This window comes from Puma concolor, chromosome C2 (genome assembly GCF_028749965.1).
Source record: "Puma concolor isolate L17-30 chromosome C2, mPumCon1.1.hap2, whole genome shotgun sequence".
Classification (NCBI taxonomy): domain Eukaryota; kingdom Metazoa; phylum Chordata; class Mammalia; order Carnivora; family Felidae; genus Puma; species Puma concolor.
In genome coordinates, this window is record NC_141675.1 from 105,241,860 (window position 1) to 105,818,575 (window position 576,716).

Sequence of the window (576,716 nt, forward strand, 5' to 3'; positions counted from 1 at the left end):
ACTGGAAAATGTGGATCAGACTGTAGTGAATTTGAAGCACATATAATTCTATTTAAACACGTTGGGTGTAAGTGCCATGTAAGTGCTATTAAAGACTAGCTTTATTTTTAAAAACAGGTAGAGGATAGAAGTGCCCATTTGTTAGGTTTTATTTTGTGTCCTGGGACCACAGGTAGGTCTTATTTACATGTGTTGGGGGGAGAGGGCAGGCTGCCACAAGACGGGCCACTGTGGCATGAAGATGACGTTCAGTTAAAAAGCAATCAACACCGAACAGATTTCGGAAAAGCTCTTGATCTCTACTTTAAATGCCTACAAAGAATTAAGATAGAAGACCTGCTCTAGGAAGAGAACTGTCACCATAGATCCTTACATTAGGATGAGAACTAGGTGTGGTAGACAGGGAGGAACCTGGCAGGGCCTGACTGATCCAAGTCTTCTATGTTCATCGTTTCTGAATTGCCAGCAAACGTGTTTATCAAACGTTTACTCTTTTTCATCTTCCTGTGAATTGCTTTCTTTTCCTCCAAAGTGCCAGCCCCCTCCCCGCTTCTCCTTAGTTCTGGATGACATCTATACCTTGGTTTGCCTATCTTTGGAATTCCGTCTCCGTGTGGATCCCCATAGGTACACTCTTAAATTTGATTTTCTCCTGTTAATCTGTCTCATGTCAAATTGGTTCTTAGTCTGGCCAGAGAGGGGACAGGACGTTCTTGCTCCCTGACACATGAAATGGATCACTCTTCTGCCTGATTTTCAAACTGATAACTATGTGTGTGTGTGTGGTAAGGGCTTAAGCTATTATAAGGTTAACGTTCAAGTTAAAAAGTTTTAACCCTAAAATAAAGTTGACTGGGAGGAAAAATAAAAGTGTGACCAGGAGGTGTGAACAGCGTTGCTCATCTGTAGCAATTTAATCTCAGAAATCTCATCTCTGTTCTAAGACCCGGAAGATTGTCCCCTCAGTCAGTGCTCTTCAGCAGGGGAAGGAGAACCGTCAGGGAAAAATGAACGGTTCCCTGCTCCATGACTGGGGTGTCTTCCAGGGTCCCACCTGCTGTGCAGTCTTGCCACTTGGTTGGCTGTGCCTTGTCTTTGACTGCTAGCGAAAGCCTGCTCTGCCCCAGGAAATAGTATTCATCGTCTAATTTATGACTCTGTTCATTTGTCCTACCAATTACTGATGCTGCTCTCTGCAGTAGGCTGAAACACTGGGACAGATTCTACCTAAAATAGATCTTTGGCTGAGGAGCAGGTGGTGGCGGCAGGCTAGAATGTCACCCAAAGGCAACTCGGAAGAGAAAAGTGCGCACCCGGACCAGAAAACCATTTGTTTCTTAAAAGAAGGCATATGGAATATTGGATGTGTGGGTAGGAGTGAAAGAGGAACCCAAAAAAAGGAATTCACATGGATAAATGTTCATATATAAAAGATGTTAGTCTGATTCTAGTTTGAACAGTGTCCTACAGAGGACTATGGCATGCTTGACAGTCCATGCTCTGCATTTGCCTTCGAATTCCAGGTGCCGTCAGGTGGACTTGTGGAGGTGAAGACTGTCATTGCTCCTGCTGCCTCAGCTGGGTCCTCAGCACAACTAGGTCCCTAAGAAATGTTGCTACATGGGCAACCCACTCATGGAAAGTTAGATGTTTGGGAAGTGGGGAAAGGAAGACCAATGAAGCCTTTTGGCAACACAGATCTCACTGATGGTCTTTGGGGGGCCACAGACAGATGCCTGATGAACTCCAAATTAAACTCTTTAAATTTCTAAAACCTTTCTGAATTCATGCATGAGTTACAGTGCAGTCTGCAAACCTGAGGGAGATCATCCTGCTTTTTAAAGCAGATGTTTTTGGAGCTAAAAGAATTCCTTTAACTATCAATCCCTAAAAAGCTGGAGGCAGTATGATTTGGCCATACGGAGATGAACATTTAATGTAAAAAGTAGATACACCACCTTCCATACTACCAAAGGGGAAGTAATCCTGCTGTCCTACTAGATAATAGGTACTTCCTGGAGTGAAGTCCTTTTCAATGGTCGAGGATTAGCAAATAAAGTCTCACATGTACAGTTCAGACCCAAATTCAGACCCAAATCCTTCACAACGGTCCCATCTTGTTCCAGGAATCCTCTTGGAGCAAAGGGGTTCTTGAGTCATTCACCCCACCATGAAGACCTTACAAATATCCCCAGTAGAGAAGAAAGGGCCATCAGATACAGCTTTTGTGTGCACAGGGTGCAAAAGCAGGGAGGTGTGCTATTGCTGAAGACAAGTGCAACAATTGGAAAGACTGCACTTCAGTAACATGCAAGAGTTGGGACTAAGGTTGAGGAAAGGATACAGCCAAAGGGAGAAGGAAAAGAAGTCAGAGAATCACACTCTCTGGCTATCAAAATTACCTCTGACTCTTAAGGCCAAACGCTTAAATCATGCTGCTTGACCTTACCATTTCAAATATTCCTAGGCTGTGTCAAGGCTGAGCTGATGTGCTAACTGCACATCAGCCCTGGAGTCAACATAGCTGGGATGCCCCATGCCTCAACACACCAAAAGGAAGTGCACAGCATCATGGATCTCCCCCAAACACTTGTCTCACTTTTGTCATTCTCAGAGATCTGTGGCCTTGTCTTAGCAGCTCTTGTGCCAAGATCTCTTCTATGAAAAAGGACTTTAAAAAAATAAAAATTTTGAAGTAGAACAGTAACACATTCCCATTTTCTCCCCTTAAAGCCTTCAAAATGCATATTATGTTTCTCATGAGTTTATATGTAGCTTCTTCCTGACAGCCTTTGATTCTCATGCCCAACCTCATCCATATTGCATTTCAATTAAAGATGCATATCTCTAGCCCCCACCAGAGCACACGCCCCCCCACTAGACTATACACCCCAGAAGACTGTCTTGTTGGTACTTAGCAGGTATCCAATAGCAGTCATCCACTGCAGTTCTGCTGAATGATTAGATTGTTACAGGAGCATGACGTAAACTATTGAATGGACGTGAGGTGTGGATCACAAAGAACTCTCCTGGAGCCAAAGCAAGTGAGGTGAAATAATTTTCATGGGCTTTGAACAGAGAAGTGGAACACAGCAGGGTTTTTAAGCAATTTTATTCTAACAATACAGTCTTGATTTTGATTGATATACAATAACAGTTTTAATGAAGGTGAGGCTAGCATCAGTGTGTTAAATACCTCATATTCTATTTACAAAAAGGGTTTAGCTCTTCTAGGACTGTGCAGAATATTGCTCTTTTATTTCTAGTATACTTATAAATGTATAAATGCCTAAGAGATAGTATGGGAGAAATGAAAATTTAAAATTATAAAACATCATCTGAATTTCTCCAGTTTCAAGAATTATAGAATATCTTGGAGGAAAAATAATTTAAAATTGTATCATACTGCTTTCCTATTATACTTGAAATACATGCTTCAAATTAGATGGCAAATCATTGCCTATTTCTGCATCTACCGAGTATATTTCCACTGTTTGTATATCTTTTCAGTACTTTCATGCTTGGTTCTGGAAGATATGAATCGTATGTATTCAAGGTGCCTTTCATAAGCTCCACAGCCCAATAGTAGTACAGACCAGGAAAATGTAATCACTGATACTTGAGTACATTTCTTGGAAATATTTTCATGCTGGCTTTAAAACCATTTTGACTTTCAGACATCGAACTTGAAAGACCTGTTTGTCTGAACTTTCCCTTTTCCCCTTTCACCCTCCATCATTCTCAAGAAACTTTCAATCTTCACATTTTTCTTTTCTGACTTCTGCAATACACAACCTTGAGACAAAATGACCTTTTATAAAATTCCCTAGGGTGAGGGATCTCCATTGGGTTGAGCCGTAAAGTAGGAGTTACCATTTTCTCTCTTCCAGGAGCGACTTCATTTTACGCTTTTAATTTCTGGCGTGTTGACTCAGGGTTCCAGATTTTTTCAACCTTTTGGCAACCCGCTTTCCAGAGCTCATCTAAAATTTTGTCTCCACTGTTCCCCTCCACAGATTTCACTCTTGTAAGTCTGAGCGAGAAAAACCCGAGTGGGAACAGCAGTGGAGGGAAAAGTGTAGAGGACATACAAGTTTGTTAAAGTTTTATATAAAATTATAAAAGTTTTAGCCCTTGGGACTTTTTAGACACTGTCTGGAAAAAAGGGAAAGGTCATAAAAAGCAAGGCTGAAAATAAACAAATAAAGACATGCCAAGAAAAGGGTCTCTCCGATGAAGCTCTCTTCAGAACACTGGGTCAAGAAAGGTAAATCTAGAGATACTCAGCGGGAACAGCATAACCGAATTCCAAATTATCTTCCCTCCAGCACGACTCTTCCTGTGGCTCACGGATTCCTTTTGCTTTGGGCAGGAAACAAACATATTTTTGGAAGCGTGAGGAGGCGATACATTAAAAAAAGAAAATTTGTGCCTATCAAAATATTTGTTTTTAAAGGCTGTATATGAAGTATTTATACATGAAATCACACTTCTTGGATATGCATAGCTAGGGTTGGGAGATGAAATGAAGGAAAAATGGGTAAAATACAAATGAAACAAGAATTGGGAAAATATTAGTATTTGTTGAAGCTGGGTGGGTGATTCACCCAGAGTGATTCTATGGAATTCACTCTGCTAGGCTCTTACCTTTGCATATGTTTGAAATTTTCCATAGTTTCAAAAGGTGAAAAGGTTGCTGAAAAATTACGATTAACGATTTTATGTTCTTTCAGTTGTATGGAATGGAGTCAGTGGTATTACTTTTAGCTCACTTAGTGATAACTGTTTTATGTTTCCTTGCAAGAGACTATGTTCTACCCCAAAGGACAGATCTGTGTAATACATATAGAACCATAAAGCCACACACGTCTAACCCGTAATCTTTTTTTCTAATAGAATTTATATTCCTTGGTATGGAGCTTCCATCATCACTACAACACATTTCATTCCTAGTAATTAAAAAAAAAAAAAAAAAAAAAGTGTCCTGGAGTACTGGACATGTAATTCATCAGGCAGACTAATTTTATGGAAAAAACCCCATAGTGCTACATACACAAGCGTTGAGTTGCCTAATGTGAATTTAACATATTGAGTTTTCCACCGTATTGTATTTCCTGCTATAGCTTACTCCTGATGCAGCAGGCCCTTACAAGTTTAAACAGGAAGCTAGCTATACTTAGGGTCTCTTTCAAATATACATAAACATATCAACTTTTGAGTCGGAATAAAAAATCATAAAATCAACAATTCCCATTTGATGAACATTTCTGTTACAGGCCTTAACTTCATAAGTATTTTTTTTCATCCGAGCAGAAGTGTGAGGAGGCATTATCACCACCATCATTTTGTAATTGAAGTGGGGTTCAAAGAGGTCGAAAAGCCCAATGATAAATGGATTAAGTGGAACCAGACTTTGAAGCCAACTCTGTCTGAACAAAGCTGTGGTATCATTATACTCTGTATTTATATACTATCTCTGTGTGCTCTTCTGAAGGATTAAAACAACATAGCCAAAGTTCTAAGGTTCAGGACATCGCATCCAGCAAGACTGAGGTCTGAATTTATACTTTAGGTTACGGGTTATCACCTCCATAGTTTTATTACAGTTCAGGGAGAGTTGGTATGTTCAAGGTCATGCTTTTCCCAGGGAGGCCCTGCTCCTAAGTGGCAGAATGAAGCAGATCTTTCTTCTGTCAGGCTGATTTCTCCTCTCCCCATTAGGGAGAAGCAGCCCAAGCCACTCAAACACTGGGACTATCAGGAAACAGTTTGGGGGAGGTCATGATTTGCATTCTGAAAGAGCTGAAGTATCTTTTGTTAAAGTGTTTTCCCTACTGTTTTTAGTAGACAGGGTATACTGAAGGCACTTACTCTACAGACAGGGGTGTGAATGTAAAGAAAGATATTTGAATAATATCTTTAAAATATTTCAAATTTTTATTAAATATTTTTATTCAGTTTTAAGATCACAGTTAAAGTACTTTAGCATGTTATACACATGACTTACATGTGCAATTTTTAGAAATATCAAATTAAGTATAAGATTTTGAAGAAAGAAATTATATAAATGTGTATATTGACTTTTACTACACATACATCTAAGAAAGCAATAATTCTGTTGTACCATTAAGTGGAAATCATTTATTACATGGCATGTTTACACCAACTCTAAAGAGAACCAAGCCAATTTCTGAAAGCAAAAAAAATGAGCAATTCAGTCATGCTGAAACTGTCAACAGACTTAAGACCTGGTGGTCAAATGAAGCCATGGTTAATTTAGGACATGTAAGTAAGCAATTCAAACCTATGAGAAAAGTTCATAATCTGGAACAATGGAGTCTCAGGTGGTTTTTATTCTTTTTTGGACAAATTCCTGAGAGCAAGAGACTTGTTTAGTGCTAATGAAACGCGAAGAATGTTGCTGAGCATGTGCTGAGCTCCAGGTCACAGACCTGCCCCACCCCCAGTTCTGCTGTTCTGAGAGCCCAGGCGCTAACCTGAGGCGTCCAGGGACATGGGCCGGCCCCCGGCAACTGCCAAGGACCAGCATTGTTAGTTGGTGAAACACACGTGCCCTTGTGATTCACGTTAGAGCCTGTGAGGTATGACTGCGGTGCAGGTGGGAGGGTTCGGAGGCATTGAATTAGGTCCTTGTTACTCAGTAACCAGTTATGGCCCAAGTGACCGGGCAATCTTTGGAAGGAGTAGTAATTTTCATGACAACTAGTTCTGTGCACAAAAACCAATTGAGGGCAGGATCAATTCTGACCACTGACTGCAACAAGATAACAGTGGCCAGAGAACTTAGTAGACGGTTTCCTCCTTCAACTTATTAGTATAAATCCTACCATCGCAAACAAAATTTGGCCAGGAGACGAAACTTGCATTTTTTGTGTGTGAAGAAAATGTGTACTTATGTTTTTTAAGGAAAGCATAGCACAGATGGAGCTGTATCGGGGGAATCAAATATATTTGTCTTGTTGTTCACTATTTTTGTTGTCACTTCTTTGATCCGAAATAGAAAGAAAATAATGTCCCCAGTGAAAAGGACAAGGTGATTTAATATGGAGTAAAATAAACTTAGCTATCACTTCCAAACTAAAGCAAAGCAGTCCATCAAACCCTGAATACTTCACCAGACATATCTGGTAAGATAAACTGAACAACTTGTTTCTTAACGTGAGTATGATGTTAGTTAATCTAAATAAGATGAGTTTTAAAAACCCCCAAAACTCAAGTAAGAACAAAATCCAAATCTAACTCTTTGGGAATGCTTGTATAAATAAAAGCAACATCTAATTAACAATTAGTACACTCTTTATAAGGTGCAAAACAAGGTCCTATGTGGGGAGAGCTAAATTTTCATTTCCACCTAGCAGTCACTCTGAATACTTTATAGGTCAAATGTAATAATGACATTTGCTTCTGCTGCCCATTTTCAGCAATACATTGTTCTCTCTGGAGAAGGTGGTTTGGGAAGTCAAAACACTGCAGTGGGAAACAGTGGCACTGAAGGTAGAAGCAAAAAAAAAAAAAAAAAGACAGACCTTTGAAACAGGACTTACTGAAATTAACTTTTAAAGCCGAGGTAGCCCATTAGAATTGGCCTTATGTGAGGGCTCTATGGAGCAGTGCAATCAAAGGTGAGTCTCCTCAACAGCATCACGGACACCCCGACTTTCCCTTTGCAAATGCTGATTCCAGGCCTGGCGGGACTTCCTGCCTTCTCCCCAGTGAGGCCACGGTGGCTCTTCTCCTCTGCTGGGTGGGTGCCGGCCTCCAGCTCCAGCTGCTGGTCTCCAGAACACTTGGGATTCATACAGTAGTTTAGCAGGCAGCATGGTCCCACTGCTTCACATTAATGCCAAACGCCAAACTTGGAACAGAGCTATTCGATACCCTCCCTCCCTCCCACACTGTATAAACAAAACGTGTCAGCTTCCAGCTTACTCCTGGTTCTGGATCAATTTATAATTTGCTTGAGATTTTACATAGGTGCAAACTTTTCCATACGATGAGCCAAAGACTGCAGAGTGCAAACAAAATTTTATGAAATGACTTAGGCGGAGTAGCATCTGACTTGCTAAGAAAGTGACAGGGAATAAACATGTTGGAATATAAATAACCGGACCAGTTCAGATGCTCCTTTTTGTTCGGAGTGTTCCATCGCAGGAACCAGAATCAGTGATAATATGGGAATGATTTCAGCATGGCTTTGAGATGGCATTGGTAGAAAGCTCTTCTGACAGAATTAAACAAACAGTTCTGGTATTTGTGGGAAAAAGACTGTCAGAATTACAACAGTATGATTCATCCTTATAAAAGGGCTTTGATGAATTACAGTTTGATCTAAAATCTGGGAACTAACCTAATCTGGGGATAAGAACCTGTATCGTCAATGTGGCTGTGGGACGTTGTTTCCTTCTCCTGATCTCCTTACAGTTATCCAAACAAATAAAAACTTAAAAAGGATGTCTTACAGTATTTTTTTTTTCTTTCACTCAGCTTCTTACAGCTGCAGCTTCAGTTACTATAATATACTCTACACACTTCAAAATTACATAGGAAAATACCCAGAACAACTAAATAAATAAAAGGCTAAAGAAAACTGGAACAGTACTGCGTCTCCATCTGAGACTAAATCATCCACTTCGGCATCACAGAGAAGGGCTAGGACAATTTTTTTCAAAAGATTTATATACAGGTTTGAATCCAGAAATTAAGGTTAAAAGCATAAATATCGATAATTTCAACTAGATTCAGAATGGTTTTTCAGAAAGATATGATACAACAATTTAGAATAAAACAAAGCAGGCATCGTATTTTGGTTTGCTTGAGATATACATAAGGTGCAAGAACTTCTCTTGAGGATGCTTGTGGGACAAATGTTAGTGTCAATGGTGTTTGCTGGCAGATTAAGGTACACACCATAGCAATATGATTTTCCAAAATATAAAAGAATAAGATAAATGAAATGAAAATGGTAGATGGGGGGGGCACTACATGTTGGTTGGGAATATCTGTGCTAACAAATATTGTTACCTGAAAATGCCAACACCCCTTACCAGCGGATTCAGGGCATGAGAAAAGCACTAGTATTGAAATCAAGACTTCACTCAGAGAAACAAGGCGAGTGTCTAAAGGACTATAAAGCTTTGCAGGATTTCTGCTACTCTCAGTGCCTAACCGCTTAAAAATTAAGCATTTCTACAAAAAGTTTTTTTTTTGTGTGTGTTTTTTGTTTTTTTAAGTATCTGAAAACAGTCATATCCAGTAGGTTGCCCTCCCACCCCACCCCTGCCTAAGGGAAAAGCCACTGAGGTTTAGGAAAAGCAGATCAAGTAAGATATTAATCACATAGAAAAAAGTAATCTTTTGTTTTGCTTCTTTTTAAAAAAGGTCCCATGAATATACAGCAATCTCTTAAGGAAATCTAGTGAAATGTAATTGGAGGATTGAAGGACGGTGCTCTGGCAAAAATAGATCTATTCTAACGTGTTCTAGAGAATAACAAGTTAGTACCATTGTCAAGGTGCATGTTCTGCACCAAACAATTTCTGTTGTTGGTTTTTGTTTTGTTTCATTTTGTTTTGTTTTTGGATTTTTAGCTAATTATAATTTTTAAATCACTGCTAGCAAGTGGTCCAAAAACTCCAACAGCCACCAACATTGGGACCCAGCAATTTTCAAACATTCACTTTGTGTTTTGAAATTTAGAAAATATTAATAAAACAGCATCATAGTAAAAATATTATGCTAAAATCTGGGGCTGCTCACCTGATTTATTTCTACGTGAATGGGGTTAAGCTTTAACCTCGGACTAACTAGCTTTCTAAATCCTTCTTCCTCCACGCCCACAATGTTTATGCATTTTTGAGGACACCATTCCAATGCTCTGCTGTCCTCTTTACCTGCTTTGAAGAAAAAAACAACCCAAACAAATCCCTATATTCTTTTCAATTGTTAGTATGTTGTACATATTTTCCAGCACCGAAACTGAAGTAATATCTACAACTATGAAAAGCTAAATCTAGTCAGTACTAATAGAGTCGTTTTTTGTATGGCTATTAGGTCAGATTACGATTAGAAAAAAAAAAAATCATCATTACAATTCAGTCAAGTATAAATAAGAAAGCTAGATAAAACCTTGTAAACTGTCATCATTTAGAGATCTAATTCAAAAGCTTCAAACTCGAACTAACGCTATCAAAATTCCGCCAGTTTGAAAACCAATAAAAATTATTGCTGGAATCCAATAATTAAAATTTGGTAGTTTGTGCTGTGATGCAAGAGTGGGGATCTACTTTGTGCTATGGAACAAATACCCTGTAAACTCGGTAGCCTCCGACTAATTTTGATTTATCACTTTGCATGTGTTGCTAGGAAACAAGACACTGTGAATGTCAGGTGGTTAAGTGGGTATGTCGAATGTTCAGATAAGCCAGGTAATCCACTTGGCACTGGCATATGTATGGTTGGTTTTATGTCCGAAAGCAACAAAACAAAAAGGAAACAAACTTGCAGGTGGATCTGTGACTAAGAATCCCACTCTGGTCAGGCATCCCTCCCTCGGCATTTATTCATTCAACACCTCCTTGACAACATCAACTCAAAATGGCTCTAAAAACCTGCAGTGCCAATTAGGCTGTGCATAGCAATTGCTACCCGTCCAGTCTGTCTGGGATGGATGTAAAAGGTCTGTAGCTCAAAGTCCACATGAAGTGAGTGTCTTCAATGTGTTTAGGATAGTGAAGTAATACTAAGGTCACTTCTGAATAATATTTTTCTTTTTTTGTTTGTATGAACGATCCATTGGTCACATAGACCCCTGTGTAAAAATAAAAGAATCCTCAAGGCATGAAAACATCAGTAATCTGTAATCTGTAGGACTCTTCCCCTGTCTGGGAAAATATTTGCCACAATTTGCCCCAAGCAAATTCTTCTTAGTCACTCAAGGCTAAGAAAAAAACTCAGCTTGTAAGAATTGTAATTCTCTCTCTCTCTCTCTCTCTCTCTCTCTCTCTTCCTTTTCACCAGCAAACTACCACTCTGGTGGCAAATATAAAAGTGCAGAATATATGGACCACGAGGCCGAGCATACACCGCTAACAATGGTACATGTGCCTGCCCGTGCTGCTTGGGGGTCTCTGGAACAGGCTTTTTAATATTATTCTACAATATAAATGTAGGTATAACCTATTATATAAACCATCTTAGAACTTAAATCTCCATGTACAAAAAAGACTAAGAATATCTAATAATAACTAGTGCAGTGCGTCAGTTTTTGTTTTTTTGTTTTTTGTTTTTGTTTTGAAAGAATAACTAGGTAATATACGAAACTAGTTTCACACTCTCCGGTTGGTAAAAGAGACGCTGGATGAGCTACAGTAAAGGCAGCCTTTTACCAAGTTACCACCTATTACCGTCAAAAGCCTTCAATAGAAAGCAAAGCTCCAGGATCATTCTGTTTCTGCTCATTATCAGACAGATAACCTCACCCTCAAAGACTCTGGGTTCCAAAAGAACAAACGGGCCCAGGATGCTAACTTCTGCTTCAAGTGAATCTGGGCCGTGTAGGGCAACAAGCACTTGTTTGCAGTCTATATTTTCCACCACATGGACTCACTAGCATCCCTCCGTAAAGACAAGGCTAGGGTAGTAGGTAAAGCACAATGTTTTACAATTAAAGGGCGCTTCACTGGTCAGCGCAGGAAATAAGTACAGGAGCCTGTGGCATTTCTTTTGGCTGTCCATCATGGGTGAGCGGAGTGGACCTCTGACCTCTGCAAAACAAGAGGAAGAACAAAAGAAATCACCCACTTAGAGTATGTTATCCGACACAGGAGAGGATGATGAGTAACCAATAAGAGCTTTCCAATATCTTGTTTAACAGCTAATGTTGACTTGTTACTGATGCTATTTAAACTGTTAGCTGCTGCTTTTATTGTTTTTTGAAAAACTTCTTATCTCAGTTCACCTCACATGACTCAACAACACACTGTGTCCCAAACAACCATCTCCATTTTGCAGAGATGAAATCTGAAGCACCAACAGATTTGGGGCAACTCCCTAAGAAGTGGAAAACTTTTAGTCAAGGGCAGTGGTTCTAAGACAATAGTCTCTTGATCCACTGATATTAAAACAGGACCCATTCCTTTCCTCAAGCTGCCCAAGGGGAAAATTCTCCTCTACTAATTGATAACCTCCAGGATTATTTCCTAAGACATATAATAATAAACACAATTTATTTATTTAAGTGTTTATTTATTTATTTTGGGGGGGGGAGGGGCAGAGACAGAGGGAGACCAAGAATCCCAAGCAGGCTCCATGCTGTCAGCACAGGGCCTCTCATGTGGAGCTCAAACTCACGACTTGTGAGATCATGACCGGAGCTGAAACCAACAGTGGGACGCTTAACCAAGTGAGCTGCCCAGGTGCCTGTAATATTAAAACTTAAGTGTAATTAAAGCAATGGCTGGAGACCAGAGGCCTGTGACCCTAACACAAATGAATGAAAACACTGAAACCCTTCTAACTAAAGAAAAGTCTCACAGGCACATGGAGAGCAAGAGTGCAAGGGAAGGAGGCAGGCAGTGACTCGTCTTTAAAGTGTGAGAAAACCCGCACAATTTGGGTAAAATCAACATATGCAGAGACAGAACTCTAGACAAGAAAATTCATATAAATAACCATCATTTGGATTGAACTACACCAAACTTAGCCGATTTTTTATTCTGCTTTTGTTTAATGAGTAGGAACAAATTTACTTCACAGTTGTAAGAGAACCCTTCAAATTCTTGGTTAATTTCCACAGAGCTTCTCATTCTAAAAAGACAGGTTTGGGCACCTCCCTGACATTCCCCAACAGGCCTACCAAAGACCGGACAAGGTGCGCTCACTGCTCTGGCCTACAGTGGTCTGTGTTGCACAGCGCTGGGCTGAAAATCTGTGATGCAGCAGCAAGGCTTCCAGTGGCCTGACCCTTTCCACATTGTATCTTCTTCAGATGACACGGAACAAAAGCAGCTTTTTAGAAATTCAAATTATACCTTTTTTACAACTAAATCCAAGTTTCTTTCTCTTGATGCACACACACAAAAATAATGTAGATAAATTACAACATTTGGGGATTTCAGAATCCAATAATCACTTAGCCTCAGATACTAGGATTTCAGAAAAACAAAACATGTGCTATAATCAAACCTCTGGATTAATCTGTTCAGTCATGTGGGGATGCTGTAAGCACCAACTGTTCAATATGTTCAACTCTTTGTTCAAGAAAGATGAAATTAAAATGCCATTTTTTTACCTTTACGACTGAATATGTAACAATATTACAAAAGCTAAAAGAATTTTAATTAAGTATTGAAAAAAGGAAACAGAAGAAGAAAAAAAAGTGAAAGATGAAAAGTACAGTATAAAAAAAAGAGCAACAGGGACAAAGAGCAACTAGGGTGAAAGCCCAGTTTAATTAGAAAACAAAAGCAAAGGAGGGGGGAGCCCAGAATGGCTACAAATAACGGATGCTGCCGTTCCCAGCGTAAGGGTCGGTGAGACTCTTCGTGACTTTCTAGGACATGACAGATGATTGCTTAAGCAGCATGTCTGAGCAAAGGCAAAGGCACCGGAGTTCAAAGACCTTAGTTCAAATCTTAACTCAGTTTAGATGTGGGTTCTTGGCAAGTTAATGGTCTGCAGTTTCGTTAAAAAGGGATCAGAAAGACCCACCCGGCAGGGCTCATTTTAGGACTCAGTTTAATGAGCTTTCCCCTTATGGAAGTCCTAGTAAACAAACAGGCTCTCAATGAAGGTTTATTCCAACTTCCTATTTCCTGCATTTTGCAAAACTGCCTTTCTCTGTCAGGTTTCTGAACCTAACATTATGATTTCTCCTGGCAAGAATGCAGGTAATATGTTTCCACCCCAACTCTGCTCATCACCCTCAAAATTATGAACCTAGGTGATGCGAAAACAATAGTCAATGGGGTGTGCAACCCAGGTAAAAGTACATTAAGCCTGCAGGTAGATGGCAGTCTGGAGGTTCTGCTTTAACAGGTAAGGGCCCTTAAGGGGGATCTGTTTTTGTAGATATTAAGAACACTAACCATTTATGAGATTGATAGTAAGATTCTAGTATGCAATATTGTTCTAATGGGAGATTTAAAAAAAAATCTTTTTTCTATGCTTGCTAGTGAACGTAGGTGGTCATACTTTAAGAACATCTCATCTATTCATTCACCCATTCATTTTTTCATTCATCCATTGATGTAGCAGGAACTAAGGAAGCTGGGGATGTGAGGATTAAAACCAGCGCTCTGCTTTCAAAATTCAAGAGACAGACATATCAAGGAATAATTACAGCCCAGTGTGGCAGCTGGTCTCAGAGAGCATGAATAGAAAGTATGCAGGGACTTCAGGAGGGAGACACAGAGCAGAAAACAGGACTAGCGACAGAAGGAGAACCAGGAGTTCGTGGAGACGGGGAGGCACACAGGCAAGAACCCGGCTTATCCAGGTGGCAGCAACTGATCCCACGTGATTGCAGGGCAGAGAGGAGAGTGGGAAGGTTTGGTGAGGCTTTCTGCTGTTGCAAACTGGAAGTCACGGAAGGTTGGTTAACAGAGCCAGGGTGTGACCACAGTTGTGTCTGGAAGGGGATGCTGGCGGCAGCACCGGGTGACTGTGTGGTAGACCTCGCTGAGCCCTGCATTACGATCCTCTCCGAATTTTTACATTGCCTTTTATCTGAAATTTATGGGGACACTTAGTAACATGCAGGCATGCATTTCATTCTTCTCACACGTGTAGGAGTCTGTCCTCTGTGTGAGTGGAGGTATCTGTGCATGATCTCCTTCAGAGATTTGAGCAGATTTTAACAAGGTCTGTCAGCATTCTCTTGCCATTAGGCACTTACAGTACACACAGGAAAAGGAATTTGACTTCTTGGAACTATCTAGAGGCTATCTGTGAGGAAGCACTAGAACTGTAACATGACAGGTAAAGGGCCTCCTGAACCTGGATGTGGAAAGGAACAGTGCAGCCCAACAGGAGGGTATGGAAGTTGTGCTAGATTTAAAACTTTTGTACTGAAGACGGAAGTCTGGGAAAGTAGCTCACCTGTGGGTAATCCACTTTGAATAAAAGTACGAAATACCCAAATTTACAAATGGCTATTTTTGCTTTCCCAAAGGATCCATTAAATAGTAGAGTCCCAATTATACACGTAGAACTTTAATATACTTTCTGTGAGGCTTTACTGAGTTCAAAAGCCTTTCAGATTTATGATCTCATGTGATCCTTACAGCTCTGTGATTCTTTGGGGCTATCATTATGCTCCATGGAAGATGAGAAAACCGAGACCGAGAGAAATGACTTTGTAGCAAACTGACAGTTAAAGAAAAATCCAGACCTTCTGCCGTCCATGAGTCAGATGCCAAGACGCTTTTTCCTGACCACAGTTTTCTTCCACTCCCATCACGACTGCTGCCAACACCATCGTTAACCAGGGCATTTACCATGTACCAGCACTGGGACATTAGTTCATTCCACATAACATCTCTATGAAATGAGTGTCACTTACACCCATTTTATAGAAGCAAAACTGAAGGATAGAGAGGTGAATGATCGATCTTGCTCAAGACCTTGCAATTTACAGGTGAAGGATGTAGGGCTCAAACCCAGCTCTGAAGCCTGACCTCGAAGCTCCAACTTAATGATTAGAGAATATTGCTTCTCTGCTCTTTCAGGTTTTTATGGAAATGAAGTTTAGCCACAGGATAGTATATTTAAAATGCAATACCTGGCTGACTATATTATCTTATATTTTCCCACACTGCTAATTAGGACATATGCTTTTGGAACATGTCACATAACTTGCTCTTGAACCAAGTCTCGTGAACCCCAAAGCATTGTGAAAAAGGCCACAAATCACATCAGAGAGAGTGATTCGGCTTCCACATTGCTCTCTCCATCCCTCTTCCGTGCCCAGGAGTGAGGATGAACGGGACTCCCCAAATCCTGGGGGAGCACACCACTCACCTGTGTACGTTCTCCATGGCGGCCACTTCAGCCAGCGCGGCGAGACTGAAGAACGCAGACACGGCTGGCATCTCCGGAGTGCTGCTCCGCGTCTCCGCGGCCTCAGTGTTGTGTGAGCAGTCATCACCGCAGCCGGACTCGGTCACTTTAGGGAGACTCCTCTGCAGTTGTTCCTTTGGTTTGTCATCTGTAACGACAGGGAAATTGATCACAGGAGGATCACCATGTTCTCTCCAGAGGAGGGACACAGAGAAAACTCTGTGCAGACCATGTGAAATGAGCTAATATTCTTTGTTCACTTTTGTCATCCATCAAATACCAAGGCTTTTATCAAGGATTTTCTGCTCCCACGGTAACAAAACTCTTTTATTAAGCTCAGTGGCAACTATGGACAGTGCTATGCCCTGAAGCTAGGTGGAAGAGAAGCTGAGTTTTATTCAAGGTCAAAGAACAGGTCAGTCTCAGAGTGAGAGGGAAAAAGGGGCTTTGGCCAAAATAAAACCTATGGGACTTCTGCAAAGGGGCCTGTGGATGCTGTACAAAGCCCCTAAGACCCAAGTGCGCAAACGTTTCTGATGAAGCCGTAGGATGCCCTGCAATGGCAACTTGTACACTCGGTACGCTGTGACACCAACACTTAGGATCACCAGCACTGAACTAATCCCAGTGAGATCCCAAGTTGTTATTTGTGTTCTGAAGACCTACTGGAAAGAAGACAAAGGGCCCCCTGGTATTTACAAAGAGGTGCTAAATGCTATGAAAATCTACCTACAGGGAAGAAGTACACTTTCTAGATTACATGGCCATTATAAAGGAGGAGGAATCTTTATCATGGTTTTTAAAACATTTTAAAAATAGAAAGCAACTGATAAAGAACATAAATGTCCTATACTAGGACATGACAGTACTATGTGCTTTTTCTACATGAAGGTAATATTTTCTACGTTCTTCCACTCTTTCTGTAAGTGAAAATGAGGCTATAACAACTTATAAAATCAAAATCACAGGGGCACCTGGGTGGCTCAGTCAATTAAGCATCCGACTTCAGCTCAGGGGTTTGTGGGTTCGAGCCCCATTATTAGGCTCTGTGCTGACAGCTCAGAGCCTGGAGCCTGCTTCAGATTCTGTGTCTTCCTCTCTCTCGGCCTCTTTCCCACTTGCTCTCTGTCTCTCTCTCTCAAAAATAAACAAACATTAAAAAAAAAAAATCAAAATCACAGAACAGAACCCAGAGTGGAAAGGGAAGGGGCAACAGGCCTGCTGGACTAAATATCAGGAAAAATAGATTCTAGTCCTTATCTTCTACCTAAGTAGTCCACTGTATTCAAAAACCAAACCCTACATCTCTGATCTTCATCTCTTATATAAATGGGGGTATTTAATGTGCTTTACTGCCCTAACAATCTGCATATGCTAAACACAAGAAAATGTGCACAAAACTCACTAATTGTCCTCCTATTCTATTCCAGCAATGAATCTTTATTTGCAATTACATTAACCTTAATCAGGTATTTTAAAATATCCCTCTCAAAAAATACTCATTTAAACATTTTTTTAGACATTTTATTAGTTTTTCATCACGGTAACTGTACTCTTTACTCCCCCTCACCTGTTTCATCCATCCCCCCACCCACCTCCCTCTGGTAACCATGAGTCTGTTCTCTAATAGTTAAGAGTCTGTTTCTTGGTTTGTCTTTCACTCTTGTTTTTCCTTTGCTCTAAACGTTCTTTTTCTATTTACAGAATTCATTATGGACCTGTGTCCTTTTTCTGGAAACTGGATTAGGGAAGGGGGAGGGATAACTCAAAGCTGATGGAATGAGATGCTGGGGGTGCTGAAAGGCAGAAAAAAGGCAATAACAGCTAAGATCACTAATGACACCCCAAGATCTGAGGGGATTGCTCAGTGTCACTCTCTGACTCCATTCCTTAACTTGGGTCCCTCTGGCAATTCTGCTGCCATGGAGGCCATGAGAAACAGCAATAGACCACAGGCCATGACTGAACATGGAGAAACTCACAGTAAGTTCAGATCTAGTTCAAGATTAGCCCAGAGAACTCAAGAAATCCAGGAGCATTCTCAGGCTCCCTCAGTGGTCTGAGTCAGCTTTAGAGGAAGGACTGGATGCTTTCTAAGGTTCCTTAATCCATTGGTTGAAATATTTGATAATATGGTTTGTAGTGACTTAAACAATGAACCAGGACGAAACACTGATTCAGCTAGTATTTTTAAAAGTCTAGGATCTCTGGGAATTTACTTAATGAAGACTATTTTTGTGCATGCTGAGAAAGAGAAGGAGAAACACACAGTCCTAAAAATTACCTTTCTTTTCTAAGAATGCTTTTGGAAAAAGAGCTGTGATTTTAAAATGTGCACATTTTGTACATTTGGGAGTCTGTGGAAAACTAGCTCTCAAGGAGATCCAGAGAAAGAAAATGTTACTATGACCAAACCCACAGAACAGACCCCTTTTCCAATGAGGACCCATACTTGGCTTATCGTCATTTGCTGGCCAATGGGGCCATGACAGTCACCGGCTTGCTCTGGTTATCTCTCATTTAAGGCTCCCTCTTCTTACCCAAAGTACCTCCTGCTGGTGACACCCGGCCATCTGCTGTCCTGACAAGGTGAGTGATCTTGGTTTTCCTTGCTTTTCTCTTTTGGCTGCCCACCAAGGGTTCTTGAGTTGTTGTTGGCTCTGGAGTGTTGGGAATGGATAGGGCATTTTTAACCTTATGAGCAGGCTCTGTGGTGTTTTTGTCTTCTGAAAATATGGCTGAAATAGGACAGACAGATCATATATGATTACACAAAAAAAACACAAGACATCAACATTGCTCTTGGAAAGAAACATTTCTCAATGTCCAAGCTATCTGAATGGAGAACCTAGGAGTTTTCAAAGTACTGATGAGAAAAAGAAATAAAACACTGCCCGTGATTTTCAACCAAAATACTTATTTATGTTTGCTTTGATAAATTAAGTACACAGGATTAAGATGCCCTCTCTCTCTTTTAACAGAATACTGAACCAAGAGGCCATCAGAACAACATTTTCTAAGAGTTTGGATCTCGCAGGTTGGTGGGAAAGATAGCATATGTGAATCTGAGTGAATTGTGTCCCAACAGACTGTAATTTCTACATGTGGTCGGGGTCCCTATTTGAGATTCCCTTGGCCACCTAGTCTGGAGAAGATGATAAACAAGTTTCTCTTCTTCTGAGGACACTGAGATTAATTAAATATGTGCTTCTTTTTTATTTTTAAGTTTATTTATTTATTTTGAGGGAGAGAACGTGGGGGAGGAGTGGGGAGAGAATCCCAAGCAGGATCCGCACTGTCAGCGCAGAGCCTGACACGGGGCTCGATCTCACAAACCATGAGATCATGACCTGAGCCAAAATCAAGAGTCAGACGCTTAACTGACTGAGCCACTTGGGCTCCCCAGATATGTGCTTCTTAAATTCACAGTTATCATTGGGACATTTGCTTTCCATCACCGGGCTGGACTGATCAGAAAAGAAACTGTGAGGCCTGACCTTCTTTTACCTGTATAGAATGCTCAGGAAGGACGTGACAGACACTGGTGATGCTAGCATGTAATGAAACACTCTGTCACTGAATTCTAGAAGCAGGGAAAGTGCTCAGTGAGATAACTTAACGAAGGACCACAGGGCAGCAGGGCTCCTGGGAAGGTTTACTTTAGCTTCTCCAGATTCTAACTGTAATCCCAGTAAGTCACTCAGCAGCACACTCTTGTACCTAAGCGTCACTGCGTCAAGAGTGAGAAGCACACTTGCTCCCAGCTCAGCCAGGCTGGGGGTGCCTGTATCCCTTCTTATATCCTCATTTCTCCAGGAGTTCATTCTCCTTGCTCCCAGTTTAACAGTGAGACAAGTAGGGGCGCCTGGGTGGCTCAGTCAGTTAAGTGTCCGACCCTTGGTTTTGTGAGTTCAAGCCCTGTGTCAGACTCTGCACTAGTGGCACGGAGCGTGCTTGGGATTCTCTGTCTCCCTCTCTGACTTTCCTTCACTTGTGTGGTCTGTCTCTCTCAAAATAAATAAATAAACTAAAAAAAATTAAATAAAATAAAAGACAAGTAAATGTAGATAGGAGTACAGCTTTTAAGAATATATACATGTAGTCCAGTTTAGCGATTGGAACTTTCTTTACTTTTTTTAAATTCCAGTGCTCTAAGGGCTTTTAAGCAGGGAAGGGAGGCATCTTTCCATTTTAAAGCCATCCAATCTCTTAAGACAGGCACAGAAACAGTTTCTGACAAAGAGGGGAGTGTGGCTCTGGAAGTCAAGGTCTGACATGACATGCTTGGTGCAAACTGAACTGGAGGAGAAAACTGAAGGTGCTGGTCAGCAGGTGGATCTGGAGGTAGGCCTTGGAAATACAACAGTATGTAGGGCACAGGAGGGAAAGAAAGCTAAAAGAAGAGGAGGAGAGCAGAATGAGAATGATTCAGGATGTGAAAAAATGCACATGCTGGCATAAACACTTGCATAGGCTTCACTTAACAATTTTCATCTAGGTCTTTAATGAGGCTAGGTACATCCTGGAGAAAGGAGGGCTATGAATTTGTAAGATCTCTGCCCTCAAGAGATTGATTCCAGGTTTCCCACTCCAAAACAAGTGGGAAATCATTTCAATTACATCAAAAGAAAGGATATAAGGCAGAAATCATACCATGATTTGTGGCTTGGCCTTACCTCAATATAGCATAATAGATGGCTATGTGGGGAACTGGCTTAAGATAATAGTTATTAAAAAGAAACTACTTGGCATTGCTCCCAAATATCTTTTCAAGCAAGTAATCAAAAATTAGGAAAAAGGCTCCTTTTACATTATAGATCTGTACCCAGGAAACAGTCTTGGTGTATTTATACTTTGATATTTAGCTTACCATAGGCCAGTGCTGTTATGTATCTTAAGATTTTTTTTTTTTTTTTTTTTTAGTTTAAACTTCAATAAAAGCTGCCAGCAAAATAAAAGATAATTTGGTTAGAATGCTCCAAGGAAGAAATATTCCATGACTCTTCATTAGCCTTGAAATTCAAAGCCTCCTATAGGTATAAAGGAGCTACAATCTGAGTTTACAATGAGCATAAATAGCCTCTATTAGATATTCACAAGCTTCAAACTTTATCTAGTTTCTTATCCAGATCCATCAGTTGTCCCTTCTAGTTAGAGGGGGGAATGTTAATCACCCCTCCAGTATGATCACAACATTATAGACGGCCCTTCCAGAAAAAGCACTAACCTCTTCCCTCTTCTCCTTCCTAGGAAAATCTAGAACTTGTGGAAATAAGGATGTAGCAGGGTTACAAAGATGAAGGGTGAATTACATCAGAAGAACTGCTTACAGAAAGAAGGAACCCACGAGGTCAAAGAAAAGACCAAGTGGTTTAGGAGAAGATGAGCTAATTTCTACACAAAGACCTGGATTCTACTCTTGATTTTTTAATTTATTAACTGCAGAACCATGGGTCTCAGTTTCTTCATGTACAGATGGAGGTTGGTCTAGATGAGCTCTAAAGGATCCATCAGCCCCAAATTTCTTTTCATGTGCTACCCAGAATCAGGGGCCTAGGCAGCCTCCAGCCAGCTCCAGAATCTTAAGGTGAGGGATAAGTACACCCTTGATAAGGACAGTTAGTTCTCTTGCTTGTGGTAAACCTTCAAACAGTTTCATTTCTTTTCAGTAGTTGCTCCATTTCCTATATATTCCAGATGAATTGGTAAAAACACAGTAAGAAGCCAAGGGGATGGCTGCAAAGGGATTGCAAAAGGGAGGTAGAGTAAGGCCTAAAAGCAGACTGGGACGAGGGGAAGCTCAGAAACCAGCAGACAAGATGCCGGGGGCATTGAAGGGAGACTGGCCAAGAGACACGAACAATCAAAGTCCCAGAGGTTGGTATACTAGGACACAGAAAAGGAGTGAATCAGGTTGCAGGCCAACTGGAAGAGGCAAAATGTGAGAATACACCGAAGATTCTCAAAAATCCCCAAAAAGGAGGCAATGTCACCTTTCTAGATATTGTCTCCTCTAAACTTAATGCCAGATCAGGAAGCAATCATGGGGCCTGCAGATCATCCACATTTGAAGAGGTACGTGATGAGATCTTGTTAGAATTTGGAAAAGGGAATAAGGGTGAGTCTGCCCCGTGCTTTGACCCAGGAGCTACCTATCCGCAAAACATCCTGTGCTGTCTGGAGGCCAGGACCAATGATACCCTTCAGGGTCAGCACTCAGAAAGAACCCTATCCTAAGAAGAAGAATTGGGGAAGGCAGGTAAGGCTAAGTCAAAGAAGTGGTTGTGTGGGACACGACAGTACATCTGAGCCCAGCAACGTTAGCAAAGCAAAGGAAGGCCTGGTGGTGAGAGACAGGAAATGGAAAAAGCTCAGAGACAAAAACAGCCTGAAGCTGAGCACCAAGGAACAGCAAGCCAGTTCCTTTTTTGTCCTTTCCGCCAGACTAATGGACATGTGAGAAAAGAAAGGCTTTTGTCCTCTAAAAACAAATTAGTCATTTCTCTTTCGGCTTGTAATTGAACACACAAACCTACCCAAGCACTGCAAAACAAGTCCACAGGGCTAGTTTTTACACTCCACGATAATCATTAACACACTTGGAGCGTACCATCTGAGAGAGATAATGTGAGCTCACTCCTGGAGCAACATGAGGAATGTGGCAATAAGAGACTGTCTTGTTTTCCAAACTCTGCTCCCAAAATGTGGGGTAAATTTTTTGAGATAGCAGCACTGTGCTTGTACTGAACCTCAGGAGTCCACCAGAGTGCTCCAGAGTCATGAATTCACATTCCAACAAGGGGGATCAAACTTGCATTGAAATTATTATAGCCAAATCTGGAATCTCACTGCCTTTGGTTGGCCTCCCTTGAGTTGAAAATGTAGTCAGATGCTGAATGGAACACAGAAAAAAGAATCAAATGAATGAGCCTTATCTAAGATCCCAGGAGACCTTGCTGGAGTTACATAGCAACTCTTTTGAACTTGAGAAAAGAGATCAAGGTTCGTCTGAGTGTTGTGGATCATGTTTGAAAATTTAACTCTAAATACTTTTTCTCCCCTGTAATCGTACTCATACACTGCAAAGGGAACTAATCTTGAGATTTTTAGTCTAAGGTTCGAGTTGTTTTATTTTTTTCCTTTTAAGATGCCATTTATAATAGCATCATCTGAGCCAAATGAGGGGCTCAGGTATGCCTGAAAATCCCAAACTGTAAGCCGCCAATGTACTTTAGTGGAAAGAGTGCTGGTTTCTTCCTTTCCCGCTTATGTTGGTCAGGCTTCATTTCTTTATCACGTATTTGGGGCTAATAAGCCCTCCTGAATTCACTGGGTCTCCTGCCAAGATTAGTTTTAGAAAAACTATTGTGAAAGCCCTCAGGAAACTATAAAGTAATATTAAGTATTAATTATCATCATCATTATTATGACAGTTAGAAACCTCCAGCTTAAGCATGAGCACTGGACACCATAACTTGGTAGAAAGATAAACACAGTGGCAGATACAAGTCACCCTGGTTTATCTGAAAAGTTAACCTTTAATTCTAGGCTGATAGGCAATCTTTTTTTATGATCTGCAAAAGTTTCAAGAAATGGCTTGGTGATTTTGAATTTTAAAAGCATAGGGGAAAATGCTTAAAACAGATTATAGGCTTAGCATTTAAACGGCAGATGTGATTTCTAAGCACCTAAAGATTTCTGATATTTTGGGGAAAAAATGAATTTTGGGAAAAAAGTTATACTCAGCATGATGCCAAGAAAGCATAGTAAACTTTAAGTCATCCCCTCTGAACCAAAGTCTGGAACAGCTCACAGCTGCGTGCCCTCAGTTGAATGAACTAGTATAGGCATCAGCTACGAACAACTCCTGTCTAACCTCTGCCTAGGATGGCCAACATGTATTAAAATTCTCCCAATTAACAGTTTCATCTTCCATCCTTATGTATTTGTACTCTCCCAAGGTAAAGTTTTAACAAGCAATGGTATGACCATAGGTGAAAGAGGATGAAGTAAAGGGCCTAGATAATTCACAAAGTACACAGTCACCACCTGAACAAGGAAATACAGGGGAAGGTATGAAAATAAATAGCCAAAAAAGGTCACTTTAAATTACTGGTAATTTCTGATACACAAACGGATTCCTTTTTTCCTGGCCACATAAAATGAATATGCATTCCATGCCAAGCAATTTTCAGTGCATGTTCTTCCAAGTTTATGATGTATTCATATACATTAATGATAAATATAATAGCACCAATAATAGCTCTAGTCCCACTAAACCCTTGGGACTGCCCAGAAGACTGAAATTGATTTACTTTTCTGCCCCCTATAGGGCAGAATTAGGGCTGCAGAATAAGGTAACTTTCATCAACCCACTTCATACCACGGTAATAATGCAAGGAGGAGTGGGGAAAGGACATCTGAGGTTGATGTATCACTACCTCTCATCATTCACCCCAGCCCTAAACACACGCATCACACACACACTTGGTACCCATACGGAGAGTGAACCTAGTGAGGTTAAACACAATTTGTCCCGCTGAAAACTGCTCAGTAGTGGCAGATCTAAGACTAACACCCAGGTCTCCTGATTCCAATCTGATTCATTGTTTCTACCACAATGCACGTGCTATGATACCATGTTCTACATGAGACACGGTTTCATTCTTTAAAAAAGAAAACATTTAGAACAGTGTCATTCCAAGTAAAGGGTAATATGGTCTTAAGTGCCTCTTAGACTTCTTTGACTGTTCCTCAGTGCCTTACATTTACCAAGTGTGAGCAGAATATATCTTTAAAATACACAAGAGCTAATATATATCACATTTTGGATGTTAGCATTTAATGCTGAGACCAGCACAACAATTCACATTTGACTGTGCCAGCTAAGAGCACAAACAATACCCTGGAGAGGTGGTGAACGTGAGGTAACAGGTCAGAGAACAGATACACTGCTGGCAGTTTTTGTAAAAGTGCAAGGACATAAAAGCAGACATCTGGCTCATGTGAGCTGTGCCTACCGAATACAAACAATTTCATGTTTGTTATAAACCCAAGTTTGAATATTTTTGAGAAATATCTTTAACATATGAGTGTTTTTGATAAATGACTTAGGCCAAATGTGCATTTTAATTTTCTTCTCTCTTTCAGGATACAAATGAGAGTGTATCTGGGAATCAAGAGATGTGGACTTCTTCATTAAGTTCCCCTTTCTGGTCATAAGTAAATCAAAGAGGTTGGACTTAACGAGCTTTAAGATTGCTTCTAGGTTTTAAATGAAGCGACTCCTGATTAAGCGCTACCAAAACGTTCAGCTCCTTAAAAATGGCTACAATGGAAAAAAAAAAAAAAAGAGGAATCAATGGGAAGAAGAGGGCAGCTACCTACACATCACAGAAATGAGTACTCACCAGAGGGTTCAATATTTAACAGAAATTAGGTACACATCACAAGTAAATAGGGCTGTGGGAAATTTTGAAGTAAAATCTGCACCTAGGAACTGTAACGTTATGTTAATCAACATGGAACTTTCCTTGGCTATCCATAAGCCTCTGGAGCATTCATTAGAACATATTTAGGGGTACTGAGAGGTGGGCTGGGCAAAGTTCAGGACAGGAACGCTGCTGACATGCCCACGTCCAGCCAACCAGGAAAACCCTATGCTGGCTCTATTCTGACTCCTGTAAGCACCTGCCTGCAACATGAATGCAATATTGAATATATTTAATTATGGGAAACTCTAATTTCTAGTGAATGTGGTTCAAAGTTTTAAGTGCCCCCCTTGACAAATTAAGCTCCACAGGACACACTGCCTGACCCTTAGCAGGGTCAAAAATCTGTCAGTTGATTTGAAAATTTAAAACAACACAATTATGAGCCCTCAGGTATAGTGCTGTTGGCTGAGCCTATATAAATTATGCCTTTTTAAACCTTTCCAAAACAGACTACCCGAAATGATACAAAGGGTATTGCTTCTTTTACCTTCTGTAGGGTGAATGGCATCCAAGAAGAGTTGCTTGTTTGACCATTTATCCCCACTTCCTAAAAACAATGAGAGAAAGAAAGTGAAACTCTATTCCCAGGATAGACACATACATTATAAAAATAAGACTACACTTAAGAGCTTATATAGGACACATTATCACACAAATGAAGCAGAGTTTTATTTTAACTATTTAATTTTCAAAATGACATTTGCCAACTAAAATAATCAGGCTATACAGGAAATGGATTAAAAATAAACAAATTCGCCTTTTATGAAATCACACTGCTGGATAATTTCTATGACTTTAAGATAACTGAAGATCAGTTCAAAGGGAATGATAAAAGCCAACATTTTTACCTGAAAAGTGATGTTTCTCTACTGGAAGCAGAGCAAAAAATAGTAACATACAAAACTAAGAGGCTAGAGTGGAGGTGAAAATAAAACCCAAATTAAGTAAAAGGTTACACATAGGAACACGGAGGCACATATGTCTACACATGGAAGACAGGTGCATTTTAAGCCTCATTCCAGAAACATAAAAGGCTTCACAAGTGGCCATGCAAGTAGAATGCAAATGGGCATCGGATGAGTAGGCTCATAGTCACGAAAGTAACATGCAGGGCGATGCTAAAGAAAGCCTAACTTCCAGGCCACGTGGCTGTACTGAACCAGATGGGAACATTTGTCTTTTGTGTGAAAGAATAGGAGTCCTGAACTATGAGAAGGCAGAAATCTTCAGATGAGCCTTGAAGAGGTTCAAGGGCCCATCAAAATCATAACAATAAGATAGATGCTCAGAGTGAAGAGATGGTGGAGGGCAGTGCGTCTCTAGTGCCCTCTGGAAATAAGTTATGTGACTGAAGGGGGTGGGAAGAGTCTGGCAAACGAAGTAATATAGATTGGAAAAAGATGGGTTACGACTTAGGAGTGGAATCCTCCTAGATAAGAATCCTCAAGGGTCAGAGAGAGTACAGAAATGGTGGCACTTTCATATGAATAGGGAACTCTTAAGGTTTCAGGAGATAGGAAAACGTGGTCCTGCTTTGATGGCTGCCAAACATGAGAAAAACAAGAAAAGTCGAAGAAAATAAGTGGATAAGAGCTCAAGAAGACTAAGTTACAAAATGCACCAAATACGGATGAAAACAAAGCAATTTTAGGATTCATATGGAACGCTGAAAATAGAGACATTACGGGATTTGAGTAGGAACCCAAGTGAAGGAGATCTCTCTTTGCAATTAGCTGTGGAGTCTAGAAATAATGAATATGCCTGCATTAGGAGCCGATGACACTGAAGCAAGCCAAGGGGAGGAAAAGGCAAAGGTGGTGCACAGAAGCGTTACTCAAAGATGGTTCACAATGGAGGTGGCCAAGAAACCTTGATGGAGGATGGAAGGCACCAATACCTTTTTCCGGAACATTAGGCTTCTCCTTTTTGTGCTTATATTTGCTGACAATTTTGTGGAATAAGTTCTTTTTCTGAGACTGGAAAGGACCTACAGACAATATTAATATAAATATATTTTAAATTCACAATGTTTCATAAAACAATACTGTGTGTTCCTCAACAATTACACCCTCCTCCCACCTATGGTAGAAGCAAACTGAGTCACAAGAAAGGTCATCTTGCATATTTTTCTTTGCTCATAACTAGTGCTCAACACCCTTCCTTAGGCTTATTTAAAACCCGGTGAAATTTTCCTTAGCAATATATTGGGCAGAAGCCCCTAGTAGGGCTGGGACTCCTTAAGCACAAACTGCAAATTTAGTGATTAGAGACAGACTACAACCCATAATAGCACAGTAGTTGTACTCTTCAATAAAGATTTAGATTCCTAAATCTAAATATCATGAAGGAAAGGATGGCAGGGGCATTTCTTCTCTTCTTAGAAACTGGTTTTCATAGTAAGAACAGCAATTTAGGACAATAATTGGCCTGTTAGCATCAGATAGCTTTCTAGCCTTTTCTGTGGTTATTTTAGGAAGAAAACCTGCTTTAAAGATAGAGAAATATTTACCAAAAAAAAAAAAAAAAAAAAAAAAAATCAGGGCGGGGAGGGGAGTCTCAGATTGTATCTTTGTTTTCTTAAATAAAACAGAACTAAGATTTTCAATCACCAATCGGAAATGTCAACGGCAGCACTGACGTCCCCAAAGCAGGTTTCTTTCTATACCCTCTGCATATTCCTTTGTGAAACGGACTCAAATCATTTTACATAACTTCTGTTTGCTCATCTGTAAATGGGGATAACGATAGTGCCTAACTCAAAGAGCTGATGTGAGGATTTAAAAAGTTGGAGACTCTATAAGCTGCCCCTGTTGCACCTACCCACCTGCCAATATCTGCACCCACACATGCTGCCTTCCTGCCAAAGCAAACTATCTACACTCCTGCCTAAAGTATACAACATGCTGGCTTTTATGTTTGCACATATCTGCAACTGTCGCCAATTTTAGATCATTTTTACTACCTCAAAAAATCAATCCCATATCCTGTAGCTACCTATCACCCTTCCCTATTTCAGCATTCCCTCTACCTCTAAGCAACCACTAATCCACTTTCTGTCTCTAAAGATCTGCCTATTCTGGTAACCTCATATAAATGAATCATGTAATATGGTCTTTTGTGTCTGGATTCTTTCACTTGGTATAATGTTTGCAAGGTTCACCCATGTCGTAGCATGCATCAGCATTTCACTCCTTTTTAAGACTGAATAGGACTCCACTGTGTGGATTATACTACATTTTGTTTATTCACTCATCAGTTGATAGATATTTGGCTTGTTTCCACCTTTTGGCTGTTATAAATAATCCTGTTACGAATATTCACATATAAGCTTTAGTGTGGACATGTGTGTTCATCTCTCTTGGACATAGAATACCTAACCAGTGGAATTGCTAGGTGATATGGTAACTCTATGTTTATAAACCTTTGGAGGAACTGCCAGGCCCTTAAACATCCTTACCAACACATTGTTATCTGTCTTTGATTATGACCATCATAAGGATGTATTTCTGTCACTGTAGTTTTGATTTGCATTTCCCTAATGACTAATGATGTCAAGCATCTTTTCCTGGGCTCACTGGCCATTTGCATACCTTCTTTAGAGAAATGTCTATTCTGATAATTTGCCCATTTTTCAACTGAATTTTCTTTCTTCTTACTGACACATACAGTTCTTTATATATTCTAGATAAAAGTCCTTTATCAGATATGTGATTTGCAAATATTTTCTCCCATTCTGTGGATTTTCTTTTCACTTTCTTATTAGTGTCCTATGAAGCATAAAAGTTTAAAATTTTGGAAAAGTCCAATTTATTCACTTTGTATGTGGTTATTCAGTTCTCCTAGTTCCATTTTGAAAAGACGATTCCTTTCCCCCTTTGAACAGTCTTGGCTTCCTCACTGAAAAACTGCTGACCAATGATGTACAGGTTGACTTCTGGGCCCTCAATTCTATTCCACTAACCTATATAACTATGTTAGCACCATGCTGAATTGTCTACTGGTTTTTGTAGCCAGTTTTGAAACTGAAAAAATTTTGGCTATTCTGAATTCCTCGCAATTCCACATTAATTTTAGAATCTCTTATCAGTATCTACAAAATTAAACTGACATTCTAACAGGGGTTGGGTTGAATCTGTGTATCAATTTGAAAGAGTGTTTCCACCTTAATAATATTAAGTCATCTAATCCATGAACATGGGATGTTTTTCCATTTATTTGTCTTTCAACAATATTTTGTAGTTTTCAATTTGTTGTACTTCTTTTGTTAAATTTATTCCTATGTACTTTATTCTTTTTGATGTTACTGTAGATGGAATTGTTTCTCCAATATTTTTAGATTGTTCATTGAAACTGTATAGAAATACAACTGATTTTTGTATAATGATCTTGTACTCTGCAACCCTGGTGAACTCATTCATTCATAAGCTATGGTAGTTTTCTAGGGAAATCCTTAGGTTTTCTATATAAAATATCATGTCATCTGTGAACAGAAAGAGTTTTACTTCTTCCTTTCCACAATACAGAAGCCTTTTGTTTTCTTTTTCTTGCCTAAGTGCCCTGGCTAGAACCTCAATTATGATGTTGAACAGAAGTGCTGAGAATGGACATTCTTGACTTGTTCCCTACTTTAGGGGGAAGCATTCAGTCTTTCTTACTAAATATGCTGTTTTGGGATTTTTATAGGTGTTCTTTAGCAGGTTGAGAAACTTTCTATTCTCAGTTTGTTGAGTATTCTCATTAAATGTGTTGGATTTTGTCAAATGCTTTTTTTCTACATCTCTCAAGATGATCACATGGGTTTTTTGTTGTTCTATTGATATAGTATATTACATTAATTGATTTTTGGATATGAAACCAACATTGCATTCTGCAAGTAAAATCCCATTTGGTAATGGTGTATAATTCTTATTATATGTTGCTGGATTTGGTTTGCTACTATTTTGTTAAGGATTTTTATGTCCATTATTTTAAGAGATAGTATCTTGTAGTTTCTCTTTCTTGTGATATCTTTGTCTAGTTTTGAGATTAGGGTGATGCTGGCCTCACAGAATGAATTAGGAAGTGTTCCCTCTTCTAATTTTTGAGTAGGTTTGAAAAACTGATATTAATTCTTCCTTGAACATTTGGTAGAATTCAGCAGTGAAGCCTGGGCTTGGTTCCCTCCTCTCCCAGGTATTTTTGTGATTACTAAATTCAATCTTTTTAGTAGTTACTGTTCTATTCAGACTATTTCTTAAGTCAGTTTTGCTAGAGTTCTTTCTAGGAATTGTCTATTTCATGTAGGTTATCTAACTTATTGGTATATAATTGTTCATAGTACTCCTTTATAATCCATTCCATTTCTGTAAGATCAGTAGTAATGTCCCCAATTTTATTTCTGATTGTAGTAACTTTGCTGTTCTCTCTTTTATTTTTATTTTATTTACTTATTTTTTGTTTAAAAATTTTTTTTTAACATTTATTTATTTTTTGAGAGACAGAGAATGTGAGTGGGGGAGAGGCAGGGAGAGAGAATGGAGACACAGAATCTGAAGCAGGTTCCAGGCTCCGAGCTGTCAGCACAGAGCCCAATGAGGGGCTCAAACTCATGAACCATGAGGTCATGACCTGAGCCAAAGTCAGATGCTTGCTTAACCGACTGAATCACCCAGGCACCCCTAGTCTTCTCTCTTTTTTAATTGGTCAGTGTAGCTAAACATTTCTCCTATTTGTTGTTTTTAAAGAACCAGCTTTTGGTTTCATTGACTCTCTATTGATTTTCTATTCTTTATTTAATTTTATTATGTCCTCTCTCATCTTTATCATTTCCTTTCTTATACTTTCTTTAGGTTTAGTTTGCTCTTTTTCTTACAATGTTTCAAGATAGGCTAGGTTATTAATTTGAGATCTTTCCTCTTTCTTAGCATATACATTTAAAGCTATAAACTTCCCTCTAAAGCATTGCTTTAGCTGTAGCCCATAAATTTTGGCATGTTGTTTTTTCATTTTTATTTATCTCAAAGTATTTTCTGATTTCCTTATGAATTTCTTCTTTGAAATATTAATTATTTATTTAGACTTATTGAGTTATTTAGACTGTATTGTTTAATTGCTACATATTCGTGAGTTTCCCAAATATTTCCTGCTGTTGACATTTAATTTCATTCCACTGTGGTCTGAACACGTTAATTTGATTACTTCAATCCTTTTAAATTTATTGGTTTGTTTTAAGGCCTAGTATATGGTGCATTCTAGAGACTGTTCCTGTGTTCACTGCAGAAGAATATATATTCTACTATTGATGGGTGGAGTGTTTTATATAGAGGCACAGCTTGGAGATATTGCAGGCTTGGTTCCAGGCGACCGCAATAAAGCAAACATCGCAATAAAGTGAATCAAATTAATGTTTTGGTTTCCAATGCATATAAAAGCTGCATTTATACTACACCATAGTCTATTAAGTGTGCAATTACATTAGGTCTACAAAAAAGCACGTATCTTAATAAAAGGGTATCCTATTGCTAAAAAATGTTAACTATTATCTGAGTTGTAATCACTGATCACAGATCACCAGTGTGACACAGAGACATCAAGTAAGTAAATGTTAGAATGCTGATATATTTGACACAGGGTTGACCCAAACCTTCAGTTTGTAACACAACACAGTATCTGCTAAATGCAATAAAACGAGGTATACCTGTACTTTTTTTTAGGACTAGTTAATGTTACCTGTTCAAGTCTTCTCTTTCCTCGTTGATCTCTCGCCTAGTTGTTCTATCGAACCTACTCTTCCCCCCCCCCCCAGCATGTCTCACCTTCTAACACATTATATGCTTTGTTTTTTGTTTATGCTTGTTTACTACCTGGTACCCCTGCCATAAGGAACCACCATGGCAGCACAATCCTTTGTTTTCATTCGCAGATATATTCTACATGCCAGAATGGTGTTTAGCATATGACTAGTTCTGAATAATACTTGTTACATGAACAAAGTTCTTAAGCCACTGGCTGGCACAAAGTAAAAGCTCAAGAAATGACAGTTGTTGCTATTGTTACTGATAACAGAAAGTTGTGCATTTTTTGATGACTACACCAAGCCATCCTTTTTAAATAACCACAAGCAAATACTTTTGAGTTAGCCAGTGGTGGTTTGAAATAGAAATAGAAAATGTCTTGTTGACTTTTTTTTGGGAAAAAGTGAGCAAGAAGGGAAAGAAAATAAATTTAACAAATATAAAAAATATATATCATGTGTATGTACTACACTAATATTACAGGTATTCTCTATAATCCATTTGCAATCACTGCTTTACATATTTTCTACAACCTAGGAAACTTCAGGCTGGTGCCCTGAATGATACACAGGTAATCACATAAAACAGAAGTGGAAGAATGCAGAAGAACAATTCTGAGACCTCCTAGGACCATAAGGAGGGATGGAATGAGTTAGGGAAGAAGAAAAGGATACATATTTTCAGACCCAACCATACTCAGAGAAATCTAAAAAGTACAATTTAAGGATAGAACTAAAGATAGCAGTTGTCAATTTTAACATGAGAAAAGAACATCCAGAGTGATTTGGTACATAGAGGAGCTTCTGTAAACTTTTATTTTTAAACTTCCTTGCTCCTAGCCATCCCCCAAACTATAGCTATAAAATAAAACTAAGTAAATGACAATTTCATATAAAAAAGAAAGTGACAAACTTGAAGGGAGTAATACAGAAGATATAATTGCAGTCACTGGGAAGCAGCAATTTCAGAGCCAAGAAGTGAACAATTTCTGCTCACCACGTACATATGTGTGGTATTTTGTCTAAAGGAAAGAAAGCCAAAATTTGTAATAAACAGCAAAAATAAGGAAATTTATTACCATTTCCCCCCTCAGTTAATTATATTAATGCAGAAACATACATGGAAGGAAAACAAGGTAGGAAGTGAAAAGCGGAGAAGAGCGTTTCAGAAGCCATTGTTCAGAAACCAAAAAAATTGCCAATGGGGGGTGCTGGCCGGCTCCACTGGTAAAGCATGCAACTCTTGATCCTGGGGTTGTGAGTTTAAGCCCCACGTTGGGGGAAGAGATTACTCAAAAAAAAACTTCAACAGTCTTTCACTAAACTACCACCTCAAGTTCTGATTCCATTTCTCTCCCGCATCGCCAAACCAAATTTCTTGAAGGAGCGTTTGAATCAGCTTCTACTTCCTTATGACAAAAATCACTTCTTGCTGGCATATAAACTAGCTTAGGACTCCACTGAAGTTTTTAGGCAGGATGGCCTGTAATTTGACAAAATCCATCTCCTTGGCACCTAACTTCATAGCTGGGTAGACAACAGAAAACCTCCGCCTGAGAGGATAAGAGCAGTGCCACAGAGACATTAACAATAAATAACCTTTCCAAAACATTAATGTTGTTCATGGTTAAGGAGCTGTAGTGACACAGGAGCCAGTTCAGTATTAGCCTGTTATGATAAATTTTTAAGGTCAGCAGGTAAGGTGATTTAGTAAACCTTGCTTTTTAAAAACTGTTGTAGGGAACAAATGTTATGCATAACTCAAATGGTGGTGACTTATGCCCAGGTTCAATGGTTTCATGTTTCTAAGCTATAAAAAAAGCAGAAGTTTTATTCTAAAATTGGCTATCATTTTTGTAATAGACACAATGAAACAATAAATTCCTTTGTGATAATTTACAGCTAAGTGCTCCCAGCTACTGGGCATGTGGATCTGCTGACTTGAGGAAGTCTGGGTGAGCCAGCCACAGTCAAGTTAGGATTCAACGAGGGGAAGAAGCTACCTCATCGAGCCAGACATGCATGCCTTGTGAAGGAACTCAGGATTATATTAGGTACACCTTTTACATCTGCAAATGTGCTATCCCCATGTTCCTGAAAACATCTGGTGGCAATGAAGACTCTCGGTTAACAGGGCAAAATACAGAGTTCTGCCCAACCTGGAAGCTATAACTTCTTGATAGGAAGGGCTGGGCTGGCTGACATCAGCACTAGGTGCGGTAACACTGAATGTAGCCTCAGTTTGGCTCAATCCCAAACGGGGGATTCTGTCCTCAACCTTTAATTTTATAAACCTGAGTCGTTTATTATCATTGTGATTTTTTAAAATTGAAAATCTTTAATCATTTGGAATTCCAATTTTAAAATATGAGGATCAACAGCATGTGTGATAATGGGCTAAGGAACAATGTGGGAAGATTGAAGATATACAGGGGAAAAGTGAAGTCAAGGGTCAAGCTGGGGCATAATTTAAACACTCTAAGTTCAACTCAATTAACGTTTTCTTCATGACCCGACTTTGTCTGAAAATTACTATTCTGTACAGCACTCTGACTTCTGATACTTTTGTAAAAAGTGCTTCATAAATTAACAATATACTTAAAATAATGTGTCAAAACCTATCCCTTAAGTTACAATTAAATTTAGACTTATAATTTAAAGCTTTTATTTGAATATATACAAGTAACTAAGGGAGATAAACCAGAAAACACTATAGGCCTGGGCTGCCTGAACTGAACTGTACCAGTTAGATGCATTACAACTTACTGGGTAATTTGTTCTTAGAAGCAAGGGAAAATCTTTTCCTAAGTCGTGGTGCTCTGCCTACTATAATATAGCCTGAGCCCAGTCAGAGGAAGGTATCATTTAGTTATGCTCACCCTTTTTGTCCTAGTTTTCTTTTTTAAAGTTTATGTTTATTTATTTTGAGACAGTGCACATGCACGTGCGCGTGTGTGTGCGCGCGCGCGCACACACACACACACACACACACACACACACAAGCAGGGGAGGGGCAGAGAGGGAGGGAGAGAGAGAATCACAAGCAGGCCCCATGTTGTCAGTGCAGAGCCTGACTCGGGGCTCAATCTCACTGCGAGATCATGAACTGAGCTGAAATCAAGAGTTGGACACTTAACCAAGTTACCTACTTGTAGAGTCGTAGAGTTGTAGAGTTTCTGTTGTAGAGTTTCTGACAAGACCCAGTATACAGACATGAGGGATAGGGCAAAGATAGCGGAGGGGACAATGGACAAGGGAAAGAGAGTCTTTGGAAATGCAGATATAAATAAGGAGACAACTGGGAAAACAGAATCATAAACCCATGCAGATACTATGTTGTTGAGATATGTGACTGTATAAATGCATACATACATAACCATTTCCTCTAGATACTACAGTTCAGAAAAATTCTATATATTTTACATAACCTTGAGTAGCTAAAAAACATACCCAGTATAAGGCAGGAAAAAAATATAATAAATGTTGAATGATAAACACATAAGAAAATAAAGGCAAAATGCTAAACTGCTGAAGAAGAAATGAGGTTTCCTATGGACACATGCTCTTTTGCTAATAAACTAATGATTTCATACACAGTTTTTGCTTTGAACAATTCATTATGCACAGATGCTAAGAGTCTAGAGTCTAAGAAAACAATCTTCTCTATCCTCTAAAGATCAGGCAATTACAGCACAGCTGGTATGATAATTTCATTAATAACTTGTGGGACAGTGCACTGGTGGTGCTAATGCCAAATTACAATTAGTTACAAATACTATTTCTTTAGTTTGCTAAATAGAGAATATATCATTTAGTGTCTGTTTTATTTTAACTGCATTTTGCTCCATGAGTCAGAATGCAGAGCAAAATCTAAAGTCTTGAAAGACTTCCTACCCACGTAATTACTGATACACTGTAAGAACCAGTGACTTTGGGCTTGAGAGGCATAACAGAAGCGTTAAGATGATATTGTATGAAGTATAATCCAAAGCTCCAAAAACCTATTTCACATCAAAAGAAATACTGTTAATCTCAGCTGGGAGAGGAAAAACATATAACAGATAACTAAGACCCAAGAGAAGGTCTCATGAAAATAGATCCTAACTCAGGGTTTTATAGCTTTACAAAAATAAATCTATTGTTACATTCCCTGATAGATAATTTGGCCAGCTTCAGGGCTCGAAAATGAATGTCTCCAACTACCAGGAGTGGAGGAAGAGAATACATCCTGTGCATCAATCAATTAAGTTCCACTTTATTGGCTTGTCAGGTATTTATCAGTAACTTTAAATCCAAGAATTATGGGAGCTCATGATACCTGGCATCTTTGGGCTCATGGACTACTTTGCCTATTCCTAGATATCCCTAGGGCACAAAGATTGTCATTTCATTGGTAATCCATTACAGTGTTCAGCTACCTACCTGTCAACAAGGCTATTTTATTTCTTTCCTACTTATCTTGGAAGATCTCAATATAACCCTACTTTCTTTTCCCAGATGAGCAAACTTGGTGAAGCAACATTTCTTTTTTAGTTCTTTATTCACTAGACTTGTTTTTATTGACCACAGAGGAAAACCAAGCTAATTCTGAAATCACTTTTATGTTCCTCTCCACCTTTAATCACGAAGGAAGAATTTTCTTCAGCCCTACAGATCTATCTTGAGATACAGATCACAAAGTGACTGTCCTCAGTTGTGTCAACTGTGGTGTCCAAAGAAGGTTTTAGGTCTAGAGGGAGAAAATTTAAATTTCTTCAAAGAAACCATAATTTTTCCTAGACCTTATATCGTCCCTCTAACTCCATGCAATTGTATTTGCTCATTAATATTTATCGTTGATTATCCACGAATGCTAGAATTTAGCAAGATTCATGTGAAGATATGTATCATCTTGTATCTATCCATCCATCCATCTAAAATGCACACAAAAAGGGAAAGTATCTGATCTGACATGGAACAGGCAGGAGGCAGCCACTTGTACAGGGTAAATTACATCAACTCTTCCATCAGATCCTACAAGCAACAAAAACTCAGCCACACCAGTTCTTCATTTCTCCATTCACTGTCCTTACAGGAAGTGACTAAATGGGATGACGTCTTTCACATCTGTATGGAAAACTAGAGATACATTTTTCCCACCAGTTTTTAGACTGGAGTAAAATCAGAAAACAAGTTTCTCAATAAAAGCAATGCTGTCATTTTGGGTAGGACAGTCCTTTATTGTGCTTGAAATGTCCTGAGCAGGTTACTATGTTTAGAATCCCAGTCCCTGCCCCACATGTAAAGGTGGTCTTCACACTCTTTACCACCGTTCTTTGAACTACAGTGTTGCCCTTGATGAATGCTGAGATCCACCCAAGTCATGCTGATAATATAAAAGCTCCCCTTACGTACAAGGGAAGATGGTGATATTCTTCAAAACGAATATGCTAAATAGCATTTTTCTAAACTTAATAAAACCAATTTAAAGGTATTGCCAGAGCATTATTTTCATTTGGTTCATACTGCCAGTAAAGAATGGAGTCTTCTTACTACGCAAATAGAACAATTTCATAGTCCCAGAGTTCAACTTGTCAGATAGAGTGAGTAGAAGGGTGAGGCTCGGCCAACAGTTTCTGCTCAAGAAAAGCTTAACATCTCCAGGTTAGAATTCTGAAAAGCAGAAAGTCAAAGACCATGTGTAACATTTTCAAAAAAAATGACATATTTAAGGGCAAATGCTCGGGCTGGGATGTCAAAGAAGAGAGGCTGAGGAGGATAAGGAGAGAAAGAAGGGAGAGAGAAGTGAGGTGGGAGCCAAAACAACCCTGGAAAGCAAGCTAAAATTCTAATGGCTGCTGCCTCACTGCCTCAGTCTAAATCCAGTTACGTATCTAAAGGGAGTTGCAGAAGCTTAGAAGAGGGCTGAGATGCTGACCACACCGTAGGAGGACACATCTGTAGAGCACTGTAGAGCACACATCTAACCTTTGCTGGTTTTAGTCGGTTCCGAGGCCATGTTTCCAGTCTTCTTCTTTTTTCTTGGGACAGGTACACATTTCCGGTCAAATGTAACAGGACTGTATTGAGGGAGGCTGTTGAATTTCTTTTCAAATTCTTCATCCAGCTTTGCTGAGCTAATAAGAGAGGGGGGATGGAATCAATCAGCACGTGACATAAATAGTTAAACAGAAAATTACATGAGACCTATTTTAAGATACTCCATTTTAAAAACAGGGTCCCTGATAATTAGGGCACTGTTGATAAACTCTGTGGCAGGACAAAAAAACATCTTTTCAGAAATGCTTGAAAAGATTTACCAGCACAGTTTTTTTCAGTCAACTCACAAGAAAGGTTGCCTTGTTTGTTACCTTAGAAAAGCAGAGATATTATTTAAAATATAAGAATATTTTTGAAGTTCTCTCCATTGGCATGGACATTTTCCACTAAGTTCAACACAAAGCATATTCCATGCACACAAGTTTCTCATTGTAAAGATTTGTGTGTGTGTGTAGGCAAGTTTATTGGTGATGGGGTATCACCATCAGCGATTTTATAAGATTTATTTTTTAAAAACATATTTACTGACTAGTACTTGCTTAAAACATCTCTACACACAAAGAAAACACAAAAATTCTGAGGATCATAAAAACAAATTCTGGAGAGTTGACCAGGATGGCGTTAAACCACTCAACGACAAGGAAAGCCAGTTTTCAATGAACACACTGGCAGACAGGCAGCACCACTTTCACGCAAACCAGGAACGACTGCAGAAATGGCACCAGCAAAGTTGGGAAATCCTTGGGCTGCTTCTGATGGTCTCGAAGGCCCCCACGCAGCAATGGCAGCATGCCTGCTGGATCACTGGCTGGCTTCTGACTTCCACTTACTGAGACTTATTAACTAAGATGACACCCAAACAGATGGGAGAAGCTGCAGCAGAATGGTGGCGCGTGCCGGATGGAGAATGGAAAGCCTTCTGGGGAGAGGGCAGCTTTGAGTCAACTCACAAGAAGCTAACAGCTAATGTGTTAGGCTGCTACCTACAGGATGTACTTGAGGTGTGTCCACCTAAAACTATTCTGTTTGGAGGAATATACACAAGTTGGGGAACAGAGACAAGACAGTCCAATAACCAAAGAATGGTCAATGGAAAAAGGCCATTAATTAGTTCTATCAAAGCAGGGAAGGTGGGCACCTGGGTGGCTCAGGCAGCTAAGCGCCGATTTCGGCTCAGGTTGTGATCTTGCAGTTCATGGGTTTGAGCTCCGTGTCAGTCTCCGTGCTGACAGTACAGAGCCTGCTTTAGATCCCGTTTCCCTCTCTCTGCCCCTCTTCACCTTCTCTCTATCAAAAATAAATAAATATTAAAAAAATAAAAAGCAGGGAGGGTGGTGGGGGTGATACTACTTCATTAATAAAATCACCTTTTCTATCCAGTTAAAAAACATTTGTAACTAATGGAAAAATCAGATAGTAATCAGATACTATCAGAAAGCTACCTATAATATAACTTTTTCAGATAATCTGAAAAAAATCAAAAGAAAATCATGAAAATGCGACTTATAACTCGTAAGGTCCCTTGGGACTTTTTTTTCCTTGTCTTTTTTCAACTATAATAATCATCCATGTTTTTTTTTTTTGTGGGGGAAATCTGTAAGATTAGAACTGCCAATACGAAGTGAATTTTTCTTGGCAACAAATAGCATATTTTCTGTGATAAAAGGGGTTAAAATGCCTATTTAGAAATCTCAGAGAAGACTGATAGGAACTGGCATCTCATACTGCTCATCCGCTGTGTTGGTATATTCCAAACAAAGCAGACCCAGATAGTCTAATTCTGAAAGGCCTATGTATGTCGGTGGGGATGGGAGGGGGGGTCGGTGGGGGACAGGAAAGACCAGAGGTTCAAGACCAGAGATTTAAGCCTATAGGAAAACCACACTCCCAGTTACATACATGTGCCTTCCTTAGAAATTATTAAAACAAAAACAACCCATACACCAATCTCTTTTCAGAGATAGACTTTCAAAATATTGTTTCACTTTTCTTGTTCCTAAAGAAGATTGGTAAAAACACCTCTCTCACGGCTCTCAGCAGTTTCTAATGGAAGCATCAGAGACCTCTCTGCTGAGAGTCTTAATTTCTGCTTTATTTCCCCAGGATCCCATACTGTCTGCGCGAGACCTGCTCCTCTCTCAGTGAGCAGACCCACAGGGCACTAGTAGTTCTAGAAGATACAGAGCATTGGTCCTGACACTCAGTGGTCACTTTTTAAGGAAATTCTGCATTTGAAAATATCATTTGACAATGATGAATATGAGAATTTTTATGTTATTATTTATAAGTTGAGTTTGCAAGCAAAACTAATTTGAACTACTTTGGACTTATAAAGTATTAGAAAAGAAATACATAAAATTAAAAAAAATATCATCTGAGTAAATCATCTTGAGGAATTTAACAAGAGAAATAATTTCCAATCTCCCATTTCTGATGACCTGGAGCCTTAAAATTACCAGATTTTAAAGCATTGTAACTTCTAAGGAAAAAACATATTGTTCCACTAACAGAAATGCAAATACTTATGAATAAACCAAATACTTCCGATCCATGAAATCTGCATACCTTTAAACACACTTATGAAAAAATATGGAAAATGTAAAAATGTACTTATTTCCATTCAATATATTCTTTTCAAATTGGGCTAATAAGAAATCTCAAAGGATTTTTAACAGTTTAACTGAATATGCAGATACTTTCCTGTATATTAAGATTGGTATTAAGAGTCTTTGGAATAACACTAAAAATGAAGTAATTCTTAATGATTTTATCTCGATGTACATGCTATTGCTTGATATTGCATTTCAACACATAATTAATAACTGAGTATTCTCTGCAGCAGAGTCAATCTAACATTTTTATCTTAGAGCAACAGAACATGGTTTCGACACAAATGGTTAGATAGAGGTCGAAGGATAATTTTATTTACCTTACCCTTTTGAGCTGTCATTATTATTTTATAAATACATGTGCATAACCTTTAGAAATATTAAATAAAGTATATATGGCAAGCAAAATGGCAAAATGCTTACATAAACATGTTTATGCTAAAACATGCTTACATAATATCCATTGTAAACCTTAGATGGAAAAATGCGTCCTGGCAATATTAAAGGATTTACGATGTCACAGCACTAATACATGGTGGGCCTCAATTCAAACTGAAGCCTACATCTCAAATCTACATACTATGTACTATACCTGAAATGCAGATGGCACGGTCACTCACACAACCGCGTTAACAGCAGGAACCCTGTGGTATGCGGAGATTCCATGCTCTCGCTTGCAAAGACTGTAATAAGTGCAGAATGAATGAATACTCCAGAAGAAGCAGTTAGTGAATTAGGTTTACCTTGGAAAACCTATCACACTTGGTGTCTATGCAGTGTGCTGACTGTGCTCACAGACACTTACCCAAGGAGAGAATCTTCCTTTGGCTTGGTCTTCTTGAACTTCTTGCTCCCACTGGTCCCACTCTGATTAAACGTCCAGCTTTCTTCATTCCAACACCCTTCATGGTCAGAGGAGTTTCCTTTTCCTGAGCTTCGTTTCCCTAAGGGAATTTGAGAGACAGAATGTGCTTGGTATATTGGGATGAGGTTGCTTCACAAGTGAATTGCTGACCCCTTAGGTATCGTCTGCATGATGCTATTTGTAACTATTTCAGTTTTGGTGTCCTCTAAGCGATTCGTGATGGACCACCCTTAATAATACAGCATGCAAAAAAAAGTATACAGCTATGGGATAAGTCTTCCTATCACAACTCAACAGGTACTGTGCATACTGTGTGACTCAAGAGACAGACTAACTACTATCACCTTTCCCATTAGAGAATCAGACTAAGGTGTAGAAGCCTTTGCTGGTGGGCACTATTAATGTGAATTTCCCTCAGATTTACTGGAATGATATCCCTGTACTCCCAAGGATCTGCATTCAGGGCTTGTTAGACCCATTTTCTCAGACATCTCTAAATTGGAATTTAGCTTGGCAAGAGGTAGTCCCCTAGCCAGATGCTGTATTTTAAAACAGATGAATTTATATACAACACTCTGTGAAATAAAGGTATACACATTAACTGGTTTTATGTTTTAAAGAGGCCTTCCCTTCAACTATAGTTTTGAATACCTACGGAGAGGGCTAGACAGATTATTTGCTTTTGGAGCCTACAGATCAACATTCTGCCCAACAGATTTGCTTGATTCAGGAAATTCTTTCCTTCAGTTTTAAAAGCCATAAGAACTTTAAACATGTAGTGCTTATCTTTCAAAACAAGAAGCCAGCCCATACCAGGTTAAAAAAAAAAAGTTTGAATTATTTGAACACATATCCTGAGAACTACCTACAAAATGAATATAAGATCTGCTCTATGGTGCTAGAAAACATGTAGGTAAAATGACACATGTGTCTATAAACCATAAAGAACTGTACAAATATATTGTTCTGATGCCACATTGTTCTTTATGGTGGCTCTTCTCAATGAGTCTAAAGGAGGCATTCGCTACGTTTCCATATTCTTTTCACTTTTGTGAGAATTACTTACCTCTGTCAACATTAGCTCGCAGAGAGGTGAGCATGCCTTCAGACACCAGGGTTTTATAAAGAGCACCTTTGCAAGACCTCTCAGATTTCCGGGAGCCACAAGTCTCTATTTTTCTGTGACAGTCACTTTCCTCAGGCTTGGCCTGTCCAGATAGGCTCGGTGGTAATGCATCCTCCGTGGGGGTCAATGGTTCTGCTTTTATACCCTCTGGCACCTCACCAGAAATGTTCTTGCTGGCAGAAATATTAATGAAATCTGGAGGTCTTGACTCTTTGGTGGTGTCTGAGGATTTCTCCTTTGACATTTTCTTCTCTCTTGATTTCACTTTTTTCTTTGGTGGCTTGGCATCCAAAATGCTTCCCTTGCCACTTGAAGATGCGCGGACCTTCTTGCGAGGGGTTTCTCCAAGTTTCTCGATGCCCCAGTCTCCCTTTGCAACGGCTTCAATGGTGTATATAACACTCTCAATGTCAGACTCTGAAGACTGCCTCTTTTTGCAAGTCTTCTTGGGTGTGGATTTATCATTTCCATGTCGATCCATTTTGCTTTTCTTCTTTTTCTTTTTTAGTTTCTCTGGTTTGTTTAATGCTGTGGGATCCTCAATGATCATAATTCCATGAGGATGGCACATATGATCCTTTCTACTGGGAACATCGCTTATTATTATCTTGCTACTGGCAGAATAAGAAAAATCAGGGAAGTGACTACATTTTTGATCTTCTTCTAGTTCTTCCTTTTTAATTTCTTTGGGATCTTCCACTTTTATATCCATTGTATCATCCATTCGTAGCTCCTCAAAATTTCTTAGTTCCTTAGAATCTCTTACATTTTCCTTAGCTGATTTTTCAAATTCTGCTTCCTTCTGTGACCTGGCTTCATCTGTTTTCTCCATTTTTATTTCTCTTTGTTCCTTTCCCTTCTCCAATTCTTTAATTCTTCCACCATCTGATTCTTTTGCCTTCATTAGCTTTGATTCCTCCATTTTAACCCCCTCTGATGCCAGACACATCTAAACGGTTCAAACAAAAATGGGAGAATGACAAAATAATATTTTTTTTGAAATACACTTGAAATTAGCTTAAACTTTAAAAGTCTATCCCTCTTTAAAGTAATCAAAGCAAACTTTACAATAATCAGCCCACTTCTGCCAAACTAATTTCAATAACTCAAATTTTAAAAAGGCTGTAGGCATTATGATATATTCATTACATTTTAGATAAGCATGTACTCAAATTCTCATTTTCCAGCTTCATCCGAAGCTTTTTCTATGAAAACATGATTTGGTAGAAAGAAGATGGGTTCTAGAGTTGAAAGACCTGAGCTTGAGTCTTAGTTTTGCTACTTGCTAACTCTGTGGCCTAAAATGAGACATTTCACTGTTCACTCCTCAGCTGTCTTTGTAAAATAAAAAGGATGGCAAGAATGATTGTCTCAGAGGATTCTGTGAGGTTTAAGTGAGATGATATACTGATGCCAATACTGACTAAATAATCCCGAAAATGTTTAGATGTTTACCTTTTCTTTTTTCTTGGGGAAACGAGAAAAAGAGCAACATTTTGTACCTACCCAGTTGAAGTTAGAAATGAGAAGATGATTCATTAAATAACTACAGAGGATTCTGGTTAATGAAAACAAAAACAAAAACGTTACAGGCCTCAGATGCTGACAGATAACCTGAAGATCATAAAAGTGGTGAAAACTAAGTGATGGTGTTTTTTGTTTTAAACTCATTTGATAGCAGACTTGATCTAATCTGAACTTACACGCCTAAAAATTCTGACCAGAACTAATGTGAAATTACTTAACATCTTAATTCACATTTAACGTGACTATTCATATGCTTTCGCTATCAGCATCTTCATGCATTTGCATTATGCCCTGTGGGAATTAACTGCATAGCATAAGATGCATATACTATATCATTTTTCTAAAATCTGAAAAATTCTGAATACTAAAACACATCTTGCAGCAATCCGGTTATGTTTTAAAACTCCCCAAATTTCACACATAGGACCTTATAGGAAACACTTGCCATCTTCCTCTCCAGTTCCCAGGTACCTCGAAAATTCAATCTAAAGCTATTTTCTGAAAGGGGAAATTGCAGCTTTTGTAAAGTTCATTTTCAATACATGGACTTTCATTCATAAACATTCCCTGAAATGCTCCCAAGCTCCAGGCCCCATGGGAGGACCCTAAAGATACAAAGACCATTCTCTGGGCTCAGACTTAGTTTGGGAGGACATGGTTAAATGCATCAAGAAGGCTGGAATGATCGGTCAATATGGGACCTGTTATTGTTGCTTCTCTCAGGAAAATGGTAAAGAACATTGAAATTAGCCAGCATGCTGAGTACACTTGCTCCTTCTGTGGCAAAATCAAGATGAAAAGAGGAGCTGTGGAGATCTGGCACTGTGGTTCAGGCATGAAAACGGCAGTTGATGTGCCTGGACCTACAGCACCCCTTCTGCCACCACAGGAAGGTCTACCTCCAGATGCCTGAAGGAGATGAAAGACCAGCAGCGGAAGCTCCACCATGTGAGACACTGCCGGCCTATAATAAATGCCTTGATTTATGTAACCAAAAAACAAAAGAATACAAAGATCAATAAGTTCCCCTCTCTGCCTCTGAGGATTCATCATGAGGCTGACGATGCTGATTAGGCCAAGGGCAGAACAGGAGTTCTTCTCCATTATTCATTTTACCAATTTTGTATTAGCAGCTTAGAGGAAAAAGAGTACTGGGTTTTGCTGAGCCCCCAAATCAAGCATAAGAATTAGGAAACTGATTCTTTAAAAAAATTTTACCATTGTGTCAAATGGAAAATTGTCAGAAATGTTAATGTATATAAAACTCATTTAAAAAATTGTTTTCAATTAAATTTGAGAGAGAGAGAGAGTGCGAGCAGGGGAAAGGGGCAAAGAGAGAGGGGGAGAGAGAGGGAGAGACAGAGGGACTGAGAATCTTAAGCAGGCTCCATGCTCAGTGTGGAGCTTGACATGAGGCTTGACCCCACAACCCTGGGATCAGATCTGAGCCGAAAGAGTCAGACGCCAAACTGACAGAGTCACCGAGGCGCCCCTAAAACTCATTTTTTAAATAGATAAGCCATTCAGTTAAATAGGAGATCCTCTTTTACTTCATTTTTCCCCTTAGTATTTTCAACGCATCTCAAATCTTTCTGTGAGAATTATAATTGATAAGCCTGAGAAGAAATTGCAGAAGGGTGAGAGGAGGCAGATCACGCACGTTAAAAAAAAATGAACATGACAATCTTCAGATTTTTTTACAGGGAAGATCTGAAATAGTATGGATTCACAATGGAACTATCTTTTTTGGGAAATCACGTAAGTTAACTTTTAGACCTTAGCAAGTAGTTACGAAGACTGAGAACTCCCCTTTAGCGAAAACTTACCAGAAGTAAGTTCAAAGCAAAAATGTTATTTTAATTCTGACACACTGACACATTTAATTCTCCCTGCATATTTTATTCTCGTTGGACAATGTGCTGTTTTTTCATTGATTTTGAAATGATTTTTATTTTCCTTTCTCGATTATCCTAGCCCTTCATGAAGAACTATCTTACATGGGGGCAGAGACAATACTAGTTCTGGAAAGAAGACTGGAAAGGCATCCTCAAGGTAAATTTTACGGTTTTTCAGCCACTGTCACTCTGGCGACCTTTAATAAGTCCCTGCAGGAGCCATGTCCCATAGAGGCACTGGGTTTTATAGTGGCATGCCAACAGTTTGTATTTGCATAGGTTCATGTGAGCAAACCTAATAATACTTTGCAAACTCCATTCTCTGCTTCAATATATTTCAAAATGATTCTCCTCATCACCCCTGATAGGATTCCACAGCTAGGAATGAAATGGAACAAATGCAGACATTCACTCTGGGGACATATTCCAGGAAATAGCATAATATTTCTTGTGGAGGTAATTACACCAGGCACTAGTCATGCTTTACTTCCTTGTTTCGGGCTCTTAAAAGTTTTTTTCTCCCACAAATAGAGTATGTTAATCCTAAATTATAAGAAAAACAATTATATTGCTAGAAGTGAAACTATAAAAATAAAACAAATAACTCCGAGTCAAAAACTACAAATCATAAATCTCACTAACCAAAAACCCAAATAAACACAAATCAGACTCAGAGCTGGGTGTCATATTAGGTAATCTAATTTAACATTCTTCCCCATGTAGAAATTCACTTTACTACAATATTCTTGAGACTTAATTATCCAACTTTCCGCACAAAGACACTGACCATATTAGAGGGTGGTTCTCTCTGAAATACTTAAAATTTGAGGAAAAAACTACCACTCCATCATACTAGTTGTTCTCTGAAGTCACATAAAGAATTCTGCTTTCTCTCATATGACAGACTCTCAAATCCTAGGAGACAGATGCAAGTCTCTTCTCCTGGTATAATGTCCCAGTTCCCTTAACATGTAAGGCTTTCCAACCTTTCAAAAGTTGGGCCCCTCTTACCTAAATGCAGTATGGTGTCCTGAACCAAGAACTGGGCTTTTGGGAAGTAAGTTGGGTTCAGGACGAAGTACCACAGTGCTTGCCTAAGGCTAGAGCACTGTGGGCTATGTAACTTTGACTTGAATCCATATGAGGAAATAAAGGCTGAGAAACGGGGTAACAGGACATGCTCCACTGGGTTGTTGTGATACAAAAGTGAATAAATGTGTGCAGACACAACACTTTACACATAAAGCTTTACAATGGTCAGGGAACATGGATTTAGCAATATCTTCCTTAGAGTAAGTTCCTAGCTTTCCCATAATGCTCTACATGAGAAGTAGAACTGCATACTTGTCAGCTGATAGGAACATACTTATCTTCTAATGGGGCCCAAAGATGGATCTCCCCCCAGCCACTTTAAAAACAAAACAAAACAAAAACCAAGTCATACTTCTGGCTTGTATTGGGCTTGTGGTCAATAACAATCTTGGATTTCTTTACCCACCTAATTAGCGGGGAAGCTTGGTCTCTTCCATTCTATGTTTTTATAATTTATTTCTTGTATATAGTTGTGAGATTTTCCGTTTTTCCTTATAAAGTTTATCCTTTCCAACTCTGAATTACATTACCTTCCAGCTCTGTTATGGACACATTTGATTAAGTTGCATTTTCTTTTTTTTTTTTTTTTTTTTTTTTAATTTTTTTTTTTTCAACGTTTATTTATTTTTGGGACAGAGAGAGACAGAGCATGAACGGGGGAGGGGCAGAGAGAGAGGGAGACACAGAATCGGAAACAGGCTCCAGGCTCTGAGCCATCAGCCCAGAGCCCGACGCGGGGCTCGAACTCACGGACCGCGAGATCGTGACCTGGCTGAAGTCGGACGCTTAACCAACTGCGCCACCCAGGCGCCCCGGTTAAGTTGCATTTTATGTCTTCATCCAAATCTTTGGTAAGTTGACTAGAACATGGCTAAGGACAGAGCCTTCTGGCAGACTTTTAGAGCCCTTTCATCAGGTTGATCTGAACATTAATAAACTTCAGCAATCTAAGAATGTTTTATAATCCAATCTAAATTACCCCTGTTTTGTTCACAAGGACATGGTAAGATTATCTGTCAAAAGTCTTGCTGAAATCTGGACACAGTATGCCAACAGCATTCTCGGCCAATTTTATAACCATACTAAATATAAAATGAAAATGGCTTGTATTCCAGTCAGAGTCTAACTAGGCAAACAGAAACAACTTAAAGCATATCTAGCAGGAGGAATTTAATGCAGGGAACAGGTTGGTTACCCAGGTAATAAAGAACTGAGACACCCAAATAGGAGGTTGGTGAGGCAATCCAGAGATTAGCAACAACAGGAACAAATGGGGGAAGGCCTCCAGAGGAAGACAGAACCATGGTGGGCCTAACTGGAGGAGCTCAACACGTAGAAGAGATGTTACCTTTGCTTTGCCCCCACCCCTCCTCACCCCTTCCCTGCACATCCTGGCCATTCTCTTCCCCCCATTCCATATTTTCCCACCAGAGTCTCCCACTGGCTGGACCCAGCTGGGTATCAGGGGACATAGGCACCCAGAAAAGGCAGTCTACAGCCACCAGGGATATGAACTGTCATGCAGGGCAAACAGACTCTGGGAGAGCACTCAGTTTTTACCTTCTTTTCTGTGAGATCAAACATTTTATTAGAAAGAATTCTCAAAAGCCTCTAGGAATTAACAGTCTATATTTCCACATAAACAGCTTGGGAACAGCTATGGATGTAGTAACTCTTAGAAGATGCCATCACTCTTAGATGTGAGCAAATTCTATATCGAGAAGCTATTCCAAAAGGGAGGGATGCTGGAGCCAGACTGTCTAGGACTGAGACTGGCTCTGCCTCTGATTTGCTAATTTTCTATAAACGTTTCTGTGCCTTAGTTTCCCCATCTATAAAACACGGATGTTAATAGTATTTCTCTTAGGAATACTGTGAGGTTCAATGAGTTGGACATGTACAGCACTTAAAATAGTGCCTAGTTCACAGCAAGAATAAATGTATTCTGACAACCATCCCTCTGTAGCCTTGTGCCATATAGAATAAATCTTAGCTTCTGACAGTAGTAGAATTAGTCTTATGGATATCATTGGTGGCACGTCACGGCCCTGGTACACTAAGTACTTTGCTTTGATTTTTTCATTCTATGGTTGAACGATTCTGTAATTGGGGAAAAAAACATAAACAACAAAATTAGATGCAGGAGATCTTAAATCAGTTACCTTTCAAGAAGTTAGTCTCATTAAACATATAGTTAAGCTCAGTTCTACTACTGGGTACAAACATCTACTTTCATCTACTTGAGTGCATTTATCAACTAAGTTTAGTGGGGCTTACGAAACTGCATACAAACTACATTCTGTTCACATGCATGGACATGCATACAGATAAGCACACGGTGGACACAGAGAAGCATAAATCAGTGTGAACTCAGGTGAATAAAACTGCACCGTGGGACGCACAGAATTAATGTCTGTTATTAATTAGTCAAGTTGCCCTTAATAGAGGGTTGGTTGTTAATCAAGCCTTGAAATAGAATATGCCTTAGTAAATGACAATTTATTCTTTTATTATTATTTTAAATTGAACAATAAACTCCTTGAAGAGTGAGGATGTAAAATGTCTGCAGGACACCTTCTAGATCGAATTCCCATGGCTGTATTCCAAGAAGTCAGAATGCTAATGTTTTAAATCAAATGCCTGGCATAAATATTTGATATCTATGGTCTATTCCCTCAGGCACCATATTTTTTATAACTGTAACTCAGGGGGCACAAAATGGATCCTGTTCACCTCTGTACTCTCCTCCAAGAATATCTCCTAGTACCTTTCAAAAAGAAGGCATTTCGTAGATAATTGTGTTGAATTGAATGGTTCATGAATTCTGAGTCTAAAATGCAATCTGATTCATACCAAGAAAGTTACCTTACATGTCTATAAAAAACAATGCTAATTAGGACCACGCTATTGCTTGGCCTAAACCAGCATTCACACTGTCCTTACTTATGCTTCCCAAAAGCACCAGTGAGAATTAATCACTAATATTGTAGTTTTACTTTGATAACTGAAACCTCACTGAAGTTTCTCACTGTTTTGTGTAGTCAGAATGGCCTGTCAGTGATGAGCTGGAAGAAATGTAACTTACCCCCAAAAGAAAAATGAAAATGAGTATGTTGAAACTGGAGATTCTAAAGGATGCACATATTGGACAGACATATAAAAATCACTCTCTTCAAAATTATTACAAAGAAAAATTTCAGTAGGAATATTGAAGAGGTGAGATAAAATGTGCAGTGGAGGGATTATTTTTTATGTTCCTGGGTTCAAGAAGATTGCCATTTTCAGTTCAGGTAAGACTGTGCCATAGGCTCGGGGTTGCTATGGGGGACTACAGAGACATAATAAATCTGAGTTGTGACAAGCTTTTACCTCTCTGAATCAAAAGACATTTTAAAATGTGTTCCTTTCTACAAATGTTAAGATATTGATTCATTTCTTTAATGTGTTCTGCTATAAAAGACAGTGAAATGACCAGCAAAAAATAATTAATCATGTGTACTAGATAAGAATAATACCACAGAAATAGATGTTCTTTAACTGGTACAAAGGAATGGGTAAGTTGCTCCAAAATGTACCATACTATTACACTCTTAATTATCTTTTGTCTTTCATTGTCTATTGTAAAGGATCCAGCTCGATTAAAAACAAGGCAGTGTGAAAACAGAGCCACTGACACCAATCAAGAAGTTTCAATTTCAAAATCTTTGCCTTTTAGTACAAAATAAATGTTTTGCAGCCAAGGTATGTTTACAATCATTTTGTACTGGCTTATTATCTGCCAAAACAGTGTAGACATAACCCTAGGATGGCATTTAGCAGTGTTTTCCAAGATGTGCACTTCTCCCATAATTAAATAAAATCAGAATGTTATTGCCATAAACATACACTGGCTGATGGTCTCAGAGAATAAAGAATAGCACTGCTGCTAAGAAAATTCAATTCTCTTTATTATAAAAGATAACTGGTCACAGAACAGTGGTCTAAGCATCTCTCAACACTGAAATCTGAGCATATTAAGTAGTTTTCTATTTGGTTTGCAGAAACACGACCAGGTGAAAAGGTGGCTTAAATGTTTCTCTTTACTATTTCTTCAGAAATTATACCCATTCTGAAGACTCTAGATGGGGTGGGGTGGCCTTTGTTCCATAGGCCATCTATTAAAGTCTCCCCCAGAAGTGTTAAAGGAAGTCATTAGGAGAATTCCTATTATTTCAGTTCCTCCAAAAATAAGTTGATGCAATTGGGAATGAAATGAAAAGTTTTAGGATGGGAGTTTTCTAAAAATGACTCACAACTCTGCCTAAAAAGCTATGGAAAGAAATACACCACTTAAAAAAAAGAGACCCCCTCAAATATATCATAGGTATTGGGATTCAGTTATATGACAGTAGCGTAGGAGGGGCTGAGCTGAGAGCTGTGTGCCGAGATTCCAGGTTTCAGGGGGCTATGAGGAGGAGGTGGGGATACTGCGTGTCAATAGTATGTGAGGACACATAGAAAACTGAAATGGAGTCACCTTGGTCAAACACCACCCATACCTGGTAGTCGGGAATGCTAATGTGATTGGAGGGATGGCATTTCCTACAGTTTTCAATGTGGTATGTAATCTCTATAATTCTATCATAATTCAGCTTTTCTTAAAATGAGCCAACATCCTTCCTAGGACTTAATTTTTATAGACACCAGAATAAATTTGTCTTTATCTACCTATTTGGTTTTAATTATAAGTGTTTTTTACAAGTTAGAATGTAAGGAAAACTAGGCAGTCAAGGTGTCTGAAAATGTCATCATCTTTTTTTAATAAATAGGGTTAAATAATGTTTCCAGTTCCCTTGGAAGCACCAGATCTGCAATCTTGCTTTTTCATACATGAGAAGTAGGAGTATATGTGGAGAAATCCAGCACCCTTCCTTCATCTTAAGAACACATCACTAGTTTCATAAACTGAAGTAAAGAAGTAGAACTCAGAAAATGGGTACCACAGACCAAATTCAGCAACCCTGTGGTGACTGTTCTCTACCTTTTTTCCTTTTGTGCTCAGAGAATATGGGCCTCTGGCTTTCCAAAGTCGACCATTTACCTTAACAAACCCCTCTCTTTTTGACTCTTTCAGTATTGGATTTCTTCAGTTGTCCCCACCCCTCGGCATCTTTCATCTCTTCTTTTCTGCTGGTGGGGCTTCTTCTTTGTTCACAAACATCCGGGCTTCCTGAAGTAGGGCTCCGATCTTCCATTCTTCTCCGGTGCATTCAGGTTCAGAGCTGGGGCCATCTCCAGCTCCCCTTTCGCTTTGCCTTTCACATGGACCCAATCATGGAATCCAACTAAATCCTCTGTAGCATCCCTGGTGTCTGTTTCTACAGCCCATTCCCACTGCCAAACCACCCCTCCCCAATCCTGGCTCTTATCGTCTCACACCTAGATGTCCCCAGAAGTTTTCCACTCCACTCTACACATAGCTGCCAAGGGAGTGTGCTTTCCCACTGTGTGCCCCTGCCCTGCCCTAAATCTTTACTTGCTCCTCATGGTCTTCAAGCACAAGTTTCTCTGCTTTACACTAAACACTCTCCCAGTTCTGACTGCAGCCACACTCCACCTTCCACAAGTCTCCTAGCCCAGCCCACTACTCCTGCCCGTCTGATCTCATCATCCACCTACCTCATGTCTCCTGCCTCTACCCCTTTATCCCTTTGCTGTATCTCTCTCATCTCTCCATTTGATCATGCAGGTCACAATCTGCACTGTGTGCGCGTATAAAAGGGGGAGGTGCACGAGGGTAGGTGGATGCTGGCAGGGGCTGCTGGCCTCAGAGCCAGGGCTCCGGAGGGAAAGGAGAGCACAGTGATGGTGTCTTTAAGGGCAAAGGCACTATCGGCTCTGACCAATCGTTCTCATGTGGGAAGGCTGGATCAGTGTCTCTAGATTCTCTACATTTTCATGAGAAGTCAGACATTTATTTGAAATCTCCACTTTTAAAATATTAGCCGCTAATTGAAATGTAGAGTATAATACAGGTCAACAAATTGGGTGCCCCTGAAAAAGCATCTCTGCAAGTTAAATGTGGCCCAGAGGCTGCTAGTTTCAACCCCAGTTTCTAAACAGGTCTTTCATCAAGAACCGTCTTCGTGCTCTCTGTGCTGGGTCCTCATGGCACTCCTGCTAGTATTAATTCTCCCTTTCTTGTCTTCACAAATTCACTTTGTATATAATTCGTCACAAGTAGAGCCTTGTCATTTCACTGCATGGTTCCCTGTGAAACCATTTGCACACTTATTTCTCATCCCTTAACTTTTTGTATCTAATCTCTCTGCAACTGGAGAAGAAGTTCTTGGAGAACAGGAGTCCTACTCCATAATTTCCTCTCAATATCTTCCAAAGTATATTCACAAACAGGCACTTACTTATTTAAGGGTGTAAGATGTATCTTGGCAGTTTCAAAAGTACAGACACTTTTTAAAAAGGAAATATCAGCTCCATTTCTTTGACAGCAGTCTTGAAAAATCTGTCATCTTATTCAGCCATACACATATATGTGTAGGAGTAAGCTGTCTTCCATAGAGCCTTCTATAATACGCAAAGTCCTATAACAAGCAACTTGCAGAGTCTTTTACATTCATCTAAAACAAGGAGACAGAACAGCCCAGTGTGGAAGAGCCAGGGTGTGGAGACAGATTGCCTGGGTTTCTACTGAGGCTCCAACTTCCTGTGCACATGACCTTAGGCAAGTCACAAAACCCCTCTGCCCTTCTTTCCTAATGTATACAAGAGGAACGGTGATAATACCTATCTCAGAGGATGTGTGTGAAAATTCAATGAGTACATATAAAATACTTAGGAAAGTGCCTACCACATAGCAGAGAATTAAAGTCATTATTATCTTAAGTTAGGTAATACAACTGATTTTCTGCTATTAAAATTTAGACTCTATTTTAAAGAACACATAAAATTATTTCAGAAAAAGAAAAGTAAAACCAAAGAATAATATTTTTAGGCATATGCTTCGGCGTCTCATGGCAACTCTCCAACACCAAAACCGCACCCGGAGGCAGAGTGTGCTCATACACTGACCTTAGGAGGTTCACAAGCAGGTTCACAGCTTACCCTATCACAAGAAACAGTATTCGTACATCCATATGCAGGTAACTTCAGCAGCCTCACGGTTATGGACATGGAATGGACCCTTAATAATTACCGCTTATTGGAATAAATGAATCAACTGTGCATTTTATTATACTAGGCAATTTTGATACCAGAGATCTTTTAAGTGTAGAATTTTCTTTCCTAAAATATACAGGGAAAGATGTGTCTGTGTGTCCTCCAACTATATAGCAGCTATAATACACAATCATCTCCAGGGAGATACTTTGCAACTCTTTGTATGATCTGACCTAATTAATTTCAAAATGAAAGGAAACACATTATAGTACCTGCACCAATTAAACAACTGATTAACTGAACAGTACGAACCTCATGGAGGTTCACACATAGAGGACTGTATTTTTTTCTCAATCCCCTGACCTCAGCAGCACTATACCAACTCCGTTCTTAGCTGGAGTGGATTCCTGAAAAATACCTGGAACAGATCCCAGAATTGTCAGGTCCCTCTCAGCTATTAAAAATCCACCCAGCTTAAAATGCCAATCAAATGCCTGAAGCAGGGCCTTCCCCAGGGCATCTCCTGGCTATGGGGTCCAAAGAAATAAAACAATGCCAAAACCAAGAGTGCAGGCCAACCCAAGTCTCTTTGTGTCTGTTGCCAACTTCCTCCAATTTTCTTTTTGCCGGCTCACGTGGGTGTAGGACACAGCAATAAGAACATGCCTAAAATATTTCTTGCTTCTCACCAAGAAGACACTTCTTGCAAGCAACAGCCCCTATACTTTTGGGAGGTCTACTATTCAGCTCTCCCCTTGTGTCAGCTTGTAGGAATAGAGGTGGGATAGGGGGAGAAGTTAGTTCCTGGGCTGGTTGCTGGCCCTTCCCTTCACGAGTTCTAAAGCTTCTGTAAAAAACAGGAGAAGCAATAGTGGAGGCAAAACTCACTGCCCATGGTTATTCCTGTCTTTTTCTATCTGTTCCTGCTAACACTACAAAAGACTGACTGACCTTGTCAGGGGATGCCAAGGGCAGGGATGATATACAAATTATTTAAGAGGCAGGGATGCAAACTGATCAGAAGGGATGTGGTCCAGGGCCTGGAACAGGTCCTGCAGACCCCTCGCAGTGTCCTCCAGTTGCTGGAAGGATCAGGGGAGCCCAGGGATGCTGGGGAAATTGCAGCATGGGTGCTAGGGGGTTTGGGTCCTTTTACTGACGATGGGAAGTGCTTGGTAATGTTAGTACCAGGACAGCTGTACTGGTGGAAACTGACTGAACATCGTTCCTACCTGTGGGAGCTCTTCAGTGTCCTGAGTGAAGCTGTCTCTAAGTGCGTATTTCCTAATGAGAGAGGCTGCCCCAGGCCTGCTCTCTGCAACCCGTCCCCCCCATGACTGTCCCACGGCCTCTTGCCTGATCACACTGAACTATTTTCTATTTGGTCACATGACCTGTGGAAACTCATGCATTTTTACAATGCCAAAACAGAGAGTACAGCAGGGTATTCCAAACCTCTCCTTGCTGCCAACTTCCTCCAGCTCTTTTCTCACCTGGTCAGATAGGTGAAGGGCACAGCAATAAGTCTATGTCTAAAACACTTCTAGCTTCTCACCAAAGAATGAGAAGACACCTCTTACAGATACACCCCAATTGGGAACAAATTTTCTCTTGGAGCTGCCTTCACTTTGTTTGACAGGGAGCAGGGATGAAGAGTGAAAAGCAATTCCTTCCTTCTCTCTTCAGGACAGGGAGGAAAATCAAAATATTCCAGATGACTGGATAGTTTTTGATAGCCACCTGCGCACTGACGACTTACGGGCTGGGATAGGAATGAGAGAACCCCTGGAGGGGTACATGGGATAGCAGCTGGATTGGACCATCTCTTTAGAAATCCCAAGAGAAGGATCTGGCCCAAATTGAAGATGGATTCCTGGTAGATTTCCTTTTGAAATGCATAAATTTAAAGCTGTTCTTTCATAGTTCAGACAGTAGCACCAATTCTGGGCAAGAGGAAAAATCTTCCTCTGTATCCTGTTATACTTATTTGAAGAGGCACCCGAAATAATTAAATATTATATGCAGTTTAAGAAAAATGAATATCAAATATACATGGTATAAAAAAATTGAGGAAGCATATTTCTATTGGTGATTATTTGGAGATGCTGATTAATCCATTGTGCATATATTTATGTTTAATTAGAAACTGGGTAGGATTTAGAATGTTATTCTAAAACACAGTCTATTAGCATTATGGCATCATATTCATGTGGTGCAAATAATAATGTGAGAGGATTTTCTTGGTAAACTATTTTTTAGCGACCCTGTTTTATCAAAAGCATATATTTTTACTCGGATGTTATAAGAAACTAAGTCTGAGTATAAGCTGATTTGCTATAATTGGAATAGGCTTATTGCAGTCATTTTACCCCTTTAAAATTATGATACCAGCATTCAAACATCTGTTAAACCATAGCATCTGTTTCATATTTGGGATGCATCCCTACAAATTAGAAGAATGTTCTTTTTAATGAGCTCTGATTTAATAGGGAATCCTTTTTTTTATATAACTGTTATGTGAAAGAAAGAAAATGAGAAGACAAAAATCATCTCTTGCACCCTCCATACTAAAGTACCTCAAAGGTCCATACATTTCAAATATAAAACTCTTTCATGAAGATATATGCATATGAAAGTGCACATGCGTGTGCACACACATACACACACCAGGAAATGCAGAGAGGGCCACACATTCTTACTATTCAAGAAAAATAATCACTTCTTTCAAAAACATTGTCTTGCCAATCTATAGGGTCTTAAAAATACCAGATAAATTCATACCTCGTAGTGCCTCTGTTTACTAAGATTTGTTTGCTCTAACTCCAAAGGCATACGTGTGTTGCCAGGTCATTATCATTTCAGTTCTATCTGAAGTAGTACTTGCCACTGACTCACTCAGTTCTTTTTAAACTATTCCCTGTGGTCTCTGGAAGTTTTCTAGTCATTTGGAGACCTCTATCTGCATCTGATTTTGTCCTATAAGAAGCATGTCAGCTTAATGTCAGACAACAAAGGGTTCATGTGTCCCACTGTTAATATACTTCTTTACTCTCTTAGGCCATTGGCCTTTGTGTTTTTCTATTTCTAATGTGGAGATGGGTAGACATTAAAAGCTTAATTTAAACATGTTTAGAACTCCTAGATTTTTTTTTTTTTAATTTTTTTTTTTCTTTCAACGTTTATTTATTTTTGGGACAGAGAGAGACAGAGCATGAACGGGGGAGGGGCAGAGAGAGATGGAGACACAGAATCGGAAACAGGCTCCAGGCTCCGAGCCATCAGCCCAGAGCCTGATGTGGGGCTCGAACTCACAGACCGCGAGATCGTGACCTGGCTGAAGTCGGACGCTTAACCGACTGCGCCACCCAGGCGCCCCTAGAACTCCTAGATTTTAATGATATAAGCTACCATAAAATTTAGAAGATAGGCTGCCCCATTAAATTTAACAAACTACAAAGGATTTATAAAAAGAAGGTATCACTCACATAAAATGAAAAAAAAAAAAAAACAATTCAGAAGGAACTCATTGGAAGGAAGCCAGAAAAATGAGAGAAAAGAAAAAGTTTAATGTAAGAGATTTCTGGTCACCCATCTTGTCCCTCCTAATTTGTCTCACCAAAAGAGAAAACGGCTACTGCAGTGTTCCAGCACTGACGACATTTCTTTCACAAAAGAAAGGCAGAGCGGTCACAGGTAGGCGGACGCAAGCCTGGTAGGTGCCCACCCCAGCAACAACTGCTTCTGGCACCTTTCTTGCCAACCCATCCCCCACCAAGCGAGGGTTCTGGCCCTCACAGATTTACGAAAGCACATTTACCAAAGGAACAGCAGCATTTTATGTCCATGTCACAACAAATGTACAGCCGATAGGTGTTACAAAACCAGATTTGGAGTCATTTGAGTTCTTCACTAAAAAAACACCCCCAAATTAAAACATCAATGACCTAGTTTAAAAGTAGTGTCTTCTAGGAATTTATAGACACTATAAGAGAATCAGAGAAGAGAAAAATGACCCAGGCCATTCTTCTGGGTTTAGGCTAGACTTACATCACCAGTCTGAGACAAAAACTGACCTTATTTGACAATACTAACCTGTGGAAAAAGATTGTATCATTTTCTTGAGTACCCTTTTCCAATGCTTAATGACTTTTAGTAGCAAAACTCCTTTTTTACCCTCTCATGGTTGAAAATGAGATATAACAACACACTTTATGGTCACAGGGGATAGGGTACAGTTTAAAGAACATTGTTATTATGAACTTTTTCCACCTCTGCAGATCTTATCTCCACATACTCTTAGAAACTTGCCTCTGCCAGTTGAAAGAGTGCAGATTTTCCATAGCGTTTCACAGGTTCCGCACCACCCAGCTGCGAAGTGTTTGAAGAAATCTGTATTGAAAATAATTCACATAAAGGATATTAATTGTGTCATCAGAATCTTTGCTTCTCATTCATACACATTCAGGAACGTTCTTTAGTTTACGAGAACATCATTGTTCCCAAGTAGCAAGTAACTTTAAAGATGTCATACTTGGGATTATAATTTTGAAACCAACTTTGGTGAACAACCTCAAAAACAGTAACAAAAACCAGGTGTGGCTTGGACAGCTGTTTAATGACAGAAGTATTGTCTTGTACACTCCAGGCTTTAAACTCTACCACTTAAAACAAGATTTGCATTTCCATTTCCATATAAACACCAACTCATCAACTGACCAAATATGAGGGATTTAGAGTCATTTTGTATTCACCGAAGTGACTAATTTTTTAAAGGAATATATTTAGGATCTCTAAAATTATTTGGGAAAGATAGCATCATTAGTCAACAAATTTTTTTTATATAATTATTTTTAATGTTTATTTATTTTTGAGAGAGAGAGAGAGAGAGAGAGAGAGAGAGCGAGCGCAGAGTGGGGGAAGAGCAGAAACAGAGAGGGAAACAGAATCTGAAACAGGTTCCAGGCTCTGAGCTGCCAGCACAGAACCTGACGCAGGGCTCGAACTCGGGAATGGCGAGATCATGACCTGAGCTGGAGTCGGATACTTAACCGACTGAGCCACCCAGGTGTCCCTCAACAAATATTTTTTTTTTTTTTAACGTTTTTATTTATTTTTTTGGGACAGAGAGAGACCGAGCATGAACGGGGGAGGGGCAGAGAGAGAGGGAGACACAGAATCAGAAACAGGCTCCAGGCTCTGAGCCATCAGCCCAGAGCCCGACGCGGGGCTCGAACTCACAGACCGCGAGATCGTGACCTGGCTGAAGTCGGACGCTTAACCGACTGCGCCACCCAGGCGCCCCTCAACAAATATTTTTTTAAGAATCCAATATAAATGTCGTAGGCAATACGATAGGAACTGGGGAAGCCAAGAATTTTACAGAAAACACTAGCCCTGGCTTTGAGAGGATACTCTAAAGTACACACAAAGATTGAAAATCAAGACCACAATTCTAAATAAGTTATGCAGTTAAGGCCTATGCTGAGGCACAACATATCCAACATTATATCAACTGCATGTTCTTCTGCAAATTTGGCCAAACAGTGGCCAGGCACTGGTAACAACGAACTGCAATGTCCTTTCTCATTTTTATATGAAAACTTCATTTTCAACTTCTAGCCTAACTCAGTAAAAAAAAAAAAGGCTGAGAACATACATTCTTAAGGAACTTTACAAATATTCTTCTTCCTGGAGAAGTTCTGTCATTACAGCAGCTAGCTATGGCTTAAGCATTTCATATTCCTCATGATTCTGAATTCTTTCTCAGTTTAAGATAGAAGTATTTCTCAGTTCAGTTTAGCAGGCACTCCTGCCTGCTGAGTGTATCCTCACAGGTGACCCCAAGTCCCACAGGGGATTCTGTGGAGCCATCAGCTCTGGGAGAGACTGGGAGCTTGCTGCTGAATGGAATTCTTCCTAGAATACCAGCTGAACGAGAGGCTTTTGTCGAGGAAAATGTTTAACAAGCTACCTGGGCCATTTAGAAGAATTTAGTTTATGGAAATTTTAGGCACTTTTTCTTCCTAGGTACTATCATTTTTAACAGTTCTTTCCAATTTATCCCAACTAAATTTTTATGTTTTATTTATTTTTGAGAGAGCACACACAAGTGTTGGAGAGGGGGACAGAGGGGGACAGAGGATCCGAAGTGGGCTCTGCACTGACAGCAGAAAGCCTGATGTGAGGCTCGAACTCACAAACCAAAACTGTGAGATCATGACCTCAACCAATTGACTGAGCTACCCAGGCACCGCCAAACCACTTTTCTTTTTAAAGAAAATTAACTAAATGGGGCTCAATCTTTCTAAGTCTGGAATATTTTCTTCTACCTAATTTTTCTCTGATATACGCCACTTCTACTTTTTCTAGACAAGATGAATTTAATAAATCACCTTATCACTGAACTATGAGAAATGGACACATAATCACCACCTCCCAATTACTTGAGGGAATGAAGTACCAAACATACAGAATTGTCAGCGTCTCGAACCCAGGCTGTATAAAAGAAAGAACATGACTTTTGTGTCAGACACACCTTCATTACTTTTTGCTCTGTCAACTTAAGCAAATTGAGTCTCATCTACCTCATCTTCAAAACAGAAACAATAATACCTGCCCCATATTATTGTTGTCAAGATTAGATGTTATGTCAGTGAAAAGTCTGGCACAGTGCTGAGCCCATATTGTGTTCTCAATAAGTGGTACAATGATTATCAACAAGAATTTATCAACAGTAACTTGAATAAACATAAAGCTCTCTTAGTATAGTCCAAAAATTAGTTACACACTAAAATTGCAATGTTAAAGGATAATCATGAAATTTAGTAATTCGTAGAATATTAAATTTATCACATAATCACATGACACTCTTAAGAATCACTCGGGGCGCCTGGGTGGCGCAGTCGGTTGGGCGGCCGACTTCAGCCAGGTCACGATCTCGCGGTCCGTGAGTTCGAGCCCCACGTCGGGCTCTGGGCTGATGGCTCGGAGCCTGGAGCCTGTTTCCGATTCTGTGTCTCCCTCTCTCTCTGCCCCTCCCCCGTTCATGCTCTGTCTCTCTCTGTCCCAAAAATAAATAAAAAAAAAACGTTGAAAAAGAAAAAAAGAAAAAAAAAAAAAAAAGAATCACTAGAGGACAGGCTGGGTAATCCCACACCACACAGCCACAACGTGGAGTGGTTCTAGTTCTTACACTGACTCCCTCTGCTGTTCCTTTTGTTGTAGGTTTATGCTCCTCGACACTAAGTATTTGTTCACTACCACACACTCTGTGCGTGGAAGACTGCGGGGCTCAATGAAGAACTTTGGACTGTGTGGATGCATTATCTGCCATTTGAGATAATGCACAGTTGTCTAAGTAGAGAACTGAGAATGGTTCTTTACCTTTCAAAAGGAACTACTACTTATGTCTAGTAAGAACTAGTTCCCTCATCACCCATGGGAGGACTTTGACCTATCTGTAGGTATAAGAAAGATTTCCAAAGGAGCTTGTGTGGGGGGAGGGTCAATGTACTTTAGCAGCCCAACATTTCTTTTGTTAATTTTTTTTAATGTTTATTCATTTGTGAGAGACAGAGAGTGAGTGAGGGAGGGGCAGAGAGAGAGAGAGAAGGAGACACAGAATCCAAAGCAGGCTCCAGGCTCTGAGCTGTCAGCACAGAGCCCAACATGGGGCTCGAACTCACCAACCATGAGTCCAATTGACTGAGCCACCCAGGAGCCCCAGTAGCCCAACATTTCTATAATTACCAACCAGTATGGTTTTCCTGGAATGACTGTGGGGAGATATGCTTTCTTTTTATTTTATTCTTTAAATTTTTTTATTTTTTAAAATTTACATCCAAATTAGTTAGCATACAGTACAACAATGATTTTGGTAGATTCCTTAGTGTCCCTTACCCATTTAGCTCATCCCCCTTCCCACAACCCCTCCAGTAACCCTCAGTTTGTTCCCCGTATTTATGAGTCTCTTCTGTTTTGTCCCCCTCCCTGTTTTTATATTCTTTTTGTTTCCCTTCCCTTATGTTCATCTGTTTTGTCTCTTAAAGTCCTCATATGAATGAAGTAATATAATTTTTGCTTTCTCTGGCTAATTTCACTTAGCATAATACCCTCCGGTTCCATCCACATAGTTGCAAATGGCAAGATTTCATTCTTTTTGACTGCCGAATAATACTCCATTGTGTGTATATGTATATGTACATATGTACACATCTTCTTTATCCATTCATCCATCAGTGGACATTTGGGCTCTTTCCATACTTTGGCTATTGTTGATAGTGCTGCTATAAACACAGGGGTACATGTGTCCCTTTGAAACAGCACACTTGTATCCCGTGGATAAATGCCTAGTAGTGCAATTGCTGGGTCACAGGGTAGTTCTATTTTTAGTTTTTTGAGGAGCCTCCATACAGTTTTCCAGAGTGGCTGCACCAGCTTGCATTCCCAGGGAGATATGCTTTCTAAAAGCATCTTTGGGCTTCTTAATTTTTAGACATATGTTAACATCTGTGGCTGGTCCTTATCTTGATTTCTTGGCAACGTTTGATATGGCTAACCTTTTTTTTGGGAAATTCTTCTCTGGACTTCCATTACTGGAGGGTCTGTCTTATTTCCCTCTTATCCCCCAAGCCACTCCTTGTTGTTCTCCTCTGCTGGCTCTCCTTTCTCTGGTGACCCCTTAAATGCTTTTCTTCAGGGTTTTGTCTTAGGGCCTTCTCTCTTTTTATTTATACATTTCTTTCAGTAACCTGATCTCTTCTGATAGCTTTGTTAGAGCTTCTACAATGCTGATTTGTTATACCACTGTTTATACCACTGTTCATTTCCCCCATTGTTTTCCTATTTAAGAGACTTACGCATCCTTTCAAGTATGAACATCACAGTAATATGTTCTTCAAAGTCTGGTCGGCTAGTGGAGGAAGGGCAGGTTATGTTATACTTATGGGTAGGGGACCCTAGTGGGCCATACTGCATAGCACATTCCTGGCTTTGCTTTTTATTTTCCTCAAATTAGACGGTGCTTGCCAATCTGTTAACTCCATAGTCTCTCCTTTGGCAGCATGTACTGTTCTGATAAACAGAGTGCGTGTAATAGCACAAGACGCAGAGCAAATGTGCTAAGAAAAATGATCACCCTGGATGTTAAACTGTTAATTTTATAGCTGCCTGAGGTAGGGAAGCATACCACGGAAACAGGTAGTAAAGATTAAAAGTAAAATAGGTAATGGAGGAAGTGTTTTGGAGTTATGAGGGGTATCATAAAACAATGTAGTCTGGGAGGAAATGACTGATAATTACTGAATGAATAAAAAAAATTTTAAAAACCCAAATGAACAACATGGGATGATTGGTCTTTCTTACCTTAAAAGAAATATTAATGCTTCCAATAAAAACACGTGATACTTTCACACTGATTAGCTGCAGTGTGAGTATGCAGTTTTTGTCGAGTGTAATATTCTGTAACATATTGAACAGTCCATGATGAAAATGAATGCTTTAAATTTGCACCTATTGCATCTATCCAATTGTGGCATTGCTTTAAATTTGAGGAGATTATGGCTGTATTTATATTGGCAAAGTAAATACCTTCTAAGGGAAGTTTTAATGTCCAAATTTATTGGTCTAAATCATCTAGATTAGTTCTTTGTCTTCAAAGTAAATATATTTCAATGCAAAGATATATTGTAGGTGTAAGAGTCAGCCACACAACGGAAAAGAGAGTATGTGAACTGGTCATGGCTTCCAGACCTGTTAAATGATAGAAGACAATAGCTCCCTTCTGGCATTACATGTGGTCATTAGTCTTCAGTAAATGAGATCTAAAATGTGATGGATGTGTCACTCTACCTGTAAACAACAGAAGATGCAGATAGGAAACTCATTCTGACCAATGTAATGGATCAGAGCCAGGAAACAGAGTGATGGCTCTTCAGATGGGCCAAGGTGAACACAGATGAATTAGGGGTATCAGCAAGGAATGGAGACAGGCTGAAATGGAGGGGGGTGGCGGTGAACAGGCTTTACACTCTGTATTTCTTCCTAGATCTTGCAAAGCAAGTATATTTTTCTTTAAACGTAAGCTTTCGTGGGGAATCTACAAACAAAATGTTCTTTATTCAGTTTCATGACTCCATGCAGGTTCACTTCAACGAGTTTTCAAACTATCAGACTTGATTAAGAAAGAAAAACATCCTTCTAAGCCTGCAAAGCAGAAACCCAGGACTTAGTGTGAAAGAAAAAACAACTTCAACTTAAAGAACTGCCCAGGGCTTACGGTTTCTTAAACAATGTGTTCCTAGGATAATTATTTGACACAATAAATGACCCACTGCCAAGAGAAGATCTAACTAATCTCTTCTCAAAGTTATGAATGTTTGTAAATCAAATTAGCAGGAATGGTCTCTAAGCATTTTGCCTGCCTGACCTTAAAATAACATCACAAAGCTCAACAGTTTTAAGGAGTAAATTGTTTCCTAAATCACATAAACCCCCATTTTTCTCTAAGTGCACATAATAGGATGGAAATCCCTCTGAAAAGAGGTGGGGCTGTAAGTGGGCCATTGAGTAGATTTCCATTACATGTCCATCCCCTTTTCAATTCACCCTTTCCCTATGAGGTCCCAGACATACCAGGAAGTGCCTCAACAATGACGATTCAATAACTCACGGTAACAATTACAAACTACAGAGCAGTGACCTTGAACTGTGGTTTTCTAACAGGAAATTTGTTAGAAATGCAAATTGCCAGGCACCTTTCCCCACCCCTGCCCCCAGACTTAATAAATCAGAGCCCTGGCAGTAGAGCCCAGCAATCTGTTTGAACAAGGCTCTGAGGGAACTCTGATGCATTTTAAAGTTTGAGAACCTCTGCTGTAGACTAATTAAAACAAGAATTCAAGAGTCTTTATGTTTTCTCAAAGGTGATGAGTGTTATACAAAATAATTATAAAAGTTTTAGGGATACGATTACAGTTAGTAATTATAACCTATTCTATTTCTTCTGCAATACCTGTGCTCATAGCAGATTTTAGTAGATAATTTTATTAGTTTATGTAGTTAGATCTTGTTTAGCTTTGAATTAAACCAGCCTCAAATGAGGCCAACAATGTGGTCAGATCATAAGATGTCAGAGATTGAAACTTAGGGTTCTCTTGGGCCAGCTGAGGCAACTGACCAGAGAAGTTACATATCCTTAGGGAACCGTGTGCTTCTCTTGTATAATCATATATAACAGTTACAAGTAATAAACAAGCACGCAATAATTTAATTTACTTAGGAATGAAAAGTGTTAATATTACCAATCTAAGCAAAATATAACTAGCAAAAATAATATACTGATTGACAGAGGGAATTGCATTTGATTCTAGGGCAAAATATTTTGATTTTGCCACCATGCATACCTTCCTCTCTTATGAGGTCTTGCAGTAACTCTAATCATTTTCAAATTAACACTTTTTATGTCTCCTGATGCTACTGAGCAGAGGAGTGAAATCTGCAAACATATCCCTGCACAACTCCCAAGAGAGAAAAGTTTCTTTTCTTTCTTGGAAAACAAACAAACAAACCCTTCTTGGGGCACCTGGGTGGCTCAGTCGGTTAAGCCTCTGACTTCCGCTCAGGTCATGAACTCAGGGCTCGTGAGTTAGAGCCCTGCGTTGGGCTTTGTGCTGACAGCTCAGAGTCTGGAGCTTGCTTCTGATTCTGTGTCTCCCTCTCTCTCAGCTCCTCCTCTGCTCGTGCTCTATCTCTCTCAAAAATAAACATTAAAAAAATATTAAAAAAGAAAAAACTTCTCATGCTTTAAGGAGTGAGCATACTGAGTAGCAAGGACTATTTTAAGAGAGGCTGGGATCTCATTCTCCACAAGCACAGGACAGCCCCTGTTACATCAGCAAACTGGTTCCTCAAAGCTGCCCAGGGCTTCAGGGAACTCCTCATAAATATGATAATAGTTTCACTTAAATAACAATCACGTTCTGAGTGAAGATAACTGTTGGAAACACCAGCTGTGATATCCCATACTGACATTTTAAATGAAGCTGAATACTGTTGGTAGTTAATGCATTGTCAGGTGTGTCAAAGATGAGCCACTATATTCCTGCTAGAGAGTGTAAAATTTAATCAAACAGAATATATGGCAAATACATTCTGTTTTGAGGAAAATATTTCTAAAAAGTTGCATGGGACTGGCTCGGGCATCAAAATTAAAAACAAATTTAGTCCCTACCACAATTTTTTTTTAACTCTTAAAAAAAGTATTCGTATCAAATAAATGGATGCCAACAACTGAAGGAAAGCAAGAAAGTAAACAAAACGATTTCCCCAGACTGGAAATAACAGTCTGCTTATCATAATGAAAAATTATAATAAAATCCTAATTTATTCAGATTCATCAAGCAAATTGTTCTTCATAAATGGTAGTAGCATCATATGATATTTTCGTTACCAGTCGATAGAATAGCCCTCAACAACTAAAGCAAATACTGTGTCAGAGAAGCCTAACAGATAAGCAGGCCAATTGGTGGTATAAAGTCACAGTGGTTGAGATAAGTGTCCCAAGAGGAAGCAGGATTTCTTTTTTTAATGTAAAAGCTGAAAGTAATTTTTCCTCATTTTCAAAGTAAGATGCTGAGTTTTCTCTTGCCAAAAGGATATCATTTTACATTTCATTTATGCAGCACTCTTTATTCAAATGAATCAAAGTGATTCAATACATCAATATTAAACAGAACAGTCCTGCTTGTCATTTTCTCTCAACCCTTTAAAAAACTGCTTAGTTTAGGATATGTATTTTTGGTTGGAATTAATAAAAGAGGAAAGAGGGGAAAGACCGAAAGCAGACACCATATTATTCTCACGATCAATCTGCATTTTATTATTTGTCATACAGGCTCATTAGGAATGAGCAGCATATGGTTGAGGCCAGGGCTTTTGTGGTAAAATCAAGCATATCCGATGTGCCTCTTCACACTAAGTAAGCACTCTCTAGTGTGTGCTCTCTCTCTGGCTGACAAACCAAAGAAATCTGAGATCCTGTAAGAGCTGACCTGATCTAAGCCTGGGATTAAACACTAATAAAAACGCTGGCTAAAGCTACATCACATAGAAAGCTAAGTGCTGATGATTTAACAGGTTGTATTCACCACTGCATCCACTGTGAGTTATTCATAAATTACAGCATCTAATGTTACTACTGGAAAAATTTAATAAATTGGAATCCTAAGGCCTTCATGTGGACAGCAGTTTTTTTCAAGCTTTTAAAATAAAAACAAGGTAAAATTAAATAAATGAATTAGTGGAAAGGGTCTATTCTAAATGAACTCCTTAATGAATGTTTATAAAATGAATACAAAATATGGAGCTGATCTATGATTATAGCAAAGGCAGCAAAAAGCATGAAGTATTCCCTTACGTGCATTATGTTCGTAATGGCGAAAGGCATGCCTAAAGTTCGCTATACGTTATTAAAACTCTATTCTAATATTTCCTGAGCTCAGTAAGTTTCTGAGCCCAATAATCATTAACAACAACAACGACAAAAACAGGTCATACCTCTGCAAACTGAAACAAGGCTGAGGCTTGACACTGCTTTGAAGAAGCATCAGGGTGAGACGTACTTGAAGATATCTGAAAGGAAACAAGTAATCTTTAACGCACAAGGACATTTTCCCATATCAGACTAATAGATTCAGCCATGTATTTCCACTGTACACACTGATAAAGATTAAGACATGAATCATCACCCTTAATGCCTTTTAGAAGAACAGTATAAATGATAAAGGAAGACAAAGGCCATGTGTCTAGATGATTGGAAGAACAAAAGACCACGACTGGCTCATTTGCCATGTCTCTTGTAGGGTATCAGGTATGTTGCAAACAGCAGTTGAGGAGCGTTGAGATGAACTGCTTTATTTCAATATATTTGTTAAAATATTATTAAAAGCTGGAAGCTGCAGGAAAGTCAGTCACTCTCTTTCCTACACCACTCCCCTCAAGCTGTTCTCTGCTTAGAGGCAGCTGGGAAACAGTGTTTGAGAAGCATATGGATGTGGCTCAGGGTATCTGGGACTGAATCTTAGCTTGCTGCTCGCTAGCTACATGACCTTGGGCAGTTCAGCTAATCCTTCTAAGACTTATTTTTCCCAACTGTAAACTGACAATGATGATGAAGAGAATAATCCCCATTTTACAGGATTACAGTGAAAAGAAAACAAGCTACAGAATACACTGCCTGGCATAGTACCAGCACCCAATAAATTATTCACTGAAGAGGAACAGCATTTCTTTTGTAACACCATCCATGTGCATGCGTGCGCACATGCACGCACTCACACATACACACACACACCTCTCTTTCTCCCTCTTCCTCTCACTCTACAGGCATCGGACAGTGGATGGAGGACTCTGCCATACTATACTTGATTCAACTAGGAGACCTTTCTTTTCCACTTAGTATATGGTAGCCTTATTAAGTTTGCTCTGATGGCCCTTGGAAGTACTTCTCAAAGATCTTTTGAGAACAATGTCAGTTACTAATTTTGGTTCCAAAGTGAACAATACTTCCATCCAGCTACAAAATAGGGTGAAAGTGACTCACAAGAGCAAAAAGCTTAGGCATTATGAATTCAGCCCATTCCCAGTCCCATAAAAGTATTGTTCTTCAATTAACTGTGCTCATGAACTCCATCAAAGGGTACTTACTAAGCAATAAAATGCACCTTAATTATAATCCTTCAACCAGAGAAGTCAATTTTTTTCATCTTAATTAAATTAAGTTGGTTAGAAAAACCATGGAGGCAGTTGGTGATACAGTATCAAAGTAATGTTTAGGGATGAGAAAGAATTAGTAAAGTGACTGATGGAATTATTGACTTTATTCACTGCTGAGGCCATTAAGAAAATTTTAATGCCACTATAATCAGACATAGAAGCATCTTTAGAATAAACATCAGTAAAAAGAAAAAAAGATCCAGATCCTATTTAATAAAGTAGATATAAAACCATCATTGTGAGTGAATAAAATTTAACCAAGTGTTTTAAAGACATTTGAAGGAAAAATTGTATGCTTCTTGGTCAAATCATGAAATGTTATCATTTCAAACGAACAACATGTACAAGTGTGACAGACTGCATGTATGAGTCCACAAGGACTTTCCTGAAGTCCTGGGAATTATGAATTGAGAAGGTCTAACTTCAGAGAGCACTTTTCATTCCTATCAACCCTCTATAAAAGTTAAAGAAAATAGTCAGTTTATGTAAGGGAAATTGCCTAGCCTATATTTCTTTCAAAATTAAATAAGACAATGAAGGAAATGTAGAAACCACTGACATCAACCCCTTAGATTTTTGAAAGGCATTTCACAAGTTTCTAAACAAGGGAATTTCTTTATAAATTATTATTGGGATAGAGACACTCAGGCAATGACATGAATAGGGAGTTCCTGAAGAAATATCAGATCAGGAATAGGGACCCTTTCTATAAATCAACAGAGTCAGGGATCTCTTAGGTATGCTATAGAGCCCACAAAAATGTGCATATGTCAATACAAAATTTCATGTGAAATTTTAGGGTTTTCATTAGATCTTTAGATTCAGGGATCACTGGCCATGCATCTATGCTTTCAAAATTGGGACCAACATTATTTAACATGTCTATAACTACATAACTACTGTTTAAAAGTTGAGTGCAGAGTGAATCCTCTGTAACCTTAAATTCTTGAGGAAATAATATATAAAACAATTGGAATTCACACAGCGTATCTCAAACATATAGAAAGGAAAGTGATAGGTAAGGAATATCATGTGAGCAAATATGTACAATAACATTCTGGTGTATTAGCAAGGCATTTATGTATATTATGAACAATGTCTCAAAAGGAATGGCCTCTGCCTTTGTGAATTGTAGTTTTGCCAAGGAAATGTTGAGATCCACCAGGAAAAGGCACTAGAGAAGAAAAGAATCTGAAACTAAAAATATGTTCTCTTTGGACAACACCTAACACAATGGCATATATTAGGAAGGATGACAGTGCAAGAGAAGGTCTAGTAAAAGACAATTCAAATGATCAAGGGAAAACCACTTTAATGTTTAGAAAAAATTAATCAATGATGGCTCCGTACTGAGTTCTAGGGCAAATGAAGATATTTGGGGAAGTTGTCTTAACTTTATACATTTGATCGTAAGGACAATGTGCTTTTCTACATCATCTCTGAAGCAACATTGGAAACACATGGAATCAAACAAGTTTGACACAAGACATAAGACCTTGAAAAATGCCAACAGCATGCTAAAGTTTCAATTAAGAGCAAAGTGCACTTTCTTTTTTTTAAAAGAAAGTAATGCATAGCCAATAACCATGAGTTGATTCCATCTTCTGATTTAACAACTGATAAATTAACAGCTAATAAATGACTAAGTTCTAACAATAGTTTAATTGTATTCTTAACTTTATTATCCATGAATAAAAATTAGTGATGCGGTTTAAATGTAATATTTACTACGACTTAATGAGAAGCTTCTATAAACATAAAGTTATTCCTTAATTGACAGACTGTGGAGCTCCAAAATTTGATTCTATTTTCCTATCTATGGTTAATTGAGCTACGGAGAATTCTTCATTGCTTTAAGTTACTGCCATCAACCTAAATTTAAGCTCACAATATAATCTCATTAAGTATAAATTGTAACATATTACCTCAGCAAACTGAAATAATGGTGATTTCTGACGCAATTCAGGGGATTCTGAAACATCCTGCCTACAACTGCCAGAGGATATCTGAAACAAAGAAAAGATGGTGTGAGGCATCACAGGAATAGTTTCTGGAAGACAAGAGATGACAAGTGCCACCTATATCATTCCTATTTGAGGAAAGAAGTTTTCATTCCCCTAATTTGAGGCGAACAATGACAAAAAAGTAGTTCTAGTCTGCAAAGTTTTATACAAGGTGCCATCCAACAGCTAAATGCAGTAAAACAGGAGATGGATAAGACAATGCATTTTAGAAAAGTTCATATTCATCAAAGAGAATTTCTCCAATGATGTCCATTTCATCTTTTGGCTTTCTGCCACCAACTCCAAAAGAACTCTTCTTCTTTCATGTTGTTTGTTTCCCCAATATTTTATATCACCTAACTGCATGAAAATGCAAATGAGATTTGATGATATAAACCTTCTGGGAAAGCAAAACTAAAGTCAAATTGTTTTCTAGGTGTTCGTGTGTCTATACACAAATGTTAATCACAGAAAAGTTACTACTTACCTAAGAGTAATTTCTTTTAAAACATGTTTTCTTTTGCACTACTCACTACATACACATTTAATGTTCTGCAATCTTCACTTGCCATCTTTATTATTAATAAGTTATAGAAATACCACTGGATTAAAAAATTTTTTTTTGCTATTTATTCAGTACTCTTGTCCAGACACATACTTCCTCTTTTATCGCATTGCTAAAAAGGACCTATTTCTGTATTTGGGTGATATAATTGCTTAGGGAGCCAAGTGTAATTCAAAAGTCAGGAAAGTCACAGAATGTTGAGAGAAGGATATTGTTATTCTTCTGATCTGACCCTTTTTACAGATTAAGAAACTTAGGACCAGAAAAATAAAAGACACCTCCCCTCCGCAACATTCAGTAGTCCCTTTATTCTCTATCTTTAGCACTTACCACAAGACATAAATATTTGTTTATTGTCCATCTTCTCCTGGGGCCCTAGTTTAATAAAGAATCCTCAACACTGCCTGCTCACAATATCAACAAGTATTTTTTGAATAAATTAAATAAAAGTTGACACGTCTTCTAAATGCTAAATCAGTGTACCCTGTCCCCCTTTTCGAAATGACAATGTTAGGAAGCCTTAGGGGAAAAGTTTCTTTCACTATAGAGGCAAAACAAGTTAAAAATAGGTTTTTAATAACATGTTGCGGACAGTAAAATAATCCAAGTTCATTGTTGCAAATCTGAAAAAAAAAATACAGAAGAAAAATCATCTGCAATGCTATCTACAAAAGATAAGCACTATTAATACTCATATATATTCTTCTAATTGTATAAGATAATTTTTCAACTAAAATGAGGTACTGTAATACAGTTAAAGAATGCTCTTTTTTAAACAATACATTATTTTTCCTGTGTTATCAAACCTTTTCCAATGTATTTTAATAGTGGCATGTGATTATGTTAGGTGGTTGAATCCTGTGGAAACACCTGACAGTCACCCAGATTTCGTTTCTAAAAATGGAGTCTCTCAATGAAGCTCTTCATTAGACACTGAAGATGTGTTTCTCGAATAGTGTCACAGGTCACCGGGCAGGAACCAGCATTTGAAATTTTATTTGTCACCTTTGGATTTGAAAGAGTAATGGTCACCTTCTTCTAATGATATTAAACTCCAGAGAAGAGTGCAGAACCTTTTGTTAATTTTCCACCTGTGGTCCGGATGCCAAAGCCTGGTTCTCTCACTGCCACTTGACTATTTGACAAATTGTATGCCAAATGGCCCAGTCCTACTCCCCAAGAATTTGAAGTCAAGGAGACAAAAAAATGCATCAAAAAGAAAGCCAATGAATCCCAAAATTACTGGCCACAAAGAATTTCTTCATTGAAAAGAATACTTGGACAAAAAATAGTTTTATTTAGGAATGATGAAAAAAATCAATACTCTCTTGGTTTATAAAGAAATCCTTTAAGTCTAGCTCCTAGATATCTTGGTAAATAATCAAAATTTTATTTAAAATCAACCCTAGGACTAAATTAAGATTATAAAGAGTCTTAAAATTTAATAATATAGGTTACACAGGTGACAGAATTTTCGAAAGATATTTGGAATCTAATAGATTTAGGGTAGCTACACTGCATGCAGGTACCATTCGTGAGGAGATTAGATACCCTGTGGCTTAGAGATCATATGAACTGTAAAAAGAAAAGTCAACTTTCTCTTCAAGTTCTGTTTATAAATTATCTGGCCATAATTACATAAGTCACAAAGTTTTAAAGTTAAGTGAGAACCTCTGCAAATCATTATTATGGACAGTCTTAAACAAATTTGAATAGAGAATTCAAATGTAAATAATTATCAAGGCACTGTAATCCTGAATGTTGTATCAATTGTGCTATGCTATCAAAGAAGTCTACAGATGCAAGTTTGTGCCCACCATGTACCTGATGCATACTAAATGTACAACGAATACTCTGACTTAATTCTGTGCGTGTATGGATACAAAGAACTCAGTGACCTGGCCAGGAATCACACAACAAAGACTGACCAATGGTTAAAATAGTAGTAACAGAATCTCTAAGGCTATGCAACTTACTCTAGTGGACAATATCTCAAAATCTAGTTACTCTTAATTTTACTCACGAGTTTAAGGCGTTAGTTACTCTTGACTTTAAAGCACTGTGGATTTAGTATATATTTTCAGGCTAGTGTAAGGGCACAAAAGTAGAAGCCAGGAGAATTGAGTTACTAGTAAGCTATGTGGTTAGTTGCCTCTCTAGTCCACAGCAGAATTAGAAGACACAATTCAGAAGGGGACAGGAGTAGGAGAAATAGAAATAGAATTGCAAAAGAAGGAGAGTTGCAAAAGAAACAATACCAGTAGCAAAGAGACACAAGGAGAAGACAGAAAAAACTGTAAAGAATAGACACAAATGTTTTGTAAAGCACTGTAGTCTATCTAAAAGAAATTAGAGCAAAGAGTTTCTAAGTGTCTCCTGAAGGCTTCAGTTCACTGCAGCAATTAATATTTATTAACTATGGTTCTAAGTTGTCAAGATAAGGATAATTATAAAACATAGCCTTTATTAAAAGGCAGAAATGTGTGTGATACATGCTAGGCATATTTCCATCAAAAATTTCAAAATACAAATATGGTACAATGACACGGAAAATGTATGTGGGTAGAATTTATTCTTGTGTGCTTGATAAATACGGCATCCAATGCAAGAGTGTATATTTGTGCATATACTGATTAATATACACATCTGGCAAAGAAATCTGGGAAATATCCACATAACAGAAAGAGAGTACTTTGCACAAAAGGCTCCTATTTAAGTATCAGAGGGTCCTGGGCCTAATTGCCTTGCTATTTGTATTTACAGTACTCTACTTATGACATGGGACATGCTTTTTATGGACAAACATGAATTCCTCTATCTCCATTCCTATGCTAGAATCAGCTTACCTTCTAAAAATAGCAGAATAAAAGAGAGTTAAAAATATCTTTTCACCAATTAAAAGGAAATAAAAGATACCAAATAAGCAGAGGTTAAATAAAGGGAGAAAAAAATACCCAAAAAGTTGTTCCTAGAGTCTCTGAAATAATCCACAAAGCCACTAGGTGTAGCTATCTGCCCAAGAAAGAAACAGCTAATGGGATTTTTAAAAGCAAAATTTTGTTAACTTCTCTTAAATTCAATCTTCTCTATGATTTAGCTATAATTCTAAATAACTAAGGGGAATTATTACCAAATGAAGAATTACAACAAAGTAGTATCTTCTTCCATAAGTATACTTCATAGTGTGAAACCAGTAGATACAGAAATGTGATCCAGCCTCCCGATATAAAACAAGATCACACCAGTTAGATGCATTGTAAGTGCTTTGGAAAGCTAGATATTAGCAAGAGCCTGTTCCCACTTCACAAGGCACAAGACCACAGCTACACACAGTGGGATTCTGATGCACACATATGGTCAACAAAAGGGGTAAGTGCACCGGTTCTATCTGAACCATACATTTCTTCCCTTGCTAATCCAAACATTTGTTGATAGTCACTCCTTCAACAAATACACAATAAAAACCTACGATGTGCCAGCCACAAAGACTGCTGACTGCTTTTAAGAAGCTTACATTCCACTAGTACACATTACATGATAGGGAATAAAATGGTAACTAAGGGAATGTGGCTTGTGATCCAAGTACAGGCAGGAGCTACACAGTTAAGAGGTATGTGCACACTGGTGAACTGCCACAGAGAAGCAGCCTTCACTCCTTCTAGGACAGGGAGAAGTCAAGATAGTAATGTCTGAGATATCCCAAGAAGAAGCACCAGAATTGCGGAAATGATGTGACAACAGCAGAAGGAAAAGTATGGAGGCAGTTGCCCTGTGTGTTTGCGAAACAATGACTTTCTCAGTATGGATGAAGAGTAGAAGCCTGGGAGTGTAGTGGGAGATGAATCGAACTGAGAGAAATTTGAATTCCATGTTACAAAGTTTGAAAATTAGGCTGAAGGCATTGGGGAACCAGCCAAAGTTTTCACTCAGTGGAGCAGCATGATGAGAGATACATAGTTAGATAATTCTGTCAGTGGAGTGCAGGATGACCTTGGCTGGGAAGCGACTGGAGGCAGGAGACCAATTAGAAGGTTAAAAAAATAAACTAGCTGAGATGTGGGGTTCCAATTAAATCAGAGATGGTATTTGCCAGGCCCCAGTAATTGCCTGGAAAGATGTCAGGGCTGAGGGAAAGGGGTCGGACAAAGCCTTTCACTGAAAGAGGGAATTTGAAGAAAGGTTTGGGGGTGGGGTGTAGGGGGTTGTCTTCTACGGGAGAGGGTTTGGGAGTAGAGGATTCCATTTCAGAGTTTCAGTAAAAGATCCCTTGTGATGCCAAGGGCCAGTGATCTGATTCTCGCCCTCATTCAGCATGACCCAGTCTTTCCTACAATTGGAGGCTTTCTTTGGCCAAGTATTCTATAACAGAGTACCTGAGTGATCATTTAATTTGCATTTAATATGAGATGTTAAATGAACCTCTGAAATGGACTTGAGCTTAAACACAGGTGAATTAAATGTAAGCATATTACTTCCAAGTTAGTCCCTTCAAAACGTTTTTGAGGATTAAAATAAAGCCACTCTTAATTAAACCTAAATTAGGTTAAAGAGAACCTGAGTAGTGAAGCACTGCACCTGGCGAGCTGATCCCAGGAATGAGCCACAGCTGAGAACACTGGGTTACCCTGGGGAGCATAACCAGATAACAACGCATGGACCTGCACGCTCCCAAAATTGAGAGTACATGTCATGTGGCTGAAAGGAAGAATAAGTCTGTAGTTTCACTCAGGGCACCAGGGCTACCGGAGTATTCATCCAGCACCAATGAGTGAAGTTCTCCTATCATTATAAGCCATGTGGCAGAGCACTACTATGGAGTCTGGAACAGACTCTGGGCCACTTCTACAAATCACTGCCATAGCAACTGAGACAGCAGCATCTCTCCTGCCTCAGTTTCTTCACATGATAACGTAGTTAACAGTACTACTCTGCCTTCTTCCATGGACAATGCGAAACCAGAACGCAGCAGTGTATAAAAACATGCTCTCAACAGCACAGTGCCCACAACCGCCCTTCCCTTTTATCCTCGTGTTCTGCATCCTCCTCTTTCTATCCCAGCTCACTTGCGGCCCACCTTCCCCACCACCCCTTCCTACCACCTCTGGGAGACTAAAGAGCCCATGCAGTTTCATCACTGTCTTGAGCAGTGTGGCCTGGGAACTCAGCAAGGGTAGATGCTTCTTTGGGCCTCAAGCCCACACTGCTGACATATGGAAGAGGCTGGGCAAAATGGGCAGTGAACAGTGACTTAGCAAGGAAGGAAGGAAGGAAGGGAGGGAGGGAGGGAGGGAGGGAAGGAAGGAAGGAAGGAAGGAAGGAAGGAAGGAAGGAAGGAAAGAAAGAAAGAAAGAAAGAAAGAAAGAGAAAGAAGGAAGGAAGGAAAGAGAGACCGGACAACAGTTCCAGCCAAAATGGGCAGTGAACAGTGACTTAACTAAGAAAGAAAGAAAGAAAGAAAGAAAGAAAGAAAGAAAGAAAGAAAGAAAGAAGAGAAAGCAAGCTCAAAAAGCCCATTTGCTATTTAATGTAAAATTTAAATATAGTGTATTTCCTCATCAGATCGGTTTAGAAGTATGAAACTGTGAGAAGGGAATAAAAGCTTTGATGGGAAGGGGTAAGAGTTGGGGGGGGTTGTGGAATGCAATGCATCTAAGTATAGTGGAATAGTCTAATTAGCAGCCTAAGGAAGGCACATATCAAACGAGCTCAAATGTACCAACAGGTATGAAAATAATTTCGCCTACTTCACTGATGTCAGAAATTATAATAAAGACAGGTGAGAACTTTCAATTTTATCGAAATCTATAGGTTTTAAAAACTTAAAACTCACAGTGTTTAAAACATGGACATAATCTTTCATTCACTTAACAAATACACTTGATCCTTGAATAACACGAGGGTTAGGGGGGCCAACAGCAGTCAAAAATCCATGTGTAACTTCTGACTCCACAAAACCTTAATTACTAATAGCCTACTGTTGACCAGAAACCTTACACATAATGTAAATCCTAGCACTGTGACTTCCTGGCTCTACGATCTTGGAGAGTCTATTTAACCTCTCTAGCCTAGTTTCCTCATTTATGAAATGGGGATAAGAATAATACACCAACCTCAAAGGGCTTGTTTGGAGTGAAATGAGATAATCAGCCTAAGTGCTTAGCATAGTGCCTGGGCCAGAAAGCATTCCTGAAATACCCCTGTAAAGGTCCAGCACAGGACACCACAGCAGAAGTGGCCTGAGCGGAGGTCAGGTGGGTGGGGGGCTGAAGGCCCCGTATCCTGCATGAAGCCAGTCGTCCTGGGTTCAGATCTCAGTTCTGCACTTCAAGTTGCACAACTCTGAGCAGGTTATTTAGCCCTTCTGCTTCCACTTCCTCATTTAATGTTTAATATTTACTTGTGAAGCAAGACTTAACTCACAGGATTGTTGTGAAGATCAAGAGTTACTCTTAAGTAATGCATTTAAGAACAGTACCGGGAATGAAGGAAGTGCTCAGTAAGTGATAGTTTTGTAACTACTCTGCAAGCGAGGAGTCCTGCAGTTTAAATTCTATCTTTGCTCCTATCTCAGTTGTTTGAAGTCTTCTGATGAATCAAGACTTAAACATAGAATACAATGAGAAAAAAAAAATTTTTTTTAAGAATTTTATTATAGTTTATAATAAAGAATATAACTAAATATAATCAAGAGCTATAATGCTTTAACACTGACAGAGCAATTATCAGGAACGAGAGGAATCAAATCTGGCTCAACAAATCAGGAACGGCCCCTTGGAGGAAGTGAGAGATTGATATTACAAACATGAAGCAAAATCTATTGAATATTTTCAAAGTTCAATCATATATAAATTTGGATAAACTGTTTTACTTTTGAACAGGCAGATGGTGATCAAAAAAATCACTCAGATTTCCTCTGAAGCCAGAAATACCATGTGAAGAATAAGCCCCTGTATCTTTTTATATCATTAGTTCCACGAGGGCAGAGACTTGTGTCTGGGTTTGTTTCCTGACGTGACTGGCACAAAGTAAGCATAGGCAAATAACTGTCATAGGACTGAATGTGTGCAAAGATGGCACACAGTTCCTACACTGTTCAATTCTTACGTGTGACCTGTACAGTCCCTTCATAATGGAGGTGTACCATCATTTGCTAGCATCTCCTCCACTAACTTCCAGGCTAACTCAGCTACTCTGAAGTCATACTTCCTACACAGTGATTTCTTCCCAGGTATTAAAAAGTTGTCTCCTTCTTGAGCACCTAGTGATAGAGAGTAAATCACAATTGCACTTTCCTACAAGTTTTCAATGGACAAAGAACTGCATGTGTGCGCACACACCTGCATGTGTGCATGCGCATATGCATGCGCTGTTGGTAACGCACACAACATCCTGTAGAAGCGATGCACAACATAACTTAAACTTTCAAGTTAAGTATGAAAGGCCTAGAATAACATAGGGTGATAATATTAGGTGCCTGCAGTAATGCTTTTCAGGAGTTTTCAGAGTTAAAACTACCTTACAGGTTTTATTTCATTAATCTTCATAGATGTCTTGAGGGTTAGAGGTAAGTGGGTATTATTATTAGTTCCATTTTACAGGATGGAAGGCAAAGAAAAAAGTGGCTTGATCAGAACTTTACACTTCTAACAAAAGAACTAGGCTTTCTAAAATCACAGAGCTAGGGGCGCCTGGGTGGCTCAGTCCGTTGAGGCTCCGACTCTTGATTTCAGGTCATGATTTCACGGTTCTTAGGACTGAGCCCCGCATAGATCTCTGTGCTGGCAGCCTGGAGCCTGCTTGGGATTCTCTCTCTCCCTCTCTCTCTCTGCCCCTTCCCAGTTCACGCACCCGCTCTCTCTCAAAATAAATAAACATTTTTTTTAAATAAAATAAAATCACAGACCTAAAATCTGATACATTTCCCACACATTTGAAAGTCTGCCTGGGGTTAAGTGTCTGACTTCGGCTCAGGTCATGATCTTACCAATTGTAGGTTGGAGCCCCAGTCCGGCTCTGTGCTGACAGCTCAGAGCCTGGAGCCTGCTTCAGATTCTGTCTCCTTCTCTCTCTGCCCCTCCCCCATTCACGCTCTGTCTCTCAAAAATGAATGTTAAAAAAAAAAAGTCTGCCTTCAGTTACAACTAAAAAGATAATGATGCCTTCAAACCTTTTTATCAGCTATGATTATCGTGCCTCACTTTTAAAATTTTCCATTACTCCCCAAACTATCCCTTCTGTTCTAGTTAAGATGACTTTCTGACTTTTTGGCGCTGAGTTAGGTCCAATACTGAGTGTTGTCTTTTCCAATACTAATCCAAGCTGTTCTATATATAATGTGTTGACTAACAGTCCCTTTCACACTCTCTGAAATGCAGCACTCTCTGCCTTTATTTTGTAATTTAATTCAGCTTTGCATTTTTATTAAAGTAACAAATATAAAAAAGTATAGAAGATTTTTAGTCCTGGAGATCACTTTTACAAACTCTAGATCAAATAATCATTATAAACTTTATTTATTGCATTTTCATCTTTAGATAATAACTCCCTGATATAAAATGTAAGGGTTTAACTCTCTTTATGTAACTGCCTTTTCTTTAGCTCTTCCCAGAGTCTGATGTGAATGTTACTTTTTTTTAAATGTTAATTTTATTTTAAGAGAGAGAGAGGAAGACACAGTATCCGAAGAAGGCTCCAGAGCCTGATGTGAGGTTCGAACACAAGAACCCGAGATCATGACCTGAGTGGAAGTCAGATGCTTAACTGACTGAGCCACCCAGGTGCTCCTAATGTGAATGTTACTTTGATGTTGAACAGATGGGTTCCTCTGCAGCCCTTTGTAGGCCTATTTTCAGCTGATCATTATATTGTGTTTTATTGATAAAACAACTTGGGTTTGGTTTCTGATTTAAATATGTTTGCTTAAATCTCATATTCACTGGTACCATCCTTTTCCGTTTCCTTCCCTCTTACAGGATTATTTCCTAATGAGACTTCTATGCTTACATTTCAGTGGATCTCAACACAGACAAGCTTAGTCTGGCATTCTGAGCCACGGGTCACTCCTTAGTGTCTTTCCTGTTAATATATCTATTTTCTTTCCTCATCCATAAATTAATGACAAACACTTAAAAAAGTTACTTAATGCATTTCAATGTGCTCTGGATATAAAGGAAGTAGAGAGCTAATCATTTATGTGAAAAATAACTGTAAATACAAATTTCATCCCTTTTACTTGTCAGAAAAGTTACCACAATTGAAACTGCAGAAGAAAGCCTGCCTCAATCACAGCAGCATGTAAAAATGTATACCTCAGAATGCAATAAACTTATTCTGGCAAATTCAGAGTTAATCAGGAGATTCAGGAAAAAGAGAAAATTCAAACATTTTCTTTGTCATTATTTCCCCACTGATATCTCAAGAACCTATAATTTCTCTCTAAAACTCTAAGACTACTTCAGATAGATGTAGAAAATATTACAAGCCAAAGAAGCTTTTAATCTGGAATTTTATTACTTCAGATATTGGAAGATATTCAGATATATCATTTACATCTGAAAAATTATTATTTATAAGAAGCCTTGATACCTTCTAAAATTATTTTTTTAAAAATGACTACTAGTATATTAAAATTTCCACATTTAAAAATATAGACTTTTGAGGATTTTTTCTATGTAGTTAGGTTTCAGGATAATGAACAAAGGAAACTCTCCTCCCTCTAAGAATAATATTTCAGAATAAGAATTCTGTCATGGCATTTTAAAAAGCCATTATGATTAGACTTTTCCTGCGGCAAAATTTTTGTAAAATGTCACTTTATTTGACTGGTCTTACCTCATAGTGTAAACAGACATCACAGTAATTGTTCCAAATGTCAGCAGTATGAAATTTCTGGAACTCTCTCCTTATCTCATTATCCTGATAATTTTCTTAGGAAAATGTAAGTACATATTTACTACATTTGTCTTACGGTCATCATCTGTCTATGTACATAGAGTTGTATATACATAGAGCCCCTAAAGTTGTACAACCACATTTGTATATCTGGAAAAAGACTAGTCTTTGCACAGAAAATAGGTGCTAAATGGAGTACACGGATATATAGGATAGGAACTCTCAGAATGAATCATATTTAGACATAGGTTAATTTTGTACAATACTCACTGCTTAATTGTTTTAGTATCTCAAGACTAGTTTCAATAATGACCTAAATATATCTCTGAGATGAGAAGTAGGAAATATGAAGAAGGAGCTGTATTCTTAGAAGTGGTTCTTAAAAGACCTAACTGCTGGCAACTTCCTCCCAAGGAGCACAGATTCCCTTCTCCTACATGGTTCACTTCTTCAAGTAATTTACCTTTTTAAATTTCTTTAGCTTGAGAATTCTCAAAATAGCTCCCATTCCTCAGAAATAAAAGGTTGACCAATGCACTGTTTAAATTACTTGTGTCAAAAGCCTACTCTTCTTAAAAGGGAGGAGAACTTCTCACTGAGAAGAGCCCAAGAGGTAAACTTTAATCAAAAGTGTGTGTGGGGGGGGGGGGGGAAGGGAGGAAGCAGTCTTTACTATTTTTATCTATCTGTAAGTTCTATGGATGGATGTTTATTTATTTAAACGTGTTCCTGAGAGTTAGAAAGAATGGTAACAGAAGTTGGGAAGAAAACATCATTATAGTATAGTCTGTTAGAAAAGGTGATGCCAACTTTAACAATACAGCACATTCTTGGGAATCATGAGTCATACTGTCTTGAAAGGTCAAGTGTGCATTAGTATTCCAAAATTCAGCTTGGGATTCATGCTTGGGATACTCTACACCTAAGTGAGAGTCAGTCTGGTTCCTATTAGGTAGCAGCCATGTGTCAGAAAGGGAAATGACTTCCTGAGAATTCTAGTGTGTCAGGAAGTAAAAACATGCTGAATAACAAGTATGTAAAGGCACAAAGTGACATGTCTATTTTTTTCAGCTAGGGATTAGTACCATGTAAGTAACTACCAGAATACCAATTTACATATTCTTTTGCTACACTGAATTGAATGGAATCAAAATAATTATGTTAAACTGAATATACGGTCACCAACTATGGATCACAAATGTAAACAACACATAATAATGGCCTTTGTGATATAAGTATCCACTGTATGGCATACTGGTAACTTTTAAAAAAAGTAGAAAATACATGCATCTGCAGTAGAATGAGATGACTGCTATGTTGCTGTAAATAGCGATTCTGGTCGGGCTTGAAAAATCTCCATCTCAAGTAGCTGATGTTGGTAAAACAATATGACCTGCAGGTTAATTTGTCTGGCCTCTGTTAAATGGCCCTGGAAAAGCAAGAAATTTCACAAATGCAAACTATGCATGCTTAACTGCTACTACCTGCCCATCAAAATCATACCTAAAAATGTTTTGTAAAAGCAGTCCAGAAACTGCAAGAAAATAAGAGATCATAAAACCAAGGTCATGAGGGCCTGGGTCCTTTTTGTTTTCCATTTTAAAGAATAAAGCAATCTTGGAGTGCCATGTTTCATACACAGGAGTCTGGATTTATTCAGGTACCAGAGAGATTGACAATTAAACTCTCATTTTTTCACTAGCAAGTCTACATGAGAACATCACAAAAAACAGGGTATGTTATGAGTAGATGGAATGAGTCCTAGGACCTGCCCTACAGACCATGACACAATCATGGCAGATGCTAACATTCGGTATATTCCGTTTCTTTCTCTCAGGTTCACAGAACCTCAAAAATCTGCACCTGACTTCTTGTTTGTGTCCTCTTGGACTTATTTATACCACTACTGTTATACTCAAGGCACAATACAAAGCACAAATAGATCTTGACAAAAAGAAAAGAAAAAGAGAAGTAAAGTTTGCTTATGAGCTATAAACAGTGAAACTACAAAACATTGTGAATAGAATACAGATGTCTGTGTTTTCAAGCCCCAGCGTGAGCAGAGCGGTCAGGGATGAGGACCACCTTACCTCTGATGTTCCAAGAGCATGTTCTCCAGCTAAAAGTAGCATGCTCAGGCCTCCCATCTGAGTAGGATCTAAAAAAGTCAACAAGAAATAAATCATCAATCCACAAGCATGAGGTACATACAATCCACAGAGTCGAAAGGGAATACTAACAAAGACTCAGAATCCAACAGAACCATATATAACTTTTTATAGAAAACTTTCAAAACTCTTTATATAGCAATAACCTAGCATATGTGCTTAAGTATGTACTCATACTTTTGTGAGCCTTTTAAATTCAACTATTGTCCCACCATTCCAACATAACCTGTTCTTCAGTTCCATAGTTGTTTAGAATATGAATTATCTTCTCATGTGATACTTCGTGCCTTACTGAATGGGGAATTTAGATGGATTAAAAAAAACAAACCAAAAGAGTACTTATACTTAATGTCTAAGAAGTTTGATATTGTCATTCTCAAACTATTTCTACCATGTAAAATTAGGGCTGATACAAAAACCAGACTATATGAGAAACTACAGAACAGAGACAAATTTTATAAATGGGCCTTCCAAAATCTACTAGTGGGCTTCGTTGAAATAATCTTTCTCTAAAACTTTCAAAAACAAATTTACACTAGATAATGATGTATTTTTGATATTTTAAATCTTAGGAGTATAGTCAGGCCCTTCTTTGAAATACTTTTAAGATTTTAAATGAATCCTTTTTATATTAGTGAAGGTCTTTATTCTCTTCCTTCAATAACCAACGGAAACAAAAGGACAAAATAAAAACAGCAATGTGGTAGATCTACAATCCAGAGGTATAATTAAACAAGTTTTGTTTTGTTTTTTTTTTTAAGTAGACCTCATGCCCCGTGCAAAGCCCAACGTGGGGCTTAAACTCATGACATCAAGACCTGAGCTGTGATCAAGAATCAGATGCCCAACGGACAGAGCCACCCAGGCGCCCCTAAACAAGTAAAGGATTAAAAACAATAACAAACCTATATCCTTTAAGATTATCTTAAATGAATTAAGTTTTAGATCTGCAATGAAATAACATATATGACAGTGCCTAACTCAGTGCCTGTCCTAGTGCATATAGGTCCTAAATAAATACGTTTTTATTTTTAGGAATCTCTCCTAAATTAAAAATGAGAATCAGAGGCGCCTGGGTGGCTCAGTTGGTTAAGCCTCCAACTCTTGATTTCGGCTCAGGTCATGACCTCAGAGTTGTGAGATCAAGTCCCACACTGGGCTTCATGCTAAGCATGGAGCCTCCTTGAGATTATTTCTCTTTGCCCCTCCCCCTAAAAAATAAACAAACAATTTTTTTTTTTAAAGAGAATCAGGCATACTCTTGCGTGAAGACACTGAGGTGTTTTTCTTTTCTGTTTAAAGATATGACCTTAAGTATATCCTTGTATACAATCTGTCTTACTCATGAAGCAACTCTGACCACATCTTGTATACAAATTTTTTTAAAAATTGAAAAAATAATCTGAGGTTATTAAAAAAAAAAAAAAAAAAAGAAAAAGGTTATCATAGGGGAAAACAGGCCACCAAATTATCAGGTGGTCTAGAAATAGCTCAGTGTTGGAAAGTAGCCACACAGGAAGATACACATACAGAAAACACAGGAACTCTAGCTTTAATGATGAAACAAGGCACTTTGCTGTTGTTTTAAGATTCCACTTTTAATTAAATGTTGAGTTTAAGAACTGTGCTTTGTTAAACTAGACACTTAAATCTGTTTAAAATCAAAATAAGGAGGGGGAAATAAATTCAGCAGAAAGTAAAATTTTAATTTGGTTCTTTAGGGCAGCTAAATAGTCTTACAGCTGTCATTCTAGGGATCAGGAGGACTGGATGATTGCTTTCTAATAGAAATAAAAATGTTTTAGTTCAAATATAAAGTAAAATAGGAACATGCTCACCTGACGATTTATTTCAGTTATGTACCAATGTAACTTTTCAAGAAGTTTGCTGTACAGATAATAAAACACAGACCAAAAAATTGCCATCATCCTTTACATTAATTTACACTTACATAATGTTATCTAGAACATCAAAAATATACAGATAGCATGCTTTCCCTTTACCAACAAGGCCTGTACTCAATTAAATTCTATAGCACTTTCCCTTCTTGGAAATCATACATTTAGCTGCTTTGGGATTATTGAAAATAGCAAAATCTCATGTGACAAGGACTAATGGAAAAACAGAAGAGGCTCCATGTTGAGGAAAAAGCTTAAATTGTCCTTTAAAGGCCCTGTAAGGATCCCTCAGATTCAAACAGCTAGGCACCATGTTTAAAAAAAATTTTTTTTAATGTTTATTTATTTTTGAGAGAGAGAGAGAGAGAGAGACAGACAGAGGGAGAGAGAGAGAGAAAAGCAGAGAGAGGGAGATACAGAATTCAAAGCAGGGTCCAGGCTCTGAGCTGTCAGCACAGAGCCCGACGTGGGGCCTGAACCCACGAACCGTTGAGATCATGACCTGAGCCGAAGTCGGACACTTAACCGACTGAGTCACCCAGGCAGCCCTAGGCACCATGTTTTAATTAAAGGCAAATCTATTTGCTTTCATTGTGTTGTGAGAGATACCACTGGAAATATCACAACAGTGTTATCCACTATACATACACCATCTCAACAAGGCCATGACCATGGAGTACCAACATATGTCACTGACCCTCACAGAATGACACAAACTCAAGAAGGTGTTTTCTGTCCTTATTTTACTTTAAAAGAACATTGTTTTTGTAAAGCTGACCTGTAAAAATCTTGGTTGATGTCTAGGTCTCAGACAGTTCGATTTGTAGGTATGAAAGGCAGATAAATAAACTGTCAAAAATGGTATAAAAAACAGACATCTTTCATAGTTTTCGAAGGTTTCATAGCTTTATCTACAATTATTATTGGTTTGTGAAGAGCCATTGTATGAAAAACACCTACTGTTGTTGATTTAGAACTGGGAGCAAAAGCTGTGGAAGACAAACGATAATTAAAGGAATTCCATTGCCAGCCAATCATCCATATAGTCTTTTATGATCCTGATGATAAAATGTTTTATTATGAAACACTGCAACTGATATAATCTGGAAAGTCCACAGGGCTCACCAAGACTGCTGGAAGGAGAATGAAACTACAGTTGTACAATGACAGCTAAAAGTAAGAGCCCTGCATTTTGATTCTTCTGGGATACATAGGAGGATCATTTTGGTGGTTTACCTAGAATTATACCATAGACACCTACATGACAACTACCTGAAGATTTTGTTTCCTCAGGATGCTATTATGTCAGACTGCATTTCTTCCCCTCCCCCCCTTTTTTTAATGTTTATTTATTTTTGAGAGCGAGAGACAGAGCATGACCACGGGAGGGGCAGAGAGAGAGGGAGACACAGAATCGGAAGCAGGCTCCAGGCTCTGAGCTGTCAGCACAGAGCCTGACACAGGGCTCGAACCCATGAACCGTGAGATCATGACCTGAGCCAAAGTTGGATGCTTAACCAACTGAGCCACCCAGGTGCCCATCAGACTGCATTTTTTAGTGTTCATATATGACAACACCACATACTTTGTTATACTATGAATCACACACTGAATCACTAAGTTCTTTCTTTTATTTTTTAAGGATCCTGCATACACTTTTCCCTTAGTGGGTGCACCAATTTACAACAGTGCACAAGGGTTCCCTTTTCTCTACCTGTTCACCAGCACTTGTTCTTGCTGGTCTTTCTGATGATGTTCATTCTAAGAAGCTGAGGTGGTATCTCATTGTGGCTTTTTAATTTGCATTTTCCTATTGATTAGTGATGTTGAGTGTCTTTTGAAGTACCTAGTTGGTCATTTGTACATCTTCTTTGGATCAATGTCTATTCAGGTCCTCTGCCCACTTTTTACTTGGGTTTTGTTTCTGTTTTTTACTACTGACTTGTAGGAATTACTTACAGATTTTTGGATATTTGGATTTTTAATTTTGTTGCTTGTGCTTTAGGTGCCACATCCAAAAGAGACCATTACCAAGACCTATGTCAAGGAGCTTTATTCCTATGTTTTCTTCTAGGATTTCCATAGTCTCAAATTTCGTATTTAAGTCTTTAATCCATTTCAAGTTAATTTTTTATGGTTTAAGATATGGGTCCAGTTTCATTTATTTTTACATGTGAATATCCAATTACTCCAGCACCATTTATTGAAAAGACGATCTTTTTTCCATTTAGTATTCTTGGTTCCCTTGTCAGATATTGGTTGACTGTGTAAGTTTGGGTTTACTTATGGGATCCTGATTCTCTTCCATTGGTCTATATGTCTGTTTTTATGTCTTAATGATTATGGGTTTATAGCTTGAAATCAGAAAGTATGAGGCCTCCTCCTTTGTTCTCATTTCTCAGGATTTCTTCGGCTATTCAGGGTCTTTTGTGGCTCCATATAAATTGTAGGGGTGTCCTTTCTATTTCTGTAAAAACTGCCATTGGAATCTTGGTAGGGATTTCTTTATAGATGGCTTTTGGCTATATTGTCTTAACAATATTAATTCTTTCAATCCATAAACACAGAAAACCTTTCCATTTATTTGTGTCTTCTTCAATTTCTTTCATCAGTTTCTTGTAGTTTTTGAAGATCTTTTACCTATTTAAATTTATTACTATTTTATTGTTTTAATGCTATTGTAAATAGGATCGATTTAGTCCTTTTTCAGAATATCTGTTGTTAGTGTATAGAAACACTACTTATCTTTATATGTTAACCTCATATCCTGCAACTTTACTGAATTCGTTGATTAGATCCAATAGTTTCTTGGTTAAGTCTTTAGGATTTTCCAAATATTAAGTCATGTCATCTGCAAACAGAAAATTTTACTTCTTTTCAAAACTTTTTTTTTCTTTATTTCTTCTCCTTGCCTATTGCTCTAGCTAGCACTTCTAGTGTGATGATGAATAAGAGTGATGAGAGACACAGTTGTCTTATTCCTGACCTTAAAGGAAAAGCTTCCAGCCTTTCACTATTATGAGGCACCTGTGGGCTTTCTCTATATGGCCTTCATCATGTTAAGATACCTTTCTTCTGTGACTAATTTGTTAAGAGTGTTTATCATGAATGGATGTTGGATTTCGTCAAGTGCTTTTTCTGTATTTATTGAGATGGTCACTAGGTGTTGAACTATCCCTGCATCCCCAGGATAAATCCCACTTGATCAAAGTGAATGATCTTTTTAATGTGCTGCTGGATTCAGTTTGCTAGTATTTTGAGAATTTTTGAATCTATTATTTGTCAGGAATATTGGTTTGTAGTTTTCTTTCCTAGTAGTGTCCCTTTCTGATTTTGGTATCAGAATAATGATGGCTATCATAAAATGAGTTTGGGAATTGTCCCTCCTCTTTGATATTTTTGGGAGAGTTTGAGAAGAACTAGTGTTAATTCTTTAAATGTTTGGTAAAATTTACCAGGTAAGCCATCTGATCCTGGGCTTTCCTTCATTGGGAAATTTTTTATTACTAACTCAATCTCCTTACTCATAATTGGTTTATTAAGATTTTCTATTTTTTCCTAATTCAGTGCTGGTATGTTGTAGGTTTCTAAACATTTCTCCATTTCTCCTAGGTTGTCCAGTTTGTTGGCATATAGTTGTTCATAGTAGCCTCTACTGATCCTTTGTATTTCTGTGGTATCAGTTGCAATGTCTTTTTCATTTATAATTTTTTAAATTTGAGTCCTTTATATTTTTTCTGTGGTTAGTCTGGCTATAGGTTTATTTTTTCAAAGAATGAACTCTTAGTCTCATTAACTTTTTCTCTTGTTTTTCTGTTCTCTATTTCATTTATTTATGATCAAATCTGTCTTATTTCCCTTTTTCCACTAGCCTGAGCTCTGTTTTTCTTTCTCTAGTTTCTTAAGGCACAGAGTTAGGTTGTTCTGGGGATCTTTCTTGCCTCTTAATGTGGGCATTTGTTGCTATAAACTTCTCACTTAGAACTGCAAATTCTGCAGTGTTAGGTCTCCATTTTTCGTTCATCTCAAGAAACTTTTTTATTTCTCCTTTAATTTCTTCTTTGATCCATCGATTGTTCTATAGACTGTTGTTTAATTTTCATGAGTTTTTCAATTTTCCAGCTTTCCTCTTGCTTTTGATTTCTAGTTTCATGCCATTGTGGTCAGAAGACATTTGGTATGGTTTTAATTTTCTTGAATTCGCTAAGACTTGTTCTGTGGCAACACATGGTCTATTGTAGAAAATGTTCCATGTTTACATAGAAACAACCTACGTGTCCACTGATGGATGAATGAATAAAGAAGATGCGATTTAATATACACATATATACACAATGATATATTATTCTGCCATAAAAAATGAGGGAATCCTACCATTTGTGAAGAAATGGATGCACACTGAAGGCATTATGCTAAGTGACATAAGTCAAAGAAAGATAAATGCTATATGATCCTAGTTATATGTGGAATCTTAAAAAAAAATCACAGAAAGAAATCAGACTTGTGATTGGCAGAGAAACAGCATGGAGGAAGGAAGAATTGGAGGAAAGGTGGTCACAGGTTTCCAATTACAAGATAAGAAAGTACTATGGATATAATGTACAACATTATACGTACAGCTGACACTGCTATATGACATACAGGAAAGTTGTTAAGAGAGTTAATTCTAAGAGTTCTAATCACAAGGAGAAATTTTTTCCCTCTTTTCCCTTTTCTTTTTTTATTCTATCTATAGGAGGAGATAGATGTTAGCTGAACCTATTGTAATCATTTCACAATATATGTAAATCAAACCATCAGTCTGTAGGTCTTAAACTTATACATTAATGTAGGTCAATTATTGCTCAATAAAACTGGATTAAAAAACTGGATTAAAAAGGTGTTAATCCCAATATTGTTCATCCTGCTTTCCCAGGTTCCCCATACTGTAAATGGTTCATGCTCTCATTTTGAAGAAAATTTGTTTATAATGAATAATGAAATAGGAACCATATAGCTCTATACCAACTTCATAGTTTCCACCCTGCTCAATCTCCCAACTTCATCCTGGAAAATTTCTCTCTTGATTACTGCACTGCAACAGCCAGGGAAGACAGAGCCATGTGCAGAATGAATGTAAGTACTTTATTTCATGGTAATAAATGCTCTAGCATTCCTTACCACCCAAAGAGTATTAAAGGCCCCATAACAAATGGGGCCATCTGGAAGTTTTCATTTGCCTGGGTCATACAGGAATGGGGGCAGAAGGGGGATGGCGGGTAGAATGGGAATTCCCTCTAAGAAACAGCTGTCAGATTCATCTCAGACTTGTGATGGAACTGTTCATATTCTTGCCCTTGAGGTTTCAGATCCTCAAATGATCAACATTAATTATGGCTTTATAAGAACCCATGATAACTAAGATACTTACTAGGATAGCTAATAGTGTGTATGTATGTTTAAGCTACTTTGTTACATTATAAAATGCCCTGAGCTCTTAATCTCCACCTTGCGGTCTGCTTTCCATAATGTCAATGCCAGAAATTCACATATATGTATGACTCTACTACTTGGTTCACACTTCCTTTAGTTATACATACACATTCTATGTATATCATGTTCCAAAGCTTTCAGATATGCTATATTTGCAATGCTGCACACTGGTTATAAATTTTACTTCCTTCACTCTCTTTCTCTCTATAGATTATTTATTAAAAGTACTACCTAAATGTATTGCCTTATCCTTAAAAAAAAAAACAAAAACAAAAACAAAAACAAAAAACAGGTAGAGGAGCACCTGGGTGGCTCTGTAAGTTGGGTGTCTGACTCTTGATTACAGCTGAGGTCACGATCCCACAGTTTGTAGGATTGGGCCCTATGATGGGCTCTGTGCTGACAGCACAGAGACTGCTGGGATTCTGTCTCTCTCTCCCTCTGCCCTTCTCCCTTGCTTGAGCTCTCTCCCTAAAAAAGAAAGAAAGGAAAAAAAAAAAAAAGAACAGGTAGAAGATAGAAATAATGTCTAAACTCACCAGCCATTCCAAAGTTTAGCTGAGGCATTTCTTCGGTCTTTGCTTTCTTGGGGCTTGGCAAATCTCTTGAAGACTCAGATGGGAAGGCCCACAGTTTCTTTCGTGGATTAACAGTGGGTGTTGGGGATTTCACAGGCTTGTTTGTGGTAGGACACCATTTATAGCCAGGATTCGCTTTCATAAATGCATCTTTATACTATAAATAAAGAATAGATAAGATTTTAATTAATATATAGATTGAAAGTTTTAACAGACTTCATATCTCATCCCCCCTCCCCCATTACAAAATGAAGGAAAAATTACTTTCAATAACTTCTGTGGTTTTACTTATTGAATGGCAATCTCAGCATGCATTTAACTACTAGAAAGTTCATTTGTGGAAGAAGGGTACAGAGGCAGCACATTTGTTTCTTTCGACCCACATTTTTTTTTAAGCATCCAAAAAGATGTCTTACCATGATTAAGAGGGAGTTATTTGTAAGGTAAAGACTGAAACATCAGAGTTCAAACCCTAGCACTATGTGACCAAAGAAGCAGAACATACCTCTCTGGGTCTCACCCTTAAGTTTCCATAAATTGAGAACAATATCACCAATATGTAGGGTCATTGTAAACAAGGGTGTACAGCATGGCACCAACTTCAAAGTGGGTATCAGGTACACATTACAAACTGTTAGTCAATACCAGAGCCAGAAACCAGATTCTGTTCACTGCTTAATTTGGTAAGTATGGCAAAAATTAAATCTGTGCTTTGACATACGGGTAAGGTAAATACAGGCACACTTAACAGAGCAAAGTGACCAGTTTGGGGATAAACAAGCTGAGATCAAGAGTGGGAGAAGGGGAACAAGGTAGGGAAAACTGATGTATAACTTTTTAGTTATTTGAAGACGCTGGGCCATGTAGAGGAAAGAGCACAAGCATACCTCAAAGATACTGTGGGTTTGCTTCCAGACTACCACAATAAAGGGAGTGTCCCAATAGAGCCAGTCAAATGGATTTTTTGGTTTCCCAATGTGTATAAAGGTTATGTTTACACTATACTACAGTCTATTAGGTGTACAGTAGCATTATTTTAAAAAATAATATACATTTTTCACGTTTATTCTTTTTGAGAGAGAGAGAGAGCAGGGGAGGGGCAGAGAGAGAGGGAGACAGAGGATCTGAAGTGGGCTCTGAGCTGACAGGAGAGAGCCTGAGGTGGGCTTGAATTCACAAACTGTGAGATCATGACCTGAGTCCAAGCTGGACGCTTAACCAACTGAGCTGCCCAGGTGCCCCCCCCTCCTTTCTTTTAATAGATAGAGAAAGAGCAAGCAGGGGAGAGGGGCAGAGGGAGAGAGGGAGAGAGACAGAGAGACAGAGACAGAGAGCGAGAGAGTGAGTGTGTGTTATGGAGGCTCAATGCTCAGCATGGAGCCCAATGTGGGACTTGATCCCACGACGCTGGGATCATGACCTGAGCTGAAATCAGGAGTCAGAAGCTCAACCGACAGAGCTACCCAGGCTCCTCAACAATGAAATATCTTAATTAAAAGTACTTTGTTGCTAAGAAATGCTAACCATCATCCGAGCTTTCAGCAAGCTGTAATCAATCACTGATCACAGATCACCACAACAAACATAATAATGAAGAAGTTTGAAATACTGCAAGAATTACCAAAGGGTGGCAGAGACATGAAGTGAGCAAATGCTGTTGGAAAAAAAGGTGCCGACAGTCTTGCTGTAAAGAGCAATGCCATAAAACGTCATTTGGTAAAAAATGAAATATGTGTGAAGTATCAACATAGTAGGATTTCGACTGCAAGTGTGAGCAGGCTAAGAGCTGCGATGTGTGGTGTTGCAGTTAATCCATCAGACTCTATGTCTTGGAGGTTTCAACCTTCACTGACAATATCCTCCCTTCCTCCCTTCCCCTTTACTTTTCTGTGACTGCCTCCTATAACTCTCCCAACTCTGATGCTTCTTTCCCCTTCTGTGACCATAGAACTAAATGAAATACATTCACTGCTATTCATTATATAGTGCTAAAAGTCATATCAACTAATAAAAATGTATTTTACATGTATTCAATTATATGTGACTAACTGCTGGAAACTTTACTAAATCAATACAACTGCTACAATCCCATAAGCTTGCCTTTTGAAATGGTCACACCATGTGTAAAGTAAACTAATTTAGTATGCACTCCCAACAGCTTTTTATTTAACCCAACAGGAAAAACGGTTCTTTTATCCTTGGTATAAGAAAGCGTATATAATCCAAATAAACTTTTTCTATCTTTTCACTTTAAATCATATGAACAAAAACTGTACTGTAGGTAATACAACGTAAGTGTTCGTATGTTAATAATCAATGGTTTAGAATTATCCCCAAATTACCTTAAGTCAAGTTTTCTGAATAAACTTTCTTTTTTTAAACTTAAAAGCTGTACATTTGCACATTGATACACGGGTACATGCAGAAGGAAGGCAGACACAAAATAATGGAAAAATACAGTTCCACGTTTCTTACAAAAATAATTAAAATAGGATGCAAGGCGAACGAAACTAGAATTTACCACCAACAGCAGAATAGATTTGGAGGAATCAAATGTGATCTGAGAGACACCCTACTCTACTGCATTCACCTGCATGGGGGATTCACATTTTAGGCTGAGGCAGACAAATAGCCTTGCCTCCCATCTGAAGGTGGAAAGTGACAAATGGTAGGGTGAGGTGCAAATGGAAGTAGCAGACACATGCATCATTACTGTGTCCAAGTAAAAGGCACATGGGCTGGGTTTGTCAGATGAACAGTCATCTGGACAAAGGTCACCACTCTATAAAATGACAAAAGACTTTCAAACAAATTAACACATTTGCCATGAGGGGAAAAAAAAATGTAGTTTTTAAAGAAAAAAATTCCCAGTTGTGAAAAATGCTGGACTAGATGACAGACACTGGTTAAAAGCATGAGTTAAAGTCTCTGCCTTCAAACTGTTTACAATCCACAATTAGTCACACAAACATACTATTTCTTTTTACATGTGGTTTGTAAGCATTCCCCTGGTTCAAGCATGAAAAATGATTCTTCAAAGGATCTGTAAAAGGGGAAGTGGCCTATGGGTTGAAGAACAGAAGGCAAGAGAAAGGCATGGAGCATGTGGGGTTTTATGGAAAATGGTAACTGAGAATTTACTAGGAGGGTCAATACTCTGGTAACACCATATTAAGCTTGCAGATACTTGATGTAAATGAGCAGGAACAAGACAACATTCATTAGCTCAATCAGAAATATACTGAGCAGGGGCGCCTGGGTGGCTCAGTTGGCTAAGCGTCCGACTTCGGCTCAGGTCACGATCTCACAGCCCGTGAGTTCGAGCCCCGCGTCAGGCTCTGGGCTGATGGCTCAGAGCCTGGAGCCCACTTCCGATTCTGTGTCTCCCTCTCTCTCTGCCCCTCCCCCGTTCATGCTCTGTCTCTCTCTGTCTCAAAAATAAAAATAAACGTTAAAAAAAAATTAAAAAAAAAAAAGAAATATACTGAGCAAAAGCATTAAGAATGTGGGGGACAGAGAAAAGAACACACATTCCTTGTCTTTAGGAATTTAAAGCTTACATGGAGATGTCATAAACTCATGTAAAGACACACTTGAACACCAAATAAAGGCAGAGGCAGAAAGAGCCTTGGGGTATGAGGATGTCTCTCTGTCCTTGGAACTGGGCACCTCATTAATCACTTGCTCTGATTCAACTATAAGAAACAACAGAAAGGCTTAATCATTTGTTGTGGTGAGGTTATCAAGAAAGGGATTACAGAGAAGGTTGAGTAATGGCAAAATGAAGGAAGACTGTATACAGTATGAAGCAAACAGCTGAGTGAAACTTCGCATTCTGGTCAACTCTGTGACAAAAATCCATCATTACAGGATTTAAAGGGTCAAAGAGATATGCCCCATCCATCTGGATCTTTGGGACAGGGTTCTTCATGCTGGGCATGGGAGGGAGACCTGTTTTCATCCAAGAACATCAATCACACAGGCTATTGGTCTAATCTCGCAGATAACTAACCTCTTGCTAAAATACCGATTTTCAAAAATTTCCCATTAAAATAAAAATTCACATCATGGCTTCCAATTTTTTTCTTTAAATTTCCAATTGATTAGATAACCTAAGTGCATCTACTTTACAGACACAGTTTATTATTTATATATACATGATCCTCAGCAAATGCGGGCTCTCTTCTCTCTGACCCCAACCACCACAACACTGTATTAGCAGTAATAACAAATCACTGTTATTCAGAGTGGTATTAAATACATACCCTTTGTCATGGTATTTTGCCAACTTCATATATGACAATGACATTTTCATATACCAAAAAACAATACTCTATGTTAATATTTTAAAAATTGGGTCACAACATTAAGTATTTTTCTGGATCATTTATAAGAAAGGATATTTGACCCTAAAAAGCACCTTAATGTTAATGAAAACTCTACTAACTGTTCTCCAATTATTTGTTTTTAATGGTGGTTGGGGGAGGTGCCATCTAAAATCCAGTAATATTTCTAGCTATTATTGCCGTCTAGATTTTCTTCAGCACAGTGAAAAGAGAATGGCAACCTTGGTGAGGTCCAGGAATAAAGAATCCTGTAAATGTCTATACAAATAAAGACAGCTGAGAGGCACCTGGGTGGCTCAGTGGTTTGAGGGTCTGACTCTTGATTTCGGCTCAGGTCATGATCTCACAGTTCATGGGATTGAGCCCCACTTGAGGCTCAGGGCTGACAGTGCGGAACCTACTTGGGATTCTCTCTCTCTCTCTCTCTCTCTCTCTCTCTCTCCCTCTCTCTCTCTCTGCTCCTCTACAACCCCCCTCCCCCAAATAAACAAACAAACAAATAACAAAGACAGCTGATTCTGGTGCAAATATGAGAAATACCACTATGATAAAAAAACAAAACAAAACAAAAAACAAACAAACAAAAACAACAAACAAACAAAAACAAACCTACCAGAACCATGGAGATAAAAATTATCTGATTTTTTAAAAAAGAGATAGAACATATTTTTTTATTTTATAACACTGCAGGGGTCTAAGTGACCCCCAGCATAATAAATTTTGAAACAGTTGTATCTCTTCAAGGGGGCAGCAGAAATCACATTACACAAGGGTGGAAGAGGGAAGGGAGATACTTGAGAAGTGGCACCAATCTGTACGGTCTTAGTTCCAGGAGTTCTAACTCTAAAATTGTTCACTTAGGGGCGCCTGGGTGGCTCAGTCGGTTAAGCGGCCGACTTCGGCTCAGGTCATGTTCTCGCGGTCCGTGAGTTCAAGCCCCGCGTCGGGCTCTGTGCTGACAGCTCAGAGCCTGGAGCCTGTTTCAGATTCTGTGTCTCCCTCTCTCTGACCCTCCCCTGTTCATGCTCTGTCTCTCTCTGTCTCAAAAATAAATAAACGTTAAAAAAAAAAATTACAAAATTGTTCACTTAGATAATAAAACTCAACAGCACTATGTGACCTGAATTATTTTTACTAGGTATTTTTAATAGGGAGAAAACTAGACTATATTACGTGACAGAACACTGAATTAAGTTTATGGTTTTGACAGAATAAAAATATTTTAAGTCATACATTAACCTGTAAGACTTTCATGATAAAGCCACTCCAATAAAAATTATATACGTCAAAAAGTGACTTGAATAAGTGACCAGGGAATTGTTTGGTTCTACTATAGGAAAGTTATAAAGGAAAAACTGAGTTGGCTGTGGATATGGTTACCTAAATTGGCTGTAAAGATTATCATGGCAAGATTAGTTCATTTTCATATATAAAATTTTAAAAGGACTACTTTACTCCAATGTAGGTAAATCAGGGGAAAAGTACATTTAATTAGCACAAATTTCAGAATTTCTTTTAAAATATAATTTTTTTAGGGACAGCTGGGTGGCTCAGTAGGTTAAGTGTCTGACTCTTGACCTTGGCTCAGGTCATGATCTCCTGGTTCGTGAGATTGGGCCCTGCGTCAGGCCTGCTTGGCATTCTCTCTCTCTCCCTCTCAGTCTCTGCCCTTCTCCTGCTTATGTTCCTCCCCACCTCTGGAAATAAATACATAAACTTTTAAAATAAATGAATTAAATAAAGTGTAATTTTCCTAATTTTTAAAAAGTAGATAGGGATCTGGGTAAAGAAAACATTATTTGATTTCTGAAAATGTATTACTCAATTCATACATTAACTAATTTGAATTGTAAAATGTGAGTTTTCTTCTAAAATATGTGCTCACTAAGGCATACTAATTTAGATTTTCTCTTTTTTTTTTTTTAATATTTTTTTAACGTTTTATTTATTTTTGAGACAGAGAGAGACAGAGCATGAACGGGGGAGGGGCAGAGAGAGAGGGAGACACAGAATCGGAAGCAGGCTCCAGGCTCTGAGCCATCTGCCCAGAGCCCGACGCGGGGCTCAAACTCACGGACCGCGAGATCGTGACCTGAGCCGAAGTCGGACGCTTAACCGACTGAGCCACCCAGGTGCCCCTAGATTTTCTCTTTACAAAACAATTTGCAGCATGAATTTGTAATTTTTCAAACAGTACAAAAATTAATTTTTACTTACATCCCTTGAATGATCATCAATTTCAAAGTAATCAAGAGTTACTATAGTAACATCTTACAGGATATTGGAGTATGAGGTCCCTCCATCAATCTAAAAATTAATATCTGAAACCAATACCAAAATGAGTTCTAAGAGACTCAGTTTAAATTCTCAGTATATCACTTGCTGTGGGATCTATTTTTTGTCACTAGTCATGGGTTCCTTATAAAGTTTTTATAATTTTATTTTATTTGAATATTTAACTGTTAGTGTTTACTAACTAAAAGGACTCATATTTCCAAAATCAAGTAGTTAGCTCACTTAACTATCTTAACTTATCTATCTGGTTAGAGGCTATCAATCACACTGAATAGTATCTGCAAGTTGAGCAAATGATATAATTAGTTTTGTTGGTTCTTGTGTTTTACCTTTGTGTTTTAGTAGGCTTTCATTGTGTTAACATGCCCTGATAAAAATAGTAAATAATTACTTTGTAAAGAAGTATCAAATACAGACAAACTTAAGTTTTCTTATAAAACTATAAGAATAAAAACTATACTACCATTTTAGAGGTGCCCAGATGGCTCAGTGGGTTAAGCATCTGACTCTTGGTTTTGGCTCAAGTCACAATCTCACAGTTTGTGGGTGAACCCCCACATTGGGCTCTATGCTGACAGTGTGGAGCCTGCTTGGGATTCTCTCTCTCTCTCTCTCTCTCTCTCTCTCTCTTTCTGCTCCTCCCTCAGTTGTGCATTTTCTCTCTCTCTCTCAAAATAAATAAACTTAAAACAAAAAACTACCATTTATAGCATTTTAAGCTCTACAACAGAATGCTTGTATGTACACGCTTTATTTGCATTTTACTCAACCCTATGAGGGCAGGCATCTTTATTGACCTTTTACAGAGTTGGAAACTCAGAAAGGTCTGAGAAGGGAGAAAGCCAAGTATGAGAGCTCAAGCTCTATTACTACTAACTTGCATCCTTGGATAAATCACATAAGTGTTCTGGATCTCAGTGTCATCTTTAGCTTTTGCAAACAACCTCCCCCCCTCCCCCCCAAAAAACACCTACCTTCTGGGATTATTCTAAGTTAAATATTTATAAAAGAACTCTGGGAAGAATAAAGCAATATTCAAAAGTTGATTATTATCATCTCAAAAATAAACATTCAAATATTTTTTTCTAATGCAGTGAGAAAGTCCTGATATCTGGAACATAGGAATGGCAAAGGTCTCAGAAACAAGGCCTATTGTGAAGCATGGAGTCCCATGTCTTTGGTTTAATTACCCACATCCCCCAAAAGTAGTGGGGACCCTAATTACTCAGAAAATCCCCTATAAAATAAGTCATTTCATTAGACATAGCCAAAAGTGACTGGCAGAGGAGAGAAATGTCAATTGGCCGCTGAGAGTGGACCCAAAAGCTTTCTCATGGAAAAGCAAAGAGGAAATTCAAAAGAAGAGTTAAGAATTATTTAATACACATGGGCACCGGGGAGGCTTAGTCAGTTAAGTGTCTGGACTCTTGATCTCAGCTCAGGTCATGATCTCAGAGTTCCTGAGATTGAGCCCTAAGGTGGGCTCCATGCTGACAGCGAGGAGCCCACTTGGGATTCTCTCTCTCCCTCTCGCCACACGCTCGCTCTCTCTCTCTCTCAATATAAATAAATAAACTTAAAAAAAAAAAAGAATCCTTTAACAGATGGAGAAAAATGTGACTGTAACTTAACTGTTCACATAGGTCTCACCAAATTACAAATTATAAAGTAATTGTTGTTTGGGATAAATGTGTTGAATTTTCAAAAAAATTCAAAAGGCATTCTGAATGCTTTAAGTAAGGACACATATAAACAAAATTTTAAATAAAGTTCCCAGGATAAATATATAAGATAAAGTGTTTAAGGGAACAGCAAAGTTTCATCCCCCTGGAAATCACTTATGTGTAACACCAGTTTTTCAAGGATGCTGGAAAAATGAGGTTCCACTCTAGTTTAGTAGTATGCAAGGTGCCACAGCATGCTTCTAAGAATTCAGACACTGTGCAGTACATGATATGCAGACACTATGCAGTACAAGATATAATTTACCTTCACGTTGCATTTTATTGCATTTAATTCCATCACTGTTTTATTGACATACAACTGAACCTTCAAACTTGTCAGCCTGGTCTCATGCTTTATGTCTTTACATCATCATTTCCTGTTAGTTACACATATTCTAAGCTCAGGGGTAAAACAACCTTTCTTGTTCCTGAAACTGTTCTTACTATCCCACATCTGCTTTTATCCCTGCCTTTCTCTCTGAATCCTATACTAAATCCTACGACAGATTCCATCAATTCCATAAAGCCTTTTCTGAAATATCCCTACTGCCCCCAGCACAAGCAGACTTTTCCCATTACAACTGTGACATTTTATTACTCCCATTGTTTTATGTTTATTTATTTATTTTGAGAGAGACAGAGATAGCACGAATGGAGAAGGGGCAGACAGAAAGAGAGAGAGAGAATTCCAAGCAGGCTCTGTGCTATCAGCAGGGCTCGAACACACAAACCACAAGACCATGACCTAAGATGAAACCGAGTCAGATGCTTAACCAATTGAGCCCATGCACTCTATTGTTACCTTTTTTTGCCGTAATTACTCAAACCTCTTATCTCATAGGCATCTAAGTGAGCAAGGTATATACATCTAAGAGTATGGGAGTCAAACAGTCAAGAGTATCCCAGCTCCACAGTGCATGACTGATGAAGATATTAACTCCCAAGAGCCTTAGATCCCTGCTCTGAACAATGGGGAAAATCATTTCTGACTTAACAGGCTTGTGCTTACGTAAAACATCAAGTTTGGAATGAACCAATTAATCAATAAATGCATGCATTTTGCCTCATGCCCCTGATCCTACAAAAAAGAAGGGAGGGGGTATTACAAAGTCACTCAAAACTATTTTTTTTTCTCAAAACTATTTTTAACTTTCCAAATCCTCTCCTCTTCTTTGCACTGACTCTGCTCTTCCTGAAGGTCTAGTATGCAATCTTCTAAAATGAATGTAAATTAATTAATTATGATCATTAGTTTAAGTGACAAGTGGAAGGTTCCAGCAATTCTTTGGGCAAAAATGCAGACTTGTAGTTCTGTATTTGTAAGAGTATGGACATAAAGATGTGAAAAGGAAAAGGAAGGCTGTTTCTGTGTCCCTAACAAGCAGTCAGTCACACAGTTAGAAGTTAGAGCTTGGGAGCATCCACAACACTGTACCATCATGCACACTGCTGAATTGAAGAAAACAACCCAGGTTATATCCTTAAGATAGTATTTTTTAAAATTACTTATAACCAGTTATTGCTCTAATGAGATTCATCAGAGAACATGAAACCCTCATTCAACCCTTCCCCCCGCCCGTTTTTTTTTCAACAACGCAAACTAGTACCGGGCAGTAATTCAAGAAACTGAAAACAAATCCCACAATGGGTGTTTCCTCTCACCAGATGCACTAAAATAGAAGATAATCAGGAGCAAGAAAAGCGTCAGAGAAAGTTTTAACAGATAAAAAAAATAAACTCTCCAAAGCTGTATTACTTACTAATCACTTCTGTTTTAAAAATATATCCCTTTTTAAGTATTCACATTCACACAAAAACCATACTGATAGAATATGTCTTCTTCCTTTAGAGAACACATTTAAAATTTGGTGTTTAAAATGAAGAGGTTACACATATGAAACTTTTAAAAATGCCTGCCTGGGCGTGAGGGCCTTGAGGAACGGAGACCTTATTCGTCACTAGCAACCACCACAAGACCTGGTATACTCAAGTCACTCGATAAGCTTTTGTTGCTTAAGCTGACATTGCAGTTAAGGCTGCAATATTAACACACAAAAAAGCACCAGCACAATTACGTGCACTTTAATGTAATTTCAAAACCATTTAGTGAATAAATTGAAACAAGTCAGTATCACTTATGGCTAGAAACCAATTATATAATAATTCAGAAAGTAGCTGAACCTTCCACACTTTTAACTACAAATGAGAGCAGTTTGTAAGAGCAACTGGAAACGAGGCAAATTGCAAGGTGGAAGATCCACCCCCACCTGTAGTAGATTGCAGGAGGCCACCCTAACAGATTTCATTACAGTGCCACCAGGACAAATATTGTGAACCTAAGTAAGTAATTAGCAAGAGATTTCCTGTATGAAAATAATACTTCCTCCTCTTAAAAATGGCCACCTATTGGGTTTGTAAATTAGCAGTATTTAAGAAAAGGCAAACAATATACTTAGGATAGGCTGCATGTTATCAAAAAACAGCAATCCAAAAACAAACTCAAGTGTTTAATTATAGGAAGCTAATGCGGTTCCCTATGAGGTTTTAGATAATTGTTTATTTTACCATATAAACATGACTATAAAAAAATCTAAGGCCATTTACTGGGAAAGTGCTACTGTTAATTACTGTTATACTAGCTGAAATCTACTGAAACATTTAAAATCATGTGGGCTACTGGAATTGATTTTAATTTTCCAGGTGCCCCACATAGTTGAAATCCTGCCTTTAACAACAGCCAATTGACAAAGCCTGTGCGATCATTAATTACATAACAACTATGCTAATCATATACTCTGGATTCAAATATCCTTTAACATTGCATAAGAAATATTTATGTTACATGTTAGCCTGATAAACAACTCAATAAAACCACAGCAATTGGAAGAATTATTTTCCCACATACTGAGATGTCTAATAAAATGTGTCACTTGAAACTCTGTATTTTTGTCCCCTGCTGGTTCAACTTTTCATAGAACTTAACCAAATGTTTGGGTGGCAGGGGTTTTCATGAATCAAGATTGTTAGCAAGCTACAAGGTTGAAGGAACACTGTGAGAATTACTCCTTTCAAGTTTAACCTAACAACCACATTGCTTTGCTTTTCCTTCACTTGCTAAATCCATTACATAATACATTTAAAAAGCATGATGAATTCACATTAATTTCCGAGTAATTTAACAACAGACTGGTATACAGTTTTTGAAGGAATTTAGTCACTGATAGGGTTTCAGAATTGATTAATGTCCCACCTCTCGAAACAGCCTTCCTGCATGGAAGTGTTTCTGTGTATACAGTGTTTACATGCCTGCACATACCACAATTTATCATGTTTCACTGCCGTGCATTCCTTTACTGGTTTTAAATATGCATGCTGCAATACCTACAGAACAGAAATAAGTCAAAGGCACAATAATGGTGCTTATTACAAAAAAAGGAGGTGGAAAGGATATAAATTGGTGTCCAATTTCCTCATTCTAAGAACATTAAAAAAAAGGGGGGCTGAGACCCAGAAATTGACTTAGATACTATCACAAGGTTATTTAGCATTAGGACTAGATCAAGACTTTTTCCCATGACACAACTAGAGTAACCTAAGATTATTATCTTTACCATGGGCATTCTGAGAGCGGAAACTGGGTTCCCAGAAAAAATTTTTTAAACCCATCATTCATAATAAATAAATTACCATTCATAAAAATCAACCCTCTACATCAATCCGTGAAGTACATGCAATGAAAAAACTTGGTAATTAATTGTTCTTGGCACCTCCACCAGCATTTGCAAGGTGGACTTGGAATTCAGGAATAGGAACAAAGCTCTTATGTTTTCACTGAACACTTGCTTCTGGATTCACCTTTGTGCTGCTAGACCTTCGGCAGAGACTCCACATTTGCTGACAGGGGTATGGGATTGGTTGCTCACAGCCACCATTAAACCTTGTCATTGTAACCTACCTCCTTGGCCATGTCTGTGTATTTCTGCTTTTCCTTTGGATCTAGAACAGCCCACCAATCAGCCAGTATCTTGGTAGCACCTCGGTTATCAAGCCGGGGGTGTTCCTGTCGTACAAGGGAGCGATGACGTTTGCAAAATAAGAGAAATGCATTCATTGGTCTCCGGGCTCGTTGTTCTGGTGATTCATCATCAGTCTCACCAACATCTTGCTCTAGGCCATCGGCCCCAAGAAGTTGAACCTATTACCAACCAAAACAAAAGCCAGATGTTTAACACATCCTGGACAATGTTGCTTTAACAATCAGTTTGGCTTTCAAATTGTATTTTTTTACCTTCATTTAAACAACTTACAGATTGGAAAAAAATTAATCATCAGCCACTATTAGTGGTTGATAACCAACTTACAATGCCTTCTGCTTAGTTTCTATAGCAACCTGTGCATGTCTCTATTACAGAATATATCATGTTATAATTGCTAACATTTTCCCCCTCACTAAACAGTGAACTCTTTGAGGACAAAAGTTATTTACCTTTACAACCACGGCATCTAGTTCAATGGCTAGTACAACATCAGTACCTAACTAACTGCTCAATAAATAAATAAACTCATGCTGTGATATATGTGTTTCAAGATTAACAACATTTACACACACACAAAAATATATGAATATTAGTTGTTTCTCCTGTTTGGAAAGTGCTTTTTCTACAGCTAATAATATGAAAGTGTTTAACATAAAAGTAGGTAAAAAAATGTAATGTATGCACATCACAAGTGGAGCCTCCTATTGTAAAAATCAAAATAGACATTTAACATTATTTGAAGGAAGAACCATGTAGTAAATTTTCAAGCCTGTAAATATCATTCAGTGAAATGCTATGATGACAGGAGTAAATTCACTTGGGCTTAAACCTTCAAAATAGATTCTGAATCCCCCCTTTCGCTCAGCATTTCATTCAATTCCCGGTCTTCAAGGACTTCCACAAAGCTCTGATCCCACCCATCCCATCTGTGTAACTGTCAATCCCGCTGCCTGAGCCTATGGCCTAGTCTCTCTGCTTCCTTTTTTTTTTTTAATTTTTAAAAATGCTTATTATTTTTGAGAGAGAGAGACAGAGAGGGAGAACAAGTTGGGTAGGGGAAGAGAGAAAGGGGGGGGGGCAGGGGATCCAAAGCAGGCTCTGCACTGACAGCAGCCAGACTGATTTGGGGCTCAAACTCATGAACCATGAGTTTGTGACCTGAGCCGAAGTTGGACACTCAAAAGACTGAGCCATGCAAGTGCCCCAGGCCTAGTCTTTCTGCTTCTAATCTCTTTCAGTACTTCTTGCACATGGCTGCAGATACCTCTGATCACAGAATCTCAGAATATATTAGGACTGTTAAATATCTTCTAAGGCTAAAATATGATTCTATGAGATTTCTTGAAAACAGTACAACCACAAACAGAAGTCCAGAAGGCTTACTAAAGCTATGTCTTTAATTTCTTGTTTCATAGTTAAAATCAAGAAGGACTAAGGTAGTTGTTAATCTGCATCATATAGTAGAGCATTACTTCTTCAATTTGAGTGGGCAGTGGAATCCCTGGAGGTCTTGTTAAATGAAACACAGATTGTTGGGTCCCATTCCCAGAGTTTCCAATTCTGTAGGTCTGGAGTGGGCCTCCAGAATTCATATCTGTAAAAGTTCACAGGTGATATTGATGCTGTTGGTCTGAAGATCACACTCCGAGAACCACTACTGTAAGGCAACGGTGTTCTTCTACATCATGTTTATTGGGAAACTGCGACAGCTACTCTAGTATGAATCACTAGCTTAATCCAATTTGGTATTTTTAAAGTCTTGTAAGTTTAAATTAAACATTGCAAATGCATTTAATTAACCATCAATTATCTTCAAACAAAATAATATGGTGGAACAATCTTGAAGTCATAGCTATCTGATTTGGAAATACATTAGAGATTATTATTGGGAGTGAAGGCTATAGATTTCACTTCCTCATTATGTATACAATCATTAACAATGATTTGCATTTTTAAGGAATATTTATTTAGCATTCTGAATGCTAAATAAAAAGGGATATTTAGTTAGCTTTCAAAACTAAGAAGCTACGAAAAATCAAGACATAAAAAGTATATTACGTAGGTTGAAGAAGTAATTACATTTTCCCTTCAGAAAAGAATAACTTTTGATTCAGTTACTAAGTTATAAAACTCAAGCCAAGAGCTGGAAAAAAAGATAAATAAGACAAGATCCTGGACCAAGGAACTTACTGTTTGTGGAGGGTTGGGGGGGGGGGGGAGAAAGAGAGAAAAGCAAATTAATTAAAAAGCAGTATGATGACTATTACAAGGAGCCAGTGTTATAGTGAAGCACTAGTGGAAGGGTGGAAGCTCACCAAAGTCTCCCTAGAAACCGTGTTGTCTGAGCTAGATTCTGAAAGATGAATCAGAATGTGTCAGGTAGTCAATGGAGAGACACGGAAACCGAAAAAGGATTAAGGCTCGATGACTGACTGATGTACAGTTCAATAGCACTGGTAGATATAAGACTAGAACATGGACCCAGGACATGAGGTTGTAGAAGTAGGTATGGATGGACGTACTTCATGAAGAATGTGCTCTGTCATGTAAAATAACATGCATTTAATCCTAAAAATAAGTAGTTGCAGACTGTAAAAAACAAAACAAAACAAAACAAACAAAACAAAACAAAACAAAAAACACCTTAGGGGGAACAACATAGGTTATCATATTTTACTAGATTATTTATTTTGCCAAATATGAATATTAAAAAATGTTGGCAACTACTATTTAAGGTCACAATTATCTCATTAAATTAACCCCCAAAACGAATAAACAAATGAATAAATAGATAAAATTATATAAAAGTGAAAAACTCTCTATCTGGACTTAAATTTTCCTTTCACCAGGGCCCAGTAATACTTTGTAACAAATCAACACTTGTACCAGACCAGGATATGGAAACCACGGCTGGATGCAATAGAGAGCCATGAGTGGTTTTCAGCATAGAAGAGACATCACCAGATTTGTACTTTAGGATAACTCCTATCAGCAGTGTAAAGCATGAATTATAATATCAAAACGAGAAGCAATCCAAACTAGAGAAACCATTTCAAAGTTTGTTTCAGCTGTCCAGGTGAGAAAGGAGACAGGGCTGAATTAAGGCCGTAATGATAAGAATGGAGAAGTGAGAACACAGACAGTATTTATTTATGAGGTAGAGCCAAGACAGTTGGTATCCAATTGGATTTAATGGTTAAAAAAGGAAGAGTGCTTCTATCTACCTTTAGTGGCAAGATTCCTTCATACACACCAGAGAATGCTTTTTCTCAAATGAGAGAAATTAGATAGGGTTGGGAGCAGAAAGATCGGTATCGGGTAGGCAAAATGTCAGGTGGTTCTCAGCAGAGAAGTCTTGGTTGGGATTATGAACTGAGGTAAGAATACAAAGAAGGCAAGACTAGAAAAGTGGATGAGATCACCAGGTGTGGACTGAAAAGAGAAGGGAATTCAATGATTCCATTCTTTCTCTCAGTAACTGCGTACTGGGCAACTGATAGGGACCAGGCACTGTTCTAGGTGGTGCGGGTAAATCCATGAGCATATGAATTCCCTGCCTTCATGAAGCAGAAGAACAGCACAGCCAGGCTTTCATTCTGAACAGATCCCTCTGGCTGCTCTGTTGAGCAAAGACTGGAAAAGCAAGAGCAGAGGCAGGCAGAGCAGCAGAATATATGCTAATCTGCACTAGAAATGGTGGTGGTTTGGACCAAGGAGGCTGTGGTGACCTTGCTAAGGAGGAGTCAAACTGAGAACATATGTAGAAGGTATGGCTTGAGAATATGCAAATAGATGGATGGATGCATATGAGACATGAGCAAAAGAAAACAGATAAGCTTTCTGATCTCACCAACCAGAAAGTTGGGGGCTCCCATTTACTGAGAAAGGGAAGACACAGGATGATGGGGTTCAAAGTTTCATTTTGAACACATTCAGACGGAGGTTCTGATTGGAGATCTAAGTGGATATGTTAAGAAAACAGTCAAAAATATCAGTGTAGAATTTAAGGATTGAGAAAGAAATTAAGAAGCCCACAGTGGGCCACCTGGGTGGCTCAGTAGGGTTAAGCGTCTGAGCGTCTGATCAGGTTGTGATCTCACGGTGCATGAGTTTGAGTCCTACACTGGGCTCTGCATGGACAGTGAGGAGCCTGTTTGGGATTCTCTCTCTCTCTGCCCCTCCCCTGCTCGCTCTTTCTCTTTCTCTCAAAAAATAAACAAAAATTAACTTTTTCTTAAAACAAGCCCAGAGAACACCAATATTTGAGGGCAGAATAATGGAGGGGCATCAAGAGAATGAAGGTAGGAAGGTGAGGCTGGGAGTAGAAACAGTAACAGAAGGCAGCCTCCAGGACCAAGTGATCGACAGGCACAAATATGTCAGAAAGATCAAATCAGTATCAACTTGGCAATGTCCTCAAATAGAATGAGTAACAGTGGTCTCTCTGAAAAGAGAAGGGGAAGGAAAAGATGGGTGAGTGAAATAAGTATACAGATGAGTAGAGGAAGCTGAAGGAATCGTTTCTGGCGGCCTCTATTTTCTCTGTAAAAGAGGAGAAAAAGATCAACAGTGAGAGAGACTATAAAGAGGATCCAGATAAGATGTCTGAGAAACAGGAAAAACAGAAAAAAATGTAAGCTGACCCAAGCCTAGAACAAAAGACTGAATGGATGTCAAAGGTCTGCAGGATACTAAAAACAGGCTTATAAAAGTTGTAGTGACACGAAATATGTACTCATTTATTCTTCCATTGAACATACATCTTTTCAATACTTGCTATGTGCCAGGCATCATTCTAGGTTCCAAGGAGTAAGAGGAGGATATGTGGGGCAATACCTCTGCTCTTACTGAGCTTATATTCTAGTCTGGCAAGACAGACATACACAGGTATACAGCTAAGCGCAAGTTAAATGGTAAGAAACGCCAGGAAGGAAATCCTTGGACATGGAATGAGTTGGGTGGGAGGGTCACCTGGGATGATGAAGCCCCATCTCTTGGGGAGGTAGTCCTTGTGCTGAGAGCTGAATGAGGAGGAGGAGGAACCAGTTCTGCGTAGACCTGGAGGAATGTGTGGCTTTCTAAAGTCACCTGCATGGCTGTGTGACCTTCTAAATGAGAGCTGGCTGCTTAAGCATGAGACCAGAGAAGGGGACGGAGAGGACTGACTGACCACGGAGGACTGGTGGGGGTGAAAACAGCCAGATGTCATGAAGGCAGTGGAGATGAGGGCTGGAGCAGCTGCAAGACTGTCCACAGGAGGCAGGGCTAGGCTGAAGCAGAGAGAGGCCAGAGGGGCAACGAGATGGGTGCCAGGCAAGTGCATCAAATTTTATAAATACCCCCATCTCCACTGCATTGGAGTGCTACCATATTACCTGAAAATCATTAGTTAATAGACAGAAATACCACTGAAGAAGATCTGTTTCTGTCTAAATGATTAGGAAGTACAGATACTTTAGGAACCCTCAATATCTGGAATAAACATATACATTAAGTAAATAGGATTCAAGTTATACAGACTTTTAGAAATGCATCTTTCTCACCAATCACTGTAGTTTCTGGAATGAATATTCAAAACTTCTATGTTAAACAGAAGAATTACCTTATCAATATCCTCCTCTTCGTCTTCCTCTTCCTCCTCTTCTGAAAAGTCAAGCAGTTTCTTTGCTAGCAATGGATGCCACTGAAGACACTTTCGTTTTGGTCGTTTTCCAGCCCCTTCTCCGTCTGCTGAGTGATCTTTATTTCTATTACTGCCTTTCATTACTGTGACCTGTGGTAAGGAAAAAAAGGAGAGAAACAGAGAGAAATCAAAGTAAATTTGATTAAAATTTGTTTATTTAGCTTCCTTAGCTTTAATTGGATTATAGTTTTAATGACTAAAGTATCTACCAGCTCAGGCATTTACTGGATTCAGTAAGAATTCTAAGTACATAATCAAACATTCATTTTAGTTGGCTGAATGGAGCTAATAAAATTTGCCTTTTGTGAAATCTACTTCCTTCCACTCCCTAACTTCAGAACTCAAAACCCGAATACAGCAGTAGGATGCCTACAAGTTACTGTCACCTGTTCACACTTACTCAGGGTAGTGTTTCTCAAAGCTGTGCATCAGAAGACTGTGAAAAGATAGAAGAGGTGCTCACAGAGGTGGCCCTCCACACATTCTCCAATGGCTCCCATTTTATTGTAATAATTTACGTTTTTCACTCTACCATAAGATAAATCTGAGCCTGGAGGGTTAGTAAGCAGAAAAAATACTCTGTAAGAATCAAATGTTTGGATTAAAATAAAACTATTTCACAAGATGACACACAATTTTTAAAAAGTAGCTGTGTGCAGCCTCCAAGGACCCAGTGCATGAAGTCACTGTAGGTCACTTAGCAAGATGAGCACCCTCTGTCCCATCTGTGACACACATAATCAAATATTTTGCATCTCTTCATTACATATGCACCCGAATCCAGTAACCAAGTTTTGCTCCCTAGGCTTTTTGTTCTTGCTCTTCCCCTAAAAGGTGATTGGCTGAAATAGCTAAGCAATGACCAGGCTATGATGTGACAAAATCTTTTCAGAAGCCTAGAAACTAAGTTACTTTTGGATGACTTGAAAAACATTTTTTCTTAAAGATAAAAACAACACACATTCTAAAATAGCACTAAAAATAGCACAAAATGAGGTTTGCATTCTCCATCACACCCAGCACCACAGCCGAGAGGTAAATCACACATGTCAATTTCTTATATGCATGCTCACAGTATTTTCCTAGTTCAACAGTTCTCATTCATTCATTTTAAGTAACAATATACAAATTATTGTCCATATGTACTCATGCAAAAATTCAAATATCCAAATGCTATCAACTTAAATGGTTCATGTTGACGATTACAAACACAAACACAGTTGCTGATATCACAGAAAAGTATAGCCTTTTTGGTCAGTAAAAGTGTGCATTGGTCCAAATGCTTGCAAAGTGGTATCAATAAACTTCTAATGCCATGTTGCTAAAACTAGATTTTCATAAAGTTTCAAGATTCATTCTGTTCTGAAGCCTTTGAAACAACATGGCATAGGCAAATTTATCCTGTCTGTCATTGTTTCATGTTTCATGCTTAGGTCTTCCTCATTTCAAAACAAAAACAAAAAAAAATCATTAATATTTCTCTCTAGAACTGGCATGATTTCATTATAAAAAAGAATTTTAATACTGGACCAATCTGTAATTCATTCTGATAAAGGAAATAAGGATCTTATTCTTTTTTTCCCAAATAACTAGCCAACTCTCCCAACAGCATTTGTTAACTAATCCAGCTTTTTCTCATTCCTTTGAAATGACCCTTTTATCCTACACTAAATTACTATCTATTTCTGGATTCTCTTCTGTCAATGATCATTTGCCTCTAACCTGTTTGCCTATCCTTTGACCAATTTTAAAAACCTTAGGGACTACATCATTCTGTATCTTCTTTTATACACAAATACAGCAGTAAGCACAGCCATTTAGAAATTTTAATTTGCACAGATCATGCTCATCTAAGCCAATACATCTTTACCGTCCTCATTTTGTAATAACTACAGAATATTCCAAAATAAAAATGTATTGCAATTTATTCAATCATTCCAGTATTGATAATCAGATTATTTCTTGTGCTGCAGTAAAATGTTTATTTTAATAAAATTTTTTAAATCTCCATCTTTATAAAAATCTTCAATTTATTAAAAGCTATGTTTAGTCAAAAGAAGGAGGAAGAGGAAAAGAAAAACATGTTCCTATGGCCTTTTTAGCAAGAAACTTCTGCTGAGTCTCTGAAGCAATTATATGATTCATGTGGCTGCCTCAAGAGTGTAAAAAGTTACTGAAAACTCTAAATGGAATTAGTTATCTGCTATGCTCTTAAAAAGCAACAAAGGTTTCTCGTGAACTGATAGACCATAGACCATTTAACAATTCTCATTCTATCTACAAATAAAATTTGGCACAGGCAACCCAATTTCCAAAAATACCAATGCTATGTAGAGAGAAGAGGAAGCCGTTATTTTTGTGGCTTATTAATCACTTCAGGATGAGCTGCTTGAGTGGCAAGTAAACCCATATGGTGGCCCCAATATTTTCGGAGGTATAACATTTTTATGGCCTTTTGTTTTCCACTTAAAAAAATCCTTTTAACATTTCTTATAAGGCCGATTTAGTGGTTATGAACTCCTTTAATTTTTGTTTGTTTGGGAAACTTTATCTCTCCTTTAATTCAGAATAATCTTGCCAGGTAGATTATTCTTAGTTGTAGGTTCCCCCGCCCCCCTTTCAATCCTTTGAATGTATCATGCCACTCCCTCCCTTCTGGCCTACAAATATTGCTGCTAAATATTTGATGGGTCTTATAGGGGTACCCTTGTATGTAACTAGTTGCTTTTCTCTTGCTGCTTTTAAGATTCTCTTTAATTTTTGGGGCGCCTGGGTGGCACAGTCGGTTAAGCGTCCGACTTCAGCCAGGTCACGATCTCGCGGTCCGGGAGTTCGAGCCCCGCGTCAGGCTCTGGGCTGATGGCTCAGAGCCTGGAGCCTGTTTCCGATTCTGTGTCTCCCTCTCTCTCTGCCCCTCCCCCGTTCATGCTCTGTCTCTCTCTGTCCCAAAAAAATAAATAAACGTTGAAAAAAAAATTAAAAAAAAAAAAGATTCTCTTTAATTTTTGACATTTTAATTATGATGTGTCTTGGTGTGGATCTCTTTTGAATGCATCTGGTCAGGTGCTCTCTGTGTGTCTGTTTTCTTCTCCATGTTAGTGAAGTTTTCAGCTATTACTTCTTCAAGAAGTTTTTCCCTCTCTCTTCTCCTCCTGGCACCCCTATAATGTGAATGTTAGCATCCTGTTACTGTCCCAAAGGTTCCTTAAACCTTATTTTTTACAAAATGATTTCAGGAGTAGTAACTCATCACTTACATATAACACCCAGTGCTCATCCCAACAAGTGCTCTCCTTAGTGCATCCTTATTTTTTTTAATTGTTTTCTTTTTGCTGTTCATCTGGGGTGATTTCCACTACCCTGCCTTTTAGATGTCTGTTCTGTTCTGTTCTGCATCATCTACTTTGCTGTTGATTCCCTTCAGTATATTTTTCATTTTGGTTATTGTATTCAGCTCTGACTGGCTCTTTTCTATATTTTCCTTCTCTTTGTTGAAGTTCTCACTGGGCTCATTCATTCGTCTCCCAAGTGTGGTGAGCATCTTTATGACCATTATTTTGAACTATTATTTATCAGGCACACTTTGTTTCATTTAGTTCCTTTTCTGAGGTTTTGTCTTTCATTTGGAACATATAATTTTGCCTGACTTTCTGTGTTTGTTTGTATGTATTAGCAGGCCAGCTAAGTCTCCTGGTCTTGAAGGAGTGGCCTTACATAGAAAGTTTCCTGTGGGGCCTAGAAGTGCAATGCCCCCTGGTCACCAGGACCAAGTGTTCCAGGGGTGTCTCCCGAGTGGGTGGTGTACAACCTCCCGTAGTGGCTAGATTGGAATAGGTGCAGGTGCTCTAGTCAAAGGGCTGGCCCCCAGCCTGCTTGGCTGCAGTGTCTGGCCATGCTATGGTAGCACTAATGGGTGGGCCTGGACTCCAGTGTAGCTGGCTGAGAGGCCTGGCTATTGTGGTATTGCTGAGCAGGGCTGGCCCCTTGTGTGGCTGGCTGGGAAGCTTGGGTATGATTGTTGTGGTCATGCTAGTGAATGGGACTGCCTCCCTCCCTGAATGCCAGCTGCTTTGTGGGGACTCTAATCCAGGCTGAGGCTGTATGCTAGGTGCAGTGGGGCAGGATCTTTTGCGGGGGGGGGGGGGGGGGGGAACACACACACACACACACACACACACACACACACACACACACAGAGGTTTCAGCCAAGGGCTCCTGCTGAGTGTAGTGAGGTAGACCCACTCTGGGGGAGGCTGGGGGTGCTAGTCCTGGCCAAGGTAACTTGCTGAGACAGAGGCTGCCTGGTGGTGGGGAGTGGCAGGAGAGTGGGAGCCACTTTGCTGGGTTGCAGTCTCAGCGAAGGCTGCCCACCAGGGCAGGAGCCCCTTTGGAGGGATGCCTCCTGGGGTGAGTCAGCAGAGGAATGCAGGGGGAGGAATGAGCAGTGCTAACAAGGTAGATGGAGAGTATCAGAAATGGCTCCCCCAAGCGACAGGCTAGCTAGGTCAAAGGAAAGAAAAACGGTGCCTTCCAGTGAGTGCTTCCATTCCCAGAGAAATTTCCTACAGATCCCTGCTGCTCTGGCATATACCCTAAAAATTAGTCAAAAAACATTCTTCATGTATGGCCCAGGTGTTTTTCAAACTGCTCTCTGCTGGGTCTTAGCGCAAGTGAGATTGTGTGTGACTCCTTTAACAGCAGAGTCCTAGTTTCCCATAGCCCTCTGCTCACCTGTTGTTAAGCCCTGCTGACTTTCAAAGCCAGACATTATGGGGGCTCATCTTCCTGGAGTAGGGGACTGCCCGATGTGGGGCTGGACCTCTTTACTCCTCAGAGAGAACCTCTGTGTTGGTGATATCCCTACTGTGTCTCTGCCCCTCCTACCCTTCTCAGTGTGGCTTTTTCTTTTTATCTTTAGTTGTGGAAGACCTGTTCTGCTAGTCTTCAGAGAGAGTTGTTCCATATATAGTTGTAGTCTGAGTACGTGGTCTGTGGGAGGAGGTCAGCTCAGAATCATCCTACTCTGCATCTTAATCCTATCTTTGTTTATGTAACCCACTTTTTATTTATTTATTTTTATTAAAAAAATTTTTTTTCTTAACGTTTTTATTTATTTTTGAGACAGAGAAAGACAGAGCATGAGCAGGGAAGGGGCAGAGAGAGAGGGAGACACAGAATCGGAAGCAGCCTCCAGGCTCTGAGCCATCAGCACAGAGCCCGACGCGGGGCTCGAACTCACAGACTGTGAGATCATGACCTGAGCCGAAGTCGGACGCTCAACCGACTGAGCCACCCAGGCACCCCTGTAACACACTTTTTAAATAATAAAATAAATCAATGGGACACTAATTAATTATGCTATTTAATTATGTGTGACTGTGTTTAAGAACATGTGCCTGTGTGTGTGTGTGTGTGTGTGTGTGTGCGCATAATTTTAATATTCAAAGACAAAATAGTATATATCAAGAATTAAATTCATGGACAGGACATGTGGCTTTGGGGTTCAGAATAATCACATTCACATGTGATTTCTTTCCCATGTAGTGGACATGCCACTATAGATACTGTATGTCTTTTCTGATAATCCGCGAGTTAATCTCTCCTTCCCCAGAAATCCACTAGACTTTGCACGGCTAACGACACCACATTTTCCCTTTATTACAATTATATGGATACATCCTACCTCCCTCACTAGGCCTTTTATTAATGATCCAAGACTATTTACCTTTATGTGCTCAGAAGCATCCTGGCTCAGACAGTTGTGAGAGTTGTTATAAGCAACCATATGAATCCCTGCACTAAATGGTAATAATTCATTGTTTTCATACATCCAAATGGCTTAAAAATTAACCCCCGTATCTCTCATTCCCCTGAATTCAGATATTTTCTCTTGATTGGGAAAAAAAGGGTGACTGAAAACTACGTGTAACTGTGACATGCAAGCTGCGGTGGCATGTGGTGTGTAAGAGCCATCAGCCACCTGAGCTGTGGAAGAAGAACAAAGGAAGAGGGACAGAAATATTTTTACCATTCATTACAGATGAAAACGTGAACAAATGAACTGGACATGATATACTTTGGACAAAATAGTCAGGAAACGTGTAACTGATGTAATGACTGTGAAATACCTCAAACTATAAACTGGATACTTTAATAATTGATAGTTATCTGATTACTTTTTAATTTCTTACAGATCAGTTTTCAAATGGTTGAAAGGGAGCAAAAGAGTGGGGGGAAATGATGCTCCTGATGATCAGTCAGAAGTAATGAGAAAATAAGAAAGGACAATGAAAAGAAAGGATGAAGAAAAAGTAGAAGAGACAAAGAAGGCAGACTTTTGAGACTTAAGCCCATTACTCTTCTTATTTCAACAATAAAGAGAAAACTGTTAATTTCTGACAGTAACAGAGGCTTACACTTGTAATTATTTTGCCACTAAAAACCCCATGTATTATAAAGTTTGACTTCCTGTTCTTGAACAAGAACAAATTAAGCTAACCATCTATACACAACAAACGAAGCAACGGGCAGACTTTATTTAAAAGGGGTCATTTTCCATTCTGCACTGCAACTCCAGAATAACTGAAATCAGATTATTTAACTATCAGTGGACTCTACTTGAAAGACTCAGTACCATCAAATTATGCTGCTGAGATGGTCAAATCACAGAAGCTAAAGGTCCTGATCCAAAATCCTGAATATTATTTATCTTGTAATAACAAACCAATCCGTGTGTGCCTTCCTATGCCAAGATGAGTGACTCTAATTAGATAATCACTGTTTAACTAAATACAAGCCAACTTGGTGATAAATTTTTAAAAAGTTAATTTAACTATTATTCAGGTTTTCATTTTATTTATTTTTAAATGTTTATTTACTTTTGACAGAAAGAAAGCATGAGCAATGGAGGGGCAGAGAGGGAGGAGGACAGAGGATCTGAAGCAGGCTCTGATTCTCTGATAGCAGAGAACCTGATGCAGGTCTCGAATTCCCAAACCATGGGATCATGACCTGAGCCCAAGTCGGACACTTAACCAACTGAGCCACCAAGGCGCCCCTTAACTGTATTACTCAAAAGTAAGCTCACTCATGAAGACTTTACTGAGGTCAAAATCCTTCATGAGGATTTTAAAGAAGAAATGTCACAAAAGAAACAGTACAAACCAAACACCACACTTCACAAAAGAAAACAATGGACACTGAAGCCTGGCAGGTTTCATTTGGAATCCTGCGTCTGCCACTAACTACTTGTTATAAACTTATTAATCTTGCTAACCTTTCCCCATATGTTGAAACTGAATAATAGCACTACTGTGAGAACACTTTATGTATAATACCCAGCACAGAATCTGGCACCCAGAAAGCTCTCACTCTGTGTTAGTAAATCCTCCCTTTTCCCACAGGCTTTTTAGAGGGAGTATGGGTTTTAACTGACAGCCTCGGCTTGCTTAAACTCAGCCGAAGATACTGTTCAAAGAGAACACATGTCTTCCATTTAACCATAGCCCACGTGCTTCCCAGATGATAGAGTCCCCAGACTCCAAAACTGAAAAAGAAAGATGGAAAGTTTCCTTTCCTTTGTCTGTGTGATATACAGTCAGAAACAGTTTCTTGGCACAGTCATACATTTTGTGAATGAGATCCTCTTAGTCTTTCTATCATCTTGTCTTACAACGTCGGCAATCAGTACACTTCAGTCTTTAAAACACTGTGTGAACTGAATGCTGTCAAAGGGGCATTTTAGAGTTTAAACTGTTTCCTAAATGTCCCAGTAAAATCCCATCCAAATCATATTAACGGAAATTCAGACCCAGTGAGACAGGGGAAGGTAAAAGAGGCCCATGAAATCTCAGTGTTGGACACCACACATTCCAACAACAAATAAGGCCTCCCCTAGGTCCAACTAGGACGGCAAACCTTCACAATTCTCTCATGTCTACAGAGAAGAGGAAAAACCACCCAAAGAGACAGCGACAAATGGTGGCTGCAGAGTTCCATGCAAACTAGATTGACCTGCTTAAAATCTTCCTTACAGGGAGCCCTGCTGCTTTCAAGACACACCTTGCTTCTGTCTTTCCATGGGGTCCTGCTGACAGAGAAGCTGGCAAACACACCAACTCTGAAGCCCTTGCTCCCCGCAACATTCTCCCATTTTCTGTCAAAGTTCTTCTCATCCTCCAAGGCCCAGGTCACATATCCCTTCCTCTCTAAGGCTTTCTATAAAAAATCTTAAAAATCCATCACTCTCTGCTCTTTGATTGTACTTGATCTTATTAGGTCAAGCACACCAGTGTTTTACAGTTTGTTTTACCTGTGCCAACCTCCTACCCACTCCCCAAAAAACCCAGGATGCAAACTTCTACAGGGGAGGTGCCATGGTTTCTTCCTTTTCCGTCCCAGGGAGTGGCACTGAGCCTGGTACACAGCAGGCCCTGAAAAAGTACTGCTAATCATTTCCTCACCTAACACTTAACCACATATAACAACTGCCCAGAACGATGTGTTCCTAGCAATAATTTTTAAAACAATACTAGTATGCAGCTACTATTTATAGTTCCTATGTACTTAATGTTCATTATCTCATTTAGTCCTCACAAGAAACCTTTGAGGCAGGTACTACTATGAATCCCAGCTGGAGAAGCTGAGGGCTAAGTAACTTGCCTACGGTCCCACAGTTAGCCACGGAGAAGATGGCATCAGAACCAGGAAGCCTAACTCAAGAGCCCAAACACTTACACAGGAAACGGATCTAACAGAAAGCCTTCCATCTGTTGACTCTCGGGACACTTTCCATAGGACAAAGTAGCTAATGGGCCATGGAAATACCAAAAGGGAGCGCCGAGGGGATGGAAAGTGAACACTTCCAGGCTTCACAGCAGAAAAGTGAGTGCACATCTCTGATGACTCTAAGTGACAAATTAGATTAACTCAAGTTCTTTGAAGATAAAAGCCTTACAAGTGCTCATCTTTACTATTTATTATAATTCTAATGACAATTCTTCTTAACTGTAGACAGATTAAATGAAAAATACCTCACTCAATAAAGTAATACTCTCATTATAGAAGCAATTCAGTTACTCTATTCATGCAAAGAGTATCTTTAAAGGCACTCCTTATTGAAAAGCAGTAGCTCTTCAGGTTGAAACTTTAACTCTGTCAAGATGTTATCTATATGCTCTTCATGAATACTAATAAGGCACCCACTATTTAAAGGGCTCAGCTGTACTGGTAGTTCGGGTCCCTGTGCCCTTACTTCATGAAGGAGTATGTATTTTAAGATCCCTACTGCACTTCCTCTCCATGACATTTATCCTTAGGAGAGCTTAATTTAACACACTGCTCTAGGCTGCAGAGACAGACAATAGCTACCTTAAAAGAGATAAAGTATCAAAAGGGGTGACTTACGGAGAAAAAGCTATTTACATACAGAATTCAACAGGTACATACATGTACCTCAAGAAGCCTAACTTTGTTTTCCTATAATTTTATGTTGTTTACATTCTTAATGAGAAAGTCACCAAATTTCTATTGCTCAACAGGCCTAGCATAACACATCTGCCTCCCTTCTAAATTAACAAAGGTTAGGACATAATTATCACACTGACAAGAATCTAAAGCACAAGATGACAAGTTCTTGAGTGTCCTCCTCATGTATTCTAAGTGGAGCTGAACACATTATTTATTGATCACCTGGTGAGCTATGCATTGTGGGAGTTAAGTGTTTAGCCTTACCTCCCATTCAGCTCACCACCCCCCACTGCCCTCCTGCCTGTAGGTATCTGTCCTGTTCGCCACACCCACCTGGTGCTTCTGAACTGCACTTCCTCTGCTCTCCCAGACCTGCACACCAGACACCCTGGACTCACTATTCTACAAGCCTCTCTGAAATGCCATTTCTAAACAGCTGTCTTTATTTGCCCCAATTCCTATTTCTTTCTTTCCTAAGCACCTTTTTGACCCACCACATTTAATGGCTGTGCCATATTTTTTGACACTTGATTATATAACAATTATCATTTTTTTCTGTACAGCATAATGATTTCATGTGAATTCCTCCCACAAAGACCCTTGAAGGTAATGAACATGCCAGATGCTTTTTTTCTGGATCTGTCAGAGCAAACATCCCCATACTAGACAGGGAGACGCTCGGAGAATACATGAAGAAGCAAACACAGAAATGATACTTTTAACCTTTCTAATTATGCTTGCCTTTACATTGTTTTACTAAAAAAAGAAGAGTTATGTAAGACTTGAACAGGAAATAGAGAAGGAAAAGTAAAACCCAGGAAAGGCTGTTCAGAAGGGAAAGGGAGAGACCAGAAGAAATAGGCAAATTGACAAGGAGACGTAATAAATATAATGAAATCTAAGTCACTACCAAACAGCTGTTGATACTAGTCTAAAGACACGTTCTAAGTAGCCTTATTCCCATCTCTGGTTATTTGTCAATGACTCTTATTACTCTCTCAAACAGCAGATCATAGTACCTTCAGCTCAATAGCTCTCTTTTCCTTTCAGAACTGGATGGTAATAAACCCCAACTCTGAACCCCTCCATTTCTCTTCCCTAGGTCTGCCCCAGGTTGCTGGCTGCTCCTCTGGTCTGACACTACCACACAGTTTCCAATCCCAAGTTGATCTTCAGGCTCATCGGCAACCCTTTCTCACTCGTCTTATTCAGTCTTAACCAACCCACAGTTCCCATTATGAATTCTCAGGTTTTCCTCAACCCCTATTAATGATGAGTGAAGATAACAGTAATAATGAGATATATATGCATATATAAAATGCTTCTATATACATAATGCTTCTGTATATGTTGCTTCCTACAGACCAGAAACTAAGAGCTTTATATTAATTCTCTTAACTCACAACAAGCCTAAGAGGTAGGTACTATTATATCTCCTCTTTACAGATGAGAAAACTGAATCACATAGAACATATAATTTGCCTCTTTAGTTTACAAATTAACAAGATTTTTTATTATATGCATTTGTCACATGGGTAGGACATAATCACACTGGCAAGAAGTTGAGTCACAAGAGGACAAACTCCTGGAGTCTCATTTACTGTTAGTGCAGTTGGACACATATTTACTGATCATCTAATGAGCCATACATTGTTTGTAAATTATATGATGTCCAAGATCCCAATGTTAGCACATAACTGGTAGAGCCAGTATTTGAACTCAGGAGGTCTAGCTTCAGAGTCTCTTGTTCCTGCCCATTATACAACATTGCCTTCTAATAACCAAATTTATTGAATGTTTGCTACAGGCTAATAAACACTTTACATGAAATAACTTCTTTAATCCTCAATACAACTCTGAGAGAAAGGTACTATATATGAAGCAATTAAGAATGACAAAGCTTCAGCAACATGCTTGAGCCACTCTGTCAGCACGTGGAGGAGGGGCCGGGTTTCAAACCTGGGATTTCTGCCCTCAGAGCATTCCATCACTTTTCCCTATTGTCCTTCCCACCACAATGCTAGCCATTCTAAGAAAATGCTTTTGCCTTCTGGTTCACAGGAAGGTCGTCTTTGTGTGAGCTCTCCCAAAGCTCCACAAGCTCTCAGTCTACCAATTCCAAAACTTGCATCTTTCTTCTTCCATTTTCTCTCAAAGGCAGAGATTCAAGGTCAACTTCTCTCATTCTCATTATGTGCTTTTTTAATCTCTTATCCTGCTACCCTGGGCCACTAGTCTTTCAGTTTCTTTCTTTGATGAACTATTGATAAACTGTCAACAGTTCCTTCTAGTTAATACCTTCTCCTACACAATCTCAAGGCTAAAACACTCTTTGAATCCCCCTCCTCCCTTTGGCTAGTCCTCTTTAGTTTGTACAAAGTGGCCTCCAGCCATCAAGCCAGGAAGACTGCCTAACTCCAGGCCATGTAGCTAGCAGCCAAGAACTGGCTTGCCTGGTGTTAACATTGTTCACGGGCTCAACCTTGCACCTTATTTTCTGACTGGGCTCCTAATCTTCTTGGTTCTAAACCCCAGGATTAATTTCCTAGAAAGCTCTCCAACTCATTTCAACTCAAGACACGCTCTGGCTTCTCTACCTCACTATTATTCGCACTCACACCTTTGATTTTGAGCCTCTCAGAGAAAATACCTTGTCTAGGGCAGGCTTCCGACTCCACCATATACACCTGGGAAGAATGCCAGAACCTGGTGCACAGAACTGGACATTCCATCCCCTTGACATAACCTCCAGAACACACAGACATTTCTCTTTTTCCTCACCATAAATTCAAATCTTTGGAGTGCCTTCTTGCCCTGATATCCTCTCACCAAGTTCTGCCCCTTCTGCCTCATGTATGTGGTCCACTCCTCATTCAGCCCTACCACATTGATTCAGCAGTCAGCTCTTCCGGACTATAGCTGTGCTGACTTCAATTCTCCACACCACAAATGTCTGCTCAGGCTCTGCATGAATCTCTTCAACAGTACTTTAATGTTCTCAGGAAAAAGTCCAACCTTCTTCCTTCATTTAACACACAAGACTGTTCCTGTCTTGGTCCCTGCTTGCTTTTATGGCTCAGGTTTCTCTGCTCTGTTATCACTTTAAAAGCTCTGCCTACACGGAGCCACATGCCATCACTTGGAATTTGCCATGGCCTCTGACCTCTCAGCATGCGCACAAGTGTCTCCTTGCAATGGGACTCAATCCTGCTTCGGGGCTTAGGTTGGATCTTACCTCAGGCCTGTTGGCCCTTTCTAGTCTGAGAGAGATGCTCCCCGTGAGTCCTCAAACACCTTACACTCAATAAGCCACAATGAAGGGGCCTGTTTTCTTCTTTATATCCCAAATGACTGTAACAGAGAACAGAGGCTATATAATGTTCACCACGGCATCTCAGGGCCTGACACAGAACCAGGCACATTGTGGGCAAATACTGATTCAATGAATGAGCTCCAGGACTATTCCCTGCAGTCTATTCCTATCATTCTGTCCCCTCTCCTCATTGTTACCGCTTCTTTTTCTACTTCATCCTCAGTATGCCCTGCTCTTTTTTCCTGCTGAGATCTTCCAGCTCCAAAATTCCCAGCACCCAATCAACTAACATACTCAAACTGCCAAACCATAAAACCTGGCAATTTTACTTGCTCAGAAATAGTTTCTATTCAGATGTCAAAATGACTCGTAATGAATAATTTGACCTCACAAGAGAAATAATTATCCATTCCCTATTCTCTTGTACCCATTGCTGAACACTGATTAATCTTCTGTGCACCAGTTTACAGACAGTCCTTTATATTTTAAGAATGATCGCATGTATTCTTAAAAAGTAAATGTAGTAGGGGCGCCTGGGTGGCTTAGTAGGTTAAGCGTCTGATTTGGGCTCAGGTCATGATCTCACAGTTCATGAGTTCAAGCCCCACATCAGGCTCGGTGCTGACAGCTCGAAGCTTGGAGTCTGTTTTGGATTCTGTGTCTCCCCTTTTTCTCTGCCCCTTCCTCGCTCGTGCTCGCTCTCTCTCTCAAAAATAAATAAACTTTAAAAAAATTAAATGTATTATACTTCATCTAAAATGATTGACTCACTTGGGTTTATATGACTTAGTTTTTGTTTTTTTTTTTTCATTTAAAAATAATAATCAGTCTGGATGTCTTCCATCATCCTGCTCTCTAAATATAACATAAAAAATAACAAAAACCAAAAAAACCCAGAAACTGTGGTTCAGCAAAAAATCAACAATCTGTGATATCTCTATTTGGAATTTCTTTTTCCTAAGCTACTGCTCTTTATTCTAAAAAGAGAGCAAACAACTTAAGTTACAGTTAAACTTATTTTACTTAATAAAGCAAAACCTCTTGTTTTAATGGCTATGAAACAAAAATCTTAATTTTTCCCAAAGTAAAAAAAACATTGATATATCTTATGCTAGTAGTCATAGATAGTATTTATTGAAATAGCTTATCCTAGCTTCTGCAATGCCTACCTGCGTTACACTTTGGCATGCTAGAATTGAGGGAACTCATTATTTACTAGATTACACATTACAAGGATGTAGGATGTCGCTGATCCTTAAATTCCCAAATACTTAGGGGAGCCTGGCTGGCTCAGTTGGTTAAGCGAAGACTCTTGATTTCGGCTCAGATCATGATCTTGCAATTCAGGAGATTGAGCCCCGTGTGGGATTCTGTGCTGACAGCACACAGCCTGCTTGGGATTCTCTCTCTGCCCCTCCCCTGCTCACTCGCTAGTACACACGCTCTCTGTCTCAAAATAAATAAATAAACTTAAAAAAAAATTAAAAAATAATAAATTCTCAAATACTCAGAATACTGCCTTTAATATAATATGTATTTAATAAATATTGCTTAAAATTTGTGAATTTAATGATACTGTATCAAACTGCACATTTGTTAAGGAAATTAATTAGAATGCATAGGGAACTTTGATACATTTATATTTTCTGTTTGGAGTTAAGAAGAAAACTGTGTTTTATACTTGTTTCACTACTGGTGAAATTTTTTTCTTAAATATATTCCAATTTTCTGACATAATGTGCATGATACAAAAGACTTGCTTGCTAAATCACAGTCAGAACAGTGTCCTGTTCAGAACATTAGCCATTCCCTTTACATTCATTTCAGGTGGTATTCTTTTAACGTGTTTGGGCTGAATGTGCTCTGACCTCAGTGCCAAGTACTGAAAGCTTGTTTTTATTTTAAAAAATGTATTAACTTTATGACATTTGTTTCAAAAAGTTCTTCACACCACAGATTTAGCACACACAAAAAAGAAGTTTCTATTTGTATATCATTTGCCTTTTTTCCTTTTCTATTTTTGTATCATTCACCCAAGAAAGAATACAAACAGAAATTTTAGTATGAGTCATTTTAGTATCCTCCTTCCTTCTGTTTTCCTCTTATTCACAGTGTGAGAGTGGGCATTATTACCCACAAGATACATGTTTACTGAGGCATCTTGGAGTATTTTTCCTACAGCCCAATTTACATAAATCTCCCTCTGCTGGCCGAATTTTTATCTTCTGGCATCCTATTTAAATACAAAGGTAATGCTTTATAGTATAAACAAAAGCTCCTCTATAAAGAATTATAAACTATATAAACCTGACAAGTCACTTAAAAATCTTTTCTACATCATTAAGGATTGTGTTTGCTGATTTCAGAGAGAAGTAAAGTACTGAGTTTAAACAAAGAACTTTTCAAATTTAGTATCTTTTCCCCCCTGAGCAAGATTCTTAATTCTACTAAGACCATTTCTCATTAAGTTCTTTTTCTTAATTAAAAAAAAAATTTTTTTAAGTAAACTCTACCTCCAACATGGGGCCGAACTCATGACCCCAAGATCAGAGTTGCATGCTCTATGAGCTGGCCAGGGGCTACACTGCTATCCATGAGCCCACACTGCTTTCCTCCCCACCTTTTTTTTTTTTTTTTCCAGATGGCAGTTGTTTTACTGACATATCTAAGAAATTCCGTTTTGATTTTTACAATAAAGTGCTTTACAATATGGAATTTGAGTACATTGCATTAATAAGTTCTAAACATTTTCTAGTAAGAAAAATTGGTAGTTATTAAAACCTCCTAATCTACTTTAATTGCTGCCTCTCATTATGTATCACTTTGTGTGTGATTTGCAAAGCTTTTACTATACACATTCATTTATTTAACATTCTACAGTCTTAAGAAGTGAGTATAATTATGCCCATTTTACAGCTGAGTGAGAGGAGCCTCAGAGATACTTACATAATCTTCCCAATGCCATTAAGGGGTAAACCAAGGACAAGCCTAAGAACTCTGAACTTTAATCCCAAAATAAGGTATTTTCTTCCATCTAAGTGTATCACTGATTTCATTTTTTAATCAATATATTTATATAGAAGGAAAGGTAATTGATTTACAAACCTTTTTAGCATTTAATTAGTCTCTTGGTATTTACTTTAGCTAGAGAATTCCCAAATTTCCATTCATATTTCCAAATCGTCTTTCATATGGATTTAGCCACACTAAATACATTGTGGGAGGGGAGAATCAGGGCACAAGAAAGCATGTGTATCTGTGACTCAATGTACTTTTCTTCACTTTGCATTTTGTAAATATTGTTGTTACAGCTCCTAACGGGCTCTCAGACGTCGTTATGACTGACAGCCCTGAGTGCTGTGTCTTTCAAAACAAATATGCTTTATTGATGGACAGCACATGCAACTCCACCAAATTATTCTGAAAGACAGGGTGAAACAAACAACATAATTTCCAACTAACTTCAGCATTTTGCACTGAATACAATAGTCAGGTTACAGTTTCACGGGTATCATGAAAGCTTGTCATTTCCATATGCAACACATGTAACAGAAGGGTACTACAAATCTGCCATATAATCCCAGAGCAGCACACAACTTCCCATGTTTGCCACACAGATTTTTAAGCACAAGCAGTAATTCAGAACATATTTAGAACAAAAAAAAGTCCTTATGCATATGCCCAAGTATTTACTGGTTTTTTAAAAATATGTAATAATATATATTTTAAAAATATGTAATAATATACTTTGAGAAAAAAGTTTGGGCAAGAATTTGAAAAAGAACCAACTGGAATAAATAAAATATGCTTTATCACCCTGATTTTAGGAAAAAGGTAAATAAAACCTGTCACTGTCTGGTGCATATTAAAAATCACAATTGAACAGCAAATGTCAGACACATTATCTATATCCCATTATAGCATTTCTCAAACTGGAAGGCAAGGCTCATTGAAAAAATTCTGCTTGCTGAGCTCTCCCAGAAAGAGCTACCAAATCAATTGGGATTTGAGAACTACCAAATCAGTACTTGAGAGGTGGGCAGATTCCTACAGCTCTTATATAGCTGCCAGAAGGAGACTTCCTGATCCTAAGTCAATCTTTTAAGGACCTATTAATGGACTAGTATTAAGAGAGATGACACTGATTATGAAAGATGAGTTGGGCCAATAAAGGACTTATTGGCAAGGTAGAGTCTATATAATAATGAAACAATTTGGGAGTTAGACAGCATGTAATAGAGTGCAACAAATGCAGTCCAAACCATCAGGGAATAGACAGTATATAATAATAATAATAAGACATTCTTAACACTCAGATTCTTGGCAATTACAAAAGCCATTTAAGAATTGAGGCAATTCTCTTAACTCACTTTGATGACCCCAATTTGTCCCACTGTTAACTTTAAACTAATGGCTGAACTCATTCCCATCAAGGACACAGCCAGGGGTGAACTCCAGGTTTGGGGAGCTTCCTGTCACTGCACCTTTGGTCAACTCTGACCTGGCTTCTCTTACTCTGGGCATCACAAAAATAGCCATTTGAAAAGCTCCTGAAAAAAATTAGTCAGATCCTTGCCATGATTTAAGGCCAGGGTAGGGTCTGCAATGTACCACAGGATGACACAGCTGGGAGGAAGTCAGGTGGCCAGCCATTCCTGAAATCTCAGGTTTGACTTAAGAAGAATTGGTGGGACTTTATGGGAAAATGATGCTTACAGGAGAACAGAACTGGAATGGTGTTGGTATTCAAAAGGAACTGGTCGAAGATGATCTGAGAGAGGTGTGGTGTAAAACCGTGCTTCTCATGCTTCTCATACTCGTTCTACATGGAGAGAAGCAGGGAACTAGAATACCAATGACAGTAACTGATTGGGACTGAAGGTACCCAGCATCGAGCCCTGGCTTTCACCTTGCAAAAAGAGAACCTTCTAATACCAGGTCTATTTAAGGACAAAATTAGCAATTGACGGAGTAGGAAAACTGTAGAAGGCCTTCAGCATTGGAAAGTTGTTCTAGATGACCCTGAAGGCCCATTATACCACTCTGCTGATTTTACCTTGATATCTTCAGCTGTGGCCAGCCTGTAGCACAGAGCCCACCACCTCCCTCCTGTACATGGGCCTCCGTTCCCCCTTCTCACCTCCTACCAGGAAGACACAATAAATCAGCTTTCACAGCCCTCACACAGCCTTTACACTGATGACAATTTCTCGCTAGTATCTGTGGGTTTAAAAAAGTTTCAACGGCTGTTTTATGCATTTCCCCCTACGTTGTTTTTCTCAGTTTATGCCAATCCCCTTCCACCATTCATTAACATATATATACCTATATGATATATAGTATAAATTCTATACTTTAGAAATTGAATACAATTCGAATTTTGTGTATCTTCACTATGTTGTTTTTTAACTATTAATATTTTAAATTCTTTTTTTTTTTTTAAGGTTTATTCATTTTTCAGAGACAGAGAGAGACAGAGAGTGAGTGGGGTAGGGGCAGAGAGAGAGGGAGACACAGAATCTGAAACAGGCTCCAGGCTCTGAGCTGTCCACACAGAGTCCGACACAGGGCCCGAACTCATGGACGGTGAGATCATGACCTGAGTGGAAGTCAGACGCTTAACAGACTGAGCCACCCAGGAGCCCCAATATTTTAAACACTTTTTATGTGCTTTCTTAGAATCCCACAATAAGAAAAAATTAAATTTTCTAATGTTTCAATAAAACTCTACCAATATCTTTTTAGAAAGTGTACGGGATATTTTTTCCTTAAAAGAAAAAGTCAATTTCTAATAGCTTCAAATCAAGGCCATGAAGCCCCCTAGTAATTACTTTATAAATAATTCAGTGTGTTTTTTATAACGAAGGAGTTAAATTTTCGGAGAGTAAAAGGTTCACATCACTAACAGGCTGATAACAGGTTGACAGGATCAAACCACCTTGCCCTACTTTTGCATTTATTAGGAATCACAGGAGCCACACCTGGAGCAAAACTCTGCCTAGGACACTGAAAAATCTGAACACTACAATCTTCAGCTCAGACAGGTAATAAATGTGGCCAAACGTGGGCCTTTAAATCCTGGCCACTTTACATCAATCCAAACCATTCATGTGCCAAGAGGGGAACTAGCTGGACCACTGCGGAGCTCCTTCATGATGGAAAGATAAATTGGGACTTCCAAGCGCCCCACACCTGAAGAGCAGACAAAGGGGTCTGTCCTTGACAAATCAAAGTGCTCAATTATTCACTGCACCAAGTCCAGCCAACTACTGTTACTATGCTTTCAACACCTATCTTCCAGAACAGTTCAAAAAAACTTTTCTACCTAAAAATTACATATTTATAGTATTAGAAGTCATCATAATAATACGTTATACTTCATATTTTGGATTTACAAAGTTAAAAACGCCATTTAAAGAAACAATAATAAACACTTCTTTTTCAGAAATTTAATTTCAATTTAGTGAAGTGCATTTTGATTGTAAGACTTGTAGTTTAAAACTGAAAATAGAATTTTCACGTAGAACAAAGCACAGAGAATAGTGAGGCTAAATATGCCTTTTATGTTTTGATTTCTTGACTTAAGGTCCTATTCTAACTATAATCATTAATTCACTTAATCCTCAAAACAACTCTGCGGAGTAGGAACCATAATAATGCACATTTTACAGGTAAGGCGACTGAGGCTTGGTGGGGAGACTGCCTGCAGTAACACACCTAAGGAACTAGTACACTGGACACCAGGGCTCAGACTCGAGTGGGCCGGCTGCCATAGTACACTAATGTTCAATGCTTCTTGGCTACATGTGGGTGGCTACAGAAGCAGGCGGGCTAATAGTAAACCTGGCAATTGCTGCAGTACTTTTTTTAAAAATGGGATTCAATGAAAAAGTCTCCTGTTAAGTCTTCTGAAGATCAGGGGGCTCAGAGGTAAAACACATTACGATTACCTTTGTCAGCTTTAACTTGTGATTTTCTTTTTCAAGTGCCGTGCACCATGGACTGCTAAAGTGACTCAGCAGGGTTTAACTTCATTTTAATTAGCATTATGAGCCTGAACTACAATTAAATCATTGCACTGGTAGTTTATAAGGGTCATAGTATTACATATCCTTGAGTTCATTTAATGACTTCTATGTAACAAGTAAATATTAACAAACAGAAACCAGGTACATATTTTGTTGGGTGATTTTTTTTCTCCACTCTTTGGCTGATTGGTTAAGTATTTTACAACCGAGCTTTGCTTTGTTTAGTATTCCCCAAATAATATACTGGAGTACATGTTATACTAAGTTTCCAAAATTTCATAATTCATTTAACCAAACAGCTACATGGAACCCTAAATTCTAACTTCTCCTCTATTATTTCAAATCCCCTGAACTGGGTGGGATAAAGCAAAGTGTATTGGGGGTGGAGAGGAGTATGCAGTGGCTTTAACTACTTCTTTCATAAACATAACAGGATCTGAGCAACTACCACTAGCTAGCTTTGGGGATTCTGTAACTCTAGTACCTGTTTGGAATGCTCCCTAAACATCCTGCAGTCAGAAGTCACTGGCCTAGTACCAAACACCAAAAAGATGAAATTCTTCAGAATGCATTAAAAAAGGGGGGAAAAGCATCATCAGTTATTCGTATATTAAAATTGGACTCTACTATTTCTAAAACAAAGAGAAGCAAACCAGAAGGGTTCTTATGGCTATTTCTAGATATTGGAATTCTATGAAATATAAATTTGTGTTCACTAATGAAACTGCACAATGTCAGAGATGAAAGGGACTTAGAAATCAGAGTGCAACCCCATCAATTTAAAGATCTATAAAACTAAGTCCACAAGAGCTTAAGTTTAAAACTAAAATGTTCTGGGGCGCCTGGGTGGCGCAGTCGGTTAAGCGTCCGACTTCAGCCAGGTCACGATCTCGCGGTCCGGGAGTTCGAGCCCCGCGTCGGGCTCTGGGCTGACGGCTCAGGGCCTGGAGGCTGTTTCCAATTCTGTGTCTCCCTCTCTCTCTGCCCCTCCCCCGTTCATGCTCTGTCTCTCTCTGTCCCAAAAATAAATAAACGTTGAAAAAAAAAATTTAAAAAACAAAAATAAAACTAAAATGTTCTTACTCTCTGAGTTGGTATAAAGTTTGGGTCCCTTTTGAGCAAATAATTATTGGTGTTGTTTCATTACTTTTTTTTTTGTACTAAATTACAAACATCTGATTGCTTTGAAGTTGTATTATTAAGACCAATGGATAAACTGCTCTTTTTAAAATTCAAAATCGCCACATTTATTTACAATAAGATACAGAATGACCTCTTGGTTTCTTTCTTCTCCTCCACTTTCAGCCTCTGAAATGAACTAGATCAATATAGGAAAAGCTTCTAAAAGGCAATTTTATTCTATTACCCTAATGAGAGAAGTCACTGAAGAATGGAGAAGGCAAAAAATGATCTATTTTGAGGGCAATTTACAATTCTCCAGGTTCCTTACTATTTTAAAGAATAAAATATCTCAAGGGGAAAAAAAATGCATACCAACAAGAGGCCTTATGGCCACAAAATGTAGGAAAGCAAAATCATGCATTGAGAGTTTCAACTGAAAATCAGTAAAGATAAAAATCAGAAAAGTTGAATGAAGGATTCTCTGGTTATTGGAACTTTTGCCCAAACACAACATTAGTCAGAGTGCTCAAGGACACCGAGAATTCCTGCAAGGCATTACTTGGAGCAGACAGTGGGCAATCAGAAGGGTGGAAATCAGGGTCCATTACTCAGGCATGGTAGCCTGTATTATCCTCTTACAGATGCAGCATTGGCAGGAGTTGATGAAGAAAAATGAAGGCTGAGGAAGAGAGGGAATGGTGTGTCTTTTACATGTAATTTTCAGTAAACGCAGATGAGTTTCAACCCTGGATGGGTTTTCCCCCCTTTCCTCCCTTCCTTTCATTTTATTCAGAAAAATCATCTTGCTTAGGCTGTTCAAGTGTGACGCTGCAACTAGCCTAATGTTGCCGCAAACTGCGGCCCTTGACATCCCTTTCAGCAAATACCAGATTAAATACCCTCTAGTTACGTGGTTCAAGGTAGCTTCATGCTGATTCCAAGAACAAGAACCTGTCAAGCTGACAAATCAGTGTCTATTTTCTGTCAGATATTGTCTCCCGTTAGAAGGGTTTCTTATTTCTTAAAACTTGCTTCTCCATTCTGGCAGCCTCCTGTCAGTCTACCGAAGGTCCTGGCTCCGAAAGCTTATAAATTCTTATTTTCCACTCTCCAGTTTCTCTATAGATTATACTGCTGACCTCTTCTACTGATCTGACAGGAAGTTATCTGAAAGCCATTTGTAGTGACCCTACCACAGAATTAGGACTGCATTTCTACAAGAGCCAACTGTACTTTCTAAAATAGCTAATTCAGTTGCCTCTGTTTTAAAACAACTCATAAAAAAGGATTGTCATTACTACAGAGCTGCTTTTTTTTTTCCTTTGTCCACAGACAGAAAAAAAGATGAAAGGCAGGAAGTGGCCTAACTATCAACAAGCAGTTCTCCTTTGAAGACAGATAACAAAATTCTGCAGTTAAAAGTATATTTGTACTTGCAAAGTTATTCTTCTTGAACAAATTCCAAATACAGTATCTGTCTTTGATCTCAGAAAAGCATTTTTCTCACTGTTCACAGCAGACATTAACAGTTCAGTTAGGCACCCCACTCCCAACTATGGGGAAAAAATGTTCCCTAAAATTCAATCATGAATTATTAGCTTTATTTGTCAGCCTAGAAGTAGCTGCTTAGGCTCTGCCACCGCTTCTGCCGGCTATGACGAGGTAAGAACTTCTCAGCCACAGCACCCATCTGACCCCCTGGCAGAGCCTCTCAATTCCGACTGTGTGATGTCACACAGTCCTGGAGAGTCATTCAGCAGCTCCTGAAACAGGAACTGTTCTATTATCTCACTGAAAGTATACTGCAACTGTAAGAGATATTTTTGAGGACCTTAAACCTAAACAGAGTTGAAGTTTCATATTTTAAAATAGAGATCTACTCTTGACCTTTCACCATTTCCTATTACAACAAAAATCTAATAATAATACGTAGCTCTGATAATGAAACAAGCTTATTTTTAAGACATTAAAAATATCCCTAGTGTCTACTATGTTCCATTTTAAACAAATAGGGAAGATGAACAGCACAGCATTATATCGTTTATTCAAAAAATATTTTCCTTAATTTCCACAGCTATTGCTTGTGGGTCTTTTAATACAAAAAGAAAACAAGAAACACGGACATGACAAAATTATGGGGGAAGCTCTGGTCTTCAATAACGAACAGTCCTTAAAGCTCAATAGGTAAAGACTAACAGTAGTGTCTAACTGAATCCTAAGGAAGATTTGTAATCCTAGGTGAAAAGCCCCCTTTACGGTATTAGAATTTTCCTGGGCAATAAGGAAAAGAAAATCCTCCATGGAAAAGAACTATGCTTTTAAAGTTAACACATGTATATGTGTGCACACACATGCACATACCCAGACTCTCTTTAAGTTCAGAGCTGACAGACTGATAGGTATTAGAAAACTGGGGGGCGCCTAAGTGGCGCAGTCAGTTAAGCGTCCGACTTCAGCCAGGTCACGATCTCGCGGTCCAGGAGTTCGAGCCCCGCGTCAGGCTCTGGGCTGATGGCTCGGAGCCTGGAGCCTGTTTCCAATTCTGTGTCTCCCTCTCTCTCTGCCCCTCCCCCGTTCATGCTCTGTCTCTCTCTGTCCCAAAAATAAATAAAAAACGTTGAAAAAAAAAATTAAAAAAAAAAAAAAAAAAAAAAAGAAAACTGGATCTGCACTTGGACAATACAGTATTTCATGCTCTCGGAAAATACAGTTTTGTTTGAACATGTCCCCAGAAGCCAAATCTAACTTCTGAAGCTGATCCATAGAGCCAGCACTTAGTATATTCTTGGCTGGTCGACTGCTAGCTTAGCTTCAAAAAGGAGCATGAACCACCTGGGCATGTGAACACGTGGACACTCACAGCATCTGCAGTGATGTCCTAGGAAGCAGAAGGAAAGAATGATAACCCAAAGTGTCACGCTGTCAGCATCAGGCAAATGTTGGCATAAATAAATCCTTATAAATACTCTGAAGATTTTCCACTCTAACAAAAGAGCTATTTTTTTTTTTTTTTTAATTTTTTTTTTTCAACGTTTATTTATTTTTGGGACAGAGAGAGACAGAGCATGAACGGGGGAGGGGCAGAGAGAGAGGGAGACACAGAATCGGAGACAGGCTCCAGGCTCTGAGCCATCAGCCCAGAGCCCGACGCGGGGCTCGAACTCACGGACCGCGAGATCGTGACCTGGCTGAAGTAGGACGCTTAACCGACTGCGCCACCCAGGCGGCCCAAAAGAGCTATTTTCTTTTCCCTGAAAGAGGAAACCTTATCAAATGGCAGTGATTTTACAGACATATAGGGAACACATAAAGAAGTATACATTCATAAAATGTACAACTCCACAGGATACCAAACCCTGAATCGCGCCATTTTTGTGAAATACATATGAAACACTACAATATGAAGGAAACTGGGTGCCTGAGAGGCTTGACGGGTTGACCGTCTGACTTCAGCTCAGGTCACGATCTCACTGTTCATGGGGGTTCAAACCCCATGTCGGGCTTTGCACTGACAGTACAGAGGCTGCTTTGAATTTTGTCTCTGTCTCTGCCCTCCTGACTCATTCTCGCTCTCTCTCTCTCAAAAATAAACATTAAAAAAAATTTTTTTAATAGGAAGGAAACACTAACAAGAAAGGACATTGGCAATTAAGATCATAAAATCAATGAGTGAAAAAACATTTTCCTTAAATACACCCAGAATAAGATTTATACTCCACAATTCTAATTTAGAAGAAAACAAAACTGTGAAACTGTATCCATGCCTAGAAAAAATATTGGAATAAGGAGCAAAATGTTCACAGTGGATATGAAGCTGTATATGCATTGAGGGGGATTTTTATTTTGACATTGTGTTTTTCAGTGTTTTTGACATGTTAATTTTATAAACAAAAAAGAAAGCCAGTATGAGTTATTTTAAAATCAAATATGTTAAGTGTAATTTAATACAGAACAAAGTGGCAGGCTTCTGAGGTACCCAATCAATACACTGCAGTGGAAAGCCATTTTCTCTTTCTCATCCTGTCTGTGACCATGTGACATTTTTTCACACTTGCTCAAAATTAACTGCTTCACTACATAATAACTGCAACTATAGCAAATGGGCCTTTTTGGTCTGTAATTCAATTACTGTAGAAGGTTTTGTAGTTTGAGTATTAAGAAGTGAAGCATATACTTGACTACATACACAGAAACAAAGCAGACTCTCCACATATCATATCCAAATTAAAAGTGAATCTACAAATTCCATTCTCTGTTTATACCAGTTATCCTGACTCATTAGTCAATGTTCTGGGTCTAGTGAGACAGTAGAAACATTGCTCTGTCTCATTTGCAGGTAACTTACGTGATTTCCATATTGTGATCAAAGGCTAAAAGTTGATTTGCTAGAGTGCATTCCTTGGCCCCCGAAGTATTTTATTCATATAGCTACTATGACATTTTCACCTTGGATTGAAATTTTTATGTTTGCAGGTTTGTCTTTCACACTTGATTCGCATGTTTACTACTAAGAATGCATTCAATAAGTGATAAATACATGAATGAACTGTTCTAGAAATAACTAACCTTGGAGACAAATATCTGAGAAATCACAGGGAATGATCTGTAATCTATCAAGAATGCAAAACACTGAAAGAAAACCAGTAAGTGTTCCTTCCTTAAGAAAGACTGCTAACACCTGAAATCATTTCCTTCCTTCAACTCTATTCCAATCCACCCATGTTCCTAACATCTTCATGAATTTATTCAACATCTGCCTTAAAAAAAAAAAAACCCTCAGGGCGCCTGGGTGGCCCATTCGGTTGAGCGTCCGACTTCGGCTCAGGTCATGGTCTCGCAGTGTGTGACTTGGAGCCCTGCGTCAGGCTCTGTGCCGACAGCTCGGGGCCTGGAGCCTGCTTTTGGATTCTGTGTCTCCCTCTCCCTCTTGCCCTCTCTTACTTGTGCTATGTCTCTGTCTGTCTCTCAAGAAAAAACTAAATAAATAAATAAATAAATAAATAAATAAATAAATAATAAAAGAAAAACTCATAGCCCTTTCACGAAGATGGCACCAAAGGCAAAGAAGGAAGCCCCTGCCCCTCCCAAAGCCAAAGCCAAAGCAAAGGCTTTGAAGGCCAAGAAAGCAGTGCTGAAAGGCATCCACAATCATAAAAAAAAAAAAAAAAAAAAAGATCTGCACATCACCCACATTCCGACGGCCCCAAACACTGTGTCTCCGAAGGCAGTCCAAATATCCTCAAAAGAGCATCCCCAGGAGAAACAAGCTTGACCAATATGCCATCATCAAGTTCCCCCTGACTACCAAGTCAGCCATGAAGAAAATACAAGACAACAACACACTTGTGTTCATTGTGGATGTCAAAGCCAACAAGCACCAGATCAAACAGGCTGTAAAGAAGCTCTAAGATATTGACATGGCCAAGGTCAACACTCTCATCAGGCCCACTGGAGAAAAGAAAGCATATGTTCAACTGGCTCCCAACTATGATGCTTTGGATGTTGCCAACAAAATTGGGATAATCTAAACTGAGTCCAGCTGGCTAAATCTAAACATATATTTTTTTTTCACCATAAAAAAAATAAAACAAAATAAAAATAAACCAAATGTGTGTGTGTGTGTGTGTGTGTACCTATTATCTATCTAAAACCTCATTTTTCCTCCCTAACTACTAATTATCTTTTGGATTTCATGACACTGTACTGTTGCAAAGAATGATGTATGTCTATCATTTTATTTTGTCTTTTTATTACGTTACCAGTAGCTGCTGAGAACATGCTTTAGGTGTAGCTTCTTCTATGATCTAGACTGCCGTTTATGGCCAGCAGGTGTTAGACTCTGGAAATTTATATCTATAGCCCCCCTGTTGCTAGTTTTACACTGTGACTAAGGAAATAAAATTTACCCTCACTTAAGCAACTGAGTAAAACTACCCATAAGACGATTTACCTTAACAAAACAGTGAGTGCAGAGATCTCCAGAATTTCTACAGGACTGCAGTACCACCTCTCTTATTCTTTATGCATGGGGCATGCATCCTCAGAGCCCAAAGAGCAGACTTCCAGTTACTAATCTTGTTCTGTTTAACTTGCAGGAATATCCTATACTCTAAATCAGCATTTCTTAGTGAGGAAGTTTTTGAGACTCCAGGTGAGACCATTCTTTACTAGGCAAGACTGTTTCACTCACTGCTGAGTCAACATACATCTCAAGTTCCTACCCCTTCCTGTCACCCCAACCCTCAACCCCAGGGGGTAGCATCCCCCAATCTGAGATAAATGATGTCTCACAAATTCCATATACTCCCTGGGAGGTGGTATGACTCCCTAGTTAAGAATCAGTCCTCTAAATGAGCCCAATATATTTCAAAAATCACATAGGGGCACCTGGGTGGCTCAGCTGGTGAAGCATCCAACTCTTGATTTCAGCTCAGGTCACAGATCATGTGTGTGTGTGACTGCACACAGCCTGCTTGGGATTCTCTGTCTTCCTCTCTCTCTGCCCCTCCCCACCATCTCTCTCTCTCTCTCCCTCTCTCAAAATGAATGAATGAATGAATGAATGAATAAATGAATGAATCAATTTTTAAAAATCACATTTTAAAGGTAATTTAAACTCCCAGAAAAAACAGCTTCACAGGGTTTATCCCTCAATGACTACATTAACCAACACCACCATCACCCCAACGCAAGCCTCCCATTCCCAGGAATGTGAAAGGCTTGCCTACACTGTATTCATAAGGTATTCTTGACTAGCCTGAATATTTTTTCTCTTTTTTTTATTTGAGAGAGAGCATGAGAGAGGGACAGAAGGAGAGACAGAGAATCTTAAGCAGGTTTCATATTCAGTGCAGAGTCCAATGTGGAGCTCGATCCCACAACCCTGGGATCATGACCTGAGCTGAAATCAAGAGTCAGACGCTCAACCGACTGAGCCACCCAGGTGCCCCCAACTGAATACTTTCTATGTGACCTCTGGTCATTTATAATCCTAATGTCATAAAACTTCTATTCCTGTTAATATTCGATGTCTTGTTTGCGTTGATTACCTATGAACTATCTAAATCAGTTTGCCTTATTAAAACTGGTTTCTAGGGGCACCTGGGTGGCTCAGCTGGTCAAGCATCCAACTCTTGATTTTGGCTCAGGTCGTGATCTCATGGTTGGTGACACCGAGCCCCGTGTTGGGCTCTGCGCTGACACTGACAGCACAGAGCCTGCTTGGGATTCTCTCTCCCCCATGCTCTCTGCCCCTTCCCCACTCATGCCTGCACACACTCTCTCTCTCAAAATACTTAAAAAAATAGGTTTCTAAAACCTTATTTATTTGTAATACCATCATGCTTCCACTACTTAGTTACTTTAAAAAAGTACTACAATAAGGGAGGAATCATGTATAGATACACACTCCAAAACTAAGTATGAAATAGTTTTGCAAGTTTAGGGCCTTCTGGTCAGCCAAGCAAAGCAGAGCTGACAGGCACCTATAAAACATGAGGTGCAAATCTAAAACTTCCAGAAGAGCAACAAAGATCCAACTTGTTCAATTAATGAAAGATTATCTGGAACTGTAAATTTGTACTTTTTTTAATTAGATATAAGAGCTGAATAATCACTTAGCAAGGAAGCTGAGCCATGAGTGCGTCTCTTATTAACCTGTGCAGCATGTTCTATAGGACCCACCGACACCTGAAGGGGCCTTTAAAAAACTGGAATAGCAAGTTCTAGGAATTCAATAGAATCACAAATGTCTCCTGTAAATATTACACAAATCATCGTTTTAGTGGTTTCTGAAAGAAAACCCACCCTCCTGCTGGCAGGTGCAACATGTCCTAAAGCTGTCATCATTTGGCTCTGTCACCAGTCAAGCCAATCACCATTCTCATTTTAACTGGAAACCACTTCACCCTTGCTTTTTGTGTGTCTCCTGCCTCTTGTACTCCTCATCTTCTTTTTAGAAAGCCTAGGCTTCTGAAAAATTTGGGAAGAGATACTCTTTGAGATGGTAAATAAGTCCACTCAGAGACAGATCTAGTTAAACAGGGAAGTCAGATGTGCTCATTTATGCCACCCTTCAACTGTGCACTGTAAACAACTTTTCCAGACCTTTCTACAATCCAAACTGCCCACGTGGCCAGTGAGCAAGGTTTGGCCTCTTCCGTCCTCCATCATCAAAAATTGGGACTCACTTGTCAATATCTGACTGCCTTCTGGCCACAGCCATACTTATGGGCTCAGCCAAACGCACCTGAAATCCTGAACTATGTTCTGGTACAGACTTGTTCCTTCCAGCCCTCCTTGACCCCTGGGATTTGGGCTTGACTTTCTCACTGGAACTTTTCATTGCTACCAGACTCTCTCCTTTAAAATGCCCACTCCACACTTAGGTGGCTCAATCGGTTGAGCATCTGACTTCAACTCAGGTCAGGATGTCATAGTTTGTGGGTTCTAGCCTCGCGCTGGGCTCTGTGCTGACAGCTCAGAGCCTGGAGCCTGCTTCAGATTCTGTGTCTCCCTCTCTCTCTGCCCCTCCCCTGCTCGCTCTCTCTCTCTCTCTCTCAAAACTAAACATAACAAAATAATAAAAAATAAAAAAATAAAATGCTCATTCCAGCTCCTCCAGGCTGTCATAGACTGGGCTGTTCCATGAAACAATGGGATCAAGTCACAATAAATTAACACTCATTCTTTAAAAAATGGTTTTGGGAAAGAGTAAGTTTTTTTAAACATTTTTATTTATTTTTGAGAGACAGAGCGTGAGCTGGGGAGGGGCAGAGAGAGAGGGAGACACAGAATCCGGAGCAGGCTCCAGGCTCTGAGCTGTCAGCACAGAGCCCGAAGTGGGGCTGAAACTCACCAACTATGACATCACGACCTGAGCCGAAGTCAGACTGTCAACTGACTGAGCCATCCAGGTGCCCCAGGAAAGAGTAGTTTTTAATGGCTGATTCTTCATGGAAGAATTTTAAGCATGTGACATCAAGATAAGGGCTTTTATAGATTTCCCTCATGACAAGTTCAAAGGAAAGAGAAAGCATGGACTGTACTGATATCTTGTTTTTGTTTGTTCATTTATTAACCTGTTTGGTTTAGTTTTTCCATTTCATAAAGACACAATCCAAAAGCAAGTAATCAAGAAGTCTGTTGCTCCTGGGATCTTTTCAATGCTGCTGGCCATACATCAGGTACTTCTTTTTTTTTTTTTTTTTTTTAATAATTTATTTTGAGAGAAAGTGAGTGCATGAGTGGGGAAGTTGCAGAGAGAAAGGAGAGAGAGAATCTTAAGCAGCCTCTGTGCTGTCAGCACAGAGCCCAATGGGGGACTCAATTTCAAGAACCATGAGATCATGACCTGAGCTGAGATCAGGAGTCTGACTCTTAACCAACTGAGCCACCCAGGCCCCACATATTAGGTACTTCTTAAAGAGGCTACACTGTATTCATCTGCATATGCCCAGTGGCATTACTGTGCCTGCCACATATTAGGTACTTAATAAATGTTCATGAAATAAATCCATCCGGAGCGAGGGAGCCATGGACCTTCCACTTTCAGAGAAGCCTGCTCTGAATCAAACCCCAGAAAACTCCTGGAGCTTAAATTCCAAGTAAGATCAAATTATTACCATGGTCTGTAAGTTCCATACAAATTAAAAAACTATGTATCTCTTGAGTCATCCTTACAAAATAAGACATCTGCTGTGTAGCAAGACTATAATCTATATAAACTTTAAAAAACTTGCAGGAGTGCATTCAGTAAGAAATTCTGGTAATACTGATTTTACAGGAACCATATAAATCTATAGTCATTGTTTTTTTTAACCTTAAAAATAAATTCAGCTTTGAAAGAAATCCCATACTACCCTGCTAAACTCTACTTTGTCTGTATCTAGTGCTCTGTGTGGTTTGGTATAAAGGTTAACAGTGTGGACTCTCTTTTTTTTCCTGGATTAATAAACCTGGATCAACAGATGATTAACTGTGTGCCCTGGGGCAAAAAAGTAACCTAACTTTTCTGTGCCTTGGCATCTCATCTATTAGAAAGGAATAGTAGCAGTGTCTACCACATGGTGAGGATTATATATACAGAAACTGCTTAGAGTACTGCCTTGCATATAAAAAGTGTATATGCACCTTGAAGGTTTGCTGTTATTATCGCAATGATTAATCACAGAATATAAAGTTCATTTATGCCACTTAAAAAAATTTTTTTTAACATTTATTTATTTTTGAGAGACAGAGCAGTAGTGGGGGAAGGGCAGAGAGAGAGGGAGGGAGACACAGAATCGGAAGCAGGCTCCAGGCTCTGGGTTGTCAGCACAGAGCCCAACCCCAGGCTTGAACCCACGAACTGTGAAATCATTACCTAAGCTGAAGTCAGATGCTTAACTGACTGAGCCGCCCAAGTGCCCCTCATCTATGCCACTTTAATCCAGTGCTCTCGTTAGTAAATATTACAAGTAAAGGAATATCTCTGCATTCCAAATTTCTATTGGTAGAATGAATGGGGAAAAGCCTAAATATAAATAGTGAGAGAACAGTTTAAAAGACACAATTTAAGTGACTAAGAATTCTGTGTAAATACTTTTATTGGCATTGAAAAGATGTTTAGGTAAAAAAAAAATGGGGGACAGGTTAAATGGGACATAAAAAAAAGAATTTCTTTTTTTATGAAAAGACAGTATAAATATGTGCTAATATATGCACAAAATAAAATAAAATAAAATGCATAAAATAAAAAACCTGGGAAGAATGAACGTTAAATTATTCACAACATTAATTCTATATGACAAGATTATGGATGAGTTCTTCTTGTTTTTGGAAATTTTATATTGTAATTCTAACTTAAAGTACAAATCATTCAAAAACCAAAAAAATAATAAAACATTGGGGTATGCTGTAGGCTTTCATAAACAATAAGCTTTTTATTTTATTTTTTAGAGAGAGCAGGGGGAGAGGGCAAAGAGAGAAAGAGAAAGAGAGAAAGAATCTCAAGCAGGTTCCACACTGTCAGAGCAGAGACTGACATGGGGCTTGATCCCACAAACCATGAGATCATGACCTGAGCTGAGATCAAGAGTCAGATGCTTAACCAATTGAGTCACCCAGGCACCACAACAAAAAGCTTTTTAAAATGTTAATTGGCTAAACACAGATTAACCAAATCATTCACATACTTATATGCACTATGAAGAATAAGATTTTTTTTTAATTTTTTAAATGTTTTTTTAAATTTATTTTTGACGGAGAGAGAAACAGAGCGTAAGCAGGAGAGGGGCAGAGAGAGAGGGAGACACAGAATCCGAAGCAGGCTCCAGGCTCTGAGCTGTCAGCACAGAGCATGACGTGGGGCTCAAACTCAAGGACTGTGAGATCATGACCTGAGCCGAAGTCGGTCACTCAACCAACTGAGCCACCCAGACGCCCCATGAAGAATAACATTATTAACATGTTAATAATTAACTATTTGGAAAATAAACTCAAATGCTAAAAATGCTCCACAGGATGAAGTCAGTGATGCTTAGAACCTTAAAAGGAACTTTGGAACCATACAAAATATATAATCTCTATCAATGTGTGACACCTAGCAGAAAACATGTGCTATTTTCTAATTGATGGCTAATGAAGACCACTTTCTTTCTATACTTGCCATATTAATTTTAAATGATTAGGAAAGCAGGCTTCTCAGTGATGCTGATATAGGTTACAAGGTATGTTGTGTTTGGGAACATGTCAGGGGTGCTGTAGATATGTTCTGTACAATAAATGAGAGATACAACAAAATGCCAGATTAAAAACTTTTCACTTGAAGATTTTAAGATTTATATGAGTCCAAGATAGTCACCAACAACCATCTTTCTTTCAGAGAAAGATCTACTCCTTTTCAATTATACTCTCTAGCCAAGAATACTGGAGGGCTGATTCTAAACATAATTATAAAGTGCCATCTAGTGGATGTTTTCATAAGGTTTCTCTGCTTACACTTCAATGTTATGGAATAGTCGTTAGAAAAACTACTCTAGGTGGATAAAAGGCACAAACTTCCAGTTAAAAAATAAAGTCCTGGAATGTAATACACATACTGGTGGCTATGGTTAATACTAATGTATTGTATATCTGTAAAAAGTTACTAAGAGTAGATCTTAAGAGTCTCATCACACACACAAAAAACTTCTGTGTGGTGATGGAAGGTAACTATACTAAGTGTGGGGACCATTTCCCAGTATTTACAAATATCACATCCTGAAACCAATGTAATTAGTCAATCATATGTGAATAAAACTAAGTAGATAAATAGACAGCAAATCTGTATGAGGAAATAGCTATCCTTTACAGCATTTCCTTACCATTTCTGATCTGAGCTGTTGGACATCAGTTCATTTTTAAAAGACCACACCTGTTTGGTGTTGGGAAAACTGGACAGCTACATGTTAAAGAATGAAACCAGGCTACTTGCTTACACTCTACATGAAAATATACTCAAAATGGATTAAAGACCTAAATCTAAGACTCAAAACCGTAAAACTCCAGAAAGAGTTTTATGGCTATACTCTCATGCAAGGAAAACAGAAGCAAAAACAAACAATCGGGACTACATCAAAATAAAAAAAAAAAATCTGCCAAAATATTTCTGATAAGTGCTTAGTATTCAAAATACATAAAGAACTCATCCAACTAAACATAGAAAAAAAAAGCACATCAATGCAATTAAAAAATAGGCAGAGGACCTGAACATTTTTCCAAAAAAGACACACAGACGGCCAACAGACACATGAAAAGATGCTCGATGTCACTAATCCTCAGGGAAATGCAAGTCAAAACCACAGTGAGATATCACCTCATACCAGTCAGAATGGCTAGTATCAAAAGGACAAGAGGGGCACCTGCTAGCTCAGTGGGTTAGGCATCTGACTCTTGATCTCGGCTCAGATCTTGATCATGTGGTTTGTGAGATGGAACCCCATGTCGAGCTCTGTGCTAACAGCACAGAGCCTACTTGGGATTCATTCTCTCTGTCTCTCTCTGTCTCTGTCTCTCTCTCTCTCCCCCCTCCTCTGCTTGTGCTTTTTCTCTCTCTCTCAAAATAAATAAACTTAAAAAAAAAGACAAGAAATAATAATTGCTGGTGAAGATGTAGAAAAAAGGGAACCCCTGTGCACTATTGGTGGGAATGTAAATTGGAACAGCCACTGTAGCAAACAGTTTGGAGTTTCCTCAAAAAGTTAAAAATAGAACTACCATATAATCCAGTAACTCCACTTCTGGGTATTTGCCTGAAGAAAACAAAAACACTCATTTGAAAAGATACGCATATGCACCCCATGTTTTTTTGCAGCATGATTTATAATAAGAAAGATATGGAAACAACACAAATGTCCACTGACAGATGAATAGATAAAAAAGTTATGGTACACACACACGCACGTGTGAAGATCACTCAGCCATTAAAAAGGAAATTTTGCCATCTCTGACAGCCTGGATAGACCTAGAGGGTTTTATGCTAAGTAATAAAGTCAGACAAAGAAACACAAATACATATGACTTTACCTATATGTGGAATCTAAAAAACAAAGTGAACAAACAAAACAGAAACAGACTCATTAATACGAGAACAAACTGGTGGGTATCTGAGGGGAGGGGAGTAAAATAGGTGATGGGGATTAAGAGGTACAAACTTCCAGGGGCATCTGGGGGTCTCAGTTGGTTGTGTCCCAACTCTTGATTTCGGCTCAGGTCACGATCTCACAATTTGTGGGGTAGAGCATGTCAGGCTCTGTGCTGACAGCAGGGAGCCTGTTTGGGATTCTCTCCCTCTTCCCCTCCTCTGTTCCTGCTTGCTTGTTCTCTCTCTCTCTCTCTCAAAATAAACAAACATTTTTTAAAAAGAGGTACAAACTTCCAGTTATAAGTCATGGGGATAAAATAGTGCAACACAGGAAATACAGCCAATGATACTGTAATAACTTTCTATAGTGACAGATGGAAACTATCATGGTGAGCATTTCATAATGTATATAAATGTTTGCACAACTGAAACTATTATTTTATGTCAATTACACTTCATTTTAAGCTTTCAAAAAAAAATACACCTCTGACTGATAACACTGATTTTGATTCTCAAGTTGAACCTCTGCCACCACCACAGAGAATAAGGAAGAGCCCAATTACCTCTTAAGTGGTCCAGGACCTACAAGGACAGCCTACACGAGTTAGAAAGGAAGTCCAATTTCACAAATGTGCTTTTATCCTTCACTTCATTTGATAATCAAAGGTAAACATCATTATATTAGGACAGTAATTATTATTACCACTGCTCAATCCTATATGAAAACAAATTCACTGGCCTAAATAAGCTACATCTGATATCTGAAAATCAGTAGAGTTTCTAGCAAAACCTTCAAAGTAGCACCATGTTCCTGTAGGTCCAAGCTGCGAAGGACTTTTTTTTTACCATTAGGGGTGGCAATAACACAAGTTATGACCAGTTAAAATGAAATTAATGAGAAGAATTCTTTAATGTGGAATAAATACATAAGGCAAAGCAGAAGGCTGAGTTATCCAACCAGATATTTATAGTTTCAGTCTGTGATAATTCAGATAAAAGTGTAGGCCCAGACATACTCAGATGAAATCTACATCTACCTAAATCTTCCTAGATACAGACTCAATATTTTGCCTTCAGAAGCAGAGTCTATAAATATTTTTAAAAGCTTCTAATTATCTAGATATTTCCAGATTCCCACGTTGTAAGAAGAAATGATCAATTTATTTGGAGAGCATCCTACCCACTGACGAAATGAAAAGTTCTGACTTTGAAAAGAGTTGCCTGAAACCCAACATAATGGACTTTCTTAGGAAACTATGCATGTTTTACTGCTGTTCCTGGGTGTCGTATTTAATTTATAGGATAATATCTGTTTAAGGAGCTACTCTCCTAAAATGAAATGCTCCATTTTGTAGAATTGATAGGAATTGGAAATCTAGTCTTTGCAGGTCACTGTGTCCTCCAATTTACAGGTGAGGAAACCAAGACCCATAGGGATCAAAGGTTAGCTCAAGTTCACCAAACAAGCTAGTGGCAGAGGTAAGATCCAGGTTTCTTGACCACAAAATTAGAACCCTTTCCACTATCTGATACTACTTTTTTATTCTTCTCTAAGTAGAAATGGGATGCTTCCATTAAATTATTCTTAGATACTACAGCTGCATTTTTATTTTGAAATTTTAAAGGTCTATGTGGGTAACTACTGCCCACATATGCATGAAAGACAAACAGAGGTGTTATTAAAGCTTTGAGTTTCTTCTAGATCATCAAAGAAAATCTAGTGGAATGGGGACAACGCAGCTTCTGTGGAGCAATTTACATCAGTGATTTTGAGAAGGGAACAGACCTAGCAGTTACTAAAGTGGAAACCGTTACTGTTCATGGACAGGGTAAAAGGAGCCATTTCTGCTTCCCACCAGTATTGTCCTTCAGCTTGCATTAGCTGAGGAGACACCATTTCCTCAACAAGTGCCAAAAAAGTGACGACCCATACGTAGAAGTTCACAGGTCAACCTTTAGTATTTAATAGAGAGGAAAAGTTCTGATTTCCCTCAGAACTGCCATCTTTTACTTCTCATCTCACAGAGTAAGTACAGATGCACCACATATTTAGCTCTGAATCAGTTCCCATTTCCAGGGTCTGAAACTTTTATCTGTGTCCTCCTGTCAAATTTGAGGCAAAGCACTTCTCCTTGATTTTTAAGCTATGGTTAAAAGTGTCCTTTTTGTAGTTGTTTTGGTATTTACTTCTTCCTACTCATCAGAACGTATTTCCGAAATGGTAAAAACACCCATAAGAGAAAGTCTGAAAACTTGGACTCAAATATCGAGTCAAAGCAGAAGCATGCCTTGACTAAATCATCTAACCTCTGAATCTCTGGTTCCCTCCATCTGTGCCTGGAGAGGGCCTTCCAGCTCTAAATTATTCTAAGCTATATTTCTTGAAACATTCTACAACAGATTTCAACACAACAGAACTTAGCAGGCCTGTTCCTAACACTACTTCTCCAGCAAAGGCTTTAATACAAGTCTGAGGGGCATAGTGATAGGACCAAATCTCAAAGGAGTTCTTTGTAGGTTTTAAGTGAATTGCTTTTGAGAAAGTCTCTGTAGACATCTTACTTTGGCTCCTCGTCTATACAAACTGCTGTGGGAGCCTAAGAAAAGCAGCTTTCAGACATGCAAGTGTACAGATTTGGTATTGCTGCCTCCAGGCTGCAACCGCTGCCAGGGGACGGGAGTGAGTCAAAGCAATTCTGCGCATCGCATGCCTCAATGTCTTCCCTCTACTTGGCAGCTATACACTAGGATCAGTCATCCAGCTAAATGTCAAGAGTCCCGAAGTCATTACTAGTGCAAAGGTTTCCAGTATGAAACTTCACAATGATTTAGCTTTAAAATTGTTACAAAGGAGATCTTTTTATCTTATTATTATAAGCTTGGAATAATTTGAGAAAAATGAAAAAGGGTAGTGAGATAATGACTTAGGAATTACACAATGTGTGTATTTGAAAGAACATTCAGATGACACCTTCTCGGATCAAAGGCACTACTGGGAATTATTAAAAGAAAAGAATCAAGTAAAATCAACAGGCATACTTTTTAATACTACTTACAGTCTGAGAATTTTCAAAGATATTTACATAAAAATGCTTATTTTGGGGCGCCTGGGTGGCGCAGTCGGTTAAGCGTCCGACTTCAGCCAGGTCACGATCTCGCGGTCTGTGAGTTCGAGCCCCGCGTCAGGCTCTGGGCTGATGGCTCGGAGCCTGGAGCCTGTTTCCGATTCTGTGTCTCCCTCTCTCTCTGCCCCTCCCCCGTTCATGCTCTGTCTCTCTCTGTCCCCAAAATAAATAAACGTTGAAAAAAAAAAAAATTTAAAAAAAAAAAATGCTTATTTTCAGGCTCCTCTAACACTTATTTCCAATTAAAAAAATTTTTTTTTAACGTTTTATTTATTTTTGAGACAGGGAGAGACAGAGCATGAACAGGGGAAGGTCAGAGAGGGAGAGACACAGAATCTGAAACAGGCTCCAGGCTCTGAGCTGTCAGCACAGAGCCCGATGCGGGGCTCGAACTCACGGACCGAGAGATCACGACCTGAGCCTGAGCCGAAGTCAGCCGCTTAACCGACTGAGCCACCCAGGCGCCCCATTATTTCCAATTTTTTAAGGCATTATAGATAGATTTACTTGCAGACTGCTTTCCCTTCAAAAATATATCATTATAGGTATTATTAATGGTTTTGGTCAAATTACATCATCTATAAATTTGAATGCATTTTTTCCCCAAAAGAAAAGAATGATGAACTTTACATTTTGGGGTCTGACCACTCTGAATTCATTTTGTTACTCCAACATAAATTAAATACTTGAGGACTCACTGAAGATAGTTGCTTTTTTACACAAAATGTTATATGAGTCTTTCAGATGAGAAGAAACCACCAATAAAAAGAAAAGTTACATGTTTAGAAGAAATGTGTTTCTAACAAATAGGCTCCTTGAATTTAAGGAATTCTGCATGCAATATGCTATGCTAATGTCTGAAAGTTTAGATTAGACACACATTATCCTGAATAAGAGATATTTGTAAGGAAAACAAAATTTGACATGGGTCAAACAGTTAAAATAATCTATTCTTATCAAGAGCAATTTGTAAAAAGGAAAATATAAAGGAGACACATTTTGACCTTTATCAGTATTATTTTCATTCTCCAACAGCCTAATGAATTTTTAACTTTTGGCTATGCTTTGAATTATGTGAGGAAACTATACAACTCAGTTAAAGAGGAAATGAATAATAGGATTCCTGTGGTTTGGAGAGGCAGCGGGTGGGATGGTAGGTGGGTACTGTAGCAAAAATCCTGACTTTTAAAAAAATGTTGAATAAAACTTTATTAAAAACGGATTTTAAATGGCCGTTTTATCAGAAATGGAACTTTTAGACAGAGAATATGAAAACTCACATCTTACCCCAAGAAAAACTCTTCGTTCTAAGCAAACAAATCTCATTGTCTTGACATCTCCCACAAGCTTTTGCTACTATGCAAATCCTTGCACCATTTCTCCTATAAGGAAGGTTTTCTCTACCAACTTGTTCACTTTTCTGCCTCATCAAAATTCTGCTAAAAACTTTTTGAATGTGCCTGCTTCCCTTATTAAACACTTCTAACTTGATTTAGGAATACTCGTACTCATTCTGCACTCCTCTACTTTGTTCTTCATTCAAAATCACAGATTTATAGAGTTAGAACAAACTATAAAGATTATCTAATTTAACTCTCTCATTCAAAGCAGAGGAAATTGGAAGTCCAAATTAGGAAACTGGCTCAAAGTCGCAGAACTTGTTCAAGATAAAAATGCTGAGGGGTGCCTGGGTGGCTGAGTCCATTAAGCTTCCAACTCTTGGTTTCGGCTCAGGTCATGATCTCTTCTTGGTTTGTGAGATCAAGCCAGGCCTCAGGCTCTGCACCAAAAGCAAGGAGCATGCTTGGTATTCTCTCTGTCTCTGTCTCTGTCTCTCTCTCTCTGCACTTCCCCTGCACTCTCTCTCTCTCAAAATAAATAAAACATAAATAAATAAAACATATATAAAATAAATACATAAATAAAATAAAACACTCTCAAACATAAAAAAAAAAAAGATTAAAGAGCTGACACCAGTACAAAGGTGTCCCTGTGTTAATTTTTCATTTTCATTCGTCACTGAGAAAGTCTAAAAGGTAACATTTCTGAAGGCAACTGAAGTTTATTCATTTAACATTTTTAAAACACAGAGCAAATCATTGACACCCTTGACAAAATATAAAAATTTCATTTCATTAAAATTCATGTCATTAAATTCATTTCATTAAAATGACCAACAGTCATTCACCATTCAACATAAATATACTGAGCACCCACTGCCTTGACAGGTACCTTGAAAAAAAAGGCCAAACAATATATGAGAACTAAGAAGGCATTCAGACATATGAGAGAATTTGTCACAAGATCATAGTATTTTCCTGGAAAGGTTTAATTAACTGGTCACCCCAATTCCAACAGACTACAGTGCTTACTAAAAATACCATAGTCTACATTCTTCCTCTTTCCCAGCTGTCCTTTCATATCATCCCCAATTTCAACCTCTAAACAATTCACACCTTACACTTAGAGGATGCTAGCTTGAGAAATGGGTGACAACACAGCACAACACAGATACAAAAACACTGTAAACTATCCAAGAAGTTTCTACCTGGTCTACAAAATATTCAATTATGCTTGAGAACTGCAGTCCTATTATCTTAGCTCTCCTTTAACTCAAAATACCATTTTTTATCATATGTCTGCATAAAGTAGCTAGAACCTTGCTATCAACAGGTCAAATTCTCCCAGTACTTACTTTTCAGATTGTGACTTTGGAATAAGAACAATCTTTCTTACGTAGCCAATGTTAAGAGTTATATAAGAATATATAAAATAATTAATACACTATTTTATACTTGGAGATCTAAGGTGAAGAGATCTTTACAGTCTCAAACAAATAACTCCAAGACATCTGCTCTCATTCTCAATTCAACATTCCAAACAAGAGACAACATTTCGTCTGAAAGTCATCAAACAGGAGGTAGCATTTCCAACTCGCCAACTTAATAATGGGTTTTATTAATGGTCATAATTTGGTGTTTAGGACGTTCCCCAACCATATTAATCTTCTGTACCCATCAAGGATGAACAAGTCACAAGTAGCAACTTTGCAGACACATGATTTTCAAGAAAAGGATCTCAGAAGACAGAATCATAAAATTAACCTGGATTTGTAAGTGCAATAAAATGTATTCTTTAAGACACTCTTCCACTGTGAATATTTAGTTAATGCCAGAGACTTATCAACACTCTTTTTCTCAAAAAATATTTACAGCAACAGTATCTCAAGAAGACAATCAGTTTGCAGTCCTATATGGACCTAATAAAATGTGTGAATAGTTTTATACCACTGCACTCAATTTTACAGTTCCTAAAAGTGTTTTGGGACATCATTCTCCATATGCTTCTGGCTATGTCCATTTCATTCTTTGGACTGATTTTCTGTGGGAAACTAAAAGAGTTCATTGCTTTTCGCCAAACACCACACACACGGAAAATTACTTTTTTTTTTCATATTGTGAACAATATTGAGATGTATCCCTTGTCAGGCCAATCTTCAGATGACGATTCGTCTTCCTCTGAGGATCAAGGAAATAAGTTAAAAGAAATGGTAGGTATATTATCATTTACTCTTATTAGCAGTCTCAGTAGTGTTTAGACTCAAATCTCTCCAAATTGCAATGTAAGATTACACTACATGTAGATTTTAAGACTTCAAGTTACAGACAGAAGTTTTTATTACAGCAGCCAAAATCGAATCTGAATGCTTATTTTTATTTCTTTACACTACCCAAATCAAATAACTTTTGTTGGGCAACAGCAGACATTCAGCTGAGTCAATGAACATATTTCAGACAGCTGCTTCCTATTTGTGAACCTAAAACTATTTTTGCTTTAAGAAAATGCAGGTTATACGAAGAGAAATAAGAATCAGGATTCAAACAAACAAACAAAAAAACCCCAAAAAACAAAAAAAACCTCCCAGAAGCCCTCACTTTTTATTTTTAGCACAGTTCGAGGATAAAACAGTAACTTAAAATACGTATATAATCTCATTTAGCCAAAACAAAACTAATAGATGTTCCTCAACCACATTTTGGGCAATTAGCATAAAGTAACAAATTATAAAAACAAGCTAACATCAATTTAACAAAAACTCTCAGATGGGGCGCCTGGGTGGCTCAGTCGGTTGAGCATTTAACTTCGGCTCAGGTCATGAACTCACGTTTCATGAGTACGAGCCCTGAGTCGGGCTCTGTGCTGACAGCTCGGAGCCTGGAGCCTGCTTCAGATTCTGTGCCTCCATCTCCCTCTGCCCCTCCCCTGCTCACACTCTGTCTCTCTCTTTCTCAAAAATAAAAATTAAAAAAAAATTAATAAAATAAAATAACCTCTCGGAAAATGTTAGGCAGGAGGCAGAAAGATTGTTGGTGTTGACAGTGGGCAATTCATTGGCTGTCAGTACCTACAATTCTTCAAATCTCCAACCTCATCCACACAGTATATCTTAAACCATAAAACAGTTATTAATCACTAGAGTGATGACTCCAAGATCATCCTCTCATTAAAAAATAAACTTCCACTCAGGGCACCTTGGTGGCTCAGCCAGTTAAAAGCGTCTGAGCCTTCGTTTTGGCTCAGATCATGATCTCAGTTACTGAGTTCAAGCCCCGCACTGGACTCTGCACTGACAGCACGGAGCCTGCTTTGGATTCTCTCTCTCCCCCTCTCTCTGCCCCTCCTGTGCTCTCTCTCTCTCCCTCTCTCTCTCTCTCAAAATAAATAAACTTTAAAGAAAAAATAAACTTCAGTCTACTATTAACAAGAAATTCAGTTGTGTACTAACATTTCTGCAATGATCTACAGATATTAAAAATTTTCTAGTTAAGTTTCATTGCAAACAAATTAACCACAATTCTTTTTCTAAATATTCCAGTTTATCCTATAATTTTTATTCTAGGAAAGTGGGACAGTGATTTCATTTCTTGTAGACTAAAATTACTATTTGGTAGGAAATATAATCTCTTGCTATTTGTTCTTCATTGGTATAAAACATAGTATGGACCCAAGTTTTGTCAACTGACATTTTTCTCTAAATTATCAGAGTAGAGGGGCGCCTGGGTGGCTCAGTCGGTTAAGCGTCCGACTTCAGCTCAGGTCATGATCTCACAGCTCGTGAGTTCAAGCCCCACGTTGGGCTCTGTGCTGACAGCTCAGAGGCTGGAGCCTGCTTCAGATTCTGTGTGTGTGTCTCTGCCCCTCTCCCACTTACACTCTGTCTCTTTCACTCTCTCTCTCAAAATAAACATTAAAAAAATTATTTTAATAAAAATTAAAAAAAATCAGGGCGCCTGGGTGGCTCAGTCGGTTAAGCGTCAGACTTCGGCTCAGGTCATGATCTCACAGTCTGTGAGTTCGAGCCCCATGTGGGGCTCTGGGCTGATGGCTTGGAGCCTGGAGCCTGCTTTGGATTCTGTATCTCCCTCTTTCTCTGCCCCTCCCCTACTCACACTGTCTCTCTCTCTCAAAAATAAACATTAAAAAAAATAAAAATAAAACAAAATAAAATAAAGTGAAATAAATTATCAGGAAAGAGAATTTTCCTACAGGCTGTGAGAGAGACATAGCTGAGCCAAATATATAATAATATCTGTATCAAACTCAAACTCCAGTGTATTGACATACAATTATGTATATAAGAATATGCATGAATAGAGTCCTAATTTGGATCCATCTAATAATTCCAAATAAAGGATAAAAATCAAATCAGGGATAAAACATTCATCTGTTCTCTATTTCCATGCTTCGTGAGCCAGAGCAAAGAGTATTAGTGGCCGGATAGGCCTGGCCATGGATTTTTACCACTACTTGCTGTCTAATTCAAGGGCGTCTGTTCATTCATCTATAAAAGGAGGCTAGTACCTACTTCCTAGGATGGAAGAATAGACACAGATAATACGGGAAACCCCTTCAGAGTGCCTCACACATGCTGTAAATAAAATATATTTTACATATACTTAGTAAATATTTAAAAAAAAAACATAAATGAATGTATTTTCTTCCTTTTTTAAGTCCTTTGGTACCACCTCACCCCCAAGAGATGATTACAGTAGCTTCTAAATGATAATCCCCATTTCCAAACTAATCTCTATCAGTAGATTTAAACACAATCATGCTTTGAGCCTCTCACTCTCTGGATCCAGACTCTTCAATGGCACTTCATAGTCTACTCTCAGAATGTAATTGTTTAGGTTGGCACTGACATCTTTTTTGCCCCCTCCCTGCCTCTCCTCACTCTCTCTCTTCAGCACAGACACACACAAAGACACACATACACACAGAGACACATGCAAAATCTGGCTCCAAACTTCCTTTGCCTTCTCTATGTCCTGTAAGATGCATTCAGGGCCCAGCTACTGGCATTTGGGTACTTCTTTGCATCTCATTGCTTGCCCAGAGCACTTTATTTAAAATGCTCTTTCTCTCTCCCTCTCCATGATCCTGGGCAGAATAATACCTACTTCCTCCAAATTTCTTAATTTCCTACAGCATGAACCATAACTTTCTAGTGACCCTCTTCTATTAGTGTCTCAAATGATTGTAGTAAATCCATGACTCTTGAGCTCTTAATGTTTTAACCTCCACTCCAGACACTTCCACATCATCATCAATCATCAGTAACCTGTTAATTATAGACAATTAGTCTTCAATATAAAGTCTACTGAAAATCAGATTTAAATCCTATAACTGGTCCACAGTTCATCCTCCCTGTAACTATAAACTCTCACTGAAAATGAGGGGGTGAGAAAGGGTGGGTATCCCTTATTGGTCTTTGAAGTTCCAGAAAAATGTACAGGAATAAATAGGAGAAAACAATCCATCACGATTTCACCATCCTTACTAACAACTAAGAGAAAAGAGCCAGAACCCTTTAATGAAAAGGGTCTTTGAGATCATTTAAATGCAAATAATTACCAACAAATCAACAAAATCTCTGGCACAGTTTTAGAAGTTTGAAGCAAAAAGAAACGTACTCAAATCGATCCTTGAGTAAGCTCCAGTAAGAGAAGAAAGGCGTCTTCATGAGCTTTAATCCGGCGAGAACAGCTGACTGGGGAGGGAGACTCCATTTAGGGAAAATCAGACCCACCCCTCCTGAGTGTGGAGATTTACCTCTCTGACTCAAGAGGTCCCAAGCACCACCTTCCCTAGGTCCCTAGTGGTTCTTAGTAATTGGCAGGTTATTAATTGATGAACACACAATACAGGGCAGCTTGAGACTCACAGAAAGTAACACTGCCATCTGACCAGTGTTAAGGGTTAAGTAACAGCAAATAACTATAAATGGATGAAAAGAGCAGCCAAGATTCCTCTAAGCTCAAAACAAACCTTAACCTAAGGGCAATGATGCCATCATTCAAGTGAGACAAGGTGCTTGGCTAGCACAGGGAAAGGGAGTGAAGTGTCCACTGGCTAAGCACAAAAGAAACACAGATTTTGAGTAAGATTTGGTGGGACAAATACACACAAAAGAAAACCACATTTAGTGATCTTTAACAACACTATGATGTCAGGTGAGCTTCCCGGAGGAGTCCTGATTCCTCAAGGCAAGAAGAAACAAAAAAAGTGCAGGTGCTCCACTTCCTTCTCCACTATTTTTACAAAAAAAACTTGGTGATTTATTTTTCGGGTTTAATAAAACCTAGTAAAAGCCCTTTAGAAATGTGAATTTTGCAACTAAGAAAACGAATGGTAATATACTGGGAAATTAACTTCGGGAAAACAGACCACCTCTGCTTCCTCAAAATTACAGACCCATCTGAACATTTCACTGTTTTGTTAGCCAGATATAAACTACCAGGCAAATGAATATTGTTATTCCAGCAACACCTACATTTGAGTGAAGTTATTCAAACTATTTTTAAAGTTGATATTTTGTATAATTACATGTTTAATTACACAAAGCCCAACTTTGAGCTTACTTTTACATGAATTACTAACTTTGCTGTATAACAGATAAAACACAACAGTAAAACTTAAATATTTAGTTTAAAGTTTATTCTTAATGCAGCATCTAAAAATGCCTCTTTCAAGTTAAGCCCATTCAATGCAAAATCTGTAATAAATGTACTTCCTAGCTTCTGAAGGGAAATTTTATATCAGATGTTTATATGTATTTATACACTTTTTACTGTACTAAAGGACAATCCATTATTAACACAATAGTGTATTATTAGTATTTGCTGGAACTTAATTATTAGAGAATATACAATTCTTTTTCAAGTGATATTAAAGTAAAACAAGAATACTGAATGAGTACTGTAGGTTTCCTGAAGCACTTTCAAGCCTGTCTAAATTAATAAAATACTAAGTGAATTAGTATTACAAAAGAGACTTTTATAACTGATCGTTTAAAATATTAATGTGAATACTTAATAGGTCAAACCTTTTACATTAATCAAAGACACAATTTAAGACTAGTTTAGAATGAGTATTCTCCTATCAGTAAAGTCTTCACGTCAGGTAATTTCTCCCATTTTTCCCTTATAAGCATAAAAGGATGTTTCCTTGCATTCCTGAGGAACAAAACATAATCTGTTCCTCTAGAGATAGGATGGTATTAACTGCTTCTTTTGAGAATAGGACATCTGGCATAATATGTTTTTGTAGAGTTTTGTCAAGTAAGCAGTTAGGAGGGATGAATTATCACAGATAGTCTGGCTTCTTATTTTTCATGGCTGGAGAGCCCAGTAAATCTCGAATCTTTTATGTGTATGGAGGCTGGAGGCAGGCGGTTAACCACTGGGCTCTCAGTAATAAGTAATTTAACATTAAAAAAAAAAAAAAAAAACCCTACAAAGATTTTCTAAATTCCAAATCTGATTTCTAATTATGTTAATGCTGTTAAAAGTAAATCCTTCATTAAAGAAGTTTTCCTCCTTTTTCCTTTTTTTTTTTTTTTTTTTTTTTTGGTTAGATAGACAATTCTTCTCTGGCCTATTCTCTTCTTAAAATTTGCCAGAATTATACGGGATTTTTCACAAAGCAGATTCATGACATTGTGGAAGTATTACATTATTTTGTGTTCCTGAATAAAAGTCAGAAGGAACCTGCTTAATTTTAGTTCATAGTCAAACACACAGGTCCAAGACCAGAACCCTCAGGAGGGACTGGGCAATGTTTACTTACAATTTATAGAAAGCAAAGACAGAATTTGTGCCCTTCTCCATGTAGTCTGCTCTCTGGTGCCCCTGGCCTTTGATCCATGGAGTTCAGAGGCAGTCACAAAATGAAATCTGGACAAGTAATACATTTAGAGTCCCTGCAAGAGCTATGGGAAGTCCGAGTGAAAGTAGTGAGGGGATGAGTTCAGGCCCTCACTTGCCATCTATGGGAAGTTGGGACATCCCTAGCAGAGAAGCCACAGGAGAAAGGAATGGACAACGCTTCTGCCAGCACCAGATGAATACACACTCACTGCCTCCAAGGAAAGGCACAACAGTAAAAATCAACACTGACTCAAAAATGGTAACTGAACTATATGAGAAAAGACATGGGGTTAAGTTGTACAGCAAATAACAAAGGGTAGGACAAACCGCCCTGGACACAGTTTGGGGGTTGAAGGAAGGGGAGGAAGAGTAAGAGTGTGCAAAAGTCTAGGTTGTACACTGAACAATGCCTGGGCAGCCTGGTGAATGAACCTGGGAAGTCAAAGGCATTCAATATACTTTTACAAAGAATGATAAATGTAGTCTTTCTTTAGAACAAATCAACCCTAAATAACAAAGAGAGGAAAGGAAAGTTCGACATATGCCCCACCTGCTGTGGTTATGGGAGACAATAACTGCCAGGTTGCTGTGACACAGTCATGGGCCTAAAGCCCAGTAAGGTAGATGGATTCAGGCTTTGGTAGTAGTGCCTAGACATCCAGAGAGAAACTAATTTCCATTTCAATTGAAGAGAGAATACAAAATGCTGGAGTCAAAAGGAATCTTACAGATCACTGGTCTACCATTCTCATTTTTCCAAAAAACCAGAGTGAAACTCAAGGAAAAACAACTACTTATGGTCTAGAAAGGCTACCCAAGGGCAGAACTGTTTTCAGTATGCATGATTTTTGCCCACTGCTTTTGGGGAAATTATTATTGCTAAGCAAGGAAATGGCATTTCAGTGCTTTTCAGGAATTTACACCATTCCTTTCTTCATTCAATAAATATTTAATGAATAATAAACACTAGGCACTTGGCTAGATCCTGGTACACTCCTGGAAAACCTCAGAAAATGAATGTGGCTGATAGAGCAACCAGTCTGACAACAGGCAAAATATGGAACTCAACCAACTAAAATTACAGACCACTAAGTGCAAAGTATAAGGTTGGAAGAACTATAATATGAAAACAGGAATGGAGTGGAGAAGTATAATCAGATACCAAAAGAACCACTGGCTGAGAAAAACAGAAGTGGATGAGGGACAGAAAAGGGGAAAGAGTGGCCAATACAAGTAGAGCCAAGTCCCTGAGCTTTGGGGACTTTTGCAATGCAGAACCAAACAGGTTAAGTCACTGCAGCTTGCATAGTCTCTGTGGGTTACTCTTTCTCTATCTCAACTCGAATTAAGGAAAAAAGAAATCAGTAAAAGATGTGTACGTTTATTTCTCTGCCCCAACTGTCTTCAGAAGTCAAGAACAGCTAACAATTTTCATTTAACGTAAGAGAACACAACACTATTATGATGTGGTTTTCTTGGGAGAATTACTTAGCTAGCAAACACACCCAGCTATTTCAGGGTGTCTGATTCAAGTGGGTTTGAGAGAAGGTACAAGTGGAAAACTGTGACAAATAAAAGCAGCTGCCACGAAGGATAAAACTAATTAAGAAGGGAGGCTGGTGCCTGGGTGGCTCAGTCAGTTGAGCATACGACTCTTGATTGTGGCTCAGGTCATCATCTCACAGTTTGTGAGATTTGAGTCCCATGTTGGCTCCATGCAGACAGCACAGAGCCTTCTCTCTCTCCCTCCCCTACTCACATGCACTCTCTCTCTTACCCTCTCAAAATAAATAAATAAAAACAAAACAATAAAAAATAAAATGACCATCAAAAGAAAGTGGATAAATAAATTGTATTATTTTCTGACCATGAAATACAACTGTGATCATAAGTGAATTACAAGTATAAGCAAGGAGGACTCAAACATGATGCTGGGCGGCAAAAATACATGTTCCATCAGAAAACAGGATATTGTATTACTGATATAAAATTCAAAAACAAGGAAAACAATGTAGGGGATACGTAAATATGTGAAATAACTGTAAGGAAAAACAAGGAAGTAATAAAGTCAACATTCAGGACTGGGAGGGCAGGGGGAGGGCGTGATCTTAAAGAGAAGTAATGGAATCCATCCAGGCCAGGAGCAGCTCTGTCTCCTAAGTTGGTAGTAGGTAGTACTCAGCTATTCATGTTAATGTTATTGTCTGTATCTTCTCCCAATGTTATAAATATTCCCTGTATATATAGCATTTCTGAATACTGTGGGGTTGCTTCTATTTTTTAAAAGTTCTCAGAAATAACACTATATTTAAGAAACTATTTTAGGGGCGCCTGGGTGCCTCAGTCGGTTGAGCGTCCGACTTCGGCTCAGGTCACGATCTCGCGGTCCGTGAGTTCGAGCCCCGCGTCGGGCTCTGGGCTGATGGCTCAGAGCCTGGAGCCCACTTCCGATTCTGTGTCTCCCTCTCTCTCTGCCCCTCCCCCGTTCATGCTCTGTCTTTCTCTGTCTCAAAAATAAACATAAACATTAAAAAAAATTTTTTTTAAATAAAAAAAAGAAACTATTTTAAAGATGCTTTTTAAGTGTAAGTAACAAGAACCTAACATGCATTCAAGAATTTATAAAATTATTTAATTCACACAATAGCTCTGAGGTAAATATTTTCATCCTTAGCTTACATATGAGGAAACTGGTATTCAGAGTTATGAAAACTGCCCAACATTACACAGCTAGCAGGGGTGGTATTCAAACCATATCCAGTTCTGAAAATCATGGTGTGTCTGTAGGTAAGACTGTCTAACATATATGGGCAAAAATTAAATTTTAATACAAAAACAACTTGTTATAAGGGTTTACTGTTTTATTTCATCTTCATGTTTAAAATGCATCCCTAGAAGTGCCTAGGGTGGCTCAGTCGATTAAAGCTCCGATTCTTGATTTCGGCTCAGGTCATGATCCCAGGGTTGTGGGACTAAGCCCCGCATCAGGTTCCACACTGAGCGTGGAGCCTGCTTAAGATTTTCTCTGTCTCCCCCTCTGCCCCTCTCCCTTACTCACACTCTCTCTCTCTCTCAAAATAAAAAATAAATAAAAATAAAAATAAAAAATTAAATGCATCCCTAGATTACATTCTAATGGCATGTAGTCATTTTATGTCATAGGGTACCTCTTTATTATCTCATAGTCACAATTTACCCTTAAACTCTATAAATTCTAAAACTGGCAACAGATACCACTTATGTTTATGGGAAGTCTCAACTAGGCTGTACTTCTTTTCATACCTTGAATTTCTCTAAGAAGTTGAAGACAAGTCAGCTGTTGGTAGGCTATAGCTTAGCACTCTTTATTTTACTACCCTCCCATCAGGAATTCACTCACAGGCAATCCAACAGGCTGGCCAAGCCTCACAGAAATTACTCACTTCCACCCTCTCTTCCTGTATCTTTCTTCCAATCCTACTTTAAACTCATGCAGGAAACCTGAATAGTACCACCTGGTTTTCTCTACTCCATCAACTCTGGGCCTGTGCAGCACACATACCACACCACTCAGCTGTGCAATTATTTGTCAGCTTTTTATTTTGCTGTTTTCATTTGCATGTGTGTCTAGCCTGCAAGGACCACTTAGAAGAGATTACAGATTTATTTTTTCTCAGCTATGCCCTAACTCATTCTTCTTTGCCCAATGCATCACCGACTGTGCTCTGTAAACAGTAGTCACTTAGTAAATGCTGATTGACTTACTACGGTAGAACAACTCGCCTCTGGTATTTCTCAATATCCCAGTGAATCCTCCACATCTATAAACATGCTGGAGATGATACCAGGTACTGCTAGAGGCTTGGGGTCGTCCTGAGGGTGCCTGGGACAAGAAAAACACAGAGAGAGACCAAAGACAGTCAGGAGAAACACAGAGAGAGGAAACACGGAAACAAACAGAGCACGGTGTAAGAGGAGTGAAAGAGTCAAGAGTTACAGAGAAGCTAAGCAGCCAGAGACACTTGAGAGACAGGGAGGAAGTCAGCAATCTCACTTTGGATTGGAAACTACATTTTTGGTACTCTACAGTGTGTAATAGGTGCCCTCGTGTTACTACATTTATAAGATAATCATTTCAAAGTTATTTCTAAGGTTTTTCTGAGCTTACATCATTATCTATTAAAATTTGTCTTTACAGTCTCATCTTTGGAGACACACATACACAGACACAAACACCTAATCCTCAAAATGACCCAGCTGTAAATAATATATATATTTACTTTTTCCAATTCTCCAACTTAGAAAATGTTTACTCCAGAGGGCTAAAGTGACTTGTTTAAGGTCATAAGCAAGATGATAATTGGAACCCCAATTCTTCTGATTCCAAAATCCAATGCTTTTTCTGATATCCCACGTTCTCTATTAGAAATGAATCCTGTATAGGGGTGCCTGGGTGGCTCAGTCAGTTAGGCATCTGACTTTTGGTTTCAGCTCAGGTCATGATCTCGCAGTTTCATGAGTTCAAGCCCTATTTCAGGCTCTGTGCTGACAGCATGGAGCTTGCTTGGGATGTTCTCTCGCCCTCTCTTCTCTCTGCCCCTCTCCCGCTTACAATATCTCTATCTCTCTTGAAATAAATAAACAAACTTCAAAAAAAAATAAATCCTGTATAAATCATATAAATCCAAACTACACATTCAAAATAAAATTTTCTTTTGAGACACTGAACTACTCAGTTTACTCACTAGGACACTACCTCAGTGCTTCATTTATTTTAAAAATCTATCAGAAAAAGTAAGTCAAGATGAAACTATATCAGAATGATAGAAAATTTCAAACAAATTAAGTGAATTAAGTGAATGGCCACTTGATAAAATTTTAACATTTAAAAAAGAAGCTAGAGTTAGTTCATTGCTTTTATAACTTGGTAATTTCAAAGTCTTAATGATTCAACACATTTCAGCTGAAAGATCAAAAAATGCTCCATGTTTCAATGAATTCTTAGATTTAAATACTAGTAAGCTTGTCTCAAACTTATTCTCTCATGTCTCAACTGAAGTCTATACTGCATGCAATTCGATTTCAGGGTACTATAGTAGAAATGATTTAGGGGCATCTGGGTGGCTCAGTTGGTTAAGTGTCCAACTTCGGCTCAGGTCATGATCTCATGGTTTGTGAATTCGAGCCCCGTGTCAGGCTCTGTGCTGACAGCTCAAGGGCCTGGATCCTGCTTTGGACTCTGTGTCTTTCTCTCTTTCTGCCCCTCCTCTACTCACGCTCTCTCTCTCTCTCAAAAATAAATAAACATTAAAAATGTTTTTTTAATTAAAAAAAGAAATCACTTAATGCATTATTCTTTCTATTACTATTGCTTTAGTATTTTCTCTTGAGGGATACTTACACTCTTCTAAATAATCATTGCTTTTGAAAGCAATGTAATTGCCAGAAAGCTCCTCTGATACAAGGGTAAGCATGTTATTGGATTTCACAGCAAGACAAGATAATAAGAATACAAAGAAATTTCTATTTAATTGTGCATCAATATATTTTTCTATGTTCAGCAATTTTTAAACCAGAAATTTTCAAATGAGGCCTAAAATATAGTGCTGCTCTGCCCTCTAGTGACTGGCTAGGTTTTGCTGACTACATGCTTTTATTTATTTTTTAATTTGCTTTCTAAGCAATACTTAGAATTTTTTAATACATATAACGGCTGCTTTTTCATCACATGGACAGTGAATAAAGAGTACTAGTCAACGTTTCAGATACAGCTTGTGCTTTGAACACAATGTAGGAAAGAGATACCATTTATTTTCATAGGGACGATACACCTAAGCATTGCCAACCAAAAAAACACAAAAACAAAAACCACACATACATTAATATAATCTATTCCAGTCCTTATTCAGTTTTTTATGTAATTTATTTAGAAAAGTCAGAAAATTATACTCCTGTCAGAAACTTCACAAATTTCATAACTATAAATCCCAAATTAGTTAATTTCATTATTTGGGAGACTGAGATATCAACGTGAGTAGTACTACATACACCACACATAGATGAACAATTTTCTACTAATTATAATAGGGCAAAAATATGCTGAAGAAAAAACTATACTGAACATCATTTACCCTTCATTGTTCAAGTGGCACTTTAGGATTTTCCTGAATTTCAGTGTTGTCATTAGGAAACTGACTATCACTTTACATGGAAACATTAATCAAGGATCCAGGTAAGACAGAGTTATACAGACTCTGTATTCTCAATTCACCCAAATATTTCAATGAAAGTAGGTATTTTTCCCTCTTAGATTCTCTTGCTATAAACTGCTTGCAAAGAAATGATGCATTTCTAGAACAGCATTTCTATTCTAATCCCAAACATACTACTTCTACACACCTATGTAAAAAATAAATATTACATCTGTACACATAAATGTAAAAGGATACCTGAGTATGTGAGAATAATCCCCAGACAGTATGGTGGTGTGCTTAAGACACAAACCCTGCAGCCAGACTGCCAGAGTCTGAATTCCCACTCTGCAACTTATTAGCAGTGTGACCTCAGGCAGATCACTAACCTCTCTGTGTTTCAGTTTCCTTATCTACAAAATGTGAATAGAAGAGACACCTACCAATAGCAATGTTTTATATCTTGATAGGTACTTGGGTTACACAGGTGTATGCATTTATCAAAACTCAGAGAATGTACATTTAAGATTTGTGTACTTCACTAAATGTAAAATTTTGTATTAACAAGTTGTAAATATTGAACTGTATTCCATAATAGGTATGCTGAAGTATTTACAGAGGTGTAGTGATATCTTTAGTTTACTTGCAACTAAGTAAAAAATGAACTGATGATGGATAGGTTACAGATATGTAATAAAATAAGTATAATTAAAATATTAACAGTCAAATCTAAATGGTGAGTATATGAGTGTATAATGATGTTTCATAATAAAAGTTCATAATAAAAATGTTCATAATAAAATGTTGGAGGAAATAAATCCACCTCTCATAGAGCTGATGTGAAAATTAACATATATACATAATGGCATTAAATACACAGAAAAGTACCTGATAACCAATAATGGCAAATGGCAATATGTTCAAGCAAATGAAAGTGATCTCTTCTTCCCTACTTAGAGGAAAAGGCTAAGAAAATAATGAGAAGTTGAGCCCCCACACCAGAATGAATTGTTGCCATCAAGGGTGTTAAATATAGCTCAACTCTGAAGTAATTCACAAAACTGCATGGGCCACGTAGAGAACATGGTCTTGAAAGTCAGAAAATGCTGATTTGAATCTTGGCTCTGTTTTTAATTAGCCAAAAAGCTCAGACAATTTCAAGATTCTAAGCCTCAGTTCCCTTCTATAGAAAATAGGAATAATGATAACTACACATGTCTAGAGTCACTGTGAAGACTAGAAAAACTATATTCTCTCTCACACACACACACAACAGAAGGAAAAATGCAAATGATGACAAGTGGAGTTTTCATCATTAAATCATTACTAGCAATTAGGGTGAGTCTATTTTCTGCAGATGGAAACAAAAGTGGTTACGTATCAGATTCTAACCCAGAAATTTCATATGCAGGTGGCCTACTACTCTGAAGAGCTTTCGACAGGATCTTTATTAAACCGGTGGGCCTTATTTAAAGCATCACTGTACTTAGTGTAAAAGAAGAGCTGGCAATGACAGGGAATTCATTATTCATCCCTCTGTAATGTCAATTATAATATAAGTCCTACAGGAGAGGCATTTATAAAGTAGTTTGCTGATATTTTAAAGAAAGTCACTTCAGTGCATTTGAGGAAACGATATTAGCACCTGGATAAGTTTTGATTTGAAAGAGTCTAAGGCAACATATTTAAAGGAAAGAATATTAAAACTACATTTACAGAAGAGGAGTTCCATGCTCCCAGGGAGCAGAATTGTAAGTCATTATAGATTACTCCATGAAAACAGTGGCTCAACATACAGTTTCAGCTAAAAAGACAATCAAGAACATGTAAAACAGGGAATACTGGAAACACTATACAAGTGGCTTCTGCTGCCTTGACCAATCTACAAAAACTGCTTTCCCCCAAGGGCTCCTGAATCACCCTAACCCAAACACTGTTTGGGGCAGTTAGCACTCTACATTTTCCAACATTTTTGTTGGAAACTCTTCCCCATCTTCTTTGGTACTATACTCTCTTGCTTTTCCTACCACAGATCTGATTGCTTTTCTTTCCTTTAGACTTCACTTAACAGAGAATAGGTGGGTGTTTTCCAACGTTCTGTCTTAACCAGCCATATTTCCTACTTTCACCAATACTCAGTTTCAAGCTCTACCTCTCCTAAGCTACATTTATCTTTAGCCTGACTCTCTCCCAAACTCTTACCAATTTATAACTACATCCTATACATAATCCCATGCATATCCTCTCTGCATTTCAAATCCAATCCATTCTATACTGTACCCACCCCCTTCCCCAAATCAGTTTCTACCACCATCTCTCTCCTAGTAGCAGTACTGTCTGAACACCCACGCTTAAATTAAAAACCTATCTCAACACCCCCACTGCTTCCTTCCCTCTTATGATACCCTCTGCAGCCTCAGCACAGGTTCTGTCTGTTGCCAAATCCTACGGATTAGTAATTTGGTTCAAGTGACAAGACAGGATGTGTATTCTTTGAGAAACACAGTGAAAGCTGAATTTATAATCATGAAATACACACAGACACACATACACAAGTTGAATAGTTGGTACCAAGCGTTTGAGAAAATCTTCATTGAAGGAATCCTTAAAACTGAGTATCTATTAATATTTGCCCTGCAAATTGGAAAAAAGACTTATTTGATTTTGTGAGTTGAATACTCCAATTTAACATTTTGAACTACATCCAGACAGGGTATAACCTTCATGTCTCTCACAGTGGTTCCATTTACAACATGCAAACCCTATCAGAAGAACAACTTCTTCTTACCTAGGATTTGCTAAGTCCCTTAAACCAATCTTTCCAATGCCTACCTCTTTTCCCTTCCAATCCATCCCTTTTAAATATCACCTGCTCAAAATTTTCCAGTGGCCCATTTGCTTTTAAGGAGAAAAAACAGTAAACTTACCCTGACATTCAAGGTTCTCTTACATTTGGCTTTTCTAGGTTTTCCATTTTGCCTTTATACACAGCCCATCCCAAATGGCAAAAGGGGTCTATTAGCTTTGTCCAGACTTTAGTATTTTCCCCTGTAGGTAGTCTTACTTAGTTTTTCTACCTGAGATTTAAGACCTTCCTCAATTCTTAATGAGGTTTGTCTCTCTTTCCTGCTTAGATTTCCCCTATTATCATATTGTAACTCTGACATTGTCTAAAACAATAACTTGCACGTAGTAGTTCCTAAATACTAAATAGTTCCACATAGCACTAAATATTTATTAAACAGAGGAACAGAAAATATATTACTTTATCTTTTACACAAAACATTTTTTCCAGTAAAATTACTGAAGACCGTTCAGGCTCTAAAAAGAAACAAAACAGGGCATCTGTGTGGCTCAGTTGGTTAAGCGTCTGACTCTTGGGTTTCGGCTCAGGTCATGATCTCACAGGTCATGATCTCACAGTTCATGAGTTTGAGTCCTGTATTGGGCTCTGCGTGGACAGTGTGGAGCCTGCTTGGGATTCTCTCTCTTTCCCCTCTCCCCCTGCTTCTCTCTCTCTTTCTCTCTCTCAAAAATAAATATACTTTTAAAAAAATTAAAGAAATCAGACAGAGCTGAAGAATGCAAACATGCTCATAGATGGGCTAGAAAGGTTTAGAATTTTAATATACACTAATAATTGGAAAAGTATATAATAAGTCTATAAAATTCATGGTTTTTATGGTTAGAATGTACACATAATCAACTAGGAAAAGGCAAAATTGCTATAAAAGACCACAAACACCTAATACATTCATGCTAGCTTACAGAACAGCTTTTAGAAGGAATCAGGTATTTTCACAGATACTAAATTATCTTCAAAACAAGCTTAGATATATCAATTACAGAAATATTCAAAATTAATAAATATGTCAATTATATTCAAAATTAATTAGTATACCTACTGATATTAGTGCCAAAGACCAAGTTGTATTAGTTCATGCTCGTGTGCATGAAAATTATTATGAAGTAAGTACTTTCACAGAATTAGCATTTTCTGCAAATGTAGAAAAATACTTGCTTCTCTTGGATCAATTAATTGTGAAATGTTAAACCAGTGACCTAAAAATGAAGGGAAATTTTGCTTCTCTAATTTATGAATAAACTAGTAGAGTTAACTCATGACTGAATTAGGTATTTAAATTTTTTAAATGTTTTATAGTTATCAGGTTCAGAGAACCAATTTATGAAATGGCTGTCACACTTTAAAAGCCATTAAGAATTCATAATACATTTCGTTGTCTTGCTAAAATAGTATTTGAAAAAAAAAGTTTATAAAACTTTACTGTAATACTTAATTTGTTTCAGGTAATAATTGTTAATACCAAGAATATAAAGCAATAATAATCCTAAAGTAACTACAATCCACTTAATAATAGATGACATCAATATTTTCATATGCTTGAGTTTTGATTAGGTTTTAATAAACTGCAAAACAAACTGGGGGAAATCTAAAAATCAAACCTCTATCACATATGACTGTGTAGAAAATATTTTAAAGTATCTAACCATATAAAGCACAAACATTATTCTTTCCTAATGATTCAAATCAAGTCCATCCTGTATTCAATAAAGACTTCCAATGGAATAAAGATGCGTACACGATGAAGCTGGACATTTCTTTTATTGTGAATGGAGACAATAAAATGCCTGAAATTCAATTTCAAGGAATGGTTAAGAAGCCAAAAAGTCAAATTCCACTTTTTACTTACTGTCCATTTTGAGAACAAACACATTTTCTCAACAGTGCCTGTCAAGTTCTGGATTGGCATTGCATCTTCTGGCATTTTTAATCCTCACAACAACCTTATATGATCAGTATCCTCCATTTCACAGATGAACCTAGGTAACTTTCCCACAACCCAATCACAGTAAAAGCAGACTCAGGTTAGTCTTGAGACCATCTGAATCCACAGCCCTCATTTCTAAGGATCAAGCTACAGCTCAAACAAACAAAAGTGACACATTTAAATCTGTCTTCCATAAGAAAACCTTTACGTTTTTGCCTATCCATATTAATCTCCAGGAAGCAATAGTGAGTATTTATGCAGTTGACAATCTAGAGGCAAGAATAAGAATGTGTATAAGCAATATGAAGTAAAACTTCTAGAGTATTTTTTTCTTAGGCACATTATAAATTCTAATGTATGAAATATTTTATTACAATAGAAATAATCCATAAAAAATTCTAGGATTGTGATGATTAAAACTCATAAAGAGAGACAAAACTGGTACACCTTTACCATCAACAAGATAGATTATAAAAGCCTTATTAGAGAGATTTATCTTATGTTCTCTAAAAAGCGAAACTCTTCAGTGACTACTAAAGGCAACACCTACCATTTTAAGAGAAAAAACTAACGTTTCAAACCTGAAAGCTATCATTCCTTTAAAAAGGGTTCACATCACCAAATGAATTGAACCATGAGTCATATGCTTCCTCAAACAGCGAGACAAAACCACTGCTACAGCAAGAGCTTTGTTATTTCACAAGGAGATGGTCTGCGGCTACTGATTTCAAACTTTACCATTGTCTCTTTTACATTATCATGTACCTAATGTGAAGACTTGGGAACTCTAATAATGCTGAAAACACAGTAGGTATTCAAAACTATTTTGAGGGCATGGTTCAGAGTTTCATGTATGTGTCCATCCAGGTGGTGCCTGGATGGACAGAAGGACATACACTACTCTGTGCATGCATGCACCTCACATTTTGTAGGTTTCAGTGTCTCTCTAATTTGGCAATTCTTCATTGGAATTAGTGTGGCAGAACTGAGAATGTTTTAGGACAGTGTTCATCAGATAAACGGTAGCCTTTTATTATTTAAGCCTTCTTTAGAGCCACTTCCTCCCCATGCAGCTGGCTCTCTCAAGAAACCTGTGCACTGTAAGTGCCTAATGGCAATGTTTAGTGCCTTAAAACATCACCTGAAGTGGACCACTTCGGCCATGAAGAGACACTTGATAATAAATGGTCTTACAGTAAATGTTAAGGAACCCTGAAATAGTTACATGATTTAGCTGCTTTTTAAGAATAGTAATGGCAGAGGCAGAACAACTGCAAACTAAACTAAGCAAATTGTACAAGTCTATATAAAACCAAGACACAACATTCTTATCCATCATCTTCACAGATTAACTCAAATACAGAAATGCCCTAAAGATAAACACCACCACTGCCCTCCCCCCGCCCTGCAAGAATAAAACACCTAACTGTGGACTTCAGCTTACATTTTTGGTATGTATTAACTGAATCCAGGTACCATACACACAGCATCTCTTCAAGCCCCGTTGAACCAACTTCCCTCCCCTAAATCTCAGACATTCACATGCATTCCACTCGCAGGGCTGCTGATTGACTGTTAGGGAAGTACTTGGCAAAGGTCTTAATAAACCTTGTTGACTCGATGCATGCTATAAAGGAGTCAATAGGCACCCAGAAACTTTCTGCTGCTCATTTTAAGTTCTTCAGCCCTTTTAACATTTATTGATTATAGGACTAACTGCCAACTGAAAAGCACAGAGAGACTTTTACTTTTGAAGAATGGCTTAATTCTCCCTCAATTCAGACTGGGAAAAATAATTATCTGCAGGTAGACCAGGGGATGCATATTAACACCAAGTTCAATGAATATAGGGTCAACGAAACATGAATTCTGGTAATACTACTTTATCAAATGTTTACTAAACAAAACAACTTCCATATGCCAAACACTGTTTCCAGATTTGGGGGATGCAGCCATGAACAAAAAGACTCCAGTGTAAAACTAAGTTCCTTAGTTTCTTGAAGAGGTTATATGAAGAAACTATATGCGTACACTCATACATACTTACTACTTACACTTAAATGTGTACGTACAGAATATCCAGTAAATGCAGTATATATTTTACACTAAAATACACGGAAATTTTGACAAGTATGTTATGAGAAATTTGGCGCCATTAGATCCATTTATTTTCCTGGGAAAACACATTTCTCTATAATAGAGATCAAAGGGAATACCAATGTCAGGATAAAAATACTTAATTTAGGAGTGTCTGGGTGTTTTAGTTGGTTGAGCATCAGCCTCTTGATTTTGGCTCAGGTCATGATCCTAGGATCATGGGGATTCAGCCCCACAAGGCATGGAGCCTGCTTGGGATTCTCTCTCTCTCTCTCTCTCTCTCTCTCTCTCTCTCTCTCTCTCTCTCCCCCCCTCCCTCTGCCCCTCTTTTCCCCACCTTCTCTCTCTAAAACAAACAAAAATTAAATGAAAAAAATAAAAATTTAATTTATTCCTGACATTTCAGGGAAGTATTAATGCATGGAATGAAGTCATGCCTGAATTTATACTGTCCTTAACTAGTAAATACCATAATCAGTAGACTAATTTTACTGTTCAGAAGAAATATTCTACTAAAATGTACTATATACAAGGCTTTTGAGTTTGAGTCATTCTTGTAAATAGTTTTAGAGTGAAATTGAAATCAAAAGTAGATAAGAATCAAGGGGCACCTGGAAGGTCAGTCAGTTAAGCATCTAAACCTTGATTTCTGCTCATGTCATGATCTCATATTCATGAGATCAAGCCCCAAGGTGGGCTCTGTGCTGACAGTACAGAGCCTACTTGTGATTCTTTCTCTCCCTCTCTTTCTGCCTCTCCCCTGCTTACTTGCACATGTGCCATGTAGTCTCTCATAAACATTTTTTAAAAACTTTTAAAAAATGGGGCACCTGGATAGCTCAGTCAGTTGAATGTCCAACTTCGACTCGAGTCATGATCTCACAGTTCATGAGTTTGAGCCCCACGTCAGGCTCTGTGCTGACAGCTTAGAGCCTGGAACCTGTTTCTGATTCTGTGTGTGTGTGTGTGTGTGTGTGTGTGTGTGTGTGTCTCCACCCCTCCCCTGCTCACACTCTGTCTCTCTCAAAAACAAACATTAAAAAAAAACAATCTTAATAAAAAGTAAATAAGAGTTAAAATACCTTTCAACCAATTAAACTAACATCCACAAAATTAGACCACTGCTCAATGGCTTATCCTTTAGTCTATAAATACACAAGGTGAGATGACAAATTTTATAAATCAATTTAAAATTATTTTTACACGAAGATGTTTAAGTCTCCGAAATTTGTTTCTTTTGATTAAATTTTCTGTTTTAGACAGGCATCAAATCGTCAGAAACTGAAATTATTCAAGAGATACAATAGGTACACTTACAATAATTCAAAGATAAAACTAAGAGACTTAGGTGGAGTCTATATCAATATCCAACAAGTAAATGTACAATTAACCCATAACGAATCTCAAACATCCACCAATTGATTTATCTAATAGAAAAGGTACACTACATATAGAAAGAAAGAAGTACTACACAGATGGTCAATGAATTATATTTAGACTATTATTTGAGAAATCCTAGCAATCATTACCTGACTTATGAGCTGATATCAGAGGAAAGGGGAGAAGAAGAAGGAAAAAAGGGATAAAAAAGGGAGTGAGGGAGGTAAACAGGTAGATATAACAGGGAGACATAACAGATTTAGGACTTCTTGACTTCTGTTGGCATTACTTTAAATACACAATCTTTTCTTTCCATTTGCCAAAATCTTAAGTATAGCTGACTCTTGATCAATATGTGCGTCCACATATACACAAAATTGTTTTGATAAATACAGTGCAGTACTGGAAATATATTTTCTCTCCCTTATGATTTTCCTAATAACATTTTCTTTTCACTAGCTTGCTTTATTATGGCAGATAATAATTTATTAATATATTTATTATTAAATTTTAATAAGTTAAAATTTATTATGCCATATAATACATAAAACACACAAAATATGTGTTAATTGACTTTATGTTACAGGTTAAGTTTCTGATCAACAGTGGGCTGTTAGTAGGCAAGTTTTTGTGGAGTCAAAAGTTACACACAGATTTTCAACCTGCAAGCGGTTGGTGCTCCTAATAACGGCGTTATTCAAAGGACAACTCTACATGCCATTTCCCTGTTTGAGTTCACAAACAACTCAAAGTAAAAGCACACTGCCTAGAAAAATGTGAATTGGCTTGATTATAGTAAACAGAAAAAGGTATAACCCAAAAGAGTAATTGAGTTACTCTTCATACTAATTTTCAAATATATTCTATTCCTATAAGCAATGAATACACATGGAAATCAACTTTTCAATGATGTAATTCCTCCATTATACAAATCACTCTGATTTTCAGTTCTTAAGACTTGATTCTTTCACTTGTAAGAAACTCATTTTCATGCATGGTGACTTCAAAGTGGAAGAAATATGAATTAGTGATTCCAAATGTCTCCCACCTCAAAGATACAATGATATTTTTAGAATTTTAAACTGTAATAAGTGAGGTTTTCTTGTTTATAGATTCATAGAAAGTATTTTTTTTAACCTTCACTTCACTCTTCGGTACAAAAAAGTGATTACTTCTGTTATGAACTGACTTAATAGCCCTCAAATTCAGAGGGTGAAGCCCCACATCCTAATGTGACTGTACTTGGAGATAGGCCTGAAAAGTAGGTAAAGGTCAAGTAAGATCATAGAGTAGAACCACTATCCAACAGAACTAGTGTCCTGTTAAGAAGAGGAAGAGACCCCAGAGCTTGCTACTCCACACACACAGAGAAAAGTCCATGTGGTACACAGCAAGAAGGTGACCATCTACAAGCCAGGAAGGGAGACCTCAGCAAAAACAGAATTTGCCTGTATCCTGTTCATGATGGACTTTAGACCACAGAACTGTGAGAAAATAAAACCCTGTTGTCTGAGCCACCCAGTCTGTGGTATTTTATTATGGCAGCACAAGAAGACTAGATCATCTCTAAAACTAAAGAGCTTACAATTTTTAGGTAGTTTTTACTGATAATCCAGTCGAATAACAGACAGTTACAATGATGATCCATTTATACAGGCACCTGGGTGGTTCAGTCAACTGAGTGTCCACTCTTGATTTCAGCTCAGGTCATGATCATAGAGTCGTGGGATGGAGCCCCATGTTAGGCACTGTGCCAAGTGGGGAGCCTACTTAGGATTCTATCTCTCTCTCCTTCTACCCCTCTCCCCACCTGCATGCACACACTCTCCCTCTAAATTAAAACGACAAAAAAAAAAAAAAAAAGACAACCCATTTATAAAGTGAAGAATTTGGAACAATTTGAAGAGTAATTTACTCCCTCAAATTATTTTACATGTTTTCCTAAATTAAACAAATGAAACTGTCATTTTAGAGACAGCATGCAGCTTTGACCCATAAGAGGTATCAACTATGGTGTACCTGATTCTGAGAGTAGGAGGGGATAATATCAATAGAGAAGGTCTTGAAGGAGTCTAAATAATTTAACCCTCATTAGAAAATAGAAACAGGAAGCTCTCTCTGCCCTTGGGTGCTGTCCCCATGTTTTAATAAAAATACATTTTTCCACTGAAACAAACAAAAAAAGGAAAATTGTTACATAAAACCTTGATAGAAATGTTGATTCTTTTGACACCAAACGGCATTTACTCTACATGGTAAAGAAAACTTCATTGGAACTCTCTCCTGTTCTTGTACCTTGCATCAAGATTTCATCAAATGTGATTTAATCCGGACCTTATTACTATTCAGAGTGAAAGGCACATATCTACATTTGGCAGTCACACTGTCCTTAAAACTCCTGTATTTTCAGTGTAAGAAGTGAATTATTAGATCATAGGGTGGGCTAATATTTCTGCAGGATTTACTCTTTCTCTTGCTGTTAAGAATAAAGCCACTCTGGGACACGTGGATGGCTCAGTAGGTTAAGCGTCTGACTCCTGACATCAGTTCAGGTCGTGATCTCATGGTCCTGATATCAAGCCCCAGGTCAGGCTCCACACTGATAGCACAGAGCCTGCTTAGGATGCTCTCTTTCTTCCTCTCTCTGCCCCTCCCCCACTCACACACTTGCTCTCTCTCTCTCTCAAAATAAATGAACTTCAAAAAATAATAGTAATAAAGCCAAAACGACTCTGTACTTTCAGTAGAACTGTCGGAGAATATATAGGTTCTTACACATTAAGGACAATATATTAAAACACCTTGGAGGTATGCTTCTGTGTTTATATATAAATATACACATATTTTACATATACATACACTGTCAGATGTCTGTGAAAGGTATTTTATAGTGCATTCAAGATTCTTAAACTCTGACCACAATTTTCTTTTTTTAACTACCATTTCTTGAGTGCTTCCTATATGCCAGGTGCTACATCAGGCACTTGGCATACTTCTTTTAATTCTCACAGTCCTACAAGGTAGAGATCAATACAAATAAGTCTATTAAATATATTAGAACCCCTTACTCTATGATGGGACAAGTTCTAACGCTTGAAACATCAATAAACTCCTTAGAACTTGTCACAGATAGGGTACCATAGTTCACTGTATTCTTTTTGAATTAATAAAAATGAAGGGATTCGTGGTCAAATAATTTGACATGTTAAAGAGATTCATTATAAAGAATGAATGGACATTTGGAAGCTTAAAATACTACATGCACTCTGTCTCTCCAAAAGAGCCATAGGTTCAGATATTACAGGTAAAATATGCACTGTGCATCCCAATCAGCCTTTCCTTGACCATGGGACATGTTTTGGCTAATGAAATGAGAGGTAGTGACATGTACCACTTACAACCAAAAGTTTTTCACGTTTCCACAATCATTCCTTTTTTTTCTTCCACTTTAAGAGTTATGCATCCCAGGGGCACCTGGGTGGCTCTGTCGGTTAAGTGTCTGACTCTTGATTTCGGCTCATGTCATGATCTCACAGTTCATGAGTTTGAGCCCCGCCTTGGGCTCCAGGTTGACAGCACAGAGACTGCTTGGGATTCTCTCTCTCTCTCTCTCTCTCTCTCTCTCTGCCCCTTCCCTGCTCGTGCTCTCTCTCTCAAAATAAATAAATAAACGAAGGAGAAGGAAAAGAAAAGGAAAGAAAAGAAAGAAAGTTCTGTATCCCAGAAAGGTTGCTTCTTTAGGTTTGGTCCAGGGACAAAGAGGACATTGAGCACAGTGGCAGCTGATTCATCAAGAACATGAACAAGAGTGAGAAATAAATTTTTACTGCTATAAACCACTCAGATTTGGGAATTCTTTGGATAATGAAACATAACTTTGCCTAAACTGAATGATACATCATGTTTCCTACATTTATTGGACTCTAGCATCTTTTTGCCATGTAACATCTTCCAGGATCTGCTTCCTAAATTACTCTTGGTTTCACACGGCATCTTTTCTGTTTCTTAGTTAATACTGTATTTAAGATGATCATAAATGTAAGCTAGAAGTATATAGTGTTAGCCATCTTCATTTAGGCTTCTTAAATTTTATCAGCAATTTGAATTTATGTCAGTTTCTTATAGTCAATAAAAAACATTTTATTGAAATTATCTGATTAACATTCAGAAATCACAGATCAGAGGGCTACTTAAGTCAAGACCACCATACTAATGCTGATGAACAATTTAGTTTCCTGAACAGATCAGATAAAGTTTCCAGCTTTACTTTCTAGATATGTATTCATATTTAGCAAATTCAGAATATTGCCACAAATATAATTTTCGTTAGGCCTCACTATATTCAACTCCCTTCAGGATTAACAATGGAGAAGAACAAATTTAAAATTTCAGTATCAATATTCAAATATCTATAGTCTTTTCTGCTGACCCAGTAAAACCAAAATCAACTGTGCACTAAACTGGCAGTCTTAAATCCAGAATCTGTATTTGAAACTTAATTGTGCCTTCAAGGATAGCACAGAAAGGAGGAAAAATGATAACCAAGTCCCAACTTCTCAATGGCATTTAAGATTTTGCTGGCGTTTAAATATCCAAGTAAATAGACATTCAAGCTAAGGTGTACATGGGTTACTGCATGTACAATCTTAGACAATGACATTCAGCAGAAGGGCTCAGAAGCCTTACATTTATACCCACGTCATAAAAGCAATATTCAATCATATACTTACTAAAACATGAAGGTAGCCACAGATATTCTAGACAGATTTGAAAAGCTAACAAATCAAAATAATTAAAAACAGGAAAAGATTTAAGATTTTCTATTAATCAGAAAATTAACGAATAAGTTCATAAAATAAACCCTAAAAACTACAACTAAACAATATCTACTAGATTTGTTCATTTTAATTTACATCAAATTCCTGTCTTTAAAACATCAGTTCACCACAAAGTGTTCAGACATCAGCAATCACACCTTCGAGTCACAGAAAGAGACAACTCTATGCATTTAAGTAGCCATTATTAAGATTAATCTTAAAATACTATTGCCATATCTTAAACCCCTTGAAAAAAAACTCTTCTCCTCTGAAAGTAACTTATATACAAGAGGACAGAGTTATAGTATCTGTGAGTTTTAGAGTTTGGTATAATTTGTCACATTATATTTTACAATCTCAAGTTTTTCTTCGCTGTGTGGTTTTCATATTCAAACAGTTTCATAATGCTGCTACACCTGCCTCTATTATTTTTAACAGATCAAAAAAATACTCCATAATGCTCTGATACAAATTCATTTTTCAATTAAAGCCAAAGGCAGTGCAAACAAAAATAACTTATGGGGACTAGACCCATTTAATACTTATTTAGGTACATAACCTCTACATATTCAGGACTTGAATAAATTGGACGTTCCGCCAACAGGTCATTACTGTGGGGAAACTAATCAGAGATTTTGACATAATTTTTTAAAATTCATGATTTTAAAGGAAAATTTAACTTACTTGATGGAGATTAAAATGTCACTTTAAAAAAAAGTGATTCACTAAAAAAGACAAAACCACACAAAGGTATCACCCTTCCCTGATCACCATGGAAGGTGAACGTATCAGATAGGAAAAAGTGGAGACCAGCTTGGACAGCACATAGTTCTTGCCGGCTTCACTGCTTCCAGCTAAGTATGATGTACCTGTGATGCTGCTCTTACCAGTCAAGTCAAGACTTTCCATTGTGATTTGAATGGAACATCAGAATTTCCAGCTTCTGTGATGCAGCAGGATTCTGTGAAAGACCAAAAGCAAATGGTGAGTCGTGAAGGACTTTCAAAAAAGCTGACACTTCTTGTCCTTTAGCAAAATTATACCCCCAAAATGAGTAATGGCCAAACAACCAAAACAGGCAAATTAATAAAAATTCCTATGCTAACACGATTTAGAGAAAGTGGCCTAAAATGTTTATGGTCAATTTTAATTTAACAAAAGACAGTCACTAAAATTATTCAACGGAAATTCTGAGATTAAAGTTATAGATAGGCAATAACTTGTCAGGTTTTTGGCTAAAATCAAGTGTAGAATTACATACAAATCCACTGGAAAAACAGGACATTAAACTGACATTCTAACTAGATACAAGTTATTTTAAATGACTGGTCCAATCCAACCAGATAAACTGTGGTTCAGGTATTAATCTTATAATTTTTCTTTTAAATGTTTTTTAAATTTTTTTTCTCACGTTTATTCATTTTTGGGATAGAGAGAGACAGAGCATGAACGGGCGAGGGGCAGAGAGAGAGGGAGACACAGAATTGGAAACAGGCTCCAGGCTCTGAGCCATTAGCCCAGAGCCTGACGCGGGGCTCGAACTCACGGACCGCGAGATCGTGACCTGGCTGAAGTCGGACGCTTAACCGACTGCGCCACCCAGGCGCCCCATTAAATGTTTTAAAGATGAGTGAAGCAACACAGTTTTGTCTTATTTTGTTTTTTTTTTTTTTTAAGGTGAGGAGTAAGGGGAGACGTCCACAGAGAAAAAAATGTTACCAAAAAAATTACTTTCTAGCTAAAAGTGATGAAGTAAACATAGGAAAGAGGATCAAAATCAGCAAAAGGTTGTCCACAAAAACTAAATGGAACATTTGACATTAATAATACTGAAAATATAGACATATACCTAAGTTGTATCACTTTTAAGAATTCAGTTATTTCAGTTTCTAGGTGAGATACATTTGTTTAGTTGCTAGGATGCTCTAATGGTAATACTAAATTCACATTCAACTAAGACAGAATTTCCTACCCCTTTGCCGGTTGTATTTCTTTACAATCAGCAAGCTACTCTGTACTCTAGAAACTGGATATCATGTACTGGCTTATAGCTCTATCAATATTATTAGTCATTTTGTGACATAACTCAAGCTTTTTACCGAATCAGCCACTATGACATGGAAGCACTTACATTAAATATCAAAAATATGTAATGATTCATCTGAGTAATCCTATCTAGACTTAAAACAATTCAGTTACCACCCAGTGCTATTGAAGAAAACAGCTGCAAACAACGAACAAAATATTAAATGATCTCATGTGGCTTCATACAAGTTACTACTCATACACCCATATTTTTTAAAACAAGAGTATGGATGAAACGATAAATCCAGATCTTTGAAGCAAACTACAAAGGACCCATATGAATACTTTCAAATTAAATGACTGTGTTTTTACTAAGTGTACAATTCCAAAAACCAAGTAGTGGTGTAGAGTCTATTATTAGCTATCATAAAATAGACAACTGACATTTTTAAAAATACTATTTAAAAAAATTCATTATCTCATATATTTAATCACCTAATTTTTTTCATATAAACCCAAAAGTCAATATAGAAAAGAAACATTAAAATAAACACTGTTAAAAAAAAAAAGAAAGAAAAGAAAAACACTGTAAAAAATAGGTAAAAATCGTTAATAAATAATTATAAAAAACTGTTAGGTAAATAAATTGGTATAAATGAAAAAAAAATTATACTGCCAAAAATGGGAAAGGAGGGTCCAACATTAATTAACAGTGTGGATTTAATTCTTATTTTGGTTTAAAGAATTGTGTTCTTTTTGGTTTAAGAAGTGGGCACATGCTATGTGAGAAATAAAATGTTAATATATCCTATACACATAACTTCTTTTAGGAGCCAAAAAATAAACTTTCCCTAATCTTTGGGTACCCTTGTCGATGTGTTTGTTCATATAATCAAATACACATATACATATCAAAAAATGGACTCTAGTTACACCTTATTTTGATGATTATTCCATAATTTATCAACTGTGATGCAACTATCTGTGGATAAGTGGGGAGGGACAGTAAGGAGGCAGACTATGCTGTGGCCAGTAGGGGTTTTAAAACTCTTAGGGTAACAGAGAAATGTTGTTGGACTTAACTGACTGGGAGAGAGAAGCCAGGGAATCAGCCACGAAGTAGAGGTCAATTTCAAGGCTGAAGCTTCTGCCTGAGACAGACTCCCTTTGAGTTCTCTGATAGCCAACCTTAGAGCCTCCAGATTTTATCTGGTTCTTACAAATGCCCACATGAGTAGCTTCAGAAAAAGCAGTTTCAGCATAAGCTGCTCTGCATGTAAAGTTACAAATACTTCACAAAGTGTTATCATGTGATGGAAATGGATGGCTGTGAGGTGTCAGAGGACAGAGGGGGGCGAGCAGGGAGAAATGCCCAAGGTGCGAACACAACCCTGCAGATTGGGGGCTTGAAGGTGCCCTTCTTCCACAGCCAGGGCAGATTTTCACCTCAGCCAGCTCATGCCTGTGTTTTCTGAGTTCCACTTTGGCTTCTTCTCAACCCTCACTCTCATCCTTAGCTCACACTGCCTCGTTAAGAATCTGTTCTCTTCTCCTTTTCAAGACCTGTTTCCTCCCAGTGACCCCGCCACCCCCAGGGGATGCATACCTAGCAGGACTGATCAGGCACAGCTCAGGATTCCCTCTGAGAAACTTCATGGCAGGTGGGAGAACTATCTATTAAATATCTATTATTTACCTCTTACTGCAAATTGGGCATCTGACTTGGCATTTGAAAAACCTATCTTAAAGAATGGGCCTCAGCAACCACTGAAAGATCCCAAAGCAACTGGCTTTCTGGCACGGCTTACACACTGCCCCTTGGGGTGCTATGTTTTGAAAAGCTTATTATACTAAAATAAGGTGAGGTGCCACTTCTTACAATGAGACAGACTCCCAATTAGTGTTAATGTACAGTATAACATTCAAAGGCACATCATGGTAAAATCCCCTTCTATGCCAACACTGGGTGTTTTGCACCCTGATGTCATTACTAGCCCGTCAGTTCAGAAGAGACTCCAAGGCAACCATGTTGCCCACTTATATGGAAGAATATTTAATCCCCACGAATGACTGCTTTTCTGATGTTTTCATCAATTCTCTGGATAATAGATTAAGCTTTAACTAACTCATTTTCATACATAACCTTAATTCAATCAAGCTCAATAAAAGTCATTCTGGACTGCAATTATTTGCTAAAGAACAATTACATTCAAATGAAAAAAAAATTGTTAGTCATGATACAATGCATGGTACAGATGTCTCTCCATTTATGGTACCATAAACAACAACAACAAAAATAGCCAAACTAATTGAAAAGGAAATAGATTTTTCCTCATTCTTCTGAAAAATAGAATACTCTTGGTTTTACACCTGAAGAAAACAAAATGGAGAACCCAAGAAAGCACATTTGAAAATTATTACTTCCAATGTTTATGCTTTGAGACTGCATTTCTAATCTGAGAGTCAGCATGACCTCTGAAAGCCAAAACAAGTCCAAGTCACAAAAAATAGTCTTAATACTCACTCTTTTGCTAAATCTTTCACTGGTTTCCTCCATTTCCCCAGCAACATGTATTCCACTCCCCATAGGTTATGATGTAGGTTTTCTTAAAAGATTTTTTCTGTCTTAAAACTACTTCTTTACATGAGTACAATTCTTATATTTTCCTCAATTCACTCTTTTATATACTACATGCTTACAAATAAAACTTAAATACCAACTCCAAGCTATTACTTCTGTGTAATATATCATTATTTGTAGTCTAAAAGATTCTCACTGGGGTGCCTGGGTGGCTCAGTTGGTTAAGCATCTGGCTTCTGCTCAGGTCATGACCTCGAAGTTGGTGGGTTTGAGCCCCACATCAGGCTCTGTGCTCACAGCTCAGAGCCTGGAGCCTGCTTCAGAATCTGTGTCTCCCTCTCTCTCTGCCCCTTCCCCACTCATGATCTCTCTCTCTCTCTCTAAAGGAATAAACATTTAAAAAAAAATTTAAAAATAAATAAATAAAAGATTTTCACTGATTTAACAAAAGCCTTCCCTGTCCTGTGTGTGCCTAAGGTCTTCACCCAATCTCCTCAATAGTGGCATCACACACATTATTCAATAGTACAGTACTGAAAATGCACATCAGCTGTTTTGCAATTTTGGGCAATGAATTCCATGCTTTAGGTCACTGTGGTTCACCCATAGGCCAAAGGATGCTTTTCCTAGAAATAATAAGCTGATAGTCTGACCTCCAGTTAAATCACTTCCTGAAATAAAATATCTTCATATAGACAAAGATAAGTGCAGATATATACTTACACACACACACATACATACATACAAATCTACACATACACACATATATATGCTTTTTAACAAGTGCTGTCTTTATTCATACAATATATTGCCAACACTTTCGTTAAAATCTTTATACTTGAAGCTTAAACCACAGCTATTTCACAGGCATTTTTGGCCAGGCACCAATCTTTAACAGAAATTACAACTGTCAGCTATACTGAAAATGGAAATCTCTTAAGAGAAAATGCAAATTTGAAGTACCTCTCTGTCATCTTCCCACGTAGGCCCTTGCATTTCCTCATGACCCAGGGCCTTTAGGGTAAGGAACTTTACATATAGTATAGTAATACAGGCAAAACAAGAGTTCTCTAGATATCTAAGTCATTACAGATTTGTCCATCTGTTTGGAATTCCCAGTAAGCTGTTAGAAAACACTAGCAGGCAGAAACAAAAAATTCTAGCAATCATTGTTTGACACGGACCTCTTATGATAGCAAGATGAAATATTTGGAGGACACCTGGGTGGCCGGTTCAGTCAGTTAAGCTTCCCATTCCTGATTTCAGTTCAGGTCATGATCTCACAGTTTGTGAGATAGAACCCTATGTTGGGCTCGACACTGACAGTACAGGGCCTGCTTGGGATTCTCTCTCTCCCTCTCTTTCTGCCCCTCCCCTACTTGTGCTCTGTCTTTCTCTCAAAATAAATAAATAAACTTAAAAAAAAAAGATGAAAGGTTTGGAAATCCTCTCCTTTTCAGGACTCAATACTGACCAATTATAAAATTATGCTTTAAAAACTACCTACCATCTATCTATATGCCAACAGCACACAGATACAAATGATATAACCTTTTATAGTTTGAGAAATTATTAATGACTTACCACGTATTAACACTGCAAATAGTAGTGTGTTAGTTGCTGGTTTTTAGAAACTGATGATCTAGTCGGGTAATCTCTCTCTCTCTCTCTCTCTCTCTGTCTCTCTCTTTCTCTCTCTCTCACACACGCACACGCGCGCGCGCGCACACACACACACACATTGTTAAATAATAGTAGAGAAAAATGCATGCCAAAATGGTAAACAAAGAATTCAAACCAGTTAGGATGCACAAGGGAATCTACACGGGAAGTGACTAAAGCTGGCACCTGAAGCTGAAGCGTGGCAATTTGGGATATGGGGAGACAGCAGATGAGGGGTGTGTTACAGGCACGGGATGAGCCAAAGTTTAGTACTGGGAAGAAGCATGCTGGAAGGGACAGGAAGCAGATCTAGCTGAAGTGCAGGGTTCATATCAGAAAGTGGAACATGAAACGTGGGCCGATGAGAAAGTAATGCAATTTGCTTTTTTTTTTTTCCCTCTCCATCGTCTCAAAGAATAGAGTACAGTTACCAGCATGGTGTTCTGCAAAGCACACTGGCCTTAGTTAGGGCCAAACCCTGCATCTACCATTTACCACCCTGCAATTGTGGGTCGATTCCTGGGACTCTCTGAGCCTCCATTCCTCACCTTCAAAATGAAGATAACAATCCCTCCACTTCTAAAGGTTGCCTTAAATTATTAGAAGATACAGATACTCAGGGCTTGGCATACAGTAAATACTCAATAAATGTCCGTAATCTCACTGGAGTTAAAACTAAATGACAGAAAAGCATTTAATAAAGTTACATTGTGAACACACTGAAATTTGCCTTGAATATTCTCAGCATTTGGATGCTAGTAAATTGCCAGTTTTTCCAGTGGGATTTCACTGTAGATTCTGTTTTAATTTAGGTGGTTTTAACATACTTTTAACTCTGACCGTCTGAGAAGCCACTTTTTACTCCTACCAATTTCGAGGTACATTTGCTGATTTGATAATATGGGTATTTCATTATAATGCTCATTTGCCATAAGAATGTTGTTTCAAAGACCATGGTGGAACCATGAATTTCTGCAGTTTCCATAAGTAGAGGTGGAAAATGAGTAGGCATTAGTCCCGTCAGATGGCTTGGCAGGGAAGCAGTGAATGCCTCTTTTATACTCTTGTGAACTACATAAATGTGCCTTTGACCTTCTCAGGCAGGGGAAATTGCACATTTAAGGCAGAAGGAGTTTCACTTCCAGGAAGAGTATAAAAACACGCTTGCTAGCAGCTACATCAGGAATACCAACAGGGAAACCCCAGGTACTTTGGGAAGATTCATTAGCTCTATCAAGCCACTGAGCACCGAGCTGGAAAATTTAAGGTTAGGATAATCCCAGCCCTGTGGGATAACCTGCCATACTTTACGTAGGTTAGACCAAATAAACCCTGCCCTACACACTTCAGGAATTAGCCTGAACCTTTAGGGAGGCGTTCTGTGAATAAAACCCACTGGAGAAGCCTTAGAACCACCTTGTCCTTTGAGGTAAGAAAGGGTTCCTTTAAACCTGCTTTCACTTCAGCAGTAATTCGCAATATACAGAAAGTCACATTTACTTAAACAATTTAGTCCAAAGTCATTCAGTTTTAGGAAGTCAGTCATTTGCAATTTACATAAATTTTAAATGGAAAATATTCTGTTCTGAGAAGTAAAGGGCACTAGCCTTTCCCTTTTTTCCCTTAATTAACTAATTAATTAAATAGCACAATTTAAAGAAATCATAAAAACAATTTAAAATCGTGTGATGTTATGAAAAAGTACATTTCTATTGATATTTTACGTTGTGTTTTTTTTTTTTTTTTTTTTTTTTTGTTTAAGAGAAACTACTATTCAGGAAATAATCCCTGTCCTTTTCAAGTACCTAATGTATATCTAGTAAAAGCTTAGCTGCAGAGAGACTCTTGCTTCAAATATGTTAATTGCAAGAATATTCCTGATATGAAGACAGAAAGAATCTGCTCAACAGTGATCCACAGTCAGTGTCAATACACTCCATTTTGAAGTTATTTATTCACCCAACAGTTGTTCCTGGGACAAACAATACCACACAGTGATTACTGTGTTATCAGAAAGATCCAAGAAACTTTTCTTAGAGGGACACAGAGAAGTCCAATCACATTTCCACAGCTGAAACTAGGGCAGACCCAAAAAGGTAAAATGATGGGACAAAAGGCATTCAGCTGGTTTGTGACCAATAAATACCTCAGGTCACCACAGTGCTTTTCCCATGATTCCATGCTGCTAACCTGCAGGATTTGATGTCCTCCCCACTAGAGATTCCAATAAATCATGGAATCACAAAATGCTGGAGGCAGATGAGAGCTGGAGTCTCCTGCATTCAACCCCTCCGACCACAACAAGCTAGAGTCAGAGCTAGGCCAGAACCCAGGGCTCCAGTTTGCCATTCACAGAACAACAGGATGCTCCAGATCAAGTTACATTAGAGATCCTTATTCTCCCTGTAGTCTTCAGAGAAGCAACATTCAACTGGAAAAGGATCATAAAACATGGCCTAACTTCTCACTCGCAAGGTTAGAGGGTCAGAGACTGCTTCTTGGCTCTAGAACACATTCCCCCTCCCAGTTTGAAGACAGAGAACAACACTGTTTTAGTTGTAGAAATGAGCATTTAAAATATTTGTCTTTTTAAATATTTTTATAAAAATACGTTGGAGTAAAGCGTTAAAGTTGGTCTACATGCATGGAGGAAGGGAGTCTAGAGGAACTCTGTACTTTCCACTCAGCTTTGCTGTGAACCTAAACCTGCCCTAAAAAAATAGTTTATTAAACTTAAAAAAAAAGCAAATGTCAGTGTATTTCGTTCTAATATTAAAATTAAATATGGACTAAAAATGCCAAGGTAATGACAGTTGAGAATATATAAAGAGCAATTCTCCTTTAAATATGCTCACTCCTACTAGAAACACCCAGTACCAACTATGTCCTCGATTAAAACTAAGCACATGCCCTACAACAGCCGCTATATAGTACAAATACTCCACTGGTCACTAATCCTTAAATGCCTCTGCATTAGTTGCCACTGCTCCTATGGCAGTCAATATTTAAAGAAATATAGGAGTGCCTCGCTGGCTCAGTCAGAGGAGCATGCGACTCTTGATCTTGGGGTTGTGAGTTCAAGCCCCATGTTGGGTGTAGAGATTACTCAAAAATAAAATCTTAAATAAAATAAAATAGTAATATATAATATTTGGTTCAAATTAAGCCAATTAAAAAAAAACACAAAGAAAATAGTCTCCAAATATTCCCACTGGTAGACACAAAGCCACCTTTTGTTACTAATTCTAGTATAGCAACCCTTCAGAGCTCAGTGTTCTACAACCCCAGGGGCCACCAATTACAGGGAATACCAAGTGAATAGTAAAAGGCTATCCTGAAGCAGCCCAAGAGACATCTGTAATAGCTATGCTTTACAAAACTGCTAGGAAATATTTTGAAATTTTAACTTTTTTATAATTAACAAAAATCAGATTGTGTAACCTTTCAAGCTACAAAGGAAATGCACTGTAGAGCATTTTTTAATGTTTATTTATTTTTGAGAGAGAGAGCAAGCGTGAGCAGGGAGGGGCAGAGAGAGAGGAAGACACAGAATCCAAAGCAGGCTCCAGGCTCTGAGCTGTCAGCAGAGCCCAAAGCAGGGCTTGAACTCACAAAGGAGATCATGACCTGAGCCGAAGTCAGATGCTTAACTGACTGAGCCACCCTCGTGCCCCCTGTAGAGCATTTTTTAAATAAGAAAATAATCAGCCACAAAAGTGCATTTTTCTATACTGGCTTTTCTTAAGTAGATTATGAGAGACACAAATGTTTTTGCCTGACCAGTATACATGTATCTCCCATTATCTGATAAAAGCACTCTGATTTTGGGAAAATACTCCTCCTTACTCACGGACCATGTACACTGTGTGGGACTGATCTAATTCCACCTAAGCTTCAGAACAGAAATACTACCCAGGCTCACTAATCAGCTTATTCTATCTTCTTGGACAGTATGGTTGGGTGAAAACTGGGTATGAAACCTGCATCAGGGCACAACACACAAAATAACAGATGTGTTACACTCTATTATTACTAGCACCTGAAGTGAAAGGAGAAAAGAAAGTAGAATGGTTTACATTTTTGTTGCAATAAGAGAAAAAGAACATAAAAGGATTGGACCACATACTTACCTCCTGAAAAGAAATGAAAGGGAGCATGGATTTATTTTACTTTAGTTCAAATCCTAATTTCAACAAATTAATTCCAATTTCTTGGCACATAATGCCATTCAAATATAATAGTTTGAGATATTTAAATTTCAATCTGTACTCCTGCAACACCAATTTCTGTTTCAATTTCTATTTCCTATAAGACAAGCTTCAGGTTTCAACAAAAACACTGAAAAAGTGGCTAATGCTAATCTGACATCTAAAACCAATTCTAAGGACATTTCTAATGTCTTGAAATTTGTTATGTGTGCTTTATACTTAAGTAGATAGTGGCACATAATTCATTTTCCATGCCTGAAGATATATTCTCTCAGATTTAGGAGGAAAGGGTAAAAACATAACTTGGAATAGCTGGGAATACAGTGTTTTGCTTTGTCATAGTTACCATACATGTTTCTGGGGAAAAAAAAGTAATCAATTTTTGAAGAATTAAAATATGACACCAAAACTGTTGTGAATATAATGCTTTAAAGGGAATCTTCTTTGTAACTTGACTTGTGTTTACAGTCATAGTCAATAAAGATCCAAAGATTTGGGTATCATATTATTTCCTTCACAAAATCTCTCATATCAGCTTATTTGACCCAGGCCTCTTTCATAGAAATTGAACATAATGGGAGCAACTGGGTGGCTCAGTGGGTTAAGCATCCGACTCTTGGTTTCTGTGCAGGTCATGATCTCACAGTTCATAGGTTCGAGCCCACTTCAGGCTACATGCTGACAGTGCAGACCCTGCTTTGCATTCTTTTTCTCCCTCCCTCCCTCTCTCTCTCTCTCTCAAAATTAATAAACTTAAAAAAAAAAAAAGAAAAAAAAAGTTGAAAATATATGTGGTGTGTTTACCTGTGAACATACACACACAACCAAAAGTCTCAACTTCAAAGTGCTGAGTTCTATAGTTACTCAGATTCCAGACAGTGCTTGCTATAATTTAAAAGCAACAACACAAATACTTGTTTCTTACTTTGGAGATAAGATAGATACAAAGAAAGCAATACAATTTAAATGCAAATTCAGACCTAGGATATACTTCTAAACACCAGCTATTTCAATAACATTTTTACATTTTTTGAAAATGTCAAAACCTGTGTCAACAACACAGTTAAAACTCAACATCAATTATTCTACTTTGGAGGTGAACAGTAACAGGAAGACTAGTAATACATTGTGGATTCTCATTCGGGCAGGTAGTTCATAGTCTTCAAGGAATCTAGTAGGCATCAAGAGTTCTGTATAATGAATTTTGAGAAAACTTTAGGATATAGTCTAGGATACGGACTTGAATAGACTAGAAACCAAGTCTATTTGTTTATAGTAAAATCTGCAACACAGTTAAATACTATTGCCAACAAGATAATTTTAATTAACGAATTAGGTTCCTTTTATTACATACTCCACTCCCAGTGCCCTTCCCCCCCTCCAAAGCTACCATTTTAATATGCTTACTGAGTATTTTGAATGTGTGGTAATTTTACACAGAGAATGGTACATTAGATACACAAAGGTAGAGGAGAGGACAGATGCTATTACAAGGGAAATTTTAAAGTTCCAATATGAGAACTTAAATAACAACTGCACTTATTTTCTGAGCTATGTTTCTTTCTCCAGAGCAAAATGGAGTTGAAGATTCAACTCTCTGCCCACTTTACCTTCACCACCACCTTGAACTGGGGTCTCCTAACTCTTAGTAAAGAGGATGGTGGGAATTAGAGCAGGAAGAGAGATGGAAATGATAAGGCTAATGTAAATCTGACAATACCCAACATACCATATGACTTTTGTTTCAGGAAGACTACAAAGCAGCTATCACCATCTAAATTTCATCGTAAATTTCACTGTAAGGTTCCAAGAAAGCACCATAGTTTCTGTCCTATGAACCCTCAACTACCCAGCAAAGAGTCTCAACAAACATACAACTGTTTGCTTATGTGTGACGCGATGATGTGAAATTAGAAGAAAAGTACTATAGAATTGATCCTAAGCAACATTAACGCTGAGGTTTGGGGTCTTCAAACTTTCTTCACAAATCTACTTTCTCCCAAAGAGTCTTCACCTCATCACAGGTACCAGCAAGTTTCACTCTACCATCCTCTACATCAAAACCTGCTCTTACATGAATGACTGAGAGTATTTACAATATAAACTGAGGAGTATAATTTGCAATGCTGATAGATATTAAGTTTAAGTGAAAAAAAAATCTCTAACCCAGAAATGGACCCACAAATGTATGGCCGACTAATCTTTGACAAAGCACGAAAGAATATCCAATGTCTCTTCAGTAAGCAGTGCTGGGAAAACTGGAAAGCGACGTGCAGAAGAATGAACCTGGAACACTTTCTTACACCATACACAAAAACAAACTCAAAATGGATGAAAGACCTAAATGTAAGACAGGGAGCCATCAAAATCCTTGAAGAGAGGGGCGCCGGGGTGGCGCAGTCGGTTAAGCGTCCGACTTCAGCCAGGTCACGATCTCGCGGTCCGTGAGTTGGAGCCCCGCGTCAGGCTCTGGGCTGATGGCTCAGAGCCTGAAGCCTGTTTCCGATTCTGTGTCTCCCTCTCTCTCTGCCCCTCCCCCGTTCATGCTTTGTCTCTCTCTGTCCCAAAAATAAATAAACGTTGAAAAAAAAAAATTAAAAAAAAAAAAAATCCTTGAAGAGAAAGCAGGCAAAAACCTCTTTGATCTTGGCTGCACCAACTTCTTACTCAACACGTCTCTGGAGGCAAGGGAAACAAAAGCAAAAATGAACTACTGGGACTTCATCAAAATAAAAGGCTTCTGCACAGAGAAGGAAACAATAAGCAAAACTAAAAGGCAACTGACAGAATGGGAGAAGATATTTGCAAATGACATATCAGATAAAGGGTTAGTATCCAAAATCTATAAAGAACTTCTCAAACTCAACACCCAAAAAACAAAGAATCCAGTGAAGAAACGGGCAAAAGACATGAATAGACACTTCTCCAAAGAAGACATCCAGATGGCCAACTGACACATGAAAAAAATCCTCAACATCACTCATCATCAGGGAAATACAAATCAAAACTACAATGAGATACCACCTGACACCGGTCAGAATGGCTAACATTAACAACTCAGGCAACAACAGATATTGGCCAGGATGTGGAGAAAGAGGATCTCTTTTGCATTGTTGGTGGCAATGCAAGCTGGTGCCGCCACTCTGGAAAAGAGTATGGAGGTTCCTCAAAAAACTAAAAATAGAACTACCCTACGACCCAGCAATTGCACTTCTAGGCATTTATCCAAGGGATACAGGTGTGCTGCTTTGAAGAGACACAAGCACCCCCATGTTTATAGCAGCACTATCAACAATAGCCAAAGTATGAAAAGAGCCCAAATGTCCATCGATGTCCATGGATGAATGGATAAAGAAGATGTGGTAAATATATACAATGGAGTATTACTTGGCAATCAGAAAGAATGAACTCTTGCCATTTGCAACTACGTGGATGGAACTGGAGGGTATTATGCTAAGTGAAATTAGTCAGTCAGAGAAAAACAAAAATCACACGACTTCACTCATATGAGGACTTTAAGAGACAAAACAGATGAACAGAAGGGAAGGGAAAGAAAAAGAATATAAAAACAGGGAGGGGGACAAAGCATAAGAGACTCATAAATATGGAGAACAAACAAAGGGTTACTGCAGGGGGTGTGGGAGGGGGGATGGGCTAAATGGGTAAGGGACACTAAGGAATCTACTCCTGAAATCATTGTTGCACTATATGCTAACTAATTTGGATGTAAATTTTAAAAAATAAAAAAATAAAAAAAATTTAAAAGAATATATTTTTTAAAAATCTCTAAATGTGGAGTAATAAAAGTACTAAGTTACATGAAAGCACACCCATAGATTTGTAACTAAGCATTGTCATCTTTGTTTATATCACTGAAAAATAAAACCTATAGTCTAAACTTATAGCATCAATTGTCACCAATAAAAGTCTGAAAGCAGAGAACAGAAGATGCCTGCCTGAACTGAAAAGCATGTAAAATGACAACTGCAATATAAGATGGCAGTGTGAAGTACTCAGAACAAAAAGAACTACACCTTCAAGACGCCTGGGTGGCTCAAATCCAACTCTTGATTTTGGCTCAAGGTCATTATCTCAGGATTAATGGGATCAAGCTCCGTGCTCACAGCATGGAGCCTGCTTGGGATTCTCTCTCTCCCTCCCTTGCTCACGCATGCATGCATTCTCTCTCTCTCTCTCTCTCTCAAAATACATAAACATTTAAAAAAGAAAAAGAAAAAGAAAAAAACAGGAAGAACTACACCATCCAGCAAGAAGGGTTGGGAGGCCACTCTAGCCAGTGCTGTCTATATTCAGGTGAGGAAAGAAAGAACTCAAAGAGATTCTGGACCAGATCATTGCCAGATTATGGACAGAGGCTAAGCAACCCTGTTTGGGGGCAGAATGGCTAAAGGAAATAAAAATGTTACTCTGGAAAAGAAGAAGTGCTGTTTTCATATCCTTTTGGAGTCTCATAAGGAAGAGGCATCATTTTACGGGGTGGTTTCAGAGTTTAAAACTGTAATCAATTAAAAGATGCTTCCAAGAGGCAGTTTGGGGTGTTCAGTATGAGGAAACACTTTCCAACCCTCAGATTGATCCAAAAATTAAGTGAGTTCCTCTTGGATATTGTCCCATCTATGGAGATGTTCAAGCAGAAACTTTAGTAGGAGTTCTTGTATGGGGATTTGTACAGGGCACTGAGGGCTGATCTCTATGCATTAGTCTAAGATTCAAGCATTCCAAGATTCTCTAGCTTTCTGAAATCAAAGCAGATGAGAGCGGGAAGCCATGAGGCTTGACATCCATTATGCTCCGCAGTCATGGTGCCCAGCAGCTAGAGCTCTATCCCCTTGCTCCAACTACCGAATGTGCTAGTACAATAACATATCAAAGGAAAGTTTAGTTATTTGCACTTTAAACCACAATGAATGCTAGTAGCAATCAAACTGTTTAAACAACTAGAAATTGATCTTATGTGAGTTTCTAATTAAAAGACAATATAGATCTTTTCATATAATCAAAGATTTAATATTAATACAATTCAATTACCACCTCCTAAACTTATGTTCATATTGTTACAATGAATTGAAACTGATTAATAAAAGAAACTCAAAGAAAACAGTATTATCTATATTCACAGAAATGTTCTTTGGAATCCAAAACACTTTATGGACATTTAAATCTACAAAAAAAAAAAATTATTCTAGTAATTGATATAACAAGTTTTTTTTTCCTATTTTATATATTAAGAAGATAATAGTTAGACTTATCAACTTCACAAGAAAAAAAAAAAATTCCCAGAGTAAAAATTATCAGATGGGTAAATCATTCAACCACAAGGCTTCTCTAGGCACGTTTTTAATCATTACTTTATTAACATCCCAAAAGACTAGGCTAATAATTGTAAGAAAGCAAAGAATTTGTCAGATATTCACGTTTGGCTAGGGATCTTATTTTCTAATTTGTATCTTACAGACTTAGGTCCACATTTTTATTTCATTATCTTAGGAAATTTGCCTTTCAGCATATTTTTAACTGAACTTGCAGGGTGGAGAAGGCATTCTGGGATTGAAGATCATGAGGTTAATATTTTGGTAGGATTAACATACCTTATAATTGACTTCCTGAGGGATTTTGCCATTGTTCCCCGCCAGAGGCCATTCCCTTTCAGTTAGAATTCCATTGTACAGATAACTGCTTAATACCCGCCTGGTGAGCTCTTTCTGTAACTGAACATTTTTATTATGTGAACCCTTATCTGAAGGTTATCCCAAATATCTAACATAAGAGCAAAAACACAAAATCCCATAACCCTAACTTTTCAAATCATATTTCCTCAATAAAAATGAACTTCAAAAAAATTACAGGTATGTAGACTTAGATGCTTCGAGAAAGTGAAAAGGACGAATAAATAAGTGAAAACAAGTATTTCTAAGACTTCATGAAGGGTTCCTACTAGGATCTGTAAAAGGGACAGGCTCTTGACTGCCAGTGCTAATGGAAGGCAACTAATTAAGTATTCAAAAAAACATTTTCTATTCAGTTTGGAATTGAGCAAAGGATCTCTTCCCATAAATGATTTTTCTTAAAATAATAGGATATATGCAAACATAATTTTTAAAGTTTTTAAATACATAAAATTTTAAATAATTACTGATGCTATTTATGATGGTTAAAAGTAAAGTTTTTATTTTGTAGGTGCAGGTGAGACAAGTGGCAACTGGAGAGAAGTAAAAGGGTCTTTAGTAGCTAAGGGAAACTGACTTGAGATTGAAATGTCATCAGGACAATGCACAAATATCAAAATAAATGCATGCACTGGTAATATTTATATGCAAGAGACCCTCATTTTTAATAAAGGCATTGTATTTAAAAATAAAACAGAACACCTAAACTTGCCTTAAATTACTAGCTTTTTCTTTTTAGGTTTTTTTGTTTTGTTTTGAGCTAATTCTAAGCAAGGAGAATGGTGTTAGTCCAAACATGGGAGAATGAAATTTAAATACTATGTAGCAAACGCAATGCTTGCTTAAAATCTTCTAGATAGCATAAGCCAGGAGACTTATTTGAAGTCTTCCACTGCACAGATACTCTGTGGTGACCATCTCATTCCTCCTTTCCATCTAAATATCTTCACTATTTTCATCTAAGTGGTTTACTATCAGCACTGCTGGCCTGGGGCACTTTGTGAGGTAGATGTGATTAGGCAACATTCAGTTGTGCTGAGTGAAATGGGGGGAGGAGGGAGATGAGCCCAAAACTGAGCCCAAGGGCTTAGTCCTGAGCAGAGTGACAAGTTGGTAATACCCTACTATCATGGAAAAGCCTGGATGTCCAGGTGGTTAAGAGTAAGAAGGTAGCTAAACACTTTGTTCTAGTTGGCAGAGATCCAGTTTGTCCTCTTTTTTTTTTTACATGTAGTGTTACCATGGAATGAACCAGAAAACAGCTGAGTGGACAGCAGGATTTGTGAATCATCCAAATCCACACAGGTTAAAACCCATGGTCTAAACAAAAGAGGTCGTCTGAGAATGAGGAGAACAGGAGCTCAAGGACTGAAGTCGCAGGGAACCCTCACAGTCTGATCTCTCAACAGTTCCTTCGCCTCAGCACTGAGAGAAGAGGAAGGGAAGAAGCCTTTCTTTTGCCACTGTGGAGTATTTTCAGGAGTTGGTGTGACCTGTTGTCAGGATGTGCTAATCCTGAAGCTCCCACTCCCTATGGGAACACGCTACGGCCTGCCTGTAGCATATACTGCTCTTCCATGACTTTTCCTTACGTTTACAATCCCCAATATTTCAAAAGATCTCTATACATCGAAGCATATTTCACTCACTGAATTATGCTCCCTTAGCCAGATTACTTATATATATGTAAACAATTAATATAAATATAAATATATATTGTGTATGTATGTGTGTGTGTGTGTGTGTATATATATATATATATATATATATATATATATATATATATATATATATTTTTTTTTTTTTTTTTTAAGTAATCTCAATCCCCAACGTGGGGTTTGAACTCAACCTGGAGATCAAGAGTTGCATGCTCTACAGAACTGACCCAGCCAGGCACCCCTATCCTAATTTTCTATTAGAACTGGTTTAAAAGTGAAAGGATAGTGCTGACTGCTTTGGTGGGGGGACAGAAATGACAAACTCATCAGGATGGGGCCAACCCTATCTGAAGTTAGATCTTCACTTTCCCAGTTCCTCACCCCAGAAATTTAAGTGGTTCAGTTCAAAATAATTTAGGCACTGTCAGCAACCAAAATTATACCAGGTTGGCTTTTTTCTTCAGGGGTAGGGTGGTGGGGAGAGAGTACATTCAATTATAAAGAATAGCTGTATTTCCTCTGAGGCATTTGTTTAATCAGAACTTGTAGGGGCCTCAAAAAGCTTCTACAATGCAGCTTCCTTTTGAATCAATCACTCTCAACCCAGACAACAAAGCAAAACCACAGGACTTTTAAAAATGCAGATGCGCAGGCACTTCCTATCCTAAAGCACTTAAGTGAGAATAGTGTGTAGGGTCCATATCAGAAATCCAGAAGACTAAATGCTTCCCAGGTGATTCCAAGGTGCAGCCACGCATGAGAACTATGGATAAATAAATAAATATAAATATAAAAATATATATGTGTGTGCATGTATATATATACATATATATATACATATATATATAAGGACTGAGTAACGTATATACATTCTTTCTATTTTTTTAATTTTTTAATTTTTTAAATAATATCTACACCCATCAGTGGGGCTCAAAGTCACAACCCTGAGATCAAAAGTTGCATGTTCTACCAACTAAGCCAGCCAGTTGCTCTTTTTTTTAAAAACAGTTTTATTTTTTATTTTTTTAAGGACTGAGTGCTATAAATTAAGCATTAAAAACTGACAGTGCTTGTGAGCTCTGGTGGTTACAGCACAGGGCTAAAATGGTCACAGGTAATAACGAATCAGACCAATTAGGCTTGTTATCTTTTATAGCAAGACTGAACCTTTACCCTGACAGGCATCTCACCAGTTTATTCCATTAATAATATGAATGGATCTGTGTGAAAAAGGCATTGAAACCAAGTTTCTCAACACAAGCCACGAGAGCTGTTTTCACATTCATGAGGCAGCAACGAAGGAGATACTGTGGTGTGTGTGTCAGTCATGCTCTGTCCCATGTCCCCTCCCATACCTTTTAGCCAGAAACATGTTTTGCGACATAGCTATTATCAAAGATGCATTCTGTGGCTACAAGAGTAGAAGGGCAGAATTTTTCGACATGCCAGCAGGCTACAATCAGATACGCGCTATGATTACTACTTAAATAGATACAACACATTAGACACTAAGCAGTATGTCTGTAGAAACAAAAAATGTAGGGGCGCCTGGGTGGCTCACTGGGTTAAGCGTCCAACTCTTGATTTGAGCTCAGGTCATGATCTCAAGGTAGAGATCTAGCCCCTGTTCTAGGATTCTCTCTCTCCCTCTCCCTTTGCCCTACCCCCGCACACATGCTTTCTCTCCCTCTCGAGAAAGAAAAAAGAAAGAAAAGAAAAGAAAAGAAAAGAAAGAAAGAAAGAAAGAAAGAAAGAAAGAAAGAAAGAAAGAAAGAAAGAAAGAAAGAAAGAAAGAAAGAAAGAAAGAAAAAATGTAGCTAACAGCTCACAGCCCAAAGTTGAGGACATTGGTTTTTGTCTAACATTCTAAGGAGCAGTGTGAATGGATGGTGGGCAGAATAGGAAGAAGTAGGTAGTGAGAGAAGGTTATTACCCCTGGTGAAATTGCCAAATTTGACAGTTTCACAGTTTGTCACTTGACAATTAATAAATTAATTTTATTTTAAAAAATCATTCCATAATGATACTTAGTATCGTGTGCATAATTAGTACTAACCTGGAGACTGCATCCTTCATGAGTTTTTGGCATCTTTGTCCCTATAGTAATAGTTGGGCCTCATATGTAGAAATCAGTAGGGATTTATATATTCTTAGACCCCTTAGATATATATATTCTTTGAAAACTACAGTTTTCAAATGAACAGGTATAAAAGATGTTTGTTTGTTTTTTCATTTTGGTTTTGGTTTGTTTCCTCATCATTAGCAATTAATTTGCAATACTGCTTCCTTTGTGAAGAGGAGATGCCAAGGACAAGGCTACTGACTAACTGGGGAATTTAACTACTCAGATCATCCAAAACACACAGCCTCAGCTCTGCAAGCTCAGTACAAAGAGACCTACATCTTATCAGGGGAAAAAAATGCTGAACTATTCTAGAAATTGCAGGCTTCCCTGAGTTCAGATCAAACATTTAAAAAGTAAACACTTCAGAATTATAAAGAAATCAAAACACTTCTTTCAAGTGGGAAAGATCAAGGAAGTAAAATTGCTGTTTTTGAGGAACACAGTAGTTTCCTATCTAGAATTTTTCGAAAGAAAAGGAGAACTTCCCTCAGGTACTGGTACCTGTTATAAGTGTTTCTAATTTCTCAATTTTTTTAAGTTTCCATTTTACTTTAAAACTGGAAAACAAACCCTGATGCTCAGAGTTCAGTGCAAAACAATGTAAAGTACACATCTGGACCAAAGAAATGCTAGTATTAAGCATAAAAACCAGTGACTGCCAACTGTTTTATGCAACATCTACTTTTGTTTTGGGCTCAATTTCAAAATGTCTCCTGTTGTTCTGTGAATTTTATTAATTATGTCACAGTATTCACTGAAATAACTATAGAGTTTATTAAACTAAATGGAAATAACCTCAATGAATCCTAAAACAAGAAGTTTCCTCACATAAAAATAGTACCTGTAGAAAAAAGATGAGAAAAAAAGTATTTAATCTCTCAACTTCTTTGTTTACTGAGCGGCATTCAAATAACTAGTTTTGTATTTTGACACCAGAGTTGTCAGATATTTTATTTATGAAGAAATTATGTAATGTGTTTTATTTTCATTCCAATGTAAGAAAAGGAAGCAAACACCTACACTTTATATATGCACATAACTATTTATAATCAGCAACTACTTGATTTATTATCTCTGCCAAATAATATGGAGTCCTTTATATCTTTCAGTACTGTTTAAAATTGTTATAGTGAGCACTTATATCTTTCATGTAAGCTTTTAAAATATGGAGCCCTCCAGTGGCCAAATATTTATATATTACCATTTAAAGAAAAAACAGAGTTCTCTATCTTTCTTTTTCACAACTGGAAATAACGATTATACATGCTTGTAATGTGTCATTTTCTAAATAATTTAATAAGTGTCCTCTTCAAAATAAGCCATCCTTCTATCATTAGCAATACTAAGATCCAATCTACTTAGAAAAGAAAAAAAAATTCTTTTCTGCTTAACATGCTTAACCCTGGAGAAAGTAGAAATTAAATGACACTCCATCACACACAAAAAATGTATCAGACTTGAAACACATTGTGCTTCCACAATGATCATGTGCCAGGTAGTAATTAAATGAGTTCACTGTGGGTCAGAATTGTTGCTTATAGCATTTAACAATATTCTGGTCTCAAATTCTAATTGCTACCATCACTTGATACTGAAGTAAAAACCAGCACAGCTTCTAAACAAACGATCAATTACAAGAACAACCCACACTTTCCTTAGCAGTGTTCATCTCTTTTCCACAGAGACACATACATCTTCCTCTGTATTTTGGAAACAACCAGAAACTGATTTCTACTGACAGACCAATGGTGAAAAACACACTAATGAAACAGGTAGCTCCTACTAGTTTCCAAAGGCTTTCCTAGAACGATCTCATTTAAATGTTAAAGTAATTTTAGAACATACGGTGACTGCCAGTCTCCACGATGGCCCCTCCTAGTAGCCCCCTTCCACACTGAATAGGGATGACCTGACAGGAACCCCATGAACCACCATCTTGCCAAGTATGTGAGGGAACCACCTTGCACTGATACTCCAACCCCAATCAAGGCTTCGCGTGAACACAGCCAAAGCCGACATCTTGACTGTAGCCAGTCACACGGGAAAGCTACTCCCAAATTCCTGATCCATGGAAACTGTGAGATAATAAATGTTTATTGTTTTACATTTCATGACGGTTTGTTAACACTTCAATAAGATAACTAATGCAGATTGATACTACTGTCTCCATTTTACAAAGAGTCTGGGAGTGTGTAAGACTTTATCTGTAAGAAAAAGTATATTTTTCTTTTTGTTTAACTATTCTACCTCTCTGTGCTACTAATTGGCCATTTTCCCAAAACATTTAACCTGTAATCGTCCAGATTTTCCAACCAAACATATAGAACAAAATTTCTTCTAGCTTTGTGTGTTAAACAGAATAACATCGCCAAACTTAAAAAAAAAAAATAATTAATTCTTAACAGAAAGTACAATTATTACTAATTACATAATATGTAACCTATTTCTCAGTATATATTCCAAATACATAATATGACTTATGTGTAAGTGAAAAAAAAAATCCCCTTTCCTTGTTACTTGTCTTTGTAGCTCAAGAAGGCTGCTAACAAAGCAAATAAAATTTGATTTATCTGAATGCACAGTTGTACACAGTGGTTAAAAAGCAGTCATTATATGCCAGAAGCTATTCTAAATGCTTTATAGTAATCATTTATTTAATCCTCATAACAACCTTATGAATGTAGGTTCTATTCTCTCCATTTTACAGACATCTAGAGGAAGGTTAAGGAAAAGTTAGGAAAGTTTTCTGAGGTCACACATAATCAATGGCAGAGCCAAACTAAACCCCAGCAGTCTGGCTTCTGAGCTTATGCTCTTAACTGACAGCCTATATGTCTCTCCTAATCCCTGATTTGTTTATTTAATGAAGTTCGACAGGTAGGAGAAATACCAAATGCTTTGGAATTAGAATATCTGAGTTATAAAACCCCTTATATGTGCATGATTTAACCTTTTAAATCTTTTTTTTTTTCATCCATAAGGTGGGGATAAAATAGGTTGCGTTTTTATTTTAATGAATATTAAGTGAAAACATGAATAAAAAATGTCCTTAAAATGCCCAACCGAGGGGCGCCTGGGTGGCTTGGTCGGTTAAGCGTCGGACTTCAGCTCAGGTCATGATCTCACGGTCCGTGAGTTCAAGCCCCGCGTCGGGCTCTGTGCTGACAGCTCAGAGCCTGGAGCCTGTTTCAGATTCTGTGTCTCCCTCTCTCTCTGCCCCTCCCCTGTTCATGCTCTGTCTCTCTCTGTCTCAAAAATGAATAAACGTTAAAAAAAATTTTTAAAAAAAATGCCCAACCGATAATCAATATTCATTTATGTTTTATCTGTTCCCCAGAGTCCGATTTTTATTAAAGCCAACGAAGCTTAAGCTCTAGGGTCCTCTGCTTTCATAGCCCCATCCAAAACACTGTGCCTAATTTTGAATTCATAACTTGTATTCCTTTTCTTACAGAGGACTTCCCCACTGTATGACCTTAAGACTCCACAAAACCTAGATGTACCTTTTCTCTTCCCATTAATTATTTCAAACCCAATAGATAAGCAAGCCCAATGGATTCCAGTCTCGGTAAGAGGGAGTAAATATACTCCATTTTGTCAGTCTCACTAAATGTAGCTACAAAACCTGGACAGGATGTATGTTGCAGTTACTTAAGCAGCAGGGAAATAGAGGAAGAACAATAAATTATGAGTACCATTTTCTCCATTCTCTCATGTTGCTAGCCCCCAAGCATTTCTAGGATAGAAGGAGGCAGTAAAAACAGGAGCCCACAGGAGCAAAAACTCTGAGCAAGAGGGAATCTTCATTTCTGATTGGAGGAATACTGGTCCCAAGAGTGTGGGGCAAACCACTGTAACTTTTATTGTCATTTTATCCTCCAATCACTTATCCCCAGTGAATGGGCACAATCATGGGAACTGCACAGCAGAGCAGAGTAAACTAAAGCCCCAGCTGCCCAGCCAGAGAACCAAAACAAAAGTGGGAGAGGGCAGAGAGAGAAGTTCTTTATTACTTTATTTAATGTTTATTTATTTTTGAGAGAAAGAGAGCGTGAGAATGTGGGGACACAGAGGATCCAAAGCAGACTCTGTGCTAACAGCAGAGGGCCGGAAGCAGGCCTTGAACTCACAAACCTTGAGATCATGACCTGAGCTGAAGCAGGTCGCCTATCCAATTGAGCCCCCCAGGCACCCTGAGACAGGAGTTCTTTAAAAGAACTCTTGGTTTCACCCCAACCTACACATGCATAAATCTGACGCTAAACAGTATACATGGACACTTAGAACTGAACTACTAGATGGAGCTCTGATAATTTCCCAGATTAGCCACTGGGTGGCAAATAAGTGGGACAAATCCAAGTAACCCTGTAACGGCTTTGAAAACTACATGGACATAGGAACCACCATTCACAGAGGTCTAGCTGGAACTTTAATCCTGAAGCTAGCTGAATCAATTGCCTATTACAATCAAACTATCAATATTTTCCATAGAATTTTTAAAAGATTTCGTGTTTCATAATAACCAAACTGTCCAGGATAAAATCTAAAATTAGTCAGCATATAAAGAAATAGGAAAAATCTCAACTGGCATAGAAAAAGGCAATAGACACCAACTCTGAAATGATGAAAATGTTAGAATTACCAGACAGGGGTGCCTGGGTTCCTCAGTGTGTTAAATGTCTGACTTTGGCTCAGGTCATGATCTCATGGTTGAGGAGTTCAAGCCCCGCATCAGGCTCTCTGCTGTCAGCACAGAGTCCACCTCAGATCTTCTGTCCTGAACTCTTTCTGTCCCTCCCCTGCTTGCACTCTCTCTCTCTCAAAATAAATAAACATTTTAAAAAATAAAAAATAAATAGAATTACCAGACAAAATTTTTAAAGAAGATTTATAAAAATCCTCCAACAAGTAAAGGCAAACACTTTTGAAAAGGATGAAAAGGTAGGATTTGGAGGTGGGACATAAAATGATACAACTGTTCTAGAAACAGTTTGGATGTATCTTACATAAACATGGACTTAGAATATAACCATGCTATCTCACTCCAATCAAAACTTATACGCACACAAAGATCTGGATACTAATGTTTAAAGCAACTTTATTTGTAACTGCTATAAATTGAAAACAACCCAATGGACAAATAAATCAACTATAATACAGACACATGTATATAGTAGGATACCATTCAGCAGAAAGAGGAAAAAAAAAAAGAATGGACTACTGATGCTATTTGGATGAATATCAGGAATTATAGGAAGCAAGAACAGCCAGCCTCCAAAAGGTAACACACCATATGATCCCTTTTATACTAAATGCACCAAAGGACAAAAGTATAGTCATGAGTGAAAGAATAGTGGTTAGGGTTGGGAGGAGGATAGGACTACAAATAAACAGTATAAGGAAATTTTTTGAGGTGATGCAACTTTCTAAATTTTTAACACTGAACTGTATACAAAATCTATCATGTGTTAAAGTTCACAGGACTGTGCAAAAAAGCCAGTTTTTTTGCTAATTAATCTAAAAAGTAAAAAAAAAAAAAAAAAAAAAAAAGTTTAAGCCCAAAGCTTAAAAAAGAGAGACAAAAATAAATTGCTGGAGTATTTATAATTAAAAGTATTTACAAGAGATAAGTTTTATCAATTTGATTTGAAAGGGCATTTGGCCCATTGTACCAAAGGCCAGTGGAATCAACCTAAATCACATCAGAACTGAAAATGACTTACAACGGTGTAATCCTACCCAATATGCTTCCTGCTGTACTGCATATACAAAACCAAGACTAAAATAGCACATGGAAAGAAAATCAAAGAACATTGTGTCACTGTCAGTCACCAGGCAGCAACTCAGGTCTTCAAATTGAATGATATCTGAATTACCTGAGATAAGAATCTCTCTGTCTTTGGAAGACCTAATCCAATGTTAATAATTCTCCCTGAAATTCTAGGGTATGTTCTCCAGAATACCATTTACGGAGTGTTTTTATTTTTATTTATTGCCACAATGAAAAGCAGGTGAAGGAATACCACTTCCAGATGGTACATACATACTTGCCCATAATGCTCTCACTAAGTACAACTAAAAGCACAGAACATTTTACATATATATATATATGTAAATATATATATATATATATATATATATATATATATATATATATATATAACAATCATAAGAAAACTCTGAAAAATAGAGAAAACGCAGACTAGGTAGGGACTCTGTGACCCAAGGAACAACTCTGTGGTGAATTCCCTAGACTTTCTTTTTGCCCCACATCTTAAACTTGGAACTAAAGAAGCCAGCAACCCAGAAATGCCAATAAGACACAGACAAAAAAGTCCCAACAAAAAAGCCAGCTCTCTCTAGACAAAGTATCAGGAAAAGGTCAGTCTAGGAAGACAGAAAACTTTTAGACAATAACTGCCCTCCACCTGCCAAACATGATGTTAAAAAGTGGCCTCGCACCCACCAATGCCAGCTAATGCTGAGTAAATCTCCTTAACTTCCACCCTCACCAGGATGTAAAGAGGAGCCACAACCTCCACAATAAGGTGGACTAATAGGGAGAGTCAGTGGACATCATGTGCAGACACAGGATTTCCATCCTCCATCTAGCAGTAAAAATATCTGCCTCCTTCCCCCACTCGGGTGGTATGAGAGGAGGGCTAGTGGAGTATCAAGATTTGACCACTGTAATAAGACCACTTCACCACTCTAGCCCTTTGCATCAGTGGATGCCATGTATAAAACAGTAATGAGACACTCCTGTCTCTTCAAGCTAGTGTGATACTGGCATAGACCTGGGATGGGGGCGGGGGGGGGGGGGGCAGGGAGACACACTACCCAACTCCCACCTCTGCCTGAAATACCCAGGAAACACCTTCTCCCTTGGTGTTAATGGAGGCCAAGCAGGGAACCTAGACTTCTCTTCCCATCTGCCAGCAATAAAATGGTCCCACATCCCTGCCCCCTGCTACAGCACTGTCAAAGGAAGTCAGCTACAACAGGTTAATTAGATCCACAGTTTCCAACATAATGCCCAAAATATCCAGGTTCCAATCGAAAGTCACTTCTCCTATCAAAGCCAGGAATATCTCAACTTGAATGAAAAAAGACAATCAATAGATGATAAATAAAAGATGAGATGTTAGAATTATCTGACAAAGATTTTTAAAGCAGCCCTCATAAAAACGCTTCAATGAACAGCTGCAAACATGCATGAAACAAATGAAAACAAAATGTCTCCACAAAAAGTAGAAGATACAAAAGATGACCAAATGGATTTTGGAGCTGAAAACGCAATAACCAAATGAAAAAACTTAATGAATGAGCTCAACAGCAGAACAGAGGGGGAAAAGGAAAGAATAAATGAACTAAAAGAGAAAACTGAATAGAAATCATCCAATTTGAACAACAACAACAAAAAAACATTCTGAAAAAATTAAACAGAGCTCAGGGATCTATGGAATAATAACCAAAGATCTAAATATGTCATTGCAGACGTGCCTGGGTGGCTCAATCTGTCCACTCTTGATTCTGGCTTAGGTCATGATCTCAGTCATGAGATGGAGCCCCACATCAGACTCTATGCAGAACATGGAGGCTGCTTAAGATTCCTGTCTCCCTTGGGGCTCCTGGGTGGCTCAGTCAGTTAAACGTCAACTTTGGCTCAGGTCGTGATCCCATGGTTCATGGGTTTGAGGTCCGTATCAGGCTCTATTGTGACAGCTCTGAGCCTGGAGCCTGCATCGGATTCTGTCTCCCTCTTTCTCTGCCCCTAACCCACTCATGCTCTGTCTCTTTTTGTCTCTCAGAAATAAATGTTAAAAAAAAGGGGGGGCACCTGGGTGACTCAGTCAGTTAAGCGTCTGACTTTGGCTCAGGTCATGATCTCGCGGTCCGTGAGTTTGAGCCCCGCGTCAGGCTCTGTGCTGACAGCTCAGAGCCTGGAGCCTGTTTCAGATTCTGTGTCTCCCTCTCTCTCTGACCCTCCCCCCGTTCATGCAGTCTCTCCCTGTCTCAAAAATAAATAAACGTTAAAAAAAAATTTTTTTTTTAATTCCTCTCTCCTTTTCTCTCTGCCCTTCCCCCACTTGCGCTTGCTCTCTTTACAATCCAAAAAAAAAGGGGGGGGGGTGGGTGGGTAGGGCTGAAAAACTACTCAAAGAAAGAGTGGCTAAAAACTTCCAAATCTGGCAAGAGACATATATCAAGAAAGACACATCATAGTCAAACTTCTGAAAAGCAATTAGCTTACCCCCACCTCCATCTTAAATCTTAAACACAGCAAGAGAAAAAAGAGACCTTCACCTACATGAGGAAAAACAATTCAAATCACAGCAGATTTCTCATCAGAAACCATGAGAGCAGAAGACAGTGACACATTTCTCAAGTACTAAAAGAAAAGAACTGTCAACCTAGAATCCTACACCCAGTGAAAATCTTCCAGGAAGGACAAGAAAATAGAATATATTATCACATGAAGAAAAACTGAGAAAATTTTCAATAGCAGATCTAAATAAAGAAATAGCTAAAGAAGTTCAATAAACAAAAAGAAAAAAAAAGAACCTTGGAATATCAGAAAGAAAAAACACGATAAACAAAGATATGGTAAATACAATAGGCTTTCCTTCTTCTCGAGTTTTCTAAATTATGTCTGATGGTTTAAACAAATATAAGTGTCTGATGTGGTTTTAAATGTATGAGAAGTATTTTAGACAACTGTATTGTAGATGGAGGAAGTAAAGGAATATAAAGAAAAGGAAAATAATGCACTAATTAAAAGGACAAATTAGCAGTGGATTAAAAAACATGATATAGCTATATGCCGTATATAAGAACCCCACTTCAAAAATAAGGTAGGTTGTAAGTAAAAAAAAATGAAAATGGAACATCACAGAAATAGTAATCAAAATAAAGAAAGAGAGCTGTATTTATCAGAAAAAGTAGACATCAGAGCTAAGAGTATTACCAGACACAGGGAGAGACATTACATCATGATAAAGGGGCCATGCCACCAAGAAGATACAGAAACACTAAATGTGTATTAACTAATAACAGATCTACAAAATATAGAAGTAAAAACTTATGAGACATAGGTAAATCCACAATTAAAGTGAAAGACATCAACAATCCTCTCAGCAACTGATGGAATGATTAGAGGAAAAAATCAGAAAGGATACACAAGAACTCAACAATATTACCAACAGCATCTAAATATTTATAGAACACTTAACCCAACAACAGAAGAATAAACATTCTTTTTCAAGTGTTCATGGAATACAAACCAAGAAAGCCTATATGCTAGGCTATAAAACAAGTTCATCAACAATTTTTTTTTTCAATTGAAATCATACAGAATGAGTTCTCTAATCACAATGGAGTCAAATTTAAAATCATAAACAGAAAGATAACAGGAAAACTCCCTAACACTTAGAAACTAAACAGTATACTTATAATTAATCCACAGATCAAAAGTCTCAAGGGAATTTTTTTTCTTTTTACATTGAACTGAATAAAAATGAAAATACAGCCTATCAAAATTTTGGGGACACAGCAAAAGCAGTACTTAGAGGGAAATGTGTAGCACTAAATGCTTTGTTTTTGAAAAAGGCAATCTTACAAATCAATAATTAAAACTCAATTTGAAAAGCTGGAAAAAAGGTCAAAATAAACTCAAATAAGCAGAAATTAAAGAAATAATAATGAAATCATAAAACTGAAAACAGAAAAATGATTTTGGTATTTACTCTGACACCAAAACCAAACAAAATAGCATGGAAAAAAAAAGCTACACACCAGTATCTCTCATTAGAATAGATGCAAGAATCTCTAATAAAATATTGGTGAAAGAATTCAACAATGTAAAGAACCATACAACATAACCAGGGATTTATTTCAGGAATGCAAGGATGGTCCAATATTCAAAAATCAACTAATACAATCTACCATATTAACAAGTAACAGAAGAAAAATCATATGATCATATCCATTGACTCAGATAAAGTAACAAAGTTCAACATCCATTTCAGTAAGAGGGACTGAAGGGAATTTCTTCAACTTGATAAAGAGTATCTAAAAATAACTTACAGCTTAAATTGTACCAGTAAAGTATTGAATGCCTCTTCCCTAACATTAGGAACAAGACAGAGATGTCCACTATCATGACTCTTATTAGCACTGCAATAGTTCTGGACTAGAACTGAAAGTTCTAGTGCTGGAAGTTCTATCAAGGGCAATAAAAGGCAAATAGATCTGAAAGGAAGAAATAAAACTATCTCTATTTGCTGATGTCATGATTGTCTATGTAGAAAATTCAAAGGAATCTACAAAACAACTCCTAAAATGAGTGAGTTTATAAGGTCAAAAGATATAAGTGAAACACACAAAAATCAATTATATTTTTATATATAAGCAATGAACACGTGGACATCAAAATTTTAATACACTAGCAATGAATGTGTAGACACCAAAATTAAGAATACAATATCACTTACAATATTTTTTAAATGAAATAGTTAACTGATAAATCTAATAAAACATGTCCAATGCTTGTGTGCTGACAAAATGTTAAAGAAAAGATACAAAGAAGATGTAAATAAATGAGGGAACTTACTGTGTTCAAGAACTGGAAGACTAGGGGTGCCTAAGTGGCTCAGTCGGTTAACGTCCGACTCTTGATTTTGGCTCAGGTCATGATGTCATGGTTCGTGGGTTAGAGCCCCGTGTTCAGCTCTGCACTGGTAGTGTGGAGCCTGTTTGGGATTCTCCCTCTCCTTCTTTCTCCGTCCCTCCCCTGCTCATGTACTTGCTCTGTTTCTCAAATTAAATAAATAAATAAATCTAAACATAATAAAGATGTCAATTCCCCTCAAAATGTACAGATTTAACACAACTGCTAAAAATTTCCAGCAAATTTTTTGTAGATACAATAGTTGTAAACAAGTTCATTCTAGATTTTATATGAAAAGGCAAAGGAACTAGAAGAGTTAAAGCAATTCTGAAAAAGAATGAAGTGTGAGGAAACAGTCTACCTGATTTCAAGGTTTAATATAGCTACAGTTAATCAAGAATGTAGGATATTGGTGGAGAAGCACACACATAGATCAATGAAAGAGAACAGCAAATCCAGAAATAAACCTGTATAAATATGCCATCTTATTTTTGACCAAGGCACAAAAGCAACTCAATGAGTGCAAGACATCCACAGACAAAGAAAAAAGGACTTCACCACACAACCATAATAAAACAATCCAATTAGAAAATGGGCAAAGTACACGAAAAGATATTTTACCAAAGACTATAAATGGCAAGTAAATGCATGAAAAGATATTCAATTATTATTAGTCACCAAAGAAATGCAAATTCCAATCACTATACATTTATTGAAACAGCTTTTTAAAAAAGTGACAACACCAAACGCTGGTGATGATACAGAGAAACTAGACTATTCTACATTGCTGACAGGAATGTAAAATAATGACTTTCTGAGAACACATTTGTCAGTTTCTTTTAAAAACTAAACACACAACTATCATACAGCCTAGCAATTGCATTCCTCGGCATTTATCCAGTTGAAACAAAAAATTATTCATACAAAAACAGGTACATGAATGTTCACAGCAGCTTTATTCACAATAGCCCCAAACTGGAAACCCAGATGTCTTTCAACAAGTGAGTGGTTAAATAAACTGTTGTATCTCTACACCACAGAATACTATTTGGCAGTAAAAAAGAACTAATGATACAACTTGCATGCACCTCTGGAGAATTTTGCTGAGAAAGCCAATCTCAAAAGACTACATACTATATGACTTTATTTCTGTCACATTCTTAAAAAGACAAAACTATAGAAATGGAAAGAGATTTGTGGTTACAGAGAATTATAAAGGGGTGGAACAAGAGGAAAGTGAACAGGATTATAAAAATGGCAACACGAGGGACACTGAGGTGAAGGAAATGTTCTGCAGATGACTGTATATAGGTAAATACTCTTGTGGATCGTTCACCATAGTTTTCAAGAAGTTATCATGGGGGAACATGGATGAAGTGTTTGTATTACTTCTGATAACTGCAAATAGATTCATGATTATCTCAAAATAAAAAGCAGGTGAGTAATGTATGCTTTCCTTTCCTGTTCTCACTCCTTGTCTCGTCTGCAGGGCCTTGGGTTAGGGTTATCAAATCAGGTTATATTCTCATTCCATACTCCTCCTTGGCTGACCTCATTCATTCTGGAGGCTTCAATCACCATATGCCAATGATTGCCAAATTTGAATCTCAAACCACTTCCTCTCTTCTGAAGTCCAAACATATTTTACTGATAAATGACTATTCAATCTAGGTACAGGCACTTCAATCTCAACAGGTGTACACTTAAACACCTCATCTTTCCCTACAGCCCCCAAATTTGCTTCTCTTGGGGCTTTCCCCATTTTGGCAGTTGCCACTGTATTGTCTAAGGCACTCAGATGCTAACAGGGAGTGGTTTCCCATCTCACGTACACAACTGGTCAATCGTAAAACACCACTAATTCAAGTCCCTAAATATATGTTCTTCCCATTCCACTGCCACCACCTATTTAGCTACCACTATTATAATGTCTTGAATGATTTCTGCATTCCCTTTTGTGCCTTCCTTAAAAGCATCACCTCCTGAGGCAACCAGACTGATCTTCACAAAATGCGAATCCAAATACCTCACTCCCCAGCTGTAAATTTTCCAATGTTACCACCATGCTTGTCATAATTTAATCAAAGCAAACTCCCACATATTCTGGTTTCCACCTGCATGCTCCTGCCCTTTTTGTTTGTCAACTCAAGCCATATTAGATTCTTCCAGTTCTCCTAGGTATCCTGCCCTTCCTCACCTCACAGCCTCTGCATTTCCTCCCACTACTCCCAGTCCAATCTTCCTCAGATCTACTGATCAGCTCTTATCTAATCCATCATCTTCTCCAAGATGGGTTTTTCTGAGCTCCCAGATGAGGGAAAGTCCTTGTTAAATAAAGAAAGGGACACCTATACAACTTCAAAGACATCTAATTAAAGTGTTTTAATAAAAATAATCAAATAATTCTAAGATTCATACAAAGGTAATATCGAAAAGTATAAATCAATATATTTCAATACAGAAGTCATACATACTTGTTTTGGTGATTTAGGTTAATTTGGGCCTACTTGATGAAACATTTGACATCCATTTTCTTTGTCTTTTTTTTTTCCTTCGGAGCTTTCTAAATACGAAGTACAATAATAATAATTATCCTAGTAAGACGTTTTGTGATTCACAAACTAGGACTGTGATCTTGAATTTGCAGTCTCCAGAACTGTGAGAAATGTGTATTTGTTACTGGTAAGCCATCTGGTCTGTGATTTTTGTCATAGCAGCCTTAACTGACTGAGACAGAAAACTGGTACCAAACTTGTGGTTCCGCTACAACAAATACCTACAAATGTAAGGTAGCTTTGGAACTGAGTAATGGGCAGAGGCTGGAAGAGCTCTGAAGTGCATGCCAGGGAAAGTCTACAATACCTTGAACAGAGCATTAAAAACAACTCCCGTGACGGCTCAGAAGGGGAAGAGATAATAGAGAAAGCCTCAATTTTCCTAGAGAATAACCTAAGTGGTCTTGAACAGAAAATTTGTGGAAATATGGACAAGAAGGCCATTCTGATGAGGGCTTCATTGGAAATGGGAAACATGTTATTGGAAACTGGAGGAAAGGCCATCTTTGCTATAAAGTAGCAAAGGATGTGGCTGAATTATGCTCGTGTCCTAGTATTTTATGGAAGATAGAACTTGTGAGCAACGAAATTGGACACTGGGCTGAACTTTTTCTAACCAAAGTGTTGAAGCTGCAGCTTCAATTCTCTTGAATGCTTATAGTAAAATGCAAAAAGAAAGAAACGACAGAATTTTTAAAAGGGAAGCATAAGTTTAAAATTTGGAGAAGTCTCCGCTCATCCCTATTACAAAAAGTGAGCAAGCACATTTGGAAGAGACCATTAAGGGTGTGGCTAAGAGATCTTTTGATAAGGAGATTAGTATGGGTGTGAACTAGGGATTTTATCAGCCACCCCAGAGAGAAAAGAGCAACTGGAACTAAAGGAGAAAACAGGAATGAAAGCTGGTTTTAAGACTTCTTAGAATTCATAATCGGGGACCACAGAGCCACACTGCTTCAAATGTGCAACATTTTTCTGGACAAGGAAAGAATTCCAAAGGCAATTCAGAGCTTATCAGGATTTCTTCCTTGGTTTCCAAAGGAGGAGTACATCACTTGGGTTTCAACAAACCAGAAGACCCCACCCAAAGCAGGGGGAGCAGCTAACTCACTTAAATTTCAAAGGATAGAGCCATGAGGAGCTAGGACAGAAGCAGAGTGAGAGCAAGGCTTCCAGAGAGATCCCTACAAGGGCAAAGCTCAGCCAAGATGTGGGGGTGGGGGAGAGGCTGCAGGCACTGCATAACCTCCAACCAGTAGAGCGACAGGCATACCATCATACCACTCCAGCCCAGGAGGGATGTTGTGCAGACTGCACCCAACTAAGCCATGGGGACAGGAATACTCTATCTAGTGTGTCTGGAAGGTGGGACCCCTGCCACAACGGGCCTGGCAGGCACAGCATCAAAGTAAAGATTATTCTTGAGTCTTAAGATTTGATGTTGTTTGTTCCGTTGGGTTTTAAGTTTCCTGAGACCTATCAACCCTTCCTTTCTTATTTCTCTGTTTTGGAACAGGAGTGTTTTAAGTCTATGACTTTACCACCATTGCATTTTGGAAGCACATAACCTGTTTGAGTTCACATGTTCATAGCTAGAGAGGAATTTGCCTCAGGATGAATCATAGCTGGAGTCTCATCCATATCTGACATAAATTATATTTAGACAAACTTTGGAGTTGATGCTAGAACTAATAAGACTTTGGAAGCAATGCTTTGGTATGAATGCATTTTGAATTTGAGGACATGATTGGAGGGTGGGGGGCAAGGGCGGAATGCTAAGGTCTGTATGTTTGTGCCCTCTCAAAATTCATGCTGAAAACAGAAGGTAGGGCCTTAGAGAGGTTGCTTAGGTTATGAGGGTGGCACCTTCATGAATGGGATCAGTGTCCTTTAAAAGAGAGTTCCCCCGGGGGCGCCTGGGTGGCTCAGTCGGTTGAGCGTCCGACTTCAGCTCGGGTCACGATCTCACGGTTTGTGAGTTCGAGCCCCGCGTCAGGCTCTGGGCTGATGGCTCAGAGCCTGGAGCCTGCTTCCAATTCTGTGTCTCCCTCTCTCTCTGCCCCTCCCCCATTCATGCTCTGTCTCTCTGTCTCAAAAATAAATAAACATTAAAAAAAAAAAAAAAAAAAGAGTTCCCCTGGCCCTTCTATCATGTGAAGATACAAGAAGTCTGCAGTCCAGCTGAGGGACCTCACCTGGCCATGATGGCACCCTGATCTCAGACTTCCAGCCTCCAGAACTAAGAGAAATAAGTTGTTATTTATAAAGAAAGTCTGATGAGTTTCACCCAGTCTTAAAAGTTATAAAAATAATAAAAAAGAAAAACACACATAGGAAAATGACTGTTGGGATGTGCCTTATAAAAACTAATTTTGGGGGCACCTGGGTGGCTCAGGCAGTTAACTGCTCGACTCTTGATTTCAGCTCAGGTCATGATCTGATCATGGTTTGTGGGATTGAGCCCCGTGGTAGGGCTCTGTGCTCACAGTGTTCAGGCTGGTTGGGATTCTCTCTCTGCCCCTTCCCTGCTCATGGGAACATATGCATCCATGTGCTCTCTCTCTCTTTTTCTCTCAAAATAAACATTTAACAAGAAAAAAAAAAAAAGGAATTTGTCTGAGGCAGGGGTGCCTGGCTTGCTCAGTCAGTAGAGCATGCAACTATTGATCACCAGGTCACGAGTTCAAGTCCCATTTTGGGAGTAAAGCTTATTTAAAACAAACAAAGAAAAAAATATTTTAGGTAATTTGTCTGAAGCTTTGGAAGACATGTCTACATAAGCACTCTCTGAACAGTAATTTAGAGAGATTAGAGTTTTACATTTTTACATTTTAGAATTCTACAACAAAAAGTAATTGTGATGAATCTGTGCTTCCCAATCTCATTTTTTCTGATATCCCATCTTTGATTCCAAATTAAGTATGGATACTTTGTACTGAGTACTACTCAAGAATTAATGGATTCCAGTAATAATCATACCTTCATCCATTTGTCATATTAGTTTCCAAATGTATGCTTCTGTATGGCTCATGTGTACATGGTTCATGGTTCTGTGTACATTTAATCTTCATTTACTGTTAAAACCATCTGGTTAAAAGCATCATTATGAAGCATAAAAATACGGAAGGATTCCTAAGAATGGATTTCAGGACATGAGATAAGAAGAATAGCCAAGCAAAAGATATAACCAGTATTAACTGAAGTAATGCAAAATATGCTTCCAAAATAGAAAATAGACATTTGGGACTACTCTGGAAAAGAAGAGTGGATGCTCTAAAAGTGCAGTTTCAGAGAATATTACTGGTCATATTTTGCCGGCCTCAAGTTAATAAAGCCAGGTATTTTCAAAGTGTGAAGGAAGACATATAATCAAACCTATATTAACCAAAAGGCTGAAGCAGTAGTCTAGTCTGACTGACTACATTTACTTACAAAGCCTTTTTATTTCAACTACTGCTATTGAAACCCTTCCTAGAATGTATTAAAGTATACTTTCTTGCTTTAGTAAGTACAGTATAGTGAATGTAATTAAGTCACTGGTGACTGCAGGTCTTATCATACATTAGGGTCAGTCTTGGAAGTATCAGTTTCGCTGGATCCTAATGACAATGTGGACATTTGGGCCAGACGTATACAGACTGGCCCTCGGCTATTCATTCTTTGAAGATCTTTTTTTTTAAACTAAATTGTTTAGAATCAATTTTTTAAAGGGGAGGAAAGAAGCTTATTTTCCTGTGTGTCAAAGGCAGGAAAAATAAACCTGGTTATCTGAGCTTTTACTATATCACTGGAGCTTTTCTAAAGTAATAGATATTCTTGAAAAATCTCTTCCATTTCAACACTTTTAAGGAAATGAGTGCCTAAGGGCACAGCTGGGGGGAAAAGAAAGGTAAAATCCAATTCCTATGTGGAGAAGAAACCAATACTGAAGAGTGCTGTGCAGTATCCAGGTACTTACTAGGTATGCATATACGCGTATATATGCTGCTAAGCACCAGGGCTACAGAAGCCTTTTCTGCTTTGTGCCTCAGTTTCCTTATCTGCAAAATTCAAAGAATGTCCATATATACCTCTCCTTAATATACAAAAGCTTCCCATGCTGTGATTCATTATGAGCAAACAGATATTACTCTACCAACAACTGTGTGTGTGTGTGTGTGTGTGTGTGTGTGTGTGTGTGTGTGTGTTGGGCGAGGGAGGTTAGGAGAAATAACTTTCCAAGGGGACGCAGGATGTGCAAACTCCTAAGAATACTATTCCTCAGTTAACTGAGGAATGACGGCTAGTCATTTTACTCCTCTTTTTATTGCTTTGGGCAGGACACTAAATGAATAACAAATCAGGAGTTGACTGAGTTATATGTTAAGGGATTAAATATTAAATACCCCAAAAGAAACAGTGAAGCATTCAGAGGCTTGAATTCCTTTCGGTTTCCTTTGAAGTCTTATCCTAAATGACAGATGGCATCAGCATTTGTGGTCTGGAGTGGGCATCAGCATCTAGTCTTGACAGGAGCAAAATGTATGATCTTAGACAAGTCACCTGATCATCTGCAAAATATTTTCTTCTATTTCTGTCATTAAACAAGAATACCATAACAAATTCAACACATTTCCTTTTAAAATAAAGACATTACACAAACAGTTCATAGGAGTGCCATGCATATATTTTGATTTTGTAAAGGCATTTGACTAACTATTGAATGCAAACATTAAAACAGGCTGCATATTCAAATGGGTTCTTAACTTTGAACAGCAAGCACTGAGTAATAAATCAGAAGGAACGCTACAAAGATGGGTTGAATTAAGATTAAATTTAATGGTGGATCCGAATGAATGGTCTAGATCACTTTTTAAAATTGCTGCTCTATGCACATCATAAACTTCTGGCATTCAGTCTGAATACATCACTCTCCCTGTGTGGAACAACTGATTCAGTGGGTTTTCCTCTTATGTTTCACTTATATAAATGTAAACCCTGGCAATACAGTGGGGGGAAAAATACCCTGCAAGCATGGAGTAGGAAAGGCCTGACTTAAGTACAGTTCATGCAAAAAAGAACTAAAAGCTTGAGCTGACTTCGAGCTCAACATGAGTCAACAGTGTGACATGACTGCCAAAAAAGCTAACGTAATCTTCGCCACCGATAACAGAAGTGCAGTGTCCAGACTGAGAGGGTTACAGCTTTCCTGTACTCTCTGCACCCTGTGCTGGGCACCTCGCATCTAGAGTTATGGGCTCTGTCCCAAGGGTACCCTATTTAAGGGTGATACTGATAAACAAGGGTGATTCCAGGACAGGCAGTGACCAGAAAGGGAAAGGGTCCTTTCTGGATGAGAAAACTAGTCCTGAAGACTGGAGAAATGACTGTTTAGCCTGGGAAAGCTAAGTCTTAGGGGAGAAATGATATTCAATATCTAATGAGCAGCTAGTGACAAAGTTCAGACGTAAAAGGACACAAACCAAAGCAGATCTGGGGTCAATACATACAGAACCCCAAACTGAATGGGATGCTTCAGCACTCGGGATGTTCAGGTAATGCAACTATTGTCAACTCTGACTACACCTTAGAAACACCTGGGGATGTTTTAAATCTATCAAAGCCCAGGCCCCACCCCCAACCAATTAAATTAGAATCTCTGGGGAAGGGCCTGGGCAATGGTAGATATTAAAAGCTCTCCAGGGGTTTCTAATGTGCAGCTACACTTGACAATGACCAAGGTAAATACAATCAGGGTGGCTACCTGTCTGTGTGTGGTATAGAGGGGATTCCTTCTCAGAAGCCTTTTATTTCCCAAATTGTTTCTGTTCTAGAACCTTTTATACTTTTAACTTGTTAACAACATCCTCTGTGATCATGAAGATTAGCGCTTGTTGCAAATATCTGAAAAGAAGTGAAGTTTAAATGGCACAGTCTCTTAAAGGGAAGAATTCAGGTTGAGTTATAATAGCTAGCCTATTCTATTCATGAATAAGAGCTTTCTACAATTTAAGCACTACTTAAAGTAGTGGGGAAAAGGACAATAGTCCTGGCACATTCATATGTCGATAAACTTAAACAATTTAACTCCAAAGTGTTGTAAAATAAATTTAAAGCATGCTGACATTCAAGACTTCAAGTTTTTCCCCGTGATAAAGGAATTCTTAAAATCAGGCAGAAAGTCCTTTGGTGTTTGAATGGTCTCTGTCACTAGTAGCTGAGCCAATGTACATGATAAAATATTTTATTTTTTCTACTTTAAATATTATCTAAAACTTTTCCTAACAGAAAAGCCTGGATTTTTCATAACAAATATAGATTTCCTTCAGTGTTAGTTACATTCTTAATTCTTAATCCTATTCCTCTGAATAGGACCACTGAATAGAAATGTTCATACACATTTCCTAATCTCCTTTGAAAAGATACATCCATATGTGTTCCCAAACCTTCTGGCCTTAATATAGGTCAGGCACCCACTGTAGTGGGTGGGGTTATGCTTCTAAATTTCACAGTGACCCCTCCAGATTTTTCCACTTAAACATAACACACCCTCTAAACTTTAAAAAAAAACTTTCACTTTGAGTTACGGTAAATCATCAACCATTTCCTTTTACTTTTGTTATCTGCCAATGCAAAAAAAAAAAGCTCCTAATGAATCCGAAGCTTCTTCTAGGCTCCTGGAAGTCTCACTCGTTAATCTTTGTCATGTGGCTCATAAATAATGAGAGAGGTATTAAAGATCATCATCTTGTTTACAGACAATCACCACCAAAAGGAGCCTGGAAGAACACTGTGGATCTGACTGGACGTAAGCAGCCTGAAGAAGCATTTCAGGAGTCCTGATGTGGGGACGCAGCAAAGATTTAACATCTTATCAATAGCTGCTAACTGTACCTTGTCTCATGTAACGACTGCTCTTTCCGTATCAAAACACTAGAAAATAACAGCCTCACAGACATCTGAGCAGCTGCTGGGTGGATAGTTTGCACCACGGCCAACAGTCACCTTTCCATTTTTCAAGCACATACCTCTCACAGAAATGTTTTCAGTGCGGCAGTCTACAGAGCTGGTTATAACACCGACACGATGTAACAACAAAATTCATGATGATTTTGCTTTTTCAGTCTGCCCCCCTCCTTTTTTTACATTCTTCCCTCCCTTTCCGTCCCCCTAAAGAAAACCAAACCAACAATACTTCCACAAAACCTGACTCAGACTTATGAATATAATGCTTTCAGTGAAAGCAGACCAGCTTTATAGGAGAACAGCTTTCATGAGAAGCAGGAAGCTGATCTGAGCAGCAGAGAGAGCAGGGATGGGGCGGAGCAGAAAGGAACTGAGCTGGGGGAGAGCGAAGCACAGACAGTTCTTGCTGCTTCGAGTTACTTATTGACAGTTTCATCTTAGAGCACAGATTTATGAACGGGGAGCGTCCGTCCCACCATACCTTTTCTTTCTTTTACAAATCTCTGTCAATCTGGTAAACTATTGCACAGGGGAAAGTGAGGCCTTACAGCCTCGCCAGAGCCCAGTTGCAGGGAAATGATGTAAGCTTCCCACCTCCCACCAGCCCCAGCTCTGCCAATCCACCTCTACTCTGACCTGTTAACATCCCCTCCCTCCCCCGGTGCCACTGCCAGGGGGCTGCGGGGCCCCAGGCTTGCCTAGCTATGTCCTACGTGCGCCAGAAAGTATTTGCCAGAGGATAAGGAGTATTTTTGTTTTCAGAAAAGTCTTCCATGAAAAAGCAAATGCCTATTTAGAAAATAATGCTGAGTCGACAAAAAGCTAGTCAGTCCCCAGGAGAAATAATATTAAATAGGACTGAGGTGAGAAATGCAATTTAGCCAAAGGCAGCAGAAGGTGTGATGTAGCTAAGGGTTTAATAATGGGAGTTAGGAGACAGGTTCTGCTATTCTAATACCACCTCTGTGACCTTGGACGATTGGCTTCATCTCTCTGGTTTCATTTTCTGTAAAAGGAAAGAGTTAATATAAATTATATCTGAGGTCTCTTGTACTGCTGTAATTTTATGAACTGATACCCAAAAGAAATAAGCCGAGAGCAAAAAAGCAATCTAATGTGGTCAACTATTTGCTGTTTACTAAAAATTGCAAGCAACTCCTTCTGTTAAGCTATTTAAGATATGCTTTACCGAGGTACTAGTAAATGTGAATAGGACTAGCAAAAGATTTATAGGGAAAAAAGTTACAGGCAGTTCAAGTGTTAATCCTGATCTGGAGAATTATAGAGCATTAGGATCTCGAAGATTCACGCTAAGGACAGGACAACTTATAAGCTGATGCATGGAAGCAGTTAATACTAGGACATTACCTAAACAACATAAACTATTTACCTGAGTCAGCAATGTTCTAAGTTTAAAGGAGACACACACACACACACACACACACACACACACACACACACACACCAGAGAGAAAAAAAATTTTTAATTATGAACACACAATACACTGGTTACTAGCACCACAGTATTCAAATTAGGGTGGGCAAACTCCTGGAAGTACATCCATGAGAGCTGCCAAAGGGTATGAAGAATACTCAGGCACAAAGATGATAAAACAATTTCCAGACCAATGTTTCTAAGTACGCTTTCCTAGAACTGATGTGCTGAGAATGCCCTAGAGAGTAGGTTCCCCCGCCCCTTTCCACTTTCCTTTTTCCAATCCCCCTAATCCCCCTTTACAAAATCAAGGCACACAGCTCACCCATCACAAATCTCATGCTGGGGTAGGAAAAACCTCTGGGCAGGACGCAAGGGGACAATTAGAAATACTGGTGGTGAAAAAGTATACAGCCCTAATCGGGGTCCTTTGACAACTCAGGTGGCTTTGCCAATTCTTTGCTTGGAATAAACTTGTAGCAAGACCTAATTTGGTTGTCAGCGGAGAAATCATTAACCATAACTTTAAATGACAGATCTCTGAGATTTTGAATAAGAACCCATAAGTTCAAAGAATTATGTGACACTGCTATATTAATACTCTTACATCTTCTTCAACTTATTTATGTAAACAAATTTTCATAATATATACATTAAAAAGACTGAAAAACATACTAAACTTTCTGCAATGAATAATCTCATTGATACATGAATTAAAAGGAATGCACCAATAAAGCACTGATACAAATGTCCTTCTATTATTACTTATCAAAATTTCTAATTCACCACGTTATTCTGATCAACTGTGTACTAAAAATCATTGCAATAACTTAAAAAAATATTAGTCTTATGGTAACAGTAAATTAAATTTCATTACCATAAGTATGATAAGGTGATCAAAGGTCGATTTTTAAACATAATAATACATAAGGATAAAAATTTAGTGACAAAAGTGTAATAACAAAGACCTCAAGGAGAAGAATTAACAGTCTAAAATTTCAGACTGCTGAAGAGTAGCTGTAAATGGATAGTGGTAGTTTTACATAGTTTTGGCTTTTGGTTCAAATAAATATGTTTAAGAAGGATAGAACAATTTTATTAAGAAATTCAATAATTACACTCAACAACAATTTTACTTTAGCAAATGATTTAAACTTATGACAAAAATTTCAAGTGTCAATGAAGAAATACATGAGGGAATCCACAGTTTTCAAAATTCTTTTACTGGAGTGAAAATGTTTGAAGACCACTATGCTGGTCACCCTTCTTTCATTCCAAAGCACCTTTCAAGGGTCACTACAGAGTATTAAAAAAAAAAAAAAAAAAAAAAAGAAGTGAAGAGAAGAATGAACCTCAGGAAACAAGCAACTAAGCTTCCCAGTTACCCATGGTTCTTCTTTTAATACCGCAACAGTTTTGTCTCCTAATTTTAAACCACTATAAACGAAATTCTTCTCAAAATGGGGAACTCATTCTCATCTTCTTAGACCACACCAACATGATTTAACCTTTTAGTAATGTTTCCCACACGGTTTTCACTAACTCTAATCCTGCGGACTGTTCATATAGTGCCCCTGAGACCTATGGATGCTCCTCCTGGATGCCTTTCTGGATTCCTGCCAGCAAATTGGGGGATGTGGGTTCAATTCTTGGCCCACCAATCATAACCTGCCAGCCCATGAGCTGAAGTACTGAAACTCTCTGAGCTCCAACTTTTTTCCCTATAAAAAGAAGTTAATTTCACCTTCCTAAACTACCTCACAAAACTGAGATGAGTTCACAGAAGTGAATACACTTTACTTAAAGGGATGTTTTTCCCTTTTAGTCAGGCTCTGCCTATCACTTCTCACCACTGAGTGTCTGCATGAAGCTCCCCTTTCTATCCTTTGCTATAAAGTGTGGAAATCAGCAAAAAGCTAACTAGATCTGTTTAATTCTGATGAAAACTGCTTAAGTCAACAATGGAGATCTTTTATTAAACATATCAAGTTTGTGACTTTACTTTGAGAGATCATATAGTTTCTGGATCACTAACACGGCTGGATGGCTGAATAATGTATACACAGATTTAACTCTATATATGTTCCAAAAACTCAGTCTGCTCTGATATAACAGCAGTTTCATTGAAGAGTAAGGCTTAACATTCTTAAGTTGTGACCCTCATTCATTTTGGTGTCAAACCCATCTTACTCCCAATCACCAACACACAGGTGCATGTTGCTTTTACTAACTATTCACTAAATGTTTTTGTTTATTAGGTATTTGGTACTCCAAAGCTTCAGTTTCCAAGCTACTAGTCCATCTAGTGCCCAAGAATCTTAGCTTCATTTCCAGAAGCACAAAATACACTTTTCACTTTCAGAGTCCAGAGTGCTAACCATTACACGATGGAACCACTTTTCACTTTCAAAAGTAGCAAACAGCATTCAAACAACATCAAAAAGAAGATAAGGTTTTCTAAAAATTAACTAATACTACCTGTTCTATTTTAAATGTCCATATGGTAGGCTAGGCACCTAATTCTATGAATTATTATTTGGTTACTACTATTATTATAGTCTCACTTTACCCTGAATCTGAGCCACAAAAATATTTAAGTGACTTGCTCAAAGTAACAAAAACAGGCAAGAAAGCCAAAACTAGAATGCAATCCTACAGATAGGGCAGACACTGCTTGGGATTCTCTCCCTCCGCCCTCTCTGCCCTTTCCCTCCCTCACACTCTCTCTCTCAAAATAAATAAACTTAAAAAAAAAAAAAGAAAGAAACACAAATTTATAAAATTTTTATCAGGTGCCTAAAGGAACACTAAGAAGAAAAATGTCAAAAACCTGGCCTGTGATAGAATTTGGGGTCTACTCCCTATCTATTTAATAATTGTTATCTGACCCAGAGGGGAAATGTGATGATTTTAATCGACTCTCATTGACAACCTGATAGAAGTATAATGAAAAGTATTTACATCAAAAAGTATCAGAGCTCAGCAAAATGTCCCTTTCAACTACTAAATTGCAATTCTATTCCTTTGGCAAATCTTAAAATCATAAGCTCATGCAATGTTACTTCTGAGTTTCTTTGGATAACTGGGTTTTGGTCTTTGAGTCCATATTATTCTCCTCTATAGCTACTGTCTAAATCTAAAGGCTCTTTGTTTTGTTCTGTTTCATTTCTTCATTTAAAGGGACTAGAAATAATCAGTTTGTCCATTTCCTTCATGCACAGTTAGACTGCATCCTATGTGTTCCCAAAAGCTCTGTGTGTGCCACTGGTAGTCTTGATGGCTCTCATTTTGAATACAGACCTGGTTTCCCCATTATCCTGTAAGATCCCACAGAAGAGAATCTTGTTTTTGTTCATCTTTAGAACCCCAGCACCTACTACACTATGTTGCAGCAATAAATGTTAAAACATTAGTTGAAAACTTTCAAGCCTGTTTTCTGACTCCAAAGTTTCTTTTGCCACTGAACTACTCTAGGAGTCTATCTCTTTAGATAGTGATAATCTTAAATCACCAAAACTGATTAGGATTTAGTGGATTAGTGATGACTTTTCTGGCAATTGGTTGGGGAAATTAGAAGGGAGCACCCTTGGGTTGATGTTTCAATATCCATTTTGCTGAACCTATGCCCAGCATTCAGTTTTCAGACAAAAGAGAGGCCTCAGGGTCATAATCACTTAAAATTTATTGACCAGCTCAAGGGGCTTTGTTAATCCCATAATATCCGGCACAAGGTCAGTGTCAGATAAACACTTTTATATTGCTTGATTAATTGACTGCTGCTATTAGACCTGCCACAGGCCAAATGCAGACCATCCTTGAAGTACAACAAGTATGTTAAAAGATTTAACAAAACATCAGTTAGTCTCTAAGATCAAATAATTCACTGTATAGAAAAGTAAAATTGTAATTAAATGTAGTCAGACATCAAAAAAATCCACCGAATATCATACTTCTACTTTTTTTCTTATGAAGGTCTTTCAAAAATGTAAGGTTAAGAGAACCTTTTAGCTTAACCTAAAAACCAAACAAAACACTCTCCCATAAACTAAATGGCACAATCTAACAGAAACTGTTGGTCCTTAAGGTATGTGAATGGGGGAGAGAAATTTAGGATCAATAATCATCCAGTATTTCTTAAATTCACCAAACCCGATTACTATTTTGATAAATCTAAACATACTTATTTAAAGAAGTTACCTAAAGGCTCCCCAAAATTGCACATGCCCCTTTTATTAATAAAACCTGTTTGTGTCCTGGCACACACAGCAAAATAAACAAACACATAAACTTGAAAACTTCAGGTTGTTCCAGAGATCTATTTTTAAATGTTTCAAATTTCCCTGAGATCTCTTTGCATTATTAGACTCCTAGAGACTAAAGATTGAGCATTCTGTTCAATGCTAAGGCTGTTATTATACTAAAAATCAATTTAAGATGTTTTTAAAAATCAACAATCTCATAAAGAACACCTGGTGATCTTAATACACGTTTTTTAAACCCAAAACATCTTTAAAAAAACACAAGGAATTGTATGGGGCGCCTGGGTGGCTCAGTAGGTTAAGTGTCCAACTGCAGCTCAGGTCATGATCTTACAGTTCATGGGTTCAAGGCCCACATCAGACTCTGCTGATGGTTGGGAGCCTGGAGCCTGCTCAGATCCTGTGTCTCCCTCTGTCTCTGCCCCTCCTCCACTCATGCTCAGTCTCTGTCTCTCTCTCTCTCTCAAAAATAAACATTAAAAAAATTAAACAAACAAACAAACAGGGAATTGTAAATAGATTACACTTTGCAGGCCGACAGGCTCACGCATTTCCCCAAATCTCAAAGTCATACTAAACTGGGGGATTATTAGCTTAATAATTTCTTGATGGGGTTAATCTTTTCAATGTAAAGCCACAGTCATAGCTACCTTACAAGTTATATATACAATGCAAAACAAATTCGAGGTACCACAACGATTAGCAAGGTTAAAACAACGTAATTTAACTAGCAAGTTACAATTTCTCCTCACCACATACGTGAAAGACATTTCAATTACCTAGAGTTAAGTATTCTGTCTCAAGGAAACATTCTTTTTTTTTTTTTTCATTTTTTTTTTTCAACGTTTATTTATTTTTGGGACAGAGAGAGACAGAGCATGAACGGGGGAGGGGCAGAGAGAGAGGGAGACACAGAATCGGAAACAGGCTCCAGGCTCTGAGCCATCAGCCCAGAGCCCAACGTGGGGCTCGAACTCACGGACCGCGAGATCGTGACCTGGCTGAAATCGGACGCTTAACCGACTGCGCCACCCAGGCGCCCCGGAAACATTCTTATTAGTATTAAGACCCTTTAAAATAAATATAATATTATCAAGCATAAGATTTCAGTACTCCTCTTAACTGTGTATTATTACTTAAAATTGTTAACATTTGTTGATTTTTATAGTCCCTTACAAATAAATAAATCATATTTGGTGAAATATATTCCCTCAAATCAGATTATTTGGGTTTTCTTTTTAATCTGACAACTTTTCCCCTCAAAGGTTTATTTCTCCTGTACTCTAACATCTCTTTAGCTCTAAGATGTGTCCTATTTGAAAGTCATCATTTGTCAATGCTTAAGCAAGCCCCTTCTAGTTACACAGACATCTAAGATGGGTCTATAATACACTAACATTTTACTGATGAAAATTTAGCAAACATATTTTACAATACATTTTCAATTGAGAGAAAACTACTGAAATAAATATTATTTCCATTTCATGGAGTAATAACCTTAGATCAAGAGAAATCAAGCATCTCACCTAGTTAATGAGATGTAAAACTAAGACTTGAACTAGGTTTTCTTATTTGAAATCAGGAGCTTTTGGCATATACTGGGAAGTGTAGAAATATATTCATTCACCAATGTAGTGTAAAATTTGTGAGGGAGGGGGAAGCCTACCTGCTTCCAAAATGCCTCCTTCCCCTCCTACCCACTTTGAGCCCCTGATTGTTTCTGCATCTTAAACCAAATCTTTTTAAGCCTTTTATTGGACTTGCAGAGCTCCCTGACTTCTCTAACCATTGTTTTGATCCCTTTTACTCTTTCACTATTTTTATGACTTTCCTCACTGTCCTATGAAAAATAAAGAATGTTAAGAAGATCACTGGAAAATTATTTAAGTTCGCTTTTTTTTTTTAGATGGGTGTTATAGTTAAAAAAAAAAAAAAAAGTCTTCTTTTAGAAGCACCAAAGAAGAAGGAATATATATACCTTGAAAGCTAATGATAGGATTCTATACTTAATCTCTGATTCTGTCCTTAAGACTATGGGAAAATAAAAAAAATCTCTCCAGAAAGGCATTAACCTTTAGGAAATTGGCCAATTCCCAAGAGTAGATAATGCCTGGAAACTGGAGGTATTACGGGTTGTGTTAAGGAGGCAAGGTCATGAAGGGTCAGTAACAAAGTTTCCGGTAATAGTGGGGCAGGCAAAGCCCTGACTTCTGCTGGGACCACACACAAGCTGTGCTGTTATTAAGAAGTGAAGCCCCTGACCTCCTACTCTCTTCCAAATCGAATGCTGGTCACAGGCCCATTGGTGTGGCTTTTGATGATGGAGTAAATAGTGAGTAAACAAGATCTCAGAAGTGAGAGAGAGAAACAAGCAGAGGGAGTCACCTATGTAAGTAGGGGGTGCTCTGGACGGAGCTTAAAGTTTAAAGTCACTTAAATAAAAGAGCAACTGGTAAAATAAAAGGGGTGAACATTTAGAAAACTGAAGTAAATAGATGCATATACATAAACATTATGTAAATAATTTTCTGCTTAATCATATTATAAAGCATGTAACTAATTATTTGATTTATAAACTCTTCATGCTTAGAGCTGGTACAACACACCGGTCCCACAGAATGGTTATTGATGAAAATCTTTCCGAAAGCGTTTACAAAGGTTTACTTTAAATACTGTATATTTGAAACTGTAAAACTCTAGATTATACTCTATATATTATGTCTATAAACTCTGTACTATACATGAAGCTATACGGTCCTGGGGGGAAAAATGAAAAATGATGGAAAGCACTAAAACAAAGACATGAAAGAACTAATCAAAACTCATGGAGTGTGATGCAAAATCTCTAGCCAAACTGTGGAAATCATTCTTTTAAAACAAATTTTGCTAGATCCTGCCCTTTCTCTAAATACATCTGTGTGCCTTTTCCATGATTAAGAAGGCCAAGTGTCTCAAAAAGGCATATAGAAATACCAAAATATTTCTGTACTGGAGCGATGGTCAGGTTCAACTGCCTTCTGAGATATCTTCCCGCAGAAAATGAAGAGCAGAATTCCACTTCTAAAACTCTGAAAAAGTAGAACTACTATGTGGCACTTCACAAAAACTAAGTCACCACTTGGGCTTCCCTACTTCCTCCAGTGCAACTTCTTGAAACAGTGCCAAGAACCATTTGATCGCTTCAACCAGTGCTGATGAGGGGGAAGCAGCTGGAGTACATGAATTAGTGTTCTCTGTTGTATTTTTGTTTTCATATAATTATCTAGAGAACCAAGGAGCTTGATCAAGAAGGCTCTCTGGAAACAAGGGAAAGACCACCGGATTAGGGAGCAGAAAACCTGGAGAACAGCTCTGAATTAGGATTAAACAGCTTTGACTTCAAATGTTCTCTAATTATTTCTTCTACCTAATAGTTTTGTTTTAGCAGTTCTTTTTATAAGTTTTTGGAGGGTAAAACACCAAGTGCATTTCTTTATCTTCTAAGAACACATACAAGATAATTTGTCAAATGGTACGTGTTCAAAGATATTTACTCAAGTATAATTAATAAACTCAAATAATAAAATGAAGTGGTTCCTCATGTTTTCCCCATAAAATCAAGTTTGCATTAAAAATCGGAGAAATTGGGGCGCCTGGGTGGCTCAGTCGGTTAAGCATCCAACTTCGGCTCAGGTCATGATCTTGCTGTCCGTGAGTTCGAGCCCCGCGTCAGGCCCTGTGCTGACAGCTCAGAGCCTGGAGCCTGTTTCAGATTCTGTGTCTCCCTCTCTCTTGGACCCTCCTCCATTCATACTCTGTCTCTCTCTGTCTCAAAAATAAATAAACGTTAAAAAAAAATTTTTTTTAAATCGGAGAAAGAGGATAACATGGTGTCTAATGGTTCTAAGTGGATTTTTCAAAAAGGCCAAATGGAAGTTTCGCGGGGCAGGATAAATGGGTATAATACATCACCACTAACTCAGACAATACACATGTTTTTAAACATCATTTATGTTATTTCCTACCTAATCTGGAAAATTTAACTTCTCACATTCATGAATGCTCCCAAGTAGCCTATATATGTGATTTTTAAGTTAAAGTAAATGTTAACTATAATTATACTACCTTTGACATTTTTGACTCCCAGTCTTTTTTTTTTTTTTGTAACCGCAAAGCCTGGCACGTAGTTACTTTGCCTTTAGAACATGCTGTATGTTCAATTCTTACTCCATCTTTTTTTATTCACTTATGTTACTTTTAGGAAAAATAACATAAGCATTTCCTGATGTTATTAAAAATATTGATGGACATAATCTTAATAGCCAAATTAATTTTTTTACTGCAATTGAGAAACTCAGGCACAGAGAAATAAAGCATCTTGAACAAAGTTACCCAGTTTACAGGTGGCAAACTAGGATCTGAACCTGAAATGTGTGATTCCATAGTAGTAACCAAATTACTTCTCTGAGTGCACACTCCTTCCCCATACATCTCATTCAACCACATTAGCTCCTGGCTTCTCTCCAAGGTGAAATGGCTGCTCAATGCAGGCTGGCTTCCTTACTAATCCTACTCTCTCCCCTTCCATCCCCTCCCCCCATGGCTCCAGGCCCCTCTTCTTACTTTGTGACCTGTTGTTCACATGGCTCTGTCTGTGGGTTACTTACTTCTTTTTCCACCTATTCAACACTATCTTTTAGTAATCTGGCTCATGTCCCCTCCCCTCCCATAAGGTCTTACTAAACAATCGAAACATTCATTCATTCATTCTATTCATTCAATAATTACTTAATATCTACTATATACCAGGCACTGTTCTGAGCACTGGGATAAAAAGAACAAAACAGATAAGGCTTCTAATCTCCTAGGAAGAAGAGAAGATAAGGAAAAAGATAATAATAATTTGGCAGTGATATGTATTATTAAAACAAGGTGATTTCTTGTACTATTTCTGGTTGGCTTCCTGCCAACTTGTAAAACTATGAATTACAAAAGGCAAGGATTCTGTTTTATGTCTAAAGCCCAGCATATAATAGGTACTTCAATGATCTAATACATGAATAAATGAAGAGGATGGATGAAATGATAAATGGGCAGAGGGATGAATGAATGAATGAATGAATGAATGAATGAATGAATGAAAGAATGAACTAATATTCGACTCAAACTGTAAAAGAACTATTTTATCTCTAAGTTTTGCTTTCCCCAACCAAGTTGTTCCCCCACCTAGGTTGAGGATCAATAGCCTATAGCCCACAAATCTGTGTTGGTCTGGTCTGACCAGGGAGGATGAAAATGAACCTGAGTGATTTTAGAGCAGGCACCTCCAGTTAAGGCATGATCCCCCCATCTCCTATCAGCTTAGCCATACCCAGGTCCCACAGTCACCCTCTCCACCCGCCTCCTGCAAGCATCTGCCTCAATATAAGTTCTCCTTTAGGACAGGGTCCGAACATTTAATAACAGTAGATAGCAACTTGAAAAGCTTTGTAACATATTCTTCACTACTTTTTTAGCAATTCTGATAATAGCAATTTCTAGTCTAGATTACATAAAATTGCAAGGAGATCCAAATCATTCCAGTTAATGGGACTAAAATCTCAATAGCTTACAACAATCTCATTTATCTGTAAAAATGTGAAAGATTTCAAAACATTCAGAAAAAGTGGTGGAATATATTTTTAAATAAAGCAAGATAAAGTGGCAAAGCCCTCAACAGTGTGAAATCACCTGCCTGTATCACTGGACACCGTAATCACAGGCCATAATTAAGGACACCATTTCTCAAACTTATTTAGCCTTGACAACAAACATAAATCCACAAACAACACTGTGGACCCCAGTCTAAGGAATATGGTCTTAATAGTTAAAAAAAATTCACTTTGGGTGCACATTTAATTGTCAACAGTATCATAAACACAAATGCAAACTTTGTGACAAAAATCCAATAGTAATTTCGGTTATAAGGTAAGTAATCAAAACACCTAGAAAACACATTATTTATTTTGTATCTATCATCTAAATAAAACATTAAAAATTTTTTTAATTCTCATTAAGAACTAGCTAACACCTGGCTCAGTCAGTTAAGCTTCTGACTTTGGCTCAAGTTGTGATCTCATGGTTCTTAAGTTCAAGCCCACATCAGGCTCTCTGCTGTCAGCTTCAGATCTTCTGTCCCCCTTTCTCTGCCCCTCCCCCAAGCACATTCTTGCACATGTGCTCTCTCTCAAAAGTAAACATTAGAAAAAAGTGGGGGGCACCTGAGTGGCTCAGTCAGTTAAGAGTTGAACTTTGGCTCAGATCATGATATCACAGTTCTGGAGTTCAAGCTCCACATGGGGCTCTGTGCTGACAGCTCAGAGCAGAGCCTGGAGCCTGCTTCGGATTCTCTGTCTCCCTCTCTCTGCTCCTCCCCCACTCACATTCAGTCTCTCTGTCTCTCTCTCTCTCTCAAAAATAAACATTAAAAATAAATAAACAGAAAAAAAAAATAAAAGAATTGGCTAACACCTGAGGATATGTCTATTACCTGACTCAAGTTTAAGAAACCAGATCTAAAAAAACACAATGAAAGGCCTCCTGGGTGGCTCAGTGGGTTAAGCTCAGACTTCGGCTCAGGTCATAAACTCAGGGCTGGTGAATTAGAGCCCTGCACTTGGCTCTGTGCTGACAGCTCAGAGCCTAGAGCCTGCTTCTGATTCTGCGTCTCCCTCTCTCTCTCTGCTCCTCTCCGCTCATGTTCTCAAAAATAAGCAAACATTAAAAAAAAACCACACACACACAATGAAAGGTATCTCTTAAGAAATGAATTCATGTATATTTGTGGGGAGATATATACATAACAGACTATTTTTCTAAATATTTACTTATTTTTTGAGAGAGAGAGAGAGAGAGAGAGAGAGAGAAGATGGTGAGCAGGGGAAGGGCAGAGAGAGAATCCCAAGCAGGCTCCACACTATCAGTGGAGAGCCCTAAGCAGGACTGGATCTCAAGAGCCGTGACATCATGACCTGAGCCTAAATCAAGAGTTGAAAGCTTAACCCATTGAGCTACCCAGGTGCCCCCAGACTGACTATTTTAATCAAAGTTCATTCCTGATTAATATTCAAATAGTAGTGATTCTTAAAACTTTAAAATTTTAAATTTCTCTGCCTAACAGCTAGCATTCTCTGATAGAAAAATAGTTAATAATATATAAGTAAACTCTTTAAATAGATTACTGATATTTAAGAGAACCATGTGGATGAGTTATTTTGGCCAAGGAAATATCCTCTATTTATTTATCCTCTACTTATTATTAACATTTCTGATTTTACATTAAGTTTTCTTAAAATGAAACCTTTGTTTAACATTTAAGTTATAAGGACAAGCTCAGAAAATATATCTGAGACTTGATATTTTATTGTTCCTTCACAGAAATGTCCAAAAACTGTAAATAAAGTGTAAACATAACCAATAAAAGTAATCATAGACTGAAATCTGAAGATTCTGGAACGTGTTAGCTTATGAGTTATTGGCCTCCTTTGTGAAATAAATATAACCAAATATCTTGTTTTCTTGCATCCCCTACTGTGTTTTAATAACATAAGTAAAATAGGTTCAATTTTTAGTTTTCCAAAGAGTCTCATGTATCTACATAGGCTTCCTACTGTGGAAATATTTCTCTTATTATTTCAAGTGCTCATGCCAACATAGCATCACTAAAAATGATAAATTTTGATAAAACATGTTCCACTGAAAATAAAGAACCACAGAAAAAGAAGCAGAATCATATTTCTGCAGTACTGAGTTAACTTTTTAGCCCCATAATTGGAAAAAAAAAAAGTTTCTTATAAACATCCACATTACTAAAAACATAATAATTTCAAGAGCTTTTAACTGTATTTGCTTTTACATGTACAGTATGGGCCTTTTGAAAAGCTATTTTTTTCCACTTTGAAATATAGATATTTCCTTTTTACCTTAGCATAAATAATCAGCTCCAAATTCCATCTCCAGGTTCTATGCTCTCCCTCTTCTTCTTTTCCAAGTGAAACTTTTCAAAAAAATTGTCAACAGAAACTATCACCTTTTTCTCCCTTTTTACTTGCCCCTCAATCCGCTGCTCTATGGTGGCTCTCACCCCCTCCATTTTTCAAAAATGACTTTCTGTAAGACCACCAGTGGCCTACAGATTGCTAAATGAATTGGTGGGTTTACATGCACACTTTTTTGTTTCCCCCTCTGGGGTTACTGACTAGACATTCTCTTGGTTTCTCTCCTGCCTCCTGGCCTGCTCTCAGCTCCTGTACTGGCTCATGCCACCCCATCTGCCCTCTGCTCAACCTTGTTCCTATACTCTCCCCTGCATTTTTGTCTCTCAAAAGCCTACTAAATTAAGATTTCAATTGAAACATCATTTCCTCAAAGAAGCATGCCCTGCTCCTAACAACCTGGTCAGCTCCTCACTTACACTAATTCTCTTACTACCCACCCCACTTTTATGCTTTTAAGCATTTATGACAATCTGAATTAAAAACCTTGGATTGCGAGTAACTTCTGCGAGTGTTCTGCAAGGTGAGCAAACATTTCTAATAAATTTTAACTTGAAAAACGAGCATGTCTTGCAATACTTGACGCTGAAAGTCACACGATCACATCTGGTTCTTGAAATGTGGTATAATATAAAAGAACTTTGGATTACAAGCATGTTTCCGAAATGAATTATGCTCCCAAACCAAGGTTTTAGTGTAATGCATAAGTAATTATTTGACATCAACGGTCTTCAGTAGAATGTAAGGTTAAGGGTTGTGCTCGCTGGTGTTCACCACATAGCAGTCTATAAATGAACTTTTGAAGGAAGAAATGAAGAAACAGAGAAAGGAAGGCAGAGCGAAAGGGAAAAGTGTGTTTTGGTAACTGATCACTAAATTGGTAACTTTTTTTTTTTAAGACAGAGAGAGAGTGTGTGGGAGCAGGGGATGGGGGAGAGGGGCAGAAGGAGAGTGAGAGAGAATCTGAAGCAGGCTCCATGCTCACTACAGAGCCCAACATGGGGCTCGATCCCTTGACCCTGGGATCGTGACCTGAGCCAAAATCAAAAGCCGGATGCTCAACAGACTGAGTCACCCAGGCGCCCCAGTTAAATTAATAACCATTAACTTTGACTCTAAAAGGTGTGTAAAACTAAAGAAAAAAAATAGTATAGCTTCAGTAATTGGATTCAGATGTTAAAAACAAACCAGCTGCAAAATTAGCTGAAGTTCAGAACTAATAATATTAGAGATACTATATGTAATTTAAAAGTACAATTTATCCTGAAAATTGAAATGACTAGCACATTTGTAAAACAAAACAGCTTTATGAAAAAATAGTTCCAGAAATCAAAACTGAAGACTATTTTGCAGAATCATTAGTCTACTCAGGCTTAGCAGAAATCAGGCTATAATGAAGGAAAGCATAAACATTAGAATTAATATTTTTAAAACATGAATCAACATTTTCAAACTACTCTCAATGACTCAGTTTGCTCTTAAAATGATAAAGCATTAATTACTCCAAACATCTAGTATCCTATGTTGCTGCTGCAAATCATTCATTCATTCTGTTTCCTTATTCATAAAATAAGCAGTTGAGTACCTGATCAGTGAGGTTCTTTCCGAGTCTTTGGAAAGTTTAAGAGTTACACCAGAAACTTAACACAATAACACTCAAGTTAATAAAACTCTGCTTCTGAGACCACTGACTATTCAAAATACAAATAATTATAAGCCTAAAAAAGCACAGAAAGTCCTCATTTATTTTATTAATACCCAACAAGTCCCATATTTAAAGACAGGCCTTTAAGCTTCACAACATGTTCATTTTTATTTTGATAACTGTTGCGATACATAGTTCATTATCTTAGTAGCAAATCATAGAACTAGAATGCTAACAGTACTGAGAAGAGTCAAAAAGGAAACAGGATAAGAAAAAGGCAATAGGAGAAAAGATTAAAGCACAGATCATTCTCTAAAGAACAGCAACATAGAGCATGTATAGTGAGGCAAAGTGCACAACAGATCTCCATAACTCATTCCATTAATCCTAACAGTAATAACAGTGATTATGAATTATCAAAGAAAGTAAAATTATGTTTATTAAATTCTATTTAGTAAGGCAGGAAAATACATCATCATTGAAAGTTTAACATTTAAATTTAAACTTCTAACAGTTAAAAACTATTAAAAAACAAAAGACTCGGGGCGCCTGGGTGGCTCAGTCGGTTAAGCGTCCGACTTCAGCTCAGGTCACGATCTCACGGTCCGTGAGTCCATGAGTTCGAGCCCTGCGTCGGGCTCTGGGCTGATGGCTCAGAGCCTGGAGCCTGCTTCCAGTTCTGTGTCTCCCTCTCTCTCTGCCCCTCCCCCGTTCATGCTCTGTCTCTCTCTGTCTCAAAAATAAATAAACGTTAAAAAATAAATAAATAAATAAATAAAATAAAATAAATAAAAAATAAATAAAAAACAAAAGACTCTAGAACTTAAACTCGCAAGTATTATACTTTAACTGGCCTTATAGTCCCAGTGACAAAACCTTAGCACAGGAAGTACTACCTTATTTCTATGCCAGTGGCTTTAAAGTAGGACAATGCTAGTAAGGCAGTAATAGTGATACTAATACTAGTAAGACACTAGTAAGCAAAGAACTATTCATCGAAGATTGAAAACGAACAAGAAAACAATGAAAAAACAGAGAGAAAAGTCCTCTCCTTTGTTGAAATTCATATCTGGAGGCTGTCCTGAAATCAGTATTAAAATTAGTTTGGCATTTGGGTGGCTGTGGGTTTTAAGCCATCTTTAAGATGGCTACTTAACTGACAGACGAAAATAACTTTTCAATCACAAAGACATAACCTTCAATATTTTTGTAAACAAAATCAATACTTTAAAAAAAATGTTAGTTTTATAAACATTGTCTGAACACCTGTATAAAACTAAATACAATGTGACTTAGAAACAGAAGAGATGAAAATTCTTTAAGTTAAAACTGCACAAATTTTTGCCCAATGTTTCCAAAAGCATACAATTTTGCAAAACAATTGCTAGCTACAGAAAGTACTTTAAAAATACTTTTGCCAGGTTAATGTGAATATTTTATTAAACACAAAGTTTGCCCAAATATCTGATGCCCTAACAAGCTAAGAAGAAATTATTGCTTCTGCCTAAATCTTTGAAAGAATTTTAAGTTAGAGATTTTTTTTTCTTTAAAAAAAAAATACTTTGGCTCATATATAAACATATTGTACTAAAATAACTAAGTGCCACTATAGATTAATACTGTATACAAATTGATAGAATCTAAACTCTAAAATGTTTAACAGTAGTAATAATGATGTAGAATTCTTTTTTTAAAAAACATCAGACAACTACTCTTCGAGAGAATAGTACATAAGTATTCGATTTAATAAACTCTACAAATTCTTCCCTTTTGCTGATAAAGTGCATTCTTTATGTATAACTCAAGTAAGTTTTATTATCTTAAATTTCTGTTTGCAAATAGCCAACTCAAGGATATTAAGTACCAAGGATGTATGCAATGTATAAAAATGGAACAACATCAGCTCATGCCCATAGCAGAGGGGTCCAATTAGCAAACTAATTATAATATGGCATATAATTCCATTCTCAAAGCTGCTTTTTTAAAATCTCTGCTTAATTCCACAATTATATCTGTGTAGTATGTACAAAAGCACTGCGAGGCCCTGCAAGACAGAAGAATAAAGGGAAAAAGGTACCCCTTCACTTCATACTTGGCTAATAGAGGATCACAGAAGGGAAATCCCCAAATTTTGGAATCCTGAAAGAGACCAGCCTGTATCACCAAAAGAGATTCAGCAGAAATAGAGAAAAGGCTACTACTCCTTTCCCAGGGTGCAGGGGAAATGTCTTAGATGTCTCTTTTATTCATGCCACACTTCAGAACTTAAGTGTGATTACTCAATAAAAGCTAAGTAAAAGTCTGATTAAAGATATTTTAAGGCAAAACTAGCAGCTTCCAGGAGAAATTAAAAAGTTGGTTTACATTTGCTCCTAAATATAGACTAATCTTTAAGCAAAATTCATTCAGGAATTTATTTATGAGTAACAATTAAAAAGGTCAGCCTCAGATCAGGAAGAGTTTAGGTCTTCCATATTTTTTTTAAAGTTTATTTATTTATTTTGACAGAGAGAGCATGTGAGGGGCAGAGAGAAGGGGACAGAGGGAGAATCCCAAGCAGGCTCCGCACTGCCAGTGCAGAGCCCGATGTGAGGCTCAAACCCACGAACCATGAGATCATGACCTGAGCCGAAGTAAAGAGCCAGACGCTTAACCAACTGAGCCACCCAGGCACCCCTAGGTCTTCTATATTTCAAACATTTTATTTGCATAATTACAGAAGACTAAATCATGAAATTCAGTATTTCTCTTTAAAAATATTGACTGTTTAATATTTTAAAAACACGGGATTTTTTTTCCTGATAGCATACCTGTATCAGTCATATTTTTGGTAAATACTTAACTATTAAGAATTCAACTAAAGTTTAGTGTAACTGACATCAAAAGGTAATGTTCTTTTCCTAAACCAAATCCCATGTGGATATGTTACTTTTGACTCTTCCGTAAATAAAACAAATTGTTAATATGTGTTAATTACGTGAATGTGCCAGCATAACACAACAATACTGGACATCAAAAAAATAGCAAGGGTGACAACACTGAAGAACAGTGACAAGAATAATAAGGGGAAAAATTAACAACAAAAAAAACCTTTGGATTTGAGACATCTTCTGCCAAAATACTAGCACAACAGAAGCACTGTCTTTGAAAATCAGATAAACAGTCAACATAAACTTGTGGTAAACTAAATGTTTTATTTTTTCATTTTTAAACAAGAATGATGGATAGTCTATTACATTAATCTTTCATAATTTCCTATATCTGAACTAGAACTCTATAGATGGTGTCAAACAGTTAAAATGAACTAGATGCAATTAATTACCTACAATAATGCCACAAGTAACTCAAATTTTACATAAAAGATCATTGGCTTTTTAAAATCTGCTGCACTGATTGAAAATGACCTTCTCAAATACAATGCAAAGTTACTTGGGAAAACCCACTGCCATAAATATATAATTATATTATGCAACTAACAAAAATACCCTAGAAGTTGCCAACTCTTGCCTTAAAACTAGATTTAAAACTTAACTCTATAGAAAATGATAGTAAAACTTAAAAGATATTCAACCCATATAGGTTCTTTCTTAATGTTCTCAGAATGAAGACAGAGGTAAAAAGAGGGATATGTCTCAACATCTGACTAAAAGCCGGCTGCAAAACTGAGGAAGAACAAACTGTATAAACCATGAGGATTAACCTCCTTTAATTTCTTCTCTCTGGTCATAAAAGAGGCACCCTCAACATAGGTTAAGTGTCTATGTAGAAAGAAGCATAAAGAAGTCTGTTGAGATGGGAGGGACTGCAGAGTATCCATCAACATTTGTTTGAAAAGACCTGCCAGGCTTTCAGGAGTTACACTTAAATAATGTGACCCTTCCAGAAAGGACAATAAGGAGACAGATTAGACCCTTCAAGGGATGATTCATCTTCCGACACATGGCGAGAGGGGGATCCAATATAAAGCTTGGATTCTGCATGTTTGCTTAAGCGTCTGGGCAGCTCATGGTGGAGCCCTGTAACTAACCAGTGTGCAAAAGCCACCTACAGTCCCAGGGTAAGTTACTAAAGGAGGCTCCAGACTGAGCCATAAAACCAACAACTCTTCCTCAAACAAGAGCACCTGCTTTTCTCCTCTGGTTGAAGCAGAGGACAAATCCAGTGCAAGATCTGCCAGGGTACTTACTCACCCCTTTTTACAAGACCTATCACTGGATTTAGATTTTGAAGAAAACTCTTAAACATAAGCTGTATAGTGAAACAAAGAAAAGCCGATTTTAAAAGCAAAGTAGCTCACTTCAACAACTCTAGAGGGAACACAACGTGTAAGTGAGAAAAGAGAACCCATGCACTCTACACAGGCAACTCTTCCCAGCCTGTGTAATCCTTCCCCGGTGTCCAACTGCTTATGACTACCCACGTCCTCGAGGGCTGGAATATAAAATAAGAGGGTCCTTCAGGGCTCACAGAGTCACTGTATCAATTATAAAATCTTTGAGGGACCAATATTTAAACAACTGCCTTTCTTGTTATCTCAAAAGCCTCAAGATTTACCCACCCCGATCAGGTAGCTACCTCCTGCAAATGTCTTCTTCCACTCTTCCAAATCCACCACTCTCCTGAATTTCATGGGACAGGGACGATGTCCCTGGGAGGTGACCGGCCCACACTTTCCATGGCCCAGGGGGCGGGAGGGATTCTTCTCCCATCTGCTCACCGTGAAACTGTGGGGCTGGCCTCTCCGGAGGAGGAAGCAGCTCCCAGCGTGCTGTGTGTGCTGTGTTTCTCCCTCCTTCCTGCAGATGGAGGCAGGCAGGGAAAGAGCCAGCTCTAAGGCCAACAGCCCCTCTGCTCTCTACGCAGACAGGGGAAAATGAGGCCACAGAAAGCCCCGTGCTTCTGGAAAAGGAGAAAGGAGTTGAACACGCAGGTGCTACTGTTTTCAAAATACTGTAAAATTCTAACCGGGCCACTGGTGTGTGGTATTTTTTGTACACACAAAACCTGATGAGAAATAGGCTTCCAATAACTTTACCCATTGACAAATGAAGTTTAAACTCCACCCTATCTTCCAGAATCAAGTCTGTGTCCCCACCGGCTAGAAGGCAGAGTGGCAAAATGTCCTCTCCTGAATGAATTTATATTCAAGTTGCTTTCTCTCTGGAGCTCCTCGCTGTTGCCTGGAAACAGGAAACCCTTCCCACCTACATGCTTCCTGACTACTCCCCCCAACCCCCCACGATCTCCCTCTTACAGTGCAACGAATGTACCTGGCCACACTTCTAGATACTATTTGTCTTAAAGAAGATCTGATTATTTTAAATAGAAATTTTGCCATTTGACTGCTTAGGCAGAACATTCACTAGCCAAACAAAGTAGTCCCGAAAACTTAGGCAGGAGAACACCACCCTCTTATTCCCCCCATCCCTGCAAAAGGCATTTTAATTAAAAGCATTTAAAAATGGTGAATGTTAAACACAAATTTACTACAAGTGTGTCAAATAAAAACAAAACTTATCTTGAGTTTTTTAAGCCACTGCTTTACCTCACTGATACTTCTTTGAAAGCCCTACTTTCTTTGGGTCAGGGAGGACACCATCTCTTTAACAGCCCCCATGCCTGAACCACCATAGTCACCTTGGTACCCCTTTACTTCCACTCCCACATCATACCAGTTGCTAAGCCCTTATGGAGTCTAGTTATTTATTCTACTCACTTAACCTTTCCTGTCCACTCCTTTTGCTTCCACTGAACTTCAGGTACCAATTTTTACTGAAGATTGCTGCAACAACAAGAGCTACTGCTATTACTATCAGTTACTTAGGGAGTACCATATGCTAAGAGGTAGAGAAGGCATTTGTATATTTTAGCTCACTGTTCCTTTCAATAGTCAGTGAGACAGGTACTTATTATCCTGCTTTACAGATGAGGAAACTGAGACTTGGACTTTAATTAACTTACACAGTCATATACACTTAAGGCAAGCCTCAAACTCTCCTCCTCCGAAGACAGAAGCAGATATCTTCATCTTCTAATCGTTCCTTCTATTCCTACTAATTTTTCTCTTTGGAAACGCTGTTTTGATAAATTTAAAACCACAAATGTGCATCTACTTCCTTGCTAGGTGAATCACATTCTGCTTCACACTCACCAACCGTACCACACACTGGTCCACCCCCTCCCTCCCTTTAGAGAGGAACAGGTGTTTTAGGGATCCTTTTTAGGATTTTAATTAATAGGATTTATGGAAACAAATTTTATGTGTCTTTTTAGAGATGCAGTAAAAAATAAATTTCTTGTGATTTAATGTTTATAAAGAGCTTTGGGGGAAAAACAAAAAGTCGTAAGAAAAGTTTTGGTCAGTCTCTTGTAGCCAAAGACACAAGACCCTAATGCTACTACAAAATTCACAAGGTAAAAATTAACTAACCAGAGAGATCAATCCTCAGAATGTAAACTTGTACCTAAGGAATACTGAATGTCAGAAAGTAAATCTGCATCACAAATTTATTCAGCTTATAATGTTGTCCTGTTAACACATCCTTGCTCATAGTTCTATGAATCCTCTTAAATTCTGGCCTTAGTATGCATGAAATACACAAACAAGCTTCAAACTATACTTTAGATCAAACAAAAGAAGACCTCTAAGCAAAACCAAAAACTGAAAATTGACCTACAGTTAGTGAGTTGGTGAGGTCAATAAATTGAAGTTATACATTGTTATCAAGAATTACCAGATAACATTCTCTGGTACAAAATATAGGTAGTGTTTGTGCCAACAAAATCATAAAATAGCCATTTCATTCTAAGCAAACACCGTAGGAATGACTGGATTCCAGTTGGAGTGCTGTGATTTCCCAGCCACCTCAATGCCAGTGTATCCCTCATGTTGCCTGAGACCCAGTTTTTCCGCATCTGCAAAGATAATAAAGGCGGCCCTGACTGTACCAATAGGTGGTACTGAAAATCAAATGAGAATATGGACAGGATATAAAAATATAAAGTCAGTTCTTCTGAACTATATATTCATTGGTTCTTATCACATTTTAAAAAGTCAGACTTGAAGTCAGCACTCCTACAATTTCTGGCATACGTGCTTCACTTATCTACATTTAAAAAACCTTTTTTTTCGTTTTTATTAAAACTTTGTTTTAGGGGGGTACCTGGGTGGCTCAGTCGGTTAAGCATCCGACTCTTGGTTTTGGATCAGGTCATGATCTCGCGATTTCGTGGGTTCGGGTTCTGTGCTCGCAGCACAGAGCCTGCTTGAGATTCTCCGTCTCCCTTTCTCTCTGCTCCCTCTCTAACTCTCGCTGTCTCTGTCTCTCTCAAAATAAATAAATAAACTTTAAAAAGAAAAAAAAACTTTGTTTTTACTTAAGAACTTTAATAAAACACATTTATTAAAACTTTATTATTACTCAGGGACATGCCTATTTAAGATTATTTCAAGTACAAATGATTGCCCACTGAAATCAGGCCAATGACCAGTACTTTATCAGCAATTACCAAAGATGTGATTTTTACTTATGAAATTTTCAGTGATGGAAATTATGTTTATCTTAAGCCAAAACCAAAAACCTAAAAGAAATGAATGGATAATGTGGTACATAATAAAAATTAATATTATAACTAACACAATCCTTTAGACCACAGATATCCATTTCCATCAGATGACCAGTGTGAACAACACAGGTGGCAATTTTGCCAGAACTGAAATATTTGTGAGCTGGTAAGTTTTGAGGGTTTTTTCCCCTACATGAAAACCTATACCACTGACTGTGAAATATAGTCCAAAAGCATCTTATTCACCAGAAAAGTGACACAATCATACAAATCCTTGATAATCAAACTGTCTATGAATACAGACAACAGAATGAGAGAATGTCAAGTAAACTTGAATTGACAGTATTAAATGCTTTCTAAATTTAGTATGGCTTATAATTTGATACACAACTAAATAGTCTATGCCTCATAAGGTGATGAGGGAGGAAAGAGAAAAGGGAAAGACAACTGAGGGTTTTACTATTTTTAATTAAAGTTTACAATTTGACAACTAAAGAGAAGAGAAAATTCTTTACAAGAAACTTTATCCTCAAGTTCATGAAGACAAAAATGCTGTTAGGCCTAGATTATCTAAGTAATGGTATTGGCTTTGTCACTAGACTTTGTATGGGTAGAAACAGCGTATATTTAATTGCTAACTTCATTTGTGGGTTTGTGTAACTCTGTGGTTCTATTACACCTTTTATTTATCCTTCTCTGTTTTTAAATCTGAGAACAATTCTAATAGTCAGTGATCAGATCACTGGGGTATTAAAATCTAACTGGACATTTGGACAACAGCAACTATGATAGCACCTCACTAGCCCAGAAAGTCTACTTGAGTTGGTTTACACTGCCCTCTACAGCCTTGAGGCATCCCTCTGAAAAATAAATCTGTATTTCCGTAATGTGGAAGGACAACACCAAACAAAGAGTCAAGAGATACTCTTTTTGGCATTTGGCTTCATCTCTAAATCAAATTAATAATGGGGACTTCGAAGCTGGATTTTTAAATATTGTTACACACTTTTTTACCCATTTCATTCATTAATCTCCTAATGAGGAACTTCATTTTAACAAATAATTAAGTGCTTATTATCATGCATGACACTGTGCTAAGTGTTATAGAGTACCAAAATATATATGATATGATCCCTTATCCTTCATAATTTCCAAAGAATAGCCTAATCTTTAATAGATAATAAAAAATATGTACTTGAAATTATATTTATTAAAAGATCTAAAGCTGTTATATTGCAAAGAAGAGTAAAACAACCTGTACCCATATATAATTTAACACAATGTTATCTTGGGTTTGAATGTGGAGTCCTCTGTTAGCTGTGTGATCATGGATAAGTTAGCTAACTTTCCTAGATCTCAATTTTCTCATTTATAAAATGGGGACGTTTATAATTCTTACCACCAGTTTTGGGGAAGAAGAAGTGATATAATCCTTGACACTATATTGCCTTATCATACTAAGAGTTCAATAAATGATAGTTATGAAATTATTTTTATTGCCAATGTATACATTACAACCAAAACTGGAGACACCTGGTATGAAAAATGTTAGTGTACTTACGAAAACAAGAGAGATTTTATATAAGAACAGTCCTGAAAAACCAAAACTGTGTTTTTCCCCTAAAATCTATTGAAAATAGTCAACAAAGCAAGAACTATGTCTAATTTAGTTTCATTTTTAAAGCCTACATATTTTCATAAACATTTTATTATTTGTACCTCAAGAAACTTTGGGTTTATACAAGGTACCAGATGATTTTAGCGTATCTTCAAGAATACTTTTAATTTCCATTAAACATAACTTACTTGATACTTTTTGTTGTTCTTTAATCTATGTACATATTAAAGAATCATAATTGTAAAACACTGAAAAAGTTTCACTAATGTAGTTTAGTTATTATGAATACGACCTTATTCCAGTAATGAGTGTTAAGATTTTTTCATTGTTTTTACTTTGTTAACCTGTTTATTACTAAATTAGGGTAACATTAAAAATTAATATATAAATTACAAATTTAAAATTATAAAAAGCCAGAAAACACATGTATTGGTACCCTGGTAGTAAATTAAAGGTGTTAACTTTTTTTGAAGACAAAATAACAAACAGGGTGGCTCATATAACATCATTTAATGGACCTCTTAATAAAACAAAGGTAAATCAGTATATTTCAAAAAAAACCCTTAACTTTGTTAGTCATACTTCAATAGATAATCTTTCACTTAAATGACTGATAGTGTAAATGCTACTTTTTAAAATCATCTTGTTGCGCCGTCTGGGTGGCTCAGTCAGTTAAGCGTCCAATTCTCGATTTCAGGTCAGGTCATGATCTCACTAAGGTTTGTGGGTTCGAGCCCCTCTGCACTGATAGCAGAGCCTGCTTGGGATTCTCTCTCTCTCTCTCTCTCTCTCTCTCTCTGCTCCTCCCCACTCTCTCTCTCTCTCAGAGTAAATAAATAAATTTTAAAAATAAAATAAAATCACCTTGTTTCCACATCTGTAACAATAAATACTAAAATGATTATACTATATTGATGGTAATTTCAACTTTTAAAAAGAATTTGTAAACAAACTAATAACAATGAGGCTATGAAGAATGGAGGTAATATGTTGAGAGTTTACTTGTAATTATAAACCATTTAGATACAAAGACAAACTAACATGCAACTACTTCCAACACATGACAATCCCCAATCCATTTCAGACATTTTGGGCTTCTCTAAAAAGTAACAAAACCGATAAAATAGCCCTTTGATAGGCACCAATTGTCTCAAGAGAATGTAATGAGTTTTAACTTTTTGCTCTTATTTAAAAACATAAATGACTGTTACAAATCTTTTCACTACTAATTTCTGACAAGAAAAAAATCATCTGACTACAGCATTTCCAAAAAGTTTAGGAGACACAGAGTTTCAGATCTGGTCACCAGGCACAGAGTGATTATGTTAGGAATAACTATACCATCCCCAACTACCTTTAAAAAAAAAAAAAAGTAGTGTACTTTCTAGGAAACATTTTCGGTCTCAGTCTAGAATGATACTAATTTCCCATAACCTTTATTTACTTTTTCATATTGAGTTGCTAAATGATTTCTTCACAAAATAAGTATATTATCCTTTCAAAAAGGGTAAATCCCCTACAGAGACAATGGCAAGCAGGAGAGAACACACGCCAGTGGTACCTAACTCAACTAGTGAATCTCAGTAAGTGGATTAAATGATGCATAAGTGCACACGTGTACACACAAGGACCAAACACTGAGAAGAAAAACAAGGATAGAAAGAAATTACTCTAAGTAAGAAACACTAAATAAGAAACACTGTCAAGGACAGGCCAAACACACCTCTCTTGAAAATACTGTGTAACTGAGGAAGTTTGAGAAGCCAGTAAGTAGGAGAACTAATGGAGAGAGGTGTGCTTCTGTAGTACATTTCAACAACCAGAGGGACAGGACTGGTTGCTTTCAGGGGAATAAGGTATCAAGAAACTACCATGGATATTTTCTGGGGCTTGTTGTAAAGGAATTGCTGAATTAAAGGAGGTAAAGTTCCTAGTACAGTTCTTAGCACACAGTGACTTAAATTAGCTAATATTATAGGTACAGAATTTCATCCTTATAACCACACAGCACAGTAGCATTTCTAATCAAATTTTGCTAAAAAACTGAAGCTTAAACAAAGGCATCAAGTAACCAGCATAACACAGTTAAGGGGTAGTGAGACAAGATCTGAACACCGGTCTGTGTTATTGCTGGAATCTATATGCTCCCATCAGCCTTATACTTTACATGCACTTCAAAATCTTCTGGTTGTATATAAAAGGAATCTTGAATCCTAGAATCAAAACTATGGAAAGCTTGAAAATGAAAAAATGCATTTACTGAACTAAAAGACTGAATAGTAGGGCATCATTAAAAGGATGCCCCTGAAGAATGAGTTCTTGAGCTTGAACCTGAGCCAAAGACTTCTCCAGAACACAACAGAAAGGGAAAAAGAAATAAAAAGTTATGAGATGTAAGTTAGAGAGGATAGATCTATTTTGCATCTATCTAATTAGCAATTCCAAGAGGTGAGAACAGAGAGTAGAGGAGAGGCAATATATGAAAATAATGTATTTGAGAATTTGACATAACTGAAGAACATGATTCCCAGGGCACAGAGCCTCACAATGAAAGGAGCCACTGAGTGCCAACAGGGATAAATTAAAAACAAAACGCTTAAAACGTATCAAAGAGAAATTTTGAGTAATGAAAATAAACCAAAAATATTCAAAATTATCAGAAAACTAGAGAAAGGATAATCCACAAAAGAGATACCAAACTTATAACAATAATCCCAGGGGAAATCTCTTTATCAACCTACGAGGTTCAAGAGACAGAATCGAAGGAGAGTAAGAGCACATCCAAATTCTGTTGTTTAGAGAGAAGCTACCAATGTTAGAAAAACATGCTTGGGGCGCCTGGGTGGCGCAGTCGGTTAAGCGTCCGACTTCAGCCAGGTCACGATCTCGCGGTCTGTGGGTTCGAGCCCCGCGTCAGGCTCTGGGCTGATGGCTCAGAGCCTGGAGCCTGTTTCCGATTCTGTGTCTCCCTCTCTCTCTGCCCCTCCCCCGTTCATGCTCTGTCTCTCTCTGTCCCAAAAGTAAATAAACGTTGGAAAAAAAAAAAAAAAGAAAAAAGAAAAACATGCTTAAACATGCATGTTAAAAATATATTAGGGGGCAAGAAAACTGGATAAATGTAGTCAAAAGGCACAAGCTTCCAGTGTAAGATACATAAGTGGTGAGGATGTCATGTATAACACAATGACTATATTATATTGCTGTGGTATTTGAAAGCTGCTAAGAGAGTAAATCATAAAAGTTCTCATCACAAGTTAAAAAAAATATATATGTATATATATTTGTATCTCTATGAGGTAATGGACGTTTCACAATACATGTAAGTCAAGTCATTATGCTGTACAACTTAAACTTTATACAGTGTTGTGTGTCAATTGTATCTCATTAAAACTCAAAGAAAAAATAAATAGCAGTAACCACAAAATAGGAAATAAATGTATACTATTCAAACCAGCAGAGCAAAGAAAGAATAGAGAAAACCGATCATTCCAAAAAATGTCTAGAAAACAGAAATAAAGAGAGAGTAATAAAAAAAAATCAGAGATATGTTCAGGCTAAATTAAAATAAAAAGTAAAATCTAGTTATGTTCGTATCCATTAGAGACACACCTAAAACAAAATGACACACAGAGGTTTTAAAATTCAGGGATGTGAAACTATGCAGCAGGCAAATGGAAAGAGAAAGTACATATAACAATAGTAACAACAGACAAAGAAGAAATCCAGGAGAAAATCATTAAAAGGGATAAAGAAATATTTATTTGGCCAAAAGAATAATATTCCAAGAGTGAGTAACAGTCATTGATTCTTACACATTTAACAACACAGCTGGAAAATATATACCGAAAAAACAATTCAGATAACAGAAGATGACAAATCACAGGCACACTGGGAGAGTTTAAAATACCTCTCAGAAAATAACAGGTAAATTCAAAGCAGAATAGGTAATGCCATGAAGGATACAAATAACACATTCAAATTAACCTAAAAGATAATATTAACCTAACAGACATAAATATGTAGCACTCTGAACTCCACATGTGAAGAAATCACATTCTTTTCAAAGACATTTGAAATATTCAGAGAATGATCATATTAACAAATTCCTAAATATTGCTGTCCTATAAGCCATCCACTAACAAATGAGAATAGGAAATCAATGAGAAAATGACAGCCCCCCCCAAATATTTAACTGCAAATTTTAAGCCTCATTTCTAAGTGATATAATGATAAAAGAATAAATCAAAGTGCAGTTTTTAAATATTTCAAACTGGCAATGACACACCATAAGAAAACTTGTGAGATGTCATCAAAACGGTACTCCTAGCAAACAGTGCAACAAGTGACATGTCAGAATAAAAGTTCAAAAACAGATGAAATGTTTCAAAAGAACTAGAAAAAGAGAACAAGGAAAAAAAGGATAAAAAGAGAAATTTAATTAGGATAAACAAATTCATAAATACTTGAGAAAAACTAAAGACAGAGAAAAGATTAAGCTTTAGAAGACTAAGAATAGGGGTGCCTGGGTGGCTCAGTTGGTTAAGCATCCAACTTCGGACTCAGGTCATGACCCCATGGTTTGTGGGTTCGAGCCCCGCATAGGGCTCTGTGCTGACAGCTAGGAGCCTGCAGCCTGCTTCAGATTCTGTGTCTCCCTTTCTCTCCCCTTCCCCAACTTATGTTCTGTCTCTGTCTCTCTCTCTCTCTCTGAAAAATAAACACTTTAAAAAAATTTTTAAAAGAAGACTAAGAACAACTTTATACCACAAACTTTAAAGCCTACATGAAATGAACAGCTGGCTAACATAATACAAGTTATCAAAACTTCCCAAAGAACAAGCAGAAAACAACACAACAACCAAAGTCAAAAAAAAGAAGAAAAACCTCTTAAAAGGTTTCCAAAGATCTACATCCTCAAAAAAGGAACTAGCTTGAGGCAGTTTTGTATGAATTCTAATAAACATTCAGAATAAATAATCTTCACCTGAAACAAACTATTTCTAGCATATAAAGGTATAAAAAAGTATGTAAGCTTAGGTTCATTTAACCTCATGTTAGAACCAGGTAAAAATAGCAAAAAAAAAAAAAAAAAAAAAAAAAGTCTAATCACACTTTACATGGATGTAGAATTCTTATGTAAAATTTAAAAAATATATAATAAAACAATGTATAAAAAGAGTGACATCAAGTAGCATTAATCTCACAGATACAAGGATGATCATCAGAAAATGTCAATTCAAGTCACTACACTAATAGTGTAAAAGAAGAAAATGACACAATTCAGTCAACTATTTTACCACACATTCATAATAAAACTTCTTAGCCAAGAATAGGAGAGGATTTCCTTAACCTATGATAAACAGGATCTAGGAGTAGTGAAATAAATATTGGCTACATTAAAGTACGTGAAAAACATACACAAAAAAGGGTGTATGCTACCACTAGGAGTTATAATCAATATTATACCACAGGTATTAGTCAATGCATTAACCAAAAGTAGAAACAGAAATAAAGAAAAATAGAAAAGGTAAAAGACTGAACAAAGTGACAAACTATCATTAGTTACCTACGACTTGATTTTCTGTAAGAAAATACACATGACTTGATTTTCTGCAAGAGAATCAACTGACAAACTAGTAAAACTAGTAAGACGGACATTATGAAGCTTTACAATTCCATCTTCTATTTCCAAAGAAATAGAAAAATACACCAAGAGAACACAGTATGTAAGTTCAAAAATCAACCCCAAAACATTGGTACATCATAAAAGTATTTGAAAGCACACACTTACTCTACAGACAGAGCTGGAACATCTGGCTGCCCCTTTGTGTAGGGGGTGAGGGATGGGAGGGGTAAAAAGATTCTCCTCTACCTTGTAAGTAGATTTTTTAAAAGTTTTAAACATGGGGCGCTAGGGTGGCTCAGTCCACTAAGCATCTGGCCTTTGATTTCAGCTCAGGTCATGATCTCGCATTTCGTGAGATCAAGCCCCACATGGGGCTCTGCACTGTCAGTGCACAGCCTGCTTGGGATTCTCTCTCTCCCTATCTCTGCTCCTCTCTGTAAATAAATAAACTGAAAAAAAAAAAAAAGGAATAAAAAAAGGTTTAAACATGAGAATGAAAGAGATAAATGTATAAGAGAATACACAAGGGAGTGCTACTGACACTGGGGTAGGAGAGGCCTTCTTGAACAAAGCACAAAAAGAAAAGACAAGAAGGAAAAGATTGATCAAGTTGACTACGTAAAAAATGTCAATATCCCCAGGAGAAATGACACTATAAACAAAGTTAAAAAAAAAACAAACTGTGAGAAATATTTGTCATATGTATTAACATATATTAGAGAAAGAAACAATACATTATGTTACATACATAAAGTCCATCCAAAAGCAATACCAAAAATAAAAAAAAAAAATAAAAAAAAAAAGGAAAGCCCAATAACAAAATGGGCAAAGGATATATAAGCAGGTAATTTCAGGAAAGAAAAAATGAATAAACAGATGAAAGTATGCTTGATTTCATGGAAAATTCAAAGTAAAACAAGATAACATTTTCACATATTAGACTTGAAAAATCTTAGAAGTTCAATAATACCAAGTTTTGTAAAGGTATAGGAAAATAGGGACCATGCTCTGCTTTCTTCTATGAAAATTTACATATAAGTGAATGCACTGAAGGGTTCTAAAGACTACACACCTAACTGATCAAAGCTCAAGCTGAGGGACTGGTGGGGTAAGTGGCAAAACACTGGGAATAAAAGTCAAAAGGAAGTTTGTATCTGTTCTTCATACAGCATTAATTCACAAACCTTTATTGTGTGTTTGGTATGTGCCAGGCCCTAGTCTAAGTACTATATATATACAGCAAACAAAACAGTCATAGGCCCTGTTTTCATGAAGCTTCTTTTCTACAGGGAGAAGGAAGATAGGCTCTATACATGTAAGCCAACAAATAATTAAAAAACTTTTTATATTAATTTCAGAAATGAGTAAATACTAAAAAAAAAATAAAACTATTTATTATGGAATGTATTGGTCTCTGACCAAAAAAAAAAAAAGGCAGGGGAGGAGGGGGGCCTTGGGTGGCTCAGTCGATTGAGTGCCGACTTTGGCTCAGGTCATGATCTCACGGTTTGTGAGTTCGAGCCCTGCATTGGGCTCTGTGCAGACAGCTCAGAGCCTGGAGCCTGCTTCGGATTCTGTGTCTCCCTCTCTCTCTGCCCGCCCCCCCGCCCGTGCGCTGTCTCTCAAAAATATATAAGCAGTAAAATAAATAAATGAAAAAAGATGTATTCATGCATTACCTGTGAAACAGAAACATTAATTTTTTAAACTTTGTAAGTTTATTTTCTGTATAATAGTTTACATTTAGGGAATTTATGCACATAACAATATTTAACCTTCTGAAATGCCTGAATAAAAGTTCCTAAAAGGCCAAATCCAGCAAAGCAATGAGTGACCAGAAAAGAGAGTTTAATAAAAGGAATACAGACTTTGTGGCAAGGTACGTGGCAGCAAGCAGAAGGCTGTGCCTCATATCTGCTCCAGAGACATGGAGCTAAAAGCTACACTGAGCTTCACGGAGATGGTGAGCAAGCTAGACGGGTCTTGAGGAAAAGGCTGGGAAGAGCCCAGATGCCATACTCAAGCCCTAAGTGGGCAAAGGAGACTGTCTGAAGATGTCCCTCCATTAAAAACCTGCCACTCCTACTCTCCCATTCATCCCCTCCCCCACATACCCTTGCCGGGAGCTCCTTCCATCCATCAGAGAGCCCAAGGCTATGAGACTGACAGGACTTCTAAACTAAAGAACCTTACATAGCAGCAAAGTACCTTTCAGGATTCCAGGCTAAAAACAGATATCGGTTTGTCTACTTCCTAAATATCTGCCCAATATCACAGAAAAATTTACCCCATATTTTGTAAGGGGAAAAAAAGACCTCTGACTGCTATAGTCTTGTGGTTCATACGGTAAAAAAAAAAAAAAAAGATAGTATTGGTATTTTTTACATTGTATTCTATTTGATTAAAATATTTTCTGGAAGGCTGAAGCATGTTAACTCATTTCTTTTTGGGTTACCTACAGTCATTTCAGCATTAATATAAATGTGAATAGTATTCTTCCAGGTTTGGAACTTATCTCTATTTATATTCTAAAATTTGAAATATAAAAACACAGATTTACAAGTCTGGTTAACGAAGAAGCAGTTTCCAAAACTTAAAAAGCTCCTTCACTTTTCAATTTATCATTAATACTTCTTAAAACTATACTCATAAATAGATTTTATGTATTATTTAATTTGTTCAAAATCTATTCCACTCAGTTAACCTGTCAAGAATAAATGGATTATATAAACTGTGCTATTCAAAGACTATTTTTAATTAATTACTTATATAGGACAACTACCAACATGTTAAAAAAAAACCAAAACATCCCATTAAATGAACCTGCATTTGTCTAAAGCAATGACAGACTCTAAAGAACTATTTATTCTTTTAAGACACTCATTGTCTGCATCTGCCTACTATAAAACACATGTTCAAGGCATGAACACTTGAGTAAAATGAAACTTCCCTTAAAACAAGTGTGTTTATTTGAACATACAATTTCAGAACCAAATCAACAAGTGTTTTACGGGTTCACGCTCATAAGGGATCACATGTGTGTTTATTTGAATGTAATCTCACTGAAATAAACACAGCTGCGTTTATTTCAACGTGTGAGAATCCAGATCTACATGTGTTTGTGCAAGAATGAATCATGAAACCATGGCTTAGTGCATGGAAATGTGACAAGGAAATAGCACACAGAACAATCACTTTCTTCAAACACATTGCTGAACATTAAATCTAAAAGGTATTGCAGGAAAAGGTACAATTTAATATATCCCACAATGAACTTGAGAATATCAATTTAAGCCCATCAAATATTGAAGTGTTTCTTTTATATTTCATTTGAAAAAAAATTTTTAAATGCAAAGAATGATTAATTATAAATTGCACGGGTGTATCACCAAAACTTAACATTCTGCAGCACATACTTGACTTAAAAAAAATAAACAAAACAATGTAAATAAAATTGACATCTTCCATTTTTCTCTCCCTGATCCCATTTATCTTCATCCCTTCCTCCTCAGAAATGGACACTGTCATAATTTGAGCTAAACAATGTATAGCATTGTGTGTTTTCTAAAATGTATACAGAAGATATAAAGAAATATTCTGCAATTTGCTTTCCATCTGTCAACACTGTTTTTGAGATTGATCCATACTAATTCACTTCATTCATTGTTACTGGTTCACAGTTACCCCACCATGTATGTTGTTTTCCTTATTTGGTGGTCAATGATGCCATTTCCAGTTTTCCACTACAAAACAACTCTGCCATAAATGTCCTTAAACATGTGCCCTTGTGCAGATGTTTGAGTATCTCTAAGGTATGAGTAGATGTAAAATTGCTGTATTTCTCATTTTTTGCTTGATATCGACAGACTGCTCCTCTAACAGTTGTATCAAATTGTATGGATTTGGAATGGGTTCTACATAACCAGGAAAATCTGTCCCAAGCACAGTGTTCAAGGAATCAGTTTCTAAAATGCAAAACTTCATTTATTCCACACCTTGCAACACCTAAGATTCAGAGCATACAGACTTCCATGTTCTTGTCTGATCCACTTAGGTCAGTTAGCACAGTGGTTCCAATGAAAAGTGATTTTGCCCCCTCGGAGGCATTCTGATGGTCATGACTAGGGGAATGCCATGACTAGTGGTTGGAGGCCAGGGAGGTCTCACTTTCCCCAGGATTACCTTTGAAGAAGACAATGTGCACCTAGTTTGTTCTGGCAAAAATTCACTTTCACTCCTTGGCCAACTACAAATTCCAGAAACTTGTGGTCTACGAAATCATTCTCTAGATAATAATAAGTGGACATCTGAAGTGGAAGCATCTTCTGACATCACTAACAGCTGGACTCAGAATAAGAATGAGCTACAGCACAAAATGCCATTCCAAGCCCCATTAATCAAGAGTACTTAAACATTTCTTTCTGAAATAACTGACTATACATATCTAAACTGAAACAACTGGAAATACAACTAAATCGGAGTCTCATGACTTATCAGAAAGAAATCTGGGGTGCCTGGGTAGCTCAGTCAGTTAAGCATCAGACTCTTGATTTTGGTTCAGATTATGATCTCATAGTTCGTGAGTTCGTGCCTCGCATCGGGCTCTGTGCTGACCGCATGGAGCCTGCTTGAGATTCTCTTTCCCTCTCTCTCTGCCTCTCCCCTGCTCACCGTCTCTCTCTCAAAATAAAGAAACGTAAAAAATATTTTTTAAAAAAGAAAGAAATCTTACTCTTACTTCCTAGTTGACTTTACCTAGTAATTGGCTGATATTTTTGCCTTTTCTTTTATTTACAAATATAAGCCTATAGCAAGAGCAAGCAAACAAGAAAGATTTTTTACAGCCAAACTATTTAATTACCTCTAATTAACAAAGGAAAAAAAAAAGGAGATAAAGGAAAAAAAAGGGAAAAAAAAGGAGATAAAGGGTCAAGATACTACCTAGGAAGAGCTGAAAAGACAGGTTTCCCTTCACCTGGGAAGACTCTTTTTCCATTGTTTTTCCCATTATATTCCCTACCCTGAGTTAGAAAGGATTAGGTGTTTGACTTTCTCTTGATTTAACACGCAAAATGTAATTTAATTTCATTATTCATTTGGAGGCCACGTGAGTCAATGCATGAAAAAACTGAACAAGAAGGGACCAAGAATTTTAATCCTAAATGACACTGACCCTCTCTTATGACTCCCATCCTTAGCAATTTTATTATCAGACCTTGTGGCTTTCAATAATTGCTACTACAATGAAGTCTTCTAAATCTACATATGCACCCCTGAGTTTTATTTCAGCAGTCCAGCTACTTGCTTGACGTCTCCACATGGGCTGCCCCCTACCAAATCCACACCCCTGAACCTGAACTGTACTTTGCACACTCTTAAACACCCTCCACTGCAGAAGCTCCACCCCTGGGTGGAAGGACTAGCATTCTCTTAGGCAGGGAGCTTCTCCAATGGCTTGCTCTGCTTTATTCCCTCAACACCCATACCACTTTTTCTGTAGTATCCTTTCTACCCATTTCTCTTCCGGTTTAATTGCCACAGCCAAGAGCAGGTCTTAGTTCATCATCTACATTGATTGCTTCCAGAATTGTTTCCTTTCAGCTTATCCCATTTCTCATGCTAAAATTCAACCTACACACCTGTTGTCCTATTAATCTTCCTAAAGGATAGTTCTGACTACACTGCTTCCCAGATTAAAAATCTTCACTTGCCTGGCATCTAAGGATCTCTGCAACCTGGCCTCAAATCAAGGTTGAAGACTTTTCTCCCAGAACTCTTTAATAAGCCAAACTGCAGTCAAACAGAATAACTGGTTTTCTGTAACAAACCCACATTTGCATGCTACTGTGCCTTTTCTTAGGCTATTCCTTCCACCTAGGAAGCTCTTACATACATTTTTACATGTCCAGACCTTATCCAACTTCAAGGCAAACATCATATGACACCTCTTTCCTGAGGGCTTCTGTTTTCCCCAGTCAGAACCAACTTCCTTCTCTAAATTGTCTCTTGAGCATTTATGTTCATGTTGTTATTGGTATTACTTTTCCAACCACGGGAGAGAGTAAACCTAATGACTAGGAAAATGGACTCTGGAGTCAGAGTGCCTGAGTTCAAATCCCATCACTAGCTTTGAGAATTTAAACTATTTACATAACTTCCCTGTGCCTCAGTGTAGCAGAAGCTAGGATGCCCCATCCAGATTCCTCTGAGTGGGCATACCCAGCTGCCAGGGGTGTTGGATGCTAATGGCTCACAGCTACACAAGGGCTACCTCTTCCAGAGACTTTGGGAAATTATACCCCTCCCGCACTGCCTGTTCCCCAGGGAAGTCCCCCACAGTCAATGTCTGACAGATCAAAGTACCAAAGTAACTTTCTTCTCAACGGCAGCCCTATAGTGCCATTCACAGTGCCATTCATGCTCCAAAACTCCTCAAAGGATCCCACCGAGGCTACATTTTTGCAAAACTTGTATCTTTACCTGGCTTCTTCCTCTACCAGAGTGGTTCTTAAAGTTTACAATCAATCAGAATCACCTGGAAGAGTAGTTAAACCACAGGTTACTTCCCAACTCCTGAGTTGCTGAGCCAGGGTTACTGAGTGAGATCTGAGAATATGTATCTCTAACAGGTGATGCTGACACTGCAGGTCCAGGGACCACTGCCCTCAGCATCCCGCTTCCCTTCCTTGCTCAGGTTCCTCCTGAGAGCCCGAGGGCCCTCCCCAAGTGAATCACTTGCATAAAAATCTGCGTATCAGGCTCTACTTCTAGGAAACCTGTCCTAAGACACGTAGCTTGTTAACATATAAAATGGGTCTATTATTAATAATCAAATGATTATTGTGGAGATACAATCAGATAATACATTCAATAGGCTTAGACTACTACCTAGTGCATAAAAAGCTCTCAATAAATATTAGTAATCACCATCAGCTCCCCTAATACTATTAAACATTCCTTGACCATTGGCCTTATCCCTATGTATCTCTTATATTACCTAACAGCAAAACCTACAACTGAAATCAATCTAGTGGGCTTGATATATTGTGTGTTGCACTAGATATAATAACTAAAATTTGCTCTCTACTGAAAGGAAGCTTTAATATCTCCTCTCTGAAAAAATCTGAGTGAAGAAATCTGCAGTTATAGTTGCAGGCAATGCTCAAGAAAGAATTCAAGAAATGGGAATAAAACACAGAGAGCGGGGTCATCAGTCAGATTCCTGGAGGGTGACTACTGCAAAGGAAAGTGTCAGCTGTTATCCTAAAAGGATATTAAAGGAACTAAATGGGAGATCATATATATGTGAATAGGCCTTACTCTAAGAGTACCAGCAAAACAGTGCATGTGAAGGGATATTCAATTTCTTAGCCATAGACCTACTGCTTGACTTGATAAACTATTCGCAACTAGAGCAGTAGGAATTTTTTGGTATTTAGGTGAACAATAGGCATTAATCAACTTCTCTAGCTGAAGGTAGACTTTAAAGTCCACTAAGACGTACAACCATTTTGCACAGCTGTCGTGATGAAGCCTGCAGTTCTTAAAATGAAATAACCATACCATGTCCACTACCACCATTTCAGGGGTAGTGGTATTACACAAAATGGTATAACAAGTAGAAGCCACAAAATAAAAAAAGGTAAATATTCGGAGAGCCTGGGTAGCTCAGTTGGTTAAGCATCTGACTTTGGCTCAGGTCATGATCTCAAGGTTTGTGAGTCTGAGCCTGGTATCAGGCTCTGCACTGACAGCATACAACCTGCTTGGGGTTCTCACTCTTTCCTCGCTGTGCCCCTCCCCCACTTGCAATTTCTCTCTGTCTCTCAAAATAAATAAATTTTTTAAAAAAAGGTAAATATTCTTAGGGTATCAATTTTCTTAATGGAAAATAATTTCAAACAGCACTTCTGGGTTAAAATATGTAGGTATATTCTTAATAGATGTGTGGATTATACTTGTGTATGCTTTTGTCAATATTCACCAAATTCTAAACTTAAAATCTGTTCATTTTACCATGCCAATTTTACCTCAAAAAAAAAAAAAAGTGGGGCGCCTGGGTGGCTCAGCAGTTAAGCATCCAACTCTTGGTATCAGCTCAGGTCATGATCTCGCAATCATGACATCAAGCTCCACTTTGGGCTCCACACTGACAGCCTGCTTGGGATTCTCTCTCTGCCCCTTCCCTGCTCACACGCATGCTCATGCGCACTCTCTCAAAATAAATTTTAAAAAACATATCCGGATTTTTAAGATCTGTGCATTTTACCATGTCAATTTTACCCTAACGAAAGGGTATATATTTTACAATACAGTACTAAAATGGATTTTTAAGATAAAGCACTTTCAAAACTTCAACAAATCTGAGCTTCTGGCAGCACAATCTGGCCTAGGACCCCTGACCTTATTTGAATAGGAGTTTACTTTCTTCAGCCATTTAGGTACGTTAGTAGAAAAATTTGAGCAACAGAACACTAAGAAAACCAAAAATCCCTCCGACTCTGGCTTCTAGACTTATTTAAGAGAGCTCCAGAATCTAGCCAAAGATGCTTGGTTCCTTAAAATTTTCTAACATCTTCACCTGTTGTTTTATAAAAATTGAGCCTTTTCTGGAAATTTAAATGGGTGACATGGTAGGATTACCACATAAGATTTGTCTGTGCCTTAACACACATTTCCTAAAGCAATCTCTTCAAAAGAAATGCCAGAAAATCACCAAAATCACAGTAGGTCCAGGGGGACGGTCACACTGGTTCTGTTAATTAAAATTATAACAGCAGAAAGTTACCAGATACCTATTAAAGCTGTTTAACACCCAGCATTTACATGTAATACTTCCCTACAGAGAGAAGGGCTCTGAAAGTTTGCTCAGCAAAATGGTCTGGCTCAAGGCCCGAAACTACAACATCTAATCCAAAAAAGTAAAATAATATAAACACACACCTCCAAACTTTCTATCTAATATAAGACATTTTATATATAATAAGAAGCACATAAACTTGTTCAATAAATATCTATTGAATCAGAGCTTCATAGGCAATGAATTCTATTAACCAATAATTTTCTAAACTGGAAAGCAAAATCCTAGTATCTTGAAGGAACTTGGCAGGATAGCAATCAAGAGTGATAGAACATCAGAGCACATGAATAACAGAGCCAAGCAGGCCCTGAGCCACCCAGGCCGGCACTCGATCCGACAGTAGAGACAAGGGCTTGTTGTGGCAGGACATGGCTTCTCCCCTGACATCAACCCCACAAGATTATGGATGAACTCCAAAACCTCCTACTTGCTATAATGCCCCATTATTTTTCTATCATAACTTTTTTAAAATTATATTTTGTATTTGCTATTTTTATCTTCTCTAGGGACAACAGTTTTATAACATTTCTGTGCTAATGTTTATGACAGTCATGCATGTGGGGGTGGTTACTTGTCCAGAAATTTTTATGGACTCTAAGAAATTACTACTCATTCAAATTCACGAGAATTTGGGAGGACAGTTCTTTTCTGGTTTTATCCATGATTTCACAGGTTTAAACCAGAGATGCTTTCAACATTTGAAAGGAGAGCCTCCTTCAACTAGGGCTCTCTATTCCCACGGTGTCTCAGATGTCCTTTCTTGAGGCTTCTTTAATTCACATCTTTCTAACCTAGAGATGAATAGTGTATTTCCAGAAGTTGGGGGTCGTGTTCTTAAATGTGAGCAGGACAGTATTTTTGGTTCAGTTTCTGCTGTTTGATGAGTATTTTTGTTGTTGAACTTTTATGATCATTGCAATGGTATGATCATAGCAGTCAACGTCTTCTTGAAAAAGTTAAGCATTCCCCAAGCTTTTTTCATGATCTATGTGGATTATTTTGACCTCTGTACATCACTTTTCCTTTGCTAAAGTGCCCTTGGCAATCTACAAATTCCTTTGTCGAGTTGGACGCATCTAAAGCCTTAAACAACAGACGTATTCCAACTGTTTGGTCAAATCATCCTGTTTTCAACCTCTCATACTCAAAACTGTTAGTCTGCAAGCAAGTAGAGAGAGTAGGGCAGGGGGTGGGAAACTGAGCAACTGAACCTCAAACAGGCTTTGTTCTAGTATAAATAAATACTCTGAAAAGAAAGCAGAAAACAAAGGTATTTTTTTAATTGGATTTCCATGTTAAGATAAAGCCATTCTCAGTTATCTGTATGGATTTATTTCTTGCTAAAAAAAATATTCTTTATGTGGTAGAGAGCCTTACAAAATATGGAAGAGGCAAAAAATGATGATATAATCATTGCTGTGGATAAAAAGGCCTGAAGATAGGCCTATCAGTAAATTCGATATTACATTTCAATTTTCTTCCCATAGATTTACTTCCATATCATCTTTTTTAATTACCCCAGATTTTAGAGAAAAAAAAAATATTGTTACCAAGTTTAATGTATTTACAAACCATAAGATATAACCACACATCCAGAATCACTCATAGTACTGTGTGTCTGGAGCACTGAAAAAAAAAAAAAAAAAAGATCACAAAACAAGCCTAAAATATTACCATCTTCCTGAAATAACACAGTCCACTATTGTTAGAAACCTAGAAAATAAATGTTCCACAGTTGAAGACATAATGCAAATACACACAATAATTAGAAAAGTTAAGTAATAAAGTATGTACATGTTAAGCTCAGTAAGTAAACCGTGTCTTTTGCTTAAAATTAATATTGTGCAAAAAAGAGAAGTGAAATGGTATCAGTCTATTTGCAACAAAATCTCTTTGGGTACCAGATCATTTAAGATAGACCCACTTTAAATACAAAAAATGTGAGAGAAAAATAGCAATTTATTTTCTACAAATAATAGCCACAAAAGGGTTTAAAAATTAAGAATGAATAATACTCCAAACCTGTAATCAATAGTTCCTCACCGCTGTCTATTTTATTCTTTGATCCTCAGCTTCTGTTCTTCAGAAAAGAAACAGCCATTTACATAGACAGCACTCCTGGGTTCAGATCCCACATCCCCCATATTTCATCCACTTTAGGCTCGCAGGTACCTATTTGGTACACCACTAGCATCTGCGCAGATCAGAGTCATCTGCAGGACTTGTGAACAATACAAATTCTCAGATCCTACTCGGAAGACTCCAATTGTTCAGAAGTAAACCTGGGAGGCATTAGTTGGGGCAGTAATAGCTACATCTGAAGGCCTCATCTATCTACCTCTTCACCTACCCTTCACCTACCTCTTCACCTTTCCCTTTAGTGTATGAGAAGTATCTTTCAGTTGCTGTCTTGGGTTCTACTGCTGGCTACTTATGGCAATCTTACTGTAATCTCAGCCTGTAAAATGCACCTCTCTTGGAGCACGTGGGTGACTCAGTCAGTTGAGCATCCAACTTCGGCTCAGGTCATGATCTTGTGGTGAGTTCAAGCCCCGCATCAGGCTCGCTGTCAGCACAGAGCTTCTGTCCCTTCAGATCTTCAGATCTTCTGTCCCCCTCTCTCTCTCAGGCCCTCCCCAGCTTGCACTCTCTCAAAAATAAAAATAAAAAACATTACAATGCACCTCTCCTGTTTAAACACCAGTCTCTCCTTCCTCATGCTGCCCTCACAGGCAAAAAGCTCATCCACCCAAAATATGTCCTTTAGCACATGCATTAAAAAGCACAGGCCTAGACATCAGCTGTAAATACTTGAGGCAGATTGGACTTAAAACCTAGAGTCCAAATGACCAGAATTCACATCCTGAAGCACAGAAACCATTGAGTGGAAAAGATATTTAACTACCAGGAGTCCTAGGTTCTTCACAGGTAAAACAGAGAAAAATAATACCTATCTCCTAATATTCCTATAAAGATTAAATAAAGTGATTTAAAATACCTATCACATTATCCAGTACATAATACTCAATAAGACAGTAGCAATTACTATTATAAATAGAGAAGAATTTATAAAAATTGTTAATCCATTGGTATAATACAGTGAGAATTTTCATCATTCATTTTCTTTTTCTTTTTTTTTTTTTTTAATTTTTTTTTTCAACGTTTATTTATTTTTTTGGGACAGAGAGAGACAGAGCATGAACAGGGGAGGGGCAGAGAGAGAGGGAGACACAGAATCGGAAACAGGCTCCAGGCTCCGAGCCATCAGCCCAGAGCCCGACGCGGGGCTCGAACTCACGAACCGCGAGATCGTGACCTGGCTGAAGTCGGACGCTTAACCGACTGCGCCACCCAGGCGCCCCTCATCATTCATTTTAATGGGATATCTAAATATCAATTAAGTCAAACTTTTCACTACCGGCCAGTCCTTTCAAACTCAGCAAATTTAGCAGATCCTTACCAACCTAAGGTTACTGTTACTTCAAAACAAAATTTTTGGAATAAAGATTTTTTTCTCCTTATGAAGTCAAATGAAATAGAGAAGTTAAAGGGTGAGTAAAATGAGGTCTTTGCCACCTCAGCAAAAATGACTATAAATGGCTTTGATCTATAAATCCCTAAATAATTGGAGCTGCAATGTCCTTAGAGATTGCACATCTCCCTGCCTCTTGTCATGGTTGTTCAGACTAGCTGAAATGTCCCTGTTTTCAGACCTGAACAAGGGAAATATGAAGAAACCCAGATGAGAATTCATCAACTCACTTCAAGATAAAGACCCTTTAGCTGGGGGAGGAGAAGCTGGAAAGAGTCCTACTCTCTTTTAATTTTTTCAAGCACTTTTACTGATTTGACTTTTTTTTTTAATACAATCTTAGTTTTAACAACAATTTAGAGACTAGTCACTCAGTTTTCACACTTTTCCATCTGTAATACTGTACTCATACCAATTTGTATTAAGTCCTTACTGCCTATATTCTCTATTACTATAGAAGCTGGCCCTGAAGGTACTTATTTGTGTTTACTTTATATTCTTGGAGCTTAATACTATGCCAGCCAGGCAAAAGGAAGGACCCCTGTAAATGTTCACTGAGTGAACATAAAGATTTCTGTGATTGTCCACTAAAAAGTTTACTTCTGAATATAGCAAGAGTTGTTTCAACTGCTTCTCTAACATTGGCAGAGGATCAGATCAAGTCTGATATCTCTCACAAAGGAAAGAAACCCAGCAGTTATTAATTGGGGGCATCCTTTCACATGCCTTGCACTCTACTCAGAAAAGGACAACGTTCTCCAACACAGGTAACCACGGGCCTTTCAGCCTCCTAACATGAAAACAGATGCAGGTCAGGAAAACTTCTGAAGAATACTGAATAATAATCTGAATTACAATTTGTCAGCATTTATGGGAGATTCTTCCCTTGCAGCTCTAACAGGTCAGAGTCACTAGCAGTTATCCTGGGAAGGACCTTTCCTAATCACTCCAAGCCAGTCCCTATTTCATTGGTAAGAAAACTGAGGCCTGTTGAAATAAAATGTCTGGCACTGAAATGCACACATTTCGGTGGTGCAAAAGCCAGGGCTGGAATCTGGGTTTATCAATTTTCGGGGCTTACACTCTAACACACAAGTGTATTACTGAGGTCTATGATGCTGGAAGGAAAAAAAAAATCATACATATTAAATTTTATATGGTCTCTTCTCACAGCCTTCTACATTTATGCTAGATGTGAAAGCAAAAGCTGATATGATTTTTCTGAAGAATGCTTTTCCTAACAAAAATGTACTGTACTAAATAAACTTAAATACCATTATTATTCTAAATGTTTCTTTAAATGGGTGAAGGGGGGGAAGGAAAAAAAAAAAAGAAACCTCCCTGAAATGCTTTCTTGGAAACTACTTTATAAAACTGATGATCATAAAGAATTTTCACATAAAAATCAACAGTGTTATCACTGGGCTGCATTACTGATTCAAGATGCATCATCAAATAAGAAACTGATATGTGGTTATTTCTGTATTTCCTCTCTCCTTTCCGATGTGTGTGTATTTATAATACAGAATATACAAAGGGCCCCAAAGAACTATAAAAATATATTTACAGTATATAAAAATTGAACTCCACTGTAAATTACCTGAACGTTGACATATTAACTTTACTTAACATTTTTTTGCTTTCACAGTGTTTAGAAGGGCTCTTGCGAGCATGACTTAGATAGTGCTACACTCTTAGAAAAGTTGTTCCAGTGAATCTGATTTGATGCTTTCATTTTCTCAGAAGGAGTTCCCATAGCAAAAGGAGGCATTCACCATCATTCTATTGAGCTACAGATGAAGTACTTCAGTGTGCTGTCAACTGGGCCTGTAAAATATCGCTCGGCTCCCTTTGTGCCTCATCGATCCTGTGGCCGCTCTAGACGAGTTCCTAATTATTTCCGGCCTCTGATGCTGGAAGAGTCTCCTCACCTGATGCTACTACTGCCCACCCAAGCCTCCTCCAGTGCTCTCTCTGCAGGCCAACTAGCCTTCACAGGTCCTTAAATGTGTACCATTGCCTATTCAGGATTCCCTCCAACCCCTGAGGAAACCACTTGTTTTCCGAACCATTTTTTTTTTAATACGTAAGTGAGCAAAACTGTAACATTACACGTTAGGCTTACTAACAGACAAATGAACACAGACATAAACACGGACACACTGAATATAACTAACAGAGACAGGAGTGTCTTTTCTACAAAGGAGTATAAATTTATAGCTGCTGAGTCTGTGCAAAGCAGCTGACTCCTTTACATAGGTTGTAGCTTTTATTTTTCAAAATGACTTTCAAAATGACTTTCTTATTTATTTATAAATAAAAATATTTTTCTTGTGTAGAGATGAGAAAAACAGAGTTCCAAGAGGTTAACGGCAGGGCCCAAAGTCACACAGCTAAGAGGTAGCACAGATGACATTCAAATGGGGTTCGTCTGACACACGGTAATACTTTGACATCAGGCTGCCTCTCAGGTAGATATTAAAAGACCAACTTAATTAGGTGTCTAAGAGCGTGGCTAGGCCTAGAACTCAGCTTTAAATCACAGAAAAGAAGAGCCCAGCAGATGAAAAACAAACAAAAAAACCAGTTGTTCCAGGAATCCGAAATTAAGAGTCCAGGTGTTAAGATTCCCTGGATGAGTGAGGACACTAGAAAGGAAACTGGCTTTGGACTTAGATGCTGGTGCCTTGTGTATGTTCCTAGCTAAGTTACTCACCCTCTTAGAACCTCAGTTTCAAGATCTGTGAGAGAAGAGAAAGGAAAGGAAAAAAAGAAGTGGGAGAGGTTGGATGAGTTATATCTATCAGCAAGATTTGTTATCATCTTTAACTTAAGTAAGATTATTTGCAAGTACACAGAAGAGCACTTAACATACAAGGGGTAGTAAATATGTGTTATGTTTAACATCATATTTTACTCATTTCCTGAAGGGTAGGACACATGCAAAACAAAAAGAAAACCAAGATTCATGAGAATCTGAGAAAAAAACCGATCAGATCTTAAAATTCTATGTCAGAAGAGCCTGCAGATGCTGAATTCAGTCTTACGTTTCATTCATGTGTTCAGTAACTCCTGAATGCCTCTTGACTTGACAGGTATTGAACCAGGTACTGTCAAGCATGTAAGGCACAATCATAACTTATACAAATAAGAGCAAGTTCAATAATTTCATTCACTGAACAGGTTATTTAGTAAATTATCCCCAATACCATTAATTTACTAAAGATGTTTAGAACCATCATAAACTCTTTCAAACTTTTCTTAAAGTTCTGCAGGATAACTATAAATTATGCCATCATCCTAACTATAGCTAAGATTTAAAGGTACAAATCTTAACAGAAAAAATCTGAGAATGTTTGAATTTTATTTCATGTTGTCAGAACGAATACTCTTCTAGCATTCTCTCATAATATAAAACAGATTATTTAGATAATTGTTACTTACATAGCATTTACACATTTTTAAAGCAAGGAAATAAGTAAACTATCCTGAACATTATGATGTTTACCTAAAACACTCATTACCCACAAGTCAGATTAAATGAACCCGCAGAGCAGTTACATTAATAGACCATCCCAGAAACTGGTTGGGTAAGAAGCTACTCGACAAACCAATAGAATTACTTTTCCTTCTGAAAATACAGCAGGAGTTGGGGGGATATAAAGGACGCATACATTACTTTCAGTTTCAATAACTGTACCACATTTATAATGAAATAAAGATAGTTTTCTAAGTATGCTAAATGAAAGGCTGGGCAGGACACCCCATTTTCCAAATATCATGATCAAATCTATCTAATTTATACATTTTAAATTAATAAGACATATTTAACAAAAAAATTTCCTCATATTAATGTTATGATTACTATGGATTCTTATGAAGATAAAATACATTTTTCTGTTACTTAATTCCAGAAGTTCCGATCCTTTTCGTAACCTAAAAGGTTAAAAAACAACAACAACAACAACAAAACACCAAGACAGGATACAAGTTTCTTGCACAATTATCTGTCTCATGTGAGAAAAAATGATTTTGTTACGTTTCCTAAAATGATTTGTGACTTAAACTATTTGTTAATGCTTTATTTAATGTGGCATGTAATCTAAGAAATCCGGATTTTATTTAATCAATAAAGTAAGAAAATAACCAGTACTTTACAAAGAACTTTAAAAGTTGTTAAGTTATTAATACTAACATTTCCTAAAATTATGACAATGGTAAAATTAAAATGTAAACACTAGTAATTTATGGGCAGGAATGGCTAGAGAACCAGTGTTATCTCAGCAAAGTCTGAAGAACTGAAGAATCAAAATATGAATGGTCAGTGGCTCCCAAGTCTTAAATAGAACTGACTTTCAGAGGGTACAGAAAAGGGCGCTGATTCAAACAAACTTATTATTCAATCAGTCTGCTGTGAGCCAGGAATCCAGCAGGAAAGCTCTAGACAGGTGAGGTGCCATAGTGTGGGAAAACCCGTCACTGCCCAGCAGGACCCAAATAAGAGTAAAAGGTTAAGGATTACCTTGAGGTTTCAGGTGAAATATTCCTACTAGAAATAATTAACACCTTTGAGCTACTGTAAATAAGCAGTCTCCTTCTTACAAACCAGCAACACTTTACTGCCCTTTCTCCCAAACCGTGAGGATTGGTAAGACAGCACCATTTCAAAATCTTTTTTGGCCTCCTTTATTTTACAATCACATGTCACTGAGCTGAATGAACAACCCAGTACAACCATGGTTTTAACTACTTAATGCATCATCACTACCTACTGGGCAAGACTTAAACTCAACCAGGGAAGCACCAGACTACAAGTAGGGTAATGGATTTCCTGCTGAATATCTCACCAATTGCCACTCCTTAAATAAGAATGAGAAAGGTAATTATTGTTCCTGTTAAAATAATTCCATGGACCAGAACGAAGACAGTGAATGCATTATTATCCTTCCAAATGTATAGAAGACTAAACGTCTACAGTCCCTAGTCACCCAAGCCACCACCCTGGAGTCAGACAAGCTGCATTCTGAAACCTTCTTCCAACGAAACATAAGGTACTGATCTGCTATCACCATTCTCAAAAAAAAAAAAAAAAAAAAAAATTAAAAATAAAAAATAAATAAAAGCTTTTATTTCCACTTAGCTGCCACTTAAGATTTATAAAAGGTTCATTTTCCCTTTCATTCTCAACTCAAGTCCTCACAGAGCATGCTTTCTTTATCGCAGGTTGCCAATTTTTGGTACGGTAAAAATCCCATCAAGTTGCACTTACATGATGTGACAATTAACTTTTAATGATGGATAAAAGAGGTGGATGCATAAAGTCATTTTGCATTCTATTACTGCACCTATCTAATAAAGGAAAGCTCCTTTATAAAGGTCAGAAAATTTTCTTCTTTAATCAGAACTCTAAAAGACAGACGAACTTTGAAAATAGATTGCATGGGCCAAGGTATGTGTAATACAGGGCCTTCTGTTGTGCACTGCAGAAGTAAAGAAATGTCTCCACTATCCAGTCTTTTAATTCCATTTCTAGTATGTTTATGATTTAAAAAGTAATGGTTTTGGGGGCGCCTGGGTGGCGCAGTCGGTTAAGCGTCCGACTTCAGCCAGGTCACGATCTCGCGGTCCGTGGGTTCGAGCCCCGCGTCGGGCTCTGGGCTGATGGCTCAGAGCCTGGAGCCTGTTTCCGATTCTGTGTCTCCCTCTCTCTCTGCCCCTCCCCCGTTCATGCTCTGTCTCTCTCTGTCCCAAAGATAAATAAACGTTGAAAAAAAAATTAAAAAAAAAAAAAAAAAGTAATGGTTTTCTAAATAACTAGCATTTTATACTCAAGTACTGTATTTATAGATTTCTAGATTTGATGTGATGTCTTAATATCTGAGATCTAAACACATGATTTCCCTGGATAGAAATGCAGGGTCTCTGTGAAAACCTGGGCGAGTTGTGCTATGCACAACCCTAGGGGGCGCCACTTACATCACAGAGCACAGATCTATGCTCTGGCTTCCTGCCAGAAGGCAATAAAGTGTCTTGTTCTAAGTAAATCAATCTATTGTTACAATTTTTCAACATTTGGAACTAGAATATCTCAAGAAAAGGGTACCTTTTTTCCTAACTTTCTAACACAAGCAAAGTAGGCCAGCAGCTTCCGGGACTACCTGGTCCTTATTCTCTGGAAGGTCAGGGTTAGATGATGACCAGTCCCCAAGGGGATCTCCCAGAAGCAGAGCTCTGATGAGACATACCAGGCTTCCTCCCTGCAGAGGAGAGGTTAATTTCTCCCAAATGAAACTTAAAAATACCAGCCTTGAAAATATCATCCAGGGTCCTAACTCACTCATGTTTAGTCCACATACATTTGAGTGGGTTCGGTCAGTTACAAGGTATGTGGTCACTATGTTTCACTACAGCAGTTTCTTAACAAGGCCACCATGAGGCGTTCCAGGACACAAATCAGCTCAATCACTCACAACTACATCTGTTGTGGTTTTACAAACTTCTTTCTCCTAATCAACAGTTATGAGCAGTTTATATTTTCATGGATGGAACAAAAGCTAACAGCCCTAGAATAACTTTAAAAGTCCTTTTCCTTTAAGATTAGGATGAGCTGCTGTTAAGGCTGGGATGGTTTTTCCTAAGACCACACTGTAATAAACTTATGGCATTTGATAAACTGGCATGCCATTTAACAATGTGTTATTGTTTTGCAAATTCTTCCTCTGTTTTCAGGACACAGGGAGCTACACCAAAGCCATGTTTCAGTTTATTATCTATTAGCTACCAAAATTATGTTATACTACTAAATAAATTAGAAGTCAACTAGTCAGATAATAAAATGATTTCGAAGTTAGTATGTATAATGCATTACATCTAGCTTTATGCTAACAATAACATTTTAGTTCTTTGATCTTTTTTACCATTTATATAAACAACAGCACAAAGAAAAGTCACATATTCCTGCTGTGAAAATGGTGCCATCAATTGACAAACAATATTTTCTACATCATTTTGGTGCTAAACAGATTTCTAGAGCAAAACACCAAACGAAGCAGTCTTAGGTTTGGTTCCAGTTCTGCCACTCACATGGCCGGGATCCTTACTCTGTGCCTTACTTCCTTCGAATTTAAAATGATGGATTAGACTACGCTAAGACCATTTACAATATCCCTTTTAGAGCTAAAATTCTATTACTCTCTTTTGGTTTAAGTTTTCTGAATTCCAAAACTTATTTTCTTTTCTATGTGATGGCACAGTATTTATTTAAAAAAAATCAGGTATTTCATCACTTAGAATGCTATTTAATAATACTAATTTTTTAAACTGTAGAGGTTTACCATATGCTTAGAATGACTCAAGAAATAGTTATTAACAAGCAAGTCTGTTTATGGCTATCTGTGTGACAATGTAGGAACACAAATAGAGAAAAGGTACTTTTATCCTGAGCCAGCACCTCAGCATTACAACTCAGTAGGAGTCAAAACAGGTACATGGCACTATAGAGTGGCACAATGCCATGCGGGCAGCACAAGAGGCAGTGTGGCAGTGTAAGGGAGTGAGTAGGAGCATGGCCTCCTTAGACAGAAGAAGCTGGAATGGAATGCCAGCTCCACCACTTACCGGAAGAATGACCTTGGGCAAGCTGCCTAGCTTCTGAGACTCAATTCCCTCATCTAAAATGGAGATGATAATTCTTTCCTCACAGGCTGTTTCGAGGTAAAGAAAGACCACTGCATTCCACTGCTTAACAGCTGAGGCTAAGGACGAATTGCACCTAATTATCCTCATGACTTTTATTTCCATACTCTATTTTAAATGAAAAGTCAAACGAAAGAAAAGAAAGTTCATAGTTATTAACTCCTTCCTTCTTAATACGCCTTCAGTAAACACACACATTCTGGCTTTTTTTCAAATTGCAATTCTTTAACAAACCTCTTCTTCAGCCATCAATACTACACCATGTGCCAAATCTAGTATAAATATTCAAATACAAATTATAAAAAATTGAAGGGAACCTATACAAATAAATATGCTAAACAAATTGCTTTTGGGTCAGAACTTAAGTCTTTTAAATGTGTACTTATTTTTGAGAGAGAGGAAGACACAGAGACAAAGAGAAAGCAGGGGAGGGCAGAGAGAGAGGGAGACAGAGGATCCAAAGCAGGCTCTGGACTGAGAGCAGAGTGCCCGATGCGGGATTCGATCTCACAAAATGTGAGATCATGACCTGAGCCGAAGTAGGATGCTTAACTGACTGAGCCACAAAGGTGCCCCAGAACTTAAATCTTTTAAGTAAAAATGTTCTGTAACTCTAACACAATCAATATTTTATCATTCAGTATGGTAAAATAATTAGTGGGCCTCTTTACTCTTGGGGAACTTTGAGATAAGATCCTAACAAATAAAACTTTTCTACTATGTAAAACATTAATTGAATAATTGATCTTATAGTAATTTTTGAATAGAAAGATCTTCTCTTTTGTAGTTGGCAGTGGTGCTATACTGAATTCTCTAACTGGCCTGTGAAGCATTCCTTTCCTAGAGTGCCAAATTTAAATGCCTTTTAAAGTTAAAAAGAAAAAACCCTCAGCACCTACCTCCACTTCTTTCAAAACACCAGTTGATTTCAAATTATAATATGAATGTGTTCCAGAAATGGGTGTAGCTCAGATATCTAGATATCAATTCATATTTTCCAATTAATTTTCTTATAATTTCAGAAATAAATCTTGCAGGAAAAAAAAATGGCCCCGATACATAATCCAAATCTCACTTAAGAATCCTAATATACACTTCAAAGCACATTCTTTGTCAGTGTGTGTTCCCTATGCATTTAATTTTCCATTACAAGCTGTAAAAAAGTTATCGTCAAATGGACAGTTGTTCCATATGATCTGAAACACTTATTTAAATACAGAGATTTAAGTACACCAGAAATTTAAGGCCCATTTCACTAATTAAACAACCATGTTGTCTACGCCACTGCTCTTCCATTTATTTACAGTTACTTTTCAGGCTGAAAATAGGGAAAAGAGAAAAAAAATAAATCTTAGTTCAAAGAAAATAAATTCTGCTCTGCACAGTGGGCAGGTCTCCGGAGGAGTGGCCAGAATACTGGGTTCTGTTCTGAGGGGAGTCAGTGCAAACTGAGTGACCTGGGTAAAACCGCTTGACCCAGGCTGCTGCTTCATCTGTAAAATGGGAATAAGGATACCCTACCATCTACCTCACGGCATAGTTAGAAAGAGTAAGTAAGAGGTCAGTGAAATCACAGTGTAAACTCTAGATAGCAGTAACAAGCACAAGACCTATTTTACAGTTGCTGTGTCTTAACAGTAACAGCCTTGCAATAAAGAAAGATTTGATGGCTTAACGAGGAAAAGGATGAGAGCAAAAAGTTTTTAACTATTTAAGCTTTTATCTGGAGACCATGCTACAGACTCAGGAGTGCTCTCTGAAGAAATTTTTGTCCACCTCTAGGAAGCTGGGGCGACTAAACTGTTTTGTCAGGGCAAAGGGGAACTTCCTATGTTTACTGCAAGACATCAGAAATGGGAATTACAGCATAGTCATTTATTAATTGTGTAGATTTAAAAGTGCTTTAAATAAACATGTCCCAAATGAGATTAAACTGTCAAAGGACCAGCGAGTACCTGCCTTGACTGGTGTGGCAGAGCCAAAATAAGGCTGTCCGGCCAGCTTCTTGTCAAGGAGGAAATGTTTGCTCTCCCCACTCAGACAACGCTAAATAAAATGCATGACAGGTTTATTTTATGACCACAAAACTGGAATTTTTACCACCTTTTAAAGAGAAAGTCTAAATAATAAAATTCCAAAAGGAAGAGAAAAATGCAAACTACTTTATTTATTTGCAAATAAATTCAGTACTAATTTTAAAAGTATATATTGGGGTGATCCATGACATATCCCAGCTTTTTTTTTAATTCTTTTTTAACTTTTATTCATTTTTGAGAGACAGACAGAAACAGAGCATGAGCGGGAAAGGGGCAGAGAGAGGGAGACACAGAATCTGAAACAGGCTCCAGGCTCTGAGCACGGAACCCGACGCGGGCTTGAACTCACGGACTGTGAAATCATGACCTGAGCTGAATTCAGACACTCAACTGACTGAGCCACGCAGGTGCCACGACATATCCCAGCTTTAGTGATGAGGACAGAAGGAATGGGATGATAGCATATAAGAAATAATTCTATTGGGGGTGCCTGGGTGACTCAACCGGTTCTTGATTTCGGTTCAGGCCATGACCTCACTATTCGTGAGATCTAGCCCCATGTCAAGATCTGTGCTGACAGCACAGAGTCTGCTTGGGATTCTCTCTCTCTCTCTCTCTCTCTCTCTCTCTCTCTGTCTTCCCCGCTCACACTCTCTCCCCCAAAATAAGTAAAAAGAAAAGAAAGAATTCCATCATAAGCTCCATTTTCTTCCTTGACAGTATGTGAGCAACATGTTAAAAATGATGTTTAAATGAACAACTAAATGTGATCTGGTAGTTGTGGTCACCAGAGCACACCTCTGTGGAGGCAACACTGCCAACGCTTAAAAACACATCTGTTGGGAATGCAAGCTGATGCAGCCACTCTGGAGAACAGTATGGAGGTTCCTCAAAAAACTAAAAATAGAACTACCCTACGACCCAGCAGTTGCACTACTAGGCATTTATCCACGGGATACAGGGGTGCTGTTTCAAAGGGACACATGCACCCCCATGTTTATTAGCAAAAACTGTCAACAATAGCCAAAGTGTGGAAAGAGCCCAAAGGTCCACTGATGGATGAATGGATAAAGAAGATGTGGTATATGTATACAATGGAGTATTACTCAGCAATCAAAAAAGAATGGCATCTTGCCATTTGCAACAACGTGGATGGAACTGGAGGGTATTATGCTAAGTGAAATTAGTCAGAGAAAGACAAATATCATATGACTTCACTCATATAAGGACTTTAAGAGACAAAACAGATGAACATAAGGGAAACAAAAAGACATAAAAACAGGGAGGGGGACAAAACAGAAGAGACTCATACATATGGAGAACAAACTGAGGGTTACTGGAGGGGTTGTGGGAGGGGGTATAGACTAAGTGGGTAAGGGGCATTAAGGAATCTACTCCTGAAATCATTGTTCCACTATATGCTAACTAATTTGGATGTAAATTTTAAAAAATAAAAAATAAAATTAAAAAAAACAAACAAACACATCTGTGTATGAGGCAAACCCAGAATCGCTGACTTTGCTTCAATGAGGGCAGGATTCATTTACAGGCCTCTGATCTTGATGGTGACCCATGCTTGAAGGCTCAGAGTCTCCCATATCCAGCACACAGATAGTATAAAACAGAGCAATTCAATAAAAATTAATCACTTACCAGCTATGTCCTAGATGCCATGGACACAGGCAGGAGTAAAATCCAGATTTTAATGCTTACAAAGGTCATAGTTTTTGCTATCACATCTGAGGCCATCGAAGCCATTCCTCAGAGTTGTTCTTATGAACACTGTGTCCTCCTCAGGGGCTGTGCCCCTTCTGCCTACCTATATGTAGTCCATCTCCATATTCTTCCCTGCTGAAGGGACCTCCTGGATCTTAACCTTTTCATGCCAGTGGAACTATAGCCTCTGCCAGATCCCTCATGCTGAGCTGCATGCTTGTCCACACCCGTACTTGGTCAACTAGTATTTATTTAATCCCTACTATGTAGCAAGCACTTTTATAGGTATGGGAGATAATGCTATGCGCAGAAATGGTCTCTATTTTTGCCAGATCCCTCATGCTTGAGCTAGACTGTCACCCCTACCAACCAGCCTAATTCTGCCTATTCGTTCAACAGTATTTACTGAGCTCTACCATGTTCTAGGGGCTGAGGAAACAGACGTGAGCGAATCAAGAAGACCATGATCTCACAGTAACCTAAATTTGAGGTGATACTGCCAAATTTAACCAACAGTCTCCAAAGTGGGGTTCCTGGACTCCAAGATGAGCAAGAAAAAGTCCACTAGAGTAGATAATACTAGCATTTTTCTTTATGTTCATGTTTTTTTTATTTCTAAGCTATCTATATTTTTAAAACACAATATATGAATAACCCAGTAAATATAATTTATAAATAAATGTACACACAGCAAGGATACATGCTCAAATTCTTTTGCAGAGGGAAACAGCATTTTTAAAAGCCCATGGGCCACTAGTGGGCTTGACTGATGATGACACATTTGGAGTGAACTGTCTGGCTAAGGTGGGATTAGCCTGGGTTGTCCACTAGATTAATCTTCTCTCTGATAGACCCAAATAAGCATTTTGCAAGGATGTCTAAACATTAAGCTATACAACCAAAGTTCAAGTCCATCCCAACTTCTCCTCCCTAATCAACTCCTACTGCCTATACTCTCCCATCCCTGTGTGCCATACATAGTACAGCATCCTTACTAGCCATTCACATTTGGGACATGTGCATCATTACTATGCTAGAAACATCCTGAGACCAAAGCCATTATCCTTTTATCCTGCAAACCCCAGAATTCCTATGTATTGGGGGTAACTCAATAAATACCTGTTGCAAAAAATAATGACAATTCAAATATGGAACCCAGAATTACCAAACATATGACAGAGAACAATTCTTTGATTGCTTTTCTTCATAAAATGATTAGTACTGTACTCCTTTATGCACCCCCATGTGTACTTTACAGATCATTAATTACTTACATAGGGACCTGGGAATAGTAAAACTTGCTCAATCTGTAAAATCAGTAGCCACTGCTAATTGAAGATCAATTAGAAACACACATGAAGCATTCTGAGATTATAGTTTCTCAATAAAAATATATAGTTTTGAAAAACTGATTAAGTCAAAACTTCAAGGAAAACATCTTTAATGAAGTTCCAATTATCCAAATTCTTAAGACCTACATATTAAACTTTAAGGTCATCTAGCTGTATTTGAAATATGTCAGGAATGACATATACAGTTACATTAAAAAAAATTAAAGGACATTCACTTCCTAACAACTGACTCACGATCATAATTCCTTATGCAGTAAACTCATCACTGTATGTGAGATCGGGTCCTCACACATATAACTCTGTCCTCACCTGTGATCCCATTCCTTAAACCCTTTCAAGCTATAAGAAATTTTGCATGGATTTGCCTTATTCATGTAGAGACTATATGTGAAAAATTATTAAAATAAAACAAAACTCTGGACTGACAACAAACCTGAGCATGTTCTCTGGGACTACAGCTGACCCTTAAACATAAGTTTGAATTGCATGGGTCCACTTATGCACAGATTTTTTACAGTACAGTACTGTAAATGTATTTTTTATTTTCTTAACTTTTTTTTCTGTACTTTATTCTAAGAATACAGTATATAATACATATACAAAATGTGCTAGTTGTTGGTTATCAGTGAGGCTTCTGGTCAACAGTAACCTATTAGGTTAAGTTTTGGGACAGTCACAAGTTATACTCAGATTTTTGTCTGCACAGGCATCAGCGCCACTAACCCCCGTGTTATTCAAGGGCCAGCTAAAATATGGCACCAAATGAGACGAGAACGCATATCCATACACAAAACTTACAAAGAAGCTCATTATTACCACGAGGACTGATAAATAATGAGATCTAAATAGTTGTACTTCCGTGATGCCAAACAGAAAGAGAATAGAAGAAAGGACTCACAAGTTACTATTCTGTGTATCTCTGTTCCTCTTTGCTGTTTTAATGTAAACATTAGGGTCATTATCAATGTTGTGAGCCTACGAAGAAATATTTTCCCAGATGAGCTTCTTCTTTATGAATGTCTTTTGTTTGGTATTAAAGCACCCAAGGTTGGCAACTGGAACACTGAGCAGAATATTTCAGAAACAGTTTTAATCTAAACTGGGCTGATATTGTGAAATGACCAGTCAAAAGAGTGCCACAAATAAAAATAGGTGAAAATGCATATAATTCTGAGGTGAAATAAACACAAAAATGATGATTAAGAAGTGATACTGAAAGTCTGATAAGTCAAAGGGGACTCCAAAGACCAGATCTAGATCACCAAGCATAAAGCAGATCAAAAAAAGCCAAACTTATGGGTACCCTCCAGGCCATGGCTTACTAAACCACGAGAGAAACTGCAGTTACAAACACAGGTTGAAAACACACTAGGGACACATAGGTGGCTCAGTTGGTTGAGCTTTGACTCTTGATTTCAGCTTAGGTCATGATCTCACAGTTTGTGGGATTGAGTCCTGTGTCAGGCTCTGAGCTGACAGTGCAGAACCTGCTTAAGATTCTCTCTCCCTCTCTCGCTGCCCCTCTACTATGCTCATCTCTCTTTCAAAATAAATAAACTTAAAAAAAAAAAAAGAAAACATACTGGAAAATCTGGGCATCACTTTTAATCTATAATCTCTCATGAATAGAAAAGCACTTTTTTCTCTCTCTAGAAAAATCTCATTTTGTGTTTAATATGTGGGCTACAGATCTTATTAATACACTCCTAACTAGTAAAATAAGTCTCAGGTATTGCAGTTTATACTATTTTTATTGGCATGTGTTTGGACTCCTAGTTCGGATGTCTAGTTCAAACTTACTCCAGGTAAGGTGCTTTTAACATAATTTGGAATCCTCAACCATTTCCTTTCACTTCAAAAGTGTTGTCATCACAGATTGTGACATTAATAGCAATAAATAAAAAAAGGAAAAATAACTTGGGACGCCTGAGTGGCTCAGCTGGTTGAGCGTCTGACTTCAGCTCAGGTCATGATGTTACAGTTCGTGAGTTCGAGCCCCGCATCGGGCTCTGATGCTGACAGCTCAGAGCCTGGAGCCTGTTTCGGATTCCGTGTCCCCCCCTTTCTCTCTGCCCACCCCTGCTTGTGCTCTGTCTCTCTCTGTCTTTCAAAAATGAATAAACATTAAGAAAAAAACATTTTTTAAGGAAAAATAATTTGAAAGGAAGTCCAAAATACTTGAGACTGAAACTTAACTTTCTAATATAAATTCAAAGCCTTAACAAAAAACAAAGTAGTTGGCCTTTTAAAAACAGACCAAAAGACAAAATGATGCACTAATATTTAAATAAAAGCCAAATGAAGGTTAGAGGCCTAACTTTTTTAAATCCACTCTAGTGCTTGGACCAAATTAGTTTTACAACCTCAATGACAATTAGGACAAACACTGTAACAGGCAAGAAACTCCCCCCATATTTCAATGCTCAGCTCCTATGTTGCAATTAGCTAGTTTTTCAGGGTATTTGATCCCATACTATTTTATGCAGTATCTGTTAAAACAATTAACACAGAATAACTTGTATGATAGATATTTACATCTACTGGAATTTTCCAGCCATTAGACTTCATGTGCTTTAAGGACAGGGCTATTCCATATTCATCTTTATATTCTCAAAGTCGAAGTCAGCATCAACACACCACAGGCACTCGATCCATAAACAGCTAATTAAACCGATAGTTGTTTTGCTACCTGAATCTCACCAATACTTGATCAAATTTCTTAATGTGCAAACTGTTTTTTTGAACATGACCTAAGAAAACAAGTAGAAAGAAGGGTGTCAAGTGCCAGAAAACCCACCTACTTGAAAGAGAACAGTATAGAAGTAGTTTATGTGGGGGAGGGGAATGAAACACAAGAAATGGAAGCCCACCACCTTTGAAAAAGTATCATGTGGCTAAAACAATTCAAGGGCACATCCTTAGTAAGATTATCACTGACAAAAATTACCCTGCCAAAATAGGTAAGTATCCTCTTTACATGTTTCACAGATCAGGCAAAAAGACAAGTCAGTAAAAAAACAACAAGAATGACACATTTTTTATCTTCTATATCTGTATATCTCTGACTTTGCTGAATTTGCAAAGATAGAATTTACTAATTTCAGATGAATAGGGCTCGGCGTACAAAAAAAAAAGTAACAAGTTACTTTGTATTTTCTAAATGATTTGCTTCTTGTATATAAATGTGTAATTTATCAGATCTCTTCTTAATCACAGGAGAAATAAGTTTCTTCGGTAAAAATAAATCAAAGCACCCATAAGCCACTTCAAAAAGGACAACTTTTGGGGCACCTGGGTGGCTCAAGTCAGTTAAGCGCTGGTCATGGCTCAGGTCATGGTATCGTGGCTCGTGAGTTCAAGCCCCGAGTCAGGCTCTATAAGGACATCTCAGAGACTGGAGCCTGTTTTGAATTCTGTGTCTCCGCCACTCTGCCCTCCCCCACTCACGCTCTGTCTCTCCCAAAAATAAACATTAAAAAAAAATTAAAAACAGGATAACTTTTGACTAACTCTATATCTAATTCATGTTTGATCATCAGATACTCTGAAATGATAAAGTCCATGAATGTGCTTAATTTTTCTACTCATATTGAACTTATTTTCAAAACAAATGACATAAACTATTTTGTAACACCATCCGTGTTATATTGGTAAATGTGCAGTAAAACCTTGGATTGAGAGTAACTTGTTTTGCGAGTATTTGAGACAAGCAAACATTTCTAATAAATTTTAACTAGATAAATGAACAATGTCTTGCAATATGAGTAGTATGTGATACTGTACGTCACATGATCACAACTGAGCCAATGGTTCCTTTCTCTCTCTCTCTCCCCCCCCCCCCCCCTTTCTCTCTGGGATTGTGGGCGATCATCTCTCATGCTTGGATGCTCGGTCTCAGGCTGTGGTGTTTGGCAGAAATAAGTGATTTTTCAGAACGTTGAAAGGTGCCCACAACTGGCACTCATGTATTTTTTGTCACTTCAAAGCATCTATGGACAGTCCTTTGCTTTTCCATACAAGAGTAAGCTTAGGAATGCTCTGCTTCATTTTAGGTCAGGCTGCCTGCAGAGAGACCCTTTCCTCTGCTGCCTTATTGTCAATTACATTAAATACAGTATATGATAAGAGTTTATTAATACTGTACTGTAGTCAACATCCATGCAGGTGTATTCACTGGTCCCCATAAGAAAAAGATCCATTGAGCCAATAGATAGTAATGATTCCATTAGTGACAGTGAAAGTCATCCTGTCCAATAACCTTCCTCTCAGGGCACTTGGGGGGCTTAGCAGGTTAAGCAACCAACTTTGGTCCAGGTCATGATCTCGTGGTTTTTGAGTTTGAGCCTCAAGTCGGGCTCTGTGCTGACAGCTCAGAGTCGGGAGCCTGCTTTGGATTCTACGTCTCCCTCTGCCCATCTTCGCTCTCTCTCTCAAAGAATAAACAAACATTAAAAAAAAAAAAAAACCCTCCTCTCTCATCTCCCTCACACCAGCCATGAAGGTTTTCAAAGGTAAGTGTAGGGGCGCCTGGGTGGCGCAGTCGGTTAAGCGTCCGACTTCAGCCAGGTCACGATCTCGCGGTCCGTGAGTTCGAGCCCCGCGTCGGGCTCTGGGCTGATGGTTCAGAGCCTGGAGCCTGTTTCCGATTCTGTGTCTCCCTCTCTCTCTGCCCCTCCCCCGTTCATGCTCTGTCTCTCTCTGTCCCAAAAATAAATAAACGTTGAAAAAAAAATTTTTTTTAAAAAAGGTTAAGTGTAGGTTAATTTATTTTTCTTTATATTTTATTTATTATTTTGTATTGTATTACAGTATTGTAATCATTTTTATATAAATATTTTTGGGTTGTAGAAAGAATCATCTGAGTTTCCATTATTTCTGAGGGGGAAGTTCACTTTGATATACAAGTGCTTTGGATTACAAGCATATTTCCAGAATGAATTATGTTTGCAAACCAAGTTTTACTGTATTAAAAAGTTCCAGAGTCTCACACCAGTCAGAATGGCTAGTATCAAAAACACATGAAATAACAAGTGTCAGCGTGGACGTGGACAGATGTGAACCCTCATGCACTGTTGACTCGACAGGAATGCAAACTGGTGCAGCCACTCTGCAAAACAGTATGGGGGTTCCTCAAAAAATTGAAAACAGAACTACCATATGATCCAATAATTCCACTATTGGGTATTTACCTAAAGAAAACACTAATTCAAAAAGATAGACGCACCGCTATGTTTACTGCAGCATTATTTACACTAGCCAAGATATGAAAGCAACCCAAGTGTCCATCAAAAGATGAATGGATAAAGACGTCACACACATCACCACTACCACCGCTACAGAATATTACTCGGCCATGCAAAAGAATGAGATCTTGCCATTTGAAACAATATGTATGTACCTACAAGGTATTGTGCTAAGTGAAATATATCAAAGAGAAATACCGTATGATTTTACTTATATGTGGAATCTAAAAAACCAAACCAAACCAAACCAATGAACCAACCAAAACCAGACTCTTAAATACAGAGAATAACCTGGTGGTTGCCAGATGAAGGGGAATGGGAAAATGGGCAAAACAGGTAAAGGCAATTAACAGGTATAAACTTCCAGTTATAAAATATATAAGCCACCAAGATGAAAAGTACAGCATAGGAAATATAGTCAATAATACTGTAATAACATCATATAGTGACATATGATGACTATACTTATCATGAGCACTAAGTAATGCATAGAACTGTCAAGTCAATAACAAAAAAAGTATGTAAGGTACCTATATCTATACAGATAAATGTATATATTTGCTTAAAATAAAATAAATAAGTACCAGAGTAAAAACATCATAGAACATTCAGCTTGGAAAACTCACCTTTTCATGAAAGAATAAATGATTTCTACTGATGTACCAGAGGAATTAATAAACAGTAAAATCAGTAACTTGTTATTAGACACTTCTATAATAGATAGATCAACCAGAAAGAAAGTTCACTAAATGTCAATTTATAAACACAGTTTGGGGCTGGTTTAGTCTTTGACTGTGATCTCACTGAGGAGAACTGACAGTAGGCCCCAGTTCAGAAACTTTCTCATCTATCTCCCTTCAGAATGATAAAGTAGTGGGGATAAATGGGGTGGCTCAGTTGGTGAAGTGTCCCACTCTTGATTTCTGCCCAGGTCATAACCTCACAGTTCATGAGTTCCAGCCCCAAGGCAGGCTCCTGGCTGACAAATAAAACTTTAAAAAACGTAAAAAGTAGTGTTCCAACCCGATGACTTCAAAATGAAGATTTTACTTTTGGGGAAAAAGAAAAATTGGGAGGAATTCTTGGCAACAATTGCCCCAAACCTTTCAGTTCTAACCTCTTGGAATGTGGCCCTAAAGGAGGCAAATACAGAAAAAGCCCAGGAGACTACAGCCCTCCTAATCCTGACAGTGTCTTGCTACCTGTGTGACCTCAGACAAGTTACTTAACCTGACACTTAGTTTCTTTGCCACTAAAATAGGATTACCTCTCATCAGAAAACTGTTGTGAAAAACAAAGTAGTAAAAATAAAACTTGTGCTTCATAAGAACACCCTCAGGCCAGATTATCTTTCTCAATTCCTCCCAAAGTAAAATAGTATGTGGGAAACTGCTAAAAATCTGCTTTTAACTTTCCCTTAAATATAAATGAAGCTATATAGTCATCCTACCACCCTAAAACACAAAAATGATTGGATAAGGAGTTTACTTCAATTTATTTCATAATAATAACAGGTGACTTTGACTCACATAATCCCTTCCTAATTGACATTTCTATGTAGGGAACTGTGTAAGTCTCAAATTCATATGTTAACAACTTTATTACATGAGTAGTGATGATTACTAAAGTAACTCAAAACTACAAAAAAAATCTTTAAAATCAAATGGTAAAAAGAAAAAAAATTCAATTCCATACTCTCATTCTCAAATATTTGTAGGTAGTATCACAGATTGCACATGAGTGAATACAATAAAAGGCTGAAAGAAAAAGAAAAGACAGAAAAATAGACATCATGGAGGACAGAAAGGAGAGAGGAGTCCATGGCCACCTATCTCAAAAGCTAAGCAGGATTGGTCCTAGTTAGTACTTGGATGAGAGAAAAGAGAAGGAGGGAGAAGAAAGAAGGAAAAAAAAAGGCAGGAACAAGAAGGGAGAGGGGATCAGAAAGAAAAAATATGTAACTTCAGTAACTCAAAAGATAATCAAAATTTGACAGCTGGATGTAGAGAATGAATTTCTTATTTTGTTCCATGCTCTACCACATTCCCTTTGCAGTCAATGAGAACTCAACACTTGGGTGAGTTTTAGGAGGTGCACCAGAAGCTGAAAAACAACTCAGCATTTTTTTAAGATTAAAAGAATCAGCATTGCTAATAAGACTCCCTCTGAATTACTCAACCTGTGGTTTTCCTACCCCAAAGGATATAGTTGTATCAAAAAATAATTAAAGAAGAAAAACCTTCTTTGGCCATTAACCATTTCAGTCCATAATAAATGAAGACTGACTGAAGTTTTATCATGATCCAGCTATTAACTTTATTCCCAGAGTGTCCTGTGTACTCTTCCTCACATCACACTTTATGTTTTTCTATAGTAGTTTTATAGGAAATTAAAAATAGGTGCCCGGCTGGCTCTATCAGTAGACCATCTGACTTGATCTTGGGGCTGTGAGTTCAAGCCCCACATTGGGCACAGAGATTACTTATATAAAAAAAAAAAGTACAAAGGAAAAATCTTACTTAGCATTTCACGGTTAATTATTGAAAATAAAGGTATCTAGAACCAATATGAAACAATATAATTCAAAGGCCTTCTCACCTTAGACTAAATTTGCATAAAACACTTTTTTACTTTTCTGATAGAAGAAATGTGCAAGTGGCAATATAATAAAGGAAATATAAACTTTCATGAAACCTCTCATAACAGTAAACCATAATGAAAGTAGCCTAAATTTTGTTCACCATTATATGAGAAACGTCCAACAAAGTAAAAGTTTCAAGTACAGATTTCAGTGTGTGTGTTTAATAAACTAACAACTACAACAAATACAAAAGAGGAATCACAATGTCAAAATGGACAGGTGAAGTTCAACTAACAGGTGGGGTGGAGTGGGGGGTGTGTGTGTGTGTGTTTAATCTTTCCTTACCTAGGAGCCCTTCGCTTTACTCAACTTAGGAGGTACAAACGTCAACTACCATTTTGCTTAGCTGACTTTATAACCTCTGATGCCTTCCACCCTCATGACTGAAGCCACAAGGTTTCAAAAGACAGTTTAACTAAGTTAATATATAATGTTTGGATGTCTTGTTAGGCTATCTTACATGATTCACCAGCTTACAATGAACTCAACATGTTCAGATGACCAGTGATCAAAATCAGCAAAAGGATATTCACGGAGTTAAATGGGTAGAAATACCAGACAATTTCACTCTGTGAACTAAGAAAGTTAATACAATAGGATCACAGTCCCTTATCTGAAACCCTTAGGTCCAGGTATGCTTCAGATTTTTGTGAGTCTTAAAGGTCAGATGGAGAGGACAGCATATATTACGTAACATTCCTAGCTAGATCTACGATAGCACCTCATAGCCAAATACATTACTATTTCTACAGCAGAATATGCGAACATCCTTTCTAAGTAGGCTTTACAACTACTTCAAACAAGGCCATGACGGTTTGGGTCAGGTTCTACCACCAAATGAGTTTTGAAGCCAAACTTTCGGAGGAAAAAAAAAATTAGTTTTTCAGAGATTTTTTTTTGATAAAGGACTGTGAATGTATATCCAATATCATTACACATCAAAGTATAAAGACATTTGCAAAATATATAGTTTATTAATGTATTAGAGATTTAAAAAAAAGTAAGCTAAATTAAAATATAGCAAAGTAAAAAGATGTTCCTGGCAAATGTAACCTTAAAAATTAGGAAATACAAAGTTATTTAACTTTAATTTATTCAAATAAATTAAATGAATGTCTATGTTAGAGGCAATGAGTACTTGAGTATGATAGGAAAGTCTGAGAACCCTGATACTCATAGTCTTTTGTACTTCCTTTGCATTTAACCACATGTTGCATTTTTCCTAGCTTTTGGTTTTCACATTGTTTGAAATTTCAGGGATTTTGTGTATTTCCCATTCATCTTCTCCTTAGCTTGCCCCTCTTTTTTATTTAAGTGCCTATTCTGTGCAATGTAATTTGTTACGCACTCCGGATGTAATGCTTCTCAATCTTCATGCCTTGACACAAGGGTAAGTTTTAATTGGTTGTGAGGAATGCTCAAGTAATTAGTTATGAACAAAGTACCACAGTTTATAAAGAAATTGACATGTTTGCATATGGGTGTATTCAAAGTTTTCATTATAATGTATCACTCTCACTTATATTCTGATATATTTTCTTGATAAGGAATGAAGTGACTTTCTCACACTGAGAACTACCACATAATTTATCTAAGTCTATAACCAGGGACATTAGAACACCCTTTGTTAAACATCAGTCACATGTGTCTTAGCAGAAGAAAATTTGAGAACTGATGCTCTAAGACATTCCAAGATGGGCTAAAGTCACCAGAGAGAATGCCCAGTGCTGTTGACTAACCACTTTGAAATATGACAAGAGCTATCCTCCTGTCCTGTGCTGTCTTTTTAAAGAGGCAGGGAAATCATTCCCCAAATTAGAAGGGGCACCATACTTAACTATGGCATGCCTCAGTTATTCGTCACTTTTACCCTTTTATCTTTTATCCTTGTTATTCTTACTATTTCCTTCTTCAGTAATAAAGTGCTTATCTAACACCTCACATCCAGTTAAAAATGCACCAGTGTTTCTTGACACCAGGGTTGAGAATTACAGTTGGCCCTTGAACACTAAGTCAGTCCACTTATACATGGATATTGACAGTACAGTACTATAAATGTATTTTCTCTTCCTTATGCTTTTCCTAATAACATTTTCTTTTCTCTAGCTTACTTTATTGTAATATAGCATATAATACATATAACATACAAATTATGTGTTAATCGACTGTTTATGTGATCATGTTATCAGTAAGGCTTCTGGTCAACAATAGGTTATTAGTAGTTAAGTTCTTGGGGAACCAAAAGTTCTGTGCAGATTTTTGACTGCACAGGAGTGGGGTGTGATTAGCACCCCAATGTTCAATGGTCAATTGTACTTTATAGAAAACAAAAATTAAAAGGCACAGGCTTGGTCAGTTGGTAGAGCATGCAACTCTTGATCTTGAGGCCGTAAGTTCGAGCCCCATGATGGGAATAGAGTTTACTTTAAAAAGAAAGGAAGGAAGGAAGGAAGGAAGGAAGGAAGGAAGGAAGGAAGGAAGGAAGGAAGAGAAAGAAAGAAAGAAAGAAAGAAAGAAAGAAAGAAAGAAAGAAAGAAAGAAAAAGAAAGAAAGAAAGAAAGAAAGAAAGAAAGAAAGAAAGAAAGAAAGAAAGAAAGAAAGAAAAGGATGTTAAAAAAAACTAAAGGCACAGATTCAAGAAACTTCAAACTTAGTGGAAGTTGGGATGAGGTGAGATACAACTATAAAAATATACATATTGAGTGCTGTCTGTGAATAAGGGTCATAGCAGACATTACTGTCTACAGTAATTCTCATTCTGTTACATGGTAAATATTAATACGCCCTTTTGCACATAATAATGGAAGCTTATTTTGTAGTGACATGCTTAACTTCCCTCAGTCAGTACGCAAGAGGGGCAACAGTAGTGGAATTCAGGGATCTTTGGCTTCAAAGCCTCTGTTCCTTGTACTACACCTGCTACTCTAGGAATATCAACAGAGGGTGACAAGGGCTCTCTCAATATTGCAAACGTGCTGACTGAAATACAGTCACAGACTGAAGCTGGAAGAGAACTCATCAAAGAACGTTAACCCCACATTCAGTGCATGACTCCTTCCTATTCACTCTTTAGCCACCTGTCCCCTACACCAGAGTTCTCAAAGTGTGTTAGAGTGCCTTATACTTGCTTCAGAATCACTGAAGCACTAGTTAAAATGCAGATTCCTGGGCCCCACCTCTCACACTTATCTAGATATGGGACCTCCATTTTTTTTTAAGATTTTATTTTTAAGTAGTCTTTACACCCGGGGCACCTGGGTGGCTCAGTCCGTTAAAGCATCCGGCTTCGGCTAAGGTCATGATCCCACAGTTCGTGGGTATGAGCCCTGCAATGGGTTCTGTGCTGACAGCTCAGAGCCTGGAGCCTGCTTCGGATTCTGTGTCTCCCTCTCTCTCTGCCCCTCCCCTGCTCACACTCTGTGGTTTTCTCTTGCACGCGTGCTCTCTCTCTAAGGTGAATAAATGTTAAAAATAATGATAATAATAATAATAAGTAATCTTTACACCCAGTGTGGGGCACGAGCCTACAACGCCAAGATAGAGTTGCACACTCACCAACTGAGCCAGCCAGGCACTCCTGGGGACCTCCATTTTTAACAAGTCCTCCAGGTTTGTGTTTTTCAAAATGTAAATCTTAAGATTAATTTAGTGAATAACATCATGATTTTTTTAAATAAAATAGTTTGGAACACATCAGATTTATAAAGATTAGATAGGAATAAAAAATATCAGAGTGCACTGCCCTTAATACTGTTCAAGGAAACTTTTGTTACAGTTTTTATACATGGATTAGGATATAAAAGGTATTTCTTACCATACATCTCAGTGAAAAACATTTAATACAACTGCTTTAAACAATTTTACCCTCATTCTTATTTCTCCTTTGAAATAAGTTATCGATGGTTTTTTTTAGTTATTCCCTTTACCAGAAACCCAACATTCTGTGTACATTTTATGATCTCAGTTACTCCATTCTAGGAACTTCTGTTTTATTCCCTAATCTTCACCTAAGGGCCATGTTTAACTATTGGTTTAATTATTTAATCAATATTTTGCAGTGTCATTTTATTTTTCTAAGACTTGAGAAAATCCAACTCATTCTTTTTACTTTGTATTCTATACAACCTTCTCAGAACCTGAAGTTATTTCATTATCTGGATCCTTGAAGTGACTCCCATATTTTAACTTATTAAGTTTATATTTTGGTAGGTGTGTCAATGCTTCATGGTCTATAATCAATCCTTTACGTCTTTCACTCCCTTTGTCTTTCATCTTTGTATTTATAACTTTTAGGTAGAATTTGTTATTGGTTTGCCTTCTTTTGTATTTCCATTGTGTAACTGATACTTATTCCAGTTCTCTCATCTCATCTTTTCCTTTGAAAGAAAAAAAAAAATGTAAACAATCCCCATTAATACATGAGGATTTTCTGCATATATCCTTACAGTTTTAACATGATGTCCTGGCATTTCAAGAAACTGTAATTGCTTTCTAAAGGATAATATGAACACATATGAATGCTGAGTGAAGCTGTACTCAAAAAGTGCTTTCCTCAGGTGTAACTTAATATATAGAAATCCCTACAATTCGATACAGTATGTGATGACTGCCCCTGAGGTAGTACAAACCCATTGACTGAATTACGGTCACAGAATCTTCTAGCCGGAAGATTCATTCAATCTTTAGCTTCAATCCTTAGTACCTTCAGAGCAGTGCTTCTCAAAGTACAGCCTGAGGACCACCTGTATCCAGTATACCTGGGGCACGTGATAAAAACCAAACAATAAAATTACAATGTTTTTATAATTTGGGTTTGTTTTCATTTCTCAGTGAGAGGAAGAAAGTTGATGAAAAATATAAAAAAGCTATCACTCGGACCTATTTTAAAAGATGCCCTCTGGTAAAATGTTAAAAAATGAGGTGGACTTCACGCTGCAAATTCAAGAAAAGTGTCTCTTTCTTAAGCACTGCTTAAGATTAAGTCTTGGGGCGCCTGGGTGGCTCAGTAGGTAGAGCATCCAACTTCAGCTCAGGTCATGATCTCGTGGTTTGTGAGTTGGGAGCCCAACACGTTGGGCTCTGTGTTGACAGCTCAGAGCCTGGAGCCTGCTCTGGATTCTGTGTCTCCCTCTCTCTGCCCCTCCCCTGCTCACACTCTGCCCCTCTCTCTCTCCCTCTCTCTCTCTCAAAAATAAATAAGCATTTAAAAAAAAAAAAGAGAGATTAAATCTCAAAATACAGGTGTGCCATACTGGTCATGATGCAATATGCCAAAATTAATTGCCTAAATTTAGTAACTTAAAACATTTAAATATCACAATTTTAAACATTTCTGCACTTTTTAAGACATTAATAATATCAAGGATTTCCTTTAGTACAAGTATGTCGATAACGAGGCTATTTTCAAAGAGTTTTTTTAGTAGGGTTAAACTATGAAGTCTTTATTACTTCCATTAAAGATTTCTAATATAAAAGTAGTTGATACTCATGTTAAGATCCAGTTAAAAGTATGGTCCTTGTTTTACCCATGCTCTATAAAATCTAGGAAAATGTAAACTTTTAGCATGTTGGCTGATGATTAATTAGAAATTATGTTTGTAATTTTACTGAAAAGTATGACTTTATACTTTAGTTGCTGAGTTAGATTTTCATGAATTGTGCCACATTGTTTTGAGACTATTCCTTCTTTTTAAATTACATACAAAAAGCCTTATCAATTACATAGTTACAGCATAAGCAAACCATAATTACCTGTTCATATTAGCTTTCACTCAAAGCTGTGTTTTAATTCCTATGTCTAAACAAATCTCTGTTTCAATGGATTAAGCATAAAGATCAGATCTGTAGGTCAAAGGTATACACTTTCCAAGTAGTATAGCACAGCTATATGTGTAAGGCAAAACCATCTCACAAACTCCTAAACCCAGAACTTTATTTTTTAATTTAGACGCAAAGATCAGATGATTTAAAAAAAAGGAAGGTGTCAAAATTGCAAGTTTTTGTTAATATCGAAGTCTCTAGTGGACTTAACCCACCAGGGTACCTTTAAAGGACGTAGCACTAAGAAACAACATATATGAACCCCTTTTTCAATAGCTAGCATTAAATGTGAAATGCAAATTAAGACTTCAGTTTCAAAACTTAATATAGATATGCGGAATAATAAAATGAGAAGTTTGAAAACTCTTGGCAATAAAATAGCAAAACCTCTATCTAAGTTCTTATTTTGATAATTAAGCTTCAAATCAAATAAATATGTTTTAGATGCAAATATCTGGTAATTCATTGTCAGGGTGACTTCTTTGAGATCACTATTACAAGTTTTACACTACAAAAACTACTCTGACTTCAAAGACCAAGCCAGTTCTTGAAAATATTGTTTTAATGAAGCAGTTGTTTGATATCTCAAAGAAGTTCAAGAGCTCATCAGATCGCTTTTATTCTGGAAATTACGGATTCCCATTTTAAATTTTGAATTGGTCAAACATATTTCCATGGGGAAAAAAACTGACATTAAAAGTTTGCTCCAGTGAACAAAATAATGTGCCTCACATGTATAAATGTGGTGTTCTTTAGTAAATCAGGAATGCATTTTGAATACTCTTGCCATATGTGCAAAAATGAAAAACTTCTCTTGCAAACAAGCTTAAAAAAAAAAAAATCAAAGACACTGAAATCCACATATTTTGGTGTGCACTAAATTCATCTTACAGAACCATCTCATTCTGATTGTTCCAATCAGACTGTTATGTATGTGACACATTAAGAGGTTCTCTTAACTATCTGAAATAATGTGATATTTACATTCCATGAAAGATGTTGGACACCAAGCTTCTAATCACCTAAGGTTCTCAGCAATGTCAAAGTACATTTTGCTACTATACGGAAACTACCAGAGAGGCATGGTCCTCAATTCCTCTTAATATTAAAACCACATTTTAGCAACAAATATAATAGTAATATAATATCCCAAAGAGATAAGGCCCCTTTCCTTTTTCTTTTATGGAAAACTGAGTTCAAGTCTATTTTCATTCACAAAATACAAACTCCATCTTCACTACAGTAACATGATTAAGTATTACAACTGATTTACACATTTAGTACAACCAGTTTTCTGAATTTATCAGCAATTTGGAATACCTGAGGTGTTCTTTACAATTGAGGGGCAAATTGCAAACAATTGGGGCTCACCGTGCTACCTTCGCATGTTCTGTAAACCCTCACCTACACTGTTACTTCTCACAAACTAATTTTTCAGGCACTTGCTGCCCCACACATTATTTCAGCAATTTTTCCATTTGGGGGCATACATCTGAAAAAGGCGCTTAAGGGACTTCTGAGTCGTTTATTGCATATACAGGCTGCTAAAATATACCCAATTTCTCTAAGTCTATAAATTTTGCAGAAAATTATAATTAATTTGGAAATGTTTATTTGCCTTTTGTATCAGGCCTTTTATATCTAAATACTAGATTTACTATACTGCCTAGTCCACCCTTCCCCACCACAAAAATAACTGTCACAAACAGCACAAGTTACCCACGATAGAGCACCTAAGAAAGAGTAAGCAAATGTCAGTCACTATAATTAGAGAGGCATTCTGCACAATGCTTCTTTGGGTTTTTAATAATTCTCTCCACTCATAGGCTGCATTCTTTCTACAATATTATCTAGTATTAAATTTCCTAGGCCTTCAACTCTGTAAAATTTCATTATCAACTAAATGACTATTTGAAAATAAGTTTTCAAATGACACTTGCAGATAAATGTGAAATAAACATTTCAACTATCTTAATAATAACAGCAACTGAATTCTAAATACTAAGTATCATAAGTTGATTTCTGCTGTGGGAAAGTCAGGGAGACAAGCTTTCTGGGGTGTTGCAACCCCAATAAGCCACCTTCTTATGTGAACAGTAAGGACCCTCGGGTCATTGCTAATAGCCATCCAGCTTCCCTGTAGAAAGAGTTTGCTTACTTACCCGGGAAGGCAAATGGAAAGTACACAGGGAGGAAGATGAACTGCAGCAAAGCCTTTGTCATATGATAGTGACCTATAAAGTATCAAATAAAGGTACATCATCAGTATGGTAGAGCTTTACAATAGAGTCCCAACTCCTGCAACACCTCTGAAGGAAGGTCCTCAAAACCCAGGAGTTCAGCTCCCCACCAACCCCTCCCCCCCGTCTACCTCCCACCCCCACGCGCGAACTGTGGAGCAATACAAGCAAAGAAGCTCCCTGTATTCAAAGAGCTGAGGGTAGCCCAGCTGGCATTCCAGGGTGTCTCCAGCACCCTCACTCCCTACTCCCCGTATGCACAAAGCTGAAAGTTGATCCTGTCTGCAAACCCAAAACCCACACCGCGATCATTCATCAACTTGCACAAGTGATCGCCGCCCCCAGGACAAATACACCAGTAACCAAATCATAGCAATCGATAGGCAGCCCGAGCCTCCACGGTGCCCAGGAGCCGGCTGGAGGTAGCACGGCGACGGCAGCGGGTCCAGGTAGCGCAGCCCTCAGCCCTGCAGACCTGGGGCGGCCACAGCCGTCGCCCAAACGCCCGGCCCCAGTCACAATCCCGAGATTGGAGATCGGAACCGAGCCTGGAAACACATTCGCCAGAGCCCGGGCGGCAAGTGCAGGGCCACCAGGTCTTGGAGGTCGGGGTGGGGGTAGCTAGGAAACCGAGAGGGAGGAAGGGAGCGAGGGATCCCACCCCGCCTTTGTTGCTGGTCACCATCAAGTTTGCATCTTAGTACAAAATGTCGATCTTAAAGGCTGACAAGACAGAGGCAGAGGCACAGTGAGAAAGAGAAAGGGAATAGAGTCCATCTTGCTTTGGGGAAGAGGGGGGAGAGAAAAAATGAAGTACAAATCCCACACTCCGGGCGTAAAAGTCTGCTAAACACCTTTCCATAACGGAGGAGCAACGAGTGGGGTGTCCCCGTCCCCGTGCCCGCTCGAACTGGCGGCGGTCTGGGCAGAAAACGCCTCCCTCTCCTCCTCTTCCTCCTCCTTCCCCTCCTCCTCCTCCTCCTCCCTCTCCTCCTCCTCCTCCTCCCGCGGGCCCCGGCGAAGATCCCGCCGCCACCGCCGCTGCCTCCGCTGCCCCCCGGGGAGGCACCGCCGCCCGGCCAGGCGCTGCCATTCCGAGCCTGGACCGCGCGGCGCGCGTGGGGCCCGACGCGGGGTGGCCGCGCGGGGACGTCCGCGCTGGGGACCCCCCGCGCCCCCTCGCCGCGGGCTAGCTACAAAAGTCGCGCGAGCAGAGGTGGCGGCGGCGCGCAGGAGAGGGGGCGCGCGTGGGGCCCCCACGCCGCGAGTGGGCAACCCCAGGGGATGGCGAAGAAAGCCCCTCCCCGCGTGGGGAAAGTACCCCAGTCGCCGGCAGCCCGGCGTCGGCGGCCTGGAGACGAGAACTGGACGTGTCATTAGCAGGACAGGCAATGGTTTCAAAGCCCCAGGCCAATGACCATTAGCAGTGGCAGAGCTCGCTCCGTCCCCATCCCCCACAACCTCCACCCACCTTCCCCTTCGTACCGCCCCCACCTCCACCCCACCTCGCGAAAACTTTTCAACAAGATCCACCTGGACTAATTTGTCCTCAGACAGTTAAAATATTGACTAGACCCTACACACCGGGAGGGAAGGGGAATGCACGCTTTATTTTCCTTTCTACAGAAAGGAAAGCAAAAAATAGCTTCTCTCTCCGTCTCTCCCCCCCCCCCCCCCTCTGTCGTACATGTTGTGTCTTAGCTTTTTGCATCGTTTCGTTTTACCTTCCTCATTTAGCAGAAATGATCGCGGATATTTCACACATAAACGTGTTCCAGATTCTTGGATTTAGGGTCCTTGTAAATTACTGGACTCGGGTTTGGTCACAGTTACGTTAAGTTTCATACAATACCAAGAAATTAAAAAAAAATAATAAATTTCTGAGGGTAAGCGAACGAGACGAGGTGGAGGAGGAAAAGAAACCTCGAGTCTGATTTCTGTAATTTACTAGCGACCCGGATCGCAGCAAATAACAGTGTAACACGAGTGTGGCTTAAGACGACTGGGGAGCTCTTTCTAGAGGCATCGACCCCATCCCCGGATAAAGGATCTGCAAGTTTTCTGTCATCGCGACCATGCAATGCCATAACTTACCTTCAGAAATAAGACTTTAAACAGCGAAGGCCTTCCTCCTCCCCTCCACCACCACCCCCAGCCTCGCTCTCTCCACCTTAAACTTATTGACACAACATAATCCCACATTCAAGCAAAATCCTGACACAGCCTCCCTCCTCCTCTTCCCCCCTCCTCTCTTCCCTCCCGTTCTCTCCTCTCTCCTCTCTCTCTCTCTCTCTCCCTCTCTCTCTCTCGCTCTCGTCCCCCCCCCCCTCCCGCTTTCCCTCCCTCTTCTCTCTCCCCTTCTCCCTCGCCCTCTTCCCCCTCTCCCCCTATTCTTCCTCCTGGCTACTCTGGCACTAAAACAGCACTTTCTCTACTCGCCGCGCATTTGGTTAGGGGTGGGGGGTGAGAGGGCACCGATCTGCGGGGCCGGAACACCCAAATCCCAACTCTCCAGATGAACGAGCAACTGGGCTGCTGTTCCCGGTCACCGACGCACACGAAACGTTCAATAAATCCACCGAGGGCTGGCTCCTCGTACCTTCCTCCCCTGCCCCAGCTCCCCAGGCCCCACCTCCCCGGCAGGCTGGGATCCACGTACTTTCGCCGAGATGAAGTTTGGGGCTCCCCGGGCGGCCACGAGCCGCCCGCCGGCGTGAGGGCTGGCTCTGTTGTTGTTTTCCTCGGGCTGCTTCTGCCCGCGCCCCGGCTCCCGTGCCCCTCTCGGGCGGCGCTGCCTGTGTGTCGAGAGGTGCTGGTTGCAAACGCAGCCTGGCACCGGCTGGCCTACTACTCCCCAGCCCGGCCCCCAGCCTCCCGCCCGCAGGGCACTGCCTCCGCGCCCCCCGCCCCCCGCCGGCGCGGCCGCCGCGACCCTCGCCCCGACCTCTCCCGACCCAAAGTTTTGGCGGAGGGGGAAAGTGCCCGGGGAGCGGAGCGGCCAGCGGCGGCTCCGGTCGCGCGGGGTTCCCTCCGTCTTCCTCAAGTCCACCCTACCGGCTGCCGCCGCCGCCGCCGCCGCTGCTCCTGCCGCGGAGTCCTTGGGGCTGCAGCCCGGCGGCTCGCAAGTGAGTAGGAAAACAGAAAGTGCGGGGAGAGCGCCCGGGAAGGGCTGGGGATGGGGGGCGCTTACCTCGCGGGCTCGCCGGGCGTGAGGGCGTGTGTGTGGCTCGCCCTCAGCGGCCAGTCAGGGTTCCTCTATGGGAAAGTGGAGAGGAGCTCGCGGAGCCGCTCTGCCTCCGCTTCACTGTACACTGCTCCACATACAGTACATGCAACCCGGAGAGACTGAAAACACTCATTTTATATAAGGCAGCCTGCCATTGGCCCGCGGCCTGACAGACAGGCCGCGCGGCCAAACAGAAGGCCCGTTACACCCAAACACACGCACACATACACACATTTTACAGAGACACACAAAGATCATCACATTTTCTATTTTCTAATGTTCGGGACCTGTAGACAGTAGGAGAGGACAGGTACAGAGGCCCAGCAGAGTAGGGTAAGGAGGAAAAACCTTGTCTGCACCAAGTTGCTAGGCTTGAAACTGGTGTCCTTTTGACTTGGGAGGGTTATAGTAATAAACTACAACTCCACTGGATATGGAAGTGAGGGTTTTTTTTTTTTTTTTTAATCGCTGCCGTGTGGTGCCCCATGGAAGAGGCGTGCATTGTGTTATGATTTTACAGCCTGACCTGGCTAACAAGTGGCCAAGAAAGGCTTTTAGCAGCCTGGATTTCTTTGGTCAATGGGTTAGCTATCACTTAGGCCAAAATAGTGCAAGATAAGTTTATTGGGGCTATAATGCATTGAGGTTGTTAATGCCTCGTTCGTAGGTAAATTCAGAAAAATCAATACAACAATACACAGAGACAAAGATAAACGTTTTGCTGAAAAAACCTGTCTACTTATAGCTAGTCAGACTACCACAAATCACCTGCGTGGGTATACAAACGGTGCTATAAGGTAGAATAAGTCCTGGAAGATTGTCTATTGACCCCTTCCCTTAAAAATAGACGTTTCGAGTCGCTCGATATATGATTTATATTTTGCATATTGTATATGATATTTACTTTACATATTTCATATCCTACGTGAACATCACATGCTGGATGACTTTTGGGCATGGTGAAGGCAAAGAAGACTGTTCTTTCTGATTTTTTTTTTCCTGTGATCCATCTTTGGCAGATTACATTTGGCAGTCCTATATAAACAAGTCAACAGACTGCTGGGTGGTTGGGGGGCGGGGGGGTGGGTAACAAAGCTGGAAATTAAGAGGAATAAATTCTAGACCCCATGCTTAAACTAGATGAACAATCTAGAGCAACTAACTTACCTCTTTAACGCTCGGAGTTGGTTTGGGGCTACTTTTTTCTTTTTCTTTTTTTTTAAGATTAAAATAAGAAGCTCCCCCCAGTTCCCTTCATTAAATGTTTATTCAGCATCTACTATGTGCCAGACATTATCATAGACCCCAGATGTTTTCTTAAGATTCCTTCTGATTTAAGAGTCTGTGAATTATTCTTAAACACAAACATTTTGAAGATTAAATAAACACAACGATTTTATGGCCTAGATGCATAGCTTTAAAACTTAAAGGAAAACTGAAGAGAACTTACTTCAAATTCCTTTTATTTCCTTGATGCCATCTTAAGGTTTTTCTCTCACTTCCATAAAGTTATCAAATGAGCGTGTGTATATATGAGTGTGTGTAAGAGTGGAAAAGAGAAACAGAGAGAACATTTAAGTTTATGAAGTTTAGAAAACAAATAGTGGTATTTAGAAATGTGCTATTTCGTTTATTTTTTAAAGGAAAATAACTTTTAAAATGAAAAAAGTACATGAAACCACTGCATTTTAAACTGATAATATTAAAAACGGTATTAATGACACTTTGCATTTATTTGAAAGATGGAACAAAGTGTTCTTTATCCACACTACACTGCAATGAGGTAGGTGCTCAGCATTATTGTCTCTATTTTACCCATCAGAGAAATGAGACAGAGACAAATTATATAACCTCCTCGATATTACACAGAATAGCAGTGAAGAAGGAACGTAAACCCAGGACTTTAGTTTTGAGTAACTTGATACTCCTTGCTTCCAAATGACAAACTTCAGGGATAAGAGGCAAATGGAGGAAAATCAGAAAAACTTTCTCAGGATTTCACTGTGCTCTTTTCTGAGGAGGAAAAAAACAGTCAAAACAAGCTGCTGTATTTAATTGCTGAGTTAAATGTTGTGATTATTTGCTAGGGTATTTATTTTATGAAAAATATAAAAGACCAGCCTACCCCTCACCCCTAACTCCCAACCCCAACCATAGGAAAACATCCTTTATTTCTTTATGGTTGCAAAGATTGGGTTGTGTTTTTGTTTTGTTTTGTTTTGTTTTGTTTTGTTTTTGGCTGAATGATGCTTAGCTTAGCAGAATTATTTACAGATAACACTTTTCAAACTTTTAGATCACATGTTGCTATCAGCAAAGTGTTTGAGCATGTTCTCTCTCTCCATCTCTCTCTCTCTCTCTCTCTCTCTATCTCTATCTCTGTCTCTTCCTCTTTGTGTCTTTAAAGTGCACCACTACATGGATGTAATATTTACCAATACAAAGCATATCCTCACAAAAACAAAATGAAAAGGCATGAACTGAAAAATAAAATTAAGAGTTTCATTTTCTTCCTACACTCCTGTGATACAGTCTTAGCACATGCCCCTAAGTTTTGCATTCAACTTTAGAGACCTCTGATAGTGCAAGATGTTGATCAGGACTGATGCAAGAGAGCATATAGAAGTGCATAGAAATGTCTCACTGCAAGACATTACTGTTACTGGAAAACTGGTGAGTCTACAGAGGCTTTAAATTGGGAGAATGACACATGTTTTAAGATGCATTTTATATATTGGTGGTGTATTAGGCATCATATGGCAGTATAAGCTATCATTCAATATTCTTTTGCAGATCCTTTATTGAGAGGGATCTATGTGTTAGACACTTGTGTATGCCAGATTCTGGAAAAGGAAAATTGCCTGCTCTTAGGAGAAGCAATGGAATGGACTATCAGTCTCCTGTATAATAGATAAGACCTCACCGCTAAGGAAAAGAGGCTTAGAACTTAATATAATATGGTATTTTACCATTTAGGAAATACTTTTTATATTTTTATACTCTCATTTGAGAATAAATATTAAGACATTTTAAATGGTAGTGATACTCAAAAATTGAAAATATGATCAAGAAAGGGGTGCCTGGGTGGATCAGTTGGTTGAGCCTCCAACTTTGGCTCAGGTCATGATCTCACAGTTCCTGAGTTTGGGCCCCATATAAGGCTCTGTTCTGACAGCAGAGCTTCAGACTGCTTTAGATCCTCTGTCTCCCCCCACCCTGCCCCGCCCCTCCCTGCTCACACTTTCTCAAAAATAAATGAAACATTTTTTAATATGATCCAGAAAAATAATAACTTTTATAGAGTTTATTCAATTTTCATAATAGAAGGTTATTAAAATAAAAACAACTGATTGTTGTCTCTGTAAAAGAATATTTAAAAGGTTCTATAAAAATTTTTAAAAATAAAAAGGTCTACATTTTTCCTTTCTTGTTTTCAGATTTGATGATCAAACAAAAGTGGAGTTTACAAGGTTAGCACACTTCTCCTTCTCATGGCCTTGATTGTCCATTTTCTTAATTGTATTTGATAGGAATCTTCTATTACAAAGTAATTTTGGGAGACTAAATTTAAATATGTGTGTATACACATATGTATAAGTATACATTTATGTAAACATGTCTATAAATAACATTCATTTCCTTATTTTAAAAAATGTTTTAAGTTTTTATATTTGAGAGACAGCGTCCGTGTGCACATGTGCTCATGCATACAAGCAGGAGGAGAGAGACAGAGAATTCCACGCAGCCTCCTCGCTGTCAGTGCAGAGCCCAATGTAAGGCTTAATCTCCCATGAGATCATGGCCTGAGCCAGAATCAAGAGTGTGGCGCTCAACCAACTGAGCCAACCAGGCACCCTTATTTCCTTATTTATACACTGCTTCTTTATACAGTCCTAATTGAAATCCTGATTTCACCACTTCCTAACTCTGTAACCTTGGAAAAATTCCTTAATCACTCTAAGACTCCGTTTTCTTATTTGTAAAATAGGGATGGTAAGACTAACCATAAGTGAAATAATCCATGTAGAATACTGAAGCCTGGAACCTACTGAACATTCAGTAAATATTCATTTTATTTATATTTCACACAGAAAAAGCCAATGACAGCTGCTTTACAGAAAGTTTTCTAAGACTTAATCAGAATATCAAATAGAGTTCATGGAACCTGTTGCAACTTACTCACCCAGTGTTTGTAATTTCCCTTTAGCCTCCATTCTGCCAATTCCAGCATCTCTGTACTTTAAAGGGATGTCAGACAGATCCCAGGTTAAAGCAAACATCCCATTGAGTGAGCATTACTAGGCACCTAAAAAGGCAAACTTGTAATAAATCCCTTTTTGAGACCAGCTTTGTTTTGCCCTTGGAAACTTTAGGTCGTTACAGTGATGAGGGTCTGCCTTAAATAACAGTTTTTGACTTGTACTTGACCTTGCTAGCTTCCCTTTTTTTTCCTCTATAAGAAAAAAAAAATAGAGCATACCTCTCTCCTCAAGGCCAAATCAAAGGGACTAAAAATTGAAACGGGCGGTTGAACCACTTTTTAGCACCAATGCAAAAATTCCTGATTGTGAAGAGAACCACCTTATACTAGATCCCAGCAGAGTTGAAGATAGCAATGAAGGAAGAGATTATCCAGCTTTCCTAGAGTGATTTTTGGCAAAGTATCTTGGAATTCCCCCTCTCCTGTGATCTTCTATGGCATTTGATCTAGATTACTCTTAAGGCATTCAAATGCCTTGCCTTGTATTACATTATTTGTGTGTAAAGAAAAGAAACACCTAAAGAAATGATGATGTCTTGCTGATCGTTTTATTTTACAACAGTGGCTAGCATAATAACGTGCACATTGCCTAACATGTAACAGTAACTCAAGGAAGATTTGCAAAACAAAGAACAAAGGAAGTAAAAACAAACTAAAAGTCTATAAATTATAAGAAGGATCAAAGAGAACAAACAGATGAGAGTGGTGCCAGAGAAAGTTGGGTATCTCACAAAATGGGGAGTTACCCATCTGAGATATCTTAGATACATGTGAGATGGCCTAGCATATTCACTAATATCCACATGAGCTAGGTGAGACAGAGAAAGGGACTTTCTTTTTAAAGATGAAGAAAATTAAAGCAAGTAATGTGTAAATGATTCCCTCAGTATTATACAACTAGTAGCAAAGCTGAATTAGTACTAAGGTTCTAGACAGCTAGTTCTGCAAACCCTCTGCCCTGGGAGAGAGAAGGAGGGGAAGTCACCAAGGAGTCTCTTAAGGATCATACCATAAAAATAGGTCTCTAAGTGGATGAAGATTTTACACTAATGGATTTGATAATAAAACCAGTAAGCACTGACATTAGCATTAGATGGTCTTTCTAGCCAGCATCTCATGACAAGCTTCAACAATACCCCCAACGAGGACCATTTAATATGACACATCCAACTCCTGGGAACTCCCTTCTTCCCAAAACCATCTATTTCATTTTCTAACAGTTTTGACCACCACAGAGTTCTTCCTGATATTGAACATAAATTCTCTCCTCTAAGTATTATCCATTGTTCTTTTTCCTATTCCTTTGTTACCACACAGAACAATCTAATCCCTCTTCCATGTAGCACTTGAAATATGTGAAGACAGCTATCATGGTCCCCTCCTGCCTTGAGTTGTGTCTTTTTCAGACAGTCTTATTTCCTTAGAACATTCTTCGTAGGTCACCATTTTCAATTCTTGGTCTCCTCTCAAACACTGCCTATTGTCTTTGTTGGTGTTCCTTCAAGTGGGACATCTAGAGCAGGTGGGGGGTGGGGGTGGGGGTGGGAAGACTGAGGCAGTGTAGAGTACAGCATGACCATGACTCCCTTATCATTGATACAAAATTTCTATTACTGCAGCCTAAGATGGAACTTGCTTTTTTGGCAGTCACATCTCTCTGCTAACTGATATTGTGCTTATTCACAAAAGAAAAATAAATGTTTTTTTAAATGTGGGCTGTTAAGCCATGCCTCCTCCATTCTGTATCATATAATTTATTTTGGGGAAACTGAGGCATAAGCCTGTATAACCCTGATGTTATACAGTGGTTAAAAACTGAGGCTCAGGATTTATAACAACATGGGTTAAAGCTTTGCTCAGCACTTACTAACTTTTTTTTGCTAACTTTTTTTTTGTGTGCTGACGATTTCATTCAACATGTTTGCTGTTGATCTCACTGTCTTTCATCCACTCACAAATCTGATGCCTTCTCTACATTTTTCCAACTCATGTTTAAAGCACTAAGGCAGAACCCAGAGCACATATCTCCCAAAAGGTTAACATTATTTATTTATTGGCACTCCCATGACCACAATTCTTGAACCTGTGATAGAGCCACCTAATTTCACCTAAATTTAAAAAATTTAAAACTAAAGGGACGCCTGGGTGGCTCAGTTGGTTAAGCGTCTGACTCTTGATTTCTGCTCAGGTCATGGTCTCTAGCTTTGTGAGATGGAGCCCTGTATCAGACAGTGCAGAGCCTACTTGGGATTCTCACTCTGTCTCTGTCTCACCCCCCACTTGCTGCCTGTCTCTCAAAATAAACAATAAGACTTAAAAAAAAAGTTTAAGCCTAAATAAATGTATAAAGATTAATATGGTGATAACGTAGACACTTTATTTCTTAACATATTATTAATTGCCTTAGATTTCTTTATAAGAAATAAAACATTTTAGGGACATATGGGTGACTCAGTTAGTTAAGCGTCCAACTCTTGATCTCAGCTCAGGTCTTGATCTCAGGTCAGGTCTTGATCCCAGGGTCATGAGTTCAAGCCCTGTGTGGGGCTACATGCTGGGAGTGGAGCCTACTTTGCAAAAAAAAAAAAAAAAGAAAAGAAAAAAGAAATAAAACATTTTATATACAACTGAAGCCCCTTTCTGTGTTCCAATTCCTCTCCATTTCTCCCCAGAGGTGACCATTATTTTTCAATTTCACTCTCATCCTACCTTTTTTCTTTTTTTTTTTTTTTTTTTTTTTTTTTTTTTTGCAGCCCACTCATGATAATACCTGATGTGGCTTTATCAAAGAAAAGGCTTTATGAAATTTTCATAATTTTCATTCACTAATGTTAGTTAGAGAAGAATTCTTTGGTGAATGGGGTATACTAACTGATTAATTACAGTGAAAACAGGTAATTTTGGAAGGATATGGAATGGCTCTTAGAAATAAAAAAAAAGCTAGGGAACTTATCCCAGAAAGCCCAAGAATACTGTCAACTCAAGGAGATCACTTTCAGGTGAGAATATCTTTGTTCTCATTATGATGAATTTGCTCAAACTCCTTCCATCCTTTCTTTATGTCACCAAAGAGAATAGAATGGAAGAGTCCAATCACCTTTACCCAAGTTTTAAGTTCATCCTTTGTCCAGTTAGAAGAGGACATTTTGCAGAGCACCTGGGTGGCTCAGTCAGTTAAACGTCTGACTTCTGCTCAGGTCATGATCTAGAGCTTGGTGAGTTTGAGCCCTACAAGGTCAAGCCCTGCGTTTGACTCTGTGCTGACTGCTCAGAGCCTGGAGCCTGCTTCAGATTCTGTGTCTCCCTCTCTCTCTGCCCCTCCCTCACTTGATCTCTTTCTCTCTCTCTGTCTCTCTCTCAAAAATAAATAAACATTAAAAACAAAAAAGAACTGTTAAATAGAAGATGACATTTTGCTTGACTCTCCCAACCAGATTGCATGTTTACCTGGGGTAGAGAAGATAGGCCAGTGGTGGAGGCTTCAGGGAGTTGAGTTTGGAGAGAAAAATTTAGGTGGATGCAACGTATTGGTAACATTCTTGTTCTTGGTGGACTCACAGGTGTTGGTTTGATAACTTACATAGATGTTACATTATTCTTTTGCATGTAGCAAATATATTTTGAAAGTAAAAGTAAACTTTAAAAAAAGAAAAGTGGCGGGGGGGGGGGGGGGGGGCGGGGAGAAGCTTGCATATGAAGAAGGCTTTTCGTTTCCCAAAGTAAAATTGTAGTACTAGTAAGAGAAGGCAAATAGATGCTGGGCAGATGAAAACAGATTTGTAACATCTCCAACAGCCACAGTGCAACTAAGCTATCAAGTTATGAACCCTGTTAGAATAGAAAAATAGGCTTAGGCTAGTCTCAGTGACCGTACGCCGAGTCTAAGTGTGCCCAGATTTTTCTTCCTTCCTTTACCTACCCTAGATTTCATTTCATTTCATTTCATTTCAAGGACCATAAAGCCACTCAGATAAGCTTAAGAAAAAGGGGAAGTTAATTGTGCAAATATTGGGGTCTCTCGCAGAACTCAAGGGCAATAAGAATGATCAGGCTTGGAAACAAAAGTGCATTACCTTCATTGCTGTCTTTGTCCCCAGGTCAGGGGCAAGTATTCACCTGTTTCAGAGGGCTGCCCTTTTGGTGTTTATGGACAGAAACAGTTTTCTTAAGTAAATACCAGAATGGGAGGCTATAAGGAGTAATTCTGTTACCTAGAACTTTCTAGAATCTTATCTAGACCCAGTGTCTCATTTACCACCTATAATTTGCAGAATCCACCTTTTTCCTCTTAATCCTAAGAAATTTCAGTGCAGTTATTCAGAATGTTTATGGCCTGGTTTTCATACCCACATAATGTTCAGAAGTAAGTGATTTCTTAATACTGTACATTTATTTGTTATATTCCTTGATTCCTTCCAGAGAGGATTTCAGTTGGTCTTCAACAGTTCAAATTTTACTACATGTTTTCCCTAGACTCTCAGATATTATTCAATAGATCTTGGATCTCTCAACTCATTTAGAGTGCCTAGGTGGTCTCTTAATTTTTTTTAACATATTTTTTACTTTGTTACATTCTGTAGCAAGCTACTCAAACTAGCTGAAGAAAGGAGGATTTGTTAGATTCACTGCACAGGTAAGGTTACAGCAAGGGACAACAGCTATAATTTAAACCCCAAAAGAAGTGGAGGTAGGCATTAGGCCGGGGACATTGAAGGTCCAGCTGCAATGCCGGAAGTACAGCTGGCAGAAAGGTTGCTTTTTCCTGAAGTGGAATAGGACTGACAGGAGAGGCATACAATGGAGAAGTTAACTAAAACAATGATTTCTTGAGCTAAAAGAGATAAAACTAAGGGAAGGGGAAGGGTTGTGTTGAATGAAGGGTTTTGTGTGAATTCACCTCTAGGCTCACCTTCACCATATGGGAGTTCCTGAAAACAAACAAGCAAATATATTGAAGTTGACCTACCAGAAAGGACAGCTTTAAAAAGAACAATGTGATGGTGCTTGAAAAGGCGGCATTAAATACACTTCCTCAAATTAGGCTGAAGTCTCTTTACCAAAGAATTGAGTCCAGGTTTTAGGAGTACTTTGCTATTTGGAAAGTGATGGTTTCCCTTTCTCTCGCTTGACACTTTTTCTTACAATACTATCTTCTTCCTCATTTAAAAACAAACTTTCTAATCTGCTGAATTGCTGAAGTTGTCTTTCTGAATTTCAGATTGACTCTTGTAAGTTTGTTAAAGTACTGCCCTTTGGCCAGATGTATTCAAAAAAAGAAAAACTGAAATGAGTTACTTTGCTTGTCACCACATTGAAGGAGAAGGGAGAAAAAAGAGAAAAGAAGGAAAGAAACAGGAAGGGAAGGAAGAAAGACTTAATTGAGGAAGTAAGGCTGAGATGAGTTCAGAAGCCACCCACCCTTGGCTCTGACTTTGCATTCAGATGTGACCCGAGAAGGGTTGGGGAGGCGGAGGCAGTAAATACCAAGAAAACCTTTCTCTAAGTAGATAATTCTGAATTAGAGACAGAAAGCCTCTTCAGCAGTACCTGGGTCCCTAGCCTTGGACAGAGGGATAAGGGTCTGTCTGCCTTCTAAGTGCCCAACTACTGTAGACATCACCAAGTCAGTGGCTGCACACGAACAGGTATCCTGTCATCATCCTGACTTAGACAATGTGTGTCCTTCCCACCGAGCCTTAATTGCGAAGTAGAGTCCCAGAGTTCCTTCTCTCCAGGCAGACTTGGTTCTGTTTAGAGGAGAAAAACAGGCAGCAGAAAGCCTTCACTTTTTCATCCTCCACCACTCCATCAAGGCTTCCCTTCCTAATTTGGGGGCTGGATCTCCCAACCTTCACAGATTGGAGTGGTCTCTAGCACTCCAAAAGAATGGGAGCCACCAATTGGAAAGTTATCTCAAAGTGATGAATGGAGAAGTGTTGGTCCATGGTCTTGGTGGTCATCTGAGAAATCATGGCTTTGCAATCCTGAGCGAAGTAAAGAAAGAGGCATTCAGTAAAGCACACCTATTATTCCGGTGAGGTTGGAAGAAAGAACCAAGCTCTAGGAGCCACTAGTTTCATGGGGTCAATCATTCATTAATTCATTCAACATTTACTAAGTGCCTTCTCTTTGCCAGGTACGGTGGCTCTTGCAAGAGACACCAGGCAGATGCAGTTCCTGCTTATGTTCTAGCAGTGGAGACAGATGTGATATACAACATAATAAAAAACGTTCCTTGGGGGGCGCCTAGGTGGCTCAGTCAGTTAAGCATCAGACTCTTGATTCCAGCTCTGGTCATGATCTCACAAGTTCGAGCCCGGCGTTGGGCTCTGCACTGACAGCATGAAGTCGGCTTGGGATTCTCTGTCTCCCTGTCTCTCAGCCCTTCCCCCTAACACATGCATGCATGTGCACTCTCACTCTCTCTCTCAAATAAAATAAAATAAACATTTAAAACAATGCTCCTTGGATTCAGAAAGAGAGGCAGAACAACCAGTTCGCAGTGCTGGAAGAATCTAAAACTGAAGGAACAATTGCAGGATCTGAGCCTGCCCAGATGTTTTAAAGAGTAAAGAGGTTTTCTTTAGTCAGGGAAGGAAAAAGGCTGAATTATGAGATATATAGATTCTTAAGTTGGCTTTATATTCTAAGTGAAAGAAAATGGCACTTTTGGACATGTCCTTTTTATTATTTTTGTGGTCAGTTTTATTCGTTTTTAAATTCTAGGGTTTGTGTGTAGTAGTGAATGGTTGGGAGAGATTATTATTATTTTTTTTAATGTTTATTTTACTTTTGAGAGAGACAGAGTGAGTGGGGGAAGGGCAGAGAGAGAGAGGGAGACACAGAACTCAAAGCAGGCTCCAGGTTCCTAGCTGTCAGCACAGAGCCCAACACTGGGCTAGAACCCACGAACTGTGAGATCATGACATGACTGAAGTCAGATGTTTAACCAACTGAGCCACCCAGGCGCCCCAAGATTATTTTGTTTGCTTCAGAAATTTCAATAAAAGGCTAAAGGTATTAGGAATATTCAGGAAAAAAAAAAGTTTAGAAGTATTAGTAATTATAAGAAGGTATGTCAGGAAATACTACACACGGGAGATTTCAGGTGGCAGCTACATTGAACAAAAAAGAAAGTTTATGTGCTGGCAATAAGAATGACTATTTCCATAGTTAAATCATGTTTGGTAAGAATCACAAACACTGGATATTGATGTAGATTTTAGATTTTTTTATATTTTGGAGAGGCATAATTACATTTTGATTTTATGTCATTTCTTATGGAAGAGACCTGTTACTCTACTGGGAACATGTATCCTCAGTAAGCTTTGCAATTTGTATTGATATTTGCTTTATCTGTGCATGTTCATAGGGTGTGTGTGAACTGAGGCTCCCAGTGGAGGCAGAATTGCTTAGAGCTTAAGAGCTGGGGCTTCTGGAGTCAGAAAGATCTGAATCCGAACACTGCTTCTGCTACTTACTAGTTAGTTGTATGACGTTGGACAAACTTCCTAAACCTACCAAGCCTGAGGCCTCAGTTTCCTAAACTGGAAGATGGGGATTAGTGTGATTCCTACCTCTACAGCTTGTTGTGGGGATTAAACAAGATGCTGCATGTAAAAACAATCCCTGACGATAAATAGTAGCTTTTGTTTAACTAAGGATTGTTATATAGAGGAATGCTTTGTGTCCAATGATATGGAGCACTGGAAGATAAATAGAAATTTTATTTCCCATGGGGTGATCATTGAAATGCTTGAGAAATTTGGGTGGGCTATTCTTTGAAGATTGCTAAAATTTAATATGGTGGCACAGTAATTGCAATGGATGGAAAAAACTAAATATTTCCTTCTGGTTTCTTGGTTTTTGTTTTTGTTTTTTTACAACATAGTGGTGTTCACAATTATTTAGGTAACACTGAAGAATTTCAGAGTATTTATGCACTTCTGGCTTAACTTGTTTAGGATTCTTAACATGTGTCAGTAGTAGAACAAGAATTCGTTTTTCGCTCCACATTACCGCTGCACCCTTAGCACTCAGCAGTCTTATGATAGCATTTTTCAAAATGTGGTTCATCAGAATCACCCAGGTGACTTGTTTAAAATTCAGATTCCTGGCCCTGACGTGTGAAGAAGTCTCTGAATTTCAAATAAATATACCAACCCAGCTGAATTTTATCAACACCTCAGTTTAAGAATGACTAGACCACACACATGTGAGCTGTACTCTGGAAGCTCCTTCTGTCAGGTTGTGCTTCTTCTTTAAATAGTAACTTGTGTGAAACATTTATGGGACACACCCTAACATCTTCACAGGACATAAAGCTTTTTGTTCTCTATGCCTTAACCACCATTCCAAATCACTTGATTAATAATGATTTACTTTCTCTCATAGCCTTCAGAAACATTTGCCTTTCCCTGCTTGTGGTGGTAACAGCTAAACTATTACCTTATCCTTGTTACTGTGGTAGGGCTGAGGGTGGGGCAAATGTAATAGATGTATGATTGGAGTCCATGGGGAACCCCTGGTTTACACAAACTTCTCCATAGTTGAACTTGCGAAATCTGGCCTTTCTTTCCCCAATCCTTAAAGTCTTATATACTCCTGGCATATAGTCCCACGCTATCCCCAACCTACATATCCCTGACCCTTCTGTCCTGATCACTACTCAAGATCCATGTTGATCACGTCAGGCCAGATACCTGCACTTGCTCCCTGACTCTGCTTCTAGAAGAAATTTGTTAGCCATGAAGGCAGTAAAAAATTATATTTCCACGTTCCAGTTTGTAAACAGAAAAGAAATACTGTGTACGTGTAAAAGTGTCAATGGGAGTTTTGGGGTGGAGGAGAGGGAGGGAAAGGCACCTATGAAGGCAGGGGCAAGATCTCTACCTTTACATTGCCTGACCTACATGGTTACAGTTAAAGAGACGCATGAGCCATGGAGGCAGATCTGATGCCTGCTGCCCCCAATATGTTGAATCTGTGAACACTGAGCTTGCTAAGCCATTTTCTACTGCCCAGACAACATGACAGATTTGGATATTTGAAGTGCTGTGGTTTCAGTGATTGGTTGGTGAAACAATGGTGATTTACCTTAAAAAAATTTTTTTTTGACGTTTAATTATTTTTGAGAAAGAGACAGTGTGTGTGTGTGTGTGTGTGTGTGTGTGTGTGTGTGTGTGTGTGTGTGTCTGTCTGTCTGCAAGCAGGGGAGAGGCAGAGAGAGAAAGGGAAATACAGAATCTGAAGCAGGCTCCAAGCTCTGAGCTGTCAGCACAGAGCCCGACATAGGGCTCGAACTCAGGAATCGCAATATCATGACCTGAGCTAAAGTCAGAGGCTTAACTGACTGAGCTACCCAATGGCCCCTTAATTTTTTTTTAATGTTTATTTTTGAGAGAGAGAGAGACAGAGTGCGAGCAGGGGAGGGGCAGAGAGAGACACACAGAATCTGAAGCAGGCTTCAGGCTCCAGGTTCCAGGCTCCAGGCTCCAGGCTCCAGGCTCCGAGATGTCAGCACAGAGCCCCATGCAAGGCTTAAACCCACAAACCATGAATTAATGGATTCGAGCCCCATGTTAGGCTCTGCACTGGCTCTGCTTGGGATTCTCTCTCTCTCCTTCTCTCTCTGCCCCTCCCCCACTCACGTGCTCTGTGTCTGTCTCGCTCTCAAAATGAATAAATGAATAAACTTTAAAAAAAAAGAGAATACTTTTAGGAGATCCTCCTAGATTTTTTTTTTTAAGATTTTATTTTTAAGTAATCTCTACACCCAATGTGGAGCTCGAACTTACAACCCTGAGATCAAGATTCACATGCTCTACCAACTGAGCCAGCCAGGCACCTCCTAAATAGACATTCTTTAGGTAGTAAATTTGGAGATTGCAACTCAGGAAAGCAAAATCTCTTGCACATGAATCAGCTAGTGTCCTACAAAAGAAACCTGTCCACTTAGCCACTTTAGTAAAATTTGGCCTATGTGCTAAGATGGCTGCATCCACACTCCACGGGATAGAATTACATAGTCTGCACCAAACAGTGTTACACACATGGGCTTTGGAGTCAGATGTGGGTTTTTTAGTCTTGGGTCCACCCCTCACCCGATGTGTGAACCCATACAAGTTCTATAGCCTCAGTTTCATCAACTGTAAGGTAGATTGATCGTAGCTGTGGGGAGAAGAGTAAGATGATGGATAGAAAGCTCTTTGTGTTATGCCTGGCATGCGGTAGCTCTCACTCAGACTTCTTTCTTCTGTCTTCTTAGGATTCTATTGTCTCCATCTTTGCTTTGCACCTTGTGCAAGACTTTTTTGAATGTAACCATGTGACATGTCAAGATGTGCCTAACTTCCTATTCTTCATTTTCTCAGTTTCTTTTTTTCAGCAAATATTTCCTGAGTGCATGCTCTGTGCAAGGTGCACTAGTCAAATCAGAGAACAAAACAGATAAAAATACTTGCCCTTATGGAGCTTACATTCTAATTGAGGGGAGCAATATAATAGACGACAGAGTAAATAAGCTAATTACGTAATATGCCAACAGAATAAGTGTTATGGAAAAAGAGAGAACAGGGGAAGGGAGACTATGTGTGAGCGTAGAGGTGTTCCAATTTTAAATGGGGATGATCAGGATAGGCCTTACTCTATTGTTTAAACACAGAAGGAATGGGAAATGCCATGAAGTCATACAGATTTCACTATCCTTGGGTAACTAGGTAAACGTGAGAGGCTGGAATGCCTAAAGGAAGTGGAGCCTCATTCTTTAATTTTTCAAATGCAGCAGCAAAGCCAGCAGAAGGAATTTAGTAATGCTCGCCCATTCGGTGGCAAGAACTGTTTTTGTTGATTTTCTTTTTGACCTGACTCACCTGTTGTCTCTAAGGCCATAGAATGTTCTTCCCTTTCTCCCTTTGGTTTCATGTCTCAACACCTTAGGAAATATTATCAGTAAAAGAGGAGAAATTAGGGCTTCTTATGCTACATCTCTGTGTTTTATGTAACAGAAATCCTTTGCAACTCAGGGAAACATTTGTGATTTAGTTATAAAGCCATGATTGGGTTTAACTTCAGACAATTTTTATTAAAACAAAGTAGCATAATTTTTTCTTAAGGCTAATAATGGAGGAAGATCCCTGCAGTGGAATTCAGAGTCTGGGGTCTGCCCACTAGCTATCATGAGACAGTTCTGTGTCCAAGACTTTCTTAGCTGGGAATTGCAGGTGGGAGGAGGTATCTCCTCCACCTCTCTAATTTTGTGAGTCTTTGAAAAGCTCCAAGAAAATTTCTCTCCTAGAAACTAAAACAGGTATAATGTGTGGGCCTCTAATCTCTTGACATCTACTTTATTGAAAACTGCAATTAAGGTGATTTGTCCATTTTTGGATAGGAACAAAAGTGGAGTGGTAATCTTCCTCATACTATTTGTGCCTCTTTACTTTTCATGGTATAAATGAAGGGAAGAATGCTTTCTTACCACATACTGCTCATCAGTATTTTTTTAAAAAAGAGATCCTACATTTATTTGATTTCTTTAGTTTTTTAAGTAACCTCTCTTCTCAATTTGGGGTTTGGACTCACGACCCTGAGACCAAGAGTCGCATGCTCTACTGACTGAGCCAGCCAGGCGCCCCTGCTCATCAGCATTTTTGCCATATACATGGAATTTCAGGGCCTTACCATCAGATGTTATCTATCAAACACTTAAAATATTTCAGTATTTATAAACCTAGAGAGACCTACAAGTGACAAAGGCATGCCCTCAACGTCTCAAAGCCCCCATTTTTACTTATCATCATTATTTTTATATCAGAGTTAATTATATTAGTAATATAAGTATATATTATAACCTCCATTTTACATGGCAAGAAATTGAAATGCACACAAAAGTCTACTAAAAAAATATCAAAGTGACTCCATTCCGCAAACCCACACCTTTCCTTAATCTTCTGAACTAGGGATTGGCAAACTAAGGATCTGCCTGGAGGCCAAATCTGCTTTCCCTTCCCTCCTTCCCCCCAAACCTGTTTTTATATGGTTTTTACATTTGTTAACAGTTGAGAAAAATCAAAAGAGTAATATTTTGTGACACGTGAAAATTATATGAAATTCCTAGTTCAATGTTCATAGATAAAGGTTTAGTGGAACACACCTACTCCCATTACTTATATATTATCTGCTTATGTATATGACCACTTTCTCTCAAAAATAGCCAAGTTGCGTAGTTGTGACAGAAATCATATGGCCCACAAAGCCTAAAATATTTACTGTCTGTCCCTTTACAGAAAAAGTTGCCAATCCCTGGTCCAGACCATATGGGTGTCTTTGTTAGGGGTCTAAGGAGAACATATGTAGACTCATGGCATTTCAGCTCTGCCTTATTTTACATATACTTGCACAGGGTACCAAGAAAACTACACATGTCTTCTCCCATGTTGCTGCATTTCCTCCTTTATGGATTGGTTACTCGTTGGTTCTTGTTATTTTTGGACATTCCTATTTGTTCATTTGTTCATTCATTCACTCCACAAGTCCTTATGGCGCACCTGCCTGGGAAAGCATAACTAATGAAAAGTAGCTTGACTAGTTCATTTTTAGAGACAAGTAATAGGCAAATATAAACCATTATTCTATAGTAGTGAGAAGCACCACCCTAAGATTATGACTGGGGCAAAAAGGAAAGTATTTGGCTCAGCTGAGGGGGTTGGTGAGGCTTCCTAGGAAGACACTTGAACTGAGGACGGGAAGAGGATGAAGTTTGGGGAGGGAACATACATTTCATATTAGAGCAATACAGTAGTCCACCCTTATCTGTGGCCTTGCTTTCTGTGGTTTCAGTTACCTTCAGTCAACCGTAGTCCGGAAGCAGATGATCCTCCTTCTAATGTATCATCAGAAGGTCAGTAGTAGCCTAATGCTACGTCACAATCCTGTGTTATTCGCCTCACTTTCTCTCATTACGTAAGCATTTTATCATCCCACATCATCACAGGAAGGGTGAGTACAATGCAATAAGATCTTTTGAGAGAGAAAGCCCACATTCATGCAACTTCTATTACAGTATATTGTTACAATTGTTCTATTTTATTATTATTGTTGATCTCTAACTGTGCCTAATTTGCACATTAAAATTTATCATACGTGTATATGTGTAGGTAAAAACATATATACATAAAAGTCATATATACATATATGCATGTATATAGTGTTTGGTGGTTTGGTACTATCTATGGTTTCAGGCATCCACTGGAGGTCTTGGAATGTATCCCCCATGGATAAGCAGTCGGGGGGGTGAGGGGGGGGAGGGAAACTACTGTACTTTCCAAGATCTGTATTTGTCAGGGTTCAATGTAGGAAAGAGAAACCAAAGTAGTCATTTTAAGAAGGAAAGGACTTAGGATGCATGGATAATTAGGACAAAATTATGGAAGGGCCAGAAAAATAGGCTACGGGCTGGCCCACCAGGACTGATTCCCAAAAGACTACAGTACTGTCATACTGAGGCCATGACTGGAATTATTCAGTCCAAGAACACATTGCCATCCACTGATGCTGCTGCTGGAACTCTGCCAGGGAAAAGGATCTCTACAAAATTGCTAGCCAGTAGAAAAACAGGCAGGAGAGCAGGACCATGGCCTCAGCTCTGTTTTAAATATCTACATCTCACAGGGGTACATCTATTTTATGCGTTTAAAACTCTTGCTGCAAAAGAAGTCAAGGGACGCCTAGCTGGCTCAGTCAGTAGAGTATGTTACTCTTGATCTTGGGCACGTGAGTTCAAGCCCCATGTTGGGTATAGAGATTACTTAAAAATAAATAAATAAATAAATAAATAAATAAATAAATAAATAAATAAATCTTAGAAAAAAAGTTGAGAAAAGTAGCATCAGCTTTCTAGAGAAGTTGAGCAAGCCAAGCCACAGAATCCACCACATTTTTAGAATCAATGTCACTGTCCATTCAAGGAATTGCAAATAGCTTGGGATGGCTAGAGTAGTAGTTCCCAAACAGTCAAGTGTGTTTTAACTTCAAAATGTTGAGCCCCTGATGCACATGACAGTAGTTATATTTTAACATCCTATGATTGAGAAATATATTGCAAATAGTTACATTTAAGTAAATTTTTATTTTGTTAATCACAGTAGCAAATACATACATTTGGAAGATGACGGTGTTAACAATAGCTGATCTCTATTGCATGCATTATGTACATTAACTAATTTAATTGTAATGCATATATATTCAAGCTGTATCATTTGTTCAATCAACAAATAATGGCCTAGACCACTTCTTTTGTGTGTTCCAGAACTCTTCCATGATGTCTGGGGACCTAGGTATTTTATTTTATTATTATTTTTTTAAGTTTATTTATTTATTTTGGGTGAAACAGAGAGCATAAGTAGGGGAGGGGCAGAGAGACGGGGATAGAAGATCCAAAGTGGGCTTTGTGCTTTCAGCAGACAGCCTGATGCAGTCCTCGAACTCATGAACCATGAGATCATGACCTGAGCCGAAACACTTCACCCACTGAGCCACCCAGTGCCCCAGAACCTAGGTATTTTAGATTCACACTTGGGAACCATTGAGCCATAATATTCAGGGTGTATGATGAAGGAGAAACAAGCAAAAAGACTCTAAAAGAAGGCTCATTTAGTTAGATATTAATCAAGAGGTGATGGGGACTTATGGAATTCCTAGCAAAAGAATGACCAAATCAGATTTTCGTGTCAGAAAGATCACTCTGGCAAGGACTTGGAGATGAATTGAAGGAATGAAAGACTCGGGACAAGCAGAAAATATAGGGGGCTGTTTTAGTGATCCAGGTGGGAAAATCAGAGTTCTATTAAACAAAACATAGGTAATGGGAAGGAAGACAAATGGAATTTTAGGGGAAAAATTGATTGCTTATTGATCAATTTGGTTATATGGGTGACTAGGAGAACAGAAGAAAAAGGCTATGTTTAGGTAACCATGTAAATATGGACTACAGGACAAAAATGAACCATTCCAAGTACTCAAGGTGTATATATATTTAAAATAAAGTCAGTAGAGTGATATAAGTATAGTTCTAATTACTCAGGACAGGCTAACCACCATAAAAAATAACCCCCCAAAGCTCAGTGACTTAATAGTATAAAAATATATTTCTCATTCATGTCACAATCCAATGAGGGTAGACATGTATACATGTGATGGTGAGGAGGAAGGAAATCTGTGCTCGCTCCATGTGACTTTTTTGGGAACCAGGGCTTTTCCTTTCATTGACTCCACCATCTTCTAGGGCCACTAGATTCTCTACATTCATTTGGACAAAGGAAGATAGAGAACTGAATTGCAAATAGGTACTTTTAAGGGCCAAGCTTGGAAATGTAAATCACTTGTGCACACATTCCACTGGTTAGAGCTCCATAATGTAGCCACACATAACTGAATTGGTCATGAGAAATGTAATCTAGCTGTGTTCCAGAACAAAGAAAATATGAGTTTCAGGAGCATCTAGCCAGTCTCTATCATAAGCATATGTTAGGTTATAAGGCAGAACTTGCAGAATTTGGAAATATGATTGCAGTGAATGACAAAGTGATTTGAGTTTAATTAGACAATGTCTAAATGTGATTGATGTAACAGAGAAATCTGTGGATCCCTTGATTATATTACTGAAGAAATTCTGTGTTCATATAGTGTGGGGATTGGAGAGAAATAGAAGTGAGCAATACCTTTGTTGAATTCAGAAATAGGTGAACCAAAGATAAAGGAATTATCACTATCTCTTGCACTGTTGGGACTGTGGTACTCAACGTATTTATTCATTAACTATTAGTCAAGTGCCATTTGCCAAGCAGTGTTCTAGGCACTGGAATAGAAAAAAAAAAAAAACTTATCCTATCTCCCAAATGGGTAAGGACCTAGAGTACAGATGAATCTACCAGATCCTGATGGCATGAAGGTTTAAGCTTTTGTAATATTCCATTTAATTCACTTTGCTCTGATTGTCTTGTACACAAGTGCCTTCTAATTCTGTCTTGAGTGTCTTTGAACTTAAGAAGAAAATATGCGGATCAGCCAACAGAGTCTTTAATCCCTGTGATTCCTACAGCCACCCCCTCCTCCTTCTCCTCCCCCCAACCCCTCCTCCTCATTGTTATTATCATCATCATGCTCATCATAATAGCCAGCCACCATGTGCTAATACTGGGCATTGTGCTAGGTACTTTATATATTTCTTTTAATCCTCATGATGTTGCATTTCACAGATGCAAATACTGAGTCTCAGAGATACTCAGTAACTTGCCCTCACAGTTAGTAGTGGTGAGGCTGGATCAGAACCCGGTTATGCTGACTTCATCACCCAAGTTCGTCCTACCATTATAAAGGAGTAAATCTGGTTTTATAGGTTAGTTTTATTTACTTTTTCATTAATTTTTATTTATTTAGAGAGAGAGAAAGAGAGTTATGAGCAGAGGAGGGGTAGAGAGAGGGAGAGAGAGAATCCCAAGCAAGTTGTGTGCTGTCAGCATGGAGCCCTATGCGGGGATCAAACCCACGAACCGTGAAATCATGACCTGAACCAAAATCAAGAATCAGAGACTCAACTGACTGAGCCACCCAGGTGCCCCAGATTAGTTTTATATTTATTACATTTTTTAAATTTCTTAAATATGAATTACTTACTTGAATTGATTAAATCTGAGTATGTTCACAGTATCATTTCTAGTCTCAGAATACTTAGGACCCAATACTGGCTGAGGAAACTTCTCAAAAGTTGTTGATCCTATAAGTTCTTGTCAGAGCTGTCAGGTTGTCCACATGACATCCCTATTTCTTCTTTTTTTTTTTCTTTCATTTGAGAGAGAGAGAGAGAAAGAGAGAGCACACTTCAGAGGGGCAGGGGGAGAGAGAGAGAGAGAGAGAGAGAGAGAGAGAGAGAGAGAGAATTCCAAGCAGGCTCCACACTCAGTGCAGAGCCCATCACAGGGCTCGATCCCATGACCCTGGGATCACAACCAGAGCTGATATCAAGAGTCAGACACCAAACTGACTGAGCCACCCGGGTGCCCTGACATCCCTATTTCTGAACTTTAACTTCAGCATTTGGTGACCTGGTAATATGACAACATAATCTGTTTACCAGAGAGAACTGTTAACATATTTATATAACGAGGAAAACCACTCTCATAAATAAAGCCCAAACCTTAGAGTACAAAATTTAGTGAGATTACCACATAAAAAAATTATCTGTTGATGCCTTCAACAAAAACCATAATGTGTAGTTGCAATTATCAAACAAAGGTGGAACCAGAAAAATATATTTTTGAATTAAAAAGTATTGATAGGAATAAATCAAAGTAAATGTGTTTTCTTCTAATGGCAGTTTTATTTTCTCAGAGTAGGAATTTAAAATTGCTTAAATTGCTTCTAAGCTAGTGAGTAGGAAAAGCGCTTAAATGGTGATAAAATGTGTAACAAATGTTTAACCAGTATGCAAGGGATGACAGTGAAGGGAACAGTTCTGCAAGTGTCATAATAAACTGTGCATACTCGTGCCACTCCATACTGATGTTTCTAGCTCGTGTACAACAAGTGAAAGCATCTATTTCATTTTACTCTTGTGTTATTTGCATATCTTTATGTAAAACTCACCCTTGCTCAGCATATCATTCTTTTGCTTCACAGTATTTCTGACCTTTTACACGTTATGCTGTCATTTCTGCTAGTTCTTACTTGCGAATTACCTCATTGTCATGTTATAGAAGTAATAAAAACATAGGGGTGCCGGGGTGGCTCAAATCGGTTAAATGTCCGACTCTTGAGTTTGGCTCAGGTCATGATCTCACGGTGTATGAGATGGAGCCCCACAAAGGGCTCTGCACTGATAGTACAGAGCCTGCTTGGGATTCTCTCTCTCTCTCTCTGCCCCTCCCCTGCTCGTGCTCTCTTGGTCTCTCAAAATAAATAAATAAACTTAAGAAAAAAAGAAGTAGTAAAAATGTAGGTCAGAGTGTGTCTTTTGGAAATCACTGTAGGAACTCTAAAAGAGACAAATCTTGGAATAATGTGCTTTTCTTATACAATATATAACGATGACAGGTGTTCGCCACTGTTCTTAGGAGAAAGGCCATGGAAAAATGTGTGACTTAGGTGGCAATGGCATTATTCTGGTGATATATACAGATTTGAAAGCCCACCCTTCTCAGGTGAATCACAGAAAAGCCAAGATTTATAAGTCAACATAGGATGATTATCCAACTCAAAATCTGTATCCATAGAGTAAATAATTATAAGGCTGTCTGACAGGACTTGGTAATGCCTGCCAGTGCCAGAATGTGGAGACTGCAACTATTCTGAGAAAGTGGAGGATATGTGCCTAGGAGTGAGGATACTTGATTCGAGCTCAGGTTTACCTCTGTGATTCTGGGGAATTCATCAAACCTGTGGGTTCAAGTTTTTAATCTATAAAATGACAGGGATGGATCTACAAGATCACTTTCAGGTTTCAATTTATTTTTTTCATGTTTATTTATTTATTTATTTATTTAGAGAGAGAGAGAGAGAGAGCGTGTGCAAATGGGGGAGGAGCAGAGAGAGAGAGAGAGAGAGAGAGAGAGAGAGAGAGAATCCCAAGCAGGCTCCTTGCCATCAGCACAGAGCCCAACATGGGGCCCAATCCCACAAACCATGAGATCATGACCTGAGCCGAAATCCACAGTTGGACACTTACCCGACAGAGCCACCCAGCTGCCCCTCTTTCAGATTTAAAATAGAGCAGTACTACTCCACTGTGGGAGAAAAAAATCCTCCCTTTAAGAAACTGATTAGTAATATCATACCTGAAGTGATATTTACAAAATAATTGCAGTCTATACAATTGCAGCACTAGAGTATAGTGATTATGAATGTTCTTAGTAAAAAATCATTCCATTTCTTTCCATCCTGTAAACCAGTTTAAATCTGAGCCCACATCATTGGCCTCTAGGCTGGTGAAAGATCCAGTCTGTGATTGTGGGGACTTCCTATCCGTGAAAGGTTTCATGCACAATTGCCAGATTCTCTTGAATTTTCTCACAGAGCTTCTGGAAAATGGTTCTGATTACCCTAGGGTCAACCTTTGTTTCCCCTGGGACCTGTGCCTATCCATGAGGACCTATTGCCTCAGGAATTCTGATGTTTTGCTGACACTGCCAAGGCAAGGCAAGTTTGGGTGAGGCTGATTATGTTGACACCTGGGATCTGGCCCTGCCAGGTATCCCAGTCCCAGGCCACCTACCCAGAATCCTGTTCCCTCTCTACCCTTGGCTTCTCCAGGAGTTGAGAACAGCACTTATTTTTCCTGTCTTGGTCCTTTCAAATGGTCTTCCCTTTCTCCCTTCCCTCTCTTGGAAATCTTGCAGAAACTCTTCAGTGAATTTAGATTTTTATTGAAGTTGGAAGGAAAATTTACTTCATATAGCTTCTACCTCTGAAGAAAAGACATACAAAATCCTAGACTAACATTTGGGATCGAGGGCAGAGAAAAATACACAGGCCAAAACACAAATTAATATTTCAATAAATTATCCGGCTACACTATCAAGTAATTAAAATGTAATCACATTTAGGAAGGAATGGATTAGTATTTGTTTTTTATTGTAATGTTTGTGAAATAACAGCTGTATTGAGATATAACGTATATACCATGCAATTAACCTATTTAATGTGCATGTATGTATTTTTAATAGTAAGTTTGAGTAAAGGCAAGTTTAATTAGAGGGAATAGCTGGAAAAATTTATGGGTGTTTTAAGGGAAACTTCTGAATACCTTCAAAGGTTTAAGAGGTTAATGGTACTGGCATTTTTGTGTGTAGAATTTCAATAAAATATTACATTTTATAGGATGTTATGGGATATATAATAACATTAAAAGTTTTTCTATTATAATGTTAATGGACAAGTCCAGGATCCAAAATTGTAAATATAATATGACCACACCTGTAAGAAAATAGGCAAAGACAAAAAGGAAGACAAAATGGCTAATGTTGGATGGTCAGATTTAGGTTAAATATTTATTTTCCATTTTTATAGAATATTACATTCCTCAGCATGTATACTTTCAGAATGAAAAAGGAAATATTATTTATAAAACTTTGGACTTTACTCTGCTTTCTGAAACACACATCATGAACACTACTCATCAGACCTGACTTCGGTTACTTGGGAGATCTTCAGTGACAACAATAAACTGCCTTTGTACACTGCTTTATAGTTTACAAATTACATTCAAGAGCATGATCTCATTTCATCGAGCAAAGAGGTAGGGATTTCATGAGGAAATTGTTAAAAGTTGGAGAAGCCAAGGAAAACAGAAAGGTGTTTTAAAAGAACCTGTATGTGTAAGCAGTTATCTCTGTGGGGAAAACCCCTCACCTGAGGTGATGAAGTAGTGAGGGAGGAGGGCAGGAAGACCTCAGAGCAGTCACTCAGGACCACCACTGACCTGAGGAAAAAAGAGGAATGAATGGGGTTTGATGTATGGGATTTTTATACATATTTCTATGCCATTCAACGGTATCATCAACTTAGGTCAGATTAGCGGTTATCTGTGAAGAGATTGGTCACAGGAGGAGAAAGAGGAGTGACTCAGTGTGAGGAATGGAAGAAAGCAGACAACCAATCAGCCTTATGCCAGGACTGTTTGTAAATCAGTCACTTGTAAGTCTGAAAACACTTGGCTTAGAAATAATTGAGGACTATGCAAGACAGGTTGAGGTAAAGTCTCTACTGTACAAATTGTAAGAGAAATGGAGTTTTATGTCTTCCAATATAATGAGTAGAACATATTGACAGCAATAAGTAAGATCAGGTGAATGATGAAAAAAATATAACTCTTGATAGACCAATATTTTACATTCAGATTATAAATGCTTTTTTAATATATACACTTTGATATAATTGCTGGCTCCTAAATATAACACAAGTTCTTTATTTTATTTTTATTTTTTATCTTACAGATACCTTAAAAGATTACAAAAATTCAAAGGGGGAAAAAATACGTTACCTATTTTACTCAGTAGAAATAGCTTATTTTACCAGAATCATCACTAAGTTAAATTATCATAGCCTGTATTTTCTGTACATAAAGAGTCTTAAAATAACCCCTATTAACTTTATCAGAATTTCTAGTACTCTAAAATCACTTGAAATGGGGGGAATATATTTTGGTGTCAAAGCCTGGACAAGCATTTGAAAGATGCCTAAATGCTATAACCTCAGTGTAATGTCACTGCAAATTCCGTATTGCAAATAGAATATAGACTGAATCACAGAGGCATGGTGTACTGGAATATGTAACTGGTGCCTTCAGCACAGCCAGATCCTGATGTGCTGCAAAAATATCTGGCATGAGTAATTCTGTCAATTCTTTCCAGGCTCAGTTGGAATCCAACCTCCTTAAGGAAGCCTCCCCAAACACTGCAGCCTACGGTGACCTTGCACTCATTTGAATGCATCACCCCAATTAAGTGTTTCTGTAGGTTGACAGTGATAACAGTTATCCCTAGGTCCCTTGTCACATCCCTTTGACCCACCTCTGATTTCAGCTGCAGAGCTGGTAGAAGAGCCCTATGGAAGACCACTCTCACTTCACTCAGTGGGCATCCCACTTCACACACCTGAGGCACTTGCTCACTGGGGTCTTTCTCCAACACAGGGGAACTGGTGCTGTGGATAAGCCCAGCCTGGCAGCGTGGGGGAGTTATTGTTTCTGGGGAAAACCCTCCATCCACAGGGTGTGGGAACCTGTGGATAAATATTTTCATCTGCTGTTTTTAGGTGACCATTTCTAGTCTATATGTTTCTTAAAGATACTGTCAGAACTGAGCTGCCATTGTCTACAATAATGACCTTTAAACAGCACTATTATATTGGCTTTTCCTCTTTTTCCCATGCGCCACTTTCTATATTCCTTCACTCCTGTTTCCTGGGACCAAGTCCTGGGGACTGGGACCCAAGTTCTTGCTTCTGCTTCTGCTTCTGCTTTGAGAGAAGTCCAAACTAAGGCAACAGTTATGCATTATTTTATATTGCCCTTGTTTAACTAAATAGGCCTTTTAAAACTTTGTTGATATAAGTCCTACTTCCACATCTAGGTTATAGTCTCTTGAGGATAGCAAGAATTGTTTATGTGTTATATCATGTCTGGCACATGGTAGATTTCTATTAGTAAATCTCAAACTCAAGATGGTATATGGAGAGGCTATCAGTCCCTTTGAGAACTTCTAGTCACCCAATGTCCAGAGTCTTTTAAGAACACTGGGTGTTCATCCGCATTAGTCTAGGGAATGGACATTTGACATTCTTCATATCTACCCAGCATGGGAACTCCTTTTGCATAAAAATGGGCAGCCCTCATCTTAAACACTGAAAATACCAGCAACTCACTTTCCAAGCCTCCCTTGCAGCTATGTCATTAAGTCCACTGATCAGATTCACCCGCTCTGGTCTCTGAGTCAAAGAAACAGGAACTACTCAGAATCCATCCTGGTAGTGGGTAGTGGCAGTGGCAGTGGCAACCACATCATGATGCTAGTTCTGTGGCATGTTTTGGGGCACTGTGCCTGGCAGGATAGCTTCTACTCCTGGTTCATCAGGCCTTTTGGGGATTCCATGAGCTATTAAATATTTTCTAAGTGAAGGTCTTTTTTCTTTTTTTTTAAATTTTTTTTTTAACGTTTTTTTTATTTATTTTTTTTTGGGACAGAGAGAGACAGAGCGTGAACGGGGGAGGGGCAGAGAGAGAGGGAGACACAGAATCGGAAACAGGCTCCAGGCTCCGAGCCATCAGCCCAGAGCCTGATGCGGGGCTCGAACTCACGGACCGCGAGATCGTGACCTGGCTGAAGTCGGACGCTCAACCGACTGCGCCACCCAGGCGCCCCTGAAGGTCTTTTTTCTGAGTAAGTTAGCCAGAATGGCAGTTTATTGTTTTCAATAAGACCTTTGATCCATTCTGGATTTCCAAGTAGACTTGAGGATAATTATTTTGGGTTGCTTGTGGGAAATATATAGCAAACTCCAGTGTCAGGGTTGGGGGATCCAAAACCTGGGGAATTCTAATACATTACATGAAAGTGTATGTCAAACCCAAGTAGAACACCCCAGAAACCTCCTTTGTCCTCCTACTACCTAACCCGAGGACTTTGGATGTCTGAGATGCTGGTTGAGAGGAAGAAACTAATGCAAGAGGGCCATCAGTTGTGGCAAACAAGCAACGCAGAATGTATTGAAAGCCAGAATGGGGTAGGGAGAAGCACTTTGCACTCTGTAAAGCTACCATTCATTTCCTTTGGCTCCACTGGAATTGCTGTCAGATATTTCACAAACATAAGACATGTGTGTGTGAGTATGTGCACACACATACACGTTTCTTCAGCAAAGATAGTATTTCAAATTCTAAAGACAATTGACTATCAACATACCTACCTTGATAATAAGCTAGGAAAATTCACTTTAGCAAACAAGATTCACTCACATATTGAGAAGAGTGATATCTTTAATGAAAACCATAAATAATAAAAGACCTGTAAAGGCTGGGCCATTATGGGCACTATATACTTTATCAGACAATCATAAAACAAATAAAGCAAAACCATATTTATTACTATATTAGCTTCTCGTAAAGCACATAGCTCAGTTTCTCTAAATCCCTACCCCTGTAAAATGCCTGGAATTGTTTAAAGATTTTGCAAATATATTAAGGTTAACTTTCAAATCATCAAATAATGAATATGTTAGATTTTTAGAAAAAAAGTTGTACTCTGCCTCAAGTGGTTCACTAAAATTGAAATAATAAAAGCTAGGACTGGATAAAAAAGGATAGGATAGAGGTGACACTCTCATATTGGGATGAAGAATCCTTTTAACATAAAATCAATGCAAGAAACACTAGGAGAAGGAATAATTACATATTTGATACATAATCAAGATACCAGCCTATAAAAAATTAAAATTTCACAAACCTATCATAACTAAAATGAAAAGAAATAAACACTTTCAAAATATATGAAAAATTGATTAGTAGCTATAAAGGACTTTTAAAAACTAGTAAAAATATATTGACCTTAATAAAAAAAAATGTCAAAGTATAAGGCATTTGGCTGGCTCCATCAGTGGAGCATGTGACTCCTGATTTCAGGGTTGAGAGTTTAAGCCCCACTTTGGGCATAGAGATTACTTCAAACAAACAAACAAACAAGGTGTATATAAATAGGTAGTTAACATCAAAAGGAATGAATATGAAAACATGTACAACCATGCTAAAAATAAAATAAATACAAATGTAAGTAAATAGTATTTTCAACAATGAAATTGGCATTTTTTTCCCAAACCTTTGTGTTGCTGAGTGTGCGTTGAAATGCAATTCTTATGTTGGAGTGCAAATTAGTGCATAGTATTTGAAAGGAAATTTGGCAATAGTTTAAAAAAATCATGGAAATATTTGCTTGCTTTGATCCAGTATGTCCTCCCACTAGTTTACTTTAAGGAAACCATGAGAGATGTGTGTAAACGTTTGTATACTTAATACAAATTTAATACTGTTTTAATTACAAAAAAATTAAAACATAATTGTCCCAATAACTTGATAAATGATTGATGAGTTATTCATATGATATATAACTCAGCCAATAAATACATATTTTTAAAGGACTAATGACACAGGAGAATGCTCACAACATTACACTGAATAAAAACAAAAACAGGGTAAAAAACCATATATGTAGTCTCAATTTTAGCTTTTAAAATGTTCCTAGAAAAAGTACTAGAAATAACTACATGAAAGTATTGACAATTTTATCTCTAGTTAGTAGGACTTTGAATAATTTTTATTTTCTTTGCATTTTTTATGTTTTTAAAATAACTCTACAATTTAAATGGAATATTAAAAAAATAAAATATTCTTAAGGAGTAATTCTTCAATTATTTTTTCTCGCATGATGTGACACAGTCAGCAACATGATCTACCCTCAGTTGTACTAAGAAATAGGAACAAATATTCATTTAGTACATTGTAAGAACTTTTGAATTAAATAGAGCAAGTGTTAATGATTCTAGTTAGAAGAGGAAAAAATTGAAGATTAGAGAGCCTAAATGATTTATCAGTATTCAGTTCATTCAACAAGCCCATTTTTTTTCTTTTTGAGCATATAGTAATTACCATGAGTTGGATTAAGCATTTGAGCATTAGGAATAAAAGACTAAAAACTACTCCCAGAAGTACATATTCTTATAGTAGGTGACATTACATTAAAAAATTGATATTTTCAACTAATAGGATAAGTGCTGGCAGAGGTATGCAGTGGGAACTACAGAGAAAATATTCATTTGAATCACTTGGAATGGCCAATACTATTGTTGATCCACAAAAATGACATTTTGGGGGCACCTGGGTGGCTCAGTCAGTTGAACATCCGACTCTTGATTTCAGCTGAGGTCATGATCCCAGGGTCATAAGATTGAGCCCCATATCGGGCTCTGTGCTGAGTGTGGAGCCTGCTTGGGATTCTCTCTGTATCCCTCTGCTCCTCCCCCCTCTGCTTGTGTTTTCTCTCTCTCTCTCTAAGATAAAAAAGTAATAATATAACAGAAATGGCATTTTTACATGATTCATTCTAATATAACCGAACCAGAATGGTGATGGTGAATGTTGAGGAGGAGGGAAATAAAAAACACATACACATATAAAGGTGTTTTTATCAGTTAGGGTTGAATCAGGAAACAAAAACTAGACAGTGAGCTGAACAAGAAAAATTTAATGTAAAGAAACTGGGTATCTGACTAAGGAGGAACTAACTAGTAAGAAGTAAAGAGAGTTCTACAGACCACAGATAGAATTTGCAAATGTAATGATCCAACCCTGGCACTGATATGGAATACCCAAGGAAGAACTCCTCCCTTCCACTCCAGATCTGACATCCAGAAAAGGTTACATCCATGACTTGCTGCATGGCAGAGAAGTTGCTGGGGTGGAAGTCCTAGAAATACACCCTCTGGAGTGCAGGGGAAAGCTGATCACAAGAAGGTATCTCACTGAAGACACTTTGCTAAGAAACAGCCCAAGCAGGTGCAGGGGAAGGTTACTGGCTGCTTCTTGCCGCTGGCTGCCCTGTACTGGAGAAGGTGCCTGAGCTTCAGGAACCTGCTGTTGGCAAAGCTGTACATACTGCAGGAAGTGGGTGCCCAGGAAGCCATGTGCACCACAGGATCCAGGCAATGGGGAAGCCATGAGTGCTATGGGAGCCAGGGCTGGAGAAGCTGCACATGCTGCGGAAGGCTACTGAAGAAGCATATCAAGAACAGGAAGAAATTCCCTTTATCCTGCAGTGTTTCTCCATCTCCATCTATTAATGAAGCTTAGCATTATGTCAGCTGGAAAATAACAACTATTTTTTTTTTTTAATTTTTTTTTCAACGTTTATTTATTTTTGGGACAGAGAGAGACAGAGCATGAACGGGGGAGGGGCAGAGAGAGAGGGAGACACAGAATCGGAAGTGGGCTCCAGGCTCTGAGCCATCAGCCCAGAGCCTGACGCGGGGCTCAAACTCCCGGACCGCAAGATCGTGACCTGGCTGAAGTCGGACGCTTAACCGACTGCGCCACCCAGGCGCCCCAATAACAACTATTTTGAAAGGTCCACCTGAATTTTTGCACAGCAGGCAATGAAGAATGAATTTTGAATGGAGGTGATAAATTGGTAACTGGCACAGTGTGGAAAGAAAGTCCTCTACCTAGCAGAAGAGCATGAGAGAAGACATGTAGAGAGGACTTTTATATCTGGCAGTACGATGGACCAGATACCCAGACTGGCATTCCCACTATAACACAAGCAAAGAGAAACTCCTAAATATGCTGGATTGAAAAATAAGAAACTTATGTTTAAATACATCAGTGAGATGGCAAGTAATGGGATACATAGATGCCAAACCTAAGTGAAAAGATGAACACTGAAAATATCTTTCATTTTGGTGGCAATAGCTGAATCTTTTGAACTTGAATCTCACTTTTGGGTGTTGAGTACAAGGGACACATGATTTATTCCAAAGTCCTCCCAAAATGGAGAATCTAATTTTGAGATTTGCATTTCATTAGGATCCAGGATACTCGGTGTAAAAGTAAACTAGACACTGGTAGTGAATCTGTACCCTTATTCAGTGTGACAGTGAAATAAACCCATCCTATTAAGAAGACTGCAAGTAAAATTGCAATGTTCAAACTTTGGCACTGGTTGAAGGATGAGAATTTTCTCCTCAGAATTCATAACCACAAGCCAGGCCCTAGGGATTACAGCCTGAATTCATACCACCCACATGGTCTGAAGAAATTCAAGGTGAATATTAAGTTTAAAGTGATGCCTGTAACACCTGCATGGCTCATTTGGAAGAGTGTGTGACTCTTGATCTCAAGGTCATGAGTTCAAGTCCCATGTTGGGTGTAGAGATTACTTAAATAAATAAATATTAAAAAAAATAATAAAATAAAGTGATGCCCAGTTAGAGTTAGTAGTGTTCCTGTAGGGTTTGGAAAAAGTAAACACAAATCCTTATAGAAGGAAGGTATTTTCAATCCAGAAATTAAAAAAAAAAAAAAGTCCTACAGATAAATCCCAACAATTACTATGTCACCATCAAAAATCACAAAATACACCAGGAAATATGGACAAAATATGCAAGAACCAGCAGAATCAATAAACCTACAAAAGCTTTAACTATTTGAATTAACAACACAGTTGGTATATTTAATACATTTAAAGAAATAAAAGACTAAAGAATAACCGATATAATTTGAAAATGAACCACATAGAATGTCTAGAAATGAAGTGTAATGAAGTACTTGAAAAAAAAATCCAATAGGTTTGTTTAAAAGCAGATTAGATACTGCTGAAGTCAGAATTAGTGAACTGGAAGATAGTACTGAAAATTATGCAGAATGTAGTACAGAGATCTAAAGAGACAGAAAATATGAAGAGACATTGAGACATAAATGATAGGGTGTCAAGATTTTACATACATCAAATTGGAACTCCAGAAAGAGATAAAAGGTGGAATGCTCAGGGGAAATACTGGAAGAGTTAATGGTAGAAAACTTTCCAGAACTAATGAAAACTATGTATCCAGATATTCAAAATACACATCAATTCCCAAATAGAATAAACTTTTAAAACAACAGAACACCCAGCCACCTTGTAGATAAATGAGGAGTACCAGCAGCAAGAAAGCTCTTAAAAGAAAAAAAGCAAATAACTAAGAAAAGATCACTAAAATGAGGGCAACCATGGAAGACAAAAGAAAGAATAATTTTAATGTGCTGAATGAAAATAAGTCTTACCCTGGAATTGCATACCATTCAAAAATATATTTCAGGGTGGCTGGCTGGCTCATTCAGTAGAGCATGTAACTCTGGATCTTGGGGTTGTAATCTCAGGTCCACGTTGGGTGTAGAAATCACTTAAACATAAAATCTTAAAAATTGGGGAGCCTGGGTGGCTCAGTCAGTTAAGCATCTGACTTCGGCTCAGGTCATGATCTCACACTTTGTGAGTTCAAGCCCAGCATCGGGCTCTGTGCTGACAGGTTGGAGCCTGGAGCCTGCTTTGAGTTCTGTGTCTCCCTCTCTCTCTGCCCCCCCCCCCAAAATAAATAAACATTAAAAATATTAAAAATAAATAAATAGATAGATAGATAGATAAAATCTTAAAAATAAATAAATAAGTGTTTTAAAAACTGTACTTCAAAACAAGGGCAAAATGAAGACATTTCAGACCAAAAAAATTGACTTTGCAATCACCAATCCCTAACCTAAGAAAATTCTAAAATATGTGTTTTACATGGAAGAAAGTGATTCTAAATTGGTGATCTGTGAGTCAAGAGATGATAAAACAAAATGTAAAAATATGGGTAAATGTAAGCAAACATGTCAAAAAATAATTTTGAGAGGCTAGAGAAAGACATACCTAATATAAAAAGCTATAAATCATAAGGGATTGTCAGAGTTAAAGTGTTCTAGAGACGTTGTATTGTTGAGGAGCTTAATTTTAGGTTTTATAAGTTAAATATTATGGTCAAATTTCTATGGTTAAGGATTCCTGTGTGGGTCAGTCAGTTAAGGTGTCCAACTCTTGATTTTAGTTCAGGTCATGATTTCAAAGGTCATGGGATCTAGCCCCCTGTTGGGCTCTGCTCTGAGCATGGAGTTTGTGTGTGATTTTCTCTCTCTCTCCCTTTCTCTCTCTCTCTCTCTCTCTCTCTCTCTCTCTCTCTCTGCCCCTCCCCCACTTGCACACTCTCTCTCAAAAAAAAAGAAAAACTTTCTATGGTAAATGCAAAAGTAATGGAAATAGAGTAGGCTTATCTGTATTTTCACATTTTTCTTCTATGGTTATTTATTACTTTAGTTAATAATAAATAATCCAACCAGCTATGATTGGGATTAATTGGCTTCTTGTGAAAAAGTTCAGATGTAAAAGGGCTTTGTGAAAAGGGTTTGATCTGGGCTTCATCTCTATAATTTCTTTTTATGATTCTGTCACTGGCCTTCATATGTCAACTTCACTCTTTCAACGAGATGGCTGCAGCAGTTCTAGAGATAACGGAGGTGTGACTCAGATTCCAGAATCAGAGAAGACTTCTCTTTGCTTAGCTAACACACAGAAGTCTTAGACTTCACTCTAACTGGATTCACATATAAACCAATCATTTGGCCAGGGGAGGGTCATGCACAGACTCTTAGCCTGGGTTCTTCAGCCCTTACTATGTGTCTCACTGGGTCTGAGTCCATTAAGAAAATAAGAAAATAAGACATCAGTTTTGAGGATTTGTGTCCCTCTATCAGTCATTTACCCTATGCATGCTTATTGAAGCTTTAAAATCTCAGCTTTTAAACTTTTAAAATAATTTGAATATTAAACCAAACTCACATTCTGGAATAAACCACATTTTGTCATGATATAATATCACATTCATGGGTGCATGCAACTTCTTAATATTTTTTTAAGATTTTATTTTTCAGTAATCTCTGCACCCAACGTGGGGCTCAAACTTATAACCCTGAGATGAAGAACCAGCCATGTGCTCTACCAACTGAGCCAACCAAGCACCCCTCAACTTGCCAATATTTTGCTGAGAACTTTTGAGTTTGTAGGGATATTGGTTTGTAGTTTTGTTTTTGTTTTTGTATTATTCCTGTCTAGTTTTGGTATCATAGTAATGCTATCCTCATAAACGAGTTGGAAAGTAACACTCCTCTTACTTTATTTTCTTAAAGAATTTGTGTACATTTGTTATCATTTTCAAAGTATTGAGTAGAATTTACCAGTGAAGACATCTGGACTTGGAGTTTTCTTTGTGAAATACTTTTGAATTATGTTATTCTAGTTGTTTAATAGGATGATTCAGATTTTCTGTTTCTTCTCTTGTTAGTTTTGATCATTTGTACCTGTCAAGAAATTTGTTCATTGCATGTAAGTTGTTGGAATTATTGGCATGAAGTTGTTGATAAATTTTCTTTATATTTTCCTAATATATATAAAATCTATAATGATGTTTCCTCTTTCATTTTTGATATTGGTAATTTGTCTTTTCTCTTTTTGAAAGTTTTAAAATGTGAATAATGATTAATATTGTATAACCTCCATATTGCATAATTATAAATGGCAAGAAGCAAACTTGATATAAATGAAGATTGACTACTACTGAAAATCTGTACAAAGAAAATCTAAGAATATTGGGGTGTCTTAAAGTTAAAAAAATTAGCCATTAGACAATCAATGGTATTAATACGAATTTGGTCAAGATAACTTAAAATAGGATTCTTGGCATATGATAGCTGTTAATTGAGTAATTGGACAAATATCTTTATTGCAAAATGAAGGAAAACTTGATTGATACTAGATGAATATTTATGGAAATTATTGCAATTTGTTCAGTCATCCACAATGCCATATTAGTTTCTAAAACATAAATACGTTTTTATAAATCCCCAAATGAAAAAATTTCAGTGATTTTTCATTGTCCTTATTATTGATTCCAATGCCTCACAGTGGAATGCAAGGCTTTTTATACCATGGTTCCATCTTATTTATCCAGCCTTATATATTGCCTCTTTCCCCAATATAGTGCAGTCATCCTAGACACAATCCTTTTACTAATTTTACCTTACATCACCATACTTTCTCACGTTGTGCCTGAGGTTTTCTTTTATCTTTTAAGGCCAAACTCAAAGTTCATGTCACATTCATTATTTTCTTGTCTCACTCCCAGATTAATAGTCTTTTTCTTTTTCCCCTGAGGCATTTGTTCCTATCCCCAGACTATTATAACACATGCTACAGTTAATCAGGCTTAGAGGATTTAGTGGCTGTTCTCTAACAAAGAGAAGCTCTTTGAGGGCAGTGACTATCTTATTCATTTTTGTACCTCAAACTTCTAGCAAAATGCTTTGAATATTATAGGTACTCAGTAAATTTCGTGTGATGCAAAGACACATGATAATCCAGTCCAAAATCACAGTTTCATTCCTAGAATAAATTAGAATTTTATAGAGGAAGATACTATAATTTGGTCTGTGAAAACACGACCAATATGCATCAACTAATTTCCAAATGTGAATCTTTGTCTCACATGGGGGAACAATCCCTAAAAGGATTATCATTTTCATGAACGAGAGAAACTACACTCATCAAAACAATTATAAAATAATTGAAGGTTATACTTAGCTGCTGGATGAATAACACTAGTATACTGTTAATTTTGTAGGTCAGCATAATGACCTCAGATCTGAGTTTGTCAATTGATTAATACTGCATTATTAAGGTAAACTTAAGAATGTGCTGGAAAATCACCACAAGGTGTACTGGGACAGAGACATGGTAATATCATTAAAGTCTGCCAATATCCTGTTGATAGGCCTATAAAATTGTGATACTTATTGGTATTCCTATTTTCTAAGCATAAATATTACAAGAAATATACAGAAGAGAAGCAAATATATAGGTCAGATTAAGAAGCAAAAAACAGGGAGGGGGGCGCCTGGGTGGCGCAGTCGGTTAAGCGTCCGACTTCAGCCAGGTCACGATCTCACGGTCCGTGAGTTCGAGCCCCGCGTCGGGCTCTGGGCTGATGGCTCAGAGCCTGGAGCCTGTTTCCGATTCTGTGTCTCCCTCTCTCTCTCTGCCCCTCGCCCGTTCATGCTCTGTCTCTCTCTGTCCCAAAAATAAATAAAAACGTTGGAAAAAAAAAATTAAAAAAAAAAAAAAGAAGCAAAAACAGTGACACAAGCATATCTAGAAGTAATACAAATCTTCATCTCAACTCCATTTAACTGTAAGTTGTTTATGTTTAAGAATATATACCAAGTTCATTGTTTTAAGGAATGACATTCATCATGTTTACATTAGTTCTAAATATAATATTTCTGCAAATAACAAAGCCTTTTCTCTTTAACATAGTACATTATTATAAATCACACTAGGGCATGGTTTTCTACCTTTTTATCCAGAGAAGCAAAACTAAAGGACCTGATATATTCCTATGAGTAATACTAGTTCATTACAGTGTTATAATGCCATCTGAAAGGTAGCCATATACCCTTCCATATTGTGAATCATTTTAATAGGGCATGTTAGTGATGTCAACCATTTATTCTCTTCTATACAGTCTTTTTGGAGAATTTGACCCTCCATAACATGGGAAAAGACAGATCTTTTTTTTTTTTTTTTTTTAACATTTATTTCTTTTTGAGAGACAGAGACAGGCAGAGCATGAGCAGGGGAGGGGGAGAGAGAGAGAGAGAGAGAGAGAGAGAGAGAGAGAGAGAGAGAGAATCTGAAGTAGTCTCCAGGCTGTTTGTTAGCACAGAGCCAATGCGGGGCTCGAACTCACAAACTGCAAGACCGTGACCTGAGCTGAAGTCAGACACTCAACCAACTGAGCCACCCAGGTGCCCCAGGAAGAGAGAGATCTTTATATCACATATTTCCCCAGCAATAGTGCATTAGATGTTTGAATAAGGGATATGACACAGAGACTGTGTTAATGGCCACAAAAGCTAAGTGTATAAGGTCATTTGCATTGAGGCCACCACTTAGGGGCACTCGTTGTGGGCCATGTGTGTTGATAAACAGGCAAGGAGCATTAATATGCTTTTGGAAAGAGGGAGAGCTGGAGCAGTAAGTGGCCATGGGCTCTGATAGGGTTCTAGTTCTTAGTCCATTCCAGCTGTGAGACTCAGTGATCCTTCCTGCCCTTGGATTCTGCAATTTCCTTGTATTCAGTCTTTACTTAAGCTTTCTCCAGTGTGCTGCTTTTTCTTATCATCAAATGATCCTTGAACATCAGGACAGAGAGTTAAATAAATTAGTAAGTGTCCATATGTTTTAATGTTTTAAGATGCCTAAGATTAATCTGACAAGGGGAGCCTGGGTGGCTCGTTGATTTTGGCTCAGGTCATGATCTCATGGTTCATAAATTCGAGCCCTGCATCAGGCTCTACGCTGACAGCATGGAGCCTGCTTGGGGTTCTCTCTCTCTCTCTCTCTCTCTCTCTCTCTCTCTCTCTCTCCCTCCCTCCCTCCCTCCCTCTCAAAATAAATAAACTTTAAAAATTAAAAAAAAAAAGTTAATCTGACAGATATAAACACAGTTTACTATTAAAATGCTGTTAATAAGATTGCCAAATAGTTTCAACATGTATATTCTTTTCTGAAATTTGGGAAATAAAGATTTGGAGTTGTAGTATTCCTTATTTCAGATTACCTTTCAGACTTGGAAATGAGTGAGCTGTGTTCCAAAAAAGCAGGCAGTGGGCCAGATTTGGCCTTCAATCATAATTTGCTGACCCCTGGACTAAACAGTTACAAAACCCTGGGCCTACCCACCTTCAAGTTTTGGTGGTAGTTTTTCCAGTGATTCTCTGAAATCATAGAAACTCATTTGATGTTTTTCAGTCTCATGTTTTTTAGTTTATAATACGAAGTTGTGATAAAAATTCTAATTGGCCTCATAGAATTTAATGAGGAATATTTGATTAATCAGATTAAATGAAATTAACTATAGTAAAGTAGTAAATACAGTGTCTGGCTCAATTTATTCAACAAATACTGTCTGTGTTCTGTGTCAGACTTTGTTGTAAGCATTGGAGATATACTGAGGTGGAGGGGGGACACAAAAGTAGTAATAAGTGCTGTTGTTATTTATGGAAGGTGAATGGAACACTGGAGAGAAGTCCATAAACTCTGTATACATTTCACTGACCAATCTATCTATTAAATAGGAAGCTTTTAAAAATTTAAAACAGTGATAAATTAACTGCCAGGAGCTATAAATAGCCCTATAACAAGAGGGGGGAAATAAATCACACTGTAATTGCTAAATATAATTTAGCATCGTGTTATATATAAAAGATGTGTTCAGTATGTTGGGAAAATAGGCTATTTTAATAGCTTCTTTATTAACAACAACAAAAAACTACTATTCCAACCTTTCAGTTTGGGTTAATTTGGTCTTAAATGAAGACTTTCACCATTTGTTTGCTAGATAGAGTCTATGTGGCTTTAGTTAAGTTTCTAATGGAGTCTTGACTGGTGAGGTTGAAGATATGAAAGGATCAGGAAGCCACAACCCTCCCTCCTGTGTTTCTTCCAGAGAAAGGTCAAGGGTTGAATGACAGAGAGAGGTTTATATCATTGTTCTCTTAACCCAGTCTGAAGCTGTCTTCCAGATTGCAGAGAAAATTATTGCAGGTAAGATAAAGGCTATATCCCATAGGCTGCGGAACAGCAAGCTTCTGCGTCCAAGAAATCCTTACCCTGTGTGCTCCAGAGTTATGGGGTTCCTGAAACATCAGTGTGTTTCTTTGGCACCTTTGTTAAAAGTTCAAGCCTCTCTGTGAATCCTTTAGTCTTTGCACCATCCTGCGGGGAGAAAAATAGGAGGTGGGGAAGAGGATGAATATTTCCTTTTCTCAAAAGAGGAAAATTTAGTCACATGATATTCATTCTATAGAAACCATAAACTGCTCTGCCCTGGTGTTGAATCTTTAGTTAGGCCGCTGGCTGCTCTAAACCAGCCACCTGAGCCGTTGGCCTGGCAGCTGCTGGGAAATAGTCTGAAAGGCTTCACTGCTTGCTTCTTTCTTTTCCATTTGGAAACACAAATTGCTCTCACAAGAGGTATCTGGTAAGCTAGACTCTAAGCTAATGTACCTAATCAGCAACAGCTTAATCATCTGGCAGGATAATTTAAAATGCAGATTCCAGGGCCTCCCCCAAACCCACTGAATTAGAAGCTAGCTCAAGGGGTGTTTGGAAGGGGCTATGGAAGTGTCCAAGAATCTGCATTTTTTCTGTATCCTCCAGTTGACTGTTCAGCAAAGATAAAGCCTGCTTTCTAGAAACATGTTTCTAACTAATCCTTCCCCACAACACACCTCAATTCTTGTCATTGTAAGGGTCACTGTGTCCAAAGCTGCTGCTGTGTCAAGAGACTGTATGCTGAACTTCTGGAAGAACTTTCATGGCCAAAAGATTTTGACAGTGATGGAGCTGGTCGATGGCATTTCCTTAAATCAAGGCAGGCAAAGTTGGACAGGATTAAACAGATAGGGCTAGGCTACTGAGTTCTATAGCAGGGATTTTAACATGGGATCCAGTAGTCTCCCTGTGTTGTCCATGCATGGGAAAACATTTGCACATTTATTTTCACTAACTTTTAACTGAAAATTAGCATGTCTTTCAACTATGAATTTAGCAACAAACTGCATGAGTGTTAGCAGTACTTGTAACTCTTTGTCACCAGTAGAAATTAGCTAGTCCTGTGTCACATTTTAGTCATGGATATCCTGAAATATTATTTACACTCATCACAACTTCAAATTACAGTTGTTTTTAGACTTGTCACTAGATATTTTTTATGTTAATAAGGAAACACAGATATTACCCTCTCACACATTTTTTAGAAGTTTATTTACCTTGAGAGAGAAGGAGAGAATGGGGGAGGGGCAGATAGAGAGGGATGGAGAGAAAATCCCAATTCGACACTGTCTCGAACTCACATACTGAGAGATCATGACCTGAGCTGATATCGAGAGTCAGACACTTAACCCACTGAGCCACCCAAGTGCCTCCCATCACGCATTTTTTAGATAGTTTGATAAATGTAATTCGATTAGTTGGTTACCTTTGTAATCTCATGACTTTATTTTATACATTAGAAACAGTATTCTGAGAAGTGGTCTATAAGCCTTTCTCAGAATAATTTTCTAAATATGTGTTATATGATTTCACATATTGCTACAGGAGTCCATAAAACTTACAAAAAGTTAAGAAGGAATCTGAAACCATCAAGTGGCTTTGAAACAATGAGAATGAAGATTTTGAGATTTGTGTTGGTTTAACTGTGTTAATAATCATCATAATACACTGGAGATTACTACCTAAGTACTACCTAAACCTTTCAGACTAAGGACAGAGGCTTCTTCATCCTTTACCATTTAACCAGTGTTACAATAACTAACCCAGGCAGCCAAAGGAATCCAATCCCTTGTGGTCCTGACTGATGATCTTGATCTAGGTGCCCAACTGTTGTCTGGTTGGCAGTTCTATGGTTCTTTATTTGTGTCTCAGTCATTAACTCAACAAATGCTCTTCAGCCTCTTCTATATATGAAGTTCTCTGTTTCTAGTGGAAGGAAATAGAGAACTATGAAGCATGTGTCCTACCCTCTAGCACAGTGATTCTCCAACTCTGGTATTTGAGGGTGTATGATTAGGGGTTAACTACATGAGCATGAATGCCTGGATTCATATCTTTCCTGTCACTTACTAGCTGAGTGACTTTGGATAAATTGTTCTCTGTGCCTCTGTTTCTTCATCTGTAAAATGAAATTATGTGTGGATGCAGTCAGGAGAAAACTTGGTATATGGTAAGCACATAATGAATGTTACTTGTTACTTGATACATAAAATTCTGGGCCACAACCCAAACTCCTGAATCAGAATCTCTCGGGGCTTGGCCACATGCAGTTTTTCAAGGTCCACAGGTGATATACTTTAGAGCAGAGCTTCCCAATAGTTTTCATTTTAGCCCCTCTAAGAAGCCATGTTAGACATTTTTCTCTAATTACCCCCTCCTTCATAAAATTTTAGTACCATAGGTATATGTACTATATATCTGTTTCTATACTTGGGTGCTTGCAAGGATTACAAACCATTGTAATACCTAAGATTTTGGAACCCCCGCCCCATGAACCAATTTTAGCCTTCCCTATTGAGATCACATGCTTTTTAAAAATTTTATTTGAAAGATTATTTATTTATTTTGAGCGAGAGAGAGAGCACGCACGCATGTGAACGGAGGAGGAACAGAGAGAGAGGGAGAGACGCAGAGAGGGAGGGAGGGGGAGAGAGAAAGAATCCCAAGCTGACTCTGTGCTGTCAGCACAGAGCCCAACACAGGGCTTCATCCCACAAACCGTGAAATCATGACCTGAGAGGAAATCAAGAGTCAGATGCTTAACCAACTGAGAGCATAGGCTTTAAAACAATGGGTTCTCAGTCTTGGCTACATAGTAAATGAAAGAAGGAAGCTTTTAAAAAATACCCATGCCTGGGCCACACCCCCAGATCTGTTAAATTAGAACCTCTGAGAGTGGGACACAAATAAGACTATCTTTTTAAAGATCCCCATGAGTCCAGTATGCAGCCAAAGCTGAGATGCACTGCTATAGAATTTGAGATCCTCTTACAGGAGATTAAAATCTGGTTGGCAAATGGGACCTACAAGCATAAACATAAACAGTGCAGAAATGAAGGAAACAGTGAATGCCACAGAAATTCAGAAAAAGGAGAAGCCAATCAGGTGTTCTGATTAGGAGAAGCTTTGTGAGCTATACTCAGACTCTGAGCAGAATCTGGAATAGACAATAGAAGAGAAATTTCAAACGTGGAAATAACATGGCCAAAGGTATATAAAGGACATAGGATGTAGTGGATTGAATGGTAGCACTCCAAAATGTATGTCCACCCAGAACCTGTGAATGTGACCTTATTCGAATAAAGGGTCCTGCCGATATAATTGAATTAAGGATCTTGAGATGAGATCATCCCAAATTATGGTTGGCCTAATGACAAGTGACCTTAGAAGAAAAGAGAAGAGACACAACACCTAGAGCAGAAGTTCATGTAAAGACAGAGGCAGAAATGGGAGAGATGTGTATACAACCCAAAAAATATTAAGGATTGCCAGCAACATCAGAAGCTGGAAAAAGCAATGAAGGATTCTCTCCTGGACTCTTAAGAGGGAACATGGCTCTGCTGATAATTTGATTTCAGACTTCTGGACTTCAGAACTATAGGAGAACAAATTTCTGTTATTGTAAGCCACCTAATTTGTAGCAGTTTGTTATGGCATCCCTAGGAAACTAATATAGGGGACAGTGAGGAAACCAATCTGATAGAGTAAAGGTATTGCAGTAAGAGTGAAAAATAAAATTGGAAATATATGGTGGGTCCAAATAGGAAAGCCATTGTTTGCATAGTGTACTGCCTACAATGAAAACAATTAGAGGTCTGGGGATTGAAAATGCAACCTGATAAAACCAATGTTACTGGAGAGTTAATCTAGCAATTAATGCTGTTTAACCTACAGGGAGTAAATAGAGTTAGGGAAACCACCTACAATTATAACAAAATTAAGTAAGAAAGTGAGGGAAATCTGGATTAGTAGGATGGCTTCAGGAAAAAAAATAAAGGGATGGGTTCATGCAGTAAAGATCATAAAAACAAGGAAGGCCTTAGATATCTGACTTTTATGACCTTGAAAAAGAGGAATGTTTCTGTAATGACTTTAAGATTTGAGCTTAAGTAAATAATGTGTATTGCATCCAAATGATACATTGGCTGTTATTAATTTATTTTTAAATTTAGGGGGTTTTTCTATTTAACAACTTCTTTGAGGTATATCTTGCATACATAATTCACCTATATGAAGTATAAAATTCAGTGATTTGTAGTAACTATCAAGTGTTGTGATAAAAATCTATTTCATCAACATAAATAGATTTTAGAACATGGTCATCCCTCTAATAAAATCCCTCTTGCCCTTTTAGTTAATCCCAGCTCAGACCCCAGCTCCAGGCAACCACTGTTCTACTTTCTGTATAAATTTTTCTTTTTTTGGAAATGCTATATAAATGGAATCACACAGTATGTTGTCTCTTGTGTCTGTCTTATTTTTCACATATTTTTGAAGTTCATCCATCACATAGTTCCTTTTTATTGCTGAATAGTATTTCATTGTACAGGTAGACCACATTTTATGTATCCATCACCAGTTGATGGATATTGGGGTTGTTTCCAGTATTTGTTGGTATGAATATTCTAGTTCAAGTCTTTCTGTGGACATATTTTAATTTCTCTTGAGTAGAAGTAGATACCTAGTAGTATACTTGTTGGGTTGCATGGGAATTTTATATTCAACTCTTTTAGAAACTGCCAAATTGTTTTACTAAGGGGCTATCCCATGCTTGCTTTGGCAGTACATATATAAAGGGGCTGTACCATGTATATTCTCACTAGCAGTGGATGAGGGTTCCCATTTCTCTACATCCTTGCCAACATTTGTTATATTATGTCTTCTGGCAATTCTGTTGTGTAAAATGATATCTCATTGTGGTTTGAATTTGAATTTCCCTAAGGAATAGTGTTATTACGTCTTCTCATATGGCCATTATCAATTCATATGCCTTCTTTGATGAACTCTATGTGTTCATGCCTTTGCCCATTCTTTGATTGAGTTGTCTTCTTTTTACTGAGTTGTAAGAGTTCTTTATATATCCTGGATACAAGTCCTTAATCTGACATGAGTTTTGCAAATATTTCTTCCTAGTCTGTTGCTTGTCTTTTTTTTAAGTTTATTTATTTATTTTGAGAGAGTGAGAGACAGCAGAGTGGGGGAGGGGGAGAGAGAGAGGGAGAGAGAGAGAATCCCAAGCCGGCTCTGCACTGTCAGTGCAGAGCCCAGTGCAGGGCTCAAACTCATGAACAGCGAGATCATGACCCAAGCTGAAATCAAGAGTTGGATGCTTAACTGACTGAGCCACCCAGGAGTTCCTGTTGCTTGTCTTTTCATTTTCTTAATGATGTACTTTAAAGTGCAAAAGTTTTGAATTTTAATGAAGTCCCATTTATATGTATATTTTTCACATATGTGCTTTTGGTGTCATGTTTGAAATCTTTGCCTAACCCAAGATCTCAAAGATTTTCTCCTGTATTTTAGTTAGGTTTTGTGCATAGTGTAAGGTGAAGATATAAGTTAATTGTTTGCTTGTGGATATTGCTTGTGTCCTTAGCACCATTTGTTGAACAGAATCCTTTCCCCAATGAATTGTCTTGTCACGTTTGTCAAAACTCAATTGGCGGGGGGGTGGGGGGGGGTGCCTGGGTGGCTTTTTGGTTAAGGGTCCAACATCAGCTCAGGGTATGATCTCGTGGTTAGTGGGTTCAAACCCCACATCAGGCTCTCTGCTGTCAGTGTGAAGCCTGCTTCCAATCCTCTGTCTCTCTCTCTGCCCCTCCCCACTTGTGCTTGTGCATATGCATGTGCACTCTCTCTGTCTCTCAAAAATAAAATAAAACAAAACTCAATTGACTATAAGAATTTATTTCTGGACTCTCAATTCTGTTCCACTGATCTCTATTTGTCTTTATACCACTACCACACTGTCTTGATAACTGTAGCTTTATGCTATGGTTTTCAATCAGGAAGTGAAAGTCCTGCAACTTGTTTGTTTGCTTCCAAAACTGTTTTGTCTATTCTAGATGTTTTGTATTTCAATATAAATTTCTGGATCTGCTTGCCAATTTCTGTAAAAAGGCCTGCTGGAACTTTGATAAAAATTGCATTGAATTTATAGATCAATTTGAAGAGAATTGTCATTTTGGCAATATTAAGACTTTCTTTCAATTAACATGAAATATCTCTATTTATTTAGATCTTCTTTAGCAAATTTTAAATTTTTCAGTGCACAAGCCTTGCATTTCTTTTGTTAAATTTATTCCAAAGTATTTTTCCTTGTGATGCTATTTTGAATAGAATTGTATCTCAATGTCATTACTGAATTGTTAATTTCCTGTGTATACAAGTTATTATCCCACTTTTTGTGTAATAAATACCTTTGAAATTAGTGAATTGACATGTGAATGAGCAAGAAAAAAAATTTTAGCCAAAGGAGAGAGAAGGAGGTGAGCTTAAGGATAGATTTATACAGCATAAGCTTGGTATTTCAATTTAACATTTGAGAAGGTCCATGACATGTGTAGTTTGTGACAGAGTTTATAATCCCTACCTCATGGAGTGTTTGTAAAGTTGGAATAGAATAGCATATGTAAAGTTCCTGGCACAAATACAGACTTCAAATGCTCTAGGGCTAGTATTCAGAAGGGAAGTATTTGCTCAAGAGTAAAGTTGGTCTAGTGCTTACTGTTTTCTTGTCAATCTTGGAAATCGTGAGGTTGTCAGGATTGTCCTTCATACATATTGAAGCTCTCCTGACTACTTTTTTTTTTAAGTTGGATCTTTCTCCTGCTGTTTCCTTTCTCTCAGTTTTCTTTTCCATTTTCTCCACTTAAGTCAATATGAATGATAACTGTTCATATTTGAGTTTTTTCAGGCAAAAGCTTTTAGAAAGTAAACTGATGCATTTCTCTATTGAGTTTTTTATTGCCTGTGGAACAGCATTAATACTTTTTATCTTATACTCTTTTTGAATGAGAGGGAAACTTTATTCATTCACTTGTTCATTTATTCATTCATTCACCTTTTCCCATTTATTGAGTGTCTACTATCTGCCAGGCCCTGTGCTAGTTGGGAGGTGATTCCACAACCAATGGACAGAATAAGTCTTTTGCCATTTTCTAGGTAGAAAAGACTGTCTTTCAAGAGTGAGAAGGAACACAACTAGTGGCCTCAGAAAATATTGCTCGGATCAGGATAAAGAAGGGCCATGTGAACATTTGCTACTTCAGTAAGTTCCCTTCCTGGGATAGAGATTCTTTGAAAAAGTTATCACCGTTTGGCTTATGTTTCTGCTCAAAGATACCTCTGAATGGTACAAAAAGTTATGGAATCAAGTAACATTGTGTTTTTCCAGATCTCTTCTTTAAACTTAAGGGATACTATCTTAAGACCTTTCCCTAATTAACTGTGTGACCTTGGGCAAGTCACTTCATCTCCCTGCACTGACATGTCAGGCTAGGTGATTTCAGAGGACTTTTCTGACTGTAAATTCTATTTTCTACATCTTCCTAAGTTTTTGGATTATGAGTTTGTGAGTGGTAGAGAAGGGAGGGATGTGACAAAGAAGAGAGGAATCTCTTTCAGATGGCTTTATGTTTTCAGGATACGGGACATTCAAGTACATAAAGTGATTGAAGAACAAATTAAACTCTTGGTGAGTATGGGTTAAAGAATGGGGCATGCATGGCTCTACCCCTTTCATTCTCTTTTACTTTTGAGAATAAATTGCTGGGAGTATCCATTCCGGTCAACTTTTTCATGCCTTAAGTTTGTTTTACAAGGGAGGTTAGCACCTGGGGAGGCCTTTGGCTGTCCACTTTTGATTATAAGTTGATGGATAAACCTTTCTAATTCAGAGGTTCAGCCTTAGGATGCCCATTGTTGTTCTGCATGTAAGCCACATCTTCTAACTTGGTCTTTATCGATGATGATGTTTATGATGGTAGTGATAATGATCATGATTATGATAATAATAAAGGTAGTATGTTGTTCTCCATTGGGCTGATATCTTTTGACCCAGAACTCAAGTAAAGTAGTGCTATTAATTGTCTTCACACAAACTTAAACACAGGTCTTCTTCACCAATTGTCTACTGGTCTTTAGGGGTGCTTACGTGGCTCAGTGGGTTGAGCATCTGACTCTTAATTTCAGCTTAGGTCATGACCTCAGAGTCATGGAATCTAGCTCTGCATTGGGCTCAGCAGTGAGCATGGAGTATGCTCAAGATTCTTTCTGTCTCTCTCGCCCTCTGCCCCTCTCCTCCACTTGCACGCTCTTTCTCTCTCTCAAAAAAAAATGTCTACTGGGCTTTAGTAAGGAAAACAGCAGAAAGATGGCCTACAGTTGCTCAGGACATATTCTTCAGAGCCTTTGGAGGTGCAGATCACCAGTTATGTAGCCTTTGGAAAAGGAAGTCAAGTGGCCAATTTAGAATATTTGAAGAGCTTGGCAAATATGAAGTGGGTGACTGCTTTATTTTATACTTTAAAATTAGTAGCTCCCCTCCTGGAACACAATTAGAATGTTTCTAGAATCAGCCAGTCACTCCTGTCAGGATGTAGTGCTTCAGGTACTTTCAGCCATTACCCAAAGATGTGAAGAGTGCATTCACAATTTATCCTCAATTTATACTTGTAAATTCTATATTCTGATTCCTAGAGAAAATTTGATTTGGTAAGAGAAGGAAGCTTTTATATTTGATGGCTCCATAGCTTTTTACCTTCATATTTAAAAGAAAAATTGGAAAGGTGAATTCTATATCCTAATTAGTGAGTATTCTGAAATGATTATCCCAGATTGTACTTACAGAGGATCACTAATTCTGAGTATGTGGGAGTTGTCAACCTGGAACTGTCTTACTTTATCCTCTTCCCTGGTAAATTCTTTTGTCTTTTGTTGTTGTTATTTATTTATTTATTTATTTATTTATTTATTTATTTATTCATTCATTCATTCATTCATTCATTTGTTCAGAGAGAGAGAGCATGAGCAGGGGAGGGGCAGAGCAAGAGAGAGAGAATCTTAAGCAGGCCCCACACCCAGCACCGAGCCCAATGTGGGGCTTGATCTCATATCCATGAGAACATGACCTAAGCCAAAATCAAGAGTCAGACACTCAACCACTTGAGCCACCAGGCACCCCTTGGCAAATTCCTTTGGATGAATCCAAAATATATACCTCTGGCTCCAGCTCTTTCTTGAGGCTCTGGATGCATCTTTCTAACTGTCTGCTGGATCTCTCCAGATTAGCCACCTACTGTGAGTTCAGTGAATCCAAATTCCAACCACAAAACCTCCTCTTCCTACTCTCATGTATTATCTCACTTAAAGACGTGAATCCCATGAGTCATTAGGCTTCATTTGTGAGAAGGTCCTCTGCCCTTCCATCTTCCTCTCTGGCACGCAGCCCTGGGAACTTCTCTCAGAGAACCTCCTGCCTATTCCCCTTCTCTGCTCTTACTGTCAGTTTCCTTGTACCATCGCTGATTATGTCTCACCCTGGCTATAACAGTAGTCTCCTGTCTACCTTCTCCATGCCATTTTGAACATTGTGACAACGTTTCTGGAGCAGTCTTGCTAAAATAAGAATTTAATCATGTCACTTCAGTAATCAAACATTCGGTCTCCTTGAGACCTGCCGGGAAAGAGTTGAAACTTGCTAGACAAGACATTAAACATTTAAGGAGACCTTATTGTTCTGATTATTGTTGGCCTTTTTAGTCACGGTTCCCTTTATCTCTCTTTCCTTGTGAACCTAAACTTGGTGTACCCAGGGCTGTTTATCTTTAATGGCTGCTATACTCTTTAGTGGCCCCTCTCCATCTCTGTACCTTTAATCTTTTTTTCCTTTTAAGTTAATTTATTTGTTTTGAGAGAGAAAGAGAGAGAGAGAGAGAACAAGTGGGAGAGGACCAGAGACAAAGGGAGAGAGAGAATCCTAAGCAGGCTCTGCACTGTCAGACCAGAGCCGAGTATTGGGCTCAAACCCATAAATTCTGAGAACATTAGCTCAACCGAAATCCAGAGTCAGACGCTTGACCGCCTGAGCCACCCAGGTGCCCCTGTGCCTTTAGTCTTATAGTCTGCCCTTAGATTGTCAGTGCTGCTGTTCCTCCACCCTCCACCCTCATCTTGGGTGGCCTTACTAAAACACCCCTTCTCTCTTAATCACATGTAGAATCATATTTTCCCCTTGGAGAGCAAGTGCCACTAGCACCCTTGCCTTTAACCCTGGGAACATCATTTCCACACACCCCAAGCAAATGGGCTACCAGCTGTGACCAGCTGCCTGAGGACCTCCCTCTTGTTCCCGGAGCTGGGCAGGCCATAAGAGCTGGTGGTCCTTTATTCTCCCAAGAGTAGTTCTCAACCAATGAAGGAAGCAAGCTGAAGGATACAAACCCAGGTGTCCTCAGACAACTGAGACATCTTCTTTCTGTACTGTCTCCAGAATTCCCCAGCAAGACTGAACCCAGTTGCTCACAGTAGGAATCTACTGAGCAATCACCTTTTATTATTGCTACCTTGCTTCCTTGCCTAACTTCCCTGCTCCCCAGCTGGTGCTTTCTGTCACCTCCCAAATAGACCATTTGCACACACAGTCTTGTCTCAGGGTCCACTCCTGGTGGGGTCCAACAGTAACACACAGGAAGCATTTAGTAGGCTTCCTGGGCTATTTACCTTGGGAAATACTCATTTGGGAATCTATCAGAATCCTTGATGTTAGGAATGATATCTTCCTTGTATGTTCCTTTCAACATCTAGTATCATCTCTTACTTGAAGTAGGTGCTCAACAACTAAAAGTTGAGTGGAAGTGTCTGAATAAAGAGGAAAGTCTACATTACAGAACTAAAGTTAAAAATTTCAAGTATTTAACAGAGCTCTGTAACAGAGCAATGACCATTCACACCTTAGGAGCTTTGCTCTAACAAATGAGCAAATTATTTGTTGCCTTTATTCCATACTCTTCAACTTACTTGACATTGGGAATCATATTTCCTTATACCTTTCCTGTTTCAACCCCTGGCCTCAAAGCTTACTGAAAACAGGCCTTTGCTTTATGCTTCTGTACAGTACTGGCCCTACCTAGCCTGATGTTGTACACACAGTATGTAGTCAACTCCAAAATTTTTTTAACTTTTTTTTTAATGTTTATTTACTTTGAGAGACAGAGAGACAGAGACAGAGAGAGAGCCTGCTTGAACAGGGGAAGGGCAGATGGAGAGGGAGAATCCTAAGTAGGCTCTGCACTGTGGGAGTCCAGTAGGGGGGCTCAATCTCATAAACCATGAGATCATGACCTGAGCTGAAATCAAGACAGATGCTTAACCAACTGAGCCACCGAAGCACCCCAGTTTATTTATTTATTTATTTATTTATTTATTTATTATTTTTTTTTAGTTATCTCTGCACCCAGCATGGGGCCTGAACTCATGACCTTGAGTCCAAGAGTCACATGCTGTCTCTACTGAGCCAGCTGGATGTGTCCTCCAAAAACATTTTTAAATAAAGTCATGGGTTATAAAGCACTTAAGAGGGTTTTCAGGGGTGCTTTTGTGGCTCAGTCAGTTAAGCGTCTGACTCTTGATTTCAGCTCAGGTCATGATCCCAGCGAGCCCTCAGTTGGGCTCTGCACTGAGCGTGGAGCCTGCTTAAGATTCTCTCTCCCTCTGCCCCTCTCCCTGTTTGCATGCACTCTCTCTCTCTCTCTCTCTCTCTCTCTCTCTCTCTCTCTCTTTCAAATAAAAAAAAATGCACTAAGAGTGTTTTAAAATGTTTTTTAACATAGTTTTTTTTCAATAATAATCTTTATACTAGTCATTTTTATGCCCACTATAGAAAAGTAAACCAGCAGAGTTCTATCATATTACTTATATAAATTTTAAGTTGAAAGCCTCCAAATTAATGGGGTTTTACTGTACTTATGAAATTACAGTAACAATTATTGAAATGAGAGTCTTGTAGAAAGAGTGTGTGATACAAATAAATGGTCTCTGAAGATCCTAATTTTGTACGCTTCATCCTTCAGCTTCTTTGTTTTTGCTGTCATCTCTAATGCAGCATTTGTTCACATTGAGCTCTCTCTCCACTCCAAAGAAGCAGTCTACAGATCTTGTAACTTTTCCTGCAGCCAGAAAATCTAATTCACCATAACAGACACAGCTGTGTGTGTTCCCTAGGCTGCTGTAGACATAACCCTTTAAAAGTTAGCTTAGTTAAAAGAAATAAAAGAACACAAAACAATGGGGCGGGGGGAGGGAGGAAATCAGTGTTGTATGGCCTGGACCCAGTTGTATCTTCCTTATAAAGCAACTCTTTCTGTGTTTGGGATTTCAGCTTTCTTTAATCATCACCAAGTCCTGAGAGGTCATAATTTCACTTGGGCCTCATCCCTTAGGAAATAGTGTCAGAGGTTCCTCTGCCAGTGGCATTTGCAGCCAAGAAGGGACAAATTAGGGGTCAGTCAGTACTCACTTTACGTCCCTGGATGATCTACAAATCTGCATGACTTTACATAAAGAGACAAAGTCAGACATTTTTTAATGTATTGTGCATGTGGATATGGGCGGAAGGTTTGTGGATGTAGTGGTAGTTCATAAGCAGTGATTCTGGAGTAGGAATGCAGATATGATGCAGATGTATATAAAGAAAAAAATATTCTGCATGAAACTATACTCACAGGATTACCCTTCTAGCATTCTTTTTTAGTGTAAAAGAAACTTTAGATTAAATAAATTTGAACTCCAAAAGGTTTAAAAAATTATTGCTAAAGAACAATAGAACACAGAGGTCATCAGGGAGTAGCAGTTGCTTTGAATGATGTCTCTTTTGACAAATATCTCAACCAAGAGGAGGGTGCCCAGGCAGAAGAGATTTGCCAACAGGGAGAAATCTGCCATCCAGATATTACATTGTTACACTTAGGACTGGCTATATCATCTGATGCCTGATACAAAATGGAAACCCAGAGGTCTTTGTTCAGAACTTATCAAGAATTTCAGGACAGGGGTTCCTGGGTGGCTCAGCCAGTTGACTCTTGATTTCAGCTTAGGTCATGATCTCAGGGTCCTGGGATCCAGCCCCCTTTGGGCTCTGTGCTGAGCGTGGAGCTTGCCTGGGATTCTCTCTCTCTCTCTCTCTCTCTCTCTCTCTCTCTCTGTCTCTGCTCCTGTCCCCTGCTCACATGTGCTCTCTCTGTCTCTAAAAAATAAACAAACAAACAAACAAACAAATAAGAATTTCAGAATTTCAGGGCAGCAGCAGCAGCAGATATTTAAGCCAAGTTGTGGGAGAAGAGCCTGTAGGAACACGCAATCCTGTGCCCACAGGGCTAGTCCTCGTTACCCTCCATTTATCAAAGTCCTTCTCCACAAGCCATTCACAGTGGTTCTTGACCAAATAAAGTGTTCCTGGGCATACATTGAAATCTGAGTACACCTGAGGGTCACCTGGGTGGCTCAGTTTGTTGAGCATCTGACTCTTGATTTTGACTCAGATCATGATCTCAGAGTCATGGCATCCATCCCCCTTTGGGCTCCATGCTGAGCATTGAGCTTGCTTAGGATCCTCCTTCTCCTTCCCTCTGTCCCTGTCCCCAGCTTGAGTGCTCTCTCACTCTTTCTCAAAAAAAGGTGGGGGGGCGGCACCTAGGTGGCTTGGTTGGTTAAGCATCCGACATTGGCTCAGGTTATGATCTCATTGTTTATGGGTTTGAGCCCCTGGTTGGGCTCTGTGCCGACAGCTCAGAGCCTGGAGCCTACTTCTGATTCTGTGTCTCCCTCTCTCTCTGCCTGCTTACACTCTCTCTCTCCTGCTTACACTCTGTCTCTCCCTGTCTCAAAGATAAATAAAGATTAAAAAAAAGAATTATAATAAAGTATCCTTGAACCTAGAGAAGGGCTGCGTAAGCATGATTCTGTAATTTCTACCTATCCATACCATACTGAAAAACATCAGAGATTTGTTGGGTAGGGCTCGTTCTTATAGAACCTCAATAATTCATCTTAGAAGGATATTCTCTCCTTTCTTCCCACTTGATTGTCACCTGTTAAAGCCCAGTCCCCAGTCTTGGAATCCTGAGGTTTTAGGCAATCACCTGCTCCCACAGTGATTGGGAACAAAGGGTAAATGGCAAATGCACCCATGTTGTTATTTCACTGTGGTCTTTCTCACAAATCCCTCCCTGATCTCTCTTGCTGAAATTGAACCCTTAAACCTCTCTTTTTCAGGGCCATGCACCAGGGAGGTCAGAGCAGTCTCTTTTAGACCTTCTCCTCCTTCCCACCTCACTCCCAGGCGTGGGGTAGAGGGATGAGAACAGTTTCATGAGTTAGAGAACTTGGTCTTCCTTTCTCCTCCTGACCCAAACTCCACTCCTCTCCTTATCTTGGAGGCCCAGTTGTATCCTTGAGTTTATCCTTGGCTTGTATTATTACTCTCCCTGGGAATAGAGTGAGGGAATTGAACAATTTATGTTTTCTTTTGGAATTAGAATAACGATGTAGTGGGTACATGATCTGCCTCTGCTGTACAGTCAGTTTTGTGTTCCTGAGCCAAGTGGGTTTCATGTATCTACTAAGTCACAGATAATTTGAGAACAACATGTATTAGTAATCCTGAAAAATTCCAAGAATAGTTCTATAGGAATGACTCCAAATTTGATTAGAAATCTTTGCTCACTGCCATCATATTTCTTCAAAGTCTTAAAAACACATGGGCTGCGTGAATTAATTTTATTGTAATTTTCTTCATTAATGGGCTATTATGCATATTGGTGAGCTCCTCTGACAAACCAAGACATTCAAGTGAATTTTAAACCAGTGTCATTTTATGACACTGAGCAAAGCCAACTTCCAAACACATTGTGATTCTTGTTCCCAAAAGTGGTGAAGAGGAGCACCTGGCTGGCTCAGTTGGTAGGGCATGCAACTCTTGATCTGAGGGCTTGTGAGTGAGCCCCACATTAGGCAGAGAGATTACTTTTAAAAACTGTTCAAATAAAAGAATTTTTTTAAAAGTGGTTAAGAAAAAAGTTATTAAAAGCCATTTTGGGGACAACTTAAATAGTAACATCTATTAAATGGGAATAATCTTATCTATCTTTTTATTTATTTTAGAAGAAAAATGCCAATTTTTTTAAATGGGAAATTTAATAAGAAGGTATTATTTCTACTATGTAATTATGTTTATGTATTATTTTGGTTTTTAGAATCCATGACTTCTTAAGGCCCAATTGTTTTTTAATGAACTAGAATTTAATAATAGATTTTTCCATTGAGTTAGATTTTCATAGAACCTAAATTATTATTTAATTGATATTTCTACTTAGACATTGGTAAGACATATTGGGTCTACATTAGAAATGCTGAAGGGGGGCACGTGGGTGGCTCAGTTGGTTAAACCTCTGACTTCAGCTCAGGTCATGATCTCACAGTTTGTGGGTTGGAGCCCTGCATCAGGCTCTGTGCTGACAGCTCAGAGCCTGGAGCCTGCTTTGGATTCTGTGTCTCCTTCTCTCTCTGCCCCTCCCCCACCTGCACTCTGTGTGTGTCTCTCTCTCAAAAATAAATAAACATTAAAAAGGTGTGTTATAGGTGTGGAATTATAGCAAACACATTCTTCCATCAGTTATTAGAAGAATAATAATGGTCTACTTCCAAATCCAAATATTGGATTTGTGGATTTTAATTAATACATTTAAGCCCAAATATGTTTTTTTTATTGCTTTATTGCACTACAATCAACATATAAGAATCTGTGTATATTTAAACTGTACAGTTTGATAAATTTTAACAAACTCCCTTGAAAGCATCACCATTGTCAAGATAGGGAATGTATCGCCTCCAAAAATTTCCTTGTGCCCATTTGTAATCCTTCCCTCCCACATCTTCTCAAGGTTCCCTTCCAGCCATCTCTAGCCAACCACTGATCCGCTTTCTGTCACTGTAGATTAGTTACCATTTTCTGATTTTTTTCTTGTCTGGCTTCTTTGACTCACCATAATTATCTTGAGATTTATTCACGCTGCATGTTGTTTTCAATAGTTCATTTTTTTTTTTTTTTAGTTTATTTATTTTTTGAGAGAGACAGAGAGAGAGCACAAGCTGAGAAGGGGCAGAGAGAGAGGAGACAGAATCAGAAGCAGGCTCCCAGCTCTGAGCTGTCAGCGCAGAGCTTGATGCGGGGCTCTAACTCATGAGCTGTGAGATCATGACCTGAGGCAAAGTGATATACTCAACTGGCTGAGCCACCCAGGCACCCCTCAATAGTCATTTTTGATTGCTGAGTAGTATTCTATTGTTTAGATACACCCTATTCTATTCATTCATTCACTACCAAATGTTTTATCTTTCTCTCTTATTCTTGTCTTCTTTAGGCTAAAGTCAATCTTTCTTCACTCATGCCTCCAGGGAGGCCTCATGATATCACAGGAATTTTGTTGTCAGCATATCTAGATCCAAATCTCAGCTATGTTTCTTGCAAACTATTTCCTCATCTACAAAATGAGTATAGTAATCTGTACCTCATAGGATTATTGTAAGGGTTAAATATGTAAAACACACAGAATAAAATTTGACACATAGTAAATGCTTTTGGGTGTTGGTTGTTATAGTGATTCCTATTGTTATTATTACTATTATTAATTCTGTATAACATGTTTGGTAGAACTTCCAACCTGCAATAAACCCTTAAGTAAAGTTAACTATTACTATTAATTTTACTAATATGACTACAGCGCCTGACAACCAGTGATTCTCTTTCTTTTCTTGTCGCTTTTATGTTTTTGGTTTTTTCACTGTCCTTGTTACTAGCACTCCCAGGAGTACCTGACCAGGCAGAACAGAGGCAGGCAGTCCTTTGAGTGTGATGCAGGGACCTGGGGAGTGCAACCGGACCCTTGTTAGACATGCAGATTCTCCAGCCTCACCCTAGACCAACTGAATCAGGGACTGGGGGATGGGGCCCACAATCTGGGTTTTAATGAGCCTTCCTGGTGATTCTGCTGAAGCTAAAGAACTGGAGCAGTAGAGTAATCACCAGGCTTGGGCAGGAGTTAATGCAAGCTCAGTTCACATCAACTTCCCTGTTAGCAAATGCACACTGTTGACTAATTGAGCTTAATATCAACTAAAACCCCTAAGTCTTTTTCACACATGTTGCTACTAATCCCCATATTCCCTATCTAGTACTTGTACAGGATTCTTTTTGGACTGAAGTATAAGTCTTTACATTTATCCCTATTAAACTTAATCTTGTTAGATTCGGCCCGTCGCTCCAGTCATGTTTGGGGAAATCTTAGTTCAGCTGGAATGAGCCATGACAAAAAAAGCAAGGCCCAGAGACCGAGGAGGGTTGCTGAAAGGACAGCGTCCTTTTGTATATGGGCCAGTCCTGGCGCTGAGATTCGGTCTATGGCGGGCTTCTGATTACACACTGGAGACCCTGGAGGTGGGCGGGTGGTAATTCGATTTCAGTTTAATTCAACTAACATTTCCCGGGCATCTACCAAGTTCCTGGCTGTGAGCACGAACAGGAGAGCTACTAAGTAGCCCTGTCTTTAGTGTCAGATCTAAGTAGAGATGAAGGGGTTTTGTTTCTATTTGGGGGGTTTGTTTCTTTGTTTTGTTTTCAGACATATGAAGCCCAATATACCAACACTTCAAGTCTGTCAAGAGAACTAATGTTTGTCAAGTGCTAGATCCTTTGCTATATTGTTTATTTACACCTTCAGGTTTAATTTTCAAGCCAATTCGATGATATAAGAATGATTACTCCATTTACAGTTGAGGAAACTGAGAATCAGAGGTGAATGCATTTCCTCAAGGTCACACCTATGGTTGGCCACAGAACTACAGGAAATTCTAGACCTGCATTGGTTTGAGGAATGTGCCCCATACAGGCTTTCTCCCTGAGATCAAGGAAATTAAGCTCTTTAAACATTGTAACTACCAGAAGCTCAACCATAAGCTATTGATCCCTTGGGCTAATTTATGAATAAGTTTACACCAAAAGACATTCAGATATCAACAGATGACCCAAACCTATGTACACTAAAAGCACTAATTGTGCTCACAGTCCTAAGTTAAAAAGTATTCTTTTGTTTAGGGGGCCTCTGGCTGACTCAGTCAGCAGAGCATGGGGACTCTGGATCTTGGGGTTGTGAGTTCAAGCTCCATAGGGGCATAAAACTTACTTAATAAAATAAAAATCATCTTACATTTGGGTTTATATTTATTTGCTTCTTTTAAATTGTTAGCCAGATGGGGTGCCTGGGTGGCTCAGTCGGTTGAACATCCAACTTCGCTCAGGCCATAATCTCGTGGTTCAGGAGCACCACATAAGGTCTCTGTGCTAACACCTCAGAGCCTGGAGCCTGCTTCAGATTCTGCGTCTCCCTCTCTCTGTGCACTTACTCTTCTCGTACTTTGTTTCTCTCTCTCTCTCAAAAATAAATAAACATTAAAAAATAAAATAGCCACATATTTTAATCAATATCTATCACAATATTAATACTATGATTATAAATATTGTGATTATACATTGTTACCTCTAGCGACCAAGTCTTTGGAAGGTCCCTCCTCTAGAGGGCGAAACCAGCCAATTCTACTCTATTAAAAAAAAAAAAAAAAATTAACATTTATTTATTGTTGAGAGACAGAGGGAGACAGAGTGAGCAGGGGAGGGGCAGAGAGAGAGGGAGACACAGAGTCTGAAGCATGCTCCAGGCTCTGACCTGTCAGCACAGAGCCCGATGGGGGCTCAAACTCAGAACCTGGAGAGCATGACCTGAGCCAATGTCCAACACTTAACCCACTGAGCCACCCAGGTGCCCCTAATTCTACTCTATGTAGCCGATAACATCTACTATATTTTACTATAATATAAAATGTTTGCTTTAATAAAATAGATTGTAGTGTACTGGAAAGTGTACCAGACTTGGAGTCCGAAGATTAAAATTTGGTTCCACTTGCTAGTTACATCACCCTAGAGAAAAAGTTTAACTTCTATAAACCTCAGGTTTGAGATCTCTAAAATGGGTATGATAATGTTCAAGGAGTTGTGAGAATCAGCTGAAATAATGTCTATGAAGGAAGGTCCTCTGTAGTTGGTTAAATGTTTTACAAATATAAGATGTTATTATTATTATTTTTGATACCTATTTTACAAATTTATAAGTCAAGACGAGAACATGCGAAATATTTCTGCTACCTACACATTTAGCTACTTGATAGAGCAGCACCCAGAGTTTGTTAGCTTCTGTGAAAATGCTTTCATTCTTTTAATAGTTTCTTCTTAAGGGTTGAGCTTCCGGTAGAATTCTGTAACAATGCTGTGGTAGAAATGATAATAAAATACTAGATTTGGTTTGTTAACTTGCGTTTCAAAGACAAATTCTCTTCAACCAGCAAGAACATTGTCAGTACTCCAAGCATCATCATTATAAAAGGACACTCACTAGGTGTCTGTCTGCCTGAAGGCATGAGCTATGGTTATACAAAGTGAGTTAAGCTGATAACAATTCTAGTTCTTTAGGGCATAATACAGGCAGATTTTGTATGAATAGGGGAAAATAAAGATATTCACTTAAATGACTACATTTGAATCCCTCTTCTGTCCCTTACATAGTTGAGTGACTCTAGGCAAATGGCAATCTCTTTAATTTCAATTTCCTCAATTTTAAAATGGTGGTAACAATTTACCTATCTGATGGAGATGTGGGAATTAAATGCTATCTTTCCCTCGAAGTCCTGAGTACAATATCAGTACTTCATGCACAGCCTATATTAGTTAAGTATGTTAGAGGATAAACTGAAGCATAGTTTGAGTTCATTAGAGCAAAAATAGATCAAATTTGGCAGAGGTAAACCGGAAGTGGTTACAGATACTCGGGGAAAGACTTCTAGAGAAAAGACAGCAGCAAAGAAAGGAAATTATTGATTGGCTGTGGGTTTAAAGGCTACTTGGCTGTAATTGGTTGTCCTTAGATTTCAGTTTTGTAACCTGGAGGCATTTACGGGTTTATATTTTGGTTTGCTTTTGTACGTTACCTAAGGCATTAGAGCCAGTTAGTCTGATATCTCACTTGTTTAGTTAATTTAACAGGTATTTTTCCGAGTTGAGTACTCTATACTCCACTATCAAACTCTGCAACCTTTCACTTCTCCCTTCTGGTCTCCATACCCTGCAAATAATGAGCTTTCTTTGGTTATAATGGATAATATGTGCAGTCTGGAAATCATTGTCAGTCACCTGCACTGCTTCATTAACTCCATGGAATCACAGTTGTAGAGTATGAACCCCAGACTTTGGAAGTCATTTAAACTAGTAACCTTTTGCAATTGAGGCCCAAAAGGGCTAAGTGTCTTACCCCAGCTATAGGGCCAGTTAGTGACAGAGATGGACTAAAATCTGGACCCCACACTCAAGGTATGTCACTGTCCCTCCTCTAAACTCTCTCTCCAGACTCCCTGGTCACCTCAATGTCTCTTACACCTGCCCGGCCATATAGGACCACGTTGAGCTGGCTTGCTGCCAATTTAGGCTGTCCAGCTTTAACTAAGTCTTCATGGTTAATCTTTTTATTCATTTCCTCTTTCTTCACATGTAATTTTCTCAATTTATTTAGTAGGGAAAAAGGGAAAAAAAAAAAAAAACGACTCTGCCTTTATTTACTTTTCCAAATAAAGCCTTTCTTGTGCCAATGAATGAGACCAATGAAATCTTCCCTGGTTGGAATAGGGATCGGGTTGTGGGCCCACAGCCTACAGGCTCAGTTCTGGCCCTTCTCTCCCATCCCTACTGAAGTGGTTCCTGAGGGAGTTCCACTTGAAATATTACGGCATCTCTTAGCAACACAATTTAAAAGTGACTACCTAGCACATACACTTAACTGGTTATTCCTGAGGACTCTCAAATGTCAGGAGATACTTAACAGGCCACTTCCATATAAGAAATATGGAAAGGCCAAACAGGGTTGTGCGAATTATGATATATTTTAAAGGTTTATACTAACAGTTTAACACGTTAAACTCAGACACAGAATTGATGACCATGTGTGTGACCTCATTTTGACATAACATCAGAAGTTTAACTATGAGGCGCTTCACTCCCACCCCTGAATTTATATTGCTCCTTTTCTTTTCTTTTTTTTTTTTTTTTTTAAATAATCTACATGCCCAACGTGGGGCTCAAACTCACGACCCCAAGATCAAGAGGCTCATGCTCTACCAATTGAGCCAGCCTGGCACCCTGTCCCTGACTTTTCTTAACCTGGCCTAGTCCTCAGTTCCCCATTTCCACCTCTGTTCTCCCACTCAACCATCATTCAATGAATGTCCACTATGTGTTAAGTTCCATGCTACGTATTGGGGCCACAAAGATTAAAAAAAACAAACTTAATCTTTGCCCCTCAGACAAATGGCAGACTAATAAGGGATATAGCCCCAAAGGTGGCCCCCACACAACTGTGCCTTCTGGTATTCATACCTTTGAGTAGCTCTGGGCCCATGATTTGTGTTAATAGTAGTGGAATTATGAGACTAGAATTTAAGGGAACCTATAGTTCTTGATTCCCTCCATTGGAATGCTCTTCTTTGGGAGTAGTGGACTGCTGTGTAAGAAGTTGGGCTACCTTGGTGAAGAGACCATGTGGAAAGACCATGTGGAGAGAACTCATATAAACAAAGAAGTCCCATTTTCTCAGCATCCCAACTTGAGTCCACTCTTCCAGCTATGTCAGCCAGGGCATCAGACATATGGGTGTACAGTCTTGGAACCTCAGCTTAGGTGAACCTGCAGTTGACTGTAACACCAGCTCACATCAATGGGACAGAAGAACTGTGCAGCTGATCCTAGTCAAGCCTCAGAGTTTCTAGGGATAAAAAATTAGCTGTTGTTTACACTATTCTATTTTAGAGTGGATGTTTGCATAGCAATAGAAAACTGAAACAGGTGGGTAAAAAAGCAATTATGATGCCTGTAGTAAGTGCTATCAATGAACTATATACAAACTGAAGTAGCATCGAGGAAGCATTGAGTATACAGCATTAGCTTATGAACTAAGGGTGCACAGGGATTCACAGAGAAAATGGTGTTATGAGCTGGGTCTTGAGTAATGAGTAGAATTTTTTCAAGGGAAGAAAGTAGCTTATATAAACATAAAGAAGCCTAAAAGAGCATATTTCATGGAGAATAGTATATAGTGCAGTGAGGGTTGAGAGATGAGGCACCACAAAAGTATATTAGAGCCGATGTATAAAGGCTTTTTCTTGCCGGGCTAATATTCTGTAGGTGATGGAGAGCCAATAGTGGCTCTCAGGCACTGCCATGAAATGAGCAGTCATCATATGTGTTATCTCAGGCCCTCTTTCTCCTTAGCCATTTAACACCGCTGATCACTTCCTTCTTCCCCTTTCTCTTCCTCTTCTGTGGCCCTACCCAGGTTCCCCTCCTGTGTCTCTAATAAGACACCTCTTTTTGGCTTCATCATCTCCACAATGGTATTTCCCAAGTTTCCATCCTTGGTTCTCATCTCATCTTTCCCAATGTTCTCTTTTGGCTGCAACTGAGATTTCTTGGCAGAAGATTTCAAATCTCTGTCTCTAGACTGGCCTTTCTTTCTAAATGTCATGTTATCTCAGATGAGTCCAAGAACCCAATTCAACTTCCCTTTTCCGCTTTCTTTCAGAGAAAATTCAGCATCTTCTCGTCATTTCCCCATTTTTGTAATTTCTATTACCCAGGCTTACAACCTCAGAATTACATCTTCAATTCATTCCCAGCTTTCTCATATACTTAATCTATTAGTTAATTTTCCTCCTTTAACATTCTTTCATATTTTTCTGTCCCATTGTTCTCTTCTTTATAATTTCCTTGAATTCTGGCGTTGATCTTGTTACTCTCCTGTTGAGTTATTTTTTTCAAGACCATTGGCTTTGCAGCTGAAAGACTAGCCCCTCTGTAATCTGGGCCATGTCTTTCTTGTCTTTCTTTCTCTTTTTTCTTTAAAAAAAATTTTTTTTTAAGTTTATTATTTTTTTTTTTTTGAGAGAGAGAGAAAGTGGGGGAGGGCAGAGAGAGAATCCCAAGCAGGCTCCACACCATCAGTGCAGAGCCCAATGTAGGGCTCGAACCCATGAACCGCGAGATCATGACTTGAATCCAAAATCAGTGGTTAGACGCTTAACCAACAAAGCCACCCAGGCGCCCTTCTTCTTCTTCTTCTTTTTTTTTTTATGTTTATTTATTTTGAGAAAGAGAGAGCAAGAGCACATGGTGAACGGGGGAGGGGCAGAGAGACAGACAGAGATAGAATCCAAGCAGTCTCTGCGCTGTTCGCGCAGAGCCCAACACAGAGCTCAGTCTCACAAACTGTGAGATCGTGACGTGAACTGAAATCAGGAGTTGGATACTTAACTGACTAAGCCACCCAGGTGCTCCTCTTTCTTTTTTCTTTTCTTTTCTTTTCTTTTCTTTTCTTTTCTTTTCTTTTCTTTTCTTTTCTTTCCTTTCCTTTTCTCTTCTTTTCTTTCTTTCTCTCTTTCTTTCTTTCTTTCTTTCTTTCTTTCTTTCTTTCTTTCTTTCCTTCTTTCTTTCTTAAGCTCTGTGCCCATGATGGGGCTTGAAATCACGACCTCAAGATCAAGAGTCACATGCTCTGCTGAGCCAGCCAGGTGCCCCTATCTTATTTTTCAATACTGTATTTTCTAAACTCATTGCTTCATAATATAGCTACTGCAGTCTTGATATCAACTTGAATGTGGAACCCCATCCCTATGTTCCTATGTTGTAAGTTCTATGTATAACACCCCCTTTTAATCCTATCAAATTGGGAAGTAAGTTTAGCAAATGAGATTATTGGTAGGAAAGAGAAGAGAAAAAAAGAGGTGACATGCTTGTTTTCTCTTAGAGGATTAAAGAAAGCTAACTGAGGAATGGGAGATGTATGCTTAGTGCTGAGGATCAAATGTTTCCCATAGGTTGGCTAGAAAGAATCACTTGGGGAGTCTACTAAAAGCACTAATACCACGGCTCTATTGCCTATGGCAGTGAGTCTCCAACTTGGCTACACATTGGAATCACCTGGGAGCTTAAGAAACATACTGATGCCTGTCTTCTACCACCGTTATCTGATTTAATTGGTCTTGACTATAGCCTGGGCATCAGCATTTCCTCAAAGCTCTTCAGATGATTTTATTATGCAGCCAAGGTTGAGAACATTGCTCTAGGGGGTTGGTTTGACAATATCTAAGGTGGGGACAATGAATAAAGCCCCTCCATGAAATTCTGGGAGTCACTGCCATAAATAGAAGCATCTGTTTCTCTGGATATTTCTGGAAAAGGATTCAATACATGACTAAGGCAGTGACAAGATGGAGCATTATATGACCAGCAAGTTGTTCTTATAGATAGAGTGGTAGACTGACTTCTAAGTTGAGGCTAGTGGATATGCTCAGCGCATCCTCACACCATCCCCTCATCAGGAGATTATTTGTCACTGTCAATTCTCTTCCCAGAAACCAAACTTAGTCTCCTCAATCTCTTCTGCCCCAGCGAAACTGGCCTATTTAGTGTTCTCTATGATTTTCACTTTTATACCCTTTCCTTTATCCTGTTCCTTAGCTACTTACGTCAAAACCTTATCTAATCTTAATATTCAGTGTAAATCACACCACTTTAGTGAAAACTTCTCTTACATCTCATCTAGAATTGATCTGAAAATCTGAATATAACATTATCATTGTATGTGTCACTTTAACTTGCATGTGCTTATTTATGCATTGATTGTGAGTGCCGAATGAGCAGTGCCTCTCTTCAAAACATAATAGACATATCCCTGTCATTAACAAATATAGTCATTTTTTTGAAAATTGAGGACGATGGCATTTGAACATCCATACATTACATTGAAAGACAGTAATGTTATTAACCTATACAAGCAACTAAGTTTTAGCTATTGTATTTGTTTGCTAGGGCCATAACAAAGTACCACGGAATGGTGGTGAAGAAACAGGAGTTTATTTTCTTAACAGTTCTAGAGGCTAGAAGTCTGGGATCAGGGTGTCCACAGGCTTGCTTTCTTCTGAGGACTCTTTTCTTGGATTGTAGATGGTTGTCTTCTCCCTGTGTCTTCACATGGTCTTCCCTCTGTGTGTGGTCCATCTCCAAATTTCCTCCTCTTAGGAGGACACAAGTCAGATTGGATTAGGAACTACCTAATGACCTCATTTTAACTTAATTGCCTCTTTAAAGACCCCATCTCCAAATACAGTTGCATTCTGAGGTACTTGGGGGTTAGGATTTCAATATATGAGTTTTGAGGTGATAAAATTCAGCCTACAACAATATCTTGCTACATTATTGCATGCCTTATATGTCAGGACTGTATGTAAATTTTAGCACACTGAAAATAAATAACAGAGATACCTACTTAGTGCTATACATGTGTTTTATGGCCATGCTTATAATTTTGCTTTTTTAAAAATGTTTATTTTAGAGAGAGAGAGAGAAGGAGGGAGAATAAGTGGGGGAGAGGCAGAGAGACAGGGGGACAGAGAATCTGAAGCAGGCCCCACACTGACAGCAAAGAGCCTGTTGTGGGGCTTGAACTCATGAACGGTGAGATCATGACCTGAGTCAAAGTTGGACACTTAGCCAACTGAGCCACTCAGATGCCCCTATTAATTTTGCTTTGAATGACAATTCTATGAATAAGCCTGCAGGTGAGAGAGGATAAGCAATTATGAACTTATTAATTTTAATTAATTTTATTGATATTACTTAGAAAGTTTTTGACTTATAATTGCCCACATCAGAGTTTACTTTTCTTTTTTTTTTTTAATTTAAAAAAAAAATTTGTTTTTTCAACGTTTATTTATTTTTGGGACAGAGAGAGACAGAGCATGAACGGGGGAAGGGCAGAGAGAGAGGGAGACACAGAATCGGAAACAGGCTCCAGGCTCTGAGCCATCAGCCCAGAGCCTGACGCGGGGCTCGAACTCACGGACCGCGAGATCGTGACCTGGCTGAAGTTGGACGCTTAACGACTGCACCACCCAGGCGCCCCCAGAGTTTACTTTTCAAGCAATAGAAATACCTGAAGTTAAAATGACAGAGCATAAAAGGCTTTAGGATATAGTTAAAACCAGCTAGGATTTAGAGGATGACTTTGGGTAAATCACTACTTTTCTGAGCCTTTGTCTCATCATCTGTGAAAAGGGATGTCAACTCCTTCATCACTGAAGGTAGGATGAGAAAATTAATGTTAAAATCCTTTGCAAATTGTAAAGCACCATTCAAATATTATTCATTATTATTGTGACAAGCTAGGGAGAAATTTCGAGAGAAACCTCTAGAACTGTATCATCCCCCCCCACCCCGCTCCGCCTCAAACAAGCAGTTAACAGAGGTTCAGAGAAACTGAGAGCAAAATGCTCCAAATAAAATCTAGCTGTCTTCTGTTGCTTTACTATAATCTTCCCATCACATTTATATATGTTTGTTCTGAATGAGTTACATAGAAGAATCTTTATCATTAACAATTCCTATGATTACTAGGAATTAATTCAATGTTGAGGAAGTGCTTTGTGCATATACTTACAAGATGCATAGTATTTGGGGGCTGCATTCTAAGCAGTGAAGGTAAAATGTCAGAATCTACCTACTATATGTGACAACATGGATGAACCTAGACATTGTGCTGAGTGGCCAGTCCTAGGTCAAATAACTTTGTGATTCCACTTGTATGAAGTGTGTGGAATAGTCACTCCTAGAACCAAGATTAGAGTGGTGGATGCCAGTGGCAGGGGGCAGGGGAAAACGGGTTGTTGCTGTTCAGTGAGTATAAAGTTTCAGTCATACAAGATGAGTAAATTCTAGAGATTTGCTCTACAACATTGTGATTATAGTCAGCAATACTTTATTGTGCACTCAAAAAAATTGTTAAGGGAATAGATTTCATGTTATCTGTTCACACACACACACACACACACACACACACACACACACGTCTCAGAAACCAAAACTAGAGTGGGATAACCAGGCCTTTTCCCAAAGCACTGATATTGAAAGACTCTCTCTGTATTTAAATAATGCTTCTTAAAGATACGCAAAATTTTAAGCCAGTTCTACTTGGCCTCTCCTGAATTGCTACTCAAGGTGGCAAATGTTTTGGGCCCTGGGCCAGCACCCTTGGCAGCAAGCTAAGATGATGGAGCAGGAGACCAGAGATCAAGATTAGGAATCTTATTAGTGCCTTTAGGATGCCTCTCCTCTTTCTCTTTTCTTCCCCACACTACTGATTTGAGGATACTGTTGAACTCCTTGTACTTGGGGCAGATTTGCTACTTAGGGCTCTGAAAGGCATATAAAAGGCTCATTAGCTATGAAATCAATGACTGCTTAATCATAACTCCTCAATTTTCCAGTGTGTATCCTAATTACTATTAAAGGCAATCAATGTAGTAAGAATTTTTAATACCCACTGGGTCTATAACATAGTATAGAAACACTTTATATATTTTCAGTCCTTTCTTCTACTCCTGTTTACCAGTCACGAACAACTCACTATCTTCTTCACCTTTCTATCTTGTTCATACCTGTATACTGGGTACCAACCATAACACCTGCCACTTAGTAGCTATCTCAATGGAAAGGATGATAAGTAGAGTCACTTAGGTCCATATGGCTCAAGTAAATGATGTTAAAACAAAGCAGGATCCACTGGAAATTATCTCTAGGTTTGCTGTTCCACTTCTTGCAGTCCCCAAACTTGTCATTAGTCCCAGAGCCATGGAGAATGGATGAAGTATCTAAGCAGCACATGAAAGGTGGGAAGGTAATGTGGTACAGATTGTTGTTGGTATTGCATAATTCATTCTTTTTTTTTTAAGGGTTGAAAAACAAATGTAAAGAGCCAGAAATTCAACCCAGGAAACTAGGTCAGACCATAGCTCCTCCATATTCCAGGCCAGCTAGCTGAGAGATGAAGCACAGTGACACAAAGTTTGAGAAAATGACTTCCTTAACCATTGTCAAGGCTCATTTAGTTGCAACTAGCTTCAAAAATAGCTGGGATATTCTTCAGGATTAAGGACCAGTGTTGTTGGCTTGCTTTTTCAAGAGAATATGGAAATGAAGAGCCCTCCTGACAGAGATGAGTTTGTTGGAGTGGTGATGGCAGCCAGAGAAGCAATCCTCATGACCTCTGTTGAGCAGAGAAAACAGCTGGACAGCTGATATTTTCATCAGCTATGTCTTTGCCGAGCTGCACAGATGGGCACTTAAATTATATAATAAATCACCAGCATTCCAATGTACCCATCAAACCCATCAGTTATAGTGTTTAAAACATTTAAAATTACAAGATCTCTGAGTATTTTAGTCACCATTGGGCCAGTTTGTTTTTAAATATAATATTTTACCTATTATAAAGGAAAGGAGCCTATTGGACAAGGAGAGTTTATTGCGTTAAACTCTGCATGATACATTGATTCTTTCTCTTTGCTGAAGATCTTGCTTGGCTTCTTAGGGAACAAGCTTGCTCATCTATGAATGAGATTTGTTGCGATCTAGCCCCAGAGTCTTATCTAGGGTAAAACTGAAATTGAGCTTTGTGAAATAAAGTAGTAGTATTTTTATTTCTTACAGATTATAAAGAGTTTGACTTCATCAGTATTCAAGTGGTCTTGTATCATTCATGATGACTCAATAGCAATGTGTCTACAAATTATTCAAGCCCTTTCCATGACTCATGCCATGTATTATGGCAAAGTAAAATTTTCCCTCTTTCCTGAAAAAAAAGGTCTATTTTTCTTACAAAAAAGGTTAGACATTTGGAAACTTTTAAGAAAAAGATCTTGCTAATAATATAAATGGTTATTAACATTTTTAAAGTGAATTAAAAGCTTGTCACTAAGATACTAGAAACCAAAGCCCTCTATTTGGTGGAACATGAGAACCAATATTATAAGGATTTTACCTACTCTTCCAGAAATGCTGGCTCAGAGGTGCATGTACCCAGGTGAAGAGAGGCTGGTCTATGGTCTATGCAGGCTTGGAACCAGTTTGACTGAATATATCCACAGAGCTTATTGTCATTGAGAGTGAATATTGCCCTTTGGAAGCTTTCTCCACCCACCCTCCCCTCTCCTTTCTTCTGGCCAATTTCCCAAGAATACAAGGGATAAAATGAACTCAGGGCAGAGGATGCATTGATGGGCAGGGCCATTCCTGCTCCTAGTGCTAGGTATAAAGAGGTCTAGGTGGTGCCTGGGTGGCTCAGTCGGTTAAGTGTCCAACCATTGATTTCGGCTCAGGTCATGATCTCTAGGTTCTTGAGATATAGCCCCACACTAACAGCGCAGAACCTGCTTGGGATTATCTCTCTCCCTCTGTCTCTGCCCCTCCCCCATGCATTCTCTACTCACCTCCCCCCCAAATAAATACATAAACTTAAAAAAATATTAAAAAGATAGAGAGAGATCTGGGATGACTGATTAGCTCAGAATTGCCAATGCTTCTGGTTGGTGTTTAGTGTCATTATTAGGACTGTGCCCAAAGTCTAACAGTTGCCTGTCTGCTCTGTTTGATGTCCTTGCTGGTCTGGATGCCTGTCAGCCTCACAATGGGGTTCTAAACTTGTGCTTAGAACTTACGGCTCTCTCAGTTTGCACTCGGATTTTCTGCCATTGTTCATCACAACAAAACATTCTATGTGTCACTATGTCATTATAGCTAGCCTTAGTCACACACTTGTGGAGACTACTCCACAAGTGTAGCCTGGGATACTACCCTCAAGTTGCCCTTTTCTCAAGGTTATTTCAGGGGCCGCCTTGAGAGTGTCAGTTCCTGAGCCTTGGGCAGGACCACCCTGTCCACCTTCCAAGTCTACTTCGCTTTGAATTTCGAGGAGTAGAGTTCGACAAGTTGGACCCATTGCTGCAGAAGGTCTGGTTTCCTTTTGCAAAACAATCCATCACCTTCCAAGGACAAGTTTTCTTTATGAAGCAATGAGGCAGATGGTATTGAAACATTTTTTGAAAGTTGTTATTACACCCTCCTTTTAAAACCTTGGCTACTTAGTTATTTCCATAACTAAGAATTTCCTTTAAAATAATTCTTCCCTGAACTAGAAGATTTGTGCAGGTAATTTGTAGTCTATACATGTAGCAATAAAAGCAATTAAGAACTTCTTCATCTCCACCAAGGGGCGCTTCATTATGCTCAATCATAATCGATATCTTCGATATACAAATATCATCCCAGCAAATGGCATAACCTTCACCACACTGCTTAAGCTAAAGATGCTTATTTTCTTCAACATCCAACTCCAAGTCCTATTGACCAAATAGGCTATACTAGCAAAATATATCTAAATACAGCATAAAATGTCTTAATATCATCAAAAGATACCGCCAAAAAACTATCTCAGATTTCTCTATCTCAATAGCCACCCCAAAGTGCAAACAATATTATGACTCTCACTTGGACAACATGAATGGCTTCCTTACCACCCAGCTGCCATCATTCTTACTATGCTTCATTAGATTTCCTCACCACAGCAAGAGATAAAGACATAAATCAGATCACGTCACTCCCCAAATTAAAATTCCGCAAAGCCTTCTCCTAGTTTTTATTTTTCAAAAATGAAAGCCCTTTCCCAACTCTGGACCTTTGCACTTGTTCCCTAGTTCTGGCATGCTTCTCTTCAGTTCTTCACACAGACAGCTGCTCATTCGCATCCTTTTCATAACAGATCGCTGTCTCAGAGAGGTCTTCCCTGACCTCATGTGTTAGGTTGCCACCTGCAGTTACTCTCTTATCATCCTCTTTATTTTCTTCATGGAATTGTCATTTTAGTGTGGTTTTAAGAAGGAATAAAGGAAAATGTTGTTCAGTCTGCAATATTTACCTGGCTATTGTGGTCATACATTTTTTTGGAACAAAAGTTATCACCATGTTCTGTGTCATTTAAAAACCTACTTTTATAATGTTAAGTCACAAGCATTTCTTAGAGTATAAAGTATATATCTAGAATATTTTTTTGATACTTCATCATATTGATGTATCATAATTTGGGTAGCCAGACTTATTAGCAATTTAGGTTGTTCCTAGTCTTTTACATAAGAGTTGGGGTGGATCCAGGTGATTATTAAAGCTCTCAAAAAAAAAATGGAGATGGGCTTTTTGGAAATTAAGATTAGATTATGAAAGGAGAAATGGTGGATCAGTTAAAGGGTAAACAAAAACATATTCACAAAATCAGAGAGAACTAGAATTTGGGTTACCCTCAAAGCTTGGAAGAACTAAATTTAGGACAAATAAAGGAAATACAGTGCTAAACAGTATGGAGCTCATTACACTGAGGTTTCTCACTTAAGCAACATGGTGGATAGTGACAGAAGAGCAGATTTGGTGGTGAAAGCAATTGGTTGGGTTCTGGAGATGTTTAATTCGAGATATTTGTGGAATATCCAAGGGGAGCTATCTAGTAAGCAGTTGAATTTAATGGGGTGTAGCTTAGGAGGAAGTTCTGGTTTAGAGTTAAAGATTGGGGAGACATAAGCATATAATGCATGCTAATTGAGACCAGTGGAGCCGGATGCAAAAATCCAGGGAGAGTATGTCAGATCCAGGGAGAAGACTGAGGGCCCAGGACAAAATGGTGAAGAACATCAACATTTTCAGAATGGATAGAAGAAGATGGGCATTTAAAGAAGGTGCAAAACAAGAGGCCAGAGAGCTAAGAACAAAGCCAAGAAAGAATGTGTTGTGAGATTCTCCAGTGTTGATTAGCCTAACCGTGCTCGACTGGTTATATGACTAGTGGCTTTTCATCTTCTTTACTCTGTTTATATCTCCCCAAACTGTGCTCACACAGAGAAACTTTGGTAGAATATAGAGCATGTTCTTCTTCAACAGAAGATATACATGCTGTACTCCCCAGGTAGAATATCCAATAAGTTCTTCGAGCTCATTGAATGAGTAGGTAGAGATCTCCAGGGTGTGATTTGAAGCATTCAAGGAAAGCTGTTTGTGTATCCTAAAATAGTTTTCTGGCTGACCTGTAGCAATGCCTGACGTAGGGTACACTCGGTAAACCCTTGTGAGTAAATGGATCCATGAATATTGAATGATTGAGTATACTATTAAAATGCAAGTATTCTGAGAGGAATGGCAAATAAATTGTCAACCCCTATTTAACAAGTTGGTAGGCTGGGGATTTATTGTCAAAATTCTTTCCATTGTGGTCAGTCTCTGTGCACTTGACTCATAGGGCCAGTTATTATGGTAGGTTTATAGACCTAGAGTGGAGGCTTACCTGGGAAGGGTATATCAGAGCACATTAGTTCAGTTTTACAACTATCTGTGCAAACCATCTCTTTTCATTTCCTTGGCTGCCATAAGAAATCACCACAAACCAGGTGGCTTAGAATAACAGAAATTTATTGTCTCACAGTTCTGGAAGCTACGTACCTGAAATCAAGGTGTCAATAGGACCATGCCCTCACTGAAAGTTCTAGGGGAGAATCCTTCCTTGCCTCTTCCTAGGTTCTAGTGGTTGCCAAGAACCTTGGGTGTTCTATGTCTTGTTGATGTTGCACTCTAATTTCTACCCTCATTATCATGTGCAATTCTCTTCTTTGTGTCTGTGTCTCTGTGTGTCTCTGTTTTCTCTTTTCATAAGGACACAAGTCATTGGATTAGTGCACACCTTAATCCAGTATGACTTCATTTGAACTTTACTAATTACATCTGCAAACACCCTATTTTCAAATAAGGTTGCATTCTGAGGTCCAGGTAGTCATGAATTTCTGGGGAACACTATTCAATCAGTACATTATGGATTAAGGTTAGATGCTCAGCTGACCTCTATAAAAGATCTGGTTGTGGAGACAACAAATCATCATATGATAGGAGACACTGATACTGGTGTGTGTGTGTGTGTGTGTGTACACGTGTTTCCACAAGTAGCATAAAAGCACTTGGTGTCCACTGAATATGAGAAGTAACCCAGGATTACCATGCGGTAGAAAAGAAAGTGACAAGAACGTTAATTTACTCTAAAAAATATTGTGAGTCATATTATGGGCCAGGCTTTGGGCAGGGCACTGGAAGAAGGGTAAGTGTAAGAGGCATTATTCATGTCCTTAGGGAACATATGGTCTAGTAGGACAAGATGAGCAATGAAGACGTATAGAATAAATAAATCTGAAATTTAAAAACAGAAAGTGTTATGAGATTTACATAGTTCTTTGTGATAATGACTGAGAAGAACCTTTTCAGATAGAATGGTCAGGAAGAAACATTTCTGCTGTAACCAGAAGGGTTAGGAGGATTCGGTATTGGAAAAAGAAGAGAACAGGTGTTTCACTTCCCTCACCGGTTTTTCAGGGCTGCCTCAGAGCAGAGACCCCAAAACTCAGCAATCATGATGAGGGCCTTCATGTCTTCTGCCCTATCTTAACACTGAGCTGTACCTCCAGATACAGGCCTTGATATTTTTCTGCTCACATTTGCCCTATACTCATCTTCACACTTCCTGTATGCATACATGCAAATACACACCCACTTTTTGTCTGAATCATTTGAGAGTTATATTTTGATATTGTAGCCCTATACATTTTAACACGTATCACCTAAGGAAAATGACATTTCCCTACATAACCACAGTAGAATTCTTTTTTGTTTTTTTTAGTTTTGTTTATTTGGGGTACTTGGGTGGCTCAGTCAGTTAAGTGACTTCGGCTCAACTTATGATCTCACAGTTCATGAGTTCAAGCCCCACATCTGGCTTTGTGCTGATAGCTCAGAGCGTGGATCCAGCTTCGGATTCTGTGTCTCCCTCTCTCTCTGCCCCACCCCTGCTTGCACTCTGTCTCTGTCTTTCAAAAATGACTAACCGTCCGGGTGCCTGGGTGGCGCAGTCGGTTAAGCGTCCGACTTCAGCCAGGTCACGATCTCGCGGTCCGTGGGTTCGAGCCCCCGCGTCGGGCTCTGGGCTGATGGCTCAGAGCCTGGAGCCTGTTTCCGATTCTGTGTCTCCCTCTCTCTCTGCCCCTCCCCCGTTCACGCTCTGTCTCTCTCTGTCGCAAAAATAAATAAATGTTGAAAAAAAAATTAAAAAAAAAATGACTAACCGTTAATTTTTTTTAAATTTTTATTTATTTATTTTGAGAGAGAGAGGGTGTGAGTAGGGGAGAGGCAGAGAGAAAGAATCCCAAGCAGGCTCTGTGCTGTCAGCGCAGCCCAACATGAGGTATGAACTCACAAACCATGAGATCATGACCTGAGCAGAAATCAAGAGTTGGACACTTAAACTGACTGAGCCACCCAGGCACGCCCAGAGTATAATTCTTATAACTGGACAATTTAACATTAATACAATAATATTATCTAATATACAGTCTATAACTTAAATTCCCCGAATTGTCTCAATAATGTCCTTTATAACTATTTTTTTGTTCTGATCCAAAATCCAATGAGGAATCATGGATTGCATTTAACTGACACGTTTTTTTTTTTTTTATGTCTCCTTTTAATCTACAACAATTTCTTAAATTTTTTTGTCTTTGAGGATATTGACTTTTTTTTTAAATTTTTTTTTAACGTTTATTTATTTTTGAGACAGAGAGAGACAGAGCATGAACGGGGAAGGGTCAGAGAGACAGGGAGACACAGAATCTGAAACAGGCTCCAGGCTCTGAGCGATCAGCACAGAGCCCGATGCGGGGCTCGAACTCATGGACCGTGAGATCATGACCTGAGCCGAAGTTGGACGCTCAACCAACTGAGCCACCCAGGCGCCCCAAGGATATTGACATTTTTAAAGAGTTTAAGCCATTGCTTTGTAGAATGTCCAATAGAGGCCCAAACATCTACAAGATTTGTAGCAGTTTTTGGTATTTGGTCTAAATGCTCACTTGGAAATTTACAACTAACTGAAATAGCTGTTGCAGTTCAAAGTATCCCAAACCAATTCTGTGAAAGATATTTTATTAAAGGGGACTTGGAACTATATTATAAAAAAAGTAAAAACAGGTTTCTCTGCTGCAGGACTTTCAAGAACCTTTGTATATTAATAGACATTATGAATCTTTAAGAGGATTTTAGAGGGTTTCCCAAACTTAATTGATCCTAGAAATATATTGGTTGATTTATTGCTATATAACAAATTATCCAAAACATGGACTTAAAGTCACAAGCATTTATTATCTTATACAGTTTTTGAGAATCAGGAATCAGGAAGTGGCTCAGCTATGTGGTTCCAGGTCAGAGTCTCTCTTCAGGTTGCAGCAGAGATGTTGGCTGGGGCAGTCATATGAAAGCTTGAGCAGGCCTGAAAGATCTGCTTTCAAGATGTCTTACTCACATGGCTGTTGGTGGGAGGCCTTAGTTCTTTTTTTTTTTTTTTTTTATGTTTATTTATTTTTGAGAGAGAAAGAGAAGATGGAGGGTGGGGACAGGTAGAGAGAGAAGGAAACAAAGGATCCAAAGCTGGCTCTGAGCGGACAGCAGAGAACCCAATGCTCAGGTGTGAGATCAGGACCTGAGCTGAAGTTGGAGGCTGAACCAGCTGAGCCCCCCAGGCACCCCAGGAGCCCTTAGTTCTTCACATTCTCAGTAGGCTGGTGGAATACCCTCACAAGATGGCAGCTGGCTGCCCCCAGAGTGAATGATCCATGAGAGCAAGGAGAAAGGTATAATGTCTTCTATGACCTCGTCTCAGAGGTCACACACTGTCACACCTACCCTTTACCAAATTTACCCCACACTCAGTGGGCAGATGACTTAGGTTCCAGTCTTTTTTTAGGCTCCAACTTTTTTTTTTTTTTTTTAATTTTTTTTTTTCAACGTTTATTTTATTTTTGGGACAGAGAGAGACAGAGCATGAACGGGGGAGGGGCAGAGAGAGAGGGAGACACAGAATCGGAAACAGGCTCCAGGCTCTGAGCCATCAGCCCAGAGCCCGACGCGGGGCTCGAACTCACGGACCGCGAGATCGTGACCTGGCTGAAGTCGGACGCTTAACCGACTGCACCACCCAGGCGCCCCTAGGCTCCAACTTTTGAAGAGAACAATGTCAAAGAATTTGTGGGCCTGTTTTCAAATCACTACAAGGACCATACTGAGGTCCAGAATCCTTTATAACACACTTTAGAGAACAGTAATTATAATGTTGAAAGAATTCGGAGTGGAAGTTACTAGAGGTGGATCTGAGGTCTGCCTCATTTATTGAATTGGCCAACTTGGGCTTATCTCTTAACTTTTTGAGCTTGATTTTTTACATAAGTAAAATGAAAATGATAATACTGTCTATTTTTGCAATATCTTAGGGTTGTTGTGGAGATAAAATGAACCAATGTACATAAAAATGCTTAAATAATTATAATGTACTACTACTCAGATGTTCACTGTTACTAAAATCATTGGCCAGCATATGATCTGTCAAATCACTGAACGCTAGATGTCTGACTTTTCATATTCAAAAAATTCCTCTTCCTATCTTCCGGGAGAATGTCACATGCCTGGATGTGCTTAAAACTGCTTTTGATGAGCCTTATAACAACTGCTGAGGAATTTTAACCTGACACTCATCTTCTTATGAAATTGCTACTTTGCTAGACATACATAACTTTATCTGTGTGGGCTACTCAGTTACCCACTACCTGAATTGTTGTTGTTTATAAATACCTTTCTGTATTTCCACAATTGCCCTAAACCATGAGCAGGCTGTTTTTCTCTTATGTGTTACAAGCTGCCTCCAAAGCAGTTCCTAAGGAGCAGTTCAGAAAATGTTTTAAGCAACGTCGGCCTCATCAAAATAAGTAGTCTCCCACGGTGACCACATGACGGGACAAAGCAGGTTTGGATGCATAAGTCTTGATGGGATATGCCTGTCCAACATTACTCTCTTTAAAGTCATATCTCATTACCAACCAAGCAGACTAGACATAAAGAAAATGTTGCTGCCAGCCAACTGCAGTTTTTAAATCCAAAGAGCTTAGAATACTTACAGGCATAATCTTGTTAATCTTCATAATACTGTGAGGTAAGTCAAAGTATCATCACTCTTAGAGGAAAGGGTGGCCAAACCCGGGTTTATTTTGAGTCTCTGTATTTTTCTAATATGTTGCTCTGTGCAATTATTATTTGAAAATTGAATATAGTGTATTCCTAGTGCATAGGAAGAAAGAAAGAAAGAAAGAAAGATGAAAGAAAGATAAAAGAAAGAAAGAAAGAACAGATATTATGGCTGAATTAGTACCAGGGTTCTTAACCTAGAAAGAGCTATGGGTCAATACATTAATTAAGGCATCAGGTTTACACCCTGTTGTCAAGTGTAATTGTTTATTGCCTAACTTAATCCCTCTTAATTTATTATAGTCATTAGTGCCTGCTAGCTAGCAAGGGAGAATGTGCTTGAAGTTTACAAGGGTGTGTGGCCAACAGTTTTCTGTCTCTGAGCTGGGACCTGCCTCCTTGATCTTCACACCTCCCACTTAACCCAGGGCCTGGCCTTACTTAAGAAATGATTTGCCTTCACTATAAAATTATAAACCGTCATGGTCCTTCTTTTCTGGGCCTTGGCGCTCAAAGTTGTAAAATGAGAGGACAGGATTAGATGATCTTGAAATGATCTTATATATCAAAATTCTCAGTTAATTATGATCTGCTTTGATACAGAGATAAAGGCAACAATGACAGAAATACCCCAAATTATAGCATTCAAGACAATCAGAATTACTTGTATATTTTCATAATTTCCTAAACTTGGTTTGAGGGTCACTAACTTGATCCAGGGAAGTGAGACCCCTCTGGTCACCTCAGGATAGGCTTTCAGAGAGGTGGGGAGGGAGAGAACTTTTGCTCCGTAGTTCAGCAATACATGTTTGGGGCCCCAGGAAGTATCCAGGAATCTAGACAACACTGAGGAAATAGGCTGTTAAAGAAGAATTGCTAACCTGTAGGGGCAGAGCTAGGCTCCGAGGACCTACAGTTTATGCAATCTGAAAGATGCTCTTTAAGAACAATTCAAAATTAGTTATGAAAATGCAGATTTATTCAGATTTGAATTCATTTGGAAGTGAATATTTATTTTAATGTTCATAGCCTCTCTAATACCACCCAAAACAGGGAAGGTACCACGGAGGAAATCCGAACAGAGACTGTAGTCTTAAGGAATCACATTTGCAAATTTTACAAAAATCTATGGCCCTGTGACATGTTGTTAACCCCTACAAAGGTCTTGGAAAGGGTCTGTAAAAGGGAACCCAGAAACCTGAATTTCACATTCCATCAGCCACTATAAACATGAAACGTATCTAGAATATTCCAATAAAAAAGAAAAAAAAAGCCATTAAAAAATGAGATAGATTTATGTAAACAATCACGAAAATGCCAGAATATATTGTTAAGCAAAACAAATAAGGAATGGGATAACATAGCATGATCCCATTTATGTAAAAAAACAAAACAAAAAACAAATAGGGGCACCTGGCTAGCTCAGTTGGTGGAGCATGTGACTCTTGATCTTGGGGTTGTGAGTTTGAGCCCCATGTTCGGTATAGAGAGTACTTAAAATCTTAAAACAGCAACAACAAACCAACCAACACTGAAGTAATGTGTATTTGTATGTAATATGTAAATGTCACATACATTTGATACATACCAAATTGTTAACAGTGGTCACATTTGGAGAATGTGTGGAGATGCGAGATACTTAAATTTTGCATGATAGATATTCATGTGTTATATGTAGTCCTCCTCGTTAATGATAACTGCACATCCCTTCATAATCTGTATTTCAAGCATCCAATTCTCACACCATCATTGGCCACCTTTCCAATTCACTTCCTCTAGAGCTTAACTCTATTTTTGACCCACCAGGAGCTACAGTCAAGACCCCCATCATTCAATGTCTCCCCTCCCTTCCTGTCCCCACTTCCACACTTACCCAGCTTCAATTCCAAGGTGCATTATCATAATCACTCTTGTGCTTGTACCTTAACTGCCCTGCCAGTTCTCTCTTTTCCATACTTACTTGGTAAACTCCATCCCTGCTTGAATCCAGCTCTCCTCCTACACCTCACCCCTGCACTTGGCAGCTGAATGTGGCTGGAGGAAAACCACACAACTCATGCTGCCTGGTGTCTTTCTCAATTCCTCACCTAACCTTAGGGGGCCTCTAGCACTGCCCTGGAACTCTACCATGCATTCCCCAGTTTGGCCTCTCTCCCACACTCCTTTGTGGCTGTTTTCTTCTTTCCTTCTCTCTTCAAACCTCCAGGCCTCCTCCTCCTCCATCCTCACTCTTAACTTATGATTATGCTTACTACTTCATTGAGAAATGGAAACAGTCCAGGGGAAAAACGCAAAAATTAAAACAACCCACCCTGCACAAATTCCCAGCCCTGTATCTACCTACTTTCTGCATCCCTGTTCTCTGCCTTCTTTCCTGTTTCTGTGGATGAGCAGCAAGGACTTCTTCCTAGGCTAGCACTCTATTGAGCACTAACCCCATCCCCTTATCTACTTAGCATCCAGGGCCATCGATCTGCAGGCACAGCCATCACAGTACCTGCGACCCATTTTACTTTGATGGGCCCATGAAAATGTTTAATTCCCTTTAAAGTCAAAAGACAAATAGGAACTTTTAGGTCAAAGAAAAGGTTTTAATACATAATGTTAATATATTCATTCTTATACAGTAAGAACGTCTAGGGCCTTTTCTAAGGGCACGGATCCCATCATGAGAGCTTTACTCTCAGGATCTAATCACCTCCCAGAGGCCCCAGCTCCTAATACCATCACCTTGGGGGTTAGGCTTTAACATTTGGATTTGGGGACATGCAAACATTCAGTCCATAGCATCATCTAAACCCTGTCTTGACTCACCTTCCCTTCCAACCACCCTGCTCCCCATAAATTTTCTCCTTCTTTTCTTAGCAGCAAAACTTCTTAGGAGATTTGTCTCTGTTTATTGTCATCAGTCACTCTCCTCCTCCTCTCCCCTGATTCCCAGTTTTCATGCATGCTGCACCACTGGAACTGCTTTCCTGATGAGGTCCCGGTGGCCAATATGAGCCTAAATGCAGGAACCAGTTCTCTGTCCTCTTACTTCACCTGGCAGCACTTTAAATAGCGGACCATTCCTTCACTTAAACTGCTTCTTTGCAGGGAGGCCATGTAGCTGTTTTTCAGGATAAAGGCATTTTTGAGAATGAATGATGAGCACAACAAGTAATCACACTGACACAGATAGCAACTTGGGCCGACTTAGGCAAACTGGACCATGCGGACACTGTGCTTCTAGGACACCACACCCTCCTGCGTTTCCTGGATTTCATTGACCCTTCCTCCTCAGTCCCCTTTGCTGTCCTCCCCTTCGCCCCACCTCTAGATATTGGACTTTCCAGGGCATCCTCGAACCTCTTCTTGTTCTTGCTCTTCTCCTCGTCCTTCTCCTCCTCCTTCTCTATATTCCTTCAGGGCTACTTTCCACCTGTCTCACACTGGTATGCTATACAGCTTGATGAAATGTTGAAATATTTCCACTCAAGTTAGTAAAGAGCTGCTCTCTGGCTCTCTGATTCCACCCTGCCTGCTTCCACGGCTCTGGCCTCACTCAGGAACCCTCACACCTACCGGTGATCTAGTTTCTAAAATGTAAACGCTTGACCTTTTAGAACAGCAGCATCTTCTGACTGGTTAGCTCCATCCAGCAGCATACCGGTTGTTAAATATCTTGAATACCATCCTTGCATTCATTTACAGGGCTTTAAATGAACTCCTAAATTTATTTCTCCAGCTCAGATCAGAAAACTTCCCCTGAATTCCAAAACTTGTTTATCCCATCGCCTCTCCAATATCTCTAGTTAAATTACATAAGGGACATTTTGAACTTAAAACATCCCAAATTTGGGGGCACCTGGGTGGTTCAGTCGGTTGAATGTCTGACTCTTGGTTTTGGCTCAGGTCATGATCTCACAGTTCATGAGCCTCACATCAGGCTCTGCACTGGCAGCTCAGGGCCTGCTTGGGATTCTCTGTCTCCTACCCTCTTCCTCTGTCCCTCCCCCTACTCATGCTGTCTCAAATAAATAAAATAAAAAAAAAAATCCCAAATTTCCCCTCCCAACCTGCCCCTCATACAGTCTTCCTCAGTTCAGGTAATGCCAACTTCATCCTTTCAGTTGCTCTGCCTCTCAAGTTCAGGGTCTTTTCTAACTCCTCTTGTTCACACCCACATGCAAGCTATCAGCAAATACTGTGAGCTCCACCTTCCAAATACCTATGCCACTTGTCACTCCCTCTCCTGCTGCCGCTTTTCACCATCATTTCTCACCTTGACCACTGCGGTGGCTCCTGTCTCCCTGCTTCCACCCTTGCCCTCTCTAGTTCAACTCCACAGACACAGTGCTCCTTATAAAACAGAAGACCAGAACCTTCTTAGGGCTCTCCGAATAAAGCCAAGCCCTTACAACAAATGGCCTCAAGGTCCTATACGTCTGATCCACATTGCCCACTCATTACGTCTGACCCCATCTCCTCCATCCACTCCAGCCACACTCACCCCCTGCTTTTCCCTGCCAGGCACACCCTTGCTTCAGAACCTGGGCACTTGCTGTCTCTCTCCCTGCCCGGCCTGCTCTTTCCCCATGCGGCACAGAGCTGGCTTCTTAACCTCTTTCAGGTCATTAATTAAAGGTCACCCTCTCAGTGAAGTCTTCTTTAACAAATTATAACACCTGCCCCGTTGCCTTTCCTTGCTTTATTTTTGTCCACAGCACTTATAACCACCTGACACATTACAGATTTTACTTCTGTGTTATTTGTCAGTTTTGTTCCTGGCTGTCTTAGTCTGCCTGTGCTACCACAACAAAACACTACAGGCTAGCTGGCTTATACAACATCAATTTATTTCTCATAGTTCGGAAGCTGGAAGTCTGAGAGCAGGTGCTGGCAAATTTCATTCTGATGCCTCTGCTTTTGGCTTATAGGGGGCTGCCATCTCTCTGTGTGTTCGTGTGACTTGTTTGTGCAGGTGCCCATGGAGAGAGGGAGAGAGAGCAAGCCGTCTGCTGTCTCTTATAAGGGTACTAATCCCATCATGAGGGTCCCCCCCTCACGACCTTATCTAACCCTAAATACTTTCCAAAGGTCCCATCTCCAAATACCATTATTTGGGGGTTAGGGCTTCAGCATATGAATGGAGTGGAGGGACACAATTCTGTCTGTATCACTTGCTGTCACCTTAGGGTCTAGAAGAATGTTTGCTGTATAGTGGGTACTCAGGAATTAATTGTTAGATGAATCCACAATTAGAAAAAAATGTCAAGGGGCGCCTGGGTGGCGCAGTCGGTTAAGCGTCCGACTTCAGCCAGGTCACGATCTCGCGGTCCGTGAGTTCGAGCCCCGCGTCAGGCTCTGGGCTGATGGCTCAGAGCCTGGAGCCTGTTTCCGATTCTGTGTCTCCCTCTCTCTCTGCCCCTCCCCCATTCATGCTCTGTCTCTCTCTGTCCCAAAAATAAATAAATGTTGAAAAAAAATTAAAAAAAAAAAAAAGAAAAAAATGTCAAATATTATTTGCTAATTTTTAAATTTCTCAAAAAGTTTTGCCATTATTAAATTTTCCTATTAATTAATATCTATGGGAAAAGTCTCTAAAAGCAGAGCAGCTGGTTTTTCACAGCCCTGTTCTAGAACTTTTGTATAGAGTTATTAAAATATAAATTTTGTGGGGATCCTGGGTGGCTCAGTTGGTTAAGCGTCCAACTTAGGCTCAGGTCATGATCTCGTGGTTCACAAGTTTGAGCCCCACATCAGGCTCTGTGCTGACAGCTCAGAGCCTGGAGCCTGCTTCGGATTCTGTGTCTCCCTCTCTCTTTGCCCCTGCCTCACTTGTGCTCTGTCTCTCTCTCTCAAAACAAACATTAAAAAATTTTTATATACACACACACACACACACACACACATACACACACACACACACACACTGTACATTCTTTGGAAGTTGGTACACCAAATGATACCCTTGTGAAGGTTTACACACCTAGAGTCAGAGAGAAGTTCAAAGCCCTGAGACCAGGGACACTGTTCCAAGCCAGTCACATAGTCAAGTCTATTGACGCCAGTTTTGGGTCACACTGCTGAATTCAATATAACATGGTGACTGCAGAGCTCTTGCTGGCAAACCCATGTCTCTCAAATACCGAAAGTGGACCTAAGGAAAAACAAGAAATCAGGTCCTTTGTTCTTCAAGGAAGATTGGAAATAGAAGAGAGTATAAAATGAACTGGAGCCGTGGAGATGTTGTGAGGGTTTTCCTAGTCTTCCCTTCCTTTTCTTGTGATACTTAGACTAATTCTCCTCATGAATCCACTCATTGGCACAGTGGATCATGAAACCCCTTCTTTTGTTTCTGTAACACAAAAGAACTATGTGTAGGCATGGACCTATCTTCTATTCTGCTCACTTAAGAACAGTTTAATTTACCAAGTTAATCAGGAAAATACAGCCCTAAAACTGAAGAGGCAGTAATAATTCTAGTGGGTGTTTTCTAGTGTTTTTGAACATTGGCCTCTGAGAAGTCTCTTCACCATGCCCACACATACAGATATTCATACTATAAACCCCTGGACACCTCTGCAACCATGTATGTGATCATTACTCACTACTCGGCCTTTCCAGGGAAACCTCCAGTGAACATCACTTCTTATTTGCGAAGAGATGGGAATTGCCGGTCATTGCCCCCCACCCCAGCTGTATAGATACCCGGAATCATGTCAAACCTGGTTTCTTTACCTGTTAAAAAGGAGCTCAATTCAGGAAGTCATTCGGGATGGTTAAAACCTTGTAAGATTTAAAAGATGTAAGGAACTTAATATAACATGTAATTCTTACATAATTTATTTAGGGCAGTGATGCTCAATTTTCTCCATTCTTACCCAAGGTAAAAAAAAAATGTTTTGAATCAAACTTTTTTTATATTTTTATTTTGCAATATTTTTTCCTCCACTTTTTTTCCAGTAGGTAGGATGAAAGGGAGAGGCATATTGATGCAATTATTATGAAAAGGATATATATTTTAATCATTAATCACCAAACTCATAGGGGAAGATAGAGGTGAAAAATAAAGCACACGTCTTAAGAAAATTTAACTGAAGGAAATGGGTATCGTTTTATGATCCTCTTGTTGCTTAATTCTTATACAGGTATTTGGGGGCAGGGGTTTGTTTTTTTTTAACGTTTATTAACTTTGATTTTACACTTTTTAAATGTTTATTCATTTATTTTTGAGACAGAGAGAGCTCGAGCAGGCAAGGGGCAGAGAGAGAGAGGGAAACAGAAGATCCGAAACAGGCCCTGTACTGACACCACAGAGCCCGACAGGGGGCCTGAACCCACAAACCATGAGACCATGACCCGAGCTGAAGTCAGATGCCCAACGAACTGAGCCATCCAGGCGCCCCCAGGTATTTGTATTAATACATTTTCCTCTCACTTCCAGTTTGAACAGCACAAAGTCAGAATTTATGAATTTGTAGCCTTTTTTTTTTCTTAGGAAAAAATGGTCTCATAAACAAATGTGAAGATCTACAATAGAACTTTTTTGTCCCTTAATTTTCTCTCTGCCCTGCATATAAACTTATGTTTGAATAAATGGTTGCAGATTTGTAAATGTTTTATTCAAGGATATCAGCATAGATGCTAATAGTGAATCCAGTGAACTCATAGTAGAAAAAAATTACATAAAATGACAAGAGAAGTCAATGATACTTTTTGTCAATGCCTTGATGCTGTCTCCTTTGGTTCAGAGCAGAAATTGTTTGGTAGCTATAGCAATATCAGAACTCATTTACTGATCAAATGCAAAATGAAACAAAATGGACAAATATTTGAGAAAGTGGTTTCTTGGTGTTTAATTCAGAGAATCCTATTCTGTGAGTGATTCCAAGAAATCAATTTGGATATTTCTTTAATTCACTTCAAGGAATATTTCCTTTAATTAAAAATTGTATGACCTACATCAGAAACATATATTTGAACTGCTCAGCAATCCAAAGTGTAGCTTGCATATACAGTACCTTAGCTGGCCTCACAGTATCTCCCTAATGGTCAGCAGGGCATTTGAGACAGACTGTTTCACAAAGTAGTTAACCAAAAGAGGAAAGAAGCTGAAAGCAAGGCCAAGGTCACAGAGCTGATAAATGGGGTAATCAGGATTTGAATCCAAATCATTTGGCTCCAGATATTCCCAATACATTGTGTTGCCTCTCTTACTTTAAGCTAATATGATTGTAATGGTGATAACCACAGAGGTAATTCAAGCAAAGATAGTTTATCTGGGGCCCAAATTACTCAGATAATGGACTGGAGATTTTTGGTTGCTTTGCAATTTGAGACATGACCTGAGTGTCACTGAAGGAAAAAAAAAAAAAAAACAATGAAAACTACACTTCTAAAAACTCCCCTTAATCGGGGCAGGAACCTTTGCCCCCTATTTCTCAAATCTCTTTTGAGCCAAGAGTTCCCTAAATGTTTTTTGTTAAAGAATATAATCATTCCTCAGACATATAGACTTCATTAATTCTCCATTTCTTGTTATATTTCGTATTATTTTCAGCAGGACTAAAGAAGCTAAAGTCCTCGATTCTTCTCCCTAGTAATATATAAGCTGTATTTTAATGATGTTAAAAGTATATTCAACTGTACCTACTAAATTACAGGCTTTCTTTTTCATTAGTTATCTGAGGTGAGTATGTGAACATTACTAATATACCTAAATGGTCAAACATACAAGATATTCATGGTATTATTAAATTCATGTGAAACTTCTAGAGATACCACAGAGATAGGTTTGTTCATGTGAGACTACTTTTCAGGGATATGAACTATGGGCATATATATGTATACTTGTGCTCCAGAGGTGCTATTAAATATCTACCAATTATCTCTTGAATTTTGCATAAATATGCACAAAATGTTTTATTCACTAAAGAGTTAACCTGGCAGAAGAGTTATCCATGCAAAGTCTTTAAGTAGATGGTTCAGGCATGGCCTCATGGTCTCAGAAGGTAGAAAAAGTTCTTGTCTACTTGTAAGCTTCTGGCAGTAGGAAATTCTGCACAAATACAAGTGGAGATGTCACATAGAACACAGTTTCTCTTCAAGTCTGGGGTGGGGGTGGGGGGAGGGTATTCCCTGGCCCAGAGGATGACATGTAGAGGGATCTGGAAAAAAAATTGTTTGATACATGAATGAACGACCCACTAGTTGATCCAGAGGTCTTTTCATGCTATTGCTTTATTAATTGTCTGTGCCCTTCAACAACTTGTACTGTCATCAGTGGAGACAAGTTTGGGGACTCCCTTCCCTAATACATATCAAAATCATGTAGTAATCATAATTTAGGCAAAAACATTAATTCAAACTGAAAGAGCAAATAGAGGAGTGAGATTGACAAAGAGATGGAAGCTGATTGGAGCTCATCCAAAGTACAGGTAGAGGCTGGAACTATGATGAGCTGGTCCCTCGACCAGCGGATATTCTAGACTAGTGGTTGCTCTGTTCAATTCAGAACAAATCAGCAGATACTTTTTATGTGTTAGGCACCAGACATAGTGTTAGGTGCTAGGACTATAGGGGCCTGGAATTCAGGAAACAGGATATACTTACATTTATATAATATTTTATTTACATTTTCAAATAATATGCTCAATATGCTACTCTTCAAGTTCCAGGAAACTTTTTAGCTTAGGCACCTCTAAATTTAAAGTAAAGGGGTAATCTGAAAAAAAAAGTATCCTAAATACACTATGTTTTCCTCTCCAGATTTTTTTGGACATTCTGTACTATGTAACAAGTGGGCCTATTGCTTTAAATATACTGAGCATATTGGTTCAAAATGTAAATAATATTCTACTAAAAATATGTTAATCCTGTGTCCCCTAACTTTTCTAATAACACTAAGCAAAACTTACAGAGACAGATTCCCAAGGAGCTCCAGTATAACAGAAAAGGACATGGGAAAAAAATCATTACATAGACTAAGAGCCATAATAGAGGATACAGAAGGAACAGAAGAAGCAAGAGATTATTGCTTTGGGGGGTGGGGCGTGGATGTAACAGAGGGTCAGGAAAGAATTCACAGGTATGTGCTATCTGAGCAGGGTTTGGGGCAATAAATGCATTTACCAAGAGGACAAGAGGGGAAGGAATTCCAAGGAGAGGATGGACATAATGCAAGAACACAAGGCAGGAGACAGAGTTGTATGTACAGAGGACTAGAGTGAGTTTAGTATTGCTCAAAATTCCAACCAGAGGGTGGTGCATTATGTGACCAGCAGGTTGTTCATGTAGATAGGGTAGTAGAAGGATTTCTGAGTTGAGGCTAGTGGATCTGCCCAGCTCATCCTTACATGATTCCCCTCACCAGGAGATTATCCCTCACTTTTTTTCAGTTCTCTCTTCCCAGAAACCAAATTGACTTAGTTTCCTCACTTCTTCTGCCTCAACCAAACTAGTCAGAGAAAATCATATAATATTTTGTTTGCCTTGTTAGGGAGTCAAATGTTATTCTCTAGAGTTGCTAGGGAATCAGCAAGTGATTTTTAAGTGAGGAGATAACGTGGTCACAGTTGTTGAGAAAAGGCAGCAGCCCCCATGGTACTTGCATAGCCTCTCAACATGTCTATGACTCAAGAGATTCCAAAGAAAAATTTTTTAAAAGAAGTAGAAGTTGGGATGTTATAAGCAGGTAAATCTATTTGTTTAATGACAATGTAGGACTATCTATGCTCAGTGCTTGAGGCTGAGGATGGAGGAATAGCAGCCTAGTTATTTATTTCCTCTTAGCCCTAGAACCCTTCTATTCTCCAAAACAAAGAAATTGCTCTAGAGTCATTCATCATACTCTCTTCATTTATTTCCTTCTCCTTTATTCTACTTTTCAAGTATCAGCAATGGGCAAGACTTGGGTACACAGGAAGAGTAGAGGAATGGTAGCCTTAAGATGAAAGCATCTGGGGCGCCTGGGTGGCTCAGTTGGTTGAGCGTCCGACTTGGACTCAGGTCATGATCTCACACTCATGGGTTAAAGCCCTGCATTGGGCTCTGTGCTGACAGCCCAGAGCCTGGAGCCTTGCTTCGGATTCTGTGTCTCCCTCTCTCTCTGCCCCTCCCCCACTCACATTCTGTCTGTCTCTCTCTCTCTCTCTCTCTCTAAAACAAACATAATAATAAGACAAAATTAAAAAAAAAGATGAGAGCATCCATTTTGCTTCTTTCCCTCTTTAGACCTTCACCACAGCAATGAGAATTATTGGTAGTAGGGAAAACCAAAATCCAGGGATCATCTGCAGGTCTCATTTTAGGAACTTGTTTTAGCCTTTTCTGTCACCAAACCTCTCTGGCTCCCCCCCCCCTTTTTTTATTTTTAATATTAGAGTTCTTACCAGTTGATATAAGCAGAAATAAAATAATTGAATGTCACCTGGTTTCTGTCTCCCTCTGGGAGAGGAACTACAGCACTCAAATTTCCAGAAGGCGAGCAATTAGAAGAGAAAGCTAAGGATAATCAAGATTTTACTGTACATTTATTGTAACTGTTAAGTTATTTACATTCCTTGACTCCTCCTGGACTGAGCCAGTGTGGTTTGGATGGTAGAAAGAACCTAGGGCAAGGAACCAGGAAGTGGCTCTCTGGATCTCATTCTGCAATTAATTAATTCTGTGTCTTCAGACAAATCATTTCTATGGGTCTGTTTTCTGATCAGGAAAATGAGAGAGTGTGATTATATCAATACCTCTCAAGTTCTACTTTGCATCAGATTCATCTGAGGTGGTTCCAAAATACACAGATTCCCAGATCTGACTGGAGGATAGAATGTAGTGGGTGAGTGGACTCTGCATCAGACTGGCTGGATTTAACCCCCTGCCATAACACTTACCTGGGCGACCTTGAGAAAGTTATTTCAAGTCTGCAATATGTCATTTTTCTCATTTATAAAGCAGAAATAACAATAACAGTATCTACTTTATATTGTCTCTGAAAGGGTAAAATGATATAATGCTTTTAAAACAATTATATTGCCTATATAATACTAAGTATTCAATAGATGTAATATATTATCATTTGTATAGCCCAGAGTATGTATGTATGGTGTGGTGTGGTCTGGTGTGGGGTGTGTGTGTGTGTGTGTGTGTGTGTGTGTGTGTGTGTGTATTTGGTGCTGGGTAGGTGCTCTATAAATATCTGGTGAATAAATAACGGAAGTATAACTTCAGTGTTTTTTTTTTAAGCAACTTTTTCCTGTGTCCTGTAATTTGAAATTCTTTATTAGCCCAGGAATTACTTCCCCAAGAAGGATAAAGATAGTTTGAGGGAACTGTTTAAGTGTTATGCTCAATCTTTTGCCCTATGCTTACTCTTAGACTGAGAGTCTCATGATAATTAAAAAAAATAATTAAATGATAGAAGTCCCACTAGAGGGGGTGAGCCGAGAGAGGCAGAGAATGATTCTCAAGGGCTGCTGGTGGATCTAGCCTTCCACTATATAATACAATGACTCTCACCTAGGTGTGCATCTCCATTTTATTTCACAAGATGCCATGAAATTTTCAGTCACTGTCATTAGAACGGATTTTGAATCACACAAAAAAGCAATATCACATTTTCCGTGTTGTTGACCGAGCAGAAACCAGGGCAATGTAACTTTAAAAAAGCGTGAACATCAAGGATATGAAAAATAGACAGCGAACTTCTATCCCCCATTAACCCACTGATCAAAACATTACACGCACATTGAGTTGTGTTTTTTACGGTGGTAGTGGTGGTGGTCCCTCGCTAAACATTCAGCTTGTGATTCCCCCGCGGTGTTTCTGGTGAGAGGAGTTACCAGTTTAGTAAGGCGGCGGGGGAGGAAATCGCCTCGAAATCTCTGGAGGTGGCCTCCTAGAAAGATCGCTGGGAGGGGAGGAGCTCTGATTGTCCTAGAAGAAAAGCATGGCCCCATCCGGGAAGTCAAGGCTTGCCGGGAGGCTGCTTTGGCGGCTCTGGGTCCTGGAGGTGGCAGACGCGGGAGCGACCAACCGCAGAGCTGGGGCCTGTGCGGGTGGAGGGGGCTTAATGTATGGAAGTGAAAGACGCAGTGACAGACGGACACGCGTGGGCTCCGGCCTATCCCAACCACGCGCGGGAACGGGGCTGAAACTGACCAGGGCCATCCTTGCCTGGCAGGCGTAGCAGCCGCCTGAGATATGCTCTGCAACTACCGGCGCCGCTGCGGGCCGGGAGCCCTGGGCCTCGCCCGGCGCGGCAGCCCCTCCCCTCCGGAGCCCGCGCTTCCGCCCGAGACCCGGCGGCGGCCGTGACCGTGGCCGAGCCGCGCCTTCCGCCTGCGCCTGGGAGCTGCCGCCGCCCGCCCGCGCCCCTGCGCGCCGCGCCCACAGGCCGCTGCAACGGGGAGCTCCCGGGCCCAGGGCCTCGACCACGCACCGAAGACCCTCTCGGGGCTGGACGCTGGGAGGGGTCAGCCAGCCCTGCGTCGCTGCCGCTCGGGATGAGCCACTCGGCACCTGCGGCCGCTTGGGAGCACAGACTTGGCGGGGCCATGGCCGGCGGCCGCCGCCAAGGCGAGCTGGGAGGAAGAACGGAATCAGTGGAGTCTCTTTCCTCTCCCAGACTCCCAGCGACACTGGAGGGCCCGACCCCCCAGCGCTGACGGGCGGGACCCTCGGAGGGGACCGACTAGATCCCAGACCTCCTGCCGCCACCAGTAGGTTGGGGGCGCCAGTACTCGTGCTGTGAGCTCCTAGTGGGACTTTTCCGTTGTCGTCCTAAAGACCCGCCGCCGGAGGTGTCTTCCCGCTTAAACAAAGTCTGGTGTGGAAGACGATTCTCCTTCTTCCCCTTCCTCCCTTCCCCCACTCACTTTCGTTCATCTGCCTCTTGCCATCATCCCAAAAGGGCCAGAGCAAATATGGACATAAGTGAAGAAGTTAGGATACTGGAAAGTGTGTGTGTGTGTGTGTGTGTGTGTGGAGAGTGGTAGTAGAGCGGAAGAAATTAATGAAAATAAAAATAGGAAATATCTGAGTAACAATGGCACACACGTTCTGAGCCTGTTAGCAGTCTTGGCTATGTCCAAGTGGAGGCAATTTTTACAGACGCAGTTCTAGGAGAAAATTTCACATATACAGGCATCAGTGGCAGCTCGGGGTAACTGGGAGCTTTCTTCTCAGTATTTATTTTACTTTTCTGAAGCATATCCATATTCCCATCAAAGGGACTGGAGAAATAACACGCTGTTGGGAGACCATTACTGGACACAGCTGAGTCAGCTTCCCAGGGTGGGATGGCCTTTGTCACCTATGCTTGTGTCACTGGACTCTCTGCTCAAGGTGTAATATGAGGGGACAGATGCTTCAGGGGATTGGGAGAGCCCCACGCTGTGGTCTAATGAATATCCTCATCCCGACTGAGAATGAAAGGTTTTCAGAAGGAGGAGGTGGGTTGCTGAATAGGTGGGTGGAAAATAAACTGAACCCTTATGGTATCCTGGACCCCGCCCTAACTCCCGCCCATCCTGAGCCTTCACCAAAGCAGCGTCAGATTCCCCTTCACAATACAACATCCTCTCCTTCACTTGCCAACCCCTCCGTGAAAACGCGGCGGCCAGAGTTGACTGTCTCCGAAAAATAGGTTCTCCGAGAGTCCTTTCGCTACTGCGTAGTCATGGAATATTCTTTTATTCAAGAGGCCTCTTCTAGTTGATTCTAACCGGATTCGGACTATTGTTCGCCTTACCACCGATAGGGGGCAGCAGATACTCTGCGATGCCCCGGCGACGATTAGGAAGAGCGTCCTGCTGTCCCTGAGAAACGAGTATAATTGAACGTTTGGAGTAGGAGGCACGACCTACCGCCTCTACGTCCACCGTAGCAGGTCCTGCGTCCCTGGCCTCGGACCCTGGACTCCTTCTGGGAACCCTGGGGCTTCCCTGGGCAAGGAGTGGGCGCAATCATCTGTAAATTTAGCGCACAGCATAAATTACTATGTATGCAAATATTATGATTAATAAAATGTACAGGCATTTGAGAGTGTTACAGAACTATTGAAGCTTTTGACGTTTTAAAAGTTTTCTTAGTCACTAGAGAAAACTACGGCTATCACAATGTGTTTGGACGGTGGCAGCGGGATCTGTTAAATTGTTTTGAATTTTACAAAGACTTCTCTTAATAGGAGAAGTTGGGAACTACTGCTGACCTATAGAGTCATCAGATTACTGCGGTGACGGTTCCGAAGCATCTAGGAAGGGAAGCCGGGAGGACCGGGCAGATGGGCCAGGGCGTGTGTCTGCGGGCGAGGCCATACGGCCGCAGCGCACAGCTTTTCCGAGATCGCGGCGCTGTGGCGGCTCGGATTGGTCCAGACTGGGAGAGATCGGGCAGCGGCCGGATTTTCGTGAAAACCTAGCGCCCTTGATAGCCTAGCATTTTTGAATTCTCTGAATTGTCAGAAGAACGTTATAGATCGTATACAAAGCCACGTTTTCTCAGAAACGAGCACTTTTTTTTTTTTTTTTTTAGTAAATTAAAAATACATTTGTGGAGCACTGATTTTTTTTTTAAGAAAAGGAAATGCGATGTAAAAATATAGAGGCTATTTCAGTTATCTCTAACTATTGTTTTTACAAAGTGACAACTTCTAAATTATATGAATGAGAAAGTACATAAATCTTATGCACAATTTAAAGACCTTAATTAATCCCTAAACTACCTTTGCAAAGTAGGGAAGAATTAGTTTTTAATTACAGAATTTATCATAAAGCTAAGATGTTTTCATTTTATTACAGTTATGAACAAAACATATTGATAACTACTTTTAATGTTTTTTCCCAACACTGTAACACTTTGTAGAAATGCAGCCATGATTACAAAAGAAAGGAAGAATTTAAATAGTAACTGTCAGAAATTTCATTAACATGGAAGTCCATATTATGATGTAAGAATGTGGAATCTCCCCAAAATAATGATGAATACTAACTAATGTAGTATGAAACTGGTAGGAAAATACTAAATTTGAATTTGAGAGGGCTTAGGAGGAATTAGAAGTGGAGAAGAGGACTGACTTGTGGTCCAGGTGGGACAAAGTGACTAGATCCAAATAGGAGATTTCCAAACTGGGTTGAAAATCCTATCCTAAGAGAAGCCAGAGACCCACCTGCTTCTTTGGATAGTCATTCTTACAGCTCTTGAACCAGAGGACTGGTTCACCATGAGATCTGGAACACAGATCTTTGTGCCTAAAGATAAACTTGAGCAATTTTAAATTTGCTAAAGACCAATGCTATTTACCTTTAAATGTATGTATTAAGCAATTGCACACTGAGTATGGACCATGTTTTATTCCATGTTTTGAAGGTGGCCAAAATTGCACCAATGACCAACCACAAAAGTTTCTTTTTAAAAAATGTTTGCCATAGATTGGCAATAATATGAAATATTTGTAATCTCAAGTTTTGAAGCAGTATATTGGTGTTTAACACAACTTACTTTATTTGCATAATGATAATGGCTGTCATTTGGTGTGCCACCCAACAGCTCTATGAGGCAGATGTCATTAGCTCCATTTCACGTATAAGGAAACTGAGGTACAAAGAGCTTAAGCTACTTGCCTAAGTTTACATAGGTATTAATTGGAGAGCCACTTTCTGATTTTAGAGCCCAAAGTTTTTATATATTCTTGCTGCACATCCTGAGACTACAGTGTATTCCTGTAGGGGACACATCTAGACTCCCAGATGTCTGCTGACTGAGCAAAAACGGGCAAACTCATTTCTATCACAATTTGAGATCAAAACCTAAATTAATAAAACAAAACAAAAGAAAAAACCCCTATATGCCACAGAGAACCTCAGTCTGGAGTTTCTATATCCCAAAAGATTTATGGAGGTAAAAATGGGATAGGGAGGTGTCCACAAACTATTTTAAAAATTTAACAATCTAAGCAGAAATCACATAATTACTGCAGATAGACTAAAATTCTGCTATGTTTGCTTTGCCTGGTGTTACATGAATACAGAACTGTATGGGCAGTGTAAAACAGGAAAATGGGGGCGCCTGGGTGGCGCAGTCGGTTAAGCGTCCGACTTCAGCCAGGTCACGATCTCGCGGTCCGTGAGTTCGAGCCCCGCGTCAGGCTCTGGGCTGATGGCTCAGAGCCTGGAGCCTGTTTCGGATTCTGTGTCTCCCTCTCTCTCTGCCCCTCCCCCGTTCATGCTCTGTCTCTCTCTGTCCCAAAAATAAAAATAAACGAAAAAAATAAAAATAAAACAGGAAAATGAATTAACTGTTACTTAATAAATGCTGCTTATTTGCTAGACAATATCTTTATGTTAGATCCATGGAGTGTTGTAAAACTGATAATAAATATTAAAAAGGAGACTTTGGACATGAAAAGGAACCACTGATACATGGTAAAATCTCATATAATATACTAGTTATTCTCTTAGATATTACTTCTACCACTTAATAAATAGTAGGTCTCCGATAATAATAACAGACTTTTGCTGCCTTGGGGGGGATTTAATATTGCATTTCCACAATTACAATACATTGTTATTTGAAGAACACTAATGTAAATCGGTCATACTTAAATAATCAATACCATTTATTCAAGGCCTCAAAAGATCGTGGGGAAGGAGTATGTTTGGAAATTATGGGTACCTGGTTTCATAGCATGGTTTCCTTAGATCCTCCTGATAGCTCCCTTACCTAGAGTGTGTCTGGTTAATTCTCAAATATTTTGAGACAGCACCCCAAAAGCTTTTGTTGATGTGAATTGCATCTATGGATACTCATTGTATTAGGAATTAAACTTGGAGAAATGTTTAAACTATTTGTTACTAACTTATAATAATGATCAGGCCACTGCATATTAATACAAATGACATATTTTTCATGAAAAATAATGATACTTCCCAAAACAAACTGAAAAAGATGTCTTCTGTTTTGTAAATGTCTTTAATATCTAACTTAACTTAATATCTAGCTGGCTCTAAGCAGCTAGATTTTCACATTTCCTTCTGCATTCCAAAAATTGTGATATGGTGTATAGTTTGAAGTGTTTGAAAAAAATCTGGCCTCAAAGAAATATATAGTAGGAAAAGGGAAGAGTATTTTAGTAGCTTTTTTCAGATTATTGTCATTATTCTTTGATATTACCAAAATTCTTCAAGTGGTAGTTTTTAAAAAGTTAGTGATAATTTTAAAAAATGTGGAGTTTAAATCCATATCAATACACTTTTCATATTCTGTTACCTTAAAGCCCACTGGTCTACTGAATGGACCTTTTACCCACGCATGATTGTAATATCATGCCCTGGTCATTTGGAAACTGTTGATTCACTGAATTATGCAGATTTTTCAAACTTTGACTAATTTCATCATACAGTACCAAAAACATCATATTCATTCGTTTTATGCTTGATTTCCTCAGGAAAAATTTTACATACAAGTTTTCCAAAATTCAAGTTAAAATCTAAATCTTAGATTTTATCTGCTTAAAACCTCAAATTTTATCATTGGTAAGAAATACAGTTGGTTGTTTTCCTTGAAGTGACAGGCTTACTGTTGTTTATATCTGAGACAATATTTGCCAAATACTCAAGTCTGATAAACCATAGTCTGTCAGTTGTTCTTTCAAATAAAAATGCCACTCTAGGGGCGCCTGGGTGGCGCAGTCGGTTAAGCGTCCGACTTCAGCCAGGTCACGATCTCGCGGTCCGGGAGTTCGAGCCCCGCGTCAGGCTCTGGGCTGACGGCTCGGAGCCTGGAGCCTGTTTCTGATTCTGTGTCTCCCTCTCTCTCTGCCCCTCCCCCGTTCATGCTCTGCCTCTCTCTGTCCCAAAAAACAAATAAAAAACGTTGAAAAAAAATTTTTTAAAAAATGCCACTCTATGAAGAAAGTGACTAGTTCAACTTGAAACTCAGTTGTACGAATGCTTTTTCTCAAGACAGCCATTGTACTTCTGTATGTAGCAGAAGTACTTTATGTCTCCCTCCCATTGTATCCCAGAGAATACTAAGAAAACATGGCCTAAAGAGTCAGCATTTAATAAAATTAATAATTTTCACTGCTTTATCAAAGGCATTCTTAAGTGAAAATGACTTTCTTCCTGTCCTCCTCCCCTTCCTCTCCCTCTTCCCCCTCACCCCACTCCCACACCTCTCCTTCTCACTTCCCCTACCTGCCCTTTTTCCCCCCTCTCCTTTTTTGCTGCAATTATGTGATGAGGAACAATACAGTTTCACTTGCTTTGACTTAATTACATGCTGCCATGTTGTTAGTTGTCTTCTGTCTACAAATCTAATCTCTCTCATTAGGAACTGTATCATTTATGTCACTGTATCCTGACCACTGTTGAAATTCTTGGCACTCAGTACAATTAAAGTTTGTTGATGATTGATTGACACACTGGAAATAGTGGTTCACGTACACACATGTGTTATCACATGACACATACTAGGTTTTTTTTTTTAATGTTTATTTATTTTTGATAGAGACAGAGCACAAGCAGCGGTGGGGCAGAGCGAGAGGGAGACACAGAATCCAGGCTCTGAGCTGTCAGCACAGAGTCCGACTTGGGGCTCCAACTCACAGATGACAAGATCATGACCTGAGCTAAGGTCAGATGCTTAACCAACTGAGCCACCCAGGCACCCTGGTAGTTGTTTTTGATTTTTACTTATGGTACTAAGTGACGATGATGATTTTGGGGACATACACTTATTCAGAGGAAGGGAAGGAACATTTGTCGTGATATAATTTTTTCAAACAGTAACGTCACTGGCAGCCATGTTCATGTGCATGCTCTATTTTAGCTTAGCTATTCCACTGCTAGTACTTAGGACACGACGTCACATAACAGGTGTGTAAGAATTCAAGTCCGGTCTGTGATGCATTTAAAATATTACAGTCACTAGCACCACCAGAGGAATGGCTTCTAACAGTAAAGGGCTTGTCCAATTTGTTGGACAAGCTGAAAAGCACAGCTGAGTATTGGACAGTTCATTAGTTCCACTCCTTTGGGTCATGCGAGACTTTTTAAATATGTGAGGAAGTTCTGTTGTCTGGGCAGTCACAAACCATCTCCTAAAAATAACACAATGCCTGTATTTTGCACTCTTCACACCCTTAGTCTTTACTATTAGAAATCATGTAGTGACAGAATCATCCCTAAAAGTAGCAAGGGGAAGTGAAATTGTGCAGGCAATTTATTGCCAGGAGAAATACCTCATTTTCAGTATGGGGATATTACTTCTCTTTTTGTAAATACATTTGCTGAGAATAACTCACCACGTGTATGATTCAGTGGTAATAAAGACAGGCCAAGAAAGTAGGTAAGAATCCCCAGTATGCGTTCTTTTAATATGACTAAGATTTAGATTTTAACTTGATGAGTAGTAGGTGTGTTCAGGCCTGTTCCCCATAAAGTAGCATATGCAATGTCAATATTTCACTAGTAATCCTTCCTGGGTGGGGAGATAACCAATAAGGTAGCCTCTAGCCACATTAAATGTGGCTAGTGCAACTGAGGAACTTGATTTTTAATCTTATTTAATTTTAATTTATTTAAATTTAAATTTGAAAATCATTTTTCAGTTCGGTTATAGGAAGATTTAATTATGTTTGGGAAAACCTGGGTCTGTTAGTCTACTTTCTCAACTGCAAATTTTATGAAATCTAAATACCAATCAAAATTTCCAAAGACAATTTAATGACTAAATTGAAGTGCACTGCAAATGTAAAATTCAAATTTTACAATTCAGTGACTTCATAGGATAAAAAGGTAAAATATCTCAGTAATTTTTTATACTGAGTATATGATGAAATGGCAGTATTTGAATATATTGGGTTACATAAAATATATTATTAAAATTTATTTTAACCATTACTTTTATTTATTAATTAGTTTAATTTATTTATTACTTATTTATCATTATTTTTTACTTTTTTTAGTATAATTTATCGTCAGATTGGTTTCCATACAACACCCAGTGCTCATCCCAACAAGTGCCCTCTTCAATGCCCATCACCCACTTTCCCCTCTCCCCTACCCTCCATCAACCCTCAGTTTGTTCTCTGTATTTAAGAGAACTGCCTCCCTCTCTGTAACTTTTTTTTCCCCCTTCCCTTCTCCCATGGTCTACTTTTAAGTTTCTCAAGATCCACATATGAGTGAAAACATATGGTTTTCACTCTGACTGACTTATTTCACTTAGCATAATACCCTCCAGTTCCATCCATGTTGCTGCAAATGGCATGATTTCATTCTTTCTCGTTGCCAAATAGTATTCCATTGTACATATAAACCACATCTTCTTTATCTATTCATCAGTTGATGGACATTTTAGGCTGTTTCCATAATATGGCTATTGTTGAAAGCACTGCTATAAACATTGGGGTACAAGTGCCCCTATGCATCAGCACTCTCTATCCCTTAGGTAAATTCCTAGCAGTCCTATTGCTGGATCATAGGGTAGTTCTATTTTTAATTTTTTGAGAAACCTCCACACTGTTTTCCAGAGAGGCTGCACTAGTTTGCATTCCCACCAATAGTGCAAGAGGGTTCCCATTTCTTCACATCCTCACCAGCATCTATAGTTTCCTGAGTTCTTCATTTTAGCCACCCTTCCCTGTGTGAGGTGGTATCTCAGTGTGGCTTTGATTTGTATTTCCCTGATGATGAGTGACGTTGAGCATCGTTTCATGTGTCTGTTTGCCATCTGGATATCTTCTTTGGAAATTGTCTAGTCATGTCTTCTGCCCATTTCTTCACTGGATTATTTGTTTTTCAGGTGTGGAGTTTGGTGATTCTTTACAGATAATGGATACTAACCCTTTATCTGATATGTCATTTGCAAATATCTTTTCCATCCGTTGCCTTTTAGTTTTGTTGTTTCCTTTGCAGTGCAGAAGCTTTTTATCTTGTTGAGGTCCCAATAGTTCATTTTTGCTTTTAATTCCCTTGCCTTTGGAGATGTGTTGAATAAGAAATTGCTGCGGCTGAGGTCAGAGGTTGTTGTTGCTTGCTTTCTCCTCTAGGGTTTTGATGGCTTCCTGTCTCACATCTAGGTCTTTTATCCATGTGGAGTTTATTTTTGTGTATGGTGTAAGAAAGTGGTCTAGTTTCATTCTTCTCCCAGCACCATTTGCTAAAGAGACTTTTTTCCATTGGATACTCTTTCCTGCTTCATCAAAGCTTCGTTAGCCATACATTTGTGGGTCCAATTCTGGGTTCTCTATTCTATTGTTTTTTAAAAATTAATTAATTAATGTATTTATTTTAAGTAATCTCTATGCCCAATGTGGGGTTTAAACTCATGACCCCAGGATCAGGAGTCACATGCTTCACTGACTGAGCCAGCCATGTGCCCCCATTTTAGCCATTGCCATTTACTATTTTTGTTGTTGTTTTGTTGCAGCACCCAGATAACTTACAATTACATATGTGCCTCTTCTGTTTCTACTGGGCAGTGTTCTCCTAGGTCACTTTTTCCTACCTATGTAAATAAGAAGGCAAATGAAAAATTATTATGTTTTAATTTCATCCTCATTATGTGAGATACAGATTTGCTCAAATAAATTGATATTACAAAAATTTATTATGCACCTGATCAGAACACTTCAAAGGCTTCTACACTAAGTCAATATTATTTTAAAATTCTGTATCATGCAGTGCCAGATCTACCTTGCATCCAATTTGTATTCTGGGAATCTTTTAAAAAATTTTTTTAACTTTTTTTTTTAGAGCAGTTTTAGTCTACAACCAAACTGAGCAGAGAGTTCCCATACACTTCTTCCCTACCACATGCACAGTTTTTTCACTATCTGCACCAGAGTGGCACATTTAATACATTTTATTCAAAAGTGGAATTGAGAGACACCTAGATGGCCCAGTCAGTTAAGCGTCCAACTTTTTTAAAATTTTTTTCAATATTTATTTATTTTTGAGAGAGAGAGAGAGAGAGAGCGAGTGTGAGCAGGAGAGGGGCAGAGAGAGAGGAAGACACAGATTCTGAATCAGACTCCAGGCTCTGGGCTGTTAGCACAGAACTGGCTGTGGGGCTCGAACTCACGAACCATGAGATCATGATCTGAGCTGACGTCCAAAGCCCAAACAACTGAGCCACCCAGGCACCCCAAGTGTCCAACTCTTGATTTTGTCTGGGATTGTGATCTCAGTGTTGTGAGATCGAGCCCTGTGTTGGGCTCTGCGTTGACAGCATGGAGCCTGCTTGGGATTCTCTCTCTCCGTCTCTGCCCCTCCCTCACTCGCTCGTACCCTTTTCTTTCTCTCTCAAAATAAGTAAATAAACATTAAAAAATGGAATTGAAATAAGGGTTTGCAATGTTTTAAAAACAACTCTGTTCCTGATTAGAATATTATAGTATTGAAGAAAATTTGAAAATATAAAAACATATTTTTTTAAAAAAGAAAGGGGGGCGCCTGGGTGGCGCAGTCGGTTAAGCGTCCGACTTCAGCCAGGTCACGATCTCGCACTCCGTGAGTTCGAGCCCCGCGTCGGGCTCTGGGCTGATGGCTCAGAGCCTGGAGCCTGTTTCCGATTCTGTGTCTCCCTCTCTCTCTGCCCCTCCCCCGTTCATGCTCTGTCTCTCTCTGTCCCAAAAATAAATAAACGTTGATAAAAAAGAAAGGAAATTAACTATGGTCTTCAAATTGAAAAAAAGTCAATTCACAATTTGTTGTCAGTTTCTTCTCTCTGTGTATAAGTATACATTATGATCATTCTGTAACATAGTTTAATAACTCTCTTTAGTCACTTTATAAATATTTGAGTATTTTTTTTAATTTTTTTTAACGTTTATTTATTTTTGAGACAGAGAGAGACAGAGCATGAATGGGGGAGGGTCAGAGAGAGAGGGAGACACAGAATCCGAAACAGGCTCCAGGCTCTGAGCGGTCAGCACAGAACCCGATGTGGGGCTCGAACCCACGGACTGCAAGATCATGACCTGAGCCGAAGTCTGAGACTTAACCGACTGAGCCACCCAGGCGACCCTATTTGAGTATTTTCTAATGTAATTGTTTTTGAAACTGAATAAATAACTGAATATTATCCCATTAAATATGTACCATTATTTATTTTATCAATCCACACTGTGATTATTCTTACATATAAATTTCTTTTACATCTATATTATTTCCTGTGGACATATAGGACTGTGCAAATGGTAAGCATTAAAACTTTGGATATCATTATCAAATTGTCATCCGAAAAGGTTATATATGAGAGTGCCGTTTTTGCGACATCCTTTCCAAAACTGAGTATTATAACTTAAAAAATATTCATCAATTTGAGAAGCAAAAACTTCCTTTCTTTCTTTCTTTCTTTCTTTCTTTCTTTCTTTCTTTCTTTCTTCTTTCTTTTTTTCTTTTAAGTAAGTTCTACTCCCAATGTGGGGTTTGAACTCATGACCCTGAGATCAAGAGTCACATGCTCTACCAAGGGAGCCAGCCAGGTGCCCCAAAAATGTGCTGTTTTAATTTTTGGTGTTGATTATTAATGATATTGAACATTAAAAAAATATACTAAACAAGAAAGTTTCCTTTGAAGGACACCTGGCTGGCTCTTGTCGGTAGAGCATGCAACTCTTCTTAATCTTCAGGTTACAAGTTCGAGCTCCACATTGGGAGTAGAGAGTACTTAAAAAATAAAAAAATAAAAAATGAGAATGCTTCTTTTGAATGATCTATTCATGACCTTTGCTTATTTTTTGCCTTTTACCTTTTCTTATTATTTGCAAGATATGATCAGATATTAGGATATTAAACATTTATCTGCCATTAATGCTGAAAATAATTTTTCCATGTTTACCATTTGACTTTACCATGTTTACCATATTTATAGCAGATGTGCTTTTAATTTTTTTAAAATTTATTTATTTACTTTGAGAGAGAGAGAGAGAGAGCATGTAAGCACAAGCTGGGGAGCGGCAGAGAGAGAGAGAGAGAGAGAGAGAGAGAGAGAGAGAGAGAATCCCAAGCAGGCTCTGCACTGACAGTGTGAGGCTTGAATCTAAGAATCGTGGGATCATGACCTGAGCCAAAACCAAGGGGTTGGAATCTTAACTGACTCAGCCACCCAGGTGCCCACGATTTGCTTTTAATTTTTGTTACCCCACATATCAATCTTGTTTCTTTATTGTCTCTTTCTTATATACATTATAATCTGATAAATACTTACATGCATTTTTAGATAAACCTTTATTAAGAAAATAGTTCATTCTGTTTATTTTTTCTTCCAAGATCTTATTTAAATTCAACTTATTTAAGATATAGTGTAGTATTGGTTTTAGGAATAGAATTTAGTGATTCATCACTTAACACATAACACCCAGTGCACATGACAAGTGCCCTCTTTAATTCCCATCACCCATTTAACCCATTCCCCTACCCAACACCCCTCCAGCAACCCTCAGTTTGTTCTTTATAGTTAAGAGTCTCCTATGGTTTTCCTCCCTCTCTGTTTTTATCTTATTTTATTTTTCCTCCCTTCCCCTATGTTAATCTGTTTTGTTTCTTAAATTCCACATATGAGTGAAATCATAAGCATTTGTTTTTCTCTGACTTATTTCACTTAGCATAATATACTCTAGTTCCATCCATGTCTTTGCAAATGGCAAGATTTCATTCTTTGTGATTGCTGAGTAACATTCCATTATACATACATATATATATACACACACACACACACACACACACACATATATATACATACGTATGTATATACATACATACGTATGTATATACATACATACATACCATTTCTTCTTTATCCATTCATCAACTGATGGACATTTGGGCTCTTTCCATAATTTGGCTATTGCTGATAGTACCGCTATAAACATTGGGGTGCATGTGCCCCGTTGAATCAATACTTTTGTATCCTTTGGATAAATACCTAGTAGTACAATTGCTGGGTCATGGGGTAGTTCTGTTTTTAACTTTTTGAGGAACCTCCAAACTGTTTTCCAGAGTGGCTGCACCAGTTTGCGTTCTCACCAACAGTATGAAAGGGTTTCCCTTTCTTCACATTCTTGCTAACATCTGTTGTTTCCTGAGTTGTTAATTTTAGCCATTCTGACAGGTGTGAGGTGGTATCTCATTGTGGTTTTGATTTGTATTTCCCTGATGATCAGTGATGCTGAGCATTTTTTCATCATTCTATTTTACTTGGGAATTTATTTTGGTGTATTTATGAGGTAAAATATCTCTTTTTACCCAAATAGTTAAACAGTCATTCTATCATCATTTATTAAATAAACAATCTTGTCCACTTTTTAAAAATGATAACTTTCACACATGCTAAATTCTATATTATACTATGGCTGTTTCTGTCCCATTCATCTGTTCTTTTTTTTTCACATTGAGATCATAGTTTATACAATTTGTTAATTAATCTAGGATGAACTGACATTTTTGTAACTATCAAATTATTTTAGAGGATAAAAATAAGAGGTTTTATGTATGTGTTCTTTGCAATTGGACTATGTATTTATTTGTGACATATCACAGTAATTGTACTTAAAAAAAACATGTTTTTAAAAAGTACTTGTTGGCATTGTCTAATATTATGGAATGGATTTTGAATAAAGAGAAGGCAGAAAGAAGGCATTGTCTACATTCCTTATAGGACATGAAGGAAATTAATAACTTACAATGGACTTTCTGAATAAAGAAAAAGTAAACTAATGAGAGAGGGAAGATGAGAAATAAGCAAAAGAAATAATAAGTAAAAGGAAAAGTTACAAAACTATATCAAGAGCAGATTATGAAAAAGAAAAGTTGAATTTGTAAAAGAAAAAAAAGCAGAAGGAGCAAGGAAGAGGGAGGAAGAGAGTAAATGTTTGATGTCAGCTGAAATAATTTAAACACAAGAAAACTGGCACAGAGCTGCCTTTAATTTTTCTGTTAACCCATGAATGAAGAAGGAACTAAAATGTAAAGGGGGGGATTCTATTTTAGAAGCTTCAATTTAATACATTTAAAGAAATAGTTTTCTTATAAAATGTATACATTGTTTTTGCAATTATTTTTTTAAACTATGTACCTAGATTTCTATATATATTTCATTATTTGAGCACAGAAAACATTTTCGAGCTTGCTTTTCATGCTTTATAATTTAATACCTGAAAATCCCTGGCCTTATTGAAGTAATTTTTATTTGATAATAGTGAACTGTACTTATTATTTCTGGACAGCTTTTCACTATAAGATCTAGTTGTTTGCAGAAAAGTCTATGATAAAAAAAAGTATACAGAAATAAGTTACTAATATTTAGATATATGGGAAAAATAACAGGATACGTCAAGGCTGTGTTTAAAGAAAAGGAAGTGTGGAGCCTGGATTTAGGTTTCCCAACGGAGAATGTAATCGCGGATTCCCGCATTTCTTCCTGAAGGTGGCAGTATTTCAGTGACTAAAACAGTGATGAGGAGAGCTCTCAGAGATCATTGAAGGTGTCATTTTGTGACATGAAAGTCCCTTCAGCAAGACTTTTCTATTTCTTATTTCTTATGCTTGTAAGGACATATGCTGCCTGTTGGCTGGCCAATAACCCTCAAGAATGAGGATTCTGGAGAATAAGGTAACAATTTAGTTGCTCAGATATTGGGGAAAACAAATGTTGGCATTGGAGAGAAAAAAAAAGAAATATGTTATTAAATTTAGAATTTAATAGCAAAGTAGAAAATTTAAAGAGATAATAAGCAGAATGATGTGTTTTATGATTGTCAGGTAACATCTTTACTGAGTGATTTTATTATTTTTTCTTAAGAGACAAGCAAAATTTTCCAAGTGTTTGATAGATACAGTGACTATACATATACCTTTATTTTTGCCGGTAATTAACACATAGACAAAAAGTAAGAATATTAACAAATTTTGGAGCAAATATATTAATAATCAAAAGAAAATGAATTTTATAGCCAACAGACACATGAAAAGATGCTTAACATCACTGATCATCAGGGAATGCAAATCAAAACCACAATGAGAGATCACCTCACACCAGTAGGAATGGCTAATATCAAAAAGACAAGAAATAGCAAGTGTTGGAGAGGATGTGGAGCAAAGGGAACCCTCTTCTACTGTTGGTGGAATGTAAATTGGTGCAGTCTAGAAAATGGTATGGAGGCTCCTAAAAAAATTAAAAATAGAAATACTATACGATTCAGTAATTCCATTGCTGACTATTTACTCCCCCCTCCCCCCCAAAACACCTCCTACTAATTTGAAAAGATATGTGCACCCCTATAATTACTGCAACATCATTTACAATAGCCAAGATATGGAAGAAACCCATGTGTCCATTGATAAATGAATGGATAAAAAAGACATAGTATATATATACAATGGAAAATTACTAAGCCATAATAAAGAAGGAGATCTTGCCATTTGTGGCTGGTCACTGGATATCTGTTATACAGTTTATGCATGGACAGCAAAACATGTAGTTATGTCGCTTCCTTGTCTTCCAGTGGTAAGCCCACATGACATTTTTACCAAAAGAGGGAATTGGCCAACAAAATGAACATACAACAAAATAATGAAAGTGGTAACACTGGACATGAACTTTGAATCACATGTAAATGGGGGTATGGAAGCAAGAACTGGCCATGGAATGTTGATACTTCTGCTGTTCAAGAGATTCTAAATGTGCAACCAGAGGAAAATAATGACAGTGAATTTGTAGACTCATGTGGTTATGATGACAAAAATGGAGATGTCCCAGAAGAAGTGATGCTGGCAAAAAGCTTCACTAGAGGACCTTTTGCAAATACTTATGACATTAAAAGTGCAAAGGATAAAATGTTGGAAACTGATTCAGACTTAGAAAGGAGCATCCAGTTCACAAAAGCATAGCCACAATATTTGTTTTATACTATACCTCAAAGTTATGAACACAAAAGCACCATTCAAGCTAATCTTGAAAGCTTTTTTGCAAAGAAATAGAACACTTTATTTTTCAATGTTTCAAATCACCATGTATTAAGCAGATAGTAGTTTTTATATTTTTTTAAATTTATTTATATGTTTATAACTGACATTAAGAATTTTTAGTTTCGACAAAAACAGGAAACTTTCTCACTAGGCTTTTAACTTTTAAAAGTGTTCATGCTAATTTTGATTCTGTCACCAAAATGAAGTTAAATAACTTGCATTATTCTGCATGTAATGTTGAGAGTATAAAGCAAAATATATAATGGCTGCTCATTAAGATTACACTGAATTTAAAAAACATCACCAACATAAACATGCTAGTATTCCCATAATAATTTATTTAAAAGTTACCCATCTCTTTGGTTCTGAAACTATAATACTTTTATAGTTACAAGATAAATGAATAAAATAGCCAAGACAAGAAGCTAAGATGGAAGATATTCAGAGTGAAAATTATTGCTGCACTTTGGAAAACAGAAAACTCGAACTGGGTGCACAGCATTTGGTTTTGTAGGTATGTGAGAAATCCCCAGCGTTGGCTATCCTACCTTCTTGAATCTGTTCTCTTTGTGATCAGTGCTCCTCATTGTCAAACTTATCAGCCTCTTTCCATCTCTAAACAGAAATTTGAGATCTTCTGTGGCCCACTTCTTTGTCGCTCCTTGATTTTCATACTCAGTGTGTCCCCTGTGTGGGCCGTCTGCATTCCCTTGATTCCTTTCACTGTCTGGTTTCTCATCCACCCATATCAGGATTAGACAATATCAGAACATTGCCTTACCTGGTCATGCTCATACTTTCTTTTTAAGGCAGCAGAGGTATTTTTCGAAAAAGTCCTTAAATGAAAGAATGGAAAAGTCAGATGAAGAACCAAGTGGAAGAGACTGGAGATCCATCTGATTTGGTTTCAAGAGGGACCCCTGGGGCCTCTGCCTGAGAACTCCAGGGCTCAGAACACAGTTGTGACGTCCCTGGCTCTACTCACCCATTATTCTTTGCCTACATGTGCAGGTTTTCCTACCATTTTAAGATTCCTTTTACAGGGGCGCCTGGGTGGCGCAGTCGGTTAAGCGTCCGACTTCAGCCAGGTCACGATCTCGCGGCCCGTGAGTTCGAGCCCCGCGTCAGGCTCTGGGCTGATGGCTCAGAGCCTGGAGCCTGTTTCCGATTCTGTGTCTCCCTCTCTCTCTCTGCCCCTCCCCCGTTCATGCTCTGTCTCTCTCTGTCCCAAAAATAAATAAAAACGTTGAAAAAAAAAATTTAAAAAAAAGATTCCTTTTACAGGCCCATGTCTTTCCTTCTTTGAACCTTAATAAAGCACGTTCAAAAATGGTTTTTAAATAGAGGCTTTAACCACATGGAGGCAGAAAGTGTCTCTAATTTCCACTTACATGATCCGACCAATACAGCAGACAAGACATACTTAGTTTGGGTTTCCCCAAGACCAGTGACAAGATATAAGCAATGCTATTGTATTATAAGGCTGATAGGAAACCGGTGTTTCAAACCAGTTACGTGAATGAAACTTAGGCAATATATTTGGGGATGAACGACAGAAATGTGTATTTTAAATAGCCGTATCAGGTTTTACGGGTGTCATGAGACTTTTATAAATACACCACTCATAATTTCCTATGACATGCACTGTAGATAGGCTGAGTTTTCTTTAATGAATTGCTATTTTGTTTTGTTTTGTTCTGTTTCCTAAGATTTTTCCATCCATAGCAAAGTCACCTAATAGAATTCATAATAAAAACCCACTTACATTACCAAGTGATGTAAATGTATCTTTTATACCTTTATCTTTGAAAAAATATGAATACAAGGACAAAGAAAGAGAAGTCAGTAATAGTTTGCATTATAGAGTCTACCAGGAGAAGCAGTTTTGGAACTCCAGGAATAGGAAGGATATTTTTACCTGTGATTAAAAGAACAAAGTGTACTTCTGATGTTATTGATTACGTTGAATATTCTCTTAGACTTTTTATATTTGAAATTTTTTGTTGTTCTTTTTTTTTGTTTTTTGGTTTTTGTTTGTTTGTTGTTAGTCTTACTAGCATTGCTATTTTAGACCAGTTGGCTCTATTGGTACTCAACTCAGATTTTTCTGAAGTAGCAGCTTTGAATTTGATTATGTAACAAAATAAGTAACCCCCTCCTACTTCTAACACACTTAGAGCCTTAAGCAATATAAATAATATTTTAATATTTAACCACACTTGCTGGGAATAAATAGCTAATGTGAAAATATTATATGATTTGGGAATAGTAAACTTTTGGGGAGGATGAAGTATAGTGCAATGCTTTATTTATTTATTTATTTATTTATTTATTTATTTATTTATGGCAAGGGAGGAGGCCAGAGGGAGTGAGAGCGAGAACCCTCAGCAGGTGGAGCCTGATGCAGGGCTTGATCCCACAAACTGTGAGATCATGACCTGAGTGGAAATCAAGTGTTGGTCGCTCAATCCACTGAGCCACCCAGACACCCCTCTCTAACCTTTCTTTTAGCACATACTCCCCAATACCAATGTTTTTAAGTGCAGCTGCAATATATGTTTATTTATATGTTGTTAATTACATAAATAAATTAGTATGTGTTATAAAGAACATTTAAAAATAGACTTAGGAAATCCATTAAATAATATTTAAGTGTAATTTGGTTTTATTTTATTTTTGATGGTATATCAATATGTTAATTAGAGCACTACTACGAAATATAATTTGTTTTTAAAAAAAATAAGCACATTCTTTTTTTTTTAATTTTTTTTAACGTTTTATTTTTATTTTTGAGACAGGGAGAGACAGAGCATGAACAGGGGAGGGTCAGAGAGAGGGAGATACAGAATCTGAAACAGGCTCCAGGCTCTGAGCTGTCAGCACAGAGCCCGACGCGGGGCTCGAACTCACGGACTGCAAGATCGTGACCTGAGCCGAAGTCGGCCGCTTAACCGACTGAGCCACCCAGGCGCCCCAAAAATAAGCACATTCTTAAATAACAATTCGAAATTATAGTTCCATCTTTAGTTTTAATCCTATCTTCCTGGAAAAAAAATCTCACAAAATATGTAGATTAAAGTGAAAGAAATGTATCATTGGCTAAAAAAAAAATGTTAGTTGTGACAATTTTCCAGTATCTACTCGTTATGAAATGTTTTAGTTGAAATTTGTGTAGTAAATTACCATCTTCCTTCATGGCAACTGGTTCCTTTTACAAATTAATGTAAATAGTCTATATTTTAACACTGGTTCCCAGATTCATCCAAACTCTTTAAATAGAATAGAAAACTTTGTTTTCAAATTTTTGATTGCACAGCTATGACGACAGCACTTTTTTCAGCAACAAAAGGATGGAAAATCTCCCAACACACATTTTCAAATTTCTTTTGAAAAGTACTGATTATTTCACTTGTTACCAAAGGGTTACTTTTTCCTCAAAAAGAAAGATAAAGTTCATGAATTTCTCAAAAAAAATCTGCTAGGTAGAATACTATTCATAGCAAGTTTTCGATAAATTAGGAACACTTGTCACTTGTGAAAGAACAATGTGTAACATGCCCTTAAGTTTGAGAACTTTTATGTGCTTTGTCAGGATAACTTTATCTCTGTTGAACCCCCATTTTCAATGGTTCTCCACTTTTGTCTACCTATTAGAATTATTTGCAGCATTAAAAAAAAAAAAAACAACAAAGAAAACTGGTCTGGGTGCCTCAGCCAGTGAAGTGTCCAACTTAGGCTCTGGTCATGATCTCAGGTGTCTGCACAGAGCCTGCTTTGGATCTTCTGTCTCCCTCTCTCTCTCTCTCTCTGCCTCTCCCTGCTTGCTTTCTGTCTCTCTCTCTCTCTCTCTCTCCCTCTCTCTCAAAAATAAGCATTAAGAAAAAAAAGAAAAAAGAAAAACAAAAACAAAAAAAATTCCAGAAACCAGAAAAACTGTTCCTAGGCTCTACCCCTGGAGATTCAGATTTAATTGACATGCTGTGGGACTCAGAGGGTAGTGTTTTTAAAAAACAACCCAGGTCACTCTCACATGCACTCAGGATTGAGAACCACTGTTATGTATAGAACTACTTTCTTGGCTACTTTATATATTATTACCAAGTATGACATATATTCTGTTTAAGCTAATATAATACATAAATTCACTTAAATGGGCACAGGTCAACAGCAGTAGGTCCCAGTATCTAGGAGGAGAACAACTGTTGTGACTTTGTGAATCTTCTGTTTGGTAAAACCCTCACTCTTCTATTTTTTAAAATTAAAATTTAATCTAAAATTTAATTGTTTTAATTAAAAATTCTTTAAATATTTTTTGAAAAATTTAAAAGCATGTAACATGAAATTTACTGTCTTGGTAAAATTTTTTTAAGTATCTATTTGTTTAGGGGCACCTGGGTGGCTCAGTCATTTAAACATATGACTTCAGCTCAGGTCATGATCACACGGTCTGTGAGTTTGAGCCCCGCGTCAGGCTCTGTGCTGGCAGCTCAGAGCCTGGAGCCTGCTTCAGATTATGTGCCTCCCTTTCTCTCTGCCCCTCCCTCTCTCTGTCTCTCTCTCTCTCCTTCAAAAATAAATAAACATTAAAAAATTTTTTTAAAGTATCTGTTTATTTATTTTTGAGAGAGAGAGAGAGAGAGAGAGAGAGAGAGAGAATGAGTGAGTAATTGGCAGAGAGAGAGAGAGAATCCTACGAGGTGCAGAGAGAGAGAGAGGGAGAGAGAGTAGGGAGCTCCGAGTGGGACTGGAGGTCATCTAATATGGGGCTGGAGGTCATCTGATATGGGGCTCGAGCTCATGAACTGTGAGATCATTGTGTGAGCCAAAGCTGGATGCTTCACCAAATGAGACATCCAGGTGCCCCAGTCTTAGTAATTTTTAAGTGTGCAGTTCAGTGGTGTTAACTCTGTTTACATTGTTGTGTAACAGATCTCTAGGACTTTTTCATCTTGCAAAACTGAAACTCTGTATCTGTGAAACAACAACTCCCCATTTCCCCCTTCTCTGAGCCTGTGGCAACCACCACTCTACTTTATATTTCCATGACTTTGACAACTCCGGATGTCTTATATATGAATAATCATACAGTATTTGTCCTTTTGTGACCTTCTGGTTACCTGTTGTTACCCTATCATGCACCTTATTTGTCACGTGACTGTCTCACAGAAGGAGAGATGGAAGAAGAGAGCCATATTTATATACTAAACATAAATATTGTTTAGCATTCATTTTTTTATTCTTTTTTATTTTTTTATTTTTTATTTTTATTTTATTTTTATTTTTTATTTTTATTTTATTTTTTATTTTTATTTTATTTTATTTATTTTTATTTTATTTTTTATTTTTATTTTATTTTATTTATTTTTATTTTATTTTATTTTTTATTTTTATTTTTTTATTTTTATTCTTTTAAACAAAAATTTATAAGTAAAAGTTCTGGCATTTTCTTTCTTCAGCACCATGGATGGTCTTGTATGACTCACCGTCAATGCCCTTCACCAGAGACTGTTGCGAATATACTTGTAGTTCAACAAGTCAAGTTTATTACTCATTGTAGCAAGGGGAGCCACATACCATAGGAACAGTGGTGCATCTCAGTAAGAGGAAGTTAAGGAAGACTTATAAGATTGGGGAGATTTTGAGGGGTAAAGCTATAATTGGGGGGGGAAACCCAGAAATATTAGCCAGGAGAGGGGTATGCTTGATATTTTGTGAGTTGTTCACAGTGACCATATTGTGGTCTGTGCTTAGACAAGATTATGAAGTGACCTTGTTTTGTCTCACTTATCTGATGTTGATGCTCTGTGAGATTGTTTATGTGCAACAGGAGGAACCCACAGCCTAGCCGCTGAGGTCAGTCCGGTTTGTGATAACACTGAGACTGAGCTCTGAGTGTCAGACCAGTTTCTGGATTTCAGGAGCCACTGTTTTCTTCTTCACCACTTTTGGAGATGTGTAGGTTTGGAATCAGGAAACCCATGACTGAGACTCAGTTTCACCACTATCCAGCAGTGTGATCCTGGGCATGACTTACTCTCTGTCACTTCTATTTCCTACTTGGTACCTATCTCAAAGGAACTTGATGAGCATTAAATAAGATAAAGCAAGTAGAATGCTGAGCAGGATTATTTCTTACAGAATGGGAACTCCTGTTGGCAAATAAGAGCCTCTTTTTAGCTTTCTCTCCGGGGAAATTCTTGTATTCATTTAAGAAACACTTACTGAGCGACTACCACGTATCAGTCATTGTGCTCGATGAACAAGACATACGAGGCCTCAGCCCTCATGGAATCAATGGTCTAGCATGGATGTCAGACAATTAAATAGGCACTTTAATAGAAGGTGAAAAGTTCTATGCCGGGGGACTGCAGGAGTCCCTAAAATAGCCTGGCAGGGCTGGGGAACTCTCTGTGGGAGAAAATGATGTTTGAGTTGATATCTGACAGATGGACAAGAGTTATCTGGGGAAGAATGCTACCAGCAGAAGGAGTGGCATAATACTAGAACCAAAACTTTCTAAATACTAGAAAACCTTTTAGTGGAAAACAAACTAAAAAACAGCAAGAACCCTCTCACTTTTTAAGTACGCACTACACAAAACAATTTCTTTTCAAATTTTGCATACAATTTTATAGGCCACTGCAATAGTGATTATCACTCATTAATTAATTAATGATGATAGAATGCTTTGAAAATACAAATGCAGCACATTTGCCAACAAGTTGATGATTAGCAAGATTACTGTTTCAGTATAGTCTGTTTGCTCTCTACACTTCGGACTTGCAACTGTCTGCTTGCCTTCATGTACCAAAGACAGCTGCTTCACAATAGGCTTGGTTTGATGGCTATTTTGGGCTTTTCTTTCCCTGGGTTGTGAATGAACCTAGGGGTGGCTAATAGTGGAAAGAAAAGAAAGTGGTCTGAATGACTTCCCAAGTACTTTCCTAGTAAGTCATTCTGCATTGTTTACTCTCCCAGTTTCTGATACACTAAAATCTGGCTGAAAGTATTAGGAATCTGTGCTGCAGGGGCATCTGGTGAAGCAAATATACCAAGGGCTATTTTGGGTTACTTCAGCATATAAATATCCTTATTTGGGGTCCATTAAATGAGCATGCCTTTTTGTGGATTCCACTTATTACCTCTACTATTACACACAGTTTTCGGAGAAATAATGACCAATGGAATTGTAGCAGTTTGTATCTTTTCCCCTAATATATATATATATTTTTTTACTTTATCATGGTCTGCCATTAAAAAAAAAAAAAAAAAAAAAAAAAACACCAAAAACCGAAAACCAGTTCAAATGACTTGACTGTTGGTGAACATCTGAAAGCATTTAGTTCACAATTAAACACTGTCAAAGTGGGGTTTTTGTTTGTTTCTACAATAAATAACCAGGATGAGCAGATAGGGTGGCAGCATCCTACTGATAAAAATCACATCGGTTAGTAGACATAATTCCATCAAAATGTTGGCTTTTTTGGTTCATTTCTGAGAGACAGAGACAGAGTGTGAGCAGACAGATCAGGGGAGGGGCAGAGAGAGAGGGAGACACGGAATCTGAGGCAGACTCCAGGCTCTGAGCTGTCAGCACGGAGCCCAACGTGGGGTTCAAACTCACGAACCGTGAGATCATGACCTGAGCCGAAGCGGCCGCTTAACCAACTGAACCACCCAGGTGTCCCCAAAATGTTGGCTTTAACCCAGTGTGAAGGAAGTTTCTGGTGAAATGTTTTTCTCCTTAGTGTATAGAAAGTGCACCTCAGTTATCTGGCATGTCAAGTACGCTTGGTGGGTTGCCTAGAGAGGCTGATGGGAATTTGACTTAGGGAGGCTGCAGTAACAGACCTTGGCCTAGAGATGGCTGAGGACATGTTTCTTTTGCATGTGTTGAATACATGTGGTCGTGCTTTGGCCTAAAGTATGGTCCTTCCCATCAAGAGCTTACTTCTGGTAGAGGAGAAAGACACATTCACAAATATGTTTATATTAAATTGCGTAGATGGTTGCAAGTGCAGTAGGAAATGACATAAATCAATACTGAAAAGGGAGCAGAGAAGGGGGAGATGACTCTGAGCCGCATAGCTTTCACGGTGGAGGTGGCTTTTGGAACAGGCCTTGAATAATAGGAATTTATTTCAAGCAGCAGAGATGGGACTGTGGGTGGGAGAACAAACAGCATACCAGCACCTGGCAGTGGCAATCTCAAGTACACAGAGGGAAGATGGCCGTCGATGTTCAGTCTTTTCTGTCTCAGACCTCTCATTGGGAAGGGTGACCCAGTGTCCCAGTTTTGTTAGAATAGTCCCAATTTATACCTTCTGACTTCTGGTAACAATGGTAGGCTGAATAATGTCCTCCAGATGTGTCTTTGCCTTAATTCCCAGAACCCATGAATTTGTTACCGTGAAAGATAAAGTTAAATGGAGTCACTCATGTCAAAGGTTTTTAAAATGGAACTGGGAGGCCATTAAGGAAGTGGGCCTTATGCATGAAGTCCTCACTGGATGGGCATAAGTCCTCACTGGATGAAACCAGAACTTGAGCTGGGCCAAACTGTAAATAGTCCAAGGACTCTGCCTGAACACCTGCAATTTGCTATAGTAAGCAACTTTGCTTAGTGATAGGCATGGCAACCAATTATATTCAGTTAAGATTAGTTTTCTGCTGCCAACACCAATCAAAATTTTTGCAAATGGTGAATACAAGTCTGTCTTTCTTTCTTTCTTTCTTTCTTTCTTTCTTTCTTTCTTTCTTTCTTTTAAGCCCTTGACTTTTGTTTCCAGGCAGACACAATTTGGATTGCTGCCCAAATCTGTGCTCCCCAAATTACAATTCTGAGACCCCAAATAAATGTTTTTGTTTTACTTCAGTTTTGCCTCTTTTCGTGGTGAACATTATCTTACATGGTAAAAGGGACTTTAATGATGTGATTACTTTAAGGATCTTGAGATGGGGAGATTATCTTGGGTTATCTGGATGAGCCCAATGTAATCATAAGAGTGCTTTTGGAAGGGAGGCAGAGGATCAGAGTTAATGGCAGGAGATCAGGAGATGTGATGATGAAGCAAGAAGTTGGAGTGATGTGAGGAGGGGCCATAAGCCAAGGGATGGGCAGCTTTTGGAAGCCGAAAAAAGTCAGGGGACAGATTCTTCCTTCAGAGCATCTATGATGAACCAGCCTTGCCAATGCCTTGAATTTAGCCCACTGAGAGCAACTTTGGACTTTTTGGCCTCTGGAACTATAAGATAATAATTTTTTTGTTGTTTTGAGTCACTAAGTTAGTAGTAATTGACAACAGCAGCAATAGGTAACTATACTGAGTCCCTTGACTCCCTCCCAAACAACCTGGTCTGGTGATAAATAATATCTTTATTCTATACATAGACCACAGACCCTTATAAAACCACAGTTCTGTCAAAAATAACTTTAGGAAGTAAAATTTAGGTCCATTTACTCTGATTATCAGAGATTAGACCTTGGAGGTCTGCAAGAGGACCATTGCCTGGAGGGTGAAGAATGGAGTAGCTTACATGTATATATGCATAGGGGAGGATTGTCAGCTAATCAGAATAAATGATGTTGAGGATCTACAGGATGCAAATGGGGAGATGGGCTGATACACTGAATACTTTATCTCAGCAAACTTGTGTGCTCAGATTTCTCTGGGATCTTAATCAAAAGCTTACTTTGGGGGGCATCTGGGTGGCTCAGTCAGTTAAGCCTCTGACTCTTGGTTTCAGCTTAGGTCATGATCTCACAGTTCATGAGTTTGAGCCCCATATCAGGCTCCGCGCTGACAGTGTGGAACCTACTTGGGGTTCTCTCTCTCCCTCTCTGCTTCTCCCCTGCTCATTCTCTCATTCTCAAAATAAATAAACTTAAAATTTTTTTTTAAATCTTACCTTGGCTTCAGTCATGACTTATTCTTTCACTGGACTCTGGCATAGGCAAGAAATATAAATTATGGTGAAGACATTTTCAGAATCATGTTTCTAGAAGAGTTGGGAGTATTTATTTGCCTTTTAGATTCATGTAAACTCATAAGAAGTTGATTTGCCCAGGAGCATCTCAATTCATTTTCCAGAGATATATGGGAAGGGTATTTTCTTCTAAATAAGTATGTCAGTTATATCTATAATCTATTTTAAAATAAACATGTAACTTCTAATACCATGATTTCTTCAATCAGAGTCTCTTGAAATACTTTAGTCAGAAAAAAACCTCCAGCAGCCAATTTCTGTAACTTGTATCTTGCTTGAGGGATGAATCTTCAGTCAATTGTTTTTTATTTATAAAATGTTTTGATTCTTCAAGGATTTCCACAAATTTCTGAGGCATTCTTTGTAGGAGAATTAATTTAAGATGGCAACTCATTCATATATGTACCATAATGGTGTCTTGGCCCAGTTTATGATATAATAGAGAAATTCATTTCAGTAGTGACTAAAGCAGTAAAATAATTCTATCTTTGTGACACTATAAAAGCCATCTCTTTCTGTCTCATTATTTCTTAAGAAATAGATTTGTTCAAATGTTCCTACATAAAGGAATGATTAAATTATATACTAATTTTAGTTTTCAGAAATATATTAAAGATTTATTTTTATATTTCAGCCCCTTATACTATGAGTCCTAGGAAAATTATCATTTGGACTTTTAAGTTAACTATTTTTATCCTTCATGTTGACAGAATATTACTTTATACTATAATTATTCTACTAAAGGCTATATGGCTATTTAACTTTCTATAGCAGAGTATATATGGTCCTGATCTTGCTTTCATAGTTTTATTCTGTTCTAAATTTTAGAAATTGTTTATTAATTACAGAAACTATAAGAAAAAGTCAATAGAAAGAATAAAGGCAACTATATAGAAGCAAAATAAAAATTGGATTATGAAACAACAATTAGTACATATTAAAGTGGAATGACAGTAATTCATAAACTCTTAGATAAAGTAAATATTTAAAAAATTACAACTTATAAAAGAAAAATGTCAAATGCAGATTAGTGTACTATTTTTATTAAAAATCACTTTCTTTATAAGTATCCAAATGTTCAGAAACAAAAAGTATTACATCTAAGAATCTGGGAAAATAACAAGGTAAAATAATGCTGAGTGCTGGTTGGAAAACTCCAAGTCAAATGAAGGAAAAAAGTTGATAATTAAAAACAAATGTCTTTGGGGCACCTAGGTGGCTTAGAGTGTCCAACTCTTGATTTTGGCTCAGATCATGCATGATCTCACAGTTCATGAGTTGGAGCCCTGCATCAGAAGCGGCACTGAGCCCAGAGCCTGCTTGGTATTCTCTCTCTCTCTCTCTCTCTGCCTTTATCTTCTCTCTCAAAATAAGTAAACAAACTTTAAAAAGAATAAGTAAAGGGGCACCTGGGTGGCTCAGTTGGTTAAGTGTCCGACTTCAGCTCAGGTCATGATATCACGGTCCGTGAGTTCGAGCCCCGCGTCGGGCTCTGTGCTGACAGCTCAGAGCCTGGAGCCTGCTTCAGATTCTGTGTTTCCCTCTCTCCCTGCCCCTTCCCCGCTCATGCTCTGTCTCCCTCTGTCTCAAAAAAAAATAAACATTAAAAAAATTAAAAAAAATAAATTAAAAATAAATAAAATTTAAAAAATAAAAACAAGTTTATGGGGGTGCTCTGCTGGTTCAGTCAGTAGAGCATGTGACTCTTGATCTTGCGGTTATAAATTCTGGTCCTACATTGGGTGTAGAGATTACTTAAAATCTTAAGAAACAAAAACAAAAAACTCCACAAATGTATGTCCATCAAGACCACTAAAAGCATGTGAAAATACAATGCCATATAAAAATCAGTTTGAGGGGTGCCTGGGTGGCTCAGTCAGTTAAGCGTCCGACTTCGGCTCAGGTCACGATCTCGCGGTCCGAGTTCGAGCTCCGCGTTGGGCTCTGGGCTGATGGCTCAGAGCCTGGAGCCTGCTTCCGATTCTGTGTCTCCCTCTCTCTCTGCCCCTCCCCTGTTCATGCTCTGTCTCTCTCTGTCTCAAAAATAAATAAACATTAAAAATTTTTTTTTTAAAAATCAGTTTGAGTAGTACAACCTCACTTATTTAGTAAGTAGTAGACTGACAGTCATTCCTACCTCCTGGGTAAACAGGAACTCAGTCCCACATACAATTAGGACCATCCCCTAACTTTAAACATTTTTGTCTTTGTATTAAGTGATTTGTTAAGATGAAAAGACTTTCATCAAAAGTAATGAAGAGCAACAATTAAACCAAAAACAACCTAGTGTGTCCTAATCCATGTTTCCAGCAATATTCTGCTATCTCTTTCAATGCTAGGGGTTCTCAATTGCCAAATAGGATAGTCTATCACAGAAGAAGAGATCCAGTCAAATGCTTCCCAGTAGACACCTGCTTCTTAATGAAAACAAATGGTCTAGTCTGTATATAGAGCTGAATTACTTTGGAATTTTAGATGCTTTACATAACTGAGGTCTCTTATTAGTCTCCATTTATAGATTTGGTAAAACATCAAGTTGGATCTTTGGGTAGTAAGCATATTTCTAAAGTTTGTGGGCTGTATTTGTAACATACCAGAGAAAAGAATTTAGGACAATCAGAGCCACTCAATAGTCTAGGCAAAGAAATAAGTGGGGATGACTCAAAGGTCACATAAATATTGCACAAAAAGCTCTGTGGGTGTATGCAAAAGAAAGCTGTAAACTGTAAAATCACATGAACCAAGTGTTTTATATATCAAATGTATGTATGTAAAATTGTAATTATGAAGAGTAATTACATTTATGACACAACTGGACTTGGGAATGCAAATCTAGATATACTTTAGTAAGCTACCTCTAACTCTCACAGTTTGTATCAGTATTCGTGAGCAACTGATTACTAATAGAGTCATGTAAGTTAAACTTCAGTTGATTAGTGCTAGAAAACTATTAAGTACTCCCTTAAATATACATGAGAAGGCTCAAAGGAAGGAAGAAAAACCCTATGAATATTAAAAATATAGGCAAGTTTTGAACCATCAAATATCCTTTAATGAACATCATTTGCCAATCTTTGGATGTAATTAACATGGAAAATCTTTTGTGTGGACACAGATAGACACACATATCCCCTCCTCCAGAGGCTACCAGATGGTGAAGCTTTGCGCATTCACTGGAAAAGAAACCTGTCAGATTTTATACCTGGAAGGAATCTTTAAAAATATTTATTCCAAACTCTTTATTATACAGTTAGAATTTGGGCTCCCAGAGGTAACTTGACATGCGTAGGTCTAGAAAACTACTAGATGGCAGAAAATGTCATGCCACAGGCAAACAATGCTAATCACAGAATATCCGTTTAATTGACATTTATCGAGTATTCAGAGGGTATATGACTCTATCTCTATGTTAAGGTTAAGAGAGGTTTTATGGAATGATGTGATGAGAATTACTTTGGGAGTCCAGATACTGCCGTTTCTGTCCTGGCTCCAATACCTCCTGGCAAGATGTCTCTTATAATATTACCTTCAGCTTCAATTTTCACATTTGTAAAATAAATGATACCAGGTCAAAACACTCTTCAAGTGAGATAATGTATAGTTGAAGTTTTATCAAGTATGAAACACATATGAGATCCATCCATCATCATCTTCTGAGTTAATCTCTTTGGATGTATTTAGACCAATGTTGATTAGATTCAATAGAATTTTTGGTTTTATCAGAACTATGGGGCAAGGGAAACTAATGAGCTCGTTTCTCCTTAGGGTGGAGAATAAGTAAGAGAATATACTCGACACTTTTAGGGAAAAGCTTCAGGGTTTCACATGTGAGAGAAGATATGCCTATTTGTATGCTGGCGGCTAAGTTAGTTTTCACAAGCAATAAGTTGAACGTGTTCGTTTTCATTTTTTCTTGTACCTACAGTGTCTTTCTTCCCAGAAGGTTTTCCAGAGTGCTTCTGCACTTGTGATTTTCTCCTCTTTCTCCAAATTGCCACTTTCTTCCAACAACTTGATAGTTGCTTGTCTGTCCTAGGTCTTACCCTTGTTCTATTGCAGAAATTTTCCTGCCTTGCTCACCTCATGTTTCCTCTCTCGGTGGCTATGATTCCCTGATCCCCACCTGTAGGTTTAGCCCCACACAGTGCTCTGAGATCAACAAATCAATCCTCCTTTTAGACAAAAGAACTTGGCCAAGGATCTATTCAGTCTTGCTATTTATACTTGTGCCTGAGTTTTGACAACTAGACTGTTCCTTGTTGGACTCCAAGGTGCCAGCCTAAGCCCAGGTTCTAGTCTCTGGGAAGCTGGATTTGCAACAATGGAAGCAGGTCTCTTCCCATAAGAATATTGTCCAAAAATTATACAATGTCAATATTTTTTTAAGTGCTTATGACTATGATGAAAATATGTTGAGAAAGTGGTGAGAAACCAAAATATTAGGAATATGGGAGAGAATCAAGTGGTGGCTCCTTTTTAGACACTTATTCTTTCATCAAACATGAGCCCAGGCCTTTCTCATATGTGCCACGTTAGAACGTTAGTTCTGAACCTCAATTCCATAACTGTGTTGCTTCTAGATCTCCTTGATGTCAAATGCCTTGCTGCTTTGATCTCTAAGTTGTGGAGGCTCAATGGTTGACATGTCGTGATTATATCTTGCTGGACTTCTCTGTCACTCATTGCTTATCTAAAGTACCACATATTGTCTATTACTGTATTGGAAAGACACACTGTTTTGTCATCTCCACTGTCCTTGCTTCCAATGTTATCTGCCTGGACTTGATTTAAGCCCTTCTAATCTCATAGGATCACCCAACGCCAACACTGCTTACTGCCTTTGAAAGGCAGTAGTGGTAGTAAAGAGGTGTTTGGAGGAGTGTTGGGCACAAGTGGACTGAAAGTCTTTTTTTTTTTTTTTTATGATTTAGACAGTTGTTTGGAGATCTGCACTGAGAGAAAACATGCAAGATATTGGGCTAGCAAAATAATAACCCACCATCTTAGTTCTTTGCTGTTTCCATATCAGTAGTATGGCTAAATTCAGGAATTCATTCTACCTCCATCTCCCTTCAACATTTATAAATCAGTAAACTAACCCTCTGCTAAAAGTGATATTAATAATAAATGCATGATGTCTTAGTTTGGATTCTCTGGGAAATGGACTCTGAGGTGGAGATTTGTATTCAGAGAATTTACTGGGACATACTGTCCAGAATGACTCCTATGAAGAGGACAGGGGAGCAGTATACGTGCAACAAAGGCTTCAGCTGATATCACAGGAAGCATCGTTGCTGGGTTGGTCTTTTAGAGTTGTTCGGAGCAAAGAGACCTAGCCTTCTTACAGCCACGCTAATTAGTCACTGGATGTGGACTGCCCCCCAAGAGGGGGTGTAAACTCCACTGAGTCACCTCCCTTTCCCCCAGGGCATTTGCTAGAGAGACCCGAGTTGTGAGAGGTCTGCCACCAGTCCCAGTCTCCCTCGCAGCTGACAAAATGTGTGCCCGAGTCGTGAAGGGTGGATCCGGATGGCTCCCCACAGTGTGTACACACGCACTACCGCCACATTCTCACCACTAACCCTACAGCCTCACCAGAAAGCTTTTCTGATAAATTATTTGAAAGGTTTCTAAAGGCATTTCTTTCACAGAGAGAACAATGCCCTCATGTACAAAAATCTATATCTCAGCTAATGGCTAAGGATTACACTGACTAAGGCGTAATGAGGTCACCATGTTAGGCTAATATTAAGGATATTTCTCTTTAGCCTTTTGGGCCTAAGTGTCAGAGTGGTTATTCCTCTGTGTTAAAAATCCTATATTCTTTTTCATTTATAATAAAAAATCCCATTAAAGTAGCACCCTGACCGTAATCTCTAACCTTAGACTCAATTGTTCAGTCCATTTTTACTCTCAGCTGACACTGTCAAAAAACTTAAAAAAAAAAAAAAAAAAAAAAAAAAAGAAAACAAGGAAAAGAAAGATTTTTGATGGTTCCAGACTAATACTAATGAGTTTTCTTTTTTGGTTATGTAATAATTTTTGTTACTGAATTAGTTTGATGAATTGGTTATTGTTAATATTTTAGTATGAAAATACATTAACATGAGGGGTACCTGGGTGTCTCACTCGGCTAAACATCCAGCTCTTGATTTTGGTTCAGGTGGTGATCTCAGGGTTCATGAGTTCAAGCCCTACATCGGTCTCTGTGCTGATAGTGTGGAGCCTGCTTGGGATTCTGTCTCTCCCTTTCTCTCTGACCCTCCCCACTCATGCTCTCTATCTCAAAATAAATAAATAAATAAACTTTAAAAAAAAAGGAAAATACATTAACATGGTATGTCTTCTATTACAACAAATTATCTTGCTGCAGTCACTCTGGAATGAATGTTTTGGGGGCAATCTGTGAAACACAATAATGCATGAACTGACTACATTGTCAGTCGAATGGATTATTGAGGGCTGGTGTTTTTCTTCACAAATGTTGATTTTTTTTTTTTTTTTTTTTTTTTTTTTTGTAAGTGGTCAGGTAAGGGTGAGGATCAGATTCTCCAATAATATTTTTCCAAGGTGTCCAAGCCATTCTGTACCAAAACCCTGAGTTTTCCTTTATGACCTCTTGAGACTTGATTCTTAACATTTGCATTATCATCATTATCAATGACTAATTTTTATCTTTGGCATAGTGATGGGCATTAAAGAAAATGATAACATAAAAAGTTAGCAAGCTGAAAATGGGTTTGTAATTGAAGAAGGTAAACCAACAGTAGATAACAGTAACTGAGTGCTTGACATCTGGCAGGCAGTGTCCTAAGAGCTTCAGTATTTTCATAATAGTGAGAGGCAGGGATTATTTCTGCATTTTTTGAATGAGGAAATCAAGGGCCAGAGAATATGCACAAAGTCACATAGATAGTGACCTTGTGATTTTAGCCCAGGCAACCTGGCTCCAGAGTAAAAAAAAAAAAAAAATTAATTTATTTTTGAGGTGGGGGGAGGAGCAGAGAGAGAGAGAGGAACAGATGATCCGAAGTGGACTCTGCACTGAGAGCAGAGAGCCTGAGGCGGGGCTTGAACCCATGAACCGTGAGATCATGACCTAAGCCGACATCAGACACTTAACTGACCGGGCACCCAGGAGCCCCTAGAAAAAACATTTTAAACTATTAAACTACAATTGATTCTAATGAAAAGAATTATATTAGAAAGATTATATCCCCCCTTATTTCTGTACTTTTGAATATTTTCACTGTGATGTAAATTATTATTTATTATTATTTTTAATCTAAAGGAGTGCTGTGGAAAAAGGAATACTGGCAAAATACCTCTGATTAAAGTAGGAAGGCAAGATTTAAAGATATGTAGATAGAGATATATAAGGAGCTGGATCGCTCCCCAGTCTCTCTCATAGGAAGAAGTCTAGCACTTTGGGGCATGGTGAAGGATGAGGTCAGAGCTAGAGATGTTGGTGTTAGGTGCCACTTGCACCTTTTAAAATTGTGGGCCTGTGTCCTGGGCCTGGCTGATGGTTTTACCTGAACCTGAGGTTGGGAAAAATGTGCAGTGGATTGACCCACAGCCACATTTGTTGGAACTAATGATATGACACTGGATAATATTGACTGATAAAACATGTACCTCTATGATTTGACTCTTGACTATCTTACAGATCTCCTGCATTGTAAATGGTATCTTGAAGCTCAGAAAGAGCCAATGTCCAATCCAAAGAAACATATTTGTTCTTGGGGTAGAAGAGGGATTTAGGCCCTGGAAAAATTGACCTATGTAACAATATCACACTTATCATCCCTATCTGTTTCTCTTGACTGCTTCTTCAGAAGGAGTGGAAGGTCCTGTTTTATATCTCTGTTGGCCATTTTTATCTTTATCTTTTTAGACACATAGTATTCTTAGTACACTATGTCCAAAAGTCACCCTTTTAACACCGTCCAGCTTTCTTGGTTCATTTGGGCTGCTATAACAAAATACCACAGACTGGATGGGGCTTATAAATAGAAATTTATTGCTCACAGTTCTGGAGGCTAGAAGTCCAATATCTGGGTGTCAGCATGGTTGGGTGGGGGGCTCTCTTCTTGGTCAGACTTCTTGTATCATCTCATGGTAAAAGGGCTAAGGATCTCTGTGGGACTCATGAGATATCCATCTGCATGACCTAAGCACTTTCCAAAGACCCCACCTTCTTCCAGCATGTGAATTCTGGGGAGAACAAACATTCAGACTGTAGCACCACGATTTTTTTTGAGAAATCAAGAGAGAGACTGACACAGAGAGAGAGAAAGAGCGAGCAAGTGAGCAGGGGATAGGGGCAGAGGGAGGAAAAAAGAGAATCTCAAGCAGGCTCCATGCTCAGTGCGGAGCCCAAACTAGTGTTCAATCCAAAGACCCTAGAATCATGACCTGAGCTGAAATCAAGAGTTGGACACTCAACCAACTGAGCCACCCAGATACCCACACCAGATTTCTGCCCCCTGGTATCAGCCTAGTATTTTACATAGTAAATGATGTTTTCTCACTGACATAACATTTTTCTTCCCTTCCTTCTCCTTTGACATCCCCTCCCACCCTTGATGGAAGTAGCTCATCTCTTTGAGCTCTTTGTCCCATTGGAAAGATATAACAAAGTGGGACAGGTCAACTAAAAGTGACTTCCTGACTTGGGTCTAAAAACCCCATGGGACCTTGAGGAGGCACCAAAAATGGAAGCAAGCCTTCCTTCCCATATTCCCCAAAGGAGAGCCATCCTCCAAACCTGAACTGAAGATGGACAGAGACTGAGGAAATGAGCAGAGAGGTTACAGGGGTGAGAAGAAGGTAGCTGGTTCTGAAAGGGCTAATCCAGCTGGGAAGGGGGGCTGTTTCAGAGCAAGACAATGTAAGATGTCGATTGACACAATGTCAAGTGTCTAAGGGCTTTCTGAGAGTTCAGTCCGTATCCTTGTCATCCACGGACTCTGCCAGTTGCCTTTCTCCTTCGACCTTAATGAGAATTTCCCTTGGTCCAAGCCAGGAATTGCGCGGTAATTGTCCAACAGTAGTGTTATTTCTTGTCCTTGTGCAAGACTTTGTTCAAAGCCATCCTCTGTCCGACTACACAGTATAAATAAATCCCCTGTTACCCCAGTTTTCAGCATCCATGGAAGAAAAGTGGGTCCTTGAAGACTTAGATCAGGTTAGGGGAATGGAATGGAATGGAACTACATCAAGGCCCCCAGCATCCCACAAGTGGGAACAGTGTAAAGCCTATACTCCTATTTGCTTTTTGAATTTTTTAAAAAGAAAAGTAGAAAAAAAATAAAAAGAAAAGTAGATAACTTCCTTGATATTTTCATTTTTTTCTTCTTTTTTCCCCCTCTATCCCCTTACTTCTCTGGATGTTTCTTTTCACTCTTTATTTGCTCCTTTTTTTCCCTGCAGATTCTTTACATGTTGGTGTTTCTTAGATCTTCTTTCATTCCTCTTCTCTTTTCCTTTAACACAATTTTTGGAAGGTAAACCCATCCACTTTCATGATACCTTTATTATTAGAGAGATTCTCAAATGTGTTGGATTAACCTAGACTTATTTCTAAGCTCTAGAGCCATATATCGAGGTGCTTAAGGTGAACATCTCTTTGATGTACCACAGATAGTTCAAACTCAGAATACCTATGACTGAGCTCATTATATTTTCCCACTCCCAACTTTCTCCTCCTGTGTCTCAAAGAATTTCAACACCATTCTTCTAGATTTTTAGGTTAGAAATATGGCAATCATGCTTGTGGTCTTCCCATCCTCACATCCAATTGACCTACTAATTGAATTCCTTCTGCATTTTTAGAATTCTGATGCCCACATTGTCTTTTATGGATCACTGCCATAAACTTCCTGCCTCTATCCTCCAAAATTCTCAAAAATGTAAATCTATTTATGTTACTCTCCTCATAGCCTTTGGGATAAAATCTGAAATCTTAACAAGTCTTACAAGGACCACTCTGAAGTTGGAGGTTAGGGTGGTCTTGCTGAGGCCAAAGGTTGATAGACAAGAAGAATAGATTTGATCAATACTGAGCTAACCTAGGAGCTGAGGACTTCAGTCTCCTTGTGGGCCTTAATTTATTATGTGGTATATGAGACTAGATTGCTGACCTCCTTCAGGGATAGCGTCATTTCTGTAGCTTTCTTGGGCACTTTTGGAAGTCTCAGAAACAGCATTCAGTGCTACAATAATTTTGTGTAAAAGGGACTATTTCCAGAGTATGAATATGCTTTAGTCTTTTGCAATTCAGGGTATTTGGAAATATCCCTTTGCTTCAAGGGATGCTTATTGTGTGGATTACATGTATATCAGAAATGCAAAGAAAAAGGTTTACTCTCAGCTTCTAAAATTCAAAATAAGACTTTAAGCAAGACGATATATTAGAAGATCCGGCTTTTAGAAAAGGATTATAAAAATTCCTTCAGAATATAAAAAACCGAGCCTAGAGAACTCAAAATTTAGTGTTTTTTTCCCATAGTGTAAAAAGATTTCTCTTTGCCTATGACCTATACCATGAAGTTTGTTCCCCCAGAATTATTTTCTTTTTTTCACAGACACACATCTAGTTTATAGTTCTCAGCATCCTTGGCATTCAGGTTTAACTGTGTTACTGAGTTCTGACCAATGGTACACAAATGGAAATGATTTGTGTCATTGCCACAACCTGAAATGCAGGATCCCTTAAGGGCCAAGAGAAGATCAGAAACTACGTGATGGAAGAAACTTTGCGTCTGTAAGACCACATGGAAGGGCATCTGACTAGGAACACATGCAATGAACTGTGAGAATATGGGTGAAATACAAACTTTTTGTTGTGTTAAGCCATAATATTTCAAGGTATATATTATATTTTTTACAACACCTAGTGTTCTCCTAACTACTACAAAGATATTACATGAGCCACACATTTCCCTAATCTATATTCTAGATATCACTTCAGAGGATGTGAAAAGCTCTTACCGGGTCCAAGAGATTGTGAAAAGGAGGAAGGGAGGGAGGATGGAGAAGCAGAGTGAAACTGGCAGGTATGAGTCCCCATCATCTCTCTCCATGCTTTGGCCTGGACAATAGAGAGGCAGCATGTTAGAAAAATCCAGGGGACCCTGCATAGCTCAGTCATTTTTGAGCATCCACCTCTTAATTTAAGCTCAGGTCATGATCCCACGTCTTGATTTCAACTCAGGTCATGATCCCAGGGTCATGGGATTGAGCCCCGTGTCGGACTTCTTGCTGAGTGTGGAGCCTGCCTAATATACTCTCTCTCTTACCCCTTCTGCCCCTCTCCCTTGCTCATATCCCTCTCTAAAGTTAAAAAAAAAAAAGTTTAATAAAAAATCCAGGAAACACCAACTACCTAGGGCTTTTGCTTGTTTTCACATGTGGAACACAGGAAGGAGATGCCTCATAGAGTGTCCTACACCATGCTGGGATTGACAACATCAAAATACACTCAAAAGTTCAGCAAAGTTGGAGAGCAACGCTGACATTTAACTCTCCCAAGTCACTCTCAATTTCCAATCTATGGCTGGGATCTAGATATTTTCTCATCCCCTTGAGGGGGAACCCTGAATTCCCTGAGAGACTGGCTGGAGAGCTTGCCAGTGTGAAGGAGAGTGTTGCTATGAGGGAGGGGGTGAAGTGGCTTGAGACAAGAGCTGCAGGGGGTGTAGAACCAGACCTGTGTGTGTGTGTGTGTGTGTGTGTGTGTGTGTGTGTGTGTGTGTGATCTGTAACTCTAGAGTGGGCAGAGCTGGGACTGAGTGAGCCAGGGAGAGATATTGAACCCTTCCCACCATACAGATCAGCTCATGAGCTACATCAACGTCCCAATATTAGTTTCAAGTGTCAGTAGGGCATATGCTCAAGTGGTGGATAAAGGATCTTGCTGTGGAGTGGAGGCAGAGAGCAGAGTAAGGGTCAGGACATTTCTGCCCCTGCTGGCTGGAAATTATACTAGCCACACACCTTCCCATATTCTGTATTCTAGATACCACTTTAGGGATTCTTCTCATCCCTAAAGGGAAGGGTAGGGTAGAAATCTTCAAGACATAAAACTGATTCATCCAAAGAAGATTTTTATTCTATTTATTTCTTTTAAAGTTTATTTATTGAGAGAGAGAGGGAGATCAAGCCAGGTAGGGGCAGAGAGAAAGAGAATCTCAAGCAGGCTCTGCACTGCCAGCATGGAGCCTGACACAGTACTTGAACTCACAAACCGTGAGATCATGACCTGAGCTGAAACCAAGAGCCAGTCGCTTAGCCAGCTGAGCCACCCAGGTGCCTGGAAAGAAGATTTTTAAAGCAGTTGGAGAGGGAAATTAAATCCTGGTAGATTGTACACTTAAAATAAATAGAGATAGTATAAACCAGAAAAATCAAAATATTATAAATGAACAACTTTAAAATGCTACAGCTATTTAGCAAGATGGCAATTCAAAAAGAAGATTAAGCACGTTTTAGAAATTAAAGGAACCATATATTATTTGTACATCAGAGTGTCTCTCAAGTATGATGGTCAGTCATCTGCCCTCTGGTTTTTGTTTTGTTTTTGAGTTTTGTTTTGTTTTGTTTTTTGGATAAAATGATCTCTTCTACCAAAGCAGAAACTTCTATTTTCTTTTCCCCCTTTTTAACTCTCACTTCTCACCTCAAATCATCTTCTTTGCTTAACATTACTCACACCCCATATCTTCTGGTATGAAGGAAAAGTTTTCCTGTTATATGCCAGGGACCCACCTGGACTTGTTCCAGGCCCAGTATGCCTGATATATATATATATATGAAGTTTTTTTTCTTATCTTTTACCTTTTCTGAAGACAAGAAAACTCTGTCAAAATGTCTTACAAGTTTCCAGGTAGAGAAGAGAGTTGTAGAATTGTGCCAGTTGTAATTTCTTGAGCTTGTGTGAACAAAGCCATGCATCATGGAATCTCTTCATCCTATTGTTCTTCCAGTTCAGTTCTTTTTTTTTTTAATTTTTTTTAACGTTTATTTATTTTTGAGACAGAGAGAGACAGAGCATGAATGGGGGAGGGGCAGAGAGAGAGGGAGACACAGAATCGGAAGCAGGCTCCAGGCTCTGAGCCATCAGCCCAGAGCCCAACGCGGGGCTCGAACTCGCAGACCGTGAGATCGTGACCTGAGCCGAAGTCGGACGCTTAACCGACTGAGCCACCCAGGCGCCCCCAGTTCTTTTTTTGCATTGATAACAAGTGGTTGAATTTAAACTTAGATTTGTATCCCTAATTCTTTGCATAGGATGTCTGCAAAAAGATATCTTTATGATGCAGCAGTGAAATGAAAATAAATTCTGTATATAGAAGATCGCCTATCGTACACTAAGCGATGCAATCAGAGTGCCAAACTTGCCAAATCTCCTGCAACAGATCACAGGCTTTGCAAAGCAGGAAGAAGTTAGTGTGGTTAATTTGTTTTCACATAGGACATTTATTTGGTTATGGAATATCGACCTGTTAAAAGTTTCTGGCTAACTTCTAAAAGAAGCTATTTGACTTATAATACTATGCAGTTTAATAATGGAAAAAAACAAAACTCTGAGTCTAACCAAATAGGAAATGCAGAGGAGGAAATCTTAATATAATTTGATATGGCTTGAAATGTACTGTCAATCTTAAAAAAAGTCAAGACCACAGGCACCGGTGAAAGGCTAAATATAACTAACCACAAAATGACAGAAAGTGATTTAGAAGGATAGCTAGACCCTCTAGACCCTTATAGGGAAATGTCAAGAAGATTTAGATGCAAATTCTGATTTAGGTATTGAAAAGAGAGAGTTTAGATTGATAAATGAGTGATATTTTTAGTTGGTTTTAAAAGAAATGAATACATTTAGTGTAGGGTATCCATTTTCCCTTCAGAACTCTTATAAAATAGATGATGTGTCTTAGAATCAGTGTCCTCTCGGAGTAAAAAAATGTGGGGTAGTATTGCTCCCCCTACTTCACGATCTTTTCTTTGCTTTCGGTGCATCTCTCATCACTCCCTACCTATCATTGTACATTCCAGCTACCCTGAACAATTTCCAGGTCTGTAAATATACTATGCTTTCGCAACTTTTCATATCTATTGAAATCCTCTGGTTGGCTTGCTTTGTCCTTTTCCCTACCATCAAATGCAAGTTCCCTCATACACTCTTACTTTTACTTTACGACTCAGTTCAGATATCACTTCTCTAGAAAACCTTCCTGACTGTGTACCATTTCCATATTGCATCCTGCGCTTATCTCTGGCACTGCATTTACAGTGCAATCTTATATTTTTACTTGTATCAATTCAACAACACACAAACAAAAGCAAACATATTTTTCATGCAGCATGGCCCCTAAATGGAAGCCAAATTCTTCATCTGGTGCTTAACTGAAGAATCTATGATCTGTTTCCATACTGTGGGTGTGTGATCACACTGTGTGTGATAGATTCACTGAGCTATTAAAGTTTGTTGTATAGAGTTGTAGGGCTCAATTAAAAAAAAAACAGAATTCATTCTAGATATTTTAAGCAGGATGAACTATAATTCAAGGAATCAGACCCATACATATTCATCAGATTGCCAGAGACTTATGGCTGAATTCTTTCAGAAAAGTTCCAGAATAGTACTGCTACCTAGCCTGCCAGGAAAGTTACTGCCTCTCTCAGAGCAGGAAAGTGGAATTAGGAGTCTACTACCAACCTTTTGAATTCAAGAACACAGTGTTATAGCTGCCATTTGGGGTCCAGAAGCCACACTTTCCCCAACTGCACCTACCTCTGACCCCCTCTGAGCTTGAAATGGACATTGGAACACTGCTGGGGAAAACCCAAAGTTTCCAGGACTGTGCCTCTGAGCAGTAAGCAGCAGACAGTGGGCTCTTGTGGATTCAGTATCATGTAAAGGACTAAAGGACTGAGCCACTCTGCAGCTGGAAACCTGGCAGCAAAAGATTCAGGGCTCTCCAACTGCAGGTCAGGAGGGCATTCTGTAAAGCTGAATTGGATGCCGACTGCTAATTTCCTACATCTACCAAAGCCATGTGTAGTATGCATTTCAAGCACGATTGGGACCTTTCTTGGGTAATTTTGTTTATGCATTAAAACCTACATGTCACATAACTGCAAATACACGCTACATTCTAAACAATGGCCTCTTTGTCTTTTAGTAGACTTTCAGTTCTTAACAGAAACTGTGCTCTAGTCCTTTCTGGGATGCAGTATCCAGTATTCATGTGTCTTGTCCAAGGAATGAATGAATGTATGAATCAATATGCGGGTGAATGATAGAAAACTTGTGTCCATTTGTACTTTTTTTCAATTACCCAACCCCTTTGATTTTATCTAATTCAGTGGTTCTCAGTCAGGGGCAATCTTGCCTCTCCAGGGGACATTTGGCAATGTCTAAGAGCATTTTTGAGTGTAACTGTTGGTGATGGGGAGTACTATTGGTATCCATTGGGTAGGGACCAAGCATGCTGCTAAATATCCTCCACTACACAGGACAGTCCCCTGCAACAAAGAATGACCCAGTGCAGAATGTCAATAGTGCCAAGGTTGAGAAAACTGCCTCAATTACTTCTTTCACTTCTGTCTGCCACAATATGCTGATGTTAATAGATCAGAGCCCTTGAGGATTTGGACTTTCTCAGAATTCAAATCCTCAACGGTCTTTTCCCTCACTGGCAAGGGTTCGCTCCTGTAGTCTCTCATTCCATGTTAATTATTCTACTCCTACACGTATTAATCAATGGACCTCAGGGACACAGACTGGCCTTTAAGTCCTTGTATTAGAATGTTGCTAGAGAAAATTTTTAGAGTGTTACTCGTCAGTTTCTTTTCTTACTTAATCTCACAGCTCTAGGTTTGGAATTAAAATTTCATTCAACTTAGAAAATGTCTCGAGAAAATGTCATTCTAGTATATTTTGAAACTTGATGGGCAATATACCAGTTTTACTGAGTTAGTTGATTTTTTTCTTACTTTTTAAAGACTCTTTTTAAAAATACATGATGATTGTCTGGCCAGTAGTCTTCAAGAACAATAAAATCTAATCCCTAAAATAAACTTCCTAGAAAAATCCAGAACTTCTTTTAGTTTGCATAAATATATCCTTTTTTTATAATTGCATACTTCTGGATGTACAAATATGTCCAATTAAATAATTATCATAATTAAACACTTGTCATAGTTAAAGCATAAGTATTTAGTCATAATTAAAATCATTTATGTCTGTGAATAGAACAGGATGTCAATATAGGTCTTAAAGCCAGAACTATATAAAACTTAGTTTATGTATCCAACAAATCTTTAAAAAAAGTTTTTAATGTTTATTTACTTTTGAGAGATAGAGAGACAGAGCACGAGCAGGGGAGGGGCAGAGAGAGGGAGACACAGAATTTGAAGTAGGCTCTAGGCCCTAAGCTGTCAGCACAGAGCCCCACACGGAGCTCGAACCTACGAACTGTGAGATCATGACCTGCACCAAAGTCTGACGCTTAACTGACTGAGCCACCCAGGTGCCCCCAACAAATCTTTTTTTTTTTTAAATGTTTGCTTATTTTTGAGAGTGAGAGAGTGTGTGCGCGCACACACACACACAACTAACTCTCTCTCTCTCTCTCTCTCTCTCTCTCTCTCAAACAAGTGGGGGAAGGGCAGAGAGAGGGAGACACAGAATCCGAAGCAGACTCTAGGTTCTGAGCTGTCAGCACAGAGCCTGATGCGGGGCTTGAACTCACCAACCATGAGATCATGACCTGAGCCGAAGTTGGACGCTTAACCAACTGAGCCGCCCAGGTGCCCCAAATCTTTTTTTTCCCCAAGTTTGTTTATTTTGAGGGAGAGAGAGAGAGACAAAGACAGAGAATCCCAAGCAAGTTCCACACTGTGAGCTCAGAGCCCGATGCAGGGGTCAACTCATGACCCATGAGATCATGACCTGAGCTGAAGTCAGATGCTTAATGACTGAACCACCCAGGCCCCCTGTATCCAACAAATCTTATTAAGCATCCAGTATTCCTATTCCCCTCTGCTTGACATTGAGAAAGCATTAGTGAACAAATTATATCCAGTCTCTACCCTCATGGAGCTTAACTTATTTAGTTAGTGTCTCCTTACTAGATAATCACACAAGTAAGATTTAATTACAAGTCCTATTTTTTTCTTTCATCTGGTAGCTTCTACATATCTGTAAAAATGTATGTTTGTTGATGTTTTTGATTTACCAAATTTGATTCGTTAATGTAGAGGAGCTCTTGACTTTATTTTCTTTTAGTTTTTTAAATTTTAATTCCAGTATAGTTAACCTATAGTGTTATATTAGTTTCAGGTATAAAATATAGTGATTCAACAATTGTGTACATTACCCAGTGCTCATCATGATACATGTACTCTTTATACAAGTCCTACTTTTGAAAATCACAAGACGGTATGAAAGTAAATAGAGACTCTGACACTGTTTTTCACTTAATCAGGAGAGAGTTCCTTTAGAAAATAGTAATTAAACTCATACCTGAGAGAGTAATAGCTAGCTGTGCATGGTCTGGAGGAAACAGAATTTCTGGCAGAGGCATATATAATGTCTTGAGGCAAAAAGAACTTGTTTGTTCAAGAAATACAAAGAGATTTTTCGATTTAATACTCAGTATTGGGGTGCCATGAAATGATTTTAGTAGATAAATGATTTGATCAGAATTACATTTTAAATGATTGTTCTCATTGTCATATGAAAACTGGGGTTGGGACAGGGCAAAATGGGTTAGAGGAGGAGTGGTGGTGGAATTGAATCTGTGAAGATGAAGGATATGTAAAGGATGGCTCACAGGCTCTGCCTGGAGCACCTGGGAAGATGTTGGTACCATTCACCATGACCGGGAACACTAGAGGAGAAACATTGTCTGGGGCAAGGTGGTTACAGATAATAACTTTAATTGGGGAATGTTGTATTTGAGATTCTTATAATATATTCAAGTATCCCGAATGGAGATATTCTAAACATTTGGATGTATGAGTCTGTAACTCAGAAGTGCAGTGTGGACTGGAGACATGATTTTGAAACCACAGTTTATAGATGGGGTTTGACAATACAAGAGTAGATGAGATCACTTTGACAGAGAATTGAAAAGGACCCAAGGCTGAGCCCTGAGGAAGGTCTACACAAAAACGTTGAGTAGAGGAGGAAAAGTCAGCACAGCAGCCTGACAATAGTCAGAAGAAAAGTGAGTCAAGTGTAGGTTCATGGAAGGATGGAAGGCAAAGAGAGACAGTTGCTAGAGGGAACAATAGAAACAGGGGGTTTAAATAGGATAGATATGAACGTTTTCATTGATGTAGCAACACGCAGGTCAGTGGTGACTTAATGCTAGGATTTGGGTGATAAGAACAGAAGGCAGATTGAGAAGTCAATAGCAGGAGGAAGTAGAAACTGAAGCTATAACTATATATCTTGTAACTGGTAGAATAGATACAATTTTAGTTGGGGATGTGTAGCCTAGTAAAATTTAGAATAGGAGAGACAATGGCAGGTTTAAATGATTATGAAAGAGGTCCAGTAAAGAAGGAAAGTTTGAAGTTAGGTAAGAAGCCATGGATATAATCCAGAGTGGGGCGGGGGAAGTTCCTGAGAAAGTGGGAGGACATGGGATTTACTGCACAGATCAAGAGATTTTCTATGAAAGAAAATGCTACTTATTAACAGTAACAGGAGGAAAGAAAGAGATGATGAGTGTGAGGTTTAGAATATTTAAATATGACTCTCTTCTAGAATGTAATATGACCAAAATTCTCTAGAAGGAACAATCTTAGTGATCTGAGGTCATTGACATATATACTTCCAGAGCTTAAAATTAGTATCCATATTATTTGGAGATTAGGATGGAGGAGGGCATTTGTGGGTGCCTTCCTACCAGGGGAATGTTTGAGAGATAAGGTGTCAAAACCTTGTTTGAAATGAGTTAGCATCCCTGTCATTCCACTGGCATGGAGATCTGAGTGCATACACATGCTGCAGGTTGCACTTCTCACACCCGGTTTCACAACCCCAGACAAACAACCAAAATAAAAGTTGATGGGCACCAGATAATCGTGAGAGTCCTGATGTGCTTGTAGACTTTATCAGGATTGATAACACTTTGGGGGGAGTTTTTCACTCCTGTTTGTGGACAGCACAGGAACAGAAAGATTCACTAAGCCCCAAAGATGCAGAGGCAATTTTGGCTGGGATAGAGGCAATGGCAATATGTCAGTAAGAACTGCAGCTGCAAGTAACAAAAAAATTCAACCCCTTCAACAATAGGGGTTTATTTCTCATACAATAAGAAGTCGTGAGGTACAGTTTGCTGGTGTTTTTTTTTTTTTGTTTTGTTTTTTGTTTGTTTTTTTTTTAGTGGCTAAACAATGCCAGGGCCAGCATCTCCGTGATTCTCTGTTCATAATCATGAAGAGAATCTGGAGACTCATGCTCATAATTTGAGTGCTGAAGTTCTAGTCATTATTTCTGCTTTTAAAGCAGGAAGAAGGAGAAATGTGGAAGTGCTTACCAGTTGCATGTGTCTCTTTTTATCAAGGAAGAAAGCTTCCCCAGAATCCCCTCCAGCAGATCTCTGCTTAATCTGGGGCCAGGGAATAAAAGGAAGCGGAAAAAGCATATATTTGTATATAGAGATACAGAAATGTAGTTGGAGGCATCATGGTGGAAGAAATTAGGACATGGCTTTTGGGTATCCCAATCACCATTGTTCCTCTTGGGAACAATGGGGAGCCAAGAAGACATCCCAGGAGGAGATGGTAACTCTCAAGGAGAAGTGAAAGTGCTGCAGCCTGTGTTGGTAGCAGTGACAGGCCATGGCCAGGGCCAAAGCAGGAGGCAAGAGTCATCACATAGCAATGGCTCCAAAGAGACTGAAAGCAGGTTGATGATATCTGCAAAAGTGAGAAGAGGAATCATCTGGAATAGAAAACCTCTGGGTGGGGGGGCTTCTAAACCATTTCCTGGAAGCCTCAGGATAATATCATATCTGTTTAGCCACCAGCATACTACCAAGTACTTAACATGGTGCCCAGTATATAGGCACTCAGTGATTGTTAAATTAATTTATGAATAAACAGATCATTTATAATCATGATGAGATAAACCCAAGATGATAGTAGTAGGAATCTGCTGCTGCCTTGCTCCATTTGGGATTTATTTGAATGGACAGTTAAAAATGGTGAATTTTCACAGACTGGGAGGAGGACATATATTCTTCATTTTCTTTTTCCATGTATGTCCTGGGAAGGGGACTATTTAAACAAACACTCAGAACTGAGGAGATTGGGGTGGAGATTTGATTCAGGGCTTTGCTAAACTGGGGTTCTTACCCACTGTGGAGACTGCAGAAGAACACGCTGGGGAGAGGGAGCTACTGTAGTCCAGCCCCAACATGCCCACACGTGTCTTTCTGGCTTTACCAGATACACTACACATCGAATTAACAAGAGACTAGAAGAGTTGGCTGGGGAAATTTCACTCCTTATTAAAAATTCCATTTATTTATGAGCTGGCTTGTTTTAATAAAGTGAAAGAGAAATGAATCTGAGAAGGCCTAGCTCTTTGGTCTGTTTAGATGAGTCATAGTGAATTGAATCTGTCCAGTTTTCTCTGTCTTCGTTAAGCTGTTCAGTTATTTAATATTTCCATAAATATAAATATATTGGAATATATTTTACGATTGTGAAAGTTCAAAATGTATGAATTTTTTAAAAGAGAAAAGGAGGAACTATGTGAGCTATCTCGTCTCAAATTCAGTAATTTCTGAAGTTTAGAAAATTTTGTTTAATTGTTTCGTCCATGTCATTCTTGACTTTATTTTTCATTGTTGCAGAAGACAGAATTATGATCAGTGTTTCTGCAAAACAGGCTTATTCTAAAAGCCATTTATAGTGAACCAGACCCCCTGCCCAGAAAAGGCAAACAAAATACCTTCTACCCCTCCTTAGAAATTAAAAAAATTAATTTGTTGGAAGCTATAAAGTGACCAGAATATTAGAGCAAATAAAGAGAAGAAAATTAGATTTAAACCCCTTTTCATATATTTTCTCAGCATAGCGAGTTCTTTTCTCAAATAAAAGAAAATAGAAAAATAATAAGTAAAAAAAAAAAAAAACCCAAACTACAGTTAATATTATTTTCCTAGCTAAATTATAACTTATTCCACTCACCTATATTTGAAATTCAGACTAAGGAACATTCAATTGTCTTTATTATACACAATAAATTCTATACTAAAATTCTATTCTATATTATGATTAGTTCTGTGGGGGGAAAAATGAAGGTTGGAGTAAAAAAAGAAAGATACGTGAGGAGAGTAACTTAGGGAGATTAACCAAAAATAGAGGAAGTAGTGAGTATTTGGAAAAGTGTTTAGGGACCTACCCTACAGAATTAATCAGAGTGGAGCTACAGTCCAGGATCAGATATGGACATTTAAGCAGCCACACAAAAAGGACAGGTGAAAGAAGGTTGCTGGCATGATCGGGACCTGATGCGGGAAGTCTGGAGAATGGATGCAGCAGCAGACGTTGAGGGGACATTGGAGCAGGAAATCAGGTGTGGTCATTAGCTTTATTGTCAGCTTGACTGAGCCACAGAATGCTCAGATGGTTAAATTCTTCCTCGGTGTGTCTGGGAGGGTATGTCCCAAAGATATAAACATTTGAACTAAGTAAAGCAGATGGCCTTCTCCATGTGAATGAGCATCATCTAAGGTAATGAGGGCCCAGAGTAATACAAAGGTGGAGGAAACTTGAATTCACTCTCTTCCTGACTGAAGTGAGCTGGGACATCAATCTTCTCCTGCCCTTGGTGTTCCTGGTTCTCAGCCTTCATGGTTTTACTGCTGTCTGTTCCATTGGCTCTCTGGCTCTCAGGCTTTCACAGTACATCATTGACTTCCTTGGGTCTCTAGTTTGTAGACAGCAGATTGTGGGATTTCTCAGCTTCTGTTATCATGTGAGCCAATACCATATGATAAATCTCTTTATATGTATTTATATACTCTTAATATTTTATTATATATCATATACTATATACAATTATATATTTACATACAATATATAATTTATATTTATATGTAATACAAGTAAAATATTTATATATTTATAATATATGTAATATATATACATGTAATACATATATAAGTGCTCTATATAATATAAATATATAAACATATTTAATTGTACATATAATTTATATTATATACTATATATTTATATTCTATAAATATTAAATATTAGAATAAATAAATAAATTTCATTGACTCTGTTGCTGAGGAACCCTGATTAATATGCCAGGGATGCCTAGATGGGGATTTGGGAGGAATAGGGAGAAGTCAACAGGAAGGTTCATTGACTGAAATCGAGTAGGAGAAAAGAGGAAAGACCAGTAAGTCCATATGACTTTGGTTGGCAAGTGAATCTATGTGTGACAACATGGACTGCCACATCACCCTGAGAAAGACTGAGATGGATGTAAAAAGAGGGAGAGACATAGATGTTGAGAGACAGAGGCAAAAAGGAGGGAGAAACCCATGGGTGGAAAAAGTAACACTTTATCAAAAATACAAAAAGAGAGATATGGAAAGAGAGCACTCCCATGGTTCTAAAGAAGATGGTGAAAAGGAAGACAAGCTAAGAGTGATTCACTAGGTTTTATGTTAAATGTATTAATACAGGTTTCCTATTAAACTCTAACATATAACAAACTTTAACATATAAGCTACTTAAACAGTATTCACAGGTCTTCAAAAATTTTTTAAGTTTTTATTTGTTTATTTTGAGAGAGATAGAGCACAAGTGGGGGAGGGACAGAGAGAGAGGGAGAGAGAGAATCCCAAGCAGGCTCCATGCTGCCAGTGCAGAGCCCCATGTGGGACTCGAACTCGCAAAACTGTGAGATATGACCCGAGCCCAAACCAAGAATTGGACATTAAACCAATGGAGCCATCTAGGCATCCCACAACTCCTCATCTTTTTAAAATACTTTAGCATTTAGAAGTACCATCTAAGGCTTCTCCTAGAAGAGTTTGTGTGTGTGAGTGTTTCTGTGAGCACAGGCACTTGCTTAATATTGTTACAACTATTTTTTTAGCTATAATTATAAGAACCAGAACAGTATCACTGACAATAGGCAAAGAAATTAATCCAAAGGTTTATCTATACATATATATTTGATATAGATATATATGTATACTTGATATAAATTTGAGACTATGTATATATATATATACACACACACATAAGTATGTATATATGTGTATATATATGCACATATTACCATATAATATTTGTACCTGATCCCTGATGAAATGCTCAGATAACAGAAGACCAACATGGCAAACTTTGGTGAGAAAGGTCAAAGTTTCAGAGATAGCGGAACATGGATTTGGTTGTATAGCCATAATGGCAGATTTCTTATCCTTGATCAATGCATTGCCCTACTTTAAGAAACATTAGGAATCCCACACAGATGGTGAGAGACTCAGTTAAAGGGGTCTTTGACCACTAGGCCAATGCATTTCCTGCTACATCTTGCTATTCATTCAGTTATCAGAATCCAATAATAATTCAATTGGCCTAAAGAGTACCAGGCTCAGTGTTTGGAGCCCTGGTATCTGGTCCAGACTGACAATAAGCTGGGTAACTTTGAGGAACTCACTTATGCTTCTGGATTTCAGGTTCCTCCTCAGTGAGTTGAACTAACTTTCTGGTCCACAGTCTTTTTCTTCCTCAACTACTGGCTAGCTACCCATTCATAGTTACATATTAGTCAGGGTTCTGCAGAGAAACGGAACCAACAGGATAGATATAGATATATAGAAAGAGATTATGAGGAATTAACTCATGCAATCATGGAGGCTGAGAAGTCCCATGATCTGCTATCTTCAAGCTGGAGGTCCAGGAAAGCTGGAGGTGTAGTTTTAGTCCAAACCTAAAGCCTTGAGAACCGAGGGAGCCAGTGGCATGAGTCCCAGTCTGAGTCTGAAGGCCTAAGAACAGCGCCTAAGTCCTGGTCTAAATCCAAAGGCCCAAAAACTAGGAATGCTAATGTCTGGCTGGATGCCCTTGCTCAAGAGAGTAAATTCACTCTTCCTCCACCTTTTTGTTCTGTTCAGGCCCCAGCAGACTGGATGCCCACTGAATTGGAGAGGGCGAGCCTCTTCACTCAGTCTTCTGATTCAAATGCTAATATATTCTGGAAACATCCTCACAGACACACCCAGCAATAATGTTTTACCAGTTATTTGGGCATCTCTTGGCCCAATCACGCTGGCATAAAATTAACCATCACAAGTTATATGGGACATTTATTGAGTGCTTAGTATATCTCAGATGCTGAGCTAAGTGCTTTTCCTCATTTTATCCTCTGCACATAATTTTGCAGTATATTCTATTATTATCCCCAATTTAGAGAAAGGAAATTTTGCTTGCAGAATTTAAGAAACTTAGCAAAGTCACACACCTAGTGCGTGACATAGCCCTCATTAATTCAGGCCTGTCTAATATCTAGATGTTTGTTCTTGGTCCCTACGTTATGCTGCACCTTATAGTTAGGATTCTTAAATGGGTTAGGGATAAGTTTATGTCCCCTAAACCATGGATGTGTGATCCTGGGAGGGAATAATTGGCAAAAATCTACCAGGAGATTTTACTTATTATTATTATTATTATTATTATTATTATTATTTTATTTTAGAGAAAGGGTGTGAGTGGGGGAGAGGGACAGAGAGGGAGATAGAATTTATATATTTTTATTAATTTATTTTGAGAGAGCACTCATGAGTGGGGGAGGGGCAGAGAGAGAGGGAGAGAGAGAATCCCAAGCAGGCTCCACACTGTCAGTGCAGAGCCCAATGTGGGGCCTGATCCCACAACCCTGGGATCATGACCTGGGCCAAAATCAGGAGTCGGATGCTCAGCTAACTGAACTACCCAGGTGCCCCTCTACCAGGAGATTTTAAAAAGCCCCTTGGGGCTACCCCCACTTGAATATCACTGAGTTAGGTAATCTTTAGGTTTCTTTTCATAGCTAATATGTTTTTTTTTTAATTCAAGTATAATTAACATACAATGTTATATTAGTTTCAATTCCACAATTTGATTCAACAATTCTATACATTAGAGCTCCAACAGCTAACCTTTTATGACTTTAGGATCTTACTGCTGAGAAACTTTGATTGTTATCGGCTGCCACAAGATTGAATCTAGCAAATTCTATCGCTCTTTGTTGTCCTCTAATAGTCTGCTTGAACTCACCAGTCATCAGTTCTTCTTTGTCTCCTTCAATAACTTACTGTCTTTAGACCAGCCTCTGACCAGAAACTTCATTAAGTCATCCCTGATTTGTCTTCTGATTATATCTCTTAGATGGCATATTGAACATGCCAGCTGGGTTACCTATGGTGCTCCTCTAATTAGAGTGCCATAGGAATAATTTTGTTAATATTGCTATAACAACAAAGAACCATGTCACTGATGGCTGTGATCCAATTACAAACTGTACATCAAACAATTATTATCTTTATAGGTGGCAAATGTAAGTTGACTTAAGGTCACTATAACTGAGAGTGGTTGCCACATTTTGATTTTGGGATATCCAAAAAATGTGTGCCACCTTCCATCAGGACACTGTCTTGTGGGAACATCCTTTCTGAAGAGACTGGTGGAAAGAATATATCATCAGAATCAGGCTATCACCTGGGTGCATTTTCATGCATCTCTTTTCCTGTCCTCAATAAGAGTTGAGAAGAGGGGGAGTATCTAAAAGTAGGAGCGGGGGAGGTGCCTGGGTGGATCAGTAGGTTGAGCGACCTACTTCAACTCAGGTCATGATCTCACAGTTCGTGATTTTGGGCCCAGCGTCAAGCTCTGTACTGACAGCTCAGAGCCTGGAGCCTGCTTCAGATTCTGTGTCTCCCTCTCTCTCTCTGCCCCTCCCCAGTTTGCACTCTCTCTCTCTCTCAAAAATAAATAAACATTAAAAAAAATAAAAATGGGGGGGATCCTTAACTAAAGAAAAAATTGGAAGAGTCCTGTTGAGAGCTGTTCCTAGAAGCTTGTGCCGATTCCTTAGAGCTAAAACATAACCAAGTGCAGAAAAAGTTACGACCATCCGATTTGACAAACCCGCCCATGGACTGGGATGGCCATCCTTTTTCTGTGCCCATTATGTTTTCTACTCCAAATCTAAGCCACAGGCCAAAATAATTGGCAGCTGGAGAGAACACCACTGGAGAATATGTTCTTCAGGATAGAACTGGTGTCTTTTCCATCTCTATTTCTTTATGTCTAGCTCAGCTAGTTCCTGGCATTGAGTCTGATTTCAGTAAATGTTGGTGAATGTTGTTTTTGAATGAACAAAATACTCTTAGTGTCTGTCCACGCAAGCAAGTATTCCAAACTGAACTAAGTTATTTATCTTAAACTGAGTCTCTCCCTTTCCCCTCAAATACTTTTCTCTGATGCTTATTTTTATAGTGTGCAATTAAAGGTTGGAGAACGGCTGTTACAGATGATGGAATATTGGTTGAATGCCCAGACAGGAGGAGAGCTTCACACCCTGTCTTATTCTTATCACACTATCTTTGGATACGGGAGTCAAAGGTTGGTTTTCAGCCTTTGTATTTAGCCCATCACTTGGTTCATTATTTGTCCGAACTCTTTTATGACTAATAAAAGTATTGAATGTGAGCTCCTTGAGGCAGGGTCCGTGGCCCCTGTTAACTTCCAGTCTAGCAAAGGAAGGAAATGACTACCATTTGTTAAGTATCCACTGAGTCAAACACTGTTCTGAGGAGGTTATACACATGCTCTCATTTAATTAACACAACAGCCTTAAGAGATAAATTGTTCTCAGTTTAGATTTGAGAAAACTGAAGAACACAGGTCTTAAGGAATTTGCCAAAATCACAGTTAATGAAGTTTACCATTGTACACCTGCTTCTAGCGCAGTGCCTATTACATAATAAATGTTCAGGAAACAACTGTTCTAAGATCTATTCTGCTTTGAATGTCCTTACACTTTTACTATTGAGTGCTATCTTCCTATTAAATGTATCTAATTTAATAGTAACAATGATCTGAGACATTTTGATGAATGTACAATGGTTTCATGTTTGGCATACATTATAAACATTCATCTAGTTATATTTATACCCACTTTTTTGGTAGAGAAAAATGGTGTTTTCTTCTCTGTCTTCTTTTTTTTTTTTTCATTCAAAAACATTTACTGGGAACTTAGCAGTAAAACTAATTTTGGTGTTCAAGGTAAACAGGTAAGTTTCTTTTCTCCTTCTTCTTCTTCTTCTTCTTCTTCTTCTTCTCCTCCTTCTTCACTGAACAGCTAAGTTTCTATCTCTATCATAAACAGCTCAAGTTTTGTGAGGGAGGCAGACATGTGAACACAAAATGACAATGTGGTGAAAATAAATACTATTCTCTGTTTTCCTATCTCTCTGTCTCTGTTGATACAAAACCAATAGCAACACGGGTGGGGGTTGTTGAGGAAGTCTCCAATTCTGCCTCAAGAGTCTGAGGTACAGGGTAAGGATCAGAGAAGGTATCTTAGAGAAAAAAAATATTTTAATTGAGACTCAAGTGACAAATTATTTTTTATTAGCCAGATAAAAGAAGGGCATCCACGGCAGCAGGAGCAACAACTACAAAGATATAAGATATGAAAAGGTCTGCAAGACATTTAGTGTGGCTGGATAGTGGTTTGCATGTAAAGTTATCATGGGAAAATGGGGATGAAGAAGTAATAATAATACAATTAATTTCACACTTACTCTACGTCAGTTAGATTGATGAGAACTTCACATAACAATCTGCATTATTCCTGGCAACAATCCACGACTGTTATTCTGTTTTTTTTTTAATTTTTTTTAATGTTTATTTTTGAGAGAGAGACACACACAGAGCAGGCACGGGGAAGGGACAGAGAGAGAGGGAGAATCCGAAGTAGGTTCCAGGCTCTGAGCTGTCAGCACAGAGCCCGACGTGGGGCTCGAACTTGCAAACCATGAGATAATGACCTGAGCTGAAGTCAGTTGCTTAACTGACTGAGCCACACAGGCGCCCTGCATGACTGTTATTCTTATTTTGGGAATAAGAACACTAGGGTTTGGGGAATATAAACTTTAGCTTAAGCTAGTAAATGGCAGGCCAGCTCTTGAATCAGGTCAGTCTGATACTAAAGCCATTGCACTTTACCACTATGGAATAGTACTTTCCTAACGTAAAAATGCAGGATGGAAAGGGATGTTTATGCTCTGCTAAGAACTTTGGATTTTATTCATCTTGATATGAAGGGCAATGGAAAGGTTCTAGAACTGTTAAAAAAAATCACCCTTTTGGGGCACCTGGGTTGCTCAGTCAGTTAATCGTCCAACTTTGGCTCAGGTCATGATCTCATGGTTTGTGACTTCGAGCCCCACGTTGGGGTCTGTGCTGACAGCTTGGAGCCTGGAGCCTGGAGCCTGCTTCAGATTCTGTGTCTCCCTCTCTCTCTGCCCCTCCCCCACTCACACTCTGTCTGTCTCTCCTTCAAAAATAAACATTAAAAAAAAATCACACTTTTAAAATGGGATTATGGACATTCTGGAGGCTGTAGTAACCAAGCAGGAACACTTTTCATTTATAATGAGGTAAAATTAAAGCCTGAACCAGGGGACAGAGACAGAGGATGGATTCCATGAAGAGTTGGAAGATAAACAGGAAAATATTTGATGATTAATACATCAAATGAAGGAGGAAAAGATGAGAGTAATTCCCAGTTTGGGGATATGGATAACGTGTGCTATGATTCTGGCAGAGACATGAGTTTGAATCAGAAGTGTTATTAAGGCTAATTTTAAGAGTAAGGAGTTTGTGACTGTCATAGACACCCAAGTGATGAAGACAAGTCACTTGAAATGAAAGCTCAGTAGGTCTCCAGAGAGGCTGGATTAGGAATCCTTTGATTTGAACACCATTAAAGTGAATCATCATACTTTCAAGGGAATGAGTAGTGGTAGAGGGATCTGCCAGAGTGATGGGGAGAGGACCAGAAGAGAGAGGACTGTTGTGGAAGACATGATCATATGAGCTGTGGAGAGAATGGGAGGGTAGTGGTTAAGGACAGGGAGGTTGGGTCTTTTCTTCAAAGAGATCAGCCAGACAGGAGGGGAACACAAGGGAACACAGCACATATTTTTGTAAGTTGAGTACAAAGGACTGGTAGGGGGTGGTTAAGACAGAGGGATGAAGAGGGCTAATGATAGAGACCCTGCAAACCACCGGAAGGGAAATATGGGCAAGAAAGACATCACTTCCTCTGAGTCAAGTGAGATGGAGGTGAGTTGGCTGAGAAGCAGGTTAATTTGAAAGCAAGCAAGCACTGGGGAAAACTTTGCTCACATGTAGTTCCAAGTTGAGTTATAATTTTAATGAGTCATGTGAGATCTCATGTAGGTGATGATAATAAATAATTGACTCAAAAGTGGAATTTTCCCTGTCCTTACTGGGAAGTTATGTGAATCAACAGGTCAAATGGTCATCATCTCCGGGGAAAATCTGAGACCATGAGAAAATCATGTAGTATTCCTCTCACTTTCTGCTCCTTTAACATTCTTCTGTAGGTACAAAAAACAAAAACAAAAACAAAAACAAAAAACAAAACCCAGAAGGTTAAAATGAATATGGTAAGGAATCCCTGAAGAGAAAAATGAGATCCATAAAGAGGTTGAAATAGGCTATCAGTGCTTTACATTTATAAAATGCCTGGTAGCTTTTATTTCCCATGTTCCCTACTGGCCCCACTCCTGCACTCTTCCTGGCATGCTGCCCTCACCACCTCCTCCTCACCGAAGCTCCTTACTACAAGGCTCATCGACCCTCTTTCCTCTCTAATACCAGGAGCACTTTTGCTTTTTTCCATCACCATCTATTGTACATTAGTTGCGCATTTTTTTTGTCCCATTTGATGTGATGTATCTATAGTACAGGGAATGTCTCCTTTTTCTTTTATCCTCCATGATCCCTTGCCATTAGCAAACACTGAAGACTTATTTACTAAATTAATATTATTTTCTTTTAACACATGACAAAACAAGGCTAGCTGAGATGAAATAACAGAGGTTGTAGGTGTAGAATTTGTTCAGAGGTAAGCTCTTCCAGTTCCCAGCCCTCTGTTGTTTCCCTAATTCTTTGCCTCTCTAGAACCATTAAGCAAGTGCTAGGGAGCATGTAAGGGAAGAGAGTGAATGCGTGCATTAATACAGAAGCCCAGATGACCCAGGCAAACACCAGCTGAGTCACTTTTTACTCTCCCAGAAGCAAGTTGTTATGTCATTTATCATTGTCACAGCCTAACTTGCCTTGTACTCTACGATGTGAGGGTCATACACAACATGCCGAACTAGAACTCTGGTTGTTCTTGTATCTCTGATGGTGAAGAAATACATACAGATTTCTAGTGCCCTTGCCAGAGTGATACTTTACCATATTATCTCAGCTATCCCATTTAAAACAAACTACTTCATATACAGTCTTACTCTGAGTAGGTATAGGACTATCATCCATGCTGCACCTGTCGCACATTGACATATTTTATTTTTTTTAAGTTTATTTATTTTGAAAGAGAGAGAGAGAGAGCACGCATGAGCAGAGAAGTGGCAGAAAGAGGGGGAGAAAGAGTCCTAAGCCGGCTTGAAGCTGTCAGCACAGAACCCGATGCGGGACTTGAACTCAAGAACCATGAGATCATGACCTGAGCCAAAGTCGGATGCTTAACCGACGGAGCCACCCAGGGGCCCCACATTGACAGATTTTAAAAGTTATTTTGTATATACATCTTATTATAAATTAGTAAAGAAAGATCAAATAAAATGCATTGGGAAGTGAAAGAAGTTATAATGTATAATTACTACCAGGCGGGCACCAGACAGTACTATCTTCTTATCCTCCTTCTCCCTTAATTTCCTCTATACCCAACCTTAGCTTCTTTTTCCTCATTTGAAACTGGGTTGTTCTTAACTGCCAGAACCCTCCTTTCAAGTTCTTAGCTGAGAATAATTTAAAGTAGCACACTTACCAAGAATATTTGTAGTGTAACAGCACAGGACTCTCTATTGACAGCAGATTGCATTTACTGAGTTAAGTGGTGAGGGAAACACTTTTTTGCAGCTATTCTGCATGATATTTAGAAAAATTACATCAGGATCGCAATAACCTATTGTATCTAAAAATGAAGCCCACCCTGGATATGTAGTATATGACTCATAAAAAAAAAGACGTTGTCATATAAGAATTTGTGTAGCATAGTGTTGAGATTTTACTTGGTTCACACATGCCTCTTTAGTGGTTCCCTTTTCCTCTGTATCAAACCTACAAGACATGGTATTTGTCTCACTTCATGAAAATGTAAAAAATACCCAGTAGCATCCCTCTTTGTTTGATAGAGATAAAGCTGAAGTTGAAAGAAAAAAAAATATCATTTTTGCAATGAATATTTTCCTGGCAGTAACTTGTTCTTTCAGTGCCCTTCATTTTTATAATTCTAACTTTAGTAGCTTTGATAGTGGCTATCTTTTCCATTGCATGCTGTTTAAAATTTTGTTAGTGGAGTCTGTCTCTAGTATTACAGATCTTATCTACAAAGGCCACTAAGACAAGAGGACATAGAAAACTGATGTGGGGACTACCAAATGTGCTCTTTATTCCCTTGACTTCTTTATTCTTTCCTTCCAATGATCTATAACACAGGCACTGGGTGAGTCCTTATGACTTGCCTGTGAGAAAACAAGAACACTGACAGAAAATGCATCACAATTGTCCAATGGGATGATATATCTTGCCTAAGACACATAAAAACTTCATAGGCCGTAAGCCTACAGTGAACAAACTGCCAAGGAGTTCACAACCACTGCAAAGATGTGTCAATGCTTGGAACAACCAAGTTACATTTATTTTGTGCCAAACAAAGCAGAAAATGACTCTATAGTCGAGTTACTTCCTCTTTTGAGAAACCAAAAAGACAATAAACGTAGTTGAAAACAGAGAGACAGAATGCCGTCAAACTCGCAATAGGCCCAGTGAAGGGACAATATCTCTGGATTATGAGTTGTGGTTCCTCAGGAGGGATGGTTGGCTTAGAAAGAAGCCCCTGGATGAATTCCTGTAACTTGGTAGCTTTGAGGAAAAATCTCCACTTTCCTTCATGGGCAAAAGTTAGCTTGATCCATGTACTAAAGTTTGGATAAATATAAATATTTGACTTTGGTTTTCTAAGGCTTCTTAATGCATTTTGGTCGTTACTTTTTTTCGGAGTTTTAGTTTTTTGGAGGAAATTGTTTTCTTCTCAAAATGATCAGTGGGCTCAGGACAACTGGGCACTTTTTCTGGTTCTGCTGAAGAGATTCTGTCGTGTGTAGAAGCCAATGTGTTCTTCAAAGTTTCTGGTTGTGAGTTTGTGAAGTTGTTCTACGATCTCTTTACCCAGAAGTTCTCCTTCCAGAACTTCTAAACAATGTATGCTGGAGCAACAATTCTGGCTTTCCAGTTCTGTTACCTTCTTCTTCTTTTTTTTTTTTTTTTTAAATTTTTTTTTTTCAACGTTTTTATTTATTTATGGGACAGACAGAGACAGAGCATGAACGGGGGAGGGGCAGAGAGAGAGGGAGACACAGAATCAGAAACAGGCTCCAGGCTCCGAGCCATCAGCCCAGAGCCTGACGCGGGGCTCGAACTCACGGACCATGAGATCGTGACCTGGCTGAAGTCGGACGCTTAACCGACTGCGCCACCCAGGCGCCCCTGTTACCTTCTTCTTTAAAGCATCAATGTGTTTCTTCGTAGAGAAGATATCTTTAGTTACTGTACATTGTTTGTCTTCATTAACATTCATTCTGGTTTCCAGTATCTCCATCTGCTTCTGATAAAAGTCAGTATTTTCCTGCATTTTGGATACCACACTGAGAATGTCAGTCATTTGACTGAGGAGTTCAATTTGGGCAGTTTTAATATCTTGGAGCATTACTGTAAGATTCATTTCTTCATCAGTACTCATGTCATCTTGATCACAATCATAGGAAGTCATAGTTGGATGTCTAGTTGAATCTGGGTTGTTCTTACATTTATGGTAAACATTTTTTAAGAGCTTGTCGGATCTTGGAGAGATTTGAAGTCCACATCTGCCCAGCAGCAGCTTTTACCCTTTTGGTTTAAAGTTTGTACATCTTTAATAATAAAACCAGAGTAGGAAACCTGACCACAGTCAAAAGAAGCAGTATCAGAATGAAATGGCCTTTTTCTTACTATTTGTTGGATGTCCAACTATTTGTTGTACTATTTGTTTCCTCGTAACATCATAGAAAGCCCTATGGAGAACAGCAGGGGCAATAGTAGGCACTCTTAGGTTGTTAGCTTCTTATGGGGCTATCCAACTGGAGAGCTCTGTGAAGTAATGGTCAACTGCATGGAATCTTTCATTTGGTAATCATTGACCTGGTGCTGATGTCACAATGGTTACTGGCTTAGAATACATTTAACCATAGGGCAGTGATTCTCAAAAGTTTTGGTCACAGGACACTTTTCACTTGCAAGAATTGAGGAATGCCTTTTTTTATGTAGCTTATGTCAAATGATATTCCATCTTAGAAATTAAAACTAAGGAAGACTTAAGATGTCAACTTATTAAAATAAAAAAGCAGTTAAACTCATTAAATCTTAAAACAAATGACACATTTTAATGAAAAATAATTATATTTTCCAAAAGAAAAGAAGTGGATGTCATTGTTTACATATTTGCAAATGTTTTAAATTCCTGGGTTAATGGAAGACACCTAGATTCTCATAACTGCTTCTGCATTATTTCTGCTGTGATATGTTGTTTTGGTTGAAGGATATGAAGAAAATATGTCCTCACAGAGATATGTAAGTAGAAAAGAGAAAGTATTTTTTTTAAAGATTTATTCATTTTTGAGAGACCAAGAGCGAGCGGGGAAGGAGCAGAGAGAGAGGGAGACACAGAATCCAAAGCAGGCTCCATGCTCCTAGCTGTCAGCACAGAGCCCGATGTGGGGTTAGAACTCAGTGACCATGAGATCATGACCTGAGCTGAAGTCGGATGCTTAACCGACTAAGCCACCCAGGTGCCCCAAAGAGAAAGTATTTTAATAGCCTTTTCAAATAATTGAAGATTTTATTCGTTGCTACTCTGCCAAAATTTGATAAATGATAGTTGTTTAGAAGTTAGTTGCCATGTGTATGGCAATACTGGTACATTAAAATTCATTGGCCTGTCTTCCATTGTGAATGTATGTGTACATTGTTATGCATTGTTATTTGGAAAATAATGACTTACTGAATTATGCAGATCTTCCAAATGGTAACTAATTTTGTTATATAATATCAAAACATCATATTCATTAATATTATCACCAATATCACCAGCAACGTCTTTAAGTATTGGGAAGAGGCCAAGCTCATAGTGGCAGTTGAGACTTTCCAAAATTCTAATACTAGCTTGAAAAGCTTGAAATTTATTAAACTTATTGATTGTTTTTCCTGAAGTCATAGGCTCCCTACATCTTCCCCTGCCTTTTTTTTTTTTGCAAAAATGCTTGCCAAATACCCAAATATGAATACTATAGTTTGCTGTCAGGTTTTCTTTCAAGTAAAAATGATGTTCCATGAAAAAAACAAACAAAAACAGCTAGTTCAGTTTGTAACTCAAATCAGTACTTTTCTTGGAGACAACTATTTTTTTAAGTTTATTTTTGATTTTGAGAGAGAGAGAGAGAGAGAGCCAGCACAAGTGGGGGAGAGAAAGAGAAAAGGAGAAACAGAATCCAAAGCAGGCACCACACCATCAGCGAAGAGCCTGATGTGGGTCTTGAACTCACAAACTGTGAGAGTATGATCTAAGCAAAGATCATGAGTCAGATACTTCACCACCTGCCCTACCCAGGCACCCCTGGAGACAGCTATTATACATTGGTAAGCAGCAGAAGTGCTTTATGTGTACTTCCCATTACATCACACCATCACACATGATACTAAAAAAATATACTGAAGGGTTGAGATTTAATATAATTAAATTTTTTACTGCTTCATCAAGGACATTCTAGAGTTACACGGACTTTTTCTTGTATTCTTTGATTGAGTAGAGGTAAAAAATACAGTCACTACTGGCACAGTTTAGGACTGCTGCTTTGGTTTGTGCTAAGGCATTGACAGTTTTACACACCATTGCTTTTGCAATGTGATTTGCAAAATGCAAATGTCAACACAATGAAAAAGGCAAAAGTGTTTTAATATTACTTTCGAAATATTTTTTCATGGTCGGTCCTATGTATGGCTCACTTTGAGAACTCCTTAGAATTTTAAAATAACATTATACCCTACTCTTTATAGATTTTCTAAATAATGGTTCTTGAAATCCAAACCTTTTGAAAGAGTAAATATTTTGTCTATTTTATATATTGAGGTAAAAACTTCATTTTATTCTTTGGTCACATAGGAATAATGTTCTGGAATTAAAATGACGTGACAACCATTTTCCTTATGGTACAGTCCCACTCTACTAAAGAGGATATTCCTTCTTGGATCAGTCTCAGTTCTAACCCTCTTAATAAATCCCTCTTTCTCCTATCTATGCCTAATTCCAAGTCCAGCTTTGACCTAGATTTTGTTGTAAACTCTGAATTCAGGCAAAAGTAATTTAGGAATTTTGGCCATCATGTGGTATCTGGGATATTGCTTTACATCTTATCTTTGAATCCCTGTTTAGTAACCTTACTAAAACTTCTAGAAACCTTTCCAAACTCTTGCTGAGGAAAAATGTTCTCCTGGAAGCAGACTGTCACAGAAATGGTATTTGGAGCCCAAAAAGGTAGGATTCAAAGCTGTCCTCTTTACCTTGGCCAAGGCTATTCTATCCATCAAGCTCTACAGACACCTTCCTTCCTTAGTGCCTATGAAGTTTTCAAAAGGCCAATGAAAATATTTGAGACTGGAAAGAAAAAAAAAAAAAAAAAACAACCAAAAACCTGGGCTCAGAATACTAAAAGAAAGCTTCAAGATTGAAACAAAGAATGTTTAATTAAATATCTCCAGATTATACTGTTATATCATCCTCACTGTTAAATTTAGTATTAAAATTTCATTACATTTGGAGGAAATTTGTAGATTACGTATTGTTACTTTACAATAATTCCCAATTAAATTCAGAAGGATTGCTTGTAGCAAATACTCCCTCTAGGTTAATAACAGCCAAGTCTTATTGGGTGCATACCAGACACTGTTTTATATATTAGTTTATTTAACTGAAGTTCAGAGAAATCAAGTAATTTTCCTTTCTGTTAAAAAATGGGTAACATCAAATTTTAAATCCTTACATTTTAGTTCTAGAGTCTAGAACCTCTGCCACCACATAATCATGATAAACACATGTATTTGTAACTCAGAAAGAGATGGACATTTCCTTTTTTTAGAAAAATTGCACTACATAGTTATAGAAGACATTTTGATTAAATTTTTATTTGTTTAGCAGTATGAAAACACTAAAGATTTAGTTGGTATTGTATTATCAAAGCTACTTGAAGCAGAAATTTGTAAAGGCTTTAGAAATTGAACTATCTCTTTAAAATTTTTTTTAATGTTTATTTTGGAGAGACAGAGTGGGGGAGGGGCAGAGAGAGAGGGAGACACAGAATCTGAAGCAGGCTTCAGTCTCTGAGCTGGTCAGCACAGAGCCCCACGTGGGGCTCAAACCCACGAAACGCAGGATCGTGACCTGGGCCAAAGGCAGACACTCACCTGACTGAGCCACCCAGGTGCCCCAGAAATTGAACTATCTCTAATTTAAGTAAGTAAAAAATGAACATTTACAGGTTTTTCTTGACTTATTGTAATAATAGGCTAACAATTATAATAAAGAACAATAGACTAAAATTTTCAACCAAAAATGTTTATTATACCTACTGATTATTTTTATAAAAAAAATCGTAGATTTGATACAAACAGAAATCTATTTGAGGTTCTAATTACTTACTTACTAATGTTAATGAAAGGAGCCTCCAGCCAATTGGGTCTTACTGAGCAGTGAAAAGCTATAGTGGAGAGGACATAAGCCTATTGATTTGGGTGAAGTTGTGAGAGCAGTCAGAAAGTGAATGAAAATGGGAAATGAGCTGACTCCTTTTCTCTGGGTTCCTTCCAGAGATATGGAGACATTTAGGAATAAAATAAGTCTGGTAGACTGGAGCCAAGTGGTGGACACGTACAAAGGAAAAATGTCATCCAGGGGACAGGCTTTTGCTGGAGTGGTATTTGGGACCAGAAAGGTTAGAGGTCAAGTCTGTCCTATTTACTAGACCTGTACTCTTAGTTAAGTTACCAGCCTGTCACAAGCATACGCAATGGGATAGTAACAGCACTTATTTCATAGACTGGTTTTGAGAATTAAAGTGCTCAATATTTGTAAATCCTCTTCCTCCTCCTCTCCAACCACCTCCTTTTCACTCTTCTTTTTTCAAATGACAGTAGGAAATGGTTAAGAGTTTTAAGCTTTGGCTCTGCTCTCTCTCTCAATCTCTTACTCTACCTTTCATTCGCTCATTAAATCAAGAGGCCACTCCACCATCTGTATGACCAAGCATGTGCTATTCACCATTAAGTATACCATGCAGATAAAGCATGTGGATTAGAAGGATACCAGAATGCAGCAAACTAGACCAGACAAACCAGCATTCTGTCTCCTAGTATAGCTCAGACAACCAGCTACAGTGTCAGGCTGACTGGCATTGGATAACCATTGGAGAGATGACTCTAATAATAGATGGTATTATTAATATTTAAAATTCTGGTGTTTTTGAATAAGGAAGCTATAAATTAATTATGGTAGAGTCAAGATTATCTGAGTCTATATAATATAAATATAATAGGGGCGCCTGGGTGGCGCAGTCGGTTAAGCGTCCGACTTCAGCCAGGTCACGATCTCGCGGTCCGTGAGTTCGAGCCCCGCGTCAGGCTCTGGGCTGACGGCTCAGAGCCTGGAGCCTGTTTCCAGTTCTGTGTCTCCCTCTCTCTCTGCCCCTCCCCCGTTCATGCTCTGTCTCTCTCTGTCCCAAAAATAAATAAATGTTGAAAAAAAAATTAAAAAAAATAAAATATAAATATAATATAAAATTACCTTAATTGACATGTTTTTAATATGCTTTCTTAAGTAGGAAAAATGGGGTAGAATTCTAGCTTTCTGCCAACAATTAGACATGATTTGTAACCTTTATGTTTCACCTATAGTCACATACCCTTATTCATGTACCTTTAGAGATGGTGATAATAAAAAAATATATAAATAAAATACTTTCCCCACAAAATTTGAGGGCCAAGCTTATAGGAATTTGAGCCTTTCCACCTGCATATCACCTGTCATGTGCCAAGTAAGATGACAGATTGATGGAACAGAAACCAAGAAGTTCTTTCAAATGTGAACAGAGTGGCTGACCCAAGAGGATAAGAATGGGTTCATTAGAGAGCTCAAATCTGGCGCTACACAAGTTGTTACGAAGGACCCCAAAGTGAAGTCATCTTCTTATTCTACTTCTCTTTCCTTTCTAGCCATTGGGAATGGAAGAGAATGAAATTGGCATTAAAGCCATTGCACTTAAGCAAGGCAGGGATGGAGAGGAAAGCAAAGACATAGTGTTTATAAGGCAGGCAGAATCTTGAGGCAGCGATGCCAGACTATCAGCTGAAGAAGTAAGGAAGCTCAATGACATTGGTGGGACAACCTGGAGCAAGAGGGCCACTTCCACTCTGTGGTGTCAGTAAATGTTCACGATGATACTCTAGAAGCTAGAGTAGGAAACGAGCTGCCAAAAGAATAAGATGAATACCTCTGAAGAAATAATAGAATGATAATTTCCCTTAAATAATATTTGGTAATAATAATTTACTTTCTTATTACAACTGAAGTTGTGTGGTTTCTTTCTAGAATGTCCTCCATCTATTTATCACCCAGGCAAACTTCTGCTCATCCTTTAGGGGACATCCAGGGAATACTTTCCTTGTCTTGCCGACTCTGATTCTCCCTGTCATCTTACCTCTCTTACCTTCATCTTACCCTCTCCCTCCGGCATGTTCTGGGTCCCCAACCTAGCAGAAGTTGACATATTGTATTGTTACTGTTGGTGTGCCTCTCTCTCCCCCAGACCATGAGCTTCTTGAGGAGAGAGACTTACTTTTTAAACTCTGTATCCTCAGTGTCACAAAGCCTAACATGTGTTTGGTGCTCAGTAGATCTTTATTCAGTGAATGAGTGAATGTACGTGTCAAGGTACACTGTCAAGGTACATTAGGTCACTCCCGAGCCTATTTCTATTGGGGGCTACAGAACACATTGCTTGTCTCATAAAGGGGACCTATGATAACTTTTCTCAGTTCCTGAAGGATCACTTTAGCAATTTTGGGACAGGGATTTAATAGTTGCTTCCTCAAAGACCTGAAGGAGTTAAATGGCAGGAGAGGTAAATTGAGATCAGATAGATGGAAATAATTATGAACATGGAAACCGCTATGGCATGAATAAGAGAAAGAGCCCCATAATGATGATAATAGGACAGCTGTTAATGACACTGATCCTACAGGTGACTAAGGTACCCAGCATACTTCCCCCCTCTACTACATATTATTTCTTTCAGGCCTCTGAGGTACCACAGGTAATCAGTGTATTCTCCAAGCTCCTGTGAAAATGCCTACAAATGCATTTGTCATCGACTTGGGTACTTAGGCACTTATCTCTATATTCATGTCATCTTATACTCTGAACTCCAAATTTACAATGAACTCTCTCTAGCTTATCTAGACATACCCTTCACCATTTAGTTCCAGAACCCTGGGGGCACATTAGTATTTTATGTAATCTCTCCTCCCTGTCATCTTCCTCCAGTTCTTTCTGTTATGCTTGGCTCTCCCTGATAATATATTCTATAAGGTTGCACTGAGTCTGTAATTCTCAACTTCACCTTTTGGTTTCGCTTCTCCGATATTACCTTTAAACCTCTGCTCCCTGTATGCTTATGACTGACACTCTTTTTACTGTGCTTTATAAGTCCTGATGTGCACAATTGATGTAGCCATAAAAATAAATGGCCGGAAAAAGGAAGAGAAAATGAAAGAGGAATGTTTTTGCTTAACCATTCACCTCCTTTCTTTAATGGAATTAGTGCATAAGTTCAGTGGGTTAGTCTATTTAAACACCTCTTTCACTGAACTTCTGTCATGTAGCAGATCTTTTTGGAACCCATGATGTGGTGAGGGCAGCTAAGGATTAACCTGCTATCTTATTCCTGAATTGCACTGTACTTCATTTAGGGAACACTGCAAATTAATATGGACTACCTAGTGATCACACAGGAAATGAGGATTTTAAAATGTAAACAAATCCAGAGGTCATAAAGTGTAAAAACTGAAGAAGGTTACTTTCTCCATTTCTAATTATGAATGCTGTGTATTTCACTGCATTGTCATATTTGGGTATGTTAATATGTTAGTCTAGCCTTAATTTTAAGATCTGTTTCAGTATTTGGGTTTTTTACTGTAATGATGTTTTATAGTACTTTGGACTACAAAATCTAAGGGGCTATCTTCATTCTTAGTTTAAAGTTTTTAAGATTGTAATGTGAAAATTTTCACTGGCTTTCCTTAATAGTTTTCACCTTGCAAGACATCTATTATTATGGCATTTTATGTTTCTGAGGGAATTTGCACCAATTTCTGTGTGAAGTGAATGTCTGTTTATCCCTTGGCTCTACTTTTCCTTCTGTCCTTCATCTGCTCTCTGTCCATCTTGGGCATATTCCTTCTCATTCTATTTCATCTGTGCAAGGAGAACAGCGACAGTCATGTGCTGATATGAAAGGAGTGCCATAAGGATTTACATGGAAGTGTTTGTTACATCCAAGTTTTTAATTTATGTAACACCTCTTATTTAAGAATTGTGAACTATTATTATTACTATTATTCTACATTGTTTCTGCAGTATTTTTCTTCGGAAGTTTGATTTTAGAATCATTTCCTCTCTCTTTAATTTTTTTTAAAAATATTTATTTATTTTTTAAAGAGAGAGAGACAGAGAGAGAGCACAAGTGGAGGAGGAACAGAAAGAGAGGGAGACACAAAGTCTCCCCTGAAGCAGGCTCCAGGTTCTGAGCCATCAGCACAGAGCCCGATGAGGGGCTTTGAACTCACGAACTGTGAGATCATGACCTAGCCGAAATCAAGAATCAGATGTTTAGCTTAACAGACTGAGCCACCCAGGGGCCCCATTTCCTCTCTTTTTAAAACTGTATGCATCTTTTCTCCTGGAAGGATTGGGATTACAACAATCTTATTTAACTTTCCAAATATATTATTTCTCCCTACACATTCTGATTACACACAAAATAGAAAATGCTCAAAAGACAATAAAAAAACGGAGGTTTTTTTCCCCCTCTTCTTCTCTACCTAGGTTTTTACAGCTGTGATCAAAGAGGTCAAGTACTTACTCATTGTTTTAAATATCTATTGAAGCCCCCTCCCCAAATGTGTACAGCTGCTGCAGCTGATTCTGTTACACCAAAAGCCAACTAGAGCATAAAAGATATTTAGGAATGTTTAGCTGTAAGATTGAGAATTTGACTTTTTTGGTCCATCTTTTTCTGGAAATTTGAAGTGTTTTCCTGGTGGTCTTAATGCAATGTTAGGTATCAAATGACAGAAATGGAGAGTGACAAGGCAGTTCTGTTAGACACATATTTCAATAATTTTCAGCGTCATTTTTAGGCTACTGGTTATGATTCTCATTGTAAGCAGTAAGAATTAATTACCACTAATTCTATTTAGGTGCATAAGTTTCTCCTTCATGGTCTAGTGTAGAATGATAGCAAGCTGGCATAAGCCCTTGGACAATTTACATATTACAATAGGTAAAAATCTTTATCATAACCTCCATTGGACTTAACATTTAAATTTTTTAATAGCACTTAAAAAGAAAAAAATACATATTTCTGGAAATGACATGTTTTTGTTATTAGAAATTAGAGCTGAAGTAAAACGGATGCCCAGGCTCATTGTAAGACTGAAAAGGTGACATAATTGCTTAACACCTAGCAAAACAGAGGAGCTTAACTTTTTTGGCTTCAGTATCCCTTTGGGAATTCCATGAAAGCTTTTCATGCTTCTTCCAGAAACAGCACACACACACAATTTTGCATATAATTTTTGGTGATTCATAGATCTCTCTCCTCTCTGAAGGCACTTAGGGACACTATAAATTATAGGTTAATTATACCAGGTGAAATACTGACAGTCAAGAAGAAGGATCATTCAGGTTCCAGTATTTATTTATGGATGTTTTGCTTCTGAGAGGCCTGGGTCCTTTAGATGGTTTGGTTCAAGAACTTGGAATAGGTGGAGTGTAGAGAGTAAAGACAGTTCATTATTTGGAGATCAAAGGAAGGAGAGGTGTGTGCAATTCAGTGGCTTGGGGATGGTTCCAGTGAGGACTTTTAAGAATGAGTGAGATCTTGGTGGCTCAGTCGGTTAAGCGTCTGACTTTGGCTCGAGTCATGATCTCACAGTTTGTGAGCTTGAGCCCCGCCTCAGGCTCTGTGCTGACAGCTCGGAGTCTGGAGCTTGCTTCAGATTCTGTGTCTCCCCCTCTCTCTACGCCTCCCATGCTCATGCTCTAGCTCTCTCTGTCTCTCAATAATAAATAAATGTTAAAAAAAATGAGTGAGATCTGCTCATGTGTGGAATTTAAGAAACAAAACAGATGAACATAGGGAAAGGGAAGCAAAAATAAGATAAAAACAGAGAGGGAGACAAACCATAAAGAGAATCTTAAATACAGATAACAAACTGAGGGTTGCTGGAGGGGTGTTGGGTGGTGGGCGGATGGACTAAATGGGTGATGGGCATTAAGGAGGGCACTTGTTCGGATGAACGCTGGGTGATGTATATAAGTGATGAATCACTAAATTCTACTCCTGAAACCAATATTACACTATATGTTAACTAACTTGGATTTAAATTTAAAAAATAAAGGGGCGCCTGGGTGGCTCAGTTGGTTGAATGTCTGACTTCGGCTCAGGTCACGATCTCTCGGTTTGCGGGTTCAAGCCCTGCATCGGGCTCTGTGCTGACAGCTTGGAGCCTGGAGCCTGCTTTGGATTCTGTGTCTCCCTCTCTCTCTGCCCCTGCCATGCTCATGCTGCCTCTCTCTTTGTCAAAAATAAACATTAAAACAAATAAAAAAGAAAGAAAGAAAAAAGAAAAAGGAAAAAAAGAAGAATGAGTGAGATCTGGATAGATGAAAGTAAGAAGGGTCCTGTATGCACCATGACGTGAGGGGCTGTATGTACTTTGTTCTTCATTGTGCCACACACACACACACACACACACACACACACACACACACAGTGTGTATATATATATATATTGCGTATATGTATAAGCTTTCTATAAATATAAATATATCTATATAGATACAGTGCTTTGCACCTCATTTCAAGTGAAGAGCTTCAGTCAAAGCAGTGGCATCAACCCAGGGCTGGAGTTCCACTTTGCTTTTGATGCAAAGTGACAGGGGCAAACATTAGCTGCCTAGCTGCCGGTCCAGGTATCTCTAGTGATCTGTGAGGAGCATTGCAAGTACTTTAGGAGTTACTGGGAGGCCAAAACTGCACATTTAAATACTTAATTTGATAGGTCAGGAACTAAGAAACAACAGAAGTGATCTATCCAGTATTTCATGATGAAATTCTGATAGACCTTACGACTAGCCCTGGGGAGTGGGGATTCCAAACTGCAGAATCGGACTCCTGCAACCACGGCCCCCACAGCGATGGCTCACGGTGCCCGCTCCGGTTTGCAGTCCTCACCGGAGGACTGCGACTGCGCTTAATTCCCCACAGCGGGAGGAGAGAAGGAAAGCCTTTGTGGGACAACTAAGTCATTTTCAATTTTGACTTCTCCCCTCTCCTCTTTCGGTACCATTTTAAAAGAAGGGGTTAATGTCAAACAACGAAGCTGCTTCATCCTCACCCCCGCCGCTTTTCTGGCCTCCTCCCTCCTCTTCCTACCTGAACGTGTGGGCTCCCCACCTGCAGAGTCATTGCTGCAGCGAGTGAGTCAGCTTGTGGCTTTCCTTTGTTCCCAGATGTAATTTAACTATTAGCTATTAGTTCACTAAATCCCAAGCTACTGGTGAGCATTTTCTTTTTTCTGTCTACCTAATTTTGCATATCTATGCATATATTTGTCTGTCTTATACATCTAATGCAAGTGACAAGTGTTCCCCTCTTAAAACGTCGACTTTACCCACGGCAGGACTCTGTCATTTCACTTTTCATTCCTACTGATTGTTATGAATAAAATGATCACACAGTGAAGTGCCTGAAGCACAACACGTTCCAAATGAAGAGCTTGGACCATATCACAGCCCAGTCACATAGCATGTATCGTGTGTGTGTGTGTGTGTGTGTGTGTGTGTGTGTGTGTGTTGATACCTCCTTTCTCAGACTTCATGGTTCCACCAGGAGGGGCAATAATCAAATAATCAGCATGTTACTCCTGTCTTCTTGCCATCCCCGCAGAGGAGGCTTTGCTCATCAACATCCTCTTTTCCTTTGTCTTTGGGGTTTGCCTGCTTGCTGAGAGCTCTTCATTCTGTTCTCCGTGCCATGAGGTGCCATGAGCGGAGGAGCCCAACCATGGCAGATTCTGCTCCCCTTTGCCCCTCCCCACCCATATCAGGGAGTGGGGGTGGGGCAGAAGCCCCGAGAATCAATCCAATTCTGATACTGGCTTTTAGGAAGACTATGTTTGCCACACATTTTTGCCACATCCATCATAAGGGTAATATTTTTATGTCTTATTTGCTGTGCTCTCCTGCCTATTTCAATTGTGGAAATTGGGAGAGGAAAAACAGCATAATTTATTCACCTTCTCATACACCCAATGAAATAGGCTCATTTTTAGTCATTACAAATTTGGATGACATTACTGAGCTTACTGTTTTTGGAGAAGCCCAGGGTAAAGCCTATTTAGAATGGATTGTATTTGATGAGAAGTCTATGCATTTGAAATTTTGATTTTAGGTACAGGATTTGTAACTTAGATATGACTGGACATTTTTGTTTGTTTGTTTCTTCCTTCCATTGCAAACCCGAGAAAAAACATATTGACCCAATTTTTTAATAGAGCTTTGTGAAGAGTAACCTGAAATTGTCAGGTGTAGGTGTTTCAAACAGTTTCATGAAGTTTTCTATGCCCCCTGTTTCTTTATTTCTGATATAGCAATGGTAGTACTTCACAGAGTTGTTGAGGGGAATACATTAAATGAGAAAATATGTATGAGAAACAATTGAGTACCTGGCCCATCATAAGCATTCGATAAATGTTTAATAATCACTTGTGGTGTGCCAGGCGCTGTGTCATAGAAAGGGTATTCTTTATGAATCAGTGAACTCAGTAACCCAGCATTTTGCTGTTCAAGACAGAGCTATTTAAAAAGAAGGAAAAAAAAGTCAGTCTGTTACGGGTGATCTCATCTTTTCCCTTTCTATCCTCTAAATTTCTCTTTTCATTTTTATTTTTTTAAAGCTTATTTATTTTGAGAGAGAAAGTGCAGGCAGGGGGAGGGGCAGAGAAAGAGAGTGAGAGAGAGAGAATCCCAAGCAGGCTTGCACTGTCAGCACCGAGCCTTACTCAGGGCTAGAACCCATGAACTGTGAGATCATGACCTGAGCAGAAGTCTGACGCTTAACTGCCTGAGCCCCCCGGGTGCCCCTGAAATTTCCTTTTAAAATTGTTAATATTGCTTTAAGAAAGAGGGAAAGCCAGAAGTCTGCTGCTAGTTTGTTCTCTTGTTGGCATCTCCTCCTGTGAAATCAACTGACCCCAGGACAGAGGGCAGAGGCTGGGGGGGCTGGAAGGTGGCTCATGCTGCCAGACTAGTCTAAACTGAGTTTGAGGTACAAAGGGAGAGAGAGGGAAATGTTTCAAGACAGCCTCAAAATTTTCTTTCCTCTCTGTCCAGAAGGTGAAACAAACATCACCAAATTTCTTTTAGTTTCTTTGCTGTTCCTATGGAATGGCCAAACTTCCTTTCTATAAGTGCTCATGAACCATAGGTTTTGGAAGTAGAGGGTAGGGATTGAAGTTCGAACCCTGACTCTTGTTATGTCTCCTGCTTTGCAATGGCTCCGTCGGATTGGTTCTTCCTCGTGATGTGCTGTGGAAGAAGGAAGGCTGCTGTATAAAGTAGATCAACAGATTCACCATCTTGAACAGTCCCATCTCATCCCCACCCCCCTCAACTGGTAGATCACAGTAATCTCCTAGTAGGGTCATGATTTAAAAAAAAATAAGAGGAAGGAATTCTTTCTCACGTTTTAAGGTCTGGGACTACTGGATTTGTTCCCTTCCTCATTATTGATGGCAACAAAGAGACCACATTGTCTTTGTGCTAAGGGAGGGAGATCTTGTTTTCTTTGAGAGGGCTTAGGAGGGCTTGTCCAATGCAAGTCTGACTGCCTGCAGTCTGCCGTGGTAAGGGGTAGGGATCTCAGCAGAAGGCTCCACTTCTGGGCTGTCATTAACCCTTAACCTTATTTCTGTAAAGGAAACACACCTCACTTCCTGGGCTTCGTGGTGATCTTCAGAAAAATGAAGGGACTAGAATAACTGATGTCTTAATTCCACTCCAATTCCAATATTAGAAAAAGTATACCTTAAGTGTCAGGAGGAGTATTTAATTAACTTTCAGATTTCTGAATTTAAAAAAAGCCCCTGTTGTATTAAATGTTCAATATTCTATTATATAACACATTAATAATATAAACCCACTTTTATATGCTTATTAAGCTTAAAGCTTTTAAAATAAATCACTTGATTGTTATTCATGATGTGGTTATTAACTGATTAAATTAAATGCTTACTTATTTAATTGAGAATGATCCTATGCCATATAAAATAATTAAGGAGTTGGAGATTCTTCCTTCAGGTACTAGAAACATACAAATAATCTAAGACCAGCAAATCCAAGGTCACTGCATTTGATTGGGTCAAAGATGCACATTTTTTCACATTTTAATATCATTAAAATTGGAATTTGCCTTATAATAGATGGCATCTTAGCATTGTGTTATAGATTAAATGGTGATGCTTTTCTTTTTTGTAATGATACTTAATAACATTATTGCACCATTACAATTAATGGCATCTTAGATTTATTGAAGTAGACAGTAAATATTAATTTACTATAAATACCCAAATTTAAGACTAGCTTTCTAGTTTTACCTCAGTGTATCATATATGTTAATCCTTAAACTTAACTGAGCATTTCGTGAACCTAATATATCCTAAAATAACCATTTTAATAACACAAGGCTATATTGAACATTTTTCATTCAGTGGAAGTTCCAACTAGAACCTAAACTGGGACTTAACTTGTCTGGGCATGTTGTGTGAACCTGCGCATGCATATGAGATGTTAACATGTATGAATTCTTTCATACGGGGTATTCTTTTTGTGTATTGGTTTGATATGATTTCAAATCCACTTAAGTGAAGTTCGTTTTCATCTACTTGTTTATGACAAAGACAAAAGGGGGGGAGTTGTTTTGATATAAGAATGAAGTAAACTATGTGAGGATGCCATCATCTTGTCTGTTCTCAGAAGTCAGTAGCTCAGCTGCTGAGGGGTCCCACTGGGGGCTTCTTGATAAAAAACATATAAAGAAATAACTCTGGCAAAGGGACATTTTGACTATAAATACTGAGACTTCATGAGGGCTCTCAGAGAATGTTCTGTCTGGTCAAGGTGACATTTTGCTGATCTAAATAGCTCTCCAAAGACCTTGGGGCAATTAGCTCCTGCCATGGTAAAGACAACCATGCAGTGGTGAAATCCAAACAGTAGCCCCGCAGAAAAAAAAAAAAATCTGCCAGCCTGTCAACACCAGTGCACTCATTCCCTAGCAACGAGCTCTAGCAACAAGGGACTTTTACTTTTCCACTGGCAGCTGGACTTTAGCTCTCAGTTGGCTAAACACACACACACTCTCTCTCACTCACTCTCTCACCAACTTATACAAAGGTGCATCTCAACTAAATTTGGACTTCCTTCCTTTCATCTTCACTTGCCTGGAACTATTGAGTGATTAATCTATCAATGATCTGGAGCATGTTATTTCTTTATTATTTTCTTAAGAGACATTATCCTCTATGCTACTGGCTTGTGAAATTCCCATAGCAAAACCTGTGTTAAATAAATTGTCAGGAAAGACAAAATTAGTCTCCGAGCATAATTTGTCTCCTCAAACAAAACATACTTGGAGGAAGAAGAATGTTTTGTTTCAGTGTCTGTGACTGGACACAGGCATATCAGTTGGGTTTACTGGAAAGCAGACACTGAGATAAGGGGTTTGGAGTACAGGCTTTTGGGGAAACATCTGTGAAGGATCAAAGCAAGGGGAATTGCGTTGGGTATGGAAAGCCTACTGATCTGACAAAGTCTTGGCCAGCCCAACTGGGGAGCTCTGGAGCAAAGACTGTTCGTGAGACCGAGTCCCCTACTGAGCAGAAGTGTCTTCGTCCTAGTTCTCCCCAGTCTCTTTGGACTTTTGCCCAGGAAGAGCATGAGGTGAAATCTTGAAAACTGAGGTGCTCTTGAGCAAGTTATAGCTGGAGAATATCCATGAGCTACACTCCTTGTGGGTGAAACATAGATTCTTTCTTGATGGGAGATCTGAGAGCTACCCTGGACAACACACTGTCTGTCCCAGATAGCAGTTCTTGTCCAAGGACTCCTGTCTGAATCCTGGAGTGAGAGGTGTGACTACAGCTGTGTAGAGTCTAAGATTTTGCTCTGCTTGCAAGCTGACAGGTTAGCCTGGTACACTGTCATGGATGCTGACAGAAGACATGAGGCTCCTGTGTCAGAGACAAAGGACTTTATTACTCATGGCACAGTATATAGGATGTTTGCCTGTTCCCACAGGGTGATATAAATAGGGCTGGTTGATGTCTGCACAACCAGTGGGGTATGTTACAGGAGAAGAACCTCAAGCTTGGGGAATCTAAATCTTTCATAAAAGATTATAATAGGCAGACAGCCTGCCTGACTTTTGCCCCAGCAAATCTGTCCCTAGCTCCAGAGGCAGACACTCTGTCTTCCAAGGCTTTTGTCTATGCAGATATCCTTTAAAACATAATCCAGAACAAAGACAACCAGTATATGTACTTCTAACATGTGCACAAATGTAAGAGACCCATATAGAATCGTCTCCCAAAAAGTTGCTCCAAACAGTTGCTGAAGGGAGTATTTTTATAAGTGACTCAGGAAAACATGGGCCCAAAGCAGAGAGACAGCTCTGTGTTGGTTCTAAAGCAACCCTTGACATACGGTAGGGAGGAGGACATTCTTCCTACTTCTTGAAGCACAGAGGGACTTCAGCTCAGAGAGAATTATGGGGAGGCCATGCCCTGTAGGCATGCCGCGTGTTTGCAGTTTGAGGAGCACCAAGGAACAACATTATTGACATCAGCATCAACATTCTCACTGACTTTCCTTGTCAGTGTGTGACAGTGGCAAAATGGGTCGCAGCCTGGAAACCATGAGAAGATTGTGAAAACCTTAGAGATCTTCTTCCAGAACCTCTAGAAGTAGTTGGGCAGGGGCTGGCTTTTCATGGGATCGATTTCTGTCTCCTATACAGGTGAGAAGAAGAGGCAGAGAAATTTGAGATGTAACCATTAATACCATCCTACTAGTACCCAAATGCTGGGAGACCTGCCTAAAGGGAGTTGGGTCAGACCAATGGTACTTATTCAGTAGAGCTCACGAGTTCTTAGATGTATGAATGGCTATTTTTAGCAACTCTTTTCAGCCTAATTATAGTTGGCAGTGTGTCTTTTTCCATTTCTGTCCCTTAACCTTCCTTTCCCCAGAATGCTAAAGGAAAGACTGAGTAAGCAAATAATTTCATCTAATTAAAAAAGGAAAAACAATAAGGTTTTACAATTAATGAAAAAATGTCTTAGGCATGTTTGAAAACTCAGTTTAATATTTATTTCCTCCTTGAAGCTGGTTTATCCCAGGTTACAGTGGTTTCTTCCTCCTTCTACTGCGCTAATTCTAAGGGTGACAAAAATGCTTCAGCACATATACTTAATCATTTGGGAGTGGCTGGCTGGAGTACTTTGTTGAGAATTTGTGACACCATGTCCCGGATCTTGGGAAGGGCAACCATGAACAATGCAGTCCGTGGACCTGGCGTGTATATATATGGAGATTGCAGCATTCATGTTACATATTTAATAAAACCCTATCAGTTCTTTAAAAGGTTTTCCACAGAAGACAGCTTTTCTTTACACAGAAGCAATGAAATCTCATGAAACGAGTATTCCTTTTCCAAACAAACAGTGCAAATTATGGAACTCTTGGGAATTCACAAGGAACATTACCATAACAAAGCCTATGAGAAACCGTGCATTAAAGAAACCTTCTTGAATATATATAATCTAAAATCTTCAGGGTTGCTTTTTTTTATACTACAGAACACATATTCTCCATAATATCCTAACAAAGTAGTCATCACATAAGACCCTGCAGTAAGCTTTGCTTTATTCTCTCGTGTATAATAGAACTCTTAAATTATTTACCTTTTCATGAATTTGTTTATCTTTGTCTGCAGCTCAACTATTAACTTGTTGAGAACTGGAACTATGCCCTAAACTTCTTGTACGTGTTACAGAATCTAAATCAATGCCATGTACATAGTTGGAACTCTATATGTATTTTTTTTATGTCTAAAACTTTTTACAGTAGTTCCCCCTTATCTGCGGTTTTGCTTTCTGCACTTTCAGTTACTCTTGGCCAACCACAGTCCAGTAGCAAATAATTCTCCTTTTGATATATAGTCAGAAGCTCAATAATAGCCTGTCGCTATGTCACAGCACCTACATCATGCACCTTACTTTATCTCATCACATAGGCATTTTATCATCTCACCTCATCACAAGTGTGAGTACGGTATAATAAGATATTTTGAGAGAGAGACCACAGTAATGTAACTTTTATTACAGTGTATTATTATAATTGTTCTATTTTATTATTAGTAATTATTGTTAATTTCTTACTATGACTGATTTATAAATTCAGCTTTATCATAGGTGTTTGTGTGTAGGCAAAAACATAGTAGACAGAAGGTTCAGTATTATCTGCAGTTTCAGAGGTCCTAGAACATAGCCCTCGAGGATAAGGGGGCTGCTATCATAGTAATAATGAGGGCTTTAGATACTTCACAGAATCACTGGTGTATTCAGTGCTTAGCATGTTGTTAGAATTGTTAGAGTTGAATGGAATTTGTTGCATATTGGAATTATGTATTTTTAAATTTTATTTATTTATTTTGAGAGAGAGAGAAAGAGAGAATGATCAGAGGAGGGGCAGAAAGGGAGGGGGACCAAGGATCTGAAGCAGGCTCTGTGCTGACAACAGAGAGCTCAATGCAGGGCTCGAACTCACAGACTGTGAGATTGTGACCTGAGCTGAAGTCGGACGCTTAATGGACTGAGCCACCCAGGTGCCCCTAGAATTATATGTTAAGACAGATGATAAGATAAAACAGTTCTTGAACTAAAGGGGCCTAGAGGTTTTTTGAAGCAATTTAAAATTTTCATTTATTTTCACTTTTTTCCCCAGCTTTATTAAAATATGATTGACGTATAACATTGTGTGAGTTTAGGTATACAATATGATGATTTGATGCACATATAAATTGTGGAATGTTTACCACAGTAAGGTTGGTTAAGACATCCTTCACCTCACTTAATTACTCTTTTGTTTTGGTTATGGTGAGAATGTTAAAGCTGTACCCTAATAGTAACTTTCGAGTATACGATGCAGTAGTATTAACTATAGTCACCGTTCTGTACCTTAGATTCCTGGAACATATTCATCTTGTAACTGAAAGTTGGTACCCTTTGTCCAACATCTGCCCCCCACGTCTCCCACCCCTCTGCCCCTGGCAATTACAATTTTACTCTGTTTCTATGAGGTTGGTGTTTTTATATTCCACATATAAGTGAGACCATACAATATTTGTCTTTCTGTGTGTGACTTATTTCACTTAGCATAATGTTGAGACAGTGTCTAAATAATGTCAATGGACTTATGTTGCAGCACCAGAGAATGAAGTAAAAATGTGCAGAACTCTCCAGAGCGTGCCGGCTTCACTGGAATGGGTTATCTGAGATGGAGTCCCTTCTGGACAGAATGTGCTATTTGCTTGGATGCTTTTTAAGCAGTATATAGCAAGTGGTGAAGTGCTTTTTCCTGGGTAGACTCCCTAAGTTCAAGATTTAGCTCTGCCACTTGCTATCTGTGACTCAAGTCAATCTCAACTGCTTATCTAGAAAATAGAATAAAAAGAGTGACCAGCTTGTAGGGTTGTTATGGGCATTCAATAAGATATTTGAAGAGTTTGACATCATACCTTTCCCTTATAATAAGCATAAATCAATACATGTAATCTATTATTTTTGCTAGGGTGAATTGGAAAGAATATAGAAGGATCTTTCCTCTCAACTTTTGAATAACAATACGGCATAGATCTTTTCCTTTGATGTTTTCAGATGTCTCTTCTTTCTCAGTCTTTATATACTTGAAATGCACTATGTCGTGCATGACACTATGATCAGTCAAATTTGTACAATTAAAATCATACTGTAACATATGGCTTTACTTGAAGGCAAAAGCCACATCCTACTCTTTTGTGTTTCACTAGCCAAGCCAGCACAATAGTAGTTCAATGCTCAGTAAATGCTTATTAAACATTACTTTAAAAAGTTTTAAAATATATTAAATATTAGAAATAAATAACTTCCCAATGAATTAAGAGGTAACTGGTTCTTTTAAGTGCAGTAAGATATGTTAGCTGGCTAGATACCTGAATTGCTGCTTTGTATCTTTTCTTATAATATATGCATACTTAAACCTTCTGTTATTTTGGATATTAACTATTTTAATATAAATTTCTTGAAGCGTACTTTTAGAATTGTCTCTGTTTTCCAACTCCCAAGCATTTAATTACCTTTTAAAATAGCCATTCTTCTCTTTTTCTCTTTGTAAAATTCATTACTTCCTCCAACAGTACCAATAATTCTTTCAAGTTTAACACTGTCAGATTTAGGATTCTGCATTTTAATTAAAACAATTCTTCTATTGTATTACTAAAAATATCATAGATGACTGTACCAAAGATTCTTAAACATCCCATTTGTTTCTCCTTATTTGTGTTGGCTATTTAGGATTTACTCACTTTAGGCAAAGCATGGATTGAACACCAGCTTATGTTTTTTCATGTTCCCTCATAAGCCGTGAGATCTGTTTTGGAGCTTGACTGGAGGACTGTCCCTCAGAACACTACCATTCTTCCTAGACAAGAAACACATAGCAAGTAAGAAATAACTTAATAAACCTCCTGAATCTTTGCTATATTTTAGGAACTCGTTGTTATATCTGAACACCTCATAGCAATCTTATGAAGTGAGTGCTAACATTATTTTACTGAAATCCTAGAAGTCTAGGGAAGTTGAGAAACTCACCCAAAGTGAAATTGCAACTGATTGAACAGGGATTTAAGCCTAAAGGTCAGTGTGATCTGAGTCTATAGTTTTACCATTCCCCTATGCCACCTTTTCCCCACAACTTTGGACACAGTGGTACTACTTTTTTTTTTTAATTTTTTTTTCAACGTTTTTATTTATTTTTGGGACAGAGAGAGACAGAGCATGAACGGGGGAGGGGCAGAGAGAGAGGGAGACACAGAATCGGAAACAGGCTCCAGGCTCTGAGCCATCAGCCCAGAGCCCGACGCGGGGCTCGAACTCACGGACCGCGAGATCGTGACCTGGCTGAAGTCGGACGCTTAACCGACTGCGCCACCCAGGCGCCCCACAGTGGTACTACTTTTATGGTTAAAATATGAGTGATTAGGCAGAAGTAGGCCATTTTGGACTACTCATGCTGCCAGAGATTGGAATACTTTTCACTTTTCCTCATGCATGCTCCAACTCTCCAGATATATTTTAATCATAAAAGAAACAAAAATGGCAGGGTACCTGGGTGGCTCAGTCGGTTAAGCGACTTCAGCTCAGGTCTTGATCTCAGGGTTGGTGAGTTTAAGCCCTGCATCAGGCTCTGTGCTGTCAGCTCAGAGCCTAAAGCCTGCTTCAGGTTCTGTGCCTCCCTCTCTCTCTGCCCCCCTCCCCCTGCTCATACTCTATCTCTCTCTCTTTCAAAAATAAATACACATTTAAAAAAAGAAGAAACAAAAATGATTCATTGTAATTTTAAAAAAGCTGTAATTTGTTCTCTAGACTTGAGTCTAGTTCTCCTCTTTCGCATTCGCTCAACACCTACTGAAAACTCCCATTTGTGTTGAGTCAGCCAGTGAGGTGTATAGACAGTTCTAGTGCGTATAAATAAGACAATTGGGATGACTACCATTGTGTGAATCCTTCTTTCAAAGTCAGAATTTGAGGTTTAAATAAATGACTGTCTTGATTACCTACTGATCCCCTGTGAGACTAAGTTTTTATATAATTGACTCATCTAAGCTTTATTAGTCATCTATAAAGCAAGTAAAACATAAGAAAGAAGAGGAGACTTAATTATTTTATTTATGTTATAAAGTCTTTCAAAAACATATATTTGTTATTAGCAGAGGTGTGTGTTTTGTTCACTATTAGTTTTTCCCCTTAAGAGCTCTAAGCCTAAACTGGCTTCTATCTGGTAAGTATTCTGAGAATACTTCCTAAAAAAAAAAAAAAAAAAAAAAAAAAAAAAACTCACAAAGTGATAACTTGGTAAAAAAAGAAGGCAGAAATTTTTGCTTTTGAGCCTTCCACCATATAAGAAAATTCTGCATAAATCCTGCATTAGAAAGATTTCCTTAACATCACTGAGCTTACAGAGAGAAAGAAAAATCTCCAAGAACCCCAAACACACGAACACACAAGGAAGAAAACACAAACAATTAAGATATAAAATTAGAGCAATGGATAAGCATTTGTGAAAGAGCAGGGTTCTCCTGGTTGTAATGTCAATGCCGGAGCTAAGATAATGAAACAGAGTCTTAGGTATGCAGTAGGGATGAGTTGCTGGCATCCAAACCCCCAGATTAAGCTGGAGATCTTTGACTGGACTGGAGCGTTCTCAAGTCAGGAGCACCAGCTACGTCTCAGAAGAAACAAATTTAATTCTTCTCTGGATGATAGTGTATTCAATTTAGGCCCCTGTGTTTTCCCAAAACATTGGAGAGCAGGGTCTGTTAAGAAAGGTGAGGAGTGGTAGAATCCTCATTTTTCAGTTGGGACCCAGTACATTGTGTTACTTTTTCTTTCTTACCTTCTTTACTTCTTTCTTATAGCAAAGCAGCTACACCCTAGGAACAGTAGTGAACCAGGAATGAAGCAAGCCCTGGCAGAGACTGAGACCGAGCTTGAAATAATCTCAATTTTTAGAACTGCATTGAGGTGACCGCAGACCATCAGGGACCTTCACCACTTGCCAAAAGCAATATGAAATCTTTCCCCGGGAGGATAATATAGACCTAAATTTAATTCTAGAAATTTTTATGTAAAATATCAGGCACTCAAGTAAATGACTAATAAAAAGAATTCATAAGTATGTAAGATAATAGGATTACAATTTAAGAGGATCAATAACAACAACAACAAAAAAGAGTAAGCCCATGGGGGATCCAGAAAATGGAGGTATCAGACACAGATTTTAAAGTTACTATGCTGACTATGTTCAAGATAATTTTAACAGAGAACCAAATGGAAACTCTAGAACTAAACAAGCAACCAAAAAAAGAAAAACCCTGTGAAGTAGAGAATGCAATAATGAGTATGACTAAATTAAATTAAATACAGCAGAAGAAAGGATAAATGAATCAGAATAGTTCAAAGAAAATACTCTTTTTTAAGATAGAAAATAGATAAAATGGCATGAGAAACTTAGGGGACAGTCTGAGAAACATCTAACATATGGATAATTAGAATTCCTGGAGAAGAGGAGAAAGAAAATAAAGCAGAAGTGTATTTGAAGTCATGATGAACTTACAATTTTCCAGAATGATTCAAGACTTCAAGCCATTGATTCACAGTGCTTTATGAAACCCAAACAGGGTAAATAAAAGCAAAATCACACACAGGCATAGCATAGTAAAACTACTGAACTACAAAGACAGAAATACTCAAAGGCAGCCAGGGTACACTGGGCTGGCCCAGTCAGAAGAGCATGCAACCCTTGATCTCAGAGTTGTGAGTTCAAGCCCCACCTTGAGTCTAAAGATTAGTTAAATATAAAATCATATATATATGATATATATCATATATATATATCTGATATATATGATATATATCATATATATGATATGATATGATATGATATGATATGATATGATATGATATGATATATAAGCCAGAAAAAAATTATTAACTCCAAAAGAATCAAAATAGGATTAACCATCTAAACTCATGGAATGTAGCTAAATCCATTTTGGGAGAGAGTTTTGGTTTTAAATACATGTATAGAAAAGGAGAAAGACTAAATGAGCTAAATAGAAGCAAGTGAAGCTAGAGGACCATGAAATAAGTGCTGAAAGAAAATTAACTGTCAATCTAGGATTCTATTTCCAATGAAAGTGAAATGAAAGCATTTTTCATACATCCAAAAACTGAGGGAATTCATCATTAGCAGATCCACACTAAAAAGAAACAGACACACACAAACACACACACACACACACACACACACACACACACACACACACACACACACAAACCCTGAAGCATGTCTTTCAGTAAGAAGGGGGAAATGATTGCAGATAGATGATTGGAAATGCCAAAAAAGAACACCAAGAGTGTGTGGGTAAACCTGAAGAAATATTTACTGTTAAAATAATAATAATAATAATAATAATAATAATAATAATAATGTCAACATCATCATCATCATCTTTGGAATTTAAAATATATAGAGTTAAAACACATGATAACAAAGTCATATAAATCTGAACAGTGATAAACTGAGGTCATGTATCCTAAGGTTTCTGCATTATCTTGAAAGAAGCAAAACTACTACATTATTTAAGACTTTGATAAATCAAGAATCTATGTTTTAATCTCTCAGGGTAATCCCTTGCCCCCCAGTAAAAAAAACAAACAAAAAACAGAAACAAACAGTAAAGAATGTGTAAAATAGTCAATTGTTCAAAAAAGGTAAGAAAGAGACACAGTAACACTGAATGATCATATTTTTAGCTTGATTCTCTGTGATCAGAGAAAATTCACTAAAATTCAATATGTGTTAGGCCAGAAAGCATGTCATAACACATTTCAAGGGATCCAAAGTATTTAAAATAGAGTATGCTCATTGACCACAGTGGAATTAAGGTAAATGTTAATAATAATAAGACAAGTAGAAAGTCACCCAAATGTTTGGAAAACAAACATTTTTCTAAATGATCTCTGAATCAAAGAAGAAATTACAATGGCAACCAGAAAACATTTTTATTGTTTTGGTTTTGTTTTATCTATTGAAGTAATCTCTACACTCAGTATGGAGCTCAAACTCACAATCCTGAGATCAAGAGTCAGATGCTCTTCCAACTGAGCAAGCCAGGCACCCCAGAAATTAGAAAACATTTTAAGATGTTAGTAAATACACTATCTGTCAAGCTCATGGTATGTAGCCAAAGCCATGCTGAAAGAGAAATTTTTAGTTGCAAATATATATATTAGAAGAGAAGAAAGATTAAAGTCAGGGAATGAAAGCACCTGTCTTAAGAAGTTAGAAAAAACAGCAAATGAATCCTAAAGAAAGAAGAAAGATAGAAATCATAAAGAAATCAATGGTAGATTTTTTTTAATGAGATAAAGCAACACAACCAAAATGATACTTTTGTAAGAATAATAAAATTGAAAATCTTCTTGTGAGACTGATCAAGAAAAAAAGAGAGAGAGAGAGAAAATGCAGAAATACCTACACTGGAAATGAAAGGTAACATTTCTATGGATTTTTATGTATTCAATCTCATACCAATAAATTGAAAATTTGGGTGAAATTAACAAAGTCTTAGAAAAATAGAATGTTGAAAACTTATGCAAGAAGATATAAAGATTTGAATATTCTTGAATAAAGATATTTACCAGTGGCTTTTATAAACTATTTAAGAACAAATGCAAATTTTATCAGCTTGTCTGGAGAATAAATTAGGAGGAAACACTCACCAGCTCACTTTATGAGGCTAGTATAATTTTCAAAACAAATGTTTTTTTAAGGTTTTATTTTTAAGTCATCTCTACACCCAACGTGAGACTCAAACTCATAACTCCAAGATCAAGAGTCACATGCTCCACTGACTGAGCTAGCCAGGTGCCCCACATAATAAAACTTTTAAAAGGATATTAAAAAATGGAAATTATATATAAACTGACTCATAGTGAGTCCTAAAAGTTTACTTAGGAAATGGAATTAAGCAATATATAAAATGTAAAAAATATTGACCTCATTCAACTTATTCCACAAGTTCAAGTTAGTTTTAATATTAGAAAATAAATCAGTGTAAAGAAAATAGAATACTTTCAGCTACAGAAAAGAAAAGAAATCAGTTTAGTCCACATTAATAGCATAAATGAGAAAATGTTGTGACTATCTCAGTAGATTCAGAAAAATTATTTGATGAAATTTAATGTTATTTACGATAAAAGTCTGATCTAAGAATAGAAGGAAACTTCCTTAATTTGATATAGGATATTCTTTTTTAATTTTTTTAAATGTTTATTTTATTTATTTTTAGGAGACAGAGTGTGAGCAGGACAGAGGCAGAAAGAAAAAGGGGCATAGAATCCCAGGCAGGCTCCAGGCCCTGAGCTGTCAGCACAGAGTCTGACATGAGGCTCAAACCCATGAACTATGAGATCATGACCTGAGCCGAAGTCAGATGCTTAACCGACTGAGCCACCCAGATACCCCTGATATAGGATATTCTAAAACAAACAAATCCAACAAAACAAACTATAGCAAACATCATACTCAATGGTAAAATGTTAAAAAGCTTCTTCTCCGGGATAGGAACAATGTAAGGGTACTAACTATTATAAATTTTAGTCAACATTTTACTGTAGGTCTTACCCAGTGCAATAAATCAAGAAAAAGAAATAAAAATATTATAATTGGGAACGAAAGAAAACTTGCCACTATTCACATAATATAATTTTGTGCTCAAGAAAATTCAAGCAAATAACTAATAAATTACTAGAATTAATAAATGATTTTAGAAAGTTTTTTTGCACACAAGGTTGATATGAAAACATCACTTGTATTTTTATATATAATCAGTGAGTTACAATATTAAGTAAAATAAAATAGCAATTATAGTAGCATTAAGCACACGCGCACACACACACACACACACACACACAATTCCTAGAAATAAATATGATGAAAGTTGAGCAAGATCACTGTTCAAAAATCAAACAAAAAAGAAATAGAGAAATTTTTTGAAGGCATAAATAAATGGAGGAATATACAATATTCATGGCTTGAATCAGTATTTCAGAGATGGCACTTCCTCCCAATATGAGCCACTAGATTCAGTGAAATCACAATAAAAATCCTGACTGATTTTTTGTAGAAATCAACAAGTTGATTCTAAAACTTATATAGCAATGCAAAGAGCCAAGAGCCAGGAATAATCAACCATCTTAATGAGGAAGAACAATATGAGAGAATTTTGTCTATCTGGTATTAAGCTTATGATAAAGTTACAGTATTATTATAATATGGTACTGGCAGAAAGATGGTTAGGTAGGCCAACATAATAGAATAGTGCCCAGAAACAAACCCATGCATATATATCTACTTGATTTATGATGAAGAAGGAACTACAGAGCAGTGAGAAAAGGAAGATATTCCCAATAAATAGTTCTGGCTCAACTAGATATCCATTTAAACAAAAGTGATACTTCACCCTGCCTGATACCATGTGCAAATAGAAACTCCAGATATGAGATCTCTGTGAAAAGAATATTGAATATCTTCATGACTTCGAGAATAGTGACAGATTTCTTAAGCAGCACATACAAAACATTAATCATAAAATAAAAGATTGATATATTATAGTACCTTAAAATTAAGAACTTTCATTCATTAAATGAGTGAGAAGTCAGGTGACAGAGTAGAATATATTCACCACACTTATAATTGACAGAAAACTTGAATTCAGAAAATATAATGAATTCTTAGAAATAAATGATATGGATAAGAATGAAAGATATAAAAAAAATGGAATTAATCTAGAGAGAAAGAAATAGTAAATTTGAACATAAAATAAGGAGAAAGGATCAAACATACAATAAAAATGATCAATCATGTTAAGAAATTTTGGCTAGATTTACAACACACAAATAATATTATTAATAAAATTAAACATAACTATGGATTCTATACAGAATAAAAAGAGAATACAATGAACAATTTTTTCATTATTTTGAAAACATATAAAAATGGATAATTTATTAGAAAAATGACTTACCAAAACTGATTCAAGAAGACATAGAAATCCTGAATAGTCTTAGGATCATTATCTTCACAAAAAATAAAGCAATGGGGATGAATGGCTTTAGAGGAAACATACCAAACATTTAAGGAGCAGTTGACTACAATCTTACTATTTTTTTCCCTTGAGAATAGAAAAAGAGGTAATATTCCAAACTCATGTTATTAGACTAGTTTGACCTTGATAACAAACTCACAAACAGGTTTTATGATAGATAAAACATGTATACAAATTCTTTGACACTTCTTCCATAGAGAGGTGATATTTATATCTCCTCCTCTATGATATTCACTGCGTGTGACTGTCTTTACCAATAAAGAATGGAAGAAATGGTGCTATGCCAGTTCCTGAGCTCACTTTTAAGAGGACTGGCAGGTACTACCTTGGTCTCTTGGAGCCCTGAGCCACTATGTAAGAAGTGTGACTATCCTATTACGTGGATTATGTGAAAAGGCCTTGACACTGCCTGGAGGGGCCCCAGTGAGTCTAGCATTCCAGCCTTCCCTGCTACAACCCCAGGCATTTGACTGAATTTGTCTTGAACTTTAGTACAGTTCAGTCACTAGTGGAATACCACTGAGTGACCTCAGTCAATGCCACATAAAACTGAAAAATTTCCCAGGGAAGCCCTGTCCAATTTCTAACCCAGAAAATCAGGAGACATATTAAAAATATTGTTTTGTTTCAAGCTTCTATGTTTGGGAGAACTTTGTTTTATAGCAATAAATAGCTGGAAGAGATTGTATGAGGGAGATTTGCAGTCCCATATCAGGCATGAACATAGATATAAAATTTCAAAATAAACTATTTGCTAATGAAATCCAATGAAGTATAAAAAAAGAACAGATCATGACCAAATTTAGTTTATTCCAAGTATGCAAGAAAGTTTTATGTTAGAACCTTCATTAATGTAATTTGCTGCATTAATAGATTCAAGAGGAAAAACATGATTTTGTTTCAATAAAAGCAAATAAAGCATTAACATTAAGTCAATATATATTCATTATAAAAACTCAGAAAATAGGAATACAAGGGTACATTTTAATTTGGATAAAAAGTCTCTATCAAAAAATGAGCAGCATTCTTATTGGTAAAATGTATTTGCATTTCACTGAAAATCAGGAGGTTGTCTCTCATCATTGCCATTTCACCTTGTACTGGAGGGCCTAACTAACATGGTAATACATGAAAAAGAAATAAAAAGCATTAAAAGTACCATTTATAACAGCAACAAAGATAGGTGCAGAGTAACAAATCTAACAAAAGATTGGCAAACCTGTATGGAAACAATTTAAAACTTTTTGAAAGATATTTAAAAATATCTATATACATGAAAATACATAATATTTCATTGATAGAAAGACTTAATATCATGAAGATTTGTGTTCCTCAAACTAGTCTTCAGAATTAATGAAATTCCAATTAAAATTTCAATAGTTTTTTTTTTTTTATTTTAGTGAAACTTGACAAGCTGATTCTAAAATTTTATATGAAAGAGAAAAAAAAAATCCCAGAATAGACAAAGCATTCTTTTTTTTTTTTGACAAGGCATTCTTTTTTTTTTAATTTTTTTTAATGTTTATTTATTTTTGAGAGAGAGAGACAGAGCATGAGCAGGGGAGGGGAAGAGAGAGAGGGAGACACAGAATCTGAAGCAGGCTCCAGGCTCTGAGCTGCCAGCACAGAGCCCGACGCGGGGCTCGAACCCACGAACCATGAGATCACGACCTGAGCCGAAGTCGGACACTTAACCGACTGAGCCACCCAGGTGCCCCATGACAAGGCATTCTTGAAGGAGAAAAAAAAGCAGAAAAATAAGGTGGGAGAACTTGCTATATTAGACATCATGATATGTTACAAAGCTGTGATAGTGTATTTAATATTTTTAAGAGGATAAACATACTGATCAATAGAACTGAATAGCAAGCCCCCAAATAATATATAAAAATATAATCTCTAATATTATATGTATATTTATAATAATCAAAGAATACTAAGTGTTATAGAGATTATTGAGTTGCAGTTCTAAACTAATTAAACCACTTACCAGTTTAAAAAAATCACTCAGAAGGAATGGTATGTATGTCCCAGGAAATCTGATTTTTAAGGGCAGAAAATTCATGGTAATTAGAATTACTGTATCTTGGGGCGCCTGGGTGGCGCAGTCGGTTAAGCGTCCGACTTCAGCCAGGTCACGATCTCGCGGTCCGTGAGTTCGAGCCCCGCGTCGGGCTCTGGGCGGATGGCTCAGAGCCTGGAGCCTGTTTCCGATTCTGTGTCTCCCTCTCTCTCTGCCCCTCCCCCTTTCATGCTCTGTCTCTCTCTGTCCCAAAAATAAATAAACGTTGAAAAAAAAAAAAAAAAAAAAAAGAATTACTGTATCTGCACTTGAATAGAATACACTAGTGTCATGGTTCCAATGAACGTTCTGTTCCCTCTACTGCCTGACCTGACTAGTTCCTAATCATTGAAAATAATCTGGTTCAGATGTTGAGATGTTCTCTGCTTAATTAGGTTGCTCTGGTCTAGCTTAAAGAACAGTTCATCAGTCCTGTTGCTGTACTGTCTTTGTGAGGATTATAAATTACTAAGGTAATTTTGGACTTGAAGCACAGTAATGCAATTTATTTACATGTTTGCTCTATTAGACTGAATTTCTTGAAGATAGACAGCCCTTTGTATAGATAGCAATTTTTGCCAGTCTCTGTGCTAGGAATTGAAAATACAGAAATAAATACATTTTGAGAACGTGGCTGGGTTCATGAAAAGGATTGAGAGAAAAGGGAAGAAAAAGAAAAGAATAAAGAACTGAGAGGTAGTAACATCTTTTTAATTCTCTATTATGCTCTAAGCATTGTGCTAACCACGTTTCCATGTATGGAGTCATGGAATTATAGAGCTGGAATACACTTTGAGGCCATCTATCAAATCGTCTCATTTTACAGAAATAACTGAGCCCCAGAGAGGTTTTGTGTTCATCCAAGGTCACTGGCTATTTGGTTGTAGAAGGCACTAAATTCCAGACATCTCGACTCCTATGCTGGTGTTATTTCCCCTATATCATATTGCTTCTTGTTCTGGTCTTTCTAAAATAAAAGGACAGAATTTTGTGTCTCAAAATTCACACTTGGTATCTGACCATGGCAGGCCACCACAATATCCTAAGGCTTCCCGAATAACACCTTTAAGTTTGCTTAATAGGTTGTTTTGTATCATTACCTTCCTTTGAGAAGTCAGGTATACATTCCTATAGATTATGTAATTTGATACTAAATTATGTATCATGATTTAGTCTCTGTATTATTTTTAAAACCCTCAAATCATCATATATCTAATTTGTGTTAGAGAGAAAAATATCTGCCTAAACCCTGGGCTAGAAAAGTAGTGTTATTCTTATTTAAAAAACAAAACAAAACTCAAGTGAATGTAAATTTACAAAATTAAGCAGTTTTTAAAATGACTGTAATGTATCAGGTCAAAACCTCTTCCTCAAATTTGGTTTCAACTTGGGTTATATCTGGTCAATCAAGACCCTTTTATTTAATGTTTGCTTGTATAGTTTTGCATAAAGTTTAACAATCCACTTAATTTGATTTAATTTTCTAAAGCCTGCAGTGTTTTTGAATAAGCTTGGCCTTTAGTTCTTTTTAGGATCCTTTCCTCTCATAAAACAGTTGGTCTCATTTAGATTGCAAGAAATACACAGAAATGAAAATTTTACCTGACTTATAATGATGGTTCAATATGAATCTGTACCATTAAGTCACCTAGTTAACTAAAAAAAAAAAAAAAAGTTGACTGAATATGATACATAACTCTAGAGTTTTAGATGTTAGACCATTAGACACTTCCAAATAACCACTGGTCATTTATCACAGATCCGAATTCCACAGAATTGTCCCTGTTCTCTGGAGATGAAAGATGAAAGAAGGGGTACCATTGTGAATAGAGACAAAGACACTGGAAATACCACCTAATTCCTGTTTTCTGGGTCACCAGAGATATTCGAACTAACATGTCCCCAGACTGTTGAAGAATGTATTGGAAGTTTTCTTCTACCTTTCCTCACATCTCTAAAAACAGATATTTGATTAATCAATTTAAAGGTCTGAAATTCTCAGCTTTCCTAAAACCAGATTTCTGAAAACCTAACTCTAGCAGTAATAGATTGCTATGCGAAGTATGTTTATTCCTCACAAATGATTCTGTGTGAGTGCTATGAATATCATTTGACTCCATTCCAGTTCCACTCTGTGTGTGTGTCTTAATCTCTGTCTTATTCTATTTTCTCATTTATTAATGGAGAAAATAACTTTCCTGTAGCTGATAGCTGAGGGAACTATTTTGAAGCAAGAATGATTGTGGTTTTGTTCCTCCCCCCACCCCCTCAGAAGCCCTGCTTCTTTGATGGAAGTGCCCCTGCAGTTTTGCCGGGGGCAGCCAAACACATAATCACACACCCAATGCCTTGGTCACAGAGGTAGATAACCAGCCTGACTGGGTCAATGTGGTTGCAGTGAACTGGCCAGGGGGCATCAAGAGGTCTAGACCAAGTTAGCTAGTGTCCTGTTCTAGAAAGTCCTGAACTGAAGTTGGGAGAGAAAAGGTATTTTTCCTCTGTGTTCAGGAACTATGAAAGTATGATGTGTTCAGGAGCTGTTAAAATGTGGCCACGTCTCCTGCCACCTGAAAATACTGAGGGTAACGCCATCATGCAGTGATGAGTAAAATAAGGCAAACAGAGGGAGCAAAATGGGCTGACAACACTTGAGTCTGTTCCTACCCTGTTCCCAGAGGGACCCTCATTCCTGTTACTCTTTCTTTGATTCTGGGGCATAATCTGGGATCTTCAGGAAATACTCTTTACACAAAAGGATTTGAGTTGTGTTTCCTAATAAAATTAGCTATGCTTTTTTTTTTTAATGACAAAAAAAAAAAAACAGTTGCAAAAAGTAGACACTTTTTAAGCGTTAAGTCATGTGTTATGTCTTACATGGATTGTGGATGAATAACAACATGCTGGGAGTTTCATTCTTGGTACGTTGATTTATGGAGGTGTCAGCAGACTTTTAAATCAGAGAAAGCATCTGTATATGGCCTGTCCCTAGGGCCCTTCACTTATGAGGGGCTCTTGGAAATCAATGAGGTCCTAGGGGTCCGGGGAGAGTCTGGTTGAATTGGTTACTCTCTCTAAGGCAGCAATACTGCTGGTCTAGACTAGTATGCTGCGGCCCCCCAGAACTACACTGAGGGGGAGTGACTCACTTACCCCCTTGGCCAAATTAAAGTTGTACCAAAATATGCTTTCACAGAAACTTGCAACACTGATATTTTTTTCCAAAGCTTCTAATCTTGCCAGCACATTTATAAACAAAATGTTCATCAGAAACTTTGACAAGATTTCTGAACAGAAGTTTACAGCTATTTCACATTTCTGTTAACACCAGTAGCCCCACAGTATTCCAGTGAGGAGGTGGGTAATATCCTGTCTAGTACAGAGAGGGGATCAAGAAGGGCAGAGGAATAGACCCCTCATCATCTGAGAAGTATAAATGTAAGAGCAAGAACAATATGCTGAGAAATCAGATGGCATAGAGAGGCATAGCTTTGTCTTGAATTCACGTGCAAGCTCTGAAGTTTTTCCCATGATAAAAGTACAGTGCTTTAAGAAATTCTTTTGAAAGCTGTTCCACTTTTGAAATGTGCTATAATAATATCAGCTTCTGGCATCGGAGCTGACATATTTCACCTCAAAGCACACATACACACAGATGTTATTTTAAAAGCAACAATCCAGCAATTACCCATGATGTGATCCAACTTCATGCATCTCATTCTTGACTATTGAGTAGCAATCACTGGGAGGAAATGTTGCGCTTTAACCGATGATATCAATATGATATCTTTTCATACAAAAAAGTGAAGGCAAGGAATAAAGGCAGCACATCACTGGTAACATTTAAAGCAATGTCTAGATGCGGAGGTATTTTCCTGCACATTTTAGGTGAAGTTTGGCTGTGTGTTGTTTGTTTAGATTAGCGTTTAATGGAGTATTTGAAGAATAGTGCCTGAGTATTTTTGTTCTTAATCATCATCAGAATAGGCCAGTGATGAATTATTTTTACATTTAGTAGTATATTTTCTTTCGTGGAAATTTTAAAAAGCCATCTTCCACATAACATATGCTTTTACTAATGGATCATAATATATTTATAAAATATTAATACATTATATTTATTCGTATGTTTCATTGGAAACAATGGGTAATCTTTCTTAACTATAAGACAATGTGAGTTCCAATTAGGGAACTAAAGTATTGAGACAAATTTAAGGAGGGAAACATAATTATTTTTGACTAAAGTGCAGATAGTGATGTAATTTCCATGCACATTGATATAAATGTCATACCAAGTTATATTCTCATGTCTATGTAAATTTATGATTCATGTGCATGCCCTGGAGGCAATTTTCCTAACAGAGTAGTTGTCTCAGAGCACAAATGGGTCATATGTAAGTTTTCCATTATAATATCATATAAACAAGTGCTATCCAAAGTGTGGTCTGTGGACCTGTATCATCGTCATCACTTGAAAGTTCCTTAGAAATTCAGCATCTCATTGAACCAGAATATTTCTTTTGACAAGGAGTTCAGGAATCGATGTTTTAACAAGCCCTCTTGGTGATTCAATGCACACTAAAGTTTGGAAGGTGACTAATATAGATATTATAGCATTTCAGTTCCTCAGGTGTCAATGTTGATTCAGACTTTGTATTCAAGAACCATCATGGAATATGGATTTCCCTCTTTTTCCCTGTGGACATTTACACACCAAAAAAATAGTTAAATTCCTTTAAGGAACAAGTGGGTCAATCACAACCCTAATGTACTCAGAGTATTTCCTTATGGGGACCTAGTCATTCCTTCAGTTAATGAATTCTGAATCTAAGAACTGCCTAAATTCTGGCAAGGGTTTGTGACATGCCAACTGGGGACACTGACTTCAGCCTTATGCTTATTATTATTATTGGGGTTTTTTTTTTTTTTTAGTAAATTTATGGAGTTGTGTAACTATGACCATGATCCAGTTTTAGAACATTTTTATCATTTCCCCACCCCCAAATTCCTTTAGGTCTATTTAAAGTTAATTATTTGAGTCAATGCTCACTCCCATCTCTAGTCCCAGACAACCTCTGATCTTCTTTCTGCCTCTATAAATTTGTCTTTTTTGAACATTTTATAAAAATGAAATCAAACAGTATGTACTCTTTTGCTCCTGGATTTTAATTTGCATAATGTTTTTGAGGTTCATCTATTTTGTAGAATATATAAATATTTTGTTTCTTTTTATTCCTGAATAGTATTCCATTATATGGATACTGTATTTTGTTTATCCATTCACCAATTGATGGATATGGTGAATAATAGTCCTGAGAATGTTCATGTACAAACCTTTGTGTGGACATATTTTCATTTCTTGTGGGTACCTACCTAGGACTGGAATTTCTAGGTCATATGACAAACCTATATTTGAATTTGTAAAGAAATTACCCAGCTTATTTCCAAAGTGGTTATACCATTTTATATTCTCACCAGCAGTATGTGAATGTTTGGTATCTCTACATTCTTGCCTACACTTGGTATTGTCTGTATTTTTGATTGTCATTATTCTCATGGGTTTGCATTTCACTAGTAACTAATAATCTTGAACACTTTTTAATGTGATGATTGCTATTTGTATTGGTTTTTTGTGTGAAATGTCTATGCAAGCATGTTTGGCTGTGTATCTTCTTATTGAATTGTAAGAGTTCTTATATATTTTTAGTACAATGTTTTATCTGATTTGATATATGATTTGGAAATATTTTCTCTTCATCTATAGATCATCTCTTCATTTTCTTAGTAATGTGTTTGTGCATGAAAGTTTTTGAATCTTAATGAATTCCAATTCATCAGGGCTTTTTTCATTGCTGTTGTTATAAGTTGTTATAACTTGTAATTGTGCCCTAATAACTTTTTTTTTAATTTTTTTCAACGTTTTTTATTTATTTTTGGGACAGAGAGAGACAGAGCATGAACGGGGGAGGGGCAGAGAGAGAGGGAGACACAGAATCGGAAACAGGCTCCAGGCTCCGAGCCATCAGCCCAGAGCCTGACGCGGGGCTCGAACTCACAGACCGCTAGATCGTGACCTGGCTGAAGTCGGACGCTTAACTGACTGCGCCACCCAGGCGCCCCTGTGCCCTAAGAACTTTTTGCCCAAACAATGTTACAGAAAATTTTCTCCTATGTTTTCTTCTGGAAAATTTACAGTTTTAGCCCTTCATTCTGTGATCCATTTTTGAGCTATTTATATGTGCCCTAGCTAATTGACTTAATTAACAATGTCAGTAAAGGGTTCATATTTGTGTTTAAAGACATTAAATTGTCCCAATATCACTTGTTGAAAAGAATATATTTTCTTCATTGAATTGGCACCTCTGTCAAAAAATTATTAAATATAAACGTAAGGATTCTTTCTGGATTCTCAGTTCTGTTCCACTAGTCTGTATATCTCTATTTATGCTAATACCACACTGTCTTCATTTTTGTAACTTTATAGTAAGTTTTGAAATCAGGTCGTGTAAGACCTTCCAACTTTGTTCTTCTTTTCAAAGTTGTTTTTGGCTTTTCATGTTGTCAGTAGAACTTCAAATCATTTTAGGAGAAATGTTAAATCTGTGATACAGCCATATTAGGCCTGGATATTAAATATTCTATAGATATATTAATTTGAATGGATATGTAAGGGCTCCTGTTGGTAGCAGAGGATCGAACAAATGACATATGACAGTGATTTCTGATTTTTAATTTTTTTAAGTTTAATTACTTATTTTGAGAGTGACAGAGACAGCACAAGGTGGGGAGGGGCAGAGAGAGAGAGAGAGAAAGAGAGAGAGAGAGAGAGAGAGATTCCCAAGCAGGCTCTGCACTGCCAGCACAGAGCCCAATGTTGGGCTCGACCCCACAAACTGTGAGTTCATGACCTGAGTTGAAACCAAGAGTCGGACTCTCAACCGACTGAGCCACCCAGGCACCCCCAGTGATGTCTGATTTTTAACTTAGGTTAACTTTTTTGACCAAGCCTGAGAAAATGTTGAGAACTCAGAGGCTTGCATATGACTGACAGTTTTAATAAACACGTTTCTTACTTTTTTATGTCTATCTCAACTGGGCAGGATTTCTCTGGATACAACTGCATGTATAGGTGCAGTAGCTTAACTGTGTTAATCAAGTCTTCCTGTTGAACCCGTTGTCTTAGACACACCTTCTTTGTTTAGCCCAATATCACTTAAAAAAAATTGTTTTAAATGTTTTCATTTATTTTTGAGACACAGAGAGACAGAGCATGAGCAAGGGAGGGGCACAGAGAAAGGGAGACACAGAATCCGAAGCAGGCTACAGGCTCTGAGCTGTCACCACAGAGCCCAGCACGGGGTTCGAACTCACAGACTGTGAGATCATGACCTGAGCCTAAGTCGGACGCTCAACCGACTGAGCCACCCAGGCACCCCAGCCCAATATCGCTTTTGTCATTGTTTTTGCTTATTTGGATTCACCAATAAATTCTAAAAAAAAAAAACCCACTTCTTCAGTTGTACAATTTGGCTGTAAAAAGATTTTATAGATTACTTTTATTCATGTCAGACAAATACCAAAGATTTTTGACCATAGAATGTTAGTGGATTCATCATTCTGCAGAGAATTGTATTGGCTTTGTCGTTCTTTGAATAATAATTATTGCCTTACTTTCTCTTCATATCTGTAGTTCTAAAATGAACTCTTGTTATTTGACAGAGACACTTTATCAATCATTTCACTTACTTTGTCCCCAATCGTTGCTTTTACTTATTTATTTATTATTAATTAATTAATTAATTAATTATTTTGCCAGTAGGATTCCTCATATTTTCACCAGTTATTTCAAAACACCACTAAGCTCTTATATTCTTATACTTATTACACAGCATGTTAGTTTGAGGATGCTTGAATGTCCTATTTTGCTTCAGATATTTTGAGAAGTTTCTCATAGTGTTCTTTATATGTGTCAAAAGGTCACCAGTGTTTCTAAACACAACACATAATGAAATACGTTCACTCCCAATTGGCAGTGAAATTGCAGATTTCAAAGAATTTTTATGATATTTGTACAATATTTTGTGTTTCTTGGTTGAAGCTGGTATTTCTATAACATTAACAAATGATTCAATCATTAATGTGGTTTTACTATTTAAAATTTTTTTTAATGTTTGTTTATTTTTGAGAGAGAGAGAGAGAAAAAGAGTGGGAGACTGGGGGAGGGGCAGAAAGAGAGGAAGACAAGAATCGGAAGTAGGTTTCAGGCTCTGAGCTGTCAATACAGAGCCCGACATGGGGCTTGGATGAACTGTGAGATCATGACCTGAGCCAAAGTCGGATGCTTAACCGACTGAGCCATTCAGGTGCCCCTTTATTACTATTTTTTCAAATTTATTTTTACTTATTTTGAGAGAGAAAGAGACAGCAAGCGGGGAGGGGCAGAGTGAGGAGAGAATCCTAAGCAGGCTCTGCACTGTTAGTGCAGGGCCTGATGCAGGCTAGAACTCATGAACTGTGAGACGATGACCTGAGCCAAAGTCAAGAGTCAGACACCCAACTGACTGAGCCACCCAGGCACCCCTAGTATTATTGCTGTTAATACTAGTGCTCATATTTGTTATAAACATCTTTTATTATGCCTAACCATCTTTTAAAACGTCTTACCCATTACAGTTTCAATTAAAAAACCAGCCCAATCCAGATTATAATTTGCAATGGTGTATACCCATATAGTAAGCTCTGATTGACTTTCAGAAGTGATGAATTAATACATTGGTAAGAAATACATTATGATCAATGTGGAAAAATGACATATGAGAATCTATATCAGCTGTCTGTACATTCATGCCATCCTTACATCCAAAGGAGAAGTTTTGATTGTTGAAGGTTTGACTCATTCATAAATTTGCCTGAGTAGCCAGACTCACTGTGCAAGGTGAATTACTATAGCACCATCTTTTTTGGCCTTATTGCAAGTAATAGCACCTATAGGAAAACGAGTTTCTTCTGCTAGTTAATTTCTCTCCTGATAGATGTTAAAAATATATAACTATGTGAAAATGTTGGAAATATATAACTGGTGTAATGTTCATATATTAACAAAATCATCTGGTGGACCAGTGGTGATATATGTGCATGCTTTGGGAAACATTGCCTTATGGTTGAGGCAAGGCCTGAGTCAGCTAAATAAACCCACTATCTTTTAGTCATCTGACCATCCCCTGTGCCATTCAAAGGTAGATATAAACTGCTGTGAAGAATATCTGTCAATATTCTTGCTTCCTTCTTCTGATTCTAACTTTTTTATGAACAGTTGGGATTATTAATAGATGAAAGAGGCAAAGAAAAATTTGGATAATAGAAACCTCCTCCACTCTCTCCTTCTAAAAGCAACTAGGGTGTCAGAACACAACAAAATGTAGCTGAATACATCTGGATTCTAGTCCAGATTTTTTAGCTGAGAGCTCTTAGGTAGCATAAACCATTACATGTATGGTTCCCTCCCATGTATATTAAAAATAATTATACCTCCCTTGTAGGATTCTTGTGAGGTTTTAATAAGACACCAAATGTAGCGTGCCTGGCACAGGGCTTGGTGCATAGTAGATGTTCAAAATATTAAAAATACATTAAATTGTTTTCCCATCTGAGCTAAGAATAACCTCCATACACTTTTTGTGCTAGTGTACAAAGTAAATTACATTGTTTGTAATAACTCTCTAGGCTGCCTATCTATCAAGAGTAAACAAGACTCTGAAAATTACAAATGTACCCACCAATCTAAGAAGTAAGATAAATAATGGAAAAATTTAAACATGTCTAAAATACAGTATTTTTGTCACAGAGTCAGCATGGCCTAATAATGTGCTCTAAATGTTGGATGCTTTGAGATCTTCAGATGAAAGACTCTGTTGAAATAGGTATCATTACTGTTAATTTTACTAGGCCTAGCCAAACAGATTCTTTTAAATTACAGAATCAAGCTGTGTAGCTCAGACTTCCTATCACATTATCCCTTAGAATATGCAGTGGGCCAGTAAACCTGAATCACAATATACAAAATTATGATCTCAATTACGAAAATACAGTATTGTATTCCCTAACTGGGTGAACCTAGAATTAAATAATACTTTGTAGAGAAAAGAAGCTGAAATTCGTTTAGACAAATCAATATTTAAACAAAAGCCTTATCAGTGTAGAATACATAAAGTTAAAATGGTATCTCATTTTCAGTATTGTTGTTATTACTTTTCTCTCCAAGAAAAAAGAGTCAAAGTTTATTTGTGTTAGGAATTCAGGAATAAATTTCTATAAGGTGATATATTTTTTTTCTTCTGAGAGAAAGGCTACCTGGAGCAATGGGTGATTTTTCTAAATCTATCCCTTTCACCCTAGTTCATGTGCTTTTTCACTCATCACAGATATTATAGGATAAGTGCAGAGCAAAGGAACATGACCTTAAAATGTTAGGAATATAAGAAACCAATGAAAAACCTTAATGCCATTCAAAGACCATTGTTTGCTGCAGGCATTGATGATGTGCAGTAGCAGAAAAGCATGTGTTCTACGTGTTATTGTGGAAGAGCGAGTGAGTCAGGGATGAACTTGTGTTTGATTCAGACCATATCTTCTGTCCAGGATATTCGGCCAAAGCTTCTGTAAAAACTGAAATGCATTTAACAGACACATTTATTTTCTTCTTAAATTAAGCAATCTTTCTCAATTGTTTTGAAATTAAAAATGCATTATTTCTTAGTACAAAAGCAACATGTGTTCATTGTGTAAAAACCAGACAACAGAGAAAAATAATATTTTGGATTCTGTGTTGAACTTTCTTTTTGTATAAATTTTAATTTGTCTTAAAAATCTCTTCTTAAAAAATAAAAATGTCTCTTCTTTTCCTTTCTATAAACATTATTTAATTCTTATGAAAAGCTACAGTGTTTTATTTTTTATTATTGGGATAATCATTTTGCATTACGTTTAAGGTCTGCTGACACAAGAAATGAAAAAAAGATTAAAATATACAAATAATACCCCACTAATAACCTTACCATCAATATAATCACTATTAATATGTTAGATATATATCCCTCTAGGGTCTTCTCAATTTTTAAATCACTTTCAGAAAGAATTAGGCTCTTAAATTAGTTTGTTTGTAAGTCAAAAATGAATTGGCTTTATTCATTCTAAAGTTGTATATTATTTCTTTCCTCTACTCCAGATATTCCTAAAAACCTATAAAAAATACCTTTAAGAAGCTTATAGTTAAGTGGAGAAGTCATACACCAAATACTGTTATCATTCAGAGTATGCTATAGGAACCTATGAAGGGGGACCTACTGAGCCTAGAGAAATCTGGGGAGCTTTACAGAGGATGTGATATTTAAGCTGAGTCTTGAATAAGGAGCAGACACTTTATCATTTAGGCAAGGCAGAGAAGGGCATCCAAAAAAAGAATATGTGCAAAGACTCAGAGAGAATGTAAAATAGGGAGCCATAACAGGTCAATATAGTATATGATAGTGAAACTGTAAGTCTTGGAAGATACACAGAAATCTGACTCTATGTGTGTGTATGTGTGTGTGTGTGTGTGTGTGTGTGTGTGTGTGTGTGTGGTATGTGTACCTACTACAAGAAATCTACAAATTGTCTCTGGAAGGTGATTTAGGTTTCATCCCTGAAGACATAGCCCTAGACTAGGATTCTTGGGAAGCAAGGAGGAATGAGACTAAGTGTAAAAGGCTAGGTGTGGCTTTGGATTCAACAGGATACTGATTTCTGTCTAATCTTGTGGGGAAACTCTGGAGCAAGTTGCACCAAAAAGTTAGCCCCACCCTGAGGCCAGAGGCTGGCTTTTAACCCCCAGATGAGTCACTGGGTATGTGTTTGAGGGGTGTAGCCTTCTGGGCTAGAGTTGGACAACAACAATTCTCAGAAGAGTGGAGTGTTAGTCAACACGTATAGCAGCTGGTAGATAGGTATGCAAGGAGGTAAGTTGGAGCAGAGCACCAATTATGTTCGTCACAGAAAACTGTAACATAACTGCACAAGTGGATTTCCTGGTAAAAATTTCTGGCCCCTCCTTAAAAGTTTGGAATTATGGTATGTCTACATCTATTAATATCTATCCTGGGGTCTTGGGCCAACTAACCATTTTATACCGATAAAATGATTCTTCCTGGCCCAAGGTAATGTGGCCTTCTCTCTGAAGGGTTATAAGGGAGAACTTGCTATCTACAAGGAGACACTTAGAATTGGAAAAATCACATTTCAACATGTAAGAATGTTAAATAACAGTGGAAGAATAAAGATCTCCATGAGGCAGCAACACATGGGCTCTCAAAGAAATTGTAAGACTAATTGTCAAATGAATGGCTTTTGCTTCAATTAGACTAGAGTCACTTCTTTGCTTATTTAAAACACCTTTCTGATATCATCTCAAGATTCTTGAAGAATGGCATCAGCTTCACGTGCATTAGTTTACTTATAGAGCATATAGAATATGGGCATGGAAGCAATGGTGGCTGCTTCTCAACATGAGGTGCTCATTCATTCATTCATTCATTGAACAAATATTATATGGTACACAGTATATAAGAATATTGCAATGCATCATAGCACAAAATCCCTGACTTCAGGGAGCTTACATTTTATTTTTCTTTAAGTTTATTTATTTATTTTTAAAGACAAAGAGAGAGAGAGAAATAGAACAAGTGAGGGAAGCATAGAGATTGAAGGGGATAGAGAATCCAAAGCAGGCTCTGTTCTGACAGCAGAGAGCCTGATGTGGGGCTCGAACTCATGAACCATGAGATCATGACCTGAGCCCAAGTCAGACTTTTAACTGACTGAGCCATCCAGGAGCCCCTGGGAGTTTATATTTGAGATGAAGGTGTTTTATTCATGACACTTGTTAAAAGTGGTAAGGTCTGCTTCATTCAAGGGGGTGCTACTACAGTGGAGTTTTGGAATAGGGAGAAAGATTGAACTAAACTCTGACTCCAACAAGGACAAATGGGGGTTTATATCCAAGGAGCAACATGGGGGTCAGTGGATGGAAAATTACTAAGAGGAAACATTAGGCATAAGGGTGGGGGTTTGCTAGGCTGACGCAACAGGATTCTAGCTGAAGGGAGGCTGGAGTATACAATATTGGGAGTGGGGGATTTTTGCTAAACTAATTTAGCAAGAACAATTTGCTCAAACTGTATTGCATCAAACAAGGACATAGAAGGAAGTCTAAGGTTGGGCCTAGTCAATCTAAGAGCTCAGAGGAGCCTGGTTAAAGTTAGGTCTAGGAGAGAATCTTTGTCAAAGGGAAGTAGATGGACTATCTAGAAATAATTAAGTACACATGGATGTCAGCTCATGCTAAGTTCTATGGTAAAAAGTAAAACAGGATAAAGTAGATAGGGAGTGCCAGTAAGTGGAAGAGTGGGTGTGGGTTTCTATTTTATCAGAGTCATTAGAGGCCTCACTTATAATGTGGCTTGAAGAACACAAAAGAACACGCCATGCAGTATTCAAGTAAGAGTGTAGCAGTCAGAAGGAACAGCTATGCAGGGGCCCTAAGACTGAAGTGCTCTGAAGATTCTGAGAAGTAGATGTATAAAAGAAAAGGATAACATTGAGATACAGGACATTCTACTGTTTAGAGATCAGGGAGATAAGGAGGAACAGACAATGGAGAACCAGAGCAGTGAATAAAGAGAGTGATGATCCAGAGGCTAAGTGAGGAAAATGTGTCCAGAAAAGTGTAAATAGTGCCAAATGGCCCAAGTAAGTTGAGGATTGAGGATTAACCATTGAATTTAGCTACATGAGGGTTGTTGGTGTTCTTGGTAGGAGCTGTTTGGTTGAGTGGTGGAGATGAAATCTTCTCTAGAGTAGAACTTAGAAGTGAAATGAATGGTTACCAGAGGTCAATTTTTTTTTTTTTTTTTTTAGAAATAAAAGTATGTTATTATGTGGAAGGAATTATCCCCTAGAGAAGAAAGTTTTGATGACAGAAGAGCATGAGGGAACAGTTACTAGGGCGGTGTTTCTGAGTAGATAAGAAATAGATGTTTCCAAGCAGATGGAGTCTAGGGCACAAGGGGAAGGACTGGCTTTGAATACAAGCACAGACACTTCATTAATATTAATGAGAGGGAGATAAGGGATATGAGTCTAGATTTAAGGAGATGGGTTATGCTGGGAGGATATAAAAAACCTATTCTGATTATTATTGTTATTGTTGCTGTTGTTGCAACATAGGAAGTCAATTTCTCAGCAGATAATGAGGATAAAGAACATGCTGTTGGAGTTTAGTCTAGTTCCAATCAGAATGGACTCTAGTTATAAAAAAAATAGCCATACCAGTCCAAACTGGCTGAATCAGAAGTTTTAAGAGAGGTTGCTAAGGACTGAATTGTGTCTCATCCCTCTCCCATTTCCTCCCCCAATTCATATGTTGAGGCCCTAACACTCAAACAGGATGTATTTGGAGGGAGGACCTTGGGGACGTAATTAGATTTAGATGAGAAAATGAGGGTGGGGCCCTCATGATAGGATTAGTGCCCTTATAGGAAGAGACACCAAAGAGTTTGCTCTCCATCTCTCTCTACCAACTGAGGACACAGGGAGAAGGCAGCCATCTGCAAGCCAGGGGGACAGCTTTCACCAGAACCTAACCATACTGCCACCCTGATCTTGGATTTTCTGGCCTCCAAAACTGTGAGAAATAAGTTTCTGTTGTTTAAGCCATCCAGTCACCCAAGCAAGCTAAGAGAAAGGTAAAGTTACAGAACAGTTGTCTGGGAGAGGGCAACAGGAATGGACTAGAAAAATTTGAGTTGCTAGTTAGCACTGAGGGCTCACCAAAGATTGGAACTGATACACTCAGAGTGAGACCTGTCATCCAGAGAGTGGTTTTCACCAGTTACCTTTCTTTGTGCAGGGGCAGAGTCACAGATAGTCCTTTTACTGCTCATGTAGTAAGAGTTGGTGAGAGAAGGACAACTAAGCATTTGTTACATGTCCAGCCACAGTGAGGAATCATAAGTAGATATAATAAACAAAGAAGCAATGAACCACAGCCCCATACTCAATAGAAGAGCAGAGTCTGTGGTTCATTTAACTAGAGTTAAATGAAACTCTAGTTAGACTAGATCAGCTAACTTTAAGTCAAGGAGTTTCAATATCAGGATGTCCTGAATCCAGAAAAGCATGGATAATGGATTGCTTAATTTTAATCTTCTGTTTGCCCTACTATATACTTAATCACAAATATGTCTAATATGGAGTCAGTGTCAGGGACTGGGACTCTCTAATCCCTAACATTAATCCAAGGTTGAAACTTCACACATAGTCAATCCTCATTATTCACAGATTCTATATTTGTGAATTTACCTGCTCACTAAAATCTATTTGTAACCTCCAAATTAATACTTATGGTGTTTTCACAGTCATCTGTGGACATGCACAGGATGGTGAAAATTTGAGCCCTCTGATGTGCACATTCCCAGCTGAGGTCAAACAAAGTTATGGTCTGCCTTCTTGTTTCAGCTTCCATACTATAAACAAGTATGCTTTTCTCACTCTATTTAATGCTGTGTGTGTGTTTGTGTGTGTGTGTGTGTGTGTGTGTGTGTGTGTGTGTGTGTGTGTTTGGTTGGTTATTTCACTATTTGCTATGGCCCACAAGTATATGTGTTTCTAAGCACAAGAAATCTGGAATTTACCTTATGGAGAAAAAATGTATGTTTTATGTAAGCTTTGTTCAGGTGTAAGTTATAGTGCTATTGGCCATGAGCTCAATGTTAATGAGTCAACAATATATGTTAAATAAGGTGTCTTTAGACAGAAACATACATAAAGCAAGGTTATGCATTGATCAGTTGATGGAAATGTTATGACCAGAGACTCACAGGAACTTATCCCTGTATTTCCCCAGAAGCAAAAGTCCAGTATTTGCTATTTTAGTGCTCACAGAGACTTTATATAACATAAGTAGTGACAATCAATTGTATCTGCTAGGTCATTCAATTATTCATGTTAAATTTTTCAGAAGCACTGAGATGTTGGCCTGTTCCATTACCCCATGGCACTCACTCCATCACCTTCTCCCTGTCCTTTGGCCTTGTGGGCCTCCTATGTGCTCAATCCTGGTGGTACCTTCCAATCCCAGCAGGTCTCATCTCCCCCCATAAGCATTGAATATTTGCCATTGCCATCTTGCACTGGAGTCCCCAGTGGAATTTTATAGTTTCATGCTCCCCTCAATTACCTTTTCAAAAGAAGCCATGAGTACTTTGCTTCTTCTATGTTCTTACCCTTGGGATTGTCTTGGTTGTCCCTCCACCTAACCCTGTACTATGCCTTTTAAAATCCCCTTGCTTCCTTTAATGACTTTGGGTTATGGCAACTTGGGTAGGGTAAATAACAGTCTCCAGAATTCTCTTTCCAGTCTGTTTCTGGTTAAGATGTGCTATTTTCTTAGGGAAATTTATAGATTGTAATTTCATAGTTTACACAGATTTTGTTCCAGTTATCCATTCAAACACTAATCTGGGTTCCACTGTGAAGCAATTGTACAGATTAAAGTCCCTAATCAGTTGAGTTTAAATTAATCAAAATAAGGATTATTTTAGGTGCACCTAACTTAATCTGTTGGAAGTTCTTTAAGAGAGCTCTTAGGCCATCCCTGAAGAAAAGGCCAGAAACAGCATATGGGTCTTTAATTATTCTCCCTTCCCCCCTGGACCTTTCGTCCTTGCTTCCATTGGATAAGCTTCAGACTGTGCCTGTGAGCTCTAACCCTGCTTGTGATCTTTCTTTCCTGCCTGCCTGTCCTGCTGACTTCAGACTTGCTTAGCCAGCCTCTATAATTGCATAAGTCAATTCCTTGTAAAAAAAAATATATCTCTTGATATGTAGTATATGCTACTGGTTCTGCTCCTCTGGTTGAATTGTTACTGATATACTCGCCATGTTGTAGACTGCCCTCCCCCCACCCCACTACCCTCTCTTTCTCTGTAACATTTCACAGTTTTCATACAGTATAGGATAAATATTCAAATATTGACTCTTCCACTTTCTAGGTGTATGAGTTTAGGGAAGTTACTTAATCTTTCTGAGTCTCAACTCCTTCATCTATAAAATGAGAATGTTAATGGCATATACCTTATAGAATTGTTGTAAGGATTAAATTAGTCAAGGTGTGTAAAACTATCAATAAATACAATTGCTATAATAAGTGTGATCCAGAGAATTTTATTTATTCCTTTCATCTGTCCAGCACTGTGGAGAGCACAAAGGAAGCAGATGACAGTTCTTTAGGATTTTATAATATGCTTGGGAATAGAAGACAAACATATGGAGGCTTATTTTCTGAGCCAAAGATAAAACCAAGAGATGTAATAGATGGCATTGTATTTATGGGGACAATGGGTACAATATATGAGAAGTGCGCTATTCTAGGAGAGGACAGATACCCAAGCTCTCTGCTCTTCTCCTTCACCTCTCTTTCTTGGTTTCTACAAAATAGAGGAGTTATTAATCTGGATAGTTAGATTCTAGCATGCTGATTGAGTCATGCTTATTAGTAAATTGTGATCGGTGTGCACTACGAGGTCCCAGCACATATCTCATGCATGTGCTTATTTGGCCCCTTCTTCAGAAGTAGTGAGTGGTCTCTTGAGCTGAGCCCTGCCCACACAATGGTCTTAGCTTCCTTTTTCCATAGGGCACCTCCCACAAGATAAGACCTGTTCACCTGAGCTTTCTTCTTCTTTTGTATACACTTTATAGAGTACACTTTTTTTTTTTAGTCTCTGTCCTATGTGACTTGAGAGAAAGTGGCTGTCAAAGATGTTATTACAAGATTTCAGTTTGGAGTCTCAGGCCACAGGAAGGCAAGCTCAGATATGCACAGTTCTCTGCATTTGGGGTTTTAGATACAAGTTCCACTAACAAGACATAGGTGTTTTATTTTGTTTGGCTCTGTCTCCTGGTGTATACATCCCTTCGGCATTCACAGGAAGAAGGGCCTTGAGCAAATCTTTCTGTCCTCAAAGACCTGGACATATATACACACAGGGCAAAAGCTACTATTTACTATGTCATCATTATTTGTAGTTTTTGGCTCCTTTGGGAAAAAGTCAAATATGCTGAGCTGTGTGGCTTTTTTGCACAAATTGTAAGTCTAAATGGCCTCTTTCCCCCATATTCAAACCCAAGCCTCCAGATTCATCATGCCAAAGAAGCAGAGAGCCACATGCACCATTTATTCAGAGGACATAAATTCAGATAAAGAAAGAGAATGTGTTTGCTTTGAGGCCTAGAAGCGTATACTGCAAGACTTCTTAGGGTGTGGTAAGAGTCCTAAGCCCATGATGATATAAACATGTGGAAAATTAACTCCACATTGCTCAACAAAGAACATTTTTAGAGGAAAATAGAAGGGAAGGGTTGATCCCTTTTGGTTATGCGACCAGAGAAAGTTTGTTGAAGATTAAATTTGAAATGGGTTTTTTTTTTTTTTTTTTTTTTTTTTTTTTTTTTTAAATTTTTTTTTTTTTTTCAACGTTTATTTATTTTTGGGACAGAGAGAGACAGAGCATGAACGGGGGAGGGGCATAGAGAGAGGGAGACACAGAATCGGAAACAGGCTCCAGGCTCTGAGCCATCAGCCCAGAGCCCGACGCGGGGCTCGAACTCACGGACCGCGAGATCGTGACCTGGCTGAAGTCGGACGCTGAACCGACTGCGCCACCCAGGCGCCCCTGAAATGGGTTTTAAGGAATGTGAAGAATGTTGAATGATGGGGAAAAGAAAGAATTTCAGGCAAAGATGATGTGTAGACTCAAAGTTGATCATCATTAATTGTTTTTCTTGGTTTGTGTACCCTCTAAAACTAAAGCCCAAGGCAACCATTTATTTGGAAGGTGAGTCCAGAAAGCACAAGCAAGTAATTGGTGAAAATAACAGGGTAGTAAGAAAAGCTAATACAGAATATGTTAATGAGCCTATTACCACTGTTGTCAAATGGAGCTCAGTCTCATTGGGAATTCTCTGAGGAAGAAATGTGAAACACATCTCAGACTTATTCCTTCAGACCAGGGAAGCTGAGGCATTTATTCACCAGCTCTCACACTTCCCATTGGTTGAGGGTTGTGTGCCCAGTATTTTAGTTTGTACCTGTTTGTCGCTCAGCCAGCTCTTGAGGTGCTGGAGGAATTCCTCAGAAGGAGGGCTTCGGAATGCAGAAAACAGTCTTGATTCCTCCTTCAACTCACCAAAGCAGTTTCTCCCTCAATCTTCCCTAGTTCAGTAATGACATCGCAGTCTATCCAATAGAAAGAGCCAAAACTTAGAATCATTCATTTAACTATAACATTTATTGAGCACTTACACTGTGCCCGGTACTGATCCAGGTACTGGATGCTAACAAGTCCTACATGCTTTACTCCAGAAACATCTCAAACCAGACCTTTTCTCTCCAAATCTATTTCTATATCTGTAATTTGGAGCATGGTAACCATTTAAAACTGTTGACAAATTGAGGGGTGCCTGGGTGGCTCAGACAATTGAACATCTGACTCTTGATTTCGGCTCAGGTCATGATCTCAAGGTTCCAGCCCCGCTTCAGGCTCTGCGCTGACAATGAGGTGTCTGCTTGGGGTTTTCTCTCTCTTCTCTCTCTGCCCCTCCCCCACTTATGCTCGCTTGCTCTCTCTCTCTCGCTTGCTCTCTCTCTCTCAAAATAAATACATAAACTTTATAAAAAAATAAAATTGTTGCCAAACTGAGAAAACATGCTGAGTCTTTGTATCCCCTCATTGTGCCACTTCCACAGCCCTTTTTGTTCCTGATCTTTCAATTTTGCTCCTTCCTGACACTTGTGTAACCAGTCAAATCATTGGCCTCTGCACATGAGTCTCTGTGTGTTCCTAGTTTCAGCCACCTCTCTTTCCACATGCGAAGCAGATGACTGTGGTGGGTAATTGTATGTGTCAGCTTGACTGGGCTAAGTGATGCCCAGATATCTGGTAAAACATTTTTTCTGATTTGGCATGTGAGATTATCTATGGAAGAGATTAGCATTTGAATCTGTATACTGAGTGAAGAAGATCACCCTCACCAACGTGGGAAAACAACAATTCTATGAGGGATTAAACAGAACAAAAAGTTGTAGAAAGTGCCAATTCACTCTTTCAATTTTAGCTAAGACACTCATCTTCTCTTGTCCTTGGACATTGGTATTCTTGGTTCTTGGACTTTTGGACACAGATCTGTACTATCACCATCAGGTCTCCCCTCAACCCCTTCCCCTCCACCCAATTTTCAGGCCTTTGAACTTGGACTGAATTATACCATGGACTTTTCTAGTTCTCCAACTTGTAAATGGATGATCATGAGATTTCTTGGCTTCCATAATCATGTGAGTCAATTCCAAAATAATAAATCTCCTCTTATATATAATCAATTGATTCTTTTTCTCTGGAGAACCCTGATTAATACAATGGTCAGGTACACTGTCTGAAGTATGCCCAATGGGAGGATTTCCCCTCATTTCTGTCCTTCAGGGTGTTGTATGTTGAATTGAATTGTGTCTCCTAAATGATACAATGAAGTCCTAACCCCTGTACCTGTGGATGTGACCTCCTTTAGAGATAGGGTCTTTGCAGATATAATCATTAAGATGAGCTCGTACTGGACAAGATTGTGCCCCAGTTCCACTGACAAGTGTTCTTTTGAGGAAAAAGAGATTGGAAACAAACACATAAAGAAGAAGGCCGTATGAAGACACAGACTGAGATAGGAATTACGCTGCTACAAATGAAAAAAAAAAAAAACAAAAAACAAAAAAACCCTAAGAATTGCCAGCAACCACCAGAAGCTAGAAAAGGCAAAGAAGTATTCTTTTCTATAGCTTTCAGAGGGGAGAATGGACCTGAATACACCTTGATTTTGTACTTCTAGTCTCCTGAACTGTGCGAGAATAAATTGTTTTAAGCTACCCAGCTTGTGGTACTTTGTTATGGCACCTCTAGAAAAATTTTTAAAAAATGTTATTTCTGTATAGTTGACACACAATGTTATATTAGTTTTAGGTGTACAATGTAGTGATTTGACAAGTTTATACATTATGCTATGTTCAACACAAGTGTAGCTACCATCTGTCACCATAGAATGCTATTAGAATATAATTGACTATATTCCTTATGCTGTAACTTTCATCCCCATGACTCCATAACTGGAATTCTGTACCTCCCACTCCTCTTCATCCATTCTGCATCCCTCTGCCCCTGCCAGCAACTGTCAATTTGTTCTCAATATTTATGAATCTGTTTCTGCTTTTTGTCTGTTTATTCATTTGTTTGTTTTTTAGATTCCACATATAAGTAAAATCATATGGTATTTGTCTTTCTCCGCCTGACTTATTTCTCTTAGCATTGTACCCTCTAGGTCCATTTATGTTGTTGCAAATGACAAGATCTTATTTTTTGATTGCTGAGCACATTGTATGCATATACCACATCTTCCTTATCCATATATCTATTGATAGACACTTAGGTTGCTTCCATGTCTTGGCTATCATAAATAATGGTACCATAAACATAAGGGTGCATATATCTTTTCAAATTAGTGTTGGCAAGTTGAGACAAAGCACCAAGTCTTTGTAACTCCTTATTACACTACTACCACAGTACATACTAAGTAGTGGAATTTACTGGATCATATGGTATTTCTACTTTTAATTTTTTGAGGAATCTCCATACTGTTTTCCACAGTGGCTGCACCAATTTACATTCCCAGCAACAGTATATAAGGGTTCTTTTTCTCCACATTCTCACTGATACTTGTTATTTCTTGTGTTTTGTTTTGTTTTTATTTTTTATTTTTTTATTTTTTTAATTTTTTTTAACGTTTATTTATTTTTGAGACAGAGAGAGACAGAGCATGAACAGGGGAGGAGCAGAGAGAGAGGGAGACCCAGAATCCGAAGCAGGCTCCAGGCCCGGAGCGGTCAGCACAGAGCCTGACGCGGGGCCCGAACTCACGGACCGTGAGATCACGACCTGAGCCAAAGTCGGACGCTCAACCGACCAAGCCACCCAGGCGCCCCTTTTATTTTTATTTTTAACATTTATTCATTTCTGGGAGGCAGAGAGAGACAGAGCATGAGCTGGGAAGGGGCAGAGAGGGAGAGCAAGACACAGAATCCCAAGTAGGCTCCAGGCCCTGAGCTGTCAGCACAGAGCCCAATGCAGGGCTCGAACTCACAGACTGTGAAATCATGACCTCAGCTGAAATTGGACACTTAACCAACAGAGCCACCGAGGCGCCCCTATTTCTTGTTTTTTATTTATTTATTTATTTATTTATTTTTATGTTAGCCATTCTGACAGGTGTAAGGTGGTATTTCATTGTGGTTTTGATTTGCATTTCCTCGATGATTGGTGATACTGAGCATGTTTTCTATGGCCATCTGTATGTCTTCATTGGAAACATGTCTATTCAGGTCCTCTGCCCATTTTTAAATTCGATTGTTTTTGGTGTTGAGTTGTATAAGTTCATTATATATTTGGATATTAGCTCATTATCAGATATATCATTTGCAAATATCTTTTCCCATTCATTAGGTTGCCTTTCCATTTTGTTAATGGTTTCCTTTTCTGTCCCTCAGCTTAATTGAACCTTTTGCTTTAGTATAGCAGAGCTGCTGGGCTTAGAGTTCAACCTTCTCTGAAGTTTCACTACCCTTATAATTATGTTCTTAGGCTGACCTTAGCTTTATCGCACCTTTTAGCAAGTGATCCGGATCAAAGGTTGCACTTACATCCGATTTCTCAACTGTTTCTAGTATCTAACATTTTAGATTGCGTTTCTTGAAAACAGACCTGAGATGAAGATTTGTGTGTAGAATGTGTATTGGGGAGTTCCTTCAGGAGCAACACCTTTAAGGAAGTACAGAAAGCAGAACTGAATAGAGACAAAAATTCCACTGTGGTGAATTGTAGCAAATGTCTCAGATGATCCTTCATGGATCTCTGAAGCTGAGACAGCTCTTCAGAGTTCTCCACAAACTGATGCAAGGAGGACAGATCTTCCTACTTTGTATTAACCAGATATTGGATGTAGGTTGCCATGAGACAGTGATTGTAACGTTGGATAAAGTGGGTCCCTTTGATAGAGAACAATTCCATGAGAGAGATGTGGCTATGAGATATCAACCACTAATACTTCCAGTAGCTCAAAAATGAGTGCCTTTGTCCTGATAAAGGCATCTGAAGAGGGCACTTCAGCTGCCAGTACAACACATAATGCACTTCTGCAGTTTTCTGTTTATTTTAAGACAGTAGTTAGAATATAAACTCCAAGAGAACAGGAACCTTGTTTGTCTGTATATTCCAAGAATTTAGAACAGCCTGGCTTAGTATTTACTCAATAAGTCTTTGTTGACTAAATGATTGAACTAAATGACTAATTAAAGCATGTTTATAGGTGCCACATTTTGTGAACTGACAATCACTTGACACATCGCAGGAAATACAAGTAAATGAAAATGTAAATAAGAAAGCATCATAAAGTACTTCTTTACGCTCACATTTGAGTACAAATCTTTAATATGACTTTTTTTTTCTTTTCTGAAATTGAAACCACTTCTAATTTCTAATGCATTAAACAAATTGACAAATGGCATGGGCAATATACTTATTTTTAGCCATGACCTTATACTCTGATGTGGATTCTTAATGAACTGTCTTGGTTATAACTGGTGTTAAAGAATATTAAGAGAGAGATTATAATTGGATCAGCTCTTACAGTTAGATTGACTCATGAAGGCAAATTTGGTTTTGCACCTAGATATCATTAATATTCATTTTCAACTGCCTTCCAACAGATGTCTGCTTTTGATTTTAAACATAGCTTTTCAAACATTTTTACAATACTCTGAACATATAGAATCTTCTAAAAACATTTTTTCTAACCATATTCTATTAAATATTGGCACTCTCCCATATGAAATGAGAAAAAAAAGTCTGAAATGCCATCTTGTCCACTCTTCAAATATTTCTAATGCCAAATGCCAGAAAAACTCAACATTAGTAAACATTTATTTTTCTTCACTTCAACAACCCCATGTGTGGGTTCAAGTTTACAATTGAAAAACTGACTAATTATGAAGAGCACATATCAGGAATGGCAGCCATGAGTTTTGTGGACCTGCTCCCCAACAAAGCAAGCATAACTGGTAGAAATTATTTTTAAGGAAATCAAGTCTCTGGAACTTGTGCTAAGGGCATGCAGCAAATGTAGAAACGTTAATTCAAGAAATCTACTAAAACTCTGTAAGAATAGCAAGACTCTGTGGCACTTGATCCATGGCTCATTCTCTCGCTCCCACCCCCACACAGAATGATGGGAATAGCACTCCACATGAGTATGGCCAAGAAGATGGGACTCCCTCTTTCCTAAGCTTTCAGTCAAGGGATGCGGTATTTCACACTGAGGCACAGACTGCTAGTATTTCTCATACTCTCCCACTCTGAGATACAGAGGCTAAATTCCTGGTAAGTGTGGCTGAGAGGTCAGGAGTGCCTTTCTTCACCTAGTCTTCACTCCCAGGGAGGAGTCTTTACCCAGGCATGACAGGTTGAGAATCGTGGAGCCCTGATTACTTTCACTCCAACTCACTATTGGGATGGAAGTTCCGTGTTGGAGAGGCCCCACTAAGAAGATCAGAGGCTACTATTCCTGCCCAGTGCCCAGAGCATTGGCTCAGAGACATCTTTTTTCCCCCTAAAGGGAGAGGCACTGTCCTAAGAACAGACATCTACAAAGCTTTCCTGAAAGGAACTGATTTTATTTAAAACAGAGTGTGAGTAATTTTAAGCCCAAGGATGCTCAAAAAAAAAAAAAAAAAAAAGGAAATTTTGGTGGTAAGCAATTAAGAGGAGGTTGGTACATCTATGAAAAACAACAACCTGAAGGAGAGGCCAGCTAGTTTACCAGAGAGAACCAGCAAAACAGACAGTTAAGAAGAGCCCTCCTGGGGCCAGAATAAACCTCAAAAATTGTCCTCCAAAAGTATTCCTGAAAAGGGGCCCATATTCAATTAGATTAGATTGCAGAACATCTTATGCCCCAAGGCATTGTCAAAAACAATAGACCAATCAGTCAGCAATTAATGGAGCCTAAGAGCTTGGTGTGATGCCAAAGGAGGCAGACAGCTTAACAGAGAAGTCAGAGAAAGAGACAGTCAAAGAGCCCTCTGCTGAAGCTGTGTCCCAGAGTGACTATGGGCATGCCCGAAGCTGTTCTCTCTGAGGAGCAAATCTGAGGTTTCACACTGCAGGAGAAGTAGATTTCACTAAAACTGTCTATCCAAGTCATTAAACAAATAAACAACAATAACAACAACAAAAGCAAGCTGTAGAGAGAGAAGGGGGAAGGGAATCACTATCCAGTGTTGCTACAATGTTACTTAAAATGTCCAGTTCCAAAGAAAAAAAATTATGAGATATGCAAGAAACCGGGGAAATATGACCCATACAAGGGAAGAAAAAGCAAGCACCAAAAACTGCCTGTGATCCAAGACAGTAATTTTAATCCACATGAGAAAACAAAGAGCCCTAGTAAAAGTAATTATGTAATTTTACAAGATAGTATAAATACATATTATTTTCCTATCTGCTCCTAACTGATTTCAAAGCAACTGTGAAAGAATATATGTACATAATTGTATTGTTGGACCTATAACACATAGAGATGCAATATATCTGTCAATAACAGCACAAAGAAAGTGAGTAAGGAGTACAGCTGTATTGGAGTAAAGAAAAGACACCAGATGGTAACTAGAATCCACAGGGACAAGTGAAGAGACACAGAAATGGTAAATAAGAAGGTTAATATAACTTATTCCATAAATGCATACTTGCTTTTCTTTCTTTTCTCAGCTTCTTTAATAGACATATAATTTTATAAAGTAATAATTATGACAATGCATTGTTGGATTCAAAACATATATATGTAATATAAGAATGGGAAGAGAGAACAGATCTGTATAAGAATAGCATTTCTATATCATGCTGCAATTCAACTAGTATAAATCTGAAGATGATTCTGATAAGTTGTATATGGTAAGCCGTAGAAAAACTAGTAAGGAAGAACTTTAAAAAAAAGTGAGGAAGATAAATCTGAAGATGATTCTGATAAGTTGTATATGGTAAGCCGTAGAAAAACTAGTAAGGAAGAACTTTAAAAAAAAGTGAGGAAGATAATTCAAGGTAGCCATGTGAAGACAGAGGTAGAGACTGGAGTGATAAAGCTATATGCCAAGGAATGCCAAGGAACGCCAAAGATTGCCAGCAATCACAGAAGGGGTACGGACAAGTTCTTCCCTACGGTCCTTAGAGGGAGTGTGGCCTTGCAACACCTTGATTTTGGACTTCCAGCTTCCCAAACTGTAAGAGAAAAAAATTTCTGTTTTAAGCCACCCGATTTGTGGTAATTTGTAAGGGCAACTCTAGGAAACTAATAAAGACATTCAGAACTGTTACTGAATGTTTTTGGGAATGGGTGCTGGCATTTAGTTTTTCTGAAAGTGTAGAAAGTAAAGTCTCAGAAAAACTTACCCATTGTTATGGGTTGAATTGTGCACCCCAGTTTTTATCTTTAAATCCTAATCCCCAATACCTCAGAACATGACCTTGTTTGGAATAGGGTCATTGCAGATGCAATTAGTTAAGATGAGGTCATACTGGACTAGGATGGGCCTAGTCCAATCCCTATGACAGGTATCCTTAAAAAGAAGGGGAGGTTTGGACACAGACCTGGACACAGAGAGAATACCATGTAAAGATGGAGTTAGGTAGCCAAAAGACAAGCAAATACCAGAAGCCAGGAGAGAAACCTGGAACTGATCCTTCCCCAGCACCTTCAAGAAAACACGACACCTTGAGGACAGGGTTTTAACCTCCAGAACCATAAGACAATACATTTCTGTTGTTTAATTCCTCAGTTTGTAAGTACTCTGTTACTGCAGCCTTCACGAATTAATGCACCCATAATGCTATTTCCAAGTCATAATAACTGTTAATTGGTTTATCACCTTCCAGTTTCACATCTATAAATCAATAGATCCAGATTTACTTATTCATACATATATACATACAACCTCCATCCAATATTAGAGGCAGGGTCGTTACTAAAAACTATCCAAAACTTGAAATAAGGCAGAAAGATTACTGTTCACCTTTCATACTCATGTTAGAGACTATCAAGCTGGTCTGAGTTGTCTGCCACTCTAAGGGAAGTTAATTTTCTTGCACTATTTACTACTGATTAAGGCCCAGATTCTACAAATTTGCGTGTTAACTTTGAGAAGATTGATAAATTGCAAATTAGTTTTTTTCTGGTAGAGATTCAGATGATTTTTGTTCTGTAGAAAAGATAACCCCCGAAGGTTATAATTTCATTGCCCTGTATCTAAATTAGCAAATTTATTTCAGCCTTCTTTCTTTTGATAACTTTTTCAATCTCTCATATCCTCTTTTGAAACAGGTTTACCATCATGCTGATTCTCTCATTAATGAGTTCAAACAATCTTTGACATCTGTACACTATATATTAGTATGAGTCATGATTTTAATTTTTTGAAAATTATACTTTGACATATCTCAGATGAGTCGTTCCCAAACTTTCAGAGTTCACAAAGAAGAAAAACTGTTAAAATAAACCGAAGTTGGATGACTGAGAGAGAGTTGGCAATTTTAATTTTCCAAGTGTAGCTGAGGCACAGGGGTGCCAGAGCACCTGGCTCCAGGGGCCCCAAACAGACCAAGTTTGGCCACTCACCACTGACCAAATCCAAAGGCAGAGAAATGGCCGGTGGTGAAACATGAAAGGAGTCTATTTCAGTGAGGCCAACATTGGGAAGACAGTGAGCTAATGTCTTAAAGATGGTCTCTAAAGTGCTGAAAGAACTTACATGTTTATATAAGGAAACTGTGGGACAAAGGTCTGTTGGTACATGCAGATGGGCAGTAAACAGGGAAGGTTGATCATTGTCTTGGGGTGAATCATGCAGGGTCTTGTGGGCATCAGGGCTGTCCTTATTGCCTGAGGCACTAGTTTTTGTTCCCATCACAGAATGTTTTGCCTGCAGGGTCTTTTGCCTGAGTTAAGAAATAAGGTGGAAAGAAGAACTCAATCCATTCGAAAGTTTGAGGTCAAAATGGAGATAGCTGAAGTCCTCCTTCACAAGTAGTGTCAATTTAAAGACCATAAACATAGGGAACTATCATCTCTTCATACCTCTGTTTCATAGAAGGCAGTGCAGAGCTTTTACACTCCAAAAGAGTGGATGGAATCAAATGTAATATAAACAACATTATGAAAAATTTATTCCATTCTGCTTTTTTTTTTCACTGTACAACATACTAGTGAAGACAAGCACAATTTAGGGAACATTGCCTGCAGATGACTGATTTCCATTCTACCAGTTTAGCTTCTTTCATTTATTCATTTGAAGACTTCACTTAGGGCTTTCTATGTCCTAATAAGAACCTATTCTGTGACCAAAAAAAAAAAAGCACGAATTATATGCCAAAGAGCCATCTTCATATACAAATATGGTTCCTAACATTCTAGTGGGGGGAATGCATTGAATAATCTCCTCAATAAATATGTAATTAAGTTGTGCTAAATATTATGAGGAAAGAACATAAGTTTAATAGTGTACCTTGAACTGCTTATATGCCCATCATTTTTCGGTGAAAACCCTTGCCCTAATGGAAGGGCCTGTCAAATTATTCTCACAGATGCTTCTTCCAACAAAAGAAAACCACTTTCCTCTCCTTAAGAGTTAAATATGTGACTGGGCTTGGAGGTAGCAGATCATCAACAATAATAATAGACCTAGATTTGCAAAGCAACCTGACCTTAACAGGAGCCCTCAGAAGAAGCAGAGACCTCCTACCTCTCCCTTCCCTCCTTCATCCCTAGAAGAAAGAGACTGGGCACTGAATGGTCCCTTCTAGATAAAATAAACAAATTAAAATGAGTTCAGTTGAGAGTTAGTCTTTTTAAGAGACACAAAAGTGTTTTGTTGTAGTTGATAATCATGTAATATAGTTAATTGGCCCTAATTAACTCAGCAGCTCCACAGACTCAGGCTGAAAGGCTGTGAAGCCATCCTACAAGGTGGGGAGAAGAGCACTATCATGTGCAAATCTCCCTTACCATAAACTTTCCAAAGATAAATTTGACTATTGAATAAGTGTGGGCAGTTTGGGCTTCAGGAGAGTTTGTAAATGTAAAGAAAGGAACCACTAGTAGGCCCAACACTTTATGCTTTTCCATACTATGTCATCAGAAGTTGATGGAGAAGACAAGCAACCAAAACTGGGAAAAATTTAGGACCAAGAGACACTTGCTTTCACAAAGATGTGGATGCATCCTGGGAGAGAAACACATCATCATGTATTTGGCCTGGGGATCTGAGACTACGTAATTGGTTGAGGGACATATAGTAACTGACTTCCAGAAAGCAAAGCTTGCAGCATATGCAAGCATGAAAGTGGTTGGTGGATTTCTCTTTGTTATATAGTCAGGAATACCCCTGTTATGTTTGCATGTCAAGATAGTTCAACAAAATAAGACTTTGTAGGTTTGGCAGAAGAGTAGGACAATGAATAGATTTCTCATTCTTCTACAATCCCCAAGATCTACCTGCATTCTGCTGTAGTGTTCATGGCTAAGGGATGAGCCAGAGGGGTGAGGATTACTGAAGGTGGGGATGAAAGTCTTGCATAAACTTCTAAGGAAACTTAAGGAATAATTATTGACTTTATAGGAAAGCAGTCAGATAAGATATTCCAAGGACAAAAGGCCCATTTTGCAACTTGTGGTAAGAAAAAGGAACTTTGATGAAAAGTTTAGTAGTATCAATGATCTACTGGGGAGTAGCAGAGGAGCCCCGTGATGAACTGAGGCTATATTTATCAAACTTACAGCAATGAGGGAGAACACCAACGTGAAAAAATATTGATAGCTTCTCAAAATGGGAAAATTATGGAAGAGTGTTCACACAGTCTTAGAGCCAATGAGGTTGGGAAATTGCAAGCTGAGTCCTGAAAGATAGGTAACTTGTTGAGATTGGACAGAATATATGCTATAATAACTTTGGATTGATGGGCACAGCAAGATGAGGGTTTTGAAGAGAAGCTTTATAACAGATTGCTAGTTTTAATAAGTATGCTGTTAAGTTGGCTCACAGGCTTATCTTCTTGGGAGCAAGTAATTCCTGGAGCAAGCAGGTAGTTGTTTTTGCTCTGCCCTGGTATTGTTTAACACAGAGACAGGAAAGTGTGCCTGGTCTCAGTATTGTTTAACATAAGGACTGCAAATTGTGTTGCTTTCACTTCTTAGGATTCCAGCCCAAGCCACATGATAGACCATTATCATCTAGCGACATGATCAGTAGAGATCTACCTCATTGTTTGATGTGTTGTGGTCATGTGAAGAATTTCTGGGCGTAGTCATTACAACCTACATTAGGAACAGATTTTCTTGTTCATGTTGTTGGAAGATTATGTTTGGATCATTTGATGGAACAGAAACTGCACAGAAGAATTTAAGATCCTGGAGAGCACACATTTGAGAATTGCAACATGGCCAATTACTACAAGAAATTCAAGAGAATTGGTACCATTCCTAATCTGAAAAGGCCACACAACTAGATATGGGGCTACGAGCCAAATTATATAATTTTATGATTTTTATGTTTGCCTCCCAGATAATCTTAGTTAATAGTCAATATCCAAGAAAGGTCTGTAGTAATATATGAACATTTGTTTCCCTAAGTTGTCAGGCAGCACTTACCTCTATTTTGTACCACTCTGTGTCCAAATTCATGAACCTCTTAAATGAGGAGTTCTATGGGCTCAGTAACTTTGTCATTCTCCTGCATTCTCTGTACCATTGCCTATTTTTCAAGCCTCATGTAAAGTGTGAAATGAAGAAAGCAATCTAAAATATTCTTTCAGTGGTTATTTTTTAAATGTAAATTGAAGCTCGGATTTTTTTTTTCCTTTTTGAACTAAATTATCTAAGTGTCTATTTTTCTTGGAAGAGAAATTGATGGGTCAAAATGGACTCAGGGTGATATTAAGAACTATCCTGAAGGCAGTCATCAGTTTACTGATATTATAGATCCCTGTCCAATTTATAGGTTTCAGATTGCAGTCAATAGTCTTTCTGTGCTTCAAATACTCATACGTGGATATCAAATAGAATTGGCCTGGCACCAGGCAATGGAATTTGTGCCAGGCCTATTCTATTTGACATCCATATATGAGTATTTCCACTGAAAGCAGATCATTGGATGGCTTCTAACAACTAGTATTGGATTTGAAGCACAAAAAAACTATTGACTGCAATCTGTAAATTGGACAGGGATGAGAGTTTAGCTTAACTAATGCACCTTTCTTGCAAGGTCTGTAAAAGTGAGGCAATCTCTCAATATACCCTATCTGTTCCCTAGCTTTTTCTATCCTCTATTTCTCTGAAAGCTTGATTGCAAAGGCAAACTCGTCTACGTATTTTTTTCTATAGAAAAAAAAACACAACACCCCTTTCTAGGTTTGACATGGTAGAACTTTATTTAGGTTTTTGTCTCATCTACTGTGTTTTCTTCCATCTAAATAAGTCACTTGGTGGATGAAACCAATTAACAAACATTACAACAAAGAATTTGTTTTGTCTGATTTGTAACAAGGAAATGGTACCAAATAAACCTGGGTAGCACCCAAAGTAAAATAAGTATAACCCAGCTGCTAATTTGATTACGTGCATTAACCAAATCACGATCAAACTATAGGCAGGTATTGGAATCATGCCAAGAAGTATGTAAGTATGTAAAAAAAATTTTTTTATGTATAGGAACTTAGCAGTTATCATGGTTAAGAAATAACAAGTGTCTGCCAACAACCAGGAATCTTAAACCAGAAAAAAGAAAACAGGGGCACCTGGGTGGCTCAGTTGGTTAAGCCTACGACTTCGGCTCAGGTCATAATCTTTCGGTCCATGAATTCGAGCCCTGCGTCCGGCTCTGTGTTGTTAGCTCAGAGCCTCAGAGCCTGGAGCCTGCTTCGGATTCTGTGTGTGTGTGTGTGTGTGTTTGTGTGTGTGTGTGTTTGTGTGTGTGTGTGTGTGTGTGTGTGTGTGTGTGTGTGTCTGCCCCTCCCCCACTCATGCTCTATCTCTCAAAAATGAATAAACATTAACAAAAATTTTTTTTAAGAAAAGAGGAAAGAAAATATGTAGGGAAATACAGAAAAAAGAATGCAAATTAAGGCATGGAAATCAGTGGTTCTGTTCATCTGGATCTTATTCGTAGGTCTTAAATGGAAGCTGTCTGTTATCCACAGTTGTCCTCTTACTCTGAGGGTCATTTTTAGGAGCTAACTCCACCCCACAAAATCATGTGCTTCTAGAAGATTCCTAAGGATCCTCAGCTTAAAGTGTGGTTGGAATGTTTCTCAGTGTTTCGTGGATGAATTACATCTCTTTAGTTGACAGGTTTAGATCTATGGGTACGCACCCTATAGTTTTTCTTTTATATTATTTATTAATAAGACCTAGTAAGGATCTTTTCATCAAGCCCCATCAAGACAATTTTACTATGATGTCTCTCCTAAAGACTAAATCTCAGAATGGAAAAAAAGTGAAATTCTCTTTTGAGGTGGAAAACACAATAAAACTTTACTCTGGGAATAAAAATATATTATGAACAGTGAGGACACTGACAAACCTCCAGAGCATTTTGATTTGTGCCATAAAGTGTAATATGACTATCCATGATTAACATAGGTTTTGAAATTGAGTAGCCTAGAAGTCAGATATTTTCCAATTATACAGTCTGTGTACATGAACATTAGTATGTTTCCTTTAATACAAAAATTCATTGAGTTATTAAACTATTTTGTTATGTTACATTTAATATAATTAATCTAGTTTCAGGCGATATTTCAAAAATACATAATAATAAGTAAAAATTAGTATTGGTAACTTACATTTTCTCAAAAATAAGAAACCTTTTGTTAAAACAAATGAGAAATATGCCCCAAATTCAGGAAAGTATCTTAGTGGTAAAAAGGAAGCTTTGTTACTGAACAAAGAATGGCTGAAAAATTCACAAGCTTGGTAAAGAAAAATAAATTTACATCCAAGAATGTCAGCAAATTCCAAACAGGATAAACTTAAGAAAAACCTTCCAAACACATTGTAATCAAACTTCTGAAAATCAAATATAAAAAAAAGAAAATTCCTTGAGAAACACAACAGATAACATAGGGGAAGGGAAGGAAAAATCAGATAAAAACAGAGAAGGGGGCAAACCATAAGAAACTCTTAAATACAGAGAACAAACTGAGGGTTGCTGGAGGGGAGGTGGGGGGGGATGGGCATTGAGGAGGGCACTTGTTGGGATGAACACTCGGGGTCCTATGTAAGAGTTGAATCACTGGGTTCCACTCCTGAAGCCAAGATTACACTGTATGTTAACTAACTTGAATTCAAATTTTAAAAAAGAAAAGAAAATTCCTGAAAACAGCCTTTGAAAAGTGCCAACAATCCAAATGACTGAATATTTCTGATTATAAATCAGGAGGTGAGAAGACAGTGGAACATTTTTTAGGTGCTGAAAAAAATAAGAACTATCAACCCAAAGTTCTACAGCCAGTGGAAATATCCTTTGAATGAAAGGAAATAAAAACATTCTTAAGTGAAGGAAATTGAAGAGAATTTACTGCCTTAAGACCCTGCCTTTAAAAAAATGCTTGAAGGGCACCTGGGTGGCTCAGTTGGTAATGTCCAACTCTTGGTTTCAGCTCAGCTTATGATCTCAAGGTTCCTGAGATTGAGCCCTGCGTCCCTGCGTGGGAGTCTGATCTGACAGCATGGAGCCTCCTTGGGATTCTCTCTCTCCTTCTCTCTTTGCCCCTCCCCATGCGCGCTCTCTCTCTCTCTCTCAAAATAAGTAAATAAACTTTATGTAAAATCTCAAAAGTTCTTTAGGTAACAGAGTGAAATTTGGAACTTTGCAATTTAAACAAAAGAAACTGAAATGATCAATATCTGGGTGTATTAGTTTCCTAGGACTGTTGTTAACAAGTTAGCACAAACCTGGTAGCTTAGAATAACAGAAACACATTCCCTTATAGAAGTACAAAGTCATGGTGTTGGCAGGACTACACGCTCTCCAAAGACTCTAGGGGAGAATCCTTGCCTCTCACAGCTTCTGTTGGCTGTAGGCATTTCTTAGCTTCCTTTACTGCATCACTTCAGTATCTGCCTCTCTGGTCACATTACCTTCATGGTAATGGTCACATTACCTTTCATGTTTGTACTTTCCCCTCTGTATCTTATATAGACACTTATCATTGGATTTAGGGCCCACATGTGTAACCCAGGATGATCTCATTTTGAAATCCTTAATTTAATTACATCTGTAAGAACTCTTTTTCTAAATAAGGCCAATTGACCTCTTGATGCTATAAAATATATGGCTTTTGAAATTAAACACTATAGCATTGTGAGATGGGGTTTTCTATGCATTTCTTTCTTTGCATTAGAGATAATATATATATCACAAGTGCAACGTCGGGTTGGAAAAAGTGATGCATGAGTTGTAAGTTTTCTATATTTGTCTGAAGTGGCAAAATATTAACTCTAAACATATTTTCAGTTAATGAATTGTGAAAAGTTAGGCATGTATTTTGTAATCCCTAAAGCAGCCACTGCAAAAAAATATATATGAGGAGGCATAGTTAAAAAGCCAATAATTAAAATGGTTTACTACAAAATACTCAAATAATACAAAAGAAGAGAAAAAAAGGGAAAGAAGTACAAAAGCCAAAGTGACTAATGAGTAACTAATAATAATATGGTAGAACTCTCTCCAAGCATATTAATCATTACATTAAATGTTAAAGTTTTTTGGGGCGCCTGGGTGGCGCAGTCAGTTAAGCGTCCGACTTCAGCCAGGTCACGATCTCGCTGTCCGTGAGTTCGAGCCCCGCGTCAGGCTCTGGGCTGATGGCTCAGAGCCTGGAGCCTGTTTCGGATTCTGTGTCTCCCTCTCTCTCTGCCCCTCCCCCGTTCATGCTCTGTCTCTCTCTGTCCCAAAAATAAATAAAAAACGTTGAAAAAAAATTAAAAAAAAAAATAGTCCAAAAAAGAAAACTCCAGGCCCAGATGATTTCATTGGTGAATTATACCAAACATTTTTGGAAACAATAACACAAATTTTTCATAATCTCTTCCACAAAGTAGAAGGACCATTTCCCAATTCATTTTATGTAACTAGCATTACCCTTATACCCAATTCAGACAAAGACAGTACATGAAAGGAAAACTATAGACTAATATCTCTCATAAACATACATGCGAAATCCTCAACAAAAAGGAGCAAATTGAATCTAACATATTATATTTAAAAAAATACTTAATGACCAAATAGAGTTTATTTGGGGAATGCAAGGCTGGTTTACCATTCAAAAATCAATCAGTGTATTTCTCTATACCAACAGACTTAAGAAAAACCACATGATCATATCAATAGAGAGAGGTTGAGAAGTCATTTGATGAAATTTCATGTTCACTTATGATCAAATCTTGCAAACTAGAAGGAGGATAGAACTTTTGGAATACATTAATGGACATCTACAAAAACAAACAAAAAAAAACCCACCCCAAACCAAACAACCTACAACTAACATCCTAGCTTGTGGTAATTCAAAGTGGAACAGCTATCCTGGAAAAGTTTGGCAGTTTCTTATAAAATTCAACATACACTGTCACAGCTGGCTTCTAGGTACTTACTCTAGAGGAACTAAAACTTATGTTCACACAACAGCCTGGATGTGAATGTTTATACCAGCATTATTCACAATTCCCTAAAGCAAGAAACAAACTAAATGTTCTCCATTGAGTGAACAGATAAAATCATGGAATACTTTTCAGCTATTGAAAGAAACGAACTACTGATATACATAACACTGTGGTTATATCCCAAATGTTTTATACCAAACTAAAGAAGTCAATCTTAAAAGGGTTAAATTTATGTGACATTCTGGAAAAGGCAAAACTATAGGGACAGAGGAGCAGCGGTTACCAGGTTTACTTGTTAGGGAAGAGTGACCATCTCCTGGACAGTAAGAGGGAATTTTGAGAGAGTTTTGAAATCATTCTATATTCTGTTTTTATGGAGCTTACAAGTATCTTTATACGTGTTAAAACTCATAGAACAGTGCTCAGAAAAGTGATTTTAACTCTATGTAAACTAAAAAAGGCTAGTGTAGAAATTATATATATTTGTTAGCAATATTTAAGAATATATTTATTTGTATATTTATATATATACAATTTATTTATATAGTTTTATAAATAGATAAGTATGTAAGTATGTAAATAAATACTTTAAACAAAACAAATATTGTCGTGTATACATACATGATTTCTCCATAGTCAGTTTTATTACAGCTTTCAACAAAATTAACCAGTTTCAATTATTGTATTTTATTTATTTTTTAATTTTTTTAACATTTATTCATTTTTTGAGAGCTATAGCATGAGTGGGGGAGGGGCAGAGACAGCAGGAGACACAGAATCCGAAGCGGGCTCTAGGCTCTGAGCTGTCAGCACAGAGCCCCATTTGGCCCAAACTCAATGGACCACGAGATCATGACCTAAGCTGAAGTCGGATGCTTAACAACTGAGCCACCCAGGTGCCCCTTATTTTTTTTAGCAATGACAGAAAAGAAGAAAGGAAACCAAAATCAGTAATAGTTCATTTTTTTTGAGCATATATTTTATTTTAATTAAATATATTTTAAGATAATAAACTAAATATGTATTTAATATCATTTATAGACATTTGCACCTCTCCTCAATCTGTAGTCATTCTCTATCTAAAAGTAAAAAAAGACATGGGAAGTTAAAAGCTACATAGAATGACCAAAGTGTATTTTTCTCACTGAAATGACCTGAAATTACTTAGGTATCCAAAGATCATTTATTAAATAACACAATTTAACATTAGTCTAAAATCTTAGTGACTTAACCATGGTAGTTAAAGGTCTGGTAGGAACAATTTAAATCAGAGCAATGCTATGATTTGTAGCATTAGAAAAGTTCACAAAATTAAATTCTTAAAAAAAATCTGTCAGTTTGATTTCACTTATCAGAAATATATTTGTACTTTAAAAAATTTTAAACAATTTCTGGAAAAAAATTATACCTTCCAAGACCTATAGAACTAATAGAGGAAATTTAAAAAAATAGAAATCATTACAAGCTAAACCCAAATCCTGTACTGATTAAAATATTATGCAAACATTAATTTTTATAGGGTAAGAAAACCAGGGAGTAGACATGGAGTTGTTTTGAAGCTAAAATTAAATTACTCTAATTTTTCAAGGGCTCATCTATTTATCAGGTATATTTTAAGACTCTTGAATTAATTCCAAAAGCTCTGAGTGTCTAGCTTTTCTTCTTATCTGGACTCAAAGGTGATTAACCAAATTCACAGTTAAACCTCTTTTTCTGAGTTACTGTTTTAGCTGGGGAAAACATACAAAAGAAGCACAGCTAACATTTCTCTTTCTTTTTGAAATTCCTGACTGTCTGAGGTAGATATTTCTAGAATGTGTAAATTAGTACAAAATAATGTTTTGTGTGTGATCAGTTAATCTCCAAAGTTGCCCACAAGTAGGGAAAAGGAGAAGGAAAGAAAGGAATAAGGAAAAAAAGGCTTATATTGGGGAAAACTCATCTTCATACATAGGCACTTTTGTACTTGCACACATGTGCATGTATACGTACACAGGCAAGAAGAGAGAGAGTCAGAGAGAGAGATTGAGCGAGACTTAACCAGTATAAACCATAACTCAGGCCCTTGACAATACCATAAAATGTATAATTTAAAACGCTAAAACTTTTTAATCCCTGAAGTATAAAAGCAAAAAGGAGGATTTCTCCTTTGCTATCAAAGTGATCTCTCTTTTAGAATGACAAAACAGAGTCTCATGAAAGTTTCTTCCATTTTTCTTTGAATGCACCTCTCAAATGAATAACCTTATTCTTGTCAAAATCTCCCCAAAGTGGCCACTAAGTATCACTGTAGCATTATGTCAGTTACAGAGAAATGCACAGGAAATAAACCCAGAAGCAAGAAGGCATCTGGCTAGGTGGGCAAACAATGGGAAAAAAATCCTACTAGAATCGCAGTGATTACCAGAAATGATGCTTGTGCAAACCTCCCAGCTCCAGAAGCTGACCAAAGATTATCTGACACCAGCTGGGGTCCAGTGAACCTCTGTCTTGGGGCAGACAAAACCAAATAAAGCAGTTCTCAAGGATACAAAAACAAGACAAGAAGATCCTAACAAGATGTTGAAAAGGTGATACAGGTCAAAGAGCGCCCAAAGAATTTGATCTGGCAAGAACTTCTTGACTTGTTAGTCCTTAGAGATGACTTAACCACGTGCTTCAGGCCTTTGTCTGTGCTCTTTACTTTTGTACTACAGACTCAAACAGAAATGACAAGAGTGTAGACAGGAAACAAGAGGACAGGTTTCCACCATGGGCAAGAATTTTCAATGGGGAAGAACCAATCAGTGATTGTATCTAGAGGACTGCTCAAATCTTCTGATCAATGATCAAATGGTATTTTTTATTTTATTAAAAAAATTTTTTTAACGTTTATTCATTTTTGAGAGACAGAGAGAGACAGAGCATGAGCGGGGAAGGAACAGAGAGAGGGAGATACAGAATCTGAAATAGGCTCCAGGCTCTGAGCTGTCAGCACAGAGCCCAATGCGGGGTTCAAACTCACAAACTGCGAGATCCTGACCTGAGCCCAAGTCGGAGGCTCAACCCACTGAGCCACCCAGGCGCCCCTCAAATGGTATTTTTTTTAAAACGGTTATTTATTTATTTTGAGAGAGAAAGAGAGAGAGTGCATGAATGAGAGGCGGAGGGGCAGAGGGGGAGGGAAAGAGAATCCCAAGCAGGCTCAGCATTGTCATTGCAGACAACTTGGGGCTCGATCTCATGAACCATGAGATCATGACCTGAGCAGAAATCAAGAGTGTGTCTCTTAACTGACTGAACCACCCAGGTGCCCCTCAAATGACAGACTCATGGTTTCATCTGATAAAGACATTATGGAATTCATTGTTCTCAGTTTATCTGGGGCTGGGGTGGCTGAAAATTTCTCACTGGTAAACTCACGTGGAGATGATAATTTTTACTTATTGATGTCACTTAATTAGTCTCCTGAATAATTTGAGGTTTGCTTTCACTAAATGCAAATTCTGGGGCATAAAAATCCCATTTATGAAATACTTTAAAAGTGGTGATAAGCTTGTGGTGATATATATTAGATTTTGTCTCAACGTTCAAAAGTTTTTGTTCGAAACAAAAAAATAGTCCTTTAAAATAACAAGAGCGCATCGTTTATTGTTCCTGTCTTTGGGAAGTGTGTGTTCCTATGTTTAAAATTATGTTTAGAATTGGTTTATGATAAATACTTTTAAAAAATCACATTGTGGAAATGGTTTTTAATTCCCATTTTCTATGATATTTCTTTTTAGGAATATGGTTGAATTTTATCAAGTGTCTTTTCTGTATCTATTGATATGATCATGATTTTCTGCCTTAATAAATGTCTTTTTTTTTATTTTTTTAAATGTTTCTTTATTTATGAGACAGAGAGAGACAGAGCATGAGTGGGGGAGGGACAGAGAGAGAGGGAGGCACAGAATCCAAAGCAGATTCCAGGCCTCTGAGCTGTCAGCACAGAGTCCATCGCGGGGCCCGAACTCACAAACCGATCATGACCTGAGCTGAAGTTGGTCGCTCAACCCACTGAGCCACCCAAGCGCCCCAGATGTCTTCATATTGAACTGCTCTTCTATCCCTGATGTGTAACACACTTGAGTTTTTACTTCTTTATTACCTTCTGGAATAATTTTGTAACACCGTATTTAGGATTTTGGCATCTGTATTAATAGATATTATTTCAAGCTTAACTAGGCTAGCTTAACTACAGCGAGGAATTGGTTATGAGAGTAATAGAAATTCCTTGATTAAAAAATGTTTGATGGACTTTCTCTAAAATCGCCTAGTTCTCTTGCCTTTTTGGGTGAAAATCTTCTTTTTTTTTTTTTTTTTTTTTTTTTTTTTTTACTTGTTTGATTCATTCCATGCCTCCACAAGTATGTACTGAATGCTCTCTCCAGTAACATGGTGAGGTGCCCTGAGTGGGGGCAATTACTATGGTGAGCAGTGCAGCCATGACTCACAACCTTCTCCCTGTGTGGCTGCAAGGATCTATTCAGATTTCCTACCTCCTCTTGAATCAGTTTGGTAATTTTTGTTTTTCTAGTATATGATATGTTTAAACAGGATTTTAAAATTTATTGTCATAGAGTATACAATGTGGTCTCTTAACATTTTGTTTCTTATGTTTCCCCTTATATTTCTGACAGTTATGTTTTCATTTTTTCTTTTTATTTCTTGATCAGGAAGCAGTATATAAAACAAGATCTAAAAGGACGTGCTATTATAATAATCGCTGATGCCTGCATAGTACTTCCAATCTGTTCTGCTTTTCTTATATTATTTTATATAACCCTCACAAAGCCCTAGGAGGTAGATAATAAACTGAAAGCCCATGCCCTTTGAAAGACCCTATGCCAATTTTCTATAGCTGGCATATTGAAATCTGCTTCTTTGTATCTTGCTGTTATTTTTTTTCTTCCCGAAAGAACACTTCTATTTCCTCTTTTTCTTTTTTATTTTTTTAGCTTAGGGATTTCACTGTCTCTGTAGGAAATAATTACTAGAGAGAAGAAATGAGGACAATGCCACCACCACAAAGGAAAAGATAGATACTTTTTAAAAAGAAATACCTCTTGTTATCTGTTTTGTTTAGGAGAAAACATTTATTTGTTAAATGACTTGAGTGCATATTCTAAAGGTTATTACAAGAGGAAGGCAGAAAATGTAGATACACTGGAATCGTAAGGATTATAAAATCTGCCTGGGTGGGATTAAATATTCTTAAATATTTCTCCTAGGGAAGAGGTCCTGGAATTTAATGTGTGTAAGTTCAAAAGGCAGAACTTAAACAAACATTGATCAGGAATCAGATATGAGGAAGAACTTTCTAGTGATTGTAGCTTTTACCTGTGAATGGAAGGGACAGCCTCACTGTGTAACGAATTTCTTCCTCAGATCAACTGACCATATAAAATTTTGAGAGTAAAATGAGGTGCTAATAATTGTGGTTGCATAACTTTTGAAATAAGTATTTATTGATTGATAAGTTGGTTTCACTGTTTTATTGGCAAATTTATATAATAAAAATTCTATTAAAACTATTTAAAATTAAAATTCTTAATAAACAAGATATGCCTATACATTAAAGCAAAATGTAAAAAGATTGCATAATAAGCTGCATTTTTGGTCTTATTTGAATACTTTTTTTTTTAACTTATTTTTTGGGTACTTATTTCAATACTTTAAACAGTAACACACAGATTAGGACATCTTTGACTTTATTTCTCCTGCAATTTCACATGTATCAGCTCTATAATTCCTCTATTTCTTGAAGTGTACACGGAATGGCAGACTGACAGCCTTAGGTGTCCTGTGGGCTGGGAGGAGGACTGTGAGAATTGAGAATTGCGTATCAGCTACACCCCACTGACTGGACCCTTACTAAGCCAGCAGGGCAGGGAGCTCCAAGATGGTGTTTGTATGCATTTCCTTTCATTACTTAGTGTCCTGCGTTATCTCATGGGGGACTGGTGTTGCTTTCCTCCTAGAAAAGTTTGGGCATCTATCAGAAATCATGGGCTAAAGCGGGAACTCTGTTTACTGCACAAAATCTCAACTGCTCCTAGCTGAGTATAAACTGAAGCTGGAAAAGCAAAAGTCCACCAGACCCATCTTAGATTTTTAATGCAACTATTGTTAACCAGACAAGGTTCACCTAGGGCAAATGCTACACCTGAACAGGCCAGCAGTACAGCATGATGTATGAGGAGACCATCCTTGGCAAACGAACCATGATGATCTCAGACACGTGAAGTTGCTTTCTCTTTTATTTAGGCATAAATTCTACACAGGCCAAAGGAATTCAAAATAACAATTCATGGTGGTGTGTTAAGTATGTCTAAAATGTGGTGACTCTAGAATGCTGTTTGCTTGGTGTATTAGTCATCAGACATTTCCCTCAAGCCCCGTTGGAGGCTGGAGATGCTGGAGACTTCTTCCAAGAAGGGAAGAGTAAGTAGCCCATTGCTATTAGTAGTGGGGCTGAGTAACCTGCATTTGAATCTGGTTTCACTTCCTGCTGGCCTTGAGCAGGTCCCTGTGTTCCCCTCTGTGTTTCATTTCTCCTCTGTAAATTAGAGACAACAATAGTAACTATGTCACAAGTTGGCTCTGAGGTTTAAATGACCTAACATTTGTAAAATAGGATTTGCTATGTAATTGTTAAATTAGGTAAAATGGGCTCCAGAGCCATGTGGGAGAGAAATGGAAATATGTTTTGTTCTACTGTGTTCTGTTCTTCACACTGACGGTTGAGAGTGTCTCTTCATTTTTTACGAGGAAAGAATTGCCTTTGGTCCTAAAATAACAATCCTGTTGCATATGATGGCAAAGGCACAATGACATGGTTGCTGCTACTTTCAAAGGACTCTTAATGCAAGACCATCTTGCTTGTGATTAGAAACTTAATTAAGGGCTTTTAGGTCCTTGCACTCTGGTTAGGAGATGTCCTTCAGATTCTGAAAGCTAGAGCTATCCACAATACTTCTGCACAGAGCATCCGCTGCAGACAGTAAGTAGCAGCTCCAGGAAGGAAAATTAGAATGAGCTGAAAATCTCTTCAGACTCTCGTCATAGTTACAAGGGAAAACAAAATGTGAGCGCCATACACAGGACCATGACTCATCATATGGCCCCTGAAATCATGGTCGTGAAAACCAAAATACTGTACATAAGAAATCATACAGCAGCTTTAGTATACTGCAAGATTATACTATTGTTCTGGGTTTAGATTTAACTGCCTGTCATCCCATGTTTATGCTAACCCCATACCAGTGTGGGGCATTCAGTATTTTTTTTTTTCATTCTGGAATAAAATGTTCTTTAAAATGAAAAACTGTTCAGATGAATCACAGCCTAAGAAGTGCATGTGGGCAGCTTATAATAAAATAAAAGCATTACCTCTGCTAAGCATCAGAATATTTTTTAAAAGCAGGATGTATTTTGTATTCAATGATAATTACTCTGTTTAAAAAAAAAAAAAAAAACAGCAGTTGAAAAAAAGCTGTACCACTTATTACTGACCTGCTGACTCACCTGAATTTTAGTGCCTCTAGATGATGCCAGATTGACTTTTTTTGAAAGTAGCATCCCAGAGTTAGCCACAAATTAGGGTAATCTGGTCATGGCATTACATTTCCCTGTGTGATGTCACGTATTTAGGCAGTGTCCATTCTGATTGTTACCGTTCTTCAGACACTGTGATGAAAGAAGTATGGGATTATGTGTAAGCAGGTAGCTCTTGTCACCCTCAAATCGAGGGTCAAGCTCAAAGCATTTACCCATGGACTGGATTTGGCTCAATTAAAACTTGCTGAAAAGCTCTCTGCAGGACTATGCTATAAAAGTGTTAGTTGCTAGGGAATAAAGACCTGATGAGCCACAATGGAACACAGAAGCACTTCCACACACAGGTCACACACATTTCCATCTGTTTAAATCCTTACATACTTCAAAACAGAAGTCTGAGAGAAAGAGGAAGAACATGATTAATGAAACTCTTCCTCTTTAATTTCAGTGCTTCCTAATATATGCCGTAAGTTTCAGTAGCGAAGAACAATTTGTTAAGCCAGGAAGAAAGTTCTTAAGAGTGGAGGTTTTATTTGTAAGGAGAAGGGTCTTACATTTCAGGTGTCTCCAACAGAAGAATTTGAGTCTTTACCAACTTTATTGGTAAGAAGTCAAATTTTTTATAGATATTAATCCTTTATCATTTCATCAGTGAAGGACCAAGGAATTTATATTTGAAGCTCAGACATAAAATTGTATTGACTTGATTAATGCAGGAGTTGGCAAATGATGTCCTGCATACCCAATATAGCCTTTACCTATTTTTGTAAATATTTGTTGGAACATAGCCACGCTCATTTGTTTACATATTGTCTACAGCTGCTTTCAATCAGAGATCATGTGTAGAGTATAAAATAATTGCTATTTGGTCCTTCGTGGAAAAAAAAAGTTTGCTGATCTCTAGATCAATACATATCTTTCTTAAAACTTTCTTAAAAACCTCATGGGTTTTCTTTATGGTTGCTTGTGTAATAGATCCTGGGGAAGAGCAGAGAATAATGTAGATACAGCTGGGCTAAGATCCATTCAGTAGTTTTATGCTGCATTCATTTACCCAAAGTTGCTTCTTCCTTTGTGTCTCTCTAAACTCTAGAGATAAGTCTAATTTTGTCATTTGTTTAAATGCTTGTCTTTCCTATTTGATATTGAGTAACTCGAGAGTAAGCCTCCTGCTTGACTTACTTTTTGATTCTCAAAATCTAATACAATAGTTGGCATAATACTAAGAATTTTAAGGAATTAAATTAAATTGGCAGAATTTCCCAGCATCCCAAAGCAGAAACATTTTATGATGGATGCAAAGAAAAGAAGTTGAGAATGCATTTTCCCTCACAGCAGTTTAAATTATTAAAAAAAATTAATATGAACTCTAACCCTAGGATTATAAGGAATAATAGGAATTTAAAGCTTCTGATGTGCCTTGATCATGGAACTCAAAATCAGTAACCAGGAAGTATGTTTAACAAAGGTGAAGATTTTTTTTTTTTTTTGGCTTTTGCTTTTAAGATCAGCACTGTGAACTCCCGGTTGTTGAAATGATTGAGGGAATGGGATTTTATAGTTAATTTAATAATCTGGCTAATTACTATATACCAATAGGTTTTCAATTTTGGGGTGGGGAAATGATTAAATGAGCAGTCATAAAACCTTTTGGACAAATTTTAAGCTTGCTTTAATGATTCAGAAGACACTTCAGGATCTTGAAGTAACACAGTTATCATAATGAACATAAATAGTTGGTGGTCAAATAGTTATTGATTTTCATTCTGCACTTCAGAGAAGACAGTCTAAGAAATTGGGCTGAAAATATGCTGACCCTGTGGTATATGTTGAAAATTGCTTCAAAATTCCTGATATCAGCTTGTTTACTTGTCATTTATATTTTTCACATAAAAGTAAATTGCAGTTACAAAAATAAAAACTTCAGTTATTGGAGTTTCTTAGCTTTTTGCATTGTAGATAAGGTAAGTTTTAGTTTTACAGTTCTTGAGTATCTTGAGAATTGGAAGGCTTCTAAAATATTTTTCAGTTTTGATGCCAGTAATAAATATTAGTTTATACCCATCATTTTTTTTAAATTTTTTTTAATGTTTTATTTATTTTTGAGACAGAGAGAGACAGAGCATGAATGGGGGAGGGGCAGAGAGAGAGGGAGACACAGAATCGGAAGCAGGCTCCAGGCTCTGAGCCGTCAGCCCAGAGCCCGACGTGGGGCTTGAACTCACGGACCGCGAGATCGTGACCGGAGCTGAAGTCGGACGCTTAACCGACTGAACCACCCAGGCGCCCCAGTTTATACCCATCTTAACCATTGGAAAGAAATATCCCACCATCAGTCTTCTTCCAAAATTGGTTTTCTGTCTCAATGTTCAAAGTGATGATTGTGTATGGACTTAGATGGAGACAGATGAGTTTAAATCCTGACTTGGCCACTTATTATTTGTGTGATGATGGGCAAGTTATCTCTTTATGTTTCAATTTCCTCATTGGTAGAAAAGGATACTTAAATAACAGGGTTATGGTAAAGATTAAGAAGTTAATGTATATATAAACCCTTTAGCCAGCAAGTTTCCGGCACTTGCTGGAAAGTGAAATGGTGAAAATGGTAACTGTTTTTCTCCTCAAAGTTCAGATTCTAAAAAAAAAAAAAAAAAGGTGTTTATTTATTTTTGAGAGAGAGAGAGAGGGAGAGCAAGTGCATGTGTGCACACGTGCAGGGCAGGGGCAGAGAGAGAGAGAGAGAGAGAGAGAGAGAGAGAGGGAGGGAGAGAATTCCAAGCAGGCTCTGCCCTGATATGAGGGTGGGGGGGGCCCGAACCCATGAACCTGTGAGATCATGACCTGAGCCAAAATCAAGAGTTGGACACTTAACTGACTGAGCCACCTAGAGTTTGAATTTTTTTTTTAATATTTAAAATTATAATTAAAATAGTTTTTAAAAATTACTTTTAATTTTACAAATTGACAAACAATAAAATTTGGCATCTAGTTTTGGCATGTAGTTCTATGAATATTAACATATGTATACATTCTCATAACCATCACCAGGGTTGGGATGCAGAATAATTCCATCCCCCCAAAAAACACCCTCATGCTGTTTCTTTGAAGTCATGCTCTCTGCCATCCCCTAACCTGTAAAAGCCACTGATCTATTTCCCATCGGTATAGCTATTCCTTTTCTAGAAAGTCATATAAATGGAATCATACAACATAACCTTTTAAGACTGGCCTTCATCTAGCACGATACACTTGTGATTCATCCAGGTTTTTGTGTGTGACAGTAGTTTGTTGCTATTAACTGCTGAATAGTGTTCCACTGTACAGATCTATCACAGTTTGTTTTTCCATTCACTCATTAAAGGATATTTGGGTGAGTTCCAGTTTGGGGCAATTTTGAATAGAGCTTCTGTGTAAACATATGTTATGTGAATATATGCTTTCATTTCTCTAGGGTAAATGGGAGTGGTTTTTTAGGTCAGATGGAAAGATAGGTTTAACTTTGTAAGATACTCTCAGGGTGTTTTGCAGAGTGGCTGTACCATTTTGCCTTCCAGGAATGGATGAGAGTTTCAGTTGCTCTCACCAACACTTAGTATTATTATTTTTTTTAATTAGCCTTTCTGATAGGTATGAAGTGGTATCACATTGTAGTTTAATAATAATCTGAGCATATTTTTTACACTTATTTGGCAACCAAGTCTTTTCTTTGGTGCAGTGTCTGTACATAGATTTTGTCCATTTTTAAATTGTGTTGCTTTCTTATTGGCAACTTTTTGAGAGTTCTTTGAAAGTTTTTTGAACTTTTTGAGAGTTCTTATTTAAAGTTTACTTATTTATTTTGAGAGAGCCAGCGTAAGTGGAAGAGGGGCAGAGAGAGAGGGAGAGAGAGAGAAGCCCAAGAGAGAAGCCCACACAGCACTAGAACACATGAAACTGTGAGATCATGACCTGAGCCGAAATCAAGAGTCTAGGCTTAACCCACTGAGACACCCAGGTGCCCCATATTCTTTGTCGGGTTTGAATACAGGTTATTCTTTAGATATGTGACTTGTGAATAAATATTTTCTCCTAGTTTGTGACTGGTCTTTTTATTCTCTTAACAATATTTCACAAAATAAAGGTTTTAAATATGTCCATTTATCAACTTTTTTTCTTTTATGAGATGTACCTTTGGTAGCATGTCTAAGAACTCTTCCTAACCTCATGTCATGAAAATTTTCTCCTATGTTTTCTTTGAAAACTTTGTAGCTTTATATTTTACATTTAGATCTGGGATTCATTTTGAGTTAATTTTTTTAAATTTTTTTTTCAACGTTTATTTATTTTTGGGACAGAGAGAGACAGAGCATGAACGGGGGAGTGGCAGAGAGAGAGGGAGACACAGAATCGGAAACAGGCTCCAGGCTCCGAGCCATCAGCCCAGAGCCTGACGCGGGGCTCGAACTCACGGACCGCGAGGTCGTGACCTGGCTGAAGTCGGACGCTTAACCGTCTGCACCACCCAGGCGCCCCTTGAGTTAATTTTTATATAAGATGTGAGGGTTTGTTTTTGGTAAAAAATTAATTGGCCATATTTGTGTTGGTCTGTCTCTGGATTCTTATTTTGTTCCACTGATATTTATGTATATCTTTTCACCAATAACACACTGCCTTGATTATTATAGTTTATGGTCATTCTTAAGTTACCTCCAATTTTATTCTATGGTCTCAAAGTGTTACCCTTTGCCTTTCCATATAAATTTTAGAATCAGATTGTATATATTTACAAAATTTTGTTGGATTTTAATTGGTATTACATTAAATCTATAGGTCAATTTTAAGTGGGGGAATCAACACCTTTATTATGTTAAATTTATAACACCTAAACATAATATGTCTGTCCGTTTATTTCAGGCTGCTTTGACTTCTTTCATCAGTACTGTGTGATTTTCAACATACAGGACTTGCAAATACTGTGTTTGATTTATGTGTAAGCATTTCATTATTTTAGAACTATTATGTTTTTTAAAATTATTTTTAGTTTTCAATACTTCATTGTTAACATAGAGAAATAAGATTTTTGTGATTATAAATCCTGATAACTTCCATAACTCATTTATTAGTTTTTTTGTGTGTTTTTTTGTTTTGTTTTTACTGTTGTTGTAGAATGCTTTTTATTTTCTACATAGACAATTTTGTCTCTTGCAAATAGGGATAATTTTATTTTTTCTTTTCCAATATTTCTGATATTGAATAAGAGTGGTAAAAGTGGATATTTTTGTTTTACTCCTCATTTAGGATGGAAAGCATTCAGCCTTTCATAAACAAGTATGATCTCAGTGAGAGGTTTTATATATTTATTTATTTTGGTAGATGCCTTCTTAACAAGTTCTGGGAGCTACCTTATATTACTAGTTTGCTGACTTTTTTCTTTTTAAATCATGAAGAAATTTTAAATTTTTAAAAAATATCTTTTGGTTATCTATTAATTTCTCTTCTTTAGATGGCTGAGATATATTGATTGGTCACAATGTCCAGTAGTCATTATTCTTTATATGTATTCGTGCATACTATTTGCTGATATTTTCTAGAGGATTTTTGTGTCAATGTTCAAGAGTGATACTGGTCTGCAATTTTCTTTTGTTTTCTTGTCCTTTTTGTCTGGTTTTTGATATCACAGGCATGCTGGCTTCACAAATAGATTTGCGAAGTCTTCCCTGCTCTCTTACTTTTGAACTGATATTAGTCTTTAAATATACCAGTAAACCATCTGACTCAACAGATTTTTTGGGAAAGTTTTCTCAATTAAAAAAATTCAGTTTCTTTAATAGTTATAATACTACTCAGATATCTATTTCATTTTGGGTGAGTATTGGTAATTTATGGTTTTTGAGGTATTGGTCCATTTCAAAAAAGTTACTGGATTTGCATACAATTAATGATTCACAGTATTCCCTTATTTTCCTTTTAATAACTGTGGAGTCTATAATGATACCCACTGTTTTGCTTCTGTAGTAATTTGTATTTTCTCTCTTGTTCTTTTTAACTTTTTCTAGAGCTTTAAAATTTTTTTTATTTTATTTATTTGTTTATTTATTTATTTTAAATGTCTCCATTTGGGACTTTGGTTTTCTCTTTTTATTTTTTTACATTTTATTTATTTTTGAGAGACAGAGAGAGGTAGAGCACAAGTGGGGGAGGGGCAGAGAGAGAAGGAGCCACAGAATCTGAGCTGTCAGCACAGAGCCCCACGCAGGGCTCAAACTCACAAACCTTGAGATCATGACCTGACCGAAGTCAGACGCTTAACCGACTGAGCCACACAGGCGTCCCTAAAAAAACCTTTTTTTAAATGTTTATTTATTTTAGAGAGGCGGACAGAGACAGAGACAGAGACAGAGTGTGAGCAGGCGAGAGGCAGACACAAAAACTGAAGCAGACTTCAGGCTTCAAGCTGTCAGCAGAGCCTGAAGAGGGGCTCGAACCCACAAACCATGAGATCATGACCTAAGCCAAAGTTGGTCACTCAGTCACCTGAGCCACCCAGGCACCCCAAGTTTTGCTAGAGCTTTATCAGTTTTATTGACCTTTATAAAGGTTAATAAAAACCAATTTATTCATCTCTATTGTTTTCCTCTTTTCAATTTCTACTCTCAATTTTATTTCCTTATGCTTTTGGATTTAGATTTTATTTTTTCTAGTTTCTTAATGGAAAAGTTTAGTGAGACCTTTCTTTGCTTCTAACGTAAGTATTTAATGCTACAAATTTCTTTCAATGGATGGCTTCAGAGGCATCCCCCCAATTTTAATATTTTGGGTTTTAATTTTGTTTTCAGTACAGTATATTTTTTAACCACCTTGAGATTTCCTTTTTTTTTTTTTTTTTTTTGTTGTGCAGATGATTTATTAGTATGTTATTTAATTTTCACGTGTTTGGAAATTTTATTATATTTGTTATCAATTCCTAGTTCAGTGGTATTATGGAGAACATATTTTGTGTGAATTAAATTTTTAAAAAATTGTTTTTTGTTTTGCAACCCAGGATCTAGTCTGTATTGGTGATTACTCTATGTACACTTGAAAAGAATGAGTCCTCTGCTATTATTGGGTGTTGTATAATTGTGAATTAAATCCACTTAGTTGTTGGTGTTGTTCAGTTTTTCTATATCCTTTCTGATTTTGGTTGGCTTATTTATCTATTCTACTGAGAGAATTTGAGGTTGTCCAGTATAATTATGGGTCTATTTCCTTTTCAATTTTGTCAATTTTGCTCTCTATATTTTAAGCTTTGTTGTTCATTTAGGATTGTTTTGTCTTCTTGGTGGATTAACTCTTTTATGTAATATCCCAGTATGTAATATCCTTGTTTATCACTTTAGTTTTCTTTTGATTAGTGTTTGCCTGATATATCTTTTCCCATCATTTTATCTTTAATTTACTTAGCTTTTCTTTTTAAATGCTTTCTGATAATCAATGTCTTTTAATATATGTGTCTACACTATTTATATTTAATGTAATTATTACTATATTTGGTTTGAAGTCTATCATTTTAATATTCATTTTCCGTTTTTTCCTCTCCAGTTTTTTGCTTTTCTGTTTCCCCTTTATTGCCTTCCTTTGGAGTGCATGAATTCTTTTAGTATTTCATTTTCATTTACCTACTGTATTTGACTCTCTCTCTCTCTCTCTCTTTCTCTCTCTTTTTGTAGTTCATTGGTGCTCAGGAGTTCTATTATACATACTCAACTTTTTCACAGTTTATTTGAAATCAATATTTTACCTCTTCAGTTAGAATGTAGAAAGCTTGTGAGAATAAAATTTATTTTATTCTCTCCCATTTATGCTGTAGTTGTCTCATGTAATATCAATGTGCACTGAAAAATGATCCAACAATGTAATAATTTTTGCTTTAATCATTCAATGTATTTTAAAAAGCTAAAGAGAAGTAGTATTTAACTAAGTCTCTACCATTTCTGCAGCTTTCCCTTCCATCCTCATATTATCAGTTTTATTTTGATATCATTTCCCTTTGATCTGAAAAAGTTCCTTTAACAATTGTTTTAAAGTAAGTTATCTGGCAATAAATTTCCTTCACTTGAGAAATCATTTATTTTATGTTTATTCCTGAAGAAAATTTTGCACTTGAAAATATTGAGCCAATTCCTTCTGGCCTCCATGATGTCAGATAAGGATCAACATTTGAATTATTGTTTCCATAGAGTTAATGCATTGTTCTTTCTTTCTACTTTTAATATTTTTTATTTGTGTTTAATTTTCAGAAGTTTGATTACAATATGTCTTGGCATGAACTTCCCTGTTTGGGATTTCCTGAACTTTTAAAATCTATAAATTTCTGGCTTTTACCAAAAGTAGGACATTTCAGCTATGAATTCTTCAGATTTTTTTATGCATCACCCATTTTTCTTTGCTTCTGGAACTCCAGTTACACAAATATTAGACCTTTTGGTATTGTCCCACACATCCTTTTTCCTTTCATCTCTATTCTGCTATTGAGCCTATCCAGGGAGTTTTTAATTAGACATGTAAAGTTTTAAAAACATCATGCTGTTTGAAAAGGTTTTTTGAAAATTCCTAGTCTTATATTTGCTTCATATTTTATGTGTTGAAGAAAGTATTATTATTAATTGTTGTATTAATATAAGCTACCAGCCAGTTAAATCAGTGAGAAATAGGAGACATTATAAATTAGTTTCTTTTTTTTCAATATATGAAATTTATTGTCAAATTGGTTTCCATACAACACCCAGTGCTCATCCCAAAAGGTACCCTCCTCAATACATTATAAATTAGTTTCATGTAAAGTATGTGTGCATTTGTGGTTTTTAAACATGTCCACAAACTTTTTAACGCTCTTTCCATCAACAGATTCGCTTTAACTACCTTCCCTGTGAATAGCGTTCAGTGTTATTTTAGTGACTTGCAGCTAACAAACAGAATATATTGAAACATGATCATGTGTCACTACCAAGGTCATGTAGAAAAGGCAATACAGCTTCCACATGGCTCTTTTTTTGAAAACACAAACAAAAAAATGAAAAAAAAAACCCTCACCTTTGGAAATCTGCCACCATATTGTGAGGTCACATGTAGAGAGCATATGTAGGTGTTTTAACTGACATCCACATTCAAACGTCCAGGATATCTCCAGCATCAACCAGCCGATATCTGAGTGAGCAAGACTTCAGATGATTCCAGTTCCCAGCCTTTAAGCTATCCCAGCCAAAGCTGAGTGGAGCATACATAAACTGTCCTGAGTGCTGCCTGAATTGTTGCTATTTAAGCAAAATATATGTTGTTATTATTAGCCTGTATATTTTGGGTTGTATGTTATTTAGCAATAGTTAAATGGAATAGATTTTAGTATTTGGTACCTGGAAGTGATTCTGGGGATGCTGCTATTACAAAAAAAAAAAAAAAAACTAAACTAAAACTAAAACATGTAGGAATTGCTTTGGAATCTCAAGTAGGGTGTTAAGATGAATACTTTGAAAAAACTTCTAACAGAAAATAGCCTTTCTTCAAGGCCTGTAAGGCAATTAACAAAATCCATCCACCAATGCTTTCCATTCTTTCAATTACTTCGGCCCCTGCACCATTCAAGTACTAGTGATACTTTATATGCTAACGTTTTACCTTTTAACTGTACCTCATTTCAACATACCATATATGAGAGCCTTAGTCATTGTAATGCCACAGCATATTAGGGGTTAACCTCCCTCCTACACTTGCCTCCTGCTATAGTTGCTGTCTGACTACTGGGTAATTCAGTTTCAAAATCCTATGCTGAGGGGCTGTTTTCTGGAGCTACTTTCCATTCCAACTCTTAAATTGCGTTCCCGTGAATGCAGAGCTTGAAATAATGACTCAGTGCAGGTAGTCAATTTGGGAGATAATCCCAGGAAACAGAAGTGAGAGATGGGAGAGAATGAGACAGGAGAGAGAAAAGCCAACAAATGGGATACTATTGAGCAAGTTGTTGCTGAGAATTGCTGGGACTCAATCCCACTTGTGAACTTTGAAGAACCTTATAGAATATGAGTCAGAATTATCCTGCTAAAGAACTGAAGTCCAGTCTGTTTACATGGGTTGTTCCCATGGTTATAAACATTTCTGCATTTTTGTATCTACTGAGCATCTTGCATCTACTCAGTGACCTCCCAAGACTTCAGAGAAATTCCTGAGGCAGAAAAACAAAGAGATGTCATACTTGAGGAGAGATGCTGACAATATGCATGGAATTGTTTATGTCACCTACACTGAAATCAGATGGACTAATTGGGATGTGGCTTTGAATATCACAAGCATCTACTACACCTACATTTATAATTGAAGGGTATGCTACATTTCAACTAAAGGTTAGGACAAAATTTATTTTGCATCTATGCCAACAGACCTTTTGACAGCCCATGTTAAAAACGTTTGATCTAGAAGCTCAGTAATTATATATCCTCTTTCCAGGCTCATGGGAAGCCTTACTCTCTAGCCTCTCGTCCAATTAGGTTGGTTCTGAGTTCTAGAGAAAGGCTAGGGGACACAAGTGAAGTATACAACTTCCAGCTCTCTCCCCTAAAATTATTCCACCCTTTGCTTGTCAGTCAGGAGACAATTCAGTGGGAAGATGATGGAATCACACAATGGGAGGAACCTGAATTCTTGAGTCATCATTTGGAAGACAACAGCCCAGGCTAGTCACTCAACTCCCATCAGACAGTGACTTGAGTGGGAGATAAACTGTGTGTGTGCGCGTGTGTGTGTGTGTGTGTGTGTGTGTGTGTGTGTGTGAATCCAGGGATATTATAGGTTGTTCATTTTAGCAGTTGGTGTTAACTACCCTGGCTAATATAAAGCAGTATCTTGCAGAAGGACTTTTAGTAGTTTTACGGTTCTCACTACTTGTTGGCTATTGCAGAAAGCATTAGTTACCACCTCTTTATCTTATATGCAGGCGTATGATGATAATTGACAGAATCATGTTTGTGATTTGCTTTCAGCCTTTTAGGGACCAGGCAAGAAATCAACTCAAAACAGTGGTATCATTTTTAGATAACTTTCTTCCTGGTTAGGGAGAATTGCCATTGCTGTCTTGCACTTGCTGAACACAACTTGAGCAGGAAATCTTCCTTCACAATTTCAAGATAATACGCATGAAAGAAAGAACCAGCATGAAATACTGTCTGTTTTCTCTTTTATCATGAGTGGCTAAGAAAATATCCTGGATATAATAAATATGAATCAATGAGAGACAAGCAGATAATCACTTGAATTTCAGATGAATAAGGAAGATTGCCTAGTGTTTAATAATACGTCTTATCATTTTTAGACAAGCAGAAGGATAATAATACAAATCTATTTGGTGTCAGATGGACTGTGACAAAGAAGTAAGAATACTCCCTCTTGTGGTTCTTGAGAAAAATAATTCCTGCTATGAGAGCATATTGAGAAAACAGAAATTCTGGTTTCAGAGATAACTTCAGTGAATAGTTAGAACTTCTTCTTTTCTCCCTGACCTGGTTCTATGAAGCTGAGTAACCATTTAGGCTGTGTTGGTGTGGACCTTCTTGAGAGTGTTTGTGAACTTTGTATTGCTAACCTTAGGGAGGAACTGAGGATGTGACTGAGGGAAGAAATCTCTCCACCTAAACTGAAAGAAATCTGCTTTCTACTTGGAATTTTGTCCCTGTAGGAAAACAGTAATTGTCATTAAATTTCTTCTTTCTTTAACTTGCAATGGTTCCCCAATATGGCCTTTTAATTGCTCTGGGGAAAGCTTCCATTTAAGAGGAGTGAATTTGGTGTTAGGACACTATCTCCTCTGAAACCCATCTCTTGTTATTTTGTGGGTGGGTGTAAATGTATTTTTCAGGTATATGTTTTTTCCCTTGTCTATTTGGAAACTTATTTAGCGGCTTTGCTTTTCTCAGGGGATAGTTGGCTGAAAATGCTGGAAATAGGAAATTTACTCATTGTGTAAGAAGTAAAATAGGGATAACATTGCGATTGGAAGACAATATAGATCCAATCTCAACAGTGGTTTGATGTGAAATTATCATTTGTTTTCTCATAATTGATGCCTCTTGCCTTTTGCTGCTAATGTTTCAACATCAGAAATAGGATATTTCTCAGTTCTCAGGAGGGTTGACATGTGTGTAGGAAATATCTATTTATCTCTCCATGTCTTTCTCTCTCTGGTTCTCTAGTCAGGTTGTACATATTTTTCTGGTTTGCCCAGAACAGTCCTGGCTTATACTGCTGTCCCTGTGTCCCATTTGGCTTAGGATTTGTTCTTTCATTTTTTTTTTTTTTGCAATGAAAATTTTAACAATTTGGGTTTTATTAGTCATAAAATATAACTTTAAGAACAATAGAGGCAATTTTAAATTGAAAAAATTACATTGAAAAAATTCATTCTTCAGAAAACTACCTGTGATATGATCTTAGAAAGCAAACAAACTGATTAAAGCACATGAATTGTGGGGGGAAAAGAAACTGCCTTGGACTGGATGAGACACAGCACTTGTACTTATATTCCATTTGAGAGACAGGTCACGTGAACCATGAAGATGCCTGGCTTCTGGGAAATTTAGTTTCGCTGTTGGCCCGGAAACAAGAAATGGGTTTGGGAAACATCTCGTAAACATCTGTCACACTACCTTAGAACAAATGAATGAAGGAAGGACATGAAAGATATATGCAGTACAAAAAAAAAAAAATAAAGGTGTTATTTACACCTTACAGATAAAGAAACGGAGGTTCAGAGGAACTGAGAAAATTATTTATGGCCACACAGTCAAAAAGGGGCAGAATTAGGCATCAAATATGGGTCTATCTCGCTTCAAGTTTCAATATGTAGTATGACATCCCAAAGTTTTCTTTGTTGTTCCCAGAAATCACACTTTATAGCACCTTTTGAATCTTTATAGTTGAGAGCTAAGATTTAAGTGATTTAGATTATTGTTTTTAATTTTATCTGAATTATAATACTTGATTACATTTTTTAACTAGAAATATTTATAAATATTTGACTAAATGTAAATATCAAAATTATTTATATGTACTTGTCTATCAATAATTTAGATTTGACTTAAACTTCCTTGTGAAAGTCCCTTTAATTCCTTAATTTACACAGACAGAAAGTGGCCTTTCCTTTTCTCTATGTTATTTATCAATTTTATTTTTTTCTGACTTAAGACTATGGAGTTAGAAACAAAATGTCATAGGAGATTTTATGTTTTTTTCTGGATTGAGCATAAACACAAAACCTAATTCTTGCTCGGAGTCTTTCATTAGTTTTGGGGGTGAGTATAATATAAATCTGGAAGGTATCTTTCTTTATATACATCATTCTCTCTTACATAAATAATCTTGACACACATAAAAGCAAAATAAAATGCTGCAATGAATTTTGCCATTGCTTTTGCTGGTTCATTTATCAGTTGCCTGTTGACTGGTTGGTTTAATAGAACAACTCCCTAAACATATAACAAGTTGAACAATCCACTTTGCTATTTTTCCACATATTTTCAGAAGTCAAGACACATAACCATTTTTTTTTTGTAAACAGATGCTAAAAGTAATTATGTGAATCTTAGACTTAAAAAAATATGATAAGACACATATAGCTTGAGTTGTAGCAGTCTTTTCCACATTTAGAATTAGTTTCTGCCAAGGATGTTCATACCTGACACCTGTTAACAAGAACAATTAAAAAAAATAAAGATTTTTGGTGCCCTTTAATGCTCCCCTTTACATTTGTTTGCCTCTTTTACAATTCACTCAGAGTCGACATTTGGGCTGTATGTTTAGAGTAAAATGGATGGAAAACCGTGAAAAGAGAGGACACAACCGTTCTTTCTCATAACATTAACTTTATCTTGCTTTGATTTTGCTATTCTTTAGACTATACTCAGAAAACAAAGCCTAATTTGCTTGTTTCTGGGCCTGCAGACCTTCTTGCAAAATCAACATTGTTTCTCTACCTATCCTTTGTAGAAATGTTTGGTTAATTGTTACTTTGCCCTAACCCTTTCCAAGCACAAAAACCCTGAGGCTTGTCCTTTGAGGAAGACATGAACTAGGGAAGCATAAATCTCTGTTTATCTCAAACTGCAAATCATATATGTAGCCACTCAACAAGAAACATACACTCTGTTCCACAGACAGCAGCCCCTCAGTGTTCTGACCTGTTCTGACTGACAGGAAGCCCAGAGACCCGGTATCAATATTATGTAAATGTAGCAGAAGAACAGATTGTAGCCTCAACTAGAAATCAGACATGTCTGGGCAAGCCCGGTAGACTGTAAGGCCATTTCTCCAAAAGATTTGTTTTTCTGATGGACTGAGAAGATTTCTGAGAGAGTATTTGTCTTAAGAGAGTATGACCCTGTAACAAAATCTTAGTTGTCTGGGAAGATGGGTGGTTTTGAATACGGCACCAAAATACTCACTTTCATTTGACTTGTAGCCAAGACCATACTGGATTCAGGTTTAAGTCTTGTGGAGAGCATTAGGTCTGTACTTAAACCCTAAAAGACCTGATTTTCTAAAAACTTTCAAATGTAGATGCACAAACAATGCTTTTTTGACACTCTCTAAAACAGATGCAGAGGTGAGAGCTCTTCCCCGCGTGGTTAACTGTGGTAGACCGAATTCTAAAGATGCTTTCCCTTCACCCTCACTGAGATTTTTATCCCATGGTTACTCATTCAGACACTAATCTAGGTACATCTTTCAGAGATTTTGCCGATTGAAGTCCCAAGTTAGTTAACCTTAAAGAATGGAGATTATCCAGGCGGGCCTGATCCTATCAGATGAGCCCTTTTGAAGCAGAGAATTTTCTGTAGGTAGGAGCAGAAAAGGAAGTTAGAAATTCAAAGCCCAAGGAAGGATTTGCTGCATGTTCCTGGATTGAATATGAAGGGGGCCTTGTGCCAAGAAATACAGGGGTCCTTCAGGAGTTTAAGAATGGTCCCTTTTTGACTGCTAGCAAAGAAACACGGACCTCAGTCCATATCTGGTCAAAAACCTGAATGAGTTTGGAAGCAGATTCTTTCCTACAGCCTCTAGCTATAAACCCATCCCAGAGACACCTTCATTTCAGGCTGGTAAGATTCTAAGCAGAGAATCCAGTTAAGCGGTACCCAAAAGTATCTCTAGATACTTCTGACCTAGAGAAGTGTGAGACAATTCCTTTGTGTTAAGTCACTACGTTTATGGTAATTTGGTATCAAATTACTAGCAACAGAAGACTAATTCGTTGACAGAATATGATGAGACTTGGTATCTTGTGGGACCCAGGCCTCAGCCAGTGGTAGACAGTGGATGCCAGTGGGTGAATGTTGAAGCATGGTGAGAGTAGAGTTGGTGAGGGCTTATAACACATCCCCTGGGAACTCCTAGGAATTCTCCTGGGTGGAAGAAACAGCCAATGAGATTTTAATTGTTATAATTAATGTGAGCCAGTAGAACTTACAGGCTGATAAAGTCTGGGAAATTGATTGCGCACATTTTACATAAAGTCCAAGTTAGTTCAGTCTGCTGGTGTATACTTCATTCAACAAAAGGGACATCATTTTTGCTATTGTTTTGTTTTGTTTTTATTTTTTTGTTTCTGATTTACATTTCCCCACTCCTAAAATTCCTTTGCCTTTTTCCTGGCTTCTGATATCTTTTGGTAGATGCCAAGAGACCTGTTTAGTAAGTATATTCTTGAATAATGAAAACAGTAGAAATAAACATGTATTTTTCTTTATTATTAACTCTTTGCCACTGAGATAAACTAGCAACTTATTATTGAGAGATAGGTCATCTTTTTCAAGATGCTTAGATGCCTTTATTACAACCTTCCTGTTAAAAAATAGTGAGCAAGCATTTTGTATTGGGTCCTTTTTATTTATTTTTAAATTTTAATTTCAGTTAACATACAGTGTAATATTAGTTTCAGGTGTACAGTATAGTGATTCAACAGTTCCATACATCACCTGGTGCTCATCAAAAATACACTCCTTGATACCCATTACCTTTTTCACACCCCTTCCCCCACAACCCCAAACTTCCCCCAGCTCCCCTCTGGTAACCATCTATTTGTTGTCTACGGCTAAGAATCTGCTTCCTGGCTTATTTCTCTCTCTTTTTTTTTTTTATCCACTTTGCTTGTTTGTTTTGTTTATTAAATTCCACACATGAGTGAAATCATACAGTACTTGTCTTTCTCTTATTTCACTTAGCATAATAAGTGCCATCCACATTGTGGCAAATGGCAAAATTTCATTCTTGTTGTGGCTGAGTAACATTCTAAATATCTATCTATCTATCTATCTATCTATCTATCTATCTATCTGTCTGTCTATCTATCACATCTTCCTTATCCATTCATCAGTTGATGGACACTTGGGCAGTTTCCATAGTTTGGCTATTATAAATAATGCTGCTATAAACATATAAACATAGGAGTGCATGTATCCCTTTGAATTAGTATTTTTGTATTCTTTGGGTAAATACCTAGTAGTGCAATTGCTGGATTGTAGGGTAGTTCTATTTTTAAGTTTCTGAGGAGTCTCCATACTGTTTTCCACAGCGGCTGCACCAGTTTACATTCCCACCAACCATGCAAGAGGGTTCTCCTTTCTCCACATCTTTGCCAACACCTGTTGTTTCCTGTGTTACTTACTTTAAGCATTCTGACATATGTGAGGTGAGATATCTCATTGTGATTTTGATTTGTACTTCTTTGATGATGAGTGATGGTGAGCATCTTTTGATGTATCTATTAGCTATCTGTATGTCTTCTTTGGAAAAATATCTATTCGTGTCTTCTCCTATTTTTGATAGGATTATTCATTTTTGGGGTATTGAGTTTTCTAAGTTCTTTATATATTTTGGATACTAACCTTTTATCAATATGTTATTTGCAGATATCTTCTCCCATTCTGCATGTTGCCTTTTGGTTTTGTTGACTGTGTACTTCTCTGTGTAGGGGTTTTTTATTTTGATGAGGTCCCAATAATTTGTTTTTGCTTTTGTCTCCTTTGCCTCAGATGATATACCTAGAAAGAAGTTGCTATGGCTGATGTCAAAGAGGTTACTGCCTGTGTTCTCCTCTAAGATTTTAATGGTTTCCTGTCTCACATTTGGGTCTTTAATCCACTTTGAACTTATTTTTATGTATTGTGCGAGAAAATGGTCCAGTTTCATTCTTTTGCATGTTGCTGTCCAGTTTTTTCTACACCATTTGTTGGAGAGACTTTCTCCCATTAGATATTCTTTCCTGCTTTGTCGAAGATTAATTGACCATATAGTTGTGGGTTGTTTTGGGTTCTTAACAAAGGAAACTTGATTACGGTATGGGAGACTTTTAATTTTCATAGCCAAGATACAGATTAGTACAGAGATGATTCTAGTATAATTGTAGTGTAATTTTATTTTTTTTTTTAATTTTTTTTTTCAACATTTATTTATTTTTGGGACAGAGAGAGACAGAGCATGAACGGGGGAGGGGCAGAGAGAGAGAGGGAGACACAGAATCGGAAACAGGCTCCAGGCTCTGAGCCATCAGCCCAGAGCCCGACGCGGGGCTCGAACTCGCGGACCGCGAGATCGTGACCTGGCTGAAGTCGGACGCTTAACCGACTGCGCCACCCAGGCGCCCCTGTAGTGTAATTTTATAAGAATTTTATTGGGAGACAATTTTCCACAGATGTCTTACATTTCTGCACATCTTTGGAGCAGATACATTGACAGATTCTGGTTCTGGAATATCTTTTCAAGTATGTTTGTATGGCAAACAGCTTTGGAAGATAAAGATAGTCTCTCTCTGAGGCAAAAGTCAGATTTGTTTGCTGTCTAGGATAATAAAGGTAATGCCTTTAATAAAGCAAAGTTTGGACAAATTTGTCAGCAATCGCCTTTTAAAGTTTGGTGTTTCTTAAGCTCAAGGTATCACAACTGTTCTACAAAATCCTGTGTGTGAGCAACACAGATGACCAACTTGTCCTAGTTTGCATTAGACTTTTCTGATTTTTGCATAAAGTCCTATACTAGGAACCCTTCAGTTTTGGTTACACCAGGGAGTTGATCACTCTTATGAGTTCTGTGCACCTGAGATGCTCCATATCACCCCCGTGGGATTTGGGAAGCAGGGAACCATTATGAGCTTGAAGACCATGATGCTATTGTGCTGTGAGTAATAAAGTCCTTTGGCTCTAGTCCAGGAATCTTGTGTCTTAGGCTAGCACCCTTAAATCTGTGGTGAGCTATGGGGGCACCTAGGTGGCTCAGTTGGTTAACCGTTCAACTCTTGGTTTGGGCTCAGGTCATGATCTCATGGTAGTGAGTTAGAGCCCCGTGTCAGGTTTTGCGCTGACAGTGCAGAGCCTGCTTGGGATTCTCTCTCTCTCCTTCTCTCCCTGCTTCTCCCTCACTCATGTGTGCACATGCTTTCTCTCCCTCTCTTTCTCTCTCAAAATAAATAAGTAAACTTAAAAAAAAAAAAAAACCTGTGGTAGGTTAGCTTGTGAGGTACCAAGTGCAATAAAAATATCAGACCCTTGACAGCTCTTTACAAATACTAAGTCCAGCAATTGCTAGAATTATAGTTGGAAAAAAGTTTATTTTAGATTGAGAAATAGAATAAGCCCATAAGTTTCCTCTAAAGTTGTCCAAAAGCTGTTTATGAAATGAATAATTCAAAAGCAAATCGACTTACAAAAGCGACTTTGTAAGAACTTATATTATTTCTATTTCCCTTGCAATATTTTCTCTTCCTCATAGGTTATTTAGAAGTGTATTTTTAATTTCCAAACATTTTTTTTCTAGTTACCTTTATGTAACTGTTAGTTTAATTCCACTTTGGTCAGAGAACATACTCTATTATTTCAGTTCTTTGACATTTGTTAAAAATTGCTTTGAGAGAAGGATCCAAAAATCTGTATTCAAATTCCTCTTTGGTCCATTTTGGCAAATGTCTAAGTGTATTGTAAAAAAAAAAAAAAATGTACTTTGCAGGTATTGGCTGTAGTGTTGTCTCTGTCAGTTAATTTAAGGTGGTTTATTGTGTTGTTCAAATCTTCTATATTCTTGCTGATTTTTCCCTGTTTATTCTATCAATTATTGTAACAATTCCAAGAATGATTGTGGACTTATCTTTTTTTGCCTTTATAGATTAGATGGTACAAATTTAGGAATGTTTTATCTACCTATGTAATGGACTGTTTTATAATTTAGAAATATCACTCTATTTCCAGTAATACTTAAAATCCACTTTACTTTTATTAATAAAGCTATACTAGCTTTCTTTTGCTTAATTTTTGCATGGTATATATTTTCCATTCTTTTTTGTTTTTTAAGTTTTCCAGAGCCTTATATTTAATGTGTCTTGTAAACAGCGTTTAGCTGGATCTTGTTTTTCTTTCTTTCTTTTTTTTACTTACTCTTGTCAGTTTTTGTCTTTTAATTGAAGTCTTTTGGTCCATTTATATCCCATATAACTACTGGCATAGTTGGTGCAATGGATTGAATGTATAATTAGGATTAGATGGCCATAATGGTGGATCCCTTAATGGGATTAGTAGTCTTGGAAGGGGAACTTGCTTTCCTCTCTGCTCTCTGCCATATGAGGACACACTCAGAAATCACCAGTCTGCAACCTGGAAGTGGACTCTCAGCAGAGCTTAACCATGCTGGCACCTTGATCTTGGATTTCCAGCTTCCAGAACTGTGAAAAGTAAATTTCTGTTGTTTATAAGCCATCCGTCCTTTGCTATAACAAAACATAGCAGCCCAAATTGAGTAAAACCATTGGGTTTACATCTACCAACATATTATTTGTTTTCTATATATCCCTTTGATCTATATATGTTTTATACATATGTCCTTTAATCTTTTATTTTTCCCTCCTTGAATTATTTTAGATTTATCAGGTGGTGTTTATTATACCATTTTCCCTCTCCAAGATTTTTATACATTTAAAAATTATTCTTTTGGTGTTTTCCACATAATTACAATATGCATCCATATCTTATGGTGGTCTAGCTTAAATGAAGAGCTTTACTAGTTACTGACCAATGTAAGAATTCTTCAACAGTTTAATGTCATTTACCCACCAGCCACCATTTGTATGAGTGGTGCCATATACGTTAATGCCATGAGGCATCAATATGAGTTGAGAGGAATTTGAATACAGATTTTTGGATCCTTCTCTCAATTCCTTTCCTGTCTGGGATTTTGAAGCTCAATTCCAAGCCACTTTGGCAGTCCTGAATTTAGACCTCTTCTCCCTCAGTCCAATAAGACTGTCACTTTCAGTTTGAGCTATATTCCCTGTATCACAATTTGAAAAATGTCCTCATAAAAAAGCCATAGCATGAATGTAGAGCTCACCATATGTGCTTCCCTTTTCTCAGGGACTGAGGGAGTCCTCCCTGTCCTGGTTTCTTGCCAAAGCCTTCAAACAGTTGATTTATGTATGTCATCCAGCTTTTATAGTTGTTTTTGGCAGAAGAGTTAGTTTAATACCAGCCACTTTATCATGCATGGCTGAGCCTGGAAATCCCTTAGAACATTTTTATGAACAGAAATTTCTCCTCATCTAACATTTGGTACACCAATGGTATAGTTCATGTAAATGCATGATCATTTTCCTTTATCTGTTTTCAAATAATGAGATGATTCTCTAGTATCCTCTAGTGTTAACCAATGTTATTATTTTTAGTATAATTATGAACTCATGTATTTAAACATGTTTATTATTCTTTAATCTGTGATAGGTTTTATTCTTAATGATGCCCAAATTTTCCCTTCTTTGATCATTGGAAGCCTCTTTAAGTTAGCTCTGTGTCCTTTTGACATGATCCTGGTGGTCTTTGATACATTCCTTGCTGTAAGTTTGTCAAGATAATCCAGGATCATCTTGTATATTTTTCCCCTTAGGCCTAGAATTACCCATTTATCTAAAGAACCCAAGATAGAGTATGAGAGGAAGATCAAGGGTGAGATGTGTTCCTAGCACACTGCCAACTTTCAGTTAAAGCAAGAAGGTAAAGAAATTAACCAGAGGGAAAGCTGAATATATAGGTAACTTAGCTGATGATGTCAACAAGCCCTCTTGCTCAACTGTAGACCTCAACAGTTATTTCTTATCGTACTTTCTTGAGGCATTGATGAAAATGTTTTGCAATGACTGGAACATTCCAACCACCAGACCAGAAAAGCCCTGATAGCAATGGAATGCCTACAAGACTACACCCTGCACATCCCATTCCCTGCCCATGATCAGGGGCTGAACACATACTGACTGCCACCTATGATAACTTCTTTCTTGCCCAGACCCCCCTGAAACTCTCCTGTAAAACTCTAAGTGCCCATCTTTCTGGGGGAGAAGTCAGTTGTTAACGTTTGAGAATGCCACTTGCTCCAGATGCTGGCACGCAAAATAAATTTCTCCCTTTTTCTTTTCCAAACCCTCATCCCTTGAATTATTGGCTTCTCTTGCAATGGGTTTGTTGGGCAACAGTGTTGGCAACCTGCATGCGCTTGATTTGTCTAATCCCCTCTGGATTCCCTGGGAGGAAGTTGGTGGCAGCACCAGGGCTCAGCCCTGAGGTAGCAGCTGTGATTGATCATTCAGTAACAATGACAACTCATAATATCTAGAGGGCAGAGAGAACGATGCTTGGAGTTAGAAAAAGATTGAGACAGTGGGCAAAACTAATTAATGGAAGGAGAAAAGGAGGTGGGGAATGAAAGCCTGGTGAATACTAGCATGTATTGAACATATATTGTATGTTAAACCACTTAGTATATTTAGTATGCAAATAAGCACTTAGTATGTTTATTTTTTGCCCTAAAGATTTTCAGATATTAGAAAAAAACATCACAATTCTCATGTCACTGATAGTTGCATAGACTCAAGTACAGAACTTGACTGGTTGAGGATATTTGTTGGCCCTGCCTTTGTTCTGATCAAAGATGTATCTGGAAAAGTTTTTGTGCCACTCTCAGAAAATACGGATATTTTCTCCTTTTCAATATGCTAGTAAAGTGGGAGGAATTGCCAGACACTGTATAGAAAGAGTTAGTAGAATAGACTGTAATTAATTTGTATATTTTATTTGGTAATAATTCTGCTCCATTCACTATTCTATTACTATTATCATAATAGTAATCTATTTAAAGATATTTTCTTCATCTGCATTTATTAAAGAACCTTAACATATGAATGTTGTTTGACATATGTTGTTGACTTGGTGGATTTTAGAGAAATTCATGGGATGAACAGTATAATCATTTGCAATGTTATCTTCCTGGGCAGAGTCTCCTGGAATAATAAAGTTATGCTAAGAGAGTTGAGCAGTAAAATTCTTAGTGTTGACCGTAAACTGTGTGTGTGTGTGTGTGTGTGTGTGTGCGCGCGCGCGCAAGTGGTAAATGGTTTTGATTCTCACTGTGGTTGATGAAACAGCATCTGTGATTTCAAGAATTTCACTAAGTCTAGTGGTAGAGAAAGGTAAATTATAGAAAATGTTGAGTATAAGTAACAAGTATTTTAAGAAAGCACACTTGGGCAGTTGGAAGCACCATAGGCTTCACCAAGGAAGTAATCTTTGAGCCTTCTGGTTGGAGTTCATCCACAGTGGAAGGAAACAGAGAGAACAGCAGGTGCAAGTGTGCAAAGGAAGAAGAATAGGAGATAAGGTTATAATGTGGCTAAACCTAATGGCTCTTTATGCTATAATGAGTTTGAATTTTATCCTATACCAGAATTTGCGGGGGACCCCCCATTGGTTGAAATTAGTTAGGGGTACAAGGAATTTAGTTAGTAGACTAGAACCTGAACATTAAAAAAAATTTTTTTTAATGTTTATTTATATCAGAGCACAAGCTAAGGAAGGCAGAGAGAAAGGGAGACACAGAATCTGAAGCAGACTCCAGGCTCTGAGCTGTCAGTGCAGAGTCCAACGTGGGTCTCGAACTCACGAACCTTGAGATCATGACCTGAGTCAAAGTCAGACGCTTAACCAACTGAGCCACCCAGGCCTCCCTAGACCTGAACATTTAAAATAATTAAGTACGGGAGATTAGGAAAAGGACAGGTTAAGTGAACTTCCCAGGTCTCTGATCTTATAGCTGGATGAATAATAGAGTGGAGAGGAATGAGTGGGGTGAGGGGAAAATAAGTAGACACTAAGAGGATGTGAATATGACAGACTTGATTTTTATATATCTCTATTAGTATGTTTATCTATAGTTATGTGTGAACATATTTTTTCATGGTATTTTTTAACCTTACATATCTCTTCGGATAATCTCTCTACTTTTCTCAGATAACAAAATGTATTCCCATGTTTTTATTAGGAAACATGTATCTTGTCTTGCTGCTCTTTTCAGCTGTTTACTTGTTCTGCAAGCTTTCATGTTTTCTTGAATAATGCTATGTACCCAGTGGATATTTTTATAATGAAAAGTCACACATAGGGCTTTTTCTCATAGAGATAATATTAGTCGCTTCAAGAAAGTGTCATCACACAAAAATGGGCCAGATTGAAAGTTAGCAGGATATGCCTTGCTGGTCGCAGCCACGAAAGGGGTTCAGTATTTGTCAACTGATTTAGACTTGAAGGGAGGAGTTAACTGGAAATCTTTGAGGAAGACACAGAAGGCAGACAGACAGGACAATGTCAGAATGAAAAATAACAGGTGGTTTGGGAAGCCATTGTCTTCTACATTTTTGTCTTGCATGAGATCTGCCAGACTAACTGAGTTTTCAATCACCTTGCTATTTATTTCATGTATAATTTTAAAATGGAAATGTTTGCATCCCTGTAAGTACAAATGTTGAGAGCGACATGGATTTGATTTTTGTTTGTTTGTTTAACCAAGTTCCTTGTGTTGGTAGGAGGGAGAACAGAGTGATGAAGTCATGAAGCATCATCATGGTGTCTCATTTGCCTCTTTCTGCCTCAGTTTAGGTCCTCATGACTTCACTTATGACCTTCTGAAATAGTCTCCAATCCATTGTATCCCAATCTCCAGACTTCCTTCCTTCTGATACATTTCAAACACTGCTAGAAAGAACTTTATTTTATTTTATTTTAGAAAGAACTTTAGACATTGTTCCCATTCCCCCGATCTTAATATGTGTGTTGTTAAGTTAATTAAACAAGGAAGTAGCCTGATGCAGCTCTAATGCCGAGGTGGCCTAGTAAGCAAACCAGAATCTAAGCTTCAAAGTTACAAAACCAAAACACTAAGGGGAGCCAATCACACAGCATCAACTAGGCTTCAAGCTTCAGCCAGTCAGTAATTTCCTGTCTTTGCTCCTGCACTTTCTCTGTGTAAAGTTTTTCCTCTGGCTCCTGTTAGCAGAGTGCTCCTGACCACTTCTGATTTGGGGCTGCCTGATTAAAATCGATTTTTGAATCAAATGAACTCTTTTAATTTTTAATATGCCTCAGTTTATCTTTTAACAATGTTCTCTGAGTCCGTTTGTCCTTTCAGCCAGACCTCTAGCTTTTATTTTTTAAATTCAATATGAGGTTGATGTTTTTGAAATTTCTTTCCAAAAGGCTTGAATACAGTCCAAATATTTTACCTCAGCATTTAATATCTTCCGTGATCTGCTTGAAAATTTATTATCGGCCGGTGTTCCCTTTGGTGATAATAAACCATTCCCAAGTTTCTTGCTTATGTCACTTCACTTTCTTGTGGCCTTGCTGGTCATCACCAGATTTCCAGGAAAAGTAGAGCCATGGGAAGACTTTGAAATGAATGAATCATTCATGAATCATCCATTCATTTGTCTACTTACTCCTCAATCTCTGAGTGTCTAAATTCTGTGCTTACTTTAAGGTTTTGATCAGATACCACATCTCCCATGATTCTTTTCCAGTTTCCCTCACATAGAAGGACCATGTACTCTGCATTCTCACAGTATTTTATTTATGCCTCTTTTGTGATGTTTATTTTCTTCTTGAAATTATTCTTTACGTATTTTCTAGAATGAATTCTATATTATATTCATTTTTGTGTCTTCTCTAGACCCTAGACTCATGGTACTTAAGACGTAGTTGGCATTTAGTGTTCCACGTGTCTGTTAATAAATAAGTTACAAGAGAACTAGGGGGTGATTGTTGCATAAATTCCCAGATCATTAGAATAGCTTCTATGTAAACATACTTAAGGATTTCTCTTTTTATACAAACAAAAAACAACAACAAAAAAACCCAAACATAGTGAAAGTTACAGCCAATTTTGGGATCACTGTTCCAATGATCAGTGATAATAGTCACAGCCATGCTTTATTGAAAACTGACTCTGCCAGGATATCTGATCACTTTAAGTATATTATCATATACTTCAAAACTCCCTTGTGAAGGGCTGTATCTATTTAAATAATGCGCATAGTGAGACTGAAGTAGACTCTTAACATTTGCTAAGTATATGAACTGATACTCAGATATTGATCTAACGGACTCCAAAGTTCTGCCAACTAGGCCATACCTTTGTACTTCTTGGGTTAAGAAATACTTTTGCTTAACTAAGTGAAATGTCTTGTGTGATGTCCACAGTGGAAACACAAACATGACCAAGAAATCTAGGTATCTATAGTTACAGGCCTTAGTCTCCCTAATGGAGATGTGATGACTATTTTGCTAGGAAGGGAATAAAGTACCTGTAGTAAACTTTTAAGTGAAATCCCAGAATTTAAGTTGAACATGGTCACCATTTTCTATAATAATTGAATATTACAACCTGGAATCCAGTGGTGAAAGGAAATCTTGGGAGTATTCGTAACTGTGTTACCTGATTACAGTTTAAAGGGCTGTATATTCCGAGGACCAGGAGGTCACAGAATTGCCTTCCTCTATGCTGCCTCATTAACCTAATTTCCCCTGCTTACTCTGTCTCCAGTCATCCCTGGGATATGCTAATTGTAATGTCTCTGGAGTCAATGGAAGGTAAAATCACACCGGTACAAAACAAATTAACTGCAGAATTACCAGGTTTTTTTTTCACAGCATCAGCAGACTTTTGTCCTTATGATTGTCTTTTCTTTTTCTTTCTTTCTTTCTTTCTTTCTTTCTTTCTTTCTTTCTTTCTTTCTTTCTTTCTTTCTTTCTTTTCTTTCCTTCTTCGTTCCTCCTTCCTTTCTTCTTCCTTCCTTCCTTCTTTCCTTCCTTTCTTCTTCTTCTTCTTCTTCTTCTTCTTCTTCTTCTTCTTCTTTGAATGTAGTATGGCTAACTCAATGATCTTTTAATTCTATAATTGTGTAGTAGGTGTTCATTATCTTTTACATGGGAACTAGAGAACATTAGTTCTCTTTTCTTCTATTTGCCTTACTGACAGGGTTAGGTAAGTGAGCAATGTTCTAGCTCTTTCTTGATTGTGTTCTTCCTGCTCCTCCACTCTGTCCCTGTCAGTAGGGAGATTTTCTGCCTGTCTACTTCAGCTCTTCTTTTAGTACCTCTTAGTATTAACAATTAATGAATGTGGGGCGCCTGGGTGGCGCAGTCGGTTAAGCGTCCGGCTTCAGCCAGGTCACGATCTCGCGGTCCGTGAGTTCGAGCCCCGCGTCAGGCTCTGGGCTGATGGCTCAGAGCCTGGAGCCTGTTTCCGATTCTATGTCTCCCTCTCTCTGCCCCTCCCCTGTTCATGCTCTGTCTCTCTCTGTCCCAAAAATAAATAAACGTTGAAAAAAAATTTTTTTAATAATTAATGAATGGAAATCATCCATGTTTTTTTGTAAAGCAATTTATATTTTGCATACCTATTATCTTATTTTAGCCTAAAACTAACACTCTATGAAAGATACACTAACAGGATTTTCATCTCCATTTTATAGATAGGGTCCTTTTTCTTTTGAATGTAAGAAAAATAGCATTTGTAGTCCTGTCATCAGAGCCATCAACTTCAAGACTATATATCATTGTACCAAGGGACCAGGAGATACATAAGCTCAACTAGGGTTCCTGTTCTTCATTTTCTTTTATACTTGTCAATAAGTACAGCAGTGAATGAAGACAATGGCCTTTGGACTGGGACAGTAGGAGTACAAGTCTTAGCTCCCACACTTAGACACTGCATGTTATTGGGCATTACTTGGCCTATCAAAACTTCAATTTCCTGTTCTAAAAAGACAAGGATTATGATCTTTATACCTACCTCAATGAAATAATGTTAGGACCTATTTAATTTCCAGGGCATCATCATGATGATTACACTCTTCTATTAAAACTAGGTATGTTGTTCCAGTAGTCATTCATTCCTCCAATAATATTTGAACATCCACTATCTACTGGCCATTGTGCAGTAAACCAGACATACATAGTCCTTGCCCTGATTCGAGTGTACATAGCAAGTCTGAGTTCATTCAGATATGAGAAGGTACACAGCAGAATATCTAAGAATATTCAGATGTCCAAAGGTCAGGATTTTGATGAGGAGCAAAACAGGAAACTGATAATTAATTGCAGTAAGGGAGGACGAAAGCCAGGCAAGTGTACCGCTCTTCTAGAAACCAAGCCAAGAAAGGGTTTCAAAATGGTGGTAGTGACCAGTTGCATTAAATGCCCCTGAGAGTCAAAGTAAGCAAGAGCCACAGAATGAAACTTTGATTTTGGCAACATGCATATCATAGTTGTCTTTGGTAAAGGTCATTTTAATAAAGGGTGGAAGAAGAGAAAAACAATCACTTGGTACATACAAATTCTCAGGAATGAATTTCTAGCATTCATAGCTCAAGACTGCTAGAATTCTTCTCTTCTAAAAGAGAATATTCATCTTTTGGTAATGTGGCAAATTTACTCAAATTGAGGATATGTAATATTGCTATTAATACATCTGTCCACCTTCAAGTTTCTATCATTGTATCAGAATACCTGGACATATGTCCTTTGAACTAATCGATTTACTGCTGGCTTTCTTTTATACTTACCATTGTGTGGGGTCTAATATCCAGGCACACGCATTCATCATCCTATCTTATTTTCCTAATATATAGCATTTTATAATGTTTGATTAAAAACATAACTTTTGTTGTCTAATCAGTTGTTGAATGTTTTAAGAACATTTAGGCATTTTAAGTAACTCATATGCCACCATTTTTAGACATTTTTTTAAACATGTGATATTTTTTCATGGAACTTATTTTCACAGACAAGATATGGACATCTTATCTTCTAACATTGATATAAATTATTTCTCATAAAGTAACAAGAGACAAACAAATTTAAGTAAACCTTTCATTGATTTGCATTTTTTTAACTTCAAATATTAAAGCATATGATGACTTCTAGTATTTGATTTCTTGTTTCTTTTTCTTCTTGATTTCTTGTTCTTGTTTGTTATTCCATGCTGTAATATCTGAGAGCTGGCATATGGGCTTACTTTTGAGCTCTCTTGTCAGGGCTTGGGTATCTAACTTTGGAAAGAATCACCCTCATGTTGGATACAGGACATACGAACTCTCCCTAGAAGTTATAAATGATATTTCAGCCTGAATTGGTTTATCAAATTAACAGAGTCAAAGAGAATCCATTCAGAAAGATCTTAACACTTTTTTAAAAGGTTTAAAATTTTGCTTCCATTAAATTACCATAAAAAGAATATACAATAAAATTTGTGATTATGACATGTAAAATTCCTGACATTTGACTGTAGTATTCTCTCCTTGTTATGATAAGCACATGACATAAGAGACACCTAGTGTCTTAATTTTAGAACACAAATGTAATAAAGATTTAGAGAACAGGTAGGCTTGTTTTGTTTTAAGTGCAAGCATATTACAAGTGAATGAAGCAGGGGTTCGTTTTTCAATAAAAGCCTTATTTTTTTAAGTCTTCTTTATTAATATATAGCAATGTTGAAATTGGCTTTATCGGTGACAAACAACAGATCCTTTCAACACTTGAAAAGAAAAAAATGCTATTTGCTTAGCATTTTGATTTGTAAAGAAAGAAATTTTAAAAATGAATCACTTCCAGATTGTTTACTTATGAAAGGTCCTTACATGAGAACAGTTTTCTAAATCTAGTGCCTCTTTCACTCTGCATTTCTAACCAAGAATTACAATAACAATCTTTACACCCGGGGATGGGTTACCTGCTTTAAGTAGATGGACCATGAGCAATTTAGGCCATTGCTTCATTATGTGAGACAGAAAATGTTATCACTAAATTCATAGCACCATTTTCACAGAAGCTTTATTTAGAGAATCCGTAAGTGCTTGCCTATCACTGAATATTTGCCTTAAGTCCATAAGGTAAATGCTATGAAGCTATTTCCTTCAAGTAAAAGCGATTTACCCAATAGAGAAATCATAGCTATAATGTTTAAAGGTACATGCGTATATAAGAAATGAATAAGGTCTGCAGTTCACACTGGGACATGCCATTTCTTCATGTGGATTGCCTCAGGGGGCAATATTTTTAAAAAAATATATAGGTAGTATCCATAGAAGATAGGAATAGCAGATCATTTGCTTCTCACTGCTCACATTTGCTAAGACTCTTATGAAGATCTTCCCTGGGCACATGAATCAGTTTAATAATGATTGCTGCCAGTTGGTGGCTAGACATCAGACTGCCAGCCTACCCAACAGTGTTGCCATCTGCTATTTGGATTCACAGTGTGCTGCTGCTACGCACCACCTCATTAAGAACGGGACCCTTGTGAGCCATAGACAGTAGCTTATTCAAGTGAGCTAGAGCAAACTCCTCCCAAGCCGCATTTGTAGAGGCTACATGTGTTTCATCTTATTTGGGAATAGCTCTATGCTGATCATGCAGTCTGATAGTTCACTGTCTCTGATCATTTAGGCGTTAGTCTTTCAAGCCAGCTCCTTGTTACAAAGCAGTGTTAAAATTTTAAAAAGTGATTATTTCAAAGATTTATAGAAGACATATTCATCCCCCCCCCTTTTTTTTGCTAATACAATTAACATCTTGAAATGATATTACGGAGTGGTTTGCCAAACACAAATATTTTAATAAGTTAAGTGTATTATAATTCACTGGACTTTTGGGGACAGATTTTCCAGTTCTGAAGATTTTTCAGTTTTGTGGAAATCCTACTGCCCAGTTTTTATTTTTTGAAACTGATTTTCAAAGGCTTTCATTGTACTTTTCCGGTTTTTTCTCCCACTAAATATCCGAAGACAGCTGTGAATGCAAAGTATTTGTATGTGTCAGATGGAAATGAGTGCATTTTATCCAATACCACTGATCACCTTAGAGATTTAAGCATTTTTATTAGAAACAAGAAAATTTATTTGCATATGTCATATAATATTTAGACTTCTCCATCCACCTCATTAGGTAATGGATTCTGTAGCACTTTAAAAATTATATTTCAATTCTGTCAGGTTTCAAATTTCAAAGGAAATCATGGGCTGATGTTCAAGTCTCAGGCACCCCTCCCCCAACCTCCACACAAATACCCAGATCTCACGCCTGTGCTTACCTGCATCCAAAATGTGCTTCTTCAACCCTATGCTTACTAGGTACTTGGAGAAGAAAGGTTTCAGTGGGCAAATAGAATTGGGAAGTGGGGCATCTCAGACTGGGTTTTCCAGGATTCAGACTCCAAGATGTAGTTTAATTTGTAGGATGTTTATTAAGAAGAGCCCGCCAGACCAACAATTGTAGAAAAGAGGGCAAAAGGGAGAAGCTGAACCTAATGCAGATCCAACAGCAACCTTGGCCACCGCCATGGGAGCTCTGGAGTTGGAAAGACCTTCAGAGTTGTCCTGAGATGGGCAAGCGAGCAACTTTGTACCCTTTGCACTGGTAAGTCATTGGATATGGGCAACCCCATGAAGAGGAAGGACTTCAGGTGAACTGGCTGTCTGAAGCTGGGGCAAGTCTCAAATAGGGCTGTGAGCTGTAGGCTGCCTGTTGACAGTACTCCCAGCAAATGTGGAACAAGTCCTTCCTTGAAGGGGATTCTGGGCCATATATCACAATGCTGCCACATGGGCCAGGTCAAATCAGGTCTTTTGGAGAGTTGTACTAAACATTCACATATGAATGGCTTTGAGAATCTGTCTCCGAAGAAACCTTCCAACTTTGTTTCTCTGCTAACATCTAATGGAGCTAGTGTTCACAGAACATAATTTGATAAATATCTCCCCGATCTTACAGTGCCTTGCAGGCTGTATTGAAAGAACTGAATACAGATGGTTTGCTCCAGGCAATCTTGCCCAGCAGTCCTTCTTGAAAACTTTGGTGTTGCTATATTAGCTATGGCCTTGCAAGTCACATACTCAGTGTATGGGAAAATGACTTAATTTTTCCGTAACTGAACTCTGAGCTTAATCTCTTTGTTTCTTTTTTAAAGAATTTATTTATTTAGAGAGAGAGCAAGAGTGGGGGGGGAGGGGCATAGAGAGAGGGAGAGAGAGAATCCCAAGCAGGCACTGCACTGTCAGCACAGAGCCCTATGCAGGGATCGAACCCACGAACTGTGAGATCATGACCTGAGCTGAAATGAAGAGTCTGAGGCTTAATCAGCTGGGCCACCCAGGCACCCCTGAACTTAATTTGTGTCTTAATTTCTCATTCTGCCTGATGGCAAACACACACATACACACACCAAATCCTTCACTTTGGTCATTTTCCAGTTATGTAGACATTATATTTTAAAATAATTTACTATAATGTCTTCTCTTGCAGCTAAGCTCCAGAGGACTTAGGTTATGTCATGCCTTGGGGGACATATCCAATTTTGGATTGGCATCTGTCCATAGATGGCATCAAGTGACATAAACACTATCTTTTCTGGTTCTCACTGATATCACCCTCCATGCTGACATCTTTTGAGATGTCTGCATTTCCATCCAGAACCTCTTCAAAGAGTTCATACTACATCTTCACCTAAAAGGTCCCTCAGGTCTGTCAGCTCTTGTCATTTCTCCCATGTTTTCAATCACATTAAGAAAAACATTGGCTTCATCCTGTGACCCCATAATGTCTGTGAGGTAGTTTAGGATCTGTCTGCCTAATTGTTCAGTGCAGATATTTCTACTCCAATTTGTAATAACACAGTGTCAAAACAACACTATGGAACTTTCTCAAGATAACCAGACAGGAGGTAGAGCGCTGGTCTCTCCATTCTTAGATCACATAAATTTTTTCTGGTGGTTCTTTTATGCTCTAATTTACAATATTGAAGCTCTCTTTAGAAGCCTTCCCCAGCCATTTACTTATTTGCTTTCTGTCCAACTGTGATTTATTTTCTTCTCACTCAGTGATGAGATTTTTTTTCTTCCTTTGAGTGAGTTTGGAGAGGGTAGGGCATGGAAGAGATTAGCTAGACAAGCATCACTCTAACCCTAAATTTTGTGACATGATTTTGGTTTTTGGAAACTCAAAAGCCAATAACTAACCTTTCTTTTGCATGTTTGTTTTGATGAATTGTCTATGGACTCTCTTCTTCAAGGCATGAAGCTTACTCTCTAGTAAGCTTCTCTAGTTTGAGTGAGGGGATGAGCTTGAGTGGGGGTAAGGAACTGGTGGGGATAAAGGAGCTGGTGTAGGAACAGAGCATTTGTGTCTAGAGAAAAATACCCATAGTTTTATATTCTATTCTATTCCATTAGTCTATTAGTGTATCTTTGTGCAAACACTATCTGTCTTAATTTCTATAGCTGTGTGATGGGTATTGATATCTGGTAGTGTCTTGGTCCTTTCTATTTGTATATACATTTTAGATTCAGTTCATTAATTTCCTCAAAAAAAAGCTGCTAGGATTTTGGTTGATATCACATTTACTTTATGGATAAAGTTAGAGAAAATAAAAAGTACTGATATTTAAAATATTGAGTCTTTCTTCCTTTAACATTATTTATTTAAATCTTCTTTAATTTCTCGTTAACGGTGAGATCATGACCTGAGCTGAAATCAAGAGTCAAATACTTAAACTACTGAGCCACCCAGGTGCTCCTCTTAGCAATATTTTTTTTAAAGTAAGCTCTATGCCTAGTGTGGGCCTGAACTTGTGAACTTGTGATCAAGAGTCACATCCTTCACTGACTGAGCCAACCGGGTGCCCCTCTCTTGGCATTATTTTATAATTTTCCATGTAGAAAAATTATTAATATTATAATTGGTTTATTTCTAGGTAATGTTTGATGTTTTGATACTAGCATAAATTTTAAATATTTTAATTTCTCCAATTGATCCAATTGGATGTGTAATTACACACTTGGATGTGGAATGCAATTGATTTTGATAGTGACCCAGTATTATATGATATTCTGACCTTGCTAAATTCACATAGTTACTCTAATAGCTTATTCGTAGATGATTTAAGATTTCTACCTAGACAGTCACATGGTTAACAATTTTATTTTATTTTTCAACATATATTCCTGTGTTCTTTCTCTTCTGCTTTCTTCTTCACTGTCTTGACTAGGACATGAGTGCAATGTTGAATAGAGGTGATGCAAGTGAACACTCTGGCCTTAATTCCAGTGTTAAGGGGAAAGACTTCATGTTTTATCATTAAGTTATTATGTTAGCAGTAAGTTTTTAGTAGATATCCTTATCAGGTTGGAAAATTTCTCTTCTATTTCTAGTTTGATGATAATTTATAGTGCTAATGAGTGTTGATTTCTCAATTGCTTATTCTGTGTCTATCGAAGTTATCATGTCGTTTTTCTTATTTATTGTTACATGATGAATTACATTAATTAATATTCAAATGTTAAACCAATGTCATGATGTATTAGCCTCTTTACATATTTCAGATTCTATTTGACAATATTTTATTTAGTATTTTAGCATTATGTTTGTGAGATTTATTGGCTTCTGAGTAGGAGAGAGTTAAGTAGCTAATCTCCAATTAATTTATCTCCCGGGAACATTGGGGGGAAGGGTATTTCCCTGAAAGAAAGAAGAAAGATAACCCAAATAACCTTGTATACATATTGATACCAGAGCTTATATAAATAAAGTAGTATTATTAGGAGGTGAGTCCTTATCTATGAGGTGGATGCCCCTGATTTGGGATTGATTAATGTAAACAAAACCAGAATCTATGCTGGAATGGTCTTCTTTTTAAAAAAAATTTTTTTTTTCAACGTTTATTTATTTTTGGGACAGAGAGAGACAGAGCATGAACGGGCGAGGGGCAGAGAGAGAGGGAGACACAGAATCGGAAACAGGCTCCAGGCTCTGAGCTATCAGCCCAGAGCCCAACGCGGGGCTCGAACTCACGGACCGCGAGATCACGACCTGGCTGAAGTCGGACGCTTAACCGACTGCGCCACCCAGGCGCCCCTGGACTGGTCTTCTAAAGACACAGCTAAGGGGTGCCTGGGTGGCTCAGTCAGTTAAGCATCTGACCTCAGTTCAGGTCATGATCTCATGGTTAGTGAGTCTGAGTCCCACATTGGGCTCTTTGCTGTAGTGCAGAGTCTGCTTTGGATTCTCTGTCCTCCTCTCTCTCTACCCCTCCCTGCTCCACCTGCTTCTCATCCCCCCACCTCTCTCAAAAATAAGTAAACATTTAAAATTTTTTTTGGGGCGCCTGGGTGGCGCAGTCGGTTAAGCGTCCGACTTCAGCCAGGTCACGATCTCACGGTCCGTGAGTTCGAGCCCCGCGTCAGGCTCTGGGATGATGGCTCAGAGCCTGGAGCCTGTTTCCGATTCTGTGTCTCCCTCTCTCTCTGCCCCTCCCCTGTTCATGCTCTGTCTCTCTCTCTCTCTGTCCCAAAAATAAATAAACGTTGAAAAAAAAAATTAAAATTTTTTTAAAAAAATGACACAGCAGCTAAATTATGAACTTTAAGACAACATTCTGAAAGGATGGGCTGTTATTCTTCAGGATACAGTGTATTCATTAAACTGGAGAACTGTATGGTGCTATATCCCCAATGGGAAGATTAAGAGAGTCAAATGTGGTGGCAAAAGAAGTAGCCTTATTTACAACACTCCCAATGACTTATTATTAGGAGCATTTGTGCTTCCTTCCCTGCAGCTCTGTCCTCTATAAGCTTTGGTTCCTGGTTCCCAAAGGGAATATACTCTTGACAGGGGCTACAGTGCAGATCCCACTGAGCTATAATAAATGGTTACCACTAAGGGTATTTTGTGTCATACACAAGGGTGTGCAGGTAAGCAGTCATTGTATTCACAGGGTAATTGGGCACAATGAGCAGCAGGTCGGGTTGCTTCTACACAATGGGACATCGAGGGATATGTGTGGATCCCAGGTGATCCACTTTGTGCCCCCTGATGCTTCCTTGCCTTACTGTAGCTGTGAACCAAACCTAAGAAGGGCATGATTACCAAGAGTTCAGGCTTCTAAGGAATAAAAGTTGGTATCACATCATCAGGTAAACCACCAAGAACTGCTGATCAAAGCAACTGATCATTGTGAGGGGAATCCAAAATGGGCTAGTAGAGGGGCGCCTGGGTGGCGCAGTCGGTTAAGCGACCGACTTCAGCCAGGTCACGATCTCGCGGTCCGTGAGTTCGAGCCCCGCGTCAGGCTCTGGGCTGATGGCTCAGAGCCTGGAGCCTGTTTCCGATTCTGTGTCTCCCTCTCTCTCTGACCCTCCCCCGTTCATGCTCTGTCTCTCTCTGTCCCAAAAATAAATAAACGTTGAAAAAAAAAATTAAAAAAAAAAAAACAAACAAAAAAAAACCAAAAAACAAAACAAAATGGGCTAGTAGAGGAAGTTAAGGATGGGAACCACTTTTAGTCCTGAGATCAACTTACTAACCTCCCTCTTCTAAGTTTCTCCTCAGAGGGGTGCCTGGGTGACTCAGTCAGTTGAGCGTCCAACTCTTGATTTTGGCTCAGGTCATGACCCCAGGTCCTCAGGGATTGAGCCCTGCATTGGGCTTCCTGCTAAGCATGGAGACTGCTTAAGATTTTCTTTCTCTGCCTCTGCCCCTCTCCTCCACTCTCATGCTCTCTCCCAAATAAATAAATAAATAAATAAATAAATAAATAAATAAATAAAACAAAATTTTCTCCTCAGAGAGATGGGCTCACCCACAAAAGTCTTGGAGGACTCGTTCCTTGAAGAGAGCAGCTCAGCATGAAGGATGGACCAGAGTAGTCAGTCCTGCAAGTGCATCACCCAGATCTCTTGCTTAGAGGAGATTAATTGACTGAGAGCCCCAGCTGCAGCTTGATATTTTCATGCCAATATTACATTTCCCATGGGTTGTTTCCTTTGAAACAATGGGCAGAGCAGGTATACTAATGCAAACCCATTCCTGTGAGGTAGCAGACTCCTCCAATTTCAGACCAGATAAGAGAAGATGATGATAACATAACATAATCTTTGACTTGACAGCTCTTCATCATCTTGACCTTCAACTTTCTTGGAGTTGTGTTGCAGTCTGAGACTCCTGCTACTCAACCTTCCTTTCTTCCTGCTTTCCTTCCTTCTTTCCTTGAAAGGGATCAGACATGCTAGAAAGACTCTCTGCCTCCTCTGGCTTCCTTTCTCATTTAATAGTCACAGCCATTTCCCCAAATAAATAACTTGTAAATCAAATCCTGTCTTTGGATGTGCTTCTTGGAGGACCTGAACTAATACATTTGGACTTTGTTCTGGCAGGTAAATATTTATGAATCAGCTCCATTCTAAGGCTTGGCTTTAAGCTATTTTAGGGGAGAAGTCTGGTATAGATTTTACTATCAGGTTAATTTAGCCCTACTTACATAAGGTATAACTTTCCTGGGATCCTAGTGAATGTCTAGAGTTCTCACTGAGGACTCTCCACTAGGCGGGATGGAAATTAAATGTTTCCCAATCGTGTGCTGGTGTGGGAATTATTAAGCCTAGTGTTCAGCAACAGACACAGAGACCTGTATGAATATTTCTGAAATTTCTTTCTTTGCAAAACTTCCTCCTTGCTGACACTCTGCCCTGAAAATTCAAGCCATCTCAGTTTCACTCAAGTCCAGTCTTTGCCTCCTTGACTCAGCAAGACTGCAACATGATCCAGAGTGCTTAAACCCAGAAAGGCAGGGCAATTGTAGGGTCACCTTACTTCTCCCCAACAGTGATCAGTCCTTTACTGCCAGTTGTCCAATGTCTGAAAAGCTATTTCACACATTTTTTCCCCTAGCTTTTTGGAACACTGACAGCCAATCTTTTTGTAAAATTTCTAATATATGTATTCAGAACTATAAATTTCCCATAAGCATTTGCTTTCAGAGCATCCTACAAGTTTTGATATATTTTCATCAGCATTCATTTAAAATTTTTTTCTAAATTCCACTGTGATTTATAGTTTGACTTGTGGGTCCTTAGGAGTATGTTCCTTGAATTACAAGCACTTGGATTTTTTATTTTTATTTTTACATAACTGATTTCTGGTTTCATATCTATATGATTTCAAACTTTAGAGACCAGTTGAGATTTGATTTGTGATCAATCATATGGTCAGTTCTGGTAAAATTTCTGGATTAACCTTATAAGAATCTATATTCTGAAATTTTTGGATGCAATATTTTTTATTATGCCTTATTCATATATACAGTGCCAATACACAGGAAATAGTAGGAACTCCACATATATTTAATAACTCTAAAGTTTTATTCTATTTGTGGCAATTCCAGACCAAATAAGAGAAGATGATGATAACATAACAAGGCATAGGTAGAGAGAAATCTATTTCTGGGAAGATGGAGCCTCATAGAGAAACCCTAAGTCAAAACATGCAGTTCCCCTCCCCCATTCCAACCAATATTAATGCCAACCTTTTATGTGCTGGTAATCATCCCAATATTTTTCCTTCCTGTGTTTCTACCAATTTTCCTTTTGTTGGTTATAAGCTCTGTACTATTCATGCTATGTGACAGTAGATAACAATATTTTAGGAAAAGTTAATGATGTTGACTTACAAAGCTCAGAGACACAAGAAATAGTTAATTTTATTTCTCCATTTTTCTCCAAAATATTCATGATTGTCTTTGAGATTACATAAGTTTAGAAGATGTCTAATATGGTTTGTTTTTTTCAAGTATAATCATTTTTTAATCTTCCAAGTTTTTTTAAAATAATTTTTTAAAAGGTTTATTCATTTTTGAGAGACACAGCATGGGTGGGGGAGGGGCAGAGAGAAAGGGAAAGGGAGACACAGAATCCAAAGCAGGCTCCAGGTTCTGAGCTGTTAGCACAGAGCCCAACATGGTGCTTGTACTCACAAACTGTGAGATCATGACCTGAGTGAAGTCAGATGCTTAACAGACTGAGCCACCCAGGTGCTCCAAAGTTCTTTTTATATTGTTGTAAGTAACATTTTTAAAAAGCATTTTTGAAAAATTGTTTTATTTGAAAGAGAGAGTGAGTGGGGGAGAAGAGAAGAGGGAGAGGGAAAGAGAGAGGGAAAGGAAGAGGGAGAGAGAGAGGGAGAGGGAGAGGGAGAGAGAGAGAGAGAGAGAGAGAGAGAGAGAGAGAAAATCTTAAGCAGGCTCCATGCCTAGGGCAGAGTCCAACAAAGTGCTCAATCCCACAACCCTGGGATCATGACCTGAACCAAATTCTAGTCAGACTCTCAACCAACTGAACCACCCAGGCGCCCCTAATCTTCCAAGTTCTAATGTCAGTTTCAGTTTTTCTTAAACATCACTCAAGGTTAAAACTATTATTAACATATATCTTGTAATACATTTAACCTTCCTAATTTCACCCCTTCAACAACCTTGTTCTGGACTCTGAAATTTTGATGATAGAAAGGAGGCTACAGATTTGGACTAGGCTGAGAGCACCTTCAGGAAATAGTAGGAACTCCACATATATTTAATAACTCTAAAGTTTTATTCTATTTGTGGCAATTCCAGACCAAATAAGAGAAGATGATGATAACATAACAAGGTAGAGAGAAAGCTTAGAAGCTTAGAAGATGTCTCTTGTGCACTGTCCCACATCTCTCTAACCTCTGATTCCAGGTTAGAGAGATGGTAGAGAGGTAGATAGGTAGAGGTAGATAGGTAGAGAGAAAGCTTAGAAGCTTAGAAGATGTCTCTTGTGCACTGTCCCACATCTCTCTAACCTCTGATTCCAGCCACGCTCTGGTGAACAGTTTGGAGTAGTTTTCACTACTCCAAACTGTGCTCTGTGGTGATAGTGCCTCACTTCAGGTATGCACCAAGAATATAGCTTCCTGTCCCAAGGCTTTTCTGATGCAGCAATGTGTAATGTTCCGGTGCTGGTAAGGCTCTCCCATCCACGCAACCCATAGAGATGGAGAAGTTAGCACCCCATGGGAGCAGCTCTCAACAAGGAGGAGGCGGCTGCTGACAGATGAATGCTTCTCCCTTTCATCCTTTGGGTGGACGGTTCTGAGACAAGGTTGGGTAAGAATCCTGAGAAGGATCTGCATGCACTAAGTACCCGTTAACAGTGGTGGACTACTGGATAACCCTAGTGTTTTGCTTGGATTTTCTTTCCTCTTTACCCCCGTTCACTCCTCTTTTATTCTTACTCCCTGGGATCACATTCCCAAATAGAATGGGTATACCTTTGTCTCAGGCTCTGCATTCAAGAATAACCCGGATTAAGGCAGTAGGTAAGGAGGCTGTTGGCAGATTATATAATGCAGGAATATAATTTTCCTGGACTCTGCACATGCTATAAAGGAAGATATATTTAGTTGGCAGCACAGTTTATGGTAATTTTGATGATTTACCATCACTTTCTTTTTTGAAAGTTCATCATCCATCTTGAAGCCAGAATGCCTAAAGAAAAGTTGATTCAAATTAGCTTATAATTGAATAGGCAAATTTTTTTTGTGATGATAGCTCTAAGCAGTTTTTCTTTGTGAAGGGGCTCTCAGAAATTTGGTTGGATACTTCAATCTTATAAGGAGGAACCCTCAATCTACTTAATTGGGTAAAGCTTTTTGTAGCTTTGGAAACAGTCAAGTCTATTTCTTACTCTCCTTGGTAAAAAGCTGGAGCTTTGACTGGTACAATTCTTTTTGCTAAGACTCTCAAACATACCTTAAAAATGTAAATTACTGGAGTACTATCAAGGTTTCTTTTTTTAAGTTTTTTTTTTAATGTTTATTCATTTTTGAGAGGGTGAGACAGTGTGAGTGGGGGAGGGGCAGAGAACGAGGAAGACAGAATCAGAAGCAGGCTCCAGGCTCTGAACTGTCAGCACAGAGCCTGACACTGGGGTTCGAACCCACGAATTGTGAGATCATGACCTGAGCAGAAGTTGGACACTTAACCAACTGAGCCACCCAGGTGCCCCTGTCAGGGTTTCTTACTCATGAAAACTGAAGGAATACCCTGAAAGATATGGGGGGGGGGGTGCTATTAGGAATAAATTAATGTTGCCCACATGTCAGCCCTGAGAAAGATGTTAACAGAGTGTTTTACTCATTTTTGATATTGAAGACACTACAGGAAGCAAAATTGGTAAATTTCTCTGCCTCCTCACAGAAGTTATATTCTAGTGGTGGGGAAAGTGAGACAATAGGAAATTATGTAATTAAAATGCAAAGAAAGGCTATAGATAAAAATAAACTAGGGTTGGGGGGGGGAAGAACGTGAACAGTTTTTGTTTTGTCTTGTTTGATCTACAGGTTGTGCTGAGGAAATATTTGAATAAAGACCTGAGGAGGAGAAAAGAATCAGTCATATCGCTACTTGAGGGAGGGGCATTTGGGGAAGAGGGAAAAATAATCCTAAAAGCCAAGAGATAGAAAGAGGTCAGTGTGGTTTGACAGATCTGAGTATCAGAAGATAAGGTTCAAAAGCGTGTGGACAAAGGAGGCAGTGGCAGGTCACCTGAGAGAAGGATCCTCAATTGTATGCAGGGCTATGTGATGCACAAAGGGATATTTTGAAAAACTGAGCACATTTTGATATTACCATAATTGGGGTGGTGCTACTGGCCTTTAATGACTAGGAACATTTATAAAAGTATAGTAGTCTTCAAGATGGTTCCAATCAACAAAGTATTTTTCCACATTTTGTGTGACTTTAAAATGTCTTAGGGATGCCTGGGTGGCTCAGTTGGTTAAGCAGCTGACTCCTTATTTCATCTCAGGTCACGATCTCATGGTTGTGGGATCAAGCCCCGCATGGGGCCCCACGGTTTCTGGTTCACTAACCATGGAGCCTGTTTAAGATTCTCTCTCTCTCCCTCTGCCCCTCCCCAGCTAGTGCATGTGCTTGCCCTGCCCCCCAAAAAGAAAAAAAAAAAGGCCAGGGACTCATTCATGTAGATTTATGTTAACTTCTAAATTCCATTCATAGCAAGCTAGGATATTGTGATCAGCTCTCCACTGAAAACAAGTAAACATCGTGGATAAAATATATTTGAGCAAATTTGGAAATATTTTTTCAAATATTTTTCTGCCCCATACTCTCTTTCCTTGCTTTTTGGAAATTCAATTTCATGTATGTTAGACCACGTGATACTATTCCATAGTCATTGATGCTTCGCTTATTTAAAAACATTTTTTTCTCAGGTTACTTAAATTTGGATGATTTCTGGTAACCTGTCTTGAAGTTTAATGATCCTTTCATTGTTGTATCCAACCCACTGATAAACCTATCAAATAATTTTAGATAACTGTACTTTTCAATCCTAGAAATTCCATTTTTTAAAACTATTATCTCGGGGTGCCTGGGTCGCTCAGTTAAGTGTCCGACTTCAGCTTCGGTCATGATCTTGTGGTTTGTGGGTTCCAGCCCTGTGGTGGGCTCTGTGCCGACAGCTCAGAGCCTGGAGCCTGCTTCAGATTCTGTGTCTCCCTCTCTCTCTGCCCCTCCCTTGCTTGCACTCTGTCTCTCTCAAAAATAAATAAACATTAAAAAAAACTTTAAAACTATTATCTGTATCTCTCTTGAGATTTCCTACCTTTTCATCTATTTTATCTTCTCTTTAATAAGATTCTTAGATACATCTGTCATGGTGATTTTAAAGTCCCTGTATGCTAATTCCAACATCTGTGTTGATTTGTCTTTCTATTGATTTATGACAAAGGCAGTGCTGCAAGTGGGGAAAGGAGGGTTTTTCGGACTGTGGTCAGTAGGGTAGCTATATAAAAAATAATAAATAAAATTAATCCTTACTTCATACCATGCTACAAAATCCATTCTATATGTTTAGATCTGTATGTTCAAAGAAAAACAGTAAGTTTTTGGATGTAACATAGGGAAAAGTCCTTGTAGGCAATGATTTCTTAAGCAGGACAACAAAGGCATGAACCATAAAGGAAGTTTGACAAATCAGACTTTAATAAAAATAACAAAGTTACATTCATTAAAATTTAACAGTAAGATAATTAAAATGCAAGCCACAGGCTAGGGAAAGGTGTTTTTTTTAGCAGTGCTTATAAATGAAAATGGACTCACATTAGAATAAATAAGTCAAGCAGAAAAAGACAAAAAAAAAACAACAGAAAAAAAGACTCAATAGGTGGTTTACTAAAAGAGGATATTCAAATGACTAATAATCACATGAAAAGATGTTCTTTTTCATTAGTCATCAGAGAAGTATAAGTTGAAATCACACAACCACCAAATGTTGGTGAGGGTGTGGAGCAATAAAAACTCATTATACAGCGCTGGTGGGGGTATAAATCTAAAAAACAGTTTGGTACCATCAACTATAACTAACCATAAGCATAACCTATCTCTGGGCTATTCCACTCTTTGATATATATCTCATAGAAATATGTATCTATGTGATACAAATCTATCCATAGATACAAACAACATACAGATACGTATAATAATGTTCCCAGTAATATTATTTGTAATAGCCCCAAACCTGGAAATAACATGAATATCCAGTATCAGTATAAGGGACCAGTCACAAAAGACTCCATATTACATGATTCCATTTTTAGGAAATGTCCACAAAAGGCAAACCTATAAAGACATAAAGTAGAGTTGTGGTTAGGTAGGGCTGGAGAGGACAGGAACATGGTTACAAGGGTGACAGCTAAAGAGTATGGCGTTGTTTTGAGGTGATCAAAATGTTCCAAAATTGTGATGATGATTGTATCTATCTGTGACTGTACTAAAAAACCTATTGTATACTTTAAATGGATGAATCATATGATATAAGAATTATATCTCAATAAATCTGTCACTTAAAAAATAATAGTATAATGCATAAAATGTGTTATATTTGTATAATGGAATTCCTAACAGCATAAAATAATAAAAAAGAGATCTGTTACAAGCAACAACAACATGGCGGAATCTTAATTATAATATAAAGTGAAAGAACCAAATATTATAGAAAACTTAATGGTTAATTCATTTCATTGAAATTCAGAAACAGACAAAACTAATCTATGTATTTGAGGATAAGGCAGTAGTTCTGTCTGGGGAGAAGCTGCCCCTGACTGGGCAGGGGGATGAAGGTGCTAGGAATGGTCTATTTCTTGATTTGGATGGTGGTTGCAAGGGTATATTTGCATTAGTCTTTGAAAATTTACTGAACTGTACATTTATAGTTTGTACACTTTTCTGTATTTCGGACTTTAACAGAAGTTTCTTAGGAAATATTTTCAAAATCCCAGTTGTTCATTAAGTTGTCTTTTTACTATATATTGAAAAAAAGGACGAAAAGAATACATAAATATTTAGTAGGGTTTTTTCTTCTTCTCTCTCTTTTTTTTTTTTGTATATTGGGTTATGGAGAATTTTTATTTTCTTCTATATATTTTTCAGTATTTTCCCAATTATCATAGTGAACATATATTACATTTATCACTAGAAAAAATGCTATAAAAATACAGTTGCCTGACAAACTCCCGTATTACCTTTATTCTAATTTATTAACAATGTAGGAACTTTGGCTTCTGCTTCCAGATAGGAAGCAATTGCCATTTTAGAATAAAGGAGGGTTTGGCTGCTGGTCTGGGGGTTTCTTGGTGGCCTTGCCGACTTCCAGGAACTCACCAGGGGTCATCTAGCAGGGAGGAGGAGCAGAGGTGCAAGTGCAGGGACCCCAAAACTTTGAAAACTAATCTGGACAGGTGATGTCCAGTGAACGTGGTGGGTTCTAGCCCTCGTGTAACCCAAGTCCTTACTGCACAACTGTGGTAGGACCTGGGACAGGGTGCAGGCCAGAAAGCAGCTCTAGCGTCGTGCTGGATAAAGTGAACGATCAATCTAATCATTATAATGTGCATGTTTTTAAGACCGGCAGCTAAGATTTTTTTTTTTTTTTTTTTTTTTACATTTTTAAGAGGTTGTTGAAACAGAGACATATATTCGAGAGATCGTTCCTGGCCTGCAAATCCTAAAATATTTGCTATCTGGCTCTTTACAAGAAAAGTGTGCCAACTCCTTGATTAAGGGACTGTAAGCTAAAGAACTGTAAGGTATTTAAAACGTCACCTAGATTAGCGCTTGCTGGTGAGGAGCTGGGTGTGGAATGCGCCTGCCCGGGGCACTTTCAGTCAGTGGTATCACGAGATGTAGTACTGCCCAGGCTCGTCAGACACAGGAAGTGGGGAATGCGCTAAAGAGAGTATAAAAACTCACCTCTGCGGAATCCAGCCTGGAAGGGGACGGCCAGGTACCGCGGGTCCACACACAGCTGGCTCTTCCTGGCAGGGCGCTTCACAAGGAAGAGCGGCGTTCACTTCACCCTCATTGGATTGCAAAGGAGAAAGCTTCCGGGCTTCTAGAGGGAAAGCATCTTTGTCACTCCCACAGAAGCCAACCGAGCCCCCCGGGAGTTTTCTTTTGCCTTCTCTGTTGTGTGCAGCTGCGCTGCACGGTGGTCCACCCGCTAGACTGGAACTTTTGGAGAAGCGCTGCGGGAGTCCGGCGAACTGCCCAGCGCCTGCGCAGTGGCCGCTGGCGGGCTCCTCTCAACGCGCAGGCTCCGCCAGACGGGGTGGGCGGGTGTGGGGGGTGTGTGGGGGGGGGGCGTCCTTTCCCGGTCCCGGAGGGAGGAGGGAAGCCGAGGCGGAAGGACACGTACCGTGGTTTCAAATTAACAGTTTGAGAATTAGTTATGAACATCATAACGCTTCACCCTTAAATGTTACCGGTAGTTTCACCTGCTCAAAGGACAGTTTCATTTATGTCAGCCTAATATCTATCTAGCGTCTAGGACCAAGGGATTCTCTCGCACCTAGGTTTCTCAACCAGGGCACTACTGACATTTTAGGCAAGATGATTTTTTGTTGGGGGTGTGGGGAGATGAGCTGTCTTGTTCATTGTAGGGTGTTTAGTAGCATCCTTGGCCAATATGCACTAGATGCCAGTAGCAGCCCTCCCTTGCCCCCAGCTGTGACAACTAAAAACGTTTCTAGATGCTGCCAAATGTGTGTAGGGAGAGCCGGGCAAAATCACCCCTACTGAGGACTACTGTCCCATAGGATTACAATACAATGTCTTTAGACAACGTATCTTGAGCTCTAAAGACATAGAGTCGGAATCCGCTAAAGGTTGTTACATTATTATAATTGAATATATATATATATATATATATATATATATATATGTATGTATTTCAGATTCGAATTTCCTCAATGGTCCCCAAACCCCCAAACCTTGCTTACTCTATTGGTGTTTGTAAAATATAAATCCAGGATTTAACAAGGATTACACATCGCTTTTAGTTATTAAGTCTTTTCAGTTCTCTTCAATTTAGAACACTTCCCCAGCCTTTTTTGTTTATTTCTTTTGGCATTGACATGTTTGCAAAGTTCAGACCAGTGGTTTTCCAGAATAGCCTTCAATTTGGGTACTCAGATTGGCTCTTCATTGTAAGAGTCACGTTGAAAAAATTAAAAAAAAATTTTTTTTCTGCAATTCCACCTAGGTGATACTTATATCCAATTATATCCAATTTTATGTTTTCAAAGGTCCATTTAGCTTTTTTAACATTTTATTTTATTTTATTTTATTTTATTTTATTTTATTTTATTTTATTTTATTTTATTTTGAGAGAGAGCAAGCAGAGGAGGGGCAGAGAGAGGGGGGCAAAGTATCCAAAGCAGGCTCCATGCTGACAGCAAAGAGCCTGATGTTGGGCTTGAACCTATGTGAGATCATGACCTGAGCTGAAGTCGGTTACTTAACTGAGCCACCAGGTGCCCCAACATTCAATTTTAAAAAGTATACTTTTCTCCCAGTGATTTGAGGTACCACTTTTATCACATACATAAATTTCCACTTTGTACTTGGGTCTATATTTTCTGGTTTTTTTTCCATTTATCTAATTGTCTACTTGTGTTAATATACCGTTTTAGTTACAGGAAATGTATAATATATAACAGTATCTGGTAGGGCTAGGCCTGTCTTATTACTGGTTTTTTCCCCCCTCTTTTTTTGAATGTTGTCACATATTTATTTTTTCCATATGAACTGTTGAATGTAGATCCATAAAAATACTTTTAAAAATTGCTATCAGTTTGTGATTTTGTATTATTCCATTGAAGAATGAGGTTTACTTTTTCTTTTATTTGCATCCCAGCTTTGTGTCTTTTAGGAAGGCTTTGAAGTTTTTCTCACAGAGGTTTTTCCCATTTCTTGTATTCCTACAGTATTTTTCTTTTTTGTTGTTAATGTATGTGGGGTCAGCTCTTCTATTTTTCACTATAGCTGCTCATTGCTTAAATATATGAAGATATTGATTTTTATATGTAATTTTTACATCTTGCTACCATATTGAATTCCCTATTGCTTCTAGGAGTTTTCCATTGATTCTATTGGAATCTCTATTTCCACTTTCATATAATTGCAGTGATTATTCATTTTAAAGCTCAAATTGCCCATCTTTGGCTCCTGTGTTCATTTGACAACCGCAAATGTCTTGATAGCTTCCTTGCTTTCTGACGCTGTAAAAGTCCCAGTCTCATATTTGAACAGTCTCATTTACTGCTTTAGACCAAAACCAGCCATTTCTCAAAGGAGTCCTCATCACTTTCAGTGAAAATCATATTTGGTGACCACAGTCTATGCACTTAAGAAATATTCATGGCTAAACAGCTTGTTATTACTTTTCAGACTGTACCATGCAAGATCTAGGAAATACGTAGTTTTTCAAAGAAAGATAAAAATAAATCATAAATATGTGCTGATATTCCATTTCTAATAAAACATTATAGAATATTTTTACTTATTTCATTTTATATTGTATCACTTTTCTACTGAAATGTATGGTAACTAATATTAACAAAATTACTTATTTACTTTTTCTTATATAGTTTTAAAATAACAGTATCAATATTATAGCTAATTATAAAATTGCCAAATGCAGTTTAATGCAGCTAGGTTTAGTTTTTTCAGGTTGTTTTCTAATCTAGGTTGCTTAATTAAAAAGAAAATTAAATCTAAAATGGAAAAAAAATAAACAAAACAAGACTTAAATATTTCTTTTTGCATGCGATATCTCACTCACTGATTTGGCTCATTTTTATTGATACAAATATTTAAATCTATGAATTTTATTATGAATACTATTTAACATTATGTTGTAGACCCTGATGTCATGTTTTCATTATTTTTTTTTTCCTGGAAATTCTCACTATCAATTGTTATTTCCCTTTAAGCCAAGGTATGTTTAATAGAAAAAATTAAATTTTAAGGTGAGAAGGTTTTCTTAATGTTTCGATGGTGATGGATTTTTACTTTTATCATACTGTTGCAGAATGTTATTTGTATTTTTCTCTATGTAATTATTTTAGGTATACATGTGTCTATACATAAATTAGAGTAAATTCTTGTCAATAATTTTTTTTGTATAATTTTTTTGTTTTGGATTAAGAGTATACTAAAGTTTGCTGTTATTTATGTATTTCTGTTCTCTGAATCTCTTGTGGTTTCTGTTATAAGAAATAAGCTACTGTATTATTTGCTGCATATTTTTCATAAATATTTTATTTTCACTGTGAATTGTAGCCTTTAGTGTTATCAGGTGCTCTTTGTCTCAGTCATGTTTTTTGGACGGAACTCTAGTTAGATGCATCTCATATCACAATTTTTTTCTTTTTCTTTGCATTTTCTTGGTTTACCTTTGCCCATCCTTTCTTCATGAGCATTTCTAAATTATGTGGTTTTAGGCATGTCTTTGTCTTTTACATGCAGCATAGAGTTGAGTTTTGCTTTGGAGTCAACCAACCTTTTTTGTCCTTTTAATAGCAGGGTTAAGCCTTCTGCTCGCTGTTGTTTGGTCTCAGATATCTCATCTCATATTTTATTTATATATGTAACATATAGCATATTTGATGATAAGTGCTGTTGAGGAAAATAAAGGAGGAAGGGTGAAGGCAATATTCCATTTTAAATAGGTGGTCAGGGAAGTCTCCACTGAGAAGGTGGCTTTTGCACAAACTTGAAGTAGGTGAAAGAATGAGTCATTTGGATAAATAAAATAAGATTTACCCTGATGAGAGAGAATAGCTGCAGCAAAGGCCCCCCAGGCACAGGACTACCTGGTATGTTTTCCGAGAACAGCAAGGAGGCTGGTGAGGCTAGAGTGAAGTATGCAGGAGCACCTCTGGCCTAGGTGATAGGCCAGAGGGGACCAAGTCAAAGAGGATCAGATAGGGCCCTGTCAATCAGGGAGGTAACAAGACTACCCCTTCAAGGGGAATTTTGGTGCTGGATGTTAAAATAATATTATTGCTGCCACTACACAGTCATAACTCAATAACTCTATGGGAATACATTAATAATCTGGGTATTCCAGCCTAGGTAGAAGAGGAAGCCAGGCTTATGGGTATTATATTATGGGATACAACTCAATTTATGCATGAAAGTAGTTTTATCCCTGCTGACTTTGAGGACTGGATTACAGAACACCTTCCCAGTGCAAAGGGAATGATCCTTGAATATAACTTTAACATCTATAATATTTTAGTTCCTACTTTACATTCTACCCCCGAACACACAAGATATAGTTTCACAACCACAGCTTTTCACTATTTATCTGAAGGTGTGAGTTTACAGGGGAAGAATTTTTATTAAAGTGCATCAGTGAAATGTATCTTGACTAAAAATGTTCAGAAAGCACAAAGACATTAAAATTCTATACTGGGAAGCTTGACTAAAGGCCAGAACATGACATAGGAGTTTTTTGAATTCTTTTAAAAAGTCAAGTATTTGGCTTAAAAAAGTTTTTTTTTCCTTTTAATAAAGAAATTTGTTGGTTTAGCAAAACTGTATGGCACAAGTGGTAGAATAAAATGGGTGCGTGTGTATGGTGAGGGGAGTGGGGAATTATAGTGGTCTGCAATCCAGAAAAACAGTGTTCAGGATTCAAGTGGATGGGAACAGAGAAGGGACAAACTTTAAGTATACGCAATATTACTTCTTCCTTGTCTATGTGTTTTAGTTGGCCGCGTTTTAATTTTCTCTTTACTCATTTCCTCTTTTCCTTCTCTTTCACCTTTCTTTTTTTTAAGCTAAATGGTCACAGTGAAATGCTGTCTGAATAAGTCACAACTCATATACAAAACTGAACAGTGCATTGTAAAATAGGACACAAAACAAAAGACTTCATCTGAGAGCTGAGATCATCGTGGAGTTGTACACAGACCCAGTGCAGCAATTCAACAGTGTTTCCCAGAGGCGAGGACAGTTTCCACAATTCTTAGTATGCTATTGCCCCCTGCTGTTCATGTGGAGGCACTGACTTACGGAAATGAGTTCCAACATATCCATAATTTCCATGCTGCAATGTTAGCATGCAATCAGGAAAAAAGTTAGAACACATAGTTCAAAGATTTAACAAAGTAATTTAAGCAATTGGCTTCCAAAAAGCTGGCTACCAAAGACATCAAAAAGCAGCTCTTTTCCTTGCTCCCTGATAGGTTGAAAATAAATTTTTGATTCAGTTTTTTGGCTAATAAATCTGGTTTCCAGGTTAAGTTTCTGAGGGGAGCAGAGCATAAGGTAATCCAAGTGGCTTAGAGAAAAAATGGCAAACTGTAAGCAGAGAGAACACAGAAAATGGAGGGCAAAATGTGCAAAAGGAGGGGAGTAATGAACAATTTACATACAACAAGGATAAAGCAGTTCAATCCTGAACATATGATTTGCTTTCCTCAGAGACAGGGATACAAACTGGCTTGTGTCCACAGAATAGTCAGTATGGGTCATTTATGAATCTTCAGGTCTCCTCATTGTTAGGTTTGGTCATGGAATCTTCTCAGAACCATTAGGATGTAAATTGGGGCCCCTGAAGCAAAGCAAAGCACATAATCCTGGGAGCTGGTTTCTCAGCTTACTGTGCAATTTCTAAAGAGGTCAGGGCTATCTCCTGGGTGGAAGTCAGATGTGTGTGTTTGAGCATAGGGTTTAACGTAACAGATTCCAGGTTTCAGGCCTCTGGCACCCTGTTCCAGGTTTCAAACCTGTTCCAGGTTTCAGACAACTCTAGTGCCCATGGGCTGCTATTCCTGTATGCTAGTTTCCAGTAGGATTAGGTAGTAAGGTGTCAGGATCCCCTGTTACTCAATAAAAACAATTTAGAAGCTTGACTGTAGTTTTTGTTCAGACACTCCATGAGGAATATGATTAAAAAGAATATTTTAATATTTAGAAAATTACATGCATATTTACATACAAAATTATATCCTGTTATGATAAACATAGATATCTAGCCTGAACTACTCTTGAAAGATTTAGTTTTTACTGCAAAGATCAATAAGAGTGTCACTTCTAAAACTTAAGTTCCCACTTCAAAGGCATAAATGATGGATTTTAAGAAATAAGAATTTGAGAAATCATTTACATGATTTATTCCACTTACAATTAATAAACTGATTCTTTAATGTTTGAGGTAATTATATTCACAGTGGTGGTTTCAGTGCTTATAGCATTTTCTGTTTCTCTTGTGTAACATCTTACTATTTATTTATTTATTTATTTATTATTTATCTTACTTAAATTTATATTCTCCACTATGGCAGGTGTCAAAGATAACTGCAAAAAAATAGGATAGATTATGTCTTTAAATTTTTTATAGTAATATAGAAAAATGTAGAACAATATGATAATTATGTAGCTGGAAGCCAAGAGTAGAAAAAAAATTCCCATTTCTTTTCATCTTAGCATTTTATTCCATTCCATTCCATTCCTTCTCCTCTTTACTGTTCAATTTTATTTATATTTATATTCATTTTATTTGTTTAAGTTACAAATCAGAATGCTGGCCTTTTTTAAAAGTATTTTGTGCAATCCTTACTACTCCAGTATTTAATACAATGTTTGCATAATTTATAATAAATATCTGTTGAATGAATATGAGTACTTACTTACTAGTTGCCTAGCACTCTCCTTCCTCTGTGTAAACCAGATGCGCATTTGATTTCAATAGAGGAGAAGAGTGAAGATGGGGGAAATTTATATAGACCTGGAAGTGTTAGAAATATTTGTTAGTATCCAAACTTGTAGGAGTAATGAGAAATATTTTTAATGAAAAAACTTAGAAGAGCACAAAAATTCCACCCGATGAGTACCTATGGAAATCTCTCTTTTAATGATTTTTATTTGTTTATTTTTTATGGTGTGAAAATGTGCTCTTATTATAGCAGGGATAGGACCTGTGGGCAGAAAGACCTGCACATCTTTTAGTGATCTTCTTATGTTAATAATATATATGGATTTTTAACATTTCTGCCTGTGGAATTCCTTGTCAAATCTGTATACATACACCTACTGAAGATAAGGTATAAATCTGTATTTTTTCATCAGTCCCAGAGAGCAAACATAATGTATTTTTTTTCAAAAAGAAATTGAAACTTAGTTATTTTTCTTTTTGAATCAAGAACTAACTTATCAGTCTTTCACTATCCAAAATTTGTAGTGTATTGGAACCCACTTTTTGCCACTTTAATTGTGCAATTCAAATTGTATGCTATTTAATTGTTCTATGTAAACTGCATTGAATATTAATATCTCACAAGACTGTAGGCATCAATGGTTCCAAATCTGCATTGAGTTACTGAGAAATGGATCTTCTTTGCAAGTGTGCCATGTGCTATTATATGTATTTCCCAATGGTAATGCAGTATTTTATTTAATCTATTAATGACTAATGTTTGATAATGTTTATAATATGAATGGAACTTTACCTAAGAGAAGTTCAATTTACATATATATTTTATATTTCAATAACAGGTATTAGTAAGAGTTCTAGTCAAAATAATTACGGTCAAAATTATATGAAAATCAACAAATGCTTGGTCTCAGGCTACATACTTTTCACTTTTCGGTGTAAAATTCTTCAGCTGCACAAATGACTTATAGGACTATCTCTTAGAAAGTTTTTTTTTTTAACATTTTTATTTATTTTTGAGAGACAGAGAGAGAGTGCGAATGGAGGAGGAGCAGAGAGAGAGAGGGAGACATAGAATCCCAAGCAGGCTCCAGGCTCTGAGCTGTCAGCACAGAGCCCCACCAGCTTGAACCCATCAACTGAGATCATGACCTGAGCCCAAGTTGGACGCTTAACTGATTGAGCCAACCAGGCAACCCTAAATTTTTTTTTTAAATGATTATTTTTGAGAGAGAGAGAGAGAGAGAGAGAGAGAGAGAGAGAGAGAACGAGTGGGGTGGGGCAGAGAGAGAGGGAGACACAGAATCTGAAGCAGGCTCCAAGCTCTGATGTCTCAGCACAGAGCCCAACATGGGGCTAGAACCCACAAACTGAACCATGAGATCATGACCTGAGCTGAAGTTGGTCACTTAACCCACTGAGCCACCCAGGCACTTCCTAGGACTATCTCCTAATGCTCGGATAACCTCTTCCTGGTATTTCTTCTATTGTTGATTTTTAACATAGTTTTCTGTAATTGTGTGAATGGAGTTGAGTGGAGAGGTACTAATGTTCGTTCTAATTAAGGATACATAATCGATTCCTATAGTTATGAAGAGGATGACAGGCAGTGCAACTGCCCAATATTTTTGAGGCCAGTAGGTTGAGCCTCAGGAGTTTAGTCAAGAGTCAGGAGATATATGAAGCCTAATTGGGAGCTTAAGAAAAGAACAAAGCCCAAACACGAATAGCTCTTTCTGAAAAAGGCGACGGTGAATTTTTTATCATTTTCCCTGAGGCTTTAGACAATCTGCGGTGGCGCACTCGCCACTCACGCCTCTCAGGCCTGCATGATTCCCCCCGCCCCGCGCCGGGTCCTCTGCGCAAGCGCCAACCAGAGAGCCACGTGGGCGAGAGGGGACCTGAAGAAGAAAAGGCCAAGGGCGCAGGCGCGCCGCGATCCTCCGGCTGGCGCATGAGCTTTAGAACTGTGGTTACAGCCTCCTTTGTAACCCCGTCTTAAGTTCCATAGACTCCTTGTAGAAACTTTGGAACTATTTTCTGGTAAGTGGTAGTGGTGGGAATTAGGTTGGGAGAAGCTCACAGACTTAAAAAAAAATCCTAACAACAACTGCATCTTAAACAGTGTAAAGGCCTCTTTGAATTTTCGAGTTTTGTGATTCTTCACATCAGGCATCGCCTAAAAGTATGTTTAAAAAAGTGCCAACTCCTGAGTCTCATGTATGAGATGTTTTCCTGTCTAGTACAGTCACCACAAAGCATTTTGTGGATGCTTCATTGCGTATGGCGCTGGGCGGGTGCTGGTGAGAGAACCGCACAGACTGCGTTTCCATCCTCAGGGTATTCGTAATGGAATGTGAGATGAATTAAAAAGAAAAAGTTTAGGGGCGCCTGGGTGGCGCAGTCGGTTAAGCGTCCGACTTCAGCCAGGTCACGATCTCGCGATCCGTGAGTTCGAGCCCCGCGTCAGGCTCTGGGCTGATGGCTCGGAGCCTGGAGCCTGTTTCCGATTCTGTGTCTCCCTCTCTCTCTGCCCCTCCCCCGTTCATGCTCTGTCTCTCTCTGTCCCAAAAATAAATAAACGTTGAAAAAAAAAAATTAAAAAAAAAAAAAAAAAGAAAAAGTTTAAAACTCAAAATTAGAAGAAAAAGTGAGTAAGGCATGTAGGGTTTTGTTTCTATTTCAGTAAATTATCTCTGGAGAGGCTTGGTTAGGATACGGTGGTTAAAACTGTTGAAGCTACAGACCTCCCTCACATTATCCACCTGAAAAGTTGGAATTCATGAACACAGAATCCTTCTGTACCACAAAGAATCTGCCTCTCTTGCATTTAGGCTCAGATCTCCTCTGTCCGAATGGCTGAAAACAATGGAAATTATTAGGGCTCCTCGTAATTGATCACGCCTGCCAAAGCCGGATTGATAGCTATGGTTGGGATTTAGGAAAAAAAAAAAAAAAAAAGTCCACGTGACTTTGCAAATAAAAATAAATGGGCTACTGAGGTACTAAAAATATATCATTAAGTAGCCCTAAGAGACATCACAAATAATTTATGTATGTTTTAAGCTGGTCAGTATGAGGTTTGTATTTAAATGGCCTCTTTTCTCAATTCGAATTGCCTTAGGCTTCTGGCTATTTAAAAATATTTTGTATTCATGAACACTTCTTTTATAATTGATGTGGATGTTTGCTTATAGCCTGACTCTAATTTGTAAGCTGGAAAGTTCATTTATTTATTCATTCCACATCTATTACATATTACTGTGTGCCAGGTATGACGATAGTGACTCGTTTTTAAGTGAATGTTAAAGCCTGCTTATATTTTTGTAAGCTTTATTTACCTAAACTCTAGGAAATCATGTGTGGAAAACAAAACAAGGCAAGATCAATTGGGCCTATCACACTTGCTCTAGATTTCTATTGTAGCACATATCACACTGCTTTTTTACATTAACTTTGCCTGCTGGAATGAGGGTAGAACATGGTCTAAATTTGATCATCATGTTGTCAGCATGTAATACAAAACCTGTGACAAAGTAGAGACCCAAAAAAGGTGGTTTGGATAAATAAAGCATCACATAAACACACACCAGTTTTTCTAAGAAATTTTTATTTTCATTGGGTGTTCAGGCCATTTCACATTGTGTGATATGTTCCCCTAGGAAACAGCAACATCTTTTCACAAAAACCTTTGTTATCTAAATATCTTTCTTCCAGAATTTGATTGAATATTGAGCTGAGGCACTTTGACATCTTAGTGAAGTCTGATTCAAGTCATGTTTGTAATAATTAAGACCTTCAGGTTCAGATTGAGTGTTGACGTGAGAGCAGCTATGTTATAGTGATCTTAAGAATATTTTCCAGTTTGCCTGTTAGGTAAAAATAGGCTTTGGAGAAGCAGTTCTTCTCTAGGAGATGCTGATGGTGGGCTCTCTGAGGAACCTTTCTTACCCATTCAGCATTAGTTGCTTTCCATGTATTCAGTGGGTTTACATCTACATAAATACAGTTTATGAGTGCTTTGAGTATGCAACAATGCTGAAAGGAGACAGTAGTCCTATCCAGCCAGAGAGTTATTTAATTTGTGTGAATTCTTGATCATTTTCATTTCAGTTAGGAGTCAATGGGGGTACTTTGGAGTAATATCCCTGGGGCTTCATTTATCAGAGCTCATACAGAATTGTCATTTACTATGGAGTAGATTGTGCACTGCACAAAGAAACCCATCTAAAGTGCACACTGTTTGTATCGTAGACATTATCAGTTTGAATATTTATCGTGCATAAAATCGTGAATTTATCGTGAATAAAATCTGCAATTTTATGGCAGAGGACAGTGAAGTGTCTTGTTCTAGTAAAATTAGTATGTTATGACACATTTTCTGACAAATGGAAGTAAAATGTCTTCAGAAAAAGGTACCTTGCTTTTTAAAAATTTGCACAAGTGCTCTATGTGGGCTAGCAGCAGCCTGAACTTGGACAACTTACATAACTTTTTTGGCCTTCAATTGAAGATGTTAATACTTACCTTGCTAAATTGCTTGAAAGTACTAGACTTGCCTGGCACATAGTCAACTTTCAATAAATGTTTTTGTATGACTATGAAAGTACTGAGGGTAATGTTTGTGCTAAAAGTTTAATAAATTGCAACTCACTTTTGTCTTGAATAAGAGGAATTTTAGAAAGATTTGAGTGTATATGTAAATAACTATATTTGAATCTTTGAATTTGTTGAATGTTTTACATTTTACACTTAATTTTTTTTAATGTTTATTTATTTTGGAGAGAGAGAGACAGACAGTGTGAGTGGTGAGGGGCAGAGAGAGGGAGACACAGACTCTGAAGCAGGCTCCAGGCTCTGAGCTGTCAGCACAGAGCCCGAAGCAGGGATAGAACTCAGGGACCATGAGATCATGACCTGAGCTGAAGTCGGATGCTCAACTGACTGAGCCACCCAGGGGCCCCTACATTTTACTCTTGATTACTACGTGATACTACCTAAAATGTCCCTAGCAGATACTTGGGATCTTTCTTTATTTTCCTGAGGGATTCATATCCAATGTAAGGAAACTTATGACTATGTGTCCTACTAGTGACTGACTCATGGTTGAGCTTCTTTTGGAATCCTAAAATATTGGAATCCTAGGTTTAGATGGGACCATTTGAATTTCTCTTTATCAAATGTGTACTAATCACTTAATACACAGGAGTAACTGTGGTATGCTCTAGGGCTATAAAGATAAATAAGATACTGTTGTTGAGAAGTTTACATATCTTTGAGTGAACATTTCCAGAAACTATTCACAATTACTAAATTGACTTTTAGGCATTTGTCTTATGACAATTCAAAATTTGTCTTCCTATAACTTTCATTTATTGGCATTAGTTTTACTCTTTAGGGCATAAAAACCAAGTCTCATTCTTACCTTACCACAAAAAGTTTTTCTTACATATTAAGATAATTAAGTTTTTTCTGAAACGTTTTTTTTAAACTTTTAAAAAAGTTTATGTATTTATTTTAAGAGACACAGAGACAGCATGAGTCGGGGAGGGGCAGAGAGAGAGGGAAACAGAATCCTGCACTCTACGCTGTCAGTGCAGAGCCCAGTGTGGGGCTCGAACCCATGAAATCATGAGATCATGACCTGAACCAAAACCAAGAGTCAGACTCTTAACCCACTGAGCCACTCAGGCATCCCTGGAACTTCTGTTCTTCAAGTTAAACATCACTGTATTCTGCTGCTTTTCTTCAGACCTTGTCTCCATCTTGCTCACTCACCTGAATACCTTCCAGGTTGTCTACTTACCTTAGGGTGTGGTACCCACCAGGGGGGTATTCAGAGCTCCAGGTGTAACTGACTAAAACAGGATACAGCTGGGTGATTACTTCCTGCATTCCAGATACTGTCCCTCAAATCTCTGACATGATTTGTATTCATAACTGAGTGATCAGTGTGTTCTCTAAGGTTCCCCATGCCTAACATATTAAAAAGAATTGTATTTATTTTGCACATGTTACTGTATAAGGTAGTTTTTGGAAAAAGGATAAATGACCTCCCTAATTCCTTGAGGAGCTTTTAATACACTGTTTCCAACAATTGAAATGGGAACAATATTGAAGGCAACCTTGTTTAAGTTCCAGATTATTGAATTACCATTTCTAAATCATTTTTGCTCCAGTTGATTAAAGCCACTGGAACTCATACATTTTCTGACAGCTAAGAGGTGACTGGACAAGGAAGGACTTCTATAGGGTTGCATTATCTCTTTGTATAAATTAGTCTCTCACTTAAACATTTTTTTTTTCTTTTTGATGAACAAAGAACATGACAGGGAAAGAATTGTTCTATTTCTAACTTTAAGCATTTACTAAAAAAAAAAAAAAACCCTTAGTATCCTCTCAACACTTATTTTTAAGTTAACAAATGTGCAAAACTCTTTATACCAGGTAACTCAGCATTTGGAACAAGTAGGCCTGCCTAGCAGAATACCAGAAGATGCCAGTTCTAACTCAGCCACAATTTACAGGTGTGTACAGTGCTTTGCTTTGCTCCTTTTAGTGTAGGGTAAGGACAAACAAAGATGCACTAATCAAGTGGAAGATAGGGACAGGGAAGAGACTTCTGTCTAAATAAAGGGAGCATGCTAGGAAGCAGTAGGGGTAGAATTGAACGGATGGTATGTTAGTTTCTTAGGATTACCATAACAAGTTAACCTGCTTCTTTGTCTAGATCTCTCTTTCCTTTTTCTAATAAAGATCCCAGTCATTTATAGGTATTGGGGGTTAGGATTTGAACATATGTCTTTTGGGGGATACAATTCAACCAGCAACAAGTGAGATGGCACCAACATGGAAGACTCTAATGATAGGTAGAAGAGTATGGGTTTTATTCATAGGCCGGGGACCACTGGAAATTTCAAGCCAGGGTACAATAAGATAGCTGTTGCAGGAAGGTCAGGTTGCAAGCCGTATGCCTCAGTATACTGAACTGAAGATGAAGTTCAGAGGCTGTGATGTTAATTAGGCTGCTGTGATGGTGTTCCAGGAATAATGTGCAGAAACATTTATAAAGGAATATGTGGAAGAGTGCATTTTCCTGAGATGGCTGCAACAGTGTCTCTCATACCACTTGCTCTTCTGCAATGAGACCTTCTTCCACTCTCATCAACAGGTGGTGTCTGTTTCTCTATGAATCTGGATACAGTGACAGGTTTGACCAATAGAATAGATGACCCACAGAAAGTGACACAGTACCAGTTATATGCAAGGACCTTTTCTGGCCCAGCAGCTTGAACTCCCTATCCCTTGGAAGATAGCCACCCTGGAGGAAGGTTGATTATCCTGAGATCACCATGCTGTGAGAAACCCCACCACCACTGGGGTACATGGAGAGCACCTGGAGTTAGCCAGGATGAGCATGAGACAAAGGAGGTCCCGAGGGTACAACATTTAGAGAGGCACTCACGCCCAGGTACATGACATGAGAGTAAGTACCTCCTTAAATTTTGCACTCTAGGAGCTTTGCTGTTACGGAGGCACTTGGGAATGAGTACCTCCTTAAATTTTATGCCCAAGCTACCTCTTTCTCTTACCCTACTTGTCACTCTTCCTAGAGGATGATACACCATATGGTGCGAGAGAGCTAGAGAGAGGAGAGAGAGACAACCTGAGAATGCGTGCACTTGTGCACAGGAGTGAGTTTGAAGCACCACAGCTTTGCAAAGCATTTAAGTGAGAAAACCATCCTGAGTAGTGATCCTCTGGCCTCAGCTACCAGCGGTGCCAGGTGAGTGAGATGAGTGACCGAGCTGAGCCCTCCTAACTTCCTGATCTACAAAATCATAAGTGAACCAAATTGGTTGTTTTAACCACAGAGTATTGGGGTAGTTTGTTATACCACAGTATATTAGTTGAACTACCCTCAAGTCTTGCCAGTATTATGTGATGCTAACAGTTGAGTGAGAAACACCAAAAAGCACTATATTTACTCAGTTCTGAGAGAGTAGAATATGTTTGATCACTACTTCTAGAGAAGGGATGAAGACAATGATGAGAAATTATAGTCACTGGCAGCCTAGGAAATAGAATCTAATGCTTCACTTCTTCAGCTCACTGCTTAAGCTACATAGCTATACAACTCTTAATATTTGAGGTTGGCCAGAACAAAAAGATGTACACACTCACAGTTTGAGTCCTTATAGAAACAAAATCCCTGTCTGTTTTGATCTATGTCATGCAGAGAGATGTGAAATTCCCGTTTTAAAGCAGATGGTCTGAATTCTGAAGCTAAATGAATAAAATTGTCCTTGGATCCCATTAGCCCTCATGTGGGAAGCGGGGGGGGGGGTCCTATAGCTATTTCTTCTTGGCTTTGAACAAATCAAGCTTTGAATGAAAGGTTTATTTTTATGAAGCCTGAGTTTACTAATTTTTCATTGAGTACTACTGTTTCACGGTAATTTACACATTCTTTCAAATGACTGTTGGCACATTTATTTTTTTTTCCTTTGAGGCATTTTCTAATTACTTGTAAATGACGATGAGGAAAAAAGCAAATTTGGACAAAAAGTTAAGAAAAGGACTCTTTGGTGGAGGAGGTGTATTACACATAAAATATAATAGATATTTTAAGAGCCTTTATTCTATTTTATAGGTTTCTCTGCTTGCTTCTACAAGTGGGCAGTGAGTAAAGGTTTCCTAACCCATTATTCATTTCTGCAGGATGTTAGACATTTTTATGACCTTCTAGAGCACTTATAATCTGTACTACACAATTTAGCACCTAATTATATTCTGTCTCATAATGTTCATTATTATGTCATTGTATGATTCGTGTCCCCTCAAGTAGATTATATGATCTTAAAAGGCAAGGAGCATGTATTAAACTTTTTCTGTATTTGCATTCCATCTAGCATAGTGCTGGACACAGTATCCGCTTGGGAAATTTTAATTGATAGAAGTATATTAAGTAATTCTGGTCCCTCAAAGCTCAGTGAATTTGTCTGTAGAGCATTTGTCATGGCTGTGGACACGGAGATATTTCAGCAAGTTACTTTTCCTTTCCTCAACTTTCCTTTTCTTTGTCATCAGTGGAAGTACCAAGGTGACGGGTTGCTTTGACTGGGAAAATGACTTCTTTTCTTTTCCTTCAGTGTCAGACCAGGGCAGGTGAGAAGCAGAGAGACCATTTTCATTCTGATGTAGATGATGGTTGGCATTTTTCCTCTTTATTTTTCCAGTTGGACAAGCTAGCTAATGGTGTCTAACCTAGAGAGAGGAGTGGTCTCTTTTAGTTGGGCAACTAGTCTAAATGTGTTGGCAAGCCTTACCTTTATCTTATTTTGCATGAACATGCTGTTTCTCAGGACATCAGATAAACACAATTATTTTTTCTCATTTTGGTAAAACATATGTAACACAAAACTAATCATTTTAAGTGTACGGTCAAGTGACACTTAGTACATTCACATTGTTGTGCAAGTATCACCACCATCCATCTCTAGAACTTTTTTTTTTTTTTTATCATTCCAAACTGAAACTCTGTCCCCAGTAAACAGTAACTTCCCATTCTCCTCTCCCCCACCCCTGGCAACCATTTATTCTACTTTCTGTCTTTATGAGTTTGACTACTTGTATTATGTCATATCAGTGAAATCACAGTGTATTTATCCTTTTGTACCTGGCTAATTCACTTAGTTTAATGTCTTAAAGTTTCATCCATATTATAGCATGAGTAAGAATTTCATTCCTTCTTAAGGCTGAATAATATCCATTGTAAGTATATATCACATTTTGTTCATCCATTCATTGGTGGACATTTGGATTGTTTCCACCTTTTGGCTACTGTGAATAATGCTGCTAGCAAGATGGGTATACAAATACTGATCACGTTATTATGAGCACCAACACTGATTCAATGTTGCACGGTGAGCAATGTATCCCTCTCAGCCATTAAAATACCTGGAATAATCAACATATCTCTGGAATTTCATAATTTAAATTTAGAGACTTAAGTACTCACTGAGAAAATGTGGCCTGAAACCTTTTTTTAGAGTAGATCCATAACCAATACTTGCATTCAGTGTCTTTTTTTTTTCTTTTCTTTTTATCTATCAAAATGCTTCTAGTCTCCAGTTTTCTTCCCTCGGATTCCTGCAAGGTATGTCCTCACTGCTATGCAGCAGGACTACAACAATCACATTCTAACTGGCTTGTATACCTTGGATCCCCCTTTTCACCTTTTCTTAGAAAGCACAGCTTTGGTCATTTAACTTTACTGGACAGAACCTTTCCCAGCCCATCATCTACAAGACAAATTGTCTGGCAGTGAAGCCCTCTTTTTTTTTTTAATTTTTAAAAATGTTTATTCTTGAGCAAGAGACAGAAGACGAGCATGAGCAGGGGAGGAGCAGAGACAGACAGAAACACAGAATCAGAAGCAAGCTCCAGGCTCCAAGCTGTCAGCATAGAGCCCGATATAAGGCTTGAACTCACAAACCATGAGATCATGACCTGAGCCAAAGTTGGGTGCTTAACCAACTGAGCCACCCAGGCACTCCAGTGAAGGCCTCTTCTAATCTGCCACCAGCTTGCCTTTCATGTCCCCCTTCTTTCACTTCCTTACACAGACTCGGCCCAAATGTCTTCTCATTACATGCTGGACAAATCATCGTTATCTTGAGCTTCCTCATTGCTGTTTGCTCTGTCATGTATAATCTTTTTTTTTTTTTTTTTTTTTTTGTGCTGCCTTTAAGTTTGCCCTCAAATCTGTTTCTCTAAATATTTTTTAAACAACCATGTTTGAAAACAACTGCTTGTTCTTTTGAATATTTGTGCACTCACTGTAAGGTTAATTATGGTAATGATGTCTTTGTAATAGCTAATGGTTTTTGAGTTCTCAGGCTTGGGCTATGTGCTTTGGTAGCAGTAATTCATTTCATCTTTATTGCAATCATATATACTATTATCCATCATATGTATGATAAACTTGAGATTTAGAGATGCTACCCAACTTGTCCCAAATCACATAATTACTAAAGGCAAATCTAGGGCTTAATCCCAAAATTCCTGTTGCTGAAACATCATTTTATTCTTTTTTATTAAAGTTTATTTATTTATTTTTGAGAGAGCGAGCAAGAGAGAGAGAGCAGGGGATGGGCAGAGAGAGAATCCCAAGCAGGGTCTGTGCACTCAGCACAAAGCCTGATGTGGGGCTCAAACTCACAAACTGTGAGATCATGACCTGAGCTGAAATCAAGAGTAAGATGCCTAACCTACTGAGCCACACAGGCACCCTGTGGAGCATCATATTAAATGTGTATCAGTCGCCTTAATTAGATTACAGGCCCTTGGGTGAATAGAGTATTTACCCTATGGTATCTCCCATAGGAACTGTCCATAAGGGTCAAAGTTAGTAAAAGATTGCCCATTGACTGGAAACTTCATTTTTCCTTTAAATAGCTCATTGTGGATGTGCATAATTATTCAGTTGGTTACTTCATACTGTTTCTTCAAGACCAGGAAAGCCTGATTAGGTGCACTTCTGAGATACTTCCTTCTGTCATAACACATCCCATGCTGCTTGTATTTATCCGTTACCTACTTGTCTCCACAGCAACATCTTTGCTTGAATTCCTACAGCCTAGAACAGTATCTTGCACATAGGCTGAGTAAATGGTTATTAAATGAATTAACTACATCTGTGGCCATTGTAAGAGTTGGTTTCTAAATGTGTTGCTGTTACAGAGTTGAGCAATGCCTAAGTCCAATGAAGTTGAAGAGGGTATATTTTTAAGGAGGCATAATGGGAATGTAAATGAAAACATTATCTAATTGTACTGCAACTTGCATTACATGATATAATGATATTTTCATGGAGGGTGTTTGAGTATAAGCAGTTGACATCTCTATTCAAAGAATGGAGATTCTGTGACCTAAAGGCATGAGTGTATTTGGTCTGTAGATAGCTTGGGAGCAGGTATGATTCAAACTTTCATACAATATCCTTTAAAATTAGTCAGTTCTCCTTTATTTCTGGATATGTGTTCTCCAAACAAACTTCTCTAAAGTTTTTTTTTAATGTTTATTTATTTTTGAGAGAGAGAGAGGCAGAGAGAGAGAGGGAGACATAGAACTCTAAGCAGGCTACAGGCTCTGAGCTGTCAGCACAGAGCCTAACATGGGGCTCGAACCCATGAACTGTGAGATCATGACCTGAGCTGAAGTCCTGCGCTTGATCGACTGGGCCACCCAGGTGCCTCTCCAAACAAACTTCTGATGAATTATTGGATTTCTCAAATACCTTGATACTTAAAAGACAATGCCATAGAGTGCAGATACTAATATTTTGGTCACTGGAAAAAAGTATATATATTTAAAAACATAGCAGAAGAAAAAAAAATAAAACATAGCAGAAGATTCTTTGTATTTAGGTATTTATAAGTGTGCCATTTCTTTAAAAATTGAAGCAGAAAAGCTTAAGAGTATTAAACAATGGTGATGATACCCCAAAAATTTCCACAGAGGTTTTGTTTGAGAAGCCAATAAAACTCTTGATTTCTCTATATAGATAGAAACAGCCGCATCTGGCACAATGCTTTGCCATAGTAGGCATGTAACAAATATTTTTTAGTTTTGTCAGTTCAGTAGAATACAGTAGTCTAAAGCAACATTTTCCCATCATGACACACATGATAGATGTTATTTCAACTTTCGAATACATTTCTACATGCCTACTCAAGGTTGTTTCATGTATACTAGTTGTGATCGTACTTTCTCCCATTCTGGGGAGAATGTGTATGAGTGTAGAGTATATTATTACGTCTATTATTGTAGAGGTAATACTAACAATAACTGATTGTAAAACTAACAATGATAATAATAACAACAATACTGATACAGCTAGGATATTTTAAGTATCAGTTTGATCACTATTTTGTTTATAACTGTTTAATAGCTTCTTGTTGTCCAATGTCAGTCCTTAAGCTTTCGTTTGGGACACAGGGCTCGGTATGGTGGTAGTGCCAGCCGCACTTGGGTTATTATGTCCCGGCAGGATGCAGATTCACTCTAGCAAAGGCCTTCAGGCCCCACCACATTCCATGTCACAAAACTATCTGAAAAAACTCAAGAGAAGCGGGAATAACAAACTTGCTGTTCACGTGGGTTCAGCTTGTCAGACAGGAGTGGTGGGGTATGTATCGATTCCTGGGTGCTCAGGATTATGAACTACTCTAGGGAAATCTC

General features: G+C 38.2%; 3 protein-coding genes, 1 long non-coding RNA gene and 3 pseudogenes across 10 annotated transcripts; 3 read left to right on the forward strand and 4 right to left on the reverse strand.

Annotated features, from left to right (window-relative positions):
- Positions 1-3,093: 3,093 nt before the first annotated feature.
- On the reverse strand, positions 3,094-290,963 carry BBX (BBX high mobility group box domain containing). Of its 7 annotated transcripts, none has more exons than XM_086675525.1 (19): positions 290,807-290,963; positions 290,276-290,411; positions 287,539-287,610; positions 177,093-177,166; positions 110,003-110,173; positions 104,319-104,558; positions 91,960-92,155; positions 83,973-84,040; positions 71,349-71,429; positions 68,206-68,280; positions 58,960-59,040; positions 42,923-43,931; positions 41,797-41,935; positions 38,311-38,459; positions 27,469-27,558; positions 26,059-26,118; positions 18,618-18,815; positions 16,039-16,225; positions 3,094-11,783 (listed from the first exon to the last, which is right to left on the reverse strand). In XM_086675525.1, exons 5-19 carry the CDS (start codon positions 110,162-110,164, stop codon positions 11,696-11,698), a joined length of 2,823 nt encoding a protein of 940 aa, XP_086531651.1. In that variant the 5' UTR covers positions 110,165-110,173; positions 177,093-177,166; positions 287,539-287,610; positions 290,276-290,411; positions 290,807-290,963; the 3' UTR covers positions 3,094-11,695. The 7 variants fall into 7 exon arrangements, with proteins under 7 accessions (XP_086531651.1, XP_086531654.1, XP_086531655.1 ...); XM_086675528.1 differs by lacking the exon at positions 290,276-290,411 and adding an exon at positions 160,696-160,813 and having other exon boundaries at positions 290,807-290,961; XM_086675529.1 differs by lacking the exon at positions 290,276-290,411 and having other exon boundaries at positions 18,627-18,815; positions 290,807-290,961.
- Positions 45,077-45,583, forward strand: LOC147577472 (large ribosomal subunit protein eL43 pseudogene; annotated as a pseudogene).
- On the forward strand, positions 136,062-136,542 carry LOC112849722 (large ribosomal subunit protein uL23 pseudogene; annotated as a pseudogene).
- On the forward strand, positions 289,995-308,330 carry LOC147577473 (uncharacterized). Its single transcript, XM_086675531.1, has 2 exons — positions 289,995-290,741; positions 307,941-308,330. Exons 1-2 carry the CDS (start codon positions 290,132-290,134, stop codon positions 307,958-307,960), a joined length of 630 nt encoding a protein of 209 aa, XP_086531657.1. The 5' UTR covers positions 289,995-290,131; the 3' UTR covers positions 307,961-308,330.
- Positions 308,331-437,501: 129,171 nt separating this feature from the next.
- CCDC54 (coiled-coil domain containing 54) lies at positions 437,502-439,448 on the reverse strand. The gene is given in 5 exon segments (XM_025914099.2): positions 437,502-438,317; positions 438,320-438,443; positions 438,445-438,545; positions 438,798-439,130; positions 439,132-439,448. Coding segments are annotated over 5 exon segments (984 nt in total). The 5' UTR covers positions 439,213-439,448; the 3' UTR covers positions 437,502-437,972.
- A 114,982-nt stretch (positions 439,449-554,430) lies between these two features.
- Positions 554,431-557,053, reverse strand: LOC147577474 (uncharacterized). The gene is made up of 2 exons (XR_015240333.1): positions 556,718-557,053; positions 554,431-555,088 (listed from the first exon to the last, which is right to left on the reverse strand). It is a non-coding gene; the product is annotated as an uncharacterized LOC147577474 (long non-coding RNA).
- Positions 557,054-562,628: 5,575 nt separating this feature from the next.
- LOC147577475 (phosphatidylinositol N-acetylglucosaminyltransferase subunit P pseudogene) lies at positions 562,629-565,238 on the reverse strand (annotated as a pseudogene).
- Positions 565,239-576,716: the final 11,478 nt, after the last annotated feature.

Bases quoted from the DNA above. Each gene is read 5' to 3' on its own strand.
- BBX (XM_086675525.1), bottom strand. From the start codon at position 110,164: ATGAAAGGCAGTAATAGAAATAAAGATCACTCAGCAGACGGAGAAGGG. The intron at 59,041-68,205 runs GTATGACCTGTT...TTTTCAATACAG, and splicing joins CCTTGTTTCAGTTTGCAGAG to ATTTCTTCAAACACTTCGCA. The intron at 16,226-18,617 runs GTAAGAAGAGGG...CTGTCGTTACAG, and splicing joins ACCAGCAGGAGGTACTTTGG to ATGACAAACCAAAGGAACAA.
- LOC147577473 (XM_086675531.1), top strand. From the start codon at position 290,132: ATGAACGAGCAACTGGGCTGCTGTTCCCGGTCACCGACGCACACGAAA. The intron at 290,742-307,940 runs GTGAGTAGGAAA...CTGTGGTTTCAG, and splicing joins TGCAGCCCGGCGGCTCGCAA to TTACCTTCAGTCAACCGTAG.